The 574,154-nt window shown below is 46.0% G+C and overlaps 3 protein-coding genes, 4 long non-coding RNA genes, 1 other non-coding gene and 7 pseudogenes across 40 annotated transcripts, besides 37 other annotated features; 5 read left to right on the forward strand and 10 right to left on the reverse strand.

Moving 5' to 3' along the window:
• Positions 7,775–7,824: a silencer, noted in NCBI's record as "silent region_15273". NCBI's record gives its function as "represses an Ori minimal core promoter by ATAC-STARR-seq in GM12878 lymphoblastoid cells {active_cell/tissue: GM12878}" and the evidence as "EXISTENCE:reporter gene assay evidence [ECO:0000049][PMID:35858748]".
• SLC2A9 (solute carrier family 2 member 9) lies at positions 13,571–282,816 on the reverse strand. Of its 27 annotated transcripts, none has more exons than XM_011513858.2 (14): positions 271,564–271,661; positions 268,450–268,552; positions 261,521–261,619; positions 239,327–239,487; positions 228,215–228,339; positions 223,138–223,283; positions 184,459–184,591; positions 162,931–163,118; positions 150,781–150,891; positions 133,156–133,257; positions 130,113–130,188; positions 77,427–77,554; positions 22,413–22,611; positions 13,671–13,915 (listed from the first exon to the last, which is right to left on the reverse strand). In XM_011513858.2, exons 2-14 carry the CDS (start codon positions 268,510–268,512, stop codon positions 13,686–13,688), a joined length of 1,761 nt encoding a protein of 586 aa, XP_011512160.1. In that variant the 5' UTR covers positions 268,513–268,552; positions 271,564–271,661; the 3' UTR covers positions 13,671–13,685. The 27 variants fall into 27 exon arrangements, with proteins under 27 accessions (XP_011512169.1, XP_011512160.1, XP_047271929.1 ...); XM_047415973.1 differs by lacking the exon at positions 22,413–22,611 and adding an exon at positions 68,966–69,146; XM_011513856.4 differs by lacking the exons at positions 268,450–268,552; positions 271,564–271,661 and adding an exon at positions 263,826–264,043.
• Positions 24,180–26,555, forward strand: DRD5 (dopamine receptor D5). Its single transcript, NM_000798.5, has one exon. It carries the CDS (start codon positions 24,576–24,578, stop codon positions 26,007–26,009), a length of 1,434 nt encoding a protein of 477 aa, NP_000789.1. The 5' UTR covers positions 24,180–24,575; the 3' UTR covers positions 26,010–26,555.
• RNA5SP154 (RNA, 5S ribosomal pseudogene 154) lies at positions 35,297–35,407 on the reverse strand (annotated as a pseudogene).
• Positions 186,879–188,078: an enhancer, noted in NCBI's record as "CDK7 strongly-dependent group 2 enhancer chr4:9945957-9947156 (GRCh37/hg19 assembly coordinates)". NCBI's record gives its function as "activates an origin of replication core promoter dependent on BRD2, BRD4, P300/CBP, MED14 and CDK7 cofactors, with strong dependence on CDK7, by STARR-seq in HCT116 cells {active_cell/tissue: HCT116}" and the evidence as "EXISTENCE:reporter gene assay evidence [ECO:0000049][PMID:35650434]".
• Positions 213,144–213,263: an enhancer, noted in NCBI's record as "active region_21303". NCBI's record gives its function as "activates an Ori minimal core promoter by ATAC-STARR-seq in GM12878 lymphoblastoid cells {active_cell/tissue: GM12878}" and the evidence as "EXISTENCE:reporter gene assay evidence [ECO:0000049][PMID:35858748]".
• Positions 230,669–247,445, forward strand: SLC2A9-AS1 (SLC2A9 antisense RNA 1). Of its 3 annotated transcripts, none has more exons than NR_183861.1 (5): positions 230,669–230,690; positions 235,801–235,920; positions 236,907–237,071; positions 241,639–241,743; positions 246,674–247,445. It is a non-coding gene; the product is annotated as an SLC2A9 antisense RNA 1 (long non-coding RNA). The 3 variants fall into 3 exon arrangements; NR_183864.1 differs by lacking the exon at positions 246,674–247,445 and adding an exon at positions 242,690–243,564; NR_183862.1 differs by lacking the exon at positions 236,907–237,071.
• Positions 246,681–246,840: an enhancer, noted in NCBI's record as "active region_21304". NCBI's record gives its function as "activates an Ori minimal core promoter by ATAC-STARR-seq in GM12878 lymphoblastoid cells {active_cell/tissue: GM12878}" and the evidence as "EXISTENCE:reporter gene assay evidence [ECO:0000049][PMID:35858748]".
• Positions 248,481–249,680: an enhancer, noted in NCBI's record as "BRD4-independent group 4 enhancer chr4:10007559-10008758 (GRCh37/hg19 assembly coordinates)". NCBI's record gives its function as "activates an origin of replication core promoter dependent on BRD2, P300/CBP, MED14 and CDK7 cofactors, and independent of BRD4, by STARR-seq in HCT116 cells {active_cell/tissue: HCT116}" and the evidence as "EXISTENCE:reporter gene assay evidence [ECO:0000049][PMID:35650434]".
• Positions 248,481–249,889: a biological region, named in NCBI's record as "BRD4-independent group 4 enhancer GRCh37_chr4:10007559-10008758".
• On the forward strand, positions 249,026–259,199 carry LOC124900664 (uncharacterized). 3 transcript variants are annotated; one of them, XR_007058024.1, is made up of 2 exons: positions 249,026–249,238; positions 252,024–259,199. It is a non-coding gene; the product is annotated as an uncharacterized LOC124900664 (long non-coding RNA). The 3 variants fall into 3 exon arrangements; XR_007058026.1 differs by having other exon boundaries at positions 252,104–259,199; XR_007058025.1 differs by having other exon boundaries at positions 249,026–249,164.
• Positions 249,540–249,889: an enhancer, noted in NCBI's record as "active region_21305". NCBI's record gives its function as "activates an Ori minimal core promoter by ATAC-STARR-seq in GM12878 lymphoblastoid cells {active_cell/tissue: GM12878}" and the evidence as "EXISTENCE:reporter gene assay evidence [ECO:0000049][PMID:35858748]".
• Positions 250,170–250,219: an enhancer, noted in NCBI's record as "active region_21306". NCBI's record gives its function as "activates an Ori minimal core promoter by ATAC-STARR-seq in GM12878 lymphoblastoid cells {active_cell/tissue: GM12878}" and the evidence as "EXISTENCE:reporter gene assay evidence [ECO:0000049][PMID:35858748]".
• Positions 254,571–254,865: a silencer, noted in NCBI's record as "tiled region #5160; HepG2 Repressive non-DNase unmatched - State 14:Gen5'". NCBI's record gives its function as "represses a minimal TATA promoter and a strong SV40 promoter by Sharpr-MPRA in HepG2 cells {active_cell/tissue: HepG2}" and the evidence as "EXISTENCE:reporter gene assay evidence [ECO:0000049][PMID:27701403]".
• Positions 256,384–256,443: a silencer, noted in NCBI's record as "silent region_15274". NCBI's record gives its function as "represses an Ori minimal core promoter by ATAC-STARR-seq in GM12878 lymphoblastoid cells {active_cell/tissue: GM12878}" and the evidence as "EXISTENCE:reporter gene assay evidence [ECO:0000049][PMID:35858748]".
• Positions 257,693–257,792: an enhancer, noted in NCBI's record as "active region_21307". NCBI's record gives its function as "activates an Ori minimal core promoter by ATAC-STARR-seq in GM12878 lymphoblastoid cells {active_cell/tissue: GM12878}" and the evidence as "EXISTENCE:reporter gene assay evidence [ECO:0000049][PMID:35858748]".
• Positions 261,352–261,511: a silencer, noted in NCBI's record as "silent region_15275". NCBI's record gives its function as "represses an Ori minimal core promoter by ATAC-STARR-seq in GM12878 lymphoblastoid cells {active_cell/tissue: GM12878}" and the evidence as "EXISTENCE:reporter gene assay evidence [ECO:0000049][PMID:35858748]".
• Positions 263,525–264,024: an enhancer, noted in NCBI's record as "H3K4me1 hESC enhancer chr4:10022603-10023102 (GRCh37/hg19 assembly coordinates)". NCBI's record gives its function as "activates a minimal SCP1, AML or CMV promoter by ChIP-STARR-seq in primed H9 embryonic stem cells {active_cell/tissue: H9 hESC(primed)}" and the evidence as "EXISTENCE:reporter gene assay evidence [ECO:0000049][PMID:30033119]".
• Positions 305,889–306,503: an enhancer, noted in NCBI's record as "OCT4-NANOG hESC enhancer chr4:10064967-10065581 (GRCh37/hg19 assembly coordinates)". NCBI's record gives its function as "activates a minimal SCP1, AML or CMV promoter by ChIP-STARR-seq in naive H9 embryonic stem cells {active_cell/tissue: H9 hESC(naive)}" and the evidence as "EXISTENCE:reporter gene assay evidence [ECO:0000049][PMID:30033119]".
• Positions 306,560–315,538, forward strand: LOC124900665 (uncharacterized). The gene is made up of 2 exons (XR_007058029.1): positions 306,560–306,640; positions 315,321–315,538. It is a non-coding gene; the product is annotated as an uncharacterized LOC124900665 (long non-coding RNA).
• WDR1 (WD repeat domain 1) lies at positions 316,885–359,345 on the reverse strand. 3 transcript variants are annotated; one of them, NM_017491.5, is made up of 15 exons: positions 359,197–359,345; positions 358,659–358,780; positions 346,442–346,532; positions 341,538–341,685; positions 340,257–340,437; positions 331,210–331,287; positions 330,839–330,919; positions 330,253–330,486; positions 326,989–327,076; positions 325,568–325,724; positions 323,903–323,990; positions 321,437–321,547; positions 320,299–320,472; positions 319,850–319,994; positions 316,885–318,030 (listed from the first exon to the last, which is right to left on the reverse strand). In NM_017491.5, the coding sequence occupies exons 1-15, from the start codon at positions 359,210–359,212 to the stop codon at positions 317,924–317,926; spliced, it is 1,821 nt and encodes a 606-aa protein (NP_059830.1). In that variant the 5' UTR covers positions 359,213–359,345; the 3' UTR covers positions 316,885–317,923. The 3 variants fall into 3 exon arrangements, with proteins under 3 accessions (NP_059830.1, XP_016864369.1, NP_005103.2); XM_017008880.3 differs by having other exon boundaries at positions 330,839–331,078; NM_005112.5 differs by lacking the exons at positions 340,257–340,437; positions 341,538–341,685; positions 346,442–346,532.
• On the reverse strand, positions 321,157–321,238 carry MIR3138 (microRNA 3138). The gene has a single exon (NR_036090.1). It is a non-coding gene; the product is annotated as a microRNA 3138 (primary transcript).
• Positions 333,741–334,511: an enhancer, noted in NCBI's record as "H3K4me1 hESC enhancer chr4:10092819-10093589 (GRCh37/hg19 assembly coordinates)". NCBI's record gives its function as "activates a minimal SCP1, AML or CMV promoter by ChIP-STARR-seq in primed H9 embryonic stem cells {active_cell/tissue: H9 hESC(primed)}" and the evidence as "EXISTENCE:reporter gene assay evidence [ECO:0000049][PMID:30033119]".
• Positions 336,826–337,596: an enhancer, noted in NCBI's record as "H3K27ac-H3K4me1 hESC enhancer chr4:10095904-10096674 (GRCh37/hg19 assembly coordinates)". NCBI's record gives its function as "activates a minimal SCP1, AML or CMV promoter by ChIP-STARR-seq in primed H9 embryonic stem cells {active_cell/tissue: H9 hESC(primed)}" and the evidence as "EXISTENCE:reporter gene assay evidence [ECO:0000049][PMID:30033119]".
• Positions 338,174–339,373: an enhancer, noted in NCBI's record as "P300/CBP strongly-dependent group 1 enhancer chr4:10097252-10098451 (GRCh37/hg19 assembly coordinates)". NCBI's record gives its function as "activates an origin of replication core promoter dependent on BRD2, BRD4, P300/CBP, MED14 and CDK7 cofactors, with strong dependence on P300/CBP, by STARR-seq in HCT116 cells {active_cell/tissue: HCT116}" and the evidence as "EXISTENCE:reporter gene assay evidence [ECO:0000049][PMID:35650434]".
• Positions 338,778–339,267: an enhancer, noted in NCBI's record as "active region_21308". NCBI's record gives its function as "activates an Ori minimal core promoter by ATAC-STARR-seq in GM12878 lymphoblastoid cells {active_cell/tissue: GM12878}" and the evidence as "EXISTENCE:reporter gene assay evidence [ECO:0000049][PMID:35858748]".
• Positions 344,932–345,622: an enhancer, noted in NCBI's record as "H3K4me1 hESC enhancer chr4:10104010-10104700 (GRCh37/hg19 assembly coordinates)". NCBI's record gives its function as "activates a minimal SCP1, AML or CMV promoter by ChIP-STARR-seq in primed H9 embryonic stem cells {active_cell/tissue: H9 hESC(primed)}" and the evidence as "EXISTENCE:reporter gene assay evidence [ECO:0000049][PMID:30033119]".
• Positions 345,623–346,313: an enhancer, noted in NCBI's record as "H3K4me1 hESC enhancer chr4:10104701-10105391 (GRCh37/hg19 assembly coordinates)". NCBI's record gives its function as "activates a minimal SCP1, AML or CMV promoter by ChIP-STARR-seq in primed H9 embryonic stem cells {active_cell/tissue: H9 hESC(primed)}" and the evidence as "EXISTENCE:reporter gene assay evidence [ECO:0000049][PMID:30033119]".
• Positions 349,353–349,402: a silencer, noted in NCBI's record as "silent region_15276". NCBI's record gives its function as "represses an Ori minimal core promoter by ATAC-STARR-seq in GM12878 lymphoblastoid cells {active_cell/tissue: GM12878}" and the evidence as "EXISTENCE:reporter gene assay evidence [ECO:0000049][PMID:35858748]".
• Positions 350,013–350,744: an enhancer, noted in NCBI's record as "H3K27ac-H3K4me1 hESC enhancer chr4:10109091-10109822 (GRCh37/hg19 assembly coordinates)". NCBI's record gives its function as "activates a minimal SCP1, AML or CMV promoter by ChIP-STARR-seq in naive H9 embryonic stem cells {active_cell/tissue: H9 hESC(naive)}" and the evidence as "EXISTENCE:reporter gene assay evidence [ECO:0000049][PMID:30033119]".
• Positions 354,131–354,425: a silencer, noted in NCBI's record as "tiled region #388; K562 Repressive non-DNase unmatched - State 14:Gen5'". NCBI's record gives its function as "represses a minimal TATA promoter and a strong SV40 promoter by Sharpr-MPRA in K562 cells {active_cell/tissue: K562}" and the evidence as "EXISTENCE:reporter gene assay evidence [ECO:0000049][PMID:27701403]".
• Positions 355,869–356,369: an enhancer, noted in NCBI's record as "H3K4me1 hESC enhancer chr4:10114947-10115447 (GRCh37/hg19 assembly coordinates)". NCBI's record gives its function as "activates a minimal SCP1, AML or CMV promoter by ChIP-STARR-seq in naive H9 embryonic stem cells {active_cell/tissue: H9 hESC(naive)}" and the evidence as "EXISTENCE:reporter gene assay evidence [ECO:0000049][PMID:30033119]".
• Positions 358,202–359,006: an enhancer, noted in NCBI's record as "NANOG-H3K27ac-H3K4me1 hESC enhancer chr4:10117280-10118084 (GRCh37/hg19 assembly coordinates)". NCBI's record gives its function as "activates a minimal SCP1, AML or CMV promoter by ChIP-STARR-seq in primed H9 embryonic stem cells {active_cell/tissue: H9 hESC(primed)}" and the evidence as "EXISTENCE:reporter gene assay evidence [ECO:0000049][PMID:30033119]".
• Positions 358,202–359,036: a biological region, named in NCBI's record as "NANOG-H3K27ac-H3K4me1 hESC enhancer GRCh37_chr4:10117280-10118084".
• Positions 358,302–358,430, reverse strand: RNA5SP155 (RNA, 5S ribosomal pseudogene 155; annotated as a pseudogene).
• Positions 358,657–358,806: an enhancer, noted in NCBI's record as "active region_21309". NCBI's record gives its function as "activates an Ori minimal core promoter by ATAC-STARR-seq in GM12878 lymphoblastoid cells {active_cell/tissue: GM12878}" and the evidence as "EXISTENCE:reporter gene assay evidence [ECO:0000049][PMID:35858748]".
• Positions 358,887–359,036: a silencer, noted in NCBI's record as "silent region_15277". NCBI's record gives its function as "represses an Ori minimal core promoter by ATAC-STARR-seq in GM12878 lymphoblastoid cells {active_cell/tissue: GM12878}" and the evidence as "EXISTENCE:reporter gene assay evidence [ECO:0000049][PMID:35858748]".
• Positions 359,117–359,526: a silencer, noted in NCBI's record as "silent region_15278". NCBI's record gives its function as "represses an Ori minimal core promoter by ATAC-STARR-seq in GM12878 lymphoblastoid cells {active_cell/tissue: GM12878}" and the evidence as "EXISTENCE:reporter gene assay evidence [ECO:0000049][PMID:35858748]".
• Positions 359,537–359,656: a silencer, noted in NCBI's record as "silent region_15279". NCBI's record gives its function as "represses an Ori minimal core promoter by ATAC-STARR-seq in GM12878 lymphoblastoid cells {active_cell/tissue: GM12878}" and the evidence as "EXISTENCE:reporter gene assay evidence [ECO:0000049][PMID:35858748]".
• Positions 359,635–362,023, forward strand: LOC124900666 (uncharacterized). Its single transcript, XR_007058030.1, has 2 exons — positions 359,635–361,764; positions 361,873–362,023. It is a non-coding gene; the product is annotated as an uncharacterized LOC124900666 (long non-coding RNA).
• Positions 360,577–360,676: an enhancer, noted in NCBI's record as "active region_21310". NCBI's record gives its function as "activates an Ori minimal core promoter by ATAC-STARR-seq in GM12878 lymphoblastoid cells {active_cell/tissue: GM12878}" and the evidence as "EXISTENCE:reporter gene assay evidence [ECO:0000049][PMID:35858748]".
• Positions 360,757–360,846: an enhancer, noted in NCBI's record as "active region_21311". NCBI's record gives its function as "activates an Ori minimal core promoter by ATAC-STARR-seq in GM12878 lymphoblastoid cells {active_cell/tissue: GM12878}" and the evidence as "EXISTENCE:reporter gene assay evidence [ECO:0000049][PMID:35858748]".
• Positions 365,300–365,800: an enhancer, noted in NCBI's record as "H3K4me1 hESC enhancer chr4:10124378-10124878 (GRCh37/hg19 assembly coordinates)". NCBI's record gives its function as "activates a minimal SCP1, AML or CMV promoter by ChIP-STARR-seq in naive and primed H9 embryonic stem cells {active_cell/tissue: H9 hESC(naive and primed)}" and the evidence as "EXISTENCE:reporter gene assay evidence [ECO:0000049][PMID:30033119]".
• Positions 365,801–366,301: an enhancer, noted in NCBI's record as "H3K4me1 hESC enhancer chr4:10124879-10125379 (GRCh37/hg19 assembly coordinates)". NCBI's record gives its function as "activates a minimal SCP1, AML or CMV promoter by ChIP-STARR-seq in primed H9 embryonic stem cells {active_cell/tissue: H9 hESC(primed)}" and the evidence as "EXISTENCE:reporter gene assay evidence [ECO:0000049][PMID:30033119]".
• Positions 371,315–372,514: an enhancer, noted in NCBI's record as "MED14-independent group 3 enhancer chr4:10130393-10131592 (GRCh37/hg19 assembly coordinates)". NCBI's record gives its function as "activates an origin of replication core promoter dependent on BRD2, BRD4, P300/CBP and CDK7 cofactors, and independent of MED14, by STARR-seq in HCT116 cells {active_cell/tissue: HCT116}" and the evidence as "EXISTENCE:reporter gene assay evidence [ECO:0000049][PMID:35650434]".
• LOC100129344 (developmental pluripotency associated 4 pseudogene) lies at positions 442,375–443,141 on the reverse strand (annotated as a pseudogene).
• Positions 482,508–483,357: a transcriptional cis regulatory region, noted in NCBI's record as "candidate enhancer chr4.979 targeted for multiplex CRISPR interference". NCBI's record gives its function as "positively regulates ZNF518B gene expression with high confidence in K562 cells {active_cell/tissue: K562}" and the evidence as "EXISTENCE:mutant phenotype evidence [ECO:0000015][PMID:30612741]".
• RAF1P1 (RAF1 pseudogene 1) lies at positions 497,472–499,205 on the reverse strand (annotated as a pseudogene).
• LOC100422637 (MX dynamin like GTPase 1 pseudogene) lies at positions 527,497–528,254 on the reverse strand (annotated as a pseudogene).
• Positions 534,737–535,318, reverse strand: LOC100422638 (MX dynamin like GTPase 1 pseudogene; annotated as a pseudogene).
• On the reverse strand, positions 537,005–538,092 carry LOC100422639 (MX dynamin like GTPase 1 pseudogene; annotated as a pseudogene).
• Positions 569,151–569,445: a silencer, noted in NCBI's record as "tiled region #4472; HepG2 Repressive non-DNase unmatched - State 22:ReprW". NCBI's record gives its function as "represses a minimal TATA promoter and a strong SV40 promoter by Sharpr-MPRA in HepG2 cells {active_cell/tissue: HepG2}" and the evidence as "EXISTENCE:reporter gene assay evidence [ECO:0000049][PMID:27701403]".

Genomic DNA, 574,154 nt, shown 5'->3' on the forward strand with positions numbered 1-574,154 from the left:
CATTAGGAGTAATATCTTTCTAGAATATCACAAATAATATCACAATGTGTACACCCCCTGTGTCATTAACAGTAAAATTGCCCTAGGATATTACGAAATAGAACACAGGGAGTACACCCCGTGTGACATTAGAGGTAACATCCCCCAAGGATATAACGAATAAGATCAGAGAATGTACCTGCATTGGGACATCAGTAGTAACATCTCTTCAGGACAATACGAATAATATCAAAGGGTGTCCACGCATTGTGAAATTAGTAGTGAACTCCCGCTAGGATATTAGGAATTTTATCACAGGTTCTACACGCCCTGTGACATTAGCAGTAACGTTTTCCTAGAAGATTACGAAGAATATTAAAGGGTGTACAGGACCTGTGAATTACAAGCAACACTTCCATAGCATATTGCAAGTAACATCACTGTGTGTACACGCCATGTGACATTAGGGGTAACACCCCACAAAATTATAACGAATAATTTCACAAGGTGTACATCCTCTGTGACAATAAAAGTAACATTTCCCTAGAATATGACGACAATATCACAGAGTGTACACCCTCTGTGATATGAGGAGTGACATCTTATGAGGATAATACGAGTAATTTGACAAGGTGTACAAACCCTGTGACATAAGGGGTGACATCCCTCTAGGACATTATGAATAATAACAAAAGGAACTTACCCCGTGTGACAATAAAAGCAACCTTCCCTTAGGAAAATGAGAATAACACCACAAGGTGTACACACAATGTGACATTATTATTAAGGTAAAGCTAGGATATTGGGAATAGCAAGACAGTGTGCAGAGTCCTGTGACATCACGTTTAACATTCCCTTACAAAATTACGAATAATACTGAAGGGTGAATACCCCCTGCGACTTTAGCAGCCTCATCTTGCTAGAATATGGAAGATAATGTCACAGGGTGTGAACCGAGGGTCGCAGTACAGAAAAGATCCTAGGAAAAATCGGGGAGGAATATCAACCCCGCTCCACCCCTGGATATTACGATCCACATCGCAGGGGGGCGGGCGTCCCCCGCGATGCGGGGAGTAATATCACCCTCCACACCCACCCCTGGATATTACCATCCACATCTCAGGGGTGCAGGCGCACCCCTCGATGCTGGGAATAATATCACCCCCATCTCCCCCCTCTGGATATGAAGACACACATCGCATGGAGGCGGGTGCCCCCGCGATTCGCAGACAAATAGCACCGACCACTCCCCCGCTGGATATGACGATCCACATCGCAGGGAGGCAGGCGACCCCCCCATGCGAGGAGTAATATCACCCCCCTCTCCACCCCTGGATATGATGATCCACATCGAAGAGGGGTAGACGCCACTAGCGACGCGGGGAGACATATCACCCCCCTATCGCCCCCTGGATATGCTGATCCACATCGCAGGGGGGTGAGGCACCCCCCGCGACGCGGGGAGTAAGAGCCAGCCCCTCTTGCCCCCCCTGCCTCTTAGGACCCCCATCGCAGGGGGGTGAGGCACCCCCCGCGATGCGGGAAGTAAGAGCCAGCCCCTCTTGTCCCCCTGGCTCTTAGGATCCGCGGTGGACTCACAGCCTGTTTACCATATCATGAGTTATATCATCTCCCGCTCTGGGGATTATGAACTGTTTTACAGACAGGTGTACACCCTCGGTGTAAAGAGGGTGTGCACCCGTCTGTATTGGATGTGATATCATCATCTTCCTCCCTGAATATTGAGAACAGTATCACAGAAATGTTTCTAGTTCTGTGATATCACTTGTCATATCCTCCTCTCCCACGTTGGAATTAAAAACAATATCAGTGGGGGCGTGTCCACCTTCTCTGATATTGAAAGTAATATCCTCCTCTTCCCTCCAGGATCATGGGAACGATATCCCTGGGGGGTGTCCACTTTCTGCCATCTATGTGTTCGTATCAATCCCTCCGCCTTGGAATATTATTAAGGACAATTTCACAGGGGGGTGTACAGTTCCTGCGATATTGGGAACAATATCAGCCTCTCGGCCTCTGAATATTAGGAAGCATATCACAGGGTGGGTGTACACCTCCTGCTCTATTATGGGGAGTCATATCTATCTATTATGGGCAGCAATATCATCCTCTCCCTTTCAGGATATTAATAACAATTTCACAGGCTGGGTGAACACAGCCTGTGATGCTGGAATTATTATCATCCTCTCCCCCTCGGGATACTAGGAACAATATCACAGAAGAGGTTTACACTCCCTGCGATATTGGGAGTAATATCATACTCTTCTGTGAATATTAGGAGCAATATCACCAGGTGGCTGTACGTTCGTTGCTATGTTGGCAGTCATTTCATACTCTACCCGCTGGGTATTAGGATTGGTGTCACAGGGTGAGTGTACACCTACTGCGATATGAAAACTAATATCGTGCTCTCCATCCCTGGATATTAAGAACAATATCACAGGTAGGTATACACCCCCTGCGGTATTAGCAGTAATAATATTATGAATTATTAAAGATCAGTCTTATTAATAATTATGAATGGGAATGTTAATTAATAGTATAACGTTATTAATCATTAATGATTATTTTCAAGGTATGATTATGCATGATTAAAATTAATTTTAATACTAATGACACTTTTAATATTAGTTATTAATATTCATATTAATTATTGTTTTATTACCAACATCACTTATGATTGATTGAAGTAACATTAATTACTGATATCTTTTTTATTATTAATAGTGATATTGCTATTAATTATTAATATTAATATTAATTATTAGGAGCTAATATTACTGTTTTCTAATGAATAAGATCAACATCAGTTATTAATATCAGGCATCATTAATCATTAATACTAATCATTTATTGTTATCGTTAGTATAACTATTAATATTAATTATCATTATTATCAGTATTGATTTTAAAAATTATATGATCAGTTATTAATATTGATCATTATTAGTGTCAATTAATAATTGAGATTATTAATTTCGGTAAGTCACATTCCACCCCTCCCTCGGCAGCTCGTTTACGACCCAAAACGGGGATACAAACGCCCCTGAGAGAGCAGCGGTATACAGGGATAGATGAGGATGGTCACGTGGTGGAGAGGCGTTTTTGGGTACCAGCCCTTCACCTCCGTCAACCTTCTCAACTGCAAAAACAATACACCGCCCTATACCAAAAAGCCACAAGCTCTAATTGATTTGCTCCAAACTATTATCCAGACCCACAACCACACCTGGGCTGATTGGCACCAGTTGCTCATGTTCCTCTTTAACAGCAAAGAAAGGCGGAGAGTCCTGCAAGCAGCAACTAAGTGGCTAGAGGAACATGCACCAGCTGATTAGCAAAACCCCCAAGAGTATGGAAGGACCCATTTACCAGGAACCGACCCCCAGTTGGACCCACATGAAACAGAGGATATGCAAAGGCTAAACCGAGACAGGGAAGCTCTCTTGGAAGGATTAATGAGGGGAGCTCAGAAGGCCACAAACGTTAGCAAGCTCTCTGAGGTCATTCAGGGAAAAGAAGAAAGTGCAGCACAATTCTACAAGAGACTGCATGAGGCCTATCGTATGTATACTCCCTCTGATCCCGATAGCCCTGAAATCAGTGCATGATTCACATGGTTTTAGTCCGTCAAAATGCAGAAGACATGAGAAGAAAACTGCAGAAAGAGGCTGGGCTTGCAGGGATGAATCCACCACAATTACTAGAAATAGCTAGCCAGGTGTTTGTAAACAGGGATGCAGCAAGCCCTAAGGAAAACGGCAAAGAGAATGGAGGTCAGGCCTGGAGAAACACCGACCTGGTTGTTAGCTGCAGCAATCAGAGGGGACCCCCAAAGAGGCAAGGGAAGGGGGGCCCCGGGAAAGAAACTCAGCTTGGCTGTCAGAGTTTGCAGCGTACCCAGTGTGTTTATAGTAAAGAAATAAGACGGTGGAAGAACAAGTGCCCTCAGCTCAAAAGAAAACAAGGTGACTCAGAGCAGGAGGCCCCGGACGAGGAGGAAGGGGCCCTGCTCAACCTGGCAGAAGGGTTCTTGGACTGAGGGAGACCAGGCTCAAGCGTCCCCAAGAGCCTCTGGTCAGAATGACAGTCCGGGGTAGAGACATTGATTTTCTTGTAAATAGAGGTGCTGAACATTCGCTAGTAACTGCCCCGGTTGCCCCCTTATCCAAAAAGATGATTGACATCATCGGAGCCATGGGGGTTTCAGCAAAGCAAGCTTTCTGCTTGCCTCGGACTCGTACTGTAGGAGGACATAAAGTCATTCATCAGTTTTGGTACATGCCTGACTGTCCCTTGCCCTTTATGGGAAGGGACTTGCTCAGCAAGCTGAGAGCCACTATCTCTTTGACAGAGCACGGCTCTTTGCTGCCAAAGTTACCCAGAACGGGAGTCATTATGACCCTTATGGTCCCCGAGAGGAGGAATGGAGACTTTTCTGAACTGAGCCAGGCCAAGAGAGAAGACCAGCTCTGGCTAAGCGGTGGCCAAGAGTACGGGCGGAAGACAACCCTCCGGGATTGGCCAGTTAAGACTGGGGCCCAGCCGGTTAGGCAAAAACAGGACCCGGTCCCCAGAGAAGCCCTTCAAGGTATCCAGGTCCGTCTCAAGCACCTAAGAACTTTTGGAATTATTGTTCCTTGTCAGTCTGCGTGGAACACTCCCCTCCTGCCTGTTCCCAAGCCACGGACCAAGGACTACCGGCCGGTACAGGATTTGCGCTTGCTTCATCAAGCTACACTGACTTTCCCTCCAACAGTACCTAACCCGTCCACATTGTTGGGGTTGCTGCCAGCTGAGGACAGCTGGTTCACCTGCTTTGACCTGAAAGATGCTTTCTTTCCTATCAGATTAGCCCCCGAGAGGCAGAAGCTGTTTGCCTTTCAGTGGGAAGATCCGGAGTCAGGTGTCACTACTCAGTACACTTGGACCGGGCTTCCCCAAGGGTTCAAGAACTCCCCCCACCATCTTTGGGGAGGCATTGGCTCGAGACCTCCAGAAGTTTCCCAGCAGAGACCTAGGCTGCGTGTTGCTCCAGTAGGTTGATGACCTTCTGCTGGGACACCCCACGGCAGTCGGGTGTGCCAAGGGAACAGATGCCCTACACCGGCACCTGGAGGACTGTGGGTAGAAGGTGTCCAAGAAGAAAGCTCAGATCTGCCGACAGCAGGTACCTTACTTGGGATTTACTATCTGACAGGGGACGGAAGGCAGCCCAGGATCAGAAAGAAAGCAGGTCATTTGCAATCTACCGGAGCCTAAGGGCAGAAAGCAGGTGAGAGAATTCTTAGGAGTTGTGGGGTTTTGTAGACAGTGGATCCCAAACTTTGAAGTATTAGCCAAGCCTTTGTATGAGGTCCCAAAGTGGGCGGGGTCCGGGAACCTTTGGAATGGGGATCCCAACAACAGCAAGTCTTTCCTGAGTTAAAGGAAAAACTTCTGGCAGCCCCAGCCCTGGGGCTACCCGATCTGACAAAGCCTTTTCTATTTTATGTGTCAGAGAGAGAAAAGATGGCAGCTGGACTTTTCACCCAAACTGTGGGGCCCTGGCTGAGGCCACCGGCCTACCTCTCTAAACAACTAGATGAGGTAACTAAAGTATGGCCCTCCTGTTTGAGGGCCTTGGCAGCAACTGCCCTGCTAGTACAAGAAGTAAATGAGACCAGACTATTGTAGGGCATGGGAAGGGCCGGGGCCTCTGCAGGCCCTGAGGATCGCCATGTTTCCTTCTTTAGTTTTTGAGACTTTGGTGAAGATCCTCTGCCTGCTTCTAGCACACACGTCCTGACCTCCTTTCCCCTTCAAGACACAAGATGGCGCTTTAAGCCTGGTTGTTGAGAAAGAGGACTCCAAACGCTTGAGTTTCTTCCCTCTGCTCACTCTCAGATGTGGCTTGCAAGGGAATCTGTGGGGTCCACCTCTCCACAGCTTGGTGGGTGGATTCTATCTTCCTCCTCGGACAGGGGAGGACCAGCAGCCAATCACTCCTTCCTGCCGGAGAATGAAGTGGCACTCAAACTGTTTTTCTGACATCAGTAACAGCTGCCCACACTCCTCCGGCAGGCATCTCTGAAACATCAGTTTTGGGTGATTGGTCTAAGCCAAGGACCTTTGATATCAAGGGTAAGTCCGCTACCCTTTGCTGGAGATGGGCACGGAGTGGGCATGTGAAGAGTGCCAGACCAGGCATTGACAAACTATGGCTCATGAGAAGAATGGAGTGTACATTTTGAAAGGGTCATCTCTCTCTCTCTCTCTCTCTCTCTCACACACACACACACACACACACACACACACACACACACACACAGAGAGAGAGAGAATATGCTGCAGGGATCATACACGACCCGACCAACCTAAAATACTATCTGTTCCTTTATAGGAAATGCTTACAGACCCCTGGTCTAAACACTGAGAGGTAAGGGGACTCTGTTGCGCCACCCTGGAAGGATTTTGATCCCTAAATAAGAAGAGGTGAGGAGGGAGCCTGCCCTTCCTCATGGCTTGAATGTGCTTGTGAGAGGCAGTCAAGCCTGGAACTGTGGCAGCCGGCTTGTGACCATGAAGCAACCAGCCCGAGAAGAAAGGCCCACCTGCCGAGGAGGGAACAGGAGCCTGGGGCCTCAAGGATGTTGCTGAGCCTCCGTGTGCCCCTGGAGCCGCCTTCCTCTGGAGTTCTTGTGATGGCAGATAATTCAATGTTGTCATTGTTCAAGCCAGGGGTGGGTGAACTTTTTCCATAAAGGGCCACGTGGAAAACATTTTAGGCTCTGGGTGTGCCATGAGATCTCTGTGGACACTACGACCCTAAAAACAACCATAGACAATGTGTAAATGAATGGGTACACCTATGGTCCAATAAAACTTTATTTATAAAAATAGGTGGTGGGCTGGATTTGGCCCTGAGGGTCAGAGTTTCCTGTGTATTTTGTTTGTTTGTTTGTTACTTGCAGCTGACCTGTCCTAACTAGTATTCCCTGAAGTCGGCCTCAGCTCAGAAGTGCCCTTGGGTTCTAAGCCACAGGGGCTAAGCTTGAGTGTGGGCGGGGTCTGCAGCAGGGTGGTGGGAGGGATAAGCACATAAAGCCCCACCCACTGATCTGTCCTTTCTATGGTCCAGGTTGTGCTTTCCTGCAATTTCTTCTCATCATGGGCCTAGCAATCATGATGGGAAGGCACCACTTTAACAGAATGCTTTCAGCATTTCCAGGTGGTCCCTGCTTGCCCTCAACACTACACGCAGGCCTCAGCCTCCACACCTAGCACGTTTGTTAAGCAAGACTAAGCCACATGAAGCAACAGGGCAAGGGGAGGGCCCTTGTGTCCGCAGGGTCCCATGGCAGAAGTGTGGTTCGGGGAGAAATGGGGGAGTGTGCCCTTCCCTGAACAAGCACATTCCCTCAGTGTGGAGGAGCCCCTCCAACAATTTACAAGTGCTATGATGACACGATGCTCATTCAGACCATCAGCTGCAGACGGATTGCAGAAATACGTGAGGGCTGTGTCCTCAGAGGTAGGATGTGGTTGCTCCTTGTCCCTAAGCTGGGCCCTGAAGGTAGGGCAGGATTCCAGCCAGAGTGAATGGACAGTGAGGCTTTGGGGAAGGGCTCAGATTGCCTCTCGTGCTTGTGTTCACAGATTCTTGATGATTGGTCATTCTCCAGGGAGACGAGGCTTCGAGGCCAGGTCTCTGCTCTGAGTTGCCTTCACCACCCTGCACCTTGGTGGCAGTAAGAGAGCGACCTCAAAGGGCCACTGAGAGAATCGTGGGGGATGCATGTACAGCTCCAGGTATGGCACCCATGCCAGCCCATGGCAAGCTCTTACTACGGTTGCAGGTGTAATTTCCAGTCTCTGCCTCCAGGGATTGCTGCTGAGCACAGACAGACGTTTCCCTGCTTACAGAGTGAGGCCGCCAAGATGATTCTCGGATCTCTGGTTTGTATACAGCCCAAATAGCCTGTGAAAGGGGGAATGATAACCCCCAAAGATGTCCATGTCCTAACCTCCAGAACTAGTGAACGGGATGTTGGCAGAAGAGACTCTGTGGATGAGATTACTTCAAAGATTTGCAATGGGGATTCTATCATGGGTTATCTGTATGGATACGCAATGTAATCACAAAATGTCCTTATAAGTGAAGAGGGAGGCTGAGGAGATTTGACTACAGAAGAGAAGGTGATGTGACAGTGGAGGCAGAGATTGGAGTGATGTGGCCACAATTCACAATGCCAGCAGCCACCAAAGAGGCAAGGAATGGATTCTCCTCTAGGGTTTCTACCAAGGGCCCTAGCAACACTTCAATTTTAGTCCAGGAAGACTCGTTTTGGATTTGTGACCTCCAGAACTATGAGAGAATACATCGGCATTCTTTGAAGCCACCAGGTTTGCAGTAGTGTGTTAGAGCAGCGTGGAAAATCCATTGAGTCCCATTGCCCTGCTTTTTGTGCCTTGTACAAAAGCAGAAAATGGCATGGATGGAATGGGAGGTCATTATGTTAAGTGAAACAAGCCAGACACAGAAAGACACACATTGCATGTTCTCACTGATTTGTGGGATCTAAAAATCAAAACAGTTGAACTCATGGAGCTAGAGAGTAGAAGGGTGGTTACCAGAGGCTGGGAAGAGGAGTGGGGGGCTGAGGGCAGGTGGGGATGATGTTAGAAAGAATGAATAAGATGTACTGTTTGATCACACAGCAGGATGACTGTAGTCAATAATAACTTAATAGTACATTTACAAATAACTAAAAGAGTGTAATTGGATTGTTCGTATTAGAAAGGATAAATGCGCTGGGTGCGGTGGCTCATGCCTGTAATCCCAGCACTTTGGGAGGCCGAGGCGGGTGGATCATGAGGTCAGGAGATCGAGAGCATCCTGGTGAACACTGTGAAACCCCATCTGTACTGAAAATACAAAAAATGCTGCTCGGGAGGCTGAGGCAGGAGAATGTCATGAACCCGGGGGGCGGAGCTTGCAGTGAGCAGAGATGCAGAGATTATGCCATTGCACTCCAGCCTGGGCGACAGAGCTAGACTCCGTCTCAAAAAAAAAAAGAAAGGATAAATCCTTCAGGGATGGACACCCCATTCTCCATGATGTGCTTATTTCACAGTGCATGTCTGTATCAAAACATCTCATGTACCTCACATATATATGCACCTACTATGTACCCAGAAAAAAACAAAAAAGAGTATAAAAGAAAAAAAAAAATCCCAAAAGCAGAGAAGAGGGCAAATGAGAGTCGGGGACTGTGATCTCAGTTTGCCCAGGATGAAGCCGGGTGACCTGGTTACAGAGCAAGCCCCTTGGCTTCTTGAGCTCCCATCTGCAGAGTGAGGGGCGGATGCAGGGGAAGGGTGTGACTTCGATGAACATTCCCTCCAGGTGTCTCTGCCCTCGGCCCCCTCTCAGGATTGTTTGTAGCTCTTTGCCTATTCTTGGCCATTTGGAGTTTTCAGGGGCCCTACTAGGTCCTCTTGACTTCTCACTTGGCTCTCCTTGGTGGTCTAATTCATGGCCAAGGGCCCACCTGCCATCCGGACACTGCTTTTCAACCTGACCTCTCAGCTCCAGGCTGGTTATTTCCAACAGCCTACTTGGGTGTCTCAAAGGCACTTTACACTCAATGTGTCCAACACTGAACTCAAGGCTCCCGGCATCACCAGCCAGTTATCCCTCCACATTTCCAACCCCATGGATTGCACCAGTGTCTGTCCATTATGCAAGCCGGGCTGCAAAGGTTGTCTTGATGCTGCCGTTATGCTGTTGGGGCTCAGAACATGACACCCCAAAGCATGGTGCCTCAGCCTGAGTATTTTGAACTGAAGGACATTGGAAGGAACTCAGAAGCCAGGTCTTTCCAACCTTCTCCTCACACCCTCTCTTCTGCTTGCCTTCATCCTCCAAAGTGAGTCACAGAAACCAGAATTTATCTTCCTCAAGATGGGTCATAGAACCTAGAAACCCTCCTGCTAAAGCAAACCATAAAACCTAGAAAGGTCACTCTCATCTTCTCCTTCTCCTTTGAAAACTCTCATTTCAGTAGGGGTCCTGCCCCATACCTGGGAGGAAGGAAGCCTACACAGAGAGGCTGAGAAAAATCTGAGCAGACAGTTTTGCTGGGTCCCCTTTTAGTCTGTTCCCAGTAGGTCATACCCATTTGTTCAATCACATTTCTATCCGGCTGTCCATTCTTCATCTAACCTATGCATAAAAATCAACAGTTTTCCCTCGGCCTTTGGGTTGCCATTTCTGAAGCCTCCCATGTCACATAAAACTTGGATTAAATAAATTTGCTCTGCTTTTCTCTTGTTAATGTGTCTTTTCCTATAGGAGTGTCAGCCATGACCCTTAAGATGGATAAGTAAAGGACTCACACCTTCACAGCCCTACAGCCCCATCTCCCTTCAGTAGCCACACCTGCCACTTCTACCCACAAATACTTGGATTCCACTCATCTCTTCCCATCATCATTCCTACCACTCAATTCTCTGTCACCATCATCTCTTGATGGGTCTTCTGGAGCAGCTTCCTCACTCATCTCTCCAGTTCATCCCTTGCTTCTACCAGTCTGTCCTTGCTATGGCAAGAGGGGCATTTGAGAAAGGCAATTACATGGTTACCCCTCCCCTGCTCAGCACCCTCCAATTTGATGGACACCAAAATCCTTGCCTTGGTCCCCTTGGTCCTGCATGCCCTCCTCTCTGGCCTCATCTCAAGCCACTGCCCTCGTGCTGCACTCTTCCTCTGTAATCCACATTGCCGGCTTCTTGTGTTTCTTGAACATGCCATGCTCCCTCCTGCTGCAGCAGGACCTTGCACTTGCTGCTTCCTCTTCTTTCTTCTAGTGAATTCTTACTCCTCCTTCAGCTCTCCATTCAAGCCAGTGCCTCAGGGAAGTCTTCCCTCACCTCTAGACCAGGTTTAGTGTCCCTGCCATGAAGCCTCACAACACCATCTAGCTTTCCTTCCTTGCATCTGTCATAGCTTTTGATCATACAATGATGTGTGGGACTTTCTGAATAGTGGTCCCTCTTTACCAATTAACTGTGAGCCTCAAGAGGAAGGAACAACGTCTGTTTGCTCCCCCTCTGTATCCCTAGTGATGGTAGAAGGGGAGCTCAATCATTATCCTCAAATGAACTAAAAAGAAAGGATGCTTAGATTTTTTTTTTTTTTTAGACAGGGTCTTGCTCTGTTGCCCAGATGTGATGATCACAGTTCACTGCAGCCTCGACCTCTGGGGCTCAAGTGATCCTCCCACCTCAGCCTCCCAGGTAGCTAGGACTACATGCATTCGCCTCTATGCCTGGCTAATTTTTGTATTCTTTTTTTTAGAGATGGGCTATCGTTACGTTGCCCAAACTCGTCTCGAACTCCTGGGCTAAAGTAATCTGCCTACCTCGGCCTCCCAAAGTACTGGGATTACAGGCAGGAGCCACTGTGTCTGGCCCAATGCTTAAGATCTTTTGAGACAAAAAGGAGGAAGTGGGAGATAGTTTCAATACGACAGGAAGCTCCGGAAAAAAAAAAAAAAAAAAAAACAACAACCAAAAACACACCCCCCAACTCCTGCAAAAACATACATGTATTTATTTGATATTTGGCTGTGCAGGTTAAAAAGTTATTTATTTATTTATTTGCTTTTGGAAAAACTCAAGTCAGCTTGATGAGGTCACTTTTTCCTGCCACTCGTTCCTGTTTGGGGAGTAAAGGGACTTCCATGGTCTGGATGGATAATTGTGATGAGGAGGTTACCGGGATTGCCCTGAGAGAATGGACTGTGAGATTTCGGGGATGGAAGCTGCGTCTTCATCTCTATAATCCCTTGTTTGGCACAGCGTCAGCCTGAGGAGATGCTTGGTGGCAAATATGAATTATGGCACACACTGTTAATTTCTTACCCAGGAGCAGTTCCTTTGCTTGCTAACAGAAAATCCTGATTTTGCCCGGAGAAACAAAATGTCCAGTGTCAGGTGATGACTCATGGTTGGTTTAAGCCAGGCTGGGGCCTTTTGTTCCTTTTTGCCTGATATTTGAAAGAGTTTACAGTAGGGACTGTCCTGTGGTCCACTTTTGGATAATGAGACATAAGGAGAAGTCTGCTGTGTCCTACTAAGAAGATTTTCTTCACTGGTTAAAGATGAGAGACACATCAAGAAAAGCCCCCTTGACATAGCTTCCTCCATCTTGCTCCTGGAGTCTGAACTTGGTCATGATGGCTGGAGCTATAACAGCCATCCTGTGACCATGAGTCTCCAAGGGTATAAAGCAGTAATATTCAGGAAGGTGGAGCCTTTGGACAAAAAGATAAAAGGAATCTGGGGCCTCAGCTACATCACTGAGCCTTTCCAAGCCCTTGCCTTCTTCCTCTTAAATCCTGTTATGTTAGATAACTAAATGTCTTTATTGCAAAAGCCACAAGTAGTCAGGCTTTCTGTTATTCACAGCTGAAAGCATTTCCCTTATTTTCAAATAATTTCAGACTTATAGAAGAATTAATTGTAAGGCAAAGAACTTTCATGCCCTTCACCCACATTCACCAATTGTTATTTGCCACATTTACTTTCTCCATCTATAGAGTCTATTCTACTCTATTATCTTTCCCTGAACCATTTGAAATTCAGTTGCAGGCATCCTTCTCCTCTCCCTTAAACATTTCAGAACATATTCCCTTAGAACAAGAAGAGTCTAGTGCTGAAGTTCAGGGAATTTGAGGTTGATGCCATACAATCACCTAGTCCTTGATAATTGTCTAATATACAGTTCACTTAAAATTTTGCCAACAGTCTCAATAATGCCCTTTAAGGCATGTTTCCCCTGATCCAGCTGTCATAACTTTTTAGTCTACTTTAATCTGGAACAGTTCCTCTACCTCTTTTTGTCTATCATGGAGTTGACACCAATGAATAGTTCAGGTCAGTCCTTGAAGGTCCCTCCATCTGTGTTTGTCCGATGTTTCCTCCGGGGACTGGAATGCTACAGAAGCGATGCTGTGTTCTCAGTGTATCACATCAAGAGACACTTGGCACCTATTTGTCCTATTCCTGGTGATGTTAACTTTGTTCAGCTCATTAAGGGAGGACCTGCTGGGTTTCTCTACTGTTAAGTTACCACTTTTTCTCTTTGCAATTAATAAACCATATGAGTGGAAGTGCTATGAGACAATGAAAATATACTTTACCTTTTTAAATTTTCACTCAGTGATGATTCTTCCTTGAATAAACTATTATGATCATGCAAATGGAGTTTTCTATTATTCCCTTTGTATTTATTCACTGGCATTCTACTGTAAGAAAGTCTTCTTCCTTCTTCCCTCCCTCCCTCCCTCTCTTCTTTCTTTTCTTCCTTCCCTTTTCTTTCTTTCTATAGCTATAGGTTCTCATTTTATTCAATAGACTATAATCTACCATTATCATTATTAATTTGGATGCTCACATCATCCCAGATTTGGCCAATGGAAGCCCCTTCAAGTTGATTGATGTGTCCTTTGACATGTCCCTGCCATTTTTTAAATGCTTCCTTGCTTTCTGGAACCACACAGCACTCTGGGCTCACCTTGTACTTCCCTCCCCCAGCGTTAGCATCAGCCACTTCTCCAAGGAGCTCTGAGTCCTTTTAGTGAAGGGTGGTGTTTATAAACCACAATCTGGATGGTTTGTGGATATTGCAAAGCATTCAGTCAGAAGCCATGGGAAATGGAGCAACATTTATTGAAACTTATATTAGTCAAGCAACTTAATGCTAGGCTAAGCTGCAGTGAGTAATAATCCCTAACCTCAGTGACAGTGCAGAAAAAGAAGGGTTTCATATCTGGAGTGTGATGCAGGTCAATGGGAGTTTCCTTCACCTGGTGACTCAGGTATCCAGGCACATTCATTTCTGCAGGTCTGCCTTCTTGACATGAGGTCACTGCAGAAGGAGAGAGGGTGTAGAGTCATGCCAGTTCTTAGGTGCTCCTGACAAGGAGATCTGCAGCACTCTGCTCACATTCCTGTTTTCCAGAACTCAGCCAGTACCCAACACAACTGCCAAAGAGTCTGGGAAGCATAGAGAGTGCACAGATAGCTGGAGATCCCTCATCACTATTGTCATGATATGTTCATCTATGCAACACATATCAATGGGTTCATCCCAGTCAGGCTGACTCCAAGAGGCTAAGATGACTTCACCTTGAGTGGTTTGCAGCTGGGAAAGAAAGGTAAGTCAGCACCGAGCGAACAGATCATTCACTTCAGTGGGCTGTTGAGCTGTGCTAGAGGCAGGTGCAGCGTGCTGCAGAAATACAGAGGGTGGCTACTACCCTGGAGTCTTGAGGAGATCCTGGTGTGCATTGGTGTGGGGTTTGAAATGTGAGTGGGCACTCACCCCCTTCAAGAAGAAGTGGGAAGGACATTTCAGACAGGGGCAAGTGCAAAGGCACAGGGCCTGAAAGAACTAGGCTGGGAGAAGAGGACAGCGTTGGAATGGGTGGAAGAGGGGTCTGCTGGGGAAAGCTGGGGAAGCAAGAGATGAGGCTGGACAAGCAGATTGTGAAGGGCCACACTGAGGAGCTGGGAATTAGTGCATTAATTTTTATTAATTGGATTAATGATTAATAATGTGGGTTGCAGGGAATCATAGGGAGTATGAAGAACACTGTGGTTGTGTTTTAGGAGGATTGCCTTGGTGGTAGAATGTTGGATGGAGGAGATAGGAGTGGGGGTGAAGACATCAGCACTGAGAGACCTGCCCAACAGCTCTGGCAGCCATGCAAGCAAAAAGCATCAAGGACCTGAATTAGGAGGTGGCACTGGGGATGGATAGAAGGGGTTGGCTGGTGGAGCCATTTTGAGATAATGAATCAATGATAGCTTCCATCTATTGTGGATTGTCAAGATGTATTATTGGCTCACAATCCTTCCTGGCCTTTCCACATTCCTGCGACTTCCCTGTGGACAGGACAGAGCAGATTTCTTACTGTGCACATGACCAGCTTTGGCTAGAGATGCATGAGCAGAGTTAGTGCACACCTGGTCTGACCGGAGGCTCTAACAGAATGTGGTGTTGGGTGGCCGCATTGACCCCACCCCTGCACAATGAGAAGAGCAAGCTCCAGGGAACCACCGGCCTCTGAATGAGACACACAGAAGCAAACAGAGCCTGGCCCCCAGTCTGAGGCAAGGCTTCCCAGCTGACTGCAAATTATTAACAAGAAATAAACACTTGTTTTAAGCTGCTGAGACCCTGGGGCTGTGTGTTATGTAGCATTGCTGTAAAAAAAACTTGACCAATACAGGGACTTGCACTTTTGTAAGTACAGCATCTCATTTACCCATGATATCTCTTCATAGTAAGCATTAGGGATGCCATTTTATTTTTTTTTTTATTTTTTTTTTATTATACTCTAAGTTTTAGGGTACATGTGCACATTGTGCAGGTTAGTTACATATGTATACATGTGCCATGCTGGTGCGCTGCACCCACTAATGGATGCCATTTTAAAGATGAGGCAACTGAGGCTTAGAGAGGTTACGTCACTTGCTTAAGGTTCCAGAGCTGGTAAGTCAGAGAAGGATATGAACCCAGGACTGTCTCGTAAGCCCATCCTTCTGCCTCTGTCTACAGAGTGCTGCCTTTCAAAGGTGGCAAGCTCCTGAGTTAGCCATTTTAACCTGCCAGAAACCTCCTTGCTCCTGAACTGGGAAGAGGGACTGAGCTTTGGATTTCAAGAGGAGGCTCTAGGGCCACCATCAGGGGTCCTGTGGTTGAGGTGATGTGGCTGGCTCATCACCTGGGCCTTTCCACCTGCCCCTCCCCATCCCCTCCCCTCTACCCTATTCCCTGCCCTGTGCCAAGCTGAGCACATTGGCAGGGCTGGTGGCTGGGAGCTCAGCTTGTATCCTGTAGCTACAGAACAGAGCTTTCATTGCTGTAATACAGAGTTGAGTCTTTTGATATCAGCAGTGGGTGCAGCAAAACCCCACCGATTTTCTTATCAAGTTTTCCATTTGTGTCAGTGAAGCAAATCCAATTTAAAATACATCTTCAGAAGAAGGAGGGTCAATGAGTTCAAATAGAAGAATATTTGCTAACTGGATTAGGAAAACTCGCTTTGTGCTAAAATGTTTGAGGAAAATCCTCTTAGCACAATTTTGCAGGAGCCAGGCATGTGAAAGGATCGTTTCCTCACTATCATCCCCTGAGATCAGGGCTCTGGCTGGATGAAATGAGGCAGGAGTTTATTAGCTGCTTAGTTGATTAGAGCCTGTGCTGATGAGGCTGAGCTCTGACAAGTCAACGTCAGAGAGAGATCTTGGTTTCCAGTAGCTTTTAATTCTGCTCAACTCTTTGTGGGAAAGAGCCTGGGTAAGAGAGGACACCCACTACTTACTCAAAACCACCATCCCCACCAGACAAGCAGCTCATGGAGCCCTTCCAGGGAAAGACTGAAGGCTGTGGAGACCTAGCTGCACATTATATTATATTTTGCATCATAAGGTCTTATTGATACACAGAACACTCTCAGTTTCAAAAAATGATGAGAAACTCAGTCTTTTTTTTTTTTTTTTTAAGATAGTCTTGCTCTGTCTCATCTCCCAGGCTGGAGTGCAGTGGTGCGATCTCGCCTCACTGGAATCTCTGCCTCCTGGTTCAAGCGATTCTTCTCCCTCAGCCTCCTGAGTAGCTGGGATTACAGGTGTCTGCCACCTCACCCAGCTAATTTTTGTATTTTTAGTAGAGATGGGGTTTTGCCATGTTGGTCAGGCTGGTCTTGAGCTCCTGACCTCAGGTGATCTACCCACCTCGGCCCCTAAAGTGCTGGGATTAAAGGCGTGAGCCACCACATCTGGCCAAAAAATGATGAGAAACTCAGTGTTTTGGAAAGCAGGGAGAATGTTTAGTGTTCTAAAAATGTATCCTTTCACACGTAAAGCTTCCTGCCTCTGAGCCTTTGCCCGTGATGTTCCCTCTGTTAGGGTCGTGCTTCCACCCTGCATGCTGGTGAATTCCACTTTGCCCTCCAGCCCAAATGTCATATTTTCTGGACAGCCATTTGCCATGCTGCCCACCAAACAGGCTGTCCCTTGTTCTCATGCCACTGCTGAACATTGTTTATTCCTTGTGCTAGGCAGGGCTTTGTCAGTTGTAACAACTGAAACTCCACTTAGACATGTTTCAGCTAAAGGGTAACTTATTGACTTTTGTAACTGCAAAGACCATGGTATGCCTGAATTTTGAGGTCCAAAGAAATCATTTTCTCTCTCTCTCTCCTCTTCCTCTCCTCCTTCTCATTTTCCTTCTCTTTTTCTTTCCTCTCCTTCCCTCCGTTCTTCTTTTTCCTTCTTTTTCTCTATCTTCCTCTCTCCCTACTTCTTTCTCTTTCTCTCCCTTTAATTTGCTCTATTCTCTATATGGGCCTCATTCCTTCTGCAAATAAGGAAAATGACCACCTGGAAACCCAAGGCCCACCACATACCAGCAGAGCCACCCAGCCAAAAGAAACCCAGCTTCTCTCTCCAGCATCTACACATCAATCCAGGCCAGAACTCCATCTGACCCTTGTGAGACATGCTTGCACACCTCGGTGGACCACTGAGGCCAGAGAATTCAGCATAATGACGGGCACTTCTGGGGTCATGGGCCTTCCCTGTAGCTAAGGTGACAGAAGGACAGACTGGTCTGGAATGTCCATGCCAGCTGGCTCACATGGCCAGCCATTGATGCTGGTTGTTTCTGGGAGCTCAGTTGTGCTCTAGACCAGAAAACCTCCATGTGACCTCTCCACATGACCCTCACTTCTCACAGCATGGTGGCTGGGGCCCAACGGGGAGACTCTCATGAGCAAAGTTTCCAAAAGACCAAAGTGGCAGCTGCGAGCCTCCTCATGGCTGAGCCTCAGCCCCCATGCAGCATCAGAGCCACTGCAGTCTTGGCTTCCCAGGAGACCAGCCCAGAAGCAGCAAGAAAGGGGACCTGGAAACCAGGAGGTCTGCTTCCAGGGAAGGCCCTCTGATATAATTTGGATATTTATCTCCACCCAGATTTCATGTTAAATTGCAATCTCCAGTGCTGGAGTTGGGGCCTGGTGGGAGTTGTTTTGACCATGGGGGTAGATCCCCCATGGCTTGGTGCTGTCTTCGAGATAGTGAGTTCTTGTGAGATCTGGTTATTTAAAAGTGTGTGGCATGTCCCTCCCCACACCCACCGACTCTCTCTTGCTTGTTCCTGTTTTGGCCACGTGATGTGCCTGCTCATGATTGTAAGCTTCCTGAGGCCTCCTTAGAAGCCAAGCAGATGCCAGCACCATGCTTCTTGTAAAGCCCGCAAAACCATGAGACAATTCAAACTCTTTTCTTTATAAATTACCTTGTCTCAGATATTTCTTTATAGCAATGCAAGGATGGCCTAATACACCATCTTTGGAGACTAGCTAGCACATGGGCCTTCTCCATCTGTAGCTACACTTCTAGAACACACGTGGCTTCCAAGGCTACTGCAGCAGCCGGGGGAAGAGCTCAGGGTCCTGTGGGATGTTCCTAAGGCTCAGATCTGTGGTTCACATCACTTCCGCTCACATTCTATTGGCCATAATCTCGCTCCCTAGCCTCCACTTGACAGCAAGGGAACCCGAGGGAAGGGATCTGCTGGGGGCCATCTCTGCCACAAACAGCAAGTGAAAGCAAGTAGACAGGAAGCCAAGACTGATGCCCAAGTCAGAGAGGTGCTGAGGAAAGAAGTCTTTCTTTCTTTTTTTTTTTTTTTGACAGAGTTCTGAATGTTTCAGAGTAGTCCAAGTACACCCAAAAGCACAATAATTAAATGAGGGGCAGGAGAGTGGCTTAGAAGAAGATTGTTTTTCTGGATTCAGCTCCAACAAAGTTTGTTCCGCAGGTCTTGGTGCTGTGCGATCATCCTTCTCGCCACTGATATTCAGCCTGGATACCCCACTGTTGCTCTAACAGGGAGGAAAATATTTTCCTGCCACTGCCCTGAGCCTCCTGACTGACCCCAGCTACCTTGGACATCCCAGCTTTTGGGACTACCCCAGACCTCCCTATAACCAGCAATCAGAGGCCGGCACAGCAAGAGTGCTTTGAAATGCTGCCTGGTGCTCCAGGGTGACAGGCAGCACCTGCTGTCATTGGTTGGTGTCTGTGCAGTATTTGCTAGAGTTTTGTGGATCTCAGCCTTGAAACCTGTGTCTTTGTACAGTCAAAGGGTCTGAGTTGGGAGAAGGCACCTAGATATGCTCCACCATAGCGTTCTGGTGTTTCCTGTCATCCCTGAAGCCTCCGAGTTCTTATAACAGGGGCTTAAAGACTGTAGCATTGAGATATGAAGGCTCGTAGTTATTGTCCAGTTCAGAGGACATTAATTCCAGGTATCTGGAACTTAGAACAAATCCTCATGCCCTCACCATGGCAACAGGGCTCACCTCCTCTGTCTCATACCTCTCCCTCCCGTGGCCACTATTGCTACAGATATCCTGACCCTTTTACCTCTTTATCAAATAAGCTCACTCTGCCCCAGGGCCTTTACATGGGCTTACTTTCCTCCAAGATGACAACTCATCCTGAAGCAGCTTTTCCCTTCAATCCAGCTACTCCCTCTTTTGTTATTCTGTTTGATTTTATTTATAGCATTTAGCACTGTATGACATTGTTTATTTTGAAATTGTTTATTTCTCTCTCCTCAATAATATAAGCCCAAGAAAGATAAGGAATATGTTTTTAATTCTGTTTCTGTCCCCGGGCCCTAGAATAGGGTCTGGGAGATGGTTGCAGCAGAATCCCTAGCTGAAATGGCAATCTTGTGCTAATTAGAAAAAAAGAGCTCCCTTGCCCCCGTCTCTGTTTCTTTTTTTTTTTTTTTTAGATGGAATCTCCCTCTGTTACCGAGGCTGGAGTGCAGTGGTGTGATCTTGAAGAGAGCCCTTTCTTGATATACTTTATCATCTTCTGCTAGAAGTTTTTCTATACTCATTATAAAAACCCACCCTATCTGTCACTTACACACCATGTATTGTCTTGCTTCCACCCCATCAAAAATGCTTGTGGAATGAATGGATTGGTGAAAGTCAGGGGGACTGGAACATCTGAAAACAAATGTCAGTGTGTGGCCAGCGTCTGTGCACCTTTCTTGGTTGATTGAAACTTCTGTGCATTGATTTCATGGTGTTGGGCACAGAATCCCCTTTTTGCTCATTACCAACAAAGATTTGTCAAGCACCCACTCACTGTGTTCGCTTGGGGAATTCAGACATGAACAAGACACAATTTCTTGATTTAAGAGGCTGAGATTCTAGAGGGCCAGGCGGTGATGTGAAAGATGGTGTAGTCCAGGGTCATAACGGCTGCACTAGGAGCCAGCCCAGGGCTCTCCTGGAACACAGGACACCTGTTCAGTGCAGAGGACTCAGTAAGTCTTTCTGGAGAACTGATTGAGCTGGCTTTGCAGGATGGAGAGGTTCAAACATTGCTAAGTGCTTTGTACAACTTATAAAAATCCATGTTGCCCAGTCTCCAAGCAGTCTCATGTTCAGTAGACAAAAGGCAATTTTCAAACTGAAATGTTTTACTTGCATTTCTACTTCTATTTTCTTTCTTTCTTTCTTTCCTTCCTTCCTTCCTTCCTTCCTTCCTTCCTTCCTTCCTTCCTTCCTTCCTTCTTTCCTTCTCCCCGCCTCCCCCGAGTCTTGCTCTGTTGTCCAGCAGACTGGAGTGCAGTGGTGCGATCTCGGCTCACTGCAACCTCCAACTCCTGGGTTTGAGTAATTCTCCTGCCTCAGCCACCTCTCTCTCTTTCTGTAGCTGGGGTTACAGACACATCCCACCACGCCTGGCTAATTTTTGCATTTTTAGTAGAGACGGGGTTTCACCATGTTGGCCAGGCTCTTCTTGAACTCCTGACTTCAAGTGATCCACCTGCTTCAGCCTCCCAAAGTACTGGGATTACAGGTGTGGGCCACCGCACCCGGCCCTTTACTTGCATTTCTTAAGTTGTGTGAAGTCAGCAGGGATTGTTCTCTAGAATTCCCTTTTACTCTCCTATCCATATTCCCCCAGATCGTAGTTCCCTCACCTCTTTCACACAATCTTCCCTGCAAAACTCCACCCACAGCTTTCAATACCTCTCCCCACTTCTCTGCTCTTTATTGGGAAGACAAGCACAGTTTCTTCCTTTTGGGACCATTCCTCCCTCCTCCGGCTTTTCAGGTCTAATAATGTATCCATTCTCTATCACAAAAGCCAAGCTAGAATCCTCTTTGGAGCACCGCCCAGGTCAAGAAACTGCACAGATAGAGCAGAGGGAGAAAGGAGGTTCAGAACACTCATGCATTAATTGTTTTGGTCTCATCACAGTTTCTTTTTTTTTCTTTCTTTCTTTTCTTCTTTTTGTAATGGAGTCTCACTCTGTCACCCAGGCTGGAGTGCAGTGGTGCGATCTTGGCTCACTGCAACCTCTGCCTCCCGCACACCACCATGCCTAGGTAAGTTTTGTATTTTTAGTAGAGACGGGGTTTCACCATGTTGGTCAGGATGGTCTCGATCTCCTGACTTCATGATCTACTTGCCTCACCCTCCCACAGTGCTGGGATTACAGGCATGAGCCACCACACCTGGCTGGTCTCATCACACTTTCTAAACGACTATTATTAACTCACTTCCCAGATGAGAGAACTGAAGCTCAGAGAGATCAAGCGACCTGCCCAATATACCAAAGCTAGTAAGTGCCTATTCTTCCTGCCTGCCATACTTCCCTTCCCTCTGTCTTCCCCTTTGCCTACTTAACTGTGATTCAACCCAAAGAGAAATTTCCCCAGAAAGCCTTCCCTAAACATCTTGCCTTGGCCAACCTCCCCAACTGCTGTACACTTAGATAAGGCTGTGAACTTTCCCTTCACAGCCCTTGTCACATTTGTAATTGTGTATTTCTTTGGATTATTCCTGGGTTAAAGTCTATCTAGACTTTAAACTTTTTTTTTTTTTTTTGAGACGGAGTCTGGCTCTGTCACCCAGGCTGGAGTGTGGTGGTGTGATCTCGGCTCACTGCAAGCTCCGCCTCCTGGGTTCACGCCATTCTCCTGCCTCAGCCTCCCAAGTAGCTGGGACTACAGGCGCCCGCCACCATGCTCAGCTAATTTTTTGTATTTTTAGTAGAGAGGGAGTTTCACCATGTTAGCCAGGATGGTCTCAATCTCCTGACCTCACGATCCACCCACCTCGGCCTCCCAAAGTGCTGGGATTACAGGCGTGAGCCACCGTGCACAGCCTAGACTTCAAGCTTTTAGAATAGCATCTCTCTCTCTCTCTCTCTCTCTCTCTCTCCCTCCCATTGTATAACCAGTGGGTAAAACAACATATGGGACATGTCAGTACTTGTTAAATATTTGCTGAATAAAAGAATGAATGACTGGAATTCAAACCCATGTCTCCAAAATCCAAGCTCTTGTCTGACATCATGACTTGGTGTTCTCCAGGAGAAGAAGATAGGGGAAGGTCATTCCAGGTTGAGGAAATACCACATGACCGTTTACAATGGGTGTTCTTTTTTGGTGGCGGTGGTGGTGGCGGCAGCTTGAATCCAGGCTGTATTCGGAGTAGTGAAAGGAGAAGAAGCAGGAGCTGTGGACAAAGACAAGGGCAATATGAGGAAAAGACCTTGCATGCCTGGCCAGGAACAGGGGCCACAGGGAGCTGATCATGAAACACACTGACGGTGTTTCATCAGGGGAGTGACATGAACATAGTCACATTCAGGAAAGATCACTGCCTGCTGGGAAGACAGAGGGTCAGGGCAGAGACTGGAGGCCAGGAAAGTGCCACCATCAAACAGGATGGAGGAGGCACAATTCTGGACAGGGATGTCCATGGCCAGAGGAGTGGTCCAGCTCCCAGAAGATGAGGAGAGACCAGAGGTGAGGATGGCCCTTCAGTTTCAGGTTTAGGCACCTGGACAGATGGTCTTGCCCTCTCCAGCGGCAAAAAGCACTGAGGGGGAAGGAGGTTGGGGGAAGGGACTGTGTAGGCTGAGCAGCTTAAGTCTGAGAAGGTGGGCCACTTGCAGATGTTGGTCCAGGGTACAGGTGCGTTTGGTGGAGGGGGAGACTAGGAAGGGAGGAGAAAGTCCAGTCTGTTTCTAGACCTCACCATGCTGCAGGTGTCTGGGCCAGCAGGTCGCAGCCGGAGCTATGCAGCTGGCTGCTGTCACATCCCTTTCTCTCCCAGCTGCCTTCAGCTGAGCTTAACGCCAGTAGAGGCCGAAACACTTCACAAATGCAACTTGTCAGCTGGGAGGTGCACTCAGAGCTCAGGAACACTGTTTTCCCTCTTTATTGTTTTCCATCATTCTTTTTTTTCAGTTTGGGTTTTGGGCCCCGTCAGTTCCTTTTCTGTTAAACACTGAGCTATTTATCCATCCCTCTCAAGGTTGAAAAAGAGAAAGGCTGTAAAAGTGCCCTGCAAAGAAGAGGCCTCCAACTCTATGGGGGTGGGGGGCTCTCTTCCTCCTCTTGTCTTCTGAGTTCATTCCGAATTATTCCCCAAAGGAAAAATCGTTCAAGGACTGGGGGCGGTGGTGGGGAAAAGGACAATCTCCCAAGAGGTCAGCTGAAGCCCCAGCCTCAGGGTGTTGAGAGAGGGGCTGGGGGAAGCGGGAGCCTGTTCCTAGGAGACACTGTCTACTGGACACCTCATCCTAGACGGCTTCCATGAGTTCTGACACTGTCCCAGGAGTAGGAATCATTATCCCACGCTGTGGAGAAGGAAACCAAGGCCGGGTAAAGTTATGTAGGGCCCTTAAAGTCGCAGAGCCAGGAATAAAGTCCGGATTGGGACTCGGGTCTGTGGGTAATCCAAGGCTGCCCCGCTTACCCTTCAAATGCTCTTTCCCCCTCCGGAAGCCCTCGCGTCCTCATCCTTACCCCACCTCTTGTTCCCCAAGCGTGGCCAGGGCTAAGGCTCCAGGGATGCGCCAAGCACCCTTCGGTTTTCCCGGGGAGAATTTTCCCCGGCCCGGGGACTAGGGTCTGGCGCTGGGGCGCCCCTCGGACCTGCGGGATCGCCCCTACACTCTGGCGCGCTGAGGGCGGTGAGCGAGGGCGCCAAGGCACAGGTGGGGCGGGAGTCGAGCGCGGAGGCTCGGGGGGCGGGACGCGGGGCCTGGGAGCGGCCAGGGACCGCGGCAGCGCCTCAGTGCCAGCCTGGCGCCCGCGACTGCCTGCCCCAGCCCCTCAGTGGCGGCTTGCTCTCTTCTCTCGCTCCGAACCAGACACAGCCGCTGCCGCTGCCGTCCGGCGCGCTACAGACTCCCGAGAACAGCCCTGGCTGTCAGCGAGCACCAGCCGCTTCCTGTCCCCATCGCGGAGACTGGAGGGGCGCACCACGGCCATGGAGCCAGAGGCGCTTCAGGAGGCAAGAGAAGTCCCCGCGCGCTCCGCAGCCCGGCGCAGCTCATGGTGAGCGCCCTCTGGGGCTCGAGGGTCCCTTGGCTGAGGGGGCGCATCCTCGGGGTGCCCGATGGGGCTGCCTGGGGGTCGCAGGGCTGAAGTTGGGACCGCGCACAGACCGCCCCTGCAGTCCAGCCCGAAATGCTGCCGCCAGGCAGCAACGGCACCGCGTACCCGGGGCAGTTCGCTCTATACCAGCAGCTGGCGCAGGGGAACGCCGTGGGGGGCTCGGCGGGGGCACCGCCACTGGGGCCCTCACAGGTGGTCACCGCCTGCCTGCTGACCCTACTCATCATCTGGACCCTGCTGGGCAACGTGCTGGTGTGCGCAGCCATCGTGCGGAGCCGCCACCTGCGCGCCAACATGACCAACGTCTTCATCGTGTCTCTGGCCGTGTCAGACCTTTTCGTGGCGCTGCTGGTCATGCCCTGGAAGGCAGTCGCCGAGGTGGCCGGTTACTGGCCCTTTGGAGCGTTCTGCGACGTCTGGGTGGCCTTCGACATCATGTGCTCCACTGCCTCCATCCTGAACCTGTGCGTCATCAGCGTGGACCGCTACTGGGCCATCTCCAGGCCCTTCCGCTACAAGCGCAAGATGACTCAGCGCATGGCCTTGGTCATGGTCGGCCTGGCATGGACCTTGTCCATCCTCATCTCCTTCATTCCGGTCCAGCTCAACTGGCACAGGGACCAGGCGGCCTCTTGGGGCGGGCTGGACCTGCCAAACAACCTGGCCAACTGGACGCCCTGGGAGGAGGACTTTTGGGAGCCCGACGTGAATGCAGAGAACTGTGACTCCAGCCTGAATCGAACCTACGCCATCTCTTCCTCGCTCATCAGCTTCTACATCCCCGTTGCCATCATGATCGTGACCTACACGCGCATCTACCGCATCGCCCAGGTGCAGATCCGCAGGATTTCCTCCCTGGAGAGGGCCGCAGAGCACGCGCAGAGCTGCCGGAGCAGCGCAGCCTGCGCGCCCGACACCAGCCTGCGCGCTTCCATCAAGAAGGAGACCAAGGTTCTCAAGACCCTGTCGGTGATCATGGGGGTCTTCGTGTGTTGCTGGCTGCCCTTCTTCATCCTTAACTGCATGGTCCCTTTCTGCAGTGGACACCCCGAAGGCCCTCCGGCCGGCTTCCCCTGCGTCAGTGAGACCACCTTCGACGTCTTCGTCTGGTTCGGCTGGGCTAACTCCTCACTCAACCCCGTCATCTATGCCTTCAACGCCGACTTTCAGAAGGTGTTTGCCCAGCTGCTGGGGTGCAGCCACTTCTGCTCCCGCACGCCGGTGGAGACGGTGAACATCAGCAATGAGCTCATCTCCTACAACCAAGACATCGTCTTCCACAAGGAAATCGCAGCTGCCTACATCCACATGATGCCCAACGCCGTTACCCCCGGCAACCGGGAGGTGGACAACGACGAGGAGGAGGGTCCTTTCGATCGCATGTTCCAGATCTATCAGACGTCCCCAGATGGTGACCCTGTTGCTGAGTCTGTCTGGGAGCTGGACTGCGAGGGGGAGATTTCTTTAGACAAAATAACACCTTTCACCCCGAATGGATTCCATTAAACTGCATTAAGAAACCCCCTCATGGATCTGCATAACCGCACAGACATTGACAAGCACGCACACACACGCAAATACATGCCTTTCCAGTGCTGCTCCCTTTATCATGTGTTTCTGTGTAGTAGCTCGTGTGCTTAGAAACCTCACCCCATTGATTGGTAGTTCGAAGAATTGGCAGAAGCAGTTGCAATAAACTCAGTCAAATGTACCCAGCCTACCAGAGATGGACCAACGATCCTATGAGAGAAGAGAGTATGGTGCTGGGTCCTTAAAAAAAAAAATGATACTTGGTCCTTAAAAAATATGCTCTCCCCTCCCTTTTTAAACAAATGGCTTGTTCAGTCACTTGTTTGTGTTTGAATTGATTTTTAAACAGCAGGTTGTGTGTGTGTGCAGTGATGTGGTGGGAGCACAGCTTTCCTGGGTCTGGATTCCCGTGGCTTTGTGCTTATGTCATTTCTTCTCTCTGTGCTGGTGGGGGCCTCTTTACCATAGCTTAAGAAGTATCCCTGATTTATTCTGGTGTCTAATAAACACAGATTATTTGTATTATGGGGTGACTATCTTTGCTTTGCTACATTGGGTTTCAGGATTGCTTCTGAAGAAACGATGAGTGCATCCTTAAAATGCAAAGAAGATATTTGCTGGGTCTGGAAGTACATGCTTAATCTCTTTACAGTTTGGCCTTAAAGATACACCAGGGCAAAGGACCTTGAGGAGCTTCTGTTTTCTCAGGTTTCTTTTTATTACTTATACCCATGTTGGGTCTGTGCTGAAACCTGGCTTCAATGGCATGGCATTAGATCTTCTCAAGACCAGATGTTTTTTTTCTCATATGGAATCTTTTTTGAAGTAACATAAGACAACTCTCCTTATTCCTAGACAGATGCGATCAGTTCATTGAAAAGATCATGTAGAATAATATCTTGAATCTTTCTCCATCTGACAACTGTAGCATGTTTTAGAATGACATGGCTTTTGAGAAATCGTGTTTTCTGAAGAGCTTTGAAATGTGTGAATCAAGATGCTTTAAAAAAGAAACTCTATTTTTAAATAGGCATTTTCCTTAGTGGACAATAGCAAATAGGGAAATGCTTTTTAAGTAAAATGTAGAAGCCAGAGATGAAATGTGAATGAACTTGAAATTGGAAAATCTGTAGGTCGAGGTGCTCAATAGAAAAGCCCGGCTGACTCCAATCATTTTGTTTTTCCTCTCTGCAGTGTGCACAGCCAAGGGGAGTGTTTTATTCCAGACCCACACCAGTTGAGAGCATATTATTACCATCAGATCTAAATGTGAGCACTATTAATGGAAGCAAATGAAATGTGAATATGCAATTTCTTGCAAGTCCCTGCTTTGAAGCCGTTTTATCAAGGACAGTTCAATCAATTTTGATCTCTTTAAGGCTAATTTTATTGTCAGTCTTCTGTGCAGCCATATCTTGATCACTGCAAAATGTGCAGTTCCTGGCACATAGTGCTTAATAAATATTTGTTGAATGAATGACTATTTCTGGAACAGTGAGATTGAAAGCAAATCCTATTCAGTACATCAATTTTTATATATAATTTAGTCAAAATGATACTGGAATCTGAGGTCCGTGTTCAGTTTCTGACCTCCTGTGAATGGATAGCTAAGCGAACCATTAGGCAACATTAGGGGCAGTGAAAAGCACCCAGCTCTAGGATTCAGGAGATCGTCGCATGACCTTGAGTGAGTCAATTAACCTTTCTGGGCCTCATTTTCTGTCTGTGTCTGTAAATGGAAAGACTTCAACTAGATCACTGTTTACCCAATTGTGCTTTGTGATGCATATGTTAATGGATGGGGTCTCTGGTGAAATAAGTTCAGCAAACCCAGGTTCAACACCTGTTTTCTCGATAGGACTTCTTAGAGCTTCTCCTGTGCATGATGCATCCTCCAGTGGGAGAAGATTCTGTATCATTTCCCAATGCTGTTCACCTCGTGAACCTTGTTTGGTGGAATTCCTGTTACTGTTTCTCTGAAGTCCATAGTCACGACTTGAGAAACTCAAATCTAACTGATCTGGAAGTTTTTACAATATTCTGTTCTAAAGCAAGAGTTGCTATAAGCAAAATCTTTTGTGAAAAACACTGTTCTAGGCTCCAGTTTAAATGAGTTCTGTGTTATGGGAAATGGATTATGTGAGGACTTTGGAATTTCCTTCTGTAAAATATCACTCACCATTCATTATAGTTAGGTACTATGCTCTAGGCATTGTTCTAGATGCTGGGAATGTAGTTGTCAATCAAATTCTCTGCTGTCTTGGAACATTTATGTGAGTCAGGGGAGAGATAAGCCAATAAAGAGATCTGTACTATATTGCACTGCATTGCACTGTGCTGTACTGACCAGGATAGATAACGCCAGGCAGGGGTAATTGCTATGTTGCAAAAAAACCCAGGGTGAGTAGGGTGGTGAAGCTGCTGTTTTATTTATGGTGGTCAGGGGAGGACTTTCCAAAGAGCTGCATGAAGAGAGACCTTGACGAAGTAAGGGTTGGAGGGCTGCTAATGTCTGGGAAGGAGAGTAATTCAGGCGGAGGGAGTGGCAAGTGCAAAGGCTTGGAAATGGGATTGTTCCTGGTGCCCTCGGAGGAGTGTGGCTGGAGGGCTATAAAAGAAGAGCGTCATAGGATTAATGTTAATTGCTGTAGCAGCAATTGCAGCAGGCATGATGGAGACCCAGCCTGAGCTGGGTACACACATGTGTTAATTCATTTGACTCTCGCTGCCCTGTGAGGTAAGCACTTTTATTACCCCATTTTACAGATAAGGAAATGAAGGCATTGGCAGGCTAAATAACCAGCCTGTGGTCACAGAGCTCCTGAGTGGCAGAACTCAACTTGAACCCAGGTAGCCTGGCCGTGGAGTCTTTAATCCTAACTGCTCTTTGATGGTGAGAGAGGATGCCAGAACATCTTCAGTCAGCAAATGCACTAGTGCACAGATCAGGACATTCAGTTTTTTGTTCATTTATTACTGAAATAGTTAATTGATTCATCCCCACAGCTATACAACAGCAGATCTTCATTGTGTACCTGCTCTTTGCACAGCTTTGTGTTTGGAGGGAAGGCACCCTAGGGTTATGGGCAAAGTAGCTCTTACATGATGGACCAAATGCTTTCCTGGATTCTTATTTATTCCTCACATTAACCTCACATGTTATTATTTTTCCATTTTACAGATGAGGACATGGGGGCACAGAGGACCTTGAGGACAAGGTTGTTTGTCCAAGGTCATGGGAAAATTAGTAGAGGAACCAGGGTTCACCCTAGGTCAGTGGTTCTTAAATGAGGGAACTTTGCACCCTGCACCCCCACAGATATTTGGCAATGTCTGGAGACATTTTTGGTTGTCACAACTGGGTGTCAGGTGCTCCTGCCATCTTGCGGGTAGAGGCCAAAGATGTTGCTAAACAACTTCTGGTGCACAGAGAATTATCCAGCCCCAAATACCCATGTTGCAGCACTCGAGAGGACTTGGCCAGGCAGGCAGACTCCAGGTCCCAGCTCCCTGTCCACAAGGCTACCTGCCTGAGATTGGAGGCTCCAGTGCCCTGAGTTTGAAGTTTGGCTCCACCATTTATTAGTCATCTGAATTTGGGCACCTTTCTGAGCTCCAGCTTCTTTATCTGAGCAATGGGCACATGAACCACACAGAGCGTGTATTACACAAAACACATGCCCCAGAACTTGTTCTGATACATGCTGAATCTTCTTTTATAATTACACATCCATACACCATATTCATTGGTTAGAAGTGAGTCATTACGTCCAAATCATATTCAAGGGGAGGTGATCAGACTTTACCTCTTCATGGGAGGAGTGCCAAAGAATTTGCAGAAGAGATGTTTTACATTTTATGCTTTATTTTTAAACACTTGTTCTCACATAGTTTCAGACTTACAGAAACCTTGCAACACGGTACAAAGAATTTCTGAATATTGTTTACCCAGATCCCCCAAACATCAATGTTTCACTGTATCACTTATCTCTGTTCTTCCCTTTTTCTTCTGAGTCATCTAAGATGTGATGCCCATTTACTCTGAATATTTTGTTGCATATTTCCTAAAAACAGGGAATTCTCTCATCTCATCTACAGACTTTATTCAGACTTCATGATAATGTCCTTTATAACAAAACAATCCAAGACCATGTGTTGCATTTAGCTGTCCCCTCTAATTTGAAAGTTTCTGCTGCTTTGTCTTTCATGACACGGACCTTTGTGAAGATTACCTGGCCAGCTACTTGGTAGACTTGTCCTTCAACTTGGGTTTTTTGGTGCTTTTCCATGATTGGATTCTGTCATGTATGTTGGGCAGGAATATCACAGATGCCATGCTGAGCTCCTGTAGCTCATGGCATGAGGGGCAGGTGCTGTTAATTAGTCCCATTACTAGCAATGTTAACTTTGCTCATGAGGTTACGGTGCTGTCCACTGTTTTACTCTTTATAATTAATATGTATTTCCTTTGGAGAAATACTTTGAGACTATGAAGATATCCTATTATTTCTCAAACTTGCATCCATTGGTTTTAGCATTTATTAGTGGCCCTTCCCTGAATCAGTTATTACTGTGGTTGTCAAATAGTGTTTTTAAAAAAAATTCCATAATCTTTCTAAATGTATTGTTGGTTTTCTACTGTAAGGAAGAATATTTGTTTTATATATTTATTTACATCAGCATAGAATCTTGGTTTTTTAGTTTTCTGTTTGTTTGTTTTTGAGACAGGGTCTCACTCTGTTGTCTAGGCTGGGGAGCAGTGGCATGATCACAGATCATTGCAACCTTGACTCCAGGGCCAAAGTGATCCTCTCACCTCAGCCTCCCAAGTAGCTGGGACCAAAGTCATATGCCACCATGCCCAGGTAATTTTTTTTTTTTTTTGTAGAGACGGGGACTCCCTATGTTGCCCAGGCTGGTCTCAAGCTCCTGGGCTCAAACAGACCTCCTGCCTCAGCCTCCCAAAGTCCTGGGATTTACAGGCTTGAGTCACCATGCCCAGCCCGGGTTTCTAGTTTTTATAATAGGTTATAATCTTTTACTTGACCCTGTTAATGGATACTATTTTGACATTCCAGGTATGGGACCTGGGGACACATGTGTCCCATTTCTAAGATATTAACACAATGCTCAGTCTAGGGGCAACACTCAGAACACTGTTTTCTATTGTCTTCTAAGACTGTCCCTGCCCTCAAATCTCTCAGTGAGCTGGGGGTATCCATACTTATCATGATATTTAGGTTGCCCTAGATTTGATTAGTGGGAGCCCTTTAAGTTGATTCTTGTGTCCTTTTGACATGCTGTCATTATTCTTTGAGTAGTTTTTTACTTTTCAACACGAGATATGTCAGACTCATCTTGTATATTCCCTGTCCAAGCCTTGGAATCAGCCATTTTTCCAAGGAGACCAGGGTTCCTTCTAGTAGAAAATGGTACAGAGAAATCAAGATGTGGGCACTAGGGTGTTTATTGTTGCTGGGGTGACATTGTTTCTATATCCTCTTAAAAGAAGAGCTGGGAAATGGATACATGTATATACATGCACACATATTCATATGTGCATATACACATATCAGTGAGCATCTCTATTTCTATGCCTATTTATGTAGATATATCAAATCCCATGCATTCATTTTGATATCTAGCAGAAATATTTTAAAAACCATCACCTCTCGTTCAAATCTTGATTCTCTAATGTTCTAGTTCATGAGACCTGGAAGTCAAAGAGATTAAGTTACCTTCCTAGGTTTTAAAAAATATTAAAAAGGGAATAATTAGTTGCTTACCTTGTAGTTTATTGTCAGGGTTATGTGCTGTGATGCATGTGGAATGTGTAAGGGCATTATACAATGAGAATTTAGAAATGGTCTTCTTGTGACTGTGTCCTTAAGAGCTGAGAGTACAGGGCAGAACCTTCCTGTTTCTATGTAGTGGTTCTGTGCTCCATTTTACAGGCAGTGTGGGAAGCTACTAGGGATCAATAATTCAAGAGTCAATATGCAGTAGATGGATAGAGTGGCTAAAGAGCAGACTAGACTTGCCTACACCTAGAATAGGAAGAAATAGGACAAGATGTCAAGCTTGATAGGAGGAAGTTGTTGATATGAGGGGAGAGTTAAGCGGAGAATGTTGAGCCCATGTGGAAACCCCTGGGCCTCTAGGCCAATTCGGGGGAAGGGCTTAAAGGGAATATGAGTACCCCTACTCACAAGAGCAGGCAGAGCCATCAGACTTTTGCTTTGACACTGTTAATGAAGTACCATTTTGATATTGCAGGTATGAGACCAAGGGATACATGTCTCCCATTTGTGGGATATTAATAATACAATGCCAGTTCCAGGGAAAACACTCAGAATATTGTTCTGATTCTCTTCTAAGACCATTCCTGTCCTGAAAACTCTTAGTGAACTGAGAGTACCAGCACTCCACCAACACTGACAGAATAAAGAAGACAACCAGCATTTGTTGTCTATATATTGGGTGAGGTGCTTTGTATACATCTTCTCATGCAATCATTGCAATATTCTTGTGACATAGGCACCATTGTCCTCATTTGAAAAAGGAGGAAAAGGAGGCTGAGAGAGGTTCAATAGCAAGCCAGGTTATGCTTCTAGTAAGTGATAGAAGTGGGATTTGAAGAGCATCTACTCCTGGAGAACCCCCCTTTTGGGCTTTACACAACTCTTTGGAGGGACTCAGGAAGAGGAGAGCTCCTTCATGTATATTGCCCATGGGTCCTCTCCAGGTGAAGTATTTTGAGGTTCTGAAACCATTATCAGACTTGGTTGTAAATTCCCTCTCCATCTTGGACCTTTTCCTGTGCTCTTCCAATGGCCCTTTCCAATGGGTAATTAGACCTCAGTTGTCTACATGAGTGAGATCTGCTCAGCATGGAGGGGGCTCTATTTTTCTACACACTTGATAATTTGTAGATTTGGGAAAGCATGCCCAGTATGGCTTGTAGGGGCTAACACATATGCCCTCATTCATATGTCAACTTGGCTTCATGGGTAGGGGCTGCCTGGAGTCCTGGGATGAGAAAGACTACAAAGTTGTATTCCAACCAATGACATGGAGGGGCCTGGTTAATAAATGATTTCTATTAGGAGTTTGGGAGGTGGGGGATGTGTGAATGTTCTAAGTACTTGCCATTCTGGGTCTCTCCGTAGCCCCTAAACCTGTCTGTCCTAGAACTACTTGAAAGTTAAAATATTGATGTCTGGGGCCGACTCCAAATTAGTTAAATCTGAATTTCTAGGGAATAGGGCCTAAGCTTCACTTTTTTAAAAAAATTGGATGTGTTAGAATGTATATAGCCACAATCGAAAAACACCATTGGTCTTCACTATCCTTAGGCATGTTTGAAATTTATCTGCCTTGATCCTGCCCTGATCTTGCCTTTGCTACAATATTAAATGGGCTCTTATTAACAATGAATACATCTAATTATTCTCTAGATCTTTTATTAGCTTGAATTATTCTTAGATATTCTACCACATAAAATAATTTGAATGTATAGTCTTTGTGGTTGATGGTCTAAATAGCTAAACTCAAACCTCACTGCAGCTGTGACTAGAAAGTCCTCATTGATGGAGAACCCTAGAGGTCCTTTTAGAGGAGAAAAAATAATTCAGTGGGCCAAGCTGTATGTAATATTTTGCCTCTGATTCTCAGATTCCTTGTTGGCAAAATGGGAATGCAAAATAAATAAGGAGTCTATAGTCAGTACCTAATAAGCATTTGTTGAATAAATAAATTAGTGGAATACAAAATTAAAATACTTGTCTCATTAAACATCTAGAGAAAAAGGAGACAGATATAGAGCTAATCCATGCCTGTTACACCATTTAATGCTAGGTGTATGGAAGCAGATACTGTGTCTCTCTAGTTTCACAGGCTCTCAGATAGAGAGGAACTGTACTCTAGGAGCTGCATGTGACTAGTCATTCTCAAGAAGTCCCCACCCCAATGCCTGATTTGATGAGATTCTGAACTTTAGTTGATGCTGAAGGGGGAGGAGATTTTTAGGGATCTTGGGAGGACCCAAGTGTATTTTGCATGGGGTGGAGGATGTGAATCACTGGGGGCTGGAGGACAGGCTTTTTTGTTCTGATAGAAGCCAGCAGTCACGTTGTGGGTGTTCTATGAAGAGGCCCAGTAGCAAGAAACTGGAGGTTGTGGGAGTGTCTGACCAAGAGCCAGCCAAAACCTGAACCTGCTAATAATCACATGAGGGAGCTTGGAAAGGAAGCGTCCCTCAGTTGAGCCTTCAGATGAGACCATAGCCTTATATTACTCCTTGATTGCAGCCTTTGGGAGACTGTGAGCCAGAAGACCCAGCGAATCTTTGCCTGGGCTCCTGACTCATAGATACTATCAGAAAAACACTTGCTGTTTTAAGCCGCTAAGTTCTGGGTTAATTTGTTATTTAGCAATAGATAACTAATATAGAAGAAAAGGGAGAGAACATTTATTGAATCCTTCACTATACCCCAGGTACTTTGTAAACCTTTTTCCATTTCATCCTTAAGTCAACCTGGATGAAAATATTCAGGTTCAGAGATGCTGGGTGAGTGTGAGGGACAGGATATGAATCACTACTGTTTGATTTGAAAGCCTGTGCTCATTTCTCTATTCCAGGATACAAACCAGGAGATGTTTTCTATTCTATGTTTCTTTTTTTTTTTTTTTTTTTTTTTGTGGCAGGGAGACAGGGTCTTGCTCTGTCATCCAGGCTAGAGTGAAGTGGAGCAATCATGGTTCACTGCAGCCTTAAACTCTTGGGCTCTGGTGATCCTCCTGCTACAGCCTCCCAAGTAGCTGGGATTATAGGCATGCACCACCACACCTGGATAGTTTTTTTTTTTTTTTTTAATTTTTATTAGAGACAAGATTGCACTACGTCACCCAGGTTGGTCTCAAACTCCTGAGCTCAAGGGATTCTTCTGCCTCAGCCCCCACAAAGTGCTAGGATTACAGGTAGGAGCCACTGTGTCTGGCCACATTTTCTCTGTTCGTAAAGTCAGCAGTAGAATAGCTAACATTGTTGCTAAAGAGTTTGTATAGAGTGAGTAATTATTAGTGTCCCTGCATGCAGCCACCTGCTGTTGCTGACCTTCTGTGCCTCTGCAGCCAAATACACATCAGGTACATATGTACACACACTCCACAGGCACACAGATGCCTCCACAATACACATGTGCCCAAGATGCAATTGCGAGCACACAACTGCACAAATAAGCACACACATGTGTCTTCACAAAGAACTATCTCCACCTTCATTTTCTCCCATCCAAGTACTAACCAGGTCTGACCGTTTTTAGCTTCCAAGATCAGATGAGATTGGGGCATGTTCAGGGTATATGGCTGTAGCCTACATCCTCTTTATTTATTTATTTATTTTTGAGACGGAGTTTCGCTCTTATTGCCCAGGCTGGAGTGCAATGGCGCGATCTCGGCTCACAGAAACCTCTGCCTCCCGGGTTCAAGCCATTCTCCTGCCTCAGCCTCCCGAGTAGCTGGGATTACAGGCATGCGCTACCACGCCCAGCTAATTTTGTATTTTTAGTAGAGACGGGGTTTCTCCATGTTGGTCATTTTTTAATGAAAGACCCTTTGAGACAGTTCATACTTAAATATGTAAATAGTGCACAAGATTTTGCAGCCTGAACAGAAACGGCCACTATAGATTTTTCTCTTTAGCAATTTTCTGTGTGCTGTAAGCAAATTTGAAATCTGGCTAGAGACTTCAGAAATCATGTTGACCACTCCCCATATTGTGCAGATGCGGAAATTGAGGCCCTGAGGGACTTGCCCAAATACCCCAGCAAAGTGGTATGAACTGAAGTCCAGGTCTCCCAACTCCCAGTTGACTGTCCTTGCTGTGGCACTGTGCACCGTCGGTGGGGAGAACACTCCTGGTCCTTGGGAATCCATTTCCAAAGGACATTAGGAGCACAAACAAGTTCATGCCCTATTCTTCTTTCCACATAAAAGAAGTTGATGACATTTATGCTTTCACAATATCCCATTAAGATAGAACATTGTTGAATTATTTGTGGATTAAATACAGATGTGCAGGGATTTTAGGGCCCTGATTGATTTTCTATTGAAAGAAGTGAAAGGAATGTTAATTTACAACTGGCAAATGTTAGCTCTTAGGAGGAGGCAAAACAGCATTTCAAAGGCCTGTTTTTTGTTTGGTTTTGGTATTTCATGAAAGAGATTTTTCTGTGCAAAGTGGCAGGAAGCCATTTTCAACAAGAGCTAAAGGGAATGAAGATTTAAAAAATGGACTGAAAACAAATTCAAAGGTGCCAGGCCTTTGTTGCTGCAAGCCCCTCCTGCAGGATGAGAGGCTGCTAAAACAAAATCAATAATTTAAGCAACTTTCTGTCCCTCTCTCCCCTGCTATTCTGGTAAAATGATTTGACATTTCAGACAACAAGGAATGAACATCAGACCAGGAAGAAAAGGGCTTGGGTATGAGTCCCAGTTGTGTGATTTTAAGTAAATGATTAAACGTTTCTGAATTTGGTTCTCTCATCTCTAATAATGAAACCACCATGCTTACATCTTGAGTGTAAAAAATGCTCATTTACTAGAACTCATCCCATATCATATGCCACATTAGGATTTGTGCAGAGCGATCTCATTAATTCCTTTTTTTTGTGTGTGTGATATGGAGTTTCACTCTTGTCTCCCAGGCTGGAGTGCAATGGTGCGATCTTGGCTCACTGCAACCTCTGGCTCCTGGTTTTGGTTTCAAGCGATTCTCCTGCCTCAGCCTCCCGCGTAGCTGGGATTACAGGCACCCACCACCACGCCCGGCTAATTTTTTGTATTTTTAGTAGAGATGGGGTTTCACCATGTTGGTCAGGTTGGTCTCAAACTCCTGACTTCAGGTGATCCACCCACCTCAGCCTCAAGTGCTGGGATTACAGGTGGAAGCCACCACACCTGGCCTTGTTAATTCTTTATAGCAGCCCTGTAAGGAGGTCTGTTCATTCTCACCATACAGCTAAAGGTGCTGAGGCTCAGAGAACTCAAGCTCCTCACTCAGGGTCACACAGCTAAGAAGTGACAAGGTGGAGATTTAAACCTATGCTTGTCTGGCTAGGCACTGTCTTATATAGTAAGAGTGTGGGGATGACAGATTGCAAAACAAAGCAAAATAAAACTCACAGGCTCTGAAGATGTAGTGACTGCCTACTCTGCCCCTGTGCTAGTGACCCAGAGTTAAAGATGGGTTCTCATCATGGTCTCTGCTTCTGAGGATCCCTCAGCAGCTTGAGAAGAAAGCAAACCTGGTGGTGGCAACGAGGGGATCTGATACTTTGGATTCCATTTTGGACTCACGTTTAAAGTGCATATGGGCTACCCACGTGGGTGTATGAGCCGAGGACCAGAGCAGAGGTCTGGGTTTGGGACCAACATCACCAAAGATGATAGCCAACACTGAGTGACTGCTGAATTTGTGCTGGGCACTGTGCCAAAGAGTTCTCAGGCATTAACCCATCCTTTTTTTTTTTTTTTTTTTTTTAAGACAAAGTCTCACTCTGTCACCCAGGCTGGAGTGCAGTGGCACAATCTTGGCACACTGCAACCTCCATCTCCCGGGTTCAAGCAATTCTCCTGCCTCAGCCTCCGAGTAGCTGGGACTACAGGTGCACGCCCCCACACTCAGCTAGCATTTTTGTATTTTTAGTATAGACAGGGTTTCACCATGTTGGCCAGGGTACCTCGATCTCTTGACCTCATGATCCACCTGCTTCAGCCTTCCAAAGTGCTGGGATTACAGGCATGAGCCACTGTGCCCGGCTGCATTAACCCATTCTATCCTCAGACTGATGCTGTGAGGCTGCTGTCCTTACCTTGCTGTACTGAGCAGTGAGAAAACTTGCTTGTAGGTGAAAGTTAAAACCTCAAGGAGGATTCTTCTTGAAAGCCATCCCAGGGTTTTTCTATTTGGTGATTCATGATCAATCTTATGCCCCAAGTCCCCACATTCCCTCTATTTTGAGTCACTCAGTCTCATAAGAGCCCCTGGTGCCTTTATTTTGCTTCCTTTGAATTCTGGATTCAGCGTGCATCAGAAATGTTCTCCCTGAGAGCTGGAAAGCATTTTTGTGATGGCTGGGCTGGAGGGCCATTAAGAAAATAACTTTGCACACCAACAAAAAAGACTAAAGTCTTAATTGCTGATCAAAAAGTCAACAGGAAAGGATGCACTACTGCATATATGGTGAGGGACGCATTGCCTTGGTCAGGGCACAGGTCCTTTGTCCCTGAGTCCTGTTTCCTTGTGTGGCTAGAGGGCATTTTCACACTCTCTGTCCACAAAAGACCTCAGGGGGAACCAAAGAGCAGCATGAGCAGAGGGCCATGGTCATGGGCATTGACTGGGTGCTTGCTACATGCAAATGCTCTGTGTTAAGCACCTTGGAAACACTAACTCATTTACTGTCCCAACAAATCCAGGTTGTAGGTACAAGTAATAGTCCCACTTTACAGGTGACAAAATTGAGGAATAGAGAGGTCCGGTGATTTGCTCAAGATCACACAGTACATGTGGCACGGCTGAGATTCAGACCCATAAGTGAGACTCTAGAGCTTATTCTTCTCACTGAACCCCCTGCCTCTCATGGCTATGTGGCTCACGCTCCCATAGACTTAAGTCCTGAGGCTGAGGAAGGGTCCTCAGATAAAAGACGTCAATTTCTGTGTCTTTTTTGAGCAGCCCTCATGAACATCGACACTCATTTGAGGTTACTGAGCGCATTTGCCTGACCTTAACATTGTCATCCCAAAGCTGTTTGCCAATTCATTCCCATCTCCACAGCCCTATCTTTCTCCAGCAGTCTTGGTCTGTGGTTCTAATGAACATAGGAGGCTTGGTTCATTTGGATGCAGGAAGTGAGGAGGAATAACATGAATGAGATTGACAAGATGCCTCAATTCTAATCTGTTGAATGGAGATATTTATCATGCCTCCTTATGCAGTGCTGTAAGGATTAGATGAGATTCTTTATATAAAGGACTTAGAACAATACCTGGTGTGTTGTTAGTACTCAATTAACTTTATACAATGTATTAGTCAGGCTTTGTTGTGATGATGCTACATAACAAGTAATCTCAAAATCTCAATGCCAGCAACAAACATTTACTTCTCATTTCCATAGGTCAGCTGTGGTTCTACAGGGCTCTTCTGGGCTTGGCTAGATTCAGATGGGCCTGGATCTGGGTGGTGAATTGGCTTCCTATTTGCTTCACTTGGCTGTCATGAGAGGATCCAGGGAAGTAGCAGCAGTTATCTGAAGCATATTCATCTCATGCTGGAGGACAGGATCACCAGAGGCCATGCAGGAATGTTTAACGCCTCTGCTTGGATGTGGCATTCACTGAGTCACTCACATTCCATTAGCTGAAGCAAGTCACATGGCTAAGCCCAATGTCAGTGGGGTGGGGAAGTACACCACTTCCATGGAAAGGAGGGAAAACGGATGTTTGCTGAATAATAATACAATACTATGATCTACCACAATACTATGATCTACCATTATACTGTGATCTACCATTAACATTTCTTGAGTGCCTAATAGCTCTCAGGAAGTGTTCCAAGAACCAGGGATTCTAGAGATGAATCACATAGCAGCTCTGCTCTCTGCTCTCAAGGGTGCCTTCACTACAGACTGTGGTCACTGCAAGGACAAAGGTGGCCCCAGGACAACTTAACCTCTCCTGAACTATTTTAATTCTCACAATTTCCCTGTAACCCCAGTATCACTATCCTTATTTTACAGACAAATAAACTGGGACTCAGAGAGGTTCAGTAATTTTCTTTTGTTCCCATGGCTAGAAAATGGCTAAGCCTAGAACCAAACCTTGGTGTGATTGTTCCAGGGTTCTGTTCTTTGCATGACCACTCTGGACTCAAGTATTTAGGCAGAGGTATTAGAACTGAGATGCAGACTGACCAAAACTCTCATATCTTGGCAGGAGCCCAAGTCTGCATATGTATGAGCCTCATCCACACATACGCAAGCTCTGGCTGAGACATCTGTAACCTAGACTTTCATAGCTGGGCTACTAACTTCAATCATCTGAAGGAAGATTCAAGTTATCAACTGCCACCAATTCAGTTAATTATCCATAAACTTGTTTCTATATTGCCCTGTGATGCTCAGTCCAAGCCCAAGTCAAATGCTCCCTCCTGAAAACTTCTCTGATTCCCTAGCCACCAGTTTCTGCCTGTGTTGCCTGTCCACAGCACCAAACACTTAAGACACTTTCTCCATGATCCTACAATTTTTTTATTTTTTTGAAACAGGGTCTCACTCTGCGCCCAGGCTAGAGTGCAGTGGTGCACATGATCCTACAACCTTGATGTATATATTTTAGGCAAACACTGCTCACAGAAAGCCCATATTCTCCTATTCCACCTCCACAGTCCCCAGAGTTCCAGCCCAGTGCTTGGCATTCAGCAGGGGCTAGATGAAAGTGTGTGGAATGAGTGAATGAACGATGGATGGATAGAGGCTGCTGGGTCCTTAGGAAAGAGAGCAGATGAGATTTATTTTTTATTTTTGTCCCTATCCCCTCTTTGGTCCTTTGGAGGGATTTTAGTCAGGATGGGTCTGGTGCAACCAGGTGATCCAAGGGTTATAGGCACAGAGGAAAGTAACTGGAGCTCCCTTTGGGTACCACAGTAAACACTGGTGATGGAATGCCATTGTCTTATCTTCTGAGAAGTAGCAGGAGGCTTCCAGATTCTTGTGTTTCATCAACTGGCTCCAATCATTAAGCTAAATACTCAGCTTATGCAATGCACTTGCCCAGCTGATTTAGAAGTGGCACCTTCGCAATCAGTCTGGAGCATTTGTGTGGTCACTGTATTCCAACATTCACTACAATTAGGGACTGCCAGAGAAGACTGATTGTCTTCATGGGTTACTTATAACCAAATCATAGTAGCAATCATTATGTAAAGAGAGTTGTTTCTCCACACCCCCAACTTCCCCGCCTCACCCACCCCCAATGTCAATCCATCCATTTTATTTAATGCTTCTGGCTGCAGTGATTAGATGTCATGAGCGTGATAGGGCCTTCAGTTGGAAAGTGCTAGAGGCAAAGGAGTTTTGTTATTCTCATCCTTAGAGACACAGAATCCAGAGGTAAAGGGGACTTAGAGATTTCTAGTCCAGCAGTCCCGTGTTGTAGATGGACAAACTTGAGTATCAAAGTCAGGTAGCTTCATGAAAAGAGCATAAATGTGGAAATCCAAGGCTCCATTTCTAACTCAGGCTTAATCACAGATAACGTGTGTGATGTTGAGCTACTTGCTTAGTGTCTCTGGGTCTGAGTTTTCCTTTCTAGAAGATGGGGAAACTAATACTTATTCTAGGATGATTAGAGATAAAGTGTAGAAGTTGCCTGGTGTATGGCAGCTGGTACAATGGATGCCATAGTAAAGGAGTTGGTGCCAGCATCACTGCATCACTGCTCTCCTTCCATCACTCCACATTGCCTTCAACTGGCTGAGTGCTGCTGCAGAAGAACTGACTCCTATGTTCCCTGGCTCTCAGCATGACTCAGTTTGACTTTTCATAAGTGCAGGTAAGCAAGATAAAATGGAAGTTCTTGTTCCTCTCTACAGACAGAAAATACCAGCAGGAGACCAGCCAAGCAGAGCTGGGGGAAGTCTTGAGACTCACCCGATGGTCTCCATGATCTTTGTCTTAGTTCCTTTGAGCTGCTAAAACAAAATACCTTAGATTAGGTAATTTATAAACAACAGACATTTATTTATTTATTTATTTATTTATTTTTGCAGTTTCTGAGGCTGGGAAGTCTAAGATCAAGGCATCTGCAGATTCAGTGTCTTGGTGAGGGCTTGCTCTCTGCTTTAAGATGATGCCTTCTTGCTATGTCCTCATGTGGTGGAAGGGGTCAAAAGTTCATCTTCATCTCTTTTATAAGGTCATTAATCCCATTCAGAATGGCTCTGCCCAAATGCCTTAATCAGCTCCTAAAGGCACCACCTCTTAAAACTATCACCTTGATTAAATCTCCACATATGAAATTTGGAGAGACACAGACATTCAGACCATAGTAATCTCCATCCTCTGATGTGGACCAGCAGCACACTCTCAGTCTTACGTAAATGACTCTGCAAGTGCAGCTTTCTGAGCTCCATTCCAATTGTACCCCCCCCCCACCCAACTTCTACACCAGTTTTGGTGAAGCCCTATGTAATCTCATGACCTACAGGTAGATTTGATAGATGGTGTTATGGTACCAGGAGTGGGCAGTGGCCAAAACACAAACCCTAAAATATGTGGCTCTAGAGCCAGATGGCAGTCAGCAAGAGAACCGTTACTGAGGGTTGGAAAGATGGTAATCTATCTTATGCAGTGGTGAAATATTTGGTAAAGCTGTTGTAGGAATAACTTCAAGGGCGGATGATGTGCTGAAGGAACTTGAAGCTTAAGGTGAAAAGATGGGGAAACTGAACATTAGTAACATCCCTTGGTCACTACTGTAAGAAAGAGATGAGCTCAGAAAAGAATTGGCTAAATTGTAAGCAGGTATAAAAAGAAATAGAGAGGGTCCAGGACTTCTGGAGTCCCATTTCTCCCAGGAAAGGGCCTGCCTCAGTATCCCTGCCAAGCTCAGTTACTGGCTAGAAGCAGCTTGAGTGAAGCTTGAACTCAGTGCAGAACTGAATTTCAGAGTGCTGCAGCTGGGCTCTAGGTCATGGACGTGGGTTGAATTTTTCCCCCTCAAATTCATATGTTGAAGTCCGAACTCCTAGTACTTCAAAATGTTACCTTATTTAGAAATGTCCTTGCTGATATTATTAATTAAAACAAAGCCCTATGGAGTATGGTGGACCCCTAATCTAATATGATGGGTGTCCTTATCAAAAGAGGAAATTTGGACACAGGCATGTATAGAAGATGATGTGAAGCCACAGAAAGAAAGTGGCCATTTATAAGCCAAGCGGGGAGCTCTCAGAATGAAATCAACCCTGATGACACCTTGGTCTCGGACATCTATCCTCCAGAATTGTGAGAAAATACTTTTGTGTTGTTTAATCCATACACTTTGTGGTACACTCAGCCTTCCTGTGAGTTTTGCATCCTTGGATTTAAGTATCCACGGATCAAAATTATTCAGGAAAAGGAACACTAAAAATAACAATACATCAATAAAAATAATGCAGTATAACAACTATTTACACATAGCATTTACAACGCATCAGGTATTATAGGTAATCTGGAGATGATTTAAAGTAGATGGGAGGATGTGTGGGGTGATATGCAAATACTATGCCATTTTATATCAGGGACTTGAGCATTTGTGGATTTTGTATCCTTGGGGTCCTGAAACCAATAGCCATGGATACCGAGGGACAACTGTATTTTGTTCCAGCCATCCTAGTACACTCATGCAGTCAGGCGCAGTCCCTGGAGTTGGAGGTCTGCCAGGTTCTTCTCATGGATGCCACAGCAGCTACCATGACACCAGCAGAAGTGTGGAAGGCACTTGCAGACTGGTGTTGGCTGCTTCTGGAAACCCTGCTTCTACCACATGTGTAAGACACGTGGCTCATTTGAATGTGGCTTTTGTTGTCAGGAGGAAAAAAAAAAAGACACATGGCTCAGTCCCCTCTTTCCCTCCAGCTGACAGGCAGTCAACCACCTGGCAGGTGAGCAAAGCTATCCTAGACTTTCCCCACCATCTCTCAGCCTCGCTACCACCTGATCACACACATGTGAGCAAAACCAGCCAAGATCAGTCTAGTTCAGCCCAGAAGACCCCCTCCTGGGCCACTGCCTGGTAAACTTACAAGCTAAATACAATTTGGGGGAGTGGTTTCTTCCAGCAGTAGCTACCGCTAACTGAGGATAATTATAACCTCACAGAGGAAAAGCCACTTGAGGGTGTGTTTTTGAGCTGGTTTACACAATAAATTCAACCCCGTTGGAGACCCTAGTGAGCTGTGGAGAATGCAGTCAACACTGTAGCTCTGAAGCATAAGTGGCTGAGGGACTAACCCAGTGAGTCTCATCCCCATCGTTGAGGGTGGTTCTCGCAGACATTAACTCTCCTGAACTGCTGGGCTACGGGCTGAGCCAGTTTCCTTAGCTTCAGAGGAAGTTGAGGTAGAAAAGTTGAGCCTCAGAGGGCATTGAGATGAAAAGCCATCAGGGTGCCCAGGAACTGTCCCCCCGAGCAGCAGCTGCAGTCAGCTACAGTGGCATCTCCTGCACGTGGTGAATCTAAGTTATCTAAGTTGTAACATGGACAATGCAAAGAAACAAGGGGGTTACAGGATAGGGAGACCGGCCAAAGAGAATAGGTTTGGGAGTGCTGTGAAACTGCTGAATGTGATGCATTTTAATGGCTTTTCTTAATCTAACTCAGGGGATCACTTAATGCTGAACATTTCAGGCAAGGGTGAGCAAAAGATGGACTCCCAGCTGATTGATTGGGCAGCTGTGTTTGGGCTGCAGCGCTGGGAGCTCTACTCCATCCCACTTGAGATGCTCCCTGGAGGAGGCCACCTGCTTTGCCTAGTGTGGCCTTGTTCCTGCTTCTCCAATGATGGGCTTATCAGCATGAGACAAGTGCTTACTAGCCAGGCTTGTTTACTCGGTACCGAACCTTTTAGACGGCCATTCCAGCAGAGAAATAGGGATGTATGTGTACATATTTGATTAGAGACAGGGCATTTACAGATTAAAGGGTTTGGGAGAAATGTTTCTGAAAAATGCTCTTTTTTTTTTTTTTAAACTAGAGCTCATAATGAGAAGTAATGAATTTCAAAGAAGTAGTGACCTGTGGATCCTGGCAACGTGGAAAATACAATGTTGGGTCTGCAGGCTGGCCCCTGCAGCGCCTCCCCAGGACATTCAGGGACAGCCAGCGCCATACTTGGGAAGGAAGGGCTCTGTGGCCGATATGATATGGAGGAAGGGACTGGGTGAATCTCCATGCTTATTAGCATAATTAGCATATTAATCTCTTCCAAAAGGTGAGCAGTAAAGAGGTTTTTTTTGTTCTTTTCTTTTTTTTTTTTTTTTTTTGAGATGGAGTTTCACTCTTGTCGCCCAGGCTGGAGTGCAATGGTGTGATCTCGGCTCACTGCAAACCTTTACCTCAAGGTTCAAGCAATTCTGCCTCAGCCTCCCAAGTAGCTGAGATTACAGGTGCCCACCACTACGCCTGGCCAATTTTGTTTTGTATTTTTAGTAGAGATGGAGTTTCACCATGTTGGCCGGGCTGGTCTCAAACTCCTTACCTCAGGTGAATCCACCTGCCTTGGCCTCCCAAAGTGCTGGGATTACAGGCGTGAGCCACAGCGCCCGGCTGGGTAAAGAGTTTTCTAATCCTGCCTTATCCAGGAATATTTCCCAATTGTACTCTATCACAGAACCCTTTCCGAAGACCCCAATTAACTTCCCCAGAATACTTTGTAGATGCTGGACTGCAGGAATTCACTTCACACCCATTTTCTTGATAGATATATGGTGTCAGAGGAGATGAAACTTGCTTGGCAAGTGTATTGGCCTGGGAATTGGAAGGTTTGGACCTGGGCCTGACTTTGGCACTATCTTGCTATTTGTCCTTGGCAAACCACTTAGCCTTTGTAGGTTTCAGTCTGTCTAATTCTCTCTGTTTTCTCATCTATTAAATAAGGCTAATAACAGTTGGGTTGTTTGAAGATTAAATGTGAGTTCAAGGGAAATTCTTAAACAGCCTGAACACAATATGAGCTTGAGGTTGTTACTGTGATGATGATGATTTTGATGGTGATGATATACGGCACTTTGTGCCTGTATTTTTACTACATCCTCTAGCAGTATGCATTGTCATTTATCTACCAAGAACTGTGCTAAATGAATTATTTATTTAAATCCTCACATCAATGCTTAACATAGGCAATATTCTTCCCATTTTACAGATGAGAAACTGAGGCTCAAAGAACTTATGTCACTTTCTTAAGGTCCCAAAGCCAGTACACAGCAAAGCCAGGATCCCATCGCAGCCTGAAATCTCTTTGCCACTAAAAGAGTGGTCCACTATCCACCAGGAGAGATTGAGGAAACCTTCATTGACAGCTATGGAGACATGCTCTATCACACTCTGACCTCTTACTGCAAGTATTTTCAGTAGCACTTGCTATCACTTGATATTATGTGTCTGGTCTGCCTACCCCATAGAATGTCAGCACTAAGAGGAACTGAGTTCTTCATTGTCCTTTAATTATGGTGTCCTCAGTGCCTAGAACCCAGCGGATGCAGTAGGCTCTCAATAAAGAATTGTTGGATAAATGAATGAAGGATATACTTATTAAATACCTCCTATGTGCTAGGGGATATGTTAGATCCTCTGATACAATAATCACCAAGATAGATTGTGTTTTTGTTTTGATAAAGCTTAGATGAAGTTGTCTAAAGGTTATATCTATTCATTTCTTACCCTCCCTGTCTTCCAACAAAATATGAATCAAGCACTTTTTAATTTAACCATTGGTGCTCTGCAAAGTGATCTGAAGGTGTTTTACCCATGCATGTTCTTCTCAAGAAGTTCATAGTTATAAGGAGAGCAAGATACATGAACAGATGATAAAAATACAATTTTAAATCACTAGAAACTCTGTGTATGAGGAGAAGAAAATAGCTCTACCTGGTGTCATGAAAGCTTTTGGAAGAAAGGTGATGAATGTTCCTGGGTGAATAGGGATTTGCTGAGTGGACTCAGGAGCCATGAACTTTTATGGTTCCAGGGTAGTGCCAGCAGGTCTAGGTTGAGAGAGGTCAACACACATGTAGAGTTCACCGGGGCTTGGTTTACTGTTCACAACTTCTTTAAATGGCCCTCAACTCATCTGCCTTTCTCTTTGACTTTTGTTCCTCACTTCCTTCACCCATGGGCTGTTCAGCTGAGCAGAGCAGCTGTGAGCTGTGGAAAGCACCTTCTGTTCTGGGAGGATGGTGAGGGGTAGGACCCTCTTTATAGGCCACTGATTTATTCCCATTTGCTGACTCACCACCACATGCCAGGCAAGTTACCTGCCTGCCTACTGTGATGCTGCTCCCCTCCTCTCCTCCCACCAGGATTTTGAGGCTATATCCTGTCTTTGGCCAAATGCTGCATTTTTTCCTATTATTGTGTTGGAATCACTCTTCTTTAATCCTCCCATCTGCCACATCAGTACTACAGTCTTCAAGAGTTGCAGCAGGACGGACAGGAGAGAATTGCTTGGGCTTTGAGGTAGTTTGATGCGGTTTCTAATTCCAGCTTCGCCACTTTGTTAGGGTAGAGTCCACTCATGACAGCAGAACCCAGGCTTGGAAGTTCAAAAGACAGACTTTAACAGGGGGAAGTAGTTGGAAGAGCTGAGAGGGCTAACAGGGGTGGGGACAGCCCTGTTGTTAGGGACAGCAGGAGGCTTCTATCCTCCCTAGAGCCAGAGGGACAAAAAGAGGAGATGATGGGGCCCCAGGGGAAATGTGGCCCCTGAAAGAGACTCTGCCTGAAGTAGAGTTGCCCTGGCCTCGCCCTCTGCCGGCCTGCAGATCTCCTGCCTGTGTCTCCCACTGACTGAGTCAGCTGGGCTAGGCTGAGTTAGGCCACATGACACACAATCCCTGAATCTCAGTGGTTTACAGCAGCAAAGCTTTACTTTCTTGCTCATACTGCAGTGTAGCCAGTGGTGCTTCACTCCAGAACCCAGGCTGATGGGTCAACCTCTCCATGGGACGCTGCTGATTTCATAGCAGAAGGACCACAGAAAGGCGCTGAGCCATGAGCTGGATCGAAAAGCCTCTGCTCAGACGCAACACACATCATGCCCATCTGTGTTTCATTGGCTAAGCAAAACCTCCTGGTCACTTCTGAATTAAACTCATCAAGGAAGTGTAACCCTGAGGTGGCTCATGCCTGTAATCCCAGCACTTTGAGAGGCTGAGGCGGGTGGATCACCTGAACTCAGGAGTTTGACACCACCCTGGGCAACATGGTGAAACCCCATCTCTACTAGAAATACAAAAAAATCAGCCAGACATGGTGGCAGGTGCTTGTAGTCTTACCTACTCAGGAGGCTGAGGCACAAGACTCGCTTGAACCTGGAAGATGGAGGTTGTAGTGAGCCCGCACCACTGCACTTCAGCCTGCGCAGCAGGGTGTCAGTTTTTTTTTTTTTTTTTTGTCTCAAAAAAAAAAAGCCCCCTTTGATCTTGATAAAGAAGCATCCACTCTATCTTCCATAACTACTCTGTGGATGAATAGTAATGGCAATAGCCAACAGTTATTGTGTGCTTATTAAGTGCTGGGCACTGTTCTAGGGGTTTTCCATGTAGCAACTAATGTTCTCACTATAATTCTAGAAGTAGTTCTTACTATTTTCCCCATTTCACTGGTGAAGAATGCTGAGGCAGGGCAGGTTAAGTAACCTGACCAGAGTCCCACAGCAAGTACGCGGTGGAGCCTGGACTTGAACCTAGGCTCTCTGGCTCCAGGGATTGCTCTTCTGTGCTGTACTTCAAAGGAAAGAATGCAGAGAAGGTGTTAGCCTGAGGCTGGGAGCAGTCAACACTCAGTAAATTCTTTCCACCTGCATGTTTGGCTGTTGGGAACAGGCCCCAACATCTGGCCATCAACTGGCCCCAAAACTGGCCATAAACAAAATCTCTGCAGCACTGTGACATGCTCGTGATGGCCTTGACACCCACACTGAAAGTTGTCGGTTTACCGGAATGAGGTCAAGGAACACTTGGTCCACGCAGGGAAAACCGCTTAAGGCGTTCTTAAACAACAAACAACAGCATGAGCGATCTGTGCCTTAAGAATGTGTTCATGCTGCAGATAACTAGCCAGCGCCATCCCTTTGTTTCCCATAAGGAATACTTTTTATTAATCTACAACCTATAGAAATAATGCTTATCACTGGCTTGCTGTCAGTAAATATGTGGGTAAATCTCTGTTCGGGGCTGTCAGCTCTGAAGGCTGTGAAACCCCTGATTTCCCACTCCACATGCGATATTTCTGTGTGTGTCTTTAATTCCTCTAGTGCTGCTGGGTTAGGGTCTCCACGACTGAGCTGGTCTCAGCATTTGGCTCCACTCAAGAGGGCACTGGAGAAGGAGCCCTCCCCTTGGAATAAAGGCTGTGTGCATGGGGGGTGGGAGGAGAGAAGTGGGGGTAGTTGGGGAGCACAATATAGAGTGCCTAGCTTCACAGCAACCTGGGAAACATCAGCTTTCAAATCCCTGCATAATGTTTCTTTAGGCTGGAAAAATGGCTTTCTGCTGCCTGGCTCTCAGTGCCTGTGACAGTCACTCAAGGGGGATATGCTTGAACTCAAAATAGCTTCTCCAGAGGACGCTTGAACTGATTAGAGGAGCATCTGGTTGGCTTTTAAGACTCTTGAAGACTGAAAGATACCAAACTCATCGATTTCCTCCTGAGTCCCCTTCTCAGCCCACTTTTCCAGCTGACTGACACCTGCCTTCTGGTTGTTCAGGTGTTCACATGGTTTGGGGTCTGGGTACAGAAAATGGACCCTGTTTCTTAAAAGTAATCCCAGATATAGTGGCCATCCAGCTGGCTGGCATGTGGATGGAGGAGATGCCGTGACTATGGAAAAGAGGGGCTGACACTTCCACAAGGGATCAACTTCAGGTGCACCCCTCTGTCCTTTGTCACTTGCTATGGTCCTCACTCAGGGCTGTGGCCACATTGAAACACCATGTCCCTGGCACACACCATGCTGTGTCACATCTCCCATGCCCCTGCTCATTTTATTTCTTCTAGAATGCCCTTTCTTCCTTGTTTATCTCATAGATCCCTATGCTTCTTCAAAGTTCAGCTGAAATGTCTCTTCCTCCAGGAAGCTACCCCCTGATCTCCCCCACATTCCCTGCTAATCCTAGGCCAGATGCCTCTTGTTTGAGCTTCCATGGTTTATGTTGAGACTTGCCACAGACTCTTCCTGTCTGTTTATCAGTTCTCTCCTCTGCTGAACTGAGCTGTTCCATAGCTGGGCCAGGCCTCTTGCCTTTTGCATTTCCAGTGCATAGCATCAGTGTGTGATGGATACTTACCAACTGAATGGCATTGCTGAGAAGCCACTTACTTGGACTCTGCAAACTCAAGTAACTGATTTGCAGGAATCTGACTGATTTGTTGAGATACACGGGCCAGGTTACCCCATGTGGACCTTAGGCTTGATGGAAGATTTGGCTAGAATTCAAGATCTCCCAAATCCTTGGCCAGCTGTCAGTGGCCAAGGACGGTTTCTCTAAGGAGAGATGCAGTTGAGGCTGGTCAAATGCGTGTTTCTTGTGACTCTCAGGGCCCTAGAATGGAATCAGAACATAGCCTCCTTGTCCCAGCAAGTGAAGGTGGACGACATGGTTTCGGCGAGCCCCCTGAAATAGTTGGCCCCAGGCCTATTTATTTGCTCTTTCCTGAAATCTCACCATGTCTTGCCACCTTGCAGCTGGATTGGCTCTAAGTCATGATGGAGCCCATAGATAACACTGCCATCGTGGAAGCCCCATTGCCATCTCTGGGCTGGGTGGCTGGCTCCACAGCTCTATCCTTGGCCAGGAGCAGGCAGGGCTGTCACGGTGTCTTGGCTGGAGCAGGGACCTGACTTCTGGGACTTGTGCTCATTCTTTTTCTAGCAGCTGTGCACAAGCCCCCTTTTCCACTGGCCAGGCCTCTTCTCAGAAAACTTGTTTCCATTTTGATGAGGTTCTTCTCCCCTGGGGCCAGCCCCAGTTCACCCTGGTACCCTAGGTAATTAATCACACACTCTATGCCTGTCATTACGTTGCCTTTGATCTCACTGGAACTTGAAAGTGCGGGTTCTGCTTTTGGTGTACTCTGCCTGCGTCGGCCACAGTGAGAAGCAGTCAGCCTTTAGGGGCCATTGGGTGGTGACCTCTTGTTGAGGGGATGGGCTTGGCTAGCAATTCCTCAGTCCCTGGAATTATCAGTAATAATAATTATTGTATTTATAGTAATAATAGTAGTAATAACTATTACTGGGACCCGCCTTCTTCCAGCCTCTCGGGATAAATTATTTAACCTGTTATTAGTATGGTTCCACATTTAAAAGAGAGACTTTGGAATTCTTCCACCAGCATCTTGCACCCACAGATAAAGATTGCCCACATGCAGGATGATGCCTCATAGATGCAGTCTTTGAGAAAGGTTGTCTCTCCCTTTTGCAACATGATTCCAAAGTGAGCAGCAGTGTGAACCAGAGAGAATACTGTCTTTTGGCTTAGGAATCTCTCTCCTCTGTCCTATGTGGACTTGGGGTCACAGCTGCCCTGCACAACTCCAGGGGCACCATTCACACAAAAGAAGGTACAAAAGAAGGTGCAACACAATGACTCTGGCTTGGACTGTACCTGGGAGGCATCAATTCTTTCTTGAATCAGACATCAGGATTTTCGCTGCAGCCCTGGAAATGGGCAACATTTGTGTTTGAGTCAATTGGCCTTTCTTGGAAGCCCCCTGATGCAATGGAAAAGAATGATTCTAATTTGCCCTAGTTGGGAAAATCTGTTCATTTTCTCGACATGATGTGGCTTGGTAGAATGTACATTAAACTAAGGTTTAGAGTAGGTAGGCTCTAGGAAATCTTGAGCAGGTCACAGATGTCAGACTCGATTTTTAATTATACAAATGGACAAAAGTGGACAGATAATCCCAGCCTGGAAGTTTCCTGGTGGGAGCAGAGTGTGTGGATCAGATGTCCCTGGGTATCATATCCTGTTGTCCCCAGCCCAGCTGCGTTGGTTGCTTGGGGTCATGGGAATGTTAGTGTTGCTCTGAAGCCAGGAAAGCACCTAGTTAGTGAGGATTGGAGCGAACAGGGTTGGGCATGGGTAGCCCACTGTCTTTTCCATTCAAACAGAAATACTCTGTGGACCACAGGGCGCCTGACTCTAGTCTCTTGTGTGTACTGGGGTGGAGAGAAGGGAGCAGAATGGCCCGGGCACAAGAGGAAGAATCGTGGAAAGGCTGGAGAGAAGAAGCAAACAACTGAGCACATTCCAGACGACCCTTCAGCCTGGCCTGCAGGACCCACCATGACATACCTTCTCCCAGCCTCCCTTGGGATAAGTTATTTAACCTCAGTGAATCCAGTTTCCTCACTGGTTAAATAGTGAGACCAATACCTGCACTGGCAGGGATGTTGTGAGAATTAGAGATAATTCATTTTAGGCACTTAGCAGAGTCCCGAATAAATTACGGATATTGCTATTACTATCAATGGTTTTAACTTATCCCAACCTATACAACCCTAATCTAGCCGCCATCAACAAGTTTTCTTTTCTTTTTTTTTTTTTTTAAATTCATGTGATATATTAAGTCAGGTCTCCGGTCTAGACAGATGCATGCAAAAATCATTTTGTCCAGGTAACCTATTTTATAGGTGGGCACCTGAAGCCCACGAGTAACATTTTGATGCTATTCTTATATTATTCTTCTCTGGCCATCCAATCTAAAGTCACAATCCAGACACTTCTAGCACATCACCATGTTCTAATTGTTGGCATTGCACTGATCACCATTTGACCTATTTGGTGGTCTATTTATTTGATTATTTCCCATGTTTCTCCACTTGAATGTCAGCCTCATAGAAGGCTGGGCATTTTCTGTCTTCTTTACCACCATATGTCCAACACCGAGAACATTACCGAGTGCACAGTAGAGCCGCAGTTAAGTGTTCTGTGATGAATGGATTGTATTGAATGAGTGGTGAAGAGCCTCTTTCTGCTTTATGGTTGCCAGCTGTGACTGTGGGCAAGTCATTTTTCTCATCCTTAATTTCCTCTGAGATGAAGTGGGGACAATACCTAGAGGCAGGTGCAGCATGAGCTCAGGCATCTCCAGCCAGGCCTCAGGGAGACCCTTTAAGGGATGAGATTTTGGTAAATTCACCATGGTGTGTCTTTTAGCCTTCAAGATGAAATCTTCCTTAGTATCTGATAATTAGTTGGACTGGGAAATGAATCACACCTACTAGTCTCACGAGAGACTGATATATGAGCCAGGCATGAGCATTTACTAATTTTTGCTGCAAAAATAGTATCATTAAGAAAAGTCAGTGTTCAAATTGGCCTAACCAGTTTGCTGGAAGCCAAGTTATAATCAGAAAGCTGCTGAGGGATTATGGAATGAGAAAAAGGCACATGGGTTAACTGACATAAGTATTTGCCATTTCTGGCGGTTGGCTTGGAGAGTTATGCATTCATTTCCAAAGGAAGGAGAGATCGGACAGGTTGAGCCTGTAAGCTGGGGCATTTTCATCCTGGAAGGGCCAGTGGGCAATGCCCTTTGACACCCTGAACTTTATCTTTAGGCTCTCACCGCTGATCATCATCCCCTTATGATGAACAGAGCCTGTTTTGAACCACACTAGCGATAGTTGTGTCTTCCAAACAAACTTTTCCAACCTTTTCTGGTTTGCGGGAGATTCCCTCCCTGATTCTAGGTGGCTCTGAAAGAGTTGTCCATGAGATTATTCTACTTCTTGCCCTCTACCCTGTCCACCACTTCTGGGCTGAGCACATGACCAAGCTGGCCAATCAGAGGAACTAACCCTCCTGGGATGGACTCAGGGATACACAAATGACCTGAATAGGGCCAATACAAATCTTCGTGAGATTGAAGTCTGGACATTGGGGGTGGTAGACAGTTTGCAAAGCTGGCCGTAGTAACTCCTCATCCTGCATGCCCCTTTGGGATGTGACTTTGGGGGCCTCTCATCAGCAGCTGAATTCTACTTCCCCTCTCCTTAAATTCGGGCTGGTCCCATGACTTGGTTTGATCAGTTGAAGAGATGTTGTATGAGTTCTGAGTTCTCAGCCTTGAGAGGCCTTGCAGGTTCTATTCCTGCTCTCCTTTCTAACACTGCTGCTTTGTCAGAAGTCAGGCTGGGGCCTTTTGGAGATGGTAACACTTGGTCTAGGGACCATATTGAGAGAAGAGAAAGAGGGAGAGACATCCCAGCCATTCTAGCCATCCCAGTTGAGTCCCCTGACATGTGAATAAAGCCATTTCAGACCAATCACCTCCAGCTGACACCACCTGGCCACAAATGACTGATTAAATTCAGGAGACACCACAGGGATCCACAGGATTGCCCAGCTGAGCCTGAATTGCTGATGCACAGAATTGTAAGGAAAGAAAAGGTTGTTTTTTCAAGCCACTAAGTTTTGGGGATATTTTGTTCCTCAGCAATAGATAACTGATACATTGGGAGGGAGAAGTTTTTTCCTCACTGAGGTGGCCAAGCTGAGAAGACACAAGGCTGAGGATATGGAGGCTGCCATCTTGAGAAACTGAAGAATAAAACCAAGCAGAGAAAAGCGGAAGGAAAAAATAAAGGAGGCAGAGTTGAAATTTTGAAAGATGTTATTTGAGTCCCTGAATCCAGACAAGACACGAGCCTGCTGTACATTAGCCTTACAAGACTTCCTAGTTAAGCAAATAAGAAACTTCCTTCTTTTATGTTAAAGCCACTGTGAGTCCAGATTATGTCACTGGTAACTGAAAGAGTCCTAAGTAATAAACATTCATTTGTTGAGTGTGTTATTACATGCAACTCGGTTTCAGCCAAATTTTATTGGCCTGGTGATTTTCAGCACTTTTAAAGTTAGTTCCTATATCTCTCAACAATCCCTGATTTTTAAAAATTATCTTATTCTTGAATTAGTTTATTCATTCAGCTGCACTTTATTTAGCACTTACTATGTGTAGAAACTGCGGCAACTCCTGGAGATTTAGCCGGAAATGACATATCCAGTGTTCCCAACTTCCACTTAAAGTTATTTAATTAGAATTGTGTTAAATTCCAAGAAGAAAAAGAAATGGGCATTAAGAGAGTGTGAATATCCTATCCTGCAGTCTTGTTGTGAAAACCAAAGAGGATTATATGTGTGAAAATACTTAACATAGTTCCAGCATAAACATGTTTTTTTTTTTTTCCTCATGGTTTGAAACTATAAGCCCTTTCTAACATACCTGCTCTCATCACTAAAAATATCTGTCTTTAGATGTCCTTTCTGCATCTAGGTCTTGCATCTAGATGCAACATGCTCAATTTGCCAAATGCGTAGGTAGCTGAGAAGTGCCACATTTTAAAGACTGCTCTAAATTCAAGAGACACATAGTCATGGAACTGCTGGAGGTTTGGGCTTTCGACACACTCTGAAATACTGCCTCTCTCCTCACCACCCACACTTCCTGCTGATAATCCAAGTTTTTTTTTCTTTGCCTTTATTACTTCCAAGCTCTAGTTCTTGGCTGAGACAAACTGCAGTCCCCAAATGCTGTGATTTAATGAGAGGAAATTTACTCGACTTAATGTACAAATTTGCCAGGGGAAGTGATTTTGATAAGGATAATTACATTCACATCTTAGTGTAAATTATAGCAAATATCTTACACTGTGAGCAGCTGCTGAGTCCCTGTCACTCAGTGTGACCTCTGTTCTTTGGGTTTCATAACCAGCTAATGAATGTTTAGTGAAAGCAAAATGAGAAGGCTGATTATAATGATCTGAACTCCCAGAGCCTCAGCACTTATTCAAGTAAGAGGCAGTATCAGAATTGAGTTTTTTCTGCATAGACCTATGTTCAGCCATATATGGAAAATGTGGGGCAGGCGGGTTGCAGAAATATTTAGGAAGTGGTGTTGGTGTGATACTCATGGCTTTTCAGAGTCTAGACCAAAACCATCAACCAGTTTCATCTCTCATTTTTACTCTCATAGCCACCACACTTGTCCATACCAACAGTTTACTGTTCTCTGAATATTCCATTTACTTGTTCACTCCCATGTCTTCAGCCCTTGGTCTTGTATTTCTTTTTTCCCTCTTCGCAGTTTGATGAAATCCTAATCCTCACTGGAGATGCAGCTCACATCTGCATCTGCACCTGCCCTGGTCACCTGGAGCCACATTCATTCCCTTCACAAGGCACCCATCACATTCTCTTTATATATTTATGATGGTATTCATTTGTTCAGTAAACATGTAAGGAGCACTTATGAGGTGCCAGAAAAGTGGAACCCTAAGAAAAATCCAGTGTAGTTAAGGATCCCAGAGTCTATCATGGGAGATGTGCAAGTGAAAAATAATCACAACAATCCTAAAGCAGTGATAAATCCATCAATAAAAGTGAACACAGGCTTCTATGGAAGTCAAAAGGAAAGAATCTAGCACAGACTGGGGAGTCAGAGAAAGAATTCTAGAGGCAAGGGTGCCTCAGCATAGTAATTAAGAATGAATGGGCCAGGTGATGTGGCTCACACCTGTAATCCCAGCACTTTGAAAGGCTGAGGCAGGTGGATCACTTGAAGCCAGGAATTCAAGACCAGCCTGGCCAACAAGGTGAAACCCCATCTCTACTAAAAATACAAAAAAAGTAAAAATAAAAATAAAAAAGTAAAAAATAAAAATATAAAAAAGATCCAGGCGTGGTGGCACATGCCTGTAATCTCAACTACTTGGGAGGCTGAGGCAGGAGAATCGCTTGAACCTGAGAGGCGGAGGTTGCAGTGAGCCAAGATTGTGCCACTGCACTGCAGCCTGGGCAACAGAGTGAGACTCCATCGCAAAAATGAAAAAGAAATGGATAGAAGTTATCCAAGTAAAGAGGAGGAGAAGGACATTCTACACAGAGGAAACACTAGACTCATTCTGGCTATCAGTGGTTTGTCTTACCTACCATTTTCTCAACTTCTTGAAGGTAGGTATTTGTTTCAGCTATTTTTATATTCCAATTACCTAGCACAAGCATAAAGTAAATGCTCAAAAAACGTCTGGTAGATGAATGAATTAACCATTAATCCAGAGTATATTAATTCTGGTCTTGTTTGGGGATCCAAGAAGTGCTAAAAAACTCACTGAATGGTGAGAAAAACATGGCCAGAAACAGTGGGTCTGTAGTAGCCATCTATTGCTGTTTAACAAACCATGCCAAAAGTTGGTGGCTTAAAGCAACAATAATTTATTATTTGTCATGGTTCTGTGAATTGATTGTGTTCTTCTCTTCTTCTGTTACTTCCTCCTGGGCTCACTTGTATTTGACTGGAGGGTCACTTGGATCTGAGCTTAGGTGGGACAGTGGAGACACCTGGACTCTCCCTTTATGTGGTCTTTCATGCTCAAGAAGGCTGGATTGGGCTTCCTCATGTGATGACATCAGCATTCTGAGAGAAAGCGCTAGAGCAAAGGTGTTTATCAACTTCTGCTTGTATCGCATTTTCTGATGTCTCAGTGGTAAAAGAAAGTTGCACGGCTAAGAGACAATGCAGTAGAGGATTACACGTAGGCATGTACTGGGGGGCACAGTCCACCAAGACCACAAGGTTACTAGATGTCAAAGTGCCACGGTGAAAAGGATTAACAAATGTATGTGGTACATGCAGGTAGGGAAACAGATCAGAGTCATCACTCTGGAGACAGAGAGGTCCTGTGGTGTAGTGATAGGAACACTAAACTTGACTGGATTGGAAACTGGAAGAAGAGGGTTTGAATCACAGAAAATAACCCAATGATATTTACTTCATGGGTTGTCTCCAGCATCATACACAATAGTGTGAAAATATTTATGCAAACTTGAAGATAAATGAGCACTGCTAGGTGGAAAGCCCACGCCAGCACCAGGGAAAGCACCAGAACTCCAGCAAAGCTGCTGTGACTAGAGAATCCAAGACTAGGAATCCGTGCTCCTTTAACCTGGAGGCACCTGCGCCCCACAGATACAACTTGTCAAGTGTCTAAAGAATTGGGCTGACTTCACATATTCTCATTTGCCTTGTGCCCTTTCCTGTCATAACCTGCATGGATTGAGTTTAGGTTTATTCATGAGTAAGGGAAACCCAAGTAAGAGTAGCTTAAACTAGACAGAAGTTTTGACGGTCACAAGCACAGGGCAGAGGTAGGCAGATCACAGCTGTTACAGAAGCTCTGCTCCATGAAGTCCAGACCCAAGATCCTTAAAGTTCCCTGGCCTGTGCCGTTAGGGTGTGGCCTTCAGTTTCATGGATTAAGGAGGGTGGCCGGTGAGCCTGTCACTACATTTGCATGCTTCATTTGTTCCTCCCTCCAACAAAGGCAAATTTTCTGGTTCCTATGATGGACTAGAAAGAAAGTAAAAGGTGTTACATGTGTGGGATTAAAAGTCAGCCATCTTGGGATTCTGAAGGAAGAGAATCCTTCAGAGTTTTGAAGTCCTTCAAAATGTCTATAAAGAGCAGCAGCCAAGGTGTCTAAGCAAGGTAATGGCTAGTCTGGGTTAGGACAGTGTTTGAATCATGTAAAATAAAATCCAATAATATTTACTTTAAAATAAAAAATGAGGCCGGGCACGGTAGTTCACGCCTGTAATCCCAGCATTTTGGGAGGCCGAGGCAGGTGGATCACTTGAGGTCAGGAGTTTGAGACCAGCCTGGCCAATATGGTGAAACTCCATCTCTACTAAAAATACAAAAATTAGCCGGGCATGGTGGCACACGCCTGTAATCCCAGCTACTCAGGAGGCTGAGGCAGAAGGATCACTTGAGCCTGGAAGGCAGAGGCTGCAGTGAGCTGAAATTGCACCACTGCACTCCAGCCTGGGTAACAGAGCAAGACCCTGTCTCAAAACATAAATAAATAAATAAATAAATAAATAGAATTTCTAACATTTTCTTCTCACATCACAATAAAGCATCTTGTGCTCTGCTCACTCATTACCTGCTCTGGAGACAACTGCTCTAGGCTGTCTGTAATAGTTTTCTGCTGCTGCTGTAACTAATTTCTAAAAACTTATGGCTCGACAGAGAGGAGAACGGTGGTTTTCAGGAGATGAGGGAAGGGGAGAAATGGAAAGATGATAGTCAAAGGGTACAAAGTTTCAGTTATGCAGCATGAATAAGTTCTGGAGATCTCATGAACAGCATGGTGACTACAGTTTCAGGTACTGTATACCTGAAATTTGCCAAGAGGGTAGATTTTAAGTGTTCTCACCACACATAAAAAGAAAGGAAAATGGTAAATACATGAGGTGATGATATGTTAATTAGCTTGATTGTGGTGATGGTTTCATAACATATACTAATATCAAAACATTGAGTTCTACATCTTAGATGTATGCAATTTCAGATATACGAGTTCTACATCTTAAATGTCTAGCCCTTGTGACTCAGTTGATTATACTTCAATGTAGCTGAAAAAATGGAAATCTGGGTGATTTTCTCTTTTCATAAGTTTTCTGTAAGTGTGAAAGTATTTCAACACAAAAAGTTAAAAATTAAAAAAAAAACGATGACACGCACATACACCCTCTTAGTGGCTTAAAACAACAAAAATTTATTATCTTACAGTTCTGGGGATCAAAAATCCTAAAATCAAAGTGTTCATAGAGACGCAACACCTTGGAATCTTTAGGGGATAATACATTTCTTTTCCTTTTCCAGCTTCTACAAGCTGCCTGCTATCCTTGGCTCATGACCCCTTCCTCCGTCTTCAAGGCCAGCAGTGCAGCATCTTCAAATCTTTTTCTCTCTCTCTCATCTCTTCTTCTAGTATCACTTCCTTTCTGACTCTGACTCTGCCACCTCCCTTTTATAAGGACCTTTGTGTCCTTATGAGGACATTGGGTTTACCCAGTCATCCACGTTAATGACCCAAACTCAAGATCCTTACTTTAATCACATCAGCCAAGCCCCATTTGCCCTGTAAGTTAACATACTCGAAGGTTCTTAGGATTACGCCCTGGACATCTTTGAAGGGGCCATGATGCTGCCTGATATACTACCCATTCATTAACTCATTCATTCAATCAATGTTTGTCAGGCACCTTCTACGTATGTGCCAGGTACTATGTTGGCTGAATACAGTGGAGAATCAAACAGACAAGACTCCTGCCCTCCTGAAGCAGTTCTTCATTTTTCTAGATGAGCACCACTGATCCAGCCCAGAATGGGTCAACATATGCAATAATAGAAGAGGAATGTTTCATATGCTTAACATACATGCACAAACACATCCACTCACATAGTCACATTTGTATGAGTGTCCTCGTTACTGCAAATGTTTAAAACGTGTTTTAGAAACATTTTTTGTTCATGTAATGTCCACTCCGAGTCCTTTTGCTAAATGAATGGGACTTCATTATAAGGGAACACTCCTAACTCTCCATGCAACTCTCCTAATTCTCAGTCTTATTAAACAATAAAAAGCAGGGAGATTTTTTGCCCTACCAAACTTGAGTCTTCATAATCTCAGCCCCCTAATCTCTCTGGAAGCCATGGGTGACTCCATCCTGTTCTGCAAGAGCAGCAGACAATCCCTGCTGCCAGAGGCCAAGCTCGACCAATCACTGGCTTTGTCTGTCCCTCCTGTTTGCTGGTGTTTGGCAGGGCAATTGTGCCGCATTCTTGGATTGACCAGTGAGTACGTGGCTAGGCACTGTTTTGAGTGACTGCCTTCCAGTGCTACATTACTTATAGTTTCCCAAACTGTAAGACAAATTGGGGTTGAGGATTATAGGTTCACTAGTCACCTCCTTGTCGGAGGCCCAGCATCTTCAGTTCCTTTTATTGTCTGCACTCCAGAGATGGATGCTGGGTCGTGGATGACCCTAGCCATGCTGAGCGGGTGTCCTTTGCAAGACTTTCATCTCCATCTGACACGCTGTATGGGGCCAACCATTATGTCCTCTTATTTCTTCCTGGATCTGTTAAACAGGAACTTCTGCCCTTTTTACTCACTCCTCCCCCAAGCAAGGAGGACTAATCTTCTGGCTCAAGTTTTTGTTTGGATAAAGTATAGAGCTGTGAGTATTGTCGAAGAAAAATTTCACTGGACAGACTGAAACAGGTAAGGGGAACTTTATTCAAAACTATTGCAGTAGCTGTCAAGACTATTGCAATAGCGGAGACAGCTTGAACTCAACTACTCAACTCTGATTACAACATGGCCAGCTGGGGATTTATAGTAAGGAGCAGGGTGAGGGAGTCAGTGGATGGAAAATTACTGAGAGAACTTTGGTTATGATCCAGGGACAGGGGGTTTTCACTAAACTGGCTTAGCAGAATTCTCGCTAACACTGGGGCTGCTGGCCAAGGCCAAGGCCTAGTGGGGAAGAGTGCTCAGAGGAGCTGGACTAGAGTTTGGTCAAGGAGGAAGTCCCTGTCACGATTATTATTTTCTTTGTCCTGGGAATTGCTTGCCACAGCATTGACACAGTCTCTGTTCCTCCATCCAGGGATGGTCTAGCCCTTGTGAGTGTGTGTGGGATGGGGGCAGGTGAAAAGTATACAGGTCTTGGGCTGGGTGCGGTGGCTCATGCCTGTAATCCCAGCACTTTGGGAGGCTGGGGCGGGTGGATCACAAGGTCAGGAGATCGAGACCATCCTGGCTAACACAGTGAAACCCCGTCTCTACTAAAAATACAAAAAATGAGCCAGGTGTGGTGGCAGGTGCCTGTAGTCCCAGCAACTCGGGAGACTGAGGCAGAATGGCGTGAACCTGGGAGGTGGAGCTGGCAGTGAGCCAAGATTGCACCATTGCGCTCCAGCCTGGGCAACAGAGCGAGACTGTCTCAAAAAAAAAAAAAAAAAAAAAAAAGTATACAGGTCTTGATGGGTACAGTCAGCTCAGGAGTTCAATATTAGGAAATATGGCTAAGATGTTTTCTCCAGTACAGCTTCAGTCAGTAACAGAAACAATATTTTGATCACCACTCTGCTACTCCACTGGCTGTTTCTGTTTTTCATTCCCACCAGCCATCTATTGGAGTTCCCACTGCTCCAAATTCTTGCCAACACTTGGTACTATGAGGATTTTTTATTTTAGCCATTCCAATAGGTTTGGGATATCTCATTGTAATTTTAATTCTGATTTCCCAAATAACTAATCATGAACCACCTTTCTTCATGCTTATTTGCCATTTGTATACCTTGTGCCTGTTCATAGCTTTTGCCCAGCTTTTGAGTTGTTTTCTCATTGTTGAGTTTTGAATGCTCTTCATGTATTTTTGATACAAGTTCTTTGGTGGATATGTGTGTGAGAAAAATATGTGAACATATTTTTATCCCAGCCTGTAGCTTGTCTTTTCATTCTTTTAACAGTATCTTTTGGCCCGGTGTGGTGGCTCATGCCTGTAATCCCAGCACTTTGGGAGGCCAAGGCGTGCAGACCACCTGCAGTCAGGCATTCAAGACCAGCCTGGCTAACATGGTGAAACCCCATTTCCACTAATAGTACAACAATCAGCTGGGTGCAGTGATGCGTGCCTGTAATCCTAGCTACTTGGGAGGCTGTGGCAGGAGAATCGCTTGAACCCGGGAGGCAGAAGTTGTGGTGAGCCGAGATCACACCACTGCACTCCAGCCTGGGTGACAGAGCGAGACTCCGTCTCAAAACAACAACAACAACAAAAACCCCCAGTATCTTTCAAAGAACAAGGTTTTAAATTTCAATGAAGTATAATTTACCGAATTTTCTTTTATGGATTGTGTTTTGGTGTTATATCCTAAAGTCTTTGCTTAAATTTAACAAGAATTTCTCCTAAGTTTTTTTCTAAACTTTTTCTAATTTTATGTATTATATTTAGGGTTATGATTCATTTTGAATTCATTTTGAATTCATTTTTAAGGAGTGAGATATAGGTTGGAGTTTATTTTCTTAAACTATTTCAGAACCATTGTAGAAAAGATAATGCCTTTGCATTTTTGTCAAAATTCAATTGATCATTTTTGTGTGGGTCTATTTCTGGATGCTCCATTTTATTCCACTGATCTTTGTGTCTATACTTTCACCAATATTGTAGTGTCCTGATTGCTGTAGAATTATAATAAATCTTAAAATCGGGTAGTATGAGTCTTTTAACTTTATTCTTTGTTTAAAAAACTGTTTTGCCATTCGTATACATTTTAGAATAAGCTTGTTAATTTCTATAAAATTTCTTTTGGGATTTTGATTGAGATTGTGGTAAATCTATAGATAAATGGAAGAAGATTGACCTTTTAACTTTAGTAAAGTCATTCATTCAGTGAACACAGTGTATCTTTCCATTTATTCGTTCTTTGACTTATTTCATCAGTGTTTTGTAGTTTTCGGCAGAAAACTAAAGAACGTAAATATGTTTTGTTAGATATTTAACCAAGTATTTCTTGTTTTGGGAACTATTATGAAGAGCAACTTTTTTATGTTTTAGTTTTTAATTGTTCATTGCTAGTACAGAGAAATACAATGAATATTTGTGTGTTGAACTTCTATTCTGTAACCTTGTTAACTTTTTAGTTCAGGTAGATTCTTTGAGATTTAATATGTAAACAATAATGTGTGTGAATAGAAACAGTTTTATTTTTAATGTTTTGCTTTTCAATCTGTACACCTTTTATTTATTTTTCTCACCTTGTTACACTGACTTGAACTTCCAGTATGATAGTGAATAGAGGCAGTGATAGAAAATATCTTTACTTTGTTCCTGATCTTAGGGGAAAAGCATTTAGTTTTGCGCCACTAAATATGATGCTAGCTGTATCTTTTTTGTAGATACTCTATTTCAGGTTAAGGCAGCTTTTTTCAATTCCTGGTTTGGTAAGTGTTTTGAACATAGAGGGATGTTGAATTTCATCAAATGTTTCCCCTGTATCTATTGATATAATCATATGTTCTTTTCCCCTCAGTCAGTTAATATGGGGGATTAAATTGACTGATTTTGGAATATTGAAACAGTTTTGCATTTCTCTACCTTGTTGTGGTGTATTATCCTTTTTATAAAAATTGTTGATTTAACTTGCTAATATTTGATAAGGAATTGTGTGCCTTTGGATGGATGAAGCTGGAATCCATCAATCTCAGCAAACTAACACAGGAACAGAAAACGAAACACTGTATGTTCTTATTCATAAGTGCGAATTGAACAATGAGAACACGTGGACACAGGGAGGGGAACATCACACACCGGGGCCTGTCAGGGGCTGGGGGGCAAGAGGAGGGAGAGCATTAGGAGAAATATCTAATGTAGATGACAGGTTGATGGGTGCAGCAAACCACCATGGCACGTGTATACCTATGTAACAAACCTGCATGCTCTGCACATGTACCCCAGAACTTAAAGTATATCTAAAAAAAGAAATTGTGTGCCTTTGTTTATGACAAATATTGGTCTGCAGTTTTATTTTCTTGTACTGTTTTCTTGTATTATTTTGGTATCAGGTTTGTGTTAGTTTCATAAAATGAGTTAGGAAGCATTTCTCCCTTTTGAATTTTCTGGGATAAATTGTGTAGATATTTTCCCTCAGTATTTGGTAGAATTTTCCACTGAAACCATGTGGACCTGGAATTTCCTTTGTTGGAAAGTTTTAGCTAAGAATTCTGCTTATTTAAGTGAATATGGGACTATTCAGGTTATCTATTTTTTCTTGAGTGACTTTTGATAGTGTCTTTTGAAAATTTATCTATTTCATTTAAAGTTGTTGAATTTACAGGCAGGGTTATTAACAGCATTTCCTTATTACCCTTCTAATATCTGTAGGGTCTGTAGGGATATTGCCTCTTTCATTACTGCTCTTGGCAAGTTGTGTCCTATCTCTCTTATCCTCTCTTTTTCTCCCTCCATCTCCCCAACATCACTTCTTCCATACTCCTTCTTTTGGTTAGCCTGGATAGAGGTTTATCAATTGTATTGATCTTTCCAAAGAACCAATTTTTGGTTTCATCGATTTTCTTATCTTGTCCTGTTTTTGATATATTTCCATTTTGGATTTCATATATTTTTATTCTTATCTTTATTATTTTCTTCCCTGTGTTTGCTTTTTGAATAGTTTGCTTTTATTTTTCTAGTTTCTTAAGGTGAAATTTTATATTAATTATTTGAGAGCTTTCTAGCTCAATTGACCCATTTATAACTACATAATCTCCTCTTTATCATGGGTAATTCCTCTTGTTTCAAAATCTACTTTTTCTACTATTAATATGCCAGCTTTCTTTTGATTTGCATTTGCGTACTATATATTTTCTCACTCTTTTACTTTTAACCTATCTATATCATTATGTTTACAGTGGGCTTCTTGCACATAGCATATAGATGGGCCTTCAAAAAATTCAAACTGGATTGACAGTTCTTTCAGTGTTTAAAAAAATACTGAGATATTGTTCCAGTCTCTTCTGGCTTATTTGGTTTCTGATGAGAAATCTAAAGTCATGCAAATCATTTTCCACTCTGTGTAATGCTTTGATTTTCTAAGGTGACTTTCAAGATTTTTTCCTTTATATTTGATTTTCATCAGTTTGATCACATTTTTTTCCCCCAAGGGCCACCCCTTTCCTGTCACTCTGGGAAGGGATCGAGGCAGGAGATGTCTCCTGCAGCTTTTTCAGTCCATGTCCATTGCACAGTTTCTAAAACTGCCCTGTCCTGGAGTATAAGCCAGGAGATACTCACTGCCATATTAACTATACTTTGGGTTTTGGTTTCTCTCTTCAATTTGCCTGATATAATTTATTTTTCAGAGTCCTTACATGTTTTCATTACGATTCTGCCCAGGGTTGCTAGTTATGATCAGTGGGAGAAATAGGGTGGAGTGTGCTTACTTAGCCAGAACTAGCAGCTGGAAGAGTTACTTTTAGCGAACCTGAAAAGAAGAAATATAAACCTCCATGGCTTGGAGGTGAGAGAATATGTAAAATAGTAAGACAAGGGCCTAATCCCCAACTCCTGGTCAGGAATTAGGAAAGGAGACCTGTTAATTTGACTAGAGATTCTTTTAGGGTCTGTGAATGGATACAGGGTGCTGTAAGCGGCTGGTACCTTTCAGCCAAGAACCAGAGCCTGTGAAGCAAAGCTCATGAAAATGTCTGTCTCTCTAACTCGCCACTCCCCATTATATTTGGGTATCTGGAAAACAACTTTTTTTTGTGTCACATGTATTTTATTTCATTGAATATCATATGAACATCGGGAAAAATGTGAGACAACAAATCCTAGATTATCAACTTAGGTAACAGAGAGGAGGAAGGCCCAAGCAAACATAAGAAAAAAGTTCTGTACTGAAACACAGCTATTCCATTCTACTCATTTGTAAAGTTAAAGTGTGAATATTAGAAAGTAATACAATATTAAGGACACTAAAAGAAAGAATACCCCCTAGATTTGTGGTACAAGTGTGTGGCTGTGAAAAACAACTTTATACATGAAGAATTCACTGGAGTAAATATCAGAGTATAAACAAAAGGGTTTGGAATTGAGATGATGCATTTGATTTAATACAAAGTGGAAAAAATAGAAGATAAGAGACAAGAAGATTGTAATTGTGTTTCATGTATTCTGTGATTCCAACTGGATGAATAATAAGCAAGAAATGTACAGAGCTGTCTAAAAATTAAATTGCTTATGTTGGGGGAGTGAAGGATATGAGATTATGGGTGTCTTATTGTTTTATTTTTCAAAAATTTCCTTAATGTGGCTGCTGTGGTTTGAATGTCCCCTCTAAAAGTCATGTTGAAATTTAATCCCCAATGCGGCAGTATTGAGAGGCAGAGTCTTTAAAAGGTAGTTGGGTCATGAGAGCCCTCATGAATTAATGGATTAATGAGTGAATGAATGAATGGGTCATCATGGGAGTGGGACTGGTGGTTTTATAAAGAGAAGAGAGACCCCAGTGAACAAACTTAGCCGCCTCACCATGTGATTCCCTTTGCCGCCTCAGGACGGCAAGAGGCCCCACCAGTAAGAAGGCACTCGTCAGATGTCCCCCTGACATTGAACTCTACAGCCTCCAGAACAGTAAAAAAAAAAAAAAGTTTGTTTGTCTATAAATTACCCAGTTTCAGGTATTCTGTTATAAGCAGTAGAAAATGGAGTGAGAAATGGCTCTATGAGCTTTTCAAATAAAATAACATGTAAGAATAATTCCTGGCCTATTGCCTGACAGTCATAGTGTTCCCCATTCTATTTCTGTCACTTATTTGGGAAGGTTTTCCTGATTCTCACCTCTCACCCCAGTCATCCCTGTGGCATGTTTCTATATCACTGTATTGATGACAATTTACTGTACTATAAAGTACAGTACTGATGACAACTTTACAGTTAATGCTTTGATTTTCTATCTTCTCTGGTAGACATGGGCTTTTGCAGGTGAGGGCAGTATATTTTCTTGCTTACTGATACATCTTTAGTATGTAGCTAGTGCCTTGTCTATGATAGGTACCTAATAAATATTTATTGCCTAAATTCTCAAGTCTCCAAATAAAAGAGAACACCAAAAAGCTAAGACTTTTATTTTACACTGTCTTTGGCTCTTTTGGTCTCAGGCACTTTTGGAACCCACACCTCACTTTCTCTTCGTCTTGACAAACACTGTCCAAATTTTTCAGCCAACCCAAAGCTGGATGGCATAGTGCATTGAGTTGGCAATTAACCAAAGGAGTGGCCCAGTGATGAAAGAATACTCCACAGAAAAGGAAAACTGAACTCAAATTTTGCCTAAGGCTGCCATGGTCAAGAATGATCTGAGCAAACCCAAGGGATTATGGCCAAAAGGATTCTAGTGGTATTGCTAAGTCAAGTCCTCTCTGGCCCCACTCCTATGAGATACCAAATTCAAACACACTGGTGCTAATTCAAGTGCACTTTACTTTACTTTAGGACACGTTTTTTCATTTTAGAAGCAAGTATAGGAAATCGCCCAAACCACAAGCCACACATTACGATGGCAGGCTGTAAGTAGATCTTACTCAAACAACTTTAGCATGTAAGAGTTAGAAGAGCCCCTCAACATATCTATTCCAAACACCTTCCTCCAAAGTTGACACAGATTTTCTTAGCAACAGTCAAGATGAGTAATCACCCAGTCTTCCCTTGAGCACTTTGAGTGATGGTGAACTCCCCATTTTTCAAGACAGCTCATTACCTTTTCAGAGAAATCTCTTCTAGACTTGGTAAACATGAGGTACATGTGCTGACACTCTGAGCCCCACACTTGTGGCAGAGATCACCAATTAATCACAATGTTTTTTTTTTTTCCCACCAAGCCTAGGTTTAGCTTTAGAATCATCCTCAACATTATTTTTCATTTGGATGGAGGTCAATTTTCAGTCCCTGCTGCAGTTATGAGAAAGTTAAGTCTTCTACACATTGCTCTTCTTCATGTTCTCTGTGAGCACACAGGACTCTAATAGTCTGGGGTGAGGACAGCGTCAGCCCTGAAGTTTTGAGCCCATTCCTGGAACACAGTTTGGGAAAGACAAAATCTGCAGGCTGGTGTGTTGGTATTAGGCTCTCCAAAGCCTGAGATCCACAAGGTCAAATATTGGAAACAGGCATTTCTTAGGCACTATGAATAATCTTTCCACTGACTTCTGAAAGCCTATATCAGGGATGGAAGCCTAGGGTCATTGAGGCACTGGGATCCAGGTTGAGGGCAGGTCAAGGCTGCTTGTGGTAAAGCTGGGACTAGAACCTCAGTCTGTGATCTCTAATCCGTTGAGTCCCCTATCAGACCAAATTGATTTTTCTTTGATAAAGCATTAACCTACTATTTCCCCAATTTCATTTTGAAATCATGGGTTGAGTCATGAAGAAGGCAGGTCATCTACCTATATAGAAGAACGCTGGGTCTACTGAAACATAGAGTGATTCCTTGCAGCTTCCAGAAGGGTTTGGGAGATTCAGTTGTGAATAATGCTAACACAGTTGCAATGTTAGATTAGTACAGGTTTACTTTTAAATATTTAATAATATAAAAGACTTGCATAGCTTCAATTCATTTAAGCTTCCCAATAATGGGTAAATTTTAAGTTTCCTGAAAAGTGAGATCATCCATGTAGACAATCCTGTTTTTGACATAATTGTCCAACGTGGAGGAGGAAACTTGTTAAGGCCTTCCATTTATCTTACCATCAGTGACAGCTGAGTCGATTTTCTCTTCTGGTGGGTATGCTTTGTTCCTTTTGGAAAATGCCTGGCTGATTTCTGCATAGGTTCTGTTTTTGGTCTCAGGCAGCACAAAATACAGGTAGATAGCACCTGTGATACAAATTGTAGCAAAGACTAGGAAACAGTAGGTGTCCAGACTTTTCTGTGGAAAGGCAGAGACAAAAACCCTCAAATAGATAATCAGTAAACTTGCTGTTAAACCATCTCTACACAGATTTTTAAGATAGCTCCACATTCATATACCAATACTCCTAGACAAAACACCATGTGTGATGCTGGCTCAATAAGGCAAGTGTACCCTACATGAAGTGTTATCACATAAGGCTTGAATAAATCAGCTTCAAACTCTGGGAAAGATGAGAAAATGGCACTTTTTTGTTGTTGTTGTTGCAAATTTGGCATTTAAAAATTAATCATCACGAAAGCAAAATGGAATGCTTGCTGAATATTAGCTTAAGCTTATATTTACAATTAACCACATTGTCTTCTTGCTTCTACTATACACATGAGACAAGAATGACATCAAAAGGGAAGAGAAATGCCTTAGTTCATAGGAAGAATGTGGAGCACAGAATAGGCCAAGGTAATGCCAGTTTTTTCTAATATGCAAATGATCTAACTCACTAATTGATACTCTGAGGCGGCCTTGCACAAATAAGAGAGATCAGAAAAAATAGAAATGCTCAATGCAATCACTCCGTTTTATGTATCCTGATTAGTGTTTGGACTAGAATAACCCTGCCAACTGCACTAGACCTTGAGCTTCTCAGTGACTCAGTCACCTCTGTAGCTCCTGTGCCTTATAGGAGGTACTCAGGACATATTTGTGGAATAAAAGACTTGAAATCCTAGCCTCAATCAATCTGCTTGCTTTGGTCTCCCAGGTACTGGGATTATAGGCATGAGCCACCATTCCAGAAATAAAAGACTTTCTGGGTCCCAGCTGTCAGGATTGTGACTATTATATGCAACAAACATCTACTGATCCAAAGATAAGGTGACACTGTCTTTGAATAATATTTCCCAAGAAGCAATATCCAGATTTTAGTCAATTCCATTCTATTCTTTGATTTGACAAACATTTATTTTTGGAGAATGGCAAAGTGCTTAAGCTTGATCCCTGGATCACATCCTAGATCTACCATTTACTAAATCTGAGACTCTTTGTCCCTCAGTTTCCATGATTGAAAAAGAGGATAATCATGGTACATGTAGGGTTGTTGTATGAATTAAATGAGACATTCCCTTTAAAGTGCCACATGCAGTAAATGTTCCACACCTGGGGGTGCTTAGCTCTTGAGACTGTGCCTTCTGCTCGTACAAAGACTTCAAGAGTAGTGTGGAGAAGGGGGAGAGTATGGGCTCTGAAGCCAGTCGAGTGGGATTCAAATCCTGATCCCATTACTCACATGTTGTTCTAACACTTATGATGTGCCATTTAAGATAGAATTTCAATCCACTGAGCATCTGTTTCCTCATTTGCAACATGGTGATATATACCCACACATTGTTTTGAAGATGAAATGAGATATATCAATTTTGCATTCAACATCCTCCACACCCCCATCTGCAGGCGGAATGGACATCTGACTTATCAAGTCCAAAGTGGAGCCTCTAAAACTGCCTGCTCTAGCCTTCCTCATCTCTGCTGATGGCACCTCCATCCTTCTGATTGATTATGCCAACAAAAACACTTGGAGGCAGGCTGAGCTTCTCTCTCTCTCTCCCACCCACATCTGCTCCATCAGGAAATCATGTTGCTCCACCTTGAAATGTATTCCAAATCTGAGGGTTTGTCATCACTTCTATTGTAACCTAATTTTGGTGCAAGCCACCATCATGTTTTGCTTGGATTTTTGCAATAGCTTGTCAACTGATTTCCCTGCTTTTCACTTTAAGCATAATCTTAAGATTATTCTTAACAGACAAGCCAGAGTGATCCTGTTAAACAAAGGACAAAACTTGTCACTCCTCTGCTCAAAACCCACCATGACTTCCTAAGTCACCTGCAGGAAAGCCAAAGTCCTCACCATGGCCTCCAAGGCCACCGACCATGTGTCCCTCTTATTTCTCTGATCTTACTCTCCTCACTTTCTTTGCCCCAACTCCACTGCCTTTATGATTTCCCTCCAGTATTAGGCCTCAGAATCTTTGCACATGCTGTTCTCTCTTGCTGGAATAATCTTCGTTTAGGCCTCTGTATATCCTGCTTTCTTACTCCTCTTCATCCGACTTAAAGGTCATTTTCTCAGAGAGGTTCTCGTTGACTCTCATTTTGAAATAGCCCCTCCCAGCCCTGCTTCATTGCCTTCAAAAACACTCATCACTATGCAGCATTATAGTGTGCAACTGCCTGTTTATTAACCTTCTCCCTACCAAGAGGTAACTATCTGAAGGCAGGAGTCATCATTTTTCTTGTATTCCCAGAGCCCGGAGAGTCTCTGATATACAGTAGATGCTCTGAGTATCTTAGTGAGTGGATGGATGGACTGAGGCTCAGAGAGGCTTCCTGCCGTATCCCAGGCCACAAACAGGGCTTCCTAGGACCTCTCTGACACCCACACAGCTGCCTCTTGCTTGGCTTTCTTTTCCCAAGGGACCTGATGGGTGTCGTGAGGATTATTCTCACAGTTTCACAAAATTCAGTCAAGAACATGTGGCTCAGCCGAGCACAGTAGCTCACACCTGTAATCCCAGCACTTTGGGAGGCTGAGGTGGGTGGATCACTTGAGGTCAGAAGTTCAGGACCAGCCCGGCCAACATTGTGAAACCCCATCTCTACTAAAATTACAAAAATTAGCTAGGCGTGGTGGCAGTCGCCTGTTATCCCAGCTACTTGAGAGACTGAGGTAAAGATTAAAACTGGACCCCCTCCTTACACCTTATACAAAAATTAACTCAAGATGCTTAAAGACTTAAATGTAAAACCCAAAACTATAAAAACCCTAGAAGAAAATCTAGGCAATACCATTCGGGACATAGTCACGGGCAAAGATTTCATGACAAAAATGTCAAAAAAAAAAAAAAAGAAGAGCAACAAAAGCAAAAATTGACGAATGGGATCTAATTAAACTAAAGAGCTTCTCCACTGCAAAAGAAACTATCATCATAGTGAACATACAACCTACACAATGAGAGAAAGTTTTTGCAATCTATCCATCTGACAGAGGTCTAATATCCAGAGTTCATAAGGAACTTAAACAAATTTACAAGAAAAAACAACCTCATTAAAAAGTGGGCAAAGGACACACACAGATGCTTCTCAAAAGAAGACATTCATATGGCCAAAAAACATATGAAAAAAAGCTCAACATCACTGATCATTAGAGAAAGGCAAATCAAAACCACAATGAGATACCATCTCATACCAGTCAAAATGGCGATTATTAAAAAGTCAAGAAACAACAGATGCTGGCGAGCTTGCGGAGAAAAAGGAATGCTTCTACATTGTTGGTGGGAGTTTAAATTAGTTCAATCATTGTGAAAAACAGCATGGTGATTCCTCAAAGACCTAGAGACAGAAATGCCATTTGTCTCAGCAATCCCATTACTGGGTATCTACCCAAAGGAATGTAAATCATTGTATTATAAAGATACATGCATGTGTATATTTATTGCAGCACTATTCACAACAGCAAAGATATGGAATCAACCCAAATGTGCATCAACGATAGACTGGATAAAGAAAATGTGGCACATATACACCATGGAATACTATGTAGCCATAAAAAGGAATGAGATCAAGTCCTTTGCAGTGACATGGATGGAGCTGGAAGCTGTTACCCTCAGAAAACTAACACAGGAACAGAAAACCAAACACTGCATGTTCTCACTTATAAGTGGGAGCTGAACAACGAGAACACATGGACACATTGAGGGGAACAATACTGGGGCCTATCAGGGGGTTGTGGTGGAGGGAGAGTGTTAGGAAGAATAGCTAATGGACTCTGGGTTTAATATTAATACCTAGGTGATTGGTTGATCTGTGTAGCAAACCACCACGGCATGTGTTTACTTGTGTAACAAACCTGCACATCCTGCACATGTACCCCAAACTTAGAATAAAAGTTGAAGAAAAACAAAAAGCTCAGAAAAAGTTTGACTAGTCCTGCCCGTCTCACTCTGCTTAGGCACTCAGGATATGACCCAATATTCTTCAGGTTGAAAAGAATAATTTGCTCTTTTCCAGAATTTATTGAGCTCAAACTGCATTTTATAACTTGAGTAGAATCAAAGAGGCATACATTTGCATGCAATTTTCTCTGAATCGGAAAATATTGGCACTCCACACTGGAGAGTGTTTTTCGCAGGCTTTATAACAAATGGCCCAAGCAACACTGATGCTGACCACAGCAAATGCTGCCAACAGGATCCCAGAGCCAGAGTGTGGAGGTGAGCATGAAGGGATGTGGGCTCCTCCCCACAACCACAGTTGCCTCCCTTCTCTGTTGGTGATGAGAAGGCTAAGGATTTTCCCTGTTTTACAGGTGAGGAAACCCAGGCTTGGAGAGGAAACCCATGCTTGAGGAGCATGCTCAGGGCCCTCCGCTAATACATGGGCTTCAATACAGGCGTGATTCGTGCCGTTGTCTGTGGCTCTACTGGCTCAGACATTTTATTCTGAGGAAGAAGCCCAGGCTTCTTAGGGGTCTGTTTGGGGGCTGGAATACATTTGCCACTGATACTTATTGGAATAAGTGAAACAATCAAGTTGTGTGAGTAGTTTCTCTTGGTGGCTGCTGTGGGCTGAACTGCGTCCCTCCTGAAATTCATACGTTGAGTCCTAAGCCCTAGCACCTCAGGATGTGATTAAGTTGAAATGAGGTCATTAGGGTGGGGCCCTAATCCAATATCCTGCTATTCTCATAAGAGAGGAGAAGAGGACACAGATCAACACAGAAGGGAGACCATGCGAGGACACAGGGAGAAGACAGCTGCAAGGAACATGGTTGTGCTTTGGTCAAGGGTAGGCTGAGGTAAACATCCAGAGTGACTCAGTGAGTTTAGAGGGCAGGTGTATAACTCTACTTGTTATCACAGCCATGTAGCCATAACATGGGAAGGGCATCCCTTGGCCCTACACCACTGTTGTCTGTAAAAGGTATAACTGCCCTGCTGACACTGTACATGCACTCTTGCGCTGCCGCCCAGAGAAAGAGAGAGAAAACCAGAGCTGTCCATCTGCAAAATGGAAAGAGGGGAGCCAGGACATAGCTTGAGTTCTGGTGCCCAGAGAAAGAGTTAAGCTGCTGACCTTGAAGGGCAAGCTGGCAGTGCAGCCATGTGTGGGAGCTGCTGGACTAAGCAGCCAAGACAGGGTGGACAGTGTGAGAGAACTAGTGTGAGTGAGCTTCTCATGAGAGACTACATTGCACCTGCCTACGGCCCCCTGAGTGTTCTTCCAGCTGTCTGCTCATCCACCCACTCCCTTCGGACCTCAGCATGAGCTGGAACCTGACCCTGGGGATAACAATTGGTGTAGTTGTGAACTTGACAACAGCCATTAACAAGCCAAGGAGAGGGGCCTCAGAAGAAATCAACCGTGCTAAGCCCTTGAGCTCAGACTTCTACCTTCTAGAATTGTGAGACAATAAATTTCTGTTGTTGAAGCTCCCTAGTCTGTGCTATTTGGTCATGGCGGCCCGAGGCCCGAGTAGATGAACACAGTAGCTCTTGATTGTGGCTGAGCTGGTTTTCAGAAGGGAGGTAGGTCAGAAATGGTTCACGTATGGCATCTAGAACACATACACGTTGCTCCCATGGGCGGGCGTGAGTGGGGCTGTGGTGGGCTGGGGTTGGGGGATGTGACTCAGAACTTGTTAGCCCTGTATTTCTCTAATGCATTGATCATTGCTCACAGCAGCCCCCTGAGCCCAGCTCTCTAACTTGCTAAGCTCCTCTCCGGAAAGGAAATTAACCGTGGGTGCCTTCCCAGGCTTGGGTCAGGAGGCTGACATTTCACAAAATACTAAACGTATCTACCTGCCCAGTGTCTCCATCTGTATGTCCAGCCTGGCTGTTCCTGCTCCGATGAAGGTTCATCAATAGTCACACCTGCAATGTTTCCCGAATGACCCCTGAAAACCCAGACACCCTGGACATACCCAGCTTCTCAGGAACTGTTTCCAGAGGGGATTTGTTTCGAAAATGCCCACAGGCATAAGAAAAGGCTCATAAATGACAGGCAAGAGAAGCAAGAACAAAACAAAGAATTGATTCCAGTTTTTAGAAATACAAAAAATTATCTAGGTTTGGAAGTGCAGTGACCTTGGAAGTTACTACATCTCTCTGAGCTCATCCCCTTGCCTGTCAAAGGGAGTGATACAGGCACTACCTCCTAGCACAGGCAGCGGTGGAGCACTCTGGGCACACAGCAAGCATTCAGTGAACACTATACTAAAGTGGCATGTTGGTGCTGTTAATGCTCAAACTGTGGCAGGCAAGCAAGGTCTTTCACACCCCACACCCCTGAGTGGCTCAGAAGATAGTGGCCTGCTTCTCGGACATACAAATCTCAGTACTGGGCCATGTGAAGGTGCTGGAACTTCTCTACTTAATTTATAAATGTGATGGGGGAACCATGTTGACAGAAGCAGCTTGAAGTTAACTTTTGCCACAATAATGAGGATTTTACTGACACCTGGCTCTGCTGGCTTTGAGCCAAACTGTAAAAAGCCACTTAAGGTTTAAAGTCAATTGAAAAGATACTTGTTATGTTCTGACTGCAGCCACGTGAAGGTGTCCCAGGATGGGAATAAATGAGTGTGGGATCTTGACTAACTCCATGGCTCATGGAGCCCCCAGCAGCCCTTACGTTTCAGAAATAGAGTGTTTGTTGCTAAAACACAAAGATGTCTTGAAAGTTACAGGGTGTGGCAGCCTTCTAACTCTGAGACGAGGAGGCTGTAGCAAGTGATGGATGGAGAGGGAAGTTGAGCACAAGGTGGTGAAGTGGAGAAACTGGGTTTGATGCTGACTGTGGGACCTGGGCTGACCATGTCTGCTTCCTGGACCTCCTTGCCTGTACAGTGGCAAGGATCAGAAACTCCAGCTCAGGACTGTGTGAGGGTGATGTGGGCACAGAAAGCCATGCATGGGGGAGGGTGCGGCACAGAGCAACTGCTCCGTAACTGTGAATGCAGGAACAGCCACCATGCTGGGGTGGCTGGGGCTTGGAGTGCCGCAAATACTGACCTTTGGCTCACCCAAGCTGGCAGCAGAATCTCTGGGATGTGTTGGGCTTGGCACTAGTAAATTAGCAGGCGGACTTAGAACTGAGTGTCCAGAATAGTTGGTGAGGGGAGGAAGACAGGAAGACAGGATTGAAATAGCTCCTGAGAATGGGTGGTGATGTATATGACGGATTCTCACCTCCTCCAGGTGGTACCACCCAGCACTGAGGGCAGCAGGGAGCCCTGGTGGGCATTTGAGCAGGGAAGCTTCATCCTCCTTCTGCAAATGCTTCTGGGCCCCTTGCTCTGTGCAGAAGGCTTGCAAAGCCTTTTGTGTTCCTGCTCCCAGATAACCCTCTTATCTGATCCTCTCTCTCACCCATCTTTCTTGCTCACTCTGTTTCAGTCATATAGGCCTCTGGGTGGTTTCTTACACAGGCCAAATATTAGCCCTGCCTAAGGGCCCTTGCACTTGCTGTTTTTCTAGCCAGGACTTCACCATTCCCAGACAGCTCTGCTCCCTCACTTCACTCAGGCCTCTGCGCAACGGTCACCTCCTTCCAGAGCCCTTCACGATTGCCCCATTTAAAATAGCACTTATGCCTCTTTTGTTTCCCCGTTCAGCTCCAGAACCAGGAAACACAGGCTTTGTTACCACTGTATCCTCATTGCCTAGAAAAGTGCCTGGCACACAGCTGGGACTCAACATATATATGTGTTGAATTAATGAATTCGGTTTCCAATGAACAGATCCTTTCCCTACCCAAAAAGACTTGTATCTGATTCTTGAGTATGTGGGCATTTTCCTACTGATCACTGTCACCCTTGGGACAATGATCCCATTAGCTGTGGTTATGATGATGACAATGAGGATGTTAAATGGGTGGTGGTTTGCAGTGTGCACTGGAACTATTAGATGGAATTTGTCTTACACAGTGATGAGCACATTGTAAAAATGATAAGTAGGTTGTAGGTTTGAGTTGCTAACCTAGGAGTCCTTGCATACCGTCAGCAATGGGTAGCCCACACCCTCTGAAAGAGCCCACAGCATTTAGGGAAGCTCTAGGAAGGCACAGGAAAGAGAAAGGGATGAAAGGTTTTGCCCAAAGCATAGTTTCTTCCTTCCTTAGGAAAATAGCATGAGTTTCCAGTTGAGAGGAGAGAGATCAACTTCTGCTCTATGAATCACCCCTCAAGTGCTGCAGAATCAAAGGGAACCCCATGGGCAAAAGACTCCTTGTCAGTCATACCTGAATGAATGGGAAGAGGAGCCCAACAGCAAAGTTGGAGAGCCAGTTGACGGTGCCTGCAATGATGAAGGCAGCCGGCCGCTGAGATTGCTGGAAGAACTCACCAGTCAAGATGAACGGGATGCCACCTGCAGTGTGTGAGCCAGGACATGGAATTAATCACTCTGAGAAGGTCATGCCTCCAGCATCCATCTCCATCTGCCACACTTTAGAACCCCCCCACCCCTGCCCCTTGACTGGATGTGTAGTGGGCCCCAGTTCCTGAGTCGCCCTGGTGGCATTGCAGTGGGACAAGTCTTTATTTTGAGAGACTGTCCTGTGCAATTGCAGGGCATTTATTACCCTTTACTTTCTGATGCCAGGAGAGCCTCCAGTCACCACCACAACCCAAGCCAACCCTACACATTTCCAAACTCACATGTGGTCTCAGGTCTATACCCTTCCTTTCCTCCATATCCTGTACAGTGAGACCAGTGATCACGCCCTGTGCCCAGACCAGGACCTAGGGCTCAGCATGACTGCTGGGATCCCACTTGAACCTCCCCATCTCCAGCTGGAGTCACCACTCTGCCAATGAGATCTACACCTGGGTGTTTCTCAGACAAGACAGAGTGGGTAATGGATGGGAAATCCCTCAGGGACTTTTACTAAACTCTAGAGAGACAGTGAACACAATTTGGAAATTACTAGGCTGGAGGCATTCATTGTGTCAACATCCAACAATTATTTATGTGCTGGGGCTGTTCCAACAGTGAGGTCAAAAGCAACATGTCCTTGCTTTCATGCGGAACCCTTGTCTGCTGGGATGACTTGTTCATTAAAATGGGAGTGAGTCCAGGAATGGAAAACCAAACATCGTATGTTGTCACTCAAAAGTGAGAGCTAAGCTACGAGGATGCAAAGGCATAAGAATGATACAACTGGGGCCAGGCGCGGTGGCTCACACCTGTAATCCCAGCACTTTGGGAGGCAGAGGCCAGTGGATTACATGAGGTCAGGAGTTTGAGACCAGCCTGACTAACATGGTGAAACCCCATCTCTACTAAAAATACAAAAATTAGCTGGGCGTGGTGGTGCATGCTTGTTATCCCGGCTACTCGAGAGGCTGAGGCAGGAGAATCATTTGAACCTGGAAGGTGGAGGTTGCAGTGAGCCGAGATCAAGCATATTGCACACCAGCCTGGGCAACAAGAGTGAAACTCCCTCTCAAAAAAAAAAAAAAAAAAAAAAAGATAAAAGAATGATACAACAGACTTTGGGAACTCGGGGGAAAGGGTGGGAGGGGGGTGAGTTATAAAACACTACAAATTGGGTGAATGTATACTGCTTGGGTGATGGGTGCATCAAAATCTCGGAAATCACCACCAAAAAACTTATTCATGTAACCAAACACCACCTGTTCCCCAAAAAACCTATGGAAATAAAAAAATAAAAATAAAAAAGGGGAGTGAGCAAATGAATAAATACATATAAATACAAAATGTGATAAGCATTCTGGAGGAGATGCACTGTCTATTTTGGCAGTGGGTGGAGAAGGATGCTCTGGGGAGGAGATGGTGGAGATGTGGATTGAAGACGGGAAGGTGGCTCCTGAAGATCTGGGGAAGATCATGCCGAGTGGAGGGAGGGGCCAGCAGAGGTCCTACAGGTGAAAGGATTGGGCCAAAGTCTACAACAGGGGCCAATCTGTCCAGACACCTGAAGGAGGCAGAGAGGAATGGGGTGAGGTAGCAAATGTGAGCAGGGCCAATGAAGCAGCCTCTTGTAGATCATGGAGAGGGGTTTGCAGTTGAAGAAAACCACTTTGGGCTGCTATGCAGCAGTTGAGGTGATCAATTTGCATTTCACAGAGGTCACTGCTCTTTGGAGAAAAGCCTGGAGGGTGTAGGAGAGGATGCAGCAGGCTGTTGGGGCAGTCCAGGGAGGAGGCAATGGTTGTTTAGGGGGGCTCAGATCACGGCAGGTGAGATGAAAGGAAGGGTCTGAATTTGGAGACAATTGCTCCATTGAGGTAAAGCTTTCAAGGTAAGCATTGCACATACACAATCACTTAGCAAGCCGACCCAACCAAGCAGCCCAGGGTGACAAAGCCACAAAGCCAAGGCCAACTCAAGTCTGAATCTCTCCAGACCTTTCACCGTTATCACCCCACTATGATGCCAGCAAGGCTTGCACTCCAACAAATCAAAAACAACTCGGAATGGAGCGTCCCCTCACCTCCCACTACACTGTGAGCCCCTCTGATCAGGCACTATCTCCATTTGTCTGGCATTTCCCACAGAGTAGATACTCCATCAATATTTACTTACATAAGTTAAATGCTCAAAAGTTGATTTTGACAAGATTTGATATGCTGTTCACTACAAAAATATTAGACTCTATATCTTAAAGGTATCTATTGAACTGTGTGAGAATAATGGTTACACACTGAAATGTAATGAAACCAGCCTTTGGTTCTGCAAAATATTTCATTGTCAGAAAGTGTTTGTGTCACACACTCAGTTGGTCCTGCAGCTAACACCACTGGGAATCAGTTCACAGCAATTCTGAAGCCTGAACAGGGTTAGGTGATGATGTTTCACTTTCTGTGTCTTTCCTAGGTGTGTTTTTGGAAGCACCTGTGGATAACTCAGTACTTCTGAGGCTGGTACAATGGAATGCGGTACATCAATGTACAATGCAGTAGAACACTGACAAATTGCCTCCTGGTACATCTCTTTGTTTCTTCAGGGCTTGAGGCCATGACTTGTTTATTGGTTAAGACTCCTGATCCTAGCACAGTGCTGAACACATACCAGGTGCTCTGTAAGTGTTTGCAGGATTGATGAAAGAACAAATAATTAGGATGCCAGGGAATTCATGGTACATTGATATCAGATCCTCTCTTTCACTAGGCCTTCAGACCAAGCCCTAAGCAACCATGAGGAGCCTGCACAGCTCCACTGTACACAGGTGTGTTCACTCCCATTATCTCCCTTGATCTTCCCAACCAGAGAAGGTGGTAAAGCATAGTGGACTGGAGCTTGGGCTTTGGTGTTAGTAAGATCAGGTTTAAGTCCTATCTCAGCTAAATCTTTCTAGAACGGAATTCTCTCACCTGTAAAGTGAGTAGGAGCTTGCTACTGGGGATATTTGTGAGCATGAAATGAACTACTAAATGCAAACACTTAATATAAGTCTTGTACATGAAGGGCACTCAATAGGTGTTAGATACTATAATAATAATAATCAAGACTCCTCTCCATTATATCCCCCATTTTATGATGAGTTAGCTGAAGCTAAGAGAAGGGGAGTAATATATGCAAGGTTTCTTAGCAAGAAGTGATGGTGATGAAGAAGATGATGATGGTAATGATGATGACGATGGTGCTTCTGTAGCTGCTGGTGAAGATGATGATGGTAACTGTGGCAGGCATTATGAAAAGCATTTTACAAGGTCTCTACAAGGAGAACTACAAACCACTGCTTAAAGAAATCATAGATGGCACAAACAAATGGAAAAACATTCCATGCTCATTGATAAAAAGAACTAATATTGTTAAAATTGCCCACAGCAATTTATGAATTCAATGTTATTCCCATTAAACTACCATTGACATTCTTCACAGAGCCATAAAAAACCGTTTTAAAATTCATGTGGAACCAAAAAAGAGACTGAATAGCCAAGGCAATGCTAAGCAAAAAGAACAAAGCTGGGGGCATCATACTACCTGACTTAAAACAATACTACAGAATTATAGTAACCAAAACAGCATGGTACTGGTACAAGAACACATATATAGACCAATGGAACAAAATAGAGAACCCAGAAATAAGACTGTGCACCTACAACTATCTGATCTTTGACACACCTGACAAAAACAAGCAATGGGGAAAGGACTGTATTCAATAAATGTTGTTGGGATAAATGGCTAGCCATTTGCAGAAGATTGAAACTGGACTCCTCCCTTACACCATATACAAAAATACACTCAAGATGGATTAAATACTTAAATGTAAAACCCAAAACTATAGAAACCCTGGAAGACAACCTAGGCAATACCATTCGGCAAATAGGCACAGGCAAAGATTTCATGACGAGAACACCAAAAGCAATTGCAACAAAAGCAAAAATTGACAAATGGGATCCAATTAAACTAAAGAGCTTTTGCACAACAAAAGAAACTATCAACAGAGTAAACAGACAACCTATAGAATGGGAGAAATTTTTGCAAACTATGCATCTGACAAAGATCCAGCATCTATATGAAACTTAAACAAATTTACAAGAATAAAACCCATTAAAAAGCAGGCAAAGGACATGAACACTTTTCAAAAGAAGACATACATGTGGTTAAAAATCATATGAAGAAAAGCTCAATATCACTGATCATTAGAGAAATGTAAATCAAAACCACAATGAGATACCATCTCACAACAGTCATAATGCCTATTACTAAAAACTAAAAAAATAACAGATACTGGCTGGGTTGTGGAGAAAAAGGAACATTTATACACTGTTCGTGGGAGTGTAAATTAGTTCAACCATTATGGAAGACAGTGTGGCCGTTCCTCAAAGACCTAAAGACAGAACTACTATTCGACCCAGCAATCTCATTACCAGGTATATACCCAAAGGAATACAAATACAAAGATACATGCATGTGTATGTTCATTGCAGCATTATTCACAATAGGAAAGACATGGAATCATCCTAGATGCCCATCAATGATAGACTGGATAAAGAAAATGTGGTATATATACACTATGGAATACTATGCAGCCATAAAAAAAGAATGAGATCATGTCCTTTGCAGGGACATGGATGGAACTGGAGGCCATTATCCTAGCAAACTAAATGCAGGAACAGAAAACCAAATATTACATTTTCTCACTTATAAATGGGAGCTAAATGATGAGAACAAATGGACACATAGAGCGGAACAACACACACTGGGGCTTACTGGAGGGTGGGAAAACAGAGAGGATCAGGAAAAATATTAATAACAAATAGGTACTAGGCTTGGTACCTGGGTGATGAAATAATCTGCATAACAAACCCTTATGAAACACATTTACCTATGTAACAAACCTGCACATGTACCCCGAACTTAAAAATAAAAGTTTAAAAAAGCACTTTACATATATTATCTTATTTAATTATCACTATGATATGATAGTTACTGCTATTATTTTTCCATTTACTATACAAAGAAACTTAGGCTTGTGGAAGGTAAGTAATTTTTTCAAGAGCACATCACCAGTAAGCTGCAAACTCAGTGACTCTGGGTAACTCCACAGCATGAGTTTTAACTACTCCCTTGGGCCCCAAGCAAGTCTAAGATACTAACAAAACTTAAAATACTTGAAAAGAACTTAGCTATCTTCATAGTTTTATCTGAATGCTCTCCCAAACCCTGCAATTCATTTATCTCTCTTACTGAAGGCCTTGGTGGCCTGATTTCCTAAGAGTCTTTTAAGGTCTCTTTCTTCCAATCCAAGGTAAAATGAGAAAGAATGGGGTTTGATAAAGAAACAGAATGCATTTCAGGCAGGCCTTCTTTTATTTTTATTTTGTTTTTAAGAATGAAAATAGTTTTATTGTTTTTTTCTGACTTTCATGAATAATATTTGCTCATGTAAAATAATTTTTTAAAGCATGCAACATGACAAAGTATAAAAAGGAAACAAAAATTACCTCTAAGCCTTCCACCTAGAGATGATCTCCATTTGTATTTTGGTATTTAGCTTTGATGTTAAATGTTCTGTGAAGAAGATTGGGGCTACTTGGGATATTTGTCTTTTAGGTGTTTGCCTTTTTCTACCTAGAACCCTGAGGAAATTGTTCTTTATCTTTGAAATTCATTAACTATGATGTTTTTGGTTGTATTAGTCCATTTTTGCACTGCTATAAAGATATACCTGACACTGAGTAATTTATAAAGAATAAAGATTTAATTGACTCAGAGTTCCAAATGGCTGCGGAGGCCTCAGGAAACTTACAATCGTGGAGGAAGGCAAAGGGGAAGCAAGACACGTCTTACCATATCAAAAGAGGACAAAGAGAGAAAGCAGGGGAAACTTCCACTTTGAAACCATTAGATCTTGTGAGAACTCCCTCTCTATCACAAGAACAGCATGGGGGAACTACTCCCATGATTCAATCACCTCCTACAAGTCCCTCCCCTGACATGTGGGGATTACAATTCGAGATGAGATTTGGGTAGGGACACAGAACCAAATCATATTCTGGTGTTGATTTTCCTATAGCAACTTTTTGTAGAACATAGCATATCCCTTTGAGCTGCAGATCCACTCTTCATTTACTTCTTATGTTATACCTTTGAAAATGTCTTATTTTCTACATGTTGGATTCTTTGCTTTAGAGACACCCATTATCCTTGTGTTGGATCAGCTTTGTTTCCCTTTCCTATTGGCCATCTCGTGAGCGACTTTGTTCTCTTGTTTTCTGCATAGATATTGTATGCTCTGGGAAATCTCTCTCTTCCTTCTTCTCTCCCTTTCTTTCCTTTCTTCTTTGTTCTAGTTTCCCAGGTTGGCTCTTTCCCTGTGCATTGTCCTCCATTTCTCTTATCCTTATTGCAGTGAGCTACTTTGTCCAGATTGCCACCTGCTGTGATATGATGGAAGACCGATCTTTGACACCTTTTCTTTTTATCTTCTAGTTTATCTTGGCTTTCACATCACAGTTTGAGATCTGAGTACTAACTTTCAGTAAGTTTTCAATAAATTATGGGAAAATGTGGCAGGGGTGGGGTGGGTAGAAAAATTGGTTAGGGGTGTCAGCAGCCCTTTATGGAGGATCTGGGTTCTTCTCTCTCTCTTCTTAGATTTTGTAAAGTGACATGCACCGGAACCCATTCCATGTTGTCAGGGGCATATTCTACTCCAGTGGCCTTTAACTGGTTTCCTCAAATTAGGACATAGTCTTAGGAAGTGGCAATCCCCAGGACCCTTTGAGAGGGCTGTTTGGGGGGAAGGTATCTTCTTGATCTTTCTCTGCAATTGCTGACTCACCTGCTCACTCTGTCTCCCCCATAAAATCAAGGTGGTAGCAAGAGTTCTTAGGGTTCATAAAATCTCCTTCTCTGGTCAGTGCTGTTTTCTAAAGAGTGGAGACAGAATCTCCTATGCTAGAATTATCCTTTATTGGCTGCTAGTTTTCTAGGTATGTGATATATTTCCTTGTTTGGTTACTGCTGGCCATTTTTTTTCAATCTGTGTAAAGGTTTGCTTTGTTGGTATTGTTATTGATTTTAACGACTCTTTTCCTGCTCATTTTCTTAGGTATTTGCAGGAGGAAGGTTCTGTAACAAGTCTATACATGACCATATTTACCTAAAATCCCTTGATTATTAGCTTTTCAAAGGTAAGTTATTGGTATTTCTTGTGGTAGGTGTGTAGGTGCTGCTCATCTGAAAATCATATGCTTCAAAATTAAAGAGCAGGTGAAAACAATCCCTTCTTACAAAGGATTTTGCCAAGAGAGTGCCTTCTTTAAAATTCTGTGGTTTGCGACCTTTACTTTTGTGGACTTTTTTATTCATAAAAATACTTGGCACACCTTATCTCATCAAATCTTTCTTCATGACCAAACTATGAATTATGAATTGTAATTACAGATTCGGAAACTGAAATTTCAGGGAATAGAGGGCCTTGCCCAGTTACTAGTCCTGCTTGTGACTGGAAGAGATAGGACATGAAGTTGGGTCTTCTGACCATGTCCTTTTGATGGCACCTCTCATTTCAAAAGAACAGAAAGATGGGGAAGGTGTCATGTCTGTATCCAATGTGTCTTGCACAGGGTACTCTTCATATCACAGTACTCAATATATGTTGCCCAACAGTCCAATATAGCTTAAACTTTGAAAATTAGCCCCAAATAATTATGTATGTGGGTCCACTCATCTTGTTATCTTATTAGAGTCTTCTTTGCTATCTTGTTTGAGTATCCTATTCTGGATTGCCCCAGAAGCAGACCCTGAGAAGCAGTTTATGTGCCAGTTGATCCCAGGAAATGCAGGGAAGAGTGCAGGGAGGTGAAAGAGGTGGATAAGGGCTATGTTATTAGCAACACCACCATGGGAAGTCACATCTTAATCCAACTGGGACCCTCGGGAAACTGTGGAAAACACATCTCAGAGTTACCCAGTCTGAGGGGTAGGAGGGCTGGATTATTTATCCACCATGTCTCATCAGTCACTCATTGAGTGTTATACTTTGAGCAGTGCTTTTGGCCTGCCACAATGTGGGCTGAGAGAGCTGGGGAAGTCCTCAAGCAAAAAGCCACATACGGGAGCAGTTGTAGGTCTGTCTGAGAATCACAAAGGGGTGTGGACAAAGGGATTTGGGGAAGATAACAAGAATCTTTGCTATGCCATCTATTCCTTAAGTGTTTAACTTCTCATTGACTATTGCAATAATCAGGTAGCCATTACTAATAACAACAGTGAAGAAAATGTTTATATCATATACACCTAAGTACTAGTTTCAGGAGTTGGGGTATAACACTAGCATTAAGAACATGGGGTGGAGGTCCCACACTCTAATTAGGAGCATGGAGTGGGGGTCTTATGCTAAAGTTAGGGGCCTGGGGTGAGGGTGTAACACTATAGTTAGGGGCCTGGGTGGGGGTCTGATACTATAGTTTGGAGCATGCTGCTTGAATCAGACCATCTGGGTTAGAGTCTTGGCTCTGCCACTTGCAGGCTCTATGTGACCTTGGGCACATTAGTTCACCTTTCTGGCTCGACTTTCCTCCTCTGTAAAGCAAGGACAATGGAATTGATTTTATGGGGTCATTGCAAAGCTTAAAGGACCTAATGCAGAGAATACACATTGAATTGTGTCTGAGGTGTGATGAACACTCAATAGCTTTTAATGATGATTATTATTATTCAGAAGAAGCATGTTCCAGGAGAATATTCATCCTGTGATCTGAGTAAGCTTCCTGGCTCCTGGATCCCATGGACACTGAGCCACACTTGTTGACTAACTGTTTTTCCTGAGTGGGTGGTTTGCCCACCAATTTGCTTTGGCAGAAAAGGCCTTCCCCAATAACATATAGTGGCTCTTGCCTTAGTAGCACATGCACTGTGGAAAAGGAAACCAGATTTGAATCCATGCATTTGAGGCATAGAATCCTATGATACTGCCTAGGACTCTAGGTAAAATAAAAACTCTTATTTTACAGATTAGGAAAATGAAGCTCAGAGAGGGAAATGTATTTGCTCAAGGTAATGAAACTTGGTGGAAGAGCCAGATTTAGTAAAAAAAAAATAATAATAAAAAAAAAAAAAAGTCCTTCTGACTCCTTTCTTTACAGAATAACAAGAGGTGATATGGATTGAGGTATATGTCCCTCACCTTGAATTTATTTTATTCCCCTCTTTCTTTCTCTCCATCTCTCCTTCCCCCACTCATTTTTCTCCCTTCTTGCCAGGAAAATAGAAAATACGTGCTGATTAATTGAGTATTCTATGTAAAGAATTGCCAAGTAATTTAAAAAATTCTGTAGATATCCTAAAAATATTCCTAATAATTTTGAGACATTATCTACTTCATTAGTAATGCCATTATTTTTCCTTCAGAAATGTTCATAAGCAAAGAAATATTCTTCCCCCTCATTGGTAAATTCCTAATAGTTATACTTAGTTATGTTCAAGTGAAAAGGAATTGAATTATGCACGTTCTTCATATGAGACTTACTTTTTGAAAACTGACTTTTCCTCCAGATCTCTGTTCTCTGTGAATCTGTGCTACAGCTCAGCTGGTCTAACAACCAAGCTGTCTTGTGGCGACAGCGCCCTGGTGTCTACAGTGAGGAACAATCTGCTACCTTTCTTTCTCCAGAGATAAACCTGATATAAATTCCCATCACTTTACCTACTAGCTATGTGACCACATGTATCTATGGTTCTCAGTTTTCTCATCTATAAAATGAAGATAACAATAGTTCCTACTTAGTTTTGTTTTATGCATTAAATGAGACTGTGCTTAGCAATGCACACCTGTGGTATTTCTGTAAAGCCAGCTTTGTTATTTCTGCTTCCAGCAATGTTTCCTACATATTATCTTTAGGCCCTTTCTCCCTCCTCTCTATTTTCTAACTCTTGCCCACGTACCCTAGAAAAAGTTCAATTTTTTTTTTTGAGACAGAGTCTCGCTCTGTTGTCCAGGCTGGAGTGCAGTGGCGCAATCTCGGCTCACTGCAAGCTCCACCTCCTGGGTTCATGCCATTCTCCTGCCTCAGCCTCCTGAGTAGCTGGGACTACAGGTGCCCGCCACCACACATGGATAATTTTTTGTATTTTTAGTAGAGATGGGGTTTCACCGTGTTAGCCAGGATGGTCTTGATCTCCTGACCTCGTGATCCGCCTGCCTCGGCCCCCCAAAGTGCTGAGATTACAGGCGTGAGCCACCACGCCCAGCCAAAAGTTCAATTTTAATTTTATTTTTGAATAAAAGAAATAAAGGACAACTGCCCAAGCTTTTCCTTAATTCATATTTATTAAAATTATTCCAATGGAACCACGATCATCAATTTCTTTTTTTTTTTTTTTTTTTTGAGACGGAGTCTCGCTCTGTCGCCCAGGCTGGAGTGCAGTGGCGCGATCTCGGCTCACTGCAAGCTCCGCCTCCCGGGTTCACGCCATTCTCCTGCCTCAGCCTCCCGAGTAGCTGGGACTACAGGCGCCCGCTACCACGACCGGCTAATTTTTTTGTATTTTTAGTAGAGACGGGGTTTCACCGTGTTAGCCAGGATGGTCTCGATCTCCTGACCTCGTGATCCGCCCGCCTCGGCCTCCCAAAGTGCTGGGATTACAGGCGTGAGCCACCGCGCCCGGCCCTGATCATCAATTTCTAAAGCCCTTCAAAATGCCTATAAACCCCCTTAGAAATTTCCTTAAGTGTATCCATATGTCACTTAATCCTTTAAATAAATTTTCCGTTAAGCACCATGTTTAAAAATAGCTCTTTTCTTTTATTGAAATACAGTCATTTTGAAAACTCTTCACGGGCATTCTGTTTTGTTTATGTAAATAGACTTAATCTTGTTCATCCATTCGTTCATCCATTTCCATCCGACATTTACATGTCAAGTCCTGTGCTAGGCAATTGCAGACTCTACTAGTTGATGTAAGAACTATCTTGGGAGGCAGTTATTCTAACTCCATTTAACGGTGAAGAAGTTGCGACCCAGAGTAGAGAGTGACTTGCTCAAGGTGGCACGAGCAGTAAATGATAGACTTGGCTCCGAATCCAAGAGATCCGGACCCAGGTAAGAGACTCTCTCCTCTGCCCTTTCTCTAGGAGAGACATTTGAGAATTTGAAAATGCACAGGCTCCCAAACAGATGTGTTCCATGACAACAGCCAAGATATATCAGCAAATAGAACTCATGCCCTGCAGCATGTTGGAAAGGGTGGGACTGGAGTGCACACAGGAAGCTCCTCCCCTCACAGGATGTATGCCAGGTCTGTCCTCTCATTTCTGAGAGGAGCTTAGACACCCACCTGCTCAGGCATGTGCTTCCTAGGTAGGGAGGCAGGGGAGGCTGCTGAGCAACTAGGGATGAGGAGGTATAGCAGATGCTTCCTGGGGTCTCCTTGCAGAGCCTTGACTCACCCTGACTCTCAGTGGGCTCCTCTGGCTCTGCTGACCACCAGGTGAGAGGCTTTGGTCCTTCTCTAGACCTCAGTTTCCTTGCCTATAATCTCATTTAATGAGCTATTTAAAATCTCAGTAAAGTCGAAACCTTGATAGTGCTTACTTGGCACATGGCAAATTATTACCATGTGGAGGTAGCCAGGCTAGTAGCTAAGACCATTGGCACTAACTCTTGCCCAAGTAACCAGAGAAAGCTCAATTGTAATTTCATTTTTACATAAAAGAAATAAAGTGCACACCCAAACTTTTCCTTAATTCATATTTATTAAAATTATTCCAGTGGAACCACTATCATCAATTTCTAAAGCCCCCCCAAATGCCTAGAAATCTCCTTAAAAATCTCCACAAGTGTGTCCATATGTCACTTAATCCTTTAGATATATTTTCTCTTAGTCACCAGGTTTAACCCAGTTTAAATTCCCACCTCTCCACTTCCAAGCTGTGTAACCACAGGTAAGTCGTATCTCTGGCTCTCCATTTTCTTGTACATAAAATGAGGACAGAACAGGAGTTCCTGCCTCTTAGGTCTGTACTGGGGATTAAATGAGATAATGCTTAGCAACATGTTTAATGTGTGGCTGTATTAGTCCGTTTTCACACTGCTGTGAAGAACTACCTGAGACTGGGTAATTTATGAAGAAAAGAGGCTTAATTGACTTACAGTTCTGCACGGCTGGAGAAGCCTGAGGAAACTTATGATCATGGTGGAAAGGGAAGGGGAAGCAAGTATATCTTACTGTGGTGGAGCAGGGGAGAGAAAGTGAAGGCGGAGATGTCATACACTTTTAAACCATCAGATCTCATGAGAACTCACTCACTATCATGAGAACAGCATAAAAGAAACCACCTCCGTGATCCAATCACCTCCAACCAGGTCCCTCCCCTGACACATGGGAATTACAATTTGACATGAGATTTGGGTGGGCACACAGAGCCAAACCATATTGGCAAAGGCCCAATCAATATCAATGATTACGGCGATTCCTCTTCTGCCTGTCATTAATCCCCTCAGTGTTTGCTGGGAACGGACTACGTGCCAGGAACCCATGCTGGGGCATCAATGGTGGCAGAAAGCTGATTCAACTTCTGCCTTCAAGGAGCCGTCAGCATCTGAGGTCCACTGAGTCAAGAAAACCAGCCCTGAGCACAAGATTAACGTTCTCCTTCATTGGGCAGTAATAATAAAAATAGTTAAAATTTATTGAGCACTTTCTATGTGTTCTTGAAAGGTTTTCCCTTTGTAGGGTTTCTAATTATTTTAGAAAAGGAGTGATAAAATGTCATCAGATATGGCATCAGACATTGTTGATCTTGGGCAAGGAAGATCAAATTATCAGGAGTCACTGGTCTGAACTGAAAGAGCAAAGGAATTTTCCTCCTGTTGTATCCAGAGACACTGCAAAAGTTAGAGGCAGAAAATATCTTAGGGACCCCCTAGGCCAGCCCCAACCCAATATTTCAGGTGGGGAAACTGAGGCTAGAGAGGTGGAGTGAGACTCCCAGTGTTTCAGAGGAGTAGGATCCAGGACTTCCAAACTAGCCTGATTGACTGCTCTACTGTGTCCTCCCTAGGAATTCCTGGTGCCCACCCATGCTTAGACTGTTCCCACTGCTGGAAATGCCCCCGAGCTTTGGAAAGATTTCAAGGCACACAAGGATATGGGTAATTTACTTCACATGAGCTTGGCTCCCAGTATAGGATAAAGAAGCAATGGCGCCTTTTTCCCCTTCTACACAGCCCAACCAGGTAGCCAGCATAAGTAACTACACAAGCCTGTGGTCTCACCACATGGGATGTGTTTTCTAAAAAAAAAAAAAAAAAATGGAAAGGAGACTTCTCCAGGAATGGGCATGAGACATGAGCATGTATTAATTAGGCAAAAGGGGCAGGTCCCTCCACCACTACCTTATTCTCGATCACAGCCTCATGTTTATTTATTTCCATGGATTGCATCATCATCTTTGCATTTATCTTTTGCTTGTTCATTGTGCTCCTCGAGGGCAGGCATCTTGTCTCTTTTTCTCCCTGTTGCTTGCCCCATAGCCAATCATGTCTGTCTCTTGGGTGCTTGACAGATGTTTGCTGAATGTGCAGATGAAGGGAAAATGATGACAGTTAAACAGATCTTTTAAGGATGAGTGGAAATTCTTTTTTTTTTTTTTTTTGGAGACCGAGTCTCACTCTGTCACCCAGGCTGGAGTGGAGTGCAGTGGCACGATCTCGGCTCACTGCAAGCTCCACCTCCCAGTTTCACGCCATTCTCCTGCCTCAGCCTCCCGAGTAGCTGGGACTACAGGCACCCGCTACCACGCCCGGCTAATTTTGTATTTTTAGTAAAGCCGGGGTTTCTGCATGTTGGTCAGGCTGGTCTCAATCTCCTGACCTTGTGATCCGCCTGCCTCGGCCTCCCGAAGTGCTGGGATTACAGGCGTGAGCCACCGTGCCTGGCCAGAAATTCTTTATGCAGTTGAGGAGATGGAGGGCTAACCAGGGTGCACGTTCAGTGAGAGCCTGGGCTGCGATGGGGAGGTGGGACAGGAGAGGCATCTTGTGAGGGGCCAGCAGGGGTGGATTCTAGGGTGTCTAGGAGGCCATGCTTGGGGCAGGAGTTTGCAGGCAGAAGCTGTAGGCCTGTTGGAGGGTTTTAGGAGGAGAAAGACAGGATCAGATTTGTGATTTGAAAAGTGTCCCCGATGCAGAGTGGGATATGGGTCAGCAGAAGGAGGGTGTGGAGGCAGACTGGGACACTGGTTAGGAAACAGTAGTTCAGAACTCCAGAAACAAAAGGGAAGTTGTTTGTGAAAAGAAGTTCGTGCCTCTCAGCATTGTTAACAACCATACATGGTGATTCTAACTTGAATTTGTGTAGGATCAGTCATGAGACTTAGATTGTTTCCTGAACTCTGCTCTAGGGAAATGTAAAGTGGTTCTTCCTCTTGACTATCAATTAGCATGTTTTGACATAGACTTTCTTCCAGTGGGATTTAAAATCTGTGTTCTTTAGTTGAATCAATAGGCTTGAACATTACCATCCTGGACTGTCTGGGGGAGAGGATGTTTTTGAAGAGTCTCAGGAGCAAATGGGCCATGAAAGGCCAAATTGACTGTTAATTCTAATTAAAAAGAGGAAGCTGCTACAGCATAATGAGTGTGGACAGTTAATTAGCAGGTAAGAAAACACAATTAAAGTCTCTCAGAACAAACCTACAGTGATGTGTTCTGTTTGGTGGTGAGTTAAGCACACTCAGATGACCTGTTTCTAAGCTTGGTGAGGAGTTTCTGTTTCAATAGAGACGGAGGTCAGCAGTCTTGCTGGTAGGTTCTCATGGGCGCATTTTAACATTCTTCCTTTTTGGATGAGCATGGTGCTGGGAGGGGGTGTTGAAATAGAAAAGCAAGAGTGACTAGATAAAAGATGGTCGAGCTAGGAGGAACATCTCCCACCGAGAGACCGGGACATCAGGAAGACTGGCACACTCAAGCCACATCTTCAGAGAGAAGGCATTGAGAGTGGATAGAGGGAGGATACAGATGCTGGGCTGAAGCAGGGAAGTCTGGGAACCCTGCACGGGGCTGCTGAGCAATGGGACTTGTTTCCTGGCCCCCAGCGACTCCTGGGGAAGGGATGAGTTGAACAGGTGAGGAATGGCCCGCTCTCACCATGGACCTCCAGAATCCTAGCAGCAGGATACCCCACAACCCCCACAGACACTTGAGACGACAGGGAGAACTGCTTAGACAGGTGGCAGGGGCAGGACTCCAGCCTGTGTGTTGCCCAGAGGGTTTGGTGTGGGAACATCTGCAGTGAAGCATGGCCAGTGATGCCCATTCCCCAAGGCTTGCCATGCTCCTCTAGGAGTGTGACTGTCAGACCTGGACAGAGCAGGGTGGCCTTGCCTGTGGGATGAGGCCGGTACATTCTGAATGCCCCCCATCTGCTGGACTCTCTTGGGGCCCCAGCCTGGTTGTGCCCAGAGGGCAGTATCAGATGCCCAACCAGGGTGCTTCCCTGGGACCCTCTTCATGGCTTCTTTGCCAGCAGACCATGTCAGACCATCGAAGAACTCTAGCAGACTGGCTCCCACTGGTGTGCACCAGCTCACCCACAGCCTCCCCTCACCGCAGCCTCCCTTCACTGGTGCACACTCATTCGTGCCCCACTCCCCCACCATCCCACATCGCTTTGCTGGTGCACTGTGAGTGGACCTTGCCTCCCTCTCTTCCAGCACATGTGTGTGCATTCATCACATAATGCCACCACTGCTGGCATGTGCGTACCCTGCTGTGCCCCCTACTGATACATGGGTACCCTACCATGCTGCCACTGCCAGCATGAATGCACAAATGGACACTGGCAACCCTGCCCCTGCCAGTGCCCCACCCCCACTGGTGCAAGGGCTAGCACAGGTGCTGGCAACCCCACCCCCACCAGTGTCCCACCCCTGCTGTGCTGCTGCCATTCATCACTGGTGCAGCTATATGCAGGAACACCACCACCCAACTCCTGCTGGTGCCCCACCCCAGGCAATGCACGTGCACCCCACTGCACTGTTGCAGCTGCTGGCACACTTGAGCGAGCATGGATCCCACTGCCGAAGTGCTTTGGCTGGCACACCCATCGAAGTGTTGTGGTCATTGGGCTGGGAACACCTCGGCCCATTCAGCGTAGCAGGTTCCTAACCTTGAGGGGCCAGAGAACAAATCTAGGGGCCCAATGTCAGTCCCCCAGAGCCAGAGCATGAAACCCAGGAGTGCTGAGCTGAGCGTTGGCTCCCTAAAATCTTCCTGAAATGAAGACAGTCAACTGAACCCACCTCATGCTGCAATCAAACCCTCAAGGGCATCAAAGAAGATAAAAGCAAAAAACCCTATCTAAAGGTCAGTAGCCTCAAAGATTGTAGGATCATCAGTCAACACAGATGAGAAAGAACCAGTGCAAGAACTCTGGCAACTCAAAAAGCCAGAGTATCTTTTTATCTCCAAATGACCACACTAATTCCCCAGCAATGGTTCTTAACCATAGTGAAATGACTGAAATGACAGACATAGAATTCAGAATATGGATAGGAATGAAGATCACTGAGATTTGGGAGAGTCAAAACCCCCAAGGAATCTAAGGAATTCAATAAAACAATACAGGAGGTGAAAGACGAAATGGCCATTTTAAGAAAAAACCAAACTTATCTGATAGAGCTGAAAAACTCACTTCAAGAATGCATAATATAATCACAAGTACTAGCAGCAGAATAGCCTAGGATGAAGAAAAAATCTCAGAGCTTGAAGACTGGTTCTCAGAAATAATTCAGTCAACAAAAATAAAGAAAAAAGAATAAAAAGAATGAACAAAATCTCTGAGCAATATGAGATTATGTAAAGAGAGCAAATCTATGACTCACTGGTGTCTCTGAAAGCAAGGGAGAGAAAGCAAGCAACTTGGAAAACATATTTGAGGATATTGTCCATGAAAATTTCCTTCAGGAAATGCAGGGAACCCCTGTGAGATACTATATAAGATGAACATCCCCAAGATACATAGTCCGTCAGATTCTCCAAGGTCAAAATGAAAGAAAAAATGTTAAAGGCAGCTAGAGAGAAGAGGCAGGACACCAACAAAGTGAACCCCGTCAGGCTAACAGTGGATGTTTCAGCAGAAACCCTATAAGCCAGAAGATACTGGGGGCCTATATCCAGTATTCTTTTTTTTTTTTTTTTGAGACGGAGTCTCGCTCTGTCGCCCAGGCCGGACTGCGGACTGCAGTGGCGCAATCTCGGCTCACTGCAAGCTCCGCTTCCCGGGTTCACGCCATTCTCCTGCCTCAGCCTCCCGAGTAGCTGGGACTACAGGCGCCCGCCACCGCGCCCGGCTAATTTTTTGTATTTTTAGTAGAGACGGGGTTTCACCTTGTTAGCCAGGATGGTCTCGATCTCCTGACCTCATGATCCACCCGCCTCGGCCTCCCAAAGTGCTGGGATTACAGGCATGAGCCACCGCGCCCGGCCTCCAGTATTCTTAAAGAAAAGAAATTCCAATCAAGAATTTTGTAGCCAGTCAAACTAAGCTTCATAAACAAAGGAGAAATAAGATGCTTTTCAGATAAGCAAGTGCTAAGGGAATTCATTACCACCAGATCTGCCATATAAAAGTTCCTGAAGGGAGTGCTAAATTTGGAAAGGAAAGACCATTACTGGCCACTACAAAAACACACTTAAGTACACAGACCAGTGACACTATAAAACAACTACACAATCAAGTCTGCATAATAACCAGTTAACAATATGATGACAGAATCAAATCTGCACATACCAGTATTAACCTTGAATGTAAATGGGCAAAATGCCCCAATTAAAAGGCACAGAGGCCAGGTGTGGTGGCTCATGCTTGTAATCCCAGCACTTTGGGAGGCCAAGGTGTGCGGATCACTTAAGGTCAGCCTGGCTAACATGGTGATACCCCATTTCTACTAAAATACAAAAATTAGCTGGATGTGGTGGTGTGCACCTGTAATCCCAGCTACTCAGGAGGCTGAGGCAGGAGAATCACTTGAACCTGGGAGGCAGAGATTGCAGTGAGCCGAGATTGTGCCACTGCACTCCAGCCTGGGCAACAGAGTGAAACTCCCTCTCAAAAAAAAAAAAAAAAAAGGCACAGAGTGACAAGCTTGATAAAGAAGCCAGACCCAACTATATGCTGTCTTCAAGACACCCATCTCACATTCAGTGACACCCGTAGACTCAAAGTAAAAGGATAGAGAAAAATTTACCAAGCGAATGGAAAACAGAAAAAAATCAGGGGGTTGCTATTCTAATTTCAGACAAAACAGATTTTAAACCAACAAAAATAAATAACACAAAGAAGTGCATTACATAATGATAAATGACTCAATTCAACAAGAATGCCTAACTATGCTAGATATATATGTACCCAACATGGAGTACCCAGATTCATAAAACAAGTTCTTAGAGACCTACAAGGAGACATAGGTAACCACACAATAATAGCAGGAGATGTCAACACCCCACTGACAGTATCAGACAGATGATCAGGGCAGAAAACCAGCAAAGATATTTGGGACCTGAACTTAACACTGACCAAATGAACCTGACAGACATCTACTGAATTCTCTACCCAAAAACAACAGAATAGACATTCTTCTCATTTGCACATACTCCAAAATTGACCACACAATTGGCCATAAAACAATATTCAGCAAATTGACAAAAAAATAAAATTATACCAACCACACCCTTGGAACACAGTGCAATAAAAATAGAAATCTTTACTAAGAAGATCACTGAAAACCATACAATTACATGAAAATTAAACAACATGCTCCTGAATGACTTTTGGGTGAATGATGAAATTAAGGCAAAAATAAAGAAATTGATTGAAATTAATGAGAACAAATATATAACATACCAGAATCTCTGGGACACAGCTAAAACAGTGTTAAAAAAAAAAGTTCACAGTGCTAAATGCCCACATCAAAAAGTTAGAAAGATCTCAAATTAACAACCTAACATCACACCTAGAGGAATTAGCAAACCAATCCCAAAGCTAGCAGAAGATAAGAAATAACCAAAATCAGAGCTGAACTGAAAGAAATTGAGACACACACACAAAAAATACAAAATATCAATGAATTCAAGAGTTGATTTTTTTAAAGAATAAATAAGACTGATAGGCCACTATCTAAACTAATTAAAAAAGAGAGAAAATTCAAATACACAATCAGAAGTGACAAAGAGACATTATCACTGACCCCACAGAAATACAAAAAGCCCTCAGAGACTATTATGAACACTGAGAAGAAACTGATAAATTCCTGGAAATATACAACCTCCCAAGATTGAACAAGGAAGAAACTGGAACCCTGAACAGACCAATAACAAGTTCTGAAACTGAATTGGCAGTTAAAAGCCTACCAACCAGGAAAAGCTCAGGAACAGATGGATTCACAACTGAATTCTACCAGATGCATAAAGAAGAGCTGGTACTATTCCTACCAAAACTATTCCAAAAAATTGAGAAGGATGGAATCCCCTTCAACTCATCCTATGAGGCCAGCATGATCCTGATACCAAAACCTGGCAGAGACACATACATACACAAAATAAAACTTCAGGCCAATATCCTTGATGAATATAGATGCAAAAATCCTCAACAAAATCCTAGCAAACCAAATCCAGCAGCACATCCAATAGCTTATCCACTATGAGGAAGTAGGCTTTATCCCTGGGATGTAAGATTCCTTTGACATATACAAATCAATAGATGTGACTCATCACATAAACAAAAGTAAAAACAGAAATTACATGATCATGTCAATAGATGCAGAAACGGCTCTGATAAAACTAATATCCCTTCATGTTAAAAACCCTCCACAACTTGGCATTGAAGGAACATACCCCAAAATAATAACAGCCATCTATGACAGACCCAGAGCCAACATCATACTGAGTGGGCAAAAGCTGGAAACATCCCCCTTGAGAACTAGAACCAGATAAGGCTGCCCACTCTTACCACTCCTATTCAACATAGTACTGGAAGTCCCAACTGGAACAATCAGGCAAGAGAAAGAAATAAAAGATGTCCAAATAGGAAGAGAAAAAGTCAAACTATCTCTGTTTGCAGACAATATAATTTTATACTTAGAAAACCCCATAGTCTCTGCCAAAAAGCTTCGTGATCTGATAAACAACTTTAACAAAGTTTCAAGATACAAAATTAATGCACTAAAACCAGTAGCATTTCTGTACACCAACAACATCCAAGCTGAGCACAAGATCAAGAATTCAGTCCCATTAACAATAACCACACAAGCATACAAAATAAAATTCCTAGGAATAGAGCTAACCAGGGAGGCGAAAGATCCCTACAATGAAAATTACAAAACACTGCTGAAAGAAATCAGAGATGACACAAACAAATAGAAAAACATTCCATGCTTATGATAGGAAAAATCAGTATTGTTAAAATGGTCATAGTGCCCAAAGCAATTTACAGATTCAATGCAATTCATGTCAAACTATCAATGACATCCTTCACAGAATTAGAAAAAACTATTATAAAATTAATATAAAACCCAAAAAGAGCCCACATAGCCCAGATCCTAAGCAAAAAGAACAAAGCAGGAGACAACATGGTACCTGACTTCAAACTATACTACAAGGCTACAGTAACCAAAACAGCATGGTAGTGGTACAAAAACAGACACATATACCAATGGAACAGAAAAGAGAGTCCAGAAAAAAGGCCACCTACCTACAACCATCTGATCTTCAACAAGCTGACAAAAACAAGCAATGGGGAAAGGACTTCCTGTGCAATAAATGGTGCTGGGATAATTGGGGAACTATATGCAGAAGACTGAAACTGGACCTCTTCCTTACACAACGTACAAAAATCAACTCAATATGGATCAAAGACTTAAATGTAAAAACCTAAATCTATAAAAACCCTGGATGAAAACTTAGGAAATATCCATTCTGGACATAGGCCCTGGCACAGATTTTATGACAAAGACGCCAAAAGCCATTGCAACAAAAACAAAAATTGACTAATGGAACCTAATTAAACTAAAGAGCTTCTGCACAGCAAAAGAAACTATAAACAGAGTAAACATACAACCCAGAGTATGGGAGAAAATATTTGCAAACTATGCATCTGACAAAGGTCTAATATCCAGAACCTGTAAGGAACTTAAGCAAATCAACAAGCAAAAAGCAAATAACCCCATTTAAAAATGGGCAAAGGACATGAACAGACACTTTTTAAAAGAAGACATACACGCAACCAACAATAATAATAAAAAATGCTCAATATCGGTAATCATTAGAGAAATGCAAATCAAAACCACAATGAGATATCATCTCACATCAGTCAGAATGGCTATTCTTAAAAAGTAAAAAAATAACAGATGCTGGCAAGGTTGCAGAGAAAAGAGAAAGCTTATATACTGTTGGTGGGAATGTGTTAGTTCAGCCACTGTGGAAGCAGTTTGGCAATTTCTCGAAGAACTTAAAACAGAAATACCATGTGATCCAGCAGTCCCATTATTGGGTACACACTCAAAGGAATATAAATTGTTCTACCATAAAGACAGATGCATGTGTATGTTCATTGCAGCAACTATTCACAATAGCAAAGACATAGAGTCAACATAAATGCCCATTAACAGTAGACTGGATAAAGAAAATGTGGTACATATACACCATGGAATACTATGCAGCCATAAAAAAGAAAAAGATCACGTCTTTTGCAGCAACATGGATGGAGCTGGAGGCCATTATCCTAAGTCAACTAATATAGAAACAGAAAACCAAATACCACATGTTCTCAATTATAAGTGGGAGCTAAACATTGAGCACACATGGACACAAGGGAACAATGACACTGTGGCCTACTTGAGGGTGAGGGATGGGAGGAGGGTGAGGACTGAAAAAACAGGTACTATACTATGCTTATTACCTGGGTGATGAAATAATCTGTATATCAAACTCCTGTAACATGCAATTTACCTATATATCAAACCTGCACATGTACCCCTGAAACGAAAAGTTAAAAAAAGAAAAAAGCGTTCTCTGTATGGGTGCTGGAGTTATAAGGCTGCCTGAAATAGGGTAAAAGGATCCAGGGGACATAGCTCAGAACCTGGGTTCCCACTCATTCCTGTGATTTGAGGCCATCGCACCCTCAGTCTAGGTCTTGGTTTTCCCAGCTGCAGAGCATTTGTTTGTTCATTCAGTGAACAAAAAGTACTGAGTTCCTGCTTGGAGGGGGCGCAGGGTTGGATACTGAAGATAGAGCCCGGAAGGAGCCACAGTCCCTGGGCCAGACAGTGTCTCAAATCCTGTGCAGTTCTGTTGTTCTCCGGCTCAGACCCTGGAATGCTGGGGCAGATGTGGATGACTGGTTCTTTACTCCATCTTCCCTCACCATCTCAGGCTGTCCCACATCCACCTGCCGGCTGGCATCCCTGGCAGAGGCTTTTGTTGGCTTTTCACAAGCCAGAAGGGCTGTGGAACTGACAGAGCTTCTCTCCAGGGTGGACTGAAGAGAGCTGATGCCCTAATGCTTCCTGTGAGATGATGCAGTTGTCTTCCCCCACAGTCTCCCAGAGTTCCCCAGAGAATCACACTGCAGGTGCCCACAGCAGGAACTTGCCCTGAAATGCACTCCATGGCTGCCTGCCTGGCCCTGCCTGACTCAGTGCCCACTCCCTCCTGATGTCTCCTGGGATCACCCCCCAAACAGACTGCCTTCACTGGAATCTGTGTCTTAGGGTCTCTTGGAGAAACACTTCCCAGCTTTTCAAAGTCCTGCTATCCCCTCCACTGAAGCCTACTCTGGCATGCCCTTTACTGAACTCCTATTGGTTTCTAATCTACACTGCCACGGTACCTAGGGGAACAAACTTATTGTCCCAGCTTTAAAAATAGGATGTCCCATGTCTCAGAAACCCCTTCAGAGTCAGCAAATCAGAGCAGTTGGTCACTCTAATAGTATCACAATTTAATTATTTCTTGATTACCTAAAAGGGTTTATTGTATTATGATATGGGGAGAAAGAACATACTGAGTTGTAAATGGTTCTGAGACACTAAATTGATCTGCATAGGGAAGCACTGAGTAGAAAGAGGGGAGGTGAAAGATGGAAAGGTACAGAGGTTCAAATATGAAGTAGACCTGGGGGCATGGAGTGGGCAGGAGCTGGACTTTGGCGGTAGCTTGATACTTTAGCAATGCTGAGGTTAATTGATGCTGTGAACGCATTTCAACATTAGTGTCTTTGTGACTGTCTAGGGTTCTCTTTGTTAATGGACTGATGTTTCCATGCATGCACTTTATCAAGGCTGCTATGGTGGAAAGGGGTGGCATTTCCATGTTTATCAGGGTTTTTCCTTTGCATTCCCTTCATTCTCCCTCATAAAAGTCCTTGAGTGTGGCACTGTCCATTTTATTGATGAGTAGAGACACTATGCTGTTTACTTTCCAAAATCAGACATTTTGAGAGTGTAAGGGGGGATGGTATTAATAGTCACGTCAGGATGTCAGGCATAATCTGAGAGTGTCCCCGGCAAACTACTGATGAGGGCACAAGGTAAAAACTCTTAGCTAAGGTCCCACAGCTAGTAAGGCAGAGGCAGAGGTGGAATGATGGTTAATATTGAGTGTCAACTTGATTGGATTGAAGGATGCAAAGTATTGTTCCTGGGTGTGTCCGTGAGGGTGTTGCCAAAGGAGATTAACATTTGAGTCAGTGGACTGGGAGAGGCAGACCCACCCTCCATCTGGTTGGGCACCATCTAATCAGGTGCCAGTGCTGCTAGAATAAAGCAGGCAGGAGAAGATGGAAGCACTGACTTGCTGAGTCTTCCAGCCTTCATCTTTCTCCTGGGCTGGATGCTTCCTGCCCTTGAACATCAGACTCCGAGCTCTTCAGCTTTTGGACTCTTGGACTTACACCAGTGGTTTGCCAGGGACTCTCGGGTCTTTGGCCACTGACTGAAGGGTGCACTGTCGGCTTCCCTATTTTTGAGGTTTTGGACTTGAACTGATCCACCACTGGCTTCCTTGTGCCTCAACTTGCAAATGGTCTATCGTGGGACTTTACTTTGTGATCATGTGAGTCAATTCTCCTTAATAAACTTGTTTTCATATATACATCTATCCTATTAGCTTTGTCCCTCTAAAGAACCCTATTATAGGTGGGATTTGAAGCCAGGTCTATTGGGCTGTCCACGGGGTCCTCTCCGTCAAGGTGAACACCTTAAACAAACACATCTACCATGTGCTGACCACCTACAGTGTGGCCTTCCATGCAGAGCTATATTGACTGGTAAGACTCTTTCTAGGTAGGTGGTCTTATCTCCAATTTACAAATGAGGAAACTAAGGCCCAGAAAGATGGATTGCCTAAAGTCATTCACCTAATTTGTGGTAGAGATAGAAATTGATAAATGGTTTTTCTCCTATACCAGCCATGAGGCCAAGTGAGGGAGCATAGAGACTGAAGCCCTTGTTCAGATTAAAACAGGAGATCCTGAGGGTGACAGAACAGGTGAAGTGAGGTCTGCTTTAAGCACTCTGTGCACAAGTGACCTCATCAGCCTTTGCTACTGTTTCTGACTTCTCTTGGAAGTTTCTTCCAGTGAAAAGTGAGCTTATTTTTCTTTTCCAGGTGTCTTCCTCCAACTTGCACAGCCTGCAGCTCCTATTGCTGTCACATATATTAATGCTGATATCAAAGCCCCTGCTGGAAGTCAGGGAGCGCCTGCTCTCTTTGCAGAACCGGCAGCCCCAGGTGTGCTATCTTTCCCCAGTTGGCTGTGACAAGCGGCCTCTGCAAGGCCGAACCATTTCCAGATCCAAAAGCTGAATACCCCTTGGCTGCACTCAGCCCCCAGCTCCTGAGGGTGTGGAGAGCAAAAACCTTCCTGCTGAGCCCTGACAGCTGCTCAGTCTGGGCCCCTTTCCACAGCCTGGCTTCTTCCTGCCAGGAGAAATTCATCTTTTCACAGCAGAGGGAGTGAGAACAGCCCGCAGTTCCTGTTGGATGGCACCTGCTATCTCTCTGCCCCCTGGGTAGTACCAGGCGTTCTCTGTGGGAAATGCCCTTCCTCCTCCTTCTCCTCCCTCCCTGTCTGCCTGAAAAATGACTCAACTTTTTCAATTCACTGCACATCACTACCTCTTCCCTGCCTTCGAGGCTGTTGGGGTCTTCCTCTGTTCCCACAGCCCCTGCCCAGCCATCTGGCACAGCCTCCTGCACACAGAAGGACACTACTTGTCATCCTTATGGATTCATGAGTGGTGAAGCGACAGACCTGGCACAGATGAGGTACTTTGTGAGGGTGTTGAACGAAGATGGGGAGATGAATGGATGGGTGTGGGAACACATGAACAGGAGTATTTAGAAATGAATTAACGACTGACCCAGTAAACAAACGAACAGGTGAAGGAACAAGAACTGATGAGCTGAAACCCTGCCTTCCCCAGGACAGGACTGACTTTGAACTTGGCTTCAAGACTCATTCATTTCGTCCCTTTAGGAGTGACGTTGTCCCTTTCAGGGCCCCACCTTTCCCATCTAGGGCTGGACTTCAGGCCAGCCTGGCTCCCTTGTGCACCTCAATTGATGGGCAACTCATTCCTTTTTGACAGAGAGTCCAGTTTTCTGATGGAGCCCAAATATGAGTATCGATTGTCTCCCAGGCCCCTGATCAGATATCACAACCCCGGGAAGTCCTCCCTGAAGCCTGAGGCTGGTGCATGCATCTTCGGAGCTGCGATCATGAATGCTGAATGACACACGGGGCCTTTGTACCAGCTGCTCCTCTGCCTGGATTGCTCATGCGCAGATGTGTGCGTGGCTGCCTCCTTCTTGTCTCCTGATCTCTGCTCCATGATCAACTCTGTGGAGAGGCCTTCCCTGGCTACCCTAAGATAGCATTTTCTCCATCATTCTCCTCCTCATTTTGCATGACTTCTCTTCTGAGCACTTATTGCTACACGTATTAGTCTGTTCTCCCATTGCTATAAAGAAATACCTGAGACTGGTAATTTATATTAAAAAAGAGGTTTAATTGGCTCACGGTTCCAACAGGTTGTACAGGAAGCATGATGCTGGCATCTACTCAGCTTCTGCGGAGGTCTCAGGAATCTTCCAATCACGGTGGAAGGCAAAGGAGAAGTGAGGTGTCTCACATGATGGCAGCAGGAACAAAATAGAGGGTGGGGAGGTACCACACACTTTTAAACGATGGGATCTCATCGTTTAAAATGATGATAGTGAGAACTCACTATCACAAGGACAGTACAGGGGGGATGGTGCTAAACCATTCATGAGAAATCCAACCCCATGATCCAATCACCTCCCACCATGCCCCACCTCCAACACTGGGGATTACAATTCAACATGAGATTTGGTGGGGACACAACTCCAAACCATATAATTACATTATATTTTCATGTGTTTACAATAAGCCTCCCTCAACAGAATGTCCATTCCTTGAGGGCAGGGATTTTGTTTGTTTGTTTTGCTCCATGCACTGCTCCAATTTCTACATTATCTGCCATATAGGGGCTCCTCTTGGCATATGGGGCCTCTATACCAATAGTTTCTGGTATAGGGGCTCAATAAATATGGATAAGTGAATGAATGAATGAATGAATGAATGAATGAATCTGGCTGTGTCCTCATCCGGAGAGTCTTATTCATCTTTGCATCCCCTGGGTCTAGTATGGAACCAAGTATGTCGTAGGTGCTTAAAAACTACTTGCTGAATTAATGATTAAAGTACAGACACATCTTTCACATTTTGATCAAATCCTTCCTCTGCTTCAAATCTCCAATGGCTTCCCATGGTATTGAAAGTAAAATTCCTGATTCCTTACCACGGAGTTATGAGATCTTCTATCCTCCGGCCCCTACTATCCTTCCAACTTCATCTCTTTCCTTTGCTAATATGGAACATCATAATATTCCACCCCAAAACACGAAGAACTGTTGAGCTGAAGGCATGTAAAAAGAAGTAGATGCAGGAAGGCTCTCTGCCTTCCCTCTATTTGCCTAAAAGCAGGACATAGATTTACAAAGACAAGAGATATTCTGCTCCCACCCTCTTCTGCCAGGGAGAACAAAGGGTAACCAGTGAAGACAACTTTGGATGCTTATAGGTCTGGAGCTTACACCAGAGGAACCTACATGAACCAGTTTCCCTAACCCACCTCGATCTGCTATTTATTTGTTTTCCCCCAAGTTGCTGTCACTAGAGACTCAACGTTCTTTTCCTTTGTCTTGTTGCTTCTTTCAACATTTACTGTTCTTTCTCGAAGCTGGAATTTAAAGCCACTTCTTTGAGCACTACTCATTCCCTGGGTGTCTCCCATGTATGTGTGAAATATACATGTTAATAAACTTCTGTATTTTTTTTCTTGTGTTAGTCTGTCTTTTGTTACAGGGGTCTGTTTCAACTAAGGACCTATGAGGGTTGAAGAAAATATGTTTTTTATCCCCTATGCTAACAACACTGCAGCCTTTCCTGAGCCTTCCAAGCGAGTTCCTGCCTCAGGACCTTTGCACATTCTTCCCCTACATCCTCACAGGGTGGCTTCCTTCTCAGACCCAAGTCCTGCCTGCAGCGCTAGCTTCTCACGGAGGCCCTTCCTGTCCATATCACAAAAGCAGTCCTCTCCTCCCATCACCCTAGCCCCTTACCCTGTTTATTCCTTCCTAGCACTGGTCAGTAATCCTCAATATTTATTAGCTTACCAGTAATGGCTCTATAAATATACATTTGTAGTGGCCTGTGTCATTCGCTGGGGTATCTCCTGTGCCTGGATCAACATAAGAAGTGCTTGATTAATACTTTTAATTAACAAATGCTCTTGCCTATCAACCTTGCTTTTCCAGCTCCTTTCTATTGCATTGGACAATAAAGCACAATGAATGTGCCCCGCCCAGGGAGGCCAACTGTTATCAGTGTACATGTCTTCTTGATTGGATTATGAGCTTGACGGGGACCGAGAAATGTCTCTGACTCTACTTCTGTGTCATCAGTACAGAGTGTAGTACCTGATACATAGTATGTGTTCAAAAATTTTTTTTGTTTTGAGACAGGGCCTTACTCTGTCACCCGGGCTGGAGTGCAGTGGCATGAACATGGCTCACTCTAACCTCGATCTCCTGGGCTCAAGCCATCCTCCCACCTCAGCCTCCCAAGTAGCTGGGACTACAGGCATGTGCCACCATGCCTGGCTAATTTTTAAATTTTTTGTAGAGATGAGGTCTTGCTACATTGCCTAGGTTGGTCTTGAACTCATGAGCTCAAGAAATCCTTCTGCTTCAGCCTCCCAAAGTATCGGAGCCACTGTGCCCAGCTAAAATCTTTTGTTGAATGAATTAATTTGGGGCATGACTGAGAATATATAAAAGGGGAAAAATGACTGTGAATGATCAGCATATATTTCAGAAAATCCTGCATTAAAGCACATGCATTAGTTTCCTCATTAAGACAGCCTCCCCATAGGCCCTCTTAAGGCATAATTCTGACAAGCTTGATTTTATATTTTAATCTATATTTTGTTTCAATAAAGAAGTTGGGCATGCAAAGGGAAGCACCTAAGGGGTGAGAGAATGCATGTCCGCTGACCACTCTTTTGCTCGCTAGACCTGATGAATGAGACTTCACAGTGGGGTGAGAATTTCCATCAGAGGCTATGTGGGAACAAGAGTGACTTTACTTTAAATGCTAATCCACCATGTAACTTCTGACTAACCCCACGTCCAGGAATGCCTCCAAGAAGTCGAGTTGATGTATTGCTCTTTATGTAGAAACATCTATTCACTGTAAGTTTCCTCCAAAACAACTCTTGATGCTGTTGCAGAAATCAAAGACTGTGATGCCTGCAGCCACCTACACATTCCTCCCAGAGTGCATACACTTTTTCCCCAGATCTAGGCCCTGGGACTGGGGGGTTGCCATACAGAGATCTACCTGTCTTGTGGCTTCCCAAGACCATGCTTCAGTCTGCAAGTTCCCCTAACAAATCACCCTATACCATCAGACTGGACTTGTCTGCCCCTTTCTTTGGTTTCTTGGCTTCTTCTTTGCCATTTGGGGATTGCTTTGTGTACACAGCCATTTCAAGAAACAGGCTGCCACTGTCTTAGAAAAACAACCCCTGGCACATCCAGTGTGATGCCCTCTCAGAACCAGTTTTCTTCTGGAAGGCTGGTTTGATTTAGCCAAGACACTCATGTCCCCAAAGCTTCTTGACAGCAGAAGTGACCTCCTGCAAGTGCCCAGAGCTGTAGAGCTGGAGGGGAGCTGCCCCAAACAGCCTTCTGCTCTCCAAGGGCGATTCCATCAGGGTTAGTTTCCCTAAGACAGAAGGCAGAACCACAGCTTAGGGAAATTCTTATCATAGTCGCCATTTCTTGAGTGCTTTCTATGAGTTGGAACTTTATTGTCCACCTTTCAGAGATTTGTTTTAAACTCAGACCCTGCAAACTGTGCATCATCTTCATACTATAGATGGGACCTGGCTTAAGGTCACACAGCTGTTAAGCAGGGTCCCAGCTCTCCAAACCCAAGCCTGGAAGAGTACAAATTCTGCAGCTTCTCTACAAGCTATCCATCTGGGAAGCATAAAAGAGAGAAAATGCCATTTCATATTTCCATTTTCTTCCTGTCCTTGTATACTTAGAGCATAAAGGATGCTGTGGTAGACAGAATATAACCCCAAACCCTGTGCCTGTGTTGTCTCGCATGGCAAAAGGGGTTTTGCAGATGTGGTTAAGTCGAGGATCTTCAGATAGGGAGATTATCCTTGATTATTCTGGTGCCTTGGGCATGGTGCCTTGGCCAGGTCTTGGCTGGAAGCCAGGAGAAAGGTTGGAGTACCACCTGCTTCCACCTCTTCTGAGCTGTGAGCATGAACACTTGAGTACCCCACTTTTTGACTCACAACCCACAAGGTTTGAGACCAACTTGCCCCAAATCACACATTAAGAAGGAGGTGGAGCCAGACTGGTCTGAGTCCCAAGCCTATGCTTCTTCCAAAACACCAGGTTAGAACAGCGGTTCATAGCCAGGAGTGATTTTGCCCCCAGGGAACATTTGGCAATGTCTGGAGACATTTTTGGCTATTACAGCTAAAGGTAGGTGCACCTATCAGCTAATGTGCAGAAGCCAAGAATGCTGCTCAACATCAGACCATGCGCGGGAGAGCCCCCAACAACAAAATACTTTCCAGTTCCAAATGCCAGAAGTGCTGAAGTCGAGAGACCCTGTCATAGATTTTTCTCTAGTAAGTCATGTAATGGCATCATTAAACTATCACGTGCTCATCCTTTTGGTGGGTTTGTGAACAAAACAAATTTGTATGAGACCATTTATCATTTCTTTCTAGAACTCTGAATTTATAATTTATATTGTTACAGAGTACATTTAAATCTGCCTTAATAAAGGCAAGGAGGCAAAGAAGGAAATTCAAACTCACTAAGCACCTTCTGTGTACCAGGCACCATACATATCGCTTAGCAGTCTTTATATAGTTCTTCTTGCATAATAGCTCTCAAGGTGGAGGCTTAGGGAGGCTGGTGACTTTCCAAAGACATCACACATGGCTGGAGGTGTAGCCTGTGTCTGACCCAAGCTCATGTCTTTCTCTCGATGCCACATGGCAGGGCTGGGTTTCCCACCCTTTCCAGGACATAAAGGAAGGGAGTGGGCAGGAGCTGGTTTTGTTAGACGGTCTTTGAAGATTTGCCACAATTGGATTGATGAGACAGCCCAAGGTCCCTGCAGGAACACTGGTTTGCAGGAATCTGGCCCCGGGGCCCATGATTTGCCATTTTGGCAAACAGAGCATTTCAAAGCATATGGCTCCCAGACGCAAGGATGTGATACAGAGAAGTGAGGCACAGCCGAGCACTTCACCCAGGACCCCTCTGCCTCCAGGTAGTGGTTTCATTCCTCAAGCCATTCAGGAGGGCAAGGAGGGACTTGTGGCATGGGGGAAAGGGCCCCAGTCCTTGCTTTGATACTGACTGCAATATGCAGGGCCCGTTACTTATTCCCCAGCTTTCTCATCTGTAAAATGGGTGCACTGATCCAACAGAATGGATATGAACATGGATGCTAATTACTATTGTATTATTATTATACCATTATTATTATTAATATTATTATTATTATTATTGAAAGATCTGGCTCAGGGCAGCTCCCCTCTGTTGAGAACACTCTGGGCACACCTCCTCCAATATGTTAATCCACACAACAGCCCATGTGATCATTTGAAATAGAATTGAGATGAAGTCTGTCCTCTGATGCAAACCCGCCAAGCGTTTCCCATTGCATTTGAAATCCAGCTGCTGAACTGACCAAGCTCTGTGGCCATGGAGTTTGCTTCCTTCCTGCTCTCTTAGTTTTCCTTCACTTTGACCCTGTTGATTCCATTCCAGTCACACGTGCCTCCTTGTTCTTTCTACAACTGCCCAGTATTCACGCTCATGTCAGTGACAACCCGAGAACTGGGGAAGGAAGATGGGGCTGAGACCTGGGATCCCAGGCAAAATGGCACATCCATGGATACGGGGACGATGCTGCCATTACTCCTCCTAAGGCAGGAGCTGTGAGGAAAGCAGTGGCAGCCAGCACCTTGGACGTACTCCCCATCCATGCGTGTGAGCTGCATCTAACTCGCTTCATGTATGTTGTCTCCTCACAGCACCTAGCACCCATTTTACATGTGGGTAAACTGATGCATGAGGGTGGGAACAGGCCAGCACCACTCTACTGGTTGCATGGAGAATTCCAACCATGGTGGGTGGACTCTGAGCTCACAGTCCTCCCCACTTCATGTTGGCTGTCTGGGAAAATCATCTTTTGTTCTTTACACATCCACTTTTGGAGCCTAGAATCTCCTGAATGCTGGTCACACTGCTCCCAATATGGGGAGACGAACAGTAGTCCTTCAAGAACTTTTTGTCAGCGTGAATCTTGCCTTTCCTCAGTTTAACAGAAAAACAATGGGCAGCGTGTGAATGCAATGGGCACTTTTCCATCCTAGCAGTTTATTTTTGACACCTCACAGAAGTGAATCATTGTCATGTAACTACATCTCATTTGCAAAAGTACAAATTGAAACAGAGTTAATGCCAATTCCCTCAGCTTCCATAAGAGCTTGGTAATTAAAGCTGCTAAAGAAGAAAGAAAGTAGACGCAGTGTTTCCTTCAAGGCCTGGTTCCGCTCCCCAACCCAGCCTGCACTCTCTGCAGCCATGTGGGTTTCTCATGTCAGCTGAGGCGGCTGGAGTAGAATGTCTCCCTTTCTTTCTCAACTAACTCTTGAGTTTCTTGTGAAAGGAGATAATGCAGGTAAAGTACTTAATTCCATGCTTGGCCCATAATAAGTACTCAATAAATAGTATTGGTGATAATGATGATAATGATGAAGAAGATGATGATGATTATTTTGACATTAGGAATGGAAGAGAAAGCGGAGAAGCAGGGAAGATTTCTGTAGAGATAGACGGGCGGCTATTGCTAAGCCATAAGCCCCTTTCCCTCGCCCCATCATGGGGAGTACAGGGGAGCCTCACTCAACCCAAGCCTGGGAAGAGGGACTCACACTACCCCCTGAGAGCTGGGGACACCGTGGATGGAGGTCTGACTGCCTGACTGCCTGGGAGAGAGATGGGCTAATGATCAACTGCTTAAAACGATGTAGGGGTTGAAATAATATTCCTGAGATCTAATGGACTGCCCCCCTATGCAGGGGACTAAACATTAAGCCTCTGCATGCTGATCCCATTCTGTGAACTGGTGGGAGTGAATTCACACATGCAACTCACATGCGTGCCCCCCCCACCCGAGGCCCTGGAATGCACTGCCCAGACACACTCAATTACAGGCCTCTGAGAACGTGCCTTGCACAGTCACACCTCGGCAATTCTGCCCATGCTGACTTCTCCACCAGGCGTGTCTTTAGCCTCTGTCAGCCTTGGAGCTGAAAGATCCCCAAGTGGTGGATTTGCGCCTGACCCGGGATAGTCCCATGCCCTCCTCTGTTGTCCTCCAAGCCCTCTGCTATGTTCCTGCTGGAGAAAGCGGTCTGTTCTGGTGGGCATTAGTCAAGTTCCATCTGTCTCCCTTACCAGAGCGCCACTCATCTCTGATGGGGCCATGCCCAGAGGAGGGGCTCAGGAGTGTTCTGACCTCAGAGTCGCCTGGCAGTGCAGCCTGGTGCCTTCACTAGTCCACTGTGGCAGGGCAGGCAGCTGTTCCCATAAACTCCCTTGGGCAGGTGGCCCATCATGTAATTAGAAGCCAGGTGACCTGATAATAATCAACTCCTGCCTGGCTGGAAAGCCCTTGACTTTAAAGCATCCAGCTAACCAGGGCTTCTTCCCCAGAATTGTTTACTACCCTGAAGGGGAAATGCTATCCACCCATTTATTTCAATTGGGTACCTGCACCTTCATAAAATGGCATAAACTAAACAAGAAAGTCCCTAGAGTCCTCTGCACCCCAGTTGTCACCTGTTGAGGAGCTCATATATAGGGGATATGAGAAGTGAATTGTCTGTGGAGCTGACAGCCAGCTTGAAGCTCTCCCTCTGTCACCCCAGGAACCCCCATACCTGTGGGATTAACTGAGCGCTTCATAAGCCCAGAGCAGAACTTCTCCCCTCAGCAATTTTGTGACGAATGCTGAAGATTTTGGAACATAATGTTTATTTTTTTTCAAGTTTGAACATTGAGATAACTAAGTCAGTTCATGTTTGCATTACATTTTGAGCAGTGGTGAGGTTCCCAGGGGGAGAACAGCTCTGTGTCTGCAGGAACACCCCCCAAAGGCATGGGTTCTGATTCCCTCTAGGGTCAAAGTTGCTGACATATAAAGGGGAATGTTTTCCTTCCTCCAAGAGGTTATTCCCTGCTCAGCCAGGCTCCCTGATGTTTTTATTTTAGTGTTTATTTAACCCACAAGTGAAGACAATGAAAATGGTCAACTAAATTCTATGTATTGACAGAGCCTATTGGCAATAATGATCTCATTTGACTCTCACACTAATCCGTAAGACAGAGACAGTATAAGTCGGGATCTGGACTTTTCCACAGAGAAAACGGAGGCTGAGAAGTGGATGGAACGGGGGAGTGGTCTCCAGCCTCAGGTCTCAGCATCAACCTCCGTCTCCACCCAGCTTCTAGAATCAATTCTCACATGCAAACCTGGTCAGTCCATGCCTCCTGCTTAAAACCCAACAGTAGCTTCCCACTGGCTTCAGGGCAGTTCTACACATTAAGGCCTTCTGTGTTCTAATTTCTGTCTACCTTTGCACTTTCACCAGCTGCTGGTTCCCAATTCCAGGCACAGTGTCAGTCTCCTGCCTCTGGCCCTGGGCTCCTGTGCTCCTCCTTCCTCTTACAATGCCCCCTCCTCACATTTGCCCAGTGAACTCCTCCCTGCTCACCTTGCTAGACCACGGCCAACCATTTCCTGCTCTGGGACTCTTATCTGACACACCAGGCAGATGGGATGGCTTGGCAATATGTCAATTATTACTCTTATTTGATTTTACGCCAATCTTTCTCCCAAGGGTCTGGTGGCTGTCCTCTGCTCATCTCTGTAGCTTAGACCTAGCACAGTGACTGGCAGACAGTAAGTAGGTGTCCAATAGACTAGGATCTAACTTGAATGAACTGTTTTTGGTAGAGGAGGCCAAAGTGTTTATCAAAGCATATGAGAAAACAGATGCTTATCTCTAGTCCAGTGCAGTGGGCTGAGTGGTGGCCCCACAAATATACATCCATGTCCTCATCCTGGAGTGTGCAAATATTACTCAAATGGCAAACATATGATTAGGTTAAGGATGTTGAGAGGAGGACCTGGGTCCTAAATGCAATCACACATGTCCTTGTAAGAGTGTGGAAGATGGAGTTTTGGGATGCACACATAGGGGAAGGCCTGTGAAGGTGGAGGCAGAGACTGTGTAGTGATGTGGCCACAAGCCAAGGAGCACTGGCAGCTGCCAGAGGCCAGGAGAGGCGTGTGGAAGGGACTCCCCTCAGAGCCTCTGCAGGGGCACTGCATCCCTACTGAAGCCTCGATCTCTGCCTTCTGGCCTCAGAACTGTGGGAGAACACATTGCTGTCATTTGTGGAACTTTGTCACAGCAGCCACAGGAAATGGATACAGCCCAACAGAGGACTGTGTTCTCACCATCTCAGCAGCTGCAAGGAATAATTAAGTGACAAATTCCTCAGCTGGATTCCCAGGGATTGCCCAAGTGACAGTGAAGAGGAAGACAGCTGCTGACAGAAACCACGAGAAAGACCTATGAGCCTGACAGGTGTCACTGATTTCAAGGACTGCAGAGCCAGTTTTGAGGTTTTCTACATTTCTGTTGAAAACCCCAGCATACGCACCAAAACTTTGAAGGGCTCAAAATCTTTCTCAGAGCAGCATTTGCTTGGACTGCTTCTGAGGGGAGAGGTTTTCTGGAGGGTTTTGGCAAAAAATCATAAGGAACACTGCCACGTTTTCGCATTCAAGTTTCAGGCGATAAGCTCACTAATTAACTCTGCCATAGGCTGCGGGAAAGTGATAAGTACTAAAACCGAACATGTGAAAATGCAAGGGAGAACGGCTGGAAAAAGGAGACTTTGGAGTTGGGCAGGCATGCGTTCAAATCCTGGCTGGGCCACCTAAACTATGTGCCATGAGATGTGGCCCAAGCAGGGCTCCCTGGAGCTGTGGTGTCCTCATGGGGAGAGGAGGGTCTCCTTGCGGAGACTTTGTAAGGATTAGGGTGAGTGTGGCCAAGTATCTAGCGCTGACCAAGTGCTTAACTTAGGAAGATTTTTTTGGGGGGTGTGTGGGGTCTTGCTGTGTCACCCCAGTTGCAGTACATTGGTGTAATCTTAGCTCATTGCAACCTTCAACTCCTGGACTCAAGAGATCTTCCTATCTTGGCCTCCCAAAGCATTAGGATTATAAGTGCAAGCCACTGTGCCTGGCTTGGAAGATAATATTATTAATTTTAAAAGTTCCCTGGTCTTCTTGAAAAAGCAGAAAGTGCACCATAACCTTGGCAGGCAGCTTGCCCACTCACCATTGTTTGGCATTAAGAGTCAGATGGTGGAAATCACTCATTTCCAAAGCCCTGGTACCCTGCATCTACAGCTATGTAGAGGATTAGGAAATACTTTCCTGCCAACTTAGTGGCTATATTCGTTTTCTAGGGCTTCTGTCACAAATCACCACAAACATGGGGTCTTAGGAGAACAGAAATTTATTCTGTCATTGTTCTAGAGGCAGAAGTCTAAAATCAAGGTGTTGGCAGAGTTGGTTCTCTCTGCAGACTCTGAGGGAGAAACCATCCACGCCTCTCTCCTGGCTTCTGGTGCTGCTGGCAATCCTTGGTGTTCCTTTGATTCTAGATGCATCGCTCGCTCTAATCTCTGCCTCCACCTTCATATGCCCTTCTCTTCCCTGTGTCCTCTCCTTGTCTTATACGGACACCAGACATTGAATTTAGGGGCCACCCTAAATCCAGGATGGCTTCATCTTGCGATCCTTAACTGAGTAATCTGCAATGACCTTATTTCTAACCAAGGTCACATTCTGAGGTTCTGAGAGAACAAGAATCTTTGGGGGATACTACTCAACCCATTACAGTAGCTAAGAGCACAAACACTGCCAACCCACTGACTTCAGGGGCACCTGCCCCATAAAACCTATGAGTTATGACCTCTCAGAAACTCAGCCCTTCATGTGCAAAGTGGGAATAAGATGGTCTGTCTCCTGGGCTGCCATGAGGATTGAATGAGGTGAATTGCACAGCCACAAGGTTGGTAGATCTGGCCACCAATTCTGGAGGCTTCCATGCTCAGGAAAGTGGCTTGGGCTGGGATGGCTGCTGAGGAATCATTCAGGAAATATGTGGAAATGCTGTCCCTAGGCCTCCTCAGCAGAACCTGGATGAGGTCCCTCCTCATCCAGGGACCCGGGTGGGGGATGTTTCCCCAGGGAAGGGGGTTCTGAAGTGCAGCCATGTAGTTAGAGAGCCCTTAATCTGGTTCATCCCCTCATTTCACTGATGGTGAAACTGAGGCCAGAGAGGGACAGGGACTTGTCCAACTTACTGTAGATTTTGGGAAAGTCACAGCAAAATTCCAAGAGCATCCCAGACCATCTCTCCTGTGAGTTGGGGCAGGGTGCAGTGGGATGTGGTACCTCTGTGTCCTGGCCAGGAATGAGGGCTCAGAAATGCCATGAATGAAAGTCACATTGTCAGCTCAAGGTCAATTCATCAAAAAGCAAAGACTGGTAAATGCATTTTTGAATAAAAATATGTTAACAAAAGAAACCCAGTCTGTGAATGTGCAGGAATCCCTCTCACTATCTGAACCTTTGCTATCCAGACTCCTGTTTTCCAAACGCTTGAATGAATAAATTCGATAAATGTGTTGCTATATCGCTTGCTATCCAAATCCTATTTCCTGTTGTATGCATAAATTTCTGGAATAAAATGGATTTGGAAAGGGAAAGATATATATATTCTTTTTGTGGATAAAAGTATATTTTATGCCACTTGGCTGAGGCTTCTCTCTGTTTACTAACCTCCAGCTATAACAACAGGGAACTGAAGCAGAAGGAACAACAACAAAAAAAACATTCTACAGAATTCACTACGCAGACATGATGAAGAACTTAGAAACTGATCAAAGCTGTTAGAACCATTCCATTCTATGCACAAAAATGTACATTGTTCATAAATAGTTAAAAGAGATAAGGTAAATCCAGCAAATTGTGTTTCTCTATGATTTGACTTTCAGCAATGTGACCTCTCAGTGCATTGACTTTTGATGAATTAACTTTCATTAAGTTGCTTTGTTTTCTTCACAGCTAACAGCTAGAGGGGTGGACCCTTGGAAATGACCATAATATGTTGAGACTGCTGGAATGGTCAAGGTCTTCAACATTCCCCTATAGCCTTTTTGCACCATAGCAATTTGTGTCCTTATTGAACATTCCTCAGAATACTCCAGTTTGAGTGTACCATATGTTCCCAGTGGGGACCCTGACCCATGACTGTTATTGAAGGTAAGATCCCTAAGGGCAGAGACTCTATGTGTGTGCACATGCATGTGAGTGTGTGTGTTTGTGTGTTTGCTCCTCCACTGCATCTCCAGGCCTAGAAGGAGGCCCACTTTCTAGTAGGCTCTCAGTGATTATTTGTGGAATGGGGGTAAGTGAAGGAAAGCCCATAATTCTCATCTCTTGCCTATTCTACAGTTACTGCCTCCAGGCAATTGTAGAATAGCCACAGTTCTTTGCAGCCCCTCCAATGGGAGGGAAAGTCTTTCCCCATCCCTTGAATCTGGGCGGGCTTTGTGACTTGCTTTGGCTGATAGAATGCAGCAGAAATAGTGTGGAGTTCCAAGCCCAGGCCTCAGGCAGTTTTGCACACTTCCCCTTCTTTTCTTGCAACTTTGCCACCATCATATAAACAAACCTGGTCTAGTCTGTGGGACAGTGATGGACATGTGGTCAAGTTACCCTTCTCAGTGCCAGACCAATGAGTGAGGCTACTTTGGACTAGCTGGTGCCCAGATGACCTGCCAGCTGGATGTAGATAGGAGGAAATCATCTAGCTGAGATCAAAGAAGCCTGGGCCAGAAGAGCAAAACTGCCACACTGACTAACTCTTGCGAGCAATAATAACTGGTTGTTGTTTAATCCATGAGGCTTGGCGGTTATTTGTTACACAGTCATAGCTAACCGATACAAATTCCTTAGTGATCTTTCTGAATTCACTCTTCCCAAGCCTCTCCCATATTCCACATTTTACCTCTGGTTTATTCCCTCCTCTGCAGACTTTTTAAACACCAGTGTGATAATGCTATGTCCCAGCTCAAAATTCTTTGGTGGCTGCCCACTTCCACAAGGACAAAGTTTAATTATTTCAGCCTGTGAGGCCCACGATGATCTGGCCACCACTTTCCCTGCACCCTGATGTCCCCTGAGGCCCTTTTACTCCAGAGCGTCTCTCCAGTTTTACATGTGTCCTAGGCTTCCATTAGCATCCTCTCTGATGTCTGTCCTCTACTCAGACATTCCTCCTTTTCCCTTTAGCTGGCTACCTCCAGGTCCACTTCTAGCTCAAATGGCACTTTTGCTATTAAAAAAAAATGCCCCTTTCTCAAATAAAATATTTTACAAGTTAGTACATTATTGAATAAACAGAATGATCACACCCTGTGGCCAGGCCCAGCCTTGCCAGGGGAGTTCTCCAGATGCCCTCTCTGATGGCAGCAGCCCTGCAGATGCACATGTGTACCCCCACAGCTGTCTGCTTACCCCACCCGTGAGCCAGTGTACACCTAAGCTCTGTGCCCTTCCCACAAAGTGGAGCACCATGCCAGTTTTGGAACCGCGCAGAGGATGAGAATCAGGCCTCTGAGAGTGGGCTAGAAAGGAAGCTCAGAGGCCATCTGGAGAACGGAGTGCACATGTGTGTATGTGCATGTGTGTGAATCAGTATATGTGGATGTTGTGTAATCCCAGCTGTGTGCATGACTGTTTTGCTTGTGAGTTGATGTAGGAGATGGTGCAGTCCTGTTGTGTCAGAACCTGGCTGGGAGACCTCACATCCCCACATCGGCACCCATGTTCTCACAGGTTAGTGTCTAAGGTGGGATGCTGTGTCTTTAGAAATGGCCATAAGTTAGTGTCTGTCTAATGTGGGACGCTGTGTCTTTAGAAATGGCCATAAGTTAGTGTCTGTCTAATGTGGGACGCTGTGTCTTTAGAAATGGCCATAGGTTAGCGTCTGTCTAAGATGGGATGCTGTGTCTTTAGAAATGGCCATAGGTTAGCGTCTGTCTAAGATGGGATGCTGTGTCTTTAGAAATGGCCATAGGTTAGCGTCTGTCTAAGATGGGATGCTGTGTCTTTAGAAATGGCCATAGGTTAGCGTCTGTCTAAGATGGGATGCTGTGTCTTTAGAAATGGCCATAGGTTACTCTCTGTCTAAGATGGGATGCTGTGTCTTTAGAAATGGCCATAGGTTAGTGTCTAAGATGGGATGCTGTGTCTTTAGAAATGGCCATAGGTTAGCATCTGTCTAAGATGGGATGCTGTGTCTTTAGAAATGGCCATAGGTTACTCTCTGTCTAAGATGGGATGCTGTGTCTTTAGAAATGGCCATAGGTTACTCTCTGTCTAAGATGGGATGCTGTGTCTTTAGAAATGGCCATAGGTTACTCTCTGTCTAAGATGGGATGCTGTGTCTTTAGAAATGGCCATAGGTTAGCGTCTGTCTCAGATGGGATGCTGTGTCTTTAGAAATGTCTTCTTGTGCAGTGCACACCCTGAGAACCCATACTTGGTGGCTCTGCTTGCTCTGACTCGATATTTAGAAATCAGTCTAAGTTGTACCTCCTCTAGGTAACCTGACATCCATTCACCCAGACACACATCTCCTCTGTGCTCCCTTAGTACCTGGGACCTGCCTTTAGCTTAGTTGCCTATTGTAGACCTTAAGAACTCTGGCTCTGGAGTCAAACTGATAGGAAGTGGAATTGTGGTTCACTGCTGTGTAATCCAGGTAAAGCTCTTAACCGCTCTGAGTCTCAACTTCCTCTATCCACCTCCCCTTTTCCCCCCAGTGACAAAGCCAATGACTACTTCTTCCTCTTCTTTACTTGGAAACTGAACTCCAAGCTCCTGATTGGGACATTTCTTATTCCTCTTTGTGCTCCCAGGGCTGAAGGACTAATTACAATGTTATTGACTTAACCTCCATTGGCACTGGGCATTGCCCTGTAAAAGGACATCAGAGTGTGGGGTCTGACATGGGGCACCAAACAAAGCCATAGGCAAGAGCACATCACATTGTTGAATTTGCCTGTTTGGTTCTCAGAATCTCAAAATAGTTTTTGATAAAAGCGGAAATGAATCTCTGCCATGCTTTGTCGACAGGGGTGAGAACTGGTTCTTGGGAGGTGGCAAGAAGTCTTAAATATCACAATGGTTTGCAGAGCTGCAAAAGCTTAGCCCTACCTGATGAAATCTTACTTCTTAGTGTTTATATTCTTCTGTTATGGAGAAATTTAATGAAAATTAGTTTACCCCTGAGGTGGTTGAAGCTTCCCACTGTTGTTCGTCCCAAGGGGCCTCCATCTCTCTCTGGTTCCCTATCCCTACCCACAGGGCTATAAATAGTCCATTCACAGAACTGCTTTTAAAATCCTGGCAGTGCATGCTTGTAATCTCAGCACTTTGGGAGGCCAAGGTGGGAGGATAACTTGAGCCCAGGAGTTCCAGACCAGGTTGGGAAACATAGCAAGACTCTATCCCCACAAAAAAATTTAAAAAGTAGCCAGGTATGGTGGCATGCACTTGTCCCAGCTACTCAGGAGGCTGAGGTGGGAGGATAGCCTGAGTCCAGGAGGTGGAGGCTGCAGTGAGTCATGATCACACCACTGCACTTCAGCCTGGGTGACAGAGCGAGACCCTATCTCTAAAACAAACAAACAAACAAGCAAACAAACAAATAAAACCCTCTTGACTGTATCTCCTGATTCCCTGATTCCTGCTGGACCTGGATGAAATTTCACATTTATATAATAGTTTAGAGTTCACAGGGTAGTTTTAGATAGCTCATCTTTTAAGTCCCTTCCCTAAAAGCCTGTGTGGTAATGGGTGTGGAGTCTGAGTCTTTGTTTCTAGACAGGGACTAGCACCAATGCTGGAGTTAATTCTCACCTTCTGTACGAATTCATTTTAGAGACATTGATGTGTCCTGAGCAATGGCTACTATTTAGTTTTAAGTCTAGATTTGTGAGACATTTCCATTTAATTTTCATTAAACAGTTTTTCAAAAATTATGACTATATGCCAAGTTGGTGTCATTATGTCTCTTAACTTATAGCTATAGTTATTTTAATGTGCATATATTTATTCCTTCTATGCAATACTTTCTGCTTGGTCCGGAGGATTAGAAAGCAATTTGTCATTCTGCTTTGCACACAATTCCCTAACTTTTGAGGGGAAAGGAGACATCTGATTCGACTCCCCCTAAAGTGCTGGGATACTTAAGGTAATTGGGGTGAGGCCAAGGCCACGGATAGGGTTCTTTCTTTCATCTATTATTTGTTCATTCACTTGTTTATTCATTCAACAAGTAAGAATGTGCCCGTACCTGCCTAAGCACCCCATCCCAGGCAGGGAGACCTTGCTGTCTGCTGGCTGAGCTCCCTCTTGGGGCAGTGCAGGCTGGTGCACAGAGCCCTCCCACCCAACTTGGGGTAGTGCCTGCCCCCCTGGCAGGAGATTCAGAGGCAGACATATCTAGGGTTGAGTCTGGACTCCACCTTGCCTCTTTTGAGATCATGGATTCAACCTTGCTGGCATGAGAGAATTGAAAGGGATCATGTATGAACAATGTTTGGACGAATCCCAGGCATTTGACACACATGGGTTCCTTCTTTTTTCCCTCTCCTGCCTCCTGTAAATCCAGTAAGCAATACTTATTCATTCCCAGGTCTGTCTCTTCTGTGGGCTCCTCCAGCATAGGAGGAGTTAAAGGACTGAGCCCTTTCACTTGCAGGGCAGGGCCAGGATGTTTCATGGTTTCTTCTTTCCAGATGTTGCAGGTGCAGGCCTGGCATTGAGATAATGTCATACAAGTGGGTGGCTTTGACTCTTTATGTTATCTGATGCTCCTGCCATCTTCCTGTCCCAGGCTCTTCTGGGTCTGCTGGACACAGCCTTTACCCCTTCTGGATCTCACCAGGCTCCTGTTGGGGCACACCTGCTGTGTGCAATCCTAAGAGCCTGGCTGGGATTCTCAACACTGTTTGCAGGAGGGTTTCCTCCTCGGGGTCAGCCGGGGCCAGCAGCCAATGCAGTTGAGAGTGCCAGCCCCCTTCCTCCTATAGAATGTCTATAGTGGTCATTCTCAACTGTGCCCTGTCCCTCTCCTCTTCCTCTGTGGGGGTAGAGACACTGTCTTGCTCATCCTTTTATCTTCAACTCCCAGCCCAGGGCTGGCACTGTGGCATAACACACACACACATATATATATATATAAAATTGCAATATATATATATTTGATTTTTGTCCCTAGTTTTTGGCCCAGATTTCTTAAAAGCCTTGGGATTTCTGGAGTAACAAGAGTGGCTTTTGTCATTTATAATGAACCCCTAATGTGGTGACTCAGGTGGGTCATTAGATGGTTTCAAGGCAGCGCTGGCCATGCTTGGAGGGTTGGAACCTTCAGCTCCATCTTCCAGCCTCTAAGGAAGGGAGAGGGGCTGCAGGCTGAGTTCAGTCACCAGTGGCCAGTGATGGAATCAATCATGCCTATATAATGGAGCCTCCATAGAAACGTCTAAATGATGGGGTTGAGGTGTTTCCCAGTTGGTAAACGCACTGAAGTGCTGGGAGGCTGGTGTATCCACAGAGGGCATGAAAGCTCCATGCCCCGTGATGCACCCCCATACCTTCTGTATGCCTCTCTTCCACTTGGCTGTTTCTGAGTTGCAGCCTCTATAATAAAGCTGTAATTGTAAGTAGGGCACTTTCCTGAGTTCTGGGAGTCATGCTAGCAAATAATTATCAAACCTGAGGGTAGCCTTGGGAACCCCTGAATTTGTAGTCAGCAGAGCAGAAGTGCCGGCTCCCTGGGACTCTGTTTTTGGTTGGTGTCTGAAGTGAGGGCAGTCTTGTGGGATTGAACCCTTTAACTCTTTCTGACACTCTGGGGAGGCAGTGTCAGAATTGAGCTGAATTGTTGGACACCCAGTTGTTGGTGGAGACAAATTGAAGAGGTGGTGTGGAAAACATGTGTTTGGTGTCAAAATACACACACACATTTGGTGTGAGCTGTGGTGGTAGAAAACACCACACACCACACAGTAGGAACTTAATGAGTATGTTTTGAATGAATTCATGAAAAATACAAGCATTTATTGAGTGCTGACCCACTGTCAGGCTGTGTGTTTGGATACAGGTGATAGAAACAAGGTTCTTGTCTTTGAAGCAGTCCCTGATGTTAGGAGGACTGACCAACCATGGCCATTGTAATGGGGTGGGGGTGGGGATACACTAGGAGTTAATCTAGGGGGCTGTGGGAGCCCAGAGGGGCGGGCTGTTTCTAAGAAAGTCTCAAGATGCAGTATGAGCTGACTTTTTGAAGATGAGAAGCCACACCTCAAATGGATGAATAAGGGTGGTTGTTGCAAGAGGGGAAATAGCACATGCAAAGGCTGAGACCATGAAGCGTGTGTGTGTGTGTGTATTTATGTGTGTATGTGTGTGTGTGTGTGTGTTTGTGCGTGTGGGGCAGGGGGCAGCTGCCTGTGGCTCCAGATGGCTGCAGTGCAGGGAGAATGCGGGATAGAGAGGGAGGGCAGGCAGGGCAGGCAGAGACGACCACATAGGTTCTGTCAAATGCTGATACGCCCCTGCAGTCTTTCCAGAGGGGTCCTTTTTCCAAGCAAGGTATGTGCTGAGGCATCTTCCATCAGGACCGCTCCATCTTCTGGGGTGCTCAGACCTTAATTCGCACCTTGATAATGGCAGTGGCCTTACCGCTCCATCTTGTTTGCATCTGTCCACTCCATTTAAACACAAACTCCCCATAGAGGACTTAACTTGGTGCCAGGCACAGAGTCAGGGCTTCATGTGATTTTTAAAACTGGAATTGACACATTTTGGCAACGATCTTCTTTTTTTAAAAGGTGAAGCTCTTTTATTTTGCCTCATTTATTAGACTTCCCTGCCACTGCCTTGGGGTTATGCACACAAATAAAATATGCAGCAGGAAACTGCCTCTCTTGTTTTCTTTCTTTGCTTTCACCTAATTTCAACTCCTTGTCAAGTCTTCTTACATCGACCTGTTCCTCACAGAAGCTGCCTCAGGCGGCCTCCTGGCCCTCTCCTGGGAGATCCATCCCTCTTCTTTAATCATGGAGAGCAGGCCCATGAGTCTCTCTGCCATTCAGCTCTGAGCATCTTCCTGCCACACTTTCCCGGGTGGCTCCCCTGGGGACTTGCTCTTCCCTGTCCACTTAGGAAGATGCAAGATGGTCTCATGGTCTAAGTGGCAGCTTTTCTTAGACAGGTAAGTTCCCTGAGGCTTTAAACTGTACACTCTCAATGTGAGTTTAAATGAAGCTTCTAAACCCTGGTCCATCTTGTGGCTAAAGTCATTGCTAGCCAGCGAGGCCCAGGTGCTGGGTCAACACAGGGGGTTGAAGATGGATTGAGGAAGCGGAGGGCAGGGGCTGACAGGTGATCTGGGATTGGGAGGTGCAGGTGGCCTTCCCTCCAGGGAGTCCCATAGACACTGATGGGGAGCCCAGCATTTAAAGCCCTGGAAATGCAGCATGTTCTACAGTCAAAAGAAAGCCACAGTTGCAAACACTTGGAACAGAATCAGGATCATTGCAAAAAGTCTTGGGAGGGCTTAGGAAAAAAAAAACAGAGAAGGCTAAGCTTAGTGATTTTTGGTTAGCAAAGAACTTCAGGCAGATATGCAGATGAGTCCAATCTGGCTTGTTTGTGTGCATGGGTGGGGAAGAAGGTCAACTTTTCACTCAGATACAATGCTGACATTTACCGTTTCTTCTGGGAAAACAGCTGTTATGGAAAAAGATAACTCGAGAAGCATTAAATCACACCATGAAACATACAGCTTTCTTGCCCTCATGACCTGCACTTATCATAGTGGCAATGCCCACACCTTTGCAGGGGTGGCACTGTCCCAGATAACTGCCCTGGGCTGGCTGCTCCAGGCCCCTGGCTGGTGTCTCTGCCTCCAGTTTCTTCTCACTGCAGGTCTGCCCTGTGAAATTCATGCACACAGACTCCCCAACAGACCTCTAGTGAGTTCCATAAAACCGCAAATCCTTAGTGCAACAGCCAAGACGCTCTGAGATTTGCTTCTAGCTTATCTCCTGACTCCTCCTCTGTGTCTCACCCTGCACTCCGGGGAGTGGTTCCTGACGAGCACTTAGCTGTCATCAGATGAGGCCTGAATATCAATGTTTGCTTTGGTTTTCTTTCTAAGCCACCAAGTGATGGTAATATATTCAGCCAGGGTTTAAAAACTGCTCTAGCCCAGTGGTTCTTGAACTTGGCTGCACCTTGGAATCATGCAGTGTTAGAAAATGCCAAGCCTGGGCCCTAGCCCTCCAAGATTATGTCTTGGTTGGCCTTCAGTGCAGCCTGAGCACCAGGGCTTTAAAAGCTTCCCAGGTGACTGAGCAATGTTTGAGCACCACTGCTGTGGCTCTGATGGTTTATTTAAGGTTCGTTTGACATGAACTTCTTCCTATATTCTGGCAGTGGCTGCTCTCACTGCCTGGAAATTCCTCCTTCCCTACCTCACCAGCTAGCCCTCTCCCAAGTTCCAAATTTCAGAGCTGAGGAACTATAGCAGGGGTTGACACATGTTTAAAATAAAAAGTTAGAAAGAAAATATATTAGGCTTTTCAGGCCACATGTGGTCCCTGGCATGCATTCTTTCTTTCCCCCTTTTAAAATGCAAAAGCCATTCTTTGCTGGTGGGTCACACAAACTAGGCCAGGGACCAAATCTGACCTGTGGACAATTGAATTGCCTGTTTTGTGAGGCAGTGGGTTCCCTGTCAATAGATGCAATCAAGCCATGGCTGAAGGAATTCCTGGCAGGGAAACCATGACTAGGACTTAAGCTTCTGATAAATGACTGAACTAGAACATCTTTACGGTCTTTTCCAAACTTGGGATGCCTTAATTCTAATTCATCTCAGCCCCTGGAAGGTTTCCTCATCTGCCAGATGACCTCCCTCCAGCGCTGAAGTCATTCCCATGTTGTGTTCCGCCTCAGTTAATTGTGAAGATCTGCATGTGTCAGCACAGACTTCATTTCAAAACCAAGTGCTATGATTTAGGTGTCTTTGAATTTAAGAGACAAAGACCAAAGATTGTTCTTGACCTCTGCATTGAGATAATACCTGAAGCAGGAATGGCTGGAACCATGAAAATCAACATGCTTTTAATTCATCCTCAGCCAAGCTGATCTGACAACTAGAAACAAAAGACAAAAGTATTTCTTTCCACATAGACACAAACAGGACTGATTTATGAGGATCAAGAGTAACCCCATCCTGGGAAGATAAAAGCAGGAGCCCCCTCCCCTTATCCTCAATTCTCTGTGTAGGCCATTTCTCCTTGGAATAGTTTTTAACCTTGCAAGTAAATTTCAAAATGGGCATAATTCCACTCAATCTTTAGCAAAGAGCTGAGGTTCTAGGACAAGATGGTGAAGATTTAAATCTAGCATTTGCCTCTTAGCTATGTGATTTGGGAAAAATTACTGGATCATTCTGAATATTGGTTTTTTCATCTATAAGAGGCCGAGGCAGGCGGATCACGAGGTCAGGTGATCGTGACCATCCTGGCTAACACAGTGAAACCCCATCTCTACTAAAAATACAAAAAAATTAGCCAGGCGTGATGGTGGACGCCTGCAGTCCCAGCTTCTTGGGAGGCTGAGGCAGGAGAATGGCGTGAACCCGGGAGGCGGAGCTTGCAGTGAGCTGAGATCGCGTCACTGCACTCCAGCCTGGGCAACAGAGTGAGACTCTGTCTCAAGAAAAAAAAAAAAAAAAAGGATTAGTTTGGGAAGGAAGGATTTAGCAGCTGATCTATAAACCATCTTCTATCCTCTAGGACAGACAGACAGAAACCAGGGAAATAAATGGCCGTGTCCATTCTCCACATAAACTTCCTACCCCAACCTCATGATGGTATTTATTAGCAGAACAATAAGGGAGAGTCCTTATATTCACAATGTTTTTAGTGGGCTATACCTGGTCTACTTAGATGGTAAGGTTTAGCTATGGGGCTAGCTTGCTGGAAAATGTCAGTGTTAGCTGAAAAATTATCTGAATATAAAATGCAGAAAATAGCTTCTTTCATGGAAGTGATGCATGTATGTCCTTTTTAGAGCCCTCATATGTTAAATCTGGACAACTATGCATCCTAATGTGGCAAAGAAGAACAGCAAGCTATCTACACACACACACACACACACACACATACACAGATTTGAAAATCTGACTCTATTATCTTATATTCACCTAGTATTTTTGTGAAAATTAAAGCACTTAGAACAGGGCCTGGAATAGAGTAAGTGATCAATAAAAGTTATTACCAGAGACTGGATTTGGGGACAGATGTGAATGTGCTATGGAAAGTCCAGGGTAGTGTGTAGAGGTGAATTTCTTATGTTTGTCGTGGAACGAAAACAGCATAGATTTTTAACACTTGGGTTCACATCCTAGCTCCAACACTCACTAGCTGTTTCTTATCAGGGGAGCCCCTAACCCCTGTGGACTTCAGTTTCTTCATTTGTAGATGAGAGTGGTAATCCTAATTTGCAAGCCCATCTTGCACAGTAGGGGTGATGTATATAAGGCAGCTGGTGCAGTGTCTAAGTTAAAGTTGATGCTCAAGAAAGGCTAGTGGCTGAATGCCATTATGAGTGGAAACTGAGCAAGTGCGGCAAGGACTGGGCAAAGAACAGGACAGAGCCTGGGAAGCCCTAAGCCACTGCTTCTGGGTTTAACCAATCACTTTAAGGGTGCCCTGTGGGTTCAGCACCTCCCAGTCCACATCTTACAGCTTAGTGCCTACTCAGCCCCTTCTATCTGAGTTCCCTGGTCATGATTAAACCACCTGCAAATACGTCCTGACAACCTTCTAGATGTCAGGCCAGGACTGGGCACTTTAGGAGAGGCTGATGTAAAAGTGCCAACTCTGCATCCAGGGCTGGCCATGGGACTTGTCATCACCACTGGAATACGAGTGGAGAAGAGGGTGTTACCCCAGGTCAGGGCTCTTAAGAAGCTTTCTGCACAGTCTTTCTCCTTTTCACCTACTGGATGCAGTAGACCAGAGACACTCGGGGTTGGCAGAGCCACAGCCCAGGAGGAAACTGGGTGCATGTGCTCATCTACCTGGGACACTAGCCATGGGTGGTTCTATGAGTGAGACATGGATTTCTATTGTGTGAAGCTTCTGTCATTCAGAGACATATTTGTTAGGCAGCTAGCGTTACACTGACTGATACATGCTGTTAGTGACTCAGAATTCAGACTGCACATGTGAAACATTCAAGGTGCCTGCTCAGGAGCATGTTACTTTTTTAAACAATTTTTTTAGAAAAGAGATGGGCTTTTTTTCTCTAGCACCCTGGCTAGAGTGCAATGCTGCCATCATAGCTCATTGTAACCTAAAAATTCTGAGCTCAAGTGAGCCTTCTGCCTCAGTCTCCTAAATAGCTGAGATTACAGGTACATTCCACTACTACACCTGGCTAGAAATGTTTTTTTTTTTAATTAGTAAAGTTGGGCTTGAAGATACAAGACCATTTTTTGGAGGGTTGGCAATTAAGAAGCCATTGGCCATCTGTGCAACAGTGTATTTGTTGGATGGAGGAAAGTGTGGGAGAATGTATGTGATAATAGACAAACCCTTCAGTTTTGACTTTAAGGTATTAAAAACCTGGTTCTCAGAAATACCATTTGACCCAGCAATCCCATTACTTAGTATATACCCAAAGGAATATAAATCATTCTATTATAAAGACACATGCATGCATATATTCATTGCAGCACTATTCACAATAGCAAAGACATAGAATCAACCCAAATGCTCATCAATGATAGACTGGATAAAGAAAATGTGGTACATATGTACCACGGAATACTACACAGCCATGAGAAGGAACAAGATCATGTCCTTTGCAGGGACATGGATGGAGCTGGAAGCCATTATCCTCAGCAAACTAACACAGGAACAGAAAACCAAACACCACATGTTCTCACTCATAAGTGTGAGCTGAATAATGAGAACACATGGACACAGGAAGGGGAACAACACACACTGGGGCCTGTCTGGGGTGGGAGTGGAGGGAGGGAAAGTATCAGGAAAAATAGCTAATGCAGGCTGGGCTTAATACCTTAATTGCTGTCGATAAGTACAGCAAACCACCATGGCACACATTTACCTATGTAACAAACCTGCGAGTCCTGCACATGTATCCCGGAACTTAAAATAAAAAAGCAACATGTATCCCATGAAAAAAAATATGGTTCTATTTTATCTTCCTCCTGCCTACCCCTGCTCTCCTCTCCCTCCAGCTTGGCATACAACAGGTGCTCAATAAAGGCTTGAGAAATTGATAAGAATGGAATTCAACCTTATATTTGTTCTTTCTCTGAAAAGAATCTTGGTATTAGCTTGACTAATCCTTTTGCTCCATGCAATTGGCTAGTGCCACCTTCATATTTTTCTGATATCATTAAGCCCCAGCTGCCTCTTCCCTGGAGCTCAGGGATATTGCAGGAAAAGGGGTCTGCTCTCTCCACTTCTTCTCTCCTCCAAGGTTTGTTTTGAAAAACCCTGCTGCCAGGGCAGGCTCCCGTGTTACGCTGCTCACAAAAGCACACATCTTCCCTGCCAGCCTTTGCTCAGTTATTTTATTCCCTCTCTAACAAGTACTTGTGGAGCCTTACTATGTCTTCAGCACAGTTCTAGGTTATCAGGATAAGATTGTGAACCACACACCAGGTCCTTTCATGGAGCTTATTTTCTAGCCTGGAGGAGACACACATTAAAGACAGACTGCAGCACACAGGCCGCATGCAGCCCACTGCCTGCTTTTGTAAATAAAGTTTTACTGGGACACAACCATGCAGTCCATTCATTTACTCGTTATCTATGGCTGTGTCCACACTACCATGGCAGAGGTGAGTAGTTGTGATAGAGAATGCATGGTCTGTGAAATAAAAGTATTTACACCTGGCCCTTTGCAGGAAAAATCTTCCCATGTCTGCATTAAACAAATGAGTACGCAGGAAACCAACATGCCTGTGAACAATGCTATGATGGGTGATGAGATAGAGGGTAGGTGTGCATGTGTGTGTGAGTGTATATAGTAAATGTGTGTGTGCTGGTTTTAGAATAAGTGGCCAGGAGAGGCCTCACTGAGCAGCTGACATCTCAGAGGGGACTTCCACACCAGAGGCAAGCCCCTCTGGGAGCAGAGACTGCTCCTGTCTGGTTTGCTCACGCATGTCCCCAGGCTAGCATAGGGCCGTAGGCTGGACACCTCCAGAGCACTGATGTGAAGATGTGGATGTGAGGTTGTGATGCAGATGCCCTGGAAGACTAAACACATTTACTCCTCGCGTCCACTGTAAACTACAACATGTGCTGTGTGTTCATCCTCTAATTCGCTGCCCTGCCTGGGAGGTGCTTGCTTTCTTTTTCTTGCAGCCGTTCTGACCACCCTCATAGCACTGTGTGTGTGTGTGTGTGTGTGTGTGTGTGTGTGTGTGTGTGTGTGTGTGCTGTGTGCATGTATGTGCACCTGATGCCCTCCCCAACCATTCCATGGCCCACCTTGCCACCTTGCCATCTTATTATAATATCCCGATGTCCTGAATGGACACTTTCCATCCACCATGAATGCAATAGAACCTGGAATGTAATGGCTTACGAGAATCAGCAACACAAAGGGAGAAACAGAAGTTCAGTTCCCTTTGTTCTGATAGAAACTTACTGTTTGCATCCACCAAGAAACACAACCAAAGAACAGCCATGAATATCATCCCATGAGAGAGCACATGGCTGTGTCAGACCCTGCCCTGAGCCCCCCTTCTCAGTCTGACCTTGGACTCTGCTGGAGGTCCCTGCTGGACGTGGACACAGGGCCAGGGAATGGTAGGGTCCTCAGTTGCATTGCATCCTTGTCGTTGTACAGATGGGGAAACTGAGGCTAACAAAGAGAAGAAGTCTCTCCTACTGACCCATGGCTAGGAAACAGCAGGGCTAGAAGTGAGTCCCAGGTAAACTGAGGCTGGGATACTCCAGCTGCACACTCACACAGCTACCATGTAAGCTGGTGGTTGGGGCCTGGGCCTGGCAGTCAGGCCACTCCACCTACTCGCTCATGCAAGTCACCTTCCATCTCTGTCTTCTTTGGCACTGTCCTGAGCCTTAAATGAGCTCACACAGGTCAAGTTCTTAGCCAAGTATAACACAAAATCAATGAACAATATGTCTTAGACATGATTATTGCCACATCTTTCACCATAGACGGTAACTGCTTAGGCACAGACTGTGACTTGGTTGTCTTTGATTCAACACAAACCAGTGTCACCTCTGGATCAGAGCCCTCCCGCGTATGAACTGCTCTTGCTGTGTGGTGGGAAATTATCTCCCACTCATCTTCAGGTGAGTCCACTTTCACCTTCTGTGGGATAGACTGCAGACAGTCGGCTACATTTAAATTGGGCCAAAAGAAAGGCAGCAGACACACATCCCCAGTCAGGCTTTGCTTCTTCTGGGCTCTGGGTTCCCCATCTGTATGAGGAGAGCCCCCCAGCTTGGTGATGCCATGAGTCCCTGGGCGGGGCAGTGGGGAGGGTGGGGTGCCTTACCTGGCCCACTGCAGAAAGAGGCGATGATGGCCAGAATGCCCACGATACTCAGGTAGGGGACCCAGGGGGCGTGGTCCTGGGAGAGAACAGGGAGTGGTCAGGTGAGGAGGTGATGGTGTGACCGGAGGACCTGAGTTCCCACCCCAGCTCCTCCTCCATCCATCTGTGTGACCTTGGACAGGTCACTTGATGTCCCCAAGCCCCAGCTTCAGCATCTATAACATGGGAACAATGATAACCCTTCGGTCACTCCATCTGCTTATTTTATAGCCATGATGAAATCAGATGAAGCCTGTGATGAGTTTGACATAGTCCTGGCATACAGGAAGTGGTAAATAAATCAATAACTCACATTGATTGAGGGCTTAGTTGGCATCAGGCAATATGAGCAATTTTCACAGCTTTATCACATTTATAAAAGTTCATCATTCTCAGCAAACTGACACAAGAACCGAAAACCAAACCCCACATGTCTCACTCATAAGTGGGAGTTGAACAATGAGAACACATGGACACAGGGAGGGGAACATCACATGCTGGGGCCTGTTTTGGGGGGTGGGGGGCTGGAGGAGGGATAGCATTAGGAGAAACACCTAATGTAGATGATGGGTTGATGGGTGCAGCCAACCACCATGGCACATGTATACCTATGTAACAAACCTGCACGTTCTGCACATGTATCCCAGAACTTAAAGTATATATATACATATATATATATATATGTATATATATGAATGTTTCCTCATATACATTTTAAAGGCTTCTATATTTTGCTTAAAAGAAGTTATCTTAGTTCTGATATTATTACATAAAGGACCTTATTTGTACCCCTGCCATCTTGCAAGGTGTGAGATGCGTTAATTCATTTCATGGAATATGTCTGGAGAAGCTGTCACTCATCCGGGGGGTGGGTGGCTTGGTGCTGGTTGGGATTGCTCCTGCTCTAGCAGACTGGACAGCTGAGCATTAGAACACAGTGTCACCAGTTCTGAATCTGTGGGGGTGCCAGGGCTGCCCCAGGAGAGGCCACCTGACTTGAAGGGAAGGTAAGAGCCTGCGTTCATCTCTGTAGGCTGAGCCAGAGTCAGCCCAGTGGGAAAGGAAAGGAAAGAGGTTCCAGTAGGGGGTTCAGCATACACAAGGGCATAGAATCCTAAGAGGGCACCATCGGCGGGGGGGTAAGCTGCAAACAGTCTGGAGTGGAGGGCGAGGGGTACAGAGGGCAGACAGAGGAATGGGGAACTCCCTCCTTCCCCTTGTTCTATGTCCAAATCCATTAGCTTTAGGGGTTGAGAGGAGCTTCATGGACTCTTGTACACTGTATGGCTTGCTTCTGTACCAAGTCACTCACTCACTCACTAATTCAGCTGATTGATCCGAGCTGCCCCTGGGTGCCAGGCACTGGGATGGGAGGTGGAAATGCAGATATGGTTCATGCCAGGCCCTTGCCCTACACAACTCACTCACTGTCTATTTGGAGAGAGACATGTGCCAACAGTGAAAGTCAATGGTATGTGATAAGTGATCTCACAGGGTTCCCCCTTGGGGCTTATGGGAACACAGGAGAGAGCACCTCACCCAGACTTGGAAGCAAGGGGAGGCTTCCTGCAGGAAGAGGTGTCCAGGAATGTCCAAGGCCTCCTGAGTCCAGAGCAAGGAGAAGCTAGCCAAGCACAGAAGAGCCCTAGGAGAGGAAACTGCCAGGTTCCTTGAGGAGCTGCCGGGGGCAGGGTGTGGGGCACTGGAGGAGACAAGGGTGGCCAAGCCAAGAACAGCTCTGAAACCTTGTGAAATGAGGCTTAGATGGGGTTTGTGGGCTTCAGGCTTTCCTTTTAAACTTCGGACACAAGTTTCAGAAAGACAATGGCCTGGAACATCGCCTAACTGGCTTCCTGAGAACTTTGAAGGACTGTAAAGATGCTGGAGCTTGGGACAGCTTGGGCCTGGCTGTCAGGAAGGAACTGCATCTGCCAGCACATTGTCCCTGAAGGCAATGCTTCCACCTCCTGCCGGTCAGCGTGCTTGCCAGCCCCACCTCTTCAAAGGGCACCCATCAGCCACCACCATGCTAACAGTGCCTTCTTCTAGAAACATTTGGGCCACTAAGACATTTGACAGGTGATCAAAATGTGCACCTATCAATTTCCAGATGCATTTTTGAAAAATGCAAAGATTAATCAATTGCTGCAACCTTGCTTCACGCTTCCCATGGCACCAAGATGAGTTGGAGGTACTGAGGCAGTGTTCAGTTAATGCAAGCTGCCCTGAGCCATGCAGGGGGCAGAAGCCCAGGATCCGGGGATCTAATTGCCACCTTTTGGTGGTGTAACCTTGGGAAGCTTATTTATTTATATTTATCCCTCAGTTTCCTTATCTCCATAAAACAAAAAAATACTGATGTTGTAAGGATGAAGTACATCGCCACCCCTCCTCCTTCATGGACATCCACTGAGTGCTTGTTCCAAGTGCTTTCAGTGCATTTTCTCATTTCATCCCACAACACCCCTGGATGAAGGGACGACTGTTTCATTTTAGAGATGAGGCCCGGAGAGGAGCTGACTTGCTAAAGTTTCATTACAAGTAAGGAAAAGCCAGGGTCCACACAGGCTGTCTGGCTCCAGAGCCACTGTTCCTAAAATTGTGACAACTAGGGAAGTGGCTGATATGCAGCACCTGGCACTCATGCTGGGAGGTGACAGCTGGAAGGAGCACCTTAAGGTTGTCTAGTGCAAGCTCTTCTATTCCATAGATGGGTGAACTGAGGCTCAGAGATGGAAAGTGTCTTGCCCAAGATCACACGGCTCATCAGTGAGAGTGACAGGACCAGAAGTCAGGTCTCTCATCTCCCAGTCCAAGGACCCCTCACCAAACCCTCTTCACTGAGACCCTCAGCAGCTCCAGAGATGAGATGTCCCCGGGGAGAGCTTTATCACAAGTGTTTTCTGTAGAAGTATGAACCCACAAATCAAAGGCCCCAAAACGATGAAGCCAGAAGTCAGCTCCATGCTTATCTCCCTCAAATGTGACAAGAACATCGTCTCACCTGCAGGGTCAGCGTGATGGTGAGGGTCCCAAAGAAGAGGCCCATGAGCCCAAAGCCACCAATGAGGAGGGGTCTCCGTCCCAGGTGCTCAATGACCAAACCCTAGTCCAGGGTAAAAGAGAGAGAGAGAGCTATTATTCCATTTCTAACCACAACAGGGGAATGTGGCACTGGGAACCGGCAATGGCATCATGATTAAAAACCGGCTTTGACCCTGAGACAGTTGGGCCACCTTCTTTATGGCCACAGCCCTGAAGCAATGCTCTTTATGAGAAAGGAAAAAGCGAGGGAGAGAAAGTCACAATTCTTGAGCACCTACAGCATTAATAACGAGCACTCTCCTCCGAATCTTCCTTGCTATGGTGGACTCCTCCAACAGGGAGTCTGGGAGAAGGAACTGGATGGATATGGTCACCACAGCCCTTCTCCTCCTTCAGAGGCAACCTGCATGGAAGGTGACTCCTCTGTGTCTCCATGTTGTGGGTTTCATAGGGGTAGGCATCCACAGCGGGGCACAGGGGTGGGAGTAGGCAGAGAAGCCCATGTCGTTTTCCAGTCTGCCTGTGTCTGGGGAAGTCAATTTCATTGTGGGATGTGATGTGGGGAGTCCCTGGGGAAGTCCCTAAAGCTGTGTCCTCGAAGCCAGCTTCCCTCGGCCTAGGACTGTCACTGACCTCCATCTGGCTGGCCCCTGTGCCCCTTGTCCACTTGGTCAGGAAACAGCTCCTCAACTGCCAATGACTGAAAGAGTAATTGTAGCCGAATGTCAGAGACAGGAAAACCTGGGTTTATATTCCGGCTTTACTATTTTCCAGATGCACGAACTTTGGCATGTCACTTCACTTCCCAAAGCCCCAGGGCCTTTATCTGTGACAAGAGAATCAAAATATCCTTCCACAAGAGTGTCTGGAGTGGAAGGGTGTGTTAAATAAGAGACTGCACTCAACACACAGGTTAGGTACTCGGATTATGTGAGGTATCCTCCTCTCATGCTCCATATCACAAAAAGAGAACACGGAGGGTCAGAGAGGTGAGATAACAGCAGACATCACAGAGCAAGTAGGTGAGAGAGGGCCAGAAATTGAGCCCAGAATGAATCAGAATCCATGGCTTTTCTCAATGAGGCAATCAGGCGAGGCTTCCTGGAGGAGGCAGGAGCAGACAGAGATGTGGAGAGCTTGTCAGGCAGAGGGATTAGTGGGGGAAAAGGTTTTGGGGCTGGATGGTCCCCATCACGACAGTCATTTGGCTTGGACAAGGGGAAGCAGTGACGCTGCTGAGGGCCATGAAGCCAGAGCACACATGGCTCCTGCCTGCCAGCTTCAGGTGACAGTGCGAAGGTCACAGCACTGAGACGAACAGTTGCAATCCTTCCCCAAAGCCTCAGGGTTTCTCCACAATGGAACCCAGCTGCAGGGACCCCAGTGCCCTCTACCTGTTCCTCTTTCCTCATACCCTGCTCCTTAGAGGGAGGCAGGTGAGAAGCCGTCTAGGCAATGGGCGTTCTCCCCCAAGCTTAGCATGGGCTGTTGTTCTGCTGGGCAGAGCCGGCACTGAGGGGTGAGTGACAGCTGCCTGTCCGAAGGGCATAGCCCTGTGGGTCAGCTGAGCACCCCGGCCATGTAGTGCTGCCTGGGGCCATGGACCTCTCAGTCACCTGGGCATGAATGTTGAGGGGAACGGAGGGTGCTGGCCCCGAAAGTCAGAGGCCTGGGAGGAAAATGTGCCTGGCTGATGACCACATGTCTCTAAAAGCATCCAAGACTTCTGGTCAGAAATGCCTTTCTCCTGGGTGCTTAGGGAAGAAGGGCAGACTCAAGCCTTTAAACTTGGCCTCCTAGAAACCTGGCCCAGTGGAACAGAGCACAGGTGACATCCAGGGGCACAAAAGCCTGAAGATGGGCCATCTGAGCTGAATTCCTGGCTTTGCCACTTAGCCTTCTTTGCACCCAGGACAGGTTATTCAGCTTTTCCAAGTCTCAGTTTCCCCACCTGGAAAATGAGAATGATAATACCATTTTTGCAGGGTAGCTGTGAGATAAAGCGAAAGAACTCACAATGCCTGAAATAGACTCATGAACAAAAGAGGTTGCCAATAAATGGCAGGAAATATATTATTCATTTTAACTAAGGAGTGCCCTGGGGATCTGGTCCCAACTCTTACCCGTAGCTGGCTGTGTGGCCTTGAACAAGTTAATTAACCCTTCCATGTCTTAATTTCTCATCTTTTCTGATGATAATGGAGTTAGTCTAGATACCAATAGCTAATGATCATTTACTGAGCACCTACTATGTGCCAAGCACTGTATTAAGCACTTTTCATGCAGCAACTCATTTAATCCTGACAATAATTTTGAGTAGGTTCTATTATTTGCTCCATTTTACAGGTAAAAGAACAGAGGCACAGAGTCTTTGGAAACTTGTCCAGGGTCACATGGCTGGTAAGTGGCAAAGCTGGGATCACCTACAAAATCTTTTCTGTTGTTGTGACATTACATTTTCTTGACATTAAACTAGAAACAGTCAATGCCACCACTTGGTAACAGCCCAGTGTCTCACCTGGTCCAGCTCCCGGACCCGAACAAGGGCACTGATCACTTTTCTGCCCCCCCACCCCCTCCCCCCTCCGCATTCCTGGCTCTCTGATTCTCTTTCTTCACTTGAAGGCTAGGAGCCTTCATCTTTGCTTTCCCAGAGCCTGGAAGAATACCTGACAGGTGTGGCGTAAGTGTTTGCTGAGGGAGGGAAGGTCTGTCTTTATAACGCAGGCAGAATGATTCTCATTTGCAGGGGGAGGGCGGGGAGGGCAGTGAGGTTCAAGAATACTGAGGGACAGTAACTTCACTTGGTGGGAAGTGGGGAGGGAAGTCAGGCCCAGTGAGAGTCAGGAGGGAAGCAATGACCAACAGCTTCTGAGAAAGAGAGATAGGGGGAGGCAGAGAGGGACGGAGGGAGAGAATGAGGGAGGGAGGGAGGGAGTGAGGGAGGGAGGGAGACACAGAGAAACCTGCATTTAAAGCATCCCTTCCTCTTAGGCCCTCATGAGCTGGGTTTCATCAAAGAGGAGACACTGATGGGGCTGCTGTGCCAGGTCCAGTGCAACATGGGCAAGGGAGCTGGGTCCTAGTGCCAGGAGGGACCCCCGCAAAGGTAATAGGAGAAAAGGCCCAGAGATATCAGGGGCTTAGAGAGATTATGAAATTATGGGCCCAGAGAGATTATGCTTATCTCTGTGTAACTCATACTAATTTCAGTGTAACAATGCAACACATGTTAATCTCAGCGCAACACATGTTAATCTTGGCGTAGCACTCTCAGTGATCTGGGCCCAGGATCAGAGGCCAAGAGTGATTATGGGATTTACCAAAAGTCACCCAGGGCTAACTATTCAGAGAGAAGGAAGTGGGATAGATGCTGTTTTACACCAAGGGGCAGTTGCAAACGTCCACACCCTTGGACTCAGTCACTCACCTTCTGGGCATTGATCCTAAGGAAATAGATGTTTGGTCAAAGATGCATGGACAACGATCTTTGTTGGTGTGTTATTTATACTACTGGGGAAATAGAAATAATCTAGAAATCCACCAACAATTAGTTAAATAAATGCTGGAATATCTAGATGGTAAATATGTAGAAATTAACATAGTTTAAAGAATTGTAAAATGGTACAGAAAAATTCTCAGGGTACAATCTTAGGCGAAAAGAGTAGGACATAAATCTGTATATACTAAAACATGTAGTTATATAATATCAATTACAATTATGTTAAGCTAATACACCCTGGAAAAATATATGCAGAAATAGTTTATAATGGCTAACTCTGGTTGGGGGAATATGTGATTATTATTTTATTTGTCTGTCAGTTTTCCTGATTTTCTCCGGAGAGTTTTGACTTAAAAACACCAAAAAGTAGATTTAGTTGAAGTGTTGGATGCAAATCTCTGTCCCCTGTATTATGTCTTTATTCTTTCCAAATCACCAAATATTTCCAATACCCATACTGGCAATTTTTCATAACTGTGTAAAATATGGTTTTGGTACAATCTAAAGATGTCACAGCTTTTCTTGTGGCTAACAGGACAGAGCCAAAAGTTAAGCTGTTGCTGAAAATGAAGGTTGTTCATAACTGGAATATGCAGGAACTCTGTCTCCTAAGCTTCTTAGGGGAGTTGGATTAGAGTATCCAGTGACCTGGTGCTGAAATGACAACAGAATGTGCCATGGAAGAGCATCACAGTTGCTGGGAGATATTATTACACTGCAATCAGCATGTGTTACATTGTCATAGGGAGATCAGCACATGTTACATTGTTATAATGAGATTAATATGTGTTATATTGTTACACTAAGCTTATCATGTGTTACATTGTTTTACGGAAATTAACATATATGTTTACTGATTTCAGTATTTTGAAGTTTTTAAAAAAGAGTTTCAAGTGCACCACCCACAATTTCAGAGTCAGAAAGTGTGCTTACAAAAGTCAGTTGAGAACCATTATCTTACACCATGATGCTGACGTTCAAATACTTTGGAAAGGGTGGGGTGAGGGACATGTGGCTTTTTGTTTCGTTTCCCTAAAGTCTCTTGATGAACCAGTAACTTGAGCCAATGAAAGGCTGAACACATTCTCCCTGATTCAGAAATGATCTTTAAAGATGGTCTAGGAAGACACCAGGGAAACAGCTTTGAAAGAGAAAGAAGGGATAAAAACAACCCTCCCATCTGACAATCAGTCTCCCGGCTCTGTTCTTCTTCCCTCCCTCCTTTAAGTCCAGTTAAAGTGCAGCCTGTTGGAAGGGATTAGAGCGAACGTGGTATTTCCACTTGACATTAAAATCATGAGTGAAGACATTAACTCAGACGAACAGCAGACTGAAGGCTACTGATGTCAGCTAGGGATGACTGTCAAAATCCTAATGCTCCCAGGAAACCCCTCTGGGGACTCTGGAGCCATGGGGTCACCCATCCACTCAGCAGCCATTCACCCAGCACCCAGTGCCCTTCCCCACAGGGCTGGGACCTCTGGTGAAATAATAATGGGAACCTTTTGTTCTGGTTAGGATTTTAAGAAGCAGCTTTATAAAGGTGTAGTTTTCATTCAGTCTAATGTACCCATTTGAATTGCACAGTCTTGTATGTTTTGACAAATGTATATACCTTATAACCACAACTACAATTAGGATATTGAACATTTCCATCACTTCCCAGAATTATCTTGTGTCTCTTCCCCCAACTCCAGGCAACCTCCGATCTGCTTTCCAGCACAAGGATTCGATTTATCATTTCATATTGCTTATTGCAGTGTTTTTGAGATTCATCCTTCTTGTAGTACATATCAACAGTTCTTTTGTATTGCTGATCAGTATTCCATTGCATGGATATACCAAAATTTGTTTCTCCATTCACCTGTTGACCCAATAGCTGTTTCCAATTTTCAGCTCTGAGAAATAAAACCATTATGATTATTGAGTCTTCATGTAGACTTGTGCATTGATTTCTCTTGGGTAAATATGTATAAGTGGAATGACTGAGTTGGATGGGTAAAACCTTTATAAGAAACTGCTAAAATGTTATCTGAAGGGGTTGTGCCATTTTATGTTCCCACCAGCAGTGGATGAGCCTTCCTGTTACTCCACATCCTTGGCAACACGTGGTATTATATCAACCATTTAAATTTTTGTCACCATTTTGGTGAACAATGGTATCTCACTGTTGGTTTTAGTTTTAATTTCCCTGGTGACAGTAACAATGTTGAAGATCTTTTCATGTGATTTTTGATGTTTTGGAACTCTTCTTTGGTAAAGCATGTGTTCATATATTTTGCTCATTTTCAAGTGGGCAGTTGGTCTTATTTTTGAGTTTTAAGAGTTCTTTATGTATTCTGAATTCACGTCCCCTCTCAAATGTGTTTTATAGGTATGTTCTCCATGTCTGTGACTTACCTTTTTATCTCCTTAACAATACCTTTTAAATAGTCACAGTTTTTAATTTTGATGAAATCCAATGTATCATTTGAAAAATGGTTTGTGATTCTGTATCTTTCCTATCCTAATGTTGCAAAACTTTCTCCTTTGCTTCTAGAAGTTTTAGAGTTTAGCTTTTATGTCTAGATACGTGGTCCATTTTGAGTTAATTTTTTGTATGGTATAATAAGGGTTGCCATTCACATTTTTCCATGTGGATATCTACTTTTTATGACACTACTTGTTGAAAAGACTATCCTTTCCTCATTGAATTACTTCAGCAACTTTTTGTTTTCTGGATTCCATTCTGTTCCATTGATCTGTGGGGCTGCCCTTATGCCAATCTCATGCTGTCTTTATTCCCATGTTTGAACATTGTTACAATCCTTGCTATGTACCAGGAATGGTTCCGGCTGCTTTATATATATTAATAACTTAACTCTGATTACATTTTCTTGGGGTAGGTGCTGTTATCATCCACTATTATATCCAGAACTTGAGGCTCAGAGAGGTTTAGCAACCTGGCTAAGGTTGCACAGTGAGTCAGAATTCAAGTCTAGGCACTCCGGCTCCAGAGTCTTGCTCTTAACCTTTGTGTTCTACTTCCTCTCCCCAGTGTTTCTGAGGCAAATACACATTCACATTTATCAAAAGAATATGCACATGCTCCCAAAGTTTTTCTCCCTTCATTTGTGTGAGCTGCCTGAGGTCACTGAGAGCCTCCAACAGCACTGGCACTGGGGCACAGAGAAGACAGAGCCAGGAGTCTCTGCCCTTGGGGAGCTTTATGGGCTGAATTGCATTCTCTCAAAAAAGGAAATATTGGAATCCTAATCTCCTATTCCCTAGAATGTGACCTTGTTTGGGAATGGGGTCTTTATTTTTAGGTGATTCAGTTAAAAAAATGTGACCTTGTTTGGGAATAGGGTCTTTATTTTTAGGTGATTCAGTTAAAATGACATCATTTGGATGGGCCTCAATCCATGATGACTGGTGTCCTTGAGCCAATGGAAAAGGGAAAGTGTGGACACGGAGACAGACACGCACACAGGCCTGTAATCCCAGCACTTTGGGAGGCCAAAATGGGTGGATTACTTGAGGTCAGGAGTTCGAGACCAGCCTGGCCAACATGATGAAACCCTGTCTCTACTAAAAAAAATACAAAAAGTAGCCAGGTGTGGTGGTGCATGCCTGTAATCGCAGCTACACGGGAGGCTGAGGCAGGAGGGAGGTTGAATCGCTGGAACTGGGATGCAAAGGTTGCAGTGAGCTGAGATTGTGCTACTGCATTCCAGCCTGGGTGACAGAGTGAGACATTCCACCTCAGAAAAACCAAAAACAAAAAAAGACATACACAGACAGAATGTCATCTGAAGATGAGGCAGGGGTTGGGATGATGCTTCTGCCAACTAAGAAACACCCAAGATCACCTGTAAGTTCCTGGAAGCTGGGAGAGAGGCACGGGACATTCTCCCTCACAGCCCTCAGGAGAAGTGAGCACTGCTGATGCTTTGCTCTCAGGCTTCTGGCCTTGAGAACTGTGATACAATAAATTCCTGTTGTTTAAGCCACGTAGTTTGTGGCACATTGTTTTGGCAGCCTGGGCAAACCAACACAAGGAGCTAACACCTGATGGAGGGCAGGGCTTGTAATGTTGCCTGCTAAATGATTGAATGTATGTAAAAAAAAGAAGGAAGGTAGTCTCCAAATATGTACAACTATTATATGACAATAAACAACATTTTAAAAAGGAAGAGCTGGAGGGCAAGAAAATATCGCCTAAAATTTAATTTATTTCAAATTTATCTCAATTAAAGCGTCCAAATTTGATGTAATGTGCTTTCATATTATTTCACATACATTACTTTATATACACTTTATTTATTGCTCATTGTCTATATTGTATTCAATGTGTATATCTCTCTATATAAACTGCATGCGGTACTCCGTGCATGGCAGGAGTTCCTGACTTTCTCAGGGACTACAGCGTCCTACATGAGTTCTTCCCTGTGCCAGGGTGAGCCTTTTGGTCGTAGAAGATGCCCCATTCTCTGTGTCCAACTCCAGGCCGGGGCCTTTTTAAATTCTTCTGATTTACATAATCCCCATCCTTGCCTGGCTTGATGCTTCTGGGTCTGTGGGCCGTGTGGACTGATTGTGCGCAGGGGCCCTAGAAGCCTACCAGGAGGAAGCCCTGTTGGTTGGGCTCTGCCTCCCTCAGGACGTCCTGTCTGACTGCTCCCTGCAGGGATCCCAGCCAAAGGCAAGAGCTCCCTCTTTAGTCAGCTGGTGTGATTTCCTCAACAGGCTTTACTAGAGCCGTACTCCGTTGAGCAACCATTAATGGTATTGAATGCATGACAACTACTATGGCCATTTCTTTAAACATGATGCATGACACACACTCTCTCTCTCCCTCCCTCCCCCTCTCTCTCTCTCTTTCTCTCTTTCAAATTTACATTTTAAAGCAACTCTATGAGGTTTCCCCTAATAACTCAGCCAAAGCGGTGCAGACAACTGAGACTCTTTCAGAGAGAAATGTAAATGCTGGGGCAAGATGTGGCCCAGATGAGGGCCACCCCGCAGGCATCCCAAACAGCTGTTTCCTAATCCTGACATGTTGGAATGGAGGAGTACCTGAGGAACCCTTGGCACATGAGCAATTGGTGACTTTCTAGTCAGAAGTTGGATTATTGTCAAAGTTTTAGCTGCAAAAGGATGGGAGAAAGGAGCAGAGAATGGTGTGATTATCACTGACGCAGCTCCCTCTGCAGAGAACAGAAGGCCAAGGTACATTACATGAAAAGCAATTTCACATTCCAGTATTACTTTTAGCTGCTGGTAATCCTGTTTTAAACATGCAAAGGCTAATCTTTACTTTCACAGATCTCTCTAAAAAGAAGCCAAGACCTTGGAAAGCTGTGGTTATTGCAAGTTAGTGAAATTTTAAAATTTATGTTCAGAGGACAGAGTGCCAGAAACAATTTTCTGCTTGGGACAGGCTCTCTCTAAGTTAAAAACGGAATATAATTCAATGAAACAAACTTTTTTGGGAATTTCTGCTTAAAAGATGAATGTGCATAAAAGGTATCGGTGTATCTGTTTGGGCCAAAGGTGTGAGAAATGAGAGTTGTGTTTTAAATAATGATCATCCCAGGGTGGCCCATGATCTCTAAGTATAACAAATTAAAATGTCTTGAGATATTTCAGCCAAAGTGCAAAACAGACATGGGTTTTCCTTCCATCCCATGCCAACTGGGATGGAAGGAAAGGCTGGCAGCAGACAGGCTTTTCCAAGTTCTCCAGTCCTGTGGACGTCTCCTCCACTTGGGTCACTTTACAAGCTTGGCTTGAGGCCGTAGCTTCTGCAGTTTCTAAGTGAAGCACTCCCCCTCATGCTCTTACTCTTCTCAAAAAAGGCAAAATGTGGTTCTCAACAGGTTTGTGAGGATACATTCATATTGTTCTTGGAAATTTGGGCAAGTAGAAAAAAAAATAGCTCTTCAAGGAGCAGAGAAAGAGACACTGGATGTCCAGATGACTTAGGAGTCAGGGCTTCCATAGCAGGAGCATCGAGTTGGCAGAGGGCAGTGGGCAGTGGGAACAGCCGCCACTTAGAACTGACACAAGGGGATGGTAAATGCTGTCTCCACCCTGCATCCCATGAGCCACATCCGCACTTTCCTTTGGTGAGTGAAGCTGGTGGGGCCGGACACAGGGGAGCCAAAGGATGTTATCAGAGGGATGGGGAGTAAATCAGGAAAATTTGGTGGGAAGTAAAGACTCAGGAGCACATCCCAAGAGTCAGAGGGTGAGCTGCAGGAACGGACTTGTGGGTATGTCCTTGGCCAAACTCAAAAATAGAGCTACTTACTTAAAAGATATTATTCAGAGCTTGGGGTGGGTGGGAGTGGAAACTGCAGGGGAATGTGCTTCCAGGGCAAAACCCCACCTTTTCTGCTTGGGGATGCTGGGGCACTGACTCTGTTTCTTCCCTTCCTCATCCCCACCCAGTCCTCACCCCATGAGGATAACCTGTCATAACCAGAAGTATTAGTTCATTCTCATGCTGCTATAAAGAACTGCCGAAGACTGGGTAGTTTACAAAGGAAAGAGGTTTAATTGACAAAGTTCCACAGGGCGGGGGAGGCCTCAGGAAACTTACAATCATGGTGGAAGGGGAAGCAAACTCATCCTTCTTCATGTGGTGGCAGGAAGGAGAATGAGTGTCCAGTGAAGGGGGAAGTCCCTTATAAAACCATCAGCTCTCATGAGAACTCACTCACTATCATGAGAACAGCATGAGGGTAACTGCTCCTATGATTCAATTACCTCCCACCGGTCCCTCCCATGACACATGGGGATTGTGGGAACTATAATTCAAGGTGAGATTTGGGTGGGGACACAGAGCCAAACCATATCAACGAGAGTCCACATTTCTCTGCCTGCTTCCTGCTCAGGCAATGGTAACACTAATGCTTTTGATCTAAGCTCTGAACATGAAAAGCCATTTAGCCTGAGTTTTAACTTCTCAGATCTGGGGATGCCACCCAGCTCAGACTGAGCTCAGGCCCCCAGGGGTTTGGGTTGGGAGCCAAGGGGAAAATCTAGCTTTGTTTCTGCTTGCTACAACCCTCATTTCTCCTAAGGTCCTGTAACATTTGTTAAATAAACTGGGGACTTGATCTAGTATTTTAGTGGAGGAAGGGTGTAGTTTCTTCTAGTCTGTGACCTATAGAAATGCCATAGAATCATTATTTATCAATGAAAAAGGAATGTCTGTCAAGGGAAATTAATTGAACTCAGTCCTTTCGAGGCCAGTTCTAGAGCACATGTCAGTGTGATGATTCACAGGGAAAACCGGCCTCTCTCCAAGCCTTGTGACAACGCTGTTTCTACCCTTGTCACCCTCTGCCATTATCTATTTTGTCTACAGCAGTCAGAGGGATTTAAAGCATGACCTGGCACTCTCCTTTTAACACCCCTGTCCACTAAAAGCCTTATAGACAGCAAAGAAAACAATCAACAGAGTGAAGAGAAAACCTACAAAATGGGAGAAAAGATTTGCAAACCATATTTGAATCCCCTCAAGCCCCATGCCCCCCCACCAGCCCCTTGGCCCCTCAAGCGGCAGCCACATCCTTGCCCCTGCCTTGGGCTGCTGCAGACATCCCTGTCACCTCTCAGATTCTTGCTGTCTGTCCTAGAGGGAGACCCATTGGCTCAAATCAACAAGCTCCCTGCCCTCTGACCTCTAGGCGGCTTCAGCAGAAATCAGAAATCAGAGGTCAGAAATCAGAAGGCAAAAGAAAGAGAATGAGGCCAGGGGTTGGTTTCTTGGTTCACTTTCTACAGAGACATTTTGCCTGGCTTTGTCCCTCTATCAAAGGTTGCAGCTCCTGATAGGTGGCGTACCCACCCTACATGCCCTCGGCTGCCCTGAATTAATCTGCCTTCGAGCTGCTCAGGTTCACTGTGTCCCTCTTTCCCAAAGGTTTTTCTTTCAGCAGCTTCTTTTGCCTGACATGCTCTTCCCAGACAGCTGGGCTCACCTGGAGCCTGACCACAATATTTAAAATGGCAACTGCCCCCGTCTCTCCATTCCCCTTTCTCTGCTCTACTGTTTTCTCATAACATCCTTCACCTTCTAAAACACTGTGTGGGGTACTCCCTTGTTACACTGTCTGTGACCCCATGAGGAGCTCTCCTTCTCCACAGCAGAGACCTTTGTCTGTTTTGTCCACTGGCACAGAGCAGGGGCCCAAGTGAGCACTTGCTGAGTGCTGGAGGAAGAAGCATCCTGGCCTTGGGCTCGTCTTCTAGTCTTTGAGAGGTAGCAGGGCAGCTTCGGCATTTTCCATGTCTGCTTCTCTTCAGGAATATTAATAACAAGAGTAACTGCGTGAGTTTCCCAGGGCTGCCGTGATAAGGTCCCACAGACAGAGCGGCTTCAGCAATAGAAACGTGTTGTCTCACAGTTCTGGAGGCTGGAAGTCCAAGATCAAAGTGTCTGCAGGGCCCTGCCTCTGGAGGCGCCAGGGAAGGGTCTGTTGCAGGGCCCTCTCCTGGCTTCTAGTGTGTTTTGGCTTTCAGCAGCACAATTCTAATTTTTAGAGGGCGTTCTGCCTGTGTGTATGCCTGCATCTAAATTTTCCCTTTTCATAAGGACAGTCGTATTGGATTAGGGGCCCACCCTATTCCAGTATAACCGTATCTTACCTTAACTAATTACAACTGCAATGATCCTATTTCCAATTCAAGTCACATTCCGAGGTACTAGGGACTTCAACACATGCATTTTGAGGAGGTGCAATTCAACCCATAACAATAGTGAACATTTATTGAGTATGTTCTCTATGCCAAGCACTGTGAATTACAGTATGATTCCCATGACAATACCTGCTGAGGCTTAGATCTGTTATTATTGCCACTTTCACTAAGAGAAAAATGGGTATCAGAGAGGTTAAGTGACTAGCTCAAGGTCACCCAGCTAGCAGCTGCGGGGCCAGTATGAAACAGAGCCCAGATGATCTATCACCCTGCTTTCTCCCTTTTACCACGTTCTGCTCTCACACGGGCTGGATCCAGTGTCCTGAGTTCCAGCAGTAAACTCTGAGGCCTTTGATTCTGAAATTGTCGAATTTATTGGGAAGCAATGGAGACTACAGGCAACAGAAACCATAAGGATTTTTTTTTTTTTTACTACAAGTCAAGAGCATATTCCATTCTTGCTAATTATGAAAATGTACTGCAGTGAATCAGAATGACTTCCTGTGAATTCTGACCCCTGATTTGTAAAAGCACAGAGTCTGTGCTTCTCAAGAGTGAGCCCTCACCCCACAAAGCTCCTGCCCCACATGGCCTGAATGACGCTCACTGGAAGTTCACTCATCAGAGAGTTAACACTGTGCCAGGCAAATCAATTTGGAAAACCAGCTGTTTCTGAAAGATGGCGATTATTTACAGTTCCCCAAGCTGATGACTGACGCCCTGAGCCAAAATTAATTGCAGATCAAATGAGCAAAGATGTCTTTCCCCTCTCAACTTTATTAGCCTCCTGAGCCATTTTAATAGACTGTCAAAATCTCATAAGAGGAATGAAAAAAATTGGAAAGTCTTTTTGGATAAGCAATCACTTCAAAGGGCTGGATGAAATATATAGACATATATTTGTGTGTTTATTACATATGTAACTGTATATATATAAATATATTTATTGCCTTCTTTTCAAATATATTTCAAGATATATAATATATTTTGTATATTATATAAATATATAAAATATATTTTATATATTATAAATTTTATATATTTATATATTTTATATCAATAAATATATAAAATATATCTACATATTTTATTTCCTTGTTTTCAAATACATAATATATAAACATTATAATATATTATGCATATTATATATATAACCTATATAAATATGATATTTTTATATATACATAACTTTGGAAAGTGCAAGGAACTTACCTTATATTGATGCTCTGTGAGGAACAGGGGAGTGGCTTTCACACACTTTGGATTTTGTTTCCATAATTCTGTCAGATGCTGTATTAGTTTCCTATTGCTGCTGTAGCGAGTTACCACAGACTCAGTGGCTTAAAACAACCCAGGTGGATTATCTTATAGTTTTGGAAATCAGAAGTCTAGAATAGATCTTGCAGTGCAAACACGATGGTGTCTGCAGGGCTGGTTCCTTCTGGAGGCTCCAGGGCAGAATCTTGCCTGCTGCAGCTTCTAGAGAACATCTGCATTCCTGGGCGTGTGACCCCTTCCTCACCTTCAAAGCTGGCAATGGCGTCACTCCTGCCTCTGCTTCCACCATCACATCTCCTTCTCTGACTCTGACCCTCCTGCCTCCCCCTTTCACTTACAAGGACCCTGTGATAATATTGGGCTCACCTGGGTAATCCAGGGTTAGCTCCCTATCTCAAGATTAGTCCCACCTGCAACATTCCTTTGTGCCATGTAAGGTAATATATTCCCAGCTTCTGGGAATCATGGTGTGGACATCTTGGGGAGCCATTGTTTTGCCTACCACAGGTGGGAATGGTTATGTCCATTTTACAGATGAGCAAATAAATTCAGATGTGTTGGGCAATGTTCCCAAGACCACTTAGCTGGTAAATGGGTGATCAGGATTTGAATTCAGAGTAGCCTCATCCTAAAGCCAAAGCTGTTTCTCCCCAGAACATTTTTCTATTCCACACTCTCAACCTCATGCTGAATTTAGTTTCATGCCTTTCCAGGAATTGGGGTCAATGCTACCATTTTAAGGACTGTTTCCAATGGACTATTCTGCATCCATCCTTGCATCTCCAGCTCTTTGAGAAGATGAAAGGGGGACAGACTACCCAATGCACTTCACTTCACCTAACTTCTGCTGGCCCTTCAGCTCTCAGGTTCCTGGTCCCTGTCTCCAGGAATCCCTCCCAGAACCCCTTATTTGAGAGGGAAGCTCGTCTCAGTGTTGCATGTGGTAATTGTTTCCAGGTTTGCTTTTCTCTCTAGATCACGGCAACGTCACCTGTGACAGCTGGCACAGTATGAGTGCACCTTAGGTGTCTGTGGAATGGATGAATGCATGCCTGCATGAAAGAATCCACCACCCAAGCTCTGAATCATCACTTCCTGCTCAGAGGAACCTCCCACACAGAGATTCCTGCACCTCTAGAACAGCAAAACATCATTTATCCTTGGGTCATAGTCAACCTCCTCCATTGGACTGTGAGCTCCTACAGGCAGGCACCATGGCAAAGGCCCTCTGTAAGCCCAGCACAGGGCCAACAGCCTGACCATGGGAGGAGCTGGCAAGAGCTTGCTAAATGGCGGGGTACCAACTGGCCATGGTCCAGATGACTGAGATCCACTGGGTCCAAACTTAAAGGCAGTGGCAGGAGTGCTCTCCAGAGGCTGAGACTCTGAGTTCTGATTTTAGAAAGGACTCTTCCTTCCCTTCCAGGACTGTGAAGTCATTTACCCTCCTTTCTGGGGTTTCCAAGGAATACTTTGCCCAAAATTGTCAGCTTTTAAGGAAGATGATCTGCCTGCCAGAGCATCGGGATGAGAAGGAGTGGCTTCTGGAGTCTGGAATGAATAAGAATGGCTTCCCGTGAAGTCTTCTTGCACCAAGGGAAGAAGTGTAGCCACTTCCTCAGTGTGCCCCTCTTTCAAACAATGGCAGTCATTGGACTTTCAGGCATGATGTGAGCATTCATGAGGTCCCATGTAGAACACTTTGGGGTGTCGGTGGCAGGGACAGTAGGGGCCCCATGATGTTCTCTTTCCCCACTCTCTTGGGTTCTGAGCCAGCTGACTGTGTGACCCAGAGTAAGTCACTCCTTTTGGTCTTAGTTTCCTCAACTGTCAAAAGATAGCAAGACCCCCTGTAAAATCCTGCTCTCCACAAGGATGTCCATCGTAGCCTTATGTAAAATCACACATTATGGAAATCTACCTAAATAGGACAAGAATAGTTACCACTTACTGGGTGTATACCATTTGCCAGCCACTGCTGGAATCACTTAATGTATATTCATTGGTACAATCCTCAGCCCATCCCTATGAAGCAGGGATGATGGCTTTTAGAAGTGGGGAAACTGAGTCACAGAGATGCTGAATAACTTACTTGGGGGTCACGCGGCTAATAAAAAGACACAGAGCTGGGACTGGAACCCAGAAAGCATGGCACTGCCATCAGGTTCCGAGCAGAGACATTCAACAACCTCACCCGCAGACAATGGTTAAGGAAATTATCATACAGAAAATTACTGGAGAAGGATAAATCGTTCAGCACTAGTGTTAATTCAGGGAAGGTGATGATCTACATGATTTTCTGCATATATGATACACTTCAACAAAAAAATAATAAATAAGAAAATGGAGAGTCATTCTGACATAAGATTATGTGAACAAAAGCAGATCAGAGCTCGTATTTAGAATAGGATTACTGTGCTACTATGTAAGAAATATACATCTATGCATAGAAAGACAAGGGAAGAATTTGCCAAACTTCCTTGGGTAGTATGATTGTAGGTAATTTCTTCTTTGTTCCTCTCTATTTTTCCGAATTTTACAAATTTGCCCTAATGAGCTGGTATTGATTTCTTCACAACACCAATAAAATACTTTACAAAAAACAAAAAACATCTCCCGTACTTCCCCCATAAGTTTCATCTCAGACTGTGTTTTTCCATTGCTCAAAGTAAAAATAAATAAACAAAACTGGGTGCAGTCTATAACTTGAGAATAACAAGAATGAATCTTGTGAAACTTCCAGAATGTGAAACGTTGAAATGTTTTCTTCTAATAAAAAGACCACAAAGTGGAAAGGGAAAGAGACAAAACATCATTCCTCTACATTTTTTATGGTATCTATTTTTTAAAAGCATCTTGTTAGAATGACCCATTAAGTGCAAGGTACAAAATGAAATGTTCTGTCAACAAGAAGTCAGAAAGACAATTGCAAGCCTCTGCCTGTTTGCATGGGCATCAATCTTGTCAGTGCAAATCAGTGAGCAAGAGTGAAAATAAATGAACTACTCCATCAAGGTCAGAGAATATAACTCTCTAATTTTAGCCCTCTCTTTCCATTTGGAAGGGAGCCTAACTGTGTGCTGTGTGCCCAAAATGTGAGGCACAGACATAGCTACAAAAAAGAAGAGACACAAGCATTTCATAAAGAGGACAACTGAAGCTCAGAGATGTTGAGTGCACTGCTCAGTGCTACACAGCCAAGAAGTGCCGGAGCCAGGATTCAAATCCAGTTTGATCTGATTCCAAGATCTGGAAATTTCTACTAGGTTCTGAAGCCACCCAACTTTCCCCTCCACCAGATGTTTGTTTTGCATATTGGAGGTTGAGAAACAGTGAGGAGCTCTATGCCTTCTTTTGAACATATTGGCTTATTATTAAGGTCTTCCTCTCTATTATACTGGTCAACTGAATGTCCTTTCTCCTTTGCCTTGCAAACTCCCACATGTCTGGGGTAATGAGATGACTGCTAATGGTTTTGAAACATTTTAAATGTCATGGTAAGAGATTGGAGATTCAAGCCAATTCTCTGATCCGAACTCCTGGGGACAATATGGCCCTGTTTCACAGGGCATTCATATTTCATCATTTGTGACTAGGTGAGAATTCAAAGGATGGAGTTATTTATTAAAAGGAAGATGACAGGGAAGCAAAATCTAGGAAGGAAATATTCTCTAGATGGGTAAAATGTCAGTGAAGAATATTCTCTAGATGGGTAAAATGTCAGTGAAGAGCTGCATGATGACCTCCTAAAATCCAGCCCCCTTTGGCATGATAAAGGACATGCTCCTCTAAAGAGATGCCTGTTTGTTGCCTTAGGTTCCCACATTGCAGTGTTGCCTGCCCCGGAGGTGTCAGGAACTGGGTGAGAATTGTCGCTCTTCAGTACCCACTTTGAGGTTTTGGGTCAATAGCCCAGACACAAATGATGTCTGGGTTCTCCCCATCCCAGCTATTTCTTTAAAACCAAGAGTTTGCTGAATGATAGGAAACCACATTGTCCTAATTGATGAATTCTGATGGGGAAAGCCTGTGCCTTAAAGGACCTTATGAACATTCCCACTGTGCTGTGTAACCCCCTGTGGCATTCTCAGGAGTAACCCTCAGTTGACTTACAGAGAAGACGGCAGCCAAAGTCTCGATGCCCCCTGTACTCAAGGTGACGTATGGGATCTTTGCCGGAGGGATCCCAGCTTTTCCAAAGATGCTGTTGGTATAGAACCAAATCTGTAATTCAGGAAAGAATGAGCAGAGAGAATGGTCAGTGGAAGGACTTAATCTATTTTCTAAATCAAATTTGGGTATCAGGTGGTCTCTGGATTAAACTCAGAGTCCCAAGGTGGAGAGGCGTGGATGCTCATTTTTCATTTTCATCCCACCTTCTCCCTTTCTTCATTACTTTTTTTCCTTATTTTATTATTTTATTTTTTATTTATATATATATTTTATTATACTTTAAGTTCTAGGGTACATGTGCACAATGTGCAGGTTAGTTACATATGTATACATGTGCCATGTTGGTGTGCTGCACCCATTAACTCGTCATTTACATTAGGTATATCTCCTAATGCTATCCCTCCCCACTACCCCCACCCCACAACAGGCCCTGGTGTGTGATGTTCTCCTGCATTACTGGGAATGTCCAGCTAAAAGACTACACTTCCCAGTTTTCTTGCAGCCAAGTGTGGCAGCGAGATAGAAACAGTAATGTTGGTGGGGCTTCCAGGAAGTTTCCTTTTTTTAAAAGGAACTTTTCATCAAGGAGGTCTGCTTCCATTTTTGTTTGTCCTTCCTTCTTTCTGTGTCAGGATGGTGGAGGTGATGGCTGGAGCCTCAGCAGCCTTTTTTGGATTACTAGGTGACTTCAGAACAGCACTGCCATTAACCTCCATCGTAACTTTATGAGAACCAGAAAAGGTCCCCACTACACAAAACGCTTTACTGTCATCCACTGAAAAATTGCCATAGTAAATCCACAATGCATACAAGGTGAAAGATGTTCCCCAGAGTTGGGTAATGCACAACCTGTTTAACTATACATAGAGCCCCTGCCTTGGGATAAAAGCCACTTGTTTAGATGCTGGACCAGGAAGTTAGAAAGAGTTAGCCTGTGCCCTTACTGACTACACTGGTTCTGTAATTTATTATCCAAACATGAGGACTTTTGAGAGTGTTGATAATTATGCTAGGATGACACACTTACATTGAGTGTGTCCTGGGAAAACCAGGATGTGTGGTCTTGGAGTTGCTATACCAGCCCTCGCAACTTATTTCATGTGAGACTGAAAACCTTCCATCTTGTTGAGGTCTCTGTTGGGGTACCTGCCACATGAGGTTAGACCTAAATCCTAATTGATGCCCATGGCATCAGACAAGAACTGATTAGGAGTTTGGAGACCTGGCTCCATCTTGAACTAGCTGTGTGACCTCAGGCAATTCACCCTGCCATGAGGAGATTCCTACTCCTCCCCAGTCAAATGAACATGACCATGCTTATTTTGCCTGTCCCATGAGGTGTCAGGAACTGGGTGAGAATTGTCACTCTTCAGTATTCACTTTGAGGATTTTAGCCTGGACACAAATGATGTCTGGGTTCTCCCCATCCCAGCCATTTCTTTAAAACCAAGAGTTTGCTGAATGATAGAAAACCACATTGTCCTAACTGATGAATTCTGATGGGGACACCCCCTGCATTAAAGGACCTTATGAACATTTATGAACAGTTTGATACTTATTCAGCAGAAGTGTTAGAGCACATTGCTCATAACCTGTCAGGTCCAACGTTAGCTGGCCACACTCTCGCATTTTGCTCTTTGTTTCTGGATGAAGCTCTTGTTTCTATAGATCTGTTTTATTGCCAGATGTTTTTAGCAAAAATTATTCATGCATTGGGGGGAAGATATAGGACCTACTTATATCTACAGATGGTTAAATTTTGTGAAGAAAGTAAACCTCCATAAAGTTATGGGCATACCAAGAGATGCCAGTGAAAACTACGACACCCATTTCTTCGAGCTTGCAGGCATGGATACATCCATCTATTGGCAAAAACAGGTTTTAATATTCGTGTAAAACAAGAACCTTCATGTTCTGCACCTGTTTCTCACTTGAGTGAACGTTAGACTCCATCGTTAGCCTGAACCTTTGCTGTCACATCCATGGTGTACAGAGGTAGTGCCTAATAAATCCACTAATTCCTATTGTTCTCAGGGCTGTGACAGAAGCTGACATTATAACATTATCCTGAAAACTCTATGTCCATTGAATATGTTTATACAATTGCTTCCCCTTTAGAAGGTAACTATGATCCCCAGTGCACCGTCAGGGTTGGATTCCAGAAGTGTAACAGCCTTTCTTAATCATCAGCCAAATTCACTGATTTTCAATGGCCAACGTTCTCTAGGGACCCTCTTAATGCCCTCAGGCTGCCAGGCTGTCACCCATGTGAAGGTGTCTGACATTTGTGTTATTCACAGCCGTGGTTCTGATCCCCATGGCCTGACCAGCTCATGGTCCTGAGGCTCCCAGCCCTAGGTCCCACTTAATGTGAATCCTCTTATGATGTGGCCAGCACCTCCTTCTGGCTCCTCTCACCCCTCACAACCCCGTCTTCCCTGGTTTCAATTCTCCCCATAGAGACACTGCTATAGATGTCCCTTAGTAGGTTAGTGAAGAGAGTCATTGTACATAAAATTCTAAGTTCAGTGAGGGACAGTTATAACTTTTGCAGGGAAATTGATGAAGCTGGAAACCATCATTCTCAGCAAACTAACATAAGAACAGAAAACCAAACACCACATGTTCTCACTCATAAGTGGAAGTTGAACAATGAGAATACATGGAAACAGAGAGGGGAACATCATACACCAGGGCCTGTTGGGGTGTGGGGGGGCTAGAGGAGGGATGGCATTAGGAGAAATATCCAATGCAGATGACAGGTTGATGGGTGCAGCAAACCATCATGGCACGTGTATACCTATGTAACAAACCTGCACATTCTCCACAGGTATCCCAGAACTTAAAGTATAATAATAATAATAATAAAGCAATAAAAGCCATATTTAGTCTTATATTCATTCATGCACCAAAAGGCAGAAATCAGTCCACAGATCCTCTCCCGCTGCCCAGGGGCTACAGGGGTCCTGCCGGGCTGGCCCTGTCTGCCCCGGGGCAGACCTGTACATCACACACACTGCCAGTCTTAATCTGTTTGTGACACGAAGCCACTGCCCTCCCCCTACATCAGCTGATAGAGTGGGAAGGTGACTGCCTTCAGCTTTACCTCTGCTCACACTGAAGCTTATTTGATTGGACAGTTTGAGTTCACTGTAAAATAAGAAAGCACTCAGGAAACTTAAGAGTGCATCCTGCCCCGGAGCCCCGCCAGCCCCCACGGTGTGTGCTTTGTGTTGACCTTGTTCACCACACAACTCTGTTCTCGCAGGTTGCCCCTAGCCTCCCCGTGCAGCGTGGCAGGAGCAGCAGTTCTGGAGGCATAGAGTGGGGATTCTAGCCCCAGCACTGTCTCTCATGACCTGCGTGACCGCAGGCAAGCGATTTTGCATCTCGGAATCTCTGTTCTCCAAAGAAAGGTAATAATACTTCGTCTTTCAGGGTTCTTGTAAAAATTTTAATGATGATAAAAGAAATCATCCAGGACAGCACCTGTTATAATTGGCATATAACAAATTGTAGGTATCATTCTAGAAGGTTCTGTCTCTCCATGGAGATGTGATTGCTTCTTGGTTAAGAAGAGCATCTGGAACCAACCCAAATGTCCAACAATGATAGACTGGATGAAGAAAATGTGGCACATATACACCATGGAATACTATGCAGCCATAAAAAATAATGAGTTCATGTCCTTTGTAGGGACATGGATGAAGCTGGAAACCATCATTCTCAGCAAACTATCGCAAGGACAAAAAACCAAACACCGCATATTCTCACTCATAGGTGGGAATTGAACAATAAGAACACATGGACACAGGAAGGGGAATATCACACACCAGTGACTGTTCTGGGGTGGGGGGAGCGGGGAGGGAGAGCATTAGGAGATATACCTAATGTTAAATGACAAGTTAATGGGTGCAGCACACCAACATGGCACATGTATACATATGTAACAAACCTGCACGTTGTGCACATGTACCCTAAAACTTAAAGTATAATAATAATAAAAAAAAAAGAAAAGAAGAGCATCTGACAGTGGCACATATGCCATGCTAGGAATGCACCTCTGGGTCTCTTTTCAGCCTCCTTCTTGTGGGATGGGGCTTTGAAGAACTGTGCAGCTGGCAGGTGTGGGGGTAAGGGCAGCAGGAAAGAATTTGGGTCTTCTCAAGTCCCTGCCCTTAATGCCCTGAAGCTCTCATTCTTAACTCACGTCATAGTGTTTTAGAGACAAAGTGTAACATACATAATCATTTTTGCCCCCTCCACAGTTGGGCATGCCTAAGGATGCCCAACATGTCTAAGAAAGCAGCATGTCTAAGGATCAGTCAAGGGTCCATAAGAGTAAACATCCCATTTACTTTTGCCTAGAACAAGGTGATACTGACAAAGAGTATGGGTTTAATTTATGCTTTCTGGATGTGGTGAGCAGAACAACAGCCCCCCGCTCTCAAAATGTTCACATGCTAATCCTGGGAACCCCAGAACATCTTACTTTACATGGCCAAAGGGACTTTGCAGATATGTTAAGTTCAGAATCTTGACATGGGGAAGTTATCCTGGATTATCTGGGTGAGCTGTAAATGTAATCACCAGGGTCCTTAAAGAGGGAGTCAGGAGGATCAGATTCAGAGAGAAGACGTAAGGATGGAAGCAGAGGTCAGAGAGGAAGAAATATTTGAAAATGCCATGCTGCTGACTTGCAGATGCAGAAAGGGGCCACAAGCCGAGAGATGCAGGTGCCATCTAGAAGTTGGGAATGTCAAGGAAGTGGATGATCCCTCTGGAGTCTCCAGAAGGAATGTGGCCTTGCCAACACCTTGATTTTAGGACTTCTGGCCTCCAGAATTGTAAGATAATAAATTGGTGTGGTTTTAAGCCACCATGTGGGTGGGGCTCCTTCAACAAAATAATAGCTAAGCTATTGCAGTAATTTGCTACAGAAGCAATAGAAAACTAATATATACTGGATAAAGATATAATTAATATATTTTATGCATTTCCTGTGTGTTTGTGTGTGTGTGTGTGTGTGTGTGTGTGAGAGAGAGAGAGAGAGAGAGAGAGACAGAGAGAGAGAGAAACAGATAGAGAGAGATAAAGAGAGAAACAGAGAGAGTTGTAAACACAGAGGTGGCCGCCACAGACAAATGGTGATGTATAGGATCTATCTTGAAGTACAGAAGACAGAGAAGACCTTGCCCATTTATTAAACACTGTGTTCCAGGAACTGTGCCGATGCCTCACCTACTGTTTCCAGGGACCTCCTTTCCCTTCTATTTCCTGTTTCCATTTGGGGAGCATCCACTAGGGAACATACCTCCCTCTCAACCCAAGGGACAGGGAGGTAGGGAGTGCCCTCTTGCATCCCCTGGGCTCTTTCTGTATCTGCCTCCTGCAGGAAGCTGGAGATGTGTCTGCTGCCTCCACCCAAGGAGGGGCTTGCCCTGTAGAGGGGTCTGGGGTTGCTCCTTCTGCCTGTGGCTGGGTCTAGCATCTTAAAGCTAGAGGTGCTGAACTAACTGCCACTTATGAAGCCATGCTGTCTAATCCAGCTCCACTCAAAATAGAGCTAACATTTTCATCCCCATCTGGTTCTTGTGCCTCTCTCTGTCTCCCCCTCTCTAACCTTTTCTGAATTTCAGAGAAGAAGGGGGCTTATCTATTGTAAATCCCCAAACCTATCCCCTACATGACGTAACTGCATTCCCAGCACAGCCCAGTGAGGGAGCTATCACTGCTCCATTTAACAGATGTGAAACTGAGGCTCAGCCAGGTAAGGGTGACCCAGCTATGAGTGGCAGAGCTGAGATCGAGCCCTGATCATCCCAAACATTTCTACTGTCCTCTGCTACCTCTGGGTGAGAAGGAATCTGTTTTCCTTCCAGAGATGCTAGGGGAGGGTGCTAAGTCCTATGGAGCAGGGCAAGTGGAATTACCCGAGAGGTGAGAGGAAATGGGAGCACCAGGGATGAATCACTACCGGCAGCTGCCAAGCAAAGCAAGACCCTCTCCACCAAGGGCAGGCTGTGTGCTTCACGGCAATGTATGGAAGCCCACTCTCTCTCAGCAGAGCTGCTTCATCCACAGCCCCAAGCAAATGTCAGCTCCCATTCTCATCAGACTTTGCTTCAGCTTGGCAGTGGAGGCAGAGGAATGAGCTGACTCTCCCACATCTCTCACTGGGACCAGTTGCACCCCGACTACAGCTGCGCACCTTACGCTTCACAAAACAGGACCTGTGGGTCACTCACTGGCCTTGAAGGGTTAGCTGGGCTTGAAGCTCTGGTCCCTGGTGGTTGAATCTCCAAGGCAGGGCAATTGACCATCTAACGTCCCCTCTCTGTGAGCTCCTATTCTTGGGAGGGACGGGAGTCTGTGGGCTGGACAGAAGGGATTTGACCCCAGCAATTGCTATGGTGGTGAGAACGTGAATGCAGATTTCAACCACCCCGGCCTTGCTTTATATCCTTAGAGCACATGTGAGCATGAAACTGGACAGCATATCTAGATGCCCAACAGCCGGTCCATGCTCAGTAAAAGGCTGCTTCCTTCTCTGACCTCCACTGTCTTTCTTTATAAAAATCCAGAAGCATACAAAGTAAGGACTCAAATTTTAAGAGTGGCCAGAAAATGCTTGCTTTTAAAAGCTTTTCTAAGAGTGTTGGATCACCCAGTCTTGCTTCTCATCTTACGGATAAAAATCTAACCTCACACTGACCTAGCCATTAGCCCAATGAATGATACCACCTTTCTGGCCTGGTCTTCTTTGAACTCTGACATGAGTGATTGAGGCTCAGAGGGGTGAAGTGTCTCACCCAGGACTACACAGCTGGGAAGTCAGAGGATGTGGGCTGGAACCATAGCCTCCCTGGTGGTCTCAGTGTGGGGCTCCTTCAACAAAATAATAGCTAAGATTATGGAGCACCACCTATGTGAATGACCCCATGCTGAACTTATTTATTTGAGACGGAGTTTCGCTCTTGTTGCCCAGGCTGGAGTGCAATGGTGCGATCTCAGCTCATTGCAACCTCTGCCTCCTGGGTTCAAGTGATTCTCCTGCCTCAGCCTCCTGAGTATCTGGGATTACAGGCATGTGCCACCACGTCCAGCTAATTTTCTATTTTTAGTAGAGACTTGTTTCTCCATGTTGGTCAGGCTGATCTTGAACTCCCGACCTCAAGTGATCTGCCCACCCCAGGCTCCCAAAGTGCTGGGATTACAGGTGTGAGCCACCATGCCCAGCTGCTGAACTTTAAATGCATCCTTTCATCTATCTTCACCACCACTCTACAGCTGGGGAAACTGAGGCACGGAGGAGTCATGACAACTTGTCCAAGATCCCATAACTCAAAAGTTCAATGTTGCAAGCTGCATGCAGGCAGATGACCCCAAGCCTGGCACTCTTGACCACAGTTCAGGGTGGCCATATGGAGGGTCTCTTCTCAGCTTTCTCCCTGTTCATCAGGACATAGCAAACTGCTGCAGTGAGATGGTCTCCACTTTTATGATTACAGAGCATTTTAGATTCTTCCAACTTGATCTAGGAAGTGATTTCAGGAGAATCTTTTCAAAACCAAAGTTATTAATAACTGCTTCTGAAATTATAATTTGAGACTTTGTACAAAACTTGATTTGGGCTCCAGAACTCCTAATGATGGTTCAACAAATCAGATGGACCTTCATGTGGTTCCAGGCCAAAAGAGGGGGAAAGTACCACAGTTTTCTGTAAACACATCTAAAGTTTTCATGTCTCCTTCCCCTTGTTCCTCCCAGTCACCTCCCTTCCCTCCCTTCTACTCAACTGTTTAGAGAAAGCGTAAGAAATCTGGGACTCTCTTAGGCACTAAGGTGACAGCAGACAACACAGGTCCTCGTCTACCCTAGAAGACCTCTTAGTCTAGCAAGGAAGGGAGGAGTACACAACGATTTCCCAACTAAGTGGTTAGAGGAACACACCAGGAACCCTGTAATGCATGGGTATCCCACCAAGTGCAAAGACCCAGGCAGCAGTCCACCGCCGGTGAGCACCCAGAACCAATGTCACCAGGCCCATATGGCTCATTCACAGCTGGCACTCTGATCCTCTTTGCTCTTCTTTTACATCTATTTCTAACACACTTGGGTGTCTTGTTTCCCAACCAAGACTGCATATCAGGAAGCAGCAGATTTTGAAACTGCATGGCATTGAGAGAGGAGAAAACAATGCTAGAAACAGTCGTGCTGATGACAGCAAGGTTGGGAGGAGATTCATGCAAGCTGAGCAGCTGCCACCTGTGAGATATTTTACATAATTCCACAGATTCCTCACAGCAGTTGTGCAAACTGAGTATTATCATCCCCATTTTTCAGGATGGGAGACTGAAGCCCAGGGAAGTGACTATGATTGGCTTCTGTGTTTAAGAAAGAAGGAATCCCAAGGAAGGAAGGGTCATCCCAAGTAGATAAGAGAACCACCATGACCCTGGGCATTCTGGAAGATAAGGGAAGGTTCAAGAAAATGAAGGCTTCCCCACACTGGGCTTGACAATTGGTATTGATCCAATTTTCAGCCCAAGAACTCCCTATCTCCTGCCCTCACCTCCTTTTCTCCCCCAGACACTCAGGTGCCCACCATGTGGCATGGGCTGCTCTGGTGCTGGAGGCACAGGGTTGATAAGATGCAGCCTCCATCTCCCAGGATGGAGACCCACTAATAGCTCTCTCCAGGTGAGGGGAGCACAGTGGAGGGGCAGGAACTGCTGTGGCCACCCCAGCAATGGGGACGGGGATGGGCCTAAAGCCAGGAGCCTCTTTCACACTGGCAACAGACTGACACTCACACTGAAGCCTGGTTTTCATGCTGAGGACAAACTGCTCGAAAGGAAGGCAGCTGCCTAAAATAAGTCACTTTAAGCGACAGGTCTAATTTTAGAGAATGGAATTTGAAAGCCTATTGTGTAAGGCAGAGGGAAAAAAAAATCCAACACCAAAAAGGAATTTAGAAATAAATAAATAAATGTTGGTTATCCCAACTTTTGAATAATTTCTTTTTTCCTTTTTTTTTTTTTTTTTTTTTTTTTGTGATGGAGTCTTGCTCTGTGTCCCAGGCTGGGGTGTAGTGGTGCGATCTTGGCTCACTGTAGCCTCCGCCTCCCAGGTTCCAGTGATTCTCCTGCCTCAGCCTCCAGAGTAGCTGGGACTACAGGTGCCTGCCACCATGCCTGGCTAATTTTTATATTTAGTAGAGATGGGGTTTCACCATGTTGGCCAGGATGGTCTCAAACTCCTGACCTCAGGTGATCCGCCTGCCTCAGCCTCCCAAAGTGCTGGGATTACAGGCACAAGACACTGCACCCAGCAAAATTTTGAGTGACTTCTAAAGTACGTGAAAAACATTCATCAGCTCCTTAGCATAAATATACTGAGCCATCTGTGATGTTTGCTTGATACAGAGGTTCTCAGCCAGGGGCAATTTTGCTCCCATGGGATGTTTGGCAGTGTCTGGAGCCATTTTTGGTTGTCACAGCTGGTGGGGCAGATGGTGCTACTGGTACCTAATGGGAAGAGGCCAGGGAGGCTGCTGAATAGCCTAGGCACACAGCACAGCCCCCATGACAATGAATTTTCCAGCTCAAAATGTACACAGATATGAGGCTGAGAAATGCAAGTTTGGTACAAAGTGTCTGGGTGGGCTGTCCAGGGAGTGCACCCAACACCAGCAGGTGTGACTTTGTCTGTGCAGGCACCACCCCTGGGACCTTGGGCAATGCCTGACCCTCTGTGAGTCACACGTCCTTCATCTAGAAAATGGGGACAATACCACTTACCCTGTGGGGCTGTTTGGGGCTTGAATAAAATGACAAACACAGAGATGCCTGGCAGTATTTACGGATGTCTCCAGTGACATGTCATGTCCCCCAAATAATGTCTGGGATAATGAAGAAGACAAAGCAAGTCTTCCAAGGCAGCTGAAGTTTTGGATCCCAGGGGTGGTGCCTGCACAGAAAAAGTCACACCTGCTAGTGCTGGTAGCTCTCTTTGTCCCGTGAATTTGGATGACAAGGCAGCAGGTACAGGGGAGAGCTGGACCACAGTGTGGCTGTGATGCTGGCATTTGCCACTAAACAGCATGGGTCTCTCTGTATGTAACACGGAAGAAGACTTGTCCCCATGGCTGCCTAGGGATGGCCTGGGGACACAGCCTGAGTGACATGCATGGGGGTGCTCTGAGGGGGACCTTGGGGCCAGATAGCTAGGGCTCAAATCCTTTTACTATTCCTCACTGTTTGACCTTGGAAAAGTTTCTTTATGTCTTTAGGCCTAACAGTGCGGCCTAACTCACAGGGCAGCCATGGGGACAGCTCCTGGCCCACTCTGAGTGCTACATGCATGTGCACTTGATGAGGTTTGCAGCCCAGTAGGTGGAGGCCAAGTGACGGGGAGCAGCTGGCCTGGGTTTCTCACTGCAGGTTTGTGTCCCACTGAGATGGGAAGCCAGGCCTCTGACTCTTGGTCCAGAGCTCTGCTCCAGGTCAGGTAAAGCACGCTCAGCTGGAAATATTATCCCGACTTAAAGATTGAAGATCATCAACATGGGAGGGCAGAACACTCTGAGGATGGGGCCTCATGACTGCTGGCTTTGGGAGCAGCTGAGATTTTTTTTCAACAGGTGCTTAGTCAGTGCGGCTTGCAGGTACACCATAGAGGAATTTATGAAGTTATACGGGGGATGCAAATGGAAAAATGATGTCCCTGTGGAGAATTGAATTCTGTTTAGAACTGATGGTTCTCAGTGTAAATGCCTCATTCACTACAGGTTCCATATTCGGTCTTTAAGGCTTCAGGTGTTAGCTTGAAGAAACAATTCACTTCCCCTCTCTACTCTCTGAGAACAAGCAGCGCCTCCTTCAGACTGTCTGGCAAAACCTCGGTCTCGTCAACAGGAAGAGACAACAGGACTCTCCCAGGATCACTCAGTTAATGTAGGTACAGCCACTGACCCAGGCGCCTGCTCAATCTGCTGACTTTAACCAGACCAAGGAGAAAGGTAAAAGCAAGAAGCAAGGTGATCTCATTTCATCCCAGTGTTTCCGAAAATAGAACCAACAGTTGTTGAAAGGAGGTGGAACAACACTGTGGTTGTAGATTTCTATGCTGCTGTTTTTCCTTCTCTGGACAGGAATGACTCCCCTTCACATCACCTTCCCTAGACACCCCCAAACACCCTCCCTGCCCGCCTTGGGGGGTGCTGGTCTCACGCTTATTTAGTATAAATGCAAGCTGTCTTACTGGGGCCCTTTGGAAGGGTGCTGGCGGGTGCCCCTTCTCCCTCTCTCTGGGTTCAGTCAGTCTCCTCCCAAGTGACATGAGTGACCTCAGAGGCAGTTTGGATGCTTTATGCAAGAATCTCCTCTACGCTCCCCTGCCAAGTGGTTGGCCAGCCTATTTGCACACTTCCATAGATGGGGAGATCACCACCCCTAGAGGCAACCCACTCCATTTGTCAGAAGCAACAGTAACAGTAAAGATCCAGACTCTGCCTCCCTAAGTCTCCAACTGGGAATTCCACCTTTGAGTGCCCTCAAGGGAGAGGAGACTGCTGTGAACATCCAAGCATCTGGGGAACCTCATGGAGAGACCTCCTCAGACTTCCCTGCCTGCAGCAGCTCAAGCCCCAGAACATTTCTTACTTAAAGCCTTGAGGTTTTTTTCAAGCCAAAGTTGTGAGTTGAAGACAGCCCAGTCAAGAGTACTTTTATGAAAATCATCTGAATGTCTCTCACTTCTGACTTCCTAATATCAATTTTTTAAAGAAATATAACTTTTAGACATGTCTAGGAATAATTAGTGATAGCATTTATTATAGGATATCTCTGTGGCTAGCAGCTGAACTGAACACTTTGCATGGATTGTGTCTTTCCATATTATGTGATCCCATTTTACAGATGAGGAAACTGAGGATCAGTCAAGTTACATGGTTACCTAACAGCATAGAGTTTGTGGCAATGACAGAACTGAGATTTGAACCTGGGCGTCTGGGGCCCAAGCCCTGAACCTCCCCACCCTCTGATCCCTCCAGTCATGCAAGGATGCCCACCGGGCCCCAGGACTCACTGCATTGAGGCCACAGAGCTGGTAGCAGGCCATGGTGACAATCACGGTGACCACCTGCCAGCGGACGTAGGGAGCTCTCAGCAGCTCCAGCACGGACACCAGGCGGATGCTCCTCTGCACGCGGCTCTCAGCCAGGACCTCCTCTACCTCTTGGGAAACGTCTGCTTTACCCAAGAACGTTTGGAAGGCTGCAAACAGAGGCACACATGGACTTTCAGCAGGGATTAGAGTGTCCATCATGTCTAATGCTGGGCCCTGCAGGGACGGGTCCCACCTCCTAGCCACACACCTTAGCTGGGGGCGGAACTTGGCAGGGGCCTTTGAAACTATGGAGTCCAAAGCCCTTGTTTAAAAATGGGAAAACAGAGGCCCAGAGAGATGCCATGATTTGCTCAACATCACCCAGCTGGCTGGGAGAAAAGCTGAGAACGTGGGTCTCTTGACTGTCCGCAACGCAAGGCAGAGCACACCCAGAGTTCAAACCCGTCTATAACATTGGGCAGTTGTGTCCCTGTTCATCTTTTGTTATCATTCCTGCCTCCAATGGCTGTTGTAATAATTGCATGATATCATATACATTCAACCATGGCTCGGAGCTTCCCACACTGGAGTTCGTTTGCTGAATATTCACTAAGCACCTCCTGTTTGCCTGGCTCATGAGTTCATCCTCATTGCAGGTGTCCGGAGACCAGTAGGATGTCACTTGGCCAGGATGCCCTGCAGTCCATGCTATTGTGAAAAGAAGGATTGAGCTTAACGACTGCAAGGCCCCTTCCATGTGATCCTCTGAAATACAAGAAAACTTGAGTGGAAATAGTCCCAAAGAGTGAATCTTACCAGGACTCAAACCCACCCTCATGATTTATGCCTTTTCCATGTTGAACACTGCAAACTTCCAGCCTCAGAGAACCCATCATTTTTTTTTTAAATGAAGACCTTAATTGTGCAAACCTCTATGAATGTGTGCTTGAAGGCGGGCTGACTGATTAGATCCCGGAAAGCACAATAATCAGATCATGGGGTGCACTTTTGGACACAGATTTCAATGCTCAGTGCTCTGATCTTTCTTCCTCCCACAGGGAAAGGTGGCTATTGTGCTGGCTCCTGCGGACAGTCCATTCCAGACACAGCAGGCAGCATCCCTAAAACATGGCTCCGCCCCTCAGGGCGTGTGAAAATGCTCTTCTTAAGCAAATGCCATTAAACTTGCTCCAGATTCTCCAAGAAGCAAGAACCCTTCCGAAGGCTTTGGAGTGTTATTTCCAGCAGGGTACTAAAAACTGCTTCAGAATATCTTTTTTTATGAACTATAATTTAATGCTCTCCCCAGCATTTATTAAGGGTAAATGAGAAAAGCAGCTGAATGAGCAATGTTTCTGTTTCATGCATTAAGTATAATATTTCTACTGTTTCCTCAAAGTTCAAAATGCAACATCTATGTGATAAAATAACTCTAGACTTCTGGGGTAGAAAACTATTTCTTTCCTTCATGACATACATATTTTCCATTATAAAATAAGGATAACTTCATAACCTATGTTTTTTTTTTCTCTTTTCACCATGGCTGCCAGGAAGCTCTCAGACAAATGCAATGTTTAGCCCTTAACAGAATTTCCTGAAACAAAAAATCTCTCTTCTTTCTCTTAAAATTTCCTATCTTCCAGCTCCATCCATGTCCCTGCAAAGGATATGATGTCATTCCTTTTTATGGATTCATAGTATTCCATGGTGTATATGTACCACATTTTCTTTATCCAGTCTATCATTGATGGGCATTTGGGTTGATTCCATGTCATTGCTACTGTGAACAGTGCTCAGCAAACTAACGCCGGAACAGAAAACCGAACACCACATGTTCTCACTTATAAGTGGCAGCTGAACAATGAGACCACATGGTCACAGGGAGGGGAACAACACACACCAGAGCCCATTGGGGGGTGGGGTGGGGGGAGGGAGAGCATTAGAAAAAATAGCTAATGCATGCAGGGCTTAATACCTAGGTGATGGGTTGATAGGTGCAGCAAACCACTATGGCGCATGTTGACCTATGTAACAAACCTGCACATCCTGCACATGTATCCTGGAACTTTAAAATTTAAAAAAAAAATTCTGATCTTTTCTTAAAGCTTCAATTTAACCTTCCTATTGTATATATGTTCATAAAGTGGGTGATACTGTTTCAGAGTGACCCCCAGCCTATGAATGAGCAAGGAGGCAGTCCAAGGGCCCAGCCATTTCTGTCCAGTGGGGGACCTCCTGCAATGCATGAGTTTCTCCTGAGTTTCTCCAGAGCTCTCCCCTGGACTTGCCAAGACTTTGCCAGGGGCACTGTGGCCTGATAGCTCCTCCTGCCCAGTTCTTCTCCCATCCTTGTCACTTTCCATGTGTTATTCTCCATTGAAACTTCTGCTCTCCTAACTCGTTCTCAGACCTGCTTCCAGGAGAACCCAAACCTGCACCAAGGAGTTACCTGCCGGCGCCTCCCACACCCTTCAGCCCCTGCCTCTTCAGTGCCCTGCAGGACCCTGGCCCAAGCGCACCAGCCTTCTATTTCCCTAACTGCCAGGTAAGTCCGCCCCCCACCCCTCCATGACTCCCTCACTATTTTCAATCACTCCTAACAACGGCCTGTTGGGATTTGGGCTTGGAGTCCTCCCTATTCCACATGCACCCTTTCTGGCTGAGGGCTCACAGATATTCTTTTGAAAATAGCAAACATAGAAGACTGAGCTGGAGTCCTGAGGGGGCACCAAGGAGGGGGCATTTCAGGCTGCCAGAGAAGGCAGGGGCACTCTGGGCAGGAGGCAGAAGGATGGAAAGTTGTCTCCTATTCCTGGCACTAGGGAAAAGCAAGAGACATTCTGTAAGGTACATGGATGTGCTTTGGTCAAGGAATAGGCCGAGGCAAACATCCAGGCCAGAATGACTCAGTGAGTTTAGGTGCACAGGTGCATACTCCACTTGTTATATAACCTGTTTGTGTAAGTTCATACTTGGCTTGGAGCCACTATTGTTTGGGAAGGTATAACTGCCCTGCTGACACTGTACGGGGGCTCTTGGGCATGGCTCCACATGACTCTTGTGCAGCTGCTGGCACCCAGAGAAAGAGAGGAGAGGGATAACCAGAGCCGTCCATTTTGCAGATGGACAGAGGGGAGCCAGGGCAGGGTTCGGCACAGCACGGCATGGCACGGCTCACGCTTGTGCCCAGAGAGAGAAAGAGTTAAGCTGCTGACCCTGAAGGCAAGGGAGAGCTGGCCGTGCAGCTGAGCGTGGGAGCAGCTGGCTCAAGCAGCTGAGACAGAACGGACAGTGTATGAGAGCTGCTGATGAGAGAGCTGCTGAGTAAAACCATATTCACCTGCTTACGGCCCCCCGTCTGTTTTTTCAGCTACCTGTCCATCCATCCACCCTCCTTGGGCCTCAGTTGGGGCTGGAACCTGACACATTCATCTGCATATCTGGCTCTTTCCTCAATCTGGAATGTTCTTTTGACCTTTCTGCACCTGGCTACTTGCCTCGTTCTTTCAGCCTTATCTCAGACACCTCCAGGAAGCCTTCTCTGATGCTTTCCTGGCTGGACGACAAGGGAGGAGCAAGCCGAGGAGGGCCTTGAGTGTTTGCACGGAGATGAAGTTCCTGCCCACAGGTCACAGGGGGTGGCAAGACCTATAGTTCTGAGACCCCTGAAGGTGCCAGGCATGGGGCTTGGGAGCTGGGCATATGGTGATTAAAAAAAGAAAAACAACCCAGATTGTCCCATCCTCTGGTCCAGCCTCATTATCTTATGACCAACAAGGAACAAAGACAGAACCTGGTGCTTCAATTTGCTGACGTGTTCCTTGTGTCCCTGTAGCCGGCACTGCATGCCACCCATGTCTCTCCTGCACATGGACAGCTTCCTACACCCAGCACCCGTGCCTCTCCGCCTGCGGCTTTCCCTGGGCACAGGTGTGTGCTCAGCCCTCAGCAGTTAACACCCCCAGGAGCAGCCCTCGGTTAAGACAAAGCTGATGTTAACAGAGGTATACCTAGCTTCCTCACAGACACCTGAGTGAGTCCTACGCTGTCCCCCAGAGGTGACTGGGTGGGTGGGGTCCCAGTTGCCCACAGCTGACACCTGCTCATTATTGAACCTCAATGCCTCCTCCACTTCCCTGTGCCATTTCCCAGCTGGGGAAGTGATGCTTCCTCAATTGTACCCTCTCCTTCCCTGTCCCATTTCCCAGCTGGAGAAGTGGTGCTTCCTCAATTGCATCCTCCATTTCCCTGTCCCATTTCCCAGCTGGGCAAGTGGTGCTTCCTCGAGTCACCTCTCAAATAAACTTCCCATCTTCAAAACCTTGACTCAGGCTTTGGGGGCACCTGACAACAATCACAAAGTCACCTAAACTGGATGCCTGTGGTCACATAACCCAGACACTGCCTTCCGTGTCTGATTTGTCTGATCTAGTGACTAAGCCCCTTCAGCGTCTACAGTCCATGTGCTCCTCTCTGCCTGAGCCCAGGCCTGCCTTAGTTCAGGCCTCAGCCTCTCCCCACTGGGCTCATTATCCCCAGGCTAATCCCCAGGAAGATGATTGGGCCACTCTTCTGCACACAAATCTGTGCTGTCTTGCCCTTGCCAGCAGGATCCAGTCCAAATTCTCATCTGCCATGCAGAGCCTCCTCCCACGGTCCCTGTGGCATCTGGAGGCTCCCCCCATCTCTCTTGGCTGCTGCCCTGGAAAAGGCACTCGTCCTCCATTCCACATACCCCCATGGCCTTGCCTCTGTGCCCTGCTCGTGCTGTTCCTTGTGTCCAGAACACCCTGCCACTTTGTTGCCTGCCTAGGACATCCTTTTCCGAGGATCCCCTCAGCAGTTACATCTTTTGGAGACCTTCCCTGCCCCCATGATGGCTAATCACTGTTACCCTCTCATCCGGGTCGCTCTTGCACCTGTGTCTGTCTCTCTTGTGCACTTTCACTCTTGTCTGGGGCGTTCTGTCTGCACACCTGCTGTGCCCACCCCTGGGAGCGCCCCCTGACCAGGGGCCATTTAAGGGATGCTGTGTTACTGTGGAAAGGGGTGGGCCTTGGAGTCGGAGCAACCTGGGCTTCACACCCAGCCCTGTCTCTGCTAAAAGACCCCAGACTAGTTACCTATTCTGCCCGCCCCATGCTTGTTCTTCCATGAAACAGAAATAATAAAACCTACCTATGAGGTTGTTTTGGGGAATAAAATCAATGTGTGTTAAGTGTTGGCACATAATTTGTGTTCAATAAACAATTATTGTTATTTTATTTCCTCTCTGTTGAGCCTTGCATAGAATGTACATCCAACCCATGTGTTTTGAATGAAATAGTAAAAATCAAGACTCAGGTGACAGGGAAGGAGAAGGAGCATGTTATAAACACAGAAGCGGGGGAGGGCTGAGCAAACAGGAACAGAGGAAAATTATGCTAGATGTCAACCAAATTGCATCAGCAGGGGGGCCAGTATCTGTTCGGTGTTCTCCCTACTGTTCCGGGCATGGTGTGATTTTCCAATGGCAGGCTCCCCATGGTCCTCAGACACCTTCAGAGCACAGCAGAGTGACAGACACTGATGCATCTGGGGGTGGCCCACATACGACTGCAAGCAGATGAGATGGAGCCCGCCAGCCTCCCTTGGGGTCCTCAGAGAGCCACGCTGTTAGCACAGGTGCCATCCTGGCCTGGAGACCCCTCCAGGTGTCTGTACACCTGCTGAGCCCACACCTGGGAGTGCCCCCTGAGCAAGAGCCACTTAAGGGACGTTGTGGTACAGTGGGAGAGGGCAGGTCTTGGAGCTGGAGAAACCTGGGCTTCACATTGTCTCAGGGCCAATGGGTGCTCACTAATGCAAACACACATTGTCTCAGGACCAGTGGGTGTTCACCAATGCAAACACACATTGTCTTGGGCCAATTGGTGCTCACCAATGCAAACACACATTGTTTCGGGGCCAATGGGTGCTCACAAACAAATCCTGGCTGCACCATTTTCTATCTAGTATGATACCAGGTGAAGTATTTAATGTTTCCATGCCTGAGTTTCCTTGTCTGTAAAATAAACATAATAGCATTGGTGGTGTAACCAGTGTTCGATGTTGGCACACACAAAGTCCTCAGAACGGTATCTGGCTCTTGATGAGCAAGGAGCATTATGAATATACATGCTATCACTGTGGGGTACTTGCTACATTCTCCCTCTCCCTTTCATCTTTAGCCTGGCAGAGGGTACAAAATGCTATAACCTTCTGTTGTGGGTTGAATTGTGTCTTCATAAACATATGCTGAAGTCCTAACCCCTGGTAGCTGTGAATGTGAACTTACTTGGAAATAAGACCTTTGTCAATATAATTAATATGTAAGTTATGAGGAAGTCATACTGTAGGAGGATGGACTCTGGATCCAATATGACTCTTGTCCTTACAAGAGGAGAAGAGACACAGATAGATACACACAGGGAAGGCAAGCTTGTGTTCACGGAGGAGAGGTTGGAGTGATGCAGCTGCAAGCCAGGGAGCACCAAGGACTGCTGGTCCCCGTCGGAAGCCAGAAGAGGGAGCATGGCCCTGCTGGCACCTTGACCTTGGACTTCTGGCCTCCAGAACTGTGAGGGAATCCATTTCTGTTGTTCGATTTTTTTTTTTTTTTTTTTACAGAGTTCCGTTCTTGTTGCCCAGACTGCAGTTCAGTGATGCAGTCTCCACTCACTGCAACCTCCGCCTCCCAGATTCAAGTGATTCTTCTGCCTCAGCCTCCCAAGTAGCTGAGATTACAGGCATCCGCCACCACGCCTGTATTTAGTAGAGATGGGGTTTCACCATGTTGGTCAGGCTGGTCTCGAACTCCTGACCTCAGGTGATCCACCCGCGTTGGCCTCCCAAAGTGCTGGGATTACAGGCGTGAGCCACCACGCCCAACCCCATTTCTATTGTTGTAAGCCACTAACTCATGGCACTTTGTTATGGCAGCAGCCACACTTTGTCACCTCTTTTATCACCTCCTGCTAGAGCAAAGCGCAGAACAACCCGGAGGCCTCTTCCCTCTTGTGATCGGGGGCCTGGGATGAGACAGGCAAAGGGACTTCACGTGGAGCATAGGGCAATAGCCTCGTATAAGTTCCATGCCCAGAGTGGCACTGAGCTTGTTCTCCCTTACACAGGGCAGGCCTCATGCTTCTAAAAATAGGAGATTTCATCAAAGCATTTATTTTTCAATGACTAATGGAATTTAAGAGGAGGAAGTCATTGGGTTTTTAACTTAGGTTCAGTGTGTTTTTATTACCGACAGCAGTTGGATCCAAGGTAGGGTATGTAACAAGGGGTGTAGGAGGAGATATTGGAGCTCCTATTTATAGCTTTATAACGTTTTATTATGGACCGAACCTGGAGCCTTCACATGGCCTATGTGACTGGGGATCAGGGCTCCACCGTGTGGAGAAGCTGACAGGGTGCCTTCGATCTGTCTTTTGAATGACATATTGCTGTTTACTTGTGCAATTTACCAGTTAGCAGATTTGGAAATGGTAGTATTTGGTTTCAATTGAATTAACCCCAATGAATATACAGGTGGCTTGTAAAGAATCCCCAAAAGCTGAGCATAGTAGTACATGCCTGTATGTAGTTCCAACTAATCTTTTTGGGAGGCTGAGGTGGGAGGACCTCTTGAGCCCAGGAGTTCGAGGCCAGCCTCAGCAACACAGTGAGACCTCATCTCAAGAAAAAAAACAAAACAAAAGAAACCACAAATTAAAGGTAAAACTAACAACTCCCACACAAAGAAAGACAGGACAATCAATAGTGGAACCCGCTATCTCCATTTCAGGTGCAAGCCTGCTGCTAGCCTCAATGACCATTGACAGTACGCTGCCTCACAGAGATTTTCAAATTCAAGATGTAGTCAATCTGTTGCTTCAGGATAAAGATGACATTTTAACAGGAGTGAGAAAGTAGCAACCTTTTATAAGAAACTGTTCCATAAAAAGAGATGTGTCTGTCATGTGGTTTGGTAGACAAAGTTATATACACAGATCACCAATAAAAACTCTTGGATCTCAGCTGGGAGCAGTGGCTTTCGCCTGTAATCCCAGCACTTTGGGAGGCCAAGGCAGGCAGATCACCCGAGGTCAGGAGTTTGAGACCAGCCTGGCCAACGTGGTGAAACCCCATCTCTACTAAAAATACAAAAAAATTAGCTGGGCGTGGTGGCGGGTGCCTGTTGTCCCAGCTACTCGGGAGGCTGAGGCAGGAGAATCGCTTGAACCCGGGAGGTGGAGGTTGCAGTGAGCCGAAAGTGCATCACTGCACTCCCGCCTGGGTGACAGAGCAAGACTCCTTCTCAAAAGCAAACAAACAAACAAACAAACAAAAAACTCTCGGATCTGCACATTCAAAAAGAAAAACTTGCAAGCAGTTTAAAAAACTTTCTGTTTAAACATATTCCGAATGAAAAGTTTCAGTAGGTTTTGCTAAATGATTATTGTTAAAATATAAAAAGGCAACAACTTCTTACTACTCAGCAAGGACAGTGGTTGATACTAAGGAAGATGGAAATTCACTGGCCTGCATTTTCAACTCCCAAAACATTTCATTCCTGATGGACGGGATTACAGGTTGAAGCCGCTTCATCAAGTTCAGCCAGCCTTGTCACCTGCTTCTGTTTGGAGCTACATCGTTTAATGAGGTTCATTTTTGAGCTATCCACGTTGCAATAACATTGGTCACCACTTGCTAAGGGTTCCCTTGTGTTTTATGTGCCCTTATTCATTTAATTCTCGTATAACTATCCCCTGAAGTAGACACAGTCAGTATTCCCACTTTGCAGGTGAGAAGATGAAGCTTGCACATGGGCAGTGACACTGGATGCCCTCGCAGCAGAGCCTGAGACACATGCTGGGTGTGGGAAGTTTACCGGCTGGAGAGCAAGGCAGTCCAAGGTGCATCTTGGGGAGACTTCTATGGGCAAAGGGCATCAGTTCTGCGGGGCTTCTGAGCAGCACATGGAATACCTCCAGAACTGTCCCACAGGGGAAGATGGGGCATTTATCTGCCAGCTCCTGCCCCCAGGGGTATTAACTCCCTGAATGTCTACACTGCGCTGCAGATGGCTGAGCAGCTTCCTGGCCATGGAGAGGGCCTGAGCATTTGGAGAGGCACGTGCTGTGCTTAAGGTGGGCAAACATTGGCCCATACCTGAGCCCACATGGACTGTCTGCTGCAGCAAGGCTGAAATTAGAGTGGGCAGAGGGAGGGTGTGAGGGGGACACTAGAAGGGGCTAGTGCTGTCATTCAGCAGGGGAGCGGAGGAGCGAGAATTACAACCCACACCGGGGCTCCAGAAGTATCATTTTCCCAATGTCCAGCAATGCTTCCTGGAAGCTCAGCCAGCTGGGGCTGCTATAACATCATACTACAGATGGGTGGTTTAGACAACAGACTTCACAGTCCTGGAGGCCAGAAGTTCGAGACCAGGGTGTCCGCAGAGTCAGCTCCCTGGTGAAAGCCTCTTCCTGGCTGCAGACACTGCCTTCTCACTTCTCTGGAGGCACCACCCTCATGACCTCAGCCAGCCCTCCCAAAGACTCCCCTCCAAAGACCATCACTCTGGGGAGCTGGGGCTTCCAGATACAAATTAGGGGTGGTGAGGAGCACAAACATTCAGACCATGACAGCAACTTAGAATCAGACCCTTCAGAGCTTTGGAATGCTGTCCTCCCCGCAAATCCTGCCTGTCTCTCTCCCCTCCCCTCTCCTTCCTCCCTTCCACCTTTCCTCCTCTCTCTCTCAGTCTCATCTGAAATTGAAAGACACTCATCATGCTCTCTGGTTTTCACCCAACCTTCCCTTCACCATCACTTTCATCAGAGCAAGACGGATATCTGTGTTGCAAGTTTAGCAAATGCCAGGTCTTCCCCTAAAGACGGGTGGAAGGAAATGTAGCTCCTCACAGGCCCAGGGTGAAAAAGAGGGTAGGAGGGAGAGCCAGAAAGTCCTCTCTGTGCTTCCAACATGTCACAGAATTGGTGCTAAACTTGCAATTGCCTGTAGTGCAGTGTTGGGGGTGTGCTGTGATTGGTACGTGGCCACACCTGTGCTGGCTCCTGTCCTCACAGTCCTGTCAGCTCGGGGCAGCGCTTGCACTAGGGGAAGGCTCATGGCAGATGCTTCATGGAAGAGGTTGGTTTTCCTCTGGGTCTAGAATGCAGAGGTGCTCACAGCATGCTGGATGAAGGTAATGAACCTACTCATATTTGCAGATGTCTAGTCTGCAGAAAAGAGTTTCCCAAGAGGAGATGCCTGGATTGGATTTGCTTTCCTTGGCTCTGAGGTCAGAACAAGGGCTCCAGGCAAGAGCTCTGATGTGTGGGACCACAAGGAAGAACTGCCTGATGGATGTGTCCAAGGATGAACGTGTTTTTTGCACAGTGAGTTCCCCATCCCTGAAGGTGTGCAAGAGGAGCCAGGTGACCACCTGTCAATCATATTGTGGAAGGGACCCAGGCACTGGAGAGGAAGATGAACAACAGGGTCTCTAAAGCAAGCCCAGAACCCCAGATGTGTGCAGGCTGTGTAGATGATTGGAAGGAGATGGGGCAATGTCACCCATGGGGTGGGAGGGGACAGAGCTGATACCTCCAGTTTAAACTGGCTGCCCTTGGAGAGAGAGGAAATGGCCTGGGAAATTGCTATCTATCAGCCCATTTAAAAATTACATGAGTTTATGGAAGGTAACTCTCTCAGAGGAGTTCATTCTCTTCACTCTCCAAGTCATTTAAAAATAGTTCATCCAAGCCCTACCCCCTGAATGCATGTTCCCCACATTCTCCCTTCAATTTGAAAGTAAGAGGGCTTCCTGTGGCTCATACCTCATGCATATTCCTAGCCATGTTCTAATCACTAACTCCAAAGAACTTGAAAGAGGAATGAGAAATTGCATTTCCCAACTGGGAAAAAAACCTCTGTGTAGCATGGCAAACTCCTGGGCTGGGAGAGGGAGCTGTTACATAATCAGATCTTGCCCCAGTTACAGATTCAACTTTATTCAAGAGGAGTCAAGAGACACTGAGCAGGGGAGAAGAGGCTAAGGTTTATTGTGTACCTACTGTATGCCAGGCTTTGTGCGAGGTGTCTTACAGAAACAGCCCTTCAAGGCGAGTGTGTTTCAGTCCACAGCTTCAGGGAGGTGAGGAAATGTGCCAGTGTTCGCCCAGGTAATAGTGAGGAGTTCATGCTCTGACCTAGATCTGTCTGATCTTTCTTTCCACACACCTCACAAGAAATCTCAGGGCTGAGAGGCTAAGGAGCCAAATTCAGCTCATTGCCATTATCCGGCAGCTTGTGAGAGCTTGCTGTGCATCTGGGATGGCGTGCAAAGATCCACTGTGTTAAGGGAAGAACAAGGAACGGGTTCTGCTCCCAGGAGGTCTCTAGTGAGAGACAGACACGACTCACTACCACTTGAGTTGGTGGGGCTTGATGCCACATGGAGAGTGACTGCAGGGAGACCTGAAATGAGAATGACTCTCTCTCTCTCTCTCTCTCTCTCTCTCTCTCTCTCTCTCTCTCTCTCTATATATATATATATATATATATATATATATATATATGCCTTGCCTGACTTGGAAAATCTCTCTCATGAGGAAACCTCTCCAGAACAGAGGTAGAAACTATCAAGACAGAAACATCACAGAAGGCCCAAAGCAATGATCTAAAATATTTCCCTTGTAAAAATGGCACTCTCTCTCTCTTTCTCCATGCCTGCTTCTCCTCTGGGTGAAACTGCTTCATGTTCCCACAGCAAGTAAGTCTCCATCCAATTGCTATAAACACCTCCAAGAATGTACTACAGAGCTTTAAGCAGCAGCGTGCTACAGACTGTACTCAGCCTTTGGTATACTTTGGTTTTCTTCATTCATGCAACAATTATTTAGTAAGTAAATGCCTACTGTATGCCAGGCACTGCTCTAGGTGCTGGGGTTTCAGCAATAAGTAAAATAGGAAAAGTGTCCCTCCTCGCATGGAGCTTTTCATTCTCATGGAGGGGAGTGATACTAAGCAAATTCATTTATAAACATATCATTTCAGGTCATAATGAGTGCTAAAAAGAAAAATAAATCAAGGTAAGTGGCAGTGAGAAGAGGGGACACTGAGCTATGGCAGCTGGGGGAGATGTTTTTGAGAAGATGCTATTTCACTAGAGACCTAAAGGAAGTGAGGGAGGTGTGGGTCATGCAGACATCTGGGGAAAGAGCCTTCCAGGCGAAGGAGCCAGTGCACAGGTGCTGAGATGAAATGTGCTGACAGCATCCCACTACTTATGAACTTGTTGCATTTGCCCTATTGGGACTCAGCCCCACAACCACCCTTTTAGAACTCTTCTGTGTCATGGGGGCTAGCAGCCTACAAACTGCCTGTCCTTACTCCCTATAAATGATATCTCCTTACTCCCATGCTAGCAGAGTCCTGTTAGATTCCAGCAGTGAGAGGCACTGATGCATCGTTAGAGGAAGAAAGGACCTCTTCTGCTAGTCAAAGTTCCAGCACCATCAGCTGTGGCTCCTGGTTAGCCTCAGAGGCTGTGGTTCCCACGTCATCTGTGCCAAGAACATCAGCCACGTTAACGAGAGCAGCTCCAGCATCTGCCCTGCTGCCACAGTCATGCTTCCAGCAGTGTCAGTAAGAGATGGGATCAGTTCTTGAACCCAAACTCACCTGGCATCAAAACTGGCTCTGTAAGACCACAGAATCTGGGATATGCATGGTGTGGCCCAAAAAGGAGGACAAAGTTTGACACAAATGGAATGTGACTGGAGGAGAGTAGCTGAACTCAGCCTCGGCAAAGAGGAGCTTCTTTTAGGCTTCAGAAATTAGAAGTGAGCCAATGCCAATGCAACTCTTTCATTTTGCAGAGAGGTGAGCACTTTGAGGCCACTGGGCAGGCCAGTGGCTGAGCTGGGACTGAGCCCTTTCTCCTGGAAAGGGGAGGGAGGGTGAACGCACGGGCTCCAGGGTGACTCTGCCCAACTCCTTTTGCTCTCCCAGCCCTACTGGCACCTCTGTAACCATTTCCTGGCATCCAGTGCCTCTCTGAAATATTATTTCCACTTTCCTGGGTGGAACATTGACCAATGCACTAGCTCTGTGACCTTGACATTTCCTCGCTGAGTCTTAGTCTTCTCATCTATAAAGCAAAAGGTAGAAAATGTGTAGACTTTAGGGGGGTGAGGACTAAGGTAATGGTTGCCATGTACCTAGCTCTATTCACTTCCTCTTGCTGCTACAGCAAATTACAATGGAGATTTATCATCTTCCAGTTCTGGAGGTCAGAATCTGAAGCAGGTGTCACTGGATTAAAATTGAGTGTTGCAGGGCTGTGTTCCTTCTGGAGGCTCTAGGGAGAATCCGCCTGCTTGTCTTTTCCAGCTCCTATGGTCCACCTGCACTCCTTGGCTCCTGGTCCCATTCCTCCATCTTCAATGCCAGCAACCTTGGGCCAACTCCTTCTCAGATTGCCACTTCTCTGGTTCTCTCTCTCTTTGCCTCCTTTTTCCACTTATAAGAACCCTTGTGATTGCATTGGGCTTACCCTGGTAGTCCAGGACTACTCATTCCAAAGTCAGCTGATGAGCAGCCTTAATTCCATCTGTGACCTTAATTCCATCTGTGGCCCTAATTCCTTCATCATGTAACCTAACATATTCACAGGTTCTGGGAAGAAGGAAGTGGACATCTTTCAGGGTGGGGTGGAGGTCATTATTCTGCCTCCCACACTAGCATATAAGAGGAACTCAAACAAAGGAAGCCATGAGATCTCCCAATCAAATCCCCTCTTTGTACAAAGCAAAATTCACAGCTTTGTCTGCCCACTGTACCACTCCACCTGGGTAAGCACAAAAATGATGCCAAGTAGATGAAGACACTATGTGTCTATCGGGACCACTGGAGCAGATGCTTCCCTGGGTAGCTGGACACTTTCTTGACCACAGATGGCTTTTCATTTTTTCTCAAACTACTTTGCCCTGCTTCTTGTGTCCCAAAACAGCTATGTCCCTAAGACACTGTCTGATGGCAGAACAAGAATCCTCACTGTTCTTGGAGGAAGTTTCCATCCTGACAGAGGTCTGGGATTGTTGCTGGAAAGGCCCTTTGGTACCATCCAGCACTATCCTAGCCATGAGCAGATGAGGAAACAGTCATCTGGAGAGATGCATGATGGCCAGTTAGTAGCAGAGCTGGATTTACCATGGGGAATTTTTTAATTTTTATTTTACTTTAAGTTCCAGGATACATGTGCAGAATGTACAGGTTTGTTACATAAATAAACATCTGCCATGGCGGTTTGCTGTACCTATCAACCTGTCGTCTAGGTTTTAAGTCCTGCATGCATTAGCTATTTGTCCTAATGCTCTCCCTCCCCTCAGCCCCTGCCCACAGGCCCTGGTGTGTGTTGTTCCCCTCCCTGTGTCCATATGTTCTCATTGTTCAGCTCCCACTTATGAGTGAGAGCATGCGGTGTTTGGTTTTCTGTTCCTGTGTTAGTTTGCTGAGGACAATAGCTTTCAGCTTCATCCATGTCCCTGCAAAGAATATGATCTAATTCCTTTTTATGGCTACATAGTATTCCATGGTATATATGCACCATATTTTCTTCATCCAGTCTATCATTGATGGGCATTTGGATTGGTTCCATGTCTTTGCTATTGTAAACAGTGCTGCAATAAACATATATATGCATGTGTCTTTACAGTACAATGATTTATATTCCTTTGGGTATATGCCCAGTAATGGGATTGCTGGGTCAAATCTTATTTCTGGTTCTAGATCCTTGAGGAATCACCACACTGCCTTCCTCAATGGTTGAACTAATTTACATTCCCACCAACAGTGTAAAAGTGTTCCTATTTCTTACTGGGGGGTTTTGAGCCCACTTAGTGCTCATTCTGTGCTGTCTCACTGTCCCTCGGAGGGGGAGCAATGACACTTACAACCACCTGCTGTGGGAGCCTATGGGTGGTGGCAGAGCCCGAACACCTGCTTCCAGGAGCCTTGGGCCTGACACTAGTCCCTGCCCCTATGTGCCCTGGTTCTGACCTCAGAACCTGGAGCTGAGCTGGTTCTTAGAGAGCATCTTGTTCTACTTCTGATGGTGCAGGTAGAGAAACACAGCCCAGAGAGGTGTTGTGACCAAACCAGAACTCCTGACCCCTGCCCAGTGTCAACACTCAGATCCCACAGTCTCTCTGCACCTGCTATGTGGAAGAACTCAACAAGATTGCTGTCCAAGAAGTCATTGGTGAGGAAGCCCAGGAGATGCTGCATGTTGTTTTAGGACGTGTGCCCCTGAACATATGCTCCCAGCACCGTCTCGCCTGCAGATGCACCCAGTCAAACCTGATGGGTCCCAGGACCTCACGCTGGGGGCTTAACAGTTTCCATTCCACTCTTTCCTGCAGGAAGCTCTGTGGCTCATAAAACATTAAAATGAGCACTGCTGCCATTTCATGAAATGCCCAGCCTGTGAAGAATGGGTTAAGGGATTTTTGGGAGCTGTTGTGTCTGAACACACCAGGCACATCTGGGAGGCACATCTATGAATCTCCTTCCTCATTAGCATGGCAGCTCTTCACCCTAGGGCCCCAGATGGGGCAGTTGTCTTACGCTGCCTCCTGCGAGAAATTGGAGCCCTTCTGCCAAAATACCATTGCTATGGGTGGAATGTTTGTGCCCCCCAGAAGTAAAAAGTTGAAAATGAATCCCCAAACTGATGGTATCAGGAGGTGGGGCCTTTGGGGAGGTGATCAGGTCGGGGGTGCAGAATCCTTACGAACAGGATTCATGCCTTTATAAAAGAGAATTACAAAGCACTCTGATATCCATGATCTGATATGATCATTTCTCTGGGCCCTAGAGATAAGCATTCACAGGCAAGAAAACTGAGCCTTTGAGATAACGGGCAGCTTTCCTGAGTCACACAGCTGTGGTATGGGGAAGACGGGGCTGGACCCCAGCTCTGCTAACTCTCAGCTAACCCTGGGCCACATGCTGTGACACACAGTAGGCCTTCCAGAGAGCCAGGGAGCATGATGATACTAGCAGCAACATTACCAGGTACAAAGAGGGGAAGAAAAGTGTGTCAACTTCACGGCTGACACCAGAATGTTTCTCAAGCACTGTCATGGCTAAGAAAAATATTTAGATGAATGTCTGGAGCAGCAGGTGTCTGCTGAATGTCTGCATGTGTGCTGGTTCCAGCTACAGAAGGGGCGGGAAGGCGCTCGACATGCTAGAGGGAGGAGAAATCGGGGCTCCAGGGGCATCTAAGAAAGCAGAGGGGATGATGAGCAGAGATGACAGGGAGAGGAAAGAGGAGGCTGTGAGTGGCAGGATGGAGTGACTCCCCCACCACCCTGAAATCTTTGATATGGTCTCTAAACTCTCTGGTGATTTGTTGTACATGGGTGCTGTTGTTTTTGAGAAAACCAAAGAAGGTACTGAATTTCAAGTTGGGACTATCATGTCATCCCAAGAGCAACAGAACTGGTCCCCAAGAAGCAGAGGAGACTCAAAGCACAGGGATGCTCTGAATGGTAAAGAAATGTTGAACTTCCTTCCCTGTGCTGTGGAATTGAAGGTACGTTGAGAACTTCCTCCCAGCTCTCAGGGGCACAGAGACCTCCAGCAATCTCAAAGGTTGCACGGGAATGGCACCCATCACAGGCACAACATAGAAAACATCCTCTGCTTCAGCAAAACCCTAAGCAATTCTCTAAATCTAAAGTGAGGCTGGTCCTTACAGCAAGAGTTGCTTGTTCTTTAAAACGAAGAAGTGTGTGGGCAATTTCTAGGAACGACTTCGTGCTCTGAGGGCTGGAGGCTTTGGTAGGGTGGTTTCCGAGCTGTGTTTTCCCGCCCCTTTTTGGCCCTTGGGTTTTCTGTAGGAGACATTTATCTCTGTGGGCCTCTGTTTCTTCACTCAGCACCCTGTCCCAACAAGTTCTCTCTAGCCAGGGAAAAGGGAGTCCTGGGGCTTAGCTAGTCCATGGGCCAAAATGAGAAGACTCTCAGAGGCCACCTATCTTGGCTCACATCTTAGAAATGAAACAGAGTAACAGTGAGGGAGGAGGGCGCTGGTCTTCCGGGAGCAGGTGACTGCCAGCAGAGACCGAGAGAAGACCTCTGAGGCAGTGCGTCCCCACCTCCCTCTGCCCAGCTCCCTCTGCCCGGTTTAGGAGATGGGGACATCTTTATCATTGACAAGGGCAAGCATGGAACGTTACACAGCCCCTCTTCTCTCCTCAGCCATCTCCAGATGGGTATAGGTGAGCTGAGGGCCTCCAGGTAAGGCCACCACAGACAGCAGGGCCTGAAGAGCCAGCTGATCACCCCGTGGCCTCCTTCCTGGGTTCTGCGTTGGTTGTTGGTGGGTGTGTTTGGTGCACAGGTGAGGGAGTAAGCGAGGAGTTTACCTCTGTTGCCCCTCCCTCAGCAAGAGCCTACAAAGCACAAAGCCCAGCTCCCTCAAGCATCAGCGGCCTCCGTTTGTGCCTGCATTTACCTGGGCCTGCCCGTATCTATGATGTCCACACTTCTGTGATCACACAGATTCTTTTTATGTTCTCTTTGTTCCCCCCCGAACATTATGTCCTAAGCATGCCTTCATAATGCTACAATCATCTATAATTGTTTGTTAAATAAGTGAATTAAATTGGCATTGGGATATCATTTTCAGTTTTAAGCAGATACACGATTACTTATCTAACTGTTCTTAGATGAAATGGATGCAAATCTGGAATTTAACCCTGGCTTAATATATAAAGTCATAATATTTCAGGAGAAATTTTCTGTGTCTCCAACCCATGGATTAATGATCTTTTGCTATTTTTTTTTTTTTTTTTTTGAGATGGAGTCTCACTCTGTTGCCCAGGCTGGAGTGCAGTGGTGTGATCTTGGCTCACTGTAAGCTCTGCCTCCCAGGTTCACGCCATTCTCTTGCCTCAGCCTCCAGAGTAGCTGGGACTACAGGCGCCTGCCAACACGCCCGGCTAATTTTTTTTATTTTTAGTAGAAACAGGGTTTCACCGTGTTAGCCAGGATGGTCTCGATCTCCTGACCTCATGATCTGCCCACCTCGGCCTCCCAAAGTGCTGGGATTACAGGCGTGAGCCACTGCGCCTGGCCGATCTTTTGCTATTATGGTTGTCTTTATGTGCACGTTATGTCTTATAAATAAGAGTCACACACACGCTCAAGGCAGCACCCTGCACTTCAGTGAATTCAGGTTTGAATGAGACAAACTGAGTTAGAATCTCGCTTCTGTGATGAACTATCTGTGGTATCTTAGGCAAGCTACTCAGCCTCTGAGTGGTCATTTCCTTGTCTGCAAAGTTTTGGAGATCACAGAAGCAAAGCACCATGTGTATTGCAGGCACTGGAGGCTGGGATTCTCCTAAACTGACAAGGGTGGCATAAATAAATAAGACCCAGGGCCTGGGACTCATTCCCTGCCACTATGAACTGGGGGTGGGGATGGAGTGGGGATAGGAACATCCCGAAAGGGGCCTCTTGTCTGAAGTGATTGTGTTGATGGCCCAAGTTCGTGGCCTCCCTACGTTTATGTCCTCTACCCTAAAACTTTGAAGCCCCTTCCACTCTGACTTTGGGTTAGCTATGTGACTTACTTTGGCCAATAGGATTTTAGGAGATTTCAAGCTTAGAGAAAACGCTTGTGTTTTCCATTTCCTCTCTGATTACCATGAGAATGTGCCCTGCTGGCCAGCTGGGGATGAGGTGCATTGAACAGAGCTAAGGCCAACCTAGGTCAGCCAGGTGACCAACAGACATGCGAGTGAACTTCAGCTGGCCCCAAGAAAGATTTTAAGGTCAAGCCCTACTAAGATTAACAGAACAACACTGTTGACCTATAGGTTTGTGAACTGGGGCATGCTATTATCTAAAGCCAATGTGTTTTGGGTGTTTTGTTATGCAGCATTATTACAGTAATAGTTGACTAACACAGGGCCTCTTTTCCCCAAATTATCAACAGACTGGAGAAGGGGTATCTCCCACAGTGCCGAGCATGGTGCTAAGTAATAAAGTGCATTTTGTTTACATTCATAAGTTCCAGAGCCAGACTGTCAGAATTCAAATTTCGGTGCTGTCATTGGCTAGCTTTATGTCCTTGGCCAAGTTATCCCATCCTTGGTTTTTTTTTTTAGGTCTTAAAATGGGAATAAAAATATTACCTACTTTCTATGGTTGTTGTGATGATTTAATGAGCTAATGTATGTGAAGTGCTTAGAATGAAATAGTTTTCAATACAGATGAGCCATTAGTGGGTGTTTCTGTCCATCTCCCTTAACTAGACCTTCACCCTCCCTCACTCCTGGGGGGCAGGAATGTCATCTCATACCACTGTCTCACCCTGTCACCTGGCAGAACACCCAACATGCTAAATATCCATTGCTTGCTGAATGTCTGGAGTAAAATTAGCACTTTTATAGGTACAGATGAAAATTTCAATAAGCTATTTCAACTTAAGGCCAATATCTTTGTTCTTTTTATAGAGTGCACATGTAATATTTATCACGTTTTGTAACTGTACTTCTCCCTCACTCCCTACTGTGCTATGAAATAAAACTTTAAAACCTTCTTCACTGTCTGGCATTGACATGCACTATTCATTCCAACTGTACTTAATTGAAGCATTTCTCAAGAGAGCCAGAGGGGGTGCGGGTTACCCTCCCAGGCTAGTAGAGACAGAGCTGGAGGCCTCACCCTCTTCCAATAATGCACAGCCCAGGTGCATCTAGAATCAGATCCCCTTGGTTCTCTCTCTTAGTCACCTTCTTTTTACTCCAGAGACTCTGCCATCTGACAACCATCTGAACCAAACTTTTAGGTGGTTTTTCTCCTCACTGGCCACATGGGAAGTCACCCGGTACAATAGCCACTACTTCCGTTTCCTGGTATCTCTCTGTGCACGAGGGGTGTTGGAGGAAAATCTTCTTTGGGTTCCAATCCTTTGGTTACTAACGGGTTTAAGATTGGGGGTGGGAGTTACTAACCAGGGTCCTCTGGAGAAAAGAGGGCTCAAGTCCCAGGTCTATCACCAAGCCATAGGCAGAATTTTGTGTATATGGTTACTGTATTGAAGAAAACACTATCATTTCCATCATATTTTCAAAAGCCTCTATAAATCTCTATAAACCAAAACCCACAGCTTTGGGAAACGGAATTCATCCCTGTAAGCCTCAGTTTCTTCATCTGCAAAATGAAGGTAATAACAATTACCTTCTCTGACTTCACTTTAGAGAAATGTTATAAATGAGAAAATGAATCTGATCCATAAACTGCTAGACAAATATAGGTAATTGTTAATATTTCATTATGCCATTTGTTAACTCAGAAAATACTTAGGTAGTGTGAATTTCAAAAGATGTTGCACAAATTGTATATATAATTCTCAAGTCTTTTCCTGGATTTGGACATAGATGAAATTTAGAACTAAAATGCACAGAGTTCTCAGTAATAATGATAGCAGATAATACTACGAACCTTATATGCACCATCTAATTCAGTCCTCACAATGGCCCCATGAGGGAAGTTTATGTCATTTCCTTTTTACAGATGAGGGTTCTGGGGCTCAGAAAGGTTTAAAAAATTGCTCAAGGTCAGACATCAGAGCTGGATGTGAAGGTAGTGCTGGTTACCTTCACATGCCTAACTAACCATGGTGCTGTCAACTGCATCTCATTTTATAAAACTAAAAGAATCAGAATGTGATTGTTCATTCTGCATTGTCTATCTCTAGGCAACATAATTTTGCCTTTTCAGGGCTCTGTAGAGAGATGTCTCTGATTCCGAAAGCCAAGATTTGAATCTGACTCAGCATCCCCCCATTTAGGGCATTTAAAGAAAGCTACATGAGACAACTCCCAAGCCCCTTTGCGAGCCTTATTTTTCTCCCCTGTAAAATGAGTGTATACTCCTTCCTCCCTCGAAGGACTGTTGGCAAGGTCCTGTGGGTCATTGTGAAGAAGCACTCAGACCAGTGCCTGGTGGGATCTGGTGTTCACTCTGTGCTTGCATCTTTTCCTCTCCTGGCAGGTAAATATTAAGACAGAGGAAGTCAGTGAAGGGAGAAGAAGTGGAAGGAGGGCCGCCATGCACCTAAGCCACTCAGAAATTTCAGATGGCTTCATCTCTGTGGCTGGGAACAACTAGAGAGGTGGTAGTGAGACACTGCACAGAAGTGAGGGAACCTGCGTCTTATCTTGTCTGTTCTGGCTTTTCCAGATTCCCTGGGAGACTCCCTGGGTGACTCTGTGTCCCCTCTCTGTCCCCCAGCAAGGCTGTTGGGAAGATGAAATGAGAAGGTACCCTATGATACCCAGCCCAGTGCCTGCAAAAAGGAACAATGACAACACCCCTTCCTGTGCCCATTGGCCCAGGTCCCAGCATGCCTTGCAGTGATGATCTATGCAGGGGCTGGAGCTGTGCAGGAAAGGGAAGGGCCCTCACCTTTCACAGCTCTTGCCTCGTTGTGCTTCTCCAAGAGCAGGTAGCGTGGGCTGTCCGGGAGAAAGGGAAGGCTCAGCAGCTGGACAACGGCAGGGACCACAATCACTCCAAACAGGTATGGCCAGGTACTCTCCTGTGGGAGAAGGAGATGCTGCTGAGTGCAGTGGCCTTTGGTCATTGTTGAGGGGACTGGGCCACTGGACCAGGTGGTTTCGACCCTGCAGAAGGTCTTCCTGCCCAGCATGATCCCCAGGAACAAAGGCTGAGGGAAGGAACTGAGCCAGGCTGGGCACCAGTCCCACGTATATAGCATTTTCCATGCATGAGTCCAGAGACTCCTCAAGAGTCCCCTGTGAGATAGTGACCTGCAAGGTAGCTCTGAAAAGCAGGCGGCTCTGGTTGGCCAAGGCCACTCAAGGGCTGCTTGACCCCACTCCCTGGGGAACCATGGTGAGCCTGGGGGATCTTAGGGTCTCCTTCTCTTCAACACCAGGGCTGCCTCCCAGGCTGCCCCAAGAATGGAGCCTGCATGTGGAGGTGACATGGGCACCACCGCTAGATATCTAGACGCCCACGACATTCAACCATCTCTGTCTTCTCAGTGAGGACACAAGAAGGGCAGCTGGAGCTCTTGCAGACCCCATGGGAGTGAGGAAGAGGGGGCCAGTGGGGCACAGCTTACCCCTTAGGGAGAGGAGGCCTTTCACTTTCCAGCCAGCTATGAAAGGCAAACAGATCCCTACGACACGCACTATTCAAGAGGCAAGTGATGCACTCCAAGCAGTGACATCCCCTGCAGTGCAGCTTAAATGAAGCCCAGAGCACACGTTACGATGCCCATCAAGGTAGTATTCGTCCTAACCTGCTTTCTTCCTACCCAAGTTTACAAATAGGCTCTCAGTGTGCCACTGAAAGAAGAGAATCCTGCTCACAATGCAGTTCTGATCATGAGAAGGAGGAAAAACCAAGTCCTCAATGCCACATCCTTGACACGTTTATTTCCCAAGAAGGTACAAGGAGATGGCCAAGGGCAAAATAAGACACACTCAGACCTGAAAAGACTTCACATGATAGGCAGAGGTTCTGTTGGCTTCAGGTGGGGCCCATGGGAAGTTACCCTCAGGATCCTGGGGCACCAGAACTGGCAGGGCCTGGGGACAGCCTCCCCACCTCTCCCCCAGCTGCCCGCTGGGAGGCAGGGCTTCCCTCTGCTGCTCTCCCAAGACTCGCTCCCTACTGAGGTCCATGGTAACAGAGACTTTTGCAAGTTCTAGGATCCCATGAAGGGAGAGCAGCAGGGCCCCAGGGCTCAGAGTGAGTGGGGAAGTGGCCTGCCAGGGGCACACAGCCAGCAGCTGGTCCAATCATCATCTCCATCTAAGGGGTGCCTTAGATTTGATTCCCTTTTCTGTATCTAATAACAATTTTTATTCACAAAACTCCTCTGGTTCCGCCAGCCAGCATAGCCCTTCCATCGCCCTTTGAGGAACTGGCAAGGCCAATGTCAGCTTTCCAGTTTCAGGAGGAGCTCTCGCTAGAAGGCTGGGAGGGGTAGGCTAGGGCTGTCGGGGGCCCAGGAGGGCCAGGGACAGGGGAGTGGGGAGTGACTGCGCATGGGTGTGGGGTTTCATCTAGGGTGATGCAAATACCCTGGAATTAGGGAAGGCCGATGGTGGCCCGACTCCGTGAAGATACCAAAACCCACTGAGCTGTATACTTTAAAAGGATGAATTTTATGATATGTGTGTCATAGTTTGATCAAAAAGAAAGACCAGGAAGAAAAAACCCCAACATACATAGAAGTGGAATTTTCGCTAGGCCTGTGTGTGGTGGTGTTGATTTTATTTTCTCTCGGGGTTTGGCTGCCGTCTCAGTAAGGGTAAAAACAGAATCTGAGAAAACACGAGGGAACCAACCCCATGAAGCTCCTACCACGTGCCGGATGTGATGTGAGCCCTTCCCATGGCTGTCTCCTTCCACCGCACAGCCGCCAGCCCCACACACAGCCAGCAATACTGCTGCATGTTAAAGGTGTGGCAGGCGATTCCTGTGCTGAGGCCTCCCAGCCAGGAGCCACACAGGTGGAAATCAAGCCTAATATTTTCCCACAGTATCGTCACAGTGGGAGCACTTCCCAGGGGTGGTGTTTTTGGAGCTGCCACTGGGTGGAAGGGCACCCCCAGCATAGGAACAGCATGTATAACCACACAGAGGCATGATCCACCCAGGCTCATTGGGGAACAACAACTGTAGTGGAAACAGAAGGTCAGGGGATGCCGGAGATGTGGGAGCTGAGGCTGGAGCCTTGAGCAGAGGTCAGGTCATGGGTGGCTTTGCTGCCTTTCCATGGCTCTTGGACTTGGCTTGAGGACAACAGGAGCCTTTGAGGGGTCTATGCACTAGCTGAGATGGACACTCTCTATTTCCTTGAATCTACAATTCAGTGTTTTTGGAATCTTAGTCAGTGGGTATGTTTCACATTGCATGACTTATTCCTGAAAGGCTGTTATCAAGTTTATGGCATAGCCTTTGATCCCTGGTCTCTTAAATACAAGGACGTGTGGACTCTTTCTTAAGGGGGGTCGCATGGGTGACCATGGTCTTCTTTCTACCTCTGGAGAAAAGGTGGATTCTTTAAACCTCAGGGTGGGCAGCCCCCGGATTGGGATGCCAACATTTCTGAACTGGGGAAGGACAATGGCAGTGGCCACTCTGCACACATCCCTGGGGTGAACAGCGGAAAAGGTGAGGGTCGGGAGTGTCCAGAGTGGAGCTCAGATAAGAGTTTACTCCAGAGGGACTGAGCTTAGCCAGCAGAAGAGTCTGAACCTGGCTTTTTCCAGCAAGTGTTCAGAGATTTCCTGGAGATATTAGCTGGCTGCAGGGAGAGGTGTTATAGTTAGGAGAGATTATTCCCCTCACCTTCTACCAAGAAAAGTGTGACTGGGTGTGTGGGTAGGGTGTGTGTTGAATGAAGTGTTTCCACCCATATTATACATGTGGCCCACCCAAATAATAAAAATAGCTAGGATGACCTGCGCACACGTCATCTCAATGAGTAAGTGCCTAGCCTGCTCACTCATTCCTGCCGTGGGGCCACAATAAAGGCTCTGCTATGCCCTGTGCTTTATGGAAGAATTTCTGACAATGAACATGCACGTCTTCTCTCCCAATGACAGTGGTAAAGATGTAATCGCCATCAGCAACCCTTACTGAGCAGGGGCTTGCAGCCAGGATCAGGGCAACCTAGTGAGTGGCTATGGGCACAGCTCTCTTGCAGGCTGTCTGGATTTGAATTCTGCCTCTACCCCCACTCACTGTGCTGTGGGCAAGTTATCGAAATGCCTATGCCTCAGTGTTCTCATCTGTAAAATGGGGACAGTGACAACACGTATTCCTAGGGAGGATTTCTGTTGGGAGGATTTAGTCCATGAATGGATGTCGGGAGTGCTGAGCACAGGCCTGCACACACTGTAGGTGTTCAACAGGAAAGAGTGGCTTTTATTACTAAGCACATTGGATAGTTCATCTCTTCTCATCCTCACAATAGCTCGCAGACAGAGAGCCTGTGATTATCTCCACTATACAGAAATATTAACTGCAGCACAGAGGGGTTCAATAGCTCATTGAGGCCACAACTCGGTCATAGAGGCATGACTGGCCGCCAAATCTGGGATCCCAGAGTCTGAATTCAAATCCAGGAGGCCTGATAAGACATACCTAGTGACCAGGGAGGAGCCATCAGACCACCAGACTCAGGGGAAGGGCCAGGAGAGCTTGGTCTGAACTTCTACCATCTGACCCAGGCCTAAGACCCTCAGTGGCCCTTGATGGAGCTCCTGGGCACTTGGTCCCAACACAGAGCTGAGGCCTCAGTGTTTTACATTAGATGGGCATGGCCTGAAGGCAGAGACCTGCTAGCACACAGTAGTGGTTCAATACATGTCTATTGAAGGAGCAAATCAGCGTGGGAAAGGGCTTTCCTACACACTGGTCCCTTTCACAAACAGCGCTTGCCATTTTCAGACAGTGGCCTCTGAGTGTCTTTTTCAGGTGCTGTTCAAAAAGGAAGGCATGTTTTAAAAAACCGCATATTACTCGCCTGACACAAGACCATGAGGCGCCACCAAACGACAACCTCAAAGATGAGTCTTTGTGGTGTCGGTCCAGCCTGCTGGGTTTGGTAAAGCCCTAGAGCGTCCATCTAGGAGAACACAGGCAGAGTCTTTGCACCTGCTATTTCACTCAGGAGGAAAGAAAAGGATAGTCTTGTCAGCCAAGGTGATTTTTAACTCCCAGTCAGGTCAGGCGAATGGGCTTTGCAATTATCTTGTTCTATTATCTTGTTCTTTAATCTGCAGGTTTCCATGTTTTAAATAGACTTCCAGGTCATATTTCCCCCAAGCTATAGACTACTTTAGTCCATAAATAATATCATCCTGGACTATGATGAATCAGCAAAAAATGTTTAAGTAGAGTTGAAATCATTACTCTTACCCCAAGTCAAGTTCTTATAAAGGATGTTCCAATATGCTCATGGCCCCCAGACAAGGGAGCACGGTGAGGGGGTTGATGCTGGCTGGGCCACTTATGCCTCTGACAGCAAAAGGGCTCCAGAAGTGGCCATTGCTCCATGCTGCTGGATTGGAAAGGGGAAGAGCAAGCCCTACCTTACACAGCTATTTGGGGGATTAAATGAAATGCTCTTCTTTATATTTCTTCATATTTAGGCTCTTATTCTAATAATGGCTTACATTGATCAAGTGGGCTCCACGTGCCCAGCTCCCTGCTAAGTGTGTTACAAATGTAACCTTGTGTTACATAAGAACAGTCCAGAATGTCATCTAAATACAACCTTGATCTTTGTCTCCTTATTCCTCTAAAATTTAATCCCTGGGGCTTTATTTCCCTGCCCCATTCTAGGGGCTCATGTCTTTTCTGCTGAAACTGAGCAGAGTCCTATCCTAGAATCACAATTTCAATTTAGACATCAGAATTGCCAGTATAAAATAATAATCAAAATCAACTGAATTGAATGGATTGACTGACACTTCTTCCATCTCCCATACCCCTTCCTCCAAGCCTGCTTTAGGCTAGAAGCCTGCAGTGGAAAGAGCTGGGGTGGGAGGTAGATGGTTGACTTCTCTATTTCTCTCCTCCTTCCTACCCCTCTTCCCCAGGCTTGCTAGCCAGTGTCTGACCCCTCTAGGAACCAAGTGTGTGAGGCTGTACGTTGGGACTCTGGGGCCAATGGATGTGTAAAACTGATATTGTTTCCTCATGAGCACTTTCCGAGGGTTCTGGAGTGTCCCAACCTTGGGACCACCCACTCGTCCTTGCAGTTGTCCTAGCCTGCAGGTTTGCAGGTGCTCTTTCTCTGTCTCTGCTGCAAGGTGTACATCTCTTTCTGTCTCTCTCCATTGCAGCTCAAGGGATCCAGGGTCAAGGCTGCTCTGCATATTTGTGAAAGGTGCACCGAGCACTCAGCTCCCTGATAAGGGGGTGGGCTGAGGCTAAATCCAGCCCACTCTGACCCCAACCTAGGTGGCCATGAGGTTAGTGTATTAATATTAATCATGTTTTATGTGTTCTGTATTTTATTTCGCTTTCATATTGTATGACCTTTCTGATTTCAGAGAGACCGACCTTTCCCGAGCAGTTATTAATAGCAGCTCCCTAGCTATTAATAATTCCTAGAGCTAGTAAACAACCTGCCTGAGAGCAGGCCTTTCGTATGCAAACCCACCAATCCAAAGTCTATACTCCAATCACTTCCTTTATCAAACTCTCACACTCTGAGCCAACATTTCCCCTCCCACAGGCCACTCCAGAGCCAGGTATCAGACAACTAGGGAACAGCCCTGTAGCCCAGAGCCTGGCAACATGATCTCAAGCCTGCCTCCCCTGCTCACTCATTCCTGCCATGGGGCCACAATAAAGGCTCTGGTGCAGGCTGTCCCCTCCCTCTTTCTGCCTCCTGACTGACCCAGTGCTTCCCTGCGTGGTCCTGCATGGCGTGGTATGTCCCCTCCTCTAGGGAACTGTGAGTAATAAATTCTTCTTTCAGATAAGGTTGCCTCCATGTCCATCACCTCGCCATACAGGATTCATACAAATTCTGGGTACATTTTAGAACAGCTGGTTGCCCCTCCCACTCAGGCATGTATGTTCTTGCTGTAGGTGGCCACTTATTTCTTTCTAAACACCACCCCCCCACCCCTTACCTTCCATGACACACTCTCCCTGGTTCTCCTCCAGCTTCTCGGGATACTTATCCAAGGTTTTGAGGCAAGCCCTCCTCTCATTCATCTCACACACATCCCCCGGGTAGTGATTCTTGAACTTGGCTGCCCATTGGAATCACTTGGAGAGTTTTTACAAACTACTGATACTCATTCCTTACTCTCAGAGATTTGGGGTTAATTGGTCTGGGGGTGCGGCTTAGGTGCTGGGGTTGTTCAAGCTCTCCAGGTGACTCTAATGTAGAGCTATTTGACGGCCACTGTCCTAGGGCTTCCCCCACACCTGCGTCACCTGCAGTGAATGGTGGTGCATGGCCCAGAACTGACAAGCTTGACTTATAGCTGCTGGGAGCATTACTGGCTGTGGACCACAGCTGGGCCTGTCCTCTGGAATTGCCCTTGAAGGATGTTTCCTCCACCAAGGCTACCCAGCCCTCCCCAAGAACAAACTGCATCCAATGGCTGACTGATGTGGGGGCATAAAGTTCTGTTCCCCCACCTCCAAATTATCCCACTCTGATGGGCCATCCCAGCTCCAGAGCTCCCTGTGGGCTCAACTGAGACCTCTGTTGTGCTGAGGGTTGCTCACCTTTTCCCTCTGCTGAATCCTGGTCCCATCTCTTCCCCTGCAGGCACTGATCTGAGCTCATTCTCCAATCAGCTTCCTGCCCACATCTCCATCTCAGGGTCTCTTTTCTGGGGAACTCAACCTAAGACACATCTATGGGCCCATGATTCCAAATCTTCATGTCCATCCACACATCTGACAAAAATTATTTACTTGGCCAAACATTAGTCAGCCCATTGAAACTTCTCCTAGGCCCATCTGTGTACTTCCCTGTAAAATACAGCTTTAGCAAAGGACGCTCCTAGGCCATTTTAGCAAGAACCCCTTTCTGCAGCACATCTATCTACTCATCCTTTACCTTATAGCATTCCCTCCCGTGGATGACTTCTCTATCTGGTACCAATTTCCATTAAAGCACTTGTTATTCTGCATAGCAATGTGCTTTTTATGGGTGTGTTTCCCTATAGACGGAGCTCCTGAAGGGCCACCCATTGCCTTGTTCCTTTATTTATCTGCCCAGTGCCAGGTAAAAGGCAGGTGTTTAGTAAATGCCTGTTTACTGAATGCATGTTGGGGAGGATGAATGACAGCACAGATAAGAGATGCTCCAGCTAGATACAGAAATCCCTGAAACGACAGACACTCCTGCTCTTAAAATACTTTTTATAAAAATGCTAAAACTGTCCTATATGTTGTCCTATTAGAGGGCTGATGTTTTATAGTATTATAAATAATATTTTCCCACAAAGTATTATTATAATTTCTAGTCCATAGAAGAGAAAATGTAGACCTGTAAAGGTCAGGTAACTCATGCCAAGGCACATGAGAAATTAGGGGGTCTGGCAGAACAAGAGCCTGGCTCTTCTGATCCCTGTACGGGGCTCTTTCCTTGACATTATTCCTCAGATCTGCAGTTCCTGGAGCAAAGCACTGCTGCCTTGCCACCTTCCCTTCCCTCATGGTGGCAGCTGCTAGCTGAATAGGGAATTTATATGCAGATTCTATCAGGCTGAACCTGTCACACTCCTCTATGGCAGGTCCTATACAGAACTCATCAGTGATCACTCAAGCTCAACTCCAATAGCTCATGCTATTACAAAAACATCAAGATAGTGAAGCCTGCACTCACATTCCATAGGGTTGCTTTGTTACATCTTTGAATGCTTCCTGCTTGTTTAGCAGTGGGGCCTCACAGGGAAATAGTGACAGCCAGCAAATGTTCATGGAGCTTCTTTGACCTTACCGTCCCTCCCAACAACTGCCTCCTGGGAAGGACCCTGCTGGCCACAGCTTTACTGAATCCTGGGGTGGGGAGCATGTGGCTGGTCGTGTTTGCCTTACCAACCTTACCTGTTGGGCATGAGGGTCAATGTCACCCTCTCCACACCTGACCCCACAGAGTACAAGCCAGCTAGTAAGATGGCTCAATTCATTGCAGCAAATATGTTGTTCTAGAATTGCTATTTTTGGTGCGCATTCATGCTCTGATTCTATTTCAACACTAACAATAACAGGTATCTCAAGAACATGGGCTTTTGTGATTACCTCTCATTTTTCTCTGTTGGAAATAATAATGAGATGAACTTCCAAGGCTACAACACTCACCACACAAAAAGTGGTTTTGAGAATTGGATGTGAGAGAAGCACCCACATAGAGCCCCCCCATGGGTCATCTTTCAAGAAATGCTCCTTCCCCTATTCCTAAAACATTTTCTATTTTTCAAAGGGTTTGGATGTCCTCTGCCTTGCTTGGTTCTCAAGCAATCTTATGGGAAAAAATGCTCAATATCACTAATCATCAGAGAAATGGAAATCAAAACCGCAATGAGATATCATCTCACCCCTGTCAAAATGGCTATTATTAAATGACAGATGCTGGCAAGGATGCAGAGAAAAAGGAAAACTTAAACACTGTTCATGGGAACGTAAACTAGTATAGCTGTGAAAGAAAACAGTATGGAGAGATCGAGACCATCCTGGCTAACACGGTGAAACCCTGTCTCTACTAAAAATACAAAAAATTAGCCGGGCGTGGTAGCGGGCGCCTGTAGTCTCAGCTACTCGGGAGGCTGAGGCAGGAGAATGGCGTGAACCCGGGAGGCGGAGCTTGCAGTGAGCCGAGATCGCGCCACTGCACGCCAGCCTGGGCGACAGAGCGAGACTCCGTCTCAAAAAAAAAAAAAAAAAAAAAAAAAAAGAAAACAGTATGGAGATTTCTCAAAAAACTAAAAATACAATTACCATTCAATCCAGCAATCTCACCTCTGGGTACTACTCAAAGGAAAAGAAATTCATACGTCAAAGGGATACCTGTACTCACATGTTTATTGCAGTACTATTCACAATAGTAAAGATATGGAATCAACCTAAGTGTCCATCAATGGATGAATAAAGAAACTTTGGTATATATACATCATGGAATACTATTTAGCCATTAAAAAGAATGAAATCATGTCATTTACAGCAACGTGGATGGAATTGGGGGGCATTAACTAAAGTGAGATAAGCCAGGCACAAAAAGACAAATATTGCATGTTCTCTCTCACTTATATGTGGAAGCTAAAAAATTTGATCATATGGATGTGGAGAGTGTAAAGATAGATAACAGAGACAGAGAAGGGTGGTGGGGTGAGATAAAGAGAAGCACGCTGAAGGGTATAAAAAGGAATAAATCCAATGTTTGATAGCAGGGTAGGATAACTAAAGTTAACAAAAATGTATTTTATTCAGGTGATGGATACCTTAAATATTCTGACTCAATCACCACACAAATATGTGTAACAAAATTTCACACATACCCCATAAATTTGTACAGATAATAAAGAATTATAATTGCCATATCCCACTTAGGAAGGCTTGAGGAGTAAATGTCAAAATGTCAATATGGAATCAGAAAAGTTTATTTTTAAAAAAACAGTAATCATCTTTAGGAATTTGGCTTTTTGAGAACTGTCCTTTCTGTCTAAAGGAAATGTACTTCTTTCTAGAAGAATAAGCTAATAAAGATGTGAGAAATCAAATTTTATAAATGTTCCTCATTATTCTCAATGGAAAAAGGTGGTATGAAAGTTTTTGATATGGAATCTTTAAAAAGCTTGAAAAGTAAAATTGTCAGAAAAGGACAGGAAATTTACAAAAGATTCATTTAATGTTTGGATGAATGGTTGCAGAATTAGAGTAGGTATCAAAGCAGTGGGGTTAAGCTGACTGCCTGGAAGGCAGAGGCTAAAGCACTGTGGCTTCCATGTGCCACGGCTCAGCTCATAAGACTCCCAATGCCACAGAAGCCAAGAAAGAGAGTGCCCTCTGGAGTTGGCCCACCTCTGAGGTTGGGTCCTGAACCCTGGTCCTGCCACTTACTGATTGTGAGATAACAGATAAACCACTTCACCCCTCTACTCCTCAGTTTGCTCATCCGTAAAGTTTAGTCCACAGAGGAGGACCTCACATGCAGTAGGGGCTTTATAAGTGCTTGACATAATTCGAATATATGTCCCTGCCAAATATCATGTTGAATTATAATCGCCGATGTTGGAGGTGGGGCTTGGTGGAAGGTGTTTGGGTTATGGGGTTGGATCCCTCATGGCTTAGTGCTGTCCTCATGATGGTGAATGAGTTCTCCCAAGATTTGGTTGTTTAAAATTTGTGGCACCTTCCCTAGCCTTACTTCTGCTTTTGCCAGGTGATGTGCCTGCTCCTGGAGCCCTCCCCAGAAGCTGAGCAGGTGCCAGTGCCATGCATGTACAGTCTGCAGAACCATGAGCCAATTAAACCTCTTTTCTTTATAAATTACCCTGTCTCAGATCTGTCTGTCTTTTTTTTTTTTTTAAAGACAGGATCTCATTCAGTCTCCCAGGCTGTAGTGCAGTGACGCAATCTCAGCTCACTGCATCCCCAACCTCCTAGGCTCCTCCCACCTTAGCCTCCCGGTAGCTAGGACTACAGGCATGCACCACCAAGGCCAGCTAATTTCTGTATTTTTTGTAGAGATGGGATTTCACCATGTTGCCCAGGCTGGTCTCAAACCCCTGGGTTCAAGCGATCTGCCTGCCACAGCTTCCCAGAATGCTGGGATTACCGGCGTGAGTCAGGTGTTTACAGCCGTGCAAGAATGGCCAAATACAATGTTTGATAAATAATAGAAATAACAATGTCAGAGCTGTTTTGGAAGAGATTTCTGCATTCCAGAAGCGGTCGGGTCATTTTCTGCTATGGTCAATTTCTATTCACAGATTCTGTGATCTGAATGTCCTATAACTCTAACAAGCTGTAATTCTTGCATTGTAAGATGCTTTGCAAAAGTCCTAGAATCATACACTTGTGATTTTAATGTTCTATATCCAAGTTTCTCTGATTCACAAGTTCTGTGACTTTAATTCTTCAGATCCTAAAAGTCTTTTAGGAGGTTCGGATCGCATCTTGGTCATTCCTGACTGGAAACTGGGCAAAGTGGGGCAAGCTTAGCTTGTGCTGTTTTCCAAATACCCACTGAACCCGCTATGCCTCTTGGCCATGGGTAGGAGGTAGAGAACCAAAGCCCAGAGAGCCAGTGCTTCTCCTGAGGTAACATCATTGGGCAGTGACGAGAGGTCCCACACTGTATCATCTGCCTGTCTCAAATCTCAGCCACATGCTGTTGCTTAAAGAGCTGGAGCCACTGAGGGCCAGGTGGGCCCAGATGTGGGCACTGGTGCCTTGCCCATCTGAGTTTGAGTCCTCTCCTCACTGCACTGCCTGCTCCCTTGGTCATTTTGGACCTCAAATTTAAATTTAACCTCTATGAGCCTCACTTTCCTTATCAATAAAATAGAGATAATAAAACCTGCATTACTGGTTGTGCTGGGGATTCAACAGATTACATGCAAAGTGCTCAGCCTAATGCCCAGTTTAGGAGTTTTTTGTTTGTTGGTTGTTTTTTGAGACAGGGTCTCACTCTGTTACCCAGGCTGGAGTACAGGGGTGCAATCATGGCTCACTGCAGCCTTGACTTCCCAGGCTCAGGTGGTTCTCCCACCTCAGCTTCCTGAGCAGCTAAGATGGCAGGCATGCACTACCGTGCCCAGCTAAATTTTGTTTGTTTGTTTGTTTGTTTGCTTGTTTGTTTGAGATGGAGTTTTGCTTTTGTTGCCCAGGATGGAGTGCAACGGCAACATCTTGGCTCACTACAACCTCCACCTCCTGGGCTCAAGCAATTCTCCTGCCTCAGCCTCCCGAGTAGCTGGGATTACAGGCATGAGCCACCATGCCCGGCTGATTTTGTATTTTTGGTAGAGACAGGGTTTCTCCTTGTTGGTCAGGCTGGTCTCTGACTCCCGACCTCAGGTGATCCACCCACCTCAGCCTCCCAAAGTGCTGGGATTACAGGCTTGAGCCACTGCGCCCAGCCCTAATTTTTTGTAGAGATGAGGTTTTGCCATGTTGCCCAGGCCGGTCTCAAACTCCGGGGCTCAAGAGATCCACTTGCCTTGGCCTCCCAAAGTGCTGGGATTACAGGCATGAGCCAATGTGCCCAGCCAATGCCCAGTTCTTAGTAACACTCACTCAACAGCTGTCACTGTTACCATTTCACACAGCCCAAAGGGCCTGGCCACAGACATGGGGCTCCCCACTGGAAGACTTGTCTGCAACTATATTTGTTTGGACCTAGATTGGGCAGGAAGGGGCAACCCTTGCTCCCCACTCCTCTGGGCTACATAAAGAAGTCTTTGCCTACACACTACTGACCTCCTGCTCTGCCCTAACTTCACGACGGAGTTACTTATGGGGTTACTGGGTGACAGCCATTGGTCTATACTGGCTGGTGGCTGGCATGTGGAGCCATACATGCAGGGGGTGAGACCTTTTTCTCCCTCTTCCTCTGGATCTGGGTGTGGTAGCGGCCCTGGGTGAGTGGGTGTCTACAGACTCTACAGACCCAAATGTTCCCTTGGGTAGAGGGTGCAAGGCCCAGACAAGACCTGCTTCCTGCTCACCTAGCCAGGACCTACCATGACCCCTGATGAGTAAAAGAGGTAGTGTCTGACCCCTGCCTCTGTTATAGTGGGTAGTCAGGCATTCCCCACCAGGAATGTCAGGTGGCCATCAGGTGATGGTCAGGCAGTTGTTAAACTGTCTCTCTAAAATAATAGTTGGTCACAGCTGGCAATTATTGGGAAAGGCAGTCAGTCTCCCAATAGAAAAAAACCTAAAACTGGTGATCATAAGCTTCCCGACAAGATCTCAGGAGTTGGGCGAGTGGGCTCAAGCATATGCACGAAGAGGCAAAATGGCAGAGTTTACCTGGTATATGGCCTTCCTCTGGGAACTTTTGACTGGTGAGGGAAAAACGCCTCAAGTCAGCATGTGCACAACGTCAGTAAACACACGGCGTGTGCGGCCCCTCCTAAGTGCTGGCAGGCCACTGTGCATGCAAACAGCCCAATCCAAGGGGAAGAATCAGGGAGAGGAGACGCAACCCCCTGGAAGCATAACATATAAAACTCCAAGTCGGCCGGGCGCGGTGGCTCACGCTTGTAATCCCAGCACTTTGGGAGGCCGAGGCGGGTGGATCACGAGGTCAGGAGATCGAGACCATCCTGGCTAACACGGTGAAACCCCGTCTCTACTAAAAATACAAAAAAAAATTAGCCGGGCGTGATGGCGGGCGCCTGTAGTCCCAGCTACTGGGGAGGCTGAGGCAGGAGAATGGCGTGAACCCGGGAGGCGGAGCTTGCAGTGAGCCGAGATTGCGCCACTGCACTCCCGCCTGGGCCACAGAGCGAGACTCCGTCTCAAAAAAAAAAAAAAAAAAAAAAAAACTCCAAGTCAAAGTTCAAACCGTGCACTTGATCTCTCAAGTCGCTCCCTTGGTGCTCTCCAAGTGTACTTTACTTCCTTTCATTCCTGCTGTAACGCTTTTTAATAAGCTTTCACTCCTGCTCTAACTCTTGCCTCAGTCTCTCCCTCTGCCTTATGCCCCTCGTCAAATTTTTTCTTCTGAGGAGGCAAGAATTGAGGTTGCTGCAGACCTGTATGGATTTGCTGCCGCGGACACCTCTGTCTCTCAAAGATTCCAGATTTGGGTCAGTATTAACCTTTTGAGCCCCACTGGACATTCTCTAGGGATTCTTATTCAGAAAGTCTGAGGTAGGGCTCAAGCATCTGGATTTTTTTTTTTTTTTTTTTTTTTTTTTGAGATGGAGTTTCACTCTTGTTGCCCAGGCTGGAGTGTAGTGGTGCAAACTTGGCTCACTGCAACCTCTGCCTCCCATGTTCAAGCGATTCTCCTGCTCCAGCCTCCCGAGTAGCTGGGATTACAGGCACCCACCACCATGCCCGGCTAATTTTTCGTATTTTTAGTACAGATGGGGTTTCACCATGTTGGCCAAGCTTGTCTCAAACTCCTGACCTCAGGTGATCGACCTGCCTCGGCCTCCCAAAATGCTGGAATTACAGGCGTGATCCACCCAGTGAGCATCTGGATTTTTAAAAAGTATCATCGGCCGGGTGCAGTGGCTCACGCCTGTAATCCCAGCACTTTGGGAGGCCAAGGCAGGTGGATCACAAAGTCAGGAGATCGAGACCATCCTGGCTAACATGGTGAAACCCCATGTCTACTAAAAATACAAAAAAAAATTAGCCGGGCATGGTAGCCTGTAGCCCCAGCTACTCGGGAGGCTGAGGCAGGAGAATGGCGTGAATCTGGGAGGTAGAGCTTGCAGTGAGCCAAGATCGTGCCACTACACTCCAGCCTGGACAACAGAGCAAGACTCCATCTCAAAAAACAAAAAAACAAAAAAACAAAAAAAAGTATCTTCGGCCATTCTGATACACAGCCACCTCCACCTATGAGCCTCTTCTCTGGAGGAATTGAGAGCTTTGTTACCAGCGGCGTTCACATAGAGGCTGGGTGCTATTTGAGTCTCAGTCTCCCATTTATAATATGAATGTCTCAGGCTTTCCTTAAAGGGTTTTCTAGGGCTAGCATTTCAAATTGTGATCGTTCTAAAATTTATTCATTTGAAGTTTCCTGGGTGCCTTTTGTGTATTGGGTACCGAAAAATTTTTTTAAAACTTCTTGATAAACAAGGCAGATTGTCCATGCCGATTTATCTTATCCATTCCTTAAACGTGGCAGTACAGACATTTCAAAGGTATTAACCACAAGGACATGGGAATGCAAGAAATGGCAATGGTGAGCAAGAGGTTTTTAGCCCAGTTTTAGAAGATGGAATAGCAAAGTGGAGGAAGTGGCACTCGGAGCCTCTGTGGGGGCACTGAAGGGAAGTGAAGACATTTGCCCCAAAGACCCCTGGTGGCTCAGCATGGAGGACCCAGCAAAGACAGGGTGAGGGTGGGAATGAAAACAGAGTTTTGGTGGCAGGCCTTTAGCCTCATGCCCTTTATTCACTTCTTGATGGGAACCAGAAGATGGGGTTCATTCTCACAATCAATGGAACCACAGTCATTCCAGGCTTGGACATACCAGATACAGCAGCAAAACAGGAGGCCAAAAACATGAAAATAAATCTCAGAGCCCTCAGTAATCAGCAGTGAATCTTTTCCCAGAATAGGCATCTCCCATTCTTTGGAGGAGAATCCAAACCTCCAAAGAGAAAAGGCATTCACACACTGACTTGTGGGGCCTCCCAATACAAATCCTGCTCACGCTGTCATCACTCTTGAGTGAAGCCTTGTCCCTCACCCACAGCTTTTGCTCACCTTCTTTTTAAATATGAATGGGAGAACCACACTTTTGAAAAAGTGTCTAACACAAAGGAGAAAGGCAAAAAGAAACCAACAGAAAGATAAAGCAATCTGGAGCAAAGAGACAAAAATGTAGCAGCAGAACAAATGCAGGGGGCAATACACCCTATCAGTAATACCCTCTAAAATATAGTTGTAAATATTATATCTAAAAAACAAGAACAGGACTCCATGTAAAATGAACGGGGACAGGGGGAAAGCCCTTAGAAATTAAAAATATGATAAAATAATAAAAATACAGTGGACAAGTTGGAAGATGGATTTGAGAAAATGTTCCATAAAGAACAAAATGATAAAGAGATGAAGGAAAGGACAGAAAATACTAAAATCAAACTTAGAAGAGCAGCCTATTATCTGACTGCAAGGAGTTTCAGAGAAAGGAGCAAGAATAGAAAAATGGGAGGTTAGGAGAAAATTATCAAAGAAGTAACATAATGATCTAGAATGAAAGGAAATGAGTATTGAGAATTCTGCACAACTGAAGAGAAAGATTCTCACCTATGGAAGTAATCATACAATTTCAAAACTAGGGATAAATAAGAAGATTCTAAAAGTTAACACAGAAACAACAGTTCACATATAAGTGATCAAAAATAAGAAAGGCATCAGATTTCTCATCAGCAATGTCAGATGCTACAGGACACTGAAGCAATGCCTTCAAAATTCTGAGGAAAATTATATTCATACAAGAGTTCTATATCTAGCCTAACTATCTACTGGGTATAAGTATAGAATAAAGACATTTTTAGACATGGAAAGTCTCAAAAGCTTTGTCTTCATTGCATGTTTTCTTCTTAAGAAAGTACTGCAGGAAATGATTTAGCAAAACAAGAAAATAAACCAAGAAAAAAAGGATGAGTTCATGTACTTTGCAGGGACATGGATGAATCTGGAAACTATCATCCTCAGCAAACTAACAAAGGAACAGAAAACCAAACACCGCATGTCCTCAACTCATAAGTGGGAGTTGAACAATGAGAACACATGGACACAGGGAGGGGAACATCACACAATGGGGCCTGTTGGAGGTGAGGCCTAAGGGAGAAATAACATTAGGAGAAATACCTAATGTAGATCACGGGTTGATAGGTGCAACAAACCACTATGGCACATGTATACCTATGTAACAAACCTGCATGTTCTGCACATGTATCGCAGAACTTAAAGTACAATAATAATTTAAAAACAAAACAAAAAACAAGAAGAGGAGGACATAGGATCCAGGAACCAGTGGTTTCTACCCAGGAGAGAGGCAAGAATCCCAGGACTGTTCTGCACCAGGACCTGTCCAGAAAAGACCCATTTAGACGAAAGCAACAGGCTAGAGGGCTGAGGTACAAAAATAAAGTGGTAGAACATCTGTGATATACTTAAGAATTTTGTAAATTTATTACCAGGTGTTTAATGTTGGAGAATTTGAAAAAAATTAATTGTAGGTAGTTAGAAAACTAAGCAAATAAGAAAATAAAAACAATGATGGAATTAATAACTCCAGGAAAAACAAAAGGTTGTACGAGAAAGGAAAGTAATCGGTAAATAGTCATACCAATATAAATGTTAACCAGTGAACTAATAAAAAATTGTACTATATGTGTATTGGTAGGTTAGAGAAGGGGAAGGGAGGGATGGTGCTGGAAGAATGCTAAGGCAGGTGGATCACTTGAGGTTAGGAGTTGGAGATCAGCCTGGCCAATGTGGTTCGAGATCAGCTTGGCCAATCTCTTTAGTGAGATTTAGGCCAATCTCTACTAAAAAAAAAAAAAAAAATACAAAAATTAGCCAGGCGTGGTGGCGGGGGCATGTAATCCCAGCTACTCTGATGGCTAAGGCAGGAGAATCACCTGAACCTGGGAGGCAGAGGTTGCAGTGAGCTGAGATTGTGCCACTGCACTGCACTCTAGCCTCGGAGATACACGAAACTCTGTCTCAAAAAAAAAAAAAAAGAATACTGAGGCCTCAATCATCAGATTGATGTCTCAATCTTAGACATCAATGGATAATATCTAAAGAAAATGAATTTAAAAGTTCTATCATCAATTATTTTAAAATATGGTGGAATTATCAAATAACAGGTAAAAGAGTTGTAAGAGATTGCCTCTGGAGAGCAGACAGGGAGCTTGAGGGGGTGGGACGATGGACCTCTGTGTGTCACTATAAGCCTTTTAGCAGTATTGAATTTTTTCAATCATTTGCTTGCATTGTTTTGACTAAAATAATTTAAAATTTAAGACAAAGATTAGTTGAAATATGAATACTTTTCCTTTGGGGTTCCCTTTGTGGAGTTTCAAGTGCCCCTTTGAGATTTGTTTTTGGTAGTGAATCCCTGGTCTACACTCTCAGGCTCCATTTGCTGTGACTGAGCTGCACAACCAGACTGTATCCTGGGCCTAAGAAACGTGGATGTTCTGGCTTTCGGGGAGGGGCTGAGTCACATTCAGGGTCCGACTTGACTGCTAGATGAATTTGGTGGTAGGCAGGGAGATAATTTATTTCCAAGCATTGTCCCACTTCAACACCACGCCCTTCTGGGCAGGAACCAGGGCTAACTGGGTTATATTCTCCCCCAGTGTTTAAAGCATGGAAAGGAATCATTATCAGTGGGCATTACTTGGAAAAGCCGCAAGTCAAGAAGTTATACAGGAGAGGAGCCTTATTGTTCCAAATATTAGAATTTGAAATCTGCCAGAAGCAACATCTGTCTCATCCAGTTATTGAAGTGCAGCATTTGAATTTACATCTCTCCAGGGCCTTGAGCCTACCCAAGTCACTCAGGCTCCGCTAAAACTGCACAGACTGGCACTAAAGATGCAAAATAGGCCTTTCTGCCTGGAAAATAAGTTCCCCTTCACCAGCCCCAGGTATCACCCTCTATACAAGTAAGTTAATACAAAATGCTGCCTAACTCTCCCCATCAAATACCTAAGTTGGTGGACAATATTAATGATGCCTACTCTATGCTGGGCAGTGCCAGGGAAGAAAGGGGAATATGAACAGGAGTGGCCCAGCCCCTTAAGGGTTTACAGTGAAGGTGAAGTCAGAGGGAAGCAAGAAGACACAGCTCCTCCCCATGTACCCCTATCTGATCAAAGGCACCCACAGCATGTGAAAATTCAACAGAGGAAGAGAAAGCTTTTGTCAGGAGCCAAAGCTCACGTGGCATTCAGCATCTCTTCTCATTTCCATTTTCAGAAGGGCTGTGAAAATGCTATTTCTTTTTTGTTGTTGTTGTTTGAATTAGGCTTTTCTTGAAGGCTGAGTGACATGGATTGAGAGGGGTGATGAGAGAGGTGATTCCAGGCCCAGGGAGTGGCATGAGGATTATGGGATGATAGTCAGCAGAAGGGAAATGGGGGCAGTTGAATGGCACTAGAGGATAGAATGGGTTAAAATTGGAGACTGAACCCAAATTCGGGAGCCTTCAAGGCTAGACTGAGGGATTAGGGCTTCATTTGGTGGACACAGGATCTGTTGTTTGACTGGATGGCTCCCATTTGCAGAAACGGTACAAAGTCCTTTACATATAGTGTCTCTTTTAATCATTGCATTAACTCCATGGAGTATGTATTAATATTATTGTCCTCATTTTACAGAATCAGAAACTAAGCCTCAGAGAAGTGAAGTAACTTGTTCAAGTCATACAGCTAGAAAGCAGCAGAGGTAGAATTCAAACCTTTAACTTCCTAACTCCCAAGTCAGAGCAATTTCCGTCATGCTATGCCCCTTCCCACAGAGAGGCTTGGAGTGACCCAGCCAAAGCACAGTGCTAGAAAGATGTTTGGGCAGCATATAGCCAAGACAATCCTAAGCAAAAATAACAAAGCTGGAGGCTGGCTTCAAACTATACTACAAGGCTACAGTAACCAAAACAGCATGGTACTGATACAAAAACAGACATATAGACCAATGAACAGAATAGAGAACTCAGAAATAAGACTGAACACCTACAACCATCTGATCTTCAACAAACCTGACAAAAGCAATGGGGAAAGGATTCTGTATTTAATAAATTGTGCTGGGAGAACTGGTTAGCCATAGACAGAAAATGGAAACTGGACCCCTTCCTTACACCTTATACAAAAATTAACTCAAGATGGATTAAATGTAAAACCCAAACCTAAATGTAAAACCCAAAACTATAAAAACCCTAGAAGAAAATCTAGGGAATACCATTCAGGACATAGGCATGGGCAAAGATTTCATGACAAAAACATCAAAAGCAAAAATTGACAAATGGAATCTAACTAAACTAAAGAGCTTCTGCGCAGAAACAAAACCAAACAAAAAACTATCATCAGAGAAAACAGACAGCCTACAGAATGGAAGAAAATTTTTACAATCTATCCATCTGACAGAGGTCTAATATCCAGAGTCTAGAAGGAACTTAAACAAATTTATAAAAATCAAACAAACAAACAACATCATTAAAAAGTGGGCAAAGGACATGAACAGACACTTCTCGAAAGAAGACATTCATGTGGTCAAGAAACATATGAAAAAAAGCTCAACATCACTGATCATTAGAGAAATGCAAATCAAAACCACAGTGAGATACCAATCTCATGCCAGTCAGAATGGAGATTATTAAAAAGTCAAGAAACAACAGATGCTGATGGGGCTGTGGAGAGATACGAATGCTTTTACACTGTTAGTGGGAGTGTAAATTAGTTGAACCATTGTGGAAGACAGTGTGGCAATTCCTCAAAGACCTAGAACCAGAAATACCATTTGACCCAGCAATCCCATTACTGGGTATATACCCAAATGAATATAAATCATTCTATTATAAAGATGCATGCATGTGTAAGTTCATTACAACACTATTCACAATAGCAAAGACATGGAATTAACCGAAATGCCTGTCAGTGATAAACTGGATAAAGAAAATGTGGTACATATATACTATGGAATACTATGCAGCCATAAAAAAGAACAAAATCATATCCTTTGCAGGGACATGGATGGAGCTGGAAGCCATTATCCTCAGCAAACTAACACAGAAACAGAAAACCAAACACTGCATGTTCTCACTTATAAGTGGGAGCTGAAGAATGAGAACACACGGACACAGTGAGGGGAACAACACACACTGGGGCCTATCGGGGGACCTGGGCAGGGGGAGGGACAGTAAACAACCTAATGCATGCTGGGCTTACTACTTATGCAATGGGTCAATAGGTGCAGCAAACCACCATGACACATGTTTACCCGTGTAACAAACCTGCACACCCTGCGCATATACCCCAGAACTTAAAATAAAACTTAAAAAAGGAAGATGTTTGGGCAGGTGTGACTGAAACTGCAGATGTGTGCAGAGGCAGGGAGTGGATGAGTGTGGCCCCAGCTGACCATCCACCTCATCACTTGTTGTCACCTCTGGCACTCTTATTAAATCACTCTCAGTTTCTAAATGTGCAGAGCTCCCTCTTGTTCTTTTTTTGTTTTTGCACTGGCTATTCCCTGTGCCTGGAATGGTGTTTTCCTTCCCTTCATTTGGCTAATTGTCCTCCAGACCCCAAGGTGGATGCCACCTTCTCCAGAAAGCTTTCCGTGGCCCTCTCTCGCTGCATTAGGGCCATTAGGAAAGAGGTCTAACAGACTTCCACAGTTTAACATGGCTGGGAAGATCTCACAATCATGGCCAAAGGCAAAGAAGGAGCAAAGTCACATGTTGCAATGGTGGCAGGCAAGAGAGAGCATGTACAGGGGAGCTCCCATTTCTAAAACCATCAGATCTCATGAGGCTTATTCACTACCATGAGAACAGTATAGGGGAAAGCACCACCATGATCCAATTATCTCCAACTGGCCCTGCCCTTGACACGTGGGGATTATTACAATGCAAGGTGAGATTTGGGTAGGGATAAAGCCAAGCCATTTCAGGACCATTAAAAAATTCACTAATCAGGGTCTTCTTCATAATTCCAAGGTCAAGGGAAATGTGTACCTTCCCTCCACATTGAGGGGGTAGCTCAATGCTACAGACCCCACGGTCAGCTCTACGTTGATACAAAGATGAGAACTTGGACTTTGGTCCCAGGGAAAGGTGGACACGCGGATGACCACCTGACCACTATGTAGAACAAAGCAAGTCTGTGAGAGAGGAGTACTGTTTGTGGGAGGCAGAGATGGGGACAGCTGATTCTAGTGGCTGGCAGGAGAGAGGGCCTCTCAAGAGGCCCCTGCTCGCTGGGTTTTGCAGGATGACAACAGTCAGGGAATGTAGAAAAAGGAGGTTGGGAGGAAGAAACAGCAAAGGCAGAGGCTGGGAGGTGGGACCCGCATTGTGGGATCCTGGAATGGGATGTGGAGTCACAGTGGGATCCTCTACCTTTTGTGTGTGCAAGAATCACATCCAGCGAGTCTGATAAACAATGAAGATTCTTGGGGAACCACCTGCTTCAAGATTCAGATCTTGAGGTCTGGAATGGGGCTGAGAAGTCTCATTTAACAAACACCCAACACGCTTGTTAATTCCAATGTGCTGTCTATTGGGCTTAGCTGCTCTGTGAGGTGGAGGGGTGGATGGGTGGAGATAAAGAGCCTGGAGCCAGGTCATACGGACCTGGCACGTCACCATCCTGGGAGGTCTAAACCCTGCAGAGGGAAATCAGGGAGTCAACACTGAATATCGAGGGGGAGACATTCGAGAATTCTTACAAAAGAGTTGCTGAATGTTTATTAAAGCCAATTTTGTATGCACCCGGGTATACAAAAGAGTCTGAAATTATACATGTCGTGTAGGTTTCAGAATCTTGGTTCAACAGGGATTGGCCAGGGCAGGGATGAGAATTTGCATTTCTAACAAGTGCCTTCCCAGCTGGTGCCAGTTCTGCTGGTCCTGGGAACACGTTTTGAGAACTCTGGTTGTTATTTAAAGGAGTTCAGGCATTAACCTGTGAGGGACTCTGAAGTGGCAGGAAGAATGCAAAGGTGACAACCTCTAAACTTCTTTTCTCCTATTTCCCTTCAAAGGAAATTCATCATGCAATGGCCTTCAACCCATCTGAACATTTTCTCTGGCTACAGAAAATGCCTGGGTCGTGCCCCGAAATGAATCTTCTTTTCAAAGAGAAACGGTAGGATTTACAGGTCAGTGGAGGATAAGGACGATGTTGCTGGGTGGCTGGGGCTTAAAATCACTTTAAAATAGATGAGTACATTTCTTCTAATATTCTTGATAAAAATCAAAAGTTCTTCTCTTCCTGGACTTGAATGAAGTCCAGAGAGTTCTAAGTCAAAAAGTTCACAGAAAACAAGTGCTTTCAAACACTTAGGGTCTGGATGAGAAAAATATGAGGCTGCAAAGGACTGTTTTGCTCAAATTCCTATACCAGACTCTAACCTTTGGGGACAGCCCTCTTGCCTCTCCATCAACAAGTCAGGACGTTGGTCCTACCACAGAGAAATTATGGGCTGCAAAACCAGGAAGCTCAAGTCCCACTGCCTCCCTGCTGCAGACATTCGGAGTAATTATCACCCCGCTCTGAGACTGAGCTTTTCATCTGTAAAATAGAAATTTCATAACATCTTTTCTAAGTACTGCCACATGACATAAATGACGCGATGACTGACATCAATTTGGCACCAGTTCCAGGCACTGTTCCAAGTGCTGAACATGTATTCTCTTTCTTAAGCCTTACAAAATCCCCACGAAAGAGGTCCCATTATTAATGCTATTGTATAGGTAACAAATTAGGCTTGGAGAGGTTAGCAACTTGCCCAAAGTCCCACAGCAAGTGTGTGTGTGAGAGGTGTGGGGAGCTGTGATGCAGATCCAGGCAGTCGGGCACGAGGGCCCAGGTGCCCACTACACAGCCCTGCAGAGGCTGTTTTGGGCCTTTCCCTTTGAAGCTCATTTCTCTCTGATAGAATCACACATTATCACCCTTTTTTAATCTCATGGGAAATTTTTCTGTATTTTACGGATTAACCATAATTATTGTGATATAATAAAAATCACTTGTAATTTTGGATCTGTTTTTTACCATTATAAAATGGTAAGTGCTAAGAAAGAGCTGCCATCCTTAAGCAAACATGGAATATTAACAAAAGATGATCACAAACTGACCACAGAATAAACTATCATATGTTCCCCAAAGAAGAAACTTATGGATGACCTTTCTTTATGTAATAAAACAAAACTGGTAATGAATGAGGATAACAAAATCCCATCTACAAAATCCCAAAATCCCAATTGAAAACATTGTTCTAAATAATTAATCTGTATTCATTTGTGTGTTGTTTATGGTATCTGTTTTTACATTTGATTCTTAAAATCATTTCAGTTATTTTTTAAATGGTGTAAATTTATATAGTTGTATGCTAACAAATTTGAAAGTTTCGATGACATAAGTGACTTTATTGAAAAGACAGAAATTAATGACATCAACTCAAAAGAAAATAAAAATAGATTTTTACGAAAGTAGTTAAAAGATATTCAAAGCATTTTTTTCCCCAAAAGACTACAGGGTGAGATGGTTTTACTAGTGAGGTCTTTTAATACTTTGATTATCAACTAACGAAATGTGAGAAATTACATTTCTGTCTCTGCTGTGGTTACTTGTTACAGCATCAACAGGAAACAAATATACTTATAAGAAATTCTCATCTATTATTTTTGCCTATCAAATACCAAAGCCTCATTTAAATGCTTGTGGATGACATGGGCAGAGTGAGACTAATGCCCTTGTGCCCTGCCAGCGGGAATGGAAATTGAAGCAGACTATCCGAAAAAAAATTGCTCATATGTACGAAAGCCTTAAAAAAATTTACACTCTTTAACCTGTTATTTCTATTTCTGAAACACTAAACTACATGAATAATTACAGATTTGAATAATGATTAATGTAGAAGATTATTCATCTGAAGTTTACAAATCACACTTTTTCAGTAATAAACACACTGGAGGCTGGGTGAAGTGGCTCACATCTGTAATCCCAGCACTCTGATGGGCCAAGGTGGGTGGATCACCTGAGGTCAGGAGTTCGAGACCAGCCTGGCCAACATGGTGAAACTCCATCTCTACCAAAAATACAAAAATTAGCCAGGTGTGGTGGTGGATGCCTGTAGTCCCAGCTACTCGAGCGGCTGAGGCAGGAGAATTGCTAGAACCTGGGAGGCGGGGGTTGAGAGCCAAGGTCGAGCCCTGCACTCCAGCCTTGGCGATGGAGTAAGACTGTGTCGCTAAATAAACAAACAAACACTGGAAACAATCCAAATGTCCAGGAAATAAAAGAAAAATGAAACAAATTATAACTCATAAATAGAAACTAGTACAATTATTAAAACATGGTGTAATGTAAGCATTGCTTTAGTCTTTTTTCCTACCCTTTTCCCATTTTTTCCTAAGCTATTCATTAAACCAAACATTTCCTCTGTTGATTTTTGAGGTTTCCTTTTGCACACATTAAAATCATACATAGAAATGAATTTTCTGCTTCTGGCCATCCCTTAGTGCCTTTGATCTTTCCATTCTTGTGCCCATGCTGCATTGTTTTAATTGTTGTCACTTTATTACATGTTTAATGTACTCACTAGCGTCCATTTTCAAAACTATGTCAGAAACATACACTTGCTTATTCTCTTGTGGGAACTTTAGAACTCTTTCCTCATTTTCCATCACAAACAGAAATGTCATTGAACTTTTGATTGAAATTGTATTGAATGAATACATTAGTTTGAATACAATTGAGATTGTTTTTTAAAATTCATTATTATCATTATAAAATTAGTAAAACTATCACAGCAAATAATTTTAATGACTTGTTCACAACATCAGGTTGCAAAATAATCAGAATACAAAAAGTTATAAATGGAATGAACCAAATTATGTGCTTCTTAAATTTTATAAAAGACTAAATATCATTGGGCCTCTTAATACACACTAAAATTATGTTATGTTGAAACATGTTTATAAAACTAAAAAAGGATTTCATCTATAAAATATTTGTATGTGATAGTTTAAAATTTCTTTCTAGATTTTCACTAAAAATTAAGATTAATAAGAGTTGAGCATTCTGATTTCTGCATATAATTCTTTATGTAAAATGTACCAAAAAAGTAAGAACTGTTTTTAATTAAAAAATTATAAGACAAAATATGTACTTCATTTAAAAATAATTTTTTTAAATTAAAAGGTTATTAAAAGTTGTGTCAAAATATGGATTTAGAAAGAAAATATAAACAAAAAGAATCCAGTAAATAGAAAGAGATATAAAGAAAGTTATGGGAATAAAGATATATTTCTGGTAAGAAAGATTTAAGAAAAGAAAATAACTTTACATTAAAAAATCTTGCCTGGTAAATGTTTTTTCCTAAAATAAAGTGACTGGTTATTTAAAAATAAGAAAGTATAGAACAAAACAAAAGTTATAAGCATGCCATGAAAGTTACGAAAGTCTGTGTAAGTTGTAAAAGGTCTGAAAATGATAAATTTACAAAAGAAATTTTGTATGTGATCAAGTTGACTATATTTAAAAGGGAATTATTTATAAGCCTTTCTAAGGTTTGAGTTTTGATATTAAAAATACACCAATACAAAACTAAAAATTTGGTCCCTTATGTTAAAGCAACAAAGTTTTCTTGAAGTAATGATCTGCTTTTAGTAAAATTTACAAGAAGTTCTGATTTTTAATTGTAAAAATTTTCAGCCACTTTCTAAACTGTAGCTTATTTTTTTGTTTGTTTTATAGTCTCCATTTAATTTAACTAGTTTTTAGTTTAAAATGCTATCTTCTTCTTAAAAATGGTATCTTCATTTCTCAAGGTGGAGTTTTCGTCTTGAAGCTTCTCAGAGTCCTATCTCAGAAGTTCAATTTTAATGTGTCTCACAGCATAGCATGTGCAGTTCATACTACATTGCCTTCTGTTCTTTCACTTTCTTTCCTTGAGAAGGTACATCTTTTTGCTTGGCTGGAATGTTGACTTTCTCCTTCAACTTCTTTGTTAGCTCCTATAACTTCTTCCTCTCATTCTAACAGCTATTGAGGCCTGACACTAAAAATGTTTGTCTCAAAGACCTAGAAAAGCAATGTTTCTTTTTTTCCAGTATAACTTGATTCTGTACTTAGCTTTTCTTCATGTGTCTACATTGTTCCATGTAACCAGGGAATTTCTCATGCTTTTACTAAGAGCCATATATCCCCCTGCTTAAAGTAATACTTTTCTTGTTTATGTTCCACAGTGTACAGTCATAGCCTTGGATATACATTCTGAATACATACAAGTACTTTTTCATCAGGTTGTCTAAACAGGCTTCCCATGAGGTGAACCAATCACATAGAAGGAGGTTTTTCATTGCCTTTTTAGTAACTGGCCTAAGAAACAAATATTTTATATTTTATCAAGATAATTTCCTGTGTTGCCTTTACTAAATTTTTTTATTACTTTTAAAAAATGGAGACTTTAAGGGTTAAAGTTTTTTTAATATCTATATAACTTTCTGTATTGCTTTTAAGATCTATAATTATCACTCTAATTAAATAAATGACTATCACACAGTGCCCTGTGATACTGTTTTGATCAGGTATTTTAAAACTTTTGGCATCTTTGATGGACTTCCCCAGCATCAAAATGCTAAATTAAATCTTTTTGACATAAACTTAACTTTGAGATTTTCCAGTCAGGCCCCTAGAAAGCCTCAAAGGACTTCTCTCTCATCTTGTAGAGATATTAAATAATTAGGCTTATTTGGTAAATTATATGGGAAATATCAAATGCTAAGTGATACTAGATCTTCTTTCAGTTACATTTATGGATATGTTATTGGTATATATGTTCTAAAATGGTAATAAAACTCTTAAAATCTTCTATGTTATCAGTCATAATTTTGGTTATTATATTGTAGGCCACAAAATAACTAAATTTCCTTGCAAATTTCTGGTTATGGGGAACTTTTATCCTATTTTCAACTATGGTAGTTTTAAATTTTTGTCATTTACAGTTATTTTAAATTTTTCTCTAAAGTTATCTGCAATTAGATTCATTACAAAGACTTTGACAAATACTCTTAAATACAAGTTTCAAAAAACTTTAAGATCAATGTGGTTTTTTTCCCCCAAGATGGCAGATTAGAGGCATTGTTAGCATGCCTCTTGTATTAGTCCCTTTTGATGCTGCTGATAAAGACATACCTGAGACTGGGTAATTTATAAAGAAAAAGAGGTTTAATAGACTCACAGTTCCCCATGGCTGGGGAGGCTTCACAATCATGGCAGAAGATGAAGGCATGTCTTACATGGCGGCAGGCAAGAGACAGCATGTGCAGGGGAACTCTCCTTTGTAAAACCATCAGATCTCATAAGACTTATTCACTATCATGAGAACAGTATGGGAAAAATCCACCCCCATGATTCAATTATTTGCCACTGGGTTCTTCCCACAACACATGGGAATTATGGGAGCTACAATTCAAGATGAGATCTGGGTGGAGATGAAGCCAAACCATATCACCTCTCATACTTGGAAAGACAAAATAGTGTGTAGAGACTCACGCTATAATTTTTTTTCCAAGAAACACCACAGGCATTTAACCAGAAAACTGAAAGAAACCACAGACTCTTTGAAAGAAGTGGTGGCAGCAGCCTACACCATAAGCCAGGTGGAAAACTGTGAGTCCTCAGAGTGTGGCAGTGGGAGAGACTGCCTCTGTGACACACACTCCCGCTAGGGAACCTGATAATATAGGCCATGGGGGATGGCCTTGGCCCCACCCAGCACTGGAGCTGAGTGGTGGGGAATGTTGAGAAGGAGCAGCATCGGACATGCTTTGCGTGCACTCCTAGACTCCAGTGGGGATGGAGAGAAGACATTCCTGACTCTACTTCACAGGGAGCCTTGCAGAAGTCAGCCAGCCAACTCGGGTGGCAGTCACAGGTTGAGAGAAGGTCTCAACTGTGATTCACGACATAATCTTGAGTGGGGATGAGCTCCCTTGGCCAGAACTAAGGGGCAAGTGGGGGTACTGTAGTCACAAGTACAGAAGCTGGGCATCCCTGCTTTGGGGTGGACCAGGAGGGGCACAGCCTGAAAACCACAGTTTCTGTCTGGGTGGGGAAAGCTTATAGCCTGTGGCAGTTTTGAGTTCTCAGTGCAAGGTTCCTGGAACCCAGCTAGCTGGGTTAAACAAACAAAAAGAGTTTGTGCTGTTGCTAATACTACATGCTATACTTGGATAAATTCCCCTAGAAGAGTTAAGACTCAAAGACACAAAATTAAAAAAAAAAATGCAGGTTACAATGAGGGAAGAAAGAGACCTCTCATATTGTTTTATACTCAGTACCTGTTTTAAGAAAAAAACAAGGAAGTGAAACCAAAGGCAGGCAGCCCAGCGCCAGGCGCCAGACCCAAAACCGGACCCAAAACCAGGCCTGGGCCTGCCTGGCCTAAACCTAGTAGTTAAAATTCCACCCCTGACCTAGCAACTGATGTTATCTATAGATTCCAGACATTATATAGAAGGACATTGTGAAACCTCCCATTCTGTTCTGTTTCACTCTGACCACCGGTACATGCAGCCCCCGTCATGTACCGCCTGCTTGGTCAAATCAATCACGACCCTTTCATGTAAAATCTTTAGTGTTGTGAGCCCCTAAAAAGGACAGAAATTGTGCACTCAGGGAGCTCGGATTTTAAGACAGTAGCTTGCCGATGCTCCCAGCTGAATAAAGCCCTTCCTTCTACAATTCATTGTGTGAGAGGTTTTGTCTGTGGCTCATCCTGCTACAACAACAAGTTTCACCTAATTTGTCATGATCATTTAATTAATTTAATTTATTTAATTTATTTAATTGGTTGCTTTTAAACCTAAGTTCATGGATCACAACTAATATACAAGCTGAGATTGTCATATTACTATTAATTTTACTTTGTATTTTTCTTTTAAACCTTGTACCTATTACTTGTTAAATTTCTACAGAACAAATCTTCACAGAATAATACTGGCCCAACACTTTTAGATAATAGTAAATGCCTACAGAATAGACAAAAACTTAAACTTAACACTTGATTTTAGGTAGATGTAGCCTGAGAACCACTCTCTCCAAACCCCTCTTGTTGCTCAAATGTAGCTAAAAGAGTTTAGACACTAACTCCAATTACACCTTCCAATGTAGGACCAACCAACAACGTGAGACAGGTTGATCCCAGCTGCCTCACCTAGGGATAATCAAAACCTAACTACAAAATGGTTAACCAGTGATTTTTTTAAAAAATCTTGATCAAAAAAGGAAATGTGAAAGTTGTCAGAATAAAAATAAAGTCACCTGTGTTAAAAAGCAAAAATAAAAGCAAACCCCTGAAAAATAAAGCTAAGGAAGGTCATGAAAGGAAGATTCTCATATACAGATGCCTGCTGGCAAAAACTATTGCAAAAGACTGCAAAAACCTTGCACAAAGGCCACTACAACCTTACACGAGAAAATACTGCTGCGAGAACACCTGCCTAGCAACTGCCTGTCCAACCTTGGACTGATGCCACCCTTGTTACTGATCCTTCTATTCAAAGATAACTATCTCAAAAACAATTACATAATTCGTCTCATTTTTTCTTTAAAATCCTTTGTCTTCTTTCACCTCCCTGAATATGCACATGGTTTACTATGGCACACCTATGCCAATTGCAATGCCCATTCCTGAATAAACATTGTTTTCTTTCAGAAAGTCTCCCTGTTTGTTATTTAGATTGAAAAAATTTGCAACCATTAGTATATTTCTTTCCTTGAGAGGAAAGAAAAGTGGGAGCTCAAAGTTAATCATTCTTATCTGACATAAATGTTCTTCTGAGCATATAAAATCGTTCCTTTACGGCCTCACATCATTCCTAATCTCTCTTCTCATACTTTTGCCTATAATTTTCATCTAAGTCTATTTCTTCTTTATCTTTGCAAGAGAAATAGCTAATTGATTTGTTTTAAAAAAAATATATCATTTGGAGTCACATAAATGTTCAGCCATGACAATTGTTTTATGATGTATCTTTGATTAAATTCATGGAACCAGCATTAATTCCTACATTTATTTCCCTTTCTTGCCTTCTAGCAGCCTACTCTAAAAGCCACCTTCGTCTACCACAGGCTCAGCCATAAAGCAAGTCTCAGTAGATTCAAAAGAATTAAACTCATACCAACCATACTCTCAGACCACAGTGGACTAAAATTAGAAATCAACACCAAGAAGATCTCTCAAAACCACACAATTACATGGAAATTAAATGACCTGCTCCTGAATGACTTTTGGGTAAACAATGAAATTAAGGCAGAGATCACAAATTATTTGAAATAAGTGAAAACAGAGACATAACATACCAAAATCTCTGAGATGCAGCAAAAGCAGTGGTAAGAAGAATGTTTAGAGTGCTAAATGCCTACCTCAAAAAGTTAGAAAGATCTCATATTAATAATCTTATCACCACTCCTAGAGGAAGTAGAAAAACAAGATCAAACCAACTCCAAAGTTAGCAAAAGAAAAGAAACAGCTATAAAATCAGAACAGAACAGAACAAAATTGAGATCCAAAATCCATACAAAGAATCAATGAAACCAAAAGTTCATTATTTGAAAGGATAAATGAGATTAATAGACCACTAGCTAGATTAAAAAAGAAAGAGAGACGATCCAAATAAGCACAATCAGAAATGATGAAGGTGACATTATAACTGATTCCACAGAAATATAAAATATCTTCAGAGACTATTATGAACACTTCTAGGCACACAAACTAGAAAATCTAGAGGAAATGAATAAGTTCCTGGAAACTCACAATTTCCCAAGATTCAATTAGGAAGAAACTGAAACCCTGAACAGAACAATATCAAGATCTGAAATTGAAGGAGTAATAAAAAACCTACCAACCAATAAAAGCCCTGAAAAGATGGATTCACAGCCAAATTCTATTAGATGTACAAAGAAGAGCTGGTACCAATCCTGCTGAAACTATTCCAAAAAATTGAGGAGGGACTCCTCTCTAATTTGTTCTTTGAAATCAGCATAACACCAATACCAAAACCTGGCAAAGATACAATAAAAAGAAAATGTGGCACATATACACCATGGAATACTATGCAGCCATGAAAAATGAAGAGTTCATGTCCTTTGTAGGGACATGGATGAAGCTGGAAGCCATCATTCTCAGCAAACTATCGCAAGGACAAAAAACCAAACACCGCATGTTCTCACTCATAGGTGGGAATTGAACAATGAGAACACATGGACACAGGAAGGGGAACATCACACACTGGGGCCTGTTGTGGGGTGGGGGGAGGGGGGAGGGATAGCATTAGGAGGTATACTTAATGTTAAATGACAAGTTAATGGGTGCAACACACCAATATGGCACATGTATACATATGTAACTAACCTGCACGTTGTGCACATGTACCCTAAAACTTAAAGTATTAAAAAAAAAAAAAACAGAAAACTAGAAACCAATATCCCTGATGAACATAGATGAAAAAATCCTTTACAAATTACCAGCAAACCGAATCCAGTAGTATATCAAAAGTCAATTCACCATGATCAAGTAGGCTTCCTTCCTGGGATGCAAGGTTAGTTTAACATATGCAAATCAATATAGGTGATTCACCACAATAGATGCAGAAAAATGTTTTGATAAAATCCAACAAGCCTTAATGATAAAACCTCTCAAGAAACTAAGCATTAAACAATCATACCTCAAAATAATGAGAGCCAACTATGACAAACCCACAGCCAACATCATACTGAACAGGCAAAAGCTGAAAGCATTCCTCTTGAGAACTGAAACAAGACAAGGTGCCCACTCTCACCACTCCTATTCAGCATAGCAATAAAGTTCTAGCCAGAGCAATCAGGCAAGAGAAAGAAATAAAAGGTATTCAAATAGGAAAAGAAGTCAAACTATCTCTCTTCACTGATGATCTAGAAAAGACTCCACCAAAAGTCTCCTGGAACTGACAGGGGATTTCAGGAAAGTTTCAGGATACAAAATCAGTGTACAAAAATCAGTAGTATTTCTATACACCAATAATGTTCAAGCTGAGAGCCAAAGCAAGAATGCAATCCCATTTATAATAGCTGCCAAAAAAAAAAACTAGGAAATAATTAACCAAGGAGGTGAAAGATTTAAATAAAGAAAACTACAAAACATTACTGAAAGAAATCACAGATGACACAAATGGAAAAACATTCTATGTTCATGGATTAGAACAATCAATATCATTAAAATAGCAATACTGCCCAAAGCAATCTACAGATTCAACACTATTTCTATCAAGCTACCAATGTCATTTTCCACCAAACTAGAAAAAAAAATTCTAAAATTCATATAAAACCAAAAAAGAGCCCAAATAGCCCAAGCCATCCTAAGCAAAAAGAACAAAAGCCAGAGGCATCATATTACCTGACCTCAAGCCATACTGTAAACCTACAGTAACCAAAACAGTATGGTACTGGTACAAAAACAGACACATAGACAAATGAAACAGAATGGAGAACACAGAAGTAAAGCTGTACACCTACAGCCATCTGATCTTTGACAAAGTTGACAGAAATAAGCAATGGGGAAAGGACTTCCTATTCAATAAATGGTGCTGGGATAGTTGGTTTGCCATATGCAGAAGAATGTAACTGGACCCCTACATTTTACCATATACAAAAATTAACTCAAGATGGATTAAAGATTTAAATGAAAGACCTCAAACTATAAGAATCCTACGAGAAAACCTAGGAAATATCATTCTGGACATTGGCCTTGGGAAAGAAAATTGCAAAAGAAATTGTAACAAAAACAAAAATTGACAAGTGGAATCTAATTAAACTGAAGAGCTTCTGTAGAGCTCTTCAATTCAAGCAACTATCAATGGAGTAAACAGACAACCTATGGAATGGGACAAAATAATTGTAAACTATCATCTGACAAAGGGCTAAAATCCATAATCTATAAGGAACTTAAACAATTGAACAAGCAAAAAACAAATAACCCCATTAAAAAATGGGAAAAGGACATGAACAGACACTTCTCAAAAGAAGACATACAAGTGGCCAACAAACATATTAAAAAATGCTCAACATCACTAATCATCAGAGAGACGCCAATCCAAACCACAATGAGATACCATCTCACACCAGTCAGAAGGGCTGTGATTAAAAAGTCAGAAAACAACAGATGCTAATGAGGCTGCAGAGAAAAGGGAACACTTATGCACTGTTGGTGGGAATGTAAATTAGTTCAGCCACTATGGAAAGCAGTATGGAAATTTCTCAAAGAACTTAGAACTACCATTTGACCCAGCAATCCCATTATTGGGTATATATCCAAAGAAAATAAATTATTCTACCAAAAAGAGTGATGCACTCATATGTTCATGGCACCACTATTCACAATAGCAAAGACATGAAATTAACTTAAGTGTCCATCAATGGTGGACTGGATAAAGAAAATGTGATACACATACACCGTAGAATACTATGCAGCCATGAGAAGAAGCAAAATCATGTTGTTCGCAGCAACATAGATGGAGCTGGAGGCCATTATCCTAAGTGAAATAACACAGGAACAGAAAACCAAACACTGCATGTTCTCACTTATAAGTGGGAATTAAACAATGGGTTCTCATGGACATAAAGATGGCAACACTAGACACTGGAGACAGTGGGATAGATGGAGGGGAGGGATAGAGGGGAGAAAAGTTGAAAAACTATTGGGTAGTATGTTCAGTACTTGTGTGATGGGATAAATTATACCCCAAACTTGAGTATCTCTCAATATACCCAGGAAATAAGTACGCACACGTACCCTCTTAATTTAAAATAAAAGTTGAAGTCATAAAATAAATAAATAGCTACCTTCTTGCTAACCCTCCTTCACCCTCTGTGTTTCAAAGCAATTGCCTTCATTGAAGCCCAGTTTTTCTCTCTCTTTTTTCAAAGCTTCGTTGTCTCAGTCTTTGAAGGTAAATGGGAAATATGATTAAAATAGTGAAAATGAAATTCTGACACTTAGTGAAATAACTGTGAATTTCACTTGGCTGGAACACTGCAAATCCCCAGAGACATGAATAAAAATTTCCCATTTGATGTTCTTTCCTGGACCAGAAGCCCTAGATCCACATTCCCAGAGCATACATTTGAAAACAGAAGGATATTTACAGGGTTCCTCACCCATCTTCCTGGCCAGGGCCAAGACTGTCTGGAAACTCCCATCTGATGGGAAGAGACAGCCTATAGGAACCAATGGTACACCTTTTGGCTAGCTCAAAGCCAGAAGGTGGGCATGGGCAGCTGTGCCCCTTGGCTGGCATCATGTTCATGAGCCCTGTTCCTGGGAGAGAGTGTCCCAGCCTCAGAATCTAGGTACCCAGGTCCTCGAATCAGCTCTTCCTTCCAGTTGCTCTGAGACATGCACAGTTCACATCAGTGAACTTGTCACCTTTTCCCCTGCAGAGCTACTCCTTCTCTTTCATAGCTCCCTGTCTTAGCATCTGGTACCACCATTCTATCTGGCTGATGTGCCAGACGCCTGAGAGTTATTTTTGACTCCTCCTCTCTGGGACACCACATCCCATCACCACTAACCTCACTCAACCTCATCTGCCTCTCTCCATCCACACTGCCATTACTCTGACCCAACTCATAACTGGACCAGTCAACCCCTTCAGTCCTGGCTGGGATCCAATCCTTTCTCCATGCTGCAGGCCAAAAGCCTTCTTGAAGCACTCATCATGTCCTCAATGATGTCCCATTGCTTTGGGGTACAAATAAGCCTTCACAGTTACACAGTCCCCATCAAGGTGTGTGAAAGGTGGCCCTAAGGCTAGACCCAGCCCACAGGTGGGACGTTTTTTGTTTTTTAAAGGTCAGTTTCCAATATTTACAAATTATGAAATATGACAAATCTGGATTTGTAATGTCTCTTGAAAATCAGAAAATCTGTCATCTCTAGGCCAGTGTCTGTGATGGAAACAGTAGGAGATGCCCTTGTCCCTCAAGCAGCCACAGGTCCTGGGAACCTCTCACCTTGCCCATCCTTCCCTGTGCTCATTTACAGCATAGGTGTGGCCCTCTCTGCTGCCTGCCTTGCCAGCGGTCTCTCCCTCTCCCTCTCCCCCTCCCCCTCCCCCTCCCCCTGCTCCTGACACCTGAGTTTTTCTGCCTCTGAACAAATGCCAGGGCCTTCCCCCATACTCTTACCTCTGGCTAGAACTCCCCGCCCCCATTGCCTCTCTCTTCCTACAGACCCGCCCAGATAAATCCTACTCATCCTCAAGCCATGAGTTTAGATGTCACTGCTGCAGGAAAACCACCCCCGATGCCCTACCAGAGGTCAGTGCCTATTTTCCTATTACCTGTGGCCATTGGTCAATTGCCCTCCTGTGACCTCCGAAGGGCAGGGCTAGCCTGATGATCTCACCACTCTACCACCAGCAGCCAACCCAATACCTGGCACAATACCTAGCACACAATAGAAGCTTTCTACACATTTGTTGAATGACTGGATAAACTTGACGCCTCTGGGTTAGTGTGCACGCAAGTAAGATGCCATCGACTGGCGGGACAAGATGCGGAAGCAAACGGAAATCAGTGTGGGAGAGGCACAGGTGCACGGTGTCCTAGGATATGCTGAACAGTCACTATTTGCCAGCGATGTTTTCCCAGAGGAAGTCAAGCTTGAGTGGGGCTTGGGAATTTGGGACTTGCAACCATTCCTGTTACTGAAGAGGACACTGGGTCAGAGAGGTGAGTCGACCTTCCCAAGGTCACAAAGTCCTTGCAGTCTGAGTAAGAAAGACGTGGGCTGTACCTGATGTGCTCAAAGCTGTAGCTCCAGAATCAACTCAATGTTTTAACAAATGTGGTGAATGAATAAATAAAGGGTGAAGACAGAGGTTGAAGACAGACCTTACGGACTCAAGCAGGAGAAAGAACTTGATATTGATTTATAAACAAAGTGGAATTTGGAAATGATCCCCAAAGAGAAAAGTTTAGCTCTACTGAGGTAAATATTTATTTACTTTTTTTACTCCTAAAGGACAATAGCACTCTTCATTGACTTTTAAATGTATTTTTGTTTAGGGAGCTGAGGCTGTTATCTTGTTTTTATTATCAACATGTGGTGGTTATTTTGAGAATTTTAAAATATCTTTAGAAACAAAAAGCAAAAGAGTCTCTTTAGTTTGGAACCTCACTTAGGTTGAGAGACTGTTTCTAACACACTCGCAATTAATTATAGAAATCGTCATGCATATGACAACCACAAATGTAAAATGTGAGTTGTTTCTGTTTTTGCAAAAGAAGAAACTAAAGTCATAGCCGTAATAACCCAGAATGGTCATAATAAAAGATCAGAAGCAGATGCCTCTGAGGTGACCTCGATTGGCTGAAATATAAAAAGTCACTTATAATATCACAGAAAAGTACACTTAAGAATGGTCAAAATGGTAAACTTTATGTGGATTTTACCACAATAAAAAATGTTCAAAACATTTAAAATTTGCTTTAAAAATGGAATACAGTGATTCCTCCACTTATAAAACCTTCCACTGAATGAGAAAGGAGCTGGCCCTAGAGTCAGTGAGGCTCAGTAGCTGGGACAGAAAGGACCCTGTGGGCAGAATTAGCCCCTTCTCTCCAGAGCGCCCACATTCCCAGAAACACCAGTGTGATCCATCCTTGGATGTGTAAGACACAACCCATACGTGGCTTTGAAAGCACACAGACCCGGGTTCTGGTTTCAGCACCAATATGCCCTTGTTTGTGAGAGCTCTGTCCCTTACCTCTCTCTGCTTGCGTCCAAGGCTGCATATCTGAGCTACTCACAAAGTAGCTGTTAGGATTTGAGCAGCATAACAAATGAGTCTTTTACATAACTGCTCTAGGACGTGCGAATTTGTTATGTTTGCCCCCTGCTGCTAGAATTCAGCTCCACAGGGAGCTGTTTGTCTGTTGTGCACTGTTCGTGCCTAGAACAGTCTGGCATGAAGTGGGCATTCGACCATCATTAGTGGTTTAATCTCTGCCTACCCTCCTGCCCTGCCTGTGTGAGTGGGAAGGCAGCGCCCCTGCATCCCTGGGAGGCATCCCCTGGGAGGAATCCTAGCAAGTCCAGTGGCCTCTTTATCCCCATGTCTACCACCTCAGTCGCAGCTGCATCCTTCCCTTACCATGTGTACCAATAGCAGCAGCCCTCTGCCTCTCTCCTCCCCACCCTTCCCACTCTAGTCTACACCCACCGCCTCCACCCCAGAGCCACCTTCTAACACTGATCTGGCCATGTCACCCTCCAGCTCCAGTGCCATCCAGGGCTTCCTATTCCCCCAGGGTGAAGTCTGTGGTGGCTCAGTGAACAGACGCTTCATCTCTCACCCTCCCCATGCCTGCTTTCTCCTCAGCCCCACAGCCATCTGAGTTCTTTCCCAGGGCTGTGCCCCATCTTGAGCCTTTTCTTTACTGATTTCCTTTCTCTGGTATATCCTCTGTCCCAATCCCCATCATCACCTGCCTAACTCCTGCTTACCCTTCAGGAGTCCATTTAGAGGCCACCTCTTCTAAAAAGCCTTCCTTGAGTTTACCCCACCCCATTCGACCTGAGTGAAATGTTTCTTTTCTCCCTGCTAAGGCCACACAGCAAGTAAATCATCGAACTGGGATTCAAATTCAGGCCCACCTGCTCCCAAAACAGCAAGCCAAAACCGGAAGACTCTACTTACTTATCTATTCAGGAAAAAAGAGACTAAAGAATGAGGTAGAGCTAAGCTAACGTCTTGAAAAGATGCCCAAAATATATTAAATGAAAACACCAGGTTGTAGAACAATGTGTATGGCATAATTCCATCAAAGCCACAATAAACTATATATGTTTATATAGGTTTTTAAAGCACAGAAGATGCCTAAACAAACACAAATTGAGCTATTAATGATAATTACTGGGTGGGTGGACTTAAACATTCTATAAGGTTTCAATTTGTTATGTATTCTTTATGTACTTAAAAAAAATAAACTCAAAGGAACTCCACAACTTTTCTCCAATAATAAGTAAGAGGCTTGAATACCAGAAATTGCAAAATACAGGGACCAGCTTTTGGAGAAAAGGCTCCTTCCTGCAGTGGTAACATGAGATGAGAGCAGATGCGGTTGACCAGGGAGCCACACTCACCTTTCCCAGCAGCTCGGGCAGGCCCAGAAGCTGCCCAGTGAACACGCCAATGCAGATAAAGATGGCAGTCACCTGCCCCAGAGAGCCACGGATCTCCTTGGGTGAGATCTCACTAAGGTACATGGGGAGCACACTGAGGGCGACGCCTGTAGAGAGAAAGCATAGCAGCAGTTAGAGAGGTGTCTTCCCGGGGGAGCTGCACTCTGGTTACAATGCCTCTCTTGGCTCTGCTTTGCCCTGGACATTAAATAGCACTGTAGCCACGGCATTTTTCCCAGCACTTAGCACAAATTGCCAAAGCTTTCCCATGAACTTTATAATTTAATCCTAAAGTATGACTGGAGGTGCATTTCAGAGGACAGGACACAGCTGATGGTGTTGGTGGAGGTGATGGTATTGATGGTGATAATGACGGTGATGGTGATAACGGTGGTCGTGATGGTAGTGATGGTGGTGGTGATAGTGATGGTCATGATGGTGATGATGATGGTAGTAGTGATGGTAGTAATGGTGATGGTGGTAGTGGTAGTGATGGTAATGATGGCGATGGTGACGGTGATGATGGTGGTGGTAATGGTAGTGATGGTGGTGGTGGTAGTGATGGTCATGATGGTGATGATGATGATGGTGGTGGTGATGACTGTGATGATGGTTGTGGCAATGATGATGATGGTGATAGTGGTGGTGGTAGTAGTAATGGTTATGATAGTGATGGTGGCGATGGTGGTGATAGTGATGGTGTGGTGGTGGTGGTGATGGTGATGGTGGTGATGGTGGTCACAATGATAATAGCCAATACACATAGTGGCTACCAAGTAACAGGAATCCTTCTCATCTCTTTATATGTATTAACGTTATTTACTTTTAACAATAGTCTTCTGAATTAAATATACTATTACCATTTCTCTTCTAAAGATTAGTAAACTGAGGCACAGAAAAGTTGAGTAACTTGCCTAAATCACCAAGTAATGTCCAGAGATGTTTAAAAAAATTATTTTGCCCAATAGAGCCCCAGTGGGTCTCTGATCTTAGAACTTGCACTTTTCCCACCAGCTAACATTGCCTCTTGTCATAAATTATGGGACTCCGTTATGGCAGATGCTATTATACTCATTTTATAAAAATATAATAGTTTTTTTCTCTAAACCTTCTAGATGAAGAACACTCCAGGAAGATGCCCTGTTGTCCTATTATGGTTTCAAATACTCCGGGAGAACCTGGCTGGATTAGCAAGTCTTAGAGCCTTCTATCATCTCAAAATCCTTCAGGTTTATCATTTGGCTTTAAATTCTTTTTTTTTTTTTTCCAAGATGGGGTTTCACTCTTGTTGCCCAGGCTGGAGCACAATGGCTTGATCTCGGCTCACCACAACTTCCACCTCCCGGGTTCAAGTGATTCTCCTGCCTCAGCCTCCTGAGTAGCTGGGATTATAGGCATGCGCCACCACGCCCAGCTAATTTTTGTATTTTTAGTAGAGACGGGTTTCTCCATGTTGGTCAGCTGGTCTCGAACTCCCGACCTCAGATGATCCGCCTGCCTTGGCCTCCCAAAGTGTTAGGATTACAGGCGTGAGCCACTGCGCCCGGACCGGCTTTAAATTCTTTATTACAAACAGATCGGCCAGTTCAGGTAATAGCAGCAATATTCCTTTCTTTCTGACCAATTGTCTCACCTTAAGTGCCCTCGAGTTCTTCTCTCTGCTTTGAGAGGGTTGGTGAGAATACATGACATGAAGTCTCCAAGTCCTGGCGTGACTCCAACAGGCCACGTGCCACAAGTCGGAAAGACCGAAGTTTTTTCTTTCCTTCTTGTTCTTCTTTCTTTCCTGCTTCTTTTTGAAAGCTCATAGGAAAAAGGGTCTAAAAGACATTTGTTCTATCTCTGTGGTTTTGTAAAAGGTCCATCTTGGAATGCAGCTTATTTTTAGTTAAGGAAATTCAGAGATCAATTAGTTATATGTTCGAAGGGTCAACTCCCCAGATTAGTCAAAGCAACAAGAAAGGGGATAATGGATAAAATATAAAACTGCCAAACAGAGAATCTCAGTTGCCTCCACTAGGAAAGGACTTCCCAGAAGATCCACTGCAACCTCATCCAGGCTTTCTCCAAAGCAGGCAGGGCCTCTGAAACCCAAATCCTAGATCTGTACTTTATTAATTAAGAACACAAATAACAACAATGACAATAATACCATCAGCATTCCTGGAGTGGGGCACTAAGTGCCTGGAACTACACTAAGTACTTCAATACGTAGAACATCGTTTATTTTATTTATTTATTTATGTATTTACTTTTGAGATCGAGTTTTGCTAACGTTGCCCAGACGGGAGTGCAATGGGTGATCTCGGCTCACCGCAACCTCCATCTCCTGGGTTCAAGTGGTTCTCCCACCTCAGCCTCCCGAGTAGCTGGGATTACAGGTATATGCCACCATGCCCAGCTAATTTTGTATTTTCAGTAGAGACAGGGTTTCTCCATGTTGGTCAGGCTGCTCTCAAACTCCTGACCTCAGGTGATCCGCCCGCCTCGGCCTCCCAAAGTGCTGGGATTACAGGTGTGAGCCACCGTGCCCGGCCCATTTAATTTTCACATCACCCAACAAGGGAGGCCTTACTGCTAAGTTGCCACGCCAGGTGGGAAAGAGGCCAAGACTGTGAGGTCAATGGTTGCTGCAGTGGTCCCTGATTTGTACCCCCTCCCTGGATCGACATCCTTGGGGAGTTAGTCCTCTCTGACATTTATTCTGCACGTGGCCATGGGACTTGCTTGGGCCAAAGGGACACCAGCAAACGTGCATGCAAAGTGCTTGCACATTGTGCACATTGGGACTTTCTCCTTTGGCTGCTGTTGGAAGCCCAAGAACTTTATGCAAGGCAGCCCAGGCCCCCCTGGCCCAGGGTGGGAAGCCAAGAAATGAGCTGGCCCACTGACAGCCCGTGAGACCAGGCCACCTGCTAACACCCAAACACAGGCGTGAGACCATCCCAGGTCATCCAGCCACTGACCAACCTGAAGCCACCGCAGACACATGAGAAGGCCCAGCAGAGATTGGCAGAGCTGGCCCAGAGCAGAACTGCCCAGCCGACCCACAGAAGTGAAAGCACAGGAAAATGGTTACTATTTGAAGCCATTAAGTTTTGTTTTGTTTTTTAAGAGACAGGGTTTCGCTCTGTAGCCAAGGCTAAAATGCAGTGGTGCCATCATGGCTTAAGTTTCGGGGTTTTTAAATACATCAAACCTAACCTATACAGATAAATTAATGAAATTAATGGAAGCAAGTGAGAGCATTCAGGCAGTCTGACTCCATAGTCTTCACCCTTAACCACTTTCCTGCTCCAGCTTTCTGAGCATTAGGGCCCCCATTTGTAAAATGAACATGAGAAAACAGTCTTTCATTACAGGAGGAGATCAAAAAAAATGAAAAGCATGAACACAGTTGGTCAGTTATAAAACATTACATAGACACCAGCCATTATTCTTATGGATAAACTCTCAATAGCCATCAATAGAAGGAGTCTATTCAAGTAGTATAGACAAATGAATAGACAAATGATTGAGGAGTCATTTCATCTTGAGTTTGGACTATTAGAGAGGCCTAGATTATTCCCCTCCAGCAGGGCAACAAAAGTAAGTGAAGCCTCCTCTTCTCAACCTTACTTCCAGGCCCCCACTCTCCTGCTCACCTCTCCCTGAGACATTTTTATTGTTCATCTCACTCAGCTGAACAACCTGGTACCCTCAGCTTTTAAGACATCGACAAGGAAGGGAATTAGCCTTTAAGAAGCTCATGCTAGGTTCCAGGCAGTACATATGTGTATATGTGTGTGTGTGAGAGAGACAGAGAGAGAGAGAGAGACAGAGTGTGTGTTTCCGTTCAGCCTTATTATAGCCTTTTGAAGTAGGTATTATTACCACCATTTTACAAATGGGAAAACCAAGGCTCAGAGCCATTAAGTAACTTGCAGCAGAACTGAGATCCAAACTCAGGGATTTCTAATCCTAAGGCTTGCAATCTTTCCACAAATGCCTAAAAGTGATACTTTATGGATTTGCCTATTTAGAAAGAGAGCAGCGTTTGTCTGACAATATATCTTGAGTCTCCTACTCTCACTCCCATAGCCAGCATCTGTCCCCTTCTCTGCAGCTCCCCACCTAGCCCAGTCCCTTCCCCTGAACAGCTGGCTCCTCTGATTCCACTCCTGGCTTCCCCTCATACTCCATTACTGGAACAAACCAGTCCATGTCACATTCATCTCAACCCTCCCTGCATACTCGGCACAGGCACACAGTCCTCGCCGTGGCCTACAAGGTCTTATGTGATCTGGCCCCAGCTCCTCTTTGGCGTCATCAGCACCCACACATCTCCTTGCTCTTTCCCAGACGTGCCATGCCTCCTTCCGCCTCTGAGACATAATACTCTTCTCTCTGCTGGGAACAGTTCTCACCCTTGGCTCCTCTGGTCTCTGCTCAGGTTTCCTTCTCTGAGCAGTCTTCCCTGATTGGCCTTTCTAAAACAGCCCTCACCACCCTCCTGTCCTGCTTTGTTTTCTTCCTAGGACATGCTACTGTCTACCTTATGTATCTGTCTGCCCACTAGAATGTAAGCTCCAGGGACAGGGTCTTGTTAATCATTGTGTCTCCATCCTATAGTGTGCCAGCCCTCGCAGGTGCTCTACAAATGCCTGGCGAGTAAATGAAATAACGAATGAGTCAGAGGCCCAGAGAAGAAACCCCATCCTCATAAAAGCCCCATGAAAACCACAAATAACCTTGGAATATTAACATTATGATGAAGGTGACCAAACAGAAGGCATGACATGCTGAAGACCATCCAGGTCTTTGGGGTAGACTGCGGACCCTGCCCAGCATTCCTCAATTAGGGGCTAGAGCATCATGAATGGGATGGTTCATCCCACAGGACTGTCCCACTTTATGCAGAGTTCCAGCATCCTTGGTCCCTGCCAAGTCAATGCCAGCAGAGAGCCCCAGTCATGTGACAGCCCCAAACACTTCTCACATTTTGGGACACCCCCAAGGAGTATGTTACTGTTCCCTCCCCGTCATGGTGAACTCTCACCTCCATCTATGCCCATGATGAAGCGTCCCACGATGAGCATTTCAAAGGCTCCTGCCTGGAGCGAGCAGGCCATCAGCAATGCAGCAGAAATTGCAAACCCATTATTGGCCAGCAAAGTGTGCTTCCTGGAAAGAAAGGAAAGATTTGATGAAGATGTCTAACCATGAGGCATGTCACTGAACTGTCCATCCCAGGAGCAGGAGCCAGGCCCTTCTGAAGGGTGAGTAGAGCAAGACTCAGGCACAGTGCAGGGAGCACTGGCCTTGCCACCTCTGGCTGTGTGACTGGGTTCAGCCCTGGGGTCTACTAGGTCACTTACAAAGGCACCATCAGCCTTGACATCTATGAATTCTCTGTGGTAGTATTTTATTGCTTTAATTCTAAGACTATCATTTAACATTTCTGAAGTCAGTGGTCATCTTACAATTCGTGAGTCAGGGTCCAGGCAGGAAAATGGAAACCACTCTAGGTATTTTAATGGAGAGAATTTAACATAGGGAATTGGTTAAGTGGATATTGAAGAACCGAGATGTCAAAAAGGAAGACCTCTGAAGAAGGGGTGTTTCCCATGTGGTGCTGACACCTCAGGGGCATGGAGGAGGGCCCCGAAGACCTTTGAGAGTGGGCACTGTCCACTGGACTGTTTCCTCTGAGGAGCAATATGATTCTGGTTCTGGAAATGGACAAAAGTTGGAAGCTGGAATCAACTGCCAATGTCATCACTGGGACTGGCAGGAAACTCAGACAAACATGAAAAAGCTAGTCTTTTCTCTCTCCTCTAGTGCCCCTATTGGCAAAGGACAAATGGGGGTGCAGGCCCCAGCCCCAGCATCAGAGAGAGAGAGCCCAGAAGGGTAAGTGTGGAGCTAGGAGACAACAGCTTGACAACCAGCATAGCGTTCTACAACTTTTGTTGGCTCCTTCCCTCCCTCCCTCCCTTTCTTCCTTATTTCCTTTCCTTTCCAGTGGCTCATAAAATAACAATACTCCTCAGACCCAATGGCATCTTAGATTTGATGAACTACAGTACTAAGTGAATGGCTGGACTAATCCTCTCAAACAAGATTAGGGAAATTTCCATGGCAATAATTATTATTAACAGCTCTGTGTCAGGACTGCCATCACTTTTATAAACACATGCCTAAGACCTCATGGTTCAAATACCTGACTTGTTTGGAGGCCTGGGGACCTGGATTCCTGCACCAGCTCTATCCTTCAGGAGCTAGGAGACTTTGAACTTCATTTCTCTGTGTTTTCTTTTCCTCACTTTTGCAAAATGATCCTAAAAGCCCACATTTATTGAACTCTTGCTATAGGATAGACCCTGCTTTAAGTACTTTGCATTAGTAGCTCATTTAATCCTCAGAATGACCCAAAGAGATAGGTACTCTTATAATCTCTATTTTATAAACAAGTTAACTAGGTTGCTGGCAAGCTAGAAACTTGTTTTATTTTTAATTTTTATTTTTGAGACAGAGTCTTGCTCTATCACCCAGGCTGGAGTGGATTGGCACAATCTCTGCTCACTGCAGTTTCCACTTCCCAGGTTCAAGTGATTCTCCTCCCTCAGCTTCCTGGGTAGCTGGGATTACAGGCATGCACCACCACACCCAGCTAATTTTTGTATTTTTAGTAGAGACGGGGTTTCACCATGTTGGCCAGGATGGTCTCAAACTTCTGACCTCAGGTGATCTGCCTGCCTCAGCCTCCCAAAGTGCTGGGATTACAGGCGTGAGCCACTGCGTCCGGCCTAGAAACTTGTTTTAGGTCATATAGTCAGTGAGTCAAGGAGTTGGGGAAACATCTTAGCCCTTTACGGCTTATTTTTTTTCCTATAGACTCAATGAGTTAACAGATATTAAATTGTTTTGTAAATTGTGGTTAAAAAATTATTTTGCCCAATAGAGCCCCAGTGGGTCTCTGATCTTAGAACTTGCGCTCTTCCCACCAGCTAACATTGCCTCTTGTCATAAATTATGGGACTCAGTTATGGCAGATGCTATTATACTCATTATATAAAAATATAAGTTTTTTTCTCTAAACCAGCCTCTCGGGAGACTGGGGCAGGAGAACTGCTTGAACCCAGGAGGCAGAGATTGCAGTGAGCCAAGATCATGCCACCGCACTCCAACCTGGGTGACAGAGCGAGACTCCGTCTTGAAAAAAAAAGAAAAGAAAAAGAAAGAAAGAAACATCAGTGAGGCCAGCCTGGCTGGAGGCAGTAGGGAGCCAGGGAGCAAGCAGTAGAAAGTGAAAGTTGAGAAGAGAAAAGAAGAACTCAGAGAGTCTTCTATGCCACCATAAGAACTAGCGTTTCCCCCCTGGGGGAGATAGCAGCCACTGGGAGATTCCAAGGAGAGGAATGACACCGGCTAATACTTGAACAAGATCACTACATCTTGTCTTCTCTGTTGCTCCTGGACTGCAGGGGACAAGTGTGAAAGCAGGGAGACCAGCTGGGGAGCTACCACAACAGGTGAGTCAACCACTGGTAATGATTTGGACCAGGCTGGGAGCAGTGCACTTAGTGAGAAGTGGTCAGATCCTAGCATATTTTGAAGAGTGAGTTGGTGGGATTTGCTGATGGACTGGACAGAGGTGGAGAGGCATAGAGGAGCCAAGGATGCCTCCAAAAGCTTTGGTCTGAACCCTTACTTTGGACATGATGGTGTATTTTGTGCTAATTTTAAAACTGCATGAAAGGTTTGTGAGAATGTTAAAATTATATGAAAGTCTGACTTGAAACATGTGCAAACGGGAGTGCACACTCTCTGGGCAAGTTTATCATATTAATATATTCCTTCCCAAAATAACCCTCAGCCTGACAGCATTGCAGTGAGGATGGAAATGTGTGCAAATCCTTTGCAAAGCTGACTCACTGGGCTTCAGAGCAGGACTTTAATCATTGTTTCCATTTGTTTCCTGTGGATGAACAGCAACATAAACAAGGGAGATCAATTCTGAAAGCAGAACTCCAGTGTCCCCAGAACTCCACCTAGGATGCCTGATTCATTGTTTTTAGCTTCTCCAATAGTGTAGAATCTTCCCCATGAAACCCAGAAAGTCATCAGCTCTCAAGGGGAAAAAAAGACCAAATACAAGGAAGCATGGTAGGGTGATGAGGAGATTGGAGGGCATGTCCCTTCAGAAGTGTCAAAGGGGCTGGAGACATTTCGCCTGGACAAGAGGTCAGAGAAAGCAGGAGAGCCACCTTCCTTCATGCCATGCTTTAACTTGGTGCAGAGCACCAGGACGGATTGGGGGAAGACATAGGGAATTCTATTTCAGTTTGAATTTGGAAAGTACTTTTCATTAAACCCTAGTAGACCAGAGAACCTATGGAAATAATGTATCTCTCCACAGACCTTTCCAGTAAATCTTCAGCCTGACTGGGCCTATAAGCCAAGATCATGCCTTGTTTCCACATCCCTCACCCTCCTCGTGTTCATCCGTTCCTGCATACCCAGCTTGAATTCCTTGGCTCATCCCTTTAAATATTTATATGCCCATCCACCCCCTTTCATTACATATGCCTGGCAAAACCCCAGCTGGTTAAATCTCTGTCTACTGGGCATCTACAAAGCTCAGCTTGGCTGGAGAAAAACATATGGCTGTGTTGTCCTTTCTCACCTGAAATTCATGACCACCAACCTCAAGAAGGGTTAAGGCTCCCCTGCACTGAGTCTACAGATTCCTGGTCCATCCAACACCCTTCTCTCCTAGAGGACTATTTCATATGTTTTCTCTCTCTCTTCAAATCCCCTTTTTATCATTCTCAGCTGATGACCATGCTTTCTTTTTCACTGAGAACACAGAGGCAATCCCAAGAGACCCTTCCCACATGCCCTCTGCTTGTATTTCTGCACCTGCATCTGTGCCCAGACACCTGCCTTCCCTTGTTTTCCAACCCTGGTGCAAACCATGTCCTCTCTCACCTGCGCTATTGCAAGGTTCTCCCAACCAGGCTCTGAGACCCCCTGATAACAGCACACCTTTCCAAATGCAAGTCAGATCAGTTCTTAAAACGTTCCACTGACTTCCCATTTTGCTCAGAGGAAGAGTCTCAACCCTCGCCTGCAAAGTCCTCAGGATCTGACTCCAAATATCCCATCTAGCTTCCTATGATTATCTCTACACTGACCTCCACTCTCATCTTCAAAGAAGTGGAGCCTCTTCTTGCCCCTGGGCTTTTGCACCTGCTGCCTCCTCTGCTTGGAGAGCTATTTCCCAGGGATGAGCGTGCTCACTCCCTTGCTTCCTTCAGTGCTCCCTGCACAAGTCACCATTTTAGAGAATCCTCTGAACAAAGTGGTGAGCTCTTCACCCTCCCCAGCATCTTCTGACCTCCTTGAGCTGCTCTGTTTTCTACATTGGTCCTTGTCACAGGCCGAATGGCACAGTCTGCATGCTTGTTACTTGGCTGTGCTCCCCGCTTGGCTGCATGCTTCAGGAGGACAGGGACTTTGGCAGCTTTGCTCATGCCTGAGTGCTTGGCACATAGAAAGTACTCAACAGATATGTGGTGAGTAAATAATCGGATGAGGGAACGGAAAGTGTGCAAGCATACAAGGATGCTTAGATGCAAGCAAGGATGGCCACACTGGGGAGATGTGATAGAAAAATTCAAGCATCGAGCATTTTCCACCCATCCTTCCATTTATCCAACAAATGTCTACTGCTTGCCTGCTGTGTACAAGCTGCTGTGTTGGGTGCTAGGGGCCATAAATACATATGGTTCTTACGTTGAAGGGCTCCCTTATCAGGGAAGAGACGGGAACATAATGAAATGAGTACAACCCAAAATGCCAAGTGACGTAACACAGGGAACTGAAAGTCCTGTGTGAGCTCAGAGAAGGCCAATATTTAGTTCTGGTAGATATGTCCTAGGCAGTGGGGGATGGGGTTGAAGATTTCTTATGATTTCTAACCCTGCTTTCCCGGCTCATGCGTCTGTAATACCAAAGGGGTTGTGTCCATAATAAAACAAACCAGTGATGCAGGGACAGCTTGTACCATTGAAGCCTCTTGTTTTGGATGTGTTGACTCTTTGTTTTACACTTTGGAACCCTGCCGTCCCGAAGTCTTCTGGTCTTATCTACCATGCCCAGGCTTTCTCCTTATGTCCCATCATGAACCCAAGTTTCCTTCTTCCAGAGTTCTTGCCATTCTCACTATGCTTAGAAGACTAGTCAAGTCTTCTAAGGCTGGGAGAAGCAGGGTTGAGGATCAGGTTTCCTGGCTGGCTGGTTATCTCCCTATCCCCTCAGGGATTCCCCCAGCTCAATGAATGCTGGCTTCTAAAGGCTCAGGGTTGACTCTTCTCCAGAAGATTGACATTGGCTCTGAAGGTGGATCCCCCTTTCCCAGTGCTGCCTGCAGCGAGTGACAGATGAGTGGTAGGGGTGGATGCAGCCCCCTTACTTCAAGTTGGGTGACTCTGTGGTGTGATTATGCCCCAGAGCTCCCCCAAGTGAGGCTAAACTTGACCAGGGAGTGCAGCCTTGCCTGGCTCCTTCCCCTGCTGCTTTCTGCTTTCCCCACCTTAAAGATTACTCCTGAAGAGCCCTTCCTCCACAAGCCATGTGTGCATCCCAATCCCTGCCTCAGGCTCTGCTTCTGGGCAATTGACTTTCTGAGACAATTCCAGCCTGAAAGAAGAGGTTGTCAGCAGCACGGTGTGTTGCTCAGTCATGGACTAAACTATGTTCCTGCCCCCTGGTTGAGAACCCTTGAACGCATGTAACCTCGCTCGGGCCAAGGAGATTCATGCCTGGGACTTTAACTACAATGATTGGAAGGAGAATTTCCATCAAGCTGGGGCCATCTTGCACCTCCACAGAAGAAACTGCCTGACAATGAAGCCAACAAAAAACAAGCTGAGCTGAGAGGTGGAGAAAGAGAGAGATTTGGATTTTTTTAAGGCTCACCTGTTAAAGCCCTAACCCCTAATGTGACTGCATTTGGGGACAGGGCCTTTAAAGAGATAATTAAACTAAAATGAGGTCACAAGGAAGCGGCCCTAATGTGGGATGATTGGTGTCCTTGTAAGAAGAGGAAGGGACACCAGGGATGCACACACACAGGGAGCACACAGCGAGAAAGCAGCCATCTGCAAGCCATGGAGAGAAGCCTCGGGAGGAAAAGACCTGCCGACACTTTGATCTTGGCCTTCCAGCCTCCAGAACTGTGAGAAAATGAATGTCTGTTTGCTGAAGCCACTCCATCTGTGGTATTCTGATATGGCAGCCTGGGCTAACCAATGCATGCTTGCCACATACACTGAAGGCTCCTCCAGCAGGCACCTAGAGAGACACAGTTATTTTCTACTACTATAAAATACAGATGCCTTTTAAAGGGTTGAAGTAGAAAATGATGAAAGCAAAAATAGTCCTTTTGACAACCTGCTATTTCCCTGGAGTGATGTATGGGATGCCTGTTGTTTGTGCTCACCGAACCTCCATCCTTCTTCTGGGAGGAGTTCCTCAAATTTCCACCAAGAAACCTTCCTGCCTGTCTCCACCTAACCATGGCTTCAGGAGTGGATGCGTGGTACAGGCCTGGCCAGTCAACATAAAATCACTCATCATTCTCAAGGCATTTAAGATGTGCTTTTTTAAAAGCACTTAATCCAGAGTGTTAGAATGTTATTTGCCAGGATTTTCTAACCTTGGCACTATTCACATTTGGAACTGGAAAATTCTTTGCTGTGGGGGTTGTCCCGTGCATTGTAGGATATTTAGAGGCATCCCTGGCTTCTCCTAGATGCTAGTAGCACCCTTGAGTTATGAAAACCAGAAACATCTCCTGGCATTGTCAAATGTCCCCTGATGAGGCAACATTGCCCTCTGGTTGAGAACCCTTGAACGCATGCAACCTCGCTCAAGTCAAAGAGATTCATGCCTGGGACTTTAATCACAACTATCGGAAGGAGAATTTCCACCAAGCTGGGCCCATCTTATACCTCCATGGGAGAGATTGCCTGACAATGGAGCCAACACAAAGCAAGGTGAGCTGAGAGGTGGAGACAGATTTGGATTTTTTAAAAGCTATCATCTGAGCCACTGGATTCAACCAAGTTATATTTTAGTTATTGTGAGCCAAGTAATTCCCTTTTGGGCTTCAGCCAGTTTGCTTTGGGTTCCTGTCACAGGCATTCAAAAAGCCTCCTTAGTGACATGAGACACTGTAAATTTGATCTCGTTCCACCCTCATAGCTGCTCCCTCAGGTGGGTTTGTTTATCTGCACTTTACAGATTTAAAAATTAAAGGGCATAGCAGCTGCCTCTTGTATCTCTACCATCCATGCACAGCACTGCTCAGAATCATAAAGACTTACATAATGAATTACTCAGGGGCTGCCTCCTTTGCCCAAGCATCACCTTAAGCCCCAGATGTTGTGTCTTTCTTGTTCACTGAAGCCCCAGTGCCAAAAACAGTACCTTACTCCTTGTAGGTGCTCAAAAATGTTTGTTTGGATAGATGAATATGGTTACGTGGCTTGTCCAAGAGTCTGGCCCAGGATCAGATTTCAAAGCCCATGTGTGTTTTCCTATAGTTTCTTATATGTTTTTTCTGCTTTGCTCCAGACGGAAGAACCAGATCCAATGATATGTGTAAGAAGAATAATTTCAGTGCAATTGAAAGAACAGATGCACAATTGACTCTGTCAAGTGATGGAATGACCCGTCTCAAATAAAGCCAATGAGGTTGGTGATGGTGAAGATGATGATGATGTTGATGATGATGACACTAGTGAACAAAGGCTGGGCGAAGAGTCTGGGTCAATTGTAGGGATGAACACTTCACATCCACCATTTCATTTAATCTTCACAACAACCCTCTGACATGGCCATTCTTTATCTTCATGTCATCGTGAACTAAGTAAAGATGAAAGAGTTTAAGAAACACATAGCTGTGTGTATCGGAGCCCAGACTTGAAGCTGGGCCCGTAGCTAGTGTTTGTACACCAAACATAGTCACTGTCCTGTCTCATGAGGGAAGGAGGGTCCTGTCACTATGGTCATGCAAGCAGAGGACAGAGGATGCTAAATGGGTCACTGAGCTTCAACCAGAATTCTTGATCGCTGAGAATTCCCTCAGCCAGAGACTCCAAGAGGTGAGGAACCTGCATCTGTGTGAGGCCCAGGTCATGTGGTATGGCCCATCTCCAGAGACTCTTCCTGGCCCCCTTTGCTTCCCTGCCCTCCTTTGTCACCGAAATCACAAACGAGCTCAACATTCCCTAGCTAGGAACAGCCCCACTGCTGGAGCAGCCAGTGACCAGCCCCATCGGAACTCTTCCCCACTTCCCTGGAATGTCTCCCCCAGCTATACCTTTGAGCACCTTCCACTGGGCCTCCCAGGCTGCCATTGCAGTTTCCTCTCCCTCCCTGAGAATCCCCATGGGAGAGGAATAACAGAGCATCAGGAAGGCGTTTCAAATAGCATCATGTCACAGGAAGAGTGTTGGCCTGTGGTCAAACACATGCAGATCTGAACTTCAGTTCAACTCCATTTTGAAACCTTGGTCCAATTGACCACTGGGTCTTGGACTCATCATTTGAAAAGTGCAGGTAATGATGCAAACATGGAGTTTTAAGAAGTAAATGATATATGGGATGTCAAGGACAAGGCAGGAGGTCAATAGATGGTAGCTTTCTTTTTCAATTTTTGCTCCTTTTCTCCCCAGCAGAGTTGCTCTTCAAGCTGAAACTTCAGCCCAAATCAACTTTTACTCTCATAATGATGAAAAGGAAACTGGCAGCTGCTTGGGGCATAACAACCAACACATCCTTTGATCTGATCTTTTTCTGCATCCTCACTTCTTTATGACTCCTCCATTACTTAGAGATTGAAGGTATTTTCAAAGTTGTTTTCTCTTTTGCTTTCCTTTTCCTTTTTTTTTTTTTTTTTTGTTGCCATGCCAGTGAGGGTAGTAAAGCTACTTTCATTGCCCTCATTTTATAGGTAAGAATAATGCTGGCTGAGAAGTGAGGTGTCAAAGTCCCTTGTAACACACCTGATACACAGCAGAGTCAGGACTTGCTGAGCCACGGCATTCTGACCCGATTCTAGTGTTCCTTTTCCTATTCCATCTGCATGGGTTCAGAGCCTCCTTGAGGAGCAGCCTTGGGGTATAAATGCCACGGTCAGGTATAAAGCAAGGAGACATCACAGGCCAGATCCTGGGGCATGGGGAGTGACTCCATCCCACTAGGACAAGCAAGAGGACCATGGGCAGGGTCTGGCTTGGGCAGGAGGCTTAGTGACCATGCCTCAGGGACCCTGGCCAGTGATGCCAATCTGAGTGCCAGCCTGTTGTCAAACAGTCATGGTTTTACAGTACATTCCCAGCATTGGGAATTGGCCCCTAACTAAGATCTGCTTGGCATAGTGGAAAGATCATGATTCCAGCCTAAGCTCAGCCACAGTGCAAGCTAGCTAAGCTTGTGCAGATGCCCTCACCTCTCTAACCTCCCATTCCCCATCTACAGACCCCACAGCAGATAGAAAATTAAACAAGAGAATGTGTGAGTGGCTGGAACCTTGAAGGACCTCAGACAATGGCATCTCTCACTACATCATGCAGTAGTTGTATTTCCAGGCCCTGAATTCCCATTAATTACTGCTCTGAAAGTGGGCTTGGGGACAAGGAAAATGTCAGCACCTCCCCTACCTCACAGGTATCACAGACCCTCATAAGCACCACTTGGATGTTTTCAGGGTGGCTTCCTGTCCCATCTTTTAGAAATCTTGCTTTGAAACATCGTCAACTCTAGTTTTCTCCTTGTTGGGCTGTGAGGAAGAATGTAAAGGATTCGGTCATTTCAGATTGTGAAATGGGCTCCTTCTTAATCGGGTTTCTGTAATCCCATGGTCTGAGGAGATTTTCTGGAGTCTGATAAATCTCCTCTTCAACTCACGTCAATGCAATAAGGAGGTTAGTCGAGTACTTACTAGGTAGTGATGTCAAGGTGATGATGAGGGAAATGCCAAATAATGTGGTCAATGACAAGAATTTTTATTTATTCAGCTACAACTCATGGCCATTCTCCTTCCATTCATTTGGTCTAACTCTTGTAACATTCCCTGCAGGTAGAAACTATCATCCCTATTTTACAGATAAGAAAATTGAGGCTCAAATAAATTAAATGATTTGGCCAAGGGCACACAGCTAGTAAGTGGAAGACACATGATTCAAGTTAAGACACGAATGTTCTGGCCCCATCAGATTGATGTGACGACTCCTCCATCACTTGGAGAAGCTCTACTCTTTCCACACACTGCTCACTGGCTCCCAGGATGCTGTTGTTATGAACAAGAATACAGAGAAAGCATTGTTTGTGGGGATTCATTGATAAGTCAATCTGCTCTGAGAGAAGGATTCCTGTCTAAAATAAGTGAGGAATGAGGCTCACAAGGTCAAGTGAGCTGATTGGAGAGGGCCTGGGTAGGAAAGGCTGATATGAAGTTTTTGATTCTCACTGCTTCCTTATTTGTAATGTAAATGATCTGAAATGACCTAAATGTCTCTCAGTCAGGGAGTGTGGCTAAATAAATGATGAGACAGCCATATAGTGGAAGACTGTCTAAGCAGTCAATTTTCTGGAAAAGCAGATCTGTATGTACTTACGTGGAACAATTTCCAAGGCACTGCACTGTGTTTTCCATTTGCCCCAACACCCAGATCAATTCCCCTCCCCTCCCTGCTCTGCTCTATGCCCCGGGAGCATCTCCTGGATGGCAACATGACTTCCTGGTTTACTGGCTTTCACATGGGTGTGACCAGTGTGCACCTCTGCAGCAGGATGGAGGGTGGGAGGAGGGAGGGGTCAGGGCATTTCTTCCCTGCTCCTCCCCCATGTGGGTGCTGTGGCTCTGACACAGCCCAGTCCCTATACGCTTCTGCTGCTGCTCATCAGCCTGCAGTCCATGGCTTCAGTTATCTTTGGACCTTGGTCTCTGATTTCTTCCCCTTTCCCCTTTGGGCATTTGAATCTCTCCAGTTGAACTGCCTGAGTGGAGTTCTGTTGCCTGTCAGGACCCTGACAATGACACAGATATATTATGAACATGGAGGGCACCCCCAGATAGAGACAGCCTCCTACTGACCTCCCAAGAACCTTTCCAATCATCTTCACAATTAACGTCCCCACAAGTCCACCGATGGCGAATATGGACACAGTCACAGACCAGAGCAAAGTCAGAGTGTCTGGGTCTATTGGACGTCCATGCCTTCTTTCCCATGACTCATTGTAAAAGGCCTTGATGTACTGAAAATAAACAACAAACCATGTTATTTCCTTCTGTTCTCTCCTGCTGCTTGAAGCAAGCCAGTGTACAAAACAAAACAGCTTGTACAGAGCATTTTCATGCATAGCACTTTGCTAATTTGTTTGAGCTTTATCTCATTGGCCTCTTCTAACAAATTTTGGGAAGAGCAGAAGATGTTAATCTTTATTATATTCAAATGAGCATTTTTTTTCTTTTATGGCTAGTTTTTTTGTGTTTCTTGCATCTTTGCCTATCCCAAGGTACTTTTTTTGTAACAAAATGTTTCCTCTTTTTACCTCATTTTGGAGATAGGGAAACTGAGGCTCAGGGAGACAAAGTGACTTGCTAGGTAAGTGCTAAACCTGGGAGCTGGACTCAGATCTGACCCCAAGCTTATGATGAGCTTCATAGCTGGGCTTCTCCAATTCTAGTGCACCGCAGCATTGCTGTGGAGGTGTGTTAAAGGGCACATACCGGGTGGGCGCAGAGGCCCACACCTGTAATCCCAGCACTCTGGGAGGCTGAGATGGGTGGGTCACTTGAGGCCAGGAGTTCGAGATCAGTCTGGCCAAGATGGTGAAACCCTGTCTCTACTAAAAATACAAAAATTTGCCAGGTGTGGTGGCATGCACCTGTAATCCCAGCTACTCAGGAGGCTGAGGCATGAGAATCTCTTGGACCCAGGAGACGGAGGTTGCAGTGAGCCAAGATTGCGCCATTGCACTCCAGCCTGGGTGACAGAGTGACACCCTGTCTCAAAAGAAAAGTGGGGGGGCACATACCTAACAAAAAAAAAATAGGCAAAAATGCAACACACACAAAAAAACTAGCCATAAAAGAAAAAAAAATGCTCATTTGAATATAATCAAGATTAACATCTTCTGCTCTTCCAAAGACGTCATTCAGAAATGAAAAGACAACCCATAGACTGAGATAACATATTTGCAACACATAGAACTACAAATAAATCCTATCTACGATATACAAAGAACTCTAACATGTCAAAAAGGAGGCAAATGATACAATTAAAAATGAGCAAAAATTTGAACAGACTCCAGAGAAAATACAAATGACTGGTATGCTAATGACAGAATGCCTGACATCATTAGTCAACAGAGAAATGAGACCACAAGGAAATACAACTTCACATTCACTAGAGTCTCATCGCTGCCAATTCTGATTCAGTGTGTTTGGGACAGGGACTAGGTGATTCTGATGTACACCAAAGACTGAGGTCCATGGCACTAAGCTCCAAACAGAGTTCAGTCCCCAAGGTACTTAGAGTTCCCTGTTGCTACCCAACGTGAGCCCGCAAACCTCAGCTGAGCCAGTATATGACACTGCAGAAAAAGCTTAGGTTCAGGTCGCTCAGACCTGGGCTCAAATCCCAGCACAACTTGGTAATGATTTAAATCAGCTGAACCTTGGTTTTCTTATCTGCAAAATGGGAATGATGACATTGACCTCTCAGGGCTGTTGTGAGGGTCAAATGAGAGCTTGAAGCAGTGGCCAGTACTTGAATGGAGCTTACACAATCCCACATAGACTAAAAATTAAAAGATCTGGTAAGACTGAGGAGTGACAAGCAGTGTGTTGTCTGCTGGTAGGAGTTTGACTTGTACAGCCATCTTGGAAAACAGCTTTGGCATCAGCTAGTCAAATGGAAGATGCCTGTAGCCTACAACTCAGCAAATCTACTTCTAGAAAACTCCCCTGAAAAACTGTTTCTGGGGAGCCCTAGGATATATGTACTCAGATGTCCATGGCAGCATTGCACATAATAACTCCAGACGAGAAACAGCCCAGGTGCCCATGGTCGATAGCAGGAATAAACAAATTGCAGAATCATCATCATATGAAACATCACAGCCACAAACATGAATGAATACAGCTCTGTCCAAACACACATGGGAAAACCTGGCAAAAATAACACCAACCAAAAGCAGCCAAAAACAAAACATACACAGTCTGATTCCATGTGTAAAACCCAAAAGTATGCCAAATTAAAATTTTTTGGAGAATTATATATAGACGGTAAAACTACAAAGAAAGAATTATTTCAAATGTCAGGTCAGGGGTCATCTCGGGGGATGACAGAAGAAATAACTGGGGAGGGACACTTGGTAGGTCCTTCTTTTTTTTTTTTTCAGGCTGGAGTGCAGTGGCATGATCACAGCTCACTGCAGATTTGATCCCCTGGGGTCAGGAGGTCCTGGTACTTCAGCCTCCCGAGTAGCTGAGACAGACGACTACAGGTATGTGCCACTATGCCTGGATAAATTTTTTTTGTTTGTTTCTTGTACAAAGGAGGTCTCGCCATGTTCCCCAAGGCTGGTCTCAAACTCCTGGGCTCATGCGATCCTCCCGCTGCAGCCTCCCCAGACCTTTTATTCTTAACCTGGATTGTGACATGAGTGTTAGATTTATACTCAGTCTTTAAAGTGTGTGTGTGTGTGTACGGGCACACAAGCATAATGCATATGTGTGTATTTTATATACTCTTTTGTATGCATAATACATGCTGCCATTTAACATGGAAAAGAAAAATGGTAGGAAAGTGTTCCAGGCAGAGGGAGAATTATGCCAAGACAGCAGGACAGAAGAAAGCTTGGGTGGCCATGGAATTGCAAGGAGGCCAATAGGGGAGGAACAGGACCAGAAAGGGAAGGAGTGGGCTGGATGAAGTTGGAGGGGCAAGAAAGGGCAGGTCATGTGGGCCTGATAGGTCATGGAAGTTAGCCTGGTTTTTACTTGGATTCTACTCTAGATGAAGTGGGAAAGTATTGGAGGGTTTTTGGCAGGGGGAGGACATGGTGTGGCTTGCATTTTCAGAGGATCCCTCTGGCAAGTGGATGAAAGAGGAGCTAGACAGGAAGCCAGGCACACTTGGGGGGCACTGCAGTGGTCCAAAGATCATGGTGGACTTCACTAAGCAATGGAAATGGACAGAAGTGGATGGATTTAAGATATATTTTGAGAGTAGAATAGGTAGGACTTCCTGGGTGATTGGCTCCAGGTTTGAGAACAGATGGTGTTGCAGAAAGTGAAAGAAGATCACAGAAAACTCCCAGATTTCAGACATAAGCAAATGGTCTGATGGAAGGAAATGAGGTGAGGAGGGGAGACACCCTCTGCTTGCGAGGTATTTATCTTCTTTCTGTTTTCTCTTTCTTTCTGGATTCACAACTATCTTACTCATAGCACGGAGTGAGGATAGAATATATTATCAATAGCTACAGCTATTTCTATCGATGATGAAGTTTCCAGACCTCAGTGCACAAGATACTGATCTACGTCATCCACTGACTCATTCAACAAACATGTGCTGAGTACTGGGCCCTGAGCTAGACACAGAGATAAATGGAACATAACCCTGGATCTCAAAGATCTTCCATCCACTGGAGCTGATAATGCATTGTATCATTTAAGGATGCTCTTGGCTGCAAGTAACAGGAAACCTCAACTCAAAATAGCTGAACAATGAGGACACCTACAGAAATGCAAATTTACAGGAGTGGTGAGCTTCAAGGATGGCCCATCTGGTGACTCAGTAATGGCCAAGAATCCAGGTGCCATCTGGTTGCTTCACTCTGCTTTCCATAATTTTGACCTCATCCTAAGACAGCATGCACTCACAATTGCAGGATGGCTCCTAGTAGCAGTTTTGGCTACATGCTTTTCTATTCATGCATGACTGGAGAGAGTAAGCTTGGCCTCTCATAGGTCTCTTGGTGCTAAGAGGAACTTTCCCGGAAGCTTCTAACAAACTTCTCTTTATGTCCTGCTGGACATAGTTGGGGCACAGATCCCTTACTAAACCAGTGTGGAATGGGACCCATCAGCCTGTACCTCTGCCCCTGAATTCCTTTCCTTTATCTGTTCCTCCCTACGTGAGTGAATGGGACCACCATTCTCCAGTTGCTCAGCCAAAAACCACGAAGTCATTCTTAACTCCTGCCCTTGATCCAATCTCCTCAACTAATCCACCCTCACTCATCCCTGACTGTTAGGGTTGAATTGTATCTAACCTCACACCTCCAGATTTATATACTAAAGTCCTAACTCCCCAAACCTCAGAATGGGTCCTTATTTGAAATGTGGTCATTGCAGATATAATTAATTAAGAAGAGGTCATATTGGAGTAAGGCCCACTCTACTCCAATATGACTGGTGTCCTTTATAGAAAGAGGACACAAAGACAGACACGGGTACAGAGTGAATTTTGTTCCCCTCCAAACTTCATATGTTGAAGTCCTAACCCCTAGTACCTCAGAATGTGACCTTATTTGGAGACAATCTTTACAAAGCAAATAACATTAAAATGAGGTCACTAGAGTGGGCCCTAATCCAACGTGACTGGTACCCTGATAAAAAGGGGAAATGTGGAGATAGACAGGCACAGGAGGAAGATGATGTAAACAGGCATGGGGAGAAGATGGCCATCTGTGAGCCAGAGAGAGAAGGCTGGAACTGAGCCTTCCTTCAAAGCCCTCAGAAGGAATCCACTCTGCCAACACCTTGATCTTGGACTTCTGACCTCTAGAACTATGGAATAACACATTTCAGTTCTTTCAGTCACTCAGTCCGTGGTACTTTGTTACAGCAGCTCTAGAAAAGTAATATATTGCCTAGCTTCCAAAAGGCTTCTCACCACTTCCACCATTCCACCACTCAACCGGTCCAAACTGCCATCCCCTCACTGGGGCTACCAGGACACTGATTCCTGAGCCTTCATCAGGGTGCTACCAGCAGCCTTCAGAATGGCCACTATGTTCTTTCTTAGTGGCTGGACATTTACCTGACATTGACCATTTAGTCAATGTCAAGGCTTTATGTCCTCTATTGGACATTTATCTGCCTTTTAGGCTCCCCAGCATCAGAAGCCCTCTTCCCGCCTGGGAGACTTTCCTGCCTCAGAATCCTGAGTGGGGAAACAAAGGACACATAACTACAGAAGCCAAACATGCCAGACACCCGCTCTCCCAGCATCCTCTGCAGCTGGAAGTGGACATGTGACCAAGGCTCAGCCAATCAGATGCTGGAACTTTGATCAAGGTGTTACTGGGGCTAAGACATGGGGCTGAGGAGGATTCTCCAGCAGCAGAGGGAGCTCTGGTGGGATTGGGTTTGGGGGCAGCAGCAGGGGAGCTGCAATGTCCTGTGCCAGCGGTGCAGTCAATGGCAGTGGTGGCTGCAGCGGAGCCCATAGGACCAGCTCTGGGAGTGATTTAGGGTAGTATCTCCAGCTACAGAGCTTCCAGGCCTGGCTCTCCAGCCCTCCCACTGATCCTGTGAGCAACCCACTCTTTTCAACAACTTTTTTGGCTTTAGTTGTTCCTTACAACTATGGAAATACAGAAACTCTAGCAAAGCACATAAATAATCTCACTTCACCCTCACGACAACCCTAGTGGTAAAAGCCCTCATTTACAAACAAGGGGCCTGAGAGTTATATAACCTGCCCACAGTCACGGCTTATATGCACTGGGAGGCTTTTGTGGTGGAGCTGCCAAACTTCAGGGCACAAATACAACTGCTCCACAAACTGAACTCTTGAACTTATGATTAAGATGTGAAAGTTAAGCAGATAAACCTAATGGTGCATTTATTGATTTAAGAGTAAATATTGGCTGGGTGCAGTGGCTCATGCCTGTAATTCCAACACTTTGGGAGGCCAAGGCAGGCAGATCACCTGAGGTTAGGAGTTTGAGACTAGCCTGGCCAACATGGTGAAACCCCATCTCTACTAAAAATAGAAAAATTAGCTGGGTGTGGTGGTGCACGCCTCTAGTCCCAGCTACTCTGGAGGCTGAGGCTGGGGAATATCTTGAACCCTGGAGGCAGAGGTTGCAGGGAGCCAAGATTGCGCCACTGCACTCCAGCCTGGGGGACTGAGCGAGACTCCATCTAAAACAAAAAAAAAGAGTAAATATCAACTATATCAACTAAGCCTTTGCTTGGGCTGGATACTCCGTCAGACCGTGGTGAATACAGCAGCAACCACCCCCAAGGAGCACAGAGTCTAGTGGGAGAAACAGTGATGATTGCTAAGCGCAAGGATTAGAGGGGCCACAGCAAGACAGGGGGTAGAGGCTGCCCCAGGAACTACTGCAAGTATGTACAGAGTAAAGACCCTTCAGAGAAGCTGGCATAAGTAATGAGTATCCAGGACTTCACAGACACCCCTCCTGCCACCTGATAAACAGGAGACCTCCACATGTGCAAGGTCACTCTTGCACGTGAACTTGCTCCCTATGGCACTCTTATAGTAATTCAAGCAATTGCAGCTGTCTTGCAAGGAGTCAGGCTAATACCCACCCTGGAAGGCCTCAGTAATGACTGGCTTCCTGGAATTAATGTAAGGAAATGAAAAGGATGCTGATTGGGAGGAAATTTTGTCTTTTCCTTTGTGTTGCACTGCATTCAGGAGCCTGGTGGGAAAAGAGAGGGTTTTCAGCTCACCCACTACCAAGCATTGCTTTGGGAGTCTGTGGAAGTTTCTTACTGTGACGTTGGGAAATGGCTGACAGAAGCCTCTATAGACTCTGGAGGGGCCAGAAGACTTGCTGCATAGCCTAGGCCCCCTGCAGGAACACTTTTCTCAAAAGTTCCCCGAAAGCTGTTTGCCCCAATGCTTTTGGCAACTGAACGTTTGTCTTCCAGGTCTGAATTCAGCAATAGCCCAGGTGAAAGGCCTTGTTACCACAAGGCTGAAGCCAGTGATGAAGTTTGCTCAGAGAATTCACTGCACTAACATTCCCCAAGCTTGAGATTTGTGAACCTCACCTATGGCAAAACATGACTGGTCATGCATGATACAGAATGGGTGCTTAAATAAGAATTCGTTTTGAGTTTCTGCTGTGTGGCAGTAACCATATAATAATAAAACAGGTAACCCACACATCATAGTTACAATATGCTCTGTACTATTCTAAGAACTGGAGGCATACTGACTCACTTCTTACCCTCCACAAGGGTACTATTTGTTACCTCTGTTTTGGGCAGATGTGGTATCTGAGCCACAGAGCCACAAGGGGCCCTCCCAAGCTCACACCATTGGCATGCGATGTCACCAGGACTCAGCCCCAGTGAGCAGGGATCCAGAGTCCATCTCTTAACCATTACTTTTTTCCAACTCTAAGTGTAGAAAATATAAAGATGATGATATCAATACCTCTGTTTTAGGGGAGAAGAGGAGACATGGAATGAAGATTGGTTGACTGCTAAGTATGTATCAGACATTTGGATATCTCATCTCATTCAACCCTTGTAGCCATCCTGAGAAGTTTCATTCACAACAGAGAAGTCTGGAGTGGAGAAACACATCCCACAGCCATGCCAAAGATGGTAGAACTGCAGGGCCTGCTAGACCTCACAGTGCTCTCCTCTTCCTGGACATACTGCCAGGCCACCTTACCCAGTTCCTTGCATCTAGGTGGGGCCATATGACTACTTCTCAAGCAAGGAGTGTAAGTACAAGGGACATGTGTGACCTCCACCAAGACGCTGAGAATGTGTTTGCCTGCTCCACGCTTGCTCCTGTCAGCTGGCCAGCCACAGAGGATCTAGCAGAGGACTCCAAAGTCCTAGAGAATGGTGGAACCACTTCACTTAAGGAACCTGGGTCCCTGAATGGCTTCATGGAGCAGAGTGTTCCTGCTCATCTCCTTCAAATGAGGTGATATAAATGGGAATTTTCACTGTGTTAAGCCACTGAGATACAGGGCTTGTTTATTACAGCAGCAAGTTTGCCCTGCTGACACAATCAACGTAACTACAGAGCCCATGCCATCACAATTGCACTGTGACCTGAGGCTTCAAGAAGGAGGAGAGATTTAGGCCAAGTCATGAAGGCTTGGAGATATAAACCTTTACCTAGAGCTTTCCTTTTATGTGTTGGGAGAACTCGATCCTGTTTGAAGAAAACAATCTGCAATAAAAATTTGCTTTAAGATCACTGTGGTAGGTAACCTCTAGGCCTGCTTTGGGACATCTCACTCATTCCTATCTTACTTGGGATTCCTTGTTTTACTTTTTCATTCAGCCAACAGCCACGAGGCACATTCTTGTATCTTTCTATCTGACTTTACAGGTCTGCTTCCTCACTACCAGGGGCCCAGCTTCCCATCCTTTCTTCTAGATACAAATTCTGCTGTTTCTTGCCTTCAAGGAGTTCAAGATCTAGTGGAGACAGTAGTCAAGTAAACATACAATTATAACATGGAATAAAAATGCCATGACAATAGGAAGCCAAGAAAGGCTGTGGAATCCAAGTCAAGCAAGCAAGAAGGGCAGACGGAGTGGGCTCAGTTACAGGACGACAGGCAGAGTTAACAGAATTCTTGAAGGTGCAGAAACCGGAGACCACAGGTTGCCACACAGGAGGTATAAAAGACGCAGTGGGTTGAAAGGTGGCCCAGTAGAAGGTTGGAGGCTGCCTGTACCTGGCTTTGCCTGCCAGCCTCAGGAGTCTACACAAAATTCCATGGGCACTGGGGAGCCATTGGAGGGTTTTAGCACGGAATTGATAGCTCTAATTTGTGGTTAAGAATGTTCTTCATAGGTGCAGTGTGAAGGACATTTCAGGGATTAGACTAGAGGATGCTAGGCCTGTTAGGAAGCTCCTGCAATTGGTATGAGATGATGAGTCTGATCAAAATTGTTATGAGTTGCTCCAGAAGCATTGATGTTACGGCTAGTACTAACTACAGCCTAAACTGCAAACAACTGAATAAAAGGCTACATGGTTAAAGCAAAGGAAGCTTAAGAAAGAGCCAAGAGTTCTGGATTTAACACTTGCTTGCATCACTGAGTCTTTCTGTGGCCTTGGGTGATCTTAAGCAATCTGTGTGCCTCTCTGGAAGTGCTGTCAATGTTAAAGGTAGTTGGAATTGGCTTTTTTCCACTCTCAGCTCTGCCACTTCTTTGCTGGGTGACCTTGAGTAAGTTACTTAACCTCTCTGCGCCTCAGGTTCCTCATCTGTTAAATCATTGCCCTCCTTGAAGAGTTACTGTGAAGATTTAATGAGAGAATGAAGATACAGCACAGTGCTGGGTCGATATGAAGTACACAATAAAAACCGGAAATTGGGGTGGTTGGTGGTAGTGTTGTTGATATTTTTACTGCTATATTTGTAAAATAAGGGGCCTAGGCTCATTTATTTGTCAGATTCAAGAATCCATGAATCACTTACCATTATCTCCCAGGCCAGGAACCTGGGGACCAAGCCTCTGGACATAAAATTGAACTCTGCAATTCCCAGCCAAGACTGGCTTAGAGCATCTCCAAATAATAAAAGAAATTGCCAGACAATGGGAGGCAAATTACCTCGTAGCCCGTTTAACAATATTAATGTGCCTTACTGATTCACACAGAGCCTCCCGTGAACTCACTTGGAACGATTCTCAGGAGTCCTGTAAAAATACACGGAAGTAACACTTGGTAGCTGGGCCAGAGTACACACACCATTGCATAAGAGAGGAAGTCATGCCACAATGCCTTAGGGCTTTATAAAGACAGTCTGCACCACTGAACACACTGGCACAGGGAAGAACGCAGTCCAGAAGTCCTTAAAAAAGTACCCATTGTTGAACCAGGCCCTCTGAAGTTAGGGCCCCACAAGAACAAAATTCCACAATCCCAGCAGTGCTACCTAATGTCGCCTGGCTCCCCGAGGTAAGGCCTCCTGTGTAGAAAAGAGCTCTCACAGCACGCCTGAGACTTCTCTTCCTAGAAAAGCCTGCTGCAGGGTAAGTCCCGGGCTTGCATCTGGGAACTTGGATGTTGGAAGGGTTGCCACCGTTCCCAGATCTGGTAAGAGTGACTCAGTGTACCTAAACTGTGCAAACAGTGTGGTTTATGCTGTCTCAGTGTGGTTTATATCTGCTTTCTTTCTGGGAATCTGGAATTTTCTGCTTGCCAAGCAGAGAGTGCCTATGTGACCACCCCCCGAGAAAAACCCTGGACTCCAAGTCTCTAATGAGTTTCCTTGTTAGACAAATTTCACAAGAGTTGTCACAACTCGTTGCTGTGGGGATGAAGCGCGTCCCGTGAGGCTCTGCTAGAAGAGTTCTTTGGAGCTTGCCCCTGGTTTCCTCTGGACTTCACCCCTGCACCTTTTTCCTTTGCTGACTTAGCATTGTGTTCCACCACTGTGATCAGTCATAGCTGTGAGTACTACCGCATTCCTGTGCCAACGCCTGTGACTCATGCCAGTGAATTATCCTACCTGAAGGTGGTGTTGGGTGACCCCAGTACACCTCCCTTGTCCTAAGGAAAAAACTCAGCTCCCATTTTGGCTTGACTTGAGCATTAGGTTTGCAGGTTTGTGGTGTTTTTTCCTCCTCCCCAAGTGATTCTCCCAGAGGAGCCTGGCTGACTCACTGGGAAAGAGGCTCCTGTGCCTCCAGACACCTGAGACTATTTTGTTCCCACAGTTAGCTTTCAGAATGAAATGAAACATGATGAAAGAGGAAACATCAATTACAAGCAACAGCCAGGCAAGTAAGGCTTTCAGAGCCTCCTGGGTTTCCCCTCAGCCACCTTTGCAGTGAGGGGGCAGCCAAATGCTTGGGTTTAATTAGTTGAAACATAAAGAAGGTAAGTTTCATTGTCTATTTGGCCCCAGGCAGAAGCAGAGAAGTGAATGCACTCCCAATATTATTCTTATTCAATCACAGTCCTGAGCCTTCCTCCTGCTGGAACATTCTTTTGAGAGGTTGCATAGCTGTGTTTACAGGGAACAGTGCATTTTCGCAGACTTGAGATGATATTTTGCTCTCCTTTTTGCATATCCTCCGGTTGGCCGGAATGAAAAGGGCAAATTGTTTTCATTACCAGTCAATTCACTTCTGGATGCTTGAGGTAGCAGGGGCCCCGTCTGCAACATCAATTCTGGAATAACTCATTTATAGAATGGGAATAAGAACCCCTAGCTTGTAGATGAGGCCGCCAGAAGGATGAAATGAGGTGTGTGAAGTCCCGAGCATGATGTCAGCATACAGCAGGTGCTCAATAAATTTCAGGGTCTTCCCCTATGGGTCAGAAATAGGGTGCTTCTAGTTTCACTTGTCTGGTTTGTTCACACCAGCTGTGCAACTCCAACACAGCCCTCCAAGTTTCCCTACCTCCCATCTTGCTGGATCAGCTATCCCCAGCTCTCTGGCTGCAGCAACCACTGCCCCCACTGCACTAAGCTGAGCTTCCTGGAGATTTGATGGGACCGAGTTCCTTTCCCCATTTGGCTCAACAAAGGCATTTTTCTTGGAGAAACTTTATGAAATGAGAAAATTCTATATCAAAGAGGCAGGCTGTCCAGCTCTAATCGCTGGGACCTCCAGGGCATGGTGCGGGGGGAGTTGGCACTCACAGCCTGGGACACCTGGACACCAACGCCCCAGGCTGGAAAAGGTCCCTGGGCCCTCATCAGTCAGCAGCTGTGCTGGCTCTGATCAAATCAAACCAAACCAAACAATGACTCACAGATCCCAATTTAAACAATGCAGCAGCATCTCATATTAGAGAAAAATTGGAAACAACCTCAGAGGCCCACATTAGGAAGATAGGACATCACAGGAGGCAGCTCCACACTGCTGTTAAACATCCTGGTGATGCAGAACTTCCAATAGCATAGAAAGGTGCTTACAAATAAATAGTAAGCCAAAAAAGAGAGTATTAAACAGTATATATGATGATCTTCAGAAAAAAGAGTGGATTTAGATGACACATTAAAAGCGGCCTCTGGATGGAGTCTGGGTTTTGACTGTGTTCAGGCCCAAGTGTACCATCTATTAGCTAGGTAGCCTTAGGCCAGTCACTCAATCTCTCCCTTATTTGTAATACAGGGTTATCAGCATAAATCTGCCATGTGGGGCTGGTATACAAATGAGAGAGATCATCTCTCACTCACAGAAGAATGTTTGTATGTGTAGCTTCATTATCAAATTTCTGTGCGGTGGTTTTTTTTTTTTTTTTTCCTAATGGAAGTCTGTTGCTTTTATAGTTACTGAGATAAAGTGAGACAAAAGCAAGAGTAAAACTGAAAAGAGCGGGGGGTGAGGGGACAAAACTCTGGGATTCAGAGATACCCATTTCATAGACATAATTGCCCGTTGTTTCTGCAGTGACACAATGCACAGGGTCCTCCTGTAATCTCAGCCCTCTTCCACCAAAGTCTTGAGCCCTGCTATGCCTCCCCCTCACCCCAACCAGAACTTATGTCGTTTGACACAGTCTCTGCTCATCATTCCCTCCTGGTTTCCTTGAGAATGGGTCTCAGGCCACACCAGAGGCACCTGCCAGGCGACATGCTTCTTTCTCTAAGAGCGCCTGGGTTCCCAGAGCAGCCTGCTAAGATGGCATTATGGGGTGGGATTAACTGAAAGCACCAGAACTTGCTTTTGGGTTCTCTCTCTGTTGGTTCACTTGAATCTTGTTTGATCAGGTTCTAACATCTGTGGCTAACTGGGCAGCTCTACCCTTATAGAGGGAAATGTTGATTTTGCTTTTTATTATCATTTGTTTATCTGCCTTTAGGGAAGGAGCAGACAGGAGAAAATAATAGAATATACCATTTATGCTGGGAAATGCATTGAGTCAACTTAATTGCTCTACAGAAACCCTGGGCTTAAATACTAACACCATGAAGGACAAGAGTCTGTGTCTCCCCTCCCAAGAAGACAAAACATGGCTAACTCAAAAACCACTGGAAAAGTGAGTAATTTCTTATCAAAGCCAAGCCATTCAGTATTATTTCTGTGGCTGCCAGTGTTGTTTCAAATAAGTCCTAATTTATATTGGATGGTGTGGGGCCAATGAGTTAGACTCCTAAAGTTAAGTTCTCATTCATTCTTTCTCACTCCTTCCTTCTCTCACTCACTAATTCATTTTACAAACATTTTTTGAGTATTTTCTGTTTATAATATGCATTTGTGTAATGTAAATCTTATATACACAGTAGACAACTGTATAATAAAGTTTGGCTGGCCTTTGTCCCTGGTTCTTGGGATGTAGCCTGTGAATTCTTGGGATTTCTTGAGTTATTCATGGCAGACCTCTCAGAATCCCTTGATAGTGTATGTTAACAAGATAACTCAGGATGGGGGTTGGCCATGCAAGAAAGACCAGCCATGTGATAGAGGGTTGGGGCTTTGAGCCAAGTGACATCAGCCCTACCTCCAGGGAAGAGAGGAGGACCAAAGATTGAGTTCAACCTTATGGCCAATGATTTGATCAATCACATCTACATGATGAAACCCCAATAAAAATTTGGAACACTGAAGCTTGGGTGAGCTTCCCTGGTAGACAACACTCTGTGGGAGGAGAGAGAACACCAGAGCTGGAATCCTTCCAGACCTTGCCCTGTGATCTCTTCTTGTGGCTTATTCTGATTCGTATCCTTTTTGCTATAATAAAGCTGTAATTCTAAGCATAGCACTTCCTGAGTTCTGTGAGTCATTTGAGCAAATTATCAAACCAGAAGGGGTAGTGAGAACCCCCAAATGTGTTACCATATGTTCACGGAACCCCTGAGCCTGTCGCTGGTGTCTGAAGTAAGGCCAGTCTTGTGAACGGCTGTGCTCTTAACCTGTGAAGTTTGGCCTAAATGGCTAGTTAGCATCAGGAGTCATGGCGAAGCTGTGTGCGAGGTACTTTGATAGACGCCAGGGAAACAAATGAACAGTATTGTTTTAGGTGACACTTTGATCTGTACAATCCTGACTGCTATACTTTTGCCAAGCCTCCAAGCATTTCCCCCAAGCTACAGGCCAGAAACTGCACAAACAGGCACCAAGTTCACTGTCTACCCTTTTGATTAGCCCTGAACTGTCCCGCCCACCTCACCTTCTGTTCCCCCAACCACTGCATTCCCTGTTTGCTTTCTAATTTTTATTTTCATTCATAACTCCTATTCAACACATTCATTATCTCAACTTTGGTCCTTTTTTCTTGGCGACTTTTCTTAATGTCCATCCCCCAGTGGTCGTTCTGCCTAGGCTGACTGTTCTCTTGGGCTCATTGCAATGTGGGATCCTCCTACAATCATAGGAAGTGCGTGAGTCCCAGGTCAGGAATCCATCCAGGTCCATCACCTCAATAGTTGCTTCTCATGGATCAGCTACTCTTGAACCCCTCACCCTTTGGCTTGTTTTTTGTCTTGGTTGGGCCCTTTTGGACTGAAGTCTGGGCTCCATACTGTCGGCCCTGCCACAGACCTTGCATTTCTTTAGAACATTGCTTCCAGAATCTTCCTGTAGGCTCTGTGGACAACACCCATGAGCAAGAGGAGCTTTGACTCATGCTTTGCCCAGGCACCACCATCCCACCCAGGCCTGTATCAGCCCTGTCTGCCCATTTCAGTCCCCAGAGAATGTCCCTTGGGGCTCAGAACCCCCCACTCCAGTCTGTGGGTCTCCATCCAGCCCTTAACAACCTCTCAGGTGGATTCTAGACACTGGGTGCTCACAGGTACCAAGAGGACATCTTTCAGCACAACTCTGGCAATCATCCCAGATGATTCTAGCAGTATAATGAAGCAGGTTCCAGGCACTGCAACATTTTCCTACTAAAGGTCAACGATTACAATGGCATAAATCTGAAGCCATTTTCAAGGATTCAGATTAGCACATTTGCATGCATGACTGTCTGAAAATTCAGGCTACATTTGATTGGTATGCAAATTAGCCCTAAATTTGGCAGTCTTTTACAATAACTTCAGGATGTTTTAGACAGACAGGTAAGTAAGTAGATGGATAGACAGAAAGATACAACTATGCCAATTGGAGCTAGTCACTGGAAACAGAAAGGACAAAGCCTAGACAATCAGCAATACATGAACAAAAGAAAGGAGATTAGAAAGCAAACATCTTCAGGAAGATTTAGGTGCTCCTATTTAGATGCTATGCAGCATAGGCTGTGGATTAATTATTCAGCCAGCCAGCCCTCTGCCCAGAGGTACTAATGACACAAGGAATCTACAAGAGCCTCCTCCCTTTTCTAAAACCTCTAGCACAGGGGTTAGCCAACAATTGGCCAGCAAGGGAAACCCTAGACCACCATCTGTTTCGTAAATAAAATGTTATTGGCACATACCCTCACCCATTCATTTACATATCATCTATAACTGCTTTATCTCTACATAGCAGAGTTCAGTAGTTGCAACAGAGACCATATGGCCAACAAAGAAAAACCACGCACTATCTGGACCTCCACAGAACATTTGCTGGACCTTCACAGAACGTTTGCTGATTCACAGAATGCAGCAGATCAGCCTAGTGGAACAGAAAGAAGGGATACTCAGGAATTAGACAGACCAGTGTCCAAGTCCCCATCTGTGAACATGGTGGAGGTGGTCCCAGAAGTTTTCCATAGGACAGACTCACAGCTGGCAATTTGTTTGAGAGTGAAGAGACCTAAGGACTTGCCTTGGACTCACTTTAAATTTAAATTTATCCATTTGCTCATTTAGCAAATATTTTTTATAAATGCTTACAATGTGTCAGACATTGTTCTAGGTGCTGGCACTGCAGAAGCAAGGACCTTTCTAAAGTGAAGGGAAGGAGGACAAGAAGTAAAGGAATATGTCATATCTCAGGTAGTGTTAAATACCATGAGGAGAAATAAATTCGGTGAGGGCTAAAGCGTGATGGAGGGGTGCCATTTTGGATAGGCTGGTCAGGGAAGACATTTCTGAGGAGGGGACGTCTGAGCAGAGGCAAGAAGTAATCAAAGGAGAGTGCACAGGAAAATCAAGGGAAGAGCACTGCAGCCAGCAGGAGCAGCACGCACAAAGGCTCTGAGGTTCCAGCGTGCGGTGTGTTTGAGGGGCAGCAAGTGGGGAGAAGTTTGTGTAAATGGAGAAGAGGGAGTGAGGGGGGAAATGATGATGACAGAGTGGTCACATCTGTCATGTGTCATGTGTCACGGCCCCAGGTACCGTGTAAGTCACCACAGTCTGGCTTGCTTTCTAGATATAGTGGGTTTTGAGCGGAGGGACAATATGATCTTGCTTCATTTGTCAAGGATCCCTTTGGCCTTTGGGTGGAGACTAAACTGTAGGAACCAGAGTGGAAACAGAGAAACCAGTTAGGGTTTAGTGTAGAGAATGAATAGAGCCTAGCTACTGTGGTGTTCATCTTGGTGATCAACGCACCAGCACAGCACAGATAACCCTGATTTTCAACAGCTAAGGACAATAAGAACCTCTTGCCAGTTCATGCAAAGTCCAGTGTGCGTTTAATAGTTCTCTGCCATCTGGGGGAAGAAAGGACTGAAGATCTTTCTTCAGTGCTGCCATAACCAGGGATGCTGCCATAAACCAGGCCTCATGTGGCCTATCAGCACCTCTGTTCACATCCCATCCACCAAGCTGGCCAAGGACCCTTGTGGATGCACGAGGTGCAGGTGTTCTCTTCCAAATGAGGCATGAAAAGTAGTCAGATCCTGGGGATTCTTGGAAAGTTGGGTGGCCAGGAGGCACATCCAGGTGACTGTGTTGAGGAGAAGCCAGTGGGAATGTTTAGGAAGTGTCCCACCCCTGAAACTTGGATGTATTGGGTTCCCTCAGCCTCAGTTTCCTCGCCTTTAAAAGGGGGTTAGTGATAGCTGCCTTGCAATATTATAACAAGGATCCAGTGTGCACACAATTCTGAACCTGGGTCAAGTGCAGAGCTGGTGCCCAGAGGCGAGTTATTTTCATTTTCGGCATTACAGAAAGTTTCCAAATATCTGAGGAGAGAGGAGCACTGAGCGTTTTTAAGGTTGAGGCTGGGTGGCAGCAGGGCCAACGGCAGCTACTGCATGGATTGTTCTAACAGTGCAAGCTGCCTGCCCTGAAGGTAAATGCCCACTGCCTGGAGTCTGTGCCCCGATCACCTGGGCCCCCAGTTATCTAACAGCTGGAAAGGCGAAGCTGGCTGGGCCGAGGACTTACAAGCCTGGGCCAGTGCTAAAGGCAGCACACCTTCCCATGGGGCAGCATCCACACACCACCCCCTGGTGGCAGCCTTTGTTCATCATCTCTGTGAGCAGATACCCTCCCCGCACTCCAAAGCAGCACTAATATCTGCACCTCTTCTGTTCCAAGGGTTTCTTTCTCCTTCTCGAGAGCCCAGCACCCCAGGTGAAGCCTAGCTCTCACACCCTAAACCCCTGCCAGGCTTGGGTCCTTCCAGCCTGTGTTAGATTCCATTCCTTAGAGGCTCTGCTCTGTTCCTGGTCTCCCTGGTTCTGGGGCTGCCTCACTCACCCGTTTCTAAGCCCACTGCAAGGAGAAGAGAGAATTCGAGGTGATCGCTGGACGCTGGGCTGAGCTCCTCCAGCATCACATCTCCTTTCATTTCGCAGCGACCTCACAAGGGGCTCGACACCAGCCCTTTACAGAGGCACCTACATGGTGCCTGGGATTCTCTGCAGGATTCTGAGCTGGGATTCTGTGCAGGCCTGCTCAGCTCACACTCAGGGCAGTTTCCACCTCGGAAGGGCCTCCCAGGGCGAGCCTTGGCCCTCAGCCTGCTCATAGCCTGGGTGGTGCTGGATCATGCTCCTGTTCTGGCCTCTGCAACCTTTCTGATCTGGCTTCAGCTCCCCTTTCCAGCCTCTACCTCTCCACCCCACTGGACCCCACATCCAGCTACCCTTAGGTCTCCACCATTCCCAGAAAGCCTTGAGCTCTCTCTTTCAAGCCCCAGTGAGGCCCCACTGACCTCCCCAGGTAGAATACAGTCCTTCAGCTGTCCTGTGGCTCCATGCAGCCTGTCTCACTGGTGATTATTTATTGAGCCTCTGTCACTGCTGCTGGTCTTGGGGCACCTCGAGGACATGGATGTGTGTCGTTTTCATCTTTCTACCCCAGATACAGCAAGGTCAACACCCAGGGAAGGGCACTGAAGGATTGCCTGAACAGCTACCCCTCTCTTCTCACAAAGCAGCACAAGTAAACATAAAACATCAGGACCTTTAGGCAGAGCAGGAAGAGGTTACATGACCCCAAACCCCATAGGGAGGGGAAGAGTTTGGGGAATGATTCTAGCTAATAATAAAGCTGTCTTCGGTTTCTCAGTTAGATCAGGTCCTTTATGAGAATTGCTCTATGAGAACCCCGAGGGAGGGAGGGGTTGGGACAGGATTCAGACAATCACAGGTGCCTGCTTGTAACACGATGGCAGCATCATCCACCTTATGCTTGAGCCCCTAGGGTTGTTGCAGTGAAACCTTGCTCTGTCTTTTGGTTGGTAGATGGACAGGTAAGTAGCCCTGGGCTTGCTGTGGCTCCTCCCATCTCCCCTTGTTCCTCTTTGCCTTTATTGATCATGCCAAACTCCCCCCATGGCTGGACTGTTGGCGCCTGCCATTAGTGGTCAGGGGCAGGAAGGAGGGGCAGAGAGCATGGCACGGATCTTGGATTCAGACAGACCTGGGTTTGAATTCCAACACTGCCACCTCCTGGCTGTGTGAACCTGGGCAAGTTGCTTAAACTGAGCTTCTGTTTCTTTGTTCATGAAATGAAGGTAACATCAGTAATTAACTACCTTGACCTGAATTGTGTCCCCTCCAAAAATGTTGCATGACATTTTTGTTGCAAGGATAGGGCATGTTGAAGCCCTAACCCCGATGTGATGGTATTTGGAGATGAGGCCTTTGGGAGGTTACTGGGGTTAGCAGAGGTCATGGGGGCGGCCTCATGGTGGGATGAGTATCTTGCTCCCTTGCACTCTTCCTCCCTCTGCCATGTACAGGCAGTGAGAAAGAGGCCGTCTGCAAGCCAGAAGGAAGGTCCTTGCCAGACAACGAATCCACCGGCACTTTGATTTTGGATTTCCAGGTTGGAGAAGTATGGGAAAATAAATGTCTTGCTGAAGACCCCAGGCTGTGCTGTTTTGTTACAGCCAAAGACACTGACGTCTCTGTATTTCTGAGAATGGAATGCGCCTGGCATGCAGTACATTTTGGCAGAGTTGATGAGCTGGCCATCACAGTCTCTGCTCCTCTTCAAAGGCAGAGAGCACATGCTGGGAAGTAGCTACCCAACTGGGGATGACACTTCCCAGGCCGTGGATCTGGGCAGATGGCTCAGTCCTGGACTCAAGGCCTCCTCGGGGTGCTTGCTCTGGGCTCCTCTAAAGTATGCATGACGAGCCGTGGTCTCGAGGTTCAAAGGACACCAGGCTAAAAAGCGCCTTGTGATGTCTCAAGACTGAACACCTTGCTGCGCATACTGGCCACAGAGGTAGAGCTCCGATATCCCAAACAAGAAGTCCCATGGCCTAACACTGCCTGGCACAGAAAGGATCTGTTTTAAAAATGACTGAAAATGTGTCTGATGCCTGGGAAACCAGAAGCCCGCCCAGGGCCAAACTCTGGCTCCACTCATTATGTGACTGTGGGAAAGTCAGTGAACAGTGTGCCTCAGTTTCGTCATCTGTAAAATGGGGATAATGATGATCCATACCTCACAGGGCTGTCATGAGGGTGCACTGAGCTGATTAACGCATGAAAAGTACATGGAGGAGGGCCGGCACCTCATGAGGGCTTTTTCCATCTGTGCTCTTACTGATGCTGCCATAATATGTGTCACTCATCTTAAGAACGGTAAAGGCCACCCTGGCTGTGTAGATCTTCAGAAATCTCCTTTCCCGAAACGGAGGGAGGGCACGTTAAACTCTCTCTGTTTGGCTTACCATGGTCTTTCCCATTAAATACCTCTAAGCTCTGGCCCCTCCTGTCCTTCTCACTGACACCAAAGTTGTTTTTCTAAAAAACAGTGAGCATATTAAATAAGTAAATAAATAAGGAGGCACGTGTTCTCAGGACCTCCTGAGGGTGTGTCATGGTTAAAGAAAAATAAATTTTAATTAAAAAAATGTGAGTTGCAAACCCCCACCCCCATGAATCTGCCATGGCTCCCTACTGCCCAAGACTAAAATCCTACTCCTCAGCCTAAGATCTTAGGCCCTCTTCTTTTGACTCCATCCTGCTTTTCCACCTCTTCTTTCATCCCAGCTCTGCATTCCCCCTAGGTACTGGCACATCACACGCTACTAACTTCCTAATATGCCACCATGTGGGCACAGCCAGGCCTCTGTGTGTGTGCTTCAGCTCCCCACCTCCCTTTGACACCTGTGGAAATTCTACACATCCCTCATGACTCAGCTCAAATACCACCTCCTCCAGGCTGTCTTCCCTGATCCCCAGAGTTGGATACATTATAAACTCTCAACAATGCTTGCTGAATGAATAAGTGAGTAATGGGATTCCTCCGTCCTCATGTTCCCATAGTCAGTGCTTGAACCCATATCATTCTATCCCAGGTGTAAGTTTCACATAACTCTGCTCCACAAGCCATGAGTGCAAAGGTTCTCCCCCACCTCTCACCTGGATGTTTTGATGAACTTTCAAGATGAAGCAAGAGTCCAAATTCCTAGCCCTCTTTCAAAGACAAATATCGACAAGCCAGATCCCCATCTTGGAATGACGTCACAATGACAAAATCAAAGATCACTGACTGTTGGCAGTGCTTACTGAAGCCATCTAGGCCCCCTGGTTTTCAAACAGTTTTTAGCAACAGAAATGAACAATGTCAAATAATTAACAGACTTTTTAAACATAGAACTGACCTGCGCAAATAGTGCTTAGATCCGTGAGGCACCTCTGCAAAATTCCAGGGCTCATGGGAACCTTTGAAACTCACTGACCCAGGCTTCCCCTATGTTTTGTACACAAGGATGCTGGACTCCCAAGCAAGGAAAAGCCTGGAAGGCACCCAGGGCTGTCCTCAGCCTGCTTCCTGTCTGCCCCCAAAACAGCTTGTGCTCCAAGAACCTGGAGCTCCCCGCATTTCCCCAGATGTGTCCTACATCCGTGTCCCCAAAACGGCCTGTGCTCCAAGAACCTGGAGCTCCCCGCATTTCCCCAGATGTGTCCTATATCCGTGTCTCCAAAACGGCCTGTGCTCCAAGAACCTGGAGCTCCCCGCATTTCCCCAGATGTGTCCTACATCCCGGCCCCCCATCCATCACTCCACCTTCCAAACTTAGTCAGGCATCACTTCCTGCAGGAAAGCTTCCCTCAAGCCTCCAACCTGCCCTTGCCTGTGGGTGGTGGTAGGTCAAAGCCAAAGCCAGCACCCACAGGATAGCATCTAAACCTTACAGCCTAGGTAGGCAGTACCCAACCTTTAACTGCAAACCAGAGGCACAATGTGAAGAGGGCCTGGGAGAATTGCACCTGGATCTGATTTCAGAGTAAAACACAAGCCAAAGATGGGTCTTATCCAGCAGATACCTGAGTGGCCTCTGGTTGTAATTTAAAGTCAACAACACCAGGCCGGGCACAGTGGCTCAAGCCTATAATCCCAGCACTTTGGGAGGCCAAGGTGGGCGGATCGCTTGAGGCTGGGAGTTCCAGACCAGCCTAGCCAATATGGCGGAACACCACCTCTACAAATACAAAAATTAGTCGGGTGTGGTGGTGCATGCCTGTAGCCCCAGTTACTCGGGAGGCTGAGGCAGAAGAATCACTTGAACGTGGGAGGCGGCGGTTGCAGTGAGCCGAGATCGCACCACTGCACTCCAGCCTGGTGACAGAGTGAGACTCCATCTCAAAGATGATAGATAGATAGATAGATAGATAGATAGATAGATAGATAGATAACAACAACAACAAAACAAATCAAGAAAATGTCCAAGTTTCCATGCATAAGGCCCCTCCTGGTTCTTTCCCCGGCATTAGGGGCCAGAGGATCGCCCCCCACCCCACCCCGGGACTTCCGAAGCCCCCTCTCATCTAGTCTCCCAACGTTCTCCCAGGACACCCGCCCTCCAGCCGCAAGAACTGTCATCCCCCGCCCCTGTCCCCGTGTCATCATTGTCTGTCTCTGTGCCTCCCCTCTCCCCCGAGTGGGGGCTAATCTCTGTCCCCGCGGTGTCCCGCGCCGCGAGCGCAACAGGAGGGGGCGCTGGAGCCCAGGGCCCTTGCGCACCCGAAGGTTTCCGCAGGGCCGCAGCGCCCTCTGCCGGGCCTTGGCGCGCACTCACCGGGGTGGGGGCATTCACCACCGACAGGTTGTAGCCGTAGAGGAAGGAGGAGCCGAAGGCGCCCGCGAGGGAGGCCACGAGGAGCGAGCAGGACCAGTCCTGAGGGGAGAGGAAACCACGTCAGAGCCGGCACCGGGCGCGCAGCCAGGGCCGAGGGAAGACCTGGAACGTTCCCTCAGCTGGGGGAGGCCTTCCGGAGGAGAAGTCTTTGTCCTTGGCTGGGGTAGAGACAGAGAGAAGAGACGCAAGTTGGGGACCTGCAAGTAGGGTTCCAGTCCAGGTCCGCGTGCGCAGGCCGGGCGCCCTCAGGTTTAGCGGCCACGCCCTTGCGTTCCTTCCGGGTTGCGTGAGGATTCCTGAAACGCAGTTTTCAGCAGCTGCTCTGGGCAGCTCCACACGATCCTTTCAGCGAAGTTGGCGAGTGTCCGACCCAGACAGAAAAAAGCAAAGCCAGACTCCAAGCGCTATCAGCCAGGCGTGATTCTAAGCACTTTTCTGCGCATTGTCTCTGAGTCCTTAGATCAGTGCTGTTATGTCCTGTATTACAGGTGAGGAAAGAGGGGCAGGGAGCGTGGCTGGTGCTGTCTAGGATGGGGACTGAAGTCCAGGTGGCCTGGCTGCAGTGCCCCTCTAGTCACCACTGCACTGTCCCCTGCTGACCCGTCACCTGAGTGCCGTTGTCCAAGGGCCTGAGACTGCCGACAGCCAGACAGATGTGCACACACGCTTACATGCACATACTGTTCCAGTCTGAGGCGTCAAACTACAGGGGCTGGTCCAAGCCTCAGGACAAGGACCTGCAGACGTAGAGATGCAAGGTTTGGCACAGAGAACAGGGCGCCTGCCTTGGTGTTGTCCTGCCCTGCAGCCCCATCTAAGGACAGCCACCACCAGTACAGGGCCATAGGGCAGAAACACCTGGATCCCTGGCAAAGGCTGACAAGCTGGCATGAGCCAGGGCAGGAGGGATGGCTGTCCTCAGCTGGTCAGGGAATACAGGCCAAGTGGACAGGGGCCAGGTGCTCCGGAAGGCACCTTCTTTGCCATCATTTGACATATTTGTGAGTGTGTGTGTGTGTGTGTGTGTGTGTGTGTGTGTTGTAGGCGCCAGGCCCTGACAAAGCTGTGGGGGTGCAACAGTGAAGAAGACATATGGATCCATGGTTCAGGGACCCATATCAGTCAAATCCCGTCTGGAAGGGAATGCGGGTCTCTTGATGGCCACTTACCTGCTCTGCCAGTCTCGTTTGTCTCCTCTAGTGCCACCAGCCACGAGATAGAGCTTTGGGGCTTTGAGCCAAGTGATATCAGCTTTACCTCCAGGGCCAGTCCCCTCAGCTGTAGGAGTCTGAGCAAGTGACTTGACTTTTCTGGGGCTCAGCTTGCCCACCTGTGAAATGGGATCTTAATAGCAGCACTGGCCACATATGTTGTTGAGGAGCCTGCTGCAGAGGAGGTGCTCCGTAGAGGCTGCTGATCACATGCGGGGGCAAGAGGGAACATTTATAAGCCTTGGGGATGGGTGCTGCCAATTGAAATGTAGTACCAGAATATTTTTCTGCAGTGAGAGGAGCTTGAGCTGAATGGGGATCCCTGATGGAACAGAATCACATTTCAGATGAAACGCCTGTTCTCTATCACTCTTTCTCTTTAAACCTATCCTCTGAGTCTCGGCACAGATACCACTTCTTCTGAGCCCCTGGGCTGTGCTGGGCATCGTTTCTGTGCTCTGTGCCTTCTTTGCTCCCAGCCCCGATGACCTTAGAGGACACAAACTCCTCCCTGGTCTGCACCCCATCAGATTGGGAGCACCTGGTGTGAAGTGCCCCTGCCAGAGGCTGGTGAAGGGCAGGTGGGGGCCATCTTCTCCTGCCTCAGCTGTGCTCCCCGGAGCCCCCTGCCTGTGTGGCCCGCCTGTGCCCTCCACCCGCTCCCCACTCACTGCACGGGCAGAGGGTGCCCACTGACCGACGGTGCTGCTGCCCGTGCCATGCCCTGGGGAGGGTGAGAAGAGGGACACCACCATGCAAGTGCGGGGCAGGGCAGCCTGCCACCATAGCCTCATTCCATGTACACACCCAGTCTACCAGAGACGCTGTTGGCCCAGTCAGCTGGGGCTTGGAGAGAGCATGCCAAAGTCACACAGATGGAGAAGTGCAACTCAAACTGAGGCCTCCCTGCCTCAAAGCCCCAGATCCCCCAGCTACACGCTGCCAGGCTGGGGCTGAGCACTGTCACACGGCTGCCACCCAGGCCTGCCTTCCCCACAGCCCGCCAGCCATGCAGAAAAGCTGTCCGTAGTTACCTTTCTTCTCCTTCCACCTGGCACCCCACTCCTCAGGTGGTCACACTCCAGCAGTGCCCTCCCTGGCCCTGGAGGCCCGGCGTGGCTGGTGTCATCTGTGAGGGGAACTAGGCCCAGTTCCTTGGAATTCCTATTTTGTTTCCTTGCCATGGGTCTCAGTGACCCAGCTGATGGCTCAGTCCAGGGACCCCAGACTCTGCCAAGGCATTTCCGTGAGTGAGGAGGCAGAGTCCACTGGAAGGAGGGCGGGAGTTCCTGACAGGAAGTGTGGCAATTTGATCATGCCTGAACAGGCAACGGGGCAACATTTTTTTCTCTGCTCCTAAGTTATTACAGCAATGAAACAGTCCAAAAAGGGAAATCTGTCCTCTCCAGGATTGCCACCCAGGGGGTGGAATTTTTTTTTTTTTTCTTAGCATCTTTTTATTTTTCTCTGGTAACAAAGCCTGGAGCAGGGTGACTGCCATTAACCTAGGATACCTCCCTAATGCTTGGAACAGAATGGAGAGGTGGCTGACTTTGACTCAGAAGCCTGCATACAGCTCTGCCCCTGACTCTTCCACTTTTTTTTTTTTTTTTTGACCGAATCTTGCTCTGTTGCCCGGGCTGGAGTGCACTGATGCAATCTCTGCTCACTGCAACCTCCGCACCTGGGTTCAAGCAATTCTCCTGCCTCAGCCTCCCAAGTAGCTGGAACTATAGGCGTGTGCCACCACGCCTGGCTGATTTTTGTATTTTTAGTAGAGACTGTGTTTCACCATGTTGGCCAGGCTGGTCTTGACCTCCTTACCTCAGGTGATCTGCCCACCTCAGCCTCCCAAAGTGCTGGAATTAGAGGCGTAAGCCACCATGTCTGGCCAACTCCTCCACTTTTTAACTGTGTGTCCTCAGGCAAGTCACTTTATTCTCTGAGCTGCAACTTCTACCACTGCAAAATGGAATATTGACCCCACTCTGACTGTCCTGCAGACTTATTCTGAAGCTCAAATAGAAAACAGCCAGCCCCAAGTGGCGTGCTGTAAATGAGTGTGGGCTCTCCTGTAGCCTAGAACAAAGGCGAGGGCTGTGGGTTTGGAAGAAAAAGAATTTGCCTCTTAGTCGTTACTCTGTCCTGCTCATTCAGCACTGGCTGAGGGGACATGTCCTGTATTCCAGCCCCAGGCTGGCTCAAGGACAGTACTGAGAAGGCAAGGGCCTCATGCACACCAGGAGGTTGTGGGAATCAGTTCATCACATGGCCATGTTGCCTCAGACGCCAGAGAAGCACCTTCAATTTTGGCTAGAACAGTTTGCTCCCAGAAGCAGAGAGCAGTGCAGAGTCTGGGCCAGAGCCAGGGACAGGCTTGGTGAATGCAGAACGTCCAGGAGGCAAGGTAGGGCTCAGTCCACAAAAGAGAGATCGAAAAGTTAGCAAAGTACGTTTAGTAAAAAGCACACAATAAAATAAAAGGTGTGGAGTACGGCAGACATTCCAGGAACCTGGAATGTGAAACGCACGTGGAAACGTCCGGCCCTGACATGCACGGTGGTGGGAATGTGGCTGCTCAAAGCAAGTGGGGAATCAAGACTTCCAAAGAGGAAAACCACCCTCAGGAGTTAGGTTGGGGATGTATTGAGCACGCCAGTCATTCAGTGCAATCGTCCTTCTGTGTGTTAATCAGTCAGGCATGCCCCGGGAGAAGTGGCTGTTTCTTGAACTGGATTTCAGCTATGCAGCCTGGTTTCCTCATTGAGTGGTGGGCCTAGAGCAGCATTCTGATGTGCAAATCCTTAATTATAACATGACCTAAAAAGGCGGAGGATTCCCCAGGACAGTGTGGAGGAGGCACCACATCAATCTCAGCTGGATCTTGGAGACCCCGCTGGAAGAGGCGGCTTCTGAGCGGACAGAGAAGGATACGGGGTGAGAGGACAAGGAGCCAAGGCCTGCAGGCACAGATGCCTGCAGTGTGTGGGAGGAAGTGAAATTGTCAGTGAAGCATGGTTGGGGCCTGAAGTACAGGAGATGGGCAGAGGAGGGGCAGGGACAGCTGCATCCCTGTGCATGGAGGGCCCCTCTGCCCCTATGCTGTCCTGATAGGGACTGCATTTTCATCATCTCATTTACCCCTCCTCATCCCATTGCTGTGACTCCCCTCTCTATACCCTCCCTGTTTCCTCATCTGTAACAGTGGGGACCTCACCAGATTTTGCTAAAGCTCAAATTGGATCAGGTGTCCCCTCATCCCGTTAAAAATTGCTTCGTAGTCCTCTGTTGGGTTTGAAAACTCAAAAGGAACCAGAAATTAGGCAGTGGACATGAATGTGCAGCTACAGCTGGACAGAAAGTAAAAGAGCGGAGATGGGTCCCTCCCGGATCCAGATGGTAGCTAACCAGGGTTCCTGGTAGCCACAGCACTTGCCTCACCTTCAGCTCCTACTACATGTGCACAGCTCATGTTACATGTGCACAGGGCTTTCCCAAGTGTGTTCACCTTCATGATATCGTTTAGTCCTCAGAGGAACTATCAGACCTACATTTCGGGGCAACTGAAGTTCAGGGGGAGCATGGAGGAGCCTGCCTCCAAAGCGAGGGCTGGTTCCCCATTCCACAGGGCCATCGGCCCTGCACTGCAGGCAACTGCTAAGGAAGCGACTCCTATCACAGATGAAGTCATAAGACAAACATCCCCAGATGTTCTGGGCTGGGGCACGTTCTGCCTGCTCTGACACTCACTGGTTCCTTCATTCAGTCATTACTTGCCTGTCTTTATGAAGCTCCTACTCATTCAGGTTCTCCTGACCTTGCTCAGGCCCTCACTTCTGACTGCCCTGAACTGTGCTCACCCTTCAGCACTTAACTCTCTCGCCACCTCCTCCCAGCAGCCTCCCCAACCTCTCGCTGCCTCTGTGCTCCATGTGTGCCTTCCCCTCTGCACGTGTGCTGCTGCTCACGTGTGCCTTCCCCTCTGCACGGGAGCTCACTGTGGGCAGGGATGGTGTGCGTCTCAATGGGCTGATTGTGTCCCCTCAGATTCACATGTTGAAGTCCTCACCCCAAGTACCTGACAATGTGACTGTATTTGGAGATAGGGTTTTTGAAGAGGTAATTAAGGTTAAATGAAGTCATATGCATGGGGCTGTATTCCAGTATGCCTGGTGTCCTTATAGGAAGAGGAAATGAGGACACAGACACACACAGAGGGATGACCACGTGAGGACGCAGGGAGAAGGCAGCCACTTCTGCCAAGAAGGGAGGCTTCAGAAGGAACTAACCTGCTGACACTCTGAGCTTGGACTTCTGGTTTCTAAGACTGTGAGACAATACATTTCTGTTGTTTAAGCTGCCCAGTCTATGGGACTTTGTCTTGGCAGCCCCAGCAAACCCACAGTGTCCTAAGCCTCTTTGTATTCCTAGACTTCCTTCAGCCTGGCTCAGGGACAGGGTCCAGTAGATAGGCATCACTTCTGGAACTGACCTTAAACTGTCCTCCGGATGATTTCCTAAGGCTAAAAAGTTGTCTTGGACAAGGTGGAAGTTTTCTAGCAGGGAAGAGTTGGAAAAGAAGGGGGGTTTTCTATTGAGTATCATTTAAGCAGAATGTTTGAAATGACTACATCCCTTCCTTCATTACACCAAATACTTAGACAGTAGATCCTTGACTCACCTAATGTAAGCACCAAGAAAAGATATAGCGTCCACTTAGAGGGAACTGCTGTCTATTTGACATTATTCTTGCGTGGGGTCTTGGGTAACCTCAAACAGGTGACTGCACCCTTATCCTCCATTTCACACCTCTGTGGGGACAATGATGTTCAGCTTGCCAATTTCACACCTTCTTGACAACTTGGTAAATGGACTTGTGTTGATCTCTGTCCTACCAAATACAGGTTTATTATAAATACAAATAAATTTTCCCTGGAGTCACAGTAGCTTCCACACCCATCACAGGAGGTGAGGCACAGATAATCCAAGGTTTAAGAAGGGCTCAAACCTGTACTAGCCACATAGCCTTGGACAAGTGGCTTCATCCCTTTCTGAGCCTCAGTTCATCGCCTGTAAAATAGGGCCAGTGATGCCTTCAGCATGGTTTGATCCAGAGAGAACCATGTAAAGAGTCTCTCTTTAAATGAGAGCCCTATGTAAAGGTCCAGCACAGAGTAGGCACTCTCTGGCTGTTGGTTCTTGAATCAGGTTTAAAAAGAGCATCTGATGAGTCCCAAGAAGAAAGAAAGTCATTCTATTAATAGGAGCTGAGGACTTCCTGGAGGAAGGGGCAGGTCGACTAAGCTTTGTGATGGATTAAGGGGTGGGTTTTAGTGTATCTTTAACGATGATGACATAATCATTGTCAACATCAATGTCCCCTTGTTGAGAAATGACCTTTGTAATGGAGACTTTTGCCCCAAGCCCAGAAAGTCACCAGCAGATCAGGACTGTCAATTTCACTCTTCTGAGCCTCATCCCAGACACTCTACAATCCCCATGGCTCCTTCCCATAGAACTTGGCTTTCAGCTGCTGCTCACTCTTTTCTCTGCCCAGCTTCACCTTAACAGCCTCCCACTGACCCAGGGGAAAGGGGTACTACCCCCTGGGTGACCGGAATAATCATGTAAGGGAGACAGAAAAAAAAAAGGACTGACCAATTTCTTTTTCGCTGAATCACTTTCTTCATCTTCTCCTCGGTCCTTTTTACTGAGCTTCATGGTTCACTTTTCAGGTTTTGAACTTTTGTTGTTATTGTTTCTGAGAAAGAGAAAAAGAAAGAAGCCATTAGACAGCTGCTTTCTCAGATGTGCAAGTCAGGGGAGGTGGCCTGGAGCAGTCTTCGAAAGGTTTGCTGTGAGGAGCTCTGGCTGGGATGCCAGGATAGGACACAGCAGCATCCTCGCTTGGGCATCTCCCTGCTCTCCTCTGTCCTCAGTTTCTCTATTTTTGAGTGCAGGGCTTCCCACACTTGCCTTGTTGATTATTAAATACAGGCAATGATCCCATTCCTCTTCTGCATCATCAATTTATCTCTCTGTGTTGGATCTCCCCGGGCTATGTACAAAAATGTCCTAGTGTCACCCATATTTTTTTTTTAAAAATCAACTAAAAGTTTTTGGCAAGGATGTGGAGAAATTGGAACCCTTGTATAGGATTGTCTTTGCTAGTGGAAATGTGAAATGGTTTAGCTACTGTGGGAAAAAGTTTGCTTGTTTCTCTAAACATAAAATCACCACATGACCCAGCAATTCCACCACCACATCGATGCCCAAGAGGACTGAAAGCAGCTGCTCAAAGAAAAACTTGTGCACGAATGTTCACAGCAATGATATTCCAATGGCCGAGAGGTGGAAACAGCCCAAGTGTCCTCCAATGAATGAATGAATAAGCAAAATGTGGTCTATCCATATAGCGGAAAATTACTCAGCAATAAACAGAAGTGAAGCGCTGATACAGGCTACAACATGAATGCACCTTGAAAACATTCTGCCAAGTGAAAGAACCCAGACACAGGCCGGGCATGGTGGCTCATGCCTGTAATCCCAGCACGTGGGGAGGCCGAGGCGGGTGGATCACCTGAGGTTGGGAGTTCAAGACCAGCCTGGCCAACATGGTGAAACCCTGTCTCTACTAAAAATAGAAAAATTAGCCGGGTGTGCTAGCAGGCACCTGTAATCCCAGCTACTCGGGAGGCTGAGGCAGGAGAATTGCTTGAACCCAGGAGGCAGAGGTTGCAGTGGGCTGAGATCTCGCCACTGCACTCCAGCCTGGTCAACAGAGTGAAACTCTGTCTCAAAAAAACAAAAAAAAAAAGAACCCAGACACAAAAAGCGACATCTTTTATGATTTCATTTATATGAAATGTCCAGAATTGGCAAATCCGTGGAGACAGAAGGCAGATCAGCGGTGGCCCAGGACTGGGGGAAGGGGCAGTGGCTGCAGCAGCCTCACAGATAAGCAGCAGTTGCCCTTGGGAGTGATGGAAATGTTTTGGAACTGGATGGAAATGGTGGCTGTACAAGAATGTGAATGTAGGAAATGCTGCTGAATTGTTTACTTTAAAATGGTTAATTTTTCCCTATGTGATTTTACCTCATTTTAGAAAAAAACGTGTCTTTGATCCCGTCGCCTCCTGTTTACCACCCCATTTTCCTGCTCCCTGTTACAGCAAAACGATCCCAAAGAGAACTCACTTCCCCAGCTTCCATTCTCCCCTCAGCACCGCACCATTAAAATTGATCTGAATGAGCTCATCAACAAGCCACATCTTGCCAGAACCAACAGTCAATTTCCTACAACCTCCCGGCATCTTCAGTGAGGTTGACCTCTCCTCTTGGTGGTGCGGTGGTGCCATGGAGCTTCTGTCACAGTGGTGGCAGCTTCTGTTGCAGTGGTGGCAGCCTCCTGAGTCTGGAGCATTGGGGCCGAGTGTCCTTTGGTAATGGGGGTAGAACTGCCTACCCAGGCATTTTTTTTTTATTGATACATATTAGATGTACACATTTGGGAGGTACATGTGACAAGTTGATACATTTGTATAATGAAAATCAGGGTAATTAGGACAGCCATCACCTTACATCTTTATCTTTACACTAGAAGCATTCAAATTCTCCTCTTGTAGGTATTTTGAAATGTGCGGTTGATTAATAACTATAGTTACCCTGCTGATCTACGGAACACCAGGCTTTATTTCTTCCATCTGTTGTATCCATGAATCCACCTCTCTTCCAGGCTGTTTTCTGCACACTTCCAGAGCCTGGATCTGCAGCCTCCCCATTGATTTGCTCACGAGCCTCCCATTAAATTCCCTTTCTGCCTGGGCCCCTCCAGGAGGGTTTCTGCTGCTTTGACCAGGAACCCAGCTGCCCAAGCAGCCCCTTCGAGCTGCCACACCAGGCCACTCTGCCCTCAGCTCCCTCATCTGGTTGATCGGGGGTCCCACAGGACCAAGCAATTTCATGGTGGGTCAGTCCTGATATGGATTTGACAACTTGGGTAAAGAAATGACTGGGAGTAATGTGACTCCCTTTTCATGAGAAAAGCCCATAAATGCGAATGCAGCACTCGAGGTCCCCTCAGAATTTCAGTGGTTGAAAAGTGGAGCTGGATGTTCTAAGACTCAGACCCTCATCCTGGCTCCTCGTTTGATTTAAGAAGGAAGACAAGGCCTTGACATCCACACTGGCTGAGGTTCCAACCCTGGGTCTGCCCCCAGCCAGCTGTGTGAGCTCAGGCGACTGAGTTAACCTCTCTGAGCTCAGCTTCCCTACCTGCATCACAGGAAGGACAACATTATCCCTGCATAGAGACCAATAATAATGCATGGACATCATACACAGCACCTAGCAGAGACTTGTAAATTGTAGACTTTTAATATCCTAAGTCATGGTGCCTTCTAGGAAGGGGGGCGGTTACTTACCATTCTGCAATCTGTCTAAACTGAACCTTCCTGCAAGATGCTGCCCAGGGAACATTCCTGCCAAAGGCACCCTGGCATTAGGTCAGAGTGCTGCCTCTGCCTCCTTCCTGTCCTAGGGAACCTGCTGGATGGGCTCAGAGAAGCGGTGCCTCCCAAGCACTAATCACAGAACTTCCCCCACAGCATATCCAGCACTCCCAGCATTGCAGCCTCTGTGCCCCTCACCGCCCTGGGGTGAAGCTTCAGCCCAATCCCTTCCAGCCTTCAAAGTCTGAAGCACTAATCACAGAGCTTCCCCCACAGCACACCCAGTGCTCCCAGCACTGCAGTCTCTGTGCTTCTCACTGACCTGGGGTGAAGCTTCAGCTCAATCCCTTCCAGTCATCCAAGTCCAAATGCCTGATGACATCCTCAGAGGGCTGACATCTGCCCAGTCTCCTCTATTGGACAGATCCACAGGGTGTCTCTGTTTTTAACTGGGTGTGGCCTTGACCTTTGTAAGATGAGCGGCTCCTGAATGCCTTCCAGACGACTAGGACGAGGTTGGCTGACGAGGACATAGATTTTCTAGGCTCAACTCTTGGAATTCTCATTTAATGGATCTGAGATGGGGCAGGGCATCTGAATTTCACCAAGCACCAATCTGCCCTATCCCCGATGCACAGTCTCCAACCAAACCATTGGCTTCTCAGTGCCTCCCAGACTCTAGCCTTGGCTTGCCACCTTGATGATGGGATGCTTTAGGTAGCCTTAGCTATCCTTTTTACTTGGTTGTGTCCTAAGCCAGGGGTTCTTACCCTGGCTGTTCATTAATGTATAAATGTACAATGTATAAAATCCCAAAGCCAGGCTCCTTGTTGGACAAGAGGAATTTTTTAAATATTTTATTTTATTTTATTTATTTTATATTTTTATTTTATTTTATATTATTTTATTTTATTTTATTTTAATTATTTTATTTTATTTGAGATGGAGTTTGGTCTTGTTGCCCAGGCTGGAGTGCAATGGCACAATCTCATCTAACTGCAACCTCTGCCTCCCGGGTTCAAGCGATTCTGCTGCCTCAGCTTCCCGAGTAGCTGGGTTTATAGGCACCCGCCACCATGCCTGGCTAATTTTTGTTTTTGTTTTTGTTTTTGTTTTTTTTAGTAGAGATGGGGTTTCGCCATGTTGGCCAGGATGGTCTGGAACTCCTGACCTCAGGTGATCTACCTGCCTCAGCCTCCCAAAGTGCTGGGATTACAGGTGTGAGCCACCATGGCTGGCAGAGATAAATTTTTTTTTTAAAGCTCCTTGGGCTGTTGCAAGGTGTGGTGCTGTTTAAAGTAATCACTATCTTAAGTAATGATATGCATGAAATCTAATGGTAAAATATATACATAAAAAGACATGCATATATATGAATACCCAAAACATGTTCATGTCTATCAAAGGGAACAAAGTTTCCATTAGACAGGAGGATAAGTTTTCCTAATCTATTGTACAGTATGATGAGCATAGTTAATAATAATGTATATTTCAAAATTGCTGCAAGACTAGATTTTAAATGTTCTTACCACAGAAAACTGGTAAGTAGGTGAGGGGATGAGTTAGCTTGATGGAATCATTCTATGTTGCATCTATATACCAAAAGATCACATTGTACCACACACATATGTACAATTATTTGTCAATCAAAAATAAATAAATAAATAAAATACTCTGTATGATACTATAATGGTAAATACAAGTAATTATGCCTTTGTCCAAACCCACAGAATGTACAATACCAAGAGTGAACCCTAATGTACAAAATGACCTTTGGGTAATTTGGATGTGTCAATATAGGTCCCTTTTACATTGTAATAAATGCAGCATCCTAAGGGGATGTTGCTCAGGGTGGGGGTGATAGGCCATTCAAGTGTGTGGGTGTAGGGGGGCAGGTGGGAAATCTCTGTACCTTCCTCATAATTTTTCTGTGAACCTATCGTAAAGCTCCTCTAAATACAAAAACAAAAACGTGCTCATCCACAACCAACCAAAAGTCATCCTGGCTTTCGTGTTTTGAGAAACTCTAAACTAGATGCTAAAAGGCCTTTCCCATCTTTCTGGTCCAAATCTAGGAAATGACAGGATTCTTCTTATCGAGCCCCTCTTATGTAGTAGACCCCACCAGGCCGCTTTGCATGTGTGATGGCATGGCGCATAGCAGCAGCCCTCAGCAGAGGTCATGATCAGCCCCATTTCATAGACCTGGAAACTGGGGCTTAGGGGCTCCCAAAGCTGAGTCTTCTAAAACTAAGAAGTTAGCTGCAGAGAACTCAACCCCAGCTGCACGCCTCTGCTTTCTATCATGTCAGGAGCAGAAAAGTGAGTGGCCCTGCCTTTCAGGGGGCTTAGATTGAGGAGCTGGGATTCCATTTGTGTTACTGGTTTGTAATATCAGCTAAGCAGAGGCCTTCCAAAGGACTGGCACCAGGGACCAGGAATGCTCAGATGAGCACGTCACTCTGCAGACAGTCCAGATTTAGCACTGTCACCCATGCCATTTCCTCCCTTTGATTTCTTCCAACATGAGACACAAAAGGATAGAGTTTCACTCATATAAGAGAGGTCCAGCTTTAATAATCAGCACTGTAATGATCAGAGTTTTCATTATTCAATTGTTTGCATGGCCAACAGGCTGGCCCATGACCTTTCATTCCCAGCAAAGCCTAATTGCATGAAAGTGCCACACAGTTTGAAAACAGGCTGCATTATTTACGGATCCAATCGAATTAGCTTGCAATTCCCAGACCAGCTTTAGATCAATGAGATGCATTGTGTGTTCTCCCACGTGGGTAAGGAGGCCTCTCTGCTCCTGGGCAGCCCAAGACAGCTCTGTAGTCAGAAGATGAGTCTTTGACGGCTTCCAAAGCATCGTCTTAATGGGCACAGTAGGATGCTAGAGGGGATCCCCCAAATCTATTTCATTTTTAAACAAAAAAGAGTGAATGTTTCTGCTTATGAAATTCTGGAAAGTTAGTCCTAGCCAGGAAGGGGCCGGAGGACTCCGTTGCAGAACTCCTGCCTTGTGGAAATCAGGAAACCGAGACTGAGTGAAGCAGCCAGTTAGCGGAGCTGGAGAAGGATGTCCCATGTCCTGAGACTGACCCCATTCTTGATCCCAAGCACTGTAAATACTGTGCTGATTAAGATTTAGCCACTGTCCCCTGGGAATGCACTGGGAATGAGGGTCACCAAGAGGTCACAGGCATAAAAAGAACCTTCCTGCATATTGTTATCTGTGCTCTGACAGAGGCAAAACAGGGCGCTGGAAAGGAGGCAGCGTGTTTGTTTTAGCTTCACTCATTCATGCGTTCACTTATTCATCCGATGGTGTATATTGAGCACCTACCTTGTGTCAGGCCCACCCTATTCTAGGCATTATGGACCCAGAGCCAACAAGGTGGGAAAAGTCCCATCTCCAGCTCCTCACACCAAGTGGGGCATCAGACTAATTAACCAACACACTTAAATTGACGTTCAGGTACCATTATAGCAAACTCTAGAAAGCAGTGTAAGGTGATGAGAGAGGCAATATCAGGAAATTCTGATGTGATGGGAGGAGTGGGAATTAACTGAACATCTGTAGATGTGGGGTTGTGGGTTGGGTGGGGGTCCAGGCAGAAGGAGCAGCAAGGGCCAGGGCTGGAAAGAGCTTGTGTGTGAGGGTTTCAGGGACTGGTGTGGTGGGGTTGTCAAGGCCTGTCTTGTGACGTGGTTAGGGATGTGGGACTGCAGCCTAAGAGCCATGGGAAATCTAGATGGTTTCTATATTTGGGCAAGGGGGTTGGAGGATGATCAGGGGAGCTCTTTACAAAGAGCTGCTGGCTGCTGGGCTGTCAGGGTTGGGGAGAATGGGGGGATGGTGACAAGGTGGAAGCAGAGACCAAATTTGGCCCACATAAAAGATGATGCTCATACCAAGTCAAGTCTACTAATAGTAAACTAATCCAAGGATCACAGGAGACAAGCCCTGCCAAGTCCTCCATGCACACAGTCCCTGGCCATGGTCAACAGGAGACCTGTGTAGCTACTGTCATTACCCAGCCCGTGCAGCTCTCACACCCTGCTGGACAGGTGACGTTTATCCTCTTTCAAAACTCTCCAGGAAGTATCTTGTGGGAAGGTAGTGAAATTTGGCTTCAATGGCATAGTGAGGTTGCAGTTCTGATGACCTAACCGTGACCATGGGCAAGTTATGTAACCAAGCTGAGTCACCAATTCTTTGTTCATAAAGAAAAATTTGAGTCTCTCTTTGCAGGTCGAGTGCTGCAATTAAAAAGATGCATGTAAAGCCGGGCACTGCCGAGCTGTTCACTAAACCTTAGTCCTCCCCAAAACCCCACCTATGTGCAGACTCCTCCCTCATCCCTTTCACGTGCTGAGGAGTCTCTGAGGGTCTAACTCAGTTTCCTCCTTTTGTCCAGGGCTCCATGAAAATCAAATTTCTGCTCTTAATGGCTTATTATCACTTGCTCGAGTGTGTTATGTGGGATTGTGTTACAGGAAAGAGCTAAGGTTGTTTGTCTTGCAACAGATGGGATAAGTAAGTTAGAGCTTCGGTATGTCACCCCCACTGTCTATCAGCCCGGCTGCTTCCCACCTTCCTGTCTCCATTGGAGGCTCATCTATCTACTCCCAGGCGGCTTCCTTCTGACTCAGATGGCTTCCCGGCAGCCGAAGCATGATTCTAGAACACCCTCTTCCCCCCGGCTCTGCTTCTGTGAACACACTCAACCCTCAAAACTTAGCCTCAGTCTTGCCTTTTCCAAGAAATCTTCAGTATCTACCCAGAAATCATCTGGATGAGGAACAGTGTTTTATAAACACTGGACTAAGATATCCCAGCCTGGCTTCCTCTGAGCATCTGGCCCGCTTAAAATATGTATGTGGGACAAGCAGCTGTGTGGCTGAAGCCTTGGTCCATGTCTAAGGGGCAGACTTCCGTGTTAGTTACCCCAATACGCCCACTCTCTGCTTCAGTGAGCAAGCTCTCTGCACTCGCCTGCTTACCCACTCACTCAGCAACACCTGCAGCTGCCTGGCCGACCTGGGTGGGGCTGGGGACGCTGAGGTGGGAAACGGGTGTCGCTGTGCTCGTGGGTTGTCATCCCGGTGGTGGTGTCCGAAATCCAGGGCGAGGGCCACCCAAACTGTTCCCTTAAAGAACCACATGGGCCCTGTGTCCTTAAGCCCCAGGGCTAATGTCATCCCAAGCCCTTCTGCCCTGCAGAGCTTTCCGCCCTTTTCAAGGGCTTCCCCCGCCAGCCCCTTTTCTCCTACTCTGTCCCCGGGGATGTTTTTCTCTTACTGACTCTCTCCCCTCAGCAGCACCCCCAGCACCCACCAATCTTCCCTGATCTGAGCCAGTCCTGACATATACACCACAGAACGTCCCGTGCTGGATCGGCTTCCTAAATCCCCTTGGGGGAATCAAAAGAAGAAAAGTAACAAATCTGGAGAACTATTACTATTTCATGACTCAAAAGAAACAAGAAAAGTATGGAGTCAAACTGAAGCATACATTCAATACACATTTTTCCAGGTTTTAATCATTTCATTCATTAAACCCCGTACATGAGCGCACCCACGCAAGGAGCTGATGGACACAGAGGCACGCCGTCCAGCCCTCCTGCGACCCCGCACTTGTCAGCCAGGAATGTCCTGGCACACCTGCAGTTTCGAGGTCCCCTGGGGGAGCAGCATGGAATCAGTTTCTGGCAAAGCCAAGGCCACAGCCGCAGGGTTTGCCTTGGGAGATGGTGAGAGGGACTGTAGCCAGAGCTCTCACTTGGCATTTTGTGTGCCTTCATCCTTACAGCTCTTGTCTTCATACGAGGGCAGCTGGAGCCTGTTGTGAGCAGTGCAGGACTCGCGGCCAGGCTCCCTGAGTTCTGATCCTGCCTCTTCCCCTTGTTCACTGTGGCGTGAGGCAAATCCCTTCCACTCATGGGGCTTCTGTGTCCTCATCTGTAAACAGGTGTGCAGACAATGATGCCAGCCTCACAGGAGTGTTATGAGGATTGAAACAGTAGGTACACAGCTCCTAGAACAGCACCTGGCACTAGAAATGTTTGATCATCAGTGGGGGAATCAAAGCTCAGAGAGGTGAAGCTACTAGCCCAAAGTCACACAGCAAGAAAGAAGCAGGATGACACGTGAGCCAAGCCCCCTCTGCCACACTAGCTCTGGAGGCCATTGGCTCTCAGGTGATGGGTTTTCTTTGTACCTGGACATGGGGGTCAGGAAAGCTCCAGTGTAGCTGCTGACCTTTGACCTGAAGGAATCTGGGATCTCTCAGATGGGGAGTCCACCATCAGTCTCAGCAAAAACACTACCAATCAACCAGTCCATCGCTGATGTCTGAAACTCTCTGGTGCAGGACGTTTCACCCTTTCTGGTTTTGTCGAGTTGGCCCCCTCCTGGTAGAGCACTGCCACCCCGCAGGTTTCCAAGGGCCAAGTCCTGGTAGTACTGACAGTTGACCAGCTAAGCTGCATCCTAGGCACCCAGGCTGGGCTCGGGCTGCTGTGTCACCAAAATCCCTGGTCTTTGTACCATTGGGTACAAAGAACACTTCTCAACAGAAGTGGAGCGAAGTCCTCTTTGCCTCGACCCTTGGCCTGGTGCCAGGCCTTCTGTTCACTCTCAGATCAGGGATGCTCTGGCCTCCTGGGGGACTAAGATGTTCAGGAGCTCATCCTGGGCCACCCACAGGCATCCCAGCTCCTCTCAATGCTGGTTGCTTGGCACTGAGCCATAATTGAACGATTCCAGACTTCACCTTCTGCATCTCGAAGGTGGAATAAGGGCAATGAACCCCACCTCATGGGCTGGCTGAAGGGATACCTGCATGGATCCTGGGTGTGATGCTTAATTTCAGGTGCCTGAATTAAAGAATCCCTAGAAAGCTGGTCAAGCCTCACTTTGGGGTGTGTCTGTGACGGCGTTTCTGGAGGAGACTGGTGTGGGAGTCTGTGGACTGAAGGGAGCAGATCTGCCCTCCAGTGGGGGGCAGGCACCATCCATTGACTGGTGGTCTAGATCAAACAAAATGGGCAGAAAAAAAGGCATTTCTTTTGTTTGTTTGTTTTGTTTTGTTTTGTTTCTCTGTCTGTCTCTCTCCTGGAGCTGGGATACTCTTCTTCTCCTGCTCTTGAAGGTCAGAACTCCGAGCTCCCTGACCTTTGGACTTTAGGACTTGCACCAGCGTCCCATCCACTGCTCTGGTTCTCAGGCCTTTGGCGTCAGACTGAGAATTACCATTGGCTTTCCTGGTGCTGAAGCTTCTGGATTTGGACTGAGCCGTGCTGCCAGAATCCCAGGGTCTCCAGCTTGCAGATGGCCTGTCAAGGGACTTCTCAGCCTCCATAATCATGTGAGCCAATTCCATAATAAATCCCATCCATCCATCCATCCATCCATCTAGCTAGTTAGCTGTCCACGTCCTGTGTATATAAACAGATTATAACACGTTTTCTGTCTCCCTGGAGAACCCTGAGTAAACTACACTTGAGAAGGCCCAGTTCCACCCCTTTGGGCTTCGGTTCCATCACTTGCAAATTGTGTGACCCCATACACATTTCCGTAAACCTGAGCCTCAGTTTCCTCATTTGTGAAATTGACCAAAAAAAAAGAATAACTAAGTCCCAGACTTTGGGTCAAGATGAAAAGAGATAGTGTACGAAATGTCTGATCACAGTGCTGAAAGCGCATATCACAGAGTAAAATTCAACCAATCCATAAGGCCATCGCTCTTCCATAACATTGTGGCTGTGCTGCTATTGGGTGTTTACGCTACACACACAATTCCATGTGGTGGTTTCAATATTCTCTTTACCCTTTGTTGTCCTGCTTTTTCCAGTTTCCATTCCAGTGTATTTTTCCTCAACATTAGCATCATTTTACATGGCTGTTTAACATTCTATCTTTTACTCGGCCATATTTCATTTAACCAGTCGGTCATTTGGGTTTTCTCCCTTTTTCCAATACTACACACAGCTCTGTAGTGAGCACGTATGGGTAAATCATTCCTCCATCATCCAGATTCTATCCTTAGCACAGATTTCAAGAAATGGAATTATTGTATCAAAAGGCAATGCACAGAAACAACAGGCGGTGCATGCTTTTAAATCTCTTGATGCGTATTGATCTTTCATGTTCCAAAAAGGATTCTAGTCCGGGATTTCCACCCTGGTAAGTATCAGGAGGCTGTGTGGCCCACCGCTCCTCCTTGGGCTTGCTAAGGAGCAAGCGGGGCCTCTAGACTTAATTGTTAAGCATTCTCAAATCCTGCTGCACAACCTTGTTCAGAAATACTGCCTTTGAGTCATTCACTCATTTATTTAGTCATTCAATGCTTAATTCCCAATCCTCAGCCTACTCAGCCATCTTTCTTTTTAATAGCCTTGTTGAAGTGTGATTTATGTACCATAAAATGCACTCATTTTAAGAGTACAATTTAACGGTTTTTAGTACCCTCACAGCAGTATGCAACCATGATGACAATCTAATTTTGGAGCATTGTCATCATCTCAAAATGAGACCTCAGCCCCTGGCCACCACTGAACTGTGTTCTGCCTCTCTAGATTACGGACTTGCCTTTTCGGAACATTTCATAAAAATGGGATCATACGGTACGGTATATGACCTTTTGTATCTGGCTTCTCTCACTTAGTGTCATGTTTTTGATGTTCATCCTGTCGCATTAGCCTTCTTCTGGGCAAACCTTTTTCTCCTGGCCTCCTCGACACAGTGCTCTTTACATTTTCTCTACTTCCTCAGTTGCTCCTCCCAGAGCTGAGACTGGGGTGAAGTGACTGAGGCAGTTGTCTGGGAATCAAAATTAAAGAGAATACTGAAAACTCAGTCATCAAGGTAAATAATAATTAATCCAACAGTTTAAAAAATAAAATGAATGAAAAAAACCTAACTTTATCACAAACAAAATGTCAACATTTTAAATAAAGGCAGGGGCTGGGCACAGTGGCTCACACCTGTAATCCCAGCACTATGGAAGGCCAAGGTGGGCAGATCACTTGAGGTCAGGAGTTCAAGACCAGCCTGAGCGACATGGTGAAACCCTGTCTCCACTAAAAACACACAAAAAATTAGCCAGGCGGGTAGCGCATGCCTGTAATCTCAGCTACTCGGGAGGCTGAGGCACGAGAATCGCTAGAACCTGGGAGGTGAAGGTTGCAGTGAGCTGAGACGGCACCACTGCACTCCAGCCTGGGTGACAGAATGAGACTCTGTCTCAAAAATAAATAAATAATAAATAAATAAATAAAGGCAGGACCCACGGTAGCTGTGATAAGGAGGAGGTGAGTGAGGTGAGTCTGGCAGGAAGAGAGTTGGCCTTGAGACAAGGTGTCCCCATCACACTGTCTGGAAAATGGTCCTGAGCACTCTGGGCCTCTTTCTTGCTTTGATTTTTCTCCCTAAGACTTTCTGCATTTGTGAGTCCCTTACATAGTATGTGTATATTTGTGAAGTGTGTGTGAGGGGTGATGCCTTTAAAAAAATTAGTCCAGGCCAGGTGCAGTGGCTCACGCCTGTAATCCCAGTGCTTTGAGAGGCCGAGGCGGGCGGATCACTTGAGGTCAAGGAGTTCAAGACCAGCCTGGCCAACATGGTGAAACCCAGTCTCTACTAAAAATGCAAAAATTAGTGGATATGGTGGCAGGCACCTGTAATCCAAGCTACTAGCGAGGCTGAGGCAGGAGAATCACTTAAACCCAGGAGATGGAAGTTGCAGTGAGCCGAGATAGCACCACTGCACTCCAGCCTGGGTGACAGAGTAAGACTCTGTCTCAAAAAAAAAAAAAAAAAAAAAAAAAAATTAGTTCAGACAAGTGGGTACAGCCAGGCCACGGAACAAAGTGTTCCTCTATCACTTGGATTCTTCCATTAAAATAGATTTCAATCAATGGAACTACTGTGTCAAATTCAAGGCAAAAGAACTAAATGCAATGGACATTTTAAAGTCGCTTGATGGATCTTGATGTTTTACACCAAGGTTTTACGCAATGACATGGAGCATGTCTGCTTCACATCCCGGGAGAGCCTCGGACGGCAAGCTAAGGATCCCGAACTTGATTCTTAGGCATGGAGGGCTTTTAGGCAAAGAGCACCAAGGTCCCTCAGTCACTGTCAAACACTCATTCACACAAAACAGAGATGGCAGCACACTAGAGCAGGATCAACATTTTTCTTAAAGGGCTAGGTGGCTAAATAGTCTCATCTAAGCTAGCCATGGAATTTCTGTTGCTCTCACAACTCTGCCGTTCTAGTGTAGAAGCAGCCGTAGACAATGGTTAAACAGATGTGCATGATTGTGTTCCAGTAAAGCTTTATTTTAAAAAGCAAGGAGCTGGCCCAGTTGGCATGTGAGTCAAAGTTTGCTACCCTGCTCTAGAGTGTTCATGTGAGCTCAATGAATCTCCGACTTCATGCTTGTTGCAGAAATGGACCTGGAATGTCCCTTAACAGTTTTCAGTAGAACTGCCTTACTCAGAACTTTTCTCTGACAGTGTAAGTGCCGCACACACTTAACAGTGCCCAGTGGAGCACCCTCATGCACATGCAGTGTGAGCCTTTTGGAAGCTGGTGGAGGGCCAGTGCATGGAGGAGGGAATGAATGAATGTCCATCTGTGCTCAACAGCAGATAGTGCAAGATGGGACGTGAAGGGCCAGAGGAAACTGGAAGGTATGCAAAAGCCATTTCCAACAAAACCTGTAGTTTCCCATGAAGTGAACACTTCTTTTCCCCCACCTCCTCGTCCTCCGCTATTCTCTATCTTCATGAACAATAACATCAAACACCTCCCTCCTGCTTATGCTAGGTGACGCCTAAATAACTTGCCTCATCCTCCTCGCTGCCTTCCTTCTCCTGGATCCCCACATTCAGGGGGTTCTATCTCTGAAGATGGTTCTAACTTGGTCCCCTCCATCCCCACTGTCATCCTCCTGGTCCAAGCCCTTGTCTTCTCCAGCAGGCTGGACATCAGCCTGCTGACTGGTCTCACCATGGCCCATCTCCACTCTCCAGTCCAATTCTCTACAGCATCCCTGGAGTCATCTTTCTCAAAAGCAGGCAGTGTCATTGCTTCTCTGCTCCAAACCCTTAGATGGCTTTTAGTTGCTCAGTTCTAGATTAAGCCTTCACTTAAAGAAAGAAAGAAGAAAGGAAGGGAGGAGGGAATTGCAAGCATCTGCAATGAGCGCCAGTTCCAGGGCAGCACTGTGCCAGTGACATCTCCTCTGCACCCACCTGCCCCTGGCACATGACCTGCAGAGACACCACCGGCTCCCAGCATAGAGAGCTCCACTTTGCCCACACACCTTGCCCTGCTCCCGTCGTTGCCTTGGCATTCAACATTCCCCCAACCAGGAGCACCCTTGCCTGTTTTCTTGGCCTGACCAATTCCTACTCACATTTTAGGGTTTTCCTCCAGTTCGAATCTTCCTCTGCATCTCCTTCAGGAAGAGTTTTCATGCCCCTCTGGAGTCCAGAATGTTTAATTCCAGTGCCTGGTGCCAGCCCTAGAGCCAACACTCAGCCAACAGGAACTGAGTGAATAAATGACAGTCAGCTTCTATTTGTGAGAACTGATGTTGACCAAGTTGAATTGTAATTGTTTGAGTAACTTTTCAAAATTAATCATCGGGTAATGCCAAGCAAAGAAACAGAAAGGGAGATTCACACTGCGCTATGCCATTAAGTAACCCTCTTTCCAGGTGGCTGCTCACATCCCCAGGGAGAAAACTGACTTTTGATTACCTGTTAGTGTAAGTGCTTTCTACGTGTTGTCTTGTGTACTCCTGTGATACAGAAGCTCTACCATTCCCATTTTATACATTCAGAGAGGTCAAATAACTCGCCTGAGGTCACACAGCCAGGACCTGGAACTGAAGTTCGGCAGCCCCCATACCCTTGATCTTTCCCCATGCTTAGCTATCCACCAGACACAAGAGAAACTGCTGTGCAGTTGCTCTGTGCTCTCTGCATCAACCCAGTAGCAACCGCAGAGCCACACTCCTTTTCTGAAGCTTAGGGGATTTTATCTGTGAGAGCTGGGAAGTAGCTCTGGGGAACATTGGAGGGTCAGCTTCCTGATCATTTAAAGATTCGAATGTCCAAAGAATCCAGAGAAAAAGAACATAATCTCTAGTATCAGAAGCCTGGAGATTAGTTCCACTGTGTTGGTGAGCAGCCTTCTAGAGTCTTTTTTAAGCTATAGGCATCTTGCCTGACATACAGTATCTGATGACTGCTGGCCTAGCCACAGACAAATCTCAGCTCAAAAATCTTCCATCCCACAGTGAAGTAGATTTCAGTCATTACCCCTTTGTGCCTTGAGTGGGAGGTGGCGGAAGTTCCTACTGCAAACAACACTCAGGGAGTGTCACCTTAACTTCATGGCATCTGGGACCCAGGTTTCAAGCCAGGCTCTTTTCTCTGTGTGCTGAAGAATGAAGTACTGCCAATCACTTCTCCCTTTGGGGGTGTCAGCCCCTGGAGCCGCTGCTCCTTACCATAGCTATTGGTGGTTGGCTTTCCTATGCCAAGGCAAAAATCAACAAACCCCACGTTTCTGACCCCGGTTTTTGGTGAAACACCTGCTGGGTCTTCTCATTACAACCAAATACCAGACCGATCGTTCCAAACACAGGAATTGACCTTTCCTTCACTTGGTTCCCAAGAAGGCCAAAATTGAAAAAGGAAAATGCAATGAGACCTGGTTTTTCAGGCAGAAGGGGGAATGGGGCAAGGCAGGCCAGAAGGCCATAGAATTTGCAGACAACTGAACAATTTGAGTAAAAGCTATTAGTGACATGCCATTTTCTTCTTGCCAAGAACAGTCTTCCCTTCATAAATATCTGCAGGGTCATGACTGAAGTAAACAGGTGGTTTGTAATAATTGTATCCCTTTTACTCTCTGGTGCAGCCAAAGTGCTTGATAAATAAATGAGTGATTATAAGCCACACACTTAAGAAGTTAGAAAGAAAATAAGAAAAATGTTCACAGTATTTTCTAGGAATGTGTTTGGTTTTGATTCCATATAAATTTTCATGGTTTTTTTCTAATTGTTTTTCTAATCATGGAAACATTATTTTGAAGTGAAAATTAAACTATTTTAAAATAAGGTGCTTACAATGATTTGCAGCATTCAAATTGCCTTTAATTCTATTCAAAGCAGGTTACACTCTATTTCCTTCAACAATCCTTTTGAAACCATTATGATAATTATATTTGGCATAAAATGTTCATATATGCCTTGATAATACATGACTTTAAAGACTTAAAAATACCAAAAAATGGCCGGGCGTGGTGCCTCACACCTGTAATCCCAGCACTTTGGGAGGCCGAGGTGGGTGGGTCACAAGGTCAGGAGATCGAGACCATCCTGGCTAATATGGTGAAACCCCGTCTCTACTAAAAAATACAAAAAAATTAGCTGGGTGGTGGTGGGTGCCTGTAGTCCCAGCTACTCAGGAGGCTGAGGCAGGAGAATGGCGTGAACCTGGGAGGCAGAGCTTGCAGTGAGCTGAGATCGTGCCACTGAACTCCAGCCTGGGTGACAGAGCGAGACTCCATCAAAAACAAAAAGAAAACAAAGCAAAAAACCAAAAAATTGGATAACCTAGAAGAAATTAATAAATTCATAGAAACATATAGCCAACTAAGATTAAGTCATAATCAAACAGGAAATCTGAGCAGATCTATAACTAGTGAGGAGATTGAAGCTGTAATCAAACAGCTCTCAACAAAGAAAAGCCCAGGACTAGAAGGATTCACTACAGAATTCTACCAAACATTTAAAGAACTAACATCAGTTCTTCTGAAACTCTTCCAAAGAACTGAAGAGGAGAGAACACTCTCAAACTTATTCTATGAGGACAGAATTACCTTGATACCAAAACCAGACAAAGACACAGCAAGAAAAAAACACTATAGATAAACCCCTGATTAATATTGATGCAAAAATCCTAAACAAAATACTACCAAACCAAATTCAACAGCATGTTAAAGGGATCATATATCATGACCAGGTGGGATTTATGCCTAGAATGCAAGGATGGTTCAACATATGAAAATCAATCAATGTAACAAAATGGAGGACTAAAACTGCCTGATCATCTCAATGGATGCAGAAAAAAATATTTGACAACATTCAGCCCCCTTTCATGATAAAAAAAACACTGAACAAACTAAGAATAGAAAGAAACTACCACAACATAGTAAAAGTCATACATGGAAAACCCACAACAGACATCATACCCAATGGAGAAACACTGAAAGCTTTTCCTCTAAGATCAGGAACCAAGCAAGGATGCCCACTCTCACCATTATTATTTGACATAATACTGGAAGTTCTAGCCAGAACAATCAGAAAAGAAAAAGAAATTATTAAAGACATACAAACCAGAAAAGAAGACTTAAAATTATTTCTATTTGGAAATGACACAGTCTTATATGTGGAAAACCCTAAAGATCCTACCAAAAAACTGCTAGAATGAATAAACAAATTTAGCAAAATTTCAGGATACAAAATCAACACTCAAAAATCAATTGTGTTCCTATACACTATCCATGATCAATTGAAAAAGGAAATTTTTAAGAAAACAAGTTCATTTACTATAGTATCAAAAAGTATAAAATACTTGGGAATAAACTTAACCACCAAGGTAAAAGACTTGTACATGGAAAACTACCAAACATTGGTGAAAGAAATCAAAGAGGATACAAATAAATGGAAAAACATCCAATGTGCTTTAATTGGAAGGATTAATATTGTTAAAACGTCCATATTACCCAAAGCAGTCTACACATTCAATGCAATCCCTGTCAAAATCCCAACTGCATTTGTTGCAGAAATTGGAAAAAAATACTAAAATACATATGGAATTACAAGGACCCCAAATAGCCAAAATGATCTTTAAAAAGAACAAAGCTGGAGGACTCACACTCCCTGATTTCAAGACATAATACAAAGCAACAGTAGTGGTACTGGCATAAAGATGAATATATAGATCAATGGCAGGAGCAGACAGCCAAGAGACGAACCCCTGCATTTATGGCCAAATAATCTACAAGAGTTCCAAGACCACAGAGTGAAAAAAGGATAGTCTGTTTAAAAAATGGTGTCAGAAAACCTGGATATCCACCTGCAAAAGAATGAAGTTGGACTTTTCCCTTGCAGCAGATATGAAAATCAACTGAAAATGAATCAAAGACCCAAATGTAAGGCCTAAAACTATTACACCCCTAGAAGAAAACATAGGAGAAAAGCTTCAGGACATTGGATTTGGCAATGATTTATATATGACACCCAAAGCACAGGAAACAGAAACAAAAATTGGCAAATAAGACTACACCAAACTCAAAAACGTTTGTGCATCAAAAGAAACAATCAACATAGTGGAAAGGCAACCTATGGGAGGAAATAATTGCAAATTATGTATCTGATAAGGGATTGCTATGCAGAATATATAAGAAATTTCTACTACTCAACAACAACAACAACAAACAAATAAGACAATTTTTAAATGGGGAAAGGACTTAAATAGACATTTCTCCAAAGAAGATATGAGTGGCCAATAAGCACATAAAAAGATGCTCAATATCACTAATCATTAGGGAAATGCAAATCAAGACCATAATGTATTGTCACCTCATCCATCAGGATGGCCACTATCAAAAGAATGGAAAATAATAAGTGTCAGCAAGGATGTGAAGAAGTTGGAGCCCTTGTGCACTGTTAGTGGAAATACAAGACAGAAAACAAAATACAGAAGTTCCTCATAAAATTGAAAATTGAGTTACCATATGATCCAGCAATCCCACTTCTGGGTTTATATCTAGATGAATTCAAAGCAGAGTATCAGAAAGATATTTGTACATACATGTTTTCAGTACAGCATTATTCACAATAGCCAACAGGTGGAAGCAACCTAGATTCCCATCAACAGATGAATGGATAAAGAAAATATAGTATATACATAACATAGACTACTATGCAGCCTTAAAAAGAAGAAAATCCTGTCACATGCTACAACATGCAACAATTTCAAAGACATTATGCTAAACACAAAAAGCCATCTGCAGAAGAACAGATACTGTAGGGATCTATTTTAACTCTATAGTATCTAACATAGTCAAAATTATGGAAACAGAAAGCAGAAGGGTGGTTAACAACAGCCAGAGGGAAGAGAGAAGGGGAAGTAGCGTCTAGTGGATATAGTTTCATGGTTGCAAGATGAAAACATTATAAAGATCTGTTGCACAATAATGTGAATATACTCAACACTACTGAACTGTACACATAAAAGTGGTTAAGAAAGTTTATTTTATTTTTTATTTTATTTATTTTGTATTTATTTATTTATTTATTTATTTTATTTATTTATTTTTTTTTGAGACGGAGTCTCGCTCTGTTGCCCAGGCTGGAGTTCAGTGGCGTGATCACGGCTCACTGCAGGCTCCGCCTCCTGGGTTCTAGCGATTCTCTCCCCTCCAGCCTCCCGAGTAGCTGGGACTACAGGTATGCGCTGCCATGCCTGTCTAATTTTTTGTGTTTTTAGTAGAGATGGGGTTTCACCATGTTGACCAGGCTTGTCTTGAACTCCTGACCTCAGGTGATCTGCCCGCCTTGGCCTCCCAAAGTGCTGGGATTACAGGCGTGAGCCACGGCACCCGGCCAGAAGGTTAATTTTAATTTTCTGTATTTTTACCATAAAAAAGAGCAAAAAAAGTAAACACACCTTTTTATGAGATAGTCATATAAAAAGACTAAATCTCTGGGTTGGAATATCACAAAGTCCAAGTGAGGAGGTTTGAATGAATAAAGCTCACTGTCAATGCTGTGACATATTTCCACATCTCAGTAATAATTAACACATTCCATGTTGCTGACTCCAAGAATGGTATTTCATTTATGGCTCAGAAGACCCTTGAGTTTGTGGTTTCTGTAATCATTTGTCTTTGGAACTATTTCAAATGGAGAAATGCCGATAGGTCAGAATCTTCCAGTTCAAAGTGTCTCTACCTTGAGCCTGACTAATCATCTCCATCTGAATGACTATCCATTCCAAGACAAGCAAGAGACTGTTACTAGTGACCTAACTAGTACAGGAAACAATAATTTGCTGTGCTTTTTTCCTTTCAAAAATATCTTATCATTCATCACCTCATTTAATTTTCACAGCAATATGGTATATTACTCTGTTTTCACACTACTGTAAAGAACTGCCTGAGATTGGGTAATTTATAAAGAAAAGAAGTTTAACTGATTCACAGTTCAGCATGGCTGAGGAGGCCTCAGGAAATTTACTTTTTTTTTTTCTTTCTTTCTTTTTTTTTTTTGAGGCTGAGTCTCGCTCTGTCACCCAGGCTGGGGTGCAGTGGTGCAATCTCAGCTCACTGCAACCTGCGCCTCCTGGGTTCAAGTGATTCTCCTCCCTCAGCCTCCTGAGTAGATAGGACTACAGGTGAGCACCACCACGACCAGCTAATTTTTGTATTTTTAGTAGAGACGGGGTTTCACCATGTTAGCCAGGCTGGTTTCAAACTCTTGACCTCAGGTGATCCAACCGCCTCAGCCGCCCAAAGTGCTGGGATTACAGGTGTGAGCCACCGCACCTGGCCGAAATTTACTTTCATAGAGGAAGGCAAAGGGGAAGCAAGGCACATCTTACGTGGTGGCAGGAGAGAGGGCAGAAGTGCCACACACTTTCGAACCATCAGATCTCATGAGAACTCACTCACCATCACAAGAACAGCATAGGAGAACTGCCCCCATGATCCAATCACCTCTCACCAGGCCCCTCCCACTATGTGTGGGGATTACAATTCAAGATGAGATGTAGGTGGGGACACAGAGCCAAATCATATCACATGGTAAGCCATGACGTTTAGAGTTTATGCCTGTTATGGGTTGAACTGTGTCTCCTTGAAAAGATATGTTAAAGTCCTAACCTCCGGGACCTATGTATGTGCCCTTATTTGGAAATAGACTATTTACAGAGGTAATCAAGTTAAGATGAAGTCACTTGGGGTGGGCCCTAATCCAGTATGACTGGTATCCTTATAAAAAGGAGACTGTGACACACAGGGAGCTCTCCTTGTGTCGTCCATATGATGACAGAGGAAGAGCTTGGAGTGATGCAGCTGCCAGCCACAGGATGCCAAGGGCCCATGGGCACCACCAGAAGCTGCTAGAGGGAAGGAAGGATTCCACCCAGAGGCTGCATGACCCTGCTAACACCTTGATTTTGGACTTCTGGCCTCCAGCACTGTGGGAGAATACATTTCCGCTATTTGAAGCCACCTGGTTTGTGAGACTTTATTACAGCAACCCTAGTGACCTCATCCAATACTGCTTCTGTTTGCTCCATCTGTGACTGTGATGAGCCACTGACACTTTAGCTTCTCCCAAGTTCACCAGCCCTCTCTGTTCTCCTCTTTTAAGCCAGATCCCAGATTTTACCTTAATATCCACCCTTACTCTAAAGTCTTCTGCCTCCCTTCCTTCTTCACAGTTTTACGTCAGCATTCCAAGCCGAGATGGCTCCAACTCTCCACTTTCTCTTCTGCCTTGTGGACAGGCCAGCCAGGAAGATGGATTCTGTGATGGTTTAATGTGATGGTTCTGTATGCATCAATATGCTTGGACTACAAGGTGCCCAGACATTTGGTCAAACACTACTCTCAGCATTTCTGTGAAGGTCTTTTTGGATGAAATTAGCATTTGAAGTAGCCGACTGAGTTAAAGCAGGCTGCCCTTCCCCTGTGAGTGGGCCTTGTCCAATCAGCTGAAGGTCTGACTGGAAGAAAAGGGCTGACCCTCTCCCAGATAAGAGGGGATGCCTCCTGCCTGACTGCTTTTGAGCTGGATCATTGGTCTTTTTCTTACCTTTGGATTTGAACAAAAATGTTAGCCCTTCCTGGGTCTTGCACCTACTGGTCTTCCGAAGAGAACTACACCATTGGCTCTCTTAGGTCTCAGGCCTTCAGATGTAGACTAGAACTACACTGTCAGCAATCTTGGGTCTTCAGCTTGCCAACTGCAGACCTTGGGACTTATCAGCCCACCATCATTTCATGAGCCAATTCTTTATAGTAAATTTATGTACCTCTCTCTATCTTTTTATTGGTTCTGTTTCTCTAGAGAACACTGGCTAATGCAGATTCCATCACAACACATGTTGCCATGCTCAGATGGGTGGCATGCTATCCAAAATCTCATTCTCTAAAAAGTGTTTCTTGAGCCTCCTTTGTTTTCTGTAATTCTCTAACCTCCCCATCTATCTCTTGCCCTCAGCAGATGACTGGCGAATGCTACTGATATTCCAACTGCAGCCCCTCTGTTAGTCCATATCCTAGTCCCTTCCTGCTAGAAATGGTGCTGATAGAATCTCACAGCTGCTCCCTTTTCCGCAGAACAGCCCCCAGCCAACAGGAAGCCTTACTGGGCAGGCCACCAACCTCAGGCTTGGCCAATGACTTCCTGATACAAGGGCGTAAATGGCAGGTTCCCTTGCCTCAAGGTAGAACTTGAAGTAGAGACAGTAGCGACTCCCTCATTTAATACCCCTAAAGACCCTGTGGCCACTTACTCAAGTAACCATGCACTAGGGGAAAGTAAGAGATGTTTCTGGTGCTGTTCGATACAGGGTCTGGGTTGATGCTGGTATCCAGGAATCCAAAACATCACCCAGGCTCCCCTGTTATCATTGGCCATATGGGAGTCAGGTAGCAAATAGAGCTCTGGCCCAGGTGTGTCTCATGGTAGTGCACTGAGTCCCCACACCCACCCCACGCTCATTTCCCTGGGCCCTAAATGTTTGTAGGAAGGACACTCTTAGCCATCGGGAGGACCCTCACTCTGCCCCTGACCTGCAGTGTAAAAGTTATTACAGTAGAAAAGACCAACTGGAGCCCTGGAATTTCAACTTCCTGCCAAGATAGGGAATGATTTTCTCTTCTCTTCTCTTACGTGGCTAAGAGAAGGAGGAACGATATTGCATCCCAGGAAAATGGCAAGGGCTAGGGCCATCCTCAGAGTCTTGAAGCATCCAGGAGCAGTGGTGCCTCTCACATGCTATTTGATTCACTAGCCCGATCCTATAAAAATTATATGGATCATAGCAGAAGACCCTGGAACTTTAGAAACATAGCCAAGTGGTAGCCCCACCTGCAGTTGCTGCCTGATGTGGTGTCTGTTCTAGTGCAGATTAACAAAGCCTGAGGCATATTGAGTGCAGCCACTGATTGGCAAGTGGAATTTTAAATTCCATGCCTCTCAGAAAAGGAGATCAGAAGTAGTTTACATTACAGGGGACAAAAACTGGACCAGAATGTCTAGTCCAGACAGCTCAACTAAGGTCCAGACCTGCATATTCAGCTGTGTACCTGACATAACCATGTGGTGACTCACAGACTCTTGAGTTTCTCCCCCAAAGTCTTCTCTTATCACTGGCCCTGTGATTGCCTCAATATCTCAGTAGATAACCCCACCAGCTTCCTTGTTTAGCTCAGCATCACCTTTGATTCCTTTTGCTTCCTTTTTAACCTCATCCATCCATCAATCTGGTATTGAATCTGATCCAAGCTGTATCTCAGCTCTATCTCTCTTCCTGCTTGGCTGCCACTCCCAGCCCAGCCTTCATCACTCTCCTGCCAGATCGTCCCTCAGTGCTTCTCATTGAACTTGGAGGACAATCTGCATTTCCACCATGTCCTCCCTTCATGCTCCAGCCAGCGCATGGTGTATTTGTCACTCTTGACAATCATTTTGTCTGTTGACAAAAGCTCAGCATGAGGCAGAACTGTGTCTGTCCTATTCACTGTTGTATCCCCAGTGGTGTCCAGCTCTTAGAAAGTACTCAATAAAACCTCAATGCCTTAGGACTTAACATATAACGAAAGGATGGCTGAATTACTACCAAAGTACGTTCTTGTGCAACACTCAGATCTGGACAGTACCAGCCACTGTCATGTGATTGAAGCCCTTTTATTCCATGTTTCCAAAATAGTGGGTTGTGAAGTTTAATGCAACCAGAAGTGCAGTGCAAGAGGCCAGAGGGAGGAGAGGCAAACAGCCTAGTGAGGTGCCCCCCTTGAGAACACCTTTTTTCCAGGGTCCACCACGGTGCCAACCTGGACTTTCTGCAGAGGAGCCGCGGCCCTTGGTCAGCCGCAGCCCCCAAGGATCATCACCATTGGGGAAAAACATTCCAGCTGTGGTCTGAGGGCTATAGAGTGAGTTTGTGTGATTGAATCTAGAATCTAAAGGAAGAACTGTCTTGCCTTTTATCCACTTTATATGCCAACGTGTTCGCTTCCAGCCACAATTCCAGACTTTGAGAGCATGCTGAATTTTGATCCTGAAACTAAATAGCATTGTGTCATCACAAAACAGTTAATAATGGCACATGCCGTGTTTTGACTGATGTGTTTGATAGGTGGAGGTGAAGGACAGGCAGTCTGTATCTTGTAGAGATGATTGTATGATGTATGATGACGGTGCCCTATACTCGCTGTGTGACCTTAAGCAAATAACTCAACTTCCTTGTGCCTTCTTTCTAAAATGGCAATGATAGGAGCACCTGTGTCCTCAGGCTGCTGTGAGGAATGAGTTTCCACACACACAGCTGTTAGAACTGTGTTTCACATGTTAAAAGCGCTATTGTGAGAGACAGGAAGAACCAGTCTCTCCTAGTTTCCCACACACACCACTCACCTCTGGTCACCAAAAATGCATGAGGATTTATCCTCACTAGCAACTAATTCTCCAGCAGACACCAGCTGGGCATCCTCTAATTCAATTCAATTCTGACATTGTCTGCCTAGAGAGCGTCAGATCCCACAAGTTAAGGGCTCAGTCCCACAAGACCGCCCCCCTTTCAGATGCAAGTCACAAGCCCTAGGTTGTGACCTGTACTTTTAACCAACTGGCTATAAATTGGGGTTTCCTGTGACCCATTCCTCAGGTTTGATTAATTTGCTTGAGCGGCTCACAGAACTCAGGGAGATACTTGTCTTACGATGACCCATTTATTATAAAGGATGTTACAAAGGATAGAGATGAGCAGCCAGATGGGAGAGATGCGTGGGAAAAGGTGTGGGGAGGCGACAGGGAGCTTCCATGCCCTTACTGATGGCACCTCCCCACCTCCAGGCATCCCCACATGTTCAGCTGCCTGCAAGCTCGCCAAACCCTGTCCCTTTGGGTTTTTATGGAGACTTCATTACATAGGCATGGTTGATGACATCACTGGCCATTGGTAATCAACTCAACCTCCAGCCCATCTCCTCTCCTCAAAGGGTGGGGATCAAAGTTCCAGCCCTTTACTCACATGCTTGGTTACCCTGGCAACCAGCCCCCCACCCTGGGGCTATCGAGGAGCCCACCAAGAGTCACATCATTAGAAGAGGAAATGCCCCTATCACCCTGGAAATGCCAAGGGATTCAGGAGCTGTGTGTCAGGAACCAAGAGGAAAAGACTAAATCGATTAGAACAAAAGATTCTCCTAGCACCCCTATCTACCAGGGTTTTAGGATTCTTATCTCAGGAACTGAGAGCAGAGATCAAAATATACTTCTTGTCACATCACAAATCACAGATATGTAAGCATGTGCTGTTGTTTTTAGTATTATAGTAACATTACCTCTATCACGTTAGAGATTGTGAAATGTCATGTCAGAGACTTCAGATAACCTGTCCCAATCCCAGCACTGGAACAGCAGAGTCAGGGTTGCATGCTGTTTCCTCTGGCCCCGCAGCTCATGCCACTTCCAATATGAGATGTCTAGGTTAGCTGATATCTCCCTCTCTTTATCTGTCCTTCATTTGGGCTTTGTTTTCACATCTAAGGGCGGAGAGAATCAAGAGAATCTGTTCCCCCATGACAGGCATTCAGGCATTTCAAGGGAGTGTTCATGAATCCCTGATCCAGATGGTCTCTGCTCCAGGCTAACCAGCCCCTCCCTTTAAGGAGACTTTGTTGGCTCAGGCAGAGTCTAATCCTCCCTGATCCCTCCATATTTCTCTCACCTGACATGTACTCTGTCTGCAGCGCTATGGGTTCCACCACAAAACAGATCCCGCGGCTGCCTGTTTTCATTACTCTACTCTCAGCCAGCCAAGATGCCTTCCCACCAGCTCTCACAGCCTCCACCCTTGTCCCCCGCAAACCGATCGCACTCAGCAACAAAGGTGATCATTTTCAGTGTCAATCAGAGCATGCTGCCACCCTTCCTAAAGCCCTCCAGTGGCTTCCCATTTTCCTCAGAATTAAAACCCAGGGACCGGGAGTGGTGGCTCAAGTCTGTAATCCCAGCACTTTGGAAAGGTGAGGCGGGTGGATCACCTGAGGTCAGGAGCTCGAGACCAGTTTGGCCAACATGGCAAAACCCCGTCTCTACTAAAAATACAAAACTTAGCCAGGCGTGGTGGTGCGTGCCTGTAACCCCAGCTACTCGGGAGGCTGAGACAGGCGAATTGCTTGAGCCCAGGAGGTGGAGGCTGCAGTGAGCCGAGATCGCACCACTGCACTCCAGCCTGGATGACACAGTGAGACTCTGTCTCCAAAAATAAAAACAAAACAAAAAACAAAATAAAACAAAAAAACAAAACAAAACAACAACAACAACAAATCCCAAACCACTTGGCCCATAACATCCCAGTAATCTGATCCCTGCTTTGATCACCATCATCTCCCTTCTCTGACCCCCTTTTCACCTTGCCCCGGCAACACGGCTGGCTTTCTGACAATTCCTTGTGCATGCCTCAGGGCCTTTGCTCTTGCTTTCCCCTATGCCTGGATTATTCTGCCCCAGATCAGAGGCTCCTTCTCAACATCCAGGTCTCTGCTCTGTTATCACCTTTACAGAAAGGCTTTCCATGACCATGCTCTCAAAAACAATCACACTACACCCCTTAACTCTCTATCCCTGGACCATAAGATGTCTTCTTGTATCACTTAGTACTACTTGATATATATAACTACTCTTGGAGAGCTGTCCTCCTCTCTAGAATGCATACTCCCTGTGGGAGGAGAGATCACCTCTGATCTGCCCCATGTATAATCAGCACAATATTGGCACAGCCTAGGAACTGGTGGGGCAGGCATATTAGTGCTTCCCACCTGCTCCCAAAAATATCCACATCTGAATCCTAGGAGGCTGTGAATATGTCACCATACCTGGCAAAGGGAAATTAAGGTGGCAGAGAGAATGAGTGTTGTAAATTGGCTAACCTTAAAACAGGGAAATCATCATCACTTTGGGAGGCTGAGGCGGGTGGATCAAGAGGTCAGGAGATCGAGACCATCCTGGCTAACATGGTGAAACCCTGTCTCTACTAAAAAATACAAAAAAAATTAGCCAGGCATGGTGGCAGGCACCTATAGTCCCAGCTATTCGGGAGGCTGAGGCAGGAGAATGGCGTGAACCCGGGAGGTGGAGCTTGCAGCGAGCCTAGATCGCACAACTGCACTCCAGCCTGGGCGACAGAGCAAGACTCCGTCTCAAAAAACCAACCAACCAACCAACAAACAACAAACAGGGAGATCATCCTGGTTTATTTGGGTGGATCCACTGTCATCACAAGGGCCCTTAAAAGCAAGAGAGGAGCTCAGCCTGGTGGTCATGCCTGTAACTCCAGCATTTAGGAGGTGGAGTATTGCTTGAGGCCAGGAGTTCGAGACCAGCCTGGGTAACATACAGAGATCCCGCCCCTAAAAAATTTTAAAAATTATCTCGGCATGGTGGTGCATGCCTGTAGTCCTAGATACTCTAGAGGCTGAGGTGAGAGGATCACTTGAGCCTGGGAGATCAAGGCAGCAGTGAGCCGTGATGGCTGAGCACTCCAGCCTGGGTGACAGAGTGAGACCGTGTCTCAAAAAAAAAAAAAAAAAAAAAAGGTGGGAGAGGAGACAAAAGAGAGTCAGAGAGATGTGTCAGAAAGATGTGACATGGAAAGGACCCAGCTCACCCTTGCTGGTTTTGAAGATAGAAGAAGCCATAGGCCAAGAAACCCAGACAGCCCCTAGAAGCTCTAAAAAAATCAAACAAACAGACCCCACCCAGAGCCTCCAGAAAGGAACAGCCCTGCTGACATCCTGTTTAGTCCAGTGAGACACAGTTCTAATTTCTCCAGGGCTGTAGGATAATGAACCTGTGCTGTCTAAGCCACCAAGTTTGTCGGAATCTGTTACAGCAGCCACAGGAAACTACTTCAGCACTAACAATGATTTGCTGAAGGAATGAATAAGTGAATGAATGGAGACAATAGCGAGGGACCCTGCCACATCAGCCAGGGCCCCTGTAACCTCTGTGTCTGTCCTAGTGTGCGGTGTCCAAGGGGCCCAAGCCCATCCATGCCGTTGATTGGAGCCACATCTGCCCTCTCCTTTCTAGTGCCCCTACTAGGATAGCCAGAGGACTCACTAGTTTGATTCAAGGTAGCCACATTGCACTTGCCTCGTATGGAATCGGTCATACATTAAGATGCTCAACTGGAAATTCATGTGCCCCTGGAGCCACGTGTTGCCCAACCCGCTTCTGTGCCTCTGGTTGTGTGTGTGTTTGCTTTCCTGAGGTTAAGGTACATTCATCTCAATGCAGCTCTACTTTTCAATTTTTCTTTGTTTTTTAACATCATCCAAAGACAAGAGAGAAGAAAAGCAAGAGAGAGGAACATCAAAGGAAACTTAACCTTTTTCAATCACTTGAATATGTCATTCCCATGGATTCGTACAACTTTGTTGTAATCTCTCCACTTACAAATGAAGAAACCAAAATATTATTTATTTGTTTAGTACCTAATTCATTTTTCCCACTTACTCATGAACTCTTTTAGTAAACCTTTACTGAGGAAACGAGGCATTGTGTTCTGAACATCACACATGACTGCTACTGCCTGGATGTGTCCCAATTTTCAAAAGGTTAAAATGTGAAGTCATGCACATCTTATAGTCAGAACAATAGGATAATTCTTAGCAGAGAGACAGCCAGTCTGGCATCCTAGTTCTCTGTACTGGGCTCCTCTAGAAAGTTTATCAGATTGCTCCTGATATTTAAAACAACAACAACAACAGCTGCAGCAAGAAAACACAGATGGCCACTCACCACCTCGGGTCTTGCACTGACTTGGTGCTAGAACTCTTCATGGGCAGAGCGTCTGATTCATGCCCACACAGCAATGTAATTTAAGCCACACATTCATGTCCATGAAGCTCCCATTGGCTAGACTCCTGGTCCTACCTCCAAGGTAAAGCTGGTTTCTAAAGAATTTCTCCAACGTGTTCTGGCCTTGCCAGTAATATTTTCCCCCAAGCTCTTTTTCCAGTTCATCAAAAAGGTTCCTGTTGGCCAGGCACGGTGTTTCATACCTGTAACCCCAGCACTTTGGGAGGCTGAGGTGGGAGGATCGCTTGAGCCCAGGAATTTGAGATCAGCCTCGGCAACATAATGGGGCCCCATCTCTACAAAAAACACAAAAAGGTTCCTGTTGCCTCTTTAGGGCTCCCTCCAAATCACCTTTTGTGAGATCCCAATCACCTTTTGTGAGATGAGAAGTTAGTTTCCACAATGATGAAGTGTTTCCTCCTCCTAACACAAGAGTTTCTCAGCCTTGGCACCATGACATTTTTGACTGGATACTTCTGTTGCAGGGCCTGTCCTATGCACTCTAGGATGCTGAGCAGTGTCCCTCACCTGTGCCCACCAGATGCCAGCAGCACCCCCATTCAGTTGTGACAACCAAAAATGTCTCCAGACATTGCCAAATGTCCCCTGGGGGGCATAATAGCCCCAGGGTTATTTCTAACTCTAGTGTTCTATTTTAGTTAGACCAGGTGCTCTGTATTGCCCCTGGCAAGGTTGAATATCCTGTGCTTCTGTGACACTCATTGTCTGCTCAGGGTTTTCAAAACAAGCCAGAGTGGTGATATGGTTTGTTCGTGTCCCCACCCAAATCTCAACTTGCACTGTCTCTCTCAGAATTCCCACATGTTGTGGGAGGGACCCAGGGGGAGGTAATTTAATTATGGGGGCCAGTCTTTCCTGTGCTACTCTAGTGATAGTAAGTCTCATGAAATCTGATGTGTTTATCACGGGTTTCTGCTTTTGCTCCTTCTTCATTCTCTCTTGCAGCTGCCATGTAAGAAGTCCTTTTCACCTCCCGCCATGATTCTGAGACCTCCCCAGCCATGTGGAACTGTAAGTCCAGTTAAACCTATTTTTCTTCCCAGTCTCAGGTATGTCTTTATGAGCAGCGTGAAAACAGACTAATACAAGTGGGATGCTTTGTTTATGACTGTGCTGAGTAAGAGGCCAGTTTTTATCATGGTAGTGTTTCATCAGGGTTCTCCAGAGAATTGGAGCAGGGTGTGTGTGTGTGTGTGTGTGTGTATGTACACAGAGAGAGATTTTTTAAGAAATTGACACACACGACCAGGTGCAGCAGCGCATACCTGTAATCCCAGCATTTTGGGAGGCCAAGCAGGGAGTATCAGTTGAGCACAGGAGTTCTAGACCAGCCTGGGCAACATAGTGAGATCTCATCTCTACAAAAAATACAAAAAATTAGCCAGGTGTGATTGAGTGTACCTATAGTCCCAACTGCTGGGGAGGTGGAGGTGGGAGACTCATCTGAGCCCAGGAAGTGGAGGCTGCAGTGAGCCATGATTGTGCCACTGCACTCCAGCCTGGGCAACAGGAGTAAGACGCTGTCTCAAAAAAGAAAAATTTGTGCACATGATTGTGGAAGCATGGTAAATCCAAAACCTGTAAGACAGGCTGGAGTTCCAGGGAAGAGCCATAGCCCAAGTTCAAAGGTTATCTGCTGGCAGAATTCCTTCTTGCTTAGGATAGGGTCAGTCTTTGTTCTAGTAAGGCCTTCAAATGATTGGATGACGCCAGCTCATGTTATAGAGGGCAATCCGCTGTATTCAAAATCCACAGATTTAAATGTGAGTTTCATTTAAAAAAAAAAAAAAAAACCTTCACAGAAACATCCAGATTAATGTTTGACCACATATCTGAACACTGTGGCCCAGCCAAGTTGATACATTAAAAATAACCATCATAGGCAGCAATGGACAAATTCATTTATTAACAAGAGACGGGTGTGTGTGAGTTCATCTAGAATTTGGGCCAGGTTTCCATAGTTACTGCCTGAAACGTCAGTGTTATAGATGCCGGAGTGAGGCCACCTGTGGTTCTCATCCCTGGTCATGACAACCACATGGAGAGCTGTGAAAAGATGCTGAGGTCAAGGTACCCTCAGAGCGTCAAAGTCATTTAGTCGAGGGTGGGGTCAGGCATCGATAGAGATTGTTAGAGAACCTGCAACGTTCCTCCATGCAGCCAGGGTTCAGAACCTCTGAGCCGAGCAAATCCTCCCTCCAGGATGGTGACTTGGGGAGGTGAGCATGGGCTTTGCAGGGAGGTGGGCTGGATTTGAGTCTCACTTCAAGTTAGTAATGGGATGCTGGTACTGCCATTTCACCTCCCTGAAACTCTTGATAAATAAGATGCTGCCTAGAATGCATGCAGCCCCATCCCCCAAGGAGGAAGGAGGCCTGGTAGGTGTCATTGTCCCCTGCTGCCTGCTCCTGCCACCCCGCATGGTGTTAACAACTTGGGGTCTCCTCCCTTTCATTTTTAAGTTCCTGTTAAAATATAACAATGATGATGCTTTATCAATAAACGTATTGAGCTTTGAATTGGACACTGTGCTAAAGCAGGTATTGTCTTATTTAACCCTCACAATAACTCAACGAGGAAGATTCCATGATGGCTCCACGTTCCAAATGAGGAAACTGAGGCACAGAGAGGTTAAGCGACTGGCCTGGAGTAGATGCTGACAGTCTGAGATGTATGACTCTGACCGCTAAAGCTTTTTATGGAACTTGGGTCCCTGAGACGTAAATCAAGGTTATGGCCACTGAAAAGGAGGAAACAAGAACTGGCATAGGTTCCAGATCTTGCCATTGTGTTCGTAGAAACCCTAAAAAAAAAAAAAACAAAAAACAAAAAACAAACTCTTGGAAAATTAATGGTAGTTTAGCACAGTGGCAAGAGACTTGGTGCATATCCAAAACTCAGTCATGTTCCTGGTTAATAGCCCCAGTCCACAGAAATCTAAAAATAAAGAGCCCATTCACAATAGGAACAAAAATAAAATATAGGAAAAATTTGGCATGAAAGGTGTAGTACGTGAATGAATAAAACTACTAAACTTTATTAAGGGGTCAAAGAAGATTCAACCTTTGGAGATACGGTCTGTGTACATCATAAGTATTATAAAAATTGTATTTCTTTTTAAATTACCTATAGATTAAACGAATTCCTCTTTTTTTTCCAAATCAAAGTTGGGCATGGTAGTAATTTCTAAACAATTTGAAAATTTCCAAGTACAATATAAAGAGTGCCTTCTGAGTTCATGGCAACTGCCAATATCTCAGAAATGAGGAGTCAGTCATCCTGGGCACCTGAGTCAGTTCTAGATTTTATTTCAGACTCAGCCATCAATGGCAGTGAGATCCTTTTTGCTTGGATGTATGTGGGTGCACTCAGATCTAAATTAATCAGTTACAATAATTGTGTCACAGTTTTAAAATATTTAAATTGTGAAACCTATCATAGGTTTAGAAATACGTATCAAATGTATATGTACAATTACCAAACAAACACATGTAAATGAACACAGAGCCCCTGAAATCTGAAACTCTTGTGTTCTGGGATCCCCTGCCTGTGAGTGTGGGCAGAACATGTGACCTGCCTCTAGTCATACGGGGGATGGTAAAGGTGAGGGGATGTATGTGTTCCACATATGTGATTATGTGTTTCGTTACATAAGATTGTAACATGAGTCTTGGCTGGGTGCGGTGGCTCACATCTGTAATCCCATCACCACGGAAGGCTGAGGTGGGTGGATCACTTGAGGTCAGGAGTTCAAGATCAGCCTGGCCAACATGGTGAAACCCCGACTCTACTAAAAATATACAAAAATTAGCCGAGTGTGGTGGTGCGCATCTGTAGTCCCAGCTAATTGGGAGGCTGAGGCAGGAGATTTGCTTGAACCTGGGAGGTGGAGGCTGAAGTGAGCCAAGATCACGCCACTGCACTCCAGCCTGGGAGACAGAGACTCAGTCAAAAAAAAAAAAAAAAGATTGTAGCATGAGTCTTGCTGGAGACTCTCTGTCCCTTGCTGGCTATAAAGAAGCAAGATGCCATGTTGTAAGCCACCTTATATGGTAGCCACGTAGCAGGAAACTGAGGAGCAGCCTCCAGTCCTCAGCAGGCAAGAGACCAAATGGTGCTGACAACCACATGAGCTTGGAGGCTGATCCTTCCCCAGTTAAGCCTCAGATAAAACTGCAGCCCAACCAACCAACATCTTGATTATAGCCTTGCAGAGAGCTGTGCCCAGAGTCCTGACCCACAGAAAATGTGAGATTATAAACATCTATTGCTTCATTTGCTAAATTATTTGTTATCTTATTATTCACCAAAGATCAATAATATGGCCACTACTCAAGTTAAGCAATAGACTTTTACCAACACTTTAGACTCTCTCATGTACCCTTCCTAATCACAGCTCCTTCTCTCCTCCCCAGAAGCAAGCACTATCCTGATTTTTGTTTTGATCGTTCCTTTGCTTTTCTTTATAGATTTAATACCTATATAAGTATCACTAAATAGAATATGCTTTGCTTTGAAAATATGAGTATCAAGCACAAACGTAACCGTAGCAATTTTTTAAAAGGTCAGTGGGGTAATTTTTAACTTGAAAATGTGACTTTGAAATTGACCTTGAAAATAGTAATGACAAAATATCTTGAAAAATTACTATAAATTATTTGTGACATCATAGTTTTTATAAAAAAGACTTTTTAATGAAGTAGCAAGTTAAAAATATCTAGTTGAATCTTCACCTCACAGTGTGCTTGTGGCTGCACACACACACACACACACTTATACACACAGTGTCACACATCCACACACTTCCACATTCATGGCTGATTGATGGATAAGGACAAAGTAAAATCACAACACAAAAGAAAATAAACGTGAATATTCTTCTGACTTGGTAATTAATTTTCTAAGATTTCTAAGTTTAAAAGAAATAAAAAGTCATGAAGAAATTTACTGATAGATTTGACTACACAAAGATTGAAGTCATTTTACCAGTCAGCAACGTAAACATTATTAGAAAACAAAATTTAATCCATGAGGCATATTTATGACAAATATAAAATAGTACCAGCTCCTGAATACACATATGAAGAGTTCACACTTCAAAGTCTAAGACATTTACGTAAGGAAAAACATAGCCGAATAATAAATACATTAAAAATGATCAAACTTGGCCGAGTGCGGTGGCTCATGCCTGTAATCCCAGCACTTTGGGAGGCTGAGGCGGGTGGATCACCTGAGGTCAGGAGTTCAAGACCATCCTGGCCAACATGGTGAAACCTCATCTCTACCAAAAATACAGAAATTAGCCAAGCATGGTGGCGGGCGCCTGTAATCCCAGCTACTTGGAAGGCTGAGGCCGGAGAATCACTTGTATCTGGGAGGCAGAAGTTGCAGTGAGCTGAGATTGTGCCATCGTACTCCAGCCTAGGGGACAAGAGTGAGACTCTGTCTCAAAAAAAATAAAAAACAAAAAATAAAAAAAAAAAAAACGACCAAACTCGCCCATGCAAATTGAATTGCAGTGCCATACTAGCAAAGTTTGTTTCAAGTTATGATGCCTTAAGTTGATGAGGGTGGGATGAGACAGGCTGACCATTGAAAGGAACACAAATTAATAGAATATTTTTGGAGAGCAGTTCAGTAAAATTATTCCTGTCTTTCAAATGTGCATAGTCTTTGTCCTGGTTATTCCATTTGTAATAATCTCTCCTAATCTATTAATCCTAAATACAAGGTTTATGTTAAAACACATTTACCAAGACATTTGATTGGCAAACATGGAGATAATGTCGAAATTAGGGGAATAATTAAATAATGGTTTACTAGTTGGGTAAGATGCAGATATTTTAAGATGAGGTTTACTCATAGTTTGTAATGACAGAGGTAACTCATGGCCACAAGTTAAAACAAAATAAAGTTGGAATCCTGTAGTAGACTGTTAGCACCAGAGAGTTTTTTGTGGTGTTAGATCAGGATCAAATCCCCACTATGCACCTACTTGCTGTGTACCTTTGCGGTAGTTGCTTAATCCTTATGAGCCTAGTATTTTTGCTCATAGGTTTGTTTTAAGGCTCCAATGAGATGACTAAATACAGGAGGTCTTGCCTATTCCAGACACTTGACAAACGTGTCCTGCCTCCTCTTGCTAATAACGCTGAACATGGGATGATGTGACACAGAGAAAGGGACAGGATCAAACATTACATATAGACTGATTCTAAATTTAAAATACATGTTTGTCCACAAAAAGTTTGAAGGATAGAAGTAATTGTTTTAAACTTTCAATTGAAAGGAAGTGAAAGTGTTGGCTAACTATATTTCCATAACAGTGTGGCTTCTGTCTTGGTAGGGACTGTGACAATCTTGTTCACAGGGTCCTTGTCCATAATCTTAACCGGTGGGAAATCTCACACCAATCTTATTCCCTTAGGGACTGACGTATGAAAATCTTGTGATGTTCCACCCCAGATGGGAAATAGGGTTTGGTGTGATTTGGGGGTTGACAAAATGACCCCCTCACAATCGCACCACCTGCAACCCTGGTAGTCAATGTGCATTGGCACCACCAGGGATGCAAAATGCAGATTCGCAGAGAGATTTGGGTTTGGTAGGTCTGGAATAAGGCTGGGAAGTGCGTGGTGCGCGCGTGTGTGTGTGTTACAGATAGTAAAGTTTATAGATCTTAAGTATAGAGCTCAGTGCATTTTTACATAAGTACGTGTATAACCACCATTCAGGTCAAGATATTGACCATTTCCAATAACCCAAAAGCCTCCTTGATGCCCCTTCCCAGTCAATAACTCCCAGCCCCACTCCAGGTAACATTATTCTAATTTCTGGCCCTACAGAGTAGTTGAGCCTGTTCTTGAGCTTCCTATAAATGGAATCACACAGCCGATACTCTTATGTCTGGATTCTCCTGCTCAATGTCATGTTTATGAGATGAATCATGTTGACTGTATTGGTAGTTCCTTCACTTTTATTGCCCAATATGGATAAATCACAATCTGTTTGCTCCTCCATTCTCCTGTTGATGGACGTCTAGGTTGATTCCAGTTTGGGGCTATTGAACAGTGCCGCTCAAATGTTCCTAACCATATCTTTGGCTGGGCATAAATGCTCCATTCTCCTGTATATTCTTAGCCATGGAATTGATGGGTGCAGGATAGGCATATGTCTAATTCTAGTAGATGCTGCCAAACAGTGGAAATCCATATTTTTAAAATTGAAAATTATTTGTAATTGACACATAATAATTGTACATATTTATGGGACACATATTATATTTTGATACATGTAAACAAAGGTATAATGTTCAAATCAGGGTAGTCAGCATATTCATCACCTCAAATATTTATTATGTCTTTATGCTGGAAACATTCAAAATTCTCTCATATTTGAAACCATTATGAAAACAAATTATCAACTACAGGGCCATAGAATGCTATAGCTTATTCCTCCCATGTAGATGTAATTTAGTAACAATTAACCAACCTCTCCCTATCCTCCTCTCCCCATCATCCTTCCCAGCTTCTAGTAGCTACAGTTCTACTCTTTACTTTTCTTTCTTTTTTCTTTTTTTTTTTTTTTGAGATGGAGTCTCATTCTGTCACCCAGGCTGGAGTTCAGTGACGTGATCTCAGCCACTGCAACCTCTGCCTCCCAGGTTCAAACGATTCTCCTGCCTCAGCATTCTAAGTAGCTGGGACTACGGGTGCGTGCCACCACGCCTGGCTAATTTTTTGTATTTTTAGTAGAGACGCGGTTTCATTGTTAGCCAGGATGGTCTCGATTTCCTGACCTCGTGATCTGCCAGCCTTGGCCTCCCAAAGTGCTGGGATTACAGGCATGAGCCACTGCACCCAACCTATTCCTTACTTTTATAGGCTCAACGTTTTTAGCTTCCACATACAAGTGAGAACATGTGGTATTTACCTTTCTGTGCCTGGCTTATTTCACTTACCATATGATCCAGTAATCCCACTACTGGGTATATATCCAAAGGAAAGGCAGGGAAATCCATTTCCCAAAGAGTTGTCTGCACTCCCATGTGTATTGCAGCACTATTCACAATAGCCAAGATATGGAATCAACCTGTGTCCATCAACAAATGAGTGGATGAAGAAAGTGTACATACACCTCGGAATACAAATTTGACCACGAGAAAGAATACAATCCTGTCATTTGTGGCAATGTAGCTGAGCTGAAGGAAATCCGTATTTTTATAAGTCGTTACAGATAGGGGTGGTCTTGGACCACACTTTGAGAAATGCTTCTTGGATAAAAGCCCCATTATATGGACAAATATATTTCCTTTAGTCCTCAGTTCAAGTAGAGAAGGGCTTGTTTATACGGAGATACCAGCTAAGTGATTTGGGGAAGTGGGGAGAATGAGAAATCAACTGAGTGCCACCCATTAGCACCCCTTCGGAACAAATTATTGCAATTTACCTCTTTTGCCCAAGAGAAAGAAGCTGAGAACAGAGAAGCTTTGATAGGATTTGATAGGGAGAGTGAGGCGCCAGGCCACCGTGTCCAGTTAACCAAGCCTCCTCCCACCCTGGCCATGAGCTAGAATAATGCTCATGTATTTGCTGGTTAAAGGAGATGGCTTGGGGACCTGGGTTATCCCTGCAGGGAGCAACTATCTCCTCTGCTCATCTTAAACAAGATAATTGCAAAGCGGTTCCCTGCCAGCCCATCCTCTTAACAAAGAAGGTGAGATAAAAGAGATGGCATTCCTCCTGCTGGGCCCAGCAGGCTTGACAACCAGTGCCAGTCATGGGGAAAATGTCCCTTTCAGCCAACTCGAGATCTTTCAAAACAGACCCAGGCAGTTTCTTTGAGGGCTGAAAGCCAGGAAACGGGTTCCTGTTGGCCGAGGCTTGGAAGGAGGGCCTGCCTGGTCCGTTGGCCCATACCAGGCTTCCTTAGCGCCTCTGCTAGGAGCCAGTTATCCTGCAGGCTGACTCAGCCTCTGCCCAGCCATGATCTGAAGCTGCTCTCTGCTGTTTTAAGCTGAGCACTGCAACCAGGGACCTCAGACACCAGAGACAATGCAGGCCTCCAGAAAGCAGGAGAAGGACTTCTAAATCAAGGCTGGCAGGAGGAATGGGAAATGGGCATTCAAGGACATGGCAGTATGCTATGCTCTGTACATCAGGACCTCATGGAAACCAGAAAGGTAGGATGATAATTCCTATCCATGCCAGGCTGGACCTCATGTCCCTCATCGGGCTCCCACAGCTGTGTGAGCATTCTTTACCAACGTGGCACTTCTGGAATCCCTTGTTTACCTTCTTCTCCACTGCTCTATAAATGTAGTGAAATTTCCAGGTGTGGTGGCTCATGTCTGTAGTCCCAGCACTTTGGGAGGCCGAGGTGGAAGGATCACTTGAGCCCAGGAGTTTGAGGCTGCAGTGAGCTATGATGGCACCACTGCACTTCAGCCCAGGTGACAGAGTGAGACCCTGTCTTTAAAAAATAAAATAAATGCAGTGACACAAGACAACCTATGTCTGTTTTATTCTCAAAGCTGCGTGTGTCCCCAAAGCCAAGTGAGGTGTCTGGGCCTAGTTAATGACCAATGAACATTGGCTCTGAAGGAGTGAAATTACACCACTCGGGCATATTGACACTAAGTTAAAGCCACTTGAAAAACAGCAGGTGTGGCCGGGCGCGGTGGCTCATACCTGTAATTCCAGCACTTTGGGAGGCCGAGGCGGGAGGATCACGAGGTCAGGAGATCGAGACCATCCTGGCTAATATGGTGAAACCCTGTCTCTACTAAAGATACAAAAAAAAAAAAAAAAAAATTAGCCTGGCGGGGTGGTGGGCGCCTATAGTCCTAGCTACTCGGGAGGCTGAGGCAGGAGAATGGCGTGAACCCGGAAGGCAGAGCTTGCAGTGAGCGGAGATCGCTTTACTGCACTCCAGCCTGGGTGACAGAGCAAGACTCCGTCTCGAAAAAAAAAACAAGAAAAAGAAAAATAGCAGATGCAAGAAGATCACTCTGACCTTCATGCCATTTGTTAAAAGCAAAAGATGAGATCCCTATGTGAAAGATGCAACAGTCTTATTCTCAAAGATGAGAAGCTAAGATGGAAAGAATTCTGTACCAACCTTGTGCAAATAACTCTTACCTTTTAAGCCTCCCCACATCATTTAGTTGCTTCTTCACAACTTACTATTATTTGTCCAATTCAGTATATCTGACTACTTCTTCAGGACTTTATTTCCTTATGAGGGTACCTGTGCTACATAAAACTTGTATTTAAAAATGTGCATGCTTTCCTCCTGTTCATCTGTCTTATGTCAGTTAAATTCTCCAGCACAAGCAGGACCCTAAGAGTATGGAAGTGGAATTTTGCTGCCCCTACAGTTGATTACATGAGTGAATAAATGATTGAGTGAATTTTGAATTATAACGAAGAAGCTAAATATCTCAGTCATGGTTTTTCTTCCTAAGAAAATTAATCTGTTAAGATCACAGAGTTGTAACAACAGCAACAAAAACCTAGCTCTTTAAAAATAAAAAGGAACTCTTTTCTGAATTAGCAATGTCCGGAGAGATTTTTGGTTGTGACGACTGGGGCAGGGGGTACTACTGGCATCTAATGGGGGCCAGGGATGCCGCTGACACCCTGCAATGTACAGGACAGCCCCCACACAAAGAACTGTCCCACCTGAAATGTGAGTAGTTGGTTGTGCTGAGGTTGAGGAAGCCAACTCAAGGAAGTCACCTGCCGGAGGGATGCTGTTGACACTGCTTGCTACAGCAAAAGCTGCTGCTGAGAATGTGCTCCAGTTGAAAGCAAAGACTGAAAAACTGAAAAGAGCCAGGCGCGGTGGCTCACACCATAATCTCAACACTTTGGAAGGCTGAGGTGGGCGGATCACTTAAGGTTAGGAGTTTGAGACCAGCCTGGCCAACATGGTGAAACCTGTCTCTACTAAAAATACAAAAATTAGCTGGGCATGGCGGCATGTGCCTGTTAATCCGAGCTACTGGCGAGGCTGAGGCACAAGAATTGATTGAACCTGGGGGGCAAAGGTTGCAGTGACCTGAGATTGCGTCACTGCACTCCAGCCTGGGCAACAGAGCGAGACTCCATCTCAAAAAAAAAAAAAAAAAAACCAGAAAAGAAAGGAATAACTGAAAAGAGCAAGAGCCACTTAGAAGCCAGATATGGTGGTGCGTGCCTGTAGTCCCAACTACTCGACAGGCTGAGATGTGATGATCCCTTGAGCCCAGGAGTTTGAAGCTGCAGAGAGCCATGATCGCACCACTGCACTCCAGCCTAGGCAACAGAGTGGGACCCAAGAAGTTTTTTTAAGCCACTTAGAGAAGGTTTTACAAGTTACATGAGCAAAAGCTAAATAACTAGTACATCCATGTGCCATAAAGTGAAGAAACGGATGAGGTCTCTATGGGACATGTCAGCTAAACCCAAGAATGTGTTTGTTTCTTGTGGCTGAGACAGTGATCAAGGCAGCTTTCCTCCCAGGGCAAAGACTGTGGTTTGTTTGCGGCCATTTAATTTGGCAAAACCTGAGTTTTGATGAATACTTTGCAATCTTCAAATAATATTCATTTTGTTTCCAAATCCAATGAACTAGAGGCTGTAATTGAAAGAAGAAGAAAGGGAGGGAGGTAGGACAGAGAAAGGAATAGAAAGAGGGAGGGCAGGAAGGCAGCCATGAAAGAAGGCGTAATTGTCAAAAATCCAAGTTATTTGAGGCATACTGCTTGACCTGACTTTATGCAGTACAAACAAAATCAGGGTAAGCTAGAATTCAGAAGACAATGGTACCACTGTGTTTCTCTCTGGAGCGTTCTCAGAAGTGTGACCTTTTCTAATCCCAAACTGCTTAAAAAATGATGTCTCCTTGGGGTGCCATTTAGATTAATCTGTGATGGGACCAGAAGCGAGCTAAGCTGATGATTCTAATTCAATTGCCAGTGAAATGGTGTCTGTCTCCATCTGTAAACGTCCTCATCCTGCTCTCAATGGGGCCACATTGACGGCTGCAGCCAGCATTATCCCTTACAATCCTTTTAATTTTTTGGCTGCATGATGTGATCTTCTGTGAAGGCAGCACTAGTTCAAACGAAGTATTTCTTATACAAGAGCACGAGCCCTCAGTTACGTTCTTAAGAACTCATTCCTTGCCTGTGTGCCTAAACCACCCTAGCTAATAAACTCCCCTCAAATGTGGCTTTCCTCATCTCACCAGCCTGGTGGCATATGCTGGGGTGGGGGCGTGTCATGCCATTTTATGCATGGGGGTTCAGGGTCTGTGATTACCTTGTCCAAGGTTAATCAGTGGGTGAGAAGCAGGTGCAGGACCCCAGGCTATTCTGTTCACAAGGGTAGTGCTTTTTTCATCAGACAACACACATCTCTATGGCAGTGTCCAAATGGTGCCTAACGTAGAAGGTGGGCCCCGAAAGTGCACTTCAGTTTATACTGGCCACTCAGCCCGCATCTGCTTGCAGCAAGCTTAAATGTGTCTGACTGCGGCCATCTTGGCTCCCTCAAGGCCACCAAAGCAAGTCCTGTGGTTGCTTCCTTTTGCTATTGCGAAGCCCCTTCAGAGTCTACTTTGTCCTACTGCAGTAGCAGTGAGGCCCGTCCATCAGGGATGCTGGGCTATGAACCGGGCTTCTTGTCTTGCAGCCACTTCCATCATCCCAGGGATACAAGTTACTCCAAACCTAGCTTCCCTGCAATTCCATTTCCCACACCAAAACATGGAAAGGATAATGCTGACATCCCACCAGGGCCTGTGGGGACAACCGATTTTGTTGTGTGACTGAACAGCTTTGCCATCTTCAAGTCCCTATGAAGGCACAAACCCTGATAGCCATTTATATGTAAGACACTAGTATGATGAGCAAGGAGGTTTTTATCCTTCTTAAAAAAAATAAATAGGGGAGTGGAAGAGTGGAATGGTCATTGTACCAGATCAGGTTATAATCGCAAAATGCTGCAACAGAATCTAAGTGAAAAGACCCAGTTTAGGGTCCCTGGGGCTAGCCTGGCTCATGGGACAAGAAAACGTGCGTCCTTGGCATAGGGTATCTAATGTCTTGGGACGTCTCTGGAATGTTTCATCTAAGATTCTTTTTTCCTTTTAAAATTAATTAGCTGATTAAGAATTAATCACATGAACTATTAATTTGTATTGCTATTTATTAAAATATTAATATTTACATAATTTATTGATATAATATTCAATTGTTTGATAGGTAATTAATACATTCCGACTCACCCAGCAAGAACATTTTTGTGGTGACAAGGTAAAGAGTAGGATGACAATTGGATGACCCAAAACTTAGACCTCAGTAAGTGAAAAACGTGTTGTTATCAATGCTCCTAACTTGTATCATTATCTAACAAGATTTTCCAGGCAGTGGCAGCTTTAGAATCCTATCTTCTCTCAGTTTCCTTTTCCTAGTAGCTGCCAGTTAGGATGCCAACCATCCCTGATTTTATGTAGGATGATGATAGCCAGGGGCAAATGAGGAAGACTCACAGAAATCTAGGACTAAATATAAGAATTTTAAAAATGGGAGATTTTTATGGTAAAGAATGTGAGGTTTGTAGTTTTTTAATCTCCACAGGAGAAATGAACAAATGATTCCATGTAAGAACACTGGAAGATACTAAATTCCACCTTGATATTTTCCAGGAATGTCAGTCACATCCTCAGTCTTGGTTGACTTCCTGAAAGTGTCCTCTCCAGTCTTGAGGGACCTCCTGCTCCAGGAAGCCTGCCCTGATGTCCCAGCCAGAGATGGTCCTCTGAATTTCCCCTGGCCTTCACCTGGCTTCTCTGGGAGCACAGTCACAATTCATTGTATATTATCACTAATTGGATACTTATTTCATGTCCTGTGTTCACAGTGGTAACTAGCATGTATACATTACTTATAGTTTGATAACAGCCTTTCTTTCACATCTACTAAAACAATGATAATTCCTAATATTAATTATATTTGCTGTGGGTCAAGTATTCATTTAGGGCTTTACTTGGAGTATTTCATGTAATCCCCACGCAGCCCTGTATCTCTACTAAAAAGAGGAAAAATTAGCTAGGTATGGTGGCACCACCTGTAGTTCCAGCTACTCAGGAAGCTGAGGCAGGAGAATTGCTTGAACCTGGGAGGCGGAGGTTGCAGTGAGCCGAGATTGTGCCACCACACTCCAGCCTGGCTGACAGAGAGATTCCGTCTAAACAAACAAACAAAAAAAGCTTTGCTACTCTAAGCACTAACCGCTTCCTCCTCCACCTTCCCTTCTCAGCTTTCCTTCCCAGAATGCAGATGCTATCCTGGAGGGCGAGCTGCCCAAATGGGATGTGGAGGCAGCAGCATGACGACAAAAGATGCAATCTGAAGCTGGTGGAGCCACAGGACGGGAGCTGGACAGTGAGGGTTTCATGGAGGCCGTGCACAGGACTGCCCCCATCTGCAGGGACACTGTGGTTATTCAGTCTTGCTGTGCACCTAAGGGCAGTTGCCAAGCGGTGGCAGCTACAAAGCTGGGGAGGGGCTCTGTGAACCAGGGCCTCCTATGGCTCCTGTTGGGTTTGGGCCAATGGGAGGCTCCAAGATACACCTCAGCCTCGCACTCTTGGCTCCCATTCTTGGTGGGTACAGGTTCCCCCCGCCTTGTGTCTGCAGGCCTAGCACTGGGAACGACTTCCTTCTGAGCTACTTTCTGAGTGCTTCCACCCCTTCCTGGCTTCCTTAATCCTACCTGCGCCTCTCCAAAGGGTCCCTTCATTCAATTATCTTCAGTTTAACCCTTTGAGCTGCCATCCATTTGCTGCACACAGGGACAGGTGGCTCACTGCTTCACAGGCAGCAACCATACAACTGTGGCTTGTCTTCCTACGTCTTCTGCATCTGAAATAACAAAGAACTTCCATCAGGGCTCAGTGTCAGGCAGAATTAATTTCAAGTCTCTATTTTATTTACTTCCTGCAGGAGTTCAATCATTTGCCCAAAATTACCCAGCTGGTAATTGTCCGTTTCATTGTCTGCTACATGGGGATATAACGTCTACTCCTCATAGAACTATTGTGAGAATAAAGTGGAATAACAATGTATGCAACATGGACAGATTTTGTTAAAAAAAAAAAACACACACAGGATGCCCAGTTAAATTTAAATTTCAGATCAACAATGCTTTTAGTATGTCTGTGCAATATTTGGGATATACTTGTACTAAAAAATTATTTATCTGATATTGATATGTAACTGGATGGCCTGTATTTTATTACTTTATTTACTTATTTATTTTTGAGATGGAGGATCTCACTCATGTTGCCCAGGCTGGTCTCAAACTCCTGGGCTCAAGCGATCCTCCCACGTAGTTGAGATTACAGGTGTGTGCCGCTGTGTGCCGCTGCACCCAGCCTATCCTGTATTTTATCAGGTGAACCTAAATATCTGTGAAGTGCATAGCACATCGTCTGCACATTACTTAGCCTCTAGTGAATAGTAGAAGCTAATATTATTATAATTTGTAATTCCCATATTACTAACCCCTAACCTAAAACAATACCTGACATAATGCTCAAAAAAACAGCAAAAATGAATAAAGAAATGAACAAATGGAGAAACTGAAAACCACAGAGGCATTTTGTCTGCAGCGAAAGATGCCCAGCTGACAATGGCAGAGGAGAGTCTGGAATTTAAATGTCCTTGATTCGAGCCCAGTGTTCCTTCCTCCAAATCGCATTGGGAACAAAGTGAAAGGAACTGCCAGAAGAGGCAGGTGACCAAGACATGGCAGCGAGTAGATCCCCAAAGTTGCTGAAAAAACCTTTTATCTTTTACCCATCAAAATAATTATGTCCTTATTTTTAAATCAGTTTAGATTACAGACTGGGACTGAAGCTTCCTATCAAAGACATTTGCAGTTTTGTATCAGTCTCAGCAATTTCATGTCCATCTCAGCAATCAAACATTTCTCCATTTTGTTTTTGCTGCAGTGTAACTGCATTGAGAAAATCTTGGTTTGGGCAGATGAGCACTTGCAATTGATAAAGTATTTTTAAAAATTCACCTTGCAATCCAAGGATACTGTTAATAGAGATGTCAGGAAAAATTATATTCCCAGATCTTTTCCAAAGCAACTCAAGCTTAGCAAGGCAAATTAACGTGTCAAGGATGTATTATATTAGAATTTGGTTCTTGAAGAGTGGGCTGGCTCTCTTCTCTTCCCTGGAGCAATGGAGTCATGGCTGGGCCTGGGGCCACCTAACCAGGGGCTGCCAGCCTCCTATTCCAGCCACCTGCCCCTCCAAGGTAGATATGCTCACCTGACTAACAGTTCCTCCTAAAATGGGAGTGGACATGGCGGGGGTGTGGCCCTGAAGACTGCACGTGTGCCTCTGCCACACTTTCTGCCTCTTCTCAAACCAAAATGTAGATGCAACTCAGCCTCAGCCTGGCAAACAAGACAGATGATGGGAAAGCATGAGGACAGACACACCCCAGGACCTGGAATATTCATTTGGAACTGCAAGTTCCGTGAGCCTAGTGGGTTCTTAACAGTTAAATGATGTCTCTGTCGAGATTGGTGGTAACCTGTAGAAATGTGATTTTTAAAAATACTTTCCAAAATTTGTCCACATTTGAAAGATTAGCATAACTCAATGAATCACTTTTTTTCAAATAATCAAATAATGGCACAAAATTGTGCACAGATAAAAGTTGTGTTCCAAGTGGATTTTGACAGGGGGGCTAAAGATTCATTGATAGGGTTTCAGATTTCACACTGCATGAACCTTTAAGAAATTTTCACTTGTTGGATTTTGGTATAGTGCCAAGGATAAAAATCCAGTTCTCTGAAAACGCTATTCAAGTTCTTATTCCTTTTCCAACTGTGAATCTGTGGGAGACCATTTTCTTTATGTATTTCCAAAAAAAAAAAAAATGTATTTCACACATTGAATGGAGAAGGCAGACGTGATTTTCCAAAATGTAAAACAATGTTACTCTTCTACTAGTGTTTTGAAAAAGATTTTTCTTTAAAGTTTGCTATGATAACATGTAATGGGTTTGTAATTGGTAGAGACATTAATAAATGTTTAAAATTTTTTGTCTTTCCATTTTTGGAAAGATACATAACCAAAAGCTCTTTGGGGGTCTTCAATAATTTCCTAGTGTCAAGAGCACCACATTGTACTGGTTTACAGCACAAAGGGGCCCCCAGCTCTCAGAGGTCCAGATACGACACATGAGGTTCTAACAGGCTCAGGGTCAAACACTGGCCTAAGGTTGAACCCAAGAGATCCTTTTGCTAACACAGTAATCATTTGAAGAAAAATTGTTATGCTAAACAATGTCAGTTTGGTGATCAATACATTTTTGTTAATGCAGTGATCAGCTGTAAATGTGAAAACTCTGCAGCAGGGATTCGATTCCACCATATCCTGTCAGTCTGCACAGGCATACACACACACACACACACATTCACTTCTCAAAAACTGATCCAATTGTTCAAATGCATGTTATCTACATGATCATTTCAAAAGGGCAGTGCCCTAATGGAAGCAGACTTTGTTCTACATCCCCAAGAAGCTCTTAGGATCTAAGTCTTCTAGTTGAGCTTCTTCTAACCAAAAGGTCGGTGTGTCAGAGCTGGAAACAGAAGCCAACATCCCTTAAGTCTGGCTTTCTTCTCACTACACTGCTTCCTCTAGGGCGAGTGCCAGGTCTGCAAGTCTCTAAGCTGACCAATGAGCATGACAGGAGATGCCTGCACCCTCCCCTCCCCTCTCCATCCACAGGTGTTGATCCTTGCTGGTCATAATTAATCTCAGATCAATGTCTTGTTCCACTGCAGCCCGAGGTCTTGGAATCCTGAACAGTGTTCCAGGTAGCCAAAGCTGGTCTGCAGAATGAAGCTGATGTGCACAAAGATATTCTGCCTTCAACGGAGGTGTGAGGATCAGCTCCGTCTGGGTCATGCCTGGAGTCCAGCTTCTCTCCTCTCCCAAAATGACTCCGATTTGGTGCTCAACCTTGTGATCACAGATTGCCAATAAACGATTAGCTTGAAAATGCTGCCTGCATTCTTCTCTCTCCAGGGATAAAAGGTGGCTTGAGTTTTCTCCTTTAAAGTGTACTTGTGAATATAAAGATCTTCCTCCCTGAAACTGATGCAGATCCTGGGTAGAGATTTTTTTAAGCCTTTAATTTCATTGCATGAAGGAACAAGAGGTACCTCCCTTCTGCCATGGATCTTCTAAGCCTCAGGGCCTTGTTTGTACCTTGAGTCTGTGGCTTTTTTTCAAAAATGGAGCCACACTATCTGCATTATTCTGTAACTTAGTTTTTAATCACATATTTTGAAAACTTTCCCATGTATGGACATAATATCCATGAAAAAAATTTAACCTGTACTAAAGATAAAAAAATTTAACCTGTATTAAAGACAAATTATGTCAGGTGTTAAACAAACACACCCTTTGGTCTAGTACATGTTGAAAGTTTTTGTGCCATTTGTCTTTTTTGATTTTGGGACTGGTGGTTTTTCCCTCTTCAACAGATTTTAAAAATACATAGTCAAATATATCACTTCTATTCTCTACCATTTTTGTCATTCTTAGAAACACTAGCGTTTGTGTGGCTAAATTCAGTATTTTCTTGCCCTCTTACGGTTTTTGCTGCAAAGACAAGGTAAGCAAGACTATTTTTGTCACCCAGTTTTATCATCACCATTTACTGAATGGTTCACCATTCCCATTGATGTGAAAAGTACCTTCTTCCTAACCCAAAATACACATAGGAACAAAGTCATTTGTGGACTTTTAATTATTAAGAGGCAGCCCCAGCTTCAGATGTTAGAGACTAACATTTTATCCCCTGACTTTTCTAAGAAGCAGTATCCTTAGACTCTTCGAAGACTTTTTTTTTAATTGGGATTGCACATTTAGACAACTTTACAATTGTTACAAAAGTACAAAAGGCAGTTTCAAAGAACAGTGCCTTTCACTTTGCAATGAATTTGGATGTTTGGGAATTTGATTTTTAACATCTAAATGCATGCTATTCCTTACCTGAAAGCTATACAGGCTGCTAAGAATTTGAGAAGTAGATGGGATGCAGACATCATCTGGTCCAGTGTTTTCAGTTGACAAAGAAACTTAGGCTCAGAGAAGGGCAGGGATGTGACCCAGGTCAGAGGGTGATCTGGCGGTATGGTTGGGAGCAGGAACCGAGGGTTCCAGCCCCTTCTCTGGGGCTTCCCTTCCACCACATGATGGATCTGACAATCCTGTGTTCCAAACATTTCCTGCCTGAGGCTGCAGACTGGTAAGACCTCTAAAGCCATGAAAATCCCACAAACGTTCCTCCCCACCCAGCCGCCCCACACACCCCCATCACACAAAGTCAGTGACCCACAGTGAAGAGAAAAGATATTTAATTATTTCTCAGGCTAATCTCTTAAAGCGCTCAAAGTGTTTTCACAAGTGCAAGGGGAGGGATTGTTCTCAGCCAACATTTACCAGTGATTCCGACACACGCAAAAACACTCCCAATCACGGTGCTTTATACTTACTTTTAATTTCTGCACTGAAAAAGAAAAGGAAGGTAAAAACAATGACAGATTAGTTTACAGTGACTTCATCTTTGTCCTTAAATTAACCTTTGCTCTTGAGAGCAGAAGAGGGAAAGACAGGGGAACATCAAAGCATGATGGTGAAACGGTGACCAGGACACCTCGGTCTGGCTAACAAGGGTTCTAAAAACTTGGACACGGTGCCGTCAACGCACTAGTTTGTAAACACTGACAGGCAACAGTTAAGATACATTAAAAAAAAAGGAAAGATACCCACAATTCCATTCTTAAAATCAAGCACAAAATCTGACAATGAAACATATCCAGGGGTTGTGTGTCCCCATCTGATCTGGAGGTGGCGCTCTGAAGGCAGCCACAAGGTGTGAGTCACACACTAGGGAGACAGACATCTGTTCAACACAGAATTCCGGCTTTGCTGAACTGCAATGCATATTCCCTCTTCTCACTAGTACAGAAATGTTCTGCAGGCAGGAACATGAGCCCCCCGGCTCATTCACCTGTACAACCTCCCCTGACAGATAGTGAGAGCCGCGGCGGGGCCAGGGGCTCTGTGTGCTTTGGAGGCTACTGCCTCTGGAATGTTTCGCATTCTCAAGGTTTGGTTGGGCTGTGGGTTTTAGTTATGCTCCACACATTGTTTAGGTGCTCGCTTTATTTTTCATGTGCAAACTGTTACTGTCTAAAGCTTTCAGAAGAACGTGTACAGACACCCTGCAGAGACGAGGGTCATGACTGGGCCCTCCTGCCTCTTGTGGTGGGGTGGGGGCATGGGGGCGCGTCACAGAAATAGAGAAATGACATGTTCCGCTGCAGTTAAACTCTAGTCCCTGATTCGGTCCATCCAGAGGCGGGGGTGGGGCTCCTCAGTAGGTGATTGTCCACTCCTTGACAGAGGCATCATGGGAGGTCGTGACCAGCGTGTGCTCGTCCAGCCAGGCCAGGCTGCTGACATGGTGCAGCCGGTGTGCATCTGGGAAGAAAGGGTGCAATTTAACGAAAAGCCAAACTTCTCTGCAACTATGTACATCTTGGACTAGGAAGATGGAACAACCTGTGCCTAAATCATCTCCAGGGCCAAGAAAATGGCCACGAATCGTTGTAACTCAGGAGCCTGGCACGGTGGCAGTGTGGCTGAATTCTCCACGTGACACTCCTGAACCCCGGGGCCGGGTACCTCTTTTTTGTGTGCTGCAGGGTAATTAGCAGCATCCCTGGCTCCACCTACAGATGCCAGTGGCTCCCTCTCTCCAAGTCTTGACAACCAAGTTCCACAGGAGTGAAATAACAATGTCTTCTTATGTATAAAAGCGATGACATGCAGACACCACACAAACAGCTACACTGTATCCATGCCCTATTAAAATGGGGCAGGCATGACAACCAGTAAGAGGCTGGAACACACAGGACTGGGGGGGCCACTGACTTTCCCCTCTGTGACAGTCACACCGTGGGTGAACAGATTCGATTCCCCATAATCTTGCCTCCACCCAACCGAGATGCCAATAGTGAGACGGTGCCTGTGCGCTTATGGCTCCTCTGTGGCTAGCTCTGCCCATGAAGCCCAGGGAGGCTCCCAGCTGCAGGCAAGGGGGTTCCCACCAGCTCTCTGCTCCCCAGGTCCGGGTGGCCCCCAGCCTCTAGATCTGCAGCCCCACCTAGACAGGGTGAGATTCAGCCCCCACCCCTGCCTGGCACGGCATACATCCTGATGAAGGAAGCCTTGGCCTGCGGGTGGCACAGGTGCCCAGGAGCGCCTTCAACCACCAAGCATGACTTGGCTGTGAGGCCAGGCTTTAGCACTCTGTCCACATCACCAGGCTGGCTCTTTTCCAGATGCAGAACTCAACTATCTGCACGAGAACCCGATGCTGAGGTCACTTCATGTTTGGTGGCCTGTGACCTCACAGTGAAGACACAGACCCCGACCTCCTAATCTCTATCTGACTAGCTCTTGCTGTATTTTTTTCTGGATCCATTTCATTCATGAACTTGTTTGATTCTCACTACCAGACTGGCGATTGCCTTATAAACCAGGACGGACGTTGAAACCTGCTTTGTCTCTCCTCCCTTCCAGACCGGGCTGCCTTCCCTCTTTGCCTGTCCTGCACCTGAAGCCTGCAGCTGGGGAATGGGCTCTGGGGGTGGGCTCAGACATTTTTAAATAGGAAAGGGCCCCATTAATGTTTAACACAAAAGGATGTCTTCAAGGAGAATGGATGAGGGGACTTGACTACACACTAGGAGGAGAGTGGTAGGGGGGCACTCGGGGAGGGGAGGGTTTGGACAACACAGAGCTGCCTTACAATACGTGCATGGCCACGCGGGGACATCACAACCCCCTCAGGGAGAAATGATGACATGCGGGGCTAAATAAAACCTACTGTTACAAATCATTTCACCTGTTTCTTTTTTAAATGTGGCTACCAGGAAATTTCAACGCCACATGAGGCTCACATTATACACTGGACGTGGCTGTCTTAGGGAGGGGGAGACCCTGGTCCCAGGTGGGATTTAAGGGGTGAGTGGGGGAAGTGAAGATGTCAAAAGTGAGGCCTTCACTCAGCTCAGCAGGTGTCCTGTGCATGGGGCCCCCGTGGTCCCTCAGTACGGCCAGCAGCGCAGCTGGTGTTTGCTGGATGGAAGGAGACCCACAACTCTTCCGGGCCACCTGTCTAGAAGCACAGAGGCTACTTAGCCCTGGGGACTGAAGCCAGGGGACAGCCTGTGAGGTGGCCCATGGAGCCCCGAACCATGGGTGGTCCCTGCCAAGGCCTGGGGGCGGAAGTCACCTTGGATCTTGACTCTGGTTTCCGGGTCACTCAGGGTCCAAACATACACCATCATGTCCATGCCACCGGAGGCAAAGTGTTCATTGTCTGGGGACCAGGCCAGGCAGACGATTTTTGCATGGTGTCCATAAAAAACATTGTTCTCCTAGTTGCAGGTTGAAAACAAGAGAGGTGGCAGGTCAGGTTCAGGCCGCAGTTGCCCATATCACCTCGCTTATCCCTCATGGCGACAATAAGGACCGAGGTTTCTCACGCGCTAACTCTATGCCAGCGACCCCTGCAAACCCACTGACTCCTCAGAAGCATGGCACGAGGCACCTGCTACTTGTAGAGGCAAGAAAACTACAGCTCAGACAGGCTCAGCTCAAGGTCACCAAGTCACAGATAACCTCCCACTGCCACCTGCACCGCCCAGCACGGGGACAGAGGAGGAGCCCGCCGCCACTCACCGAGTAGCCGTCAGCAACGCTGAACACTGTGACCACCTTGCTGGCGTCGCACACCGCGAGGAAGGCGCCGTCGTGGGAGTAGGCCACGTCGGTCACGGGGCCCTTGGCCTCTAGGAGCTTGCCCTCATCCTTCAGCGTGGTGCCCAGGATGGAATACAGGCGGACGTTGCCGTCCTACGGCAGGGACAGAGAGGAAGTGAGCCACCCCTGAACACACACACCACACCCATCCTTTGTGAAGGGGGGGTCGAGGGCTTAAGAAACTGTGCCGTTCCCACTGACTGCTGCTCTGCTGGGCCCATGCCAGGAGCTGGGCATGGCTCTTCCCGTGGATGGGCCTGAAACCTACGCAGCTCTATGAAAACAGCTGTTGGTACCTCGGGGCACCGCTGGTCTCATGAGGCCCTCAAGCTGGCTGGTGGAGGAAGCCACTCCATGCCCTGGTCACATCCGGCACCTGAAGGACCTGGCAGCACATAGACCCACCCAGCCCCTAGCATGGAGGGCACTGCCACGCCTGCTGCAGGACTGGGTTATCAGAGGGCTGCCCTCCTGGGCTGGAGAGGGGAAATGAGCTCTTCTACAGAGCACTCAGGACTTGGCCAGGCACACTGTGACCAGACCACACACACAAATTCAAGGGCATGAGAATTATGCCGAGGCAGAACTCAAGGGAAACTGTAAAATGTCTGGTTAGTACCGCACCTTGAAGATGCTGGGAAACTTCTGTCACTCTTCCTTCAACCTGTGAGCCGAGCCCAGCCCCAGGGGATGCCATTCCTTGATTTCCTGACCTGCTACCCTCTTGCGCTCCCCTCCTGCCGCCACTCATGGGGCTGGCTCTGAGGCACAGCTGTGCCCTCCTCGGCACTCCCTCTACCTCACTGTCCACAGTCTTGTGGGCACCCGGGCAGTGAGGTGGGGGAAGTGCCGAGGAGGGGAGGGGAAGGCTCCAGCCCTGGGTGGCAGGAGATGGCGTGGCTGGGCCCCAGAGCAGGTCCCACGCCCCGACTGCCCCCATCCTTCCCCTGACCCCTCGCCTTCCCTGAGACAGCCCCGGTACTCACACAGCTCACACTGTCCCCAAATCACCCAGATACCAAGGACAGAGAGCACGGGGGAGAGGAAAGCGACTTACCACACCCCCAATTGCCACCGTGTCCCCGCCGGGGTGCACTGCCACAACTTCGGGCTCGTAGCCGGGGTTGTCGATGCTGAAGCACTTCCTCTGATCCTTCAGCAGGACAATCTGTGGCACACACAGGCAGCTGGTCAGGCGGTCCAGCCCTTCGGGACAAAACCCTCAGTGGTAGGAGGGGCGCGTCCCTGTCGGGGCTCACTGGAGCTGGGTTTGGCTCCATACCCAACCTCTTTGCAGGGCCACCTGGGGCTCTGAGCCACACCACCTGGACTCATGTCCCGTTTGACAGTTGCTCTAGCCAGTCAGGTGGGGCAGGAAACACAACTAACTGTGACCATTACTGTCATCACTACATTACTTCCAAGGCAGTCACCACAGCACCACCTCTTGGAAAGTCACTTGGCCTCGATGGGAATCAACGTTCAGGGTAAGAAAGGTACTAACAACAGTAAACAAAAACAGCGACAGCCCCTAGGCACGTGCCAGCGCTCTGCTGTGAGTGTTCCAGCCCCACAAGGCAGGGATCGGGTTCCCCGTTTCAGAGAAGAAAATGGGGTACGGTGCTTATGCTGCACGCCCAAGGCTCCAGTTCCCACAGGCTGAGCCGGGACTCGCCCAGAATCCAAGCCTCGGCACCCGCACTGGGCCTTTGCCTCTGGTACATGCAGCAGAGGCTCTGCAGCGGGGGCCTTCCTTCCATCTCCCTTCCTTGTCAATTCTTCCGGTTCTAACTTACTCAACTGCTCCCAGACAGTGGCCTTCATCTCTGAGTTTTGCCTTTATCCCAGTGTGCCCCTACCCAAGCCACCAGCTGTCATGAGGGAAGGCAGCCTCTGCCCCTACCGTCTGGGCTTCTGTTTCTGCGTGGATTGTGGGTGGATCGCGATGAATGGTAGCAGCACCCTGACTAAAACCTACTACTGAAGAGGCACCTCTGTCATCTGCCCGGCTCTGGAGGTGGCCTTACCTACTCACAGGTGAAGAATGAGGGCCTAAGCATTTGCCTGAAGCTTCGTCCGACATGAGACTTGAACCTGGTTGTTTCCTGATCTAAAATCCCAGGCCCCTCCTAGCACCCTCCTAACTCTTTGACTGGTGACAGGGAGCTCTGCAGAAAATTCTGACCCAGAGCAGGGGTTCCAGATGCCCTGGGAGGATCAGGTAACAGCAGATCACAGAGAAATGCCACATGAGGAGGTGCAGAGACCTGGAGCCTGTCCCCTGCACACCACAACCCTACCGGGGTCCTTTCTAACCTCCTGGGCAGCAGGCGCCAGCTGGGCCAGTCTGAACATCCTCTCAGCCTCAGGGGAAAGGGTGGCCTATGATGACCACAACTTTACAGATGAGGAAACCTGGGTCTGGAGACACAGGGCACGCTGCCCTAGGCCTCATCCCCTCACCCACAAAGCCCCATGTGCAGACCCCTTGGCTGGGAAGAGCCCTGCTGTGCAGAGATAGGCCACCTGCCAGCCTTCTAGAACTCCGCTTTGTAGCGTTTCCCCCAGGCCCCGAGGCGCTCCATGTGTGGATTCCCTTTGCACCTCCCCACCCCCACTGGCTGTCCAGGCTGTTTGCAATAATTACTTGGCAGGGATTTCTTATTATCTAGGACACAGAGAAATCCACTGTCCCTAACGCAATTAAGTTCACAAGGCAAAGGAGGGCCAGAGGGTGCTGAAAGCAGCTTTCTTTAGCAGGGCTCGCCACTCGTGCCAACAGGTGCCCCTTGACTTCCCCGGTCTACATGCCAGCAAGCCTAGGCCCGCCAACAGATAATATCTTCTGCAGGGCAGAATTCTGTATAAAGTGGGTCAGGCTTGGGTCTCAGGTGGCTTTGGTCCAGATATTCCAAAGGTGTGCAGGTGGCCCCACTGTCTGGGGTTAGAAGCCAGGCCGGGAAGTCAGGTGCCACCCTTCTGCATGTGGGAAAGTACCAAGCTGCTCTAGGCCTCAGCCTCCTCATCTGTAAGAGGAACCAAGATGGTGTAAGGAGACTTACATGTACTTCCTCATAATCACCTGGATCTGTGAGTGCTGGGGATGGGAAACTAAGGCTCAGAGAGGGTGAGGTAAATGCCGGAGGTCACACAGCTACAATGCAGCAGGGCTGGGATGTGAACAGGAGCAAAGGCAGGCCCACCCCACAGGGTATCTCATAGACTTTACAGGCTGACAGGCAGGCAGCGTGGTCTGAGGCTTAGAGACAAATCCCAGCTCTGCCCTCCGACCAGCTGCGGCCTTGGACAACCAATTTATCCATTCCGTGCCTCCATTTCTTCATCTGTACAACTGATGTGATGGTGGTGAGGATTAAATATGTGAGATCCCTTAGTGCAGTGCAAATGAGCACTCAACCAAAACACTGGCTAGAGCAACTGTCAAACGGGACATGAGTCAAATTCAGCAAGCAGGCACCACACAGCTGCAGGCTCCCACCCAAACACTAAGCCAGGTCCCTACCTGTCCAATGCACACGACCACGGCGTATCCCCCGGGGCCGACGGCTACGCACTTTGGCTGAACGTCCAGTTTCACAACTCCTTGTCCGCTGTTAGAGAGAAAGGAAGCACATTACTTCGACAATGCAGCAGCTCAGGGTAGGTATGCATACATATTTACTGTTAAACCACAGTTTTGCTCCTTAGAAGGCAATTCTATTGCCACCTATACTGGAGAGACTTGCTAAAATATGGGATGGTAGCGAAAAAACGATCCATGACTCTGGTGCAAAGAGATTATAAGTCATAATGGGGGCCCGGGGAGGGGTGGGGGGGGGGGAAGGAGGGGCGGGAGGCGGTGAAAGGCGTTGATTATGCTCCTATTTATCTGTGGTAAGCCCTCATTACACCCAGATGTGGCTTTTGTCCCCCTGTCTGTTGGCTAAAGACTGGAGTTTACTGAGCACAGACAGAATTGAGCTCTGCTCCCCAAAATGGATGGGTAACTTTTAAGAATCCGTTACCTTTAATGGGTGAAAATCATGTTATTTTTAGCCTTGGCCAATGCTATCAAAACTTGTTCTAGAAAGACTCATACACACAAACTTCTTGAAAACTGAGATAATCAAGGAAATTTCTGTGTCACTCGGCCAAGTGTGGCATCCCCAAAGGCTCTGCAGCAAGGTCACCAGGCCAAGGCTGGCTCTGTAAGGGCCTTGCCTTGGGTTATCTGGCCCAGGGAAGACCCTTTTATGGGACGTGTTAAGAGTGGGGTCACCACAGGGCAGTAGAAAGAGGACCAGGGCCCAGATGCCTGGGCTCTGGGGCCGCTTCTGCCACTCATCGGGAGGCCCAATTTACCTACAGATGCCCAGTCTGCCAGGCAGGCAGGGCCTGTGTTACCTACAAGGACGGCACACCTGCTAGGAGTTGCGTGCTGCACCCTGTGCCAGGCTCCCATCAACAGGCCCCAGGAGTCCCCATCTCCCAGGCAACACGACTTAGGCAGGACTACCGGGTGACAAAGGGGTCTACACAAGAAATGTAGGGCCAGAGGAGGGGTCAGACCTGGGCATGGGGACACTGGATGTGCAGTGGCCTCGTCAGGTCCTGGAACATTTCTCTTTCAAGTCCCTCCAACTGCATTTAGGACTTCAGATCACTTGCAAACTGCTACTCTCCTAGCTCCACTGACTGCCAATCAAAGGCCCAAGACCAAAAACAAACAAGACATTGTCTTTTAACCAGATCACTGTGTGCCCATCTCACCCTTGAGCAGAAGGGGAATGCTGTCTTGTACTCAGCACCTGCCCTGTGCCAGGCTCACCTAATCCACAACAGCCTGAGGCAGGCTCCACTGTACCCGCCTTTACTGATGAGGAAAGGGACACAGGGAGAGACCGCAGCAGGTTCCTGGAGAACAGGGCTGTGATCTGCTGCCCCTGCTTCCAGGGCAGAGTCCACACCTGGTCGTTGTCTGTGGGCAAGAGCATTACCCAGACCACCTGGATCTGTAACACAGTGCTGGGCTCAGGGCCCAACAACAGGAGAACAATGCTGGGGACGGGGTGGGAGAGATGAAAGGAGCAAGTGAGGCGTCCTCCAGAACAGTAACTGCTGGAGGGCACAAGCCCTCCGAGGGGAGCTGAGGCTCATCCGGAACCCCCGCAGACCCGAGTGCTCTCACCTGTAGTCCCGCAGCATGAGGCTGGTGTACCGCACGGTGTCGTCCATGCTGCAGCTGATGAGCTGCCCCGACTCATCCACGGTCATCCTGGACACCTGGTTCGTGTGGCCTTTCCCAGCGAAGGAGTCGTTCTCCCCCGTCTCTGAATCCCAGTAATGTAGGGTGGGGTTAAGGAAAAGCCCGGCTCCCAGGACTGCTGGGTGTTCTCAGGTGTGGCTTCAGTCCTAAGATTCTCCATTTACATCAAGAATGAGAATCTCGCCGCAAACGGACATAACCATTCCCCCTGGGAAGCCTGCAGTGTCCACTGTTGACACGTTCTTAGGAAGGGGTATCTGAAGTGTGGGTGCACCACACAGGGATTGGGATGAGGCAGAAAGGGAGCCGTGCTGAAGGCCTACTGGGGACCAGCAAGCTGGGGAGGCTCCGGCGTCTCCTCTGCTACTAGTTATCGGGTAGGCGCAACCCTCTAACCCCACATTTCTTTATGTTTTGGGGGCAGAGGGTGGCATGTCTGCCCTCCTCTCCCAGCCTGGGGGGACCTCCTTGGGTCCCGGACAGTCCCTTTGGGAGGTACAGCACATGCGGACCAGAGCTGTCCACACAAAAGGCAGTCTCCAACACAGCACGGTGCTCAGGGAGGGCAGCAGAACAACGCACAGCAGGTGCCATCATCAGCAACGTGTGTGGGCATCCCTGCCCAGGCACTCTGCAGATGGTGGCTCCAAGGTTCAAGACACACCCGTGAGCAGGGTGTCACCAGCCCCAGGCCATGCAGGAAAAACACAACAGAAGCCCCCATCATCAGGGAGAAACCAGGACTCATTTAAAGAAACCCAGACAAGGACTTATAAGGGGGACACAAACACCTCCAGGGAACATCACCGAAGGGCCACAAGGCACCTCGCAGGAGCTCCAGCCCTGGCTCTGTGGACCACAGGCTGCATGACTCTGGGGCGGGCACATCAGCTCTCTGGGCTCTGGTTTTCCTATTTTTAAAACAAGGGGACCCAACGTAAGGGTGTCCAGGTGCTTGTGAATTCTAGGAATCAAGAAACCCACCATGTGGAGTAGGGCCAAGGCTGGCGCCAGGTGCCATTGGCAGAGGTAGTGGCAGCCCAAGCTCAGGGCCGTTAAGCCACACTCTCAGGGTTGCACGACAAGAAGGGACTGATCAGGTCGGAGCCGCCCATGGCTTTTCCTCAGCATAAGCCCTGGAGTTGCCAAGGACAACTCCAGGGGACAGTTGCCTGTCCCCATGTACAGACAGGCCACCCCTAGAAGCCACACGGGTCAGAAGAGCGTGTGGCTGTGGCTGCAGCTGGAGCCACCTGGCTGGCCTGGCCTCTGGCATCATGGGAACAGGAAATTCCCCCCTAGAGCCAGCGGCTCCGGAGCCAGCTCTTTGAGTCAAAGGATATTAATGTGTCCGTCGTGGCTCCCAGAGTAAATGTAGGACTTGCCGCCGTTTTTATGCACCGTCAGACACTGGATCGATTTACTGTGACCCTGTGAAGGAGACACACTGGGCGGGTAAGCTGATGACACACTGCCCTGCCCTCTGCCACCCGCTTTCCACCAACGAAGCTTCTGGGTAATGGAGGGGGCAGACGCCCCTCAATCCATGGCAGTGCAGGTGCTCTGAGGCCCCAGTAGCCCCAGCTGCCCGAATGCACGGCCCACGAGCCCTAAGAAACCTTTCCAAAGCTACCCAGTCACCTACAGACCCTGCCCTTCATTCCCCTCCCTCCAAGGTACCTAACCCAGACCTGGGCCCAGACCTGCGTCTAACCAAGGCCCAGCACGTCAGCACCTGAGCACCTAACGTGTGCAGACACGTGGCCTGCACCCCGCCGACCAGCACCCGTCGCGGGGAGCCACAAGGGGGTCGGTCCAGGAGGACTTCGCTGGCCACATTCGCTTCAGGCCCTGGTTTGTGAGGTTTCTTCTCTCTCCCTGCCCAGGAGTGCTGGCCCTGCTGAGGGCAGGGGTCTCTCTGATCACTGTAAAAGCCCAAGGCTGTCCGTGAACGCTGACGCTCCTACCCTAACCTCCCTGACTGCTGCAGTGGAGGGCACACAAGGCTGGTCCACAACCAGACAGCTGCTTCCAGAGGGCGGCGTTTAGCCCCCTCCATATCTGAGCCTGAGACAAAAATAACAGCTAGGGTGCAGGCTCCTCATGCCTTTCTCCTGCAAAGGGAGGCCAGCTCCTGGCTGGCCCCTCTCCTCTGAGCTCAGGGCTTTTCCGCAGGAATTCTTGATCTCTGTGGTATGCCACATGTTGCCACAATATGGCATAGATCTTTGGATGCAGGTCTCCTTGGAGACAGGTACACAGTTACCAGTGGGACTGGAGAATGGGCAACGAATGCAGCTACTTTCATCTTTTCCACAGAGACGTGGGGAAAAATCATCACATGCCCCAGTAAGAGACACTGAGCTGGGCGGCCTCCTTCCAATGTGGCATCCCACCAGTCCCTTACAGCGCGGACCTCAGACCAGCACAGCCCCCACCAGCAGGGCTCAGGCCCACCTTCCTGCCAAATCAGAACGTGCACTCGGCAAGAGGCCAAGAGACTTGTGTGCAGGCTCAATGCCTTGAACTTACCAGAAACACTCCTAGCCATGCCCAGATGCCCACGGGTGTTCCTTCTGGAGGCCTGCAAGCTCCTGCTGCCCTGAGACTTCCCTGTAAACTTAGTGCCTCTGGGGGCGTCAGCAGCCAGCGCTTTTTAGAGCTCCCAGGTGGTTCTAACACGCAGCCTGGGCTGATACCTGCTGCTCCATCCCACTGCAGCCCAGATCAGCACCGAACATCAGCATCTGCGTGACTCACACAGGTGTGGCATTTGAGAGTTGGGACATGGGGGTTTTGACAACTGGCCCTTGGGGTTTTGGTGGAAGGGTGGGATGCTGGTTGCTTTTTTGGGACATAAGTTTAGCCACGGTGGCAGGCCGGGTGCACTGGCCCCAGACAGTTGGCAGCAGTGGTATTAGGAAGAGCACTCTCAGGGCAGCCCTGCCAACAGAAACGGGACGGCAGACCTGAGGGCTGACACCTGGAGAACACTGTCGGGGATGGCTCATGGGAAACTGTTTTTCTGGGCAGTAGCGAAGCCTTACTCACCCGTGTACAATTTCTCACCATCCCACTTGGAGGCCCACTGGAGCATGGTCTCGACAAGAGCCCTCAGCTCCCCCAGGCAACAACCTCCTCGGCCCCATGCTGTGCGTGCCTTCCTTTTTATACTCATCACCCTGGGCTGTGAGCCCAGCAAGGAGGCGCTCCCGATTCCCCTCTATCCTCGAGGCCACGTCTAGTGAACCTTTATGGTTCAGCCTTCCCCCTCTCAGCAGTGCTGCTGCCCCCACTGCCCCGGCACAAAGGAACCGTGACTCTATGCATGAGCGTTGAGGTGACCTGGTCCGTAGGAGTCACACACACAACGTTAACGAGGCCCCTTCCTCGTGGGCAAACTCCCATGTAGAATGGATTTGGTGATTCTAGCAGCCCCTCCTAGAAGCCGTGGTGTGAAGGAGCCACTGACAGCACAGCACGGGCCGAGTGCACAGGCCCGGGGGCTGCTCCAGGCTGGCCCACACTAGCCCTGCAGGGTTCAGACCCTCTGCAGAGGCTGGTCCCCCAGAGCTCCACGGCAGCAGGATGCAATGGGTGAGGGAAGTGCTAGGGTTTGTCTCCCCGAGTGGCTTAAAGCAGGAGCCCGAGAAGGGCTGCTGGGATGAAGTGCATTGTCCACCTGCCTTGATATTACAGCTTAGAATAGCAGGAGGGGTCACCCACCCTGGGCCACCAGCGCTGGGGGAACCTGACTTGGAGTTCCCAGCAGATGCAGTGTGGGAAGCAGGCGAGGGCGCTGCTGTGAGAGGAGGACCTGAGGATACAGAAGGGACCCCTGCTCTGGCTCCTGTCCAGCTGCGAGATTCCCAGAGGCGTCAACTTGGCTGGTGTGGGTGGAGGGAGAAGGCAGGACCCCCCCAGCCAATGGAACACAGGGAGCCTTTGGCTCAAGTGAACCCTTCCGGGTTAGGGTTCAGAAGCAGGCACCTTGCTCCTCCCCAGGTTGGCATTTGGGGCCTTCACACCTGGGACCCATGGATGATTCTAACTCCGTTTCCTCCTGCTCCCATCGCTCCCTTATGGAACTCCAGTATCTCCTTCACACCCTGCCCACCACATTCAAACTCCAGGCAGCGCCAAGGCCCAGGCCCAAGGCCACCTGCTCTTGCTCCTCCCTCCTGCCCCTGGACCTCAGCGATGCCCCGTCACCTGCCCTGGTGCTCAGTGAGCTTCTGCTCTTGCCTGCAGTCGGGTAAAGCACAGGCTGTGCACTCCCAATTCAGGGAAGGCAGAGCCCTGCAGGAAGTAACCGCTCTCAACAGCTGGGGGTGATGGCCACTGCCCCGAATCACTAGGCCCTGACTCTCCAGTTCTCACAGTAGCTCAAGGGGAACTTGGCACCTGGCCTGCCACCATGGCTAAACTCATGTCCCAAGAAAGCAACCAGCATCCCAGCCTTCCACCAAAACCCCAAGGGCCAAGGAGGCCTGAGGACACCTCTCTAGCTTCCACCTGGCTTCCCCTCGGTTCCCCTTCCTTGCTGGCCACTCTGGTCTCTTCCCTGTCCACCCAGCGGGCAGAGCCTTCCCCAGGGCAGGCCTTACCTTGATGACGTGCAGGGGCTTGCTGGGGTTGTTTCTGTCCAGATAGTTGATGTACCCGGACAGGGAGACACTGAGCAGGTGGTCCTTCTGCCATAGGCAGCCCAGCTGCTGGTCCAGAACCGTGGAGCCCATGGGAAATGTGCTGACCACGGAGTTCACGCTGACGTCCCAAATCTTGGAAGTTTTGTCCCCAGAAGCAGAAAGCAAATGGGTGCTGTCGGGACTCCAACTAATCTATTCAGAAAAAAGCAGTGTGTCATGTGCCAGAGGACTACAGACTGGAGAGAGACCCCAAAAAGCAGCTTGTCCACTGCGACTGTTTGAGTAGGACAGAAGGAGCCCAGAGAGAGGGTGGGACATGAGTGAGGCCAAGGACAACACCCGCCTCCAGGTCTCCCGTTCCAGCCACTACCTTCTCCCATCACCTTATTGCGACCTTAAAGCTTTTCTGGGCAGATATAAAACCGCCCCGACTTATAGCCCCTCATTTCAAGTTTTTGTCTAACTCCGGAGTGAGTGTGGATGGACTGACACGTGGACTCGGCCAAATTCCCACCACTAGGCCGGGAAACACGCTCATACTCACTGCGTAAATCCCACCGTCGTGGGCCTTGCTTCCGCCCAGCGCGCACACCTTCTCCCCAGTCTTCCCGTCATAGATGTATATCTTCCAAGAAATAAAAACATGTGGGTCATGTGTGTGTGAACACCCTCTGGAGTAAGCAGTTTCTCCATGGACTGTGGCTGTAGAAAACCGGGGCTCACAGACTAAGCTCCCAGTGTGGTTTAAAAGCAGACATGCATTTACTGGGCTCTGACGACGAGTCTGCAGATGTGGGGAGGGCGATGTCTAAGTTCTGCATGTCAGGACTAGCATTAGGCAGCCTGCGGCTCTGAGCAGTCACGGGAGCAGGCAGACAAGCCATTCCCCACCCCAAAACCCATCCCAGTTCTTACCTGGCCGTCAGCACTGGCTGTGGCAAATCTGTTCCCATCAGGAGAGAATCGCACACAGTTGACAAAGCGGCTGTGGTCCTGCAGGAAAACAATTACCTGCCTGATGAGGGGCCGCAGGCCTGACTCTAGGTTCAAGAATGCTCTCTATGAAACACAGCTTGCAGCTCCAGCTGTTCATCAGTGTGAACTGTTAGTCCACTGGAAAATTTCAGAGCTTAAAAAAACATCCTGGGCAGTCCCTTAGTGGAGGGGCAGGAGTCTGCTCCAGCCTGCCTGCCATGCTGACCGCTCTACCTGCTGGGAAAGCTGATTAGCCCGAGCGAAGGCAGACCACCTCCAGTTATGCCCCCCCCAGTGAGGTGCCCCCAGCAGCTGCCCTCTTCCCTCTGGGCTCTGAAAGAGCTCAAGCCCCAATCCTTAAGCTTCACGATGGCTGAGACCAGGAGGCCTCTTCCTGGAGGCACCAGCCCTGTCTGGCTCTGTTGCCCAGGCTGGAGTGCAGTGGCACAATCTCTGCTCACTACAAGCTCCGCCTCCCGGGTTCACGCCATTCTCCTGCCTCAGCCTCCCGAGTAGCTGGGACGACAGGTGCCCGCCACCACGCCTGGCTAATTTCTGTATTTTTAGTAGAGATGGGGTTTCCCTTTGTTAGCCAGGATGGTCTCAGTATCCTGACCTCATGTTTCCCCGCTTTGGCCTCCCAAAGTGCTGGGATTACAGGAGTAAGTCACTGCGCCTGGCCAATAATTAACTTTTAAACAAAGTTAATGATTATGACCTTCATCAAGAACAAGAGCCTGAGCGACTAAAAGGAAATGACATGACTTCCAGGGGCGACTCTGTTACTCGAATAAGGAAATGAATGCATTCTTTCCGCAGTCAACAAGAGTTTGTATCAGAGACTGATCCTTAAATAAGCAGTTGTAAAGCTGCCAACACCTGCCCTGCCCTCTTGCTGCCCACCTGCAGGCGGCGCTAACCCGGCAAATGCACATCCAGTGCTAACAACTCTCTTGGCACAGGAAGGGCTCGCTGCTCAGCAGGTACGAACACTAACCTTCAGGAAAAGCAATTCAACCCCAAGGCGGATAAGCTGCCCCGCGCTCTAAGTAAATCACGGACTTAATTTTAAAGCATGAGCTACCTGTGTGGGGGACCTGCCTGTGTTTGATTGTGTAATGTTTTCAGTTGAATTGTGCCTCTCCAAAAGACATGCTGAAGTCCCAACCCTGGGACCCAATGAGACCTTATTCAGAAACAGGGTCTTTGCAGATGCAGTCCAGTTAAAATGAGGTCATTAGGGCAGGCTGTAAATCCAGCAGGACTTGGTGTCCTTTTAAGAGGGAAATCTGGACACAGATACAGAGTTGGGGTGAAGCTGGAGGCAGAGATGGGAGTTCTGCTCACAAAAAGTAACCCCCAGGGCTGTCAGTATCTGGGAAAGACAAGGAAGGACTCGGAGTGCGTCCCTGCCCACACCTTGACTACAGACTTCTGACTTCCAGAGAATAAATTTCCATTGTTTAAGGCACCCAATCTGTGGCTTAACAAACTTTGTTATGGCAGCTGCGGCACACTAACACATGTCATCAATGCTGCCTCTGACACTCATGTAATAACCCACCAAGGTGAGCTGTGCCCATTTCACCAATGAGGAAACATAGGCCCAGAAAGAGGAATCAGGTGCCTGGGGGTCCCAAGGGCCACACTCAAGGAAATCGATGTCCCCACAAAGTCCGTCAGAGTCAGCAGAAGATACAGACACCGTTCAGTCTGGCAATGTCCCCAGGGCAGGCAGTTCTCGTAGAGAGGCCACTCCCCGCCCCAGAAATCTCTCTAGGCCCAAGAGTGATGCGACCCCAGACCTGTGGCACAAAAGCAACCCTGGGCTTCCTGCACTTCAAAGATTAAACCATTTCCTCCAGCCAACAACCCAAACTTGCTTGCCTCAGGTAAGCCCTCCTCAGGGTGCTGCCAAGACCTGCTCACGGCTGGGGTCAGGCTGGACACAGGCCCAGCAGGCCCTGGCCCTGCACCTGAACCAGGATCTCCCACCTCATTGACCCGTGTTTTAACTTAGATGAAAGCCGGAGAAATCACACATTCTGACAAGGGGAGTCCCAGTGCTCCTCGGGAGCTACTGAGGGCGACGACAGTCACGTTTCCATCCCAGTGGATGAGCAGATTGTCCTCCCTGCCTCATTTCAGGGAGTGCTGTCATGGTGCTTGCATTCCGTTCTATGACTGAAGAGCTCGTCCTCTGTAGGTTGTGGTCACCGCCCAAGAGGACAGGGATGGAAGCACCAGGCTGGCTCAGTCTGAACTTGGGCTCAGGTCTGTGATCAGCTCATGAGCGATGGGGCTGGCGAGCCCTTTGCCTGCCCCCCGCACCTGGGTGCTGCAAGGCTTGGCCAGGCAAGGCAGTGCCAAACTACAAGGCGTGCAGTACCCAGGCGGGCCCAGGGCTCACTAGGAGATGGAACGGGGAACACAGGACTGGACGGTCGTCTCTGGCTATGGTGCTAGAGGTCACCCTTCCTTGTGTTTAAGCGCAGTTCTGCATCTTGCTTCTTTAGTTCCTTTTGTACCTTTTTCACTAGTTCTAAGGCTGGTCTTCTTTGCTTAAATGGTCTGTGTTCTAAGTTTTCTAGCACTTCTAGGTATGTGAAGTTGGGGAAAGCAGTTTCCCCAGAAGGCCCGATCCACTCAGCTGCTGAGAGTGAAAACCAACTTTCCAGATGGGGCTCCAGGGCCCTCCAGAGACGCTTTACCCCCCGAGGGGCCATGGAGAGCCTGCGGGCAAATTCTTCACAGGAGAACACCAGGCCTGGAGCAGCGGGTAACTCAAAGCCACATCACCTGCACGAATCTGGTCTCCAGTTTCCTGTCCAGAGCTCTCGTCTCAGCTGCGCTGGCTCCTGGGCCTTGGGCAGCTGCTCAGCAAGCCTGGGGGTGCTCCAGCCCAGAGTCATCCCAGAGGTCAGATCCCTAACTCCGCAGGCCCATTTGCATCCCCCCTTCTGCTGTTACCCACCATGAGGGAGCCGTCATGCACTGAGGGCCTGTTCCCGTCGGGGTTAGCCGATGGGGTCCACCTCCTATCTGTGTCAACATGGCCCACGGTCCCTTGTCCATGTCAGTCCATAGGGTCCACATTCCCTGTGTCAAAGGGCCTCACAGGGCAGTTCCCGAGAGAGCTGCAGGAAGGAGCCGGCTGCAGTGAAGGCAGTGGTGGGAGGGCCTGAGGCAAAGCACTTCTAGACCCCCTGTTGGGCGGGGGGTGGACAGGGGTGTATGCACCACTACTCCTTCCAGATGAGGCCACACAACCTTGACCATGACATAACCACAGCTCGAATCCTAGACCTCTGACCAGCACATCGAGTTCTCTCGCTGCCGAACTCCGCTTCCTTGGCCAGCACAGCCTCGCCTTGCCGCTGACTTCGCACTGGCTCCTCCAAGCCAGCCTGAGCTTCCTTGAAGTGCAGTGGGCCAGGGAGATGGCTGGGCCTGGCTGACCCCTGGGTCCTTCTGACGAATGAGTTAAGAACTAAGAGAAAAGAGCTCACCCCAAATGCCCGAATCACCCAAGCCCAGATGAGTGGGTGGGACAGTGGACGCTGATGGCTCTTGCTACAAAATGGAGGAAACTAATCAGCCACTGTTCAATTCCAACCTGTCACAAGTGCCCATTTCAGTGGCTCCCTGAGGTCAAAACATGGACATTCCTACTCCAGTTCCAGGTCCCAGAAGCGAGGACATTCCTGCTCGCGCAAACCCCAGGACCCCAAATCCAAGTCTGTGGTTCACCTCTGCCGACGCCTCCCACAGGCTCTGGCAGGGTGGTGTCATGTGTCCCTCCCTGGCCCCAGAACCCAGCAGGGGCAAGGGAGGGGCCCGGCACAGTCCAGGGACACAGATGCCCCTCGAGTAGCTCATCCCCATCACCTTTTCCTGCACCTCGAGCCAAGGAGTCCAAATGCAGACACTGATGTCTGCTCCTGAAATAGCCCCTTCAAAGAGAGAAGCCGCGAAAAGCCCATTAACCAAAAAAAGCGAGGGCTAAAAATAGCCCTTTCCACACGGAGGCCCGGCCAGTGAACAAAGAGGGAGAGGGATTGGGGAACCTCCCGGGGAGTTCAGGGGCAGCAGCTTCCTGAGGCTGCCCTCACCGGCCCCCTGCCTCTGCCCCACCCCAGCCAACCAGCGGGGCTGCAGCAGTCTCAGTCCAGCCTCATCCCTGGTGGACAACTGACGGTGTCCGGTCCACACTCCTGCCTGTCCTCCCTTGCAGCCAACACATAGCCAAGACTGACCTGTATCAACGAGCCCCCCTCCCCACAGTCCTCACTCCCTCCCACCAATATGCTCCCTCTCACCACCGAGGAAACCGAGGCTTGAAGCACTGAGGTCATAATTAAGTACCACACCCATGTCAACATCACAGAGCGACAGAGCGCTGCAGGCCCCAGCTGGCCTGTCTCCAGCACACACATGCTCACTACCTACCTAGTCAGCTCAGGAACCCTCTGGGAGCCCACCCCATTCCCCCCAGCCTCAGCTGACCCTGTACACAAGAGGACCACAAGCCCACCCTTAGGCTGTTCACATGCCTATGAGCTGGTAGAAGGGGACAGGCTCTCGGTCCCCTGTGCCCAGTCCCACCCCACACAAGCCCAGCACGGGCCTCCACGACCCTTGGTCAATGGGTGTTCCCAAAACACCTTTACACCGTGACCTGCGAGGCTGGCTCTGGACCATCCTTCAGCCCACCCATCCCCCGCAGCAAACTTCCCTGCAAAGTGCCCTGGGGCAGCCCTGCAGCCCGGTCCACTTAGTTGGGCTGAGGGGCACGAAGGAGCTACCCACCCAACTGCCTCTCCCGTCACCCGGGACGGGTCAGCTCAGTCACCATGTTCCCTGGAGAACAAGGACCATATGAAGGGACAAGAGGCTCATCCTAACTAACCGTCCTTGGGGCACCTACTGGCCATGTGACCTGGGCCAGGTCACCCTCCCTGCTGTCAGCCCCCAGTTTTCAGGAGTCAGCCATCAGCCCAGTGAAGAGCAAGGCCAGTCGACAGGAGGGGTGGCGCGTGCTGAAGACAAGGGAGGCGGTCCTGCATGCCCATCACAGGGGCATGGCCCAGGCAGCCACCATACATGCCAGAAGGGCTGAAACATCTGCTCTCTGCCCTGTCTTGAGTGAGGAAATATGAAAAAGAAAAACCACCAGAAACCTTGCCTGTTTTGAGCTCAAATTTTCCTTATCTATCAGGAAGGCAGCACTTCCGGTAACAGCCACAGCTGAGGTTTCCAGCCCTGCTTGGCTCCAGCCTCAAGTGGGAGAACTATGTGAGGTATGAGGTCCCCGCAGGGCAGAGGCAATGGAACAGAGGGAGCAGTGGCACCCCAGTGAGGGAAGCCAGAAGTCTTCCGTGCTGAACATTTTTCCACCTACAATCACAGCTTGTTAGATCTGGCAGTGAGTTCTCAGTTCTGCATCATAAGGCTGAGCCCCCAGGACGACATGCTGCTCTAAGTAACCATTTCATTAGACACAAACTATCCAGTGCACCACCAACTCCTGGGACCTAGGACATGCACACAGCTGTGAGCCACACTCCAGAGGGGGCGTGTGGTCATCCTAGACCACCAAACCAACTGCTCACCCGACCGGAGGAAGCGGATGGCCAGAGAGGCAAAGAACCTGGCCCAAGTAATGCGCATGGCGAAGGCAGACAACAGAGAGAAACTCAGTGGGGCCTTTAAACCCATCCAGGAGTACCTATCCCAGGAGCCTGCCTGGCATGAAGACATCCCCATGGGTGAGATGGGGGAAGGCAGGGAGATGGTCTCGCCACCCTCCCTTTTTCAGGCCACGGTCAGACCCTCTGAGGGGAACCTACCCCTGGGTTCGCAAAATGCCAGTGCTGGAGACCCGAGACCACGGTGCCCAGGGTCTCCTTTCAGAACCGTTCTCCTGTAACCCCGGAAGTTACTTCCGCAGGTCACCTACCGCGTCTTCAATGTCACTGGGTAGGAATGAGCCGGCACCCAGGCTTATTCCAGGCCAAATGTTCCTCCACTCCCATCTTCCTGGAGCCTCATTCAGGCAAATGAAGACCAAAGCTGGGCTACGGTCCCTCAGGACGAGGGGCACACAGGGAATGCTGCTTGCATTTCAGCTCAGGCACAGCATCATGGAGTTCTGCTTCAGCTTGTACTGAAACGCCTTCAGAACATGCCTTGTTCCTTTTCAAGGCAGCAGCTCCAACACGACCCAGCTGGTCCCTCCGCAGTCATACGCCAGTCCCTCTCCCACCTGGGTAACTAGGGAAGCACCTGCCACCCCAGCGCTGCACCCCCAAGCTCAGGGCAGCTTCCTGGTCCCGGCCACAGGGGGCCTCTGCAGGGAGTGGGTGCAGAAGGCGCAGATGAAGACAGGCCCGAGTTGCCACCACAGCTGCTCATTCTCAGGAGGCGAGGGGCGGCAGGCAAGGCCACCAAGGCCTGAGCGCTGGTGCGGAGGCAAAGGCAGCCCAGACTCAGCCGTCATGTGCTGCAGAATGAAAGATCTGGGGAAAAAAGACCACTGCTATGTGGATTTCACAGCAAGTGGAACTTAATTCCCTCTAAAATAAAAAATGCCCACATATGGTTTTAAAATCTTTTACTATAACAGGCTCAATTAATTCCTGAGAACTTCCACATCCCAGGCTTTCCGACCACATCAGAAGAGCCCACATACGGGAGGAAGCCCAGCGATGCTCAGCCCACCATGTCCTCAAAGCTGACTGTGGCTGGGCCTCATGTTAGCACTCACACCTCCTCTCACTTCCCCCAGCCTGCACGCGCTCCCTTTGTCTTGGGGTTGGTCATGGAGAGCACGACCGCAGCTTTCCTCTGGGGTCCGGAGGGCTTAAGTGCAGATACACACCAAAGTGTATCTGCAACTCAGAAGGTATTTGGGGGCAGGTGTGGGGTCCCTGAGCACCCTTCCTGTCCTTCCTATGCGTGGGCAGTTGAGTCCGCACATGTCTCCTGAGCATGTGGATGGTCACTGCTGCCTCTCACACCCTCCCTGTGGCTGAGGGTGCAGCACGCAAGGGTCACTGTCACCCTGTTTCCGGGAGGGCCCAGAGGCATGACTCACCCGAGGGGGGCACAGCCACCTAGCTCTGTGCCAGGCCACAGCCCTTTCTATTTCTCCCAGGTCCTCAGGCAGGGCCCATGGTTGTGGGTTCCACAAAAGACTTCAAGACACATGGTGGTACCCACCCTGGAGCTGGGCTAGCTGGGCAGACATTTGTACCCAACACTCCTGGGCCAGGGCAGTGGGGTGAAGTCCTTTCTGAAGTTAGAAAGGACAACTAAAGAGAAAGAATGTTCTGGACAAGTCCCCAAGCAAGCACACAGGGGCACAGCAGCCTGGTGAAGAAGACAGGCTCCAGCCCACCCCTGGAACAAACTGGTGCCCCTGACCCTGCTGAGCACCCTGTGCTGGGTTTAATGCACAGCTGCAGAGTGGAAATGATCCCTCCCAGGGCAGGCCAAGGAGCCCCCACCCACAGCCGGCTTCTAGCTACCACAGAAGTCTCTGAGCTGCTTCCTCCTGCCCTGGGCTGAGATGGGGTGTGCAGCTGACTCAGCATTACTCACCCTGCTCTGCAGTGCCTCCACCCTAGCGAAGAAACATGGCCTGAAGCCACAGCCTTCAATACAGCTCCCAAAATAGCCAGGTCTCCACTACCTACCCATTAGGTGGTAGCCACAAGAGCAGAGTCTGAGAGCTGCCGCGTGTTCAGCTGCATACAGGGAGCCTCCCTATGCTTTCACCTGCCCAGCCAGGCCCAGCTCAGCCTGCGGTTCCGTGACAAAATGAAGCCTGTTTCACTACGAACGGGGCATCCTTGGAAAGCCCCCTCCTGTACCCTAAGCCAAGAACAGTCTCTGGAAATTCTGCTCACTTTGTGGGTCCCGTCCTCGCCCTTTCCAGCTGCACTGCGCAGGCTATTTATGATTCATGGCATGATGTCACTAAAATGGACAGTGCTCCTCACTGAGCCACTTTAAGGACATGATCTCATTAATCCTCCATGAGGCAGACAGTGAAACCACTGACGGTTCCAAGAGGAGTCCCGAGAACTTGGTCCAATCTGCAAACACAACCTCCTCCAAGGACATCAACAGTCCCTAAAATGTGCATTTCCGGGTCCATTGTTCTTGTCCATCCTCAGCGCAAGCACAAGCGGGATGGGGAAAGCCAGGGCAGAGCCGTGGGGTTGTGCTGAGACTGGCTGCTGGGCTCCTCCCCTCACTCCTACAAAGCTGGGGCAGGAAAATGGGCATCACAGATGCTCCAGACCTGCCAGGTGGCTCTCCTACTTCAAATTCATAGTCAAAACCCTCAGATGCTGCTGGCCCCGGCACACCCCCGTCTTGCAGAAGGGAGAAGTGAGGAGGCTTGGCAAGGCCTGGGTGCCTAAGGCGGGGCGCATGCACGGCATGGGCCTCTGAGATGCTGCCAGCTACACCCAAAGCCTGCCGCATTTCTGGCACATTTCTTCCACAAAGTATCTTTCAGTCTTCTAACCGTTTGTCACTTTGCAGGCGCATCACTGCCCTCACTGTCTCTAGGAGAGACCAATCTGGATGTCCCGCAAGCTCCCTTCCTCTGCCACTTTGGTGGCTCAGCTAACAGCAGGCCCTGCAGGCTCCCCTCTCTAATGAGCACCTCCAGCCCCAGATGCTTGCCTGGTTACACGGTCAGGGACATTCCTGCCCCAATCCCCGACAGGCACACATCATCCTAGGGCAGGGCCCTTCCTTGTGGGAACCATCCATGCCCAGCTGAGGGCCTGGGGAGGACGAGTGCTGGGTGGGGGAGCCCTCCCTCTCTCTGCACACCCCTGGGAGCCCACTTCTGTGTATCATGGCATACGTGGCATGTGCTGTGGTCTCTGCCATCAGCATCTAAACAGGCTCAGCCTCTGCTAGCCTCATGTACAAACCACAAATTTCACCCAAAAAGTAAGTTCACTTACGCCAATTGTGAACTTGAACTTGAATGGGGGTCCCTCAAAGAATGCCGCGCAGTTATCATCGCTTCCCGTGGCCAGCCGGTATGGCCGGCTCTGCTTGATGTCCACGCTGTTGATGACTTTGTTGTGTCCTGTAATCTCGCCCACAGAAGAGCCACTATCCCAGAGGAAGACTGCTCCAAACCTTGACCCAATGACACAGGTGGAAGACAAAAAAAAAAAAAAAAAATCAATCCCAGAAGGCTGGTAAGCAATCTGATAGCTGAGCTGCCAGTGCACAGAGGATGGAGTGACTGTCAGCAGGCAGCTCAGAACGCCACAGGGACAAATGAGGGAAGCACTGGGGTTCTGGCTCCACAAGGCATTTGTCCAAAGGACCCAAGAACAAGATGGGGCAAGCCGGCGCCTTCGGGAAGGGGATGCATGTGTGTGTCTGTGGGGCCCCACGCCACAGGGCCCAGGGCTATCTTTACAGCTTCACCATTCTCCTTACAGTTCTATTGGGAGGGAACAGTTACCATCCCCTACAGGAATGAGATGCCCTGCTCTTGGCTGACATTCAACAAAAACACTGTTTTAGTTACTATTTGCTACTGAAAAAAGAAGGAATTAAGACCAACAGGAATGACTTGAGAAGCCATGGAAAAACACCTACTAGAACATGTACGAGAAAGTGCCATTCAGTGAAGAACAGACATGCCACTGTCAAGTTCAAGGGGTTATGGCCAGCCATGGTGCTGCAGGGGGGACTCTGACTCTCTTGAATTAAAAAAACCTGGGTTTCGGCACCAACCTCACCAGTCACTAGGCCCCTGAGGTCAGTAGCCACCCAGTGCCACCCAGCCAGCATCCACTGCCCCTCCCTCCTCCATCAGAGACCCTTGGGGGAGGTGCCCAGCTGGAAGAAACAGTTCAGCCTCCCTGGCAGCTTCATGGGGCAGCTGCTGTGAGGGACCCCGAATAGAAGTGCTGTTGCTCTTTCACTCTGTCCCCTTCTTGCTGCCTGCAGGTGGGCATGAGAGCTGGGGTTCTAGCAGGCAAGGCACTCAGGACGTCAGAGGAGATACATGAGTGCTGGGCCCTGGTGACAAACCCAGTGTGATGTGGAGTTCTACCTTACCTGGGGCTGCAGCCAGCCCTCACGGGGCCCGGCACCTACTGGGAGCTCAACCCTCACGAGTGCAAGTTAGTACAGACATCAGCGCATCCCCCTCCCAGGGTCATAGCACATGGACGCATGAGCCACAGCAACAGGGCAGGGAGGGGCTGAGAGGAGTGACTCACTTCTCCCTTCCTTCCCCGACCACGGCGATCCTCTTACTGTCTTCAGTCCAAGCAATGTCTTTGATCTTCCCAGCGAAAGGCTGGTACTCATACTTCAACAGGTGCTCCTTCTGCGTGGTATCCCAGATCCTCAGCTTCCCAGACACATCTGTGGGGCACAGCGGGCGGGGGAGGGGGGGAGGCGGTGGTGGGGTAAAGGGCAGGGGGAGAGCCACAGGTCACTGCCGGGCCAGGGCCACGTGGCCATAGGCCCACTCAGAACCATGTCTGGTTGCTTAGGCTTTCTAGAGGAAAAGGCCTAGTGAAGAGAACGTGTCTTAGGGCAACAATATTCAGCCACCCTTAAGTCAGAGCCCGTGGCATCCAGAGGCCTGCCATTTGGGCCTCTGCATTTTGCCAGAAATCTTGCCAGAAATCATCTGGATAACAAACCCTGCTTAGGCATCAGAAAAAGCCCAGGGACACATCATGGTAAACTCCAATATGCCAGGAAGTGGTTTAGTTTTCTCACTGTGTTTCTTTTCTTGTAGGGGCATCAGAATGACGTGTGGGCCTCAGGCCACCTTTGTGGAATGGGACGGCACTGGCTACACCTGCCTCTCCTTTGCAGTTGCTGCAGTGACTTCTGGAAACGAGGTGCACAGCTGTGAGGGTGCAGCGTGCTGCCCACTGCGATGCCTCAGCGTGGCCTGGCGGCCTCCACCTGGGCCTGCAGACCGGGCTTCCTGTGCAGCTTCCCAACAGCGTGCTGCTGCCTGGCAAATCAGCAGCCTCACTCACACACCGAGCAGTTCCACGACGCACAGGAATCCAAGCGTAAGATTCTTCTGTGAGAGTAGCAGGTGGGTGTTGCGGGGGAAGGAGAATTACACACAGAACTCGATGCTGATTCTCTTCTCACCGGAGCGTGGGCAGCCAATTGTAACAGAAGCAACACCGGGGGCCACGTACCCCCAATCCCCCACCACGATCCTGTCACCAAGTACCAAGTCCCAATCCCGACACACCCTCTCCAAATGAGCACTGTGTTGGCGTGAAGAAATGGGAGCATTCTAGACTAACTCTCAAGGCTTCACGCTTTAAAACCTCAGCCCCATCTGCTAAGCAGGTAAAGGCGCCTTTTTAAGAGGATTGTCAGGACACGTTAACAACCACCACAGCTCTACAGCTGCTTCCAGTGAAAAGAGCTTTTGTTTTCTTGCTGCAACTGAGCAGCTCAAAGGAGGGCAGCAGCTAAGAGCCAGGCCTTGGGAGCAGGGGCCCTGGGTTCAAATCCAGCCTCTGCCACACACAGGCTTTGTGGGGCTCAGCAAGCAACATGGCTTGTGTCCTTATCCAGAAGAGTGGAAATAACAGAGCCACTCACAGGGCTGCTGTAGGTTCCACGAGTTAACACGTGCGAAGTCTCCAACTAGTCTTCAGTGCACAGCAAGAGCTCGTTACGAGTCAGGTGGAACGAGTCCACGAATTAACGGAGGCTCTACACAGGCCACGAAGATGCCTTGCTTGTGGGCAGACACAGCCCGAGCCTAGACTGAGCCATCCTCTGAGATGAGGGAGATGCACGTAAGGACTGTCCTGCTCTCAGTCCAGCTGCGGGGACAGGCAAGAGGTGATGCCAAATCCAGTGAACAGCACTAACTAAGGGGAGTCCCAGAAGGGCCCAGTTCTCTGCACAAGGTCCAGGAAGACCACCTGCTGTGCTACCTGAGCTGAGTTCCAAAGGTGACCTGGAGATCTGCTTAGTTAAGTCCTTTCACTGATAAAACAGGCCGGGGGGGAAGAAGGGGTCAGAAGAGGAAGTCACCACAGGCTGGCAGCATCGGAGGGGAGCACTGTGTGTGCAGGAAGGACATGCAGATACACTCAGGAGCATACATATCCACACATGCACACATGTCCACACATGCACATGTGACCACGTGGTCTGCTATGCTCAGGCCCATCCAGGGCCCATGCTGCCCCATGGAGAAGACATTGCTCTCAGGACAAGGCAGAGGGCGTCCCACCCTGAAAGAGGCGCCTTCCTCCAGGAAGCCTGCCCTGGGCCTACGTAAGGCCAAACCACACGCCTGTCACATGGCCCTCGCCAACTCCCAAGGGCAGCCTGGAACCACGGCCCCAGCGCCAAGGCAGACAGAACAGTATCATGAAAATAACCTCAGGAAAAGGAGGCCTGGGCCTGCCCCCGAAATGACCTGTGCACTGAGGACTGCCCCGTGGGAATGTGGGCTCCCAGAGTGCCGGAGGCTCCCAGGTGCGCAGCCCTTCCCAAGGTTCAACACTTCAGCAGTCATGAACCAGTCAGACTGACAGGGTCTAAAGATCCTGCAGAGGGCTGGGGCCAGCTGCCAGGCAACCCACTTAGTGGGCCAGCACGGCTCTTTCTCAGCCCCCTTCTCCAAACCACCCCCCTACCACACTATTTTTAGCCCCACTTCATCTCTGCAGCAAACGTTCCAATGTAAGCCTTAACAATTGCTTCGCTCTATTCAAAGAAATGTATTAGAAACATAAAATATGATCTCGCCCAAGAACACTTGGACCTGAGGATGGCCCCAAACTCCCTTGGCTCCTCTACAAAATCAGGGCACTTTTCAGGGAGGACAGCGTCCCACGATGGCCACTTATTTATGTGGTCTGTCCTTTGCAACAGTCTCCGCAACAGCCTTCCATTGAATTCTGTCTCATTGGACACCTTTCTGGGGACTGGGGACAGGGCAGGCCTGGGCCCGCAGGTTCTCAGCTTGCAGCTGACAGGGCACGGACAATGTGCCAGGCAGGAGCGGAGGCCCTTGCCAACTGCATTCCTCTCCTGAGAAGACACTTCTAAGAGCATTCGGCTCCATGTTAAACATGTAAAAGACATTCGGGCCAAATCTTGGGGCTTTAAATGAAGAGACTTTTGCTGGCAAGCAGGGCTTGGGGAAAAAATAAATCACAGAGCTAAATAAATCATGGGATGTAAATGAGAGCATGTTTTACAGATGGAGCTGGAGAAGATCTAAACACAAAAACCATTAAATGCCTACTATGAGCCAGACTCCGGGCCCAACCCTTCACCGTGACCTCAGCTGACCGCCAACAGCAGTCAGCCAGCTCACCCAGCCGCCTGGCTCGATCAGAACAGAGCCCCAGTTTTGTGACAGGTAACGGGTCACCCAGGGGTAAGTACCCATTAGTGCAACAGCCATGCTGGGCATATCCATGCCTTACTGGCTCCTTCACACCCTAAGAGGCAGGCACTAGCAGCCCCAGTTTGGAAGAGAAAATTTGGGCCCAGGAAGGTGAGTTACTCAACTAAGGCTACGCCACCAGTAAGAGGCTGCCATGGTCTGAGTGTGACCTCGAAAACCATGTGCTGGAAACTTAATCCCCAATGCATCAGAGGCGGCCTATGGAGAGGTGATTAGGCCAGGAGGGCTCTGCCCTCAGGAATGGGTATTATGACATGAGCAGCTTCCCAATAAAAGGACAAGCCCAGCCCCTCTTCTTCTCTCACCTTCTCTTTGTTCTTCTGCCATGGACTGACACAGCAAAAGGCCCTTGACAGATACCGGCCCCTGCTGTGCAACGGCCCCTGCTGTCCAACTGCCCAGCCCCAAGAACTATGAGCCAATACATTTGTGTTAGTCGTAAATTACCCAGCCTGTGAGCACAAAGCAGAGTAAGACAGAGCCGAACCCAGGTCTTCCCCAACCCCAAGGCCTACCATCTCCCATACACCCTTCAGGACAGGCTGCTGTGCACACGCAGGATGGTACAAGCATAGGGCCACGGCGTGCATGAGTCCCGCCCTCCCCTACTGGTGCTTAGCTCTCTCAGCAATTTGGTCATAGCTGTCACTCTCCAGAGAGGCTGATGAGGCCCACATCAGCTTACTCACTTGGCCTCCCTGGGCTGCAGATGGCTAGGCAAGGCAGGCAGTAAGTATCTGTTGAGCTTATGAATGAATGAGTGAGTGAATGAATGAGTGGGCCACCATTCTAGAAGGGGTACCACTCTCACTCCTGTACCTCTTGTTCCCATCTGTGTACAGGAAAAGCTCTGCGTCAAAGAACTAAGTAAATAAAAAAACATCCTTCAAGAGGAAAGATCTCTCCACCCCTGCCTCTGCCTAGCCTCCCACTGAGCCACACAAAAGCCCAGGCTGCAGAGAGCAAAGGCCCAGTGTACAAATAAAACGTGAGCGCTGGCCTGGAGGCCAGCATTGTGGTAGCACTGGGAAAGGAGCAGCGGGTAAAGATGACACAAAACAAAACATCCATTCACACATACACACACACACACACACACAGACACACACACACACACACACACACACACACACACGGCCCACAAGGGCTCCAACATACCATGCCATGGCTTCCCGCAAAAGGTCCCTGGCCAACCTCATGGTGGCATTTCTGCTGACCTCCAAGCTGGAACTAACTGCAACACTACAAACTAGAAAGTGTCCTTTCTGTTCTAGAACTAAGGCCAGTTTTGAAAAGGGGCATTTTGGTAGCTTACACCAGGGGTGTTCAATCTTTTGGCTTCCCTGGGCCACAGATAAAATACACTAATACTATCGATAGCTGATGAGCTTGAAAAGAAAAAAGAAAAGAAAAAAAACCTCACGTTTTAAAAAGTGTACCAATTTGTGTTGGGCTGCATTCGAAGCCATCCGGGGCCACATGCAGCCCATGGGCCACCGGTTGGACAAGGCTGGCTTACACATTCCTTGTCAGCCTCAGCTGAAACTAATTATACTGGCTCCCCTCAACTCACCACCCCCAGCCTGCTCCCCCACCCCCCACCTCCCTCCTCCCACTCTCCCAAGGCCAGAAGCCCAGCTTCGCCCTGGGCCCTGAGCGCCACCCAGGCCCCCACAGGTGTCCACGAGCCTTGCCCCCATACAGTACCTCCGGAGGCAATGTAGAATCCGCTGGGCGCATACTTGGCCACCACCACCTGATGGGCGTGCTCTGTGTAGATGTCAGCAAGGGCTGGGTTCTGCAGGAGGAGACCCCGGAATGAACAGAAGGAATGGAGAAGCAGTCAAGCTTCCAGCTCTCCACATCAACAGATATGGGGTGAAAGGGGTGTACAAAGAAACACTGAAGCTAAAACCGTGAAGAAAACCGCAGAAGCATACCACTTGCCTACGTATCTACTGCCTGCCTACCTATCTCTGGGTGATAGAATTTCATGTTACTTTAATTCGTTCTCCTTAGTCTATGACTGTACAACAAGGTGATTTTTTTCCTTTTCTGCTTTTCTGTACTTTCCATAATACAGAACAAATATATCAGTGAAACAGATACACAAAAGGTGGATTAGAGCAAGAAGCCCTGGTTCTAATCCCTCCCATTTGTGGGAAGCTGCATTCATTCCAGCGCTCTGTTCTCTTCCGTGTTTAGGACCAGCTCTCCTGGCTGCCAATCAATGTTGGACCCCAAACTCAGCGCCTGGCTGTGCTGTGCAGGAGCAGAGCAGGACACGCTGTGGGAGCCCTCTCTATCAAAAACTTGGGTTTGGAAAGGAAAGTCGATTCCCCACTCCCTTGCATAGCACAGATCAAAGGCTGGGTGGACTTTGTGGCAAAAATGGGGCCAACATTTGAGACTAGAAGCATCTTCAGCAATGAGGTTTCAACATGTAATGTGCTAAAAGTAGATCCCTGCGCCTCCCTCCCGGCATACACACACACGCAGGGCCTCAGTGAAACAGAAACACACACACACACTGGGCTGCTCTCAATCTGTCTCCACAGTGAAGCTTTCTTTCAGGAGGGAATAAAGACATGGCCATCTAATCTCTGCTACCTACTGTCAGCTTTTTACAAACCAAGTGCTCTTTGAAAGAGGCAGCTTCCCGCCAGCTTGAGGCTTAGGACACACCAGACTCCTGTGAGGGTGCCCGGGCACCCCTAGCATGACCCCACCTGCTGCCACCCCACCCCTCATCTCCCTTAGACCCCTCCTCAAGACCTGAGGGGCCCCCATCTCACGAGACTGAGACCACAGAAGTACAGACCCTGATTCCTGCCCACCTTCTGCCATCCTGTTTAAGCTCCACGTCTGTGTGTAGTCTGTGCCCTTGGCCAGCACCTCTCCCTGCCTACGGACACCCACTCACCCATCAGGCCTAACGGAAGCGTTCCCTCCTCCATGAAGCCTCCAAGTATGGCCCAAGCTATCCGTATCAACTCTTCTGTGCTTCCAGATCATTTAACATGTCCACCGGGATGGCACAACACACATCATAGTCCCTAGCATTCCTGTCCATCTCCTCCAACTCTGCTGTGCCCTGCTTAACATGACCTTTATCTCACTAGCCATCTCAATAAGTGGTTTGGGGGAGAAAAAAAGAAGTACACACAGACCTTCTCTTTCATCCCTAAGACTTAACACAGCATTATGTGATATAATAGACACCAGTCATAAATTAATCCATTTTGGGATAATCGTTCGCCAGTGAAATTAGAATGTATCAAGGTGTCTATCCAAAGAAGATACTACGAATGACAAGTAAGCACATGAAAAAGCGCTCAGTGTCATTAGTCTTGGGAAATGCAAGTCAAAACTACAACAGAATACCACTCCATACTCACTAGAATCAATAAAAAGAAAAGACTGACATCACCAAGTGCTGGCAAGGGTAGAGGGGTGGGGACACTGGAATGTTCACACTGCTGGTGGAAATGCAAAATGGTACAGTTGGAAAAGAGTTGGGCAGGTTATTTATAAACCTAAACAGACACTACTCACACCAAACACCAGCAACCCCACTCCTAGGTATCTGCCCTGGAGAAATGGAAGCATGTGTCCACCAAAAGACACAGGAGCAATGTTCACAGAAGCTTTCTTTGCAATGGCCAAAAACTGGAAATACCCAAATATCCATCAACAGGTGAACAGAGAAACAGGCAACACACCGCACTGCTTAGTGATAGAAAGGAACAAAGTGCAAATGCACTCAACACCAGCTATCAATCGCCAACATGTTATGCAAAGTGAAAAAGCCAGACAGAAAAGACTACACATTGCCTCTCACTTCATATGAAAGAAGATTTTAGAAAAGGCAACCCCAATGACAGAAAGCAGATAAGCAGCTGCTGGGGGTGAGGGTGGAAGGGGTGGCGGGGGCGGGGGGCACCCTCCGGAGTGACAGGAATGTTCTGTCATGACAGGGGTGGTGCTTATGGGACTATATAGGTCATCTGTCAAGATCCAAGCCACACACTGAATACAGACAAATTCTACTGTATCTAAAGTACACCTCAATAAAACTAAGATGCTGGCTATTTATTAAATGTCTGCCCAATCCAACCCTCTCCCACTCCAATTAGTCCTTCATATTCTGACACTGACACATCCCTACCCAAAGCACCTGGCAAGAAAATGATCCACTTAACAGGCAGCCCCTCCAAGACCCTGTTCGGTGTACACTCACAGCTGACTGGGGATGGGGGAGGTCTCACGCTCACATACAGGGGCACCTGCCCATCCCGCCAGACAGATGGCCTCGTGGGCTCTCCCAGCCTGGACGACCTCCTCCCCAGGCCGTGCTGCCGTAGAAAGGGTGGGGCTCCCATGGGCCTTCCGCTGGGGAGGGCATCCAGAGATGGAAGATGCCTGGGCAGGGGCATGAGAGGAAGTTCTGCCCCTAAAAATTCCTTCCCCTAAATGGTCAGGGCTGTGTGTAAAAACCCCAAAGGGCAACAGAATCCTGCCAGCTGATGAATCACTCACTCTCGTTTGTATTCTAAATACAACTGGGTCAGCGGTGGGGGCTGAGATACTCCAAACTGCAGATAATGACTTACATCTGAGTCAGAGCAGCCTCCTCCCCAGCTCCTCAGCTCGCAGAGGGAGGCTGCTTACTACACCCAGAAAGATACCTCACACCCCCACGTGTCACTCGGCCTGTGAGGCTCTGTCCCCATCAGCTGGGTCGAGATGGCACCTTGACACCCTCAGTGTGCCCCTCTCCCCCCAGCCTCCTCCCCCTCCTTCCATCTTGGGGAAGAAGAATGAGATTGGGGGTTGAGAAGCTTATTTGGGGAAAAACTCTGGAATGGGGAAAACGAGACAGGGAGGGCAGGAAGCCAATTCCAGGAGCCCCAGTGCTACTGTAGGCAAAAGTTCTGTCTCCCCATCTCCCTGGGGGCCTGGGGGAGACCACCATGAGCAGCCTTGGAGTTGCCCACTCAGGGACACCCCTCCTCCCAGGCTTTCTTCTCATGCTGCTGCAGGCTGGGCCAGCTCTGGCAGTGGGAGGCTGCCGTTCAGTCCTCACCACAGGCCTGCCCAGTTTTCCTTGCCAACTCCCAACCCATCTTCTCTTTTACCTCCACCATTTTCAATGCAGTCCTCCTGTTCTTCCTGGGAAGAGCGATAACTGCTTTGGAATGCATCTCCACCCTCCACCAAGCCGGTAGTCTTCAAATCCCGACCCTGATTACCTCACGGTCCGGCTTGCAACCCACCCTTCCTGAGCTCCCTCCAGGCTTCAGCCCACTCGTCGCTACCCTGCTGCCGCCCTGACGTTGCCAGCCACTCCTTGGGCTGACTACCCCAACCCATGGCCCCTCACCCCAACCCTTGAGGATAGAACAGGTGCAGCCCCTCTACCTTGCTGGCCCCAGACCCCTTCCCCAGTGGCCTCCACACCTGGGGGCTAGGGCCTGTGAGGGCCAGAGCTGGGGCTGGGATAAGACCTCGAGACAAGCCCCAGAATTCTGCCACCACCCCTGGAGGAGTCCGGGGGCCTCTGAGGACATGAAGGACACCAGCCAGCAATCAAGGAGTCACACACGCGAGCAGACCCAGGACCCACGGACTTCGGCAAGTGACAGCATGTAACAGCACCCAGCCCTGCCAACACAGGGCCTGGTTCAAGGCCCAGTGGTGCCCATTTGAAGCAGAAGCTTTGGACTTGACCCGGGAGGCCATTCTACTCTGTCACACTATGCTCAGGTCCCACCAGCCCCCACCTCCCACCTGTGCACTGAGGCATCCTGCCCAGGAATAGCTGGTCTTTTTCTGAGAATCCTGTTGAATGGCAAACCTAAACATACTCCCCCCCGGCACCTGTACAATGTCTGTGCCGCCTTTGAGACTCGCTATAATACACAGGTCATGCAAACAAGCACACAGAAGCGACATTTCCGTAACTCTGTTATGCCCCAGGCAGCAACATTTACAATTAGTGAGCCCTGAGCCCCTCAAAGCTCTCTTACTTTCCTATGTCCTCCCAGTCTCAGGTGGGTGACGGAGGGGCCAGAGGTCACTACTCCAATTTACAGGTAGGCTGTGATGACCCTGGGTCCTGGGGCTTGGGTCTCAAGGCTTGCCACTGGTATCTCAGCTCCTGGCCCACAGTGAACCTGATGGAACATGCTAGAAGGTTGGAGATACCTGCCCAAGCAAAAAACATTTCAGCAGATGACGACACAACACTGATGAAGGGGCCTGCTGTGCCCTCCTTTAGCTGCCAACTGTCCCCGGGAACCCCAGAGAAAGTCTCAGGCGTCCTCCATGGTCCACCCAGGCCAAGTGAGCGTGAGCTTCCAGTCAGGGCACTGGCTTTGTAAATACTCCAAGTTCCTGCAAGCAACAGAGGCTGAAAGCTGTTACTGCTGTAACTGACCTGTGCAAATATAACTGGCCAGGGCCCTTATGTTCACTGGTGACTACAACTAAGGCCAAGGCTGAATGACAGCAAAAAACCTCAGCTCCAAAGCAGGAATGTAAACTTCTGCGACAACACAACGCCTTCTCCTAATTATCTTTTAAGGCCCAGGCAAAGGGCTTCTCCTCCAAGCAGCCTTCCCTGATGCTCCAAGCTAGAAATCATCTCTCCCACCCTGAACCCCCACCTTCCCTGACTCCCACCCCACTGCCCTCACTACTTTCCACCTTGGACTACACATCATTTGTGCCCCACCTGCCTTCTGTACTACGTGGACACCAGAGTGGGGAAGGTTCACACTTGATTCACCATAGCAGCTGCCAAATACCGACAAAGACCAGAACTTGGCTGGAGCCTGGTAGCTGTTTATCAAGAAACAAATCCCCACCGGCCACTTACTATTCACTCTCAGACAGGCCCTGGGTGGGCCCCTCAGTGGATTCTCTTTGAAACCTCACAACACCTGCTGTAAGGAAGGTAACCTCATAATCCCACATGACAAAGAAACCAAGGCAGACACTGGGCGATACGCCCCAGGCCACCCAGCTGTTAAGTGGCAGCGCCAGACCTGAACTCAGGGCCAGTTGCTGACTCACCTGGGTTATGAGCATATAACTAACAGCACGGTGAGTCAAGGGAGGTAACAAATGCTCAACACCTTCACACAATCCCAGGTCACGTCACTGCAAATCAGGGACCATATGTGGCGGCCTTTACTCCTCCCTGTGGTTTTGTTGTCTTCCTTACGGTTGGTCTCAATGTTAGTGTGATTCTTTAATACAGAGAATAAAGTCTGCACTGGCCAACCAGCTGTGTGCTTCCAAACAGTGTACAGGCAGCTCCTTGAGCTGGCTGAGGACGGGGTGGTCACTCACAGGCCGCCATGCCCTGAACGACTTTCCCCTCCTGCCTCCCAGCTCAGCCTCAGATGCCTTGAAACAGGCCTGGGGGTACTCACCGTGTGGCCCTGCACAGCAGCACCCCTCATTGGACTACGTGTGAGCGGGACACCACCACCTCCGTTTTCAGTCTTCCCCTCTCCTACTCCCCACCCAGGGCCCACCAGGGCCTTAACTGATGAGTTGCAAAGGTAGACCTGGGGGTGGCTCCCAGGGTTCAAATTCCAGCACCTTCCAGAGGTTCAGCATCCTCACCTCTCAAAAGAGAGATGAGGGTATCCACCCAACAGGGCAGTCATGAAGACAAGAGCAGAGGTCCCTGCCAGGGCCCAGACAACCTTCTGAAGATGCTTTACGAATTAGCTCCGTTAAATCTTACACTGATCCCATGATAACATTCCTCCCACTCTCGCAGGCATGGAAACAGAAGAGGCAAGCACACCAAGTTTCAGCCACAGACCAGCACAAAATACACTCAACAAAGAACAGAGAGGTGCTCAGGGGTATACACTGGATTGGACAGTGGGGCGGGGGTAGGGGTGGGATGCTGGCCTTTCCCTGGAGAGCAGGCAGGACCCATACGTAGAAGTGACAAGCAAGGTGACCAAAGCTAAGGACCCACAGGTCTAAGGAGCAGGCACATCGCCAGGGCAGGGAGTGCCTGCCCATCACTGAGACGGCGAAGAGACGCACACAGGGCCCTTTCCTGTGTCCACAGCTGTCCCTAACAAGGGCCTTGCAGAAGGTGGAGGTCACTCTCCAAAGAAGCATCTCCAACTACTCTTGGGCAAGGCCATCTCTCCAGTAGTCTTACGCATGAGGCTAAACCTCTTCTCTTACCTCAAAGATGGCTTCAGTATCCCTCCCGTTACCTCCAACAGGGCAAGAAATGTACCAAAAGCAACACACAGGAGGCCACAGTGGGGCTGAGAGGACCCAGGTACACATGCTGTTTCCTGCCTGGTTTCTCCCCACCTCTGCCGTGTGTCTCAACGCTCCTCCTGGAGAACTCTTATTCATCCTTCAAGACCCAACTCAAATGTGGCACTTCTCCAGCAGCTGTCCCCGCTCTGTGGCACAGCTGGCTCCTCCCTCACATTCCCAGAGCACCCAGGGCATTGTTCTTTTGAAGCACTTAACCTGGTGCCTTCGAAGGTTCTTTACCAGAGTTTTCAACCTTGGTACCCCTGGCATTTGGGGCTGGACAGTTCTTTGTGGAAGGACGGCCATGTACCTTGTCGGATGTTTGGCCACAACCCTGACTTCAGATACCAGTGGCACAAAAATGTCTGCAAACGTTGCCAGATATCCCTCAGGGGAATGAGGTGGGGGAAATTACCCCTCCCTGAAAATCACTGATTTTAATCCTGGTCCTCTGTGGCTTAGGGTATGGCTTGCCAAGACAGGGGCTTAGTGAACATGTGTGGGAAACGTGAGAGCCAGAGATGGCTGCACCACGCAACGGAACCTGCGCTGACGCCGCCTTCATCTTTGAGCAGCTTCCTAATTGGCTTCCCTGCCTCAGATCTCAGATACAGAACTTCTCCTTACCGTAGGCTGGATCTGATTACTTGTCTGTGAGACCTCTGAATGGCTCCAGTGGCCTTCAGAGCAGGGCTGCGCTATGGTAGGGCTGTGTGAGCCACCTGCCACCACTGCACACCAGCACTTCTCAGCCTGGGTCCTGTCCACTCCCCTCACGCTCAGTGCCACAGTAACAGCCCATAAGCACCCGGCCCTTCGGTCCTCCCAGATGTGGTCCCATCTGCAGAAGCCCAGCGTCCTGACTGGCACCTGCAGCCACTCAGATTCTCCTGAGATGAAGGCCCCCCACCACCCTCTGCTTCCCCTGCCATCAGGTGGTCAGACTGAAGGCCTAGAGGTTCCTGGCTCTGCACCTGGCAGGCGCTGCTGCCAGCTCGTTTGCACCCAGGTGATAATCCAACGCACCACTTCCTTCTGCCACCTAGAGTTTATTTCACTCCCACCCAGGACAGTGAGCTCCATGTGGGCAGGGCCTCCATCCTGCACCCCCACAGGCCAATGGCCATCTGGATACACGCAGGTAGTCAGCAGGCGTCCAATTCCGGAGAAGCAGCTAGGTCAGTCCTCAAGCCCTCTGTCATGCCACCATTACCCCCAACCCGCAGGAAACACAGGTGAGTCCTCTGCATGTGAATGGTGGCAGCTCACACCAAGGGAAACCAAGAGTGAGCCCAATACCCTCCCCAACCCCCCACTTGGTCTGCCCCCTGTTCAAGGAGAAAAGTCCACTGATACTGCGCCTGGGTTCCCAGCAGTGTCAAATTGCTATAAACCTTGCACTCCCGGAAACTCAATTTTATAGACATCATTTTTCCAAATGTGTATTTTAGTTCTGGAATCTAGGAACTGGATACTTTAAAAACCAGGCCCCAAACTTGCCTGCATAGCAAATCTGCTGGCTGCCTGGCAGCACACAAGAGGGCCTCTGTTGTGAGGCAAAAGTTGCTTTTTTTTTTTCTTTTTCTAAACAGGGACTACTGGCACTACTGGCATTTTAGGCTGGGTAATTTTTATTGTAGGATGGTCCCGTGCCCTGTTTAGAATCACAAACAGGTTCGTTCACAGCCATTGGGGGTGACCCTTCCCAGTCTTTGCACAGAGGTCATAAGAGGCAGAGGTGATGCAGGCAGGGTAAGGAAACTTAGAAGGAACCACCCCAGACCTAAGGAGGTACCAGCACCTGCAGGAAGCCTTCCTTAGACCCCCGAAGCACAGACTATCCATCCCTTCTCCGTGGGGAACTAATGTCTCTCAAACACAGTGTACATATGGTTCACTGGAATCCCCTTCTTGGAGCTCTCTCCTTCTGGAATATTAGTTTCTACATGGCCACCATTATAGTCTTTCACTCTACAGAGGAGAGTTGCCTCTCCAGGTGAGGCAACGAGATGTGTTGAAATAAACAGGTAAGAAACACCCTTTTTCTACAAGTTTAAGAAGTGCCATTATGCTGGGTTCACAAAACAGCTTTTAAGTCAACAAAATAAATGACAGAGGGGGCTCCAAGTGCAAAGCTGGCAACGGTGCTCGCCTCTTAGGTATGAAAGGCGATTCCACAAAATTTAGGTCCGGCAATCTACACTGAGCTGAGCTTTCCTTGTTCTCATGCAGTAAGACCTCAGTGGCTGCCTATTATCTTCACGACACAGCCTGGTTTTCCAGGCTTTTTAATCAATGAGTAACTCACTGAGCACCTACTGTGTGCCAGACACTCTCTTAGGCGAGGACACGGCAGTGACTGAAAGAGAGGGGAAAGCCCTGCTGGCCTGGAGCTGATGCCCAGTTAGGGGGACAGGCAGATACCTATGTACACTTGTAGGCAGCCGTAGCCTGCTGCTTGTTAGCTTGCTTCCTACTTATTGTCAGCAATGAGAAAGACAGAAGGCCGGGGATGGAAAATTCTATTCCGGGGACACCCCTCTACTAAGGTGACTACATCTAAGTATAAACCAAAGGGAAAGGCCTAGTGTGGTGGCTCACGCCTGTATCCCAGGACTTTGGGAGGCCAAGGCGAGCGAGCAGATCACTTGAGGTTGGGAGTTCAAGATCAGCCTGGCCAACACGGCGAAACCCCGTTACCTACTAAAAAATACAAAAATTAGCCAGGTGAATTGGCACGTACCTGTAGTCCCCACTACTCGGGAGGCTGAGGCAGGAGATTTGCCTGAACCCGGCAGGTGGAGGTTGCAGTGACCCAAGATCACGCCACCGCACTCCAGCTTGGGCGACAGTAAGCCTCCACCTCAAATTAAAAAAGAAAAACCAAAGAGAAGACAGGGAGCAAGACTTGCAGCTATCTGAGAAAATGTCCAGGCAAAGGCAATAACTAGCAGGTACCAAGACAGATGTGTGGCATGTTCAAGAAGCAGCAAGGAGGCAAGAACGCTGGAGCCGAGGCCACGGTAAGGACTCTGGCTTTCACCGAGGTGGGAAGCCACTAGAGGCCTGTCTTGTGTTTCAGCCACTCCAGCGAGTGTTGTGAACAGACCCCCAGGGCAACAAGGGTGAAAGCAAGGAGACCTGTTTGGTTTTCGGGAGTCTGGGGGCAATAAGTCAGGTGGGGGAAGATAGCTTAGTCGTGGGTGGAGGCAGAGGAAGCCAGGGAAATCTGTTAGATTCTGAAGATACTTTGAATGTGGAGTCAGAAGGATTTACTAAAATTAAAATGTGGCGCAGTAGCGAAGCAGAGAGTGAAACAGGAGTCCAAGGTTTGGGGCCTGAACAGCTGGAGGAACGGTGTTCCCTTTTAGGGGAAGAGCACGTGGGAAACACAAATTTGGCTTGGAGTATGTATGTTGAGTCTGAGATGTCAATGAGACATGTTAGATCTTCCATGATCTGGTCCTCCATTTCTTCCCTCTTCCCTCCCTGAGCCTGCATTCCAAACAGACCATCATCCTTCCTGAACGGTCATGCCAATTCATGTCACTTTTTTTTCCAAGAGTACTTTGCCCTAAAAAAAATCGTACCCACCTTTACTTGAGTACCCAGTCCACCCATCCAACTAACAAGAGACTCAGTGCCTGATCTACATCCAGCCCAGGGAGGGCTATATTAGTAGCATCTCGTGCTGACCTGGCATTGCAGAAACTTAAAAATAATTGAGAAGGGAAACAGGGTAACCCCTGAGAAGAAAATGGCAAACCACGGGGAAGGGGTAAGAATACAGAGCTCAGAAACAGGCAGAATGGGTTTCACAAGCTGGGAAATGCTTTCTGCAAAGGGGTGCCTGTCCCTGAATGACCACTCCATTAGAAGCAGCTCCAGTTACTGGCCTGCCTCACCTTGCTAAGTCTGACTCCTCTTTAGAGTAACGGACCCATGTGGGGTGGAAAGAGATGCTACAGTTTAAGAAGCTATCACAGGGCCAGATGCACAGCAGGTACTTTATGTGAGGCCCCCTCCCTGGAAGTCAATGTGGACTGCAACGACAGGGAAGGCCTGGTTAGGGGCAAAACGAAATATCCTACTGCTCTGTATCCGAGGACGTGTTAGTGGATTTTATTTGCCAAACTACTAAATATCTCTTTAGGGTTGTCTCAATTTTTATTTTCTCAAAAGCCTCAGGACCTGCCTTCGGAGACTTCCAGATCATTACCATTAGATCCCTGGTGATTTTCTCCAGTTCTAAGCAAGGCCCTTCGGCTTTCTAGGAATCTGTGTGACTAGCAAGTTGTTAGCACCTTCAAAGCACATTCACACCCGCCCACCCCCTCATTTGAGGGGCCCAGCAATCCAGGGCAGGTAGAGCTCTGTCTTCCAGCAGAGGAACAGCAGCGACTGCCTGGGTTAACGAGACAGATGCGGGCAGAGCCAGCAGCTCTTCGGACCAAGAGGCTTCTCCTTTCACAGAGAAGGAAACTGAGACCCAGAGACCCCTTCATTCCCTCAGCCAGTTGCTGGCCTCCTGGAGGGCAAGTGTGTCCGATCAACAGTCCCAACCTACCAAGGGAAATCAGGCTGACTTTAAGTTGACAACCCTTGTATGCCTATGGCATCAATCAAAACATACATCTTTGTGCCAGCCGCCCCCACTAAGCACAGCACAGGAGAAATCACCCAATGGCCGGGCCGGCACCTCCAACTCCCACCCCACCAATTCCATCACTCAGGCTGAGGAAGGGAAAAGCAAAATTTAAGCGTGTAACCCAGGAAGGGAGGGAGACTGACAGACTGGGTCACCCCAACAATTACAGAGGAATAACATGAATTTGCAAGGATTTCCCAAGGAGCTGGCTCTAGAAGCCTTTTCAGCCTGGGTACCGGAGGCTTGCAGAGAATGATTCATGGGAAAACACTGCTTCCTGTTTTTGCTTTGGGGCTTAGATCCATGGTGGCAGATCTGGCTGGCCCAGAGGCCCGGGTGTTTTTCCGGGCTCTGCCATACTGGAAGACCAGGGTATTAACAGCGAGTTAGCTGAGTGCCATTCCATTCAGCAAGGGCTCAAAGTGCACCAGGCACCGCTGGGCTTGAGGGACGCCAGCAGCTCATTCATTCCATCTGCCCAGCCAGCAGGCGAAGCGAGAGTGGTCATCATCTCATCATCTGTTTTACAGACGAGAAAACTGGGGCTCAGAGATGCCCAAATCGCCAATCTTCTCAAGGTCACGCAGCGGCCGACCGGGTCAGTCTGATCCCTCAAATCCGGAGCCCTTGCTTTTAAGGAATGAACTAATCTAATCTCCCATCCACGTACTAACCAGGCCTGACCGTGCTTAGCTTCCAAGATCAGAGGCGATCCGGCGCTTTCAGGGTGCTATGACCGTAGACAGAAACGAACTAAGACTCAGTTTCCTCATCAAGAAGGAGCAGACAAGGACCTGGGTGAATCTGAGGCCGGCTTCCGGGGCTCCGAGGTGTGGCTCCCGGTAGAGGGGGCGTGGCGCCCTCACCCTCCCCGGGCCAATGGGCAGGAGGTGAGAAGTGGAGAGGAAGGCGAATTATCCCATCCCAAGGTGGCTCCGGAGCAGAACCGCGCCCGGGGTAGGGGGTACTCACGTCGATGTTCCTTAGGATGACGCACTTTCCATTGGTGTACAGAAAATTGTTGCCCTTAGGGTCGCCGCCGATGATCTTGGAGACGCCCCTCTCCACCTGCGGGAGGCTGGCGAACACCTTCTCTGCGGAGACACAAATGCGGCGGGGCATGTCAGGGCAGGGCGGGGACGGCGGGGACAGAAGGGAGAAGGAGCCCCGGACCGGTCTCGGCCGGTCACCTGTTGACTGCGCCGGGAGGGCGGCCTCCACTTTCCACGAGCGCCAGGAACCGCGCGACTTCCTGGTCCGCGCCCCGGGCCAGGCCCTTGGGGGCAGCGGGGCTCCTCCGGCTCGGCCCACGGCGCCAACTTGGGGGCGCACCCCCCGTCGGGGGTCCCGCCCTGCACCACCGAGGGCGGCCCCGCCACGCCTCCGGCCGGCGCCCGCACCCCTCCCCCGCGCCGAGGACTCCCCCGCCACCCGCACGGCGCCTAGGGGCCGGGGACCGGGGCCGGGGCAGCGCGGCGGCCGCTCGGGGGCCCCGCGCCGCGGCACTTACTGATCTCGTACGGCATCCTCGCCCACTTGTTACCGCGCCGCGCTCGCCGAGAGCCTCCGGGGCCGGCCCGCGCTGCGAATTACACCTCGCCGAGGCCGAGCCCGGGGACTGGAGCCGGAAGGCGGCACCGGGCGTGCCGGGAGTGGAGTGGGCGGTCCGAGGCCGGGGCTCAGAGGCCAGCTCGCGCCTGCCCTGCGCGCTGTGGTTGCGGACGCCCCGAACCCGGAAGCGCGGTCCCGCGCGCGGCTCGCCCCCAGCTTTGACCATATATAGTCAAGCGCTCGGCTCGGCGGCTGCGGTCCCGGCGAGCCTGCGCGGACCTGGCGCTCCCCTCCCCCGCCGGCCCCGGCCCCGCCTCCGCCTTGCTCGCCCCGCCCCGGAAGTGACGTATAGCACGCCCCGCGGGCCCTTGAAAAGGCGGCGCAGACAAGCAGCCGCGTCAGAATGCTTCTGGGAGTCGGGGGGTGGGTGCCTTTCTGTTGCTAGCTTGTAGGAGAAGCTGGGCTGTAGGAAGTTTATTTGCGGGGGGGTCTTAAAGACGCTGAAAGTACTGGCGGGCTTTGGTGGGGGTCTGGAAAAACCTCTCTGTACCTGTGACCGCGTTGCGTGGCGGGCGCTCCCCGGCCTCTCCTTTTTGACCGGTCCCGGGCGTTGCCCAGCCGCCAGTCCTCCTGCTCGGGTTTTGTAAGCAGGAGAGGGATGCTTTTTACGTCTTCTTAAAGTACGGTTAAGTGCCCTTGCTTGAAGTAGTTGCTGGCAACAAGAACGTAGGGGTTACTCTTTGTTGGGCCTGAACTCGTGCTTTTTCTCTCAAAAGTTGAGCTTTTGAAAGGCAAAAAAGGCGTGGGGGATGGGGGAGCTGTCGGTCTTAAGGAAGTTAAAGGTTATTTCCTAAACAAAACAAGTCTCACTCCTAAAACCAGGGTAGTGGCTCAGTTGTGGCGGGAGAGCAGGGGCTGTAAAGTGTCCAAGTTTCTAGTCTCATCTTTCAGTAGGATGGGTACAAGCTTTCCCCTTGGGGCTCTGGGGGCTGGGAGGGTTGTAAAAGTGGGAGAAAGCAAAGTATTTGGCGGGGTGCGGGCGGGTAGCTGAATGTTGTTGTAAGTGGAAGAGGAATGCTGTTGGCGTCTTTCTCTAAGCACGGTTAAGTGCTTTTTCTTGAAGTAGTTACTGGCAACAAGAACGTAAGGGTTACTCTTTGTTAGGCCTGAACTCGTGCTTTTTCTCAAAAGTTTAGCTTTTGAAAGGCAAAAGTGGGGGTGGGGGCGCTGCTGCTTTTAAGGAAGTTAAAGGTTATTTCCTAAGAAAGCAAAACAAGCCCCACTTGTAAAACCCGGGTAGTGGCTCAGCTGGAGAGCAGGCGCTGTGAAGTGTACAAGTTTCTAGTCTCATCTTTCAGTAGAATGGGTACAAGCTTTCCCTCGGGGCTCTGGGGGTGGGAGGGTTGTAAAAGTGGGAGAAAGCAAAGTACGTGGGTGGGGGGTAGCTAAATGTTGTTGTAAGCGGGAGATGGATGCTTTTGGCGTCTTTAAGCACGGTTAACTGCCCTTGAAGTAGTTGCTGGCAACAACGTAGGGGTTACTCTGCTGGGCCTGAACTTGTGCTGTTTCTCTCTCTCAAAAGTTAAGGTTTTTAAAAGGCAAAGGCGTGGGGAGAGGGGTAGGGGAGCTGCTACTTCTAAGGACGTTAAGGGTTACTTCAGAGCAAAACAAGCCCCACTTCTAAAACCAGGGCAGTGGCTCAATTGTGGAAGGGAGAGCAGGGAATGTGAAGTGTCCAAGCTTCTAGTCTCGTCTTTCAGTAGCGTGGGTACAAGTTTTCCATTGGGGCTCTGGGGGCTAGGAGGGTGGTAAAAGTGGGAGAAACCAAAGTACTTGCGGGTAGCTAAAAACTCTGAAACCCACGCTGTGAGCGGTTCCTGCTTCTCTGAAAGGTCTGTTCTGCTTAAGGTTGTATCAAGGTTAGTCTCTTGCTACCTACTTCTGTAGAGCAGTCTCTCGTGGCTCACCTGGGTTAGTGGCCATGTTGCCTGTCTCCTATTCTTCCTAACCTTGTGTGTTCTCCAGGTAGCTGAGTGATCCATCCGAAGTAAAATATTCCTCAGCTTGTCTGTAGGGGCTCCAAGTTTCATGAAGTAAAAGCTAGTCTTGAAAACGGCCCATTAGGGTCCTGGATGACAGTCTCCGGGTCACTTAGACTCCGTTGTCCGCCTCCCCTCATCTGTATCATCTTTGCCTTGGGTACTGGCTTCGGAGGGTGTTTTCCTGAAACTCTTACCTGAGATCTACTTGGCTGACTCCTGTGTCCTTCAGAAGTACTTAATTGCTCAAATGTTAGTTGATGAGTGTCACCGGTCTCATTTTAAATTGCAACTTCAACCCCTTGCAAACACTGCTTCTCATTCCCGCGTTCCCTAACTTTAACTCTCAGGAATAACCCTGACACCTGGAAGATGCTCCTAGGGATGACCCCACTCCCCACCCACAACTGTTAATCAGGAAATAACGGATATGAAAGTAGCTCTGCGAACTGAGGAGCCGTGGAGAATGTACAAAACAGATTCCTAAAGTAAGATACGCAGGCCCGGCTTGTAGGCCGCTGCATCTGCTTTGATAACTTAGAACTCATCAAATCACCTTGAGACCCTTAAAACAAATGGTATAATTGCATTCACAGGTAGTGCATTCGTGTAACAAGATTAAGAAAACGAAGGACCAACTTCAAGCTCTTGCAAGCTGGTAACCTTTACACTCGTGCATAAAGCCTTGCTGGAGTTGACACTGAAAACTAAACAGTCGAACTTGAGTAAAACATATCCAAACTCCCAGCTGCTGGGCTCTACAGCTTATTTTTAGCTTGAAAGTTACATGTTGGAGCTGCAGAGGCTTTATGGTGGTGGTGGGGGAGCTGTTTGTTCGTAGTCACTTGAGTCTATATGAACGTGGCAGGAAATCTGAAGGATGTGAAAGGAAAATGGGAAACACCAGGGTGTTCCAGGATTTTCCCTGTGGGGCGCGAGCTCAGTTTGGTGTTGTCAGCTGTGGGAGCTTTAACACTTGAACCGTCTTTACTGTGGGTCTAGCCTATTCGTTGGGCTCCCCTAGTCACCACTCATGCCTTCGTGTATCCTGTTGTGTTGGGCCCCCACTGAATTAAATAGGGATGGCACCATGTTCGAGAAGCCGAGGCGACCCAGAGCCAATGAACACATATGGTGTATGGAGGGGACTTGAATACAGAGTGGTCCAGAGCAGCCAGCTGGGACAGAACTGCGCTTCAAAAAGCAGTTGATACAGATCAGGTACACCTACACTCCCAAGGTGTGGCTAAGCCGCTATCAGGTGTCAAGCGTGTAAGGGTCACTGCCAGGATATACTTGAGTTGCTTTCAGCTGTCATAACTCTCTAATAGGATGGGGATCCTGAGGTCTGCATACACCAGTGGTTCACATCTCTGAGGACCCAGCTACTTCTCTGGCCCTTTCTGGAACCTGTCTACTTGGAGCTCCGTAGGAAGGGTCTGAAAGGCCCCTTACTCGCACTGAACGACAGCCAGAATAAGACTAATTTGCCTTCCCCTTCCCTGCTGATTTCTCTGGGGTGCTGCTTCCGATAGTGACCAGCGTCCTTGCATCTCCAGCTGCACTGACCAGAAATCTCACCCCCCACTTAGGTTAAAGCCTTCACTAAATCTAGTTGCTTAGAACCTCTGTATCAAATCTTTCTGTAGCCACAGCCCTGCTTTGGTGCTCTTTAACCTGGGTTATTCTAATTTCTTCCTGACCAGTTAATCTGTATCTGCTTGGAGCCCCTTACTGCAGCCAGAGAAACTTTAAAAGCTTGTTGAGCCTTGGGTAGCCTAGGTTTCTATCTTGAGACCGAACATCCTCCCTGGGCTTCTGAGACACTGGCATGCTGAGGCTCTGCCTGGCTCAAGGAGCAAGTCTCCTGGGTCATTCTGTTCTGGCACCTGTCTCTGGGTCTTCACTGATGCCTCAGTTTAAGGCCAATCCACCCTCAAGCTATACTCCCATTTTGTTGCACACTGGTTTGCTTATGACTATGGGGTTCATCAGCGTCTCGACTCTCCCCTTTTTAGGGATTGAGAGCAGGGACCTTGTTGCTCGAGCACTTGTTGCAGGGGCCCACCCAGACAATTGGAAACAGAACGCAGGTGTGCCAGATCTATGAACACCTGCGTGCTTTTCAGACAGTGGCAATTCTTCCTTTTGCTGTGTGAGCGAGCAACATAAGTATCACCTGAACTTAATTCTAAAGTGGCAACAATGTGTTCTTGAAACTTCTAAGCAGCAGCAGCTTAGGATACTTAACTCTTCGACTACCTTTGGGGTAAACTAGCTCCAATTGGGTAACTTGGGCAAACCGCTAACTGGCGTCAGGTGCTAAATGAGCTGTTTAACAGCTTTCCACTCAGGGGAAAACAAGTTTGGAGTGGGTTCTGAACGCTTTATGTAACGCAAACAGTGGGGGCGTGTGGATTCCTGGAATGCACCTTGTCCTCTGAGCACGCTCTGAGTCCTGGCTTCTAGAGCCACAAACTGCAAATACGTCAGATGTGTGAGGCCTATACTGGAAGCTTTGGGGAGGAACAAAGCCACAGGAGAGCTGAATTTCTCTCCAAAGCCTGTCAAGCTGCTTCCTCACTTTCAACCCTCATGGGTTCTGTCCAGGCTCAGGAAAAGGGGGCTTTCTCTTTCCTGTTGCTTCAACTGTATCAACCCCCTAGGAAGAGCCCTATGCAAGGGTAGCGCTGCTCCCGTCTAGCTCACCCTGTGGACTGAACCCCCGCCCTTTCCACAAAGGACTGTTGGGTATAGTGGGGGAAGCCTTTCTGCTCCAGGAATTTCAGTCCCTTTTGCAGGCCTGTCCCTGTCTCATAAATAAGCTCAAGTCATATTCAAAGTTTCATCTCCGGAGTGTCCCTGGAGTAAATCACCTTTATCTACTACCTCAAGCCAGTCTCGCTGCCTCCACCTCCCCATCTGCACAGGGAGTTGGAGTGATTGCCAGTGAGTCCTCTAGAGGGTCTGACACATGGTGGGAAGTGGCTGCCCACAGCCTGAGTTAATGTGTAACGCTTTTAGCTTCGCTGTCAGGCTTTCAGATCTTTAATTCTCAAATCTCACTGGTTGGATCGAGTCCATAGTCCGTTACTAGCTGTGACTAGGGAGGGTGGTGAAATGCATGGCAAAAGCAGCTACTGGTATCCACCTTTTGACCTGGAAAAATCCGGGTTGTGGGGCCTGGGCTGTCCCTCCAAAGTGAACTGGAAACCGGGCTACCTTGCCAGAAGTGCTTGGATGCCTTTGTCAGAGGACTGGTAACAAAGCCTTTAACCTGCTAGCATAAACCTTATGCAAAAGGGGTTAGCCCGGTTAATTCTGCCAAGGCAAGAAATGAGTTATCTGCAACCCTCCAGTGAACTCGTTTACTGAATCCCTTCTTGGGGGGCCCTATGTGTTGTAAATACCTTTCTTTCCAGTTGAGCAGCCCATTGGAAAGTGGGTTTTGCAAATAAGCAAATAACTAACACCTGCATGCTGCAGCAGCTTTAAATCCCTGCAAGTCATGGAAGCTTGGGCATAACTTTTCAGTTTGAGGTTACTGAAGGATGTACTTCTAAACAGCTAATCAACGGCATAACTTTAGTAACACAGTACAAGGAATATATCCTACTTGGGTTGTCTACCCTTGTTTCTTAACCATAGCTTCAGGCAACGAAAGCTATCTGATCATCAAGATCCCGGTGAAGGGGGTGGTAACTGGGTGGAGTTGAGCCTCCACACTGGAGGACCTAAGGCCGTGTCTTGCACTGCTTCGAAGCTCCTGTAGCTGCAAAAGAACTCTGGGGACAGTTAAACAATTCCCCTGTCCCATTCTTCTTAAACTCCCATAAGTGATAGAACACAGTCGCTTCTGTCTACCTGCTGCCTGAGACTTGGTGTGTTGCTGTGAGGCCTGGTGACAGCCCCGGCCTGTCCTTTCCCGGGACCCTTCCTGGAACGTTTACTTACCCTCATACTTGCAAGCACTTCGTGTGAGCTAGATGCTGGGTTTGTGGGCCCTTGCCCTTCATCTTACATCAGGGAAGGGAACTTGGGTTGGAACTTTGCCGAGTTGAAAAGCAAGTGATGCAACCAGGAGTTAAACAGGTTGGGTCTACAGAGTCTAAACTGTCCTTTACACGTGAAAGGGCTGAAATGGATAGATCAGATATGGAAGTTTTAATTGTGCCCCTAAATAACCAACTTTTCCAGTGAAGGTAGAATCTTAGCATGCTCTCACCCAAGTTCAAGGATAGCGTCAGTCGCTCTCCAGTTGAAAGCTTTGTCTTTGGGTAACTACTTACCGTCCTAGGGTTTCTGCCTTTTCCTTCTGACTCAGTCCACAGTGCCTGGGTCTTTGCTGGCCTCCAGTTGTGTGGTCAGAGCTAACGTGTTTGGCTGTTGAGCACCGGTGTCTGGCTTGTTTTGTGCCCACAGTGCAGGGGCTTGGCTACGTGGTCACTGGGCATCCTGTGGTGCTGTGGGGGTCTGGTCTGAGGGCTGTGCCAGTGCCTGTTGCTGATATGGAGATTCCGGTCATGAGGCTGTTCGCTGCAGCGAGTCTCCTTGTACAGACCCTGTGGTGTGGCCTTCTTGCCCATTGGCCTGAGGGCTTGGGTCCTTCCTCTGCTCCATGAGCATAGAAACTCTAGATCTCAACACCCTGTGTTTGAGTGTTCAAGACTGTTAAACAGAACTGGATCCCAGCCCTCTTTTCCAGGAGTGCTGAGGATCTTTGAGCCCTGACACAGCCACAAATCCATCACAGCTCCTGCCAGCACCTCCCAATGCTGCCCCTGGTTCCTTGGCGGTGGCCTCCGGCCATTTCCAAACACTTCTGCTATTAGCTGCCTTTATAGTCGGCTTCCCTCAACACGTGGACCAAAGGGTCAGCTTTTCTGCCAAACAGGATGGACATAGATTGTTAGTGGAGGAGGGCTCTTGTATTTGTTGCCATGGAGACAGTGACCAGCTGGATGCCCTGCCTCTCCGTTCGCATGCCTCCCTGTGGGGGAGGGGGGGAATCGCACTGCGGATGGGCCTAGGGAACTTGGACATGTGTCATTCAGCCCTTTGCTCCTTTGACTCAGGCTCTGCCTGCCTGTGGTAAACAGGTGCTCTGATCTGCTCCCTCCAAGTGGGTGGTGTTTCTGGGTAGACATTGCCCATCCCAGCAGTGGGGATCTGGTAGTTGAGATCTGCATGTGGCTGGGAAGCTGTACTGCTCTGCTAGGGCTGGCATAACAAACTGCTATGAACTTGGTGGTTTCAACGGAAATTCTTTTCTGGAAGCCAGGAAATCTGAGATCAAGAGGTGGGGTGTGGTTGGCTCCTTGCCAGGCTGTGAAGACTGTTTCAGGCCTCTAGCTTCTGATGGTCTGCTGGCATCTCTGCTCCTTGGCCTGTGGGACCACCACCCCATCCCTGTTTTCATCCTTAATGTCTTCTCCCTGTGCCTGTTTCCGCTTCCCTGTTTAAAGGACACTGGTCCTATGGGAGTAGGGCCCACTTTGAGTTTTACTTCATCTTAATTGCAGCAGCAGGCCACCCTGTCTCTAAACAAGGTCACACACTGAGAAAATACTTCACTGTAGGGGCTGAGTTTCATCTATATTGAAGGTAGGGCTTGCCCTGTCATCCTCCCACCCGTAAAGCCCCAACCACCAGCCTCTCAGCGCCTTGGGGACAAGGCAGAGGCGGTTGAGTTGCGGTGACCCACCTTGTTGACAGTGGCAGTGGTCACACTGTAAAGTGTTGCCACCCATTCTGGGGCACCAGCCCTTGGGGAAACTGGACTTAAGGCACAACCTGGATCAAGAGGCTAGGTGCCTGCACTATATCTGCCTGGCAAAGGAATCACTGAGGAAGTGACTGAAAAGTGCTTCCCTATCTCTGACCCTGGTTTTGGCTTTCATCCTAAAATGCTCTAATGAAGCGGCCTAAAACACATGGCTGCCTTAGAAAACAACCACTGGAGCATTTGAGGAGTTGGCATCTCCCCCGCCTTTGGGGACCGTGGGACCAGTTTCTTAGCTCGGCTGCTGTGGCCATAAAAGTACTCCTGCTTCTAGGCATGACCCGGAGGATGGTGGTGGCCACAAAGCAACCAGGAGTGGGTGCTGTCTCAATGTCCCTGGCTTGGGCCCTAGGTCTAGACAAGGACCTCGGTCCACTTTGTTCCGGTCTGGGAGGGTTCCAGTCATTCCCGATGGCATTGCTGGGATTGGACAGGAAGTCCCTACCATACACAGGCAACTCAGGTTCATGTAGAAGGAGGCTCCTCAATAAGGGAAAACATCAAAGGGGGAAGTTTTAGATGAATGAGCTCAGACTCCGATGAAGCTGATAGACCGAGTAGCTCGACACATTCTGGAATATCTGGCAACTGGCATGGACTCCGTAAAAGGATTTTAATTTTTGTCTGCTTTTCGAGGTACATTTAGGCACAGCTGTTAAATTGGTAGTTATGTCCTATTGGGAAAGATGCTGCAGTTGTGGCCACAGTGGAGGCTTCTACACACGTGGGACACGGGGGACCCTGAGAGACTTGGCCCTGCTGCAGATTAAAGATGACCGAGGCAGTATAGTGTCGGCAGGTCAGCCACATACCTAGTGCTTGCCTGGCATACTGGATGTTAAATGATTTTCAATCTCATCTTAGGTAGTACGGGAAAGTGGTCTCTAATTTGTTCCCCATATGATTTGTAGGAATGGTCTTAAAATGCTGGGTGGTGAAATCAACGTTGTGTTCCTTGTAATATTTGAAACCTGGAAACTGCAAGTGCTCAGTCATAAGAGCTGGTGTCAGCCACTGGGTGTCTATTTGGTTCACAAAGCTTACTTCAGCCCTCCCAAATGTTCTCCCACTCCACATCAATACCCAGCTTCAAAAGGAGCCTCCAAGCAAAGTGTTTTTGGGTATCAACCTTGACCGTGGAGGAATTGTGAAGCCAACGTAGCAAGATACCTTGATCATGTGGACTATCACAACCTGTGGGATTGTGAACATCTAGAGTCATGTATGCACCTCACATGTCTACCGAACACCAAAGGGTCAGACACGAATGCAGTATTCTGGAGCTTGGTGCCTAGTCACTTATTTCCCCTCTGTAATACAAATTGTTGGTGCGTTATAAGGATAAAACGCAGGCTCTTAAGGCCTGGTCATATTAGAAGTGCTCGAATGTCATGTACATGTTAGGTGGCTGGAGGTACTATGGAAAATAGGAACATGTTATCTCTTCTGTGTGAAGGTCAGGGAGGCTCTTGTAGGACTCTAAAGTTGATATGTGAAGGATGTGAAGAGCATAGAGTAGTATGTGATATGCTTGGCAAAGGAATGGAGTCTCCCTGAATACCCGTGTGGAATGGAAGTAGGGCTGGGAAATTAGAGCCAGGGCGAGTGGCTGGGGCTGCTTCATGGAGGTTCCCCAATGACCTCATGATCAGATGCCATCAGGATGTGTCAAGCGTGATGTGGATCAGATTGACTTGTTGGGGTCACTACTCCCTGTGGAGGGTGGGGTTAAATGGACCAGCCTGGGACACTGGAGTTGGGCCATTGTGAGTGGTGGCCTACGGAGGATTGGAGGGTAGCAAGCCTGACATGTGCAGGCAGGGGACACACGCAGCATTGTCCTGGATGTCAGAGGAAAGGAGCCCAGGGATGATGAAGCTATGGTTTGGACAATACAGTGGGTGGTGGGTGATGCCAGTCACTTAAAAGTGAAGGCAAGCAGCAAGGGATCTGACTGCCTCCTTTGCATGCACTATTAGAATTGATCCTTCTATATCAGCAATCTCGTACTCCCAGAAGCCCTACCCCACTGTACGGTGAAACACCTGGGTGTGTAGCTGGTGGCTTCAGGTAATACTTAAGTTGTAACTTTCCCAAACCCTTTGCATGTTAAACAGTGATGCTCTCAACTTACATGCAAGTTGGATCATTGTTTTGAGAAAGCTTTGCGGTCAAGTCGTTCCTCAACAGATACATTGTATTTCAAGTTCCTCTGTTAGAATCACAAGTATTGAGAATGTGGGTTTATGGTCATCATGCTGTTAGCTTGCGGATATCAAGGTGATGGCATTATCAGGTGTACTACACTGGGATCTGTCATGCTAACGACTCAGCAGCTAGACCACTTCTACTTGAGTTGTCACAAGGTGGGCCCTGATTGTCTCCTTGGAACCATGTCCCGTGTCTCCTGCTTTTTCCCACTCAGCACAAACATCCTGGATTTAGGATGCACAACTAACTTATAGCTATCTTTAATTGCACAGGAATAAAAACTCCTGTGAGGTCCTCATCTTAATGTTGAGGCATTAGTCCCGAAGTTAGTTCCCACAGTGCTGTATCTGACTAGGTAGCAAACAGATTTCCTCTGGCTTGAGGATGAGTTCTAAGTTACGTGTTTTGTGTTAAAGGGAAATTGGCTGAACTAACAGGGCTAGGATAGTACACAAATTCTAGTGTTGGTAAATTAGGTCTAGGCTTAAGGTGGCGGGTATCTTGGCCATAAAGATACAAATTTCCATTCTATAACAAAATCACTAACATGATCAAAAATGGTTTGACAGGATACCAAATAGAACACTTGAGGGTAGCGACTCTTGATAATCAACTGCTGCTTGAAGTCACTTATGCACGCAGTCTTTGAGATTTGAAGGGGCGGGGTTGCCCCTCCACATCCGTGGGTGTTTCTCGTTAGGTGGAACGAGAGACTTGGGGGGAAAAAGAGAAAGTATAGAGAAATAAGGGGACCCAGGGAACCAGCGTTCAGCATATGGAGGATCCTGCCAGCCTGAGTTCCCTTAGTATTTATTGATCATTTTTGGGTGTTTCTCAGGGGGTTGTGGCAGGGTCATAGGATAATAGTGGAGAGAAGGTCAGCATATAAACACATGAACAAAAGTCTGCATCATAGACAAGGTAAAGAATTAAGTGCTGTGCTTTGGATATGCATACACATAAACATCTCAATGCCTTACAGAGCAGTATTGTTGCCCGCATGTCCGACCTCCAGCCCTAAGGCGGTTTTCCCCTATCAGTAGATGGAACATACAATCGGGTTTTATACCGAGACATTCCATTGCCCAGGGACGGGCAGGAGACAGATGCCTTCCTCTTGTCTCAACTGCAAAGAGGCATGCCTTCCTCTTATACTAATCCTCCTCAGCACAGACCCTTTATAGGTGTCGGGCTGGGGGACAGTCAGGTCTTTCCCTTCCCTCGAGGCCATATTTCAGACTCTCACAGGGGGAGAAACCTTGGACAATACCTGGCTTTCCTAGGCAGAGGTCCCTGCGTCCTTCCGCAGTGTTTGTGTACCTGGGTACTTGAGATTAGGGAGTGGTGATGACTCTTAACAAGCATGCTGCCTTCAAGCATCTGTTTAACAAAGCACATCTTGCACCGTCCTTAATCCATTTAACCCTGAGTTGACACAGCACATGTCTCAGAGCACGGGGTTGGGGGTAAGGTTATAGATTAACAGCATCTCAAGGCAGAAAAATGTCTTAGTACAGAACAAAATGGAGTCTCCTATGTCTACTTTCTACACAAAGTAACAATCTGATCTTTTTCCCCACAAAATTTAAGTAGACTTGGCCTTGTCATTCTGTCCTTTGGAGCTGATCTGGAACAAGCTTTTAATCTAGTCTTGCAGATGGAAAAGCTCTTTACCCAGATGCACACAGGGCATAAATGTGGGTGAGTCTTGGACCTATGAGTAAAAAGACACCAAGGTATCAATCGCTGTAGCTTTGCTCGACACCTGAGTCTACCTCACTTACAAAAACGGACAATTTGGCAGGACTGGCTTTTGAGACTCGGAGACAGATCAAGATGCTTTGCAAAGGGAATGTGTTCTCCAGTCGTGGGACAAAACGTGTCTATTAAATTCTTACTACGTCGTAGGTATTACAGTACCCAAATACCCAAGATGTCTCGGCTGAAAGGCCAAGGTGGACTTAAGACCGAGGAATACCATGTGCCCAAGTCCATGGTCACAACTATTCTGTGTAGAGAATCATGGCCTAGTGCAAGATCGACCTCATATCCCTGAGTTAAGGCACTGACTACTTGTGGGGAGATGAAAAGGTGGTAATCTTGAACCAACTTGAGAATGGGGGTAAGCTCAGATGCAAGTGTGTGCTTCCCCTACCCCTTATGACTTGGAAGGACTTAGCAGAAGTGGCATTTTGGAGCTCCATCTTACATTGAGTGAAGGGATGGAAAAAACCCTTCCCTGGTAGGGGAAGTATGCAGACCACAGGTGGAACAGATTACTGCTCTGCAGGTACAAGTGTGCAAGCCCAGTAATTGGGGTTCTCCAGAGGGAGAAAGATACACTATAGTTTTTTGTAAGACCTTGTGGTCATGTAAGTTAGTACTTAATAGGGTGTCTGCAAGCCGAGGAGCAAGGAGAGCCAGTCAGATAGCTCTGAAACCCTGGAGAAAACTGAAGAACTTGGAGTCCAGTGTTCGAGGGCAGGAAGCATCCAGCACAGCACAATGATATAGTCTGGGAGGCTAGGCCAGTCTCCTTTTCACGTTTTTCTGCCTGCTTTTTATATTAGCTGGCAGCTGATGAGTGTGCCCACCGGATGTGAAGGGTGGATGTTCCTTCCCCAGCCCACTGACTCATGTTCTTTGGGCAACATCCTCAGACACACCCAGGATCAATATTTTGTATCCTTCAATCAAGTTGACACTCAGTACCATCACACCCAGTGAGTCACAGTGCCGGGGGCTATCGGAGGGGACTTACTAGAGAGGGCTGGCCGTCAAAGCATACCCCACAGGGTTTGGTGGGGGGATGCAATTGGGGCCTTCAAGACTAGACAAGGTATTACAGCTCTTCCTGACCGTGTCCTTGGGAAGCCTTTGAGACCTCTTGGCAGGGAAAGTTCACCAGAGACTATTGCTTAAAGGTTTGGCTCATATGTCATTCAGTCCCACAGATGGGCAGAGAGCTTGGGGAATGCTTGTTCTCCTAGGACATCCAGCTGGCAGCTGTGCTATGTGGTCTATGCAGATGGAGCAGCAGGGATCAGGGGTCACTGCTAGTGAATTGCATCTGCAGGAAAACTAAGTCCTGAGTCCAAGAGGGGATGGCCTCTGTTCTGCTATGGTGACTGCCAAGCTCAAGTTGGCAGATAACAGGGACTTCTCTGGAGAATTGTAGGCATAACTTCTAGTGCTTCTCGGGCTAATTCTAAGTACTTCGGTTGAGTGACTCCGTGCTGGGCAGCCACTGTGATTCCAGTGTAGAGATGAGGAAACTGGCCAGTGTCAGACCAGTCCGGGTATTATAAGACTTGACACTGGCTGAGTGCTTCACTTCTGTAAAACCGTAGATCCTACGTGGAAAAGATGACTGAATTGCTGCATTTAAAACCACAAGTCCAAGAGTATTTAAGAACTTGAACCCTTAACTTCAGGAAGTCTTATTTTACTTAGATCTTCTCAGTTCGTTTATTGAATCATAGCTCTCTACTTCGTGTGAAGATCAAATCTCTGCCAAACTTGATAATCACAGTTCATTTTAGACAGCCTAGCTGTTTATGGCATTTTAGATGCTGACATTTCTCGGCACAACTGTGCTGGCTTTTGAGACTAGATTAAGCTGCTTTCTGATTGACCGACAGGACAAGCTGTTTCTGGATGTGTTTTGGAAATCTGGTGCCAGAGTCTGGATGGTGTGTACTCGGCCCTAGGAAAAGCTGCTCTGTTTCAGTTATGGGGAAATCATTCAGGGATGTTAGGGTGAACGGATAACTACTCACCTCTTCCATGGGGGTGGACTGTTCACCCACCCTTCTGGAGCGGGGGGAGCCATGTTGACCTTGGACTTTGCCCTCTTAATCCTCATGGTTCTCATCACTAGGAAGTAAAGGCTAGCCTGGGTAGTGAAGCCACAGTTCGTACCTGTCCTAGTTTCTGTCGTGGCGTTGGGTCTGCGTGGCTGCCCTGAAATGGTGCCCTGCAGTGTACTTCCTCACGTGCACTCACCTGAGTGGAGCTTCCTGTGCTTGTGTTGGAGGGCTGGTGCCTCATCTCCCTCCCCTTGAGGTCTTGATGGGGAGAACCTGGCTGAAATTTCCAGCTGGCAGAGGCGTCCTACTTGGCCACCACAGGCAGTTTTTATGATCTATCGCAGCAGGAGGCCAATATGTTGGGAGAAGGAAGCCTCCTGGGCTGGCTAGGGTAGTGTCTAAGTCTGTTTTAGCAGATGTGGGCTGCAAAACTCTTGTGGCTGAGTTGGCTGAAGGTGTCACCTGTTAAAGCCATGATGGGCTCTCCCCAACAGCTGGAGTACTAAACATTGCTCTGCTGGAGGCTGCTCGGGTCCAAGGCTGCAGCTGGACTCAAAGGGGTTCCTTAGGTGTTAAAGCAAACTTAGACTGGTCCAAATCTTCTGTCTCAGCAGACCTCAGAATTTCAGCCAAGAGCTGCTTCTCTGGGTTCTAAAGAGGCTTTAGTGGGAGGAGGCAGGGAAGCCAGGACCCACCCGGAGCCTGGTGCAGAGAAGGAGCCACACTGAGCAGTGTAGAGACCTGAGGAGCCATGCTGCCCTTAGGCTGCAGTTGTGTTTGGGAGGGGCAGTTTTAGACTTGATAAGAGGGCACGAGTGGGCACAGGAGCCCAGCGTGGCTGCAGGGTGACCTGGAAGAGGGCAGGGCACAGGTGGGCGCGGGAATGCAGTATGACTGCAGGGGTTGACCTCTCTCAGGGTGCCAGGAGTGCAGTGTGGCTGCAGGGTGACATCCAGGAGCGTGCTCAGGAGACTGACCCCAGTGACTGACGTGGACTCTCCCCAGTGACTGACGTGGACTCTCCCCAGTGACTGACGTGGACTCTCCCCAGTGACTGACGTGGACTCTCCCCAGTGACTGACGTGGACTCTCCCCAGTGACTGACGTGGACTCTCTCCAGTGACTGACGTGGACTCTCCCCAGTGACTGACGTGGACTCTCCCCAGTGACTGACGTGGACTCTCCCCAGTGACGGCATTTACCTAGAGAATCTGCTCCGATATAAGGCTGGCTAATTTCTGGATGGTGCACTCTGAGCAGGTTGAATCTGTAAACTTCACTCTTGAGCCTTGGCCTAGTGAATCTGGGACTTTTGGGTGTTCTCTCCTGTCCAGCACAGCACAGTGAGGGGAGCTGACTTGGTTGTCACAGGACCCTACTTGTCATCCTGAGCAGCCACTATTTGATTCCCTTCTATGTCTGAGTATACATAGACCCTGCCTGTCACTAAGACTCCACCACACAGGGATGCTGGGCTGCTGATCAGCTGGTTACAGGAATCAGTAGGCTTTTGGGGGGCAGTGGTTGTGGAATTAAAAGAACAGGGCTTTGCTGGGCCTTTCTCCATGTAATCCATACAGAGACGTTTGAGCCTCCAGAATGGGGTCTTGGGGGGCTCAATGAGACCAAGTCTGACCCTCACCCCCCATCCTGTGAGTCAGACCAGGAAGGACCTTTAGTGACAGACTCCAGTAGTTTATCCCATAAACATAGGGTCGCTGCTATTGGGAGAAATCCTTGAATGTCCTCAGTGTGAACAGCCTTCAGTAGTAAGCACTCATCCCGCGACATCCTAGGGGATGCAGACGGAGAAAAAAGGAACATGGGAGAATGTGGGATGGAGCTGCCTTGGGGGACAAACTCCAAAGGCCAGGACTGCAGGACCATCTGGAATGGTCCCATCCCTTCAGAGATGGTTATCCAGTGTGAAGATCCTTATGGAAAAGCTGTCTGCTCTCCTGTTCTGAGGGAAAACCTGAGTCTCCCACCCAAAAAACTCTCCCCATGCAACACGTGGTAAACGTGAGTGAGCCCTCACCAGCACCCTCACTGGAGGGCAACATGGAAGGCAAGCCACGTGGGATGCCCTCTTTCAGTTTGGACTCAGTAGATCGTGCTGGGGTTTAACGTGTTCACCTCTTGTTTGCTGTAAGTTGGATTAGATTTAGTTCTTCCTGCACGATGGCAGTGAAGATCGCATTAGATCGATTGCTTCTGAAAGCTATGCCCCACTGGGAGGCAATCTTCATCCTTCATGGCCCCTTAGATGGGCTAAGAATCCTCACATTCAGGGTGCCGCACTCGCTCTGCAGCAGGTTGTACAGAAGGCAGGAACAAAGCTGGGACTCTGGGAGTTGGATGTGGGCAGCCTTGGGACTTAGTGGTCAGGTCTGTGAGTAAGGGGACAGTGGTTGTGCTGGTAAGAGTAAGGCAGAGCTCCATTGCTGTGCTTTAAGCTCCAATTCTTTGCCAGTGCTTTGCAAGACTATCTCAAATGTCAGTTAAGGCTGCTGGAAGGAGATGGTCTAGGAGAGGTGTGGGGATGGACACAAGGTGGCCTTGGAAGAGCAGGGACCTGCCCCAGCTTTCCTTCTTACTCAGGATACATGGTTTGTCTGCCAGTATCCTTGTTCCAAATGTGACCCGATGTTTGCAAGTCCAAAGAAGTGGTGGGAAGACAAGAGATCCAGAAACACAAATGAGTCCAGCTGCAGGCATCTGGATCCCACCAGCTTGAAAGGCTTGAGTGAAATGTTCAGCCTCTGAACTGTCATCCTCCTTGAAGACCTTGGGTGGAAGGAGAGCCCCAGACAGTACTTAGGGCCCTGAGGACACCACAGCCAGGCAGAGCCAGTGGGGAGCAGTCAGTTCAGCACAGAAGTGGCCAGGACCACCGACACCTCTAACAAGGTTAGAATTTGGACCGCGATGGGACGAGCTCAACTGGAGTCTTGCCCTGGGAGAGCTGGGGCACCTGGGCAAGAGGGGCAAGCTGCTGCCTTCCCATTTCACTTAGGAAATGCCTCCACCCACCCCCATCCATGCCCTCTGGAGTCTTAGTGTTCGGGTAGGCTCTGTGCTGAGCCCGCCTACCCTCATGTGAGTTGGTGACTGAGACTGAGCTGATGCCAAGCTGTGCCCTTACCAGGCCTCACATGGGAACGTGTTCTGGAATTGAGGAACATAATTGCTGGAAAACCTGGACTTCTGGCCTACTGTGACTGTGGCAATGAGGGCCTGAGGCAGGTGGACACGGGGGCTCTCTAGGCAGGGCAGCTGCTAGCAAAGGGATGCAGTGGTGGGGGATACCACCAAGGGGCAGGACCTGTGTTCCTGAAAGGGACTTCACTTTTCGGAGTTACTAAACTTGAAAAACGGGTGCTAGGTCTGCTCAGTTCTGGGGTGTAATGGGATATATTTCCCCATGGAATGATATGCTAGTGAACATGTTATGTAGAACCAAGACATTCCTGGTAACCTGGCGGAACATGGACAAGACTAAGATGTCCTATGTGACCCTGATCTCACTGGCAGTACATAACTGGGAATATCACACCAGGACGAGTCCGGCACTCAGCCCATTGTGGGAGGGGATGACTGTCCTGTGGGGTGCTCAGGCCTGGTTGGTAGCCTTGCTGCCCCCATTTGTGAAACACATAGGCTGGAGTTCTGAAGCTAAGCGGGGGTTCTTGTTCACTTCCTGTGGAATCCTGATGGGTGAATGTAGCGTGGGCGTGGGCTTGTAGACCTTGAGGGCTTCCTGAACCTGCCTGGGAAAGGGATAAGTGATAAGCTCTGTTATCTTTTGGTGTACTGCCTGATGTCTTGGAGTGACAGTCCATGACCGATGACGTGGTGGTTTGATAACCAAGAAGGGTATCTTTGGGTGGTGCTGGCCAGCTGTCTGGGGTTGGGAGTGCTGGGGGCATCATGGCAAGTCTTGGGGGTAGCATCCCAATTGATGGAGAATCCCAATTGATGGAGAATCCCAATTGATGGAGAATCCCAATTGATGGAGAATCCCAATTGATGGAGAATCCCAATTGATGGAGAATCCCAATTGATGGAGAATCCCAATTGATGGAGAATCCCAATTGATGGAGAATCCCAATTGATGGAGAATCCCAATTGATGGAGAATCCCAATTGATGGAGAATCCCAATTGATGGAGAATCCCAATTGATGGAGAATCCCAATTGATGGAGAATCCCAATTGATGGAGAATCCCAATTGATGGAGAATCCCAATTGATGGAGAATCCCAATTGATGGAGAATCCCAATTGATGGAGAATCCCAATTGATGGAGAATCCCAATTGATGGAGAATCCCAATTGATGGAGAATCCCAATTGATGGAGAATCCCAATTGATGGAGAATCCCAATTGATGGAGAATCCCAATTGATGGAGAATCCCAATTGATGGAGAATCCCAATTGATGGAGAATCCCAATTGATGGAGAATCCCAATTGATGGAGAATCCCAATTGATGGAGAATCCCAATTGATGGAGAATCCCAATTGATGGAGAATCCCAATTGATGGAGAATCCCAATTGATGGAGAATTTTTCCCACTTGTGCCTGTGTGCATTTAAAGTGAGATGCCTTGGAGCCTGAGGGGGGTGGGTGTGGGGCAGCTGCAGCATGACTATGGTGTCTGCTGAGCCCAGGGGATGTCCTAATCTAGAAATCTTGCTCTGGGCATGCAGATGCCTAGGTCCCTAAAACTGACAGCTCGTGGTCTAGGGCTTGGATGGCCCCTTCCCATGAAGGATATGAAGCCAGCTCATGATGCTGAGAAAGACCCCCTTCTAGGCAGATTCAGGTGAGATTTTTCCTAAGGCAGACAGGCTAGGTAGAAACATCAGGAGGCCACTTGCCTAGCTCGGGAGAGGAACCTTGGCAGGAGCCCAAGCCTGTCATCACGGGAAACATGACAATCTCCATTATGCCCTGAGCATAGTCAGAACTGAGGAGACTTGGTGCCTGTCAAGTTTCCAACAATCCCAGCAGCCTTGAAGTCTGCTATATTACATTAGTTACTTCCAGTGCTGCTTCCTGGTCTGTTCTTGTGGTCCTTAACTTGGATCAAAATTTTCAGGCTTCCAGGGAGAGTTGCCTTTATCTCCAGCCAACTTTCTAGGCTGTGCTGCAGACTAGGAGAAGCATTCTCAAGGTGGTCCTCGGTGTTGAGGGGAGAGGGGCTTAAACACAGGATGCAGCGGGAATCCCGTCAAAGCAGGTCTTTCCTGGAACTTGCACCCTATCCCCTATTATGCAAGGATTGCCATGTGAGTGACCTTGATTCCAGCTTTCTGGTTTTTCTCACCTGGTGAATGTCAGAGTTGTACCTTGTTAAATGTAGTTGCTGCTTGACTGGGAGCTCAAGGCTGGGAGAGTGTATTGCTGAAGACTTGTTTTTGTCTCTGTTTAGGATCTAAAAACATCCCAAGACTATTTCTGGAGGTGTTGAGGGTTTAGGGTTCAGTCTCTTATGAAGTACAGCCGAATAACATACTAGATCCCAGGATTCCAAGTATACCAGGGTGACGATTCAAATGACCAGGGACTCATGGGAGGGGCTGTGTTCCTCTGGTCATTTTTCATGGTGGACAGAGTCCTCAATGGAGGGCCTTCAAGAGCTGACTCATCTACCTTGAGTGGGATGAGGTTATCAGCTCCTGGGTGACCACCTGTCTGTCTGGGATGTTCCTGGATTCCAGACCCCTGCTGATCCTCTTCTCAGTATGCAGTCCATCTCAAGACCACCAGGAAAAGGTGATGGGAGTGAGGAGGGGAGGGGAGGGGGGAGGGGTGGGTCACAGATTTGGCCCTCAGAAGAGGGGGCAAATGACTCACAACTTCGATACCCAAGCTCCAGACTTAATGACCTTGATCCTGAGGTGGCTATAAACTCACCAGCTGTCTGTCTTCCGGCTGAACTGATCTTAAGACAGGAATTTCATCTCTTCCATAGGGTATCTATACTACTTAAATGGTTTCATCATAGTGGCTTTGCACTGACTTCATAATCGCATGTAGATTCCTGAAGATACTTCATTCATGCCAGCTCCAGCCACTAGTCTTCACTGGGCTTGGCTTTAACTCCATGCCTTTCGCCTGACCTCTTACATCAGACTGGGGTGTTCAAGCTACATCCATGGAGATACTTAATTCTCTATGGCAACAGAATTGGTATATGGGTGAAGGTGGTGGTTATTCATGGGCTTTCCTTACTGTGTGGCCACTGGAGGCCTGAAGCTGTCCACAGATGTCCCTGAGCTACTAGATGGGGCTCTTATTTTGAAGGTTGTCCCGGGATGTTGCCAAAGAGAATAGAGGAAGGCGGCACACCTGTCAGTGTGGTCTTTGTACCAATGGGGTTACTGTAGTCTGTTGAATACCCTGTCATCAGATAGGATTAACCTTGGCCTTGTTTGCTGTCCTCACTCGAGATACTACTGCAGTGACTGAAAGGAAGTGAGGTTTTCTTCAACCCTTTCTTCCCTTGCAAATCTCAGTGGAGCCTGACCTGAGGTATCCATGGCCAAGAGTTCCTATGCAACCTTAGGGTTGGAGAGGATGTTAGTTCCTGGTCTGATGGACCCACCAGGGGCTGTCATCCTGTGTGCCTGCTTCCTGTCTCAGGGGTGTTCTTACCCTCAGCAGTTGGGTGTTCCATGGAATGTACTGGGGTCCTGCCAGACGAATTCCCAACAGACCACATCCCACCTCACTGTGAACATAAAGGGCACGTGCTTTGGGGACTGGCATGCCAGGATTTTGAGGCGGCCCCTCCCTAAGGTTTCAAGATTTTGGGGTGTTCTTCGTGGATGCTGTTGCCATTCACTACCTTTGGAGGTAGACAAATGATGCCCGAGAATAATGGAAGGGGTCAAGAGCATGCAGGCCTAAGATGTGGGGAGGTGGCTCTTGGAACTATTATGCCGACCTGTCTCCAGAAGGAGCCTTCTGGATGTCTTGGTCCTCCTGGTATCTGAGCACTTCTTGCCTCTGGTTGTGTGGCCTCGAAGGGTATACAGCAGCCCATGGGGAGTCCCTGCTGGGCCCTGGGGAATGTAGGCTCCACAGCTCCTCTGCCCTGGGCTAGGTCCTGTCATATGTCAGGTTTTGCTCTTAGATTTCTTTGCAGTTATGTTGTAGGTATAGATGTCTTGCTCATGTTACCTGGACCTGAGCTTCCTGGATCTGGTTTGGCGTCTGTCACTAATCTTGGAAAACTCCTGGTTAGCATTACCTCAAATACTTCCCAGATGAGGCAGGACGGGTCAAGAGAGCGGGAGCTTATGTTCCCATGTCCAGGTTGGTTGGGCCTGGGTAAAGTAGCCCACAATCCTTGTTAGGGAGAGTCCTGGGTATATTTCAAAATAGTTTCCCTTGCCAGAGGCATGAGATTCTTCCATCCTCAGTTGAGACTAAGTGTGGGGCTCTTGGAAATAGCCCAAGTCATTTCCGTCCCTGGAGCCTGAACTCCTTTTGACTACGTTGAGCCTATACTCACTTTCAGATAGTCAAAGCTGTTCCTGCAGGTACTTTTCCCTGCTGGCTGTGACAGGGTCCTCTTGTCTGGCTCTGTACTTCCTGGGCAGTGGCTTGCCCTGTTCATCTTTGGCTCTTGAGAATGGTTTACTTACGGGTTGGTTCAACCTTTTTCTAGTCAAGAGGGGGATGAATTCTAAGCTCTACAAATATCAGACAGTAACCCTCGTCTGGAAAATTTCCTGCTGATCACATCCTGGTGGGTTTCCTCTTCAGCCGCGTCATCACCAAGTAGGTGAGCTGCGTTTTCCAAAGTATTATAGTCAAATGAACCTAAACAAAACATTTCTATTTCAACCATGTTGAATTTTATAATCGGTGGCATTAATCGCATTTACAATGTTGTGCACCTATCACTTGAACTAGTTCTTCACCCCACCAAAAACTGCAACCACTAAGCAGTAATGTTTTCCTTCTCCCTTCACCCCCAGTCACCTCCAATCTACTAGCTCTATAAATCTGCCTACTCTACATATTTCATAAGATTATAATCATCTGTCTGGTTTTTATCAGTTTCCATCCACGTTGTTGCGTATCACAGCTTTTGATAAACAATCCTTTGCATGGAGATGTCAGTTTCTTCTTGGTATTGACGTTGGGTTGGCTTCCGTGTTCTGGCTGTCATGAATAGCGTTGCAGTGAACATTGGGCATATGAAGGTGTTTGCTTCAATCCCTGTTTGCAATTATCTTGGGTAAAAGTGGAACTGTTGGATCATATGGTAATTCTTAGGTTTTTGAGGTACTGCTTCTGGAGGTGGTTCTAGCTGGAAGACTTATTCCTGAGGCTGCTGAGTAAAATCCCCTATCACATCTACACTCCATGTGGCGATTACATGATTGAAATTAGAAGGGAAGGTGGGGTTATCTGCTTCACAAGCCTCCACCCACATTGTTCAGGTGTGTTCTGACTTCATGGTAAGACTCAATCGTTGGTAACAAAATACCTTAAAGGATCCATCAGTCCTCAGATCTGATACCTCAAGGATCAGACTTGAGAATCAGGTCCCAACTTGGCCATGAATTCTCAGATGTCCTTACTCGGTGACTTCAGATTTTGACGCGGATGATTATCCAGTGGCAAACAGAACAGGCTGAGTCTACTCAGTGTCTCTCATTACTTACGACCCTCATTTCTGCACTGAACAGGTGGCACCTGGCTTCACTAGACTTGGAGTTTCTGGGGAGTGTGCAGTTTCCTTAGCTGTTCCTAAGCCTGGAGTGGTTCTCTGATGCTTGTCCTTGTGATTCTTGGATCTTTCCCGGCCTCGTCAATCCTGGGGGTGGGAGAGTCTGTTTTCATCCCACTCCTCAAAACTTTTGAGTGCTCTTAGGTGTTATTAGTGACCAGTGGTGTTACAGGCTTATCTTTCTTACAGAAGGAGGGTGTCTCTAAAATATGTGGGTGGAGGCCTCTCGACACCCTAACTCCCCTAGACTGACACTCTGGGGGTCCCAGGAGCATCTTGGGTGGTCACCTTCAGCCTGACAGGCAGCTGCTACTAGAGGCAGGATGTCCTAAACATGGGAGCTTCTTAGAAACAGGCCCCCCTCTCCTGGTGGCCACCCCTGGGTGAGAAGCTCCATGTGCTTATCTGAAGGTGCACAGTGGGTCCACGAGGATCAGCCATGTGGAAGAGGGGGAAGGTTCCTATGGCCTGTTGACTTCACCCTAGGACTGACTATGGGGTGCCCTTAACGCTCCTGGGCATGTACCCCTCCTGTAGACCAGAGTGTCTCCAAAGAGTTGGTATCTAGCACTCTTCTGGGAGGCTTGAAGACTTGCAGAGCACTTCTGAATTGGAATATGCTCCTATAGAACTCACAAGACTGTCTTGAACTGCAGGGGAAGGGGCTGCCAGTCCTTGTGCTAGGATGTCCCATGGATATAGACTGTTGGCAGGGAATGTGAAGAGGACTCAGCCTCTTGCCCTTGCCGAAGGGGGGGGCATTTGGGCCCCACAAATGGTAACTTCCGTCCAGCCTCCCTGCGCGTCTCCAGCCTCCCTGCGCGTCTCCAGCCTCCCTGCGCGTCTCCAGCCTCCCTGCGCGTCTCCAGCCTCAGCTCCAGAATTGTGCAGTCAAGGGCCAGTTGCTGGGGGCTAGGCTCTGGTTCTGCTTGTAGGGATGGGTTGGCTGGGGCAGGGCTATGAAAGCAACTTGCAAGCAAACCAGGATTTTCTTTATCGGGATCATCTGATACATCAGGCCTACTTTTCTGAACTTGCAATAGCATGAATTGTGACTGAAAAAAACCTGTGAAGCATGAACTCAAGCATGGCTTTATCAGACTGAAATTTCTCATCTAAGCCCAATGGCAGTGGGTTTGACAACTGTCTCCTGGCTGCTTGTTCCTTTCATCTGCTTGACTGTCTTAGTGCCGTAAAGATGAAGCCATTCTTGTACATTGAGCTGTCAGAATTCTGAAAGTGGTATAGGCTTTCAAACTGGCCCATCTTTACTTGCTCATACACCTTGGAAGGGAAAGTGTGAATACCTGTCTCCACATATCCATTTTAATTTGTAACCTAAGGAAGATGTCTAAGCATTGACATCTGCTTCATGATGAATTCTAAAGGTTCTCTTAGAAACACTTAGACATATGCACTGAGCTGCTTAAAAGCAAGTCCTTAATTTGGTCTACATATCACATTGCCGACTCAAGTTTGGAAATTCTTTTGGCTTGAGACTCCAGGAAGACCCAGTAGCAGGGTGTGCTGGATGAATATCGATGGGGGAAACCAGGAGAAACACCCTCGGAAAGATGGAAGAACGGGTTCAAACTTGCTTAGTGTTCAGTTACTGGTAGTTAGCACTTGTGCTGCTCCTGAAATAGCTCAGCAGTCTGATTGTACTTGGAGGTGAATGAGCCACCCAGCTTCCCAGGAAATGTGGATAGAAGTCCTGGGTGCCTGGAGGGTGGGCTCTGGGACACCAGGATAAAAGGATCTGATGGGAATGCTGGACCATGGACTGGGGATAGGGGGAGCTGTCCCAGGAAGTGACTCTGGTCGGGTTCTTCGGTATACTTCAATCAATGCCTGTCTCTCACAACTGACCTTTTTGTTATTCCTTCCCCCACTAGCATAACCGTACATAACTTCCCTTGAACCACCATTTACTAAGAGCTATTACATCAGGAAACAGGCAATTCTGTGCATAGTGAACCTAAAGATAGCCACAGAGGCAATAACTCCTCCTGACCTCTTGATGGTAAAAGGGAGTCTTCCAGGCTGAGCCCCTGGAGGCGCTGCTCTGTGACCCGTGTCTGTCACTGTGCCCCTTCTGAGCCACAGCCTGCTACCTATGCTGATTGTGTGGCCCTGCCATCCCTTATTCGAAATTCAAGCTTGGCTCACTTTCTAACAGGTTGTCTGTGCCCCCTTTCCCAGAAGGGTTGACTTGCAAAGATTCACATCTTTGTCACGGGCACAGGACCTCCCTGGGGGAGGGGTGGGGGTTGTCAGACTGTCAAGCTCCCAAGCAGATTTCCTTGTCTTGATGTGCTGCCTCGTGGCCACCAGGTGGGGACGCCAAAGGACTCCCCTCAGCCAGTGTCCAGGATGGAAAGAAAGCCCCTAGCGCTCTGGGGACTCAAGGATGGATCTTAAGGATGGCACTGGGGAGTCTATCTTATTGTCCTTTAGAAAGAGGGGCTTGTATCCTGAGACACAGGCAGTGACTCTCACTTGGGAGTGACATCACTGAGCCACGAGAGACTGGCATCTTGGCCCATGTGAGCCAGAGCTCCACACTCGGGTGTCTGTTTCCTGGGTTAGGGGCTCTGCTGAGTAGAAATGCATTTCCTTGGTCTTGTTGCATGCATATCTCAATATTAAGTGACCTCTGGCACAGGTGTTTCACATTTTTATTCAACATCTTAATTCAGAAACATAGGAGCCAGGATTGTAAAATCTCACTTGGCAAAGGCAGAAGTAAACATGCAGTAAAGGGGTGGTGACTCCAAGTGATCATATTCGAGTTTGTGTGGCCATCCATAAGGTAGTTGCCACACTTGAACTTGGTTATGAATCTTTTAGTGTCTATAGGGCTAGATCACAAAATCTCGACTTCGACTGACTGTCCACACCACTGGCTTCCAGTAGTGATCTGAATCAAGTATAAATAGTTACTGACACCTCTGATATATAAAAGATTAAGCATGCTGCACAGTGGCCCACACCTAGGTTTCACTTCCCAGGCTCTTGCAAGGATCTGGGTCTTTCTATCCAGAGTTCCCCTACTGTTGGTCTAAATCTCTGAAGACTTGAGTTCAACTTGCCAGGCAGCTGGTTTTGCTTGGAAGACTATCTTTACATCAGATCCAAGCATGGGAGGTTTGGCTTGGAAATTCAATCAAGATTCCATGGGTGAGACCTCCTTAGAAGCCTGAGGGGCAAGGTGTTGGGAATCCTTGCCAAGAATTTGGCAAACAGCTGTAGGCTGATATCTCACTGACTGCCTGAGGGCACCATAAAAGGATCCTCAGGTGTGAGGACAAGTGAGCAGTTGACCAAGTCAAGGGGGCAACAAGAAACTATCCAGATAGTCTCTGCAGAATGTTTGGGAATGCCTCTGGCCACTTGCCGTTCTATCTAAACATACTAGCTTTCTCTCCCTTAACTGAAAATCCAAAGTGTCAGTGACCGACCACTCGCATAATGGTGGCTATACTAGTCAGGGTTTCCTAGAGGAACAGAATAGGATGGATACACACATATAAAGGGGAGTTTATTAACTTACACAACCATAAGATCCCCAATAGGCTGTCTGCAAGCTTGAGGAGCAGAGCCAGTCCAAGTCTCAACTGAAGAACTTAGTCCGATGTTTGAGAGGTTAGGAAGCATCCAGCATGGGACAAAGATGTAGGCTGGGGGTCTAGGTCAGTCTCACCGTTTCATTTTTCCTGCCTGCTTTATATTTGCTGGCAGCTGATTAGATTGTGCCCAACAGATGAGAAGGGTTGGGTCTGGTTTTCGCAGCCCACTGACTCAAATTTTTATCTGGCAACACCCTCACAGATATACTCAGGAACAATAGTTTGCCTCCTTCAAGTTGACACTTCAGTGTTAACCACCACAATGGTTAATGCTGTGGCAAAGTGACAATATCTATGCGTACCATAAATTATCCCACCCAGTAGCAAATTCTGCAGGGCAGCTCCTCTGGAGACTATTTTTCCCCCCTCCCGGAAGGCTGTAAACTGAGAGAACTTTGAATGAACAAATTCCCAACATAGCAGCCCGCATCATTTCAGCATGTCTTTTAACGCTGATTGCTTTTCACCTTCTGGCAGTTTCCCAGGCTCTGGGGTTTAGTAGGCACATCCCCTTCACATCAGGATCATCTCCATGCTCATACCCAGTCTTTGAACCAGTTCCTGGCAATCAGCTTTCAGCTCAGGGCTTTGAGCTGCAGATGCTCCGTCGTCCTCTCTCTCCTGAGCAGGTGAAGAATCTTGACTTTGAGTTGGTGGTTCCACTTCTTCAGGTGGTTCATGACTGAACTGCTTGGGCAGAATAGGCCAGATCACCTTAGGTTGTACAGATTGTATTGGTCGAGGCTGATTGATCTTCCTCACCGACTCATTTCACACAGATGAGTCTCAGTAAAGGAGTCAACCGCCGGAATGTGACAGCATATCCTCACAGCTCCCCAGGACACTTTCTTGGTGTTGATTCTGCCTCTCAAACTTAACTCACTGTGATGTCCAAACTTTGAAAAGGGAGCCTACTGATACTCATGGAGGGACAGGCATGCAGGGGACCCGTGTGCAGCGTCAGAAGGTGTGAGGCTGCCTTGTCAGTGTGGTCCCCATCTTTGTGCTAGTAGCTGCTTCTCGCCAAGAGCCAAGGTTCTTCCAGGTTGGTAGGGGAGGAGGCAGTGCTGAATCTGACTTCCCAGCTTGGACCACGTTACATCCACTGACACTCATGGCTCATGGTGGTTGTGTGGTTGAATTGTCTGGAAAGTATATGCACTAAATTAGGAATACAAAAGATCTACGATTTAAGAAAAGGGAAGCTGTCCCATCATAATTGAACCTGACAATTTTGCCAGTCCAGCAGGGAGCTTTGGAGCAAGATAATCCTCAATTTGAATCCCACATTAGGTGGAAATGGCTCAGCTCAATGTTGGCTTGGGGCCACCCCAAAAGGAACATGAGCTAACAGCTAGAGCCCTTAGTAGGTAAGCATGCTCACAGCCAGACAGTTCTGTGAAGGTGGTGTGTGACATGTTGTCAGATCTGCAAGTGATGGGCAGCTATGGTTTCAAATCGGGTCTGTAAGGACTGTCATTCTAAGATGTAGTTGATAGTCACTGTATCTTCTGCGAACTACATCACAGCTGGCCAACACTTGACTGGTTTAGGTGACCAAAGTCTTTTGTTCCTAAGTGGTCTGAGATCCTGGTCTGGTCAGGTTATGGCCATTGTGAAGCCTAGCCACTGGGAAGCTCCAAAAAGTGCCCTAGTGACTCACCCACATCCCATATACTTTCCTCCCTGTATCAGCAACCCCTGATCTCCAGGCAAAGGAGCTCAGAATAACCTGGTGGCACTGCTTTTGTTCCCTGGTGGAAGTGTCTAGGACTGCAGTGTCTTAGCCTGCCAGAACTAACCTTGCAGGGATGGAACATGAATGGTCTCCCTCCTGAGCATTGTGGGTTGTGAGGGAGAAATTTCTCCTTGGATCCAGACCTATACTCTTGCTACTAGATAAATAGTATAGGACATCTGTCCAAAATACTGCAACTCAAATATGCTAGTTCCAGACTGGGTTTCTTGTTAGCAAACTGCCTCGAAACTGCTGGTGAACCAAGGGTAGGCTATGGAAGAGGCCATCACAAGCCAGTCTTCTTTCCCCCTTGAGCCAGGTTGGGTCGGCTGTGGAATAGTTCATGGAGATGGTGCAGTTGAGCTCTTGGAGGTGCTGAGTCAAGACTGGAAGAGTTTGTCTAAAACGTGTAATAGATTTAAAACCTGTGAAAAGGGGAAGGAAGCAGGATCGGGCAGAGGTCAGACTAGGATGTAAAGCTTGACTGAGCCTGTCGGGGAGCTCCAGAGGCAGCATCTCATTAAGGTGGTTCCAGGTCACAGATGGGTAGGACTGCTGGTTTGGCTAGTTCATGGCTGTGGGCTGCCCTTGGAGGGACTGACTAAGGCTGGCAGACTACTCCCTACTGAGCAGCATGTTGTGTCTTGAATAGGGATTGGGTGGTGGATTTGTCTAAGGGATGGTGGCTTTATAGAGGTCTTAATTGAAGTCTGTTACAGGTCAGGACCATGGAGTTGGATGGCTGTCAATGGGCCTATTCTAGGAGCGCTCGGGTGGCCGAGTTACACCTGGCTATAAGTCATCCCGTGCACCTGACTAAATGCATCCCGTGCACCTGACTAAATGCGTCCCGTGCACCTGACTAAATGCGTCCCGTGCACCTGACTAAATGCGTCCCGTGCACCTGACTAAATGCGTCCCGTGCACCTGACTAAATGCGTCCCGTGCACCTGACTAAATGCGTCCCGTGCACCTGACTAAATGCGTCCCGTGCACCTGACTAAATGCGTCCCGTGCACCTGACTAAATGCGTCCCGTGCACCTGACTAAATGCGTCCCGTGCACCTGACTAAATGCATCCTGTGGGAGCTTCATGCCAGGCTCTGACCGACCTATGACTTGGCCTATATAGGTTTCCTGCCCATTCCCATGGGTTCCTCCCCATTCCCATGGGTTCCTCTTTATGCCTCTTCTCCAGATCTTGTTGACTTATCTTCTAATCTCCTAGGGCCTGGACAGCCAGTCTGTTTAATGCATATGATTCAGTATCTTTCCTTAAACTTCTTATAAGAGACAATCAGGTGAATTTAAATCCTCAGTGGGAAGACGTGGTCCGTTTCTTACGGTGCCCTCTGCATAGTGTTGGAGTGGTTTATATTTAGCGCTCAAAATAAGCCAAATCCATCTATAAACCCTGACTCTAACTTTTCCTTTTCTAACTTGCTTAAGAATTCCCAAGGAGGTTAGAGCTATGAGCTTTGAGAGGGGTTGTAGGTACAACAGAAGTTGGTGTGGGAATCAAACGCCTGAAAACGTCACTAATATTGTAGGCCCTGGGGTTTCTGCAGGCTTCTCCCTCATTCTTGCATAGGAGTGTTTATCCCGTGAGCACTTGTTACTTCCTAATTGCCAAGTGTGACTTATGGCAATAATAGCCCTGCAAGATCTCCCGTGAAATGCCAATCCAGATTCCTGTGGATTGGATGGGGGTAGAGATGAGAAGGGTTAACCTGAGGACAAAGACTACATTGCTAGCCTTCCTATTAATATGTACTGATGGCCTTTCCATCTTATTTAAAAAGCAAATGGATGCTAGCCCTCTTTGGAGCATTGAAATAGTCTATTGCTATCTGGCATGGGTCTTGATTTAAAAAATTACAAGACCCTGGTGTGGGGCACAGTGGCTCACACTTGTGATCCCAGTGCTTTGGGAGGCTGAGGGGGGTGGATCACTTGAGCTCAGAAGTCCGAGACCAGCCTGAGCAATGGGTAGAGGTTTTGCCAAAAACTAGCCAAGTGTGGTGGTGCATGCCTCTGTAATCCTACCCAGAAGGCTGAGGCAGGAGGATCTCTTGAACCCAGGAGGCAGAGGTTACAGTGAGCCGAGACTGCACCAGTGGCACTGGACTCTAGTCCAGGTGATAGAGCATGATCTTGTCTCATTCTCTGGTCAAAGGCAGGTGGACTTTTACTGGCCAAGTAAAGATCAGACATGAGGTCTGTTATCAATTAGTCAGCTTGAACCAGCTGCCAAAGTAACGATTTCTGTGCTGGAAAGCTTTCCTGGCTTCTACTCACTTGGGGCAGAATAGAAGTTGTACTTTGAGGGAACTGTCCCGGGTAACTTAAAACATGAGCCCTTGGAGCATCAGACATTAGAAAGCCCGTTCACATTTTTAGGACTGGGGTCCTGGCCCAGGATATGGCTAGATGTAAAGGCAGGAATGATCCACTCACTTTTCTTTAACCATTGCCCAGGCATGGAAGATCCCAGCAGCAATCAAAGGGGGGAGGGTCTGCAATGATGGCTGGACTCCCACTGGGCCTGGGGCCTTATGAACATGCCGTTATCCATCTTATGTCATGAGAATCGTCTTCCCAGAGTAGATCCTCTGCAAGTCTCTTTACAGCTGGAGTGACTTCACTGTCAAGCCAGCTGGAGGGGAAAGGTAGAACCTGGGAGTGAAAAGGCCGCAGGCAGAGGTTCAGTGAGCAAAATTGCTTACTGCTGCATGAGGCTGTGACTGACTCTATAGTCTTCAACTCTTGTCTAAACGAGACTAATTCCTCAGCGGATGATGAACGTGTATTGGTGTGAAGGTCTTCACCTCATTATGGAGCTTCCCAAAGCATGGGGATGGAGGCCTCAGTCTTACTGGCTCAATGGCTGGAAACATTGTAAATGGCCTTTGTCAAGTGATGAGAGTGGTGGATTGTCGTCCACCACTGTTATCTGAACATACTTGTTCTCATCCATCTCAGGGTGATAAAAAGAGCATGCCATGACTACAGAAAGCTCCCCCTAGTCCCCATGGTGTTCTGAATCTGGCAAAGTGGACAAAGCTGGGGGAGGCTTAGCCATCCCCTTTTTTTATACAGACATGATCCTCAAAACAGTCCCATCAAATGTGGCCTCTGTTGTCAAATTTATTATAGACCTTCCCAGACTACTTGTTTTAAGGAAAAGTACTTATGACTCTGGCTAAAGAACTGTCAAGTTTTAGACTTCCTAGGTGAAAACACCAGTGATACAACGTAGAAAGAAAAGCCTGCAGTGAGGTGGTATTGCCTAGGGAAGACTGGGTGGTCCCTGGAATTCAACTTTTATAAGCTGAATAGTCAGTTGCAAATCACGTCTGTCCTGGTAAACCCAGGGGACTTAGGCTAACTCATACTCTTGAGGGAACAAAGATTCCCTCTCACAACTTGAGTAAAATAGTGGATGTTGTAGCTTTCAAGATGTCCTAACTGGCCACTATGATGTCAGTATCGGAGAGGGAAACAAACTCATTCCTGCCTCCGATGTCTATTTGCAGGCCCTTAAAGGTGACAGTGCATTGCAAGGAGTGGGGGCCCTCGGGAAAACTGAAGCAGAGGTGGCCCCACCCCTCAGCTGAGAGCGAGCTTCAGCAACCAGGGTGGCAGTTCTTCATTGCTGGGTGGTTCACCAGCACAGAGAATCAAATTCTGCAGGCATTGCCTCTACTCCTATATAGTTTCCAAAAGCTGATTCTTTGGTCTTTTGGTGTCAAAGCTGCCAGCTAGATCAGGACTCCTCAACCTCATTAGCATTGACATTTTGGGCTGGATGATTCTTCACTGGGGTTGGGGGGGCTGTTCTGTGTACTATAAGATGTTTAGCACCTATGGGCTAATCTTCCTAGATGCTAGAAGCATTTCCCGTTCATGACAAATGTCTCCAGACACTGCCATAGTGCTGTGGTGCAGCAGTATCTCCCCTGAACGAGGAACTTGGTTCAGTGGCTCTCAACACCTTGAAGGGTGCCTTGGAGTTCTGCAATGGGGAACCTTCATGGGCTGGAGTTCTGGATGCCTGTGTTCTCCCCATAATCTTAGAAGGCTGGGAGAGAGTATCTTGGAAAGGAGACACCCCATAGAAGCTCACTTTCTCCCTTCTTGGAAATGTTCCCTCAGTCCAGGTCCTAGGACCTGTGACTTGCAGCGCTTTGGCCCTTCTCACTCAAGTGGTGAGGAGGATTCCTGAGTCTTGGCATGAAACTTGAAGTTCAAGGTCATGTCCTCACTGCACATGAGTGGACTCAGGTGCTCAGGGGTCGGAATTGTGCCTCCATGTCCTCCTGTGGGACATTGGTTCATATCCAGTTTGTGAAGATGCTGAGATGCTAGTGTGCCTTGTTGCTACTGCTGTGACCTGAGTCTCTGGCTGTGACACAAGGGCTGGCCCTGAACTGGCTTCCTTGAACCAATGATGCCCGAGATGACTTTTATCCACCATCAGGGGAGGTAGTATAACTTCTGCAGAACTTAGGCTTTCACCAGGGACAGGAGACCTGTGAGGAGGCTGCCTTGGTGGTGGGGCCTGGTCAGCCAAGCTGGAACTCTGCGGGACAGTCCATCGGGAAGCACGAGCTGTGTAATGTTTCTCCTTTGGCAGGGAACGCTTATGAAGGTTGCCTGCTTCATACCTGGCCCATGCAGTACTGGTGCTGGGAATGGATTAGATTCCTCCCCTCAAGATGGTGATGTCTGTGGCTGGGGTTTACCCTATGGCAGGCTTCCATGGCCTGTAGTTGAATCAGTGTATGATCCAGGTGGGACTCTAATCAAGCACTCCCCGTGTATAGACAGATGGCTTTTCTGTCTTGGTCATTGCCCTCCTGAGGCCTGAGCTTTCTGTACTTGCTGTCATAGAATGTTCTAGAGCTTGCTTACAGGATGAATATTTCCATTTTGTGCTGTGGCCAGGAGTAGGCTGCTGTAGTGGCTGTGAGAAGCAGATGGGCAAGCCTGCAGGCATTGGCCATAGACATCCTACAATTTGAACTATTTGATCAGGATGCATCCTTCCTGGAAGGCTCTGGTATATTCTGACTTCAGGAGAGCATGGCCAGGGTGGGGACTTCTCAAAAGGTGGGGCTCCTTTTCCATGTCCTCTCATCTGCCAATCAATATCTCCATGTGCCAGGCTTGGCCATACTTGCTCTTTCAAACTCAGAACAAAGGTTTCCTTTTGTCTCCTGCATGGAGTATCAGGAAGGTGGACCACAGAGTCTGGGGCCTGCCAGTCTGGCCTTGCGCCTCCTGGGGACCCCTGGGTAGGATGAATGCTCTTGCACATTGGGTCATGCTGCTTCCTGAATGCTCCCCGATGTCTAATAGCCCCAAGCAGAACATAGACACTGAGACTTGCATTGCTTTTAGGAGCCCACTCAAAGCAGCTGTCTGTGTGTGGTCCATCTGCTCCTGTGCTAGGTGATAGCAGACCAGGAAGTGTCAGTCACCATTTTTACTCAATGAATGTGGCCTTTGTTACACAGGGCCAGTGACAGGCCCCATCCTCAGCCCAGCTCTCTGGGGGTGGGTCTCACCTGAGACATGGAATATATCCACTGCCATGTGCATCGTCAAGCTGTTTGCTGCCCTTCCCAGGCCAGGAGGGTCTGGTGTGGATTCTATGTGGCTGTTCCCTCCAAGGTCACAATATGCTCCCCTTGGTAGGGCTGCTGGTTCACACTGTCAGCTCTCAGTGCTGCTGAGGGCAGCTGCAGTTGAACTGATAATACGATGGAACAGTAGAATAAAAGGCTGGGGAAACAAAGGTCGGCAAGTCAGGGCTGGGAGGAGCAGACAGTTGAGAAGCCCTGAGCAGGCTTTCTCCTCTAATTCTGGGGGCTCTTGGGGCCTGAAATTCTACAGGAAGTCAGGGGCTTGCCAGGACTTGGAGTTTAGTAGCAACCTGTCTTGTTGGGTGTTCAGGGTCTCCGGTGTCTGCTGGCATAGCTCTGGTACCTTTTGGTAGTGGTTAGGAGAGCAGGGTTGACTTGGCTGGGGGTGTATGGGAAGGAGACAAATACAGCAGCTGGAGGCATCTGTCAGCTCATCTGGGTGCAGTAGTCTGAGCCTCAGCAGACATGGAGAACATATTTTCACTGAGCTCATGCAGATGGTTAATTTGCAACCCCAGCAACAGTTCTGTAACCTTGGTCCACGCTGACCAAGAAGCTTCCACTCAGTGCACTCAGTTGTTTGTGGAAGGTGACCCGCCTATAGAACTTGAGGAAGGCAGCAGAGGTGGCTCCTGTCACAAACGGTCAGGATGTAGGGCTTTCCTGAAGTTACTCTGCATGAAGAAAAAGGATTAGCTTGCCAGTTAGAGGAGGCTAGGGCATATGAGTAACTTCATGGATGCCCCGATCTACTCAAGCTGTTTGAATTAGCACCTTGGAGGGCTTTATCAGTGCAGATGTGCTTCTAACTTAATGCAGAGTGGACAGGGCTCAGCACAGAAGGAGCACCTGGGTGGGTTGCAGAGCTCAGGGACCTGAGGTCTGAGTCCTGCACCCAATCATCAGGACTGGCATCCAGTGGATGCGCCAGTTGGCCCTCGAGTCATATTTCTTGAAGCCAAAGTAGTCTCCTCTGTCCCTAGAGAAATAAGGGGAAAGCCAATTTTTCAGCATCGACGCACACACCCTTGAAGGCAACGATGCATGGCAGAGGTAGGCTTCTTGAGGAAACTGAAGAGCCAGGTGGAAGATGTCATAGTGCCCTCTGCTTTGGGAGATAAGCTTGAACAGGTGGGGGTTGAGCTTGATCATCTGTGCACCTCTTTGGTTCATGAATATTGCAAAACCCAAAAGGTCTTAGCTGTGCTCTTGGACAGACTGCATTGTGGCAAGTTCAGATCTTTCCTAAAACTACCAGCTTATTCTGACTTTTCTGTCTCAGGACTACAGACCCTCTTGGGCTTCCTGTTTCTCTGTGTGGGCTATACCCTGCTTTCTAGGATTTTCAGCAGCACTCCTGAATTCTTATTGATGTGTACCCTTCCACCAGCTGGGGAAACCAAAAATATCTCTGTCCATAGCAAGTTAGCAGTTTGTGGGGAGCAAATAGCCACTCAGTACAGGAAGGAGCTGAGCTAGTTGTTAGGCATAGTGGGAGGGTATCTTGCAGCAATTCTTCTAAAGGACGGATAATGGCAGGTGGCTGGATGGTGGAATGGAAGTCTTCATTGATTCCAAAAAGTAACGGTGAGGGGCTTATAGGGATTTATCAGATGCTTAAGGGAGTTCTCCAAGAGAACAGGCTTTCTGCCTCCTTGGTTGACTTTTTCTTCATTAAATTTAGCTTCTAGGGCTTCCAATAACTGCCTGAATTTCTCCCCTCTTATATGGGAATCTTTAGGGTTACATCCTACACGATGTAGCTCAATATGTCGTATCACCAAGCCAGGGGCCTGCCATCTAAGATGACATCTGATCACATCTAGCTTGTCTGGGCAAATGCAGAACAAAAACCAAAAACCTGCCCTGTGGATACTGCACACCCAAAAGGCAGGAGTTGCCTGCTCCTTCAGTTGCTGAGCTGAGCTGCCAACAGCCATCCTTGGTTGACTTCTGTCCGTCTTCAGGAAACTGAGCATTTTAGTTGGCATCTGTTCTGGATAGGGCAGTCACATAAGCTTTCTTGATGTTCAACACTGCTCAGTCAGCAGCCATTCCTTTAATCCTCCAGGTATTATACATCAACCACATGCACTTGTACGGCACAAGTTAGAAACTACTGATGCCCAATTCCTATTCCTGAAATCCTTGTTCATGCAGGAAAGCCTCAACTGGAAGAGGATTGTAGAGTTGGGGGCAGCTAGTTGAAGATTCTTGCTCAGAAATGTGATGCTCGCTATTGGGGATCAAGTGTTCTGCAGTGTCCCACAAGTGGGAAATGACCTTGGCTGAACAAGAGGTCCTAACTCTGGGTACTGGCTGATCTAGGGTGAGGGGAGCTGCATGTGAGAGGCCTCTCGGGGGTGGACCTCAGACTTTGGGAGAACCAGAGCAGAGAGCTCACGGCTGGCCTCTGCTCAATAAGCAGCCATGTTGTGAGTAATGGGAATTACTAAAGGTCCCATGACCAGAATGAACGTTGGCATCTTCATGCTAAAATTGTTCCAGTGAAATATGCACAGGTCAGTGACAGGGCATTCATGATCATGGGATGTTCTAAATGGAATTATAACTTTCACTAAATCCTTTAATCTTCAATTCTCTGTACTACTTGGGTTTCACTGGGCATGAATTGCTAGGTGTCTTTTTCCAGGAAGGCCTAGGCCCATTGTTGAATGGTGTCTAGGTGCCTACCTACAGGAATGCAGATAAGGGATGCAGACTGGGTAAGTCTCAAGCCTTCCCTGAAAGGACTTTCAGTGAATCATGACCCAGGACTGGAAACTGACATTGCCACAGGTGGTTACTATGAATATTCTGGGCTTGTACAATTTTGCAGACAATTACTTTGTTCTTCAATGTCTTCATTCATGACATGGTACTTCAGAGTTGTACAAATTTCTTGACTAAAAACAAAGAATTGGCATCACAACCTCACCATGTGAATTTCTTCCTGGACAAAGATTCTCATGTCTGACACTTGAGCTGGGTCCAGGATGCAGCCATTCTGAGTTGCAGAGCCAGTCATAATGGTAGAAGTGCACTTGGAGGTGACGCCCCACCACCAGGTGGCTGGGTCCCAGGTGCCACCTTTTGCTGACAGTGTAAGTATGTAATGAGTCTCTGGGTTTCAGAGTATCTGCTAGGTCAAGCAGGACACTAGTGCCTGGACTGCCCTTTGTATCTTCCTGTTTTCCCTTGAGGTCTCTAGACAATGCCATTTCATGTCAGCCTCTTGCTAAACCCCAATATGATGTTGGATTTTCCCATCTCTTCGTTCTAGTTGACTCCACTTTAACTCGAGTATTTCAAATTGTAATTAGTATTTCTAAACTGTTCTGAGGCTTAAAGAAGGTCGTCCTATGTGAGGCTTTAGGGAAAGTGACATAAGGCTAAGTAACCCTAGGTGGAGCTCACTTCTGAATGTTTGACTTAGGGTACCACTGCTAGCTCAAGGAGTTCTCCATGAACTATCAAGTTCATCTCATTCCAAACCAAACGAAAACACATCCTTTATATAATGATGGTCCTGAGTTATGGTGCTACAAAATCACCATGGGATTAACCTTGTGAAAGCTGATATGGGACCTGGTGAATGTGGTGGATGTCTGGACCTCCCTCTCGGTGGACCTTTCATAGCTGTACAATTTTTGATGTCCTTTGAGGCGTGTCTTATGAAAGTTTCTTCTGGGTAAAATCCGATTGGTAGAAGACATCTGACCTTATTCCAAGGGATGTGAGGTTTACCACTAGTTCATGTGCAGGGCAGGCTTAAGATGGAGAAAGGCTTCTCCCCTACCCATGACTAAGACCTCCCCCTAAGGGAGGTACTGGATCTTTGGAGTCTGCCCTCTGACTTGGGAAACGTTCCTCACCCTGGTCTTGCTGCTAAAAATCCTGTCTTCTCAAATCAAAAAGCTTTGAGAGGACTTTGATGTTAGGAGGGACGTTGATTTGTGCAGAAAGCTTCTCTAGTGGTCACTAAGTGGCCCATGTCCTGTCTGAGTTCTAGGTGACCCACATGTCTCCATGAGGACTTCCACTGCTGTTAGACCAGAACTGGAGTGGGTGTTGCCCAAATGACCTCATAATAAAAGAGGAATGCACCTGTGCTTAGAGTACATCCAAGCCAAAGTTGCTGAGCTCAGCAGATAGCTTTTGTACACTTGGCCTCTTCCAAGCATATCCCATGTTTTTATAGTCATCAGAAGATACGGGTCAGTGGGAGATGCCAGTGCAGTTGCTACAGTGGACGTCTCCAGTCTGTTTAAATCCAGGACTTGACATTTTGTCATACTCCCACTCAGAATTTGACCTTGTGGGGGACACATTCTTCCAGAAAGTGCCTTGATGAAATAGGGAAATCATTCCTCTTAAACTGAATGGGCCTTTACATTAACACGAGAGTGCCTGGATGCTCTAGCTGTTTTATCCTGGCTCCTGATCAAGTACCATAAGGGCTACCCTGACAACTGCTTGACTTCAGGTATCAGAATGCTATCAACTGGTCATCTCTAAGAACTAGGGGGGCTTTCTTCAAAGAGCAGGAAAACCCCATTTAGCGGAGATAGAATGAAGGCTGGTATGCCTTGTCATGTCTGTCCTAAGGAACAGCTCATTCCTACGAACAAACATCCATGTTTTCTCCTACAGATGAACAATGTGGCATAACACATTTTGTCTTGACCTGTGGCTCAGCATGAAGCACTGGTGAGATCTCAATCATGTAGCAGTGAGCTTTCCCCCTGCAGGCTTCTGAGCAGAGGATGCTGCTTCATGACCCCTTGGCTACTCTGTTCTCCACAGGAGTGACTGGAAGGTAGGGGGGATATACAAAATACCCTTCAATGGCCTGAAGGGTTTTGAGATGAATTGAGTAGCACATTGCACATGCAGTGGAGGAAAGTGAGGCTTTTGTATGCACTTAAGAATAAGCTCACTAAGGAACTGGAGATGGAGGCTTCAGTCCCACAGGCTGTTCTAGATTTAGACTTGGATTTTGTGGTACATAACACGCTGCTTTAGTGTCTTAAATGACTGAGGAATGTCGGATTGTTCTGTCCCTCACTGGCAGGATTCAGTGAGTGGTGCTCCTCCTCCATCTCCTTTGTTCCTTCATCTGCTGGGGTTGAAAGAGGACTTAGCATCAAGAGCTTTTCTCCCCTCTTCCTCGTGGTGTTCTGGGGCCTGGAACATGAAAGTGGTCTGCTGAGGTCTGACCACTCCCCTCCGCTTCTCCCTCATCCAGACATCCTCAGAGGGAACTGACTGTTCAGAACCAACAGAATAGTTTTTCATCCCACCTTTCAGAAGTTAGGCTTGAGTGCTTTCCTCCCACTTTTTGGGAGGCATGATGGACTAGCTGCTGAAGGCGTACCTTCCTTGCTTAGTTATCGGGAAGGAGGGGCATATTCCATAATCTTCGCAGATGAAACCCTGTCCTTGACATCCTAACCTCCCTGGGTGGCAATGTTTCGGGGGAAACTGGGAGGTTTTGGATAGTGGTCCCAAGCTTTATCTTCCCTGGTGAGAAGAGGACCCAGAAAGGGCTGTGGAAGCCATTGAAGTATTTCTGACCAAGATAACTTGATAGTCATTGTGGGCAGCTGCTAATAGAGGCAGGATGTCCTAAACTTAGGAGCCTTCTAAAAACAGGTCTGCTTTCCCTGGGCCACCCTGGGAATTAGAAGCTCCATGTGCTCATCTGAAGGCAGAGTGGGCCCATAAGAAGTGGCCCTGCGGAAAAGGGAAGGTTCCTATGGCCTGCTCATCTACCCCTTCCTCCCTAGGACTATAGGGTGCCCTCATCACTTCTGGGGACATCACTTCTGGGCACGTACTTCCTGGAGGACCAGAGCATCTCCAAGGATTTGGTGTTTAGTGCATTCCCTAGGATGAAATCCCTTCTGATGGGAATCTGCTCCTGTAGAATGATCCCTCAAGAGCAGCCTTTGGACTGGAGAGAATGGGCTGACAGTCTTCATGCTGCAGAGCCCAGGGGAGATGAATCTGTTGGCAGGGAGACTGAAGAAGGGGCTGAATCTCTTGCCCTCCCAGAGGGAGAAGCAGTCATGGGTGGGGTGGGGGCGGGGCCCGTAGGACTCTAACTTTCTTCCAGTGCCCGCCGCTGGGCTCCAGCCTGATCCCTAGAATTCTGCAGTGGAGTGCTGATTGTGCTGAGGCTGGGCTGTGTGATTCCCCTCTTAAGGATGGTTGGCTGGGTGGGACTACAAAAGCAACTTACGGGCCAACCAGGGTTTTCCTAACATCCTTTGACACATCAGTTCTGCTTTTCTGAACTTGCATGGTGAATTGTGAGGAAAGACTAAACTTGTACAAAATCCTTTGACTTAAATGTGCAATGAAGACTATAGAAGATGTGATGTTTTCTATTAGACAAATGTCTCATCTGTTCCAGGTGGAAGTAGATAGGAGTCATCACCTGAACTCGCTTGTTACTTGACTATGCTGTTATTGAGTACGTTTTAGTGTCTTAAATACAATGAAAGTCATTCTCAGAAAACATTAACTGTCGGCTTTCTCCCAACTGAAGAGCTTATGGGCTTTCCAACAAGACCATCTCTGCTTGTCAAGACACCTTGGAATGGAAAGTGAATGCTGCTCTGCCTCATTTCCCATCTTTTATTTCTAATCCCTAAAGGAAGGGGACTGAACTACAGAAACCACTCTATCCTGTTGTTGCATGACAAGGGGAGCCTGATCTGGACAACTGTTTCTTAGCATTTCCAACTTGGAGTTTGATATGTCTTAATCCTTAGGAGCTACATGTGGCCCCAGGAGGACTGAGCCAGCAGCAGGTGCATTGGATGAAAGTCGATGCAGGGGGGAGACCAGGGAAGAAGCAAACTCCATGACAGGAAGAGGGGGGTTCAGCTTTCAGGTACAGTGTCTGATCACTGGCAGTCAGCACTTGACCTGTTCTAGAAATGGCTCCTGGGGCTGCTGTGATCATGCTTGTAGACAAAGGAGCCAGCCTGGCTTCCTGGGAAAAGGACTAGAAGCCTTGGGTTCCTGGAGGTGGCCTTGAGGACTCTAGGGATAAAGGGATCTGATGGGAATACTTTACCTTGGAATGCAGCCGGAGGAGCCATCCTAGGCAGTGACCCGGGAATCCTTCAGTGTACTTTGTGAAAGAGGCTGTCTGCTGTCATAACTGATCTCTTCCATACTTGGTGGTTTTTCCTTCCCAGGCACTAGTATTACATACATCTTGTTTCTTAAGTCACTACTTGGTAAGAGAAGCGTTGCCTCAAAGCAGGTAATTCTGTGTACTGTGAACCTAGAGCCACCAGGGAAGGCCACACTTCTCTAACGGTGAAGTGAGTCTGCCCAGGCAGTCATCTCCAGTGATGGGTCCTGGAGGCTCTGCCCTCTGTGGCCTGGGGTTGCTGCTGTGCCCCTTACAAGACAGCCTGCTGTGTGTGGCTGCCATCTCCTAAACTCAAGTTTGGCTCATTTTCTTTGAGCATGGGTGATATATCTTTTTCCTTTCCTAGGAGAAGGGGTGACTTCTAAATAATAAAGTTCCATTGTTGCTAGGGCACATGATCTTTGTTGGGTGGGGTGATGTCAGAATGCTAAGTTCCTAAGAACTTACCATTTCATTGTCTGTTGTGATGCCTCATGGCCACCAGGTGGTGCTTAAGGACCCTCAGCCAAGGGCCAGAATGGAAACAAGCTGATGGCTCTTGGAACTCCTGGACGGATTTGAGGAATACACTGGGGGAGGAGTTCTTGTTACTCTTATCATTTTCATTAGATTCGTCTGGATCCTGTGTGAACTAATGCCATCCCCCTGAACAAATGGCTTCTGAAATGTGGACAATTCCTGCCTGGGGAGGCAGCCATGGATGAGCAGGAGAGCCCAGGTTCTCCTGCCTGGCAGGAGTCTGAGCTCAGTGCTTAGAGGCTGCTCTGCGCACCCCACCCCCACCCCCACCCCCACCCCCACCCCCACCCCCACCCACCAGGCCGGGCACCGTGCTAAGCAGGCAAATGTTCTCAGTGTTAGGCGAGCATCCCATGTTACAATCACGTGATCCCAGGTACCAAGTTTGTTTGCAGTAATTTTCACGGAAAACATGAACACAATCAGCTTGGCTTATGAACTATTTTTTGCCGTGGAAATACGTACAAAGCCTGCTTTGTTCTGTAGACTAGTATCACATGACATTGGTTAGAATGTAAACTTGAAAAACATCCAACAGACTTAAACTCCTTACAACATAATTTATACAAAGAGTTTATAGTCTTCAGGACTGAGAACAAGAATAAAAGACCGTTTTTACTTGGTAACTGTATTGCTTAAATTATAACATTTCGTAACTACATTAACTATTGTCAAGTAAAGTGGAAAGAACACAAACCATGATGGACATGCTTTTACATAAAAGCACCTCCTAGGCAACTCTGCCCTTCAGGAAGTGTTGCTCACCTAGAAGGCTGGCACTGCTGTGTGAGCGGTGTTTCCTAGTTATGTAGGCTGGCCTGATGAGCTATGTATGGCAGCACTAGCAGGACCTGCTCGAAACGACAGAACTCTCCACAATACTTTGAGAAATGATTCCACATCCTAAAGCCCAAAATCATGAAAATTGTCTCAAAGTTGGGGCTTTTTTCAAAAACTCAGGTCAACCATGCCATTCAGCTGCTCCTTTGTGGGTCCCCTCAGATTCTGTGGGTCCCCTCAGATTCTGTGGGTCCATGTCCACAGGTGACTCGTTCAAAACACTAGTCCCAGGCAGCTCTCAGCAAAGGTGGTGGGGGTTGCACACCTGCTCCAGCACAGAGGCCTCCTGGGGCTCTTGACAGGGCAACAGCTGGGGCTGCATCTCCCTTGACATCTCCTATTTTCAATGGAGAAGCGTCAGGTGACTATGCCCTAAGTGTATGCAGGCCAGGCAGATGTTGGGGTGCCCTTCCATCAAGGTCTGGTGGGGCTTTCTCTGAAAGGATATATGGCTGCTGTCCTGGTCCGTGGAGATGACTTTGTAGTAGCTGCCTTAGAGACGCCTTCATACAAAGGCTGAGCAGTGGGGTCCTTCATATTCTTGTATTAGTTATATCTGCTGAGGAGGAGACAATGTCTGAGGCAAGGACTGTGCCAGAACCTCTGTCTTCTGAAGCACAGATTACTTGGGATTTGGTAATGGCTGACACTTGGGAGTTGTTCTTGTTGCTTTGGTGCTTGTGTTGTGCCGTGTGCTCTAGCTGAGCCTTCTTGGGACATCACTGCCCTATCAGAAGAGATCAGTAGCTCACAGTCTTCCTGAGGTCAGCATTGTTACATGCAAGCTCTGCAGAGTCCTTTTTCTCCAGCTTCATGTGGATGGCTGTGGGATGACCTGTGGGATAGTGCTCCCAGAAGCCCAGCACCATTTCATAGAATTGCATTCCTGGCCCCAGGAGTAAACACTTTTGCAGACTTCTCATCCCAAAGCTGCTGGACTTGAGACCTGGGTTGCTCTGCAGCTGCTTGCTGCTGCATATCTTGCCCAGGGGGCACTTGTGGAGATGAGATCACTATTGCAAAAGGTATATGCCACAGTTGAGAGCATAAGAACTCTCCATTACTTGGGAAACACTGGCCATGATGCTGGAACTGAAGTGAAGGTACCTGTTTCCCTCAATCCTTGTGACTCATACATTAGAACCTGTTCCTGAAAGACTAGCTTCTGCTGGTAATTGAGGCTGCTAGGGATGACATCCCCATTCTGCTGTCCTTGAAATGGTGAGAGAAGCCCTTTTGTTGCTCCTGCTGCCTCTTTACCTGCACACCATGAACACAGTGCAAGAGGGAAGGGCCTTGCATGCTGGCTTTCTTGCATCTCAGGCTTGAGAATACTGACATGCAGAAGGATAAGGAAACATTACATCTAGAAAGGCCACTCTGTCACCTGAATATCCCAAATCCCAGCTTGGTATCCTCTTTAACCCATGGGGCTACAGTTATTTGGGCCATCTTATTTGCTGGGATTCCCCTGTATTACTACAGAAGAGTGGCCAGCTCCACCCAGTAGAACTTCCTGGGCACGAGAGTTCTGCTCGGTGTCATCAGTGGGAGATTCCACCTGTTTTTTCTGGATTAAAAATAGGTGACTTGGGCAGAGGGATCATGGTTTCTTGGCAGTGTAGATCGTATGTGCCTCTAGGTGGTAGTATGGCTCTTGTTTTGAAACCAGTTGTTTGTTACGTAGGACAAGAGACTTCGCTGGCCACTTTTTTTTTGGTTGTAAAATCGGGGTAAGGGTTCTCTGCAAATGACTGAAGTATTAAATGACTGAAATATTCTTAGTTGATTCTTCATAAACTTATGCTTTGGTTTTCCACTTCCTCTTCCCCATCTTTCTTCATTGGGATTATCTTCAGAGATCTTGTGTTCAGATCCTGACTGAGGCTGACAGGCCCACAGGGTTGTTGGGCTTGACTGCTAATCACCACATGCTCATGTGTGTGGCCTAGTGACAATACCTACACATAGCAAAGTTATCCTACTTGTTTAAAGAATTCTGAGCTGCTTCTCTGACGTGTGGAGACACAAGTTGGCTTTCTGCCTCTTGCTCTTACTCCTTGGGAAACCAGACTCACTGTCCGAGACTCAAACTTGGAAAAAGGAGCCTACTGACTCAGAAGTGGATGGACAGGTGTGCACAGGACCTGTGCTCAGCACAAGAAAGTGAGGCTACATTCTGTCAGTGTGTCTTCCCCATCCTTGTGCCAGTGTGCTTACCTCTCACCAGGAGATGAAAATTTCTAGCTGGGCTACAGAGGCGGCGGTCCCAAATCTTTCTCTCCGCCTCCTTGCACCATGTTACATTTACTGCTACTGATGCTTAATGGTGGCTTTGTTGTTCAGTTGTCCAGGAAGTAGATGCTGAGAGAACTAGAAATGCAAAAGACCTAGAATGAAGAGGGAAGCTGTCAGATCATAATGTGAATCAGCCAGTCCTGCCAGTCCAGTAGGGAGCACGAGAGCAGGATTCACTCAGGAATTCCACATGAGGTAGAAATGGCTCGACTCAGTTTGGCTTGGGGCCATCCCAAGAATAACAGCAAAGAGCTTGGAGCCCTTGGGTAACCACACTCCGCAGCTGGACAGCAAGTCTGATGAAATGGCTGACAGGTTGGCATGGTTGTCAGTTGATGGGCAGCTATGATTTTCAAATCCTAAACTGCAGCTGCAGTTGGTCTGGAAGGACCATAAGATTATCTGTTTTCCTAATGTCAGTCCTCAGAGTCCCTCACACTTGGCCAATACTTGTCAAAGTTGCTTGTTTCAAAGGTGACCAAACAACCACCTAATGTCTGAGCCCCTGCTGGCCTGTCCTTATCAGGCAATGTTTGCTGTAATGGCCTAGCTACTCCTGACCCATCAGGCATTGGGGGCACCAAGAAATGGCCCAGTGTAGCAGCAGTTCCTGCTCACCTTCCGGCAAAAGGAGCCAAACATGACCTGGCAGTGTAGTTGGGTCCTCTGGAAGTATCTGGAGCTACACTGTCTAGGTCTGCTTTGGACCTACGTTTGGGAAGTAAATGCCTTCTAAACTCACTATCCGGGGTCATTGTGGGTAATAAGGGAGAAGCATCAGAGAACAGTTGTTGGTTTAAAGTAGGTACTGCAACTGGAGTGCATTGTGCTTGTCATAGGTTGTTTCCTGGCAGCAAACTGTCTCTTGAAACTGCTGGTAAACTGAGGCAGGCTACGGAAGAGGCTCTTGCAAGCCTGACTGTTCGCTCCTTTGAACCAGGCTGAGACTACTTCCGTGGGTGGTTTGTGGTGGGGTAGTTGAGCGCTTGGGGAAGGACACTTTAAGCCAACACTAAGTTTGTATAAAATATTCAGATTAAAACCCATGAAGAGAGAAAGGAGGCAGGATGGGGCTGAAGTCAGACTGGGACGTAAGACTTGTCAGTCTTGCTGAGCCTGGTGGAGAGGGTCCAGAGCATACAAAAAAGGCATTCCTGTACTCCAGCCAGTGGACCCTCTCCCTTAAACCTTCTGTGCTGACCTCATTACAAAGTATCTCCTTGATCTATATTTAAATTTCTGTCTTTAAGTTTTTAGATTGGCACACAATGTGAATGGACGAATTCTGTAATGTGTTCTAGGTGGTTCATGGTATAGGCTTAAGACACCAATTGTGCAATGTGAAAAGTCACACGGTGACACACGTGTCCTCTTGGGAAGACCAGGTGGACCTTGGACTTTACACAACTAAGTTTATAACAACCAGTCTAACACCAATGTGTACTAGCAAACCCAGGGGACTTCTGCCTACTTCCATACTGGAGGAGCCAAGTGGGTTGTTTGACTTTCTACAGCGATCTGAGAATGAAATAATTGGGTATGTGAAGTCAATTTGTGTTCCCTAGAGGCAGACTTGTAGATGGAAATTGTTTAAGGTGTTAGGTTTACTGGTGAAGTGAGCTCTCACACCTGAAAGCAAACTGGAACAGGGTGGAATGCAAACTGTTTGTTTTGGAAAAGAAGCTTAAATGAGGCCATAATCTCTGGAGCCAGAGTAGCTTCCACAGCTAGCCTTGAATATTACCTGGCTGGGCTTTTGTGTACTCCTCACACTCCTAGCCATTGGAAGTGGCCACATCCAGGGATGTGGCATAACATTGGCTCAAGAAACTTTGCATTACGACGAGGGCTGTTGTCCGCAGAAGAATGTTGAAACTTCTAGCCCAGGTATCGGGTGTAGCATAGTACCCAGCTCCTTGGAAAGGGAAGGGTGTACTGCCTGTCTTCTGAAAAGGGCAGATCCTGAGACCTTTATCTGGGGACCTGTCCTTGAACTGCTGAGGTTTCCCATGCATCCTAGCAGGGCTTTGAGTTCCTCAATTCTAGGACCATGGATCCACCTACCAAGGGAAGCTCAGGTGATGAGCTGCAGGGTGGGAAAGGAGGCTCCTAGGTGACCCTGGACTTGGCTTCACCATCATTGTGAGATTGACAGCTGGTGGAGCTGGTTGTGTGTACTGAAGGTTGGGTGGGGGTGGTGTTCAAGGGGCTTCCCTGAGTGACTACTTGGGACCTTTATCATGTTTTAGATGCCCTCAATCTTGCTAGTGCTCCATTCTTCACTTAGGGGGGACTAGCTGTGAGCCCCCACCTGTATTGCCACAGCCTAAGTGACATCAGATGAACTGGGAAGTGGTGCTGTGGACTGGCCACACTCCAGGGCCTTGTACTTGCTTATTATAAACTTGGCTTCTTTCCTGGGGACTAGGCTACAGTAGCTGGTGGTCCCCCTCCCCCGCTCATTTTGGGGAAGATTCTCTCTACCTGATGTGTTTCAGAAGAATGCCTCAAACTCCTGTTCTTAAGCAGTTGCTAAAATCTACCTTCATTTAGTCTGAGTCCAGGTGATTTGGGAGATAGAACTGGAAAACATGAGCACGGCCTCACCCCCAAGTCAATGTTGGTGATCTGTGCATGCCCCCAAAGAGCTCAGTGGCCTTTTCTTGGGCCTCAAGCCATAAGAATAAGCCAAGTGGCCCATCTCTAAGCCAGCAGTCCCTCTAGGCATGTGGCATAACCTGTTGTCTATGCTCGGGTTGGGAACTTCTATGCTTGGTGTTCCCCAAGCCCTTTCGCATTACTTGCAGGATGTGTCTGTGCATCCTGTATTCTGGCTGGAAGGCGTGTGCAAGTGCAGCCAGCCAGGAATAAGGTAGAGGAGGAAATACTGTATAGGTGTCTCGCTGTGTTGCAAGAAACCGCTGGGCAGGGATGGGTTGTGAGGGTCAAAATCCCCCCTGTGGAAGACAGCTGAGTGGATGTCTCTTAGGAACACTGGAGGGCCATTGGGTTTCTCCACAGGGGAGATGATGTATGCCTGCTGCCAAATGACTACTTCCAATTCTCAGTGTGGAGAGTCAGGGTAGCTTGGGTCAGGCAAGGAGCATTCCCTGGGGAGCAGACTGCCTGCCTCCTAGAACACATCTCCTAAACTGAGCTCCTAGGGCTTATGATACTGCCTTTTTTCCTCTTGATTTGGGACATCCTTTTCCTATTATGGCCTGGGACTGGGACCGGGACCGGCACCACAGTCATAGTGTGTGGGATACAGCCCACTGTGGGTCTGAATGACCTCTGTGCCTTCCTGTAGGCTGCTATCGGGTCACATGTAGCCTGTCTGGGCAGAGGCTGAGAAGCTGCTCTGATGCTGCTTGCAGGTGAGTCCTTGGAGGACTGAGTTCCTGCTCCCTCTCCATGACCCATGTATGGCTGGCTATCATCCCAGGGGGCTTTCTACGTTCCAACATACCTTCAAGAATCTTGCTACATACTTCATTCAGTTTTACCTGTGGATATAACTTTATCTACTAAGACTTTAAACTACATATTAACCTTAAAAAAAAAAAAAAACTGTATGGCTTATAGTGGGCAGTTTACCTTGGCTGAACACATCTTTAAAACAATTAGGAAATGTGGAAAATTTGACGTTAATACCTAATTGGCACATATATTCAATTCACTGAAAGAAGTTTGCAATAAGGCCTCAAATTCAATGGCAAGAAACTTCTACACTTCATAGTTGGGCAAACACCTAAATTCATTGCCTGAATGACTTCCTGAACATCCTCTGGATATTAAACTCAATTCCTGGTTGGTGTCTTGGGAAAAGACAATTGGACAAGAACATGTCTGAGGAAGAAATGGGTATTATCACTGAAATTCTGACCAACAGCCAGTTGGGGGCAGGGGTGAGCAGCGAACCACAAATCCCCTGCTTCCCAAGCTTTCTTTTCACCTCGTCTTTGAGGATTCTTCTCCAAAACTAGTGTCTGTATCATGATGGTTACAAACCTTCCTACTCCACCTCTCCTCCCAGTTTGTCTTCAGTAAAAGCAAAAATTCCCTACTAATAAAGTTGGATACTCATTGACCCAGGACAAGTGAAAAAGATCCACGGCAAGGCTGTAAGTCTAGGAAGCACAGACTAAACTTAGCTGGATACATTATGGTACAGCTTTATGTCAAATCTAAATTTAAAAACGATCCAATTCAACTAAAATGGTGCAAAATTATGCTTGCACATTGTGAATATGGTTCCTTAAATTCATCAGGTAACTTAAAACTCAATTTGAGTGGGAAGCAACCTTAAAAGCTTTAAAAAGCAGAAAAAAACCCACAACTCAGTAGAAAATAAAGTGCCTTGTGTGTTTATCCTGGAGACAAACCATAAAGGCCTCAGGTTATTGAACTCAAATATCCTGAAAAATGTTTTTTGGGAAAGAATTTTAAGTAGGGGAGTTGATGCTGTTTTGTGCAATGGGGCTGAGCTCTGTGCCCACTGAGTTGGCATAGTGGTGATGTTCTTAGTCACGTTCATCAGGGCTCTCTGAAATTCATAACATGTAAACATGCTAGTCTGTAAGTTGTCCTCGTGCTTAGATGAAACTGTAAATGCTCTGGAAGGCAAAGGGAGCTTTTCTCATTGGTCGACCATTGTTCCAGTACTGCATTAAACTGCTCTGGTCAGAAGTTGTCAGTGATGCTATAAATGAGCTTTCCATTCCAGTGCAAGGGAATTGACCAGTGAGGTAGGTTTTGTGTAACTTTGCACTTGCAGGACACATTTAGTCACCAGTCACTCCATTCCTTGTTAGGATCAGAAATACAAGCGGGAGAAGCTGAAACCAGTTAACAGCTGGTAGATCTAGAAGCATTAGGCCAAGTGGGATACATCTTTCCAATATACGGAATATCTTGCATAGGTCAAAAAGGCATAATTGAGATGCTTGTTAGCAACTTTTCAAGTTTGGTGTTGAGCATTTTGAGTTTGCTTTTTAACTAAAGTTTTCAACGGCATCATGCACAGTATCAACTTCTCTAGCCAACTGATCTCAATTCCTTGATATTTAGCATGTCACAGCTTTCATGACTAGGGATTGTTTTTGTCTGCTTTTCATCTCATTCATGAAAGCCTGAGTGTCAAATACTCAAACTGCTTCCACCCTAGTTCCTTCTTCAGATATAGCCAATGACAAAGCAGGAGCAATGACGTTGAAAGAATCCTCCAAGAGCCTTGGATTCCTGTAGTCTTGGTCCCTTCATGGAGTTGCTTTGGGATCCAGGGACATCTTGAATGTTAGTCTGAGTGCCGCTGCAGGTGTTGTCTTTGTCTATCAATTTCTGGGAAGGAGAATTAAAGGACTCTGTCTTAACACTTACACTTGAAGTCTACAACTAGAGTGAAGCAGTTCTTATGGCAGTATTCTGAGAAATTCAGTACAGGAGCAAACGGCTATTTCTTCTCTCAACTCCTTTACAATGGTCAGCTGAGGAAGTTCCCAGCTGAGAGCTGCTGAAGTCATGTCTAGAAGAGTAGACACCTGGGAGTATGACTTGTTCTACTTATTAACTAGAATCAATGGTAACTTGTGAAATGTTTCCATCTTCAAACCGAGGCTCTGTATCTCAACCTATGAAGCAGCAGGCACTGCTGTGGGGGGCGGGGGTGTGTCTTAAGTTGACATCTGCCACCCACTGGTGTGTGCTTGGCCTGTTAAGGTATGAAGACCGGACTTCAGAGGTCAGCACCATGGAATCGACTGAGGCTTTGTCGTTAAGTGCCATAGATATGCCCTTCTTCCTGATGTTCTATACCTACGGGAGGCTTTTCATCAAGACCTCACTTAACACACTAGAGGCACAACGTAGCACCTTCAAGGTATGGGGGTGAAATTGGAGGCAGGAAGCAAAAATAAACTGTTGCCTCCTGGCTTTCCTGGAACTCAGGTGTGTCCAACATGAAACGGGAGATGAGTGAACCCAGACACCTCTGTCTGCAGGGATACTTCTCCCGTGGATCCCACACCACCCAACTCCATAGGCCTCTTGTGGCGATTGCACTGCCTCTGGTGTCCTGGCCCTGGTTGTGATTCTATCCCCACAAGGCCAGCAAAGTCTGAGGTGAAAGTTGTCACCACGATTGTATAAATCCTCTTGAGAGAAGCAGGCTCTTCCAGGGCAGGCAGTTCCTCTGAGGAAGATGAATCTGCTCTGAATTTCACAGGGATGTTTCCCTTGTCCACTTCAGACAACCTTTGTGATGTCTGGATTCCAGTCTCAGCTCTGCTGGGAGCATCCTTTTGATGTGGGTAGGCAAAGGTGCAGATATGTATGCCTCTAACTTTTGGCCTTTGCTCAGCTCTAATAGTTGGCACTGGGCCTACAGAATGTCCTGGTGAAGCAGGTTAACCGGTGGTGGTTTTTGATGGTAATCGGTGAGCTTGGTATACTGAGGCTTTGGTCAGTTACTGCGCTCTGCCCTCTTTGGGTGGAGTGTTGTCACCTATAACAGACCTTCTGTTTGGTCTCCTTTGCTGGCGTTCCTGGTAACATGGTTATGCCTGGGGAATTAGAAGCCTGCTGTCCCTCTTCAGTTCCTACTGATGGTTGTTCAAACATGGGATTATCTTCCTCGATCTCTCTGAAGGTTCCACTCCTTGCCTCCTGACTTCTCCATACTCAAGTGGAGGTTGATCCAAGAGTCTTTTCTACCTCCCAATGCTGGTTGGCATTTCTGTAAGCGTCCTGAAACCCCCAGGTATTGTCCACCACCTAGATGTTAAGGCATAAGGTAGAAACTCTAAGGCAAAACTCAGATGTATCCCTGACATCTCTGCTGGTGCAGGAAGGCCTGCCATGGGGAAGATGGCAGTGTAAGGCAACTGGCCTGGAGTCCAGTCAGCAGAGACCTGCCACTGGCTGTGGGTTGATCAAGTGTCCTTCAGTGTCCCAGACTGCCAAAGACCAGCTTGGTTGTGGAGACCCTAACCCAGTGGCACTAGAGGAATTAAAGACAGAGACACAGGAATGAAGTGGGAATCAAAGAGCTGACAGCCTTCAGAGCTTGAGAGTCAGTCTGACCCATACATTTGACAAAGTCAGTGATAAGCATAGTTTCTACATATTACAGACTAGCTAAAAGCATTCCTTATGGGAAAGAAAGCATTCTTAGTGAGGAGCAGAGAAACAGGCCCTGGCTGATTATCTGCAGCAAAAGCATGTTAAGGCACCGGCAGCTCCTGCTATTGTTTGTGGTTTGAGTAGTTTTCCTGCTCTGGGTGGGCCAGGTTTTCCTAGCGCTGCTCCAGTAAACCAACCTTTAGCAGTGTGTGTGATAGCCATCATGAGCATGTCACATTGCTGCAGAAATCCTGTTTATGGCCAGTTTAACGCCTGTTTATGACAGGGTTAGGGCTTGCTACCAGCAAGGCCCCCTTTTCCTTTTTGTAAAGCGATAAAGGCATAGGCAGCTTTGTCATGGTGGGCTACTTCTCGCAAGATTCGGGATCCGCATCTGTAGGCTACAGACTACACAGATTAAAAGCACAGTCATAGAAATCAGAGTCTCCAAGTGTCTTGATCCATTTTAATGGGTTAATAGCTGCTAATCCATCTGCAGCTCCTTCAAGCACTGGCATTAGCGTCAGATGTTCCTGAGAGGCTTCTGAAACACTTGTTCCTTCAGTTTTGCAATATCTGAAGAAAATATCCAGTATGACCTTTTAAATGTTAACTTTTTCCCACTCATGCTGTTTCATTTCACAGATGAGGAGTAACGTAAAAAGAAGTACTCCAGTCACATTGTAACTGTACTCTATATTCTAACTACTCAATCTCCTAGCCACATTAGTTTGTTGGAGATCTCATTGATGTGATTAGCTAGTTCGTGGTCTATTTGGGAACTCCACAGCAAAGTAGAATTTTCTACCAATTATTTACATAGTCTGCTGTTTGTACTGTGTAATGCAAAGCAACTCCAGCTACTGTGGCAGCAGCTGTGACAACCTTTTGAAGAATTTTAGTAACAATATGCACAGGAGAGGCTTCCCAAGGACAGGAAAGCTTTACGGGTATCCATACTCCTCCTCGGGCTCTTACCACTAAAATAGAATGATCAGTATTATACAAGGAAGAATTAACACAAGAAAACTACATTCCTGACAAGTTACATGATTAGGGAGATCAAGTTTTAAAAAACCCACTCTACCAACAGGAAAGGCAGATGGACACAACTCTGTATCCGGACTGAATCGTTAGGCCAATTCTACTATGTAATTAGGATTATATTGGGCTGGCTTAATAAATTTCCCTTCCCAAATCTTTTTTTCAGTGCCATTAAGATTTTCCATAATTCCTTACGTTTAGCTCCTACAGCACGCCATATCATTTGGGGTTGCGGTACCACTATACCATATGCCCAAATAATAGGAACCCTTGCTGTACTTAGTGTCCACCATCAGATTATTTTTTGTTTAGATGCAGAGTGACCACTACCTGCAGATTGAGAGGTGGGGCCTCATAGATGCCCCTTTAGGGGACCAATCAATAACTCCATATGAATCATTATGCAACACCTCTGCCTGCGTTATGATATGATCGTCTGAAATGCCTTCATTTTTTCTGACCATGTCCAATCCACTTTACAGATAGGTTTTTGAGGGTGGTAAACCTTGGCTACAGGAGCATAATCATTGTAATAAATACTAAGATTGGAAAGCATATGTAAGTGCCGCAGAGATATGTTCAGGCACTATCCCCAGCCAAGATTGGGAGGTAAACGCCCATTGGCTTTCCCTAAGCAAATAGGTAAATGCTCAAATCCCAACAAGATATTTATAATTGTTCCCTCCTCTTGGGGGTGAGACACGCCTCTATCTGTAGAAAAAGGCATCCAAAAGCTATCATTAGTGTATACCTCCACTAGGGGCTCTAAGCATATTACTGGCCGTAGAAGTGGTAGAAAAGGAATATATGCCCAATATAATTGTTTCAGCAGTTACTGGGGGGGGGGGGGGTGGGGGGAGTACTCATAGCAATGGTGAGCACAGCCGTCATAGCTATTATTAGATTATTCATCATAGCTGGTCATTCCGCCACCTTCAGATTTTCTTCTCCCATCTTTGTCAACTTCTTGATGTGGCCCCAGGTGAGTGGCTGTGCCTGGTGAGTGTTGCTTGCCGGGACTGGTGTCTTCCTTACTGTCAGTCTCGACATGGCTGCAATCGGGGGTCCTCGGGTTCCTTCCCAAATCTCTTCCTCAGCATCTGGCTCATAAGGTTTCAGGTACCTTGATGGTATCCAAGTTGGCTGCTGGTTTTGGCCTGGAGAAACACAAGCATAACCTCTACCCCATGTTGTTATTTTACGTATTTCCTAACTTTGTTATCAGATCTCTCCACCAAACCAGTCGTCTTGCTTCTGTCTTTGCCACTGGTTTCTATAGATGTTGTTCAGCTGCTTGATAGCATCTGGCCTTTAGGCAGGCTCAGAAAATTTAAAGTCAATAATGCTAGATTCAATTGTATACTTGGAGTTCCATAGTCACTGTTACCCGCAACCCCACACTTTGTTTTTGTAATTGCTGTTTTAGGGAGAGATTGATTCTACAATGGCTTGTCCTTATGAATTATGGGATGCCAGTAATGTGTTTAATATTCCATATAGAGAAAAATGTAGCTAGAGCTTGGCTAGTATAGCCTGGGGCATTATCTGTTTTAACTGAAGTTGGAATGCCTATGATTGTGTGAAGCCTTGTAAAAGATGCCACTTAATACAGGCAGAAGATTCTCCTGTTTTGACAGGTAGCTTAAAGTGAGAAAATGTGTCTACATATACATGCACGTAAGCTAGTCTCCCAAAAGTTGGGAACATATATGACAGCCATTGGCCAAAGAGAATTAGGTTCCAATCCTCGAGGATTAACTCCTGTAAAAGATGAGGAATGCACCATTTGGCAAGTTGCGCATTGCTGGATGATAGCTTTAGCTTCTTTCCAGGTAATGCTGTATCTGCATTTGAGACCAGAGGCATTAAGGGTTAAATTGTGAAAGTGTATAGTATTAGATAATGCAGTAGCAACTAGGCGATAAGTCATTTGATTGCCTGTGGTCAAAGGTCCTGGAAGGGAAGTGTATGAGCTCTAATTGAGTAATGTAAAAAGGGTGCATTCTATTCCTAACTGCCGTTTGCAGTTGGGTGAATAAAGTAATCAGTTGTTCATCTGTATGAAATTGTGTAACTTAGCATTTTCAATTGGGTGGAGTGAACCACATATGAACAATTAGAAATTACATTGACAGGCATCTCAAGCACTCAGCACCTCAATTACAGCTACAAGCTCTGCTTTTTGAGCTGAAGTATAGGGTGTCTGAAAATTTTTTAATCCAGAATGAGAAGCTTTACCATTACTAGACCCATCTGTAAAAATATATTTAGCACCTTCAATTGGTTTAAATTGTTCTAGGGAGAATCCAATTTTAAAAATTGAAATAATTTTCAAAGTGATCAGGAACACCTACAAAATCAGCTAAATGGGTTTACCAAGTAAGACTATTTATAAAGGCCTGTTGTATTTGTGCCTTTGTAAGAGGGACAATTTTTCCAAGGTCATATCCATGCAATTTAACAATTCAAGTTCTCCCATTTCCTATCAGTAGCAGTTTGATCCAAATAAGGAGTTAAGGACTGCGAATTAGTATGTGGAAGAAAAAGCCATTCTAAGTCTTGGTCTTGGACAATAACACCAGTAGGTGAATGCTGAGTTGGAAAAATCTAAAGTCTTTTTTTGATCTATTCCGTTTGATCTTTATGTATTTGCTTCTCAATTAGCTGTAACTCTGTCTCAGCCTCCTGTAATTGCCAAGGGCTAGCGAGACTAGGATCCTCCTCTAACGATAGAAAACAGGCTACTCATGGCACAGGTAGGAATGCCTAGAGCAGGTCATATCCAATTAATGTCTCCTAGTAATTTTTGAAAGTCAATGTCTTCAATTCCAACGTATGGTTAGTTTCTGTGGCACTATTGTAGTGTCATTTACTAAGCCGTGCTATACGCTCTCCTGGCTCTGCTTTCCAGGGAACAGAAGTAGATACAATAACTTGAATTTCTCCATTGTAATCTGACTCCTGTTTGTACTTGTATTCCTTTTAAACTTAAACTAGACCTACCTAGAAGTAATTCTGCTGTCCCCGCAGGCAGGGGTCCGCTCCTGTTGACACCTTTTGCGGGGGTTCCCCAGGCAGAAGGCTCGCAGCTTTAGTGCAGCATAACTCTGGCGGGTACTGGCTGTGGCAGGGGACAGGCATTGTACAGGGGTGAGAGAGTGGCCTGAGCCAGGAATGACCCGGTTTGGAACGGAGCCTGGGACGGACCCTCATGGCACTTCCCGAAATTGGGTTCTCATCTTTATCAGACTTAGTGACGCTGATTAGCCCAGTGTTTTCCTTTTTTGCATTTTGGACATATTCCAGGCTCAGCAGTTGTTTGCCCCCCCAACTGGGAGCCTGACTTGCTGATTTTTTTTTTTCCCCTGCATTCTTTTTTAGTATTACCATGCTTCCCACAGTTAAAACAAGCTCCAGGAAATGAATATTTCCTTTACCCACTTTCAGTCCTGCCATTGCCTTGGGCTAGCAGGATAACTTTATGCAGATTACCTCTGATACTATCACAAGCTTTAATATACTCGACCAAATGTGCTTTTCCTTTAATAAGTGGCAGAGCAACTTGGCACTCAGGATTGGCATTGTCAAAAGCAATAACTGCAACACCATATCCTGAGCAGCAGAATCTGCAATCGCCTTTTTAAGAGACTCCTGTAACCTGGCTATAAAATCTACATATGGTTCTTTTGGTCCTTGTCTCACAGCACTAAAAGATGGGTATTCTGAAGTGATTTTCCCCAGCTCTAATACGTACTCCTAAGGTGCTCTATGGCATCATCCTGCATGACCACTTGCACATCTAAACCAGCCCAGCCGCTAATCCCCAAAAGTTGGCCTGCAGTTACATAAATTTGAGGTTGGGCCTGGGCAGTGTGAGCAGCCTGAATGGAAGCTTCCTCTGCCCACCAAGTTTTAAGCTGTAAGAATTGAACATGAGTCAGACAAGCTCGAGTAAGAGCCTCCCAGTCAGTAGGGATCACCTGACTGGAGACGAGAACATTTAACAGTCTTATTACAAAAGGAAAACCTGGTCCATACTGATTAATAGCTTGTTTAAATTCTTTAACTTAAAAGGAAGAGGCTCACATGTAACCATAATATTCCCGTTGATCAGGTGGTTGTATTGTCATGGCAACTGCCAAGCATCCATATCACCCTCTCATCTAGCTTGCTGGATTCCTGCCTGAATGTAACTGAGAGCGGTCACTTGAGGCGCTGCTCAGTCACAGGGGCAACTACTTTTCACCCAGTGTCCTCCAGAAGAGATCCGGAGGGGGTCAGGCCACTTTCTTCAAAATGGGTGGGGAGGTGTAGAGGGTTAGGGATAAACATCTCCCTCTGCCGCTTTAGCTGGCAAGCAAACTTGCTCTGTCATCTTCGGTTACTTCATTGTACTCTCCTTCCTGACTTTTTTTTCTCATCTGTGTGGAAAGGTTCCAAGGTGGAATGAACCAGAGCCCACACTGACTAGTTTACAGGAATATCCTCAGCACCATCCTTATATGCCTTTTTCAGTGCACTGCCTACCTTTTCCCAGACCTCTACATTCAGAGTTCCTTGGTCCAGAAACCAGGGGCAATATTTCTCTACCACACTAAAAAGCTGCATAAGTCATCTGGTGCTACCCTTCACTCCTCCTTTTGAGATGCCAAAGCAGACTCAAGCCTCATGTCTGCTCACCCCTTGTCCCATTGTTATCCTGATGCTTCTGAGCTCCCCTTCTTACCCACAGGGATTGCTTAAAGAGTACTCGGGTGTGCTCCAGTGTAGTTCCACGTACTCCAGCCGTTGCTCCAGTGACCTTTCGACTGGAATTCGAGCCCCCCCATTGGGCACTGCTTGCCAAGACCAGCTCGGTTGTGGAGACCCTAAACCAATGGTGCTAGAGGAATTCGACTCAGGAATTAGGGTATAAAGTGGAAATCGGGGGGCTGACAGCCTTGAGAGCTAAGAGCCATGAACAGAGACTGGCCCACACATTTGACAAAGTCAGTGATAAGCATAGTTTTTATAGATAAGCTAAAAGCATTCCTTAGGGGAAACAAAGCATTCTTAGCAAGGAGCAAAGAAACAGGTGCTGGCTTGATCATCTGCAGCAAAAGCATATTAAGGCACAGGCAGCTCCTGCTATTGTTAGTGGTTTGACCAGTTTTCCCTCTCTGGGCAGGCCAGGTTTTCCTAGCCCCCTGCTCCAGTAAACCTCTAGCAGTGTGTGTGATAGCCATCATGATCGTGTCATGTTGCTGCAGAAATCCTGTTTGTGGTGTTTCTTTAAGGCCTGTTTGACAGGGTTAGGGCTTGCTACCAGCACCAGACAGCACAGGGGCCAGTGTGAGATTAGTATGGCTGGGTGAGAAGTCCTGCCAAGGTGCTGGCAGATCTGGGCTGTTGCCAGATGGACTTGAGAGCTCTATTCTGGGAGTAGATTTTTGGCAGGCTTTTTCCAGACTCGAGAGGGCCCTCAGCTGATATATGGTCTCAGTAATGGATCAGGCTCTACCATGTACCATGAAAGTGTCTTATGACCAATTTAGATCTCAACTTCATAGAAAGCTGTCACAATGAACTGAATGTTATGCATAGTCCAGGAGAGGGATTTTTTTCTTGGTCATAAAATGGTTTGTTAGGGAATCATGACTCTTCCCTTGTTATCTAAGTCCTTCAACTTCATACCTGTTACCCGTCTTTGCCTATGACTTAAACTGAAGTGTAGTAAAGTTATGTGCTTTTTGTGGGAGAAGTCCTAGGCCTCTCGCTTAGTGGTGTCCAGGTAGCTACTTAACCCCAAAGAACAATCTATACAATAAGACCTAGACTGGAAACACAAAGTTCTCTGTGAATCTCGTCTGAGATGGGTAATGTGGTGTGAGACCTTATGGCTGACAGGTGTCATAGCCACAGCTGGTTAGTGTCAGTTACTATAGACCCAGAGGTGCGTCTGTGCTTGTGAAATACTTGGAGGGAATTAGTATGTTATTGGCTTCTTTGGTTCCCTTATGCCTTTATGTCATGTCCCTTAATGGAAGAATTTGTACAGCTTTTCCTGTATTAAAAATAAAGAACTGGTATCATAACCTCTCCACACTTAAGGCCCTTCAGGGACTAAGACTTAGGCCTGACCTCAGCTCAGTGGCTGAGCTCATGGATCCCAGCCATGTTGAGCTGCAGAGCTAATCATACAATGCTAGAAGCACACTTGAAGGTGATGCGCCATCACCAGGTGGCTGGGTCCCAAGAGTCATCTTTTGCTGAGAAGCATGTGATGGGAACCTCTGGGCTCTGGGGTGTCTTCTGGGGCAAGCAAGCATTGGGGCAGGAGGTACAATAGTGCCTGAGCTACCCTTTGTACCTTCCTCTGCTCTGAGGATCCTAGACAACTTTGATCCATGTCAATGTCTTACTCGGCTTTTCAGACAACTGTGACCTTGGATTGCCCACTTGGCTATCTGTTATAAGTAAAACTTCCAGTTTGTTCTTTCACTCAATGTTTTGAAATCATTCATAAACTTCTCGGCTGTCATAAGGCCTCAGGAATCATTGGTATGAAGAATCTGGTTAGAGGGTATCGGAAGATACAATGACATAGCCATCAGAATGGAACCTTTAAGTCTGAATTCTTGGCCCTTAGAGCTTGGGCTATAATGTAGCCAGAGATCCATCTCATCCAAAACCAGACTGAAACACACGTTTCCGTATACCACTGTGTCTGAGTGATGCACGTAGGATCGTTTTCTGCTGGGATACGCACTGAACTGACAGCCTTGGTGAACATGAGGGAGATGGATGGACCCCAGTCTCTGCACCTAGTAGACCTTTGGTAGTTTACCCTGTTTCATGAAATGTGTGGCTCAAGTCTAGTTCTTTCACTGCGCACTGACACTGCCAGAAAAGGCCTTGGAACTTTCTGCAGTGGTTGTGTTGTTCATACTGCCTTGTGTGCAGGGGAGACTTAAGATAGAGGAAGGCTGCTCCCCTGACTAAAATGAGGTGCATTCTCAGAGGGGGCACCTGAATTTCCACTGGATGTGGGAAGCATTCCTCACCCAAGTCATACTACTTTAGATCCTGGATCTGAGTCATCCAGGACCCAACACTTGAGGTCTGGCCCCAGTGGAAAGTGATGGGAAGGTTGGTCCTCCAATCACAGCTTGCAAGATGTCCCTATGTGATCACTGTACCAGTGTCCATAGTAGGAGATGTTAACACCCAAACTCATTGTTGCTTATAAAGGTCTGTATATAGACACTAAGGTAAATGCGTAGCAAAAGGGCCAGGTGTTAGGGAACAGGTAGAAGGTGGACCAGTTCTCAGCTCCAGAAAACAAGCTTCAACAGTCATAGTGAGGCATCTGCATGCTTCAACCTGAATCTGAAATACTTAACACACTACCTATGCTCCCAGAATCCTCCAAAGTCCTCAAATTACATGTATATCTGATATCCACCTATCAACTAGATCAGAAACTTTTAATTGGATGCTCCTGTGTAATTTTTCATTGGGGGCTGTCCTGTGCACTGTAGGACTTTAAGCAGCACAATTTACCTTTTCTGCTAGGTGCCCATAGCAATTCCCTTCAACCCCTGAAGGGCTGTGATCAACATCTAGACACTTCTCCCTGGAAAGCAGAATTGACCACTTGAATACCTAACTAGGTTTCAAGAAACCATCAGCTGTCTTGGGGGTAGTTCTCTCATGGCACCTTCATGTGTGGAGTACTAGATGCCTGTGTGTTTTCTCCATGATCTTTGAAAGGTTGGAGAACAGACAATCTGAAGCTGAGCAATGCCTTCACAGAGGTGAACTCTCCCAGAAAAAATCCCTTCAAGGTAGCCCCTAGGGCCTGGGATTTAATTGTTCTCCTTTCCACGTTGAAGAATCCTCTTCACCACCGAGTCTTGGGATGCAATTGGCAGGTCCATACCCTTATGTCTTCACTGTGCGTGTCTTGGCATGGGCTTCTTACTGCTCAAGAGTCTGAATTGGACCATTCCCATAGGCCCCTCCACATATGAGTGTTCCAGATCTCTTCTATGTAATCATCTTCCGGGGTCTGACCAGTCAGTCCATTTTCCAATATATGGGACCAATTATCCTCAAATCCCTTATCCCGTAAGAGATGATCAAGTTTATTGATTGAACTTCTGCCAAATGAGAGGATTTTTTCCCCAATGACGACTTAGGGTGCCCTCAGAGAAGCTTTAGTGTCACAACAGTTTATACTCGGCTATCACATATTGAGTCAATCATCCATAAACCAGAACTTTACCCTTTGCCAGTTGGTCATAGAGATCTCCCCTTGAGGCTACAGGTATGAGCTGACAGATGCAGGTACTACAGAGCTTGAGGATGATGGGAGTCTGAGCCACCTAGTTTTGTGATTTAAATGTAGTTCTATGTTTATTTCCCTCACAACCTTGTTGTGCCCATGGAGCTTCTGCCTCTATGGGTCTCACAACACCCAGATCAGGCTAGGAAGTTCTAAAAGTTACTAGCTGTCTCATGGCCAAGAGCTCAGTCTCCAAGGCTCAGTAACATGGTTGAAGCTGACCTGAAGGGTAATCAGCCTTCTACTGGCAGACTTAGGCTAGAATCTTAATGGTCTGTAGTATTTTTACTAAAGTATCCCCCAGATGCCTCCCATGACCACCTCCTACCATGGATCTAATATGAGAGGCAAGGCAACATTTTAGAAGGCCAAGATTAGCTGCAGGGCCCTCATCTGATGAGGCCTCTTCAAAACTTATACCTGTTGGAGCCCACTAAAAATGGCTTACAGTAGTTAAGTGTGATACGCTGTATCAAATTCACAAACTCCTATTTTGAAAGTACACTGTTTATGGTAGGAGATAATCCAAGGAACTGTCCTTGAATTTGAAAGTTGGAAGTGATGTCCCTGCATGCCCTAGATACTTAAGCATTGTGGATAGACCCCTGAGTCTTGGTAGGCTTTCCCCTCCCTCTGGCACTTGGGTATGCTCCAGAGCACTGGCTGCTTCCTGATGGGTCTGACTTATGCCAATAATAAAGTGGCCCAGCGAGATCTCCTGTGAGATGCCAGCAAAACCAAGACTTCAGCCTATGACATTAGGACAGACCAGTAGAGTTAATACCGCCTGAGGACAAGACAATGTGTATTCCTGGCCTTACCATGAATAAGCCAAACTGAACTTGGAACCTCAATGAGGAGGATTTGAAAGAATGGATTTTCCAGAATGGCGGTAAGCCTCCACTCAATGTCAGAAGTGGTGGTTACTAGCAAAGATACCATAATGTTGCATGATGGCTATGCTAAATCAAATATATGGTAGTTCACTGTCATGTGACATGGAACTCCAAAAGATGAAAACCACAAGAATCTAGTCAAATGCAGAATGACATCCTTTCCATATGTGGCAGACAAGTGAACAGGTGCTGAAAAGGTTCCCTGTTGAGTTACCTTGAACCAGTGGTCAAAGTGAGGTTTTCTGTGCTGGAAAACCTTCGTAGCCTCGTGTCCAATTCAAAACACTTGTGTTTTGAGGATGAAACTAGGACCATTCTAACTTTTCAGAAAACATGGGCCCTTGAAGCAGCAGTTTCCATACTTTGGGGACAGATTCTTTATTGGCGTAGGTACATTACTGACCTAAAAATCCAGATTTCTCTAGGAGAACTGGGGTCCTAGTCCAGGATGCTGGCTACATGGACGGGCAAGGAGTGACCACTAGCTTGTCCTTAACCATTGCCCAGGCATGGGAGATCCCAGCAGCAACCATGCCGGGAGTGTCTGCAATGGCAGCTGGACTCTTGTTGGGCTTCTGATGCCTCATGAACTATGCCACATCCATCCACCTTCACTTGTGAGAATTGTCTTCCCAGAAGTAGGTCTTTCTGCCAGTTTGCATGTTTATTGCTAGAATGTACAAGGTTAAGCCAGTGAGGGAGGGGGAAAAGGTAGAGGCTGGGAGGGAAAACTCACCAGTTTAGGTTGTGAGCCACCTCCACTCAAGGTGTACCCAATTCTTTAGTGTTGGAAATACATTTAGCTTCTGGTGGCAAAACTCACTGGATTTCTCCTTAACTTCTATGCTCTTCGTTGTCTGACACTTGCACTGCCCCAATATGATCTGTAGGAATATTTGAGTATCCAAAAAGATCTTTAAGGTATCAAGTCACCTACTCTCACATGTACAGAAGATGTGCCAGATGCCAGTCTTCAATTCTTGTTTAAATTGGTCTTTCGGAACTCTAAAGTCAACTGCCACTGAAGTCATTGACTAAAGCTTCATTCACACATCTGTCCTTCCTCAGACTGGCAGATAAGATGGAGATGAACTTCACAAAGACCTTACTGGGAGGATTGTATGATGCTTGGGAGATTCAGAATGCAGACAGCATGTCCTCCTAATCAAGAAGCAGCCCTCACCGTTTTCAGAGCTGACAGACTACTGAGGCTCTCTGAAAAGCAGTTTAGTTTGCCATAAAGAGCCAGTCAATTTAATCCCTGGATGGTGTGAATTGCTCTGGGTGGCAGGAATGCTTTCCTGAACCTTTCTGATAAGGTCCTTGTGTTTTCTGACTATTCTCTAATCTGTAACTTTGGAAATGTGGATGGTGTCAATGTTTACAAAGGGGTGAGGCTGTATTCAAAACTTGCTGTCTCCTTAGTTGACCAGATCTTCATTGCTTAATACCTGAAAGGGATCCCGATACTAGAAGAAAGCATGGAAGGACTTTTTATGGGGGCTTGTGAATTGCCCTCTTAGGGGAAGACAGGAACCTCTCTGCCAGTCTCATTAAACCCTAATCACAGATCCTGGGTAGGCTGAGCTAGATGAAGAAACAGGACCTGTGGTATTTGGGGCAGGTGTTCATCGTATTCCTGCCAGCAGAGATGTGCTCTTGACATAAGTCAGTCACATGTCCTTGAGTCCTAGTCAGCACTGGGGAGCCAGTGTAGGGTGGATATAGATATGCAAGTGGTCTTACGTGGGTCCTGGCTGATCTAGAGTGGGGACTGAAATGTAGGGTCTACCTGCAGAATTGGATCCTTCATAGGCTTTTGGTAGAACCAGAGAGGGAAGAGAGGACAGCCTTTGGTGAACCTGTCAATGGGGAAGACTGAGTAACTGAGAACTGTTGATAGTTACTTGGTTATATGTAGTCTATGACCAAAAGAAACATCCGAGGCTTTATGATCTTCAAATAGTTTGAATACTTGGCCACACCACAGTGATAGGGCTTTTTTTTTTTTTTTTTTTTGGTCATAGAATGACTTAAACAGAATCATGATGCTTTGAATTCTCTACATATTTCATCTTTTTCTATACTTGAGTGATCTTGGCCCTATGGCTTAAACCTAAGAATCCTTGTTTGGTTCCCTTTTCAGGGAAAAGGTCTAGGCCTCCTGTTCACTGGTGTCCTGGTGGCAACCTGAAACAATGTTAAGGGATGTAGACTGGGGAACAGACCCCCATCAACCTTGTTGCAGGGACTGTGATAATGCACCGTGAGCCCTGTGGTTGGAATATACTGTTGCTGTGGTCAGTTATGGTTTCTGGGTACCCAGGGGGTAATTTTGGGCTTATACACCACTGACAGGGAATTGACACACTTGTGGTTTTTTTCCTTATCTCTTATGCCTTGTCCCTTGATACAGGAAGAAGTCATAGAAATTCCTCTTAAAGAATTGGCACTAATTTCTCAGCATGCAGAGATCCTTCAGGGACCAAGGTTCTCATGGTTGTCTGCTTCGTGATTGAAATGGATGTAGAACCCAGCTGTTTTGAGAGCCACTCATGATGGTAGCAGTGCCCATACCGCTAACACTCCACTCCCAGCTGGCTGGATATCAAGTCTTTCAGCTTCCTCTGACAGTGGACGTGTGTGATGGAAGCCTCTGGGCTCCAGAGTGTCTGCTGGAGTAATCACTGGGGCAGTCAGAACAATAGTCCCTGAGCTCCTCTTATCTTCCTCTGCTCATGTTGAGGTCTCTAGATGACTTCACTTCCTGTCAATGTCCTTCCCTTCTTAAACCACCATGAGTTTGCATATTCCACTTCTATCTACCAAGAACACTCTAGTTCATGACTGTCACTCAAGGAGGCTTTCAAATTAAGATTCACAAGTTTGCTGGCTCTGAAGTTTAGAGGCAATCTTTAGCTTGAAGAATCCCACCTGAAGGTTTAGGGAGATATAAGGACAGACATAAATGTAAATAACGGCAAGTAGATAGGAGTGTCTAGAACTTGGAGAGCTGAGATAATCTTGTAGAGGGTGCACTTCATTCCAACTGAATTCAAGACTACATCCTCTATATGCATCACAGGAACTGAGTCACACAAAAGAGTGCAGTTATGGAATTTGTGCTGTGGAAGCTGATGCCCTGGAGAATGAGAAATGGACCTCAGCTTGGCACTGACATGGAGAGAGATGTCTGTCACTTGATCTTTTTGTTGCCTAAAACTTGTGACTCAAACCATCTGTGTGGATGCACAATGCCAGGAAAGGTCTAGGTAATTCAGTAGCTGTGTATCTCACTGGCTTTAGAGTGTATTTAAGATAGGCTTCTCCCTTACTCATGATTCTCACCTTCAAAGAGCAACTCAGTTTGCATGACGAGGTAGTCAGAGTTGATTCGATCCCTGCGTGGTATGAACTGCTCCAGGCAGGAATGCTTTCCTGAACTCTTCTGATGAGGTCCTTGTGTTGCATCACTGTTCTCTAACCTGTATGAAAGTGTGCATATGTGGATATTTTTCCTAAATGAGCTCCTGGGGCTTCTGAATGTCCTGGCTCTTTCCCTGTCACTGAGGGACATCCTTTTCACCATTATGTCCTGGGACTTGCACCACAGCCATCGTGTCCTCATGCAGTACAGCCCAGTGTGGGTCTGAATGGCCTTCATGACTTCACATAGGCTACATGTGGCCCAATAGCATCCTATCTGGGCAGAGGCTGAGAGAACCTGCCCTCATGCTGCTTGTGGGTGAGTCCTTGGAGGACCGATTGCTGGCTCCTTTGCTGTGACCCCTGCACTGCTGACAGCTGTCCCAGCGTGTATTTGACTTCAACATGTCAAACTGACTATACGTTAGTTCCACTTACTAACATAGCACTTTCTGTTAAGACTTTACATTTCTAGAGCCTTCTAGGAAACGTGCTTAACCATACTACATAGCTTAGTTGATAGACATTTATCATGACTAAATTAACACTGACATTTGTAGAATTCCTAATCTTTAAAGAATTCCTGGTCTTATTTTAGGTCCAGGAGTCCATGTGCGGGACATGTTGTAGGTAAGCTGTGTTGTGGGATTGGTATACAGATAATTGTCACCTGGGTAATACATGTAATATCAATGGGTATTTCTTATCCTCCACCCTCAAGTAGGCCTCAGTGTATGTTGTTCCCCTCCCAGTATCTGTGGTCATCTTGTTTGGCCTCCCATGTAAAAAGAACATATGTATTTGTTTTTTCACTTCTGTGTTAGCACATCTAGAGGAATGGTTTCCAGCTCCATATTGCTGCAAAGGACATGACCTCATTCCTTTCTATGGCTTCATAGTATTCCACGGTGTATATGTACCACATTGTCTCTATCCAGTCTACCATCTGTGGGCATTTAGGTCGATTCTGTGTTTTTGATATTGAAAATAATGCTGGAATGAATAGACACATGCCTGTCTTCATGGCAGAACTGATACAGGACAGGTAAGGCCCAGAATTGGGGCTTAGCCCAGAAGGGGTTTTTGGCTTCATCCAGGAAAGAATTCAAGGGTGAGCCAATGGTATTAGACAGCTACTGTTATGGAGGTGGCAGGATAGGATACAGCAGTGGCAGAGGGTATAGCTCCTGGTGGAGCAGGGCTTATCCCATAGGCAGTGAGCCCAGAGTAGCAGCTCACAGGCACTTCTGTACTCATACCCCCTTTTACTATATGCAAATCAAGGGGTGGATTACACAGAATTTCCAGGAAAAAGGGTGGTAACTTCTAGGTGGTGAGGCTGTTGCCACGGAAGCGGGTGCTAACTTCTGGGCATTGCCTTGGCAACAGTAAACTGACATGGCACACTCGGGGTGTCTTATGGAAAGTTGCTTCTGCTAGCCCTGTCCCTATCTTCAAATTGGTCCAGTGTCTGAGCACCATCACCTGCCTCAGAATGATTTTATATTTCTTTGACATATACTTAAATGGGATTGCTGGGTTGAAGGGTAATTAAGTTCTTTGAGGAATTGCCACACTACTTTCCACAATAAAGTAATTGACACTCCTACCAGCAGTGGATAAGAGTTCCCTTTACTCACAATCTCAACTAGTATCTTACTTTGACTTAGCAGCCATTTTGACTTGACTGGTATAAGATGACATCTCATTGTGACATTCTGACCACAAACCAATGGCCACGGGAAACAACACTGAGACCATGAAGACATCCTGCTTTTCAATAAACTTACCTTTAAGAATTCTTCCCCCAACCTAGTAAGTCTATATCATGATTACAAGCCTTCCAACTCCCTCTGGTGTATTATTTTTTTTTCTCTGGAGGGTGGAAAAATCCCTACTTGTAATTAAAACAATGTTGCAACCTCACTAAACACAGAACAAATAAAAATCAGTTGCAAGAGTGACAGGGCTAGAAATCTAGGAAGTACACAAATCAAACTCAGTTGGATACATCAAATATGAGCAGCTTTGTCATGCCTAAATGAAGTAATTTTAAAAAACAATTCATACTACCAATTAAAATGGACCATGCAAAAGAAAATCATGCTTGCACATGATGAAAACGTTTATATACACACAAGCTACGTATTTGAGAAGCAATCTTAAACACTGAACAGCAGAAATGCACAAGAATATGTGGAAATAGTATGGGTTTTTTTATCCTGAGTCAAACCACAAAGGTTTCAGGTTAGAAATTTTGAAGTGTCTTGAATATTAACCATCGTGTGTTTTGGGTGGGGAGGGAAAGACTTAATAGCTTCTTTATGCCTTGTAAATTTCAAATTGTGATGTATTTTAACTGGAATGGCACAATTCCCACAGTCAGCAGTTTGCCCGTGCTGGTCAGAATATTATTGCTTCATTCCATTCCTTCACAATGCTCAGCTGAGGGAAGGTACCCCCTTAAAAGCCGTTTGTACTTTATAAGTCATTTGTACTTCAGAAGGGGATGTAATTTGAGTGACTTTCCCTGCCTGAATTAATAGGAACTTGAAGTATTTCCATTTTCAAACACCAGTCTGTGTCTCAAACCATAAAGCACACTGGTGGGTTGCAGATGTTAGCCTAAGACCTTCAGCAGTGCCTGTTGCATGGCCTCGTCAGCAGGTCCGTGGTCAGTGGCACCGCAGAATTGACAGCCTTTCTGCCATTAAGTACTGCAGATGGGCCCCTTTTCCTGGGGCTGTGCTCCTGCCGGAGGCTTTCCATTAAGACATCATTCCTTGTACGTTTAGGGCAAGATATACTGTCTTTAAGGTATAGGTGTGGAATACAGGGAACAAGAAGAGTACACTGTTACCTTCCTGTTTCCTGGAACCCAGGCTTGTGCAGCATGAAACTGGAGGTGAACAACCACCTGTGTCTGCAGGGAGACGTCTCCTGTGCACTACACACCCTCTAACACCGTAGGCCTCCTGTGGAGATTCTGCTGTTTCTGGTGTCCAGGTCCTGGCTGATTGTGTCCCAGAAGGCCAGCAAAGCCTCTAGGGCAGAAGTTGTCATGAAAACTGTATGAACCCCCTCAAGGAGAGCAGCAGAATGGTCCAGGGCTGGCAACACCACCTTGAGGAAGAGCCACTTTAGAGAATCCTTTGACCCTTTGCAGGGACATTTCCACCTCATCCATCTCAGACTTCCATAATGACTTCGAGATTCTGGTCTCTTCTGTCCTAGGAACATCCTTTCACCTTTCAGTAGTGAAGACAATCAGGTGTTTATGCATCTAACTTCTGACCTATATCTAGCTCTAAATCTTCATGCTGGGCTCAATGTCCCAGTAAAGCAAGTTAACGGTGGCAATCTTAAGGATGATAGAATTGCTATCTTCCAGGATTTCGGGCTGTCTTTGGCTTCTGCCCTCTTCGGACAGCATTCTGTCACTTGTGACAGATTCTTCATTGGGTCCCCTTTGCTGATTTTTTTGGTAAGGCAATTGTGCTAGGATTAGAAGCCTGCTGTCCTTCAGTTTCTGACATTTGTTTGAATTTTGTATTCCTGTATTCTCCCCTTGATGTGTCTGTTCTGTTCCTTGCTCCTTGCTTTCTCCATACTCAGAAATGAAACTTGAACACCTTTTCCAACTCACCGTGCTGGTAGGTGTATCTGTAGGCATTCTCTTCAAACCTCCAGGTATTGTGTACCACGCAGATGTTACAGCATAAGATAGACCGTAAAAGCCAACCTGTATCTGTCCCAGAAGTCATTGCTAAAGCAGGAAGGCCCACATGGAAAAGATGATGGCAATCCTGGATGAGTGTTTTAGTCTTTTCCAGAGATCTGCCATTAGCTGTGGGTCGATCGTGTCCTATGATGTGCTATAGTGTCCCAGATAGCAGAGAGGCTAGTGTGAGGTGGGTGTGACTGAGTGTGAGTTTCCAGCCCAGGGTGCTGGCAGATCAGGAGTGATGGTGGATGGGCTCAAGAGCCCTATTCATGGGAGTGGACTCTTAGCAGGCTTTCTGCAGAGCCCAAGATAAGAGATGGCCCTGAGCTGACCTCTGGTCTCTCAGTGATGTGTCATACTGTGCCTAATGAATCACTGGATATAAATGTCCCCATGACCCAAATGGATCTTGACATCTTCATGAAAAATTGTTCCAATGAAGTTTGAATACTAAGCTCAACCCAGGAGAAGGATTTGTTCTTGGATGTAAAATGGTTTATAGGGAGTCCTGACTATTCTTGTTCTGTGTCCTTAAATCCTTCAGTCTTCAACTCTTGATACCTGTTAATCATCTCTGCCTATGCTATAAACATAGGCATGCTCAAGTTAAGTGCCTCTATTGGGGAAAAGTCTTAGGGTTCAAACTTGGTGGTGTCCAGGTAGCTACTTAACTCCCAAAATCTAGACAAAGCACCTAATTGGGAAACACATGGCTCTGTGAATAGCTTCAGAAGACAGTAATGCAGCATGAGCCCCATGGGTGGAAGGCTTAACTCCTGCAGCTGCTTAGCACATTGGTTACTGAGGACCAGAAGGTACTTCTGGCCTTGTGGAACACTTGCAGGGAACTAATACAGTATTACCTGCTTTGATTTTTGTTGTTCTGTTGTGCCCCTGTTCTTAATGCAGGAAGTTGTACAAATGCCTCCACAATGAACTAGTGCTGTAACCTCTCACCATGTTTAAGGTTGCTCAGACAGACTCATATTTGACCTGAATCTTAGAACCTAGCCATTGTGAGCTGTCAAACCAATCATAGGAAAGCAGCAGTGCAGTGGGGGTGACACCCTGTCATTAGGTGGCTGAGTCCAAAATGTCCTCATCTATTGCTGAGAGGAAGTATGTATGTTGGGAGCTTCTGGGCTCCAGGGTGTCTGCTGGAGCAAGTGTGGGAAAGCCAGGACAGCTGTGCCAGAACTGCCCTGTGTGGCCTCTAGATGGTGTCATTATGTGTCGGTTTTCTCAACTATAAAACCACCGTGACCTTGGATTGTCCATATTATCATCCATCTGTTAGGTTTAAAAACTCAAGTTCTTCACTCTTCCACTAAAGGGTTTCAAATGATTCACAAGTTTTCCAGTCATCTTAAGGTTTTAAAGACTGTTGTTAGCATGAGGAATCAGATACAAGGTTTGAGGGGATAAATGGCATAACTGTGTGTAAATTACAGGAGGGACCTTAAATCTGGGATTTGGAGAGCTGGTAATACAAGGTAGCCAGAGGTCTATCTCATTTCCGACTAGATTCAAACATGTTTCCTTTCCTTGGGCTGCAGTTGAGTCACATGTGATACTGTGTATTAGTGATGGGATTTGTACTGTGACTGCCCTGGTGAATGTGAGATGTCTGGACTCCACCGTGTGCAGCTCAGAGTGGCCTTTGACAGCATAAAGCTGTTTCTAAAGCGTATGACTGACATCACTTCCATCATTTTGGACAATCGGTGTTGGAAAAGGTGGTGTCAGTACTTCTGGCAGTGGCTATGTGGTTCATATTGGCTTGTGTGCAGGGATGACTTAAAGGAAGTCTGCCCCCCACTGCCTGTGACTAAGATGAAGGTACCTTCTTAGCGGGGAGGTACCTGGACTGCCCTTAGATGTGGGAAACATTCCTCACCTGGATCATCCTTGTATTCTATGCTTGAGTCCAATGCCCAACACATCAGATCTGGCCCCAGGTGGAAAGAGTGGGCAGGTGGCTCTCTCCAAATGATAGTTTGTAAGATGTCACCATGTGGCTGCTGTTAGTGTCTGCAGTGGGAAATGGTGACACCAAACTCTCAATGTTGCCCTAGTGTCTATATAGACCTTGCAGGCAGAAGTGTGTGGTAAAGGGCCGGGTATTGGGAAGCTGAGGGGACAGTTGGAAGGTGGCTGACTTCTCAGCTCTGAGCAAGGCATTTCAGCAGCCATGGTAAGGTTTTCAGGGCTGCAGCCTGCAGAATCTGAAACTTGAGCATTTACCTGTGTTCCCAGAATCCTCAGGTTTCAAATGACATACATGATGGATGTCGAAGCTGCCAGCTTGGTCAGAAAGTTTCAGCTTCATATTGACACTTCTTGGATGCTTCATTGTAAGAGGCCTGTCCTGTGCACCGTAGGATGTTTAGCAGCATTACCTACCTGTTCTTCTAGATGTCTGTGGCACTCCCTGAGCTGTGATGACAAATGTCTACACATCCTGTCTTCCCTGAGGAGAAAAATCTACCACTTAAAAACTCAGAGTAGGTTCCTCAAAACCTCCCAGGTATGTCTTGGGTCACTTTACAGACTGGATGCCTGTGCATCTTCTCCATGATGTTCAAATGGGAGAATAAACTATTTGGGGGAGAGGGCAGAACAATGCCTCCCCAGAGGTGAAATCTAATTTCCTCAAGGTAGCTCCTAGGGCCTGGAATTTACCTATGCTGTCTTCACTTTGAAGAATTCTTGACCACCGAGTATTGTGATACAGCTTGCAACTCCACACCCTGGTGTCTTCACTGTGCATAACTCAGGACATTGTACTGCAGGAATTGGAATCTGAATGACTATACTTGTAGGTTCCTCTATGTGCTGCTTTTCCAGATCTCATCTCTGATCTTCTAATCACCTCCCAGGGTCTGGCTGGCTGGCCAGCCAGTCCACTTGCTAATGCACGTGACTAATCCTTAGACTGCTTATCCCATAAGAGATGACCAAGTGGGATTGAACTTCTGTCCGGTGGGGGGCATTTTTCCTCAATGACTTCTTAGGGTACCCTTGAAGGAGCTCTTTAGTGTCACAGCAGTCCATATTCAGTTAGCTCTCATATATTCAGTCAATCCATCTGTAAACTAGGATGAGTAGTTTTCCCTTTTTTGCCAACTGGTCATAGGGACCTACCCATGAGGCCATAGGTTTGAGCTGATAAGACATAGAAGTACTACAGAGCTTGGGGAGGATGGGAGCCTGAGTCAACTGGTTTTGTAACTTAAATATGGCTACATGCTCTTGCTTCCTTCATTGTTCTTGTGCCCATGGGAGTGCTTATGCCTTTGTGGTTCTCACAGCACCTAGTGCATACTGAGCAGTTCTAAACCAAGTTCAAGTTACTAGGTTTTCATGGCCATGAGCTCAGTCTCTAAGGCCCGGTAACATGGTTGGAGCTGACTTGGGTTAATTAGCCTTCTAGTTGAAGGTGCAGACTTAGCTGGAGTCTTAGGAGTCTGTAGAACACCTTTCCTATGGAGTCTTCCAGAGACCTTCCACGGCACCCTCCTACCAAGGCTCTTGCATGAAAGGCAAGGCAGCAGCTTAGAAGGCCAAGACTTAGCTGCAGGGCACTCATCTGATGAGGCTTCTTCAAAACTTGTGCCTGTTGGAGCCCACTAAATAGCTTGCAGTAGTCAAGCATGACATACCCTATTTAAAAAAGCCTATTTTGAAAGTACACTTAATTTATGGCAGGAGATAGCAATGCAGAAAGCTGTCCATGAATTTGGAAGTGATGTCCCTGCATGCCCTACATACTTAAGTACCATGGATGTGTATAGGCTCCTGAGTCTTGGTAGGTTTCTCCTTCCCTCTGGCACATAGGTATGTTCCAGACCCCTCCTGCTGTTGGGTCTACCTTGTGTGATGCAAATAATAGTGACCCAACGAGATCTCCTGTGAAATGCCAGCACAATCAAGACTTTAGCCTATGACATTGGGACAGACCAGGAGAGTTAATTAATTACCTGAGGACAAGATATAATGTATACTTCTGGCCTTCTCAGGAGTAAGCAGACTGATTCTGGACCCTCGATGAGGAGGTTTGGAAAGAATGGATTTTCCAGAATGTTGACTCTGTACTTAATGTCAGAAGTGGTGGTGGTTACTAGCAAAGATACCACCTGTCATGCAACATATATGTTAAACATACGGTAGTTCACTGTCGTGATGTGGAACTCCAAAAGGTGAATAAAAACAACCTACTCAAAAAAAAAATATATATATATATATATATACTCAAATGCAGAATGTCATCCCTTCCATACTTGGCAGAAAAAGTGAGCAAGTGTTCAAAAGGTCCCTGTTGATTTCGTTACCTTGAACCAGTGGCCAAAGTGAGGTTTTCTGTGCTGGGAAGCCTTGCTGGCCTCCTATTCAGTTGACATTTGTGCTTTAGGACCATACTAGGATCATTCTGACTCATTAAACATGAGCCCTTAAAGCAGCAGTTGCAATACTTTGGGAGCAGGTTATCTTTATTGGCACAAATGTTACTGATAAATCTGTTGCTCTAGGAGAACTGGAGTCCTAGCCCAGGATGCTGGCTAGGTGGACAGGCCAAGGAGTTGTGACCCATTAGCTTTGTTTTTTGCTCAAGCTTAAGCATTGCTCGTGCATGGCTAAGTCATTAGCTTAACCATTGCTCAGGCATGGGAGTTCCCAGCAGCAACCACAGGGAGGGCCAGTAATGGCAGCTGGACTCCCACTGGACTTGTTGTCGCATGAACATGCCACATCTGTCCACCACCTCCAGTTGTGAGAATTGTCTTCCCAGAAGGGTAGGTCCTTCTGCCTGTATGCATGTTCTCTACAGCTACAATGACTTACAAGATGGGAAGACAATGATGGGGAAAGGTGGAGCCTGGGATTTAAAAGTACCCCAGAGCCTAGGGTTCTGTGAGCCATCTCTACTCAAGGTACCCAAGTTTTAGTGTTAGTAGTATATTCAGCTTCTGGTGACAAAACCCACTGTATGTTGTCTCAACTTCTGTGATCTTTATATTGCCTGACACTTGTATTGCCCCAATATGATCTTGCAGATACGTTGATTTATAACTGAGCATCCAAAAAGATCTTAAAAGTATCAAGTCACCTACTTCCAAATGTGCAGAAGACATGTCAGATGTCAGTCTTCAACTTTAATTTTGTCTTTTGACTAAAGTTGACAGCCATCGAAGTCACTGACTACAGCTGCATTCACACATGTCCCTCCTCACTGGCAGATAGGATGGAGATCAGGTCTACAAAGGTTACCTGGAGGACTGTATGATGCTTGGGAGGTTCAGGATGCAGGCAGCATGTCCTTCTGATCAAGAAGCAGCCCTTACTTTTTAGAGCTAGCATGCTAGTGAGGCTCTGAAGAGCCACTTGGCTTGCCATGAGGAGGTAATCAGAGCTGGTTTAATCACTGCGTGGTATGAACTGTTCCATGCAATGGAATGCTTTCTGGAACTTCTCCGAGGGCCTTGTGTTGCCTTACTCTAATTCTCTCTAGTCTGTGTGAATTTGTGGAAATGTGGATGGTATCAATGTTGCTTGAGATGGGATGCTGTCTTCAGAACTTACTGGCTGTGTCCTTAGTTTACCTGATCTTTGTTGCCTGATGTGAATAAAGAGGACTCCAACACTAATAGAAAAGGAAGTGAAGAATTTTTTAATTGAAGGTCTGTGAATTGCCCTTTATTTAGGGGAAGATTAACAAAATACCTTTGCCTGTTTCATGTTGAACCCTAATGACAGATCCTGGCTTGGCTGGATGGGAAAAAGGAGACCTGTGGTATTTGGGGCAGCTGGTCACTGGTTTGCTACCATTAGGTGCTCTTGGCAGTGAGTTGGCCACATGCCCTATGAAGTCCCAGACAGCACTGTACCACTGAGGTGAGTGGATTGGTTAGTGATCCTATCTGGGTCCTGGCTGATCTGGACTGATGCGAGCTGCATGTGAGGTCTACTCCCAGAATTGGTGGCTTCACAGGCTTTTGGTAGAATCGGGGAAGGGAAAGGGAACAGCCCTTGGTCATTCTGTCAGTGGGCAAGGCTGAGTAACTGAAATCATAGGATGTGTGGTCTATGAGCACAATGAATGTTGGAAGCTTTATTAACAATAAAGCTTGAGTATCGAATGCAATACTGATAAGACTTTCTCTGGTCACAATGATTTAAAGAGAATTATGAACTTCAGCTTCCTCTGATGGTGGAAGTGTGTATGACAGGGCCTCTAGGCTACAGTGTGTCTGCTGGGCAGGCACTGGGGCAGCCAGAACACCAGTCCCTGAGCTCACCTTTGTGTGTTCCTGTTCTTGTGGGACCTCTAGATGACTGTTTCCCATCAATGTCCTTCCTTCATCTTAAGACCACCATGACCTTGGTCCACCTTTTAATCAAGAAAATTCTAGTTCTTGATGCTTTCATTCAAGATGATTTTCAAACTATCATTCACAAGTTTTCCAGCGCTGAGGTTTAAAGGCAATCATTAGCTTGAAGAATCCCAGAGTTCTAAGGGGACAATGACGGGAACAACTGTAAATCTCAAGTAGATAGGAGTGTCTAGAACTTAGGGGGCTGAGATCATTTTGTAGCCAGAGGGTACATCTCATCCTAACAATTCAAGTCTACATCCTCCATATATACCACAGAAATTGAGTCACACATGATAGGGTATGGTTACTGTGAGACTTGTGCTGTGGGAGCTGATGGCCTGGAGAATGAGGGAAACAGACCCCAGCTTGTGTGCTCACGTGGAGACTTTTTTCACTTGACCTTTTGCTTCCTGAAACATGGCTCAAACACTTCCTTAATTTGCAGGAACACTCACACGGCCAGGGAAGGTCTGGGTGCTTTTTCAGTAGCTGTGTACCTCATATTGGCTTGTTTGCAGGGTAGACTTTAGATGGCGCCTCCTCCCTTACTCATGACTGAGATGAAGTATGCCACTGTTAGGGTGGCACCTGGACTGCTGTTAGAAGTGAAAGATATTGCTCACTCTGGACACAATGCCAAATAGCATCCATACTTCTGTCACAAAGAGCCTGGAAAGATCTTGTGTCACTTGGGGGGGATAGTCATTTGTATAGACAGTTTCTCTAGTGGTCACTAAGGACCCCATTTTCTCTAGCCATTAAGCTCTACACAACCCAACATCTTCAGAAACTTTTCTACTCCTGTGTTAAGAGCAATTGGTGAGTGTTGCTCAAAGGACCTGGTGTAAAAAGTGTAAGAGTCTTGGATGTACTCCAAGCACAGTGGCATTTTTCTCAGTGACAGCTCAGAGCAGATGAATCTGTATGTCTGGTCACTTTTAAGCATATTGCATAGGTATATTTTGGCATTAAAACATACAGGTCAGTGGGAGATGGAATGTAACTGTCATGGTAGATGTCGAATTTCCTGGAGTATCTGGTGTAATCTTGACATCTTCATAATAGTTGAACAATTCTTGGGAAACTGATCTTAGGGGATCCAAGGATGCCTGCCACTGACTCTAACTTGGTATAGTGGAAGAAGGCTTTATTTCTAAACTTCAAGGATCTGCTTCTCATTAACTTGATGTAGAACCTGAAATCTCTAGGTACAAAGGTCTGTTTTCAGTCCTACATCGGTATCAGAAGGCAGCCTAACTTCAGTTTGACCTCATCTCTTCAGCATATTCTCTATCTGGACTCAACTGTGGGAACTAGGGTGCTTCCCTGAGAAGAGCGATCTTGCAGAGCTCCTGGTTGCAGTGAGTTAGAGAGTCTGCAAATGCTGGTATCCTTTCAGTCCAGGGCTCTAATGCCAGCTCATGCCTATGGACACCAACTTACTCTCAAAATGGAACACAGTGCTTCATGCAGTGACTTGTGGGGTCATTGCAGAGGGCATCAGTGAGATCCCAAATCAAAGGATATTGACCTTTTCCCTGCAGATGTGAGAAAGGGGGGTACTTGACTGTAGGACTTTTGTCTCCTTTAAGTTCTCTATTTAGTAACTTGGTACAGGAATATACCAAATTTGATGGCCTTTTGGTCCTTGAGGTTAATTCCAAGTTGGATGGTAAGCATGCGTTGGCATAAAAGTGAGGGCTCCATCTCATAATGCATGACATAAGCTTACCAAAAAGAGATGGAGACAGTCCCACAAGTTTACTGTTGGAATCATTGTCAGCGATCTTAGTCTTTCTCAAATGACCAAAGAAATGTGTAGATTGTCTATCACCAGCATCATTCAAGTGATGGCTCTTCCTTCCTCTTTCCTTTCTCCATCTTGCAGAGTTGGAGAAAGGATGCCATACCTATAGAAAGCTTTATCCTCCATCTCCCAGTATCGTGGGTCTTGGAATGTCAAGGAAGCTGGCCTCTAAGGCTCATCAACTCTAGTCTTGCTTCCAGACATGCCTTTAGGAAATGGTCCCAGCCTATGGGGTCTTTACCAATTGAGGTCAGTCGTTTGTGCTGACAGCATTACAAAGTGTCGTCTTGAGGCCAGTATTGAAATTTCTCAGTCCTCCTTTAAGCAAAAGTATGTATGATCTAGGCTTGACAATATGAAAGAACTGTTAACTTACGTAACAGGCTTTAGATTTACTGCATCGGCTTAAAGGAAGTAACCCATCTAATGTACAAAGACATGTACAGGGTGACACAGGGTGTTGCCTGGGTAAGGTGGTATAGTCCCTGACACTGTTTATTGTAGTCAGCTAAAGAGTGTTTACTTGCCAATAATTACATCATATGTTAGTCCTGGTAAATCAAGGGGGTTTACACTAGTTCTCATACTCCTCTAAGATCAAGGATCTTCTATTTCCTATGTCATCTACAATTTGTGATTAAAAAAAGGGGTTTGTGAAGCCTAGAGCCCCAGTTTGGGTTGAAGAGAAGCAGACTGTAAGATACAGGCATTAAAATTTACTAGTTGAGTGAGCTTGGGAATCACACTGGGAAGGGAGGAAAAACATGGTTGGGCAGGGGAAGGTGAATTGTGGGCTTTTTACAGCTGAAGCTTTGACCCAGTCCCACAAAGAACCCTGTAGCTAGGGTGGCCTCCAGGGCTATGAGTTGACCTACCTAGCTGGGCTCTTGTACTCCTCACAAATGCTTTTGGATGTGATTTCCCCGGAGAGGGGACATAACCTTGGCTGAAATGGCTTATGTTGGGACAAAAGCTACCCCCAGGGAAAATGACGGTCTTGGAGTTCATATTCCAGACATTGGTGCTACTGTGCAGCATTAATCTCAGGAAGGAAGGTATCACCTGTCCTCCTAGGAACAGACAGATCTTGGCTGAGGATCTCTTGCTGAAGGTCTGTTATGTGAGGTTACCTGTGCATCCCAGCAGGGCCCTGAGTTCTTTAACTCCAAGACCATAGATCCGTACCAAAGGAAGTTCAAGTGATGAGCCATAGTCTAACAGGAGGCTCCTGGCCTTGGTTCTGCCATCTTTGTGAGATTCACAGAAGCATCCAGCTGCGAAGAAGCTAGTGGTACTGAAGGTGAGGAATGTGTTGAGAGGCTCCCCTGAATTGACTGAGACCTCCAACCTGTGTCCAGATACCCTAATCTGTGTTCCACTCTTGACTTGGGGATTCCTGGTAGCTGTGTGAGCCCCTACTGCCATTCACCTCCTACAGGATTACATGAAATGAACAGGGCAGTGATTCTGTGGGTCAGACACATCCCAGGAAAGTTTATTCTAATGGGTTCCAGAATAAAGGCCCAGAACTCCCATCTTAAAATTACCTTGAAAAAATTTCTAGAACAGTTGCCTACCATCACTTTAAAGTCCAGGTGATTTGGAAGACGATCGCTATAACTGAAATCAGTTTGACCCCACCCCCAAATTAATGCTGAAAATCTGTGCATGCCTTGAACAGAACTCAATGACGTTCCCTTGGCCCTCAAGTTGTGACAATGAGTCGGGCAGGCCCGTCCTCTAATCCAGAAGTCCCTGTACCCAGATGGCATAACCCATTGTCATGGTCTGTGCCAAGGTTGGACACTTGCATGCTCGGTGTCATGGCGTGTCCCCCCAAGGCTTCTAGCACTGTGAGGATGTATCTGTTCATCCTGCGTTCTGGCTGGAAGGCCTGTGCCAGTGCAGCCAACAAGATAGGTAGGAGGCAATATTTCATACATGTCTCCCTACATTGCAAGAAAGAGTGGGGCGGGGATTGGGTTGTGAAGGTCAAATTTCCCACTGTGGTGGGGAGCTCAGTGGATCTCTCCCAGGAGCACTGGAAGGGCTTTGAGCTTCTCCACAGGAGAGAGGTGTGGATGCTGCCAAAGCAATGGTTCCAACTCTCAAAGTGTGGAGAGTCAGGGTAGTTTGGATCAGAGGCCAGGAGAACAGGCTCCCTGCCTCCGAGAACATGTTTCCTAAACACGGAGCTCCGGGGGCTTCTGAGTATGGCCTTTCTTTTCTTTTATTATTGAGGGATATCTTTTTTCCCCCTGTTGAGTTACATCTTGGAACTTGGACCACAGTCATCATGTCCTCATGTGGTACAGCCCAGCATGCGTCTGAATGGTCTTTGTGTGTTCCTGTAGGATGCTATCAGATCATATGTTGCCTGTCTGGGTAGAGGCTTGGTGAGATTCTGCTGATGCTGCTTGAAGGTGAATCCCTGGAGGGCTGAGTACCTGCTCTGACCGATGCATGCATGGCTGTTATCCCAGGCTGCTTGCTTTTCACTTTCAAACATGTCTTCAAGAAACTTGATATATACAATGGTTTACTTGCTGACATAGCACTTTCTCCACTGACTAAACTGTGTGCTAGGAATCTTCTTGGAAATATGCTTGATATCATTGATGGGCATGTAGGTTGATTCCATGTGTCTGCTACTGTTGTAGTCTCAACCATGCACCAAGGTGTAAGAGTCTCTTTTCTGAGAATAAGGCCCTGAGCTCTTTGTCCTACCTCCATGAAGCTTAAGGAGCATGGACACCAGGTGAGGTTGGAGCAAAAGTTTCATAAGTTGAAAGAAAGCCCTCTGTCAGCAGAAGGTGGGGGGTCCTGAACAGGGTGCCCCCAATAAAGCTGGGCTCCAGGGTTTTTATGGACTAGAAAGGGGAAGGGAATGTGCTTAGTCTGTGAGCCATCTTGGAGAACTTATGACTTAGCTTGGCCTGGGACCCTGGCCTGGGACCACTCAAAGCTTGGCCAAAGACCAGTCAGGAGCTGAAGTGATGATTCACAGAGGCTGCTTAGCTTGGCCCGGGACCTATCAGGAGTTGAAGTGATTAATAAAGGTTGACTTTATGGTCCAGAAAAAGGAAAGTAGAGTGCCCACCAGAGCCCACTGTGCCTATGCCCACAAAAACTTTTTCCTGGGAACCTGCTGACGATACAAAGGACGAAAGCATTAAGTTCTGGGATACGTGTACAGAACGTGTAGGTTTGTTACATAGGTATACATGTGCCATGGTGGTTTGCTGCACCCATCAACCTGTCATTTACATTAGCTATTTCTCCTAATGCTCTCCCTCCCCTAGCCTCCCACCCCCCAACAGGCCCCAGTGTGTGATGTTCCCCTCCCTGTGTCCATGTGTTCTCGTTAAACTCCCACTTATGAGTGAGAACGTATGGTGTTTGGTTTCCTGTTCTTGTGTTAGTTTGCTGAGAATGATGGCTTCTAGCTTCATGTCCCTGCCAAGGACATGAACTCATCCTTTTTTATGGCTGCATAGTATTCTGTGGCGGCATATACGTGCCACATTGTCTTTATCCAGTCTATCACTGATAGGCATTTGGGTTGGTTCCAAGTCTTTGCTATTGTAAATAGTGCTGTGATAAACATACATATGCATGTGTCTTTATAGTAGAATGACTTACAATCCTTTGGGTATATACCCAGTTAGGGGGATGGCTGGGTCGAATGGTAATCTGGTTCTAGAACCTTGAGGAATCGCCACACTGTCTTCCACAATGGTTGAACTAATTTACACTCCTACCAACAGTGTAAAAGCGTTCGTATTTCTCCACATCCTCTCCAGCATCTGTTGCTTCCTGACTTTTTAATGTTCGCCATTGTAGCTGGCTTGAGATGGTATCTCATTGCAGTTTTGATTTGCATTTCTCTAATGACCAGAGATGAGCTTCTTTTCATGCTTGTTGGCTGCATAAATGTCTTTTGAGAAGTATCTGTTCATATCCTTCACCTACTTCTTGATGGGGTTTTCTTGTAAATTTAAGTTCCTTGTAGATTCTGGACATAAGCCCTTTGTCAGATGGCTAGACTCCAAAAATTTGCTCCCATTCTGTAGATTGTCTGTTCAGATAGTTTCTTTACCTGTGTAGAAGCTCTTCAGTTTAATTAGATCCCATTTGTCAATTGGGGCATTTGTTGCCATTGCTATTGGTGGTAGTCATGAAGTCTTTGCCCATGGGACAGAGGTATTTCTATGCTAAGCCTTGTTCGTGTATCTGAGTGATTCTGGAGGTTCGTACAAGTGTTTATCCAAATGGGCCCAGAGGTCTTTCTGTGCAGCTGTGGGCATGTCTCCAGGAACAACACCCTGTGCTTGTTCCCTTATCGGTACCTGCGGCTTGAGTTTTTTCCCCGGCTGCTTTTTGTTATGGGGATGAGCCACTGACCCATAGGCCGAGGGCTCTCTGGGGACCCTTCCTTTCCCTTCCCTTCCCTTCACTATCTACCTAAGGCAAGCTAACTCCTTCCACTATGAACATACATACGCATGGGTCCTTATGGTAGAAATGGTGCAGGGCAGATGAGCCCCCAAATTAGGATACAGCCCAGGAAGATTCCTAGCTTCTAGGAATGAATTTGAGGGTGAGCGGTGGTGGTAGTAGATGGCAACATTATTGACACGGCAGTGCACAGCGGCAGGAGAGGTACAGCTCCTTGTGGAGCGGGGCTTACCTTTCAGTGCTGGGCTATTGTCACGGAAAGGGATGGCCACTGCTGGGTGTTGCCATGGCAATGGTAAACTGACATGGCATAGCAGGCATGTCTCATGGAAAGCGGCTTCTGCCCTGTTTCAGCTAGTCCTCCATTAGGTCCTGTGTCCAGGCTCTGCCTCCAGAACTGAGGCCTCCCTCCTACCTAAGAATGACTTGTATTCCTTGGTATACCTGATAATGGGATTGCTGGGTTGAATGGCAATTCTGTTTCCAGTTTTTACGGACTTGACACACTGCTTTCCATAAAAGCTGAAATCACTGAGACTCCCAAAAGCAGTGGATGAGCTCTCCCTTTACTTGGTATCCTTGCCAGCATCTTCTGTTTTGACTTAGCCACTCTGAGAGATGGCATCTCATTGTGACACTGAAATTCTGACCACCCAGCAATGAACAGGGGGCAACAACACTGAGACCATGGAAACGTCCTGCTTTTCACCAAACTTTCCTCACTTTATACTTCTGAAGATTCTTCTAGTCAATATCATGATTACAAAGCTGCTAACTTCACTACCCCTTCCAGTGCGTTACTTCTTGCTCTCATTAGAGGGGCAAAAAAGCCCATAGTTGTCACAGAACAGCGTTGGATATTGACTAAACACAGGACAAATGTGTTCCAAGACTTGCAGAACTATAAATCTATGAAGTACACAAAAAAATCAGTTGAATGCATTAAATATGCAGCTTTCTATGTTAGTCATGCCTAACTGAAGTAGTTTTAAAGCCAAATGAACCAATCCATGCCACCAAGTAAAACAAGTGGATCATGCAAAAAATTGTGCTTGCTCATGATGAAAATGGTTCCCTATATACACTAGCTTAACTTTTACATACACATACTTAACACACTATTTGGGGGAAGCAACCTTAAACACTTGAAACAGCAGAAATAGACAAAACAATTCTAAATGGAAACAAAGTGACTTGTTTCTATCCCAGAGTCAACCCATAAAGGTCTCAGGTTATTAAGAACTTTGAAAAGTGTCTTGAATATTAAAAATTGTGTGTTTGGGGCAGAGATATTAATGATATTAACTGGTATTAATGGTAACTGAAATGTTTCCATTTTCAAACATGAGTCTCTATCTCAATCCACGAAGCAGGCACTGGCTGAGGGTCCTAGGCTAACAATATGCAAACCCATCAGCGTGCATGGCCTGTAAGCAGGGTGAAGATGACCAGAGGTCAGTAGTCAGTGCATTGACAGAGTCTTTCTGCCATTAAGTACCATACATGTGCCCTTGGTGCTGGTGCTCCATTTCCATGGGAAGCTTTATTAGACCTTGTTTCTGTGAACTCACTTGGTGAACTCGATATTACCTTCAAGGTATAGGGGTGGAAAATTGCAAGCAGGGGGCAAGAAGAATGCACTGACGTGCCCTTCCTGCTTTTCTGGATCCAGGCTCTTCTACCATGAAGCTGGAGGTAAACAAAACCACCTCTGCCTGCAGGGAGACTTCGGCAGACCACACACCATCTGACTCCATAGGCTGCCTTTGGAGATTGCACTGTCTCTTCCCCAGCCCTTGCTGTGATTCTGTCCCGGGAGGCCAGCAAAACCTCTGGGGCAGAAGTCATCACTGCAGTTGTGCAGACTCCCTCAAGGACAGCAGCAGACTCTACCCAGGGCAGGCATCCCTTTTCAGAAGAGCCACTTCAGGAGGATCTGTCTCCTCTGAACGTCTCAGACACTTCCCCCCTTGTGCACTACAGACTTCTTTTGTAATGACTTCTGGGAATATCCTTTTTTGATTTGGGTGGCCGAGGGCAAACAGGTGCCTATGCATCTAATTTCTGGCTTTTGATGCTCAGCTGTAACGGGGTAACCGGCCTTCAGTGTCCAGATGAAACAGGTTAACTGGCAGTTTTTGAGGGTCATGGGGGAATTGGAGTCTTCTAAGGTTTTGGGGTACTCACTGCCTTCTGCTTTTGGGCAGAGTGCTTTATCTTGGATGGTTTGTTCTCCTTCACTGACGTTCCTGGTAAAGCAGTTGTGCTTGGTGGATTAGAAGCCTGCTTTTGACCCTCTTTGGTGTTTACTAATACTTGTTTGAACTTGGGATTTGCTTATTCTGTCTCTGGAGTTCCACTTATTTCCTGCCTTCTCTATACTCAAAAGTAGAGCTTGAACAAGAAAGTCTTTTCTACCTCCTAATGCTGGTTGGTGTTTATTTTAGGCATTCTTAAATCTCCAGGTATTGTCCACCACCCAGGTGCTTTTCTTATGACCTGGGGTAGAAACCCCAAAAAGACGTGTATTTATCTCTGAAGTCTTTGCTCATGCAGGAAGGCTTTCATGGAAAAGAGGATGGCAGTGTTGTACAGCTGGTGGTTGGAGTCCTGTCTAGAGAAACCTGCCATTGGGTCTGGGTTAGTGTATTTCGCAGTGTCACAGACAGCACAGTGGCTGTGAGGTGGGTGTGGCTAGGCAAGATGTCCCAGCCCAGAATGCTGTCAGATCTGCAGTGATAGTACTTGGTCTACTCATGGGAGTAGGCTCTCGGGAAGGCTTTTTGCAGAGCCAAGATGGTAGAGATGGCCCTCAGCTGCCTTCTGGTATGTCGGTGATAGATCAGGCTGTAACAAGCAACTCATTGGATAAATGTTTCTTGACCAAAATGGATCTCAGCAACATCATGGAAAATTGTTCAAATGATATTTTAATATAAGTGCAGCCCAGGAGAGGGATTTTTTTCTTGGTCATAAAATGGTCTATAGAAAGTCATAACAATTCTCATCCTCCAAAGCCTTTAGTGTTCAACTCGTCATACCAGTTAGCCATCTTTGCCTATGAGTTAAATGTTAGCATGTTCAAGTTAGGGTGCCTCCTTTGGGGAGAAGTCCTAGGTCTCCCACTTGGTGGTGTTGAGGTAGCTACTTAAGCCCAAGAATCTAGACAAAGGACCCAGATGGGGAAACACATGTCTCTGAACCTGTTTGAGAGTCTGGCAATGCAGCCAGGAGCCCAGTGGGTGGAAGGTTCAACTGCTGCAGCTGCTTAGTGTGTCTGTCACTCAGGAGCAGGAGCAGGGTTACTTCTGGACTTGTGCAGCACTTGCAGGGAATGAATACAGTATTGACTGCTTTGGTTTCCTTGTCTCCTGTTCCTAATGTAGAAAGTAATATGAATTCCTCCATGGAAACACTAATGATCTCATGGCACTTGAGGTCCTTCAGAGACTGACTCCCGTCTGACCTCTGCTGAGTGATCTGGATCTAGAACCCAGCTGTTTGTAGGTACAGAGCCAAACATATGGTAGCAGTGTGCTTGGAGGTGACACCCCATCAGGTGGGTGGGTCCCAGGCATCCTCATCCTTCACTGAGTAGAAGTGCGATATGGGAGCTTCTGGGCTAGTGTCCTGAGGCAAGCATGGGGGAAAGCCAGCGCAGTAGTGCCTGAACTACTCTGTATCTTAGGCTCCTGTGAGGCTTCTAGATTTCATTTCATGTGAGTGTTGTATGACTCAGGGATATCACTTCCATTTTTGTGCACACTCAGTGTCAGCAAAGGCCTTGGTACTTTCTACAATGGCTGTGTGGTTCTCATTGGCTTGTGTGAGGGTTAGACTTAAGATAGAAGAAGGCTGTGCCCCTGCCCATGACTAAGGTGAAGTACATCCTCGGGACACACCTGGACTGCCCTTGACTATGGGGAACATTCCTCACCCGAGTCATACTACTGTGGCTCCTGGTTTTCATTCCAGCACCCAACACATCAGGTGTGGCCCCAAGTCAAAAGAGGGGTCAGATTGGTCTCCCAACCTTAGTTAGCAAGATGTCACCATGTGATCCCTGTATTAGTGTCCCCAGTTGAGAAATAGTAACACCAAACTCACTTATCTTCATGTCTGTATACAGACCCTTGTAGGCAACAGTGGACAGCAAAGGGCAGTGTTTTAGGAGACTGAGGGAACAGGTTGAAGGTGGCTTACTTCTCAGCTCTGGGCAAGGAGTTCCAGCAGCCATGGTGAGGCTTTATGCTTCAGCCAGAAGAACCTTAAACTTGAGCATTTACTTGTGTTCACAAAAGCCTGCAAAGGCTTCATATTACATACATAACTGGTGTCAAAGCTGCTAACCAGGTCAAACTATTTAGCTTTGTACTGAGTTTTTTTTTTTTTCTGGATACTTCATTGTGGGTGGCTGTCCTCATTGTAAAATGTTTAGCAGCATGATTACCTGTTGTATTAGATGTCTTTAGCACCACCTGAGTCGACAAAAATGTCTAGATATGTCATGCTGTTCCTGGGAAGAGAAATCTCACAGTTGAACAGCAAACTAGCTTCCTCAAGGAACCCCCAAGCGTGTCTTGGCAGTTCTCCCATTGGGTGTCTATGGGTGAAGGGCTTGGTTGTCTGTGGGCTGTGCTGCCTCCTGAACATGCCACATTCATCTACCACATCAAGTTGTGAATTTGCAAATTTTCATGTTTTTGTAAGGTGACTTAAAAAATCTCAAGCCAGTAGTAGGGGTGGGGGGTGGACGAGTAGTAGAGCCTGGGCACTGAAAGACTGAAGTTTACCTTCAGTGAGCTGCCTCTACTCTGTGTACCCAAACCTCTTTTTCAGTATTTGAAAGCTGGCTTCAGATGAGTTTATCTACCTGATCTTAAATGTTGCCTGATTAGAACTGCCCATATGACCTGCAGGAATATTGATAAAATTGACATGGAAAAGTTTGCTGCATACCATTGTATAATCACCTATTCTCACGTGCCCAGCTGTGCCAGACTCCAGCCTTCAACTCTTGTTTAAATTTGTCCCTTGACCGTGAAGGAAGTAAATGTCACAAAATTCCTAACACTGCACTCACTTTTTCTCCTCAGACTGGCAGATAGAACGAAGATCAAGTTCACAAAGGTTCTGGAGGAAGACTGGATTATGCTTGGGGAGGTTCAGGATGCTGGCATGTTCTTTTGATTAAGCAATAGCCCTCACCCTTTACAGAGCTGACATGATAGTGAAGGGTCTCTGAAGAGCAGCTGTTTGTCATGAGGCAGTGAGAGTTGTCAGAACTCCTCCATGATATGACTTGCTCCAGGCCATGGAGTGCTTTTTTTTTTTTTTTGAGCTGCTCTGATTTTCTGGTATTCTAACCTCTGATTGTTCTTCCGTGCATCTGTGCAGACCTGTGGCAATATGGATTGGTATTAATGTCACTTGAGTCAAGCGTGATGATGTCTCCAATACTTGTTCTCTCCTTAGTCCGCCTGACCTTTGGTATTTGAAGGGAACTCTAATACTAGCAGGAAAGACTGAGGAAAAGAGGGAAGTAAGGACTTACTATGGAAGGCTTGTGAATTGCTTCTTTCTTAGGGGGAAGATACAGAATATGTCTATTGGATATTTAACCCTAATGACAGATCCTGCATAGGCAGGGCTGGATGGGGCCCTGTGGAGTCTAGGACAACTGGTCATCAGAAATTCCTGCCAACAGGGTTGTTTCCTGGGCTGTGACTCAATCGGGTGTCCTGCAGTGTCCCCAACAGCACTGGGGCCAGTGTGAGGTGGGTGTGGTTGAGTGTGAGATTCTATCTGGGTCCTGGCTGAGCTGTAGTCGTGTGGGGGCTGGGATGAGAGGTCTACTTGTGGTACTGGAGGTTTCACTGGCTTGTGCTAGAACTAGAAAAGAAGAAAGAGACAGCGATTGGCTAACCCATGGCAGTAGTGGGCCCCAAGGCCCTGAGTAATAAGAAAAAATCATTAGATAAATGTCTCATGACCAAAACAAAGTTCAAACACTAGGTGCAGCACAGAAGGGTTTTCTCTGGTCATAGAATCTCTTAAAAGGGAATCATGACAGATTTTCTTGGCTTTAAGTCCTTTATTTAGTTCCCTCTACCAAGTGTATCTTTTAAAGCCTTGTTAAGGAAGAAAGCCCAGATCTCCTGATGACTCCTTGATGTCCAAGGAGCTACTTACCCCAAGAACGAGAATGTAGACCAGGACAGATGTAGGAGAAAATGACTCAACTGCTCCGAGGTACTGCAGTAATAGAGCATGAGACTTTTGGTTGGAATGTGTCATTGCCATGGATAGTTCGGGCTTCTGCAACACTTGCAGAGAATACTTTTGGATTCTGTGGTTTTTTTAGAATCCTTCATGACTTGTCCCTTCACACAAGTTGTACAAATCTCTTCATAAAAAATAACTGGCACTGTAATCTCACACCATGGGCAGTTCTTCAGGGACCAAGGCTCATGTGTGACTGCTGCTCAGTGACCGAGCTTGTCCTAGAGCCTATAATATGGTAGCAGTACACTTGGAAGTGACACCCCATCGCCAGGTGGCTGCGTTCCAAGTGTTGGCAGCTCACTGACAGTGGGAGTATGGGAGCCTGTGGGTGTTTGCTTGGGGCACGCATTGGGGCAGGCAGGATGACTGTGTCCTGCTTTGTGTCCTCTCTTGTGAGGCCTCTTCTAGGTGGCTCTGTTCCATGTCAACATCTGCCTCAACTTCTTCCGAGACAACCGTAACCTTGGATAGTAAACTACATTACCTCTCATTCTAGTTCTTTACTCTTTCACTCAAGAATGCTTTCAAGTCTCAAGTTTCCCAGTTCTTCAGAGGCTTAAAGGCAACCTTTAGCTTGAGGAATCCAACTTAAGGTTTTAGGAAATGACAGATGTAAATGTAAATAATCCCAAATGCATGGCAATGTCAAACTTGCAGCTGAGATCACCTCACAGTTGGAGGTGTACATCTCATTCCATCTGAATTCAAGCAGACATACATTACATACACCAGGAGAGTTATGTGGAGGTACATACAGAATAGTCAGTGGCACTTGGAACATAATAGCTGACTGTACTGGCAAATATGAGATGGCTGTGTGCTCACACGGACCTGACAGTTGACCTTTCATCTTATAAAATGTATGACTCACAGTCCATCATTGGTCATTTGGACAGTCACACTTGCAAAAAGGTTCTGGGTACTTATTGCCATGACTGTGTCATTGTTGGCAGGTGTATGGGGTCAACTTGAAGGCTTCTGGCCTACCCATGAGTAAGATGAAGTACATCCTTAGGGGGAGGCATCTGGACTACCCTTTGGAGTGGAAACCAATTATTACCCTAGTCGTAATGCCAAAAATCCTTGTTTCCTGCCATATTGAAAAGCCTGATGAGAGGACCTTTCTGTTAGGGAAGGGGGATATGCACTTGTGCATAGTTTTTCTAGTGGGTGACTTAAGTGCTCCATTTTCTCTAGCCATTCAGCTCTGCCTGAGCTGATCTTCAGGAATTTCTATTGCCATGTTAGACCAGACATTGCCACCACAGTTGTATGAACTCCCTCAAGGAGAGAGCACTGAACTCTTCCAGGGCGGACAACTCAGAAGAGCCACTTCAGGAGGATCCATCTCTTCAACCTAGACATTTACCCCTTGTCCACCTGACTCTTTGTAATGACTTCTGGATTCTGTTCTCAGCTGTGCTGGGAATACATCTTGATTTGGCTAGGGTAAAGGCAAGCAGGCACTTGCACGTCTAATTTCTGGCCTCTGGTCAGCTCCAGGTGTTGGACCTGGGCCCTGCAGTATGTCCTGGTGAAGCAGGTTAACTGGTGGCAGTCTTAAAGGTAATGGGGGAATTGGTATGCTAGGTTTTGGGCTGTCACTGCCTTCTGCTCTATTCCCTTGGCAGAGAACATCATCATCACGTGGGACAGTTCTTAGTCCCCTTCACTGATGTTCCTGGTAATGCAGTTGTGCTTGGGAGTTAGAAGCCTGCTGTCCCTGTTCAGTTTCTACTGACAATTGTTTAAATCTGGGATTTCCATGTTTTTCCCCTTGACTTCTGGAGTTCACTCCTTGCCTCTTGGCTTCTTCATAGTCAGAAGGGGAAGCTTGATCAAGAACAGCTTTTCTAACTCCTAGTGCTGGTCAGTGCTTCTGCGGGTATTCTCAAATGCCCTGTATTGTGCAGAATCCAGACGTTTTTCTTACGGCATACAGTAGAAACACTAAGGCCAGAACTGTCTTTGTCCCGGACGTCTTTGCTAACGTAGGAATGCCTGCATGGGAAAGAGAATGGTGTTGCACGGTTGGTGATTAGAATCCTGTGTGTAGAAAGCTGCCAGTAGCTGTGGGATTGAGTATCCTACACTGTCGCAGATGGCAAGGGGCCCAGTGTGAGGTGGGGGATGACGGGAATCTGAGCCGCCTGGTTTTCTAACTTAAATCTGGCCTTTCTGTACAAATACTTTATAACACTGTTTCTGTGCCTACTAGAACGTTTGCCTGGATGGGACTTCACAGCACCTAGCTCATACTGAGCAGTTATAAACAGTTACCTGATGTTTCATGGCCAGGAGCTCACTTTCTAAGGCCCAGTAACATGCTTAGAGATAGCTAGTAGAAGGCTTATCTGAAAAAGGTGCAGACTTAGGCTAGTATATTAGGGGTGTGCAATATACCTTTTGCTATGGAGTCTGCTAGAGAGCACCCGTGACATCCTCTCCTGCCTTGTCTCTTATGGGATTACATCCATGGTAACAGCTTAGACCAAAACTAGCTGTGGAGCCCTCATTTTCTTGGAGTCCTCCTCAGAACTTTTAGCCATTTGAGCCCAGAAAAATGGTTTGGAGTAGTCGAGTGTGACGTATGCTTTCTCTGAAATCCAAAAAATCCTACCTATTTTGAAAGTACACTTCATGGTAGGAGAAAAAGATGCAAGAAATTCTCCCATAATTTCAAAGTTGGAAGTAACGTCCCTGCATTCCTTAGATAACTAAAAACATCAGTGATGTCACTGAGCCCCTGGGCTTATAAGTTTCTCCCTGTCTCTGGCGCACAGGTGTTCTCCAGGGTACTTCCTACTTTCCTGTTGCCCAGGTCTGACTTAAGTGATACCAGTAAGTGACCCAGCAGGCTCTTCTGGGGAATGTCAGCATAATTGAGACCTCTGCAAATGATATTGGGGCAAAGATCAGGAGAGTTACCTTGAGAGTGAGACTGAATGTATACTTTTTCCCATTAAAAAGAAAACTGATAGTGGACCCTCAATGAGGATGAATGAGAGAATGTATTTTTCCAGAATGGCACTAAATGCCAGAAGAGGTAGTTATTCACCAAGATATACCATAAGTTGCATGAAAGCCATAATACATACTTCATAGTACACTCCCATCTGACATGGGACTCCAGAAGATTAAAGACCAATTTCAAAAATGCAGTCAAATATAGAATGACATCCCTTCCATACTTAAAACTCCAGAATAGGCACATGAAAGAAGATCCCTGCCCCACTGATTTACTCAGTTTGAACCAGTGATCAGTGAGGCTTTCTGTGTTTGGCATTCTTCTGACCCCAAGTCCAAGTAACAAGTGTTTCAGAGGGACCATTCTAGGACTGTTTTGAGCCCTTGGAGCAGCTGTCCCAACACTTTGGGGGCAGGGTATTTTTACTGGTATAAAAACATTCACATAGAAATCCAAGTTTCTCTAGAAGTGGTGTCCTAGCCCAGGATGCTGTCTAGATGAACAGTCGAGGAGTGACCCACTAGCTTCCCTTAACCAGTGCCCAGGCCTGTGAGATGCCAGGAGCAACCACAGGGAGAGATGGCAATGACAGCAGCAGGACTTCTTGTTGGGTCTGGTGCCTCATGAACATGCCACATATCCATCCACCACCTCCAGTTGGGAGAAATGTCTTGCCAGAAGTAGGTCCTTCTGCCAGTCTTCACACATTCTTCATAGCTAGAATGACTTAGAATGCTCAAGCCAGTGATGGAGGGAAAAGGCAGAGCCTAGGAATGAACACTCCAGAGCTTAGGTTCAGTAAGCCACCTCCACTCAATGTATGCAAGTCTTATCATAGGGCTTGAAAAAGATAATTTCAGGGGGAAAACTCACTGGATGTTTTTCTAACTTCTATGATCTTTGATGTTACCTGATACTTGTATTGCCCCAATATGATCTGCAGGTGTGTTGATTATACCCTGGTATGCAACAAGATCTTCAAGGTACCAAGTCACCTACATTCATGCCCAGAAGCTGTTGCAGACTCCAGTCTTCAACTCTTCCTTAAATTTCTGTCCCTTATCCTAATGTTGATTGCCACAGAAATCACTGAAGCTCCATTCACACCTGTCCCTACTCAGACTGTGGCAGACAGGAATGGAGATCAAGTTCACAAGTCTACCTGTAGGATTGTATGATGCTTGGGAGGTTCAGGATGCAGGCAGCATGTTCTTAACAACAGTCCTTGCCCTTTACAGAGCAGACAGGTGAGTGAGGCTCTCTAAAGAGCAACTGTTTGCCATGAGGAGGTAAATAGTTGACTTAACCCCTGCAAGATATGAATTGATCCATACCACAGAATGGTTTCCTTAACTCCCTAATGTCCTTGTGTTATATTACCCTAATCTGTGTGACATTGTAGAAATGTGGATGGTGTTAATGTCACTTGCCGTTCTAATGCTGTTTCTCGGACTTGGTATCTCCTTAGTTTACCTGATCTGTTGCTTGATACTTGAGTTAAAGCAACCCTAATCCTAGCAGAAAAACCAACTTAGAGGTGAAAGTTAAGGATTTTTAATGGTAGGTTTGTGAATTTCCCTCTAAGGGAAGATACAGAACTTTTCTGCCTATTTCATATTTAACCCTTGATTACAGATCCTAGGTAGGCTGGGCTGGATGGGAAAAAGAGGTCCTGTGGTGTTTGGGGCAGCTGGTCATTGGATTTCTGCCAGCAGAGATGTGTTCTTGGCTGCGGGTTCATTAAGGGTCCTGCAAAGTCCCAAAGAGAGCACAGGGGCAAGAGGGTGGGATGGGGGCAGCAAGGGGTCCTACCTGGGTCCTGGCTGATCTGGAGTGATGGGGACTGGGATGTGAGGTCCACTTGCCAGGATTAGATGCTTCAGACTTGTGAAGGGAGACAGGATGGGGAAGGGGACCTTCCTTGGCCAACCTGTCAGTGGGTAAGGCTGAATCACTAAAATCACTGGACAAATGTCTCATGATCAAAACGAATGTTGGCAACTTTATTTTTCCAATAAAGCTTGAATATTAGGTGCAATAGTGATAGGTTTTCTGGTCATAGAATGATCTAAAGAGAATCATAACACTTTCAATTCTCTCTGCATCTTAAGTCTTCTGTTCTCTTTATTACTTGGACTTGGGCCGTGGTTGAAACCCAAGAATCCTCCTGTTAGGTGCCTATTTTGGGGAAAAAGGTCTAGGCTTATCTGTTAGTGGTGTCTGGGTAGCTACTTGCCCCCAAGAACAATAATACAGATAAGGGATGTAGACTGGGAAATAGACCCTGCTGTCGATCTTTGAGGAGTTGTGATAGTGCACGGTGAGCCCTGTGACATGAAGCTGTTCTTGCCATGGTGGGCTAGTGTCAGAGGACCAGGGGATACTTCTGGGCTTATCACACTCGCAGGGCATTGATAGGCTTCTATCTTTGTTGGTGTCCTTATCCTTTGTGACCTGTCCCTTGATAGAGAAAGTTGTATAAATTCCTCCATTTAAAAATAAATGATGCTTTAATTTCTCATGACCTGTAATGCTTCAGGGACTAAGGTTCTCATGGCTGATCTGAGTGAACTCGACGTACAGCCCAGCCTTTCTGAGCTGAAGAGACAGTCATTTGATAAGAGTGCACTTGGAGGTGATACCCCATCACCCCCAGGAGACTGGGTCCAGAAGTCTTCAGCTTCCTCTGACAGTGGAAGTGTGTATGATGGGCCCTCTGGGCACCACGGTGTCTGCTGGGCAAGCACTGGAGTGGCCACAACAAAAGTCCTTGAGCTGTGCTTGGCATCTTCCTCTGCTCATGTGAGGCCTCTTGATGACTCCGTTTCCTGGCAATGTCTCCTGTTTTTCCTAGGCCACAATGACCTTGAACGCTCCACCTTTTTATTTGTCAATAAAATGTTTATCTCTGCTTTCACCCAAGGTTTTGAAACCTTTGGGTGTGCCAGCTCTCCTGAAGTTTAAAGGCAATCTTCAGCATGAGGAACACAACATGAAGTTTCAGGGGGATGATGGCAGGCATAACCCTGGGTAGATGGGAGTGTTAATCTTAGAGAGTGGACTTATTTGTAACTAGAGCAGTGTATCATTCTAACTGAATTCAAGCCTACATCCTTCATAAATACCACTGGGGTTGAGTCACACATGATAGGGTAGTTACTATGGGATTGGTCTGTGAAAGCTGAGACCCTGAAGATGAGGGAGTTAGACCCCAGCTTGTGTGCTCACATGGAGAAGAGACCTTTGTCAGTTGATCGTTTGTTGCATGAAACATGACTCGAACGTTTCCTCTGTGTGAACACTCACTGCCAGGAAAGGTCTGGGTACTTCAGTGACTTTGTAGCTCGTATTGGTATGTGTGCAAGCCAGACTTGAAAGGGGAAGGCTGCTTCCCTACTCATGTCTAAGATGAAGTATACAACTTAAGCAGGCATCTAGAAGTGGAAAAAACATTGTTCAACCTGGTTATAGTGTCCAAAATGCTCTTGTCTTCTGCCACAAAGAGCCTGAAAGGACTTTTATCATGGGGAAGATGCCCATTTGTGTAGAAATATTTCTGGTGGTCACTAAGGACCCCATTTTCTCTAGCCATTAAGCTCTACACAACCCCAAATCTTCAGGAACTTGTGTTAATGCATTTTTCTCAGCGACAGAGCTCACAGTAGATGATTGTTTTTTCACTTTGAAGCATATCCCATATATATATATATATATAATATATATATTTTAGGTATTAGAATATATAGATCAGTGGGAAATGCCAATGAAACTGTCATGGTGAATGTCCAACTTCCTTAAATCTCTAATCTGACATTGTTACCATGGTCCAACAATTTTTGGGAAGCTGATCTTAGGGGACCCACCAATGCCTACCACAATTCTGACTTGGTGTAGTTGAAGAATATATCCTTGTTTAACTGAGTGGATCTGCTTTACATTAACTTGATCTAGAACCTGAAATCTCTATGCAGAAAGGCATATTCTGAGTCTTCGGTAGATATCAGAAGGCACCCTAACAACTGCAGTTTGACTTCAAACTCTTCAGAATATCTGGAGTCACCTGTAGAAACTAGGACTGTTTTTCGCAGGAGAGCGATGAGCTCTTGGTGCTTGTAGTGGAGTCTACAAATGCTGACATCCCTTTCGTCCAGAACTTTAACATCACTTCATTTCCATGCGTCCACGGGATGCACGGGAATGAGTTAACCTGGAGCAAAATAGAATGGAGAGCCCTCATGCAGCGACTTGTGGGGTCGGTGCAGAGAGCATCTGTGAGATGCAAGATCATAGTGTTGACCTTTCTCCTACAGATTTCTGAGCTGGGGCCAGGTGTTGGGGGCAGTGTTGGTGCTTCGTGACTCCTTGCTTCCTGTTTCCTTGAAATTCCCTAGTAATCTGGTAAAGGGGCATATGAAATCGTGAAGGTCCTTGTTGATGTCAATTCTGAGGTGGATGGCAAGCATGAATTGAGGCAAAGGTGAGGTTTCATGTCATGGATGACACAAGCTTACCAAAGAACAGGAGATGGAGACCTCAGTCCCACAGGTTTAGCAGTGTTAGAAACATTCCAAGCAGCCTTAATGCCATGGTCAGATGACCAAAGAAAGTGGTGGATGGTTCTCCATCACCAGCATCATTTGAGTGATGGCTCTTTCAGTCTTCTGCCAGGGTTGGAGAAAAGGATGCCATGTCTGGAAAACTTTCTTCTTCATCCCCCAGTGTCCTCAGTCCTGGGACATGGAGGCAGCTGGCCACCGAGGCTTAGCTGTCCACTCCTGCTTTGACATGTCTTCTCAAAATAGTACCAGCCTATGAGGCCTTAGTTGCTTGAGGTCAATCCTTTGTGCTGGCCACATTACAAAGCCTCTGCTTTTTGAGGCCAACATGGAAATTTCTCATTCCCTCTTGAAACAAAAGTACCTAGGACCCAGGATGACAATAAGAACTCATTTTATAACATGTTCTAGATTAACTGCACTGGCTTAAAGGACATAAATCATTCAGTGTACAAAGAAACTCACAGGATGACCCGGGGTGTCTCATAGGGAAGGCTATGAGTAGTCCCTGGAACTTCCTCAGTTTAGTGATTATCAGCTGAATCATCTCTAGCTGCCAATAATTGAATCATTGGTTCATCCTGGTGAACTTAGGACTTATACTAGTTCTCATATTCTTGTAGGATCAAGAATCTTTGATTTCCTGTATCACTTGTAACTCGGATTAAATGTTTGTGAAAAGCTAAGTGTCTTAGTTTGTGTTTGAGAGATGCAGACTGACACAGGCATTAGATTTACTGCTGAGTGGGCTTGGGAACTGCATGGGAAAGGAAGAAAATAAAGCATGGTTGAGAAGGGGGAGGTGAAATTGTGGGGCTGTTGCAGTAGAAGATTTGACCAACCCACAAGAAGTTCTTTAGCTAGGGTGGCCTCTAGAGCTATTAATTGACCTACCTGGCTGGCGTTTTTATTCCTTGATGAAGCCTTTGAATGTGGTTTCCCCATGGAAGTGGCATGAAATAATAGGCTGAAAATAGCTTCCATTGGAACAAAGCCATCCCCAGAGAAGGAGGCATATCTTGGAGCTTGCAGTCCAGGCATCGTCAGTGGCACAGTGTGGCACCCATCTCTGGAAGGAGGTGTTTCCTGTGTTTTTCTAGGAACAGGAAAATCCTGGCCGTGACCTTTCCCTGGGGATCTGTTGTCATCCTCATCATCTGAGGTTTCTGTTGCATCCCAGCAGACTCTGAATTCCTCAATTTCAGTACCACAGATACCTAATGGGAGAAAATGCCCCCAATATTTCAACGTAGGTTCTATTTTCCATAAGTGTCAGCCAGCTGAGAAATACAGTACAAAGAGGAATTTTACAGCTGGGCTGCTGGGGTGACGTCACATATCCGTAGTACTGTGATGCCTGCCTGAGTCTCAGACCAGCAAGTTTTTTATTAAGGGTTGCAAAAGGGGAGGGGGTGTAAGAACAGTAGGTACAAAGATCACATGCTTCAAAGAGGAAAAAGCAGAACCACTGATAAAGGGTCTAACAAAGATCACATGCTTCTGAGGGAACAAGGCAAAGGGCAAAAGCAGAACCACTGATAAGGGTCTATGTTCAGCGGTGCACGTATTGTCTTGATAAACATCTTAACAGAAAACAGGGTTTGAGAGCGGAAAACCAGTCTGACCAAAAATTTACCAGGGTTGAGTTTTCCCAACTCCAGTAAGCCTGAGTGTTCTGCAGGAGACCAGGGCATATCTCAGTCCTTATCTCAACTGTACAAGACAGACATTCCCAGAGTAGCCATTCACAGACCTCCACCCAGGGACACTTTCTTTTCCCAGAGAATTAATATTCCTTGCTGGGAAAAGAATTTAGGCATATGTTTACTACTTGTACGTCCATTTATAGGCCCTCTGCAAAAAGAAAAATAGGGCTCTTTGCCCAACCCTGCAGGCAGTCAGACTTTATGGTTGTCTTCCCGTGTTCCACAAAAATCACTATTTTTCAAGGTGCACTGATTTCATTGTTCAAACAAGTTTTACAATCAATTTGTACAGTTAACACAATTATCACAGTGGTCCTGAGGTGACGTACATCCTCAGCTTATGAAGAAAACAGGATTAAGAGATTAAAGACAGTCATAAGAAATTACAAGTGTTATTTGAGAACTGATGAATGTCCATATTAAGGTGAAATCTTCACAATTTGTTCCTCTGCCACAGCCAGTCCCTCTGTTCAGGGTCCCTGACTTCCCATAACAGATACCTACCAAGGGAAGCTCAGTTTATGAGCTGCAGGTTTGGACAAAGGCCCAACCGTGTATGACTGTGGACTTGGTTCTGCTGTCCATACGAGATGGTGAACAGCTGGCAGCAATGGAGCTGGTTCCCCTCAGGGGTTCCCCTGAGTGATATTCTTGGGAACTCTTGTTTCCATGGATACTCTGAATCTTTTGTGCCCTAATCTTTATCTGGGGACTCTAGGTATGTGAATCCAATCTCCTACTGCCACATTCGAAGTGATTACATATAGGCAACTTGGTGGTAAACCAGTGGATCAGCCAAATCCCAGGGACATAAAACTGCAGACTAGACATTGCTTTTTCCCTTGACTATCCCACAATAGCTAGTGTTTATAGAATTGAAAAATTACTCTTCCTGCCTCGTGTGTTCTAGAGTAGCCTGATACACTGTCTCATCCTTAATAATGTCTTGTAAAGAAAGTGCCTAGAATTCTTTGTGTCTGTGGTCTTGGGAGATGGCTGATGTAACTGGAAAATCAGCATGCCCTCACATCCAACTCATCAATTCTCACAACCCACATTTTCTCTGAACAGCTTAGTGGTCTTCATTTGGGCTTCAAGGTATAAGAATGAGCTATATAGGCCCGTCTCTAATCAAGTAATTCATCTGCAGATACAAATGTCCTAAGACCTCTTCCTGCTTGTCCTTGCCATGGTCAGGAATTTCTGTACTTGTTATGGGATGTTCCTCTTATTCTGAGATTGCTAGTAACAGGTGTACATCTACCCTAAGCCCTGGCTAGAAGGAGTTGTCCATTCTTGCTTATGGGAGAGGTAGCCCTGGTGGCCAGGCTGGCTTGTATATAGGTGTCAGCTTGGAAATTGGTCATAGATCTGCTAAAATCTGAGCTATTTGATCAGGGTATATCCTTGACAAACTAAGTTTTAGAAATGTCTTCTCTTCCAGGAAGACATGGCCATGGTGAGCATTGCCCTTAAGGCCATGGTTTTTTGGTTTCCTTCCTTCTAGTCAATAAATACTTGAGAATCACTATGTGCCTGGCTTTTGCTATAGTTATTCATGGTATTTTAGGTAGAATAAATACTTATGCAAGGGAATCTAAGTGGAGGAGGGAGTTTGTTCAAGTTTGCTTGGGGTAGTCTCCTGCAGAGCTCTGTGGTTACTCCCCTACAGGATGGGCTCTTCCCCATTATCCTGCTGTGTGTTGTGCACGCCTTCTAGCCAGCTTAGCTGCCTGTAAAATAGTCTGAACCTCATTAGGTGTCAGTGTGACATTGTCACCAAGTTTTAGATTATTTGCCCCAAGCAATGCTCCTGTAATCCTGGGCTATGTTGACCAGTGTAGTTCCACTTGGGACACTTCCAGTTGTGAATGTGTCTTGCCTATAGAACTGGCAAGTTACCAGCCACATGGGGACAGCTGAGCTGTCTCCTGCCATAGAGGTACCTAGACCCAGTGTTCTTGGCCTCTGTAAAGGGAAGGAGTTAAATTAACAATTGCAATTGAAACAAAGATCTGAGTCTTTTTTCATGGGTGCCCTGGTCTAATGAAGCTTAGTTTGAATTTACTCCTTTGGCTTTCATCAGGCTGTTCTGCTTCTAATTTGAGTAAAATATGCATGGTGAACAGAGCTTAGCACAGAAAAGGAACCTGGATGGGACCACAGAGCTATAGTTCTGGGGTTTGGGTCTTGTACCCAATGGTCATGTCTGACTTTCAGTGGGAAAAATGATTGGCTTGTTCCTTTCCTGCTTCTAGCTTTCTAAAATCATTAAAACTATGCCCCCGGAGGGAAGAAACAGAAGCCAAGTTGTCTTCACTGTGTACGAATATATTCTTAACCAGCAATGCGTGTGTGAGAAAGTTGTTTGGGGATACTTTGCAGAGAGGTGAAAGATGACTTAGCTCTGAGAACAAGCTCTAACAATGAAGGTAGGGCTTGTTCATCTTGATGTGCTTGTATGTCGTGAAAATGCCTATCTTAAAGGTCTCACCCGTGCTGTTGGAGGTTGTCTCCTTGTGCATCAAATTATATGCCTCCACATGGCATTGTTCTGCCTGAGACTTCTCACCCTAGTGATTACTAGAAGTCTTCATTTCTTACCAACTTCAGGGTGGATGGGAAAGACCAATTTTCTTAATCTCGATGGGACTCTAGTACCATCTTTTTATCAAAAGCAAGATAAAACTTTCTTTTACTTAAATCTGGATAGAAGGCTGGTATAACATTCTGTAGTAAAGGAGACCCTGACTTTTCTGTGGTTCACCATAAGGAGCTTCTATTCCCAAGATCATGCCATGATCCAAGATAGTTCCCTGACCCTTCTACAGGCACATCCCTTATGCTTGGCCAATGAGAAGTTTATCTTTGAATAGTTAAGTGCAGTTTTCCTAGTGAGTTGTCTCTAATCCTGAGCTTTCACAGGAATTCTAATTCCTGTGGTCTCTGGTGGGAAACATATAAAGGTACTGAACAGGATGAACTTGCTGTGAATGCAACTGTGCTGCCCTGGATGGGACTGTGTGGATATCTCTTGCACAGAGAGCTAAGAACGAGTATTAACTTGAAGCATATTGCTATACTTTTTTCACCCTCAGACTATTGAGACAAGCTGTGGAAGGGCCAATGAGTTTTGCCACCCATCCCCTACCTCTAAAATGGGCAAATCAGTGTCTTCATGAAGGAAGGAAGCTTAAAGCACTTAATGTAAGTACAATCCTGAATCACATACATGGATCCCTGGAAACAATTGAGTTGCACACCCACCCCTCTGACTGGCTTCCCCTTGGGATAGACATTGGTGAGCAAGAGCTTAGACTCTCACCAGCTGGTCACCTCCAGGGTTCACAGTCTGAGAAACTGAATCGAGTCATTTTCATCTGTCCTACAGAAGGGCTGCAAATGGGGTCTGGGGTGGCATCTTGGAGGCATCTGTGGAAGGTTCCATAGCTAGAGGCATCCTGTCTTCTGGTCCAAGCTTTCTGGCAGTGTATGGCAGACTCAACAGTTGGATAGGTTCTAGTGTTTACAGCAGTTTAGAGGAAATGTAGGCACACATTTCTGCAGGAAGAAAGCTCAGCCTATTCTGAAAGATGAATGCCCTTCCCCACAACTCCCAGGGTCTGAGGTGCTTCCTTTCCTATGTTCCTGGGGTTTTGTTTTCCAGCCACTGCCACAAAATCAGGATGTCCCATTCCAGTAGATCTACTTCACATCTTACCCCCTCCTCTGTATCCCCAAATATTTGTCTTCTAAAGAGCCAGATCTAAGGAACAAAAGCGTTTTCACAAAACCTAACCAACATTGAGTCTGAATCCTCTAGGTCTGCTCTTGCCCAGGTTGCCAGCCAGAGGGTAAGTCAACCAGGTTTTCTTAGGGTTGCTGCTAGAAAGTTCAATGTGTCATTCCCAGGGTTGGGCTGGGCAGAAACCTGAATTTGCACAGCAGGTTGGTTTTTGGTCCCAAAGGTCTGTGTAATACCATACCCGTCTTATCATTGTCCAGTAAGCTCCCAAGACAAGGTGGTATGGCCCCTCTCCGAAGGCAGCTGTACTTACTGATTTAACAGCTTTACTATGCAGTGTGGACCAGGAGGAAATAAGTGGAGTTGGCCTGCCAGGTCGCTGTTGAAGAGCTTCTGCTGAAAGGGGTATATCACCTTCAGACTGCAAGTAGCCTGGAAAGCTGAACGTCTGACGCTGACCAGTTTCAAGAGCCACGGCTGGAGTTGGGAGATATGTAACAAAGTCAACAGACAAGCCTGAGAAGACTTCAGGAGTTCCCAAGTTATCTGTCAGGAATGTGTTAGGGAGGCCATCCATGCTTCATGGGATATATGCATTTGTCTCACAGCTTTGGGCAGGAATTGTAACATGGCATGCAGGTCTAGGCTCAGCATCAGAAAACAGGTTCCATTAGCAGTTCAATTCCATTTGGTCTGATCAGAAGAGACCATCACCATGGATATTTGCATGAGTTATCCACGTAGTTCACTCACTCTCTGCAACCAGTATCCACAGTACATGGGCAGGTTTGTCTGGAAGAACCTCAAGGGTCCCATTCCAAGATACTGGAGGCCCAGAATCAGCTTAGAAAGTTATTTTCCCTTTTCTGGTCAAGTGAGGTAGAGTGCCAGCTTGTACAAATGGTCTGAACACACCACAGCACAGCTCAGCTTCAGGTAGGGCAGCGGCGGCAATTGTTAGGGTGATGGTGATATTACTAAAATAAGACAAATACTCTAGTGCCATCAAATGATCACAAACCACCAAGAACAAATACTAAGGCAGCATTCAGTGCTGCATGGAAGACTTAGTGTTCCGTGTTCCCGGCATTACCCAGCCCTAGGGAGAAGGATGATTCTTCTCTTTACTGCTATCCAGGCTGGAGAGCATCTCATGTCTATATCAAACTTCTCTCCTTTCTTCCAATGCTTGCTTGATGATTCTTCTACATAGATGTGCTCATGCCAATTTGTGTTCTTTTGTAATGGTTGGACTTGAAACTGTGTTCTCCAACCATCCACTTCCCCACCCAGTTTAATCAATTACTAGGGAACTTCCAGGCACGATGAATTGTGGTGCAGAGGTGGAGACATCTGGCCTCAGTATCCCAGATGGATCCCACAAGGGTCTATGAGGACCTGTGTGGCAGACCTGAAAGTAGTCCAAGTTGCCACTCACCACCCCACAGCCCAGGATTGACAGATCTGGTGCCTGTGTTGCTGGTGAGGCCTGCAGAGGCTCCTGCCTTAAGGCTTGGGTCCTGGTTTGGGCTTATATCGAGTTATTTAACCAGCTTAATGATACCCTCTTAAGTTGACCAATAACTCTGAACGAGTGTTTGGGTTGTTCCCTTTTCTTAACTCCTTACCCAAGAGCCATCAGTAGGATGGTCTTGAGTGTGGGTCATTGGGGAAATGGCATAGGCTTTCCCGTATGCATACAGAGCTGCTTCCTATTTAGCTTGGTGCAGGTTCCACCCATATACTGGGAGTCCCTGAACCTGAGAGGGGGGTGATCTGGATGTTTCCAGAAGTCTTAATACCTACTCTGTAGCTTGTTTGTTAAAACCTAAGTGGCTAAAATCTAAGCCATAGATTAATTGACTCTAGGTGTGACTAGAACACCTGCCTGTCCTGCCCCATAAGAAGCTGCAATGACCTTACAAATGCTAATTTTGAGGGGAAAAAGGACACAGATGTAGACTCCTAGGTCCTTTGTAGCATAGATGTGCTTTGTTTCTGTATCACCAGCAACTAGTGTGCATAAAACATCTTGGTCTCAGGGAAGCGAGGCACAAGTTAACTGGAGTGTTATCCTACTGTTGACATGACCAACAGTTTGAGTAACCAGGTAAATGAGGGTGTGGACTGATCGATGCATTCTCAATACAGCATAGGCAAGCTGGAATAGGAGCTTTCTGGTGTCTCAAAGATGAAAAACACTACCTAGATCCTGACCTTGGCCAAGGTCAGCGTCATGGTTTTAGGCACCCTTGGCATAACTGTAGAGCTACAACACACCAGCTGCAAGTTAGCTGTATCCCTATATGCCTTCTATTGCAGTGAACAAAACTAGGCTCCACTGGTATGGCACAGCAGCAATAACAAGGAAATTCCCGCCTGTGACGCATGAGAAGCATGGAACATGGGGCCTATATAAGGTCATGCTGGGAAGGGCTCACATCATACCCTGGATGTCAAACCCCTTAGTTTATGCAGGCTGTTGGGACAAAAATGCTGTACCTTGAGTGGCTTAAGCAAGTTATTTCTCAGTCTGGGAGGCTGGGAAGTCCAAGATCAGTGCAGCTGCACACGACTGATGTCCAAGCCTGCCTGCCTTCTTAGCTTATATAGACAGCTGCTTTCTTATATCCCCATATGGCTTGAGACAGGAGCCAGTCTGTGGTGTCCCTTCTCATACGGGTGCTAATCTCAAGGCGGTTCTACTCGGGGTCTAACAACCTTCCAAAGGTCTCATTTTCTAACACTATCAGGAAGATGAGGGTTCCCCTCATAAAATTCCTGGGGGGATGAACACTCCATAGCACCCTTTATCAGATGGCTTCTTCCACACCACCAGGCTATGCTGCCTGGTGAATACCTTTTCCACTGCTTTCAAGACCCCACGTTCAGTTGGGAACAGCACGAAGCTTTGGTTTTATAAAGGCCCGATGCTTGTGTCTGGTTCAGGGAGCCTCAGGGGGCTGGGCAGAACCCCAATTCCACTCCTAAGCAGCTACAGCCGAGGGCAACTCTGCAACTATCTGAGTTGATGACAAGGTGTTCAAGGCACAACTGATGGAGACTCTTTCCACATGGAGCTAGGGAGAGATTAGCCCAGTAGGTCGGATAGGTCTTGCCAGATAACAGAATGTGTACCTCATAAGCTGGGGATGGATCTGGCTAAAATAGACCCAATAGAGATGGAGGATAAATAGATTGACTGCCCTTTCATGTCTTAGTATCTAAGGGAGATTTGAGTTTGTGGTTTAGGGGGACAGATGAATGCTGAATGGCGTGGTTTTTTCCTAATGGAAAAACTGGGCAACAGGCCCTTTTAGTCCCTAGGTAACTTCTCAGGGGACAATGGGATTATGAACTAAGCACAGAATGTCTGGGTGGATTAGGTGGTCATTGACGGGTGTATTGGATTCTTTGCACTGGAGTTTAGATATTCTCAAATATGGTCCAACAAAATGTCTACAAAGCACAATGACAGTACAGCAAGTATGTGAATTGAGTTAAACAGTTGTCTTGGGGGGGATAGTTCTGGGTTTATCTGAATACTGCCATTGCTATGGCTATATCAATAGACCCCTCTGTCATATTAAATATTTCCTGGGTCACCCTTATAAAGTGAGATTCGATAACATAAGGGAAAGTTTCTTAGATGCATTCCATGTATTGTATTTGAAGATCTGGAGGACAAATAATGATGTAGTATGTTCCTCAGTCCTTGGCATTATTGGAGCTCTCCAGGAAGTAGACCGAGTGTAATAAGCAGGATGTTTATTGGGGGTGTCCTTGGACCTACATCTGTATGACTGGTAAAGCAGGACTGGGGAGAGGAACTTGAGCTGCAGGGAAGCTCTGATAGCCTCAGATAACCCCACAGGGGAGCTCTGGAGAAATGGTTTGACTTGTGATGAACTGGGCCAAAACCAGGCCTTTTTTTGATACTCATGTCTCCATCAGTCGTTGGATGTGGGCTTCTGCTGGAAAAGCATGACCTAGAACTGAGGTGGTTCTCTAGCTGAGGCCCTTCCAAATGGCTGATTACATGCCCACATGTGGAGACAAGTCACTCAAATCCGTAAAGGGGATCTTGGTGGTGTATCTCCTTGTCTACTAAAATCCATTATTTGGGCCATGTCTGATCTACTTCAAAAACTGTCAATGAAGTTCCTCCATGATTTGGATGGATTCCTCTTCCTGAGGGAAAACTCAAGAGCATGGTTAGGGAGACGAGTATTTTCCAGCTGGTCTCAAGCTTGCCACCAGTAGTCTTGTCTCTTGATCATGATGACTCTTTGCTTACCACCACCATCCTGTCTCAATTCCCATCCCCTTGGCTAGTACTTCTGTTGATCTGGTTGACTTCTGGTGGGACAATGTAGACTCAAATCTCTGGAAAGTCTGCAGTATTGGCCCCCATGTCCTTTTCGGAGAGAGGTTGCTTGCTGCCCTTACTCGTTGACTATCATGACTAGGAAAGAACTGCCCAAGAGGGTTATCTGTGCAAACACTTCTCCCTGTCCCGATCATGGCTCGGTATCCCTAGATTCTCCTAACCACAGTCAAATACTTATGACAAAATGGTGATTATACTTTCCACCTGCTCATCCCTGGACACAAAGAACTCGGTATTCCCTGACACAAGTACTCCCCTTTTGGGCTTTGTGAAGTTAGAGCTCCTGATCCCCAAAGCTGCATGAATAGGAAGTACACAGTCTTCAGGTGGACCACTGGGAGTTTTGGCAAGTGGTCTGTGTTGTGCCTCTTGGTACCAAGTATTCTGATTAGTGACAGTGCCATATAAAATTAGTCGACTCAAAATACATGTTATAATCTACAGGATGGCATTCCATCCATAGAGCATTCTGAGATGGGCCTCTAAAGATGGTTTAAAGATCATTTTAACTCTTTTGGGCCATCCACTGACCAGATACATGCCAGAAATGGTGGATTCCGTGGTTATAGGCCATGCCTGTACCTTAATCACTGAAGTGGATGTCTTGGTCTGATGGTAGTATTCAGTGGAATATCATTGGGGGATGGAATGCTCTAAGACCTCAGATAAAAGTACTGGCTAAGCCCCTGTGGGCAGAAAATTCATGTACTGGGAATGTGTTTCCCTTACTAGAACCAGTCACTGGCCCTTCTAAGATGACAAGATCCCACTGGAGTGAACTTAATAGCGAGTGGCCAGTTGGTTGGCTGCCATGAAGACTAAGCATGGATCCCACTAGCTGGCAAGTGATACGGAAGCAGTAGTAGCTAGATCAGCACTAGCAAGAGCCCTTGCAGTTGTGACCATGCATGACCTTCAACTGCAACCATGGCCCTTGTGCCCTCAGCCACCCTGTGCTGTCGGCATGGACACGTGAACAAAGGCTGGATGATGTCATCTAGCAATGTTTATCTACTTCATTCTTTACGATGACATCTGCAGTAGATGTCCTCTGGGCCTTAATGTGTGATAGATTTTCCTACTTAGTGCTAACTCGTGTCCGCTGATCTTCCACCTCAGACCTCCTTGCCCTGTCTTTCAATCTTTTCTCTTTTGCATCCCTGCCCAGTTGGCCAGGGTATTTGCCACTGCCCATGAATGCATATATATTCTGACCTTGGGACACCCAGCTTTCCACACAAAGTAGATGACCAAGACAATTTTGGAAGTGCAGCCCAGTGGGAAGATCTTTGTCATTGTCTTTCCAAGCTACCCTTGACTGAAGCTCTGGGGCAGTGGGCCCCCCTTTTTAGGCTTGTACTCATTGGAAATTAAGTTTCTTTTACCTCCTTTAGTGATCTTTAATGGATCCTATGCCTGGGCATGAGGCGGTGTAACAGCCACGTGGTATAGCTTAAATGTGTCTGGTCCTGCTCATGCTAGTCCCATGTGGGCAATTTCCAAAGAATAGGTTGCTAGGCCCATCCAACCTTGTCTTGGTGGGTCTGATGGAACCCAGCAGATGTAAAGCTGTGGCTGCATTATCACTTGCTTTGTGGTTGAGCATTCTCCCTCTATGAAGGTCTAGTTGCATGTTAGGCATTGTTTTTACAAAAGGTAACTCTTCCTGGTCATGCTTTGAGCCCCAGAAACGTGTGTGGACTCTGTGTATTTTCCAGTTGGGGTATTTCATAGTGTCCACAGGGCATTTTTTTTTTTAACTACCGATAACCCTAATATCACAATCTGGTAGGTTGTGTGGCCCAAGCTTTAGATGATCCCAGAGGCAGTTCTGGAATTGAAATTGCCTGAGTAGAAGTACAGGCTGAGAGAGCATGGCTTTCATATACCTACACTGATAGGGGCTGGACAAGATCTATCCCCAGAGGGAGTGACCTTGGGTAAAACAGCTTTCTGCAAAGAAATACCTGGAAGAGCTGATGACTGAAGACTGCAGGTGGCACTCCCAGCAGCTGGGACACTAAAGTCCTTCCTAGGTGTAGGGTCAGATAATGCCTCCGTTTTACAACCATGATCGGAACTTGCTATGCTGCTGCCCTCTGTACGTGACATCCTCTGAATCACCAATGAAAAATCATACCTGCAATGACTGACCCAGGGGTAGAAGTTTGGATGTGAAAGTTCAGAATTTTTTTCTAGCTGTCTTGTTCCAGAGGGAAGATGTTAATTAAGTTTTTTTTTTTCCTCCGGTGCTAGAACAGGGCTGCTTTCTAGAGATTCCCTTCCTTCAGTTTGAATTGATCACCTCTTCTAAATCTATATTAACCTTGACGTTCTTCACAAAGATATATATATATTTGTGACATCAGGAGCCTAAGAACAGAAGTCTTTGGATCATGGGTGACCTGGCTAGTGAAGTGGTGGCGTCCATGTGTCCTGGGGCAGTATCTCCAAAAACAACAGGGCTGAGCCTACCACAGAGGAGGAAAGTAAGCCAGGAAAACTCGTACAGCTGTCAGAGTTTTACAACCAAGTCCATGGGAAATCTGGAGGTGACATGGTAAAATACTTTCTCACTACTGTACACGGTGCTGCTTTTCTGTCACTCAGTTGCCGAATGGTGTCTTTTTTCCTTTAAGAGTTGGACATCTTGAAAAATGAGTCTTTAAATCATGTACTGTAGACTGTGTTGTGATGTACCAGGCGACTTTTAAGTCTGATCATACTTTAAGTAGACCTAAGCTTTTTGGTGGTGGCTTTACATCAACCCTGGGGCTGTTACTAGTCCCTCACTTAAACCCTCGCTTACCCCCTCTGTTTCTCTGAGCCCATGCTTGCTCACTATAGAGGCTTTTGCAGTAGGTGTAGTAGCATGAGACAGCTTTCTGGCATTGGACATTTTAAAAACCAAGAGCAAGAATTGGGGCATTTTTCTACTGAGTTATTAAGATTTTCATGTGTTCTAGTTCTATGTTGACTTTGGAGGAAATATTGGGAGATACACAGACTTTGGTAGTTGCCATTGTCTTCAGCTACTCTTACCTTTAAAAGCTGCTTTTAACGTAAGTGTGAAACACAACTTCATAATTTGGTATGAACTTCCTCATATCACAAGACAAAAGACATCTGATCCACCTTACTAGGCCGTCAGTTCTGCTGGAAATTTCCTGTAACACCTTTCTTCCTCTTTTAACACCCTTCTTCCTCAAATAAGGCAGCTTCTAAGGCTTCATAATCCCCTGAGAACTTGGTCCAGCTATCTCTGCTTCCACCTACTTGAGGGACAAGGACTGCCTAGGGTGAGCTTCCTGTTAGCAGGAGTGGCCAAGGGCTTCTTTTTGAAACAGTTGAAAGCTATGGCCTCTCTGTAGCCACACTTCCTCTGCAGGAATGACTTAACAGTGAAACTCAAGACTGGTTCTGTTTCTAAAATTATGTGGTAGGAACTTTTAAAGCAAAAGAATCTGACTTTGTAGCATGTTTATTCTTTTGATTTGCTATATGGTAAGGAGTTCATGATTGGGACTTGACATTCCAATTTATCTGACTTATAAGAACTTCCAGTTGTTAGATCCATTGATTGCCTTAAAACCGACTGACAGCACCAAATGACCAGGTTCTTAATGGAGTTTAATCGCACCCAACACTGAGTCTATTGATGGCTGCACTAATGCTAAGTCTTGTTCATCTCTTCCATATGGCTTCTCTTTGAGGTGGTTTCATCTGAAAGACTTCCTCCTGAGGTCCCTTTGAAATACCCCTTGACTAAGATGACAATGTCAGCTCCATTGAAGTTTCATGACTAAAACACATACCATGGTTATTTCATTGTGTAGTTCAGGAATTGACTCCTTGTTTACCAGGCCTTGTTGACTCTTAATACCCAATGGTCTTCAGGTGTCCTTGAGGTCCAGACTCCCCAAAGATAAAGAAGTCCTGTATCCCCAAGTAGATTTCAACTAGAGAAAAATGCGTGTCCTGAGCAATCTGGGTTCACTGATCTCTGACCTAGATCACTCTGGCAAAGGATGTGAAGTCTGGATTTCTCAGAGTAGGCTCTATCACTTTTTATTCTGTACCCTAAAACATCTCACAAGTTTCCAAACCAGAATCCATAGCTGTTTAAACATTTCCTGTTCACCTCAGGGGGCAATCCATGAGGTGTGTACAACCTTATTTACCCTGGTACTACTTGGCGAGTTTCCAGTCATGGTGTCCTTAATCTCAAGATCGGTCTGATCTATGAACATAGACAAGAGTTTTTAATTGTTTAACCAGTTTGCGGCTCCTGGGCTTATGAACAGATGAAGCAGGATTATTCTCATCCATAATGATGGAAGTGAGGAGAGACCTAAGACCTACAGGCATCATTGGTTTTGCAGGTGCAGGTTCCCCACAGGAGATGGCCTGAATGAGAAAATCTGTGTTCCTCAGGGTCTGGGACAGTTGCTTACAACTTTATGCCTTGTCATAGAAAATGGCTATAGACGGAGAAAAGGCTTCCCCAGAGAGGGCAGTATGAGAGACTGACACTTTCATGAACAAATGAGGAAAAAATGACAGAAAACCACTATTGAGGAAGGGGAGATCATTTTGAAATCATGTACTCCTGTGAAGGTCCACCAAAGTGAGATAGGCTGTGGGTATAGGGGACTATTAGATACATAGGCACTCTATGGCCCAGGATGAAGTCTGGTTGTACAGGAGTGTGAAGCTTCCAGCTGGCAGTGGATTACTTTCTTCTCTACACTCAGGAATTCTGGGACTCCAGTATTAGCCAGGGGCTAGTTGTTTAGGAGGGCAATGGCTTTTAAAGGGCCTACTTGCTCCTCTTCACCACGAGGTTCTGTGAGCATTGAACCTGGTAAGGATGTCATCCCTCTCATTTCCTGATGAATTTTAATATTCTTAAAGTTACACTGGAAAGTAATAGGAAGATTATATCTAGTTCCTTGACAGTATTTTTTTTTTACCCATGAGAAATCTCAAAAGTATTTGAGAACTGAATACCTTCCAAAGAGCTGTTTGCAAGTAATTCCGATGCTCAGCATTTCCTAGCTAAAATGACTTGGCCATTCCTTTGGTGGGTGGTTTAGTTTGGCCAATGAATTGCAGAGATAAACATCCCTTGCTCTGCAGTGCCTCTTCAGCACATGTTTAGGTGGCAATCTTTAGAAGATTAACACTTACCGTGGGTAAGCCTGTATCATTTTTGTGAGTCTTCATTAAAAGTAGGCCAAGTGCTACATCTGTGCATTGGATCTTATAACTCAAGTAGTCAAAAAGTAGAAATGATCTTGCTGCAGATGAAATGACAGTTCTATAGAAGTCTTAGGAAAAAGGGCAACAGAGCAGTTCTGAAGGACTGGTGTGTTAGGAGAGGTTTTTAGATGTTATACAAAATGAAAAAGTGACAATGCCACATGTAGTTCCCCAAAAGTACCTTTTCATCCATGCAAAACTTCAAAAGTATGAGACAATACTTTCCATCTTACTCTAAACGTTTCTAGAAGATGTATGCACATAACTCGAACTTAGATCTTAACAGTGAGCTATCCCATTACAGGGTTTTTGTATGAAATATAGTCCATTTTAACAACTTCAGATATTCTTCTCACGTGATGTGAAAGTTTGAGCATGAGTTCCTCTTCAATATCAGATCAAAATGGTCTCTTATGGGATCAGATCAAAAGTAGACTTGTCCTTATTCAGCGAGACTGAATTCCATGCTTATGGCTGCTAAAACGTCTGGAGCAAAAACATGCAAATGGTACAAAGAAGTCAGTTGTCACTGTGATAGGAAAGTGCCAAGGAGGTGTGATGCCCTAGAAATAAACTCCAGAAAGTGGTTTCAAAGGAAGGAAAGGGTCAAGTAAAACAATAAAGCAAGGATAGGACACCTGGCTTTAGCAGTGCTGAAGAGTTTGAGGTTATAGGAAGAACTGAAGAGAAGAGACGGTGTAATAAATTTCAAAGTTAGGATTGAAATAATCTTTAACAACGTCATTGAGTAGTGCCACAGGGTGCAGTCTCAGGATATTTCTGAGACCTGCAGTGTAGACCCGAGTAGAACATAATGCTGCTGTTTTAAATTCATAAATAACATAAAATCTGACATAAGTGTCCCTGGAATTCTCCCACAATATTTGTCATACTCCAGATGATAGTAGGCTAGTCTTGCAAACAGCAAGACTGGGTCTTTATCTTCTCGCTGGGACTACTCTGAATCTCATGCAACATCATGAGACCATGAATCCCAACAGGGCTTAGCATGGAGGTGGAAAGTATGTGCTGTGTTGAGGCCCACATAATAAGTTTTGTGGTGGGCACAGTGATGTGCTGCCTAGATCCCATGTCAACAGTGGAAGGCTTGTTGCCTCCACCTCTGGAAATGCTTTTAGCAGACAGCCTCAGATGATAACCCTCTATTTGTGCTTGCCTCTGTTCAAAACGGGCAATGACCCATTAGCCAGCACCTACTCAGTGTGGAAATAAGACAGCCTGGTCCTTCCACCCTAACTTTTGGAAGAACCTTAAAGGTCACACTACTTGACAGTGCCCTCCAGGGTTGGCTGAGGCCCTCACACTGCATCTTAGCTCAACTATTACCTCTGCCCAATCTTGCTTGCTTCCCTTCCTCCACAGGTGATCATCCAGAAAGCATGGCCTAATAAACATGCTGCATGAGAATATCCATCTCGGTCTGATTCCTAGGGAACCTACCCTGTGGCAGCCTGCATTCCTGCCACCTTGGTCCTGCCAGTGAGCAAGCATGGGGTGGCTTGTGAGAGTCAGTCTCTGATGTCATCAATCTTGGCTTATGTCTCTAACAGCATACTTGGTGACCACTCATGAAAATGCATACATTGATGTGATAATTCACATATTTTTTAATGCAAAGTAGACAAATGTCCTGTCTGAACGCTTGCCCATTGGGAGGGCTTCCCATTCCCTTTCAGGCTCACTGTTGTATGGGGCCGTGACTGTAACTCTCAATTTCTTAGTATTACAAGCATACTCTGCAGGATCCATCTGTACCCAGGTTTGCACACTTCTTGAGTTAATCAGAAACATCCCTAAAGGCAGCAGGTGGGTTGAGAGTTGGCAAAGCAACAAAATTTACCATGGGATTCTGAGCTGCTTGCTCATGAGATACACTGTGCCTCCCGGAGTTCAGAATTGGTCTTTGTTATTTCATGATGCACTATCATGATGCCTAATACTGTGACCTGAGCTGGCTGTCATAAACTGGATTTTACTTGAGCCACCAAGTCTCTCAGTCATGTGGTTTCCTACAGTCAGCTTCAGTCTCTAGCAGAGCCCAGCAGCAAGCCAGAGACTTTTTCAGGAGAATAGGACATGGACTTAACCACAATCTAGACAGCTAGGATTTTCACGACTGTAAGGCTGCAGATAGCGTAGACAACAGCAGTGTCTCTGAACATGCGACACCATAAGGCCCTAGTAGTAGGGCAGGCTGCATCTGTGGTCAATCCCACTCTTATTCTGGGCTCCACTTCATCTTGGCAACTTATATGTAACCTGGCAAGTGGGTCTGTTCAGTACACAAATAGGGTCTCTGTTGCCTCCAAAGTCGAAAATATGCACTAAGTATTGGGCCACCTACTTCCTGGTGAGTAGGTACAAAATACAATGTAGAAGAGATGTTCTGATGTACCCAGGCCACTGAGGCAGGCCTAACATTTTGAAGGGTAGTTATATTCTAACTTGTGGTACTAACTTCATGGCAGTGCATTTGGCTGTCACCTAGGGTGCTTGCCTCTTTCTGTCCAAGTTTAACCAAACAATGCCTTGAATGTTATGGAACAGTATAGAAGGCCCTAGGATATCAAGACCAACACTTGTGGACTCCATTGTGATGGAGCAGGACAGTTGGTATAACCATGAACTTACTGAAGCTGTGTTGTTGGCCATGCCAGGTGAAAGCAAACTATGTTGAGGAACATCAAACTAACCCTTCATATAGTCCCTTACCTTATTCTGTCTTATAACTTGTCGCCTGGATTATAACGGGTGAGTGAGGTTAAGATTTCTCAGCATTGTCTTAAAGGATTGAGAATCTTTCTCACTTGTGTTCCTTGGCTATATTTAGGAGGTACAATAAGCATCTACATGTCTCTTTAACTCAGTGTTCTCTTGCACTAGCAAGGATAAATACATCAATGTCCTAGGTACACATGTAATGGACCAACTACATGAAGTTCTATCCAATATTAGGTCAACGTGTAGGTTCCTTTCATTGACCTTTTTAAGTTGTGGTAAGAACACTTGTTCTACTCTATCAACAAACTAAGTCCACAATAGGAATTAACTACATAGTCACAAGTTCAGATCTCTAGAACTTACATGTAACTGGAACTTTTGATGCTCATTGAATAGTTCCATTGACTTCCAGTGGTTTCCGGACATACCTCATGGTAAAATGGGATCTAAGGGAATTGGAAGGCCATTGCCTGCTACAAACTACAGAACTTATTGCTGAGTTTACTCTTGCCTCAGAAGGAGGAGCAGGCATCTTTAGTGGGAGCTTCTTGTTGGTCCTGCTTTTGAGCAGGCAGTGGCTACCTGCAGCTTAGACTTCCTCTGGCAGAATCATGCAGAAACCGTAGCTGTGGAGCTAAGAATCTGAACGCTGATCCCAAATTGTTTGTTCCAGAGGTTATTGATGAATACCAGATAAAGGATTTTTCTGAATCTCAAAATGCCAGAATGTCTCTTCCTAGAAGCTAGTATATAATTAAGATTTGGGTTTCCTGGTGATTTTTTTTTTCCTGGTATTTTCCTATGATTTGGTATTCATAGAATTGGATCCATCTCTATTATCTTTTAGAAATACTTTATCTGGCAACCTATGTAATATGAATCTGAGTTAATTTCTATGACTTCTGAAAACTGATCTGTTAAAACATATACAGAAACATTGTCCCAGTGTAAGCCTGAGGGTCTTACCACCTCAGTGGATGTGAAATGTTGATGGGTAGCAGCTGCCAGCATCCTGTCCAGGAATTCTAACGTGGGTTACTTGAGGGTAAACCAGTTTTGCCAAGACAAGTTAATTTAGATGGCTGAGTTTTTGTAGATCTGAGTCAGAGCTTGAATCTCTCAATGAAGATTTGAAATGAGATTCTGGAGATGGTTACAGGACAGCTGTTATTCTAGAACCTTCCATCCTTAATGTGCTGATGATGACGCTGTTGGTGAAGGAGAATATTGAGCAGCTTTGTAGCCATGTAGGAGCACAGATTTCAAGGAAGCAATGGAAAAATGCAGCTCTATGGAGAGTATGTCATCAATTTTTTCTTTTGAAACCAACTTTATGTTCTATGTAAAAAAAAAAAAAAAAAACTCCTCTGTTTCAAAACCTCTCTTCTGAGATGCAAGAGAAATGGATAGCCTCTTGTCCACTAACTCTTATTTCTCTGCCCATCTTACGGTTCATTTACTTTCTTGTACTTCATTTATGCTGCTACTACAAAAGTACCTTAGACTGGGTAACGTGCAAGATCAATTTTTCAGTTTTAGAGATCAGGAAGTCCAAGATGAAGGTGCCAGCAGACTTGGTGTCTGAGGGCTTGCTCTCTTCAAAGATGGTGCCTTGTTGTTCGGTCCTCATGTGTTGGTCTTCATATACATATGTATCTTACCTGGTAGAAGAAACCGCCTCTCTCAAACCTCTTTTTTATGGGCGCTAATCCCATCATGAGGGCAGAGCCTAATCACCTCCTAAAGGATCCCTTAATATCCCATTTGGGGTTAAGTTCTGGCATCTGAATTTCTCAGAAACACTTAGACCAAAACACTGTGGGACCCAGAACTGCTGTCAAAACAGCCCCCTGGGAGCATGGGTCTCTTATAGAAATAGCTGTTTTTATAGGTCACTATGACATTGTTTGGGCTCTGTCCCAAGTACCAGTTGGTCTCCTTGGAGCTCTCAAACATAAACATTCATGAACATAGGTTATGGTCATGAATATTCAAGGTGATCCATAGGTCAAAGTCTACATTGGAATGGTGAGACGTTTCAGTCAGAAAAAACTGTTAGTCAAGGTTCTCCAGTGACACCAAACCAATAGAATACATGAGTTACAAATATTGGCCTATGTAATTATGGGGGCCAAGAGGCCCAAAGACATGCCATTTACAAGCTGGAGTACCTGTAAAGCTGGTAGCGTAATTTAGCCTGAGTCTGAAAACCTGAGCTGAAAGTGAACCTGCCACTCTGAGGCTGAGGGCTCAAGAACTAGGAGCTTCGATTTTCAAAGGCAGAAAATGCATGTCATGGCTCAAGAATTCACCCTTCTGACTTCTTGTTCTGGTACATGTCCATAGATGGAGCCTACTCCCCAGAACACGTTAATACAGTGACATTGTTCCAAACGTAGATTTAAAACTAGAACATGTCCCTTTTACACATGCTTAAAAACATCAGAGCTTTACATGAATTTCAGTTTGGGTTCAGTGAAAACATCTGCCCCATTTGAGCCTTTACAACTGCTAGTCTCTTTGAGTTCTGGCACTGTGAATTGTAATGGCTTGTCATTTTTTGTCTTGGATTTTATTCTTCAGTACTTTTCCATTTACAGTCTACAAACTTCTGCCAACAAACGATGGAGGTTTGGCTGTTCATCTGTTTACCTTTTGCCTCCCATGGGAAGAACAGAGTGGCTGGTCATAATTCTGTTTGTATCAAGGGTATGTCTAAGACATTTCTCAGCCTACCACTGCCCCAGCCCATTTTGGACAGATGTTCTCATCCATCCCTGTATTCCAGGAGTATGATACTGACTTTCATCCTGGCCATAGAGGGCCCTAAGAATGGGTGAGTTACTGCTCACTTATATTTATGTGTAACACTTAATGTCTGTAAAATGCACTTATCAGCAGTCCTCCTCCCACTCCTGCTCTCATAGGAAAGAGAACCAGCAAAAGTGCCTAATAGAACATGTCCCATGTCTGGTAGATCCTCAAAGCAGCCCTTTCAAGTGAAAGGCTTCTATTTTGTAGAGAGGAACCTTACCAGCCCAGATACCATGTTGGGAAAACCACCAGTCCTTTATTGCTATATGTAACTGAAAGCAATAGAATTACATGAAGACTAAAACCCTTCATACTGAATATCATGTGGTAAATAACTCACATTTATTTTCAAGTTTGATTCCATCTAGCTGTGATCTGCTCTTGAACCCCTCTAGTAAATTTTAAATGTGTTACAGTACTTCAAATTCCAGAATTTATATGGGGTTTTGAAAAACTCTATTGGTATTTTTAAGACGTTGTTCTCCATTTCTTCAGTTCCTTTTGACATGGTTTTCTTTACTTTGTAGGTATCTAAAACAACTGAGTTTGGCTAGGCAGTCCAGCTGTTCTGGCTTGCTCAGGGACAGGGTCTATCAACTACTTAGAACCTGTGTTATCGGCCATACTTTGCCATTTCTTTTCATGCCTCACTTTTTGTTACACTGTATAACTGAAATAATTGACAACTCTGGAGTTAGAGATTCCCCTGCCTGACTTGCAGGACTTGTTGCTGGCTGTTAAGTGAGTTCTCTAATGCCATGATCTCTACACTTCATGTGCGGCCACTGAAGCCTCTGCATGGTTATCTTGGTAGTCGATGATTTAGTAGATATTTCCTTCTTGGCCCAATACTTTGAACCAATAAGTCTCAGTTATGACCGAAGGACTCTGTTGGGATGCACCTTCAATTTTCCCTTAGCCTTTTTCTGTGGATCAAGTTCAGCTGGAGATGATACTGGAAGCTTCTCAGGTCTTTCCTGGGCGTGCACGTAGCCATGCACATGTACGTGGCCTTGGAAGGTCCCAGAAATCTTAGAACTTTGCGAAGCTCCCTGTGAACATCTCCTTTCATGGTCTATTTGGTCAGTCTCTCACTTCCCCCTAGTAATAGTAATACTGTCTTGAGCATCTGATGTTAAACAATTGCTGCTGACTTATTTTTGTTGACAAAGTGGGGATTGGGCTGTTGCCAATGAGTGTGCTCTAAGGTAAGTCAGCTAAAGACAACCTGAGAACAGGGCTGCTTCTGGAAGGTGCCAGACAAGTGAAACAAGTGTCTCTGTGGGGGAGCAAGGACTTTTTGAGGAGGTCCAAATTGCCCCCAACAGTGGCTGGTAGGCGGCTTGTCATCACGGCTAATATGGTTGTGAAACTTGGGATTTCAAAGGTAGTAAAGAGCTGGGGAGAGTAAGATTGGAGTAAGACAAGTTAAAATGCCACAAACTTACTGCCCTAAGATTGTTGAAAGTGCTTGGCTGATATCCAGAGTACTGAAAGTTTACTTTTGACAATCTTGTCAGTGTCCTAATAGCTTTTCTATAGGGAGAGACTTGGGAGTTTCCTACTGCCATTCTGGAAGTTCTATAGGGTGAACACTTATAAGGGGAAATTCTTCCAAAGATTTTTCTGCCTTAACTTGTGACCACAGGTCTGTGTACATTGGAGTATGTGAGATGCACATCATCTGAGACTGTACTGGATATGGCTTAGGTAAATGTTTTCTCATCTGCCTCACATTCCTTTTTGTCTAGATAGGTTCCTTGTCACCCCAAAATACTTGGTATGGTGAAGGTATTATTCCACACAGCAGCCATGGAAAAAAGGAACACTCCAATTTAACTTCAGATAATAAACACTAAATATTGACTACATAGAGAGTGGGTCGCCAAAGTCGTCTCCCCAAGGTTCCCTCACTTCTGGTCCTCACATCTGAGGGACTCTCAAGGGCAAGATCTTGAGAATTAACAGAGCAAGTAAAGGACTGAATGCAGAAATCTTGAAACCAGATGTATCTTTCAAGTTCATTTTTTACCTGGATGCTGTTGGTAGAAGTCCCAGACAGACTGAGCGCTAGGCTTACCATAGTCAACACTGATAGCTCTTCCTGGAAGGAGGGGCTCATCTGAGAGACAGGGAAAGAGATCAAGTCTCAATTGTAAAGCCATCACTATGGTATCAACAGCTGGGCTTAACTGACTTTTTAGTGGGGCAGCATCATGAGCTAGAGCTATCTATAGTCATTGAGAATGCAACCAGTGGATCTAGTATATCTCCTTAGTGATGATACCACAGTATATCTGGGGTGCCCCTATGTGCTCCTGATTGCCCCCACAGAAAGTCAGATGAACTGAGCCTGGATAGGTTTGCTCAAGGATTTGAGGTTGCTGTTTAGTCCCATGGGATGAGATTAGAAGTTGAGCTTGGTTCGTGGTTCAGTCCCAATGTTTTTGAGAGATCAGAGCTATAAGCTATGTGGTGGTCTTTATGGTGGGCTGTTTTCTCTGCCTCTAGCTCCTATCAATGGAATCTAGGCTGGTTCAGAGGGACAAACTTTGTGCCTGAGGCTGAGCAGCCTTCAGAGACTTTGGTTGAAAGTCCAAGTGCTGATAAACAGATTGAAGGAGAAGGAGCTTGTAGTGGGATGCAGGGAACTGACATGGTGCAGTCCTTTGCAACTGTGCCAGAAAAATAAGTAGGCACGGGAATGTGGCATGATATGCCCTGCCTCTGCCAGGCTTGCCCAATCATTCCAGAATGCCAGACATCCTGGGTTCTTTTGAGGAGAAAGAAGTGGCTCTGTACCTACTACAGCAAGGCTACCCAGAAGCCACAGCCAAGTTCCCAGCTCCCATCATCTTGTCATGGAGGCTTTTCTGGGAAGAGACTTTCTTAGATGTCATATCCCATTTGGCTTTGTTTCTCCATTTCTGCTTCCCAGAAATGTTGGCTAGAATCAAGTGTCCCCAAACTGATAATGGGAGAATATTCTACTTTCAATAAATTGTTTTACTTTGTCTAAGTCTCATTTCTTAAAACTCCACAAAATGAGTGTTGAAAGATCTATAACTAGGTGTACCTTAGATGTCATGAGATTTAAGTCCTATGCTGGAAGAAGTCCCAACTCATTTGTTCACTGGGACAAAATGCCTGCCCAAGTTTTGGGTTTCTACACCTACTGTATTAGAGTTCTCTAGAGGGACAGGAATAATAGGTTAGATTTATATATGAAAGGGATTTTATTAAGGATAATTGACTCACATGATCACAAGGTGATGTCCCACAACAGGCCGTCTGCAAGCTGAGGAGCAAGGAAGCCAGTCCGAGTCCCAAAATCTCAAAAGTAGGGAAGTCAACAGTGCAGTCTTCAGTCTGTGGCTGAAGGCAAACCACTAGTGTAGGTCCAAGAGTCGAAAAACTGAAGAACTTGGAGTCTCATGTTTGAGGGCAGGAAGCATGCACCACGGGAGAAAGAGAGGCTGGAAGACTCAGCCGGTCTGCCCTTTGCATGCCTGCTTCTATGCTGGCAGCTGATTAGATGGTGCCCACCCACACTTGAGGGTGGGTCTGCCTCTCCCACTTCACTGACTCAAATGTTAATCTCCTTTGGCAACACCATCAGACACATCTAGCAACAATACTTTGCATCCTTCAATCAAGTTAACCCTCAATGATACCATCACACCTATATAACTCATGTCAGTTACTGCACTTGTGATGGTATACCCCTTCCTCTTAGCAATCTACGTGCTCTTGAGGGAACAGTTCTGATGTGTCACCCTATCCTTAGGCTCACATTCCTTGTAGGGACATGTGGCTGCGAACGTGCTGTTTTTCCGTGGAAACCCCCCATGGATAATCATAAAGGAGAGAATGACATTTTCTTAAGCTCTACCTTGCTTTGCAATCCTTGGTTAAGCCTCACCCACATGTGTTGTAGAAACTGTCCTGATCTCCCAAGGGTGGTGCTTCCAAAGCTAGTTTGCTTTTTCCCAAAGGAGGGTGTGAGCATGGGGAGCAGTGGTGGCCACCATCTGAGCTCCTGCTGGATGACCTATGTTGTCCTTTCATCCTCATCTGCCTGATAATGTCATTCCTTTTGTCTTAAGTGTTCCTTCTGAGAACACTTGGGATGATCCAGCTGAAGTCTAAGAATGGTCTAATACTCACTTGTGTATGAGCAACTTAGGCCTCGGTGGAGGGAGGTCTTTTGCCATCTTGACTTCCCGTCTGTAGGCCTGGAAACGCTGCCTTCTCGTTTGATCCTCCCAGTCATAAGGAGGCAGCGTGAGATGTGCCTGAAACCTTTCAACTGTGTTCCTGGCAGTGATGAGCCCTTAGTGCACAGTGGACCTGACACAACACTTACCAAGGTGAAGGGTATCCAAGGCTATCTTGCTTTGACTCTGGCCACAAGTCTGAGGTATGTGATCCTCATCTTGCCTGCCCTTGATAGTGACAGCCTAAGTCATCCTGACTTGTCTGAGACTCTTGTTCCTTATGTTTCAAATGCCCTTATAAGGTATTTTTATCTGCAAGTATTTGAGATAGCTTAGTGATGTTTCACCTCGTGGATGTCCTGGAAGAGACATGCACTCCAACTTATGCTTGCATATGTCCCCAGGATAGTGGGCCTGGACCACTAAGGTCTTCTTTCCAAGGCTCACAGACCAGGGCTCTCAGATCTCAGCAACTTCATTCTGCTTTTCTATAGGAAGATATCCCAGTGATGGTCTTCATGAGCCATGGGCTCACTATCTTAATGTGGTTGACACCTTCTGGAATTGCCTGCCTTTGATCTTTATTCCATTGGTTCTGGTTGCTTGGTCAGAAAATGCCTTTTCAGAGATGTACCTTGAAAATATACCAGTTTTTGAACCTGGCTAAAGTTTCATTCACCTTGGTTGAGTATCCGACACTTGAAGCTGATGCTGGATGCCCTCTTAAGCCATGCTATCTTAGGTGGGCATACAGGAAAGGATGTGTAAGAAGTGCAGAACTGAACGTGGGAGGATTTAAATCTGTCTCCTGCATTTGCACCTTTCTCTTCTCCTTTGTCATCAATTGCCCTTCTGGTGAGTGGAACCCTCTGGATGACACCTGAATACCAGTCAGTTGATTAGCAAACTGTTCTCATAGGTTCCCTTAAATTCCCCCTTGGCATGTCTCTTTACATCTTTATAGGTTCTAAGGATTAGGACAATGGTGTCTGTGTGTGTCAAGAATCTGCCTACTTACCACTGGCACTCTACAAGGAGGTGACTTTTCACACTTGTGTGAATGTTTTAATACATAGCAACTGTTGAATCTTACTACTGTGTACCTCCATACAGCTTAAGGGAAAATGACCTGAAGTCTGTAATTTGTTAAACTTAATTCTTATTTCCTCCAGAAATTGAGCTCTAAGAACAGTCCATGTCTCACTCATTTGAACAACAGATACTTCCGATCATCCCTTCCCCAGTGATGACAATGGTGTTCTGGGCTTTGATTTCTTTCTACCTCCAAAGCATCTGAAATCTTGATCTTCAAAGTCATAGTGACTCTTGGTCTCTGCATTACTCTTCATGCACACACTTCCTCAGCTTTCAGCACCAGAGGACACCTTGTGGCAATGCAACTGCCTCTGAGAAGGGTGACTCCTCCTCACAGCACTTCCAGCATATAGCTTTTGCCTGAAATCTGGTTCCCGACGATGAGGAATAGGTAGGACCAAGTCCTGCTCCACACCCAGGTCCACATAATTAGGTCAATGCATGATGTGCACCTTCTCCTTGCATTGGTTGTCTGTTGTTCTTGGTCCCTTGCCCTGACTTTTGTCACATTCACATCTCCATGTAGTAATGGATGGTTGGATGCAGAAGCTGGATGTTTCTTGACTTGCACTTCAGAATGAACCCTTTCTCTTGCCCTCCTTTGCACATGCTGTCTCCCTTCTGCCATGGGATGACATAGAAGATGCTTGCCATATGTGGGTCCCTGGACCTTGGAATTTCAGTTGTTGAATTCCTAATGCTATGCTTTCTGCTATAGTCCTTACTACTTGAGGGGGAAGATGGTCCGAAGTCCTTACCACCACATAGTTCTTGGGAGCTGCACTTCTGGTTTGTGCCTGTCCTGCTGGGCTGATAACAATTGTCCAGCCATGAGAACTTCTAATCAGACCAAGCATACTAAGAATTTATTTTGGACAGAATTAGCAATACCCTTCTATATAAAGTTACTGCAAGAATATGGTGGCTAAAACACCTGTTCATTTGGAAACCAGTGGTAACATACGTCAGCATCTCATTAGGTCCAGATGAGTCCTTGGTGCTCAGAGCCTCCTGGTGTAGAGTACTGCTCGGCTTCCAGTGAGCAGCTCTGCAGTGAAAGTGTATGTGCTCAGGGCATCCTTAATGTTGCCACTGTTTCACGTTGCTCCAGACATGCAGGATAACTCCACCTGCAGCAGGCTATGTTTGGCAGCCCAGTTCCAGAGAGTGAATCAACTGAAGCTCCACTCCTTGCAGTTATAAACCAAAAAGTATGAGACAATTCTCAGTCAACTTAGTTTATTTTTCCAAGGTTACAAGACATGCCCAGGAGGAAGAAACAGACTCACAGCCTCTGGTCTGTGCCATTCTTGAAAGAGGAAAAGCGGGCTGGAGGGAGAAAGGTGAGGATATTGGTAATCAATACGTTGTAAGAGAAAAGGAGCAGGTAGGGGATAGTCAATGGCACATCCCTCTTGGACTCAGTAAATCAGCACTTTACATATGACAAGACAAATACAGAATAGGTACCTGTGTAGAGATTTACCTTGTTATCTCTAGCTATCTGCTTTTAGGGACAAAAGGAAAGGCAGCTTTGTTCCCGGAACCAAGCTGGGTTCAGCTGCGTTTTCTCATGGCCCAGTGAGAAGCAGACTGACTAGCAAAGACTGGAATTTATTGTTGTAACTGGCTACAGGGAGAAGGTTGGAGATAATTTCACCAGACCAACTCAGTGTTACAATTTTCTCAGCGCTTGTATAGGCTGGGGTTATTTGCCTTCCTGCGGTATGGCATTCACCTAATTCTATGGGTAACTAATTGTTTCAACTAGAAGGTCAGAGGCCAAAAAAACGCTTTCAAGTCTGATCAAGCTGTGAGGGCCCCAGTACCTTCAAGGCCTGTCTCCCTAAATTCTACTTAATTGAGGACCTTGGTACCGGAGTGATTATTTCTATTTTACCTCATTTGCAGTTTGGTCCGGAGAGCTGCCTTAGACTCTCCAATACATCTATTCACACAGCTGCCTCTGTTAACTTGACTCGTCTGATGTCATCGAGCCCAAGACAGGTCCTGGCAGAAGAAATGTAAGGCTGTCTCCATTATGTTGACTTGCTCCTGGTTTGGGAGAAGCCTGTGTAGGGCATATGTTTCATTTTTGGCTTTAATACATGGGCATCCATTTCCCTGGGTTTAATTAGCTTTATATTAAAGCAGTGCTGTGGAAATTTTTAACTGGGGTGTTATACAGGCCTGTCTGCTGGTTGCACAGGCCCGTCCATGTGGCGGTCAGGGAGAATTGGCCTGCCACAGAATCATGCGTGACTTGGCTATTGGCTTAAATTTTTCTGGGGGGGGGGCATAGCAAATTGGGGTCCTGGGTTTTTATTTTCCTTTCACATAGCTTACCTACATAGCTTACAGAGAGGCCGGTACCCAACCCACCCCCTGCTCAATTCTATCAGGACTTGGCAAAGTGCCTGTGCATGAGAAGAGCTGAACAAACCCTTCTATGACTAGATAAGGAACAGCTGCCTTGTCACTATCTGTGTTAGTCAGGGGTCACTAGAGGGACAGAACTAATAGATGTATATATAAAGGGGAGTTTATTAAGGAGCATTACCTCCCACAATTGCAAGGTCCCACAATAGGCCCTCTGCAAGCTGAGGAGCAAGGAAGCCAGTCCAAGTCCCCAAGCTGAAGAACTTGGAGTCTGATGTTTGAGGGTGGGAAGCATCCAGCATGGGAGAAAGATATAGCCTGGGAGGCTAACCCAGTTGAATCTCTTCACATTCCTCTGTCTGCTTTATATCCTGGCCATGCTGGTAGCTGATTAGAGGGTGCCCTTCCAGACTGAGGATGGGTCTGCCTCTCCCAGTCCACTGCCTCAAATGTTCATGTTTTCTGGCAACACCCTTATAGACACACCCAGAAACAATACTTCGAATTCTTCAAGTTGACACTCAGTTTTAACCATCACAGTTATCATAAGCCTGGTACACTGGCCCCAATCCTCTATATGACCTCTGCTCATTGGGACTATCCAAGGCTAAGGAGTACTAAGGAGAATTGTCTCTTTGCCCAAAGACATCAAGACTGAGGACAGTACTCACTGATGCTTAGGAATTGATGTGTCTGCAGTGTTAACTGTGTAATCTAAATTTGCATGGGGCTCTGTTTCTCTCCCTCTAGACTGTTGAGCAGAACAAATTCTATTGAACTGCTACTCACCTTGGAAGGAGCAGGTATCTCCTTCTCGTGACACTTAAATCTGCTCTTGCAGATCCTCAGGTCAATGCAGCATCATCAGCTCACCCAGAGGTAAAAGACTGAATGCAGAATGCATTGAATGCACCAAATGCAGAGTGCTGGGAGCTTCTGCCTTTTCCTCTTCATGGATAAGAACTGAATGTTCTTATCCCAGAACATCGAGAGATAGTGGCAGTGGTCATTGTCAACATGAGTATTAGTCTTGTTATGTAGGATAATTTCGATATAATTGTTGTACTTCTACCTTAATAGCTGTATAATATCCAGTAAGGGAGTTTCCAGGGTACTGAGGATACCACGGGAAGGTTTTTCATTGTATACCTAATTTCTTCCACAGAAAATTGAAGTAAAGACCTACCTTTTGTGTAAGGTTTAATAATTCATGCTTTGGTATTCATGTATTCATTGGAAACTTAGATTGAACACTGGATAATACCCACATCTTTATTTGGTAAGGGTAAGAAGATACGCAGCTGTTTTCCTTGATCATGCTTCCCAGGGAAAGAATACTTCTGAGGCTTCTCATATGAAACTAAAGTGGCTTACTGGATTTTTCTGAAAAGACTGAGAGAACAGAGTATCTGTACAATTTTGTTCCTGCTCTAACAAATGACCACCAAGTTTTAATCAAATCTGTATCTTCTCACAAGTTTGAAGCAGGTCTCATTTGGGTAAGATCATGGTGAGGGCAGGGTTTGTTCCTGTCTTGTTGCTTTGACGACCATTGGATTCTGGACCTTCCCATGTTTATAGGTCCCTTCCATTGCTTGACTTGTGGGCTGTTGGTTCATGTGCAATTTCAGGACCCTCTTTCATGTCAAATCAGCGTACATTTTAAATCACTTTCACCTTTGTTTCTGCTTCTCTTTGTCTATAATTGTTCTGACAGTGGATCCTCCTGGATAAGACCTGGAATCTTAAATTCAGGGCTATGCAACCTTATTTCAATACATTTCCTTGTCTCCTTAGACATTCACATAACAGGTTTACAGGTCCTAAACATTAGGACAGATATATTTTGGGAGGTTATTCATCTGCCTCCATCTGGTACTTCGGGCTTTGAGATCATTTCTAACAGAGGAGGAGGATCTGGTGACAAGGTGGAGAGAGCCATCACTGAAGGGGTGGAACTACAGTGTTCACTGATGGGAGTGTAGGGCACTCAATGGTACTGGGGCCTCAGGAAGTACATAATGTGGATATCACAGAGTTGGATTCTGGGGGCCAAGAGTCTCATTTTGTTCTGCTTGTCTGCCATGATCATTATAGCTTTGTCCTACTTCTGAGGCATCTATCCCTTGTGGTGCTGAGATGCGACTTTGCATGAAAAAGTGGACGAAGAGGATGAGGATGCGGCCCAGGGCAGCCTAATGACTGGAATGTAACCACCAAGACACTCCATTCCATGGAAGTAGGAGCTCCATGCCCACAAAAGCAGTGAGATGACCAATGGAACAGTTGGGAATGGATAACAAAAAATACGGAGCTCTATCCACAGATGACCTGTTACTTTGATCCTATTTCCCTACATAGTCCAAGGATCTAAAATGAGACCTATCTTATCTGCCAAATCTTCCTTACGTGTCATGAGTTGTTCCAAGGTGACTGTTGTGGAAGATAATGACAACCCACACCCCTGAGTACAGTGGAGGTTTAGGAGGTTTGGATCTCCACGTTTAAGTACTGCCAAGTGTGTCCTCCTGTGTTTCATTGCTACGTATCTCACTGTGTTAGAAATGGGATCGAAGATACTTTTTCACACTTGCTTGTGAAAGAGATGCCTTTCTCCTTGAGCTGGTAAGAAGGGTATGTATCTAATTTCAGGTTATTAATGTAACTTTTTGGTGATAGGTATCCATTCTCCCTTCTGACATTTTCCTGAGTTCCTCTGACTTGAGGGAGCCTAGCCAATGTCATGCTACTTCCTCTCATGGAAGCTTTGCCAGCTTCTGTGGGGTCTGAGCCGCATCACATGGGGTAGTGCTGGATACAACCTTGATCAGTTTGACTCTTACCTGTCAGACATTCCTGTTTGTGTCCCTATTGTGTTCATTTTCATGCCAGAGTTTGGGATGATCCAGGTGAGGTTTCTTGCTCTACCTATGGGCTCTGATGGAGATACTCCATTTTATCTGCAGGGAGGTTCCAGTGGGTGTGAATGACATGGGCAATACTTACTGTGGGCCTGGCTCCCGGCAGTCGTCTTTCCCCACTGGCTCCCATATCCACAGTATTGTCAAGTGTTCAGTGTTCTCTGTAAAGTCTTTGAGTAGCTGAGGTTAAGGACTTAGCAACATAAATGCTGTGAGTAGATGTGACCCATTGGTAGTTCTAAAACCACCCAAGGGGTTCACCTTGCCTGCTGCCAGACAGGGGAATTGCAATAGAGAAAAAGTAATTCACACAGCAGACTGTGAGGGAGACTGGAATTTTATTACTCAAATCGGTCTCCCCAAGCATGAGGGGAGCAGAGTTTTTAAGGATAACTTGGTGGATGGGGGGGAAGCCAGTGAGCCAGAAGTGCTGATTGGTCAGAGAAGAAATCATAGGGAGCCAAAGCTGTCATCTTGTGCTGAGTCAGTTCCTGGGTAGGGGCCACAAGATCAGATGAGCCAGTTTATTGATCTGGGTGGTGCCAGCTGATCCATCAAGTACAGGGTCTGCAAAATATCTCAAGTACTGTTCTTAGGAGCAGTTTAGGGAGGGTCAGAATCCTTGTAGCCTCCAAGACCGCTTGCATTTCAGAAGCAAGATGGAGTCAGTTAAGTTAGATCTTTCACTGTGTCATAACTTTGCAAAGGCGGTTTCAGTTCCAATGTAACAGAGGAAGCCTTTCCCCTCTACTGACTTTAGGTTGTCTCTCTATGGTACACTAAGGACAGGGTTGGTGCTCAGTTTCTATAGTTATTGAGCACTGGGACCCATGAGTAGTGAGGTGACCTCTGCCTGTCCTGGACAATCCCATGGGTTGACATGGTGCCAGAATTGGGCCCGTGTACACTTTCTGATACTTCTCCCTAGAGGTTACTGTGTAGTATAACTGTTCCTCGAACAAGCTGGGTCTGGCTGCATGTCTTCATGACCCAATAATGAGAGGCAGACAAGGGAATTTATTGCTGTAACTGGGTACAGGAGAAGGTTGGAGATAGTTTCACTAGACCAACTCAAAGTGTTAACATTTTCTCAGTGCTTACATAGGTTGGGGTTATGTGCCTACGTGGGGTATTGCATTCGCCTAAGTCTATAGGTAACAAATTGTTTTACCTAGGTCAGAGGCCAAAAAAGTCTCCAAATCGAATCAATTTAAGAGGGCCTCAGTACCATCAAAGCCTGTATCCTAAATTTTAATTATTGAAGGTTGTGGTACTGAAGTGATCCTTTCTATCTTATTTATGATTTCATCCAGAGATCTGCCTTAGACTCTCCAATAAATCTATTCACACAGCTGCCTCTGTTACCTTGATTCCTCTGATTTCATTGACCTGAGGGTGGGTCCTGGCAGAAAGAATATAAAGCTGTCTCCATTATCTTGACTTGCTCCAGGTTTGGCAGAAGCCTGAGTAAGATGTATGTTTCAGTTCTGGCTTTGATGTCTGGGTATCAACTTCCCTGGCTTTAATTATCAGTTTAATGCTAAGGCAGTGCTGTGGAAATTCATCTGTGTAGCTGGGGTGCCATGTGGACCTGTCTATGTGACTGTGAGGGAGAATTGGCCTGCCACATGATGATTCAGGCTGTAATTGTAACTGCAGCCGTTTTAGAGCATTAATCTGTCATAAGATTAGAGTTCTCACCCCTCTGAATCTTTTTATATTAGAATTGATCTCCACTTCAACCACTCCGACAATGAGACACTTAACCTTTTTATATTTATCAAACTACTAGAAAGTATCCTCAAAACATTTACCACTATGATACAACTTTGTCACTGTTAAACAGTATTCAGTGATACGCATTAGTGTGCACAAGGAGGACGTTAGTAGGACCACCATGATGGATGCTGGGACTAGTGCAGGGTGTCTCATGGGGAGAGATCAGGTTCAACTTTGAACGCAGCACGTGCCAGTGGGAACTTACAGCTGAGAAGCAATGTGGGGTCAATGGATGAAAAATTACCAATAGGAATCCTCGGAGGTAAAAGGTATTCAGGCTTCACAGATCCAAAAGCATTGCTAAAGACCAGCCAGAAAAATGAGACATCATTTGAGGGGGATGGGAGAAGATGAGGAACATGAACAGATACCAACTCTGGGGACTTCCTGCTGAAGGAACTTAGTTCTTTGCTAAAACAATATAATAAACTACACAGAAGGTTCAGAAGCTTGACTCCAGTTTGGTCAATCCCAAGGATCTTGATCACTACCCATAACTTCACTGTTAGGTTTTTTTGAAGGGATATTGGCAGCATTACCCCATTCTCATACATAACTGCTACCAAAACACCAGGGGTTTGGTCTAGGTCCTGCTGCTTGCAGCACAGAAATCGAATCATTAAGACAGTATTGCCAAGGAAGGCAGATTTATTCAGATGCTACAGCTGAGGAGATAGGAGATAAATCTCAAATTCATCTCCCTGACTAAAACTAGGTTTATATAGCAATGAGGAAATGTAACTGGGTAAAACAGGAACTTGAGAGAAGTAAGGAAGCACTCATGGCTAATTAGGGCGGCTGCATATCTCATTGTCGGGATACAGGGATCCGGTAACTTTCAGTTCCTTGATACTACTTGAAGCTTGAGGCGTCTCTTCATGAGGAAGGAATCTCAGATAAATGTAACTTTCAAGCTTTAAGGCCGGAAGGGTCAATTTATATGTTGGCTCAAACTCAATGGGACTATTGGGTCTGTTTGAGAACCTCGACTAGATGAGATGTGGAGAACTTTCTTTAGATTTGCCTTGGTGCCTTAAGCAGCTGTATGTTTCTAGAAGTCCTCCTGATTCAGAGATAGCTTTTGTTGGCTCCACTTTACCTTCAACCCACCCGAGGTAGAAAATCAGGAGAAGGTACATTACCTGTTAGCTGAAGGCAGTTTGGGGAAGAGACCAGCTCCTTTTAAATAAGCATAGCAGTCCCTCACTGAAGCTGAACTCGTTGTAACCCTTACCCCCAGAACATTGCAGACTAGCATTCAGAAATGTATTCATTATCCCTCCTTGGATTTGAGCTGCCTCTTAAATTAAACACCTATTAAACTGCATAGGGATGCCTGATCCCTAAGCAGGGATATACAAGTTCATGCATAAAGTCTGCATTGATATCTAAACTTAGTGGGGGCTGCAGAAGACTCTTCCTGGACTTACCTCAAAGGGTCATGTCTTTATTCAAGTTGAATGATGAAGAATCATCTGTGTGCTCTTTCACTTGGCTACAGTCATGCAATTTTATTCTGCCCCATAGGTTAGTTAAGTGGAATTGATGAGTGATCTCCAGGTTTATGCTCTTAAAAAGGAGGTAAGTTTTCTTCCCTCTGTCATCCTGATGGGACCAACAGCCCCCCGCCGAACTATCTGGGAATGTTAGAACAAAAGGGGAGGAGTATGACTTTAAGGTTTTTCTTTAAATTACTTCAAGTTTTGGGGTACATGTGCAGAAAGTGTAGGTTTGTTACATAGGTATACACATGCCATGGTGGTTTGCTGCACCCATCAACCCATCTACATGAGGTGTTTCTCCTAATGCTATCCCTCCCCTAGCCCCCCACCCCACAACAGGCCCCAGTGTGTGATGTTCCCTTCCCTGTATCCATGTGTTCTTTGTTCAACTCCCACTTATGAGTGAGAACATGCAGTGTTTGTTTTTCTGTTCTTGTGTTTGTTTGCTGAGAATGACGGTTTCAGCTTCATCCGTGTCCCTGCAAAGGACACGAACTCATGTTTTTACAGCTGCATAGTATTCCATGATGTATATGTGCCACATTTTCTTTAGCCTATCATTGATGGACATTTGGGTTGGTTCCAAGTCTTTGCTACTGTGAACAGTGCTGCGATAAACGTACGTGTGCATGTGTCTTTATAGAATGATTTATAATCCTTTGGGTATATACCCAGTAATGGGATTGCTGGTCAAATGGTATTCCCGGTTCTAGATCCTTGAGGAATTGCTACACTGTCTTCTGCAATGGTTGAACTAATTTATACTCCCACCAACAGTATAAAAGCGTTCCTGTTTCTCCACATCCTCGCCAGCATCTGTTGTCTCTTGACTTTTTAATGATGGCCACTCTAACTGGTGTGAGATGGTATTTCATTGTGGTTTTGATTTGCATTTCTCTAATGACCCAGTGATGAGCTTTTTTTTTCATGTTTGTTGGCTGCATAAATGTCTTTTGAGAAGTGTTCACATCCTTTGCCCACTTTTTGATGGGGTTGTTTTTCTTGTAAACTTAAGTTCTTTGTGGATTCTGGATATTATCTCTTTGTCAGATGAATAGATTGCAAAAATTTTCCCCCATTCTGTATGTTTCCTGTTCACTCTGATGGTAGTTTCTTTTGCTGTGCAGAAGCTCTTTAGTTTAATTAGATCCCACTTGTCAATTTGGGCATTTGTTGCCATTGCTTTTGGTGTTTTAGTCATGCAGTCTTTGCCCATGCCTATGTCCTTAATGGTATTGCCTAGGATTCCTTACACAAAAATTAACTCAAGATGGATGAAAGACTTTGATTCTTGATGGCTCGTTCTATAAGCATCCAGTGGCATGACACATCCAGCAAAGGGATACTTCTCCGTTCATTGCCCTGATCTACCAATGAAGGAAGAAAATGGTCCTGGAATTGAAAAAGGGGTAGGTAACTTGGGTCTGTAACTCCCTAGATGGAAGCCATCTCAGTGGGTATGCATGATGGTCCACCTAGAGTACAATCCACATGTGCTCAGTTGGAGTTCTTAGACATCTACCACCCAGAAGGAAAGGAAGGTGACTCAGCCTTACCTGCAAGGGAGGTTTCTAGACTTCCATAGATGAGACATGAGGGGGCATCTGATCTTTCCTGTGATGCTGAAGTTCTCATATCTTTTAACTAAGATCTAGCCACTGAGCCAAGTTTCTTAGAAGGCATATCTTTTTCTTACCATAAATGATAGGAAGTGTCAAGGCAAAGTGTGGTGGGACAAGATGATGTCCCTTTGCTACATTGAGTGGAATATACGCAGAGGTTTTAATGTTCCCCTTGTGCATGAATATCTCAATTTCTGCATTTTTGGGTAGAAAGATGTTTATTTCATACAGATGAAATATGATTTCCACGTTATTACATATGATACTTGTGTTAAACTTTGGGTTTGTGAAAAGATGTTACAAAAACCATAAAGTGATGCTCCTGTGATGCTTAGAAGTGAATTGGTTTCTGATAGACAATGGAGGAGTTCAGAGAACCACTCTGATGATAGAAAATGGCATCACTCCATATATCATGTGTTTCTGAGGGTGGGCCTTAGTCTTAGTAACAACCTGTGGTAGCAGTTTGATATCACTAAGTACTCATGGACTAATGGATAAGCACAGACTGACTAGAAAGTCTCAATACTAAGCAATGAGGTGTCTGCTGCACTAGTGATCCTTTAATCCACGAAATACTGGAGCCTCTTCTCCCTGGGACATGCTATGAAGATGTAGGTGCTTGACAAAGAGCCCAATTTATGGAGGGGATTTCAGCTGTTCACTCTGAGTTTCTTTTGCTGTGTGGAAGCCCTTTAGTTTAGATCCCATTTGTCAATTTGGGCATTTGTTGCCAAATTGTTAAACTGGTGTTAAACATGGGTCAACTGGTGCCAAGCCTGGACCAGCCATGCAAGCAGCTCCTCCAGGAACTTCAACCTGTAAGTTGTCTCTGGCCCTCCATGAGCCAGAGGTGTCCTGGAGGGGTTATGTGCGTACATGCGGTATTGCATTGGCAGGAGCTACAGCCTGCCCTTTTGCAGCTCCTAGCTATAAGGATGAAGAACTGGATGATCAAAGGGATGTGGCTGGAGAATCTGGTTCCTGCCCCCCTGGTGGTAGGGGATCAGATGCTGAAGATTTTAGCCATGGGGGAGAGTGTCCCCTTTGCATTGCTTCGGATGTGCAGGATGATGATCCCATTGCCTGTCATAGGCTAACCTCTGAGCATCCATGTTGGAGACTGAATTTGCTGTTGGCTGAACTCCCTGTTCTTGCAGGCCGCCTGCACTGAGTCCTGTACTCAACCCACCCTCTGACCTTCAATTCTGTCAGACTTGAGTTACTTGTGCATGAAGAGAGCTGAAAACAAAACCCCTCCTGTATGACTAGACCAGGAGGAGCTGCTTTGAGTAACCCCTGCTTACTGTGGGTATAGAAGGCTAAAAAGCACTGAGGAAATGTGATTTATTCTTAGTAGACCCCACAGGAGGAGGAGACCACTCCCTAATTGTCTGAGAAGTGATGTATCCTCAATATTAACTGTGTAACCTGTATCCTCATGGAGCTTGTCACTCTTCCCCTTGGATTGTTAGATCTTGAACTCTCCTAAATCACCTTTCCACCTGTAAGGATCTAGTAGTTCCTCATAGTGACAGTTAAGTCTGTTCTGGCAGTTTCTCAGAGGTTGGTAGAGCTCCTTGGAAACACACCCAGAGGTGGTGATGAACTGAATAATGAAAGCATGGTGCTGGATTCTTCTGCTTTTATTTTGATGCCTTGGGGGTACCACCCATGGTTCTTGCCCTATAGAAGACCTGCTGGCAGCACTCATCATGGCCACACAGCACCACCTCTGGGCAAGAAGGGCTCAGTCTCCAATGCAGAGCAGGATTCTGAAATCCTAGCCTTTGCCACGGTTCAGAGTGCAGAACCTGCCAGGTGCCTCTGGGCACAGGTGTGAGCCCCAGAGCTCTTCTATGAGATGGAAGCAGGTGCTGATCTTGTGCTTTCCAGGTCTGAGCCCCTTGACACTGGTACTTCCCCACTTGCTTAATTTGAGGAGGTCATTAAGAGCCAATAGGGTAGAGAATGTTCAGAGCTGTTTGTCAGGAAGAGTGTGCTGTCACTCTGTCTCACGGGGGAGTGATGTTGACCTGCAGCTCATGAACAGCCCCAGTGCTCCACTGTGAGTTGTGGAAAAGCAATAAATGTGTCCAGGTCTGAGTCGATTGCATTGCTTGTGCATATGATCGGTGTATATTTATCTGAATTAGTGGTAAAACCAGAATATTTTTGGGAAACGTTTTTAATTGCATAGAGAAAAATTCTGAATATTCTATACATTCTGCTTAAGTTGCAATCTTGAGTATTCCATGGCATTTCTCACTACACATTTGAAACATAAACTCAACACTCTTTAACATCTCTAAGTTGTGATGCTAAGTAGAGAAGCCACTATTCACTACTTTTTTCCATGATTAGAATTACACAGACTAGGAGACCCAACATTTGAAATAAAAAGTAAACCTCTATCACCTAGTCTGTTTTTCTAAATGTAAAACCTGAGAAATCTTGAAATGGGCACTAATTTCCTCTTGCTGCTATAACCAGTGGTTATGTGATATTTTTACCCACACTTGGATTTGTTTTGAACACTTCTAGTTTATCTCCCTGTGTATTATGTTCTAGAAGACTGGAGTTGTCAGTCCTGAGAAGGAATGGCGGAGAGGAGACTGCATTCCTATAATGTAAGGGTAGAAGAGTTGCATGATTCAGACTGAGAAAGTTGATTGCCCTACGGGTCAGTAAGCTAGGGACATAAGTTCTATACACTAAGTTACGAGGTTCAGGCAAAGTGACATCCAGCCTTCAGGATCTTGTTCCCTGACTCTACTGCTGTGAGTGGTCAATGGGATGTCCTGCTGTACTTGGGAAGAAAATCTAGTGCTCCTTTGCAGAGAACCGTGCACAGTTTCTGGTGCCTGTCGGTGTGTAGAGAACATCTTCTAGTCTATAACACAATATACTGTGTGGCTTGTTTTCCCCCCAACCATTTTTGAAAGTGACTCTCCAATGGGATGTGTTCCCTCTCCCCATCTTAGGTTTTAAGGACGACCTGAATCTTGACCTCAACTAGTTGCACAACTAAGTAGTTACTGCCAGTGATGAGCCTCATTTTGTTTTCCATTTTGATGTAGCTGCTCTGCCCCTCTGGTTATAGATGCGCTCTTCTGTGTCGAAAAGAACTGACACCATACCGATGTCTCATGAAGATCACTCCCCTCAATAGGACATGGAAGATTTTGTTGATAGTCCAGGTGGCTGGCCCTAATGGCTGGATGCTCTAGAATTCCTTCCTGTCAGAGACATCTTGTGATACCAGCACCCACCCTGCCTCCCAAACTGAACGAAAAATAACATAGATGAAAAGAGGAGTCTTTTTAGAAGGCCGTATTTGTGAAGAGAACTGTTCTGTCTTCACGCATACAGCAAACCCCCACTAAAGTGAAAAATGAATGGTGTATTAGTTCATTTTCACACTGCTATAAAGAAATGCCTGAGAATGGATAATTTATAAAAGGAAGATTAATTACAGTTTAGCATGGCTGGGGAGGCCTCAGGAAACTTAGAATCATGGTGGAAGGAGAAGCAAAGAACCACCTTCACCTGGTGGCAGGAGAGAGAAGCATGAGGAGAGAAGGGGAAGAGTCTCTTAAAAAACCATCAGATCTCATGAGAACTCATTATCGGGAGAATAGCATGAGGGAAACCACCCCCATGATCCAATCGCCTCCCAGCAAGTCTTGCCCTCAACACCTGGGGATTAAAATTCAAGATGAGATTTTGGTGGAGACACAGCCAAACCATATCATGTGGTACATTTTTGAAATCATAGCAGAGTAGTCTAAGTGAATCCTTAAAATTCAGCCATGACTGCAAGAAGAATGATGGGTGGGTGCTGTCCTAAGATGCCTCTTTGCTCATCTGGCCTCTACTGCCTTGTACAGGGGAGAGGGTGAAGAGGGTCACTGACCTGTGAAGTGGGCAGCAGAGAAGAAGCCAGTATTTCTGAATTTTCCACTAACGGGGTCACACTTCCTTGTAGGTTAATTCAATTAAATAAGATGTGTCTGCTATATTGGATAAGCTATGGCCACATTACTTCTTGATGAAGTATATGCAGAAGTCACGTCTGACCTTTCAGGGTCGTGCCTTTAAATGGGTGAGGCTTCCCCTCCCTGTTAATTTTATAAGGTGTAAGCTTAAGTTAAAATTGACCTTCACGATCTTGTTCCAGATGTACTGCTTATGACTGCTCAACTTAAATACTTTTGTACACTGAAGATGAAGAGTGAATTGTCTTTTGTAGGAAACCCTGTACGTTTCCTGGTTCATGTCAGTGGGTAGAGGTCATCCTCTATTTTGAAAAGTTAATTTCTGCTGGAACCGTTTTTCCAGAGCATAACTCCAATGAGACTTCTTATCTTCCTCCATCTTAGATTGTTGGAGGATCTGAACCTTGATCCCTAGTAGGGGGGAAATTGACCATCTGTCTAGCAACACCAGAGTGGAATGAATGCTGAGGTCTTAGTTTTCTTTCTGTAAATATTTTAATATCATTTAATACACTGACACTAATGAGTAATAGTCTTCACTGTCTTACTGTTTTGGGAAAAGACCTAAACTTCTCACTCCTCCAAAAGACTAAATTGCTCATGTGCAGGTGATACTGACAGCTTGTACAATTTTGAAAGGACCATAGATGGTGTTTAAAAAAAAATGGTAACTTTAATTCTGCCTTCTATATTTCAACTTCAGCTTCATGGATTATAGTGACCCATGAGAACTCCTTCCCCTTGGGGTCTTCCGAGGCCTGAATCAGAAGGAAATGAGATGTATTTGAAATCATCTGTGTGGCCTTGTAGATCTAATCAGAGGTGTGGGGTTGAACTGGACACTGCCCTGACCCACCAAGGCTTCCAAGGCTGTCTCCCATGCCCACAGAAGTCTATGTGGGTTTTCTGCTTCTCATTCTGTGAACCTGTGTAGTAGGTTGCCCTTTAGCTTGTGTGTCTCGTGGTCTTATTGTGTTGAAATGAGTTCATTCCTGTCAAAGTATTTCAGGTTGTCCAGGGAGGTTTTGTACCTTGCTGATGCTCTGGAAGAAATTTCTGCTTCAATTTGCCCTGCAAATATCCATAAGACGATTTAGGTGAATTTAGGCCATGCAGGTTTTCTTCCCATAGCTTTCACACACTGGGTTCTCAGATGTGGACTTTGTAGTCTGCTCTCCACATTTCTGTGAGTGTGCTGAGCTTCAAATCACTGATGAGCTGGACTCGGGAATATGGAGAAAGGGAGAGGCTATGCTGCTGTGTAGAAGCTCAAAACTACTCCAGAGGGGTTTTAGGGCTCTTATTCATGTATCTCAATGGACTGAGATTGGTCCTAATCCATGGCTTCCCAAACCCATTGTACCTGCTCTAGACCTTGCCTTGATCCATCAATATTTAGTTACAAGGGCCTCTCTTCTATACTCTGGGTGGGTCAGCAGCTTTGTAGAGGCAGCTTTGAGTAAAACATACATGTGTACCAATCTGAGGTTGCTGCTTCTCTGAATATACTGTGATACATTTGCATTTCTCCAGTCCCACTCCTGTGCTGCTGGAACGGTCTGTCAGGATGATGTACCTTAGGGAAGAGGCCCTGCATTGGACTTGTGCTTGAAGCCAGAAACACGTAGTTTCTTTCCTGCTCTGTTTACAGCTGATCTTCTGACGCTGGGCTCTGTCGGGAATGTCTGTAGAGCTTGCAGTGACTTGTAGCTCAGCTGGAGATGTGGTGCACTGGCTATGTTAGGTCCTGTTTCCTTGTGGGATCTGGTGAGTTTGATTACTGTTCTGGCTTTGTTCATTTGTTAAATCCGAGTGGGAAAATTATTTAGGCACTGTCCTAGTAACCTCAGCGATTGGCTCTTTTTTTCTGTAACTGTTTATTTCCTCCTTGGGCCATTCAGACCGTCGAGTCTCCTAAATGTCAGTATACTTTGTAAAGTAGGTGTTTCCATGCTGCAAGACTTAAATCTGTTCTGGAAACTTCAGGGAAACTCTGTGGTTGGAGTAGAGGCTTCATAATTCACCCTGAGGAAGAAAATGATAGTATGAATAATCAGTACTATCCACAGACTTTATGATAGAATGTTTGATTCATAGCAAACATATTGAAAGAGAAGCTTACAGCTCTATGGTCAACAATTGCTCCTTCTCCGGCCAGAAAAGGCTCAGGATTCTTCAATCCATGGAACAGAAATCTGAAATCATTCCCATCAGCATGTCTTAATGCAGGGCCTGCCTGGCTACTGCAGGGTAAGAGCATGAGCCGGAGCACTCTTGTAATGTGGAAGCAGCTGCTGGTCTTGGGCTTCGAGGTTTAGTTCCTTTCAAATTCATACTTAAAAATACTTTCTGGTGGAGGTGGTCAGGAAACTCGAACAATGGGTGCTGCTAGGGAAGGGTTGAGGTGGGAACTGTCTGGAATACACCTTACTGTGTCTGGAGGTGAGAAACAGTCTTTCTCTGCTGGCAGCTGTGCTGACCTCAGCTCATGAGACGTCAGCTTCAACTCTTTGTGGTCCCCTCTGAAGCATGGGGCCAGTCAGAACAGCAAGCCTTTCTGGGCTGAGGATGTTGAATGCATGCAATGGTCTTGGTCAATGCAGTTGGCTCCTCAGGAAAAACTGGTGTTTTTCAGAGGCCTTTTTGGGTCAGCTACCAGCCTCTTCATTGCTTTCGGGCAGTTCTTGTGTATCTTGCTAAGATCTAGGAATGGGGGGATACCCCCAGCCTGTCAAGAAGATAATCTGGTCGGGGTTGTTGATGTGGGAGAAAGGAAGTGCCCCTCCCATCAGCTCATAAAATGAGATGCCATAGGCATTGACATGGGACTGGAAGCTGAGTGGGTTTTTACCCTTCGTTCAGATCGCCTCTGGGGCCATTGCCTGTGGGTTTCCTTAATCTGCTGAGAATCACTTCGGTGTGACTTCACTGTTGCCAAACCAAAATGTCTCTAGTTCACACCATGAGGCCTTCATGGAGAAATATGTTGGATTTTATGTCTCTGTGGATGATCTTCTCTGCATGCCAACTAGTCCCTTCCCTGAGCTGTCTACCAGGCAATGTCAATTAGCTGGAATGTCTGAAACTTGGTCTCCTGGACATGCAGGTAGCTGTAGAGGCTGCCTTCACAGCACTGGGTCACAATGCCAGGTTGTCCTGTGTCATGAACCCCAACAAGAGCAGAATGTCCACATGTCCTACACTGCTCAGGACAGCCACCTCATCTCTGAAGGCCTGGAACTGCTCTGGGGGTCAGGTTGACAACCTTGGAGGATCTTGACTGCATTGCCTCTGCCACTTAACCTGAAACAGTTCTGATAGAGCCTGACCTGATCTAAGCAGAGCGTGCCACTATATGGGCTTGTATTTCCCCAGAAGAACATGGATCTGTCCATGAGGTCTAACGTTTTTTTCTCCTGGATCCCAGAGCTCAGTGACTTTCCTTGTGTGCTGGCACAGGGGTTTGGGTTGTGGACCAGCTCACTGGGCTGAGGTGGCTGGAACCACTGGGGTAGGGCTGTGAAGGGAAGGCAGATTGACTGTGACTTGGTGTTGCATCCTCAATCATCCTCCTGTCCACAGGTGTGGTGATGCTGATCACGTGGACATGAAGCGTAGATGTTGACCCCTCTCTCTGGGAGAGGAAACCTTCAGAGGGGCTGAAGGAATTGAATATGAAAGCATGAGGTGTAGAATGTCTGTTGGGAGCTAACAGGCATCCAGGAAAGACTGTCACGTATGATACATTGTCAAAGAAGGTAGTGCTGGGACCTCACTGTAGCCAGTTTGGAAATGAATTGTCCGATATTACTCCAGCCCACGTGCCTAGTGGGTACTTTAGTGCTATAGTGCTCATGAAACTTGTAGCCACGAGCATGATGCTGAAATCCACTTAGCAGGAATTTCTGATGTTACAAAAGGTAAACTTCAGGAGTGTCTTCTGAGCAAAGTTGTGTGTTGTAAGGGGAACATGACTCAGGAAATCTACCTGAAGCTCTTCCCCCATCAGGCAGCATCAGTATTCCAATATAAATGCCTTTTTACCCTCGTGTCCATTAAGTCTGAACACAGCACTGTGGTTGCAGCCTCTCACCTTGAGTGCTTTCACGAGGCAGCCACATGAGCTCCTTCTGCTTTGCACACTGACCACTGTTCTTTGCTTATTGGCAAGAAAACAGTGCTGCCTGCCTTAGAAGAATCTGAATTTGCTGTCGTCTGATGCCTGGTGCTGATAGATAAATGGTTGAACAATTGTAAGGCAGATGTAGCTAGAGCCATAAAACTCCAAGGCTTAGAATACAGAACCCTTGCTGCTTGTTCTTCAAGCTCCATGTGTGCTCCATTGACACTGTTGAAACTATTAAACCTGAAGGAGCCAGGCTATACCAAGTGTCCTGTTGCCTGAGGGCAGCTTTTCCTCCATTCCTTCTCTCCACCATATTGGGGAGAAGGAGGCAGTTAGATTTGGTTTCAAGCCCAGAGGACAGGCCCCTAGGCAGCCCCAGTATCTCGGTACTGGAGCTCCCTGCCTCAGGGCGCAGGACCTAAGGCCCAGCCAACTGACTTCCTGACCTTGAGCTTAGTGAAGAAACCTTCCTCATACTTTCCTGAGGCTAGAAGCTTCTGATCCTCACTCCTGTGATATCCACTGCCTCTTGCTTTTCATTGCCACGTGCCCCACTCTTCCATTACAGAGAAATGGGACTTGAAATTTTTTCTTCTATAGGTAGTTTTGTAAGGGATGCTTCTTGTCATTCTCTGAGCTGGTAAGAAGTATGTGTACCTTGTCTTACTTGGACGATTAATGTCCTATTTATGAAAGGACTTGGTTCTCTGCAGATATCACTTTATCACGATTTGAGGGAGCTTAGCCAGTGTCACACTGCTTCCTCTAGTGGAAGCAGGTGCCAATCACACTGGCCTGGGCTTTGCCTACTTCTGCCATTGTTTGATCACTGCCATCTGGGCCACTGATGGATACAAACTAGGTCACCTTTTGACCTTTGACAGACTCCTTATGGATGCATAAGGAGGTCGTTTTAAATCCAGAGATTAGGATGGTCCAGTGAGATTTGTCACCACCTATGTGTTCTGGTGGAGATTTTTACCCCAAGGGGGATTTCATAGCATGAGTACCATTGATGGTGGACATGGGTTATCATGGTCTTTTCCTCTGGCTCCCACATCCATGGTTCTCAGACCTCAAGATTTCAGTCTTCTCTGTGGGGTCCCTTTTGAGTGGTGAAAACCTAAGGTCAAGGACCTGGCAACATGTGAATGCTGTTGCCACTGGCAGTTCCGATATCTGGCAAGCATTTCCCTTCTGTCCTGATCATAGGTTGAGCTTCAGACATGGTTTCCAGAAGATTGACATAGGTTTATCCTCTTTAGGGAACATCCCTGCTTTTCCTTCCTGTGGTGAAATTGGTGAGTTGAGGGATTTGTCCAACTAGGAGAACTCCTTGATACTTTATTATGCTGCAGAAGGATGGCACATAGCCTTCTAGTTTCCTGACAATCACGGGACATGTGACTATGACAGATGTTGCATGTCATTGTAACTTTCATGAGTGGGTAGTTGCCATATGTGCTGCCCCCCCTTCTTTGAAAGCCATGGGTTCCATCTGAAATTGTTATACTTAATTCCTAAGTCCTGCTGGAGGAAAGATTTGTCTACAAATGAAAATAATATTTAACACTGCCTGTCATTGTGAGCATCTGAAGTTGCTTCAAGATTGACTCAGGAATTCAACACTGGATATTTCTGATCTGTGTTAGTTCTCAGAAATTACGAAGTCCTGAACTTCAGAGAATTCTGGATCAATGTGTACATTCCAGTTAGTAGGGATGATGGATGATACTAATGGAAGTTATTTTAAAAATAACAGAACTATTGCATTGCCTTCTGCAAGCCTTATTGACTTCTGGAGTGAGACCTACTGTGGCATCAGCAAGTCCCATTGCTTGTTTCTCATAAGTTAGAAAGATGAGCTGTTCCAGTGGCAGAGTCTCTGAACCACATGTCCATGATCATGGATGTATCCTGAATCAAAATGTCTGAGCATCTTTTTTTTCCATAGTGCACTTGACTACTAAAATGAGAGGAATGAGTGACGAACACATCAGCCCCTTGTTCCTCCACATATTAGCCTCCCCTTTTCTGTGCTTTTGGGTGTAGGAACTTTCTTCCTTATCTTCAAGCTATTTTTAACCCATTTATCTCATATTTTAATAAGTACCATATCTTAAGCTGAATGCTTTCATGGATATTTTGACTTCATGTTCTTGTTCTGGCCACCATCTGCTGCTTTGTCTTCGAAGTTATCAACTGTCTTGAACTTAATTTCCTTCTTGCTCTATAAGTTTAGTTTTCTGAAAATGACTGTGTACCTTAGGTGACTACCTTATCCTGTGAGTTCTTGTAGTGGCTTTCTTGCCTGAACTTATAAACTGATAGAGGGGCTTTATTGAGAAACAGTTGTTTTTTTAAACTGGCTGAAGTGACCTCCATCCGTGTTGAAGGTCATTATGTACTGAACCTGGATATCCTCTGAAGCTGTGACATCTGTTGTTCAAATTGCCCTGAGGATGCTAAGACCTAAATGCTAGGGGACAAGAGCTGGAACCCCACTTCTATACATCTTCATTGGATGGCTTAGGCACGACTAGAAATGAGATAGGCAGAGAGTGCTTCCATGGGCAACAGTGCACCTTCTGTGGGCAGACAGGTGGAGGCTGGAAACATGGGGCACAATGCTGAAACCATCATTCTGCAGTGGCACTGTCAGATGAGCTAACCTTTGGCCCAAACTTTGAGCCAGTGAAGAGTTCTAGGTGGAACACACAGCTGTTCTTTTCGTCTGGTCTCTAGCCTCTTTGTTTTTCTGGGAAGAAGGCTAAGAAGTCCTGGGGAATGGCTATGAGAAAATAAACCTTGGGCTAGTTTTGTGACCAACTTACTGTTGGTCAGTAGAGTTGCCAGAAGGTGCAAACCCTTCCTCCTGCACTTAGGAACTACATGACAATCAGACCTCGCTGGCCAGCTGTGGAGCCCTGAGGACTTGCATATCTGTTTGTCTTGAGAGTAAAGCTGGTGAGGATTCAATCATCAGACTTGGTGGGGCTACTTCATCCTCAGCAATGACTCCATTGTAGTTTACACCTTTTAGGTGATAGAAAATTTCATACCACAGCAAAAGCAGATTGTCTTCAGTACCTTTGTCTACCAGATGAGTCTGTCAATGTGACTAATGCTACATGTGTCAGGGTCTACCTCCTGAGAAGTGGTTAATGCCTCTGTAGCAGCAGGCTGATTGCCCATAAACCACTCAGGTTGTTGTATTAAGGTGGCCTGTTAGGTGTGTGGGGATCTGATGTGCACATTCATCAGCTCATGACTATCTCCTACCAATTCCTGGTGATGACATTCTGGGCTTTATTGACTTGCTTTCTACTTCCAAAGCATCTGACATCTCATGTTTAAAGTCCTGGTGAGTGACCTTGCTTCTCTGCTCATATCTGTGTACAAGTTTTTTCAGTTCCAACACCAGCAGACATTGTGTGACAAGACCATGCATCCTGGAAGAGCCACTCTCCCCATAGCTTTCAGAATGGGGCTCTTGCATGAGATCTGGTCTTTGACGGTGAAAGTGGGGAAGTTCACATTTTTATGCCTGGAGTCTATGGGGAGTCGATGAGGTCAGTGCAGGCATGTACCTTCTCTACCTCCTGGCTCTACAGGCGGTTCTTCATTTCAGTGTCCCCATTGTTCTCAGCCTTATTGGCATCTCCATTTGGTAATAGAAGGTTGGTTAGAAAAGGTGAATCACCTTTTGAGATTCCCTTCTGGATGAACTATCCTCTAGTAAATCTGGTGAGAAGGCAACCTGTAAACTGAGTTGGCTTAGTTCCCAGGAATGGGCCTGTGAAGACTGATGCACATGGTTTGTCCCTCCAACTCCTTGTTAATGTCTTATCTGCTGATGCTGGCCACTGCCTGGAATGTCTTCAGAACCCAGAGTGAATCTCTCCTGCCTGGCTGGGATGTGGTTGTGTTGTAGTGGGTCCTGTCTGTACACGGGTTCTGGTGTGTTTAATCATGCTTCTGGCCCTGTTGAATTGGTAAACCCCAGAGTAGGGAAATAACTTGGGTACTCTGCTAGGTGCCCCAGTGAATGAATCTTTCTGTCCCTTTGGACTGTTCAGAACATGGACTAAAGTCTTAGTACACCTTGTAATGTGTGGGTATTTCCACGTAGTGACAGATTAAATCTGCTCTGGGAACTTCCCTGAAAACTTGCACAGTGCCATGGCTTAGAAAATTCCCCTAACGATGAGAAGAATGTTTCCAGAATGAATAGTAATCACCCCAGACTTCATGATAGGACATTATTACCATAAGTACCCAAAAAGAAGAGATGCTTCTAGCTCCATAGTCAACAAGGCAGCTTCTCTGGGCAGCAGGTGCTCAATCTGAGGGGCATGATTCTAAAATCCTTTCCATCCCCTTGTTGTCTGAATGTTTGGTCTGCCTGGTCCCTCCAGGGTAAAAGCCACATGAACCAGAGCTGTGACATGGAAGCAGCTGCTGGTCTTGCTTCCCAGGTCTTAGCCTTTCAGATTTGTACTGGCAGATGCCTTCTGGTGGAGGTGGTCAGAAACCAGAACAATGGCTGCCACTAGGGGGGAGGGTTGAGGAGGTTCAGAGCCGTCTGTGGAAAGGCTTGACTTGGGGGTATGTGCAGGTGAGAAATGTCCTGCCTCTTGCATCTGTGCTGACCACAGCTCATGAGAGGCAGGGACTTCGTGGTCCCCTGTGAACTGTGAGGCAGCATCACTGGCCTGGAATGAGGATGTTGCAAATGCTTCTAGTGGCCTGAGTCAGTGCAATGGGCTCTTCAGGGAAGATGAAAATTGTGAGTTTTCCCATCTTTGTTGGCTGGAATGATTTGGATGTGATTGTATTTCTACCTTTTGGTGGATAGAACCAAGTAAACAGTCTTCTGGGCCCAGAGAATACCTTGTAGATTTCAGTTGTACACTTAGTTCCTAAAGCCTTCACTTGTGTACTCGGCAGTTCTGTGGAGGTTATAGTCAAAGCATTTTCTGAAATCTGAGAAGGAGCCAGACCATGTCATCTATGTGCTTCATGACAACTGACTCTTCCAGTGTTTTGCTTTGCTGTTCTATGATAGTCTTGAATATCCTGTGATTCCTAAGTCCTGACAACTTTCATAACATTAATCCTCAAATTCCTATATTTTTCTACAAAAAAACCTTTGATCTTCCTAAACGTTTTCAATCACAGCACTCCATTTGCAGAACCCATTATAGAGATTGCTAAACAGATGGTATTTTCTCCACTAAGGTTTCCTCCCCTTGCACTAAAGCCAACATGTCCTGATCACATGTACTAACTTATCCTAGAGAAGGTTTCTAGGATAAAGCATTAAGTCACTCTTCCAAAAACACGGTCCATTATCCCCATCAAGGAGTTCACTGTGGGAGCAGACTGCTGCTGGCCTCAGAACGTTGCTGGTCCTGTTTCCTCCATTCATGTAGCATCTGGGGACTAATGAAAGTGCTCTGTTCTGGATCATCCCATAAACCCATCATTGAGGTCTCAGGCTAAACTGTCCATTTTCTGGCTCTTACCTTTGGCTGTTGCTGAGCAACTAGGGTAGGTGAGCACCCAAAGTGGTGGTGTACCAACTATACCTCTTAAAGCATGAGCTGCTCTTGAGACTTCATTTCTCACTCCATTTTCAGATTATTCAAGGAGCCCTTTCTTGTGGCCTAAACCACTCCTACAATGACAAGTTAGCACTAGTGATTAATCATTAGCTGCTTTCTCACTTTTCCACCACTTGCTCTTACTGAAGTGCTTCGGTGACATTACCATTGTCTTGCTGGGGTCTTCCACGAAATAGGACTTAGGGATGTGTATGACTTAGCTATTCTGTTTGTGGAATCTTTCTTCAGACACAGCTCATGATAAGCACTTTCCTTTTCCATGTTCTTATGAGTAAAATGAGAGGATAATTCTTTGCAGAACAGTATTCTGAATGAGACCAGTATCTCCTTCACGTTGGCATAACAATCCCATCCTGAATCTCCAGCTGAGAACTTGACAACTGGAAAGTGCTAATAAGACAAATAGCAAACATGAGCAATAGTCAAGTTCTTGAGGCTTAAATCCTTACCTCTGCCTGTTACCGGGATTACTATGTAAAATCTTTTGAGGCCACCATTAACCTCTAACAATTAAATAAGAAACACTCTGCTCCTAAGTCTATTGGTAAATTTTACCAGAATGAGGCTCTGTCTGAGCTGGCAGTTGAGGCATGCTCAGCTTGGGACAGGAGCCCATGTACATGCTTTGTTTCCTCCTAGGCACAAAGCAGCTGTAGCTGCAGCCCTAGGGCCTTGGCAGTTTCCCACTGTCCATTTAGTGTAGACATTGGAAGTGGGGGCATTGTTCAAATAAAGGGTTATAAGTGATACTGACAAAATGTTCTTGGCATATACTGTATGACAACACTGGCTGGAATCTTATCATTTGGCCATTGAAGGGTTGGGCCTTAACTGTATCTCTTTTGAAAAGGTTTGTGTTAGAATTTGCCAGATATGGCCTGCACCACTGCTGGGTGCCACCTCGCAGAACTGCTGCATAAATCATGCCCTGCTCCATTCTCCCCTCACCTGCCACCCATCAGCTGTAGGCCAATGCAATTTTCCCTTTGCACTTCAAGTTGTACGTGAGATGTCCAAGGGCGTAGCAACATTATGAGGATTGTGTGCATCCACTCAAAACACGATAGATGCACATCTGTTTTCTGCTTGGATTTGTCTGGCTGCCTTTAGTTAACCTTTCTAGTGCAGTTTGCTCCAGGAGAAGACTGGAGTTGTCCACGCTGAAGAGGGATGGCAGAGAGGAACTCGAATTCCTGCAACTTGGGGATGGATGAGTCTTCATGATTCAACCTGAAAGCTGATTGCCTTGTGGTCAGTACACTGGGGACAGAAGTTCTGCTTTGGGTTGTGAGGTAGAGCCTTGAGTGGCATTTCATCTTCAGGATCTTGGCCTTGACTCTGCTGCTATGACTGGTCAACATGTTTTGACACTCAGGTTGGAAAGTGAATGCTCCCTTGTAGGGAACCCTGTACACGTTATAGTTCATGTCAGTGTATAGATGTTATCCTCTAGTTCGAAAGACAACCATGAATTTCTACCAAAACCGTATTTTAAAGCATGATTCCCAAGTGGGACTAGTTTATCTCTCCCTTATCTTAGATTTTTGGAGGACCTCCCTCTTTGACCCAAACTTGTCAGTTAGGAGTCAGCACTCAGGATGAGGCTTACATTTTCTTTCCTATTTTGATGTAGTTGCTTACTCATGCCACACTACAGGCTCCCTGTAGTGTGCTACTGGAATGGCCTTGGCACGCGACATGTGTCTTATGAGAATCCCCCCCTAACTATGACATGGAGAATTTTATGCAGGTAGTCCAGGCTGCTGGCCCTAAGAGATAGACATTCTTAGAACTTTCTTCTAAGAGTTGATGATAGCACCACCCACCCCAGCGTCACCCAGGCCAGGGCTAGTTCTAGTGGAAGCTGCCGCCAAGTATGCTTGGCTTTGGCTTTGCCCACTTCTGTGGCTTGATAATTCCATGATCTGGGACACTGCTGGATATGACCCAGGTCATTGAGTCTTGCTTGCCCAGTGTGTTTGTTGCTTGTGAGTCCATATGGGGGATCATATAAAAGCCAGAGTTTGGGATGATACAGATGAGGTTTCTCATCACCAGATAGTTCTGGTGGACCTGTTCAATCTTACCTAGGGAAGACATATTGGATGTGGATCATATGGGCATTATTGACTGGGGCCCTGGGTCACCATCAGGGATTTGACAGAAAGAGCATAAGGACAAATAACTAACGCCTGTGGGGCCCAACACCTACGCGACGGGTGGATAGGTGCATCAGACTACCATGGCACACATTCACCCATGGAACAAACCTGCATGTCCTGCACATGTATCCCAGAACTAGCTGTATGGCTACTATCTCCTCACTCATGTTCCAGGGCTCTTTCCTTTGCCTCCAAAAAGGTCACCAGGTCCAGCATGGAGATGGCAAGACCCAGAGAGACCATGTTTTTGTAGTCCTCTATTGTTACTTGACTATGCAAAGCCTGCTGAGAAGGGTTCCAGGTATTTCCATTCCTCCAGAGAATTCTATGACCCCATCCCTGAATGTCAACAGTTTCTGTCAGTTTGAGCTTCTTGACCTGTGTACATGTTCTTCACTCAAGTATCAGGAAACTGGAGCAACTCCCATTTGAACATATCGGGAGATTCCTTCCCACTGTGGGCCTCAGATACATTTTGTTTTGCAGGTTCTTGCACTACCTTACTGGGATGGGTTGTTTTCCTTTGGAAAAAATTTCTTCACAAATCTGAAAAAATCCAGAGGGTGGGAATCATCTCTGCCTTTCCTCAATATCAGCATCTGATTTGCTGATAACCAATGTGTCATTTCCCAGCTTCCAGGATGTCCTGGCAACTTAGCTATGCATCTCCCAGGACCTGCAGATCACAGGGCAACAGAGGCTGTGATAAAATCACCGGGAGCTCCTGAGGTGTGGAGGACATGGAACAGGAGAAATGGATCCCAAGATCTCCTGAAATTCTTTTCCACCAACCCATTGCTTTTGTACCAGAACAAAAGTGGTTTGTCAGTTGCCATGGCAAACACCGAGGCTTAGGTGACACACAACAGATTGTGTCTCTTAGGACTAAAAATGTCAGAAGCCTGAGTTTTCCCCAAAGCACAGTCCCAATGCCATAATGCGGGGAGCGTTCAGAGTGGCAGGTGCTTCCTGTCAAGCATGGGGAGGGCAGGGCTGCTCCTTGCTCTTTCTGCAGATGTGTGGAGCACCTGGGACCCAGGAGCAGTGAGATGACCTCGGCTCATCCTGGAGAATCCCAAGTGCCAACATACACGGCATCAGAATTTGAACCTTTTAAATTTGCTGGTACATTTTCTCAGGGGTTACTTACGAGTACTGTGGTTAATTTCTGCTGTAATCATTTTTGAGCATTAATCCATCCCAGGAGTAGAGTTGTTGCATGTGAAAGGGGCTGCCATCTCTACCTCTGCACCTCACACTGTTAGAAACTTGACTGTATTAAATTTTAGTATCTTTAAATTGCCTTTAAAATGTCTGTAAAATACTCTTAATATGATATAGCGTGTTCGTATTTTAACAAGTACTATATCTTAAGCTGAATATTCCAAGTGTGTTATGACTTCATATTCTTGGTCTGGCCACTGTCTGCCATTTTCTTTGAGGTTATTGATAAGAGAGGCTACACTATTATTCATTAGCGCTCATGGAAGCACAGTAAGAAACACTTTGTACGTGATCATTGAGATAGGTAAGGGACTGATGCAACCAGGTTTTGTAATAGAATGGGCTCAAATCTGAACACAGTATAGACAAGTGGGAATTGATAGCCAAGTAGTATTGGGTCAGACTGTGATGAAATATCAAAAGGTAAGAGGTTTGCAAAGCAGACTTAGGGTTCTTTGCTAAAACTGGATTTTACAAGGACGTACACAGATGGGCCTAAAAAGATTTGGTCTGACTCCAGTTGGCCAAGGAAAGAATCTTGATCACTCTACCTGCTGTTCAATTTTTGAAGAATAGTTGTCTTTACCACTGTCTCTTCTGATATTTCCAATAGACGGGATGCAGAGAACTTTGTCCTTAGGTTTGGGTTGATGGTCATAAGCAGCTGTACCTTTCTAGAGCTCTTCCTCACAGACAGCTTATGATGGTTCTACCTCTTCCACTTAGAATTAGGTGGAGGTTGATGAGAATAGGTAAACAGCCTCTTCGCTGAATGCACTTTTGGGAAGTGAACACAGCTGCTGCTTAAAAGCACAGAAATTCCTCAGGCTGAAATGATGGTTATGATCTTTACCCCCAAAGCACTGCAGCCTGGCTCTGAGTAATGTACTCAATATCGGGAGGTCTGCAAGGAGGGAGGGCAGGTGTGGGGTGTGTGTCCATCCTTGGAGTTCTGCTCAAGCTGCCTTTTTATTAAAATGGGGATGCCTGATCCGGACAATGTCGGTCCTGATAGCTGATCTTCAGAAAGAGTGGCAGTAGGAGACTGTTCTCGAACTTACCCTGAAGTCGGTCATGGTAGCTCTGTCTACTCAAGTGGAATCCTGGGAAACATCTGTCTGGTCTACTTCACTTAGCTGTAGTTAACTAATTTCATTCTGTCCCACAGGTCATAAGTGAAAGCGACGCGTGAACTTTGGGATCATGTCCTTAAAAATGTGACCCTCCTCTTCTCCACTGTCCTCTTTATGACTGAGTCCCTCCTCTCTGGGAATAGTAGGACCTCAGAGGAGGAATGTGATGTATGAACCTCCTTGAGGGCACCTGTGTAAGATAAAAGTACTGGTGGGGTATGACGTTCCAGCAAAGAGTACTCTCCCATTAAAGTAGGCCTGGGGTTTGGTAAATGGGTCTGTAGGCCTCAGGTCGAGGAAGATTCAGTGGGTATGCATGTTCCTACAGAGCACCCATTCCCTTGTACCTGGTTGTACAGCCTTCCGACATGTTCCATGCCAAAGGAATGGAAGAAGGCAGCTCAGTTGGCTTGAAAACAACCTCACCTGGGAGAGGCATCTATGCCTGCCCAGACAGAAAGATTGGGTGATGTTCCCCTTCCTGAGATGTTGTAGCGGCTTTATTGCTGCCTTTTTAAGTAAGATCTCGGCACTCTGACCAAGGTTTCCTGGGAGGCATCTTTGTTTCTTTGTTATGCAAACAATGGGATATGAAGCCAAAATATTATGGGTCAAATCTCAACCATATCTCTTGTATACATTGAGTGGAATATTCCAGAGGGCTTCAATTTCCTTTCCTGGAGAACTGTTTAAATATTTGCCAATGACTCATTGCATTATCCTTGGTGTTGTAGGTGTGAGTTTGTTACAAATGGGTAAGATATGGCTCCTAAAAGCATTCACGCACGTGGAACTGATGCCTATAAAACACTGGATATGTGAAAAGATGTTATAAAGGCCAGTAAAATCACCTTCTGTGATACTTAGCAATGAGTTTCTGACAATAGAAGCAGAGAGCTGAGGATAGGAAGAACGCTGAGGTATTCCTTTATGAGTACAAGGGTCTGAGCATAATCTCCACCTCTATAAGCCAGGTCACTGGAATTTTTCTCCTCCAGATGAGCTAACTGCCTTTTGCTGAGATGTTACTGCCTGAAAAACCAGTGAGGGTGAAGGTGTGGCCCCAGGCAGCCCATTCATTCCAATCAAATGTCAGACCACCTGGATGTCTTTAGGTGAAGGATGGGCTCAGTGCCTCCTGAAGCATTGAGAATAATGAGTGCAATAACTGAGTAAGTCAACAGTCAACTGAGGCTAACTTGAACTGAAGGTTTCATCATTTGAAATCTTGGTTTCTCACCCCAAAACAGGTGAGATTGTGTACTGAAGTATTTAAAATAGGCTTATGTAATTTGCCAGATCTCCCTTTCATGTTAATGGATAGTTCTAAGATGACTATGGAAGATATTCACAATTGTCACTCTTCCTTTGAGCAACATGGACGTTAGAAAGTTTTGGTCTCTGCACCTGGCATTCTATCACCACTGATACTCAGGCTCTGGTCATTGATTAACATTACTCTTGGATTCGGCAAACTTTGTTTCTTCCATGCCCTCACCTGTGTACCAGTGCAGGAAGGCCTTGTACGAGAAAATAGCACTAAATTGCTGAGATACACGTGAACTGCTCTAAGATGCTTGAGTATTGTACTGTTCATCACCTGCTGCTTTTCATTGGCATACACCTCACTACATGTTAGGGGAGGAAATGGTATGTGAAATATTTTGTGCACATGTAGTTGATTGAGGGATGCTTTTCTCTATCCTCTGAGCTCATAGGAAAGGTGTGCATCTCATTTTAATTGGACCATTAATGCTTCTTCTATTGAAAGTACTTCTCACCTCTGTCACTTCCTTGAGCTCCCATAATGGGAGGGAGCCTTGCCAATGTCACATTGCTTCATAGAGTGGAAGTTGATGCCAGATGTGTTTGGCTTGGCTTTGCCCACTTCCATGGTGTATGTTGGACCCCCATGCTGGATACAACCTAAGTCATCCTCTGACCCTGGGCTGTGGACATTGTGTGTCCGTATCAGGGACACTTCTAAGCCTGGGATTGGGATGGTCTTTTGCTTGTTCCCACACAGCATGAAAATGCTTTAATAGAGGTTATAATACATAGCAAGAATAGCAAGTGCACACGCAGACATCATAGAACACACTGTAGGTGAATAAAGAATTGATACTCATCATCAGGCACCTGTCTTACAGGTGGGATGGAAGGTGGCACAGAGTGAGCCAGCATAGAGCCTCATCAGAAAAGAAGAGCACTAGGCTTTCCCCAGATAGTGTCAGGGGCTCTGTTCTCTTGTGATCCTGAAGGGTTACAATACTGCTTTTCAGCTAAACAGTATCTCCCCACTCTGAGGAAAGCTTCCTTTCAGGCAAGCTTGTCTGTTTCATCCTGTTATAAAAATGGTGGGAAACATAATGGAAGCAGGAGGAATAAGTCTCTCCTGCCTACATTAGGGTAAAATAAAGGCTGAGGTCTTAGGCTTCTGTTCATGTGACTGTTTTAATGTCTGTTGATATTTCCAACAGTATGCTCATCCCTGCACTTCTCAGTGGGAGGATAATCTAAATGGTACAACTTCTTACCAGCTACCTTTCTCCTAAGTGTCTAAAAACTGGCTTACTCGAGTGTGAATATTGTGTAAAAATGATTAATCTGTCCTCAATATGCCAAATCTTCAGCCCATGGATTGTAGTGAAACCTGACTGGCTTTGCACCGGATCTTCTGTGGATGAAATTGGAAGTTTGGGATGTGTCTGAAACCATCTATCTGTGTTCCCTACAAGGCTAATGAGAGGGACAGGGCTGGACTGGACACTGCACTGTGACCCTCCAAGGGAAAGAATTTGCAGGCTGTCTTTTACCCTTAGTGTGGTATACGTGGGTTTTGTGGTCCTCTTCCCACCAGCCCCTAATGGCGGAGATAATAGGTTGTCTTCCTTCTTGGCTCCCTGATGCTCTTACTCTTTATTCGCCAAAATGGGCTTATTTCTACTAGAAAGCATTTGAGATCATCCGTCTTCCACCATCCAGATATTCTTGGAATTCGAGCTTGTTTATCTCTGGAAACATCTTTTGAGTGGTGACTCCATGGACAGTGTTCCCTGTAAGCCTGGATCTTCCCCCGAGGCCAGCACAACCTGGGCTCTCATATGATTTTTAGTCTACAGGGCATCATCTTCCAAAACTTGTCTTCGTGAGTCATGGGACCAGTATCTTTAGATAGTAGTAGCTTTAGAGACACTTGTTGATCTGTGGGTTTTGTCTGACGGGTTTAGGGTTTGTCTGAGAATACATTTTAGGAGCATGTGCTTCACGCAGAGTGTATCAGATCCCGGTCCTGGATGAAAGGGCATCCACCTGGGTTGGCTATTATCCATAGTGCCTGGCAGATAGGTGGTTTCCTACACTTGGGCATATTTCTGCTTGAATCTTCAAATAGGAAGTGCAAGGCTGAAGGCAGATGGTTTGCAGCCAGCTGCCTCCTGAGCTTTCCTTATTGACACCTTAGGTACCTCTTAGAGATGTGACAGCTGCAGACAGGGTGAGGACAGGGCACAGCATGGCCAGCAGCAGCATGGTCTCTGGGCAGACAGGGCCCATCTGGAGACTGGAGCAGAATTTTGAATCTATTCCAGTCTCTCCCAGTGTCACCCTGCCAGAGATTCACTGACCCTATCAGGTATGGGCAACAGCACAGGGGTGTTAGCATGGTGGAAACTGTTCTTCCCGCCTTCCTGGTCTTAACTCTTTCCTAGCTACTGTTTTGTGTTGATCTGGGGAACGTGTTTCACACATGGCAGAGTGATGTCAGAGAAAACAATTTGCTCAAGCTTTGTATGAAGCAAATTTGGTGTGCGTGGAGAGAAGGGGCCTATCAGGGCGGCTCTGCTGCCGTTCAGTCTGGTGTGAAGCAGGCGCCTCACTGACAGCTCTGAATGTCAGAACTCCCCTCAAGCCTCACTTGTTCTGGCTGGAAAGTTGGTGAGCATGAAACTATGCTGTGGGTGTCTACCTTCCTTGGACAAATGAGCCCAGAGTGCTATGTCAACACTGGATTGAAAAGGGAGTCTGATGTTTTCAGCTTCAGGTCTTATTCTGGGGAAGTTAAAATCGTCGTTAGATGCATGGAAATAGTTTTCCAGATACAAAGGTGTTTTTCCTAAATTCATCTTCCTCTATATGCAGAGGTGCTTTAACGTAGACTGTGATCATATTTCATGTAAATACAGCTCTTAACATTGTAGTCGGCTGGGTCCACTTGACTTTAATTGCAGGCTGTTTCTTCTACCAACCTTGGATCTCAACTGATCAGACAATCGTGGGGATGTTCCGTTCAGCTTTGCTGCTTGTGCAGCTTTCTGCTAATGACTTTGGTCTTTGATTTTGCAGAGAGCATTTCATTTTACATCATTCTATTCATTTTTCCAGTGTGCACAAAAAATGATCATACTCCAAGAAGGGCCTGAGGTTATTGACCTTGCACATCCTATGTCCAGGAAGCAAAGCAAACAGCCACCAAGGGATGAGATGAATTCTTGACTGACCATCACCTCCTTTTCAGGTGGAGGCACTCACTTGGATTGGTACCTGGGCATTGTCTTGCAGTGGCTTCAGGTGTGAAATCTTCCAGTTCCCTTTAGTCCGATTTAGTTGTGTGCGTCTACTCACCTGTGAAAACATGGCCTGCATATGAAACACTCACCTCGCTGTACCTGGAGATCATCTGAGTCAAGATTGCCATGTATTTGGGGATGGCTTGAGCTGGAAGATCTAGGTAGAAGTGAGTATGGACTTCTGTGCTCCTGTGGGGGACCAAGAGAAATGTGACCATATAGAATATTTAAATCTTCCACAGCTATGCCCTGGAAAAGAATGGTGAGAAGTGGGGTATGGCACATTTAGCTTGTGTTGTCCCCATTTTCTCTAGTGTGCTAAGCTTCAAGTCGGTGACAAGGTCAACTCAAAGGATTACGGGGAGGTCTCCGGGCCTCGTATGCTGCTGTGTGGAAGCTCAAGTCTCTGGACCACAGAGGGTTTCCAGGGCTCTCATCTTTTTGTGTGCCCCACCCCCATCCAAGAGACAGAGCTTGGGCCCATCCTTGGCTGATCACATATGTTATACCTGCTCTAGACCTTGTCTCTGTCTCATAAAACCTATGAACTCAACGTCATTTTTTTTTCTACACTTGTGTGTGTCTGTTGCTCTCTAGGGGCCTCCTTGGATGAAGGAGTTGTGTATGTAGACTTGTCTCAGGTTCCTACCTCTCCTGTGGTTAATATACTCCAGAACCTTTGTGTCCCCAGTTGCACTCTGGCACAGTCCATGAGGGATGAAGTACTGTAGGAGAGGCTCTGCACTAGACATCTTTGAAGAGATACATGTGGTTTGGTCTTCTAGTTCCTGCCTGGAATGTCTGTGGAGCCCACCGTGAAGTTCCCCAGCTTGGTTCTGATGTGCTGTATTGGTTGTGTTCTTCCTGGAGAGTGGGTTCTGGCAAAATTGACAAGTCTATGGGCTTTGTTCATCTTGTAAGTCTTAGTGGGAAAAGGACAAGGGCAATGTCCTTTAGAACATCTGTGAAAGGCTCTATCTCTGTTCTTTTCCCTCTGGACTGTTGGGGAGAGCAAGCATGACCTCTCCTGAGTCACAGGATACCTTATAAGAAGCAGGCATCTCTTCTGGGTCACAGTTTGCTATGGAAACTTTTCCACAAATGTGATATTCAGGGCACTGCTTTGGAATTCACCATGAGAGAATAAAGGACTGAATGTAGAATATGTGGTGAGTATGCCTTAGGCTTCTGAGATGTTTCATTTTTTTCAAAGGTAAGAGAGCAGGAAGCTTCCAGCTCCACGGTCACCAATGGCACCTTCTCTGGGCAGGAAGGACTCAGGATTTAAAGGGTACAATTCTGAAAGCATTCCTGTCCCCGTATTGTCTGAGTTCTGGGCCTGCCTGTCTCCTCTGGGGCAAAAGCATGAGCCAGAGCTCGCTCCTTTGATGTGGAAGCAGCTGCTGGGTCTGGCTGTCCAGGTCTCAGCCTACTTCAGAATGCTATATGCAGATGTCTTCTCTTGGCTCAGACCACTTCCAGAACAGTGGCTGCCCATGGAGGAGGTTCACAGCTGCTTGTGAAAAGACTTACATGTACGTGTGTGTACGTGTGCAGGTGGTTAGTGTGCTGCCTCTGCCAGCAGCTGTGCTGACTACGACTCCTGATGAGGAACCTCCTGGTCCCCTCTGAAACGGGAGTCCTGTTGGAGCAGTGTAGCCTCTGGGTGGAGGATGTTGAGAATGCATCCGGGGTCTTGATCAGTTTAGTTGGTTGTTCAGGGAAGGGGCAGTCTGAGAATATTTCTTATATTGGCTGGAATAATTTGGATGATTGTTTCTACCTTTACTGGTGGGTAGCATTCAGTAAAGATATCTAAGTCCTGATAATATTTTGTGGTGAGGTTTTCATTGTAGACTTAGTCTCTAATGTCTTCACGTTTGGACTTGATGGTTCTGTGGAAGCTAAGAAATTATTTTCTGAAACATTTTTGAAAATGAACTGGGCCGTATCCTTCCATGTGTGCTACACATCAGCAGTTCTTACAGTGCTTTTACTGTTTTATGATGGTCTCAAATTGCCTGTGATTCATAAATCTTGGCAGCTCTCTGCCAAAATACTGATTGCCTAATTTCTACAGTTTTTGATATAAAACTTCATAATCTTCTTAATGCAGAACCCATTATGCAAAACAGACGAGTGATTTTTTTCCCCCTGTGGTTTCTTCACCATGTATCAAAGCAATGATGTTGTGACTAAATACGTGAAAGAACAAGCATTGAGTCACTCTTGCCAATAGACAGTCCAGATCACCCTAATCGGTGGGGTTCATTGTTAATCCAGCTGCTCTTCAGTTTCCTCCACTCACACAGCACCTGAGCATTTATGGGATCAGGACACATATTTTCATTGGGAGCAGCAAGGAGCTGTCATCTTTTAGATCAGCCCATAGACACATAGGTGGGGCCTGAGGGGTTTAAGCCCTGTCCATTTCTTGGCTCTTGCCACTGGCTGTTACTTGGTACCTAGGGAGGTGAGCACCCCGGGTCAGTGTCTATCAATTACAAGCAGTTTTCAAAGCATGAGCCTCTCATGAGACTTAGGAATTCTCATTGCCATTTGTTTATTTTTTTCAAGGAACCTTTCACCGAGGCTCAGACCACTTCACAATAACAAGTAAGCAATAGTGACACGTCATATTTCACCTTGTTTTGGTGTAGCTGCTCCCACCTACTTTGATCCTGGCTTCTCTTGGTTGTTGAAGGTATTTTGGTGACATTACCACTCTCCCATTGTAACCAAACACAGATCAGCCACTCACCATTTGCAGACTCCAGTGGCAAGAGTGAGGTATGGTAGAGTGGTTTTTTATTAACCAAAACTAGTAATGGAGAACTGGCCCGATTGCAATCCAAAGTAGCCACTTGGCCTTTCTGGGGAGAAGGCGGTAAGGGTTTATGAAGGGAAAACTTGATAGGGAAGGCATTCATGCAGGAGTTGTGCTGAGTACAAACGCTCTGTCTCATTCCAGTGGCTATCTCAGGCTCAGTCCACCTGGAGCATGGGCTGGCATCATGTCAATGGTGGGAATGCTGAGTAGCTGCCTTGAGGTAATCACAAATTTTAAAGTTGGGCCTCCATGCTTGGCCTGTCTGTCCAAAGATGAGCTCCTGGAACTGCTAAGTAAGCACATAATTAGATACTAGCATATAGTGAAATGCAAAAGAAGAATATGGTGGGAAAGGGAGAGACATGGAGTCTATTTTAAGATTGAGGGAAAAGACTTCTGTAGTTTGCTCACAGGTAACATCTTGAGACTAGGGGGAAGAGGCAAAAAGCTTGTGTTGGAAGTCAACCTGCTTGGTTACATTGTCTTTCTCCAAAGGAGACTCAAAGATTAGTATGCTTTCCCTTCCTTCTTGGTGGTCTGTTTATGGAATCTTCCTTGGTAGACACATCTCATGACCCCTTCCCTTCCTCCACTTTGCATGAATATGAGAATAACTGTCTTTGCAGAAACTATCTGGGAAGAGACCAATGGCTTTTTTACATGAGCACAACAGTCCCATCCTAAATGCCACAGCGGACAACTTTACTGCCAACTAGAAATCGTTGATGAGGTGCTCAAATGGGAAAGTTACAGAACTGTGATGATCTGATCAAAACTCGCAAGGCTGAAACAGTCATCTTTGTCTGTTCTGGGGGTTACTGTGTGGAAATCTGGGGCCATGCTAGACCTACAGCAGTTGAATGAAATATCTCTACTTTTGGGTATAGTTGCAAGTTTTCCAACAATGGGCCTCTGCAGCTTCTTGTCCACATCATGTAGAAGTGAAATGGGGTCTTTGCTCCAATGGAGGGCTGCAAATGTTGCTCGTTAAATGCCCTTGGCATACACTGCAGGAAAACATGGGTTTTGAATCTCTTCATTTGTTTTAATTAAGGCAATGAGCCTTGCCTGTATCTCTTGGGGAAAATGTTTTGAAATTTGGCCGTATGGCCTGTGCTACTGCTGAGTGACACCCTCCAAACATGCCACATCAAGCGTCATTGCACCATTCCACTCTCCCCTTTCCTACCGCCAAGCATCCATAGACTAGCACAGTTGGGTTCCTTTGGTGTAGGCCCTTGTGGAAGATTTCACATACAATGTGGGGTCCAAAGCAATGATGTCTTGTGCCTCTCCTAAAATCAGATGTCAAGCAGTATTTTGTTCTGCATTTGGGTTTGTTTGGCTACATTTAGTTAACCTCCTCTGTAAAGCTTGATCTAGGAGGTACAGGGGTTGTGAACCTGGAGGGAAGAGGGGCAGAGAGGAGCCTGCCCTCTTGTATCGAAAGGCAGATTGAGTCCTCATGATTCAACCTGGGGAAGCTGACTGCCCTGCCGTCAGTAAGCAGGGACAGGAGTCAAGTTCAGCATCTACTGGGCTGAGGTAGAAGCATGTGGCTTTGGCCCTCAGGATCTTACTCCTGACTCCAGTACTGTTCCTTTTCAGTGGATTATCTTGGTGTACACTAAGGTTTGGTGGGGAAAGGGGCCCAAACAGCAAACGCAAATGTGGGAGAAAATACTGACTTGACATCCAATTTTGGGGGAGGCACAGAACATCATTACTTTGGACTTCACATTGCCTGGCTCACCTTAATGTGTAGATTGTATCTGGCTTAAACGATTACACATGGTGCTAAAATACACGAGAATCATTTTCGAAAGCATACGTCCTCAATGGGACTTGAGTTTCTCTCTTTCCATCATCTTAGGTAGTTGAGTGATGACCTCAATAGTGACTTCAGTCAGCCAAGTGGAACTTGGCACTGGTGACAAGCCTCATGTTGGGCTGGCTTTGTGGTTTCTTTCATTCCTGCTGACAGGCTTCTTGTTCTGCCTGATTGAAGTGACCTCCACACCCATACCAGTGCTTCATGAGTATCTTCCCTAAAGAGGACATGTTAAAACTTATGTATATGGTCCATATTGGCAGCTATAAATCTGATTCTAGAATTTCTTTGAGATGGTATGACAACCACTTGCCCCCCTGTTCACAAACTAAATGAATGTAATAAAGGTTGGAAGAGAACAGCCTCTCTGAAGAGATCTGTTCCCTCTCACACAATCCTTTACTGAAGTGGAAATGGGTTGTCTTTATTACCCGCAGTCAGTAGCTTTGAGTGAAACCTTACAATTGAGACGTGTCTGCATGAAAAATGGTAAATGTGTGGTGTCCTGTACTGTGGTGGATTTCTCTCGAACTGCCTGTTGACTCAGCCTCTGATTCCTTATATGGGAGGATCTGGGTGCTACTGACCTAAGGAGTGGGCAGCAGAGGAGAGGCCATTCCTGTAACTTTGACAGGGTTGTTCATCATGGGACAACATCAATACAGATGACTTGTCTGCTATGTTGAGTAAGCTGTCGTCATGGGCTATGTTCTGACCATGGGGTTTAAGCAGGCATGGTGGCTGACCCTCAAGAGCAATGCCTTTCAGAAGGATGTGGCTGGCCCCCGCTTTCCTTTGTGGCTACTGTTCAGTGAGGCCAAGAGAGGGACCCTTTAGAGGCATGGCAGAGAAAGAGTAGCACTGATCTGGAACCTTCTGGTTGTTACACATTCTCAGAGGTGACCATTAACCTAGAGCATGTCACTAATGAGCTGCCCTGCCACTCGTGGGCCCTGAGCTACATTTGAGGGGAGAGAATGGTCAGAAATTGAAGGAGTGAATCTGAATCTTCTGTCAAGGATCCATCAATGGATAAGTGTACTGTTCCCTGAAGGTCACCCATTCTCACCAACCCCAGGGCGTGTGGTTGTCAGGTACCTGCCTTGCAGGTGGGATGGAAGAGAGCACAGAGTGATCCAGCATAGAGCGTCATCAGGGTGTGATGGGGACGGAGAGCTCTAGGCTTTCCCCAAGCAGATAGGGGAGGCTTGTTTTATTCTTGCCTGGGATCCTGAATTTTGTCATGTTGCCCCTCAGCTAAATAGGACCTTCCCGTTCTGAGGAAAGCTTTCTTTGAGGCATGCTTGTTTCATTCTGCTGTCACAAAAAACTGGGAAATAGGAAAAATATCCAGAGAAATCACTGTGGCCTACATCAGAGTGGAATGAATGCTGAGGTCTTGGTTTTCTGTTCATGTGGTTATTTTAATGTCAGTGAATGCGTTTCCAACATTGTGCTTGTCCCTGTGTTTAGGGGGAAGAGGATTTAAAGTCAACTTATTACCATTTTGTTTTTGTAAGCTGTTTGTTTTTAAACTTCTGTCTACATTTCTCATAATCATGGGAGAATTAAACATTTCTTGTGTAAAGATATGCTTAATCTGTCCTCAATATTAAAAATTTTCGGGCTCATAGATGGTAGTGAAGCCTGACAGAGAAACGCCACCTCCCCACTGGATCCTCTGCAAATTGAAACATTAGCACAGAATGTGTCTGAAGTGGTGACCTACCTGCAGGTCTAATCAGAGGTGCACGACTGGACTTTGCACTGATGGACGAAGACAGCCTTGGAGGCTGTCTTCCACGCACACAGAAGTCTAGGTGGGTTTTGTGTGACCTCATCCTGCCAGCTTCGGATGAGATTATAAATGCTGCCAACTGTCTTTCTGGTGCTCTTAATCTTTACATTCCCAAATGGACTTATTCTCATTAGAATGCACTCGGGATTGTTTGTTGTTGACCATCCTGTTTCCCTGGAAGAATTTTCAGCTTTAGTATTTTCTCTGGAAAAATCTTCAGAATATCAACTCCGTGGGCAGTGTTCCTTATGAGCCTGCGTTTATCCCCAAGGCTAGCACAACCTGGGCTCTGAGATCTAGGTTTTGCGGCCACAGAGGATTATCCAATCATTGCTTTCATTAGTAGTGAATTTAGCGCCTTCATGGTCATAACTGCAGACACAGCCATAGCTAACCTGCAGGGTCTTTATTTTACTGCTTTTAGGCTCTCTGCCTGAGAATACGTTTTCTTTTTTAATTTTACTTTTAAGTTCTGGGATACATGTATAGAATGTGCAGGTTTGCTACATGGGTATTCATGTGCCATAGTTGTTTGCTGCACGTATCAACCTGTCCTCTAGGTTTTAAGCCCTGCGTACATTAGGTATTTTTCCTAATGCTCTCCCTCCCCTAGCCTGAGTGAGAACATGCGGTGTTCGGTTTTCTGTTCTTGTGTTAGTTTGCTGAGGATTGCTTCACCCAGAAATGTATCACATCCTGATCCTCGAAGGGTGATCCACCTGGGTTAGTTGTCCTTACCATTCCCCAGCAGACATATGGTCTGTTTGCATGTTGCTGCTTGAACCTCCAAATGCAAAGTGCAGACTTGAAGGCAGGAGGTGGAAGCCAGCTGCCCCTGACCTTGTCTTGTTGCCTTTGGAAACACCAGAGATGGGACAGCCCAGACAGGCTGAGGACAGTGCACATCATGGTCGTCAGTGGCAGGTTCTCTGGGCAGCCAGGGCCCCTGTCTGGAGGTTACAAGAGGATTTTGAATATGTTGTAGTTGCCAATGTCATCTTGCAGACATCACTGAGTGAGATGAAAAGCATGAGGCAATGATCTCTCTGGGTTGAGGGTGTTACTGTGGCTCATGCCATCTTGGTTTTAACCCCTGTCTGGTTCATGTTGATGATTTTCTGGGGAGCATGTTTCAGCTGTCTTGGATTAAAGAGGCTCTTGGATTTTTTTCGTGACCACTGCCTCTGGTCGTTTCTGCTGGAAGTGCCTTAGAGTGAATAGACTGCCCTAAGAATCAAAGTCTGCATATAACAACTTACATGTATTCCAAGAAGGTCATAAGGTTGCTGACCTTAGGCATAATCTCCATGAAGCAAGGCCAGTTGTCAGCAAGGGATGAGATTATTTCTTGTTTGATCACAACTTTTCAGGTGGATGCGCTCACCTGATCACTGCTACCTAGCATTGTCTTGGAGGCTGGGTCCTTTGGTGGGATATCTTCCTCTTACGTCAAGAGGCTGTTTTAGGTTTGTGCTGCTTTCTAGCAGTGACGATGTTACCTGTGTTTAAACACACTGTACCATATCTGGAGACCTGAGTCAAGGTCAACACATATCTCTAGGTAGGCTTATATAATCAGGAAGATCTAGATGGGAGTGTGAGTAAGCATCGTGGTATCTCAGGGGGACCTGGAATAAACAGAAGTTTCCTCAGCTCTCAAAGCTGCATGCTAGGAAGATAAGATGGGCCTCGTGAGCTGAGACAAGGTGCATTCTGTCCATTTCCCTTAGTGTGCTGAGCTTTAAGTCAGTGACAAGTTAGACTCGGAAGTATGTGGAGAGGGAGCAAGGCTTTGTATGCTGCTGTGTGGTAGCTCAAACCTCTGTATTCCAGGGGGTTTCCAGGGTTCTTTGTGTTTTTGTCCTGAGAGACTGGGCATGATTCATGGCTGAGTGGATGACGTACCTGCTCTTGACATCGTCTTGATGCTATACAGCCCATAGGTAGAAGGACCTTTCGTCTACATTCATGGCTGGGACTGCAGCTTCTTTACAGGGGTTTCACTGGGTGAAGAAATAGGCATGTGTAGACCTATTTTGGGTTCGTACCTCTGCTCGGGTTAGTATGCCTCAATGCCTTTGAGTTTCCCAGCTGTACTCCTGAACTTCTGGCACAATTCATCAGGGATGTAGTTTATGGGAGAGACCCTGTGCTGGGACACAAGCTTGAAACCAGAATTACATTGTAGGTCCTGCCAGTTGCTTGTGCATGGCTTATCTTTGCTGTGCACTGCCTGGAACATGTCAGGAGCTAAGAGGGGCTTTCTGTGGCTTGGCTCTGTGGTCCCTTGGCCACGTTGGACCCTGTTGGCAATGTGGGTTCTGGTGAGTTAGAGCATTGTTTTGGCCTTGTTCAGCTCATGTTACTCAGAATGGAGAAATAAGTTGACCCCTGTCCTAGTAACTACGGTGAAAGGGTCTCTGACCCAGGAGAGTCCATGTCCTGCTGAGCAGTCTAGGGAGAAGGACTTAGAATCAGTCCAACCTGTAAGGAGCAGGTATTTGCATTGGGCAGCAGACTTAAATCTCCTCTGGAAACTTCCCTGAAAATGCAATGGTTGGTGTACCTTTTGGGAATTCACCCTGAGGAAGTAAGGGACTGATCGTAGAAAGATCAGTATTCCTCTCAGACTTTCTGGAACAATGTTATTTGTACCAAAGATGTCAAATGAGGAGGGGAGAGACTTCCAGCTCTGTAGTCAATAGGAGCTGCTTTTCTGGGAAGGAAGGAAGGGGTCAAGAATCTTCAAGAAGGTGATGGAAAGGATTTCAGAATCCATAGTCTCCTTGCTAGGCCTGCCTGGCTCCTCTGGGGTAAAAGTGTGAGCCAGAGTGCTCTCCTGTGATGTGGAAGCAGTTACCAGTCTTGCTCTCCAGTGCCTAACCCCTCTCAGGTTTGTACTTAGAGATGTTTCCTTGTGGGGGGTGGTCACAGAACCAGAACAATGGCTGCCACTAGGGGGGTCCGGAGGTCAGAGCTCCCTGTGGAAAGGCCTTGTGGTGTGTCTGTGAAGGCAAGAAATGGCCTGTCTCTTCTTGCTGTTTTGTTGACCTGGGCCGTTGCCAAGCAGGGGCACTGTCGTCTCCTGAAGTGTGAGGTCTCTCAGCAGTTTAGCCCCTCTGGGATGAGGAATGTATCCATTGCTCTTGGTCAGCAAGGTTGGCTCTTGAGGAAAGATGGGCATTCTGAGTTTTCCCAGGTTTCTATGTTGTGTGGAATAAATGGAAAATGGTATGTGTATTTCCTCGTTAATGGGTAGGTAGCATAGCTTTCAGTAAGTAAACTCTCTATGGTCAGGGAACACTATAGGAAGATTTTCAATTGTGTACTATTTTTTGCATAGAAAAATTCATCAACATGACTTCAGACTTCTTGTATACATCATAGAAAAATTCATCAATATGACTTCAGACTTGTTGTATACATTTTAGTAATTCTATAGCATTTGATGCATGTCATTTGAAATTTAAACAACATTTATAATCTTAACCTCTTCATATTGTAAGGGCAAGAAGCATACGCAGCTATCTTTTTTTCTTGATTAGACTTCCCAGGAAAAATATTTGAGTCTTCTCATTTGTAATAATGAGGACAAATTAGTGACTCGGTATGGCTTTTGGAAAAGTAGACCCTGAAGGAGAATAGGATATTTGAAGACATACGTTTTCATTCTTTGAAATGAAAGCCCTAACAAATAATGTTTAGGGCTTACAATTTTATCGTACACTTGGGGATTCCAAGTTTGAAATGGCTGTCCCTTGGATGAGGTCAAGTTGGTGGCAGGGTTTGGGTTCCTATCTTGTTGGTCTGAGGACAGTGGTTCTATGACTTACCTACCTTTCAGGGTCCCTTGCATTGCTTTTCTTGTGGACTTTCAATTTCACCCTCGGGAATCTCAAAATAGCATGTATATTTAAGTCTGTCTTGGACTCTCATCTGAACTTTTGTCCCTCTTTTGATGACAGTCCTCCTGGATGATATCTAAATTATACATTCAGTTGGATTTCAACCATATTTCAATATGTTCCCTAAATGTGCCACTGGCATGTTTCTTAACACGCTCAGAGTCTATTAGGATCAAGACGTCAATTTGCCTACATCTGGTCTTTTTTGGACGTGATCTCTGAAGGCCCAGAGTGGGATGCTGAACTGCTGAAAGGTTAGAAGCTACTGAAAGGGTAGTTGTCACTTGGTCATGTAGACAAGACAGTGGCCCAATCATCCTTAGGTCTCTCTGGGGAGGGGTGGAATGTATCTCACAATGTCTCTCCTTAGGGATAAGACTCTGAATCTTTGGCCCCACCTCTGCCTGCCATGATCATACTGTTCCCCTTCTGAGGCACTTATCTCCTGTGCTGGTGGAATGTGGCTCTGTTTGGAAAAAAGTGAACAAAGGGTAAGAACATGGCCCCTGAGCCCAGTGATCCTAATCAAATAGCAAACCACCTAAGTGTCTCTTTGTGCAGAAGAATGGGCTCAGTGCCTGTTGGCGGCATAGGGAATAATGAATGCAACATTGGGAGTGAATAACATAAAACAGTAACTTTTCTCTGAACACAAGAAAAGTTGACTTGTTCTAAATCTTGAGCTTTTTCTGACAAAACTGAACAGAATGGCATGCCTGTGGTTCTAAAATAAGACCTGACTCATTTGTCAGATGTTCTTTACATAACATGATTTATTCTAAGCTGACTGAGATACTTCTCATTCTTCCTTTTGAGGGTCGTGGAGGTCAGCAGGTTTTGATCTCTGATCAAATGATATCTCATTACAATATTCACACATGGTACGTGTGTGTGAATATGTGTGTGAATATGGTAATGTCTATCACCTTTTGCTTTTCATTGCCACAATCCTCATTATGTGTTTAGGGAGGTAGGGATCTAAAATACTCTATTGCCCCTTACTTGATTAAAGAACCTCTTCATAGTTCGAGCTGGTAAGAATAGTGTTCATCTCGCTTTGATTGGAGGATTAATACTCTTGTTCCTGGTGAAAGGTATCCATTCTCCTCTGAATCACTTTGGCTAGGCTCTCTTGAATCATGGGAGCTCAAAGTCAAGCTGCTTCCTCTAGGGGAAAGCCGCTCCCAGACATGTTTGGATTTGGCTTGGCTTTACCCACTTCTGTCTTTTGATCCCCATGATATGAGCCACTGATGAATATAACCTAGGTCATTTCGATGCCCTTCTACGGACACAAGTAGCCAAGACTCTTGTTACTTCTATCCATATAAGGGTCATTTGAAAACCAGATTTAGGTGGTGGGACACTTTACCTGGACCATCCCAAACTGTTCTTGTGGGGATCATTCATTTAACCCCAGGAGGTTCCCCTGGATGTGGATTACATAGGTAATATTGACTGACTGGGCCTGGGTCACCATGCTCTTTCCCCACTTCCCTGGCCTCCACGTTTATGGTTCTCAGATCTGAGGTGTTCCATTTTCTCTGCCATGGACTCCCTTTGGATAGTGAAGATCAAATTCAAGGGCCCAGCATCCTCTGTGCTGTGTGTAGAGCTGACCCACTGGCACAACCTACATCTGACAAAGTGAGCATGTGCCCTGTGCCCTGCTGGTCTTAGGTTGAGCTTCAAACATGGTTTCCTGGAAGTTGAGACAGGTTTCCTTCTTAGGGAACAGCTCTGAATTAAGAGTTGGTTGATGATGAATTGAGGGATTTGTCCAATCAGAAAGACTTTTTGTTTGATACTTTAGAAGGCTACAGAGTGATTCTTCAGCATAATTTCCTGGCAGCAATCACAGGGCTGGGGCCTGTCAAAAGGTTCCATTTGAAGTTGTTCCATCTGAAAGTGTTAATTGCCCAGTGGTACTGGATTAAAGGTTTGCTTAGAAATAAGCTCGTTAACATTTCCTATTACTGTGAGTTGTCTAGCATGCTTCAAGATTGACTTGATCAGGAATTCAACACTGGATAGACTGCTTTGTTCAAGCCCTTACAACAGAGAACTCTTTGGAAGTCTAGAACCGAAAATAATTCTGTATGAAACTTAATGTTCTGATTAATAAGGATGATATGATAGAAATTATATTCTAAATATGATACAGAAAATAAGTGTGCTGTTAGCTCCTGGTACTATTCACATTTTCTGCAGTCCGTTATGCCACTTTTGCATCATGAGACGCTATTCCTTATGTTGATCTATACCTCTGACAGATGAACCATCCCAAAAGAAGAGTCCATATTTGAACCACGTGGCCTGTGCCATGGATAGTATCCAGAAACCAAATGCCTTAATGCATTGTCTTTTTCTATGCTACACTTGTGGAACCAAAATGAGAACAGTTTGAGTGACTAAAATGCAACTACTTGTTCTGCATTGCAGCATTTCTATTTTCTTTGTGATTCAGAGTATCAGGAAATTGTATCCTACTTCTCATGTAAACGATCTCATATTTTAGAGTACTGTACTTTAAGTGGTGTGGCATGTCTTAACCTGTTTCATGACTTCATTCTTTGATACACTGTTATCTGACACTTGATCTTTGAGGATATGAACTGTATCCTACTTTCTTGATCTTAGTCTCCATTGCAAAGGTTGTATTCTAAAAACCATGGTGCCTTGTAGGTGAGTGTTCTCTGTCCTGTGAGTTCATGTAGAAGCTCTCCTACCTGAACATAGACTGGTGGGGATGCTACTGAGAAGTACTTTGTGTTTCTGGCTAAAATTATGTCCCCCTATACTCAATGGGCTCATGGTATCTTGTACTTAGATATCCCCCAAAGCTGTGGTGTCTCGGATGCTACCCCCAAATTTCCCCTACATAAAGCGAAGACCTAAATGCCAGAAGGTTGTAGCTGGACACTGATATGTCTTCACTAGATGCCTTTAGAGCCACTAGACACAATAATGTCCTAGACAAGTGGAAAGAACACTTGTCATGAGCAACATTGCATCTTCCCCTGAGTATAGACAGGGCCAGTCGGGAGACAGCACAATTTTGAAGCCATTACAGTCTGCAGTGTCATCGTCAGATTAACTGACCTTTGGCTCAAACATGGAGCCTATGTGTTTCGGAGTGGAAAATGTAGCTGTTGGTGATGCCTTCCAGTCATTAGCCCTGTTGTGCTTTTTTCCCTTGATTTACTTTTTTGGAGAGTGGCTCAGAAGTCTTGGAATAATTATACTAAGGGAAATAAGTTATGCTAGGGCTCTTCTTGTGATGAACTAGCTGTTGGTCAGTGTCAGTAGAGCTGCCAATAGGTTCAGAACCCTTGATCCTGCACACTGACAAACGTGAAAACCAGAACCTTATTGTCTAGCTGTGATATGTGACAGTTACTTTGGGAGTAACACTAAACCAGTAGACCTGGTGATCCTATCTAGTCCTCAGTGATGAGCCCATGGCTATTGGTATACCAGGTTTTATACCGCATCAAGGAACTTGACTTTGGCACCTTTGTCCACCAGAACAGGCTTTGTCCAGGTAACTATGGTATTGCCTGCTTTGCTGTCCACCTCCCGAGCCATATTCTAGTGCTTCTGTGGTGGGGATGTCCATGTAACTGAGGGCAGCCACCAAGTGGATTGTCTCCTGCTTACAGAGGTCATCCTCGAGTGCCTTGATCTGATGTGCAAGGTCAGTGGTCTGATAGCCCCAAGCCACTTGACTCATACCAGGAATGTCTAGTGTGGGGAGCTGATCTCTAGACTGATAAGCTCATGACTAATTCCCATCTCTTCCCAGCAATGACATGTTGAGCTTTATTGATTTTGTGTCCAAAACGTCTCTATCTGGGTGTCCTGATAATTACCTTTCCTCTATACTGACATTAATGCAAAAGTGTTTCAGTTTCTGCACCAAAGAACATCTTCTGACAATACCACTGCCTCTAGGAAAGACTACTCCCTAGATAGCCTCCATCACAGAGCTCTGGACCAGGCTCTGATCCCCTTTGTGCAATAGGACCAGGCTTTCCTTCGTGCCCAGGGCTCTCGTGAGTAGATGAGGTCAGTGCAGGTGTGTACCTTCTGTCTGTGCTGGCTGTTCAGGTGGTTCTTGGTCCCTGTATCCTGATTTGTCTCCACCATATCACCATCTCCATATAGTATTTGAGGTTGCATGCAGAAGCTGAATCACACTTGGCAATTTTCGGTTCCGAATGAACTGTCCTCTAGTAAAACCAATGAGAATTCAATGGCTTGGGTGTCTGTTTTTAGTCTTCGAACATGAATCTGTAAGAATCTGGGGTGCTCTGTCCTGTCTACCTTTACTGTTGGGTATGGTCAATTCAGACTCATTAGCTTTGCTAAAGGGGAGTTTAAGTGGCTAGTCATTGTCATGGGAACAGAATTCTGAGCTCATAATTGCTTCCCTATGTACTTTCCAAATTTGGCCGCCTTTCGTAGAAAGCAAAGTGAGTCTGGGTCAACTACAGGCTGTAACAATGAGATCTTGCCATTTTACAGCTCTAATGAATGGTGTCCAGTTTAACATGAAAGTGGGTGCTTTTAGTCTTTGGGTTTTTTTCTGGTAGGTCATCTTTACTTGCCCAAGGAAGGGAACATGTCCAGAGAATTCATTCTTAATATTTCATGTTTGTCATTATACTTCATTGATTGATCCCATTCCTGGTGATTGGTCACCTTGAAATTGTGATACTTTTGAATGGAAACTGTTCTTTTTTTAAAAAATTTATTTATTATACTTTAAGTTTTAGGGTACATGTGCACAATGTGCAGGTTAGTTACATATGTATACATGTGCCATGCTGGTGCGCTGCACCCACCAACTCGTCATCTAGCATTAGGTGTATCTCCCAATGCTATCCCTCCCCCCTCCCCCCACCCCACAACAGACCCCAGAGTGTGATGTTCCCCTTCCTGTGTCCATGTGTTCCCATTGTTCAGTTCCCACCTATGAGTGAGGATATGCGGTGTTTGGTTTTTTGTTCTTGTGATAGTTTACTGAGAATGATGATTTCCAATTTCATCCATGTCCCTACAAAGGACATGAACTCATCTTTTTTTACGGCTGCATAGTATTCCATGGTGTATATGTGCTACATTTTCTTAATCCAGTCTATCATTGTTGGACATTTGGGTTGGTTCCAAGTCTTTGCTATTGAGAATAATGCCGCAATAAACATACGTGTGTGTGTGTCTTTATAGCAGCATGATTTATAGTCCTTTGGGTATATACCCAGTAATGGGGTGGCTAGGTCAAATGGTATTTCTAGTTCTAGATCCCTGAGGAATCGCCACACTGACTTCCACAATGGTTGAACTAGTTTACAGTCCCACCAACAGTGTAAAAGTGTTCCTATTTCTCCACATCCTCTCCAGCACCTGTTGTTTCCTGACTTTTTAATGAGAAAAACAAGCAATGGGGAAACTGTTCTTTTGGCATGGCGGAGGTTTGTGTCAACATCAACTGTAAGGGTTTTAACTGTGCCTGCATTCCACTCACTGGAAAATAAAGGCTTCTGTTTCTTGTCTAAAACTGGAGGGAGTTAAGAAAAACAATTTGTTCTTTAACAGAAGGATGGGAGAGAAGGGAGCTCATCATTCCCAGTCCCCACTTACCACTCTAACCCACATTCCTACACAGGTTTCCTAAAATTCTTTCACCAAACAGATGCTTTTGTCCCAGAACAAAGTAGTCTGTCAATTGGCAAAACCCCAAGATTAGGAGACACATAACAGGTTGTAGGTTCCTTAAAGATAGAACATTTCAGACAGAAGCTGAGTTCTTCCAAAAGAACTCCCATGTCATAGTTGAGTGTGTTCAGAGTTCTGTTAGGCACTGGAGGACAGAGCTGTTTCTCACTGTTTTCTGCAAATGTGGAGCACCTGGGACCCAACAGTAAGGTGATCTCACCTTGTCCTGGAGAATCTCATATAGTGTGACAACGACACAGCCTTGGTTTCCACTGTAACAGTACAAGATTAATAGAGGGGAAGAATTCTTAATTTCATGACAGATTAGTGCCCTCAAATAGTCAAAGGGGATCTCATCTCTAAATCAACTAATACAATGGATTACTTAAAAGTCGAAAGTTAAAATGTAAACTCAAACTTCTACAAAGTGTATTTTAAATACAATTTTGGCTGCCATCTCACCTGTTAAAGTACAGTGTAGGCAAATAGAAATTTATACTCAAGAAATAGTGTGGGGTCAGTTGATGGAAAACTACCCAGATAAACTTCAGAGAAGGGTTTGCTGGCCAAACTGACAGGATTCATGCTAAGGACCAGCTGGGAATATAGGCATCACCTGGGAGATGGTGGAAGAACCTCATCAGATATTGAAAATAATTGGCTGTCAAGTGTGTGGGAGGTTTTTGCAAAATGGCCTTCACAGGGTTGTTCACTAAAGTTGTACTTTATAAGGAAGTACAGAGTGGGGCCTCTCAGAAGGCTAGGAGGCCTTGCAGTTTGGCCAACAAAAGACTCTTGATCACTACCCATGATATCATGCTACCTGTTAAACTCCTGAAGGATAATTGCCATCCTCATCCCTGTCTCATTATGAAACTCTACTAAATGAAATGGGGAGGATATTGCCCATAGGTGGGGGTTCATGGCCCAAAGGAGCTGTATGTTCCTGGAATTCTTTACTCAGATAGCTTATGATAGTATCATTTGTAACTTGAAGAGGTATGAAGTAGAAGTTAAAAGGCCTCTTTGCAGAAGGCATTTGTGAAAAGTGACCAAACTCCTTGAAGAATAGCAGTCCCTTAGTGAAGTTGAAATGACATTGTCTTAACCCTACAGCACTGAAGACAAGCAAGTGAATACGAGGGGTTTTCAAAAGAGGGGATAACAGGTATATAGTGGTTTTTCCTCCTTGGATTTCTGTTGGAGCTGCCTTTTTATTAAACTGCATGGAGATGCTTGATCCCAGAAAATGCCTGTGCTGATAGCTGACATGCGGAGGGGGGGCACAGAAGTTAATCTTGTACTTACACTGAAAAGTCTTGTCTTCATTGAAGCTGAATTTTGAGGAGTTGTCTCTTCCATTTTACTTAGCTTTACTGATGTGCTTTCATTCTCTCTGACAGATTAATAGTAAAAGCGCTATTTCTGAACCTTCCATTTCTCACTGTCTTTAGGATGGAGATTAATAGTTATCCTCTCTGGAAGTAGTTAGAACAAAAGGGTGTGTCTTGAACCATCATGATGCCTTGTATTGTAAGAGGTGTACAGTGGAGTAGTCCATCCCAGCAAAGAGCTACTTACATTCTTTGCCCTCACCTACCATTGAAAGACAAAAATGTTCCTGGAATTGTTTCTGTAACCATCCCACCTCTGGTCAAGGATGTCTGAGTATGCATGTTGCTTCTCCAAGAGCATGCATTTCCATGTACCCAGCTGAGCTGTCTTCAGACATCTTCCACCCAGGAGACATGGGACGTGGCTCAGAGTTCAATGGTGAACAGCCTCATCTGAGAGATTTCTAAGCTTGCCCAGACAAGTATAGAAGTTCTGTCTTGTTCTCTGTCCTGTGATGCTGAACTTTTTGTCATGTTTCCTTCTAAGATGACTCAGTGCTCAGACTAAGGCTTCTTAAATGAACGTCTCTTCTATAGATATATAGATATATATAGATATAGATAGATATATTTTTTGCTATGAAAACAGGAAATATGAAGGCAAAACCTTGTGGGACAAATCTCGATGTTTCTTTACTGGATGGAGTGAAAAATACACAGGTTTCCTTCCTGAGTGACTAATATCTCTCAACCACTGCATTTCTTGTTCTCTTCATGATCATGTATAAACAGATTTATTACAGGTGGTTATAACATTGGCTCCAAGAGAATTCATGCAGGTTGATACTGATCCTCCTGAAACTTTGGTTCATAAGATAATACCAAAACCAGGAAATAGACTTGCCATTCATCAGTTGGGAAGATAATGGGATAATTCAGAGAGCAGGGAGGACTCCGAGGTTTGAAAATCTTTCCCAGTCAGGAGATGATGTTCCAACTATAACTTATGCTTCTGAGAATAGGGCTTTAGTCTTCGTGCTGAAATCAAATTGCTACCACAGCTTTTATACTAATTCCTCAGGGACGAATGGTTAAGTGGAGACTGATAACAGTCCCATTACTATGTTAGCTGTGTCATCAATTTGGAAGAGGGTATGGCACTTCCTCTCCTTGGAGACTTACTGTGGAGATAGAGTGCTGGACAGAGAGCCTAGTTTACAGGGGAATTTGAGTTGGTGTCTATGATAGGATGGCCATGAAAGCCTCTTCTCTGGTAACTTCTTCCTGTTTATGGTGTCTGCTCCTCCAGGGGCCAGCTGCAGATCCTTGATCTGGAGTAGCTGCAGACTGCCCTTCTGCAGTTTTTGGACATGAGAACTACACAATGAAAGGCATGTGGCTAGAGATGCAGTTGCTGCTCTCCTGGTGGACAGGGGATCAGCAGCTGAGATTTCAGCCATGTAAGAGTCTGAAGAAATGGGTTAAAAGAATGGCTTGCTAGATTTTTAGAGCCTTTTCCCTGTATTCTGCTGCTTTGTCATTCTGTGATGAAGTAAAGTCAACTTGATAACTTTCCTTTTTGAATCAATGTCTTCAAAATTAACTTGAGTCTTCAATTTTGGACTTGGCTGCCATACAACAGTTAAAATCAATTTTTTTGTGAAGTATCTATAATGGCAATCCAGACCTTTCTAGTCACTGTGCAGCCTATCAACACTTGGCTCTTCTGCTGCCTTGAACATCATAAAGTAGGAACTCAACTGTAATTCACAAATCCTGGCAGCTCTGTCATGATACTACTGCCTGTTTTCATGTTTGGCCAGAAACTCAAAATGGTTCTCACTTTGATAAAATCAAGATGGTGGGGTTGGGCTCTTATTATTTCTCTAAAGGACACTGTTTCCTTGACTGACTTGTCCAGTGGTTTCTTACACTGTTTGTCTTGTGGCCCCTTTATTGTTCAAAGTTAGAATCGTCATTCATCTCAAAGATGAATGTATATCTTCAATTATTTCACTCACCTGCACTTTTGCTTCCCTCTTCTTAGTCTTTGACTTTCTGATAACATGGTGGCCAATTAGCTGACTTGAAGATACAGAAATCATCCAGGGGAGCATATTATTTCCATGTGTTCCCTTCATTCCCTCTTGCCATGTTGAATAACATGTTAATAGGTTCTAAGCATTAGCATTAGGAGAAGGATATCTCTAGGGGTCACTTATTTGCCACTACCTGACACTTAGTTAAAGAGATCCCAGGAATTTCAGAGGAAGGTGGTGAACCAGTGTGTGTGTGTGTGTGGGGGGGGTGGGGGTGGGGGTGGGGGTGGTGCAGGGAAGGTAGGGTGGGGCACAACAGCTACTGAATGGGTAGAATCGGAGTCTACCTGGTCACTTAAGTAGGTGAGTGGGCTCCATATCACTGGGTTCTCTGTGAGGAAGTTGTAGAATGTCTCCAAGAATGTCTTCCCTACTTGAACAAGTTGGATAATTTACCCTTAAGCTCTATCTGCCATGATCATTGTTTCTTCCAGTGACATCAATTCCCCTGGGCTGCAGAGATGTGATGTTGCATGCAAGTAAGTGAATCGAGTTGAGGGTGTGGCCTAGGGCAGCCAATCATTCTAATCAAATGGCAAACCACCTGGAAGTCCCTTTGTGCAGACGGATGGGCTCAGTGCTGGCACAGGCAGAGAATAAGCAATGCAGTAACTGAGACTTGATAATGTAAACATTGAATAACCAAGTCTCATTGTTTTCAAGGGATGGCTTGTCTTTTTAAATGTCCTGCCTTTTTTCACTCAAAAAATACGTGGGATTTTAATATATTCAAGGATCTAAAACTAGACCCACCTCTTCTGCCAGTTCTCTACATGTCATGAGTTGTTCTAAGATGATTGTTGTAGGTAATGGGCAAAACTCTCATTGCTCTCTCAAGTGTAGTGGAGGTTAGGAAGCTTGGACCTCCACACAGGGGTATTATGTTTATTGCCTCTTGCTGTTACTTGCCATATACTTCACTGTACTTACATGTTCTGAAAAGGAGAAAAACATCCCTTATAAAACTACATGTGAACAAAGTATTTTGGATCCCATTTCTCAATGTACATCCCATTTTAACTGGACTATTAATGCTGTTTTTTAATTCGCCGAATCTTCTCCTGACATACACCACTTTTTTGAGCTCCCATGACTTGTGGAAGCCTGGCAATGTTATGTTACCTTCTCTAGTGGAAGCTACTGGTAACTTGGTTTGTAGCTTGGCCTACTTTGGCCACATGCAAAAGTACGGAGCCAGTGACCCATTTTAGATGGGAGAAGTGGCTCTTGGTGATGTCTGCCAGTCATTAACTCTTCTGTTTCCTGGAGATGTTTTTCTAGGGAGAATAGCTTAGCAGTCCTGGTGGATGGCTCTAAGAAGAGAAAAATAAGCAATATGGGGGCTAGTTTGTAATGAATTTTATGTTGGCTGTGGAGCAGATGCAAAACCCTTTACCTTGCACAGTGACTGATAGCAGTGTGAAACAGGGACCTCATTGGCTAGCCTTGAAGTTTTCAGACTTATGTGTCTTAGCCTGGCAGTAAAGCTGGTGAGAACTTAGTGGAACTCCCGAGTTTACTTGGTCCTCAGCAGTGAGCCCATTGGAGTCAGCACCTGGGTGGAACGCCAGGGTTCATATCACATGAAGGATCTTGTATTTGGTACTTTGGCTGCCAGATCAGGCTTTGTCAAGATTATTGTGGTGCTATCTGTGTTAGGGCCTACTTTCTGAGCAATTTTCATCACCCCTATGATGAAAAATGTCCATGTAACTAATGACCACCAAGTGGATCATTTCTTGCTTGTGGATGTGCCTCTTGATGAGTGCCTTCCTTTACCACTAAATGTGAGCAGGCTGAATGAATAATACACTCCTTGTACCAGGAAGGTCTACTGGATATGTGAGGACCTATCTTCAGTAGGATTAGCATATGACTGATTCATATTCCTTTCCTAGCAATATTGGGCTTCAGTGACTTTTTTTCCTTCCTGTCTCTGAAGCATCTGAAATCTGGATCTCAAAAGCCAGTGACTGACCCTGTCTCTTCACCTATCATCATAAACAAGTTTTTTCAGCCCCAATAATAGAGAACATCTTGTGACAATGCCACTGCCTTTGGGAAGGGCAACTCCTTAGGGTTTTCAGAATGAGATCTTGCCCACGCTCTGTCCGACAGCCATGGTAGGCAGGACCATGTTCACTGTATGTCCTGAGCCCTCTGAAAGTTCGTGAGGGCAACGCAGATGTGTACCTTCTGTTAGTCTAAACTGCACCATTTTGTAAGCTCCCCGCTATTTTGCAGATCTTGGTCAAAGTGAAGTAGTTCATGGGGGTTTGGGGAATGAGAAACATCCTGCCTAACCACTTGACCACAAGGTGGACAAAGGCTGAACTAAAGAAACATCGCTATCATTTCCTGCTGGACAAAGTTCCAAGGAACATCACGATGACATCCCAATGAAACAAGGACCAGAACCGCCTCCTCATGGGAACATCTTAACAATATCCTGCTGGTCAACAAGCCATATTGCTCAGACCTCTCCTGCCCATACCTATAAGTACCCCCAGCCTGTAAGCAGTCGTGGGATCTGGCATTAAGCTGGTCCCCGACTTCTGTAGATTTTATGCTGGACATAAAGCCTGCATTTCCTGTTGAGCCACCCTCTTTCTGTGTGTCTTTAACCCTCACCTTCCCTCCAAAACCTAACACCTTCTGCTCATACGGGCTGTACAGGTTGTTCCTGATCTGTTTGATTTTTCTCTGCCATAATAGCAAATTCGTTTAGTAATGGATGATTGGGTGCAGAAAATAAAACACATCTGGATTATTTTTCCCTGTCACATGAACCATCTTCTAGTAAATCTGAGTATTCAATCAGCAGATGTGGTAAATCTACCTGGTCTTGAGGTGAGCCTATGAGTCTAGGCTGCTCTGTCATGACTGCCACTAAAGGGAAGTGGTCATCTCAGCCTGGACAGTTGGGCTGAGGGATTTTTAACTTGGTTATTCCCATGGAAACAGATTTCTGAGTTCATAATGGTCTCCTTATATATGTTCCATTTTTCCCCACTTCATACAGATCTGAGTTGTCATGCAGCTTGTGTTGTCTTTGGTAAGCCATCATAAAATCTTGACATGTGATACCTCTAATGGTGTCCAGCTTGGTACGAAGATTGTTTTTATTGAGCTTTCTGGCACGTTATTCCTTGTCCAAAAATGGCAGCATGTTCAGAAAACTCATTCTATTTCACTTTTGTCATTTTTTTTCTTGCTTGATCTTTCTGCTGGTTGAACAGTCTTCTTGAAATTGACATCTTCAAATGGAAATTGTTGCCCTCTTCTACAGGGTGAGTTCTTAAAGTCAACGTGAAATGCAAAGAGTTTACTTTGCCTTCCTTGCTCTCTGAAATCCCTTATGGAAAATAAGGGGCCTTGGTCCTTCTGAAACTAGAGCAGGCTATGAAACAGTTGGTCCTTCAGCTGAAGGATGAGAGAAGAGAAATCTCATTCCCTGTCCCCACTTGTTATCACTCATTCACATCCCTACAAGGGTCTGCAGAAATTCTTTTCCACCAATTTGATGCTTTTGTACTGGAACAAAAGTGGTTTGTCAATTGCCATGGAAAAACCTAGGTTTAGGTGACAACAGGCCTTGTATGTCTCTTAAAGGTGAAAAATGTAGAAGTCTGTCTTCAAGAGTCTGTCATAGTTGGGGAGTTGTCAGTGGCAGGTGCTTCCTGTTGCACATGGAGAGGATAGACTTTGTCCTCAGTGTTTTCTGTAGAGACGTGGAGCACCTGGGACCCATGAGCAATGAGATGTCCTCAGCTTGTCCTGGAGAATCCTATGGGCCAACACGAGGTTGTACATACGATTGATGGCCTGATGGTAGCAGATAGAGTGCTTACAGATTCCAGTTATGGAAGAATCTGCCTTAAAAATGAAGAAACAGATTTTTTCTTGGTCTTTTCCTTTTGACTTTCTGGAATACAGAGGTAATCTCACAACAATTTTTCAGCTTGTTCACGTCTAATGGCTTGGACTTTAGACTTGGAAGTTCTATGGAGGTTAAAACCTTTTTTCTGGAATGTTTGTGAAGGTGAGTTAGACCCCCTGTCAGTCAGCATGTATAGCACATCAACAGCTGGATCTTCCAGTGCTTTGATTTGCTGTTTTATGGTAGTCTCTAATGCCCTATGATTCACAAGTCTTGGCATCCTCTCTGTGAAGATGTTGATTTTCAAACTGCCAGTTTGTTCCATATACAGCCTTATTACCTTCTCGGAAAATATGTTCAATTACAGTACTGCATTTGCAGAACTCAACTTGATATTTGCCAAACAGCCAAATATCTTCCTTCCCTTTTACTTTTTGTATTAAAGCAATAATTCTGTGATAAATGCGTTAATTCTACCAGATCACTTTTCAAGTTTATCGAGTATGTTGATGCCCAACTTAGGACTCTTGTTATATTCCGGTGACTGTCTTTGTTTCCTAATGAGGGCAGAGATTCATAAACATAATAAATTTGCTCATCTTCCTGCAAGGAAGGAAACTAGCCCTTCTCCCAGAAGATTCCTGAAGGGTGGGTGGCAATAAAATTCTGCAGAAACTCAGCAAGGCTGAACCAGTCCTGGGTATCCTGATGACTTGGGTGCTTGTTGAGAATCATGGAGTCCTTCAGGTGGCTCAGGAGGTTTGGTACCATGCGAGTGATCTCACGCTGAGTGCTCTTGTCCACCAGATCAGGCTTGGTCAAGACTCCTGTGGGCACTGTCTTGGAGTCCACCTCCTAAGTGATGCTCAGTGCTTCTATCATCTCAAAGTCCACGTTACTGGAAACCACCACCAAATGGGTGGTTTCTTGTAGATATACTGCTTGATAAGTGCCTTGATCTGCGTGCAATGTCAGTGGGCTAACAGCTCACAGCCACTGTGGTTATACCAGGAAGTTCTATTAGTCATATGGAGTTGAGGTCCACATGAACTATTAAGGCAGATTCCCATCCCTTTCCGGTAATAATTAATGTGGCCTTGGAGTATAAGCAGATGTGGTGTTTGACCTTTAGGAACCTACCTTTTAGAAGGATGAAGCCTCCCCTCCCTCTTCCTCTGTGGTTATTTGAGTCAGAATTCAAGAGCAATCCCTTAAAGGAATGGCAGAGGAAAGGTAGAGCCATGATCCTTGTGCATTCTTACCGCTGTGTCCTCTAACTGGTGACCGTTAACTTAGTACGTGTCATTAATGAACTGCTTTCCTATTTGTGTCCTAAGCTATATTTGAGGAAATGGTGATGGAGGTAGGAGGGAATCTGTAACCACATGTTCAAGAACCTCTCAGTGGATAGTCTATTGGTCTCTGAAACTCACCCCTACCAACCCCAAGTTGTGTAGCTTTCGGGCACCTGACTCACAGGTGGGATAGAAGGTGGCTCAGTGAGTCTCTGAGCAGCAGCATCTGAGAAAATCAGCTCTAGGCCTTCCCAAGACGGGGAAGGTTGGGTCTGTTCTCTTCCCTGTGATCCAGAAGTTGGTCAGTGTTGTCTTTCAGCTAAATATCTTCCCACTCTAACCCCAGCTTCCTTTAAGGCACACCTGAATTCTGCATTTCTTTTCCTGTGAAAATGATGGTAAATGTCATGGAAAGACAGTGTGGCAGAAACGAACCTGTTATCCCACATCAGACAGGAATGAGTCCAGAAGTCCTAGGTTTCTATTGCTGTGGGATATTTTACTGGCAATTAATGCTTTTCTGACAATACACTCATCATTCTATTACTGCTCAGGGGAAAGATTATCTAACATAATACTATTTTATTTTATAAACTAAGTTTGCTTCTAAATGCCTAAAATAGTATAGCTCTCACTTGAATGTGAGCAATTTAATCACTTAGGAAGGATTAACCTTAATTCTGTCTTGCCATTTTAACTTCCTCCAGTTCCATGAATTGTAACTACCAAGACCCAGCTCAGTCATGGAGACCCCAACCCAGTGGCGCTAAAAACACAGAAATAGTGCAAAGTGGGATCCAGGGGGCTTGACCCACATATTTATTGACAGTAAGCCAGTGATAACCATTGCTTCTATAGATTATAGATTAAAAGCATTCCTTATGGGAAACAAAGCATTCTTAGCGAGGAGCAGAGGAACAGGCTGTAGCTGATTGTCTGCAGCCAAAACATGTTGTTAAGGCACAGGCTGCTCATGCTATTTGTGGTTTGAGCAGTTTTCTGCTCCGGGCATTCCTTGCCCTGCTCCAGTAAACCAACAACTAGCAGTGTGCGTGATAGCCAACATGAGCATGTCACATGGCTGCAGAGATCCTGTTTGTGGCCAGTTTCTTTAAGGCCTGTTTATGAAGGCTTAGGGCTTGTTCCCAGCATGTCTCCCTTTCTGCTTTTGCAAAGCAATTAAGACAAAGGCAGCTTTGTCACAGTGGGCTACTTCTCTCAGGATTCTGGATCCCATCTGCAGACTACACAAAGACGACATAGATTAAAAGCACAATCATTGAAATCACAAAGCCTCCAAGTGTCTTGATCCATTTTAATTGGTTAATAACTGCTAATCTGCCTGCAGCTCCTTCAAGCACTTCCCTTCCTGGCGTTAGGGTCAGATGTGCCTGAGAGGCTTGAAATACTTGTTCCTTCAGTTTTGGAATATCTAAAGATAAATTTCTAGTATGACCCTTTAAATGTCTCTTAACTGTTTCTTACTCATGTTCTGTTTCATTATACAGACGAGAAGTAATGCAAAAATCAGAAGTATTCCAGTCACATTGTAACCATTCTATACTCTAAACTAGTTACTAGATCTCCTAGCCACATTAGTTTGGTGGAGATCATTGATTTGATTAGCTAGTTTCTGGTCTATATTAGAGTAGAATTTTTCTGCCAATTATTTACATAGTCTGCTGTTTGTACTGTGGAATGCAAAGCAACTCCGGCTACTGCAGCAGTAGCTGTGACAGCAATCAATCCCATAATGATTTTAAAGTGGCAACGAAATGCCGAGAGCACCTCAAAATCTTTTGAAGAATTTCAGTAATAATATGCACAGGAGAGGCTTCCTAAGGACGGGAAAGCTTTACATGTATCTGTACTCCTTCTTGGGCTCTTACCACTAAAATAGAATGATCAGTATTATACAAGGAAGAATTCACACAAGAAAACAATCTACATCCTTGACAAGTCACATGATTAGGGAGATCAAGTTTTAAATCACCTACTACAAGCAGGAAAGGAGGACGGACACAACTCTATATCCAGACTGAATCATGAGTCAATTCTAACATAATTAGGATTACACTGGGTTGGCTTTAGTATATCTTCATTCCCAAATCTTTATCCTTTTTAGTGCCATGAATATTTTCTACACCTCCTTATGTTTAGCTCCTACAGCAGGCCATATCATTTGGGGTTGAGGTGCCACTATACCACCATATGCCAAAATAATAGGAACTCTTGCTGTACTTCTTATAGTGTCCACCATCTGATTATTTTGTTTAGATGCAGGGTGAGCATTACCTGCAGATTGAGAGGTGAGCCTCATAAATGCACCTTTAGGTAGGGGATCAATCACTAATGACTCCATATGAACCATTACCACAACACCTCTGCCTGCCTTGCTATACAATCTTCCCAAGCAAATGCCTTCATTTTTTCTGACCATGTCCAATCCACTTTATCAGATAGGTTTTTGAGGGTGGTAAACTTTGGCTACAGGAGCACAATCATTGTAATAAATACTAAGACCAGAAAGCATATGTGATTGTGCCACAAAGATGTTACGTTAAGGTACTGTTGCCTGCCAAGATTGAAGACTGGGAGGTAAACACCCATTGGCTTTTCCCATGCAAATGGGTAGATGATCAAATCCCAATGAGATTTTCTTAATTGTTCCTTCCTCTTGGGTGTGAGATGGGCCTCTATTATCTGTAGAACCAGGCATCCAAAAACTATCATTAGTGTATACCTCTGCTGGGGGGTCTAACCATGTTACTGGCTGTAGAAGTGGTGGAATATTTGCCCAATAAGCTTAATTGTTTTTTGTTTCAGCAGTTACTGGGGGAATATGGCAATGGTGAGCACAGCCATCACAGCTACCATTAGGTTACTCATTGTAACTGGTTGTCCCACCTTCAGATTTTTTTCTGCCATCTGTGTCAACTTTTTGATCTGACCTCAGATGGGTGGCTGTGCCACCATAAGTGTTGCTCGCCAGGACTGGTGTCTTCCTTATTGTCAGTCTAGACATGGCTGCAGTCCTTGGGTTCCTCCCAAAGTCTCTTCCTCAGCATCTGGCTCATAAGGTTTCAGGTGTCTCGATGGTATCCAAATCAGCTGCTGATTCTGGCCTGGAGAAACACAGGTATAACCTCTACCCCAAGTTATTTTACATATTTCCCAACTTTGTGTTATCGGACCTCTCCACCAAACCAGTTCTGCTTCTGTCTTTGCCACTGGTTTCTGTAGATGCTGTTCAGCTGCTGATAGCATCTGGCCTTTAGGCAGGCTCAAAAAATTTAAAATCAATAATGCTAGATTCAATTGCATATGTGGGGTCCCGTAGTCACTATCTCTCCCTTTGTTTTTGTAATTGCTCTCTCAGGGAGAGAGCCATTCTTGCCACAATGGCTTGTCCTTGTGAATTATATGGGAAGCCAGTAATGTGTTTAATATTTCATATAGAGAAAAATGTAGCTAGAGCTTGGCTTAGTATAGCATGGGGCATTATCTGTTTTAATAGAAGCTGGAATGCCCATCACTGCAAAACACTGCAAAAGGTTCTGCCTGTGCAGTGTTAAACATCAAGCAAGAAGACTCTCCTGATTGGAATGTAGCCCAAAGTGAGAAAAGGTGTCCACACATGTACATAAGCTAGCCTCCCAAATGAGGGAACATGTGTGCCATCCATTTGCCAAAGAGAATTAAGTTCCAATCCTCGAGGATTAACTCCTCCTGTAAAAGGTGAGGAATGTACCTTTTGGCAAGTTGGGCGTCGCTGGATAATAGCTTTAGCTGCTTTCCAGGTATTGCTGTATCTGCATTTGAGACCAGAGGCATTAACATGGGTTAAATTGTGAAAGTGTCTAGCATTAGATACTGCAGTAGCAACTAGACGATCAGCCATTTGATTCCCTGCAGTCAAAGGTCCTGGAAGAGGTGTATGAGCTCTAATATGAGTAATGTAAAAAGAGTGCATTCTATTCCTAACTGCGGTTTGTAATTGGGCAAATAAAGTCATGTTGCTCATCTGTGTGGAATCGTAGCTGAGCATTTTCAGCTATGTAGAATGGACCACATCTGAAGAATCAGAAATTACATTGACAGGCATCTCAAAAGCAGCCAGCACCTCAATTATAGCTACAAGTCTCTGCTTTTTGAGCTTGAAGTATAGGGTGTCTGAAAAACTTAACTTTTTTTGATCCAGAATAAGAAGCTTTTACCATTACTAGACTCATCTGTTAAAAATATTTTCAGCACCTTCAATTGGTTTAAATTTAGTTATTCTAGGGAGAATCCAATTTTTAATATCAAAATTTTGTTTTCAGAAAGTGATGATCAAGAATACCTATGAAATCAGCTAAATGGGTTTGCCAAGTAAGACTATTTATAAAGGCCTGTTGTATTTGTGCCTTTGTAAGAGGGACAATTTTTCCAGGGTCATATCCATGTAATTTACCAATTTGAGTTCTCACATTTCCTATCAGTAGCAATTTGATCCAAATAAGGAGTTAGTCCGTGAATTAGCACGTGGAAGAAAAAGCCATTCTACTAAGTCTTGCTGTTGAACAATAACACCAGTAGGTGAATGTTGAGTCAGAAAAACTAGCAAATCTAGAATCTTCTCTGGATCTATTCTATTTGAGCCTTATGCACTTGCTTTTCAATTAGCTGTAACTCTGCCTCAGCCTCCTTTGTTAATTGCAGAGGGTTAGTTGACAATAGGATCTCCTCTAAGGATAGAAAATAGATTACTCATGGCATAGGTAGGAATGCCTAGAACAGGTAGTATCCAATTAATGTCCCCTAGTAATTTTTGAAAGTCAGTGTTTTCAATTGATCCTTACATATGGTTACTTTCTGTGGCACTATTGCAATGTCATTTACTGAGGTTCCCAAGTAGCGCTAAAGAAGAGTAGTCTCAATTTTGTCGGAAGCTATAATTAAACTAGCACAAGAAATAGTTTTGCAAGTGATCATAACATGGGAGTAATATTTCCTAAGTGGAGGCAGCACAAAAGAATATCACCTATATAATAATGTAATGCTGTGAAAATATTTTATGAGTAGGTTCAATTGCTTGCCCTACATACGTCTGGCAAATTGTTGGACTGTTTAACATGCTTTGTGGCAACACTTTCCAATGAAAATGCTTAGCAGGCTGCAGGTTGTTTACAGCGGGAATTGTAAATGCAAATAGTTCAGTCTTGCTCAGCTAAGGGGATAGTAAAGAAACAGTCTTTTAAATCTATTAAAGGCCAATTTTTTGGAATCATAGCAGGAGAACGCAATCCTGGCCGCAATGCTCCCATAGGTTGTTTAACTGAATTAATGGCTCTGAGATCTCTCAACACCCTCCATTTACCTGATTTTTTAATAACAAAGACTGGAGAATTCCTGGGGGAAAATGTTGGAGCTATGTGTTCTTTTTCTAATTGTTCAGTAAGTAAGTTCTCAAAGGCCTCCAGTTTCTCTTTACTCAGCGGCCATTGCTCTATCCAAATTGGCTTATCTGTTAACCATTGTCAAGGTACAGGTTCTGGAGGCTTAACAATGGCTGCCATCAAAAATGATATCCTAAACCTTGATGAGAATTCTGTCCTTCCACTTGAAGCAGTTTCTTTAACGCTTGTAAATTTTTTCCTAATCCCATGCGAGTCCCATACCCCATCTCTTGCATCATATGCTGACTTTGAGGGCTGTGTAATTGTTCGGAATTAACACTTGTGTTCCCCATTGCTGTACTCTCTTCCCCATAAATTTATAGGTACAGAAGTTACAATTGGTTAAATAGTCCCAGATTGTCCATCGGGTCCTTCATAATGCAAAATATAACTGCTTTGATATGTCAGGGGCTTTACCAACTCCAACTATGTTAAATTGAGTGGGTTGAATTGGCCACATGGACAGAAAGTGCTGTAGAGAAATGATTGAAATGGCTGCTCCTGTATCTATCAATCCTTTAATTTTTTTTCCCTGAATAGCTATTTCGCAGGCAGAACGTTTATCAGTAATTTGATTCACCCAATAAGCTGCTTTGCCTTGTTGGTTTGTTCTTCCAAATCCTCCTTTTCATTTAGTTTCACTTTTCCCAATTTCCACATACAGCACAATCAGGAGCTGTGCTATACACTCTCCCGGCTCTGCTTTCCGGGGAACAGAAGTAGATATATAACAATTTGAATTTCCCCATTGTAATCTGAATTAATGACTCCTGTATGTACTTGTACTCCTTTTAAATTTAAACTAGACCTACCTAGAAATAATCGTACAGTCCCTGCTGGCATCATCTGACTGGAGACAGCAACATTCTTTAACGGTCCCATTACAAAAGAACCTGGTCCATATTGATAGCTTGTTTAAATTCTTTAAGTATTTTAAAAGGAGAAGGCTCAAATGTAGCTATGATATTCTCCTGTTGATCAGGTGGGTGTATTCTAACAGGGAACTGCCAAGCCATCCATGTCACCCTCTAGTCTAGCTTGCTGGATTCTTGTGTGAGTAGAACTGGGAGTGGTTGCTCGAGGCACTGCTTGACTACTCACTGGGGCAACTACTTTTTGCCCAGTGTCCTCTGGAAAAGAAAGATCTGGAGGGTCAGGCCACTCTTTTTTTTCCAAAATAATGAGGGGGTACAGAGGGTAGGGACAAACCTCTCTCTCCTTTGCCACTTTAGCTGGCAAGCAAACCTGCTCTGCACCTCTTCTGTTACTTCATTAGACTCTCCTCCTTCCTCTAATTCTTCCTTGTCATCTGTGTGGAAAGGCTCCAGGGTGGAATGAACCAGAGCCCACACTGACCAGACAGTTATAGGAATATCCTCAACACCATCCTTATGCCTTTTTCAGTGTGCTTGCCTACCTTTTCCCAGATCTCTACGTTCCTAGTTCCTCGGTCCAGAAACCAGGGGCAGTATTTCTCTACCACACTAAAAAGCTGCATAAGTCAGCTGGTGCTAACCTTCACTCCTCCTTTTCTGAGGAGATGCGGAAGCAGACTCAAATAAGCTTCGTGCCTGCTCAACTCTTGTCCCATTGTTACCCTGATGCTTCTAGGCTCGCCTTCTTACCACGAGGATTGCTTAAGAGTACTCGGGTGTCCTCCAGCATAGTTCTATGTTCTCCAACTATCACTTTGGTGACCCTTTGACCCAGGTTTGAGTCCCCACGTTGGATGCCACTTACTGAGACCAGCTCCAGTCATGGCGAGCCCAGCCCAGCAGGACTAGAGGAATTGAAGACAATGACACACAAATTGAGTGCAAAGTGGGATCCAGGGGGCTAACAGCCTTCAGAGCTGAGAGTCACGAACAGAGTGTGAGCTACATACATATTTACAGTAAGCCAGCGACAAGCATTGCTTCTGTAGATTATAGATTAACTGAAAGCATTTCTTACAAGAAACAAAGCATCCTTAGGGGCAGAGAAACAGGCTCTGGCTGATTATCAGCAGCAAAAAGGCACATGTTAAGGCACAGGATGCTCATGCTATTGGTGGTTTGAGCCATTTTCCGCTCTGGATGGGCCAGGCGTTCCTTGCCCTGCTCCAGTAAACCAACAACTGCTAGTAGTGTGCGTGAGAGCCATCATGAGCATGTCACATTGCTGCAGAAATCCTGTTTATGACCAGTTTCTTTAAGGCCTGTTTATGACAGGCTTAGGGCTTGTTCGCAGTAGTAACAAGGCCTGATAAGGAAACACTGCCTTCCCATTGGATCCTCCAAGAGCTGCATGAGAAGGAAGCCAGGGATGTGTTGGAAACCCTCATCTACCTGGGTTCCCTGCAGAGGGACAGGGCTAGGCTGGACACTGTGCTAATGCACCAAGGCAAAAGCTTCCAAGGCCATTTTCCATTACCCACTGTGTACATGGATCTAGTGTGATTCTCATAATGCTGCCTCTGTGTTGAGACTACAAAGAGAATTCTTCACCTTGTCTGCCTGATGCTCTTATTCCTTCTGTGTCAAAATAGGGGTCCATTCCTGTTAAAAGTATGAATCGTGCAGTGAAGTTTTTCACATTTCTGATGCCCTGGAAGAAACTTTATCAGTTTATCCTAAATGATCGTAGGATGTTGACACACAGTGATAAGCCTGGCCACACTCTCCCCAAGTGGTTGTACACACTGGGCTGAGATTTCAGGCTCTTTAATCCACTTTGCACAAGAGATCATCTTCTAACCATTGTCCCCGTAGGCTCTGTGTCTTTATATGGTAGTAACTTGTGAGGGATAGTTTTCCTTGGTCTGTTGGTTCTTTATATCCTGAGTTATGATTTCTCTGCCTGAGAATGCATTTTGGGAGACAAACTTCATCAGTTTTGTGTGATGTGGTATGCTGGCCATGTGAGTTCCTGTTCGTAAGTGGACTCTTTTGCTCCTGTTTAGTGGGGAAGTCTGAGTGGGAGATGATTTGGGCACTGTCCTAGGAACCTGAATGAAAGACTCCTGTTTTCTTTTGCCCTGGATTGTTCCGCATAAGTGGAGTCAATCCCTCTGTGCTGCTGTATATTGCTCTGAATGAAAACAAGTAACCCAAGAGGTTGAGGGTGTGACCTGGGGTAGTTCAGTCATTTTAACCAAATGCCAAGACACCTGGGTGTGTCTTTGAGCAGGAAAGGGACAGGATAAGAGTGTACTGCAACGAGGAGCTTTTTCTTCCATTTTCTGTGATGGAGATGCTTTTCTTCGAGGAAGGAAATCTTCCTGATCGATCAGGAAGCCAAAACTCTAATAATGTATTTATGAAGGATGTGCCTTTTACATCTCATACATTCCACCACAAATGTTGAGTATGTTTAATGATCTAAAATTTGACTATATATCAGCTCTATGTAATCCTGAGTTCAAAATATGATAGTTTAACACTGTGCCTTATAGGGCAGTAAAGAATACTGGGTTTAGATCCATACTTCTGTGGACATTTTAATATGTTAAGTAGTGGATTTCATTGCTATATACCTCTGTACAGTTTACAGTAAAATATGATCTGAAGTCTTTATTTTCTCTATATTTTTGTAAGAGATCCCTTCAATTTTTTACTTCTAAAGTGAATATAATCTCCTTTGACTTTGAAAAATCGGTGCTCCTTAGTGTGAAGAATTTGTTCACACTTCAGACATTCTGCTTGTAGTCTTTCATAAATTTTAGGGAACCTATTTTAGTTGACACTGCCTATGCATTTAAAACCCCTTTGAGTGCATGAGAAAAATGACAGTGTTGGAAACCCTCCTGCTTGCACTTCTGGCAGCTCTAACCCATGTGCCTGGATTGATAACTGTATTGACCTTAAGTGAAAGCTCCTGGCTCATGTTTAGCTTTGACTCTTCCCAACTCTGTTGTAGGGTCTGATCCTTATTGTTTCTGCCCCTTGGACATGGAAGGGTCAAAACATGATGTAGGCTGATACTCCTGTTCCTTATGAGTCCACATGAGTCGTTCCCAAGCCAGAGTCATGAAGATCCTCACTACCTAAGTGTTGTGGGGGAGATGCCCTCTGTTTGACCCCCAGGGAAGCCCCACTGGGTACAGATCACATGGACAATGTCTGTTGTGAGCCCAGGTCACTAAGGTGTTTGTCCCCAGGCTCCATGGTTCTCATATCTAAGGTATTCAGCCTTATGTGCCACAGGCTCCCTTGGCTGTGAAAGGCTGAGCTTAAGAACTCAGTGACGTCCATGGTGTGTGCAGAGCTGACCCTCTGGTAGATGGTACAGACAATGGACAAGGCAAGTGTTTTCCCTTCTACTCTGACCTTAGATTGAGCTTCAGACATTTGCCCAGGGGTCTTAACATGGGTGTAGCCTCTTTACGGCACCAACCGTTACATTCTTTGAAGTGAGTTGTTTGAAGGCAAATCAAATTGTCCAGATCAGAAGACACCTCACTTGGGGCTTTGCAATGATGTATAAATCTAGATCTGTAAACTACTGGCCTCCAGAGTATGCAGTTTGTGCCTATGACCGGTGTTACAAATCTGTATCTTAAATGCATAATCAGCCTGTTGGCTCTTAATGTGCTTTCTATTAAAGGCAATGGGTTTCATTTATACTGTTCCCTCTGAAAGTTTTACAGGACAGATTGCATGAATAAAGGTTATCTAGAGAAAATAAAACCTATTTTAGCATTTCCTGATCCTGTGAACTCTTTATTAACAAGGCTTAGCATTGACTAGAACAGGAATTGAATTCAGGACATTCCAAGTCCACAGAAAGCAATCTTGATATCCTGAATTCCTAATTGAAACCAGATGAAAATCAGCATTCCAGTTACTGAGGATACTTTATGCAGATAGAAATTTACCTTCTAAATAATAAAGTGTTCTCTTACCTCTTGCTGATCTTTGACTTCTGTAACTCAGACCAAACTGTCTAGGCAGAGCAGGGTACACAGATTATTTTTGAACCACATGTCCATAGGCAGAGAATACTCTGAACCACAAGGTCTGGAAGTCCTGTATTTCACTTCACGTACTTTGAGGGCCCCGGGGTTCAAAGATGTTGGGAAACAAATACACTGTGTCTGTCTTATTTTAGTCTGTCTTTTCCTTTGGTTATCAAAAATCTGCTTGTGATCTTCTGCCAGTGATTTTTGCCTTCTGTTCATATATAGTACTCTTTTCTTGCCAAACATTTGTCTGCTTTATTCACCGATACCTTCTTCCAGAGTTCATCAATGCCGTTCGTATATCTGAAAAAAACTTATTAATTTTATTTCAGTAACTTCATTGAGTGTAAGTTCTAATTTATTAAGGTAATGGTTCCCTGTAGGTGACTGCTCTTTGTCTTGTGGGTTCTTACAGTCGCTGTCAAGAAATAATTGTACATTAACTGGCTGAGTTGATGGCCACCTGGTTTGAATGTCATTCTGTAAGATAGGTGGATGTCCTCTGAACCTGTGAAGCTCGAGGTGCTGCTCTTAACATTTCTCCAATGGGAGCTAAACTGAAATGCTAGAAGGTTTGAATTAGAATGCCCCCTTGTAGCCTGTCGTGTGATGCCTTTGGCACTAGTAGAATTTTGATTGCCACGGAAAAGTGGGGAATGGTGATCATCATTGGGAGAATTGTTCTTCTCTGATCAGGTAGAGACTGTTTGGAAGACAAGCAGAGAATTTTGAAACCTTCAGTTGGAAAGCATCCCACTGGCAGGATTTGACTGTTGGGCAAAAACTGATCCAGAGACCCTTTTTGGGTAAGGGAGGCAGCTGTTAGTCATGGTTTCTAGTCATTCTTTGCCTTCTGGTTTGTTCTTGGCAACGGTTTTTTGCAAAGGATGGCTGAGGGTCCTATGCCATGGCTGTAATAAGGAAAATAAGTAATTCTAGAGCTTTTCCCCCCCCACAAAGAACTTGTCAGTGTGGGGGAAAGCATTTTGCCTCTTCTAGCAGCTCTGCTGACAACCACATGACAAGCAGGGAGCTCATGGACCAGCTGTGGATTCTAAGGACTCATGCATCCTAGTTACTCTGGCAGCAAAGCTGTTGCCAATTCAACCAGTGGACTCAGTCTATTGGGTCCTGAACCATGAGCCCATTGCATGCTCTATGGTGTCAGGATTACTGTGACTGGAGGGGTGAGGTCAGTTCAGCCTGAAAAACCTTGGAGCAGGAGTTTAACTTCTCAAGGGAACAGATTTCTGAGCTTGTGATGACTTGCTCACGTATTCCAAATGTTTATTTTTTTTTTTTTTTGAGAGCAGAGCGTTTAAGCCTTTTGGAACACTCTTCTGTGGTGGCTTATTACAGTGAAGCCTCAGCAGGGTATAGCACCAATCAATGGTGTCCAGCCTAGATCAAAGTAAGGTCCTTTAATGTGACTTGCTTCTCTTTGCTACAAGCTCATTACTCTTGAAGGGATGGAATCAGGTTCAGACTACCCTGAGTCTGGCTGTTTCATCTTGGTCATTATTTGCTTTATTACTTGATCCTAGAGCTGGTAACTAGTCACCTGAACAGTGTGACATGTGAAAGATTAAAAGCTAATCTTCCCTTGGTACTGAATGAAGAAATTCTTAAAAATGAACTGGAAGTTTGTGAACCTTTTTCCCATTTCATTCTCTGTAACTTGTGAGGGGGCTTAACACCACCTCATTCTCCTGAAAGCTGGTGATGGCAGGAAGTCTGCTTTCTCCTTCAGCAGGAAGGTAGGAGAGCAGGGAACATGTTTCCAGTTTCTAAATATCACTACCCTGCACTCCTAGGAGTGTCGGCTGAAATGCTTACACTGCTTGAGAGATATTCAATACTGGACTAAAGAAGGTCTGTGAGTTACTGTAGAAATAACCCAGTTCTAGAACACTCCATGATTGTTAGTTACAGGGAAGAGGCCAGCGATAGGAGCCTGCTAAACTCATCCTTCCATAAATGTTAAAATCCCTATCATCCCAACCAAAAAGGAATTCACTGTGGGAGCAGATTCCCATTGGTCTCTACAGAACATAGCTAGTCCTGTTTCCTCTATTCAGCATCTGGGGAGTCATGCCGCCTTGTTTTGGATTATCCCATAGACCCATCAGTGGGGCCTCAGAGTTTTAAACTCTGTATATTTCTGGGCTCTTGCCATTGGCTGTGGCTTGGCAGCTAGTTAGGTGAGCACCCAAGCTGATGGTGTACCAACTACAGCTCTTTTCATAGCGTGAACCTCTCCTGAGGCTTTAAAAATTTGCTGTCCTAACTATCACAAGGACAAACAAACACTGCATGTTCTCACTCACAGGTGGGAACTGAACAATGAGAACACTTGGACACAGGAAGGGGAACATCACACGCCGGGGCCTGTTGTGGGGTGGGGGGAGGGATAGCATTAGGAGATATACCTAATGTAAATGCTGAGTTAATGCGTGCAGCACACCAACATGGCACATGTATACATATGTAACAAACCTGCACATTGTGCACATGTACCCTAGAACTTAAAGTATAAAAAAAGCAAAAAAAGTATGCTGTCCTCTGCCGTTTTATATTGTTAAAGGAGCACCTCACAGAGACCTTCATTTCCAAAGACAAATGTGCACTAATGATCAAGAACATTTTCTTACACTGATATACCTGGTCCCTCTCAATTTTCACTCTACCTGGTCTTGACCATAATATGTTGGTGATATCCTTGTCATAGTAGGGTCCTCCACTAATAAGACATGAGAATCTTACGCTTTTAGCCTCTGGTGATCTGTTGGTTTCTGGAATCTTTCTTGGTCTTACCTAGATTATGATGAACCTTCTCACTCCCCTCATCTTCTATGAATATAACGTAGACACAGGGAGAGTAAACAGTCTTTTTGAAAAGTATTTGCGAAGAGACCAATTTCCTCTAAGCACCATGATCCCACATGGTCAGATAAATGAGGGTTATGTGTCGCCTCATAAATTCTCATAGCAGTTGACGTTTGTTCCACAGTGGGATTTCTGCTTTGGCTGCTTTTAGCCAACCTGCCTTGAGAATCCTGACCTAGGAGAAGACTGGAGGTTGCTGGTCTGTGGAGAGGGCCTCAGAGGAGCCTGTTTTCTCAAGTTTTCTTGCATGGGCACATGAGTCTTCATACGTCAACTTGAATAAAGCTAATTGCCCTGCTAGCTCTGTATGTAACTAAGTTCTATCTGCACTAGGGTTCTGAGGTGTGTTAAGTGACCTTGGACAAACAATCTTATTGCTTCATTCTCCTGATAGTGATGAGCCAACTTGATATTTTGGAACACTTGGGAGGAATGTTAATTCTTCTGTGTTATAGAACCCTTTACATTTCCTCATGCCATCTTGTAGAGGTCCTACTCAAGTTTGAAACATTATACATGGAATAGCCATCTTCGAAGCATGACTCTGCATTGGAACTTGAGTCTGCCCTCGTTCCTTTTCTTAGGTTTTTGAAGGAGAACCTCACTTTTGAGTTCACTCATACATTTTAGCACTAACGATAAACCATATGTTTGGCTTATGTTTGGAGGTCATTTTTCTCTTATCCCTGATTATACCCTGCCTGTTCCCTATTGAAATGACCCTGGCATCATTACTGAGGCCTCATGAAAATCTTCCTCTGAATAGGACTGGAGAATTTTGTGTATATAGTCCACATTCTTGGCCATAAAGAGCTCTTGGTCAACTTTCCTGTCGGCCTGCTCCAGAAGAAAAATGTGGAGGCACCTTATCTATAGAGGGGGACATGGAAAATGAGGTCTATGCCTGCAAATAACTTCTCCAGGGTCACCTTAATTTTTCATGAGTCAACTTCATATGAATTGATGTTCTTGCTGTTCATTAGCTGGGATCAGGCAAATACGTTGTGACTACGGCATTTGAGAAATGTGACATTGATACATCAAGATCTTGCCCTTTAAAAGGAGATGGCCTTCCCTTTTATTTTCCTGAGCTCCTCATTAACACTGAAACCAAGCGTGTGAACTCTTGTGTGAATGCATGGCAGTGGGAAAGCAGGAGTGTAGCTTGCATGTTCTTGCTGGTGCATTGCTAGTACACTTTCTCTAAGAGGTATTGCATTGGCTATAACATCTCAGAAATACCCTCCCATTTAGGAGTCTCACCTACCTTTGTGTAGGGAGAAGATAGTCCTGAAGGTAGAACAAGGGTGTTCATAACCACTAGCTCAGAGACCTGTTTATGGGTAAGTCTACCTTGGTCCCTCTAGAGCACCAATTGTCACGTGCCCAGTATGCATGGTCTTCAGCCACCTGCCATGCTGGTATGGAAGATGGTCAGCATTAGCCTATGGGTTTCCATATCTGGGAGAAGATGTGTGCTTAGACAGGTAGAGAGGTTTGTCTTCTTCCTTCCTTTCTTTAGATCTCCATTACAGTCCCAATATGTCCTTTACCTACATATTACCTGACTGCCCTGATCAAGACATTTCTTGATGCATACTTGATTTTCTATATCTCCTCCTCTTGTCCCAAAAATGAAACGATCCTAGGACAAAAATTCAATACAGGCTTGAAAAGCAAATTGATCTTCCGGAGCAGAAATCCTGCTGTGTCATCCCACTATTGCTTGGTGTGAACAAGCCTGAGTTCGCTCAGCCTTTCTTTGCCTTAAGTACCGGAAGCTGAAAAACATCTCAGTATTATGCCTTCAGTTGACACACCTGTACATGGAGAGACACATCTTCCATTGTCTGTGGTTAATCTAGGTATTCTTACCACCATCAGTAGTAGAGAAGTAAAGAACAGTGAAGTAAAACTTTGGGATTGTGTGGATGATGCCCAGGACTGAGACTGGAATGTGTTCCCACTGAGACTGGAAAGATAGTGCAGATGAGCACTTTGGGTATGGCAGGATCATTTGAAAGAACCAGTTAAGCATGTTTATAACACAAACATAAACTTACTAGTTAGAAATCGTCAAGGATTTCTAGTGTGTTCAGATTCTATTGTCTAGGGCTTATGTTAGATTTTATAGGCTGAGATCTTGTTCTCTAACTGGAAGGCAGCATCTGCCTCTTTCCACTTGAACTCTGGCAGGAGGTTTGTTCCATTGCATGTGGTTCTGAGTTGTTCAGTCTAATGGAAGAAGCACTAGAGAAGAGCTCAGAACGTTTGGTTTTAAAGCAGCATCGTCAATATCTTTGAGTCCAACAGTCAAATTCAAATATACTCCAAGAATGTTACGAAGTTGTCGTCGGGAAGCATGGCAAACTGATACAGTGAAAAGAGAAATTCTTGAGTCAGGTGTTGACCACTTTAAATCTCAGGTAAGAGGCATTCACCTGAGGAGTACTGGAAATTCTCTCACCTGCAGAGGCTTGCTAGGTTTGTGCTTGTTTCCATGTGAAGAGCCATAAGTTATAACCCTCCTCATACCGTGTGTGGAGACATGCCAGGCTCAGATCAACACATACCTATGTAGGGATGGGATGAGCAGGAAGATCTAAGTTGGAAGCATCAGAAAACTTATGGGGTCAGGAGAAGTGTGGGTTTGTATGCTACTCTGTGGAATCTCAATCCTCTGTCCTCCAAAGGGTTTCTAATTCTCATTGTCTTGTGGTCTTTGTGTGATTGCCATTATCTTTCACACCAGTGGTGTGGAAAAGTGGTCAATGTTAGCCTGAGTCTCCCTATCTGAGCTGGTTTGGTTCTCATTCCTTTGATTCCCCAAGATAGTCCCAATGCCTCCTTTTAACCAAATATTCACTGACTACTCTGACCACGAGATCTTTAGATGTGTATCTGCCTTTTATATATTTCCTTATATTGCCCCTGATACAGTTTGGATATCCCTTCCAAATCTCATGTTGATATAATCCCACTGTTGGACAGTAGGGCCTGGTAGGAGGTGTTTGGGTCATGGAAGTGGGTCCCTCATGACTTGGTGCTGTCCTCACCATAGTTCTCATGACAGCTAGTCATTCGAGTATGTGGCACCTCCCCCTTGCCTTTCTTCTGCTTGTACCATATGACTTGCAAGCTTCCCCTGTGTCTTCCACTGTAAGTAAAATCTTCCTGAGGCCTGTCCAGAAGCAGATACCAGCGCTATTATTGCCATACATCCTGTAGAACCGTGAGACAGTTAAATCTCTTTTCTTATAAATTACCAAGTTTAGGTATTTATAGCAATGCAAGATATGGCCTGACACCACCCCTAAAATGATATTCTGGGACAAAAATTCACTATAAGCTTAAATCTTGCAGAGCAGAAACCCTAATTCTTGGTTATCCCACAGTTGCTTGGTGGGAACATGTCTGATCTCCTCTCAGCCTTTCTTTGCAAGCATCAGAGTTTGGAAAACAATCTCAACTATGCCTATATTTCACACACTTGTGCATGTAGACACACATCTCTAACTGTCTTGGTGGCTGATCTAGGCATTCTGACCACCACCTCTACAGAAGTAAAGAACAGTGAAGGAAGAATCTGGGATGGTGTGGATGATGTCCAGGACTGAGACTGAAGTACGTGTTTAACTGAGATTGCTCATTTGCAGTATCTTCCCAATCAGGTTGTGTGGGCTCATTTGGAAAAACCAGTTTACCATGTTCATAACACCAATGTTGTAACTGAGAACACAAATCCTCCTTGTGGACTTCTAAGTAGCAAGTGTTAATCTCTATGGCTTATGTTGGATTTTTAAGGCTGACACTTGATCGCTAACTGGAAGGCTGTATTTCCTTTATTCCTCTCAAGCTCTGGAAGGAGATCTGTTCCATTGCATGTGGTTCCGAGTTGTCTTGCGGTTCAAGCACTAAGGAGCACAGAGCATTTGGTTTTACAGTGGCATCATGGGTATTTTTGAGGCCCAAACTCAACATGCTTGGAGTATGTTTGAATTCAAGTTGCTGGCCTAAAATATCACCTATAGGAAGCATGGCAAATTGATACCATGGAAAAGGATCATTCCTGCCTCAGGTTGACCACTTAAATTTCAGGTATGAGACATTCACCTAAGGGGTGTCACCTGGGCATTGTCTTGGAGGCCACAGCAGCCTTCCATGAAAACTCCTACAGAGGCTTGGTAGGTTTGTGCTTGTTTCCACCTGAAGAGCTATAACTTTTGTAACACTCCTCATGTGTTGTGGAGACATGCCAAGCCCAGATTAACAATACCTAGGTAGGGATGGGATGAACAGGAAGATCTGGGTTGGAATTATGAGCAAATTAAGGGGTTAGGAGATGAAGTGAGGCTTTGTGTGCTGCTCCATGGAAGCTGAAGCCTCTGTAGTTTAAAGGGTTTCTCATTCTCCCTCCCTCCTGTGGTCTTTGAGGGATTGCCATTGCCTGCCATGCTAGTGGCATAGAAAGTGGTCAATATTAGTCTGTGAGTCTCCCTATCTGATAGGACTCTTAACCACGTGGGGAGAGGTGTCTCACTCTCATTCCTTTGATTCTCCATGGTAGTCCCAGTGCCTCCTTTCAACTAAATATTCACTGACAACTCTGACAAAGAAATCTTGAGATGCATATTTGCTTTTTATATTTCCTATATCGCCCTGATACAGTTTGGATATCCCCACCAAATCTCAAGTTGAGATGTAATCTTCGATGTTGGATGATGGGGCCTGGTGGGTGGTATTTGGGTCATGGAAGTGGATCCCTCATGGCTTGGTGCTGTCCTCCCCATTGTGAGCTCTCACAAGATGCAGTCATTGAAAAGTGTGTGGTACCTCCCCCTTGCCTTTCTTTTGCTTTTGCCATGTGACATGCAAGCTCCCCCTTTGCCTCCATAAGCATAAGCTTCCTGAGGCCTCCCAGAAGCAGATGCCAGTGCTGTGCTTCCCTAACAGCCTGCAGAACCATCAGATGATTAAACCTCTTTTCTTAAGAATTACCCAGTCTTAGGTATGTCTTCATAGCAATGTAAGAATGGCCTGATACAGCCCTTATAATAATAATCTGGGACAAAAATCTAATAAAAGCGTAAATAATCTTGTAGAGCAGAAATTCTAATGCTGTTATCCCACAGTTGCTTGGTGGGAACACGTCTGATTCCTCTCGACCTTTCTTTGCCGTAAGTGCTAGAGTCTGAAGAAAAAAATCTCTTATGTCTGCATTTCACACACTTGTGCATATTGGAGACACATCTCCAGCTGTCTTGGTGGTTAATTCTTACCATCTCTTGTAGTGGGGGAGGTGGAGGACAGCAGTGAAGCCACGAGAGTTTGCGGTGGTGTGGATGATACCCAGGACTGACACTGAAATGTGTGTTTGAATAACTGAGATCGCTCATCTGCCAGGCCTTTCCAGGGTCAGTTCATGGGCTCATTTGGAAAAACCAACTTACCATGTTAATGCCAACATAACTGACAACACACTAGAAATCCTTCTTGTGGATTACTAGTAAGTTTTATTCTCTGGGGATTATATTGGATTTTATAGGCAGAGACTTGATCTCTAACTAGAAGACTGCATTTGTCTTTTTCCACTTGAGCTCTGGAAGGAGATTTGCTGCATTTCATGTGATTCTGAGTTCAGTCTTGTGGAAGAAACACTAGAGAAGAGCGTAGAGCATTTGGTTTTAAAGGAGCAGCATCAATATCTTTGAGTTCAAACCTCAAATTCAAGTATACTCCAAGAATGTTAAGTTGCTGGCCTAAAATGTCACCTGTAGGAAGCATGACAAACCAACACCATGGAAAAGGATCATTCTTCACTTTTGTTGGCCATTTTAATCTCAGGTAAGAGGTATTCACCCAAGGACTGTTATCTGGTCATTGTCTTGGTGGCCACAGTGGCCTTTGGCAATTCTCATCTTAACTGCAGAGAATTGCTAGCTTCTGTGTTTGCTTTCACCTAAGGACTCATTACTTGGAACATAGGCCCCACACTGTGGAGATATGCCAAGCCCAGATCACCACATATATATAGGTAGTGATGGGGATGAGCAGGAAGATCCAGGTAGAAAGGAGTTTTTGGTATGCCAAGTGGAACCTGAAATAATTCGATCAAACATAAGTTTCTAGATCTTTCAATGCTGTGTGCTGAGGGAGATGAACTGGTAATGGGAAGTTGAGGTGATTTCTTCTGATTCTTGAGTGTGCTGAGCTTCATATTATGGCTATTTAAGAACTAACTGAAGTGTCTAGAGATGGAGTCAGGCTTGGAAGGCTGCTCTGTGCAAACGCAACCCTCTGTACTCCAGAGGATTTCTAATTAGATTCTATCTCCTTTTTATGTGCATGATCTCAGAGGCTCCAGCTTATTCCTGATCCATAAGTGATCAGAAATTCTCTACCTGCTGTAGAGCTTGTTTTTAACTTGTAAAATATGCAAACCAAAACATTTCATCTGCTCTTGGGTGGTGGCCAACATGGCAGGGTCTTTTTGGTGAATGAATGGGTGTGTGCAGACCTATCTCTGGGTTCCTACCTGTATTCGAAAGGATGCATGATCCTGCGTGGCTGGCACCATCCATCAGGGACAATAGGCTTTCAGGGGTAGGCACTGCTGAGGGACAATGCTTGAAAATGGACATGACCTTTCCTTCACAGCTCTTGGCTCATGGTTGTGATACTGGGCCCTGCCTGCATCTCTGAGAAAAAAGTTTCTCCAGCTTGATCCTGTACGATGGGGCCTTTTGGCGCCATATTTGGTTAGGTTTTTAGGTCTATTCTCAGTTCCCTTTTCAGGCCTTTTTCAATTGATGATTCTCAGAGTCGGAGAGATGGTTTGGACAGCTTATCAGGATCTGAGCAAATAGCATGAGTGAGGCTGCTTCTGTGTCTTACCCAGAGATTTGCTTCTAATCCCAACGTTCCAGTGGAATGTGGTCTCTCCCATAACAGTTGAAATTCTTTGACCACTTTTCGTTGGAAATTTTTGAACAATGTGCATTTCTTTGAATTGAAGTTCTTTAGTATAAAAGGGGAGACGGTGATGGCCTGGGGTGCTTTTTCTTATACATTTAAGGGGTACAGTGCAATTTTGTTACTGGTATAGTGATAACCTGTGCTTCTAGGGTATCCATCTCCCTAGTAATGTGCATAGTATCCATTAGTTTTTCATGATCCACTCCCATTACCCCTTGACCCATCACCCATGACCCTTCTGAGTCTCCAATGTCTGTAATTGCACACCCTATGTCCATATGTACACATTATGTAGCTCCCATTTACAAGCGAGAACAGGTATTTGACTTGCTGTTTCTCAGTTGTTTCACTTAAGATAATGGCCTCCTAGAGTGCTCTTGCTGGGAGGTTTTAATTTTGTATTCATTTGGTTCCCTGGGCCACCTGTATATCTTACACCTACTTCCTGCGATTTCAGACAATCTTGATAAGAACATTGAAAAAATGGATTAATTGAATGGAGTTCATAATATGCACTTCCCCTAGAGACTGTAAAACAAGTCCCACCTTTATTCTTGATAGAAATAATTGGGCATTTTCAAATGGATGAATCATGCCAGTAGAAGAATAGTTAAGATTCTTATCTGAAGTGAGACCCAAGTATCTGCATATGGATATCCTAAATTCAGATACTGAGACCTATGTTTGAGGTAGAAAGGCTTGTGAAAGTGACTCCAGGAAACATGGAGGAGTAATGAAGACAGGGTAGGAAGAGCAGCCAGAACTGGGAGAGCATTGAAGAGGTCACCTCTATGCTGTGTGCAACTCAGTCTCCCTGGGAATCCTCTAAAAACCCACATGGAAAATGATGTCCCAGAATCTCATTCCTAGGATTGCCTACCACATCCAACCTACATCTTTAAGGGTAGTATTCTTTTTGTACTGCAGACGTGTACCTTGGTGCTTGAGGCTGATGTGCCTTGGGTGATTTTAGAGAGCCAGTACAGTGAGAATTTTGATAGACTCAGCAGTTCTACCTGAAGCATGATATATATTTTGGCAACTAAACTATCCTGCTTCAATAACGAGTGGTAACCCACGTTGGGATCTTATTAGGGCCAGGTGAGGCTTGGGGCTAAGAGCCAGCCTGATGGCACCTCCTCAGGGTCCTGCTGAGTGTTGCCCAGCATCCAGTGAGCAGCTCTACACTGGCAGGTGCTTCTGAGGTTTCATCCTGAATGTTCTCATTCTTCCAGGCTGCTTCATCTATGCAGGATAATTCCACAGCGTGGGGCCAGGAATCTAGCACCGATCCAGAGACTGAGTCCACTGTAAGGATAACTCACTGCAAGCTGCCGGTGCTGTGAGGCCTGTACCTAACCCCAGCCTCTAACCTTCAGCTTCATTTGGGCTGGAAGTGGCCATTTGTGGTGAGAGCTGAAAACAACACCCTTCCTTTATGACTGGACGAGGAGCAGCTGCCTTGTCAGTGTCACTAGGGCTGGTCCACTGCTTATCTAAGGTTAAGGAGAACTAAAAATGGGATGTCCTGCACATCTGGACCTCATGGACTCTAGAGGAAAGCCAGACACTCCTTTCATGCCTGGAGACTGTTGTGACTTCAGTGTTACTTATTTGACCCATGCTCACATGGAGTGGCTATCTGATTCTGTTTCTTCCCCACAGACTGTTGAGCAGAACACATTTTCCTGAGTGATTTTTCACCTTGAAAGGAACAAGTAGTTCCATCCAGTGATTTAAACCTGCTCTGGCAGTTTCTCAGAAAGGTCAATGATAGATGCGACAGCTTAAACTCACCCAGAGGTGGTGAAGGACTGAGCGCAGAATGCGTGGTGCTGGAAACCTTTGCTTTTCTTACGGCTTGTGCAAACCATTGAAACGTGCTGTTCCGCAAATTCTGGGTGCAGTGCTGATTGCGGTCATGTCAGCAGCTTTGCTGCACAAGAAAGGCTCAGTAGTCTTGAATCCAAGAATCCTGTTTCTGACTCCATGCCCATCACCAGGGTGTGAAAGTGCTTGGCTGTCTGGTTCCTGGGGCCCAAGAGTGAACCAAAGGGCTCTCTTGATGTGGAAGCAGCTGCTGGTCTTGCTTTCCAGGTCTTAGCTATTTTCAGGTTCTGGGTAAGTGTTTCACAGAGCCTGGAAGGTGGCTGCCACAGGGGAGGGTGGAGGAAGCTTGGAGCAGTGTGTCAGGACAACTATCCTGTGTGCTGGGTGAGGAATGTTCTGCCTCATGGGAGCTATGCTGACTTTACAGATCATGGACAGCAGGGACCTCGTGGCCCACTCTGAAAGGGGATTCTCTCTAGGATGGAGAATTTAAGCACCCAGTTATCTAAGTCCACCTAGTTAGGAAAGAATGCCGTTTTTAAGATGTCTGACTTGGATTTGAAACAATCTGCATATTATATATTTCTACCTTAGCTGGTGGTAGAATCTAGTGTGGAAATGGCCTGGGCCTAGAGCAAACTTGGAAATTTTGATTTAGCTTCCGTCGTTGAAAATCTGTTCTCTTTTGTTTGAATCTGTATCTTTTAAGGCATTTCTGTTTGACACATTTGACAAATAAATGGCTACTCTAAATTTTTCCAATATCTCTACCCTGGAATGCTAAGATTCATTACAATTTTCTTTGCCTGCCTTTCTTGATCCAGGGTTGCCAGAGAAACAGATCTGAGGGCTCCTATATAAAATACAAGGAAAAACAAAGACGATTCTGGATTTCCATGAATGTTGAAACTAAATTTGACAGGTGCTATATTTTGTATGGTGTTGCAAATGACTTAGGAGCTCAAATCAACTTTCTTACAGTTTTAGAAATCAGAAGTTTGAAATAGGTTTCATTTAGAGAAAACAAAGTTGTTAGCAAGGTTGTATTTCTTTCTGGCTGCTTCAGAGATCACTTTCCTCACTTTAGACCCCATATAAAACATGACTTGTGGCTTCTTAGTTAATCCTCAGTCAGGACCTTCATTGGTGTTGAGTCAGCACCATGCTCTGATTTTTTTCTTCTGACTCTTGCCTCCAATTCTCAGTCTTCCTCTTTATCATGTTAAGCTAAGATTACCCTGGGTTTGGCCAGGGGGCCCACTGTCAGCAAGGTGATTAAAGTCAGCTGACTACAACCCAATGCCTTGGGTCCTAATTCACCCTTGCTGTGTAGCATGTATTCACAGGTTCCAAGGATGGGGACATGGGTATTAGAGGACTGTCTCTGGCCGCTTTCCTTGGTACTTCACCTGGAAGTGATGCCGTGAACACCAGAGGACAATGGTGAATCCGTGAGTGGGTGGCAATAGCAGCTTCTAGTGGGATAGGATTGAGCTGGTCACTTAGCGGTGACCAAGGCTCAATCCTGATGGGGGGGAACCTGCAGGAGCCATGAATACTGCATGCAGAATATCTGTCTTGGGGCTAAGAGTCTGTTACCCACCAACTCTGTTGAAGCTTCCCCTTGACCTAGGGTAACACTTTCCCCTGAGCTACTGAGCTATGACTCTCCATGAAAACCATGGACCCAGAGGGTGAGGGTGTGGCCTGGAGCAGCCCAGTCATTCAAGTAGAATGGGATACAACCTGGGTCTCCCCGTTTTTTAAATATCTCAGGATGCAGAAAGTGAGAAAGGTTAACTTGTTCGATGAATGACTTGTCTTTAAATCTCATACTTTCTCCCCCCACAGAAAATAGGTGAGATTATATAAATAGAGCTAAACCTTCATCTACCTCCTGTTGTGTGTCATGTTGCCAATGTGACAACTGCTGTAGAAATGTGCAAAACTCATTGGGGGTATAATGCAGGTTATCGGTTAGACTGCCACATGGAGCATATTGTATGTCACCTATTGCTTTTCATTGCCACATACCATACCTTGTTTGAGAACAAATACGATCTAAACTGTTACATTTTCTTAAGATGTGCTTTTGTCCTGTATTTGAGCTTCTAAGAACAGTTGGCATCCCATTTGAATTAGAGCAACTACAGCTCTAGTTGTGAAGAATTTTTCTCCTCATCCAACATCGTAGATTTTTCTGCTCCCTCAGATTGTGACCCCAGCCAAACAGAACTCTGACTTCCAAGTAAAATTTGGGGGACTGAGAAGGAAGAATGAACTGATGTGCACCCCTTCTCTTGCCTGCAGTTCTTGGCAGGCCTAAGCCACGTCCCTGAATTTCCCATACTCGATGCTGTCTGCCCTTGGAAGCTGCTGGCTAATGTTTGGTTTTAACTGTGCTACCCTCTGCAGGTGGCTTTTTACTTCAATTACCTCAGCCTCTCCACGCAGCCTAGGTTGTCCTTTGACCCTTGTATGACTGACACTGCTGTTCTGTCTGTGCACAATGATGGTCATTGTCAAATGAGTATTTGGAATGTTCCTGGTCAGGTTGCTCACCACTGATCACCTCTGCTGGAGATTTGCTCTGCTTTACACACAGGGAGGTTCCACTGGATGTGGATGGCATGGGCACTGGCTCCAGGCGTGGGCCTGGCTCACTGCAGTCTGTTCCCCTGGGCTCTAGGTCTGTGGTGTTCAGACTTCTCTGTCATGGGCTCCTTTTGCTGTGTTGTGGGGTGGAGGTTATGAGGCCAGAAAAATACCCATGCTGCAGGACTGGCAGTCCCATCTCAATGTTTCCCTCCTCCTGATGACGGCAGGCTGAGCCCCCCTGGTCTTGGCAATGTGTCCTCGTTATGTACCAGCTGATGCCCTTCAACCTATTCACCCCAAGAAAGAAGAGGTATCTGGCTAGCCAGGGAAACTTGGCTTCATGTTTTTCTAGGATGCCAAATCAAGGTCCCTAGAGTTGTAGCCTCAGGACAAGTGTCACACAGTGTGTGGTGTGGCAGGTCCGTTCCCCTTGTGATGCCTTTTGTAAAAGTGGATGGAGAGACGACTTAAACTTGTTCTATCTGCAAGTCCATCATACAGCCCCACAAGTGCAGAGTCCTGCCAAGATGCCAAAATGAGCTGTTAGATGCACCTGGATTCTGGGAGTGGCATGGCATGCTTCAGTGCTGACCAGACCAAACTAAAACCCTGCATATTCTAACTTATGGTGCTCACAAAAGCCAATTGTAGGTAGTCCGGAATTCTCAACTTAATCTGGATTAAGATTATATTGTGTTTGGTAAGGATGATGTAGTCATAAATACCCTACATCAGTAATGCAGAGAACTGTTCAATTCACCACTGCTGTTCTTCGTGGTGATGTCTGTAAGTCACACAATTGGATGAGCTGTCTGAGCGGGGGAGGGGGTCTATAGATGAAGCTCATGTCTTGGGTTGTGGAGGGCACCCTGAACCCAAATGCCTAAAAGTCCTGTACCTCTCAGCTTGCATTTTGGAGTCGAGGTGAAGTATATTTGATATAAGACAATACTCTATCTCCTTATCCTCCTGTTAGCCTTGGTATTTTCCTCTAATCATCACGAAGTCTCCAGGTGATCTTCTGCCATTCATTCCAGTATTTGTCAGGTTTATGATACACTGTATGCTGGCTGCACATTTTCACCTGTGTTAAGACTTCAGGGTGCTCCTTTGTTTGTCTAATGTCTGCTCCCTTATCTTGAAAGGTATCAATTCTATGTAAGTCAGTTTCTTTACCTTATTTTTAACAATTCTCTGTTGAGTAAAGCTTAAAGGGACGGTGCCCTTTAAATGACTAGGACTTTATAGTTCTATGTCTTACTGTTGCTACACAACAGTGTCCTCTTGGTAGGAAACGTCTATCAAGGATCACTTTTGTACTCTAACTGGCTTGAGGCAGGAGAAACGGCGTTTGCAGGCAGGTAACTTAAAGTAATTTATGCTAAATTGAGGAAAAACGCCAAGGTCGTGGGGGCAGGGAACCTGAGTTCAATCTGTGCTGACTTCCCAAAGCTACATCAAAAGGAAAACATCTGGGTCTGGGGTCAGGGAACCTAGGTCCCATTAACCACTTCCTAAAGCTAAACCCAAGGGAAAACCCCATCTCCCCCACAAGAGTAGCAAAGGATCCAAGGCTATTCTCCCTCTATCTTCCCCTGTCCACCACGTGGCAGAGGAAAGGAAGTGTGTGTACTGGCTTGGATGCAGGTTATGCAGGGACCATCTGTTTATCTGCAGAGGGTGCCAGTTCACCTCAGTCCTTAATTAGCCATGGACCAAATCCTTTATCCAGATAAGGGGTAACAGATGGGGACCTCAAAAGGAGAACTTAAAACCCAGAGAACTTTGTAACCCGGCTCTTGTGCCACTTGCTGAGGCCCACTCCCACCCCATGGATGCTTTCTCACTTTGATATTGGCTTTTGCTGCATCGTTTGTGTTTCATTCCTTTGTTACTTTGCTTCTGTGTTGTGTTAAAAACGCCAAGGACCTGGACAGTTCACTCAAGGCCCTCCTTCCAGTGTAACAGGCTGAGGGGACATTGACCAAGGTTGAAGGTTTTGACATACATCTGTGTTTTCTCCGAAGCTGTTAGGATTCAGGTACTGCTCCTGAAATTTTCGTCAAGCCATCTGAACACTAGAAGCTTGGGGTTGGATGTTCCCTGTAGTTTCTCTGGATGCCATTGGCACCAATAAAAGTTGTTACAGACAGGGGACAAATGGGATGATGGTCATTGTGGACAATGCTGTGCCTTCTCTGGGCACCCAGGACGACTCTGGTGGAAAGGCGTTGATCTCTGGAACCTTTACAGTCCCACATGATTGCACTGCTGTGGTGACCCGACCCTGTCCCCAAACTGACAGCCAGCTCTGTATCACCGTATTGTAGGTGGGGGAGGCAGCTGTTGGTCATGTCTTGCAGGTATTCTCTCTGATCTGGCTTTTTCTCAGAGATCCTTTCCTGCTGCTGCTGGGTCACAGCCCCCCTGAAGGTTGGCTACAGTAAGCAAGCAGCAAGAAGGCTGCCCCTTAGAAGGAATTAGTGTATTGTCTGAGTGGCTGACCCTGAAAGAAGCATTGTTGGGCAGCAGAGCTGCAAGAAGATGCAGGTCCACTCATCCTTGATGCTGAGAAACAGCTCTGTGAACCTAGGGAGCTCCCAGGCTGGGGATTCTGAGGACTCAGGCATCTTGGTTACTCTGCCAGTGATGCTGGCAAGGATGCAGCCAGGGGACCCACTGAGGTGTGTTGGTCCTTGGGGATAAGTCTGAGTCCAGGGTGCTCTGTGGTGAGTACTTCCTGCTCCAGAGGTGAGGCCGATGGAACCTGGACAGCTATGCAGAGGAGGATAGCAAGCTGCTCATCTCCATAGGGACTGATTTTTGAACTTGTATCTTCTTCCTGGTCTGTAGTAGGTATTCCATATCTTCCTTCCTTAGGAAAGAGCAGTGAGCCTGTTTGTGTCAGGTTGGGCTCAGTTGATGATAAAATGGCCCAGACTTGATGATAGCCTCCCATTGGGGACTTCAACATAAAGTTGTTCTGACTTGATTTTCTACATGGATACCTGCTGGCACCTCATTGGTCCTGCAACAATTGGGGCAGGTTCAACTAGGTTCACCCTGGATTTTCATCTTCCTCACAACCTCACTTATTCTTGGATCCTATTTCTGGTGACTGTTGATCTTGATGTTCTGGCACATTGAGGGTGAAACTAAGTCATCTCCTGCTATAGGGTAAGAAAGTCCCACAGGGAAAACTAACTGGAAGTTGGGTCCTGCCCCATCTTGGTCTCTGAAATCTGTTTTTCAGTAGCAGACAAGAGTCCTATTTCTTAGTTTAAAGCTGGCAAAGGAATGGGCCTTTGGGACCTTTCAGCAGGAAGTAGGAGAGCAAGGAGCACATCCCCAGTTCCTACACAGAGGCAGGAATCTACATCCGCAGAATAATGTAGGTCTTACTGCCCAAAACAGGTTTGTTTTTTGGTTTTTGCTTATTTTTTGTTTGAGACAGTCTTGCTCTGCCACCCAGGCTGGAGTGCCTTTGCACAATATCGGCTGTCTGCAACCTCCACCTCCTGGGTTCAAACAATTCTTGTGCCTCAGCCTCCCAAGTAGCTGGGAGTGCAGGTGCATGCCACCATGACCAGCTATTTTTTTTAATTTTATTTTATTATTATTATACTTTAAGTTTTAGGGTACATGTGCACAATGTGCAGGTTAGTTACATATGTATACATGTGCCATGCTGGCGTGCTGCACCCATTAACTCGTCATTTAAGAGAGTCTTGCTCTGTCGCCCAGGCTGGGGTACAGTGGCTTGATCTCGGCTCACTGTAAGCTCTGCCTCCCGGGCTCATGCCATTCTTCTGCCTCAGCCTCCCAAGTAGCTGGGACTATAGGCACCCACCACCAGGGTTTCACCATGTTGGCCAGGCTGGTCTTGAACTCCTGACTTTAGGTGATCCGCCCACCTCAGCCTCCCAAAGTACTGGGATTACAGGTGTGAGCCACCGTGCCCAGCCTCAAAACAGTTTCCTGAATATTCCTATCAGAGGAGTCCATGGGAAGCAGATCCATGTTGGACTCTGAACACAGCTGGTTTTCATTGTTTCTACCAGTCTTGAGCATCTGGGGACTTCTTCCTAGGAGATGTGGCTGTGTTGGGAGAAGTGAGCTGAAGTCATCGTGTCTTGCATCATCCCTTGGGCTTGTAGATGTAGCCTTAGAGTTCAAACTCTGTACATTACCTGGCATATGACCTTGGCTGTTGGACCCCCCAACTAGTGAGAGATCTCTTAAGTCTCTTGTGTGACTCATGCACTAAAAAGAGCTGTCGTGGAATTGAATACCTTCTTGGGTGCTCCTCTATCTCTGACACTTGGGACTCTGAAGGAACATTTCCTGAAAAGCTTAACCACTCATGCAGGGAAAAGTTAGCACTAGTGATGTTTCTCCTCTTTACATGGATTCAGCTGCTCTTCCGTACCTTTCTCACCCTACCTTCTAATTATCATTGAAGGTACCTTGGTGACATAACTACAGCCTTAAAAGGACCCTCCCCTCAGTCTAGGGAGGATTTTGTGCTTTCATTTCATGTGAACAGTTTGCTGCTGCTTGAAATCCCTTGGTCAAAGAGAGCTGATGACCATTCCTCCTTGCCCATCTTGCATGAATATGACATCAATGATGAAAGAATGATCTCTTTGCAGAAGACTGAGATGAATTTCTGCCTTTGAGGACAAGAATCTTACATGAAAGTAGTGATGAAGGTCCTGTTTCTCCCCACAAAGTCTAAGTGTGTGGTTTCCTTCCTAGTTGGATGTCCTTTAGTAGCTGGTAGTGATTTCAGGTCCCAACCTGAGCGCTGAAGGTCATACTTGCTTTCCATTTAAAGTGTTTCAACACATTGAGTTGATATCTACAGTTTTTCAGCAGGTACAAGGGTTAAAGGGTATAGTCTAGGAAGAAAATTCTTCAATGAAACAAACCTGTTTCACTCAATATACCTACAACCCACAGAAAATTTCATGCACTAAAGAGAGCTGTAGTGGAATTGAACAACCCCTTGGGGGTTCCCTTATTTCTCATTGCCACTTGGGACTCTGGAAGGAAACTTCGTGGAAAGGTTAACCACTCCCACAAGGAAAAGATGGTCCTAGTGACAAGTTACTTATCTGTATCTCCACACAGGAGACTTAAGTGGTCTCTCACTAATGTAGTGGGATTGAACACCCCCTTGAGTGCTCTTCACATACATCTGCCCTGGACAGGCTGATTCAGGAATGGACCTACAGCAGGAGGCAGCCTGAGGATGGGAGGGGCTGCTAAGAGAAGTCTGTATTTCCAAAACTTAAGAGAGCACATGGGTCCCCATGATTCATAAGTGAATAACGTTGATTTCTCTACCTCCCAATTAGCTGGATCCATCTCTATGTACTGTCCTGGGGTGGAAAGGTACTAGGTTAAGTATCATCTGACCTTTAGATCTTTGTTCTTTGATTCTACTGCTTGTGACTAGTCCAGTTTTAAACCCTCAGAATAAGATGAGTACCTTTGCCTTGTATTGCAAGGGATTAATTCTAGGACCTTCAAGTGCTTAAGTCTCTTGTATAAAATGGCATGTAACCTGTGCACATAATCCTACATCCTTTAAGCTATCTCTGGATGACTTACAGTCCCTAATACACTTTACATGTTTTGAACATAGTTGCTTCATTTAGGGGATGAGGACGGCATAGTTCCTGTGACGTCAGTGTATTCAGTACAGCCGTAACTATCCTAGACATAAATATGTAGTTAATGTCGGCAACAAGGGGAACAGTTCCTTTATCGACACATACAGACTGTTTTCTTCTAGTGATCTGAGAGTTAACACTGACAAAGGCCCTGGCTGGTCTGTCTTGATAACTTTTGTGGGATAAGGATGATTACTGTATGGGGCCTACTGTGCCCATGGGGTAATATGACTAGCTTCATTGCACTGTAGTGAGATGTCTGCTTAACATGAACCTTCCAGAAGGATGTCAGAAGGATCATCTATCTACCTTGGAAGAACAGGTTTCTATTACAGTTGTTAATGCTTTAGGGGGAGACTTGGCTGAGGATCTTCAACCATGGATGTTTGAAGCCAATGTTCTGGCAAGAAAAATTGCTACAGGAAACTGTTGCTCTTCATCATGAAATTTTGTGGGGGTTGTAGGCATATATATTGAGTGAAACAGGTTTGTTCCATTAAAGAATTTTCTTCCTAGACCATTTCCTTTAACCCTTGTATCTGCTGAAAAACTGCAGACATCAACTTGATATTATCGAAACACTTTAAATGGAAAGTGACAGTATGGTCTTGAGTGCTCAGGCTGGGACCTGGCATCACTTGATAGGAGAAAGTTTTGACATTTTCTGAAGGCTGTGCTCTAGGATGATGAGGTGGGAATTGGGGAAGTATAGACTGGCTCTGTCTTTCGCAGATCCTTGACCTGAAGCCCAGGAAGCTCATGGATGAGGAGCTGAGTTGTGTATGGGGAGAGAGTGAGGCTTGGCCTGCTGCTGTGGGGAAGCAAAACACCCTGCAGTCCAGAGGGCTTCTAATTTTTCCCTTTGTCTTTGGTATTTGTGTATTCACAAGGAATGCGGGTTGTTCCTGATCCACGTGCAACCAATCAATTCTACCTGCTAGAGTGCTTGCCTTTAATTTATAATGCTATACTGGGTGGGTCTTCTGACTTGCAAGGTCTTTGAAGGAATGGGTGTGTCAAGGACCTGTCTTGGGCTCCTACCTCTACACTGAAGGATGTGCCTCAGGGGCTTTGTATTTCAACAATCTTAATTCTGTCTGTCTGGCACAGGCCATCAGGTACTGGACATCATCAGGGACAAGCCCTGCATGAACGTTTGCAGATGGACATTGCAAGTTTATTCTGCACAGCTCCTTGCTCGTGGTTAGCCTATGACACCGGGCACTGCCTGTGTCTCAGTTTCTCTCTCCTGACACCTGGTAATATGGCATCTTGGCTCTATTTTGTTCACAGATGTGTGCTTAGTGAGTTTTTCTCTTCAGCCATTGTTCAGCTCATGATTCTCAGGGGAGATCATCTGGACAATGTCCTGTATACTTGGGAATCACCATGAGTTAAGGCTCTTCCTGACCCTACCCTCAGCTTTGCTCTACATAGGAAAATGTTCTCATGCAATGCAGAGTTTTACAGCAATTTTCATTATTTTAGTTTTTTGTGTGTATGGGAGGCCAGGATGAGGACATGGGCATGGTACTGTCCATGGCTGTGTTGCTTTTACAAGGTGGCCTGGAGCAGGTCGCTGAGCTTCCCAGCCTCTGCTATGCTTGCACACACATTCTGCAAGATGACTGATGATCCTGAGTGTTGGCTTCTGCAGGACAGTCTCAGCCCTTCTGCTATAGGGATCATCCAGATTCCATAGCTGAAGCATTCCACATGTATCTTATGGTGATCTTTACCTTCTCCCTTAGCCCCATGGATTCTCATGCAGGCCGACCTGGGAGGGGAAGTCTTTGCTTTTGAAACACCCAGGGCTGGGTCAGATGAAACAGAGATGCATTTGAAAGCATGGGTCCTGTGTTCATTCAAACATCTCACCTTGGGTCTAGGTTAATACACCAATGATGTAACATAAATGATTCCAAAGCTACTTTGCTTTCATGTCACCAGCAGGTGCATATGTGGAGTTTGTGACATCATCCTTCCACCCCTCATGGTCACAGCCTAGGGTGTCCTTTAGCTTGTCTGCCTGATGTTGTTCTTCCTTGCGTATCATGAGTGGGTCCCTCTCCTCAGAGTACTTCAGACAGGCCTAGTGAGATGCTCTCCCTCTGGATGTTACAGAGCATATTTTACATCTGATTTATCTCCAGACATGTCCACAGGCTGTGACATGAGCAGTGTTTATCTTGAGCCTGGTTTCTCAGATGTTCTCTGAATATTCACACACCTAGGCTGTGAAATCTCTGGCTCCTCAATATATTGCCATGGGATCATTTCCCTGCCTTAGTCTTAGAGGTTCTTCCATCAGATAGTAAAAAGATAGAAGCATCAGGTGTCAGCTGCGTTAGATCTGTTGACTATTTCCCATTGGTGGTGGTGGCTCTGAGAATGAGGGCACAGAGGTTTCTGAACCACAAGTAAAAAGGGCATGGAGGTGACTCTGAACCCAAATGTCTGCAGTCCTGATCACTCTCCACCCTGCTCTAAGGGGCTACTGCAATTGCGGTGGGTAAGTGAAAAGCAGGCATTACTCCCTTTGGTTTACCTCCTCACTTCTGCAGCTTAGAGGCAGTAAGAACACACATGGCTAGGAAAGCAGTGCTTTGAGCAGTCGAGGTTATAGCTGCTCTCTTCCTCTGAGTGTTCTTTGTTGTAAAGATCCTTAAGTCTGTCCCTAGGTTTCTCCAAGTTGACTCAGTCATGCCCCTTATGGAGCCTGTGTCGCTGGCTGTTTCCCCACCCAGAGAATGTGTGCTGCAGCTCTGAGGGCCTCCTGTGAATCTCACACTTGATGCCTAAGGGAATGTTCTCAGGCATTGGCTGGTGGCTGTGATTCTGATAGCTGTGGTTGATACCTTCCCGTAAGGTAAACACTCAGTCTAATGAGATGGCAGCCCACCCTCCTGGATTCTGTCCTGTTTGTGCCTGTGCTGTTGGGCTAAGTACCTTCTCCCAGGCTGTGACAGCTGTCAGTCTGCTCCAACTTACTAAAGAAACTTTTACAGAATTGGCTCTGTGCTGTTTCACGTGAAGTGACACCAATATGATAGGTGGTCAAAATTATGTCTTTGCAGTAATTGGTGACAACACAAGTTGGGATCTCATAAGGGCCAGTTTGGGGCCTGGATCAAAGAGGCTTATGGAGCTTCCTAACGGGTCCTGATAGAACTGCCAGGCATCCAATGAGCTGCTCTGCACTGACAGGTGCTTCCTTAGGTTCTATCCTGAATGTTGTTTCCTTCAAGCTGTACCATGTTTAGAGTAATTCTGTAGCTTGGAACCAGGAAAATTCTCAGCTCAGTTTCAGGAAATAGGGTCTACTGTAAAGACAAGTCATTTCAGTCTGTTGGCTTTGAGTTCTGTACCCAGCCTACCCTCTGGCCTGAAATTCCATCCAGCCTTGGCAGAGTGCAGTGCATGCAGAGAGCTGAAAAGCAAATTTCTCCTTTTTGACTAGACAAGGGACAGCTGCCTTGTTAGATTCAATAGAGCTGGTCCACCAACCCAATCCTTTTTGGGACCCAGCTTACCATGGGTGTTGAAGGCTAGGGAGCACTGAAGAAATGTACTTTTCTCTTTCTACCTCCTAGACTACACAGGAAGATGATATATATACCTCCCTGATGCCTGGGAAGTGCAACCTGTATCCCCACGGAACTCTTCTCATTCTGTCTCTTCTCCCTGGATCATTCAGCAGGTCAGGGAGTCTCCTGAGTCACCGTTCACCAGCAAGTAGTTCCTTGTGACAGATTTAAGTATCCTGGCAGTTTCTCAAGTCGGTGGTAGGTGCAGAACTTTAAGCTCACCTAAAGGAGAAGGACTCAATGCAGAATACTTGGTGCTGGAGGCTTCTGCCTTTTTTTATGGTGCCTGTGGTAATGTCTGAACGTTGTCCCGGAAAATTTACAGACAATGTTGATCATAGTTGGCAATAGCACCACCTCCTCTGGGTAACAAGGGCTCAGTGGTCTCCTATCAAAGGGGCAGGATTTTGACATCATTCTCATCCCCATGGGTGGGTGTGCTGGGCCTGCCAGGCCCCTGGGGGCACAAACCATGAGCCAGGGTTCTCTTAGATGTGGAAGCAGCTGGTGGTCTTGCTTTCCACGTGTAGGATTCTTTCAGATTTGTAAGGTGGTAGTTTTGGGGGGAGGTGGTTCTGACAGCTGGGGGTAGAGGCTACCAATAGGGAGGGTGGAGAATATTCGGAGCCATCTGTGAGAAAGACTCACTAATGGTCAGTCCTTAGTGAGAAATTATCAGCCTCTCCTGGTGCTGTGCTGACCTGCAATTCATGAAGAGCAGGGAACCTCCTGGTCCATCTGAATGGGACCTTCCACATAGTTTAAGGTGGAGAGAATGACAGTGCTTTTGGTTGTTCTAGCCTGTCAGTCGTGGTAGAGTGACATTTTGAAGACTATTTCCATCTCTTTATGTTTGGAACAACTGATAAGCAACTGGTGTCATATCTGAACTGGTGATAGAATCAAGTGGGGAAGTTATTTGGGTAACAGAATACCTTGTAGAAAGTTCTAAATCGTATATTTAGTACACTTCATAGAAAACAAATAATCAGGACCTACTCTTGTAAATTTTAATCTGTCTTTCATGCCATTTGTGCCTATACATTTCCCACGTAAATTGAACAAACACATCTATTTATCACACTTAAACACTGAAATGCTCAGGATATACTATACGTTGCCTTTAATTTTGTTCTTCATTGATTCTCAGGGTAAGAATAGTTACGAAGACTCTTAGAGGAACTTTCAGGTGAACATCAGTGACTGACTCCGGATCCCCCTGACAAAAGAATATTAGGAATGTTGGACAGGTCTTACATTTCTTTCTCTTTCTGCTGTACTAAATGGACATCAAGTTAGTGCTTAAGTAAAACAGGTTTTTTGTTTAATTATTTAAATTTTAGGGTACATGTGCACAACGTGCAGGTTTGTTGCATATGTATACATGTGCCATGTTGGTGTGCTGCACCCATTAACTCATCATTTAATACTAGGTATATCTCCTAATGCTATCCCTACCCCGTCCCCCCACCCCACAACAGACCCCAGTGTGTGATGTTCCCCTTCCTGTGTCTGTGTGTTCTCATTGTTCAATTCCCACCTATGAGTGAGAACATGAGGTGTTTGGTTTTTTGTCCTTGTGATAGTTTGCTGAGAATGACGGTTTCCAGCTTTATCCAGGTCCCTATAAAGGACATGAATTCGTCCTTTTTATGGCTGCATAGTATTCCATGGTGTATATGTGCCACATTTTCTTAATCCAGTCTATCGTTGTTGGATATTTGGGTTGGTTCCAACTCTTTGCTATTATGAATAGTGATGCAATAAACATATGTGTGCATGTGTCTTTATAGCAGCGTGATTTATAATCCTTTGGGTATATACCCAGTAATGGGATGGCTGGGTCAAATGATATTTCTAGTTCTAGAT

Source organism: Homo sapiens, chromosome 4, assembly GCF_000001405.40.
Source record: "Homo sapiens chromosome 4, GRCh38.p14 Primary Assembly".
Classification (NCBI taxonomy): Eukaryota; Metazoa; Chordata; class Mammalia; order Primates; family Hominidae; genus Homo; species Homo sapiens.

Excerpts from the sequence above, each read along its gene's own strand:
- DRD5 (NM_000798.5), top strand. The coding sequence starts at position 24,576 with ATGCTGCCGCCAGGCAGCAACGGCACCGCGTACCCGGGGCAGTTCGCT.
- WDR1 (XM_017008880.3), bottom strand. Across the intron at positions 325,725-326,988 it reads GAGCCACGACGGACACATTA|ATTACTGGGATTCAGAGACG; the intron begins ATATCCTTTGAC and ends ACCCCACCCTAC. Across the intron at positions 321,548-323,902 it reads TGGTCGTGTGCATTGGACAG|ATTGTCCTGCTGAAGGATCA; the intron begins GTAGGGACCTGG and ends TGTGTGCCACAG.
- SLC2A9 (XM_011513856.4), bottom strand. The coding sequence starts at position 263,975 with ATGGCAAGGAAACAAAATAGGAATTCCAAGGAACTGGGCCTAGTTCCC. Across the intron at positions 223,284-228,214 it reads CATCATGGGCATAGATGGAG|GCGTCGCCCTCAGTGTGCTC; the intron begins GTGAGAGTTCAC and ends TTCTCTCTACAG. Across the intron at positions 150,892-162,930 it reads AGCTCTGTGGCCTCAATGCA|ATTTGGTTCTATACCAACAG; the intron begins GTGAGTCCTGGG and ends CCTGAATTACAG.